The sequence below is a fragment of the Salvelinus fontinalis genome, chromosome 19, assembly GCF_029448725.1.
Source record: "Salvelinus fontinalis isolate EN_2023a chromosome 19, ASM2944872v1, whole genome shotgun sequence".
NCBI classification, from domain to species: domain Eukaryota; kingdom Metazoa; phylum Chordata; class Actinopteri; order Salmoniformes; family Salmonidae; genus Salvelinus; species Salvelinus fontinalis.
In genome coordinates this window covers 25739631-26268206 of record NC_074683.1, presented here as the reverse complement: position 1 = coordinate 26268206, position 528576 = coordinate 25739631, and the positions used below count along the sequence as shown (strand labels likewise).

Here is a 528576-nt window from a genome sequence, read left to right as displayed (position 1 = left end):
CACGGGGCTCTTCCGGTTTTTGTTAGTTCGTTCGTTTTATGTAGTCTGTTTTCCTGGTTCATGCGTTCTTCACGTTGTATGTAAGTTCGTGTCCAGGTCTGTCTACATTCGTTTATTTGTTTTGTAATTATTCAAGTGTTTGTCGTGTTTTTCCGTTTTGTCTAATAAATCATTATGTATCCACAACCCGCTGCACGTTGGTCAAATCCCTGCTACTCCTCTTTGGATGAGGAGAAGGAGGAAGCCCGTTACACACGTTATGTTAGCTAATCCAAGTTAATCATTTTAAAAGGCTAATTGATCATTAGAAAACCCTTTTAAAATAATTTTTGCACAGCTGAAAATTGAAAATCTCATACAACGCTGTGTACTACTACCTTCACAGAACAGCACAAACTGGCACTAACCAGAATAGAAATAGGAGTGGGAGAAACAGACGCCTCACAAGTCCTCAACTGGCAGCTTCATTAAATAATGCCCGCAAATTGTCATTAATAACATTATTTTCTAAAAAAATTCTCTCTAGTGGCCAGCTACCTAAACTTACAGTAATCATGTTCCAATTATTGACCGGGTTGGCCACCATTGATTTTGTTAGTCACTCTCACTCAGAGAGTGACTGCAAACATTTCTCTCCACCCTATAGAACATTCTTTAGAATTGCAGGAAATGTTGCTTAGGGCCCCCAAAAGGCTAGGGCCAGCTCTGACTGCATGTTTGCATGTGGATGTGGGTACACAGACCCGCAAGCCACTGCGGCCATGAGAAGTTCAGAGTTTTGTGGCCCCCACTCCCATCAAAGTTGCCCATACCTGGTTTACAGGGTGTACCCCTCATTTCACTTTAAAATATTTATCCTAGCCTGCCACAGTAACTCCCACATCAAATTATGAACATATGTGAGTGAAACTGAAAGAGGACAGAAAACAAGAGTTTGACTTCCCAATTTTATCCTTGTAACCATTGTTATCACATTTTGCAGGAAGAGGGGCCAAAAATGGCCCATCTAGTCTCGGAGGAGGAGCTATTCCCGGGGGAGGTGCATGCCATAACCTCTCCCCATGAAGGAGCTAATGAAAGGCCACAGAGACAGACCATTCTACCCCATAGAAATGGAATGAATAGAATAGGCTTGGAACCGTTCTTTGTTCTACCCAGCAGGAGACAGGGGCTCCAACAAAGACAAGACTGCTGCTGCCAGGATGATGCCAGATCCAAACCACCCCTCCACCCTGCCAAACAAATCATCAACCCCCCATTCCACCTCCTCTCCACTTCTCCCCTGTTCCCAGAGCTCATAAACCTGTAACTCTTTCTCATTTCCCCCCCCTGTTCTGTTCGTACTGTAGTAGAGGGTCAGGTAAATAGGAGGAATCTGCTGCCTCTGCCGCAAACTAAAGAGGTTATATGATGTTAACAGCCGGGTTTGTGCATTGAATGCTGTCAAGTGAAATGTAATATCAAGTATAAGGTCTGTGTTTTTCCATGTATAATTCACTCACTGCCACACAGATGGCATGTGTTTCTCATAGCCTACCTCTGCCCTTAACCCTGTTTATTTAGCTGTGATAACCCACTGTGGTATCCAGGAAAACACCACAGCTCTTTAAAATATGTCTGAAATATGAGAAACAGACCCAAGCTCAAACAAAGCTACAGGTTCAGCTCACAGCTTTGAACAAAACTCATCCAGAAACATAGTTTTAACTCTGAAAATGCTGTGTTCCTGTTGCATACAGTTAGGACTACAACAACGTTTTTGTATCCCAGTCAAGCATGAAATAGAATTCTCTACCATTCTTATTCAACTGAACAACAGACTTCCTGTTTCTCATAAGTAAATAACAGGTCTATAACATAATTACAGCACATTACCAGAATGTCTGTACTCACACTGGTTGAGACGTGGTCCCCCATTTCTGCTCAGGCTCCAACTCTTCATCTGAGCTGCTCTCTGTGGCATCAGAGTCTACAGCCTCCTGAACCCCGCGCAGCACGGCCTGGGCATAGCGCGTAAACTCCTGGATGTCTGTGGAGGGGGATGGCGGTAAGGAGGTCTGCAGTAGGGCACGGCCCTGGGTCCTGCGGCTCAGTGTACCTGTCTGTCTCTGCCCCATGGCTGGATCAAAGGGCTTGGTGTTTGCAGGGGGTGAGGGGGGACTTGGGGTCTCCCTGCCCTGACTCCCCTTCAGACCCTCCAGCTGGAGGCTGCAGTGGCGAGAGGCATGGTGCCCTAGTAGAGCTTGAAGCCTCCTCTGGAGCCGCCCAGCCCGTTCTAACTGAGACGTTTGTTGGGAGAGATGCCAGTGGGTCTGCTCTCTCAATGCCTCCTCTACCAATGCAGTCACAGGCTGCTCCAGGCCCTGGCTCCTAGCTCCCCTGGCCCACAGCTGTGCTGGAGCTGTGTCTGTGCTGCTGGAGCCCCCCTCCTCCTGCCTCTCAATGAGGGGTGTGGGGACAGTAGGGTTATACTGGGACATGAGATCTCCCTGGCAGTATTTTGAAGGGGACTGGGGGATATCATAGCCATCTGGTCCATGGCCACTGTGTTGACACTGCTGTTGCTGCTGAGCCACAACTTGGCTATTGTGTTCAGGGACAGGAATCAAATACATGTCTTGTGCACCTGGACAGGCAGCCAGGGAATGCTTCAGGTTTTTGTTGAGTGACAGGAAGTTGAGCAGGGAACCGGGGCTGGAAAGAAGCACCGTTTTGTACTGGCCAGCCGAGGCCTGTAGCAGAGGGGACAGGAGCGAATCGGGAAAGTCAAGGGGACTCTTGCTTGAGCAACAAGTGTCCAGAAAGGGCAGAGAGGAGAGGTTGAGCCACACCCTCTGAGCATAGCTGTCCTCCATCAGTTTCAACTGAGGATCACACTCCATGTTGAGCATTGCCCCATCTGCATCCATGTTGCTGGACGCCAGGTGCATTCCGTGGACGTCTTTGGAGAGCTTGGTCAGGGCTGGGGCCATTTCCTCCAACCAATGATGTCACTGTTGTTCTCTGTCACACCAGAGGATGCCAGATCTGCCTCAGACTTTCCCAAGACCAAAAAATAAACCCCTGTCAGCACTTCATCCACCAAACTGAAAATAATCTGGAAATACTAAAAACTGCAAATTATGGGTAGGAAAACATCCAGACAGTAGCTAGGTACATTAGCTTAGCTATAGTGATAAAGATGAAGTAAGAAAGAAACCATTAACGTTAGCTAGCTATCATCATGGATGGCTCAAACAAGTCAATGAACTGACGAGGTGGGAACTGTGCTGATATTTATAATTGTCTAACTGCAGTCAGAGACATCAAACGTACTCGATTTACTAACAAGACCGTTTGCGAGGATAAATCAAACACTTTAATCCGCTCGAAAGCTTCCTGGAACACAAAAACGGGCACGGAACGTCAAATTGAAAATAACGTATCGACCATCTTTTTGCTATTCACCTTGAATGAAAATTGACAGGGTCCACGAAAATATTATTCTTGAAGCCTTGATTTATGTCGTGAAAGGCTAAGCCTTTCCCTCATTTGACATGTTAACCGCAAAAGTCTGGCTAGATAGTTCATCAGAAGATCTTTCGGTTAACAGTCCCTTCTCCGTGGTCCTATTTATTTCCAACTGCCATGGAACAACGGCAACGGCTGCTGCTCTGCGTTTGACGCAATGACTGTACGCGTTGAGGAGCTTTGAGTGAGTATTGGGGGCGTGGATTCCTACGTGGGGGTAAGTCTATGCAAATGAAATTCCATTCGAGACCAATAATATTCAGTCATATAAGAACGTTTAAACAGTTTTTACTATCTCCTCAAATCCTCGATTCTTTCATAGCCTAGCCCAGTGGTTTCCAAACTGTGGGTCGGGACACACTTGTGGGTTGTTGCAGGGGTCCAGGTGGGTCACGGGGTGAATTCCTTCGAGTGTAGAAAATATAATGGTCCTATATATTGTTTAAATAATAGCTTATAAAAATAAGAGAAATTAAAATCACCAAAATAAAAGCTAGACAATCATGCCCCCAATGATTGTGTTATGCTTAAGCATAAGAACACTGCATTAGCCATGTCAAAATCGGTAGAATTGGGGGAAATTAACGTGAAAACTGCCAAAATTCTCTCTCAGCTCCATTGCAAATGTGCAGAATTGCTGGAAATTGGCATTAAAACTGCAACATTTTCTAGAGGGCCTCAAATTTTCTTGCCCAGGGCCAAGACAGAATTATGCATGCATAGACCAGTCAGCCCATTGCCAAGCCCTGTGTCACGCCCACCACCTAGGCCCCTTTCCGATCCAGAAAAAAACCCTGCTCTAATCATCCACAGCTTTAAAATCATACCATGTAAAAAAAATAAAAATAAAAAATCATGACGAAATAGGAAATGCAGACAGATAATTGGTTTGTTCGACATGGTGGGATCTTTTTGTGTAGTTAAATCAATTATGTGAGAAATTGCGGTGGAAACGCCTTTATGTGCTGTTTAACACAGAATCAAATAGACCTACTGTGTAGTTCTCCATGTCACTAAGATCTATTGTTAACCTGAAGTCTCCATCAGCCCAAAATGAAAATACAGAGGTGTATTCATTACACTGATTCTGTTGCGAAACGTTTCTTAAACAGAAGCAAACGGAACGAAACGGGGAGGGACCTAGTGACCTACATGAAATTGTCCAATAGAAACTCTCGTTTTAGTTGTAAAATGTTCAGTTTTGCAACTGTTCGGACTAAGGATTACATCCCTGGCAACATAGCTCTCTTCTATATTATTTATTTATTGAGCACACAGTCATACTTCTTTTCACAAAGTTTTTTAAGATACATTTGTTACAAATGAACCAAAATAACAATTTCCACAATAAAAGTCACACATTTCATACAAGTATTTTTTTAACAAGTTAACATTTATAATCAAACACACAATCATGTATAATATATGAATATATAGGTCAATTTACAGCAAGAAAATGCATGGTTATCTTCATAATTACTAAACAGATTATATTTGTTTAAGTAAAGTCTATGCTCATATCATAGTCCACATGTCACACACCCTGATCTGTTTCACCTGTCTTTGTGCTTGTCTCCACCCCCTCCAGGTATCACCCATCTTCCCCATTATCCCCTGTGTACTTATACCTGTGTTTTCAGTTTGTCTGTTGCCAGTTCGTCTTGTTTGTCAAGCTAACCAGCGTTTGTCCTGTCAGCTCATGTCTTTTCCCAGCCTCTCTTTTTCTCGCCCTCCCGGTTTTTGACCCTTGCCTGTCCTGTCCTGACCCTGAACCCGCCCACCTGACCACTCTGCCTAACCCTGAGCCTGCCTGCCGTCCTGTACCTATGCCTCTGCTGTAATAAACATTGTTACTTCGACACGGTCTGCATCTGGGTCTTACCTTAAACTGATATCACAGAAGAACGATAAAGATGAGAAAACGAAAAGGAATATCACAGGTCTTAGGTATGAAAACATGTTCAAGGTACATACAGTGCACTCAAAGTATTCAGACCCCTTGACTTTTTCCATATTACAGCCTTATTCCAAAATTAAATTGTTTTTTCTCCCCCATCAATCTACACACAACACCCCATAATGACAAAGCAAACACCGGTATTTTGATTTTTTTTCTGACATTTACATAAGTATTCAGACCCTTTACTCAGTACTTTGTTGAAGCACCTTTGGCAGCAATTACAGCCTTGAGTTTTCTTGGGTATGACGCTACAAGCTTGGCACTCATGTATTTGGGGAGTTTCTACCATTATTCTCCTCTCAAGCTCTGTCAGGTTGGATGGAGAGCGTAGCTGCACAGCTATTTTCAGGTTTCTCCAAAGATGTTCAATTGGGTTCAAGTCTGGGCTCTGGCTGGGCCACTCATGGGCATTCAGAGACTTGTCCCAAAGCCACTCCTGCATTGTCTTGGCTGTGTGCTTAGTGTCGTTGTCCTGTTGGAAAGTGAACCTTCGCCCCAGTCTGAGGTCCTGAGTGCTCTGGAGCAGGTTTTCATCAAGGATCTCTCTGTACTTTGCTCCGTTCATATTTCCCGCGATCCTGACTAGTCTCCCAGTTCCTGAAAAACATCCCCACAGCATGATGCTGCCACCACCATGCTTCACCGTAGGGATGGTGCCAGGTTTCCTCCAGACGTGACGATTGACATTCAGACCAAAAAGTTCAATCTTGGTTCCATCAGACCAGAGAATCTTGTTTCTCATGGGCTGAGTCCTTTAGGTGCATTTTGGCAAACTCCAAGCGGGCTGTCGGGCTTTTACTGAGGAGTAGCTTCCGTCTGGCCACTCTAAAATAAAGCTCTGATTGGTGGAATGTTGCAGAGATGGTTGTCCTTCTGGAAAGTTCTCCCATCTCTCCAGAGGAACTCTGGAGCTCTGTCAGAGTGACCATCAGCTTCTTGGTCATCTCCCTGACCAAGGCCCTTCTCCCCCGATTGCTCAGTTTGGCCGAGAGGCCAGCTCAAGGAAGAGTCTTGGTGGTTCCAAACTTCTTTCATTTAAGAACTATGGAGGCCATTGTGTTCTTGGGGACCTTCAATGCTGCAGAAATTTTTTGGTACCCTTCCCCAGATCTGTGTCTCGACACAATCCTGTCTTGGAGTTCTACAGACAATTCCTTCGACCTAATGGCTTGGTTTTTGCTCTGACATGCACTGAACTGTGGAACAATATCTTGACAGGTGTGCCTTTCCAAATCATGTCCAATCAATTGAATTTACCACAGGTTGACTCCAATCAAGTTGTAGAAGGATGATGAATGTGAACAGGATGCACCTGAGCTCAATTTCGAGTCTCATAGCAAAGGGTGTGAATACTTTTGTAAATAAGGTATTTCTGTTTTAAATGTTTTATGCATTTGCAAAAAAAATAATAATAATGTTTTCGCTTTTTCATGCGATATTGTGTGTAGATTGATGAGGAATTTAAAAAAATAATAACATTTTCAGAATAAGGCTGTAACGTAACAAAATGTGGAAAACTGAGTGCCGTCTGAATACTTTCCGAATGCACTGTAACCTGTTTGCATCTCAGATAGGCTATACATGTAGATGAAAATCAGAATTCAGAAACATGAACGAAAAACAGTCCAATTATATATTTGCTAAAATAAACATTTATATAGTTCTATGATGACTCAAAGAATAATTTTCACATTAAAGCCTACTTAATGGACCAGTTTCACAGACCCAGACTGTGATTTAATATTCTCAGATGAAGATTATTAACCATAGTCCAGGAAAGTATAGGACAAAGTTTTATGAGGTCAAATTATCATCATAGTATTCATTCAATCCAATGAATAATATGATGATAACTTGACTGCATAGAAATTTGCATACCACCCCAACAGATCCACCGATGATGCAATCTCTATTGCACTCCACACTGCCCTTTCCCACCTGGAAAAAAGGAACACCTATGTGTGAATGCTATTCATTGACTACAGCTCAGCGTTCAACACCATAGCGCCCTCAAAGCTCATCACTAAGCTAAGGACCCTGGAACTTAACACGTCCCTCTGCAACTGGATCCTGGACTTCCTGACGGACCGCCCCCAGGTGGTAAGGGTAGGTAACACACATCCGCCACGCTAATCCTCAAAACAGGGGCCTCTCAGGGGTGCGTGCTCAGTCACGGCCAGGCACGAATCCAACACCATCATTAAGTTTGCTTATGACACAACAGTGGTAGGCCTGATCAACGACAAGACAGCCTATAAGGAGGAGGTCAGAGACCTGGCCGTGTGGTGCCAGGACAACAACCTCTCCCTCAACGTGATCAAGACAAAGGAGATGATGGAGGACTACAAGAAATAGAGGACCAAGCACTCCCTCATTCTCATCGACGGGGCTGCAGTGGAGCAGGTTGAGAGCTTCAAGTTCCTTGGTGTCCACATCCCCCAACAAACTAACATGGCTCAAGCACACCAAGACAGTCGTGAAGAGGGCACGACAAAACCTATTCCCCCTCAGGAGACTGAAAAGATTTGGCATGGGTCCTCAGATCCTCTAAAGGTTCTACAGCTGCACCATCTTTAGCATCCTGATGGGTTGCATCACTGCCTGGTATGGCAACTGCTCAGCCTCCGACCGCAAGGCACTACAGAGATTAGTGTGAAAGACCCAGTACATCACTGGGGCCAAGCTTCCTGTCATCCAGGAACTCTTTACCAGGCGGTGTCAGAGGAAGGCCCTAAAAATTGTCAAAGACTCCAGCCACCCTAGTCATAGACTGTTCTCTCTGCTATCGCACGGCAAGCGGTACCCGAGCGCCAAGTCTAGGTCCAAGAGGCTTCTAAACAGCTTCTACCCCCAAGCCATAAGACTCTGAACACCTAATCAAATGGCTACCCAGACTATTTGCATTGCCCTCCCCACCTCCCGCTCTTTTACACCGCTGCTACTCTCTGTTGTTATCATCTATACATAGTCACTTTAATAACTCTACCTACATGAACATATTACCTCAACTAACCGGTGCCCCTGCACATTGACTCTGTACCGGTACCCCCTGTATATAGTCTCGCTATTGTTATTTTACTGCTGCTCTTTAATTACTTGTTACTTTAATTTCTTATTCTTATCCATATTTTTTTAACTGCATTGTTGGTTAGGGGCTCGTAAGTAAGCATTTCACTGTAAGGTACCTGTTGTATTCGCCGCATGTGACTAATAACATTTCATTTGATTTGAGTCCTGGGATAGATAGACTTACAGTATGTGTCCATGAAGCTAGCCCTTTAACTCCCTATTTATCTTAACACAGCATGACATGACATCTTCATGTAACAGTGTATAAGAGTCAATATACAACTGTGATTGATTGTTTTATCCACACAACATCCACACAACTTCAATGATGGGGACTGTGAAGCAGCACAGACACATGCATACAAACACACGATAACATACACACATACACATGAATTTTGTGTTGTAGATATGTGGTAGTAGAGTTGGGGCCTGAGGGCACACACTGAATGTGTTGTTAAATTTGTTGTGAATTTATTGTAGTGTTTTTTAAATGGTATAACTGCCTTCATTTTGCTGGACCCCAGGAAGAGAAGCTGCTGCCTTGGCAGTGGCTAATGGGGATCCATAATAAATACATACAAATACAAATAACTTTCAATTATGTGTTTTGCATCATATGATGCGTAATAGAACCATTTAGTTCTACTTACAGTGCTGTATTGAAAACTTGACTGCAGACATGAACACATTTTTAGGATGTATTAACAGTGGACTAATGGATAAAATACTAAAATATAGTTTTTGGGGTGTAGAGGGGCAATCTACAGTTGCTATATCAATTATTGGACTTGTAAATTCATTAAATGTACACAATGAGTCTTGATGAATAGAACTTCATGAGCTTAGTTCAACTGTCGTAACCCATCCGAACCCCAAATATAAGCTTGTTTTACTCCAATATTTGTAAACAAAGCAAATGTAAACAAACAGTATATAGCCTCAAAACATGGCTAACACTATAATTTTGATATCGTGGATGGTCAGTCCTTGCATCCATAGCTCTGTCTATGAATTTAAAATTGGTTACATTTCTCCCGCTCCTATTGCTTTTTACCGAAACAGGGGCGGGGGGGGGGGGAGTACACTTTGTTATTATTTCAACTAATGATTGCCACTTTAACACAGCACGGCATTACATCTAATTGTAACAATGTACAAGGGTTAATGTCATATACAACTGTGATTGTTTCATCCTTCATCCACACAACGTCAATGTCCTTACAGCCCGCTGGGGGCTTTGAGCCAAATATCAGCTGCCCTCTGTCTGAAAACAAACAGACCAATACCAAGGTTTACAGTTGAGAGAGATGAGTGTGTAGATAATACTGGCATTATTGTCAAGGTCTTTATCAGGTGAACATTTCTGGCTGAAGAAGACAGTGAAGAGCCACATCGCACAAAGGAAGCTGAAAAGTGATGGTGACCATCATTTGACCGTGCAGACGGAGAGAGGAGAAGGGGCTGTCGCTCTCTTTCATGTTCTTCATGTGTCTATGCAGTGGCCCAGCTCGACCCCACCATGCCGCAGAAACCAGTGTAATACAGTCAATTTGAGCCAGAAGCAGTGCCATTAGTTGAGGTGTAAGCATAGCCGCGGGAAGACGTTTTGGGTTGGGGGTGCTGTCGACTGGTGGGCTGATACCATACAAGAGTAATAAAGGCCTAGTTCAATAATTTTGTGGAAATTGTATTTTTTTCAATACAAATAAATAATAATGATTCATATTTATTTTATTGTGATTTATCTGGGGGTGTTGTAGCACCCTCAACACCCCTACATCCCGTGGCTATGGGTGTAAGTGATGTTAGTGCTGTTATTTCTGGTTATTTCAGTTATTGTTATTTCTGGAGCCATTGTTGAGAATTACAACTTTCCGTAGGTACTGTATGAAAGAGCTCTATTTTCATGTGACCTGCCATATCAGGCATTGGCACTTGGATTGAAACCGGTGCTATGCTCAGATTACATGAAAATAGAGCTCTTTGGCCATGCACACCAGTGATTGGTTTGGTGTCGAAAAACGGAAGCATATGCAGAAAAGTACTTCATGCCTACGGGAAAATATGGTCGTGGATCTTTGATGTTTTGGGGCTATTTTACTTGCACTGGTCCTGTGGCCCTTGTTAAGGACAACAGCATCATGAACTTTACCAAGTGCCAAGACATTTTAGCCAAAAACCTGTTTTTTTCTGTCTGGAGGCCGACACTTGGTCCAAAGTGTGTCTTCCAGCAAGACAATAATACCTAGCACTAATCAAAATCCACAAAGAAATGGTTAATTGACCACAAAATCAACATTTTGCAATGGTCATCTCAGTCTCCTGACTTGAACCCCATTGTGGTTTGAATTGAAGAGGGCAGTCCATAATAGCAGATGAAGGATATCAAGGATCTGGAAAGATTCTGCATGGAGGAATGGTCTAAGATCCCTCCCAATCTCATAAAACATTTGAGAAAAGGCTGTGTCCTTATCCTTGCAAGGGGAGGGTGCTAGAGCTTTGACCTCTTATCTTTTTTTAGATTTGTTTTATTATTTCATAAACAAAATCTCTTTCTCTGAACAATTGTATTAGCATAAAATACTATAATTTCCCAATTTTGTTGAGCATACAATATAGCTCAGTATTTGCATTATATATTTTATACAGTCTTTTTTGCTCATTTTTATCAAGAGTGCCAATAATTATGGACAGGCTATAATAATAGTCAAGGGTATAGAGGATAATTGGTAGCTGAAGAAATCAATGAAGTTCCACAGAGCACAAAGGAAGTAGAGAATTCCCTGCAGGATCCCTGTGATGACCCTCATCTGACTGTGCAGTGGATTGGTAGAGGCATGGGCTAGTGGGAATTTTTACACCATATTTCTTATACCAAATCAAATCAAATTGGGACATAGCCCATATCACTATGAGATTAACAACACATGAAGTCTGTATTCATAAACCAACTCAGAATAGGATTGCTTATCTAGGGTCTGGTCCCCCCTGACCATATAATCTAAAAGGCAGAACTGATCCTAGATCAGCACTCCTACTCTCAGATGCTTTACAAATATGGGCTCTGAGCTTGAGTGTGATCATGCAAACATAACTTCCCCCAATGATCACATTTAAAGAGTCAACAGACAGGCAATTGTACAGAATGTTATTTTATTTATTAAATATGCATGTCTGACTAAAACGCCAGAGGTAATAGACCATTCATATTAGAAGGAAGACAACAAAGATATAAAAGGGTACTCTATCTACAAATATAGTACATCTCTATGCAAACCATAAATGAGAGCTGACACTTAGCATGTTTATTGAACTGAATTAATCCAAGATTCACACACACACACACAGTCTTGTACAACAAACTATGTGGGGACACACAATTCAGTCCCATTCAAAATCCTATTCTCCCTAACCCTAACCCGTAACCTAATCTTAATCCTAACCTGTAAATCAAACCTTAAACCTAACCCGTAGCTCCTAATCCTAACCCTAAACCTAATTGTAACCCTAACACTAATTCTAACCTTAACCCTAAACCCCCTTGAAATAGCATTTGACCTTGTGGGGACCAACAAAATGTCCCCAGTTAGTCAAATGTGGGTCCCCACAAGTATACTTAAACACATCCACACACGCGTCCACTCACACACACGCACACACATCCTTTTGTGTTCCAAACGTCAGATGTTTGTCTCTACAGAACAGGGTGGGAGGCCCTCTGACAATGTAACATGTTGAACATGTCTTCATACATTTTTAACTGTTGAAATACATTCAATAAATTACAAAAACTGTTGTACTGTTCCGATCGACAGACGGCAGCTTGACCATCATTCAATATGTCATAGGAAACCACTTTGGTGCATCTATTCTTCATCTGACAAATACAGTACATTGATTTTCCATCTGTGTCATGCCGTTAAATATCTTTGCACAATGTAACAATACTTGACAAAACAAGTTTTTGCAGCATTCTCTTTCAACCTGCTTTTTCAGTACACACACACACACACACACACACACACACACACACACACACACACACACACACACACACACACACACACACACACACACACACACACACACACACACACACACACACACACACACACACACACTTTGCAGAACAGACAGACATGCATCCACACATTATGAATACATGGTATACACTGTAACTTTAATAATTTATGGATTGCTTTTATTATTGCTTTTGACATACGATCAAATCATATGATCAAATGTGCACTGATCAAATCAGTGTGAAGTGTTTTTGGTGCACTTAATCATGGATGTGGTTGGCTGTAGACCAGGCAGCGGTAGCCTGCGTGCCAGTGTGTTTATGCTACCATACCAACTCCTTATCACTCATTGCCATGTTTGGCTTGACAAGGACAGCAATGGAGTATGCAAGAGCACAAACAGATCTGGGACCAGGCTAAAGCCTAATTTATACCTTCCACTTCTGAGCTGTCCGCTAGGTCCACTCAAACGAAATTATGCAAAATCGAATGTCCACTGCTGTCCGTTCGGACGAAATCTCTGCGTCCGCAGGACACTTTGCCAAGTAGGAGATGCGGACCTTGTGTGGACTTTGAAGGGAAGTAGAAGGTGTGTAAATTAGGCTTATGGCAGTGGTGGAGTTGGCTGGCTAGGCAGGGCCAGAGGGAGTTAGCTGGCTAGGCAGGGCCAGAGGTGGAGTTGGCTGGCTAGGCAGGGCCAGAGGTGGAGTTGGCTGGCTAGGCAGGGCCAGAGGCGGAGTTGGCTGGCTAGGCAGGGCCAGAGGTGGAGTTGGCTGGCTAGGCAGGGCCAGAGGTGGAGTTGGCAGGCTAGGCAGGGCCAGAGGTGGAGTTGGCTGGCTAGGCAGGGCCAGAGGCGGAGTTGGCTGGCTAGGCAGGGCCAGAGGTGGGGTTGGCTGGCTAGGCAGGGCCAGAGGTGGAGTTGGCTGGCTAGGCAGGGCCAGAGGTGGAGTTGGCTGGCTAGGCAGGACAAGCGGCAGAGTAGCTGGGCGTCAGAAGTAGTCTCGACGTCGTGAGTCGTCGTTAATGAATGAAGGGTTCCATTGGGCGGGATAGATACAGGAGTGACGGGAGCCTGGCAGGCCAGAGAACGGGTAGAGGCCGTTACGCTCTAGGTCAGAGTTACGTAACGCAGGCTGCAACACAGGGATGGGGTGGTCAGTATCAACGGGGGGGGGGGAGAAAGAGACCGGTGTATGCTAATCCTTACCTGCTATGGTGGACCAAAAATAACAAACGTAGTGGCCCTTCTGTCTAATTGGTTTGTCTATTGTCTTCTAGAGAAATGCTATGTTCATGTCTTGTTAACATTGTGTTGTGTTTCTTTATATACCGCTAGATGTCTGTGCTTATAGAGAATAGATGTTTATACATAGAGTACATAGACATATACTGTACGTACAGAGTAGTAGTTTGTATATGTACAGAGTAGTAGTTTGTATATGTACAGAGTAGTAGTTTCTATACGTACAGTGTAGTAGTTTCTATATGTACAGAGGAGTAGATTCTATATGTACAGAGTAGTAGTGTCTATACATACAGAGTAGTAGATGTCTGTCATTTGTAGCAGGTTCTTGGTGCTACCGTTCTCCTGCATCTCGATGGCCTCTCTCCCCCACTCCATAGAAACACGGTTACTCTTTGGGAACTCTGCGTACGGCGACATTTGAAAATCGCCACTTTTGAAAATTATCTTGTTGATGTCATTCTTGTCTTTCCTGGAAAGAGATACACAAAATATTTTAAGTTCACTCAATTGTTTTATAAACACTTATAACAGTTATTACAAATTGTGTGGTCAATTAAGTTTTTCTAATATGGCACAACATGGACTGAGAATAAGGAATTAGGGGTTGCCCTCTTACTACTGTGTTATTACATGGTTATAACTACAGCAATAATGTCATGGAATCTTACTTGCAGCAAGTGACAATGAGAGCGATGATGAGAACAAGGAGTAGGGCACCCCCTACTGGCGATACCACCACAGCTATCAGCTTGTAGACTAGAAGAAAGACAAAATGTTATGATTAAACTGGAGGTCTACGTTGTGATTGTGAGTGCAGAAAGAATAACCATGACAACAACTAAAGAGTTAAGTGATTAAAATGTTGTCTTGATTCTCCATTATATATTTTTCTCGCACTTTTTAAATGATAATTTAAGTCATTAAAGTCTCCTCCTTACAATTTCCACAATTGAATCCTCCAAATCCAAATGTGCACCTGAAAGATATAAACAACCAAACATAAGACCAAAAAATCATTAATAACATGTATTAATGGAATGGTCCAGTGGATTAGATGATTAGAGTTGTCATTGCTTACCTGACACAGGTTCCATTGATCCGTTTCAGACCATCACCGCATTCTGTAAGATGTCATTTCACAATCATTTCAAAGCAACAACATTTTTGTTTCATAATACATTTTCTTTTCAAAAAGCTGCCTGCTAAAATGAAATACAAATAAATAAAGTGAATTTGACATAAGATATGTTTGACCGATGCTGGGTTATATTCACGAGGCACCAAAAGGAAGAAACGCACTGAAACCCCGCAGGGACTACGTGTTTTTTGTTTTGCATTGCGAAACGTTTTGCTATGGTATGCTTTAACGTCTGCTTGCTCCACCCTTCCAGGCCTCACCTAGGCAAAATGGAGGACTACCCTCCACCTTATCCTCGTTTCAGCCCTCACCTAGACAAGATGGAGGACTACCCTCCACCTTATCCTCGTTTCAGCCCTCACCTAGGCAAGGTGGAAGACTACCCTCCACCTTATCCTCGTTTCAACCCTCACCGAGACAAGATGGAGGACTACCCTCCACCTTATCCTCGTTTCAGCCCTCAACTAGGCAAGATGGAAGACTACCATCCACCTTATCCTCGTTTCAGCCCTCACCTAGGCAAGATGGAGGACTACCCTCCACCTTATCCTCGTTTCAGCCCTCACCTAGACAAGATGGAGGACTACCCTCCACCTTATCCTCGTTTCAGCCCTCACCTAGACAAGATGGAGGACTACCCTCCACCTTATCCTCGTTTCAGCCCTCACCTAGACAAGATGGAGGACTACCTTCCACCTTATCCTCGTTTCAGCCCTCACCTAGGCAAGATGGAGGACTACTCTCCACCTTATCCTCGTTTCAGCCCTCACCTAGGCAAGATGGAAGACTACCCTCCACCTTATCCTCGTTTTAGGCCTCACCTAGACAAGATGGAAGACTACCCTCCACCTTATCCTCGTTTTAGGCCTCACCTAGACAAGATGGAAGACTACCCTCCACCTTATCCTCGTTTCAGCCCTCACCTAGACAAGATGGAGGACTACCCTCCACCTTATCCTCGTTTCAGCCCTCACCTAGGCAAGATGAAGGACTACCCTCCACCTTATCCTCGTTTCAGCCCTCACCTAGACAAGATGGAGGACCACCTTCCACCTTATCCTCGTTTCAGCCCTCACCTAGGCAAGATGAAGGACTACCCTCCACCTTATCCTCGTTTCAGGCCTCACCTAGGCAAGATGGAGGACTACCCTCCACCTTATCCTCGTTTCAGGCCTCACTTAGGCAAGATGGATGACTACCCTCCACCTTATCCTCATTTCAGCCCTCACCTAGGCAAGATGGAGGACTACCCTCCACCTTATCCTCGTTTCAGCCCTCACCTAGGCAAGTTGGAAGACTACCCTCCACCTTATCCTCGTTTCAGGCCTCACCTAGACAAGATGGAGGACTACCCTCCACCTTATCCTCGTTTCAGCCCTCACCTAGGCAAGATGGAAGACTACCCTCCACCTTATCCTCGTTTCAGCCCTCACCTAGGCAAGATGGAGGACTACCCTCCACCTTATCCTCGTTTCAGCCTTCACCTAGACAAGATGGAGGACTACCCTCCACCTTATCCTCGTTTCAGCCCTCACCTAGGCAAGATGGAAGACTACCCTCCACCTTATCCTCGTTTCAGGCCTCACCTAGGCAAGATGGAGGACTACCCTCCACCTTATCCTCGTTTCAGCCCTCACCTAGGCAAGATGAAGGACTACCCTCCACCTTATCCTCGTTTCAGGCAAGATGGAAGACTACCCTCCACCTTATCCTCGTTTCAGCCCTCACCTAGGTAAGATGGAGGACTACCCTCCACCTTATCCTCATTTCAGCCCTCACCTAGGCAAGATATAGGACTACCCTCCACCTTATCCTCGTTTCAGGCAAGATGGAAGACTACCCTCCACCTTATCCTCGTTTCAGCCCTCACCTAGGTAAGATGGAGGACTACCCTCCACCTTATTCTCGTTTCAGGCCTCACCTAGGCAGGACTGGTCCTCAGGGTTGAGTTTGAAGTACCCTGGTTGACACTGGCAGTAGGCTGTCCCATTGGAGTCGGCACAGAAGGAACGCTCTAGGTGACACTGGGTGTTCTGAGCCAGACACAGACTCTCAACTGAGGGGCAGAGATAGGAGAGGGGTAGATTAGGATGGTTGTAGCAGGGTCAGGTATGAAATGTAAAACATGCTAATGTCATACAATGACTTACATCATTTTTTGGGCTAGAAAATGCTAAAGTTAGCAGATGGTGGCAGTGACGGGGTACACAAACCCAATGCATGGATTGAATTCTGCCTTTGTCCCCACAGGCTGCTTACAAGGTAACAAAACAAATATGTAATTTTGAAATTAGGATGAACTAATCCTTTAAAACTGGGATTAGGGGAAAGCGGTGAGGATGGGTCATGAAGCTGGGGGTGAAAGAGGGGAAAACGGAGTATGGAGGAAGTTGAGAGAGGAAGAGAGTGCTGTTACCGTGATAGGAGAGCTGGTGAGTGACCACCACTCTGCTGTGACCAGCGGTGCTGTTATAGTCATTCAGGGTAAGGGTTAGGGTTAGAGTAAAGAGGAGAGGATTGGTCTCGAAGACGAGGGAGAAGGACTGAGGATGATGAATGGTGGAAGATGAGAGGGGCGGCAGGTAGCTTAGTGGTTAAGAGTGCTGGGTAATTAACCGAAAGGTCGCTGGTTCAAATCCCTGAGTCGACTAGATAAAAATATATACCGATGTGCCCTTGAGCAAGGCACTTAACCACAATTGCTTCTGTAAGTCGCTCTGGATAAAAGCGTCTGCTAAATGACAAAAAAATAAATGAGGGCACATGATTGAGGGATGTAGAGAGTGCTGTACCTTGATAGGAGAGCTGGTGAGTGACCACCACTCTGCAGTGTCCAGCAGTGCTGTTACAGTTGTTCAGAGACAGCTGTATGCTGTCGTAGATCTCAGAGCTGGTCACGTCAGCAGAGAGGGAGAACATGTTGACAGCGGAGATATGAACTCCGTCTTCCCCTCTGGAACACACACACACATCACAGCAAACTTAATTTAAAGTCCATTTAAATCCTGAAAAGCATCAGAGTTGTAAAGTTGTTGTTCTATTTAACATCCATTACAATAAAGTCCTTTTAAATGTATGAAGAGTGTATTGGTATTGCTTGATTTTTTATTACACTTTACATGCAATGTTGTCATGCATGTTGTGCAAAGACAATCTTATGGGGGAAGACGAAACTCACTTTTTACTCAACGTAGAGCGCCGGTAACCACGCAGAATTGATAATGAGGCATTGAGCTGTAAAAAAAAAAGAGTGAAAAAAGAGTGGGGCTAAATATTATTGGTCGGGCATGATCACATTTAATTATTTATAATACATTAATTATATCTTCCTTACATTCCTAATACATCTATCACATTGATTGAACAGGTTTGCTGCATCACTACAACAAATACACAATACACAATGTCAGTGATAGTCATTCCTCTCTCCACACTAGGGTTGCAAAACTCCCAGTAATCTAGCAAACATACCAACATTCTTGAGAGATTCCAAATTTACTGGTTACAGGGAATATTCAGGGATGTATACAGGGAATATTCAGGGATGTATACAGGGAATATTCAGGGATGTATACAGGGAATATTCAGGGATGTATACAGGGAATATTCAGGGATGTATACAGGGAATATTCTGGGATGTATACATGGAATATTCAGGGATGTATACAGGGAATATTCAGGGATGTATACAAGGAATGATCCGGGATGCATACAGGGAATATTCTGGGATGTATACAGGGAATATTCTGGGATGTATACAGGGAATATTCTGGGATGTACACAGGGAATATTCAGGGATGTATACAGGTAATATTCAGGGATGTATACAGGGAATATTCTGGGATGTATGCAGGGAATATTCAGGGATGTAGACAGGGAATATTCCCTCCTTCTGCAACTCTACTTCCCAGCCTGTCCCTGTCCTTACCAGCTGGTTGATCTCTCTCTGGATCTCATGCAGTGTGGCGCTCCTGGAGAGCAGTGGGTCATAGTAAGAGTTGTTGACACTGAACGTCCCTAAGAAAGTTTTTGCTGTAGAGGTAAACAGACACTGTGGTTAACTAAGGTTCAAGACTGTCTCTAAAGTTTACAGTCATTTATTTCAACTCATGAAATATAGCTAACCCTTTATTGAGAATGAATACATCAATACGATTGGTAGTGTCTTATCTTATCATTACCTAATAACATAACCCAGGGTCCCCCAACTGGCAACCCCTGCATTGAATTTGGCCCGCGGGGGGTTTAATTAGCCCCCCCCCCCCCCCCCCCCCCCACAAGATTTCAGAGCAAAAAAAATGTATTTATAATTTTCATTGTTGGACAGGAAATCAACTCCAAGTGATTTTAATGTAAGAAATCTGTTCCAAAGTATTCCGACGCATAATAGAGAGAAACGTGATCGTATACAAATGTAAGCAAGGTTGGAAATCATGTTTTAGTAAAATATTATATCTGTTTGGGCTTCTTGCAGTCAATTTGCAGTCTACAAATTATTTGTAATTATGTTCCGCCCCCCAATCATCTTGTTACGAAAAAAAATCTAGAATCTAGTTGATGATCGCTGACATAACCTATAACATAACCTGATCAACCACATGAGCCATGGCCTGTTCACCTCACTATTATCCAGAAGGCCAGGTCAGTACAGGTGCATCAAAGCTGGGACCGACAGACACAAAAACAGCTTCTATCTCAAGGCCATCAGACTGTTAAATAGCATCACTAGCCGGTTTCCAGCCGGTTACGCAACTCTGCACCTTAGAGGCTGCTGCCCCATATACATAGGCTTGAAATCACTGGTCACTTTAACAATGGAACACTAGTCACTATAATAATGTCTAAATAATGTTTACATACTGCTTTATTCATCTCATATGTATATACTGTATTCTACTGTATTTTAGTCAATGCCACTACGAAATTGCTCAATCTAATATTTATTTATTTCTTATTTCCATTATTTTACATGTGTGTGTATTGTTGTGTATTGTTAGATACTACTGCACTGTTGGAGCTAGGAACACACGCATTGCACTACACCCACAATAACATCTGCTAAATATGTGTATGTGACCAATAAAATTGGATTTGATTTGATCTAATATAACCAAAACAAGCCCCTACGTATTGTTTATATTTTCATGTGATATGAGACTTGTAAATAAAGCATGTATGTTTAGTTGTATGATTAGTAGTAAAAATGTCTTACAACATCACCTCAAAAATAAAGAGCTAAATATTGTTTCTATTTTTATCGTCATATGAGACTGTCAACAAAGGCTGTATGTACTGTTTGTTAAGTCGTACCTCGCGTGCAGTCTCGTCCGTTCTCAATGTCAAGGCCCAGGGGACACTCGCAGCTGAAGGAGCCCCTGGTGTTAACACACGCAGAGTCACTGGGACACGGGCCTGAGGGGCCGGGGCCACTCTCACACTCATCCACATCTGAACACAGCAGAGACAGAGGACAGAGAGGGCAGTATGAACATAGAGGACAAGATGACAATAGTGAATACAATCAGCAATATAAAGATATTTTCACATATGGACAAACAAAGCAACACAGATACATAGACAGAGGACAGGGACAGAGTACAGCTGACAGAGGACAGATGACAGAGATCAGTTACACAAAACTGCACAAAACTTGAATCATTAAACCCTCACTAAAACTCTCTCTGATCCTGGGCCAAGAGACATGGGGCTCTATAGCTGCTGCAATAGGCATCCATCTCCCTATGGGTTGTAAACAGGGTGTTCACACCTCTGTTACTCAGCCAGGTTGCTAGGGTCGCCTAGACTCAATCATGGACACTCTTAATGACAGTTCTGGCTGCTTTGCGTGATGTATTGTTGTCTCTACTGTCTTGCCCTTTGTGCTGTTGTCTGTGCCCAATAATGTTTGTACCATATTTTGTGCTGCTACCATGTTGTGCTGCTGCCATGTTGTGTTGCTACCATGCTGTTGTCATGTTGTGTTGCTGTTGCTCTCTCTTTGTGTAGTGTTGTGGTGTCTCTCTTGTCGTGTTGTGTGTTTTGGCCTATATTTTAATTTAATTTTATATTTTTAACCCCAGCCCCCGTCCCCGCAGGAGGCTTTTTGCCTTCTGGTAGGCCGTCATTGTAAATAATAATCTGTACTTAACTGACTTGCCTAGTTAAATAAATATATATATAAACACTACCGTTCAAAAGTTTGGGTTCACTTAGAAATGTCCTTGTTTTTGAAAGAAAAGCAAATGTTTTGTCCATGAAAATAACATCAAATTGATCAGAAATACAATGTAGACATTGTTAATGTGGTAAATTACTATTGTAGCTGGAAACGGCAGATCTTTTATGGAATATCTACATAGGCGTACAGAGGCCCATTATCAGCAATCATCACTCCTGTGTTCCAATGGCACATTGTGTTAGCGAATCCAAGTTTATCATTTTAAAAGGCTAATTGATCATTAGAAAACACTTTGTCAATTATGTTAGCACAGCTCAAAACTGTTGTTCTGATTAAAGAAGCAATAAAACTGTCCTTCTTTAGACAAGTTGAGTATCTGGAGCATCAGCATTTGTGGGTTCGATTACAGGCTCAAAATAGCCAGAATCAAAGACCTTTCTTCTCAGTCTATTCTTGTTCTGAGAAATGAAGGCTATTCCATGCGAGAAATTGCCAAGAAACTGAAGATCTCGTACGCTGTGTACTACTCCTTTCACAGAACAGCGCAAACTGTCTCTAACCAGAATAGAAAGAGGAGTGGGAGGCTCCGGTGCACAACTGAGCAAGAGGACTAGTACATTAGAGTGTCTAATTTGAGAAACAGACGCCTCACAAGTCCTCAACTGGCAGCTTCATGAAATAGTACCCGCAAAACACCAATCTCAACGTCAACAGTGAAGAGGGGAGTCCGGGATGCTGGCCTTCTAGGCAGAGTTGCAAAGAAAAAGCCATATCTCAGACTGGCCAATAAAAAGAAAAGATTAAGATGGGCAAAAGAACACAAACACTGGACAGGTGAACTCTGCCTAGAAGGCTGGGAATGGTAGGTTGAACTCACCCTCATTGCAGGTAGGTCCTGTCCATGCTGACAGACAGTAACAGGTGAATTCCCCCCCTCCATCGGTCTGTCCACACCCACCTCCGTTCAGACAGGGGTTGGGCTCACAGGCACTACCTAAAGAAGAGAGATGGATTCAGACTGATGTACTGCATTTCATATCAATGCAGTTCATAGATTTTCTTCATTGTTCCAAACAACAGTCATTAGGCTTTGGGAATACACACATCTTCATTCCACGTTTCCAGCTAAATTCAGGGAAAAACTGACTTTAGCAGAATAAAAGCTTTTAAAGATAGACTGTTGACAAACCTGGTGTCTGAGGTGTAGATCTGATGTCCATTGGAGCTGTGGTCACTTCTACCTCAGTGGTCCCCCTGTCAGTGTGTTTCCCTGTAGCGTGCAGTTCCACTGTGCTCCTGGTGGTGGTGCTGTGGCTGTAGGAAGAGGGGGCTGTAGTAGTGGTGGTGGTGATGGCCTGGCCGCTGTGGGGCGTGGTGTTCCCCGGTGTGGCCGTGCTGGTCTCCAGGTGCAAGGTGGTTACATCGGTGGAGCTGGTGACGTCGGTGAAGCTCACCCCTGTTGAGGGCTCCTGGGTCTGGGTCTGAAGGGTAGCTGGGCGCTGGGGGGTTGAAGCCGAGGTCTGGAGACCCAGAGTGGTCTCAGTGGTAATGGTGGTAGGGATGGTGGTAGGTTGAGTCTGGGCTTCGACGGAGGTGGTGGTGCTAAGCTGAACCATCCTTGTCGTGGCCAGGGGGGGTGTCAGTGTGGTGCTGGTTGCCGTAGTAAATCTGTAGGTCTCCTCCTCAGTGACCTGTGACATCATCGTAACGGTCACGGATGTGGTGGACATCAGGACCGCTGTGGTCACCGCCGACGATGGCTGCTCTGTCCTGGGGACAAAGGGAGGCTGGCTTGAGATGAACCGGGACAGGAAGTCGTCCAGGGCGGTGGCACTTTCTCGTAGCGTCGGGTGAGCAGTAGTTAGAGCCAGACCTACGATTGTAGGTGTGTCCTCTGTGTGGAGTGATGTGACTCCTTCTGTCTCACCCTGGCCCCCCTGGGTGCTGAGGGCACCTGTGGAGGACTCCGTGGAAGTGCCAGACCCGGTGACCATGATGGAGGGAGTATCTCTATCTCCTCCCTGAGAGGTGTTGGTGCTGGGATGGCTGGGTCCTTCTGAAAACAGGATGGGGGGCTGGGAAGAATCAGGGACCCCATCTTCTGTTTGGGACGTCCTGCTTCTGGAGGGCTGACTGGAATCTGTTGTGTCTGTGTCCCGTCTGCTGTGGTTATCAGCCACGCTGAGAGGGGGGGTGGAGTAGGGGGTTCCCTCCGAAACCAGAGAGGTGAGGTCCTGCTGTTGGGTCACATTGGGGGGTCCAGTCAGCGGGTTGGTCCCTCTGGAGGAAGAACCACCAGGCCACTCTGTTTAGAATAAGTAGAAGAAGAGGAAGAGGGAGAAGAAGATTACTTTTTGTCCATTTACAACATGAGAAATGGAAATTAGTATTTTGCATATCCCATTCTCCCCGGTAGACATATACATACTGTACATACAAATACACAAAGAGGGAATTTCAGAAGGTTGTTTACCTTGTGAAGAGTTGGTGTTGGAGTGGGGGAGAGAGTCAGACCCAGACGTAGCGTCATGCCCATGGTCAGGTCCGGTGGAGGGTATCCTGTCGGTAACATCCCCAGCCCTGGCACCGGTGCGGCCCGTCGGGAGGCCCCAGGTGGAGTCCTCAGGGTACATGGAGGTGCTGTTGGAGCTCACAGACAGTAAGGTCCTCTCTCCCGCTCGACTCATAGTGGAGGAGATGTAGGTGCGGTCGGTGTGGACAGGGATGGGGAGAGCCATGGTTCCTAGGTCAGTCCACTGGTCCTGCCTGAGAGTATCTGTTGACTGTCCTTGGCCGAGACTCACGGTGCCTTGGTTTGTGGACTGGTCCTCTCTGAGACCCACAGTACCTCGGTTTGTGGACTGGTCCTCTCTGAGACCCATGGTGCCTCGGTTTGTGGACTGGTCCTCTCTGAGACCCATGGTGCCTCGGTTTGTGGACTGGTCCTCTCCAAGACCCACGGTGCCTTGGTTTGTGAACTGGTCCTCTCTGAGGCCCACAGTGCCTTGGTTTGTGGACTGGTCCTCGCTGAGACCCACGGTGCCTTGGGTTGTGGATTGGTCCTCTCTGAGACCCATGGTGCCTCGGATTGTGGACTCGTCCTCACTGAGACCCACGGTGCCTCGGTTTGTGGACTGGTCCTCTCCAAGACCCACGGTGCCTTGGTTTGTGGACTGGTCCTCTCTGAGGCCCACAGTGCCTTGGTTTGTGGACTGGTCCTCGCTGAGACCCACGGTGCCTTGGGTTGTGGATTGGTCCTCTCTGAGATCCACAGTACCTCGGTTTGTGGACTGGTCCTCTCTGAGACCCACAGTACCTCGGTTTGTGGACTGGTCCTCTCTGAGGCCCTCAGTGCCTTGGTTTGTGGACTGGTCCTCGCTGAGACCCATTGTGCCTCGGATATTGGACTGGTCCTCGTTGAGACCCAAGGTTCCCCGGTTTGTGTACTGGTCCTCTCTGAGACCCACAGTACCTCGGTTTGTGGACTGGTCCTCTCTGAGGCCCTCAATGCCTTGGTTTGTGGACTGGTCCTCGCTGAGACCCACGGTGCCTTGGGTTGTGGATTGGTCCTCTCTGAGATCCACAGTACCTCGGTTTGTGGACTGGTCCCCTCTGAGACTGCTGTCAGCATCAGGGCTGTCCTGAGGTGGTCTGGCTTCCGTAACAGACACTGACTTAAGTTCTACTGAGCGTTTTGTTTCAGTCAAAGCCCTGAGTTGTGCTGGGAGCCCAGAGTAGGCCTCTGGTAGGTGGTCTGGTGTTACTCTGGTCTTGTCCTCCCACTGTGTGGTAGCCTCTGTAGACACTACAATGGTAGAGCTCCTCTGCTCCGTCGACAAACCAAGGGTTCCTTCTGATGTCCAACTGGTTGAGCCCGAGGAGAGACGTGTGTTTTGTTCAGTGGCTTTGAAGAATAAATATATAAATACAATTAAAAAAGGATGACAGGTATGTGTTTTCTGTATTCAAGGAAAGCTATGTGAAACATAGGCCTACATAAAAATTTGGGAAGAAAGACACCCAAAACAAAAACTTAAATGTCTGGACCACCAGATGGCCCCAGAGAGGTTGTATATTGCTTCAAACGCTAAAAGGGAAGATGTCAGGAGTTGCTGCCTGCGGCTGTTCTGATTTTGGGTGGAGAACAATTGGCAGCCAGGCCTGTCTACCCTAACAAAAGCCTGGGCCCTAAATATGGAGGTGACTCTGGCCTTTGGGACTTTGCCATTTCCTTCCTTAAGCTGACATAGCAGAAGCCATAGATGTTATAATACTGTCACACTGCAGACGTTAGTTGGGTTCATATTGAAGCAGAGTTTGCTCTCTGGCTCACAGTTTTTTGGGGCTTTTTTAAAACAGTCAGTTAGACATGCTCCGCTAGTATTTTTTAAACCTCCCGCTTTGTGATGGATGTGTCAATGTGTAGTTCATACATGCATAATCTATGAGCAGAATTACTGTTTTACCTCAATTAGCCACGAAATCCCTAGTCTGAAAGTGACCGTTTTTTGGAAGAATGCTGCCATCTTGCCTACATTTACCCCTATTTGGACAGCCCTCTAGCAATTCGAGTTTCAGCCAATGAGCTTCAGCCCTTCGCCATTTAAGTGACAGCTAGCAAGACGCACACACAGTAGAGCGAGAGAGAGAGAGAGCAATGACGGGGTGCACATATGTGACTTATTTCAGGAAACTAGGAGTATGTTGAGCGTCACTAATTGACAGGAGAGCCATTTGAACGTAAACTATTATTTATTTATCAAAATGTGTTTTTTGGCAGAAATGCCTTCTGGAACATGTGACCTTTATGTGCCTTAATAACAAACTTGTATGCCATCTGTAAACGAATAAAATTGTTAAATTATGAGCCTAGTTGCTTTAACCATGGAAAAAGACAGGAACCATCCCGCTAGCCATGATTGGCTGAGATAATGGATGGGCTGGACATGCCGGGAGATGAGTTCGGATTGGTCTGCCATGTAGCAAGCTTCTGTCTATAACATGAGCTGGTCAGTATTGTAGGTAATCATTTCTAACACTGCTTTTTTTTTAAAGATATCAGTGTTGCTCTCCACTTTCTGGAGGACCGAGTTTTGAAATCAGTGGAAGGCCTGGTGGACTTAGAGTATGATAGCTAAGAAGATGGAGAAAATTCTGGTCTTTGATTGCAAATATGCAGTGGGAGTTGAAAAGAGAACACAGAAAGCTGTATAAAACACCTGTCTCCGGATTACATCTTCAAACTAAGGGCAACCATGGCATCCGCGACAGAGAGGGAGAAACGTCCATACATGTATACGGGTAAGACAGTCTAGCTAGCTACATTTTCAGATATTTCACATTTCTAATTTTGTCAGAAAGTAATTTTAATTTCAAGTTAAAGCATACTGTTAGGTAGCTAGCTAACATCAGCTGGATGGCTCGCTAGCTAACATTACGTGTATAATCTGTGACAACGCTCTGATTGAACTCCAGATTGAACTAATTAATATATCTGTAGTATAAACCAACCTTTAGTCTTGAAATCTTTGGTTGTTTAGTACATGGCCTCACATGTGAATCCTTAAAGAGATGGGCGGGGCTAAGGCTTAAGAGGGTAAAAACGATGCAGAATGGGTGTTGACGAAGAAGAGCTCTCCAGTAGGTTTACAAAAATATTCAAGGGCCATTTTCTCAAAAGTGAGGTTACAAGTTTATCAACTTTCAAAGCAGAATTACTTTCCCATTGTTCCTCAACTGTAGTGTATGATATGCCATTTTCTAGCTCTGAGTCTCTACTTTTATCCAATGTAAAATACACAATTTAAAATTTTGCTATATAAGACCGAATCAAGCCGGTCGGTCACATACATACACATTTGTGACGTAGTACGCAGTTTTTGGTGACCCCTTTTGCCTTGTGGGCACTACTTTCAGAACTACAGGCTAAAAAGTATACAAATCTCATTTAAATCTAACAATTAATTGGTATGTTCATTGCTTAATTTTTTCCAATTAAGTTTCCGTTTGTAAAGATACATGACTAGGCCTCCTACTACTAAGATAGGGCAGTTCTTGGCCTACACGTGCAAATGACACATGTAGGCTATTTCATGGTATGAGAACAAAACAGACACCCCGGGTGTGGTGTGTTCCTGTCCGTATCACCACTACTACTAGGGCCTACAAACTCCACCTAGGCCTAAAGCTGGGTTTATAGATGGTCTGGGGCCTGAAATCTCCACCCCTCTACTCTGTGGCAGCCTGCCTGTTTGTCTGCCTGTCTGTCAGCCTGGCACTTGTCCACTAACTCAACACTGCTGCTGGGGAGCTTTGGAACAATAACCTACTACCACTGCCAAGGAAGAGCGCTGCTTGTGCTAGATAACATCCTGAATGTAACACATAGCAATGACACAGTCAAACAGTCAGGCTGTCAGACAGTATGCAGATAGTGGGAAGAAGAGTACAGCAACGGTACAGTCATTCCACAGAGCGAGAGACCTAGGATGCTTCCCAAATGCACTACTTGTATTTGTATTCCCTATATAGTGCACTACTTTTGACCAGAGACATACAGTGCCATCAGAAAGTATTCATAGCCCTGGACTTATTCCACATTTTGTTGTGTTACATACAGCATGAATTCAAAAGTCATTATATATATTTTATCACACATCTACACACAATACCCCATAATGACAAAATGAAAACATGTTTTTAGAAATAAACAGTTCACACCCGAGTCAAAACATGTTAGAATCACTTTCGGCAGCAATAACAGCTGTGAGTCTTTCTGGGTAAGTTTCTAAGACCTTTGCACACCTGGATTGTATAATATTTGCCCATAAAATAAAGGTTAAATAAATAAAATTAATATTATTTTCCAAATTCTTCAAGCTCTGTCAAATTGGTTGTTGATCATTGCTAGACAAACATTTTCAAGTCTTGCCATAGATTTTCAAGCCGATTTAAGTCAAAACTATAACTCGGCCACTCAGGAACATTCACTGTCTTCTTTGTAAGCAACTCAAGTGTAGATTTGTCCTTGTGTTTTAGGTTATTGTCCTGCTGAAAGGTGCATTTATCTCCTAGTGTCTGGTGGAAATCTACGATTTTGCCTTTCAGTTTATTTTTTATCCTGAAAAACTCCCCAGTCCCTAATGATTACAATTATACCCATAAATAACATCATGAAGCCACCACTATGCTTGAAAATATGGAGAGTAGTACTCAGTAATGTGTTTGTATTGGACTTGCCCCAAACATAACAATTTGTATTCAGGACAAAAAGTGAATTGCTTTGAAACATTTATGTCACGGTATTACTTTAATTCGTTGTTGCAAACAGGATGCATGTTTTGGAATATTTGTATTCTGTAGAGGCTTCCTTCTTTTCACCTTGTCAATTAGTTTAGTTTTGTGGAGTAACTACAATGTTGTTGATCCATCCTCAGATTTATCCTATCACAGCCATTAAACTCTGTAACTGTTTTAAAGTCATCATTGGCCTCATTGAGAAATCCCTTAGCGGTTTCCTTCCTCTCTGGCAGCTGAGTTAGGAAGGACGCTTGTATTTTCGTAGTGTCTGTGTGTACTGATACGCCATCCAAAGTGTAATGAATAACATCACCATGCTCAAAGGGATATTAGATGTCTGCTTTTAAAATGTTTACCCATCAACCAATAGGTTCCCTTCTTTCCGAGGATCTGGAAAACCTACCTGGTCTTTGTGGTTGAATTTCCATTTGAAATTCACTGCTCGGCTGAGGGACCTTACAAATAATTGTAGGTGTGGGGTACAGAGATGAGGTATTAATTCAAAGATCATGTTAAATACTATTATTGTACACAGAGTGTGTTCATGCAACTTATTATGTGACTTGTTAAGCAAGTTGTTACTCCTGAAAATATTTAAGCTTGCCATAACAAAGGGGTTGTGTACTTATTGACTCAAGACATTTCAGCTTTTAATTTTTAATTAATTTGTAGACAATTCTAAAAACATAATTTCACTTTGACATTTTAGGGTATTGTGTCTAGGTGTCAAAAGTCTAGGTGATGCGGGTAAGGCGGAGTCAGGCGCAGGACACAGAGATGAGTAATAACCGTTACTTTACTCAAAAACAATATTCCATGAAGGAGACAAAATAATCCAGGTCACAAAAGCCAGCAGCATACCACCCTGCATACCACTGCTGGCTTGCTTCTGAAGCTAAGCAGGGTTGGTCCTGGTCAGTCCCTGGATGGGAGACCAGATGCTGCTGGAAGTGGTGTTGGAGGGCCAGTAGGAGGCACTCTTTCCTCTGGTCTAAAAAATATCCCAATGCCCCAGGGCAGTGATTGGGGACACTGCCCTGTGTAGGGTGCCGTCTTTCGGATGGGACGTTAAACGGGTGTCATTAAAGATCCCATGGCACTTATCGTAAGAGTAGGGGTGTTAACCCCGGTGTCCTGGCTAAATTCCCAATCTGGCACTCAAACCATCATGGTCACCTAATAATCCCCAGTTTACAATTGGCTCATTCATCCCCCTCCTCTCCCCTGTAACTATTCCCCAGGTCGTTGCTGCAAATGAGAACGTGTTCTCAGTCAACTTACCTGGTAAAATAAATTAAAAAAAAAAAAAAAAAAAATGAGACAACTTGACAATAACAAACACGCACAAAACCAAGGGGGAAACCAGACGGTTAAATAGGGAACAACGATTATGGAATGGAAACCAGGTGTGTATAATGAAGACAAAACCAAGGGGGAAACCAGAGGGTTAAATAGGGAACAAGGATTATGGAATGGAAACCAGGTGTGTATAATGAAGACAAAACCAAGGGGGAAACCAGAGGGTTAAATAGGGAACAATGATTATGGAATGGAAACCAGGTGTGTATAATGAAGACAAAACCAAGGGGGAAACCAGAGGGTTAAATAGGGAACAACGATTATGGAATGGAAACCAGGTGTGTATAATGAAGACAAAACCAAGGGGGAAACCAGAGGGTTAAATAGGGAACAACGATTATGGAATGGAAACCAGGTGTGTATAATGAAGACAAAACAAATCGAAAATGAAACATGGATCGGTGGTGACTAGAAAACCGGTGACGTCGACCGCCGAATGCCGCCCGAACAAGGAGAGAGACCAACTTCGGCGGAAGTCATGACACTAGGCCAGTGACACAAAAATCAAAATTTTATCCATTTCAAATTCAGGCTGTAACACAAAACAATGTGGAAATGTGGAAAAGGTCAAGGGGTGTGAATACTTTCTGAAGGTACTGTATGGGCCCTGGTCAAAAGTAGTGCAATATATAGGGAATATGGTTTCATTTGTGACGCACTCTTAGAGAATTAAGCCATTTGCCTCTAAACTAAAGCTCTCTGGATGGAGTCCACTGGCCTAACTGGCTGGCTTAGCCCTGCATTCAGTACACTGTAATCAAAAGCAGACTGGAATGGAGCACTATTGGTGCTGGCAGGACCAAGAAGTTAGCTTTTGTGTGTTTAGTTATTTGTTTCTTTGTTTACTTCTGTGGCTCCCAGTTCATAATGATGATGAAATTGCTTCTGTCCCAAATGGCACCCTATTCTCTTTATAGTGCATTTACACCGCATTTCCATGGAGACTTACCGCCACACCAGTGAGTTACCAGTGTTTTATGTTAATACAAACTCTAGTGTAATTGTGTTTCCATAGCTAGGGCTGACAGTAAAGGCGTCCACATGCTTCCCAGCCGAAACAGTTCGGAAAAGTTTGTGAATACATTATGATGACATTTTGTGACATTTTTGTTCGTTTTGGACTTCGGTGAGGGTTTTTTCTGATGTTCGTGCAGACACATTTTTTTCTGGAGGCAAGCCGAAGTTCAGGGGCCGAAGTCTACGTCCCTTCCTGGGTAATTGGTCAACCGTAGGGATTCTTCAATAAAGTCTTTGTTGTCATTCAATGAGATATGACTTGTTTTCATGTAAATTTTTCCATTGCGTAATACCGCACCAAACATTGCGCGATTAAAATCTTCTCGGCAAAAATTCATGACAGATTTCTTGAGTTATCTTAGATTAATTCTGACTATTTTGAGGAACTGTCTACTGGCAACGACGTCTCAAAAGTGACAAACAGTATTATTGCCACTTTTTTCAAATGTTTCAAGTGAAGATCTTTTAAGGGAGTACGCAAGCACACTCTTTCGGTTCGGCTAGCCGAGTTTTGTCGAGGCAGCCAGCTGAACTGATGCATGCAGAATCAACAACCTCTGCATAATCAAAACAAATGCTTTGTGAGAAGGTGTTAAAGTTAACAGTTAGTCATTGTTATGTAAATGCTAGCTGAAAAGTATCAGTGGCCTGGCTTTGGCCCCAGGTGAAAGCAGGTTCCCCGGAGCCATGGCCCAGTGAGACAGAGGTGCCGCCCCCGTAGATGGAAACAGAAAAGTATGAGCCTTTTGGGTTAAACACTGGGGTAAATCCTGTATGGAAATGCTTCATAACTTGTGGCCAGGCTCTGGTCCTATTCCCTGGTCCCATTCCCTATATAGTGCACTACTTTTGACCAGGGTTTCAGGGCAAGCCATAAAGGTCCAGACTCAGACCTCTTGACAGTGACTTATAAAGTGGATGTGATAGTTGCCCATAGCATGTTGGCTGGAGTACATCTGTGACATCACACCTTCCCTGATCTAAAGCCAACTGTCACTCACGGAGTGGCTCTTGCTCTGCTGGCTAAAACGGTTGGCTTTGAGTTCTGTAGGCCTAGTGCATGTTGTTGTGCAGATGATTGCTGTGTTCGCCACAGAAGAGAATGCACTCTGTTACACTTCTATACGTAGAGATGACACTCTTCACCTTCTGGAAAAGCGGAAAATGTACTTCTCTCACAAACCCCAATGCAGACTGAGGCATTCTTCCAGTAAAGGCCTGAGACACATTGTGGTTATCCCAGCTGTTGCCACCAATGTAGTGATTGAGAAGGGACAACGAGAACTGGACTTGAACCAGCAACCCTGCAGTTAATAGGCAAGCACACTGCCCCCTGTGCCATAAAGGTTCAGACGTCTTGGCAGTGGCCGTAGTACGCTTACAAGGAAGCTATAATAACTAATGAACTCTGGGCAATTATTCCCAGAAAGAGTCAACACTTTCTCCACATGTAGTCACTGGCAATACCTCATAAGAATTTATGGAGGTAGACAACATTTCTAGGAGAGTCCTGAAACATGAGTCAACAAATAAATTGATTAGATTGAAAGGTAAACCTTGGAAGTTGTTCAATACAAGGTGTATAATTCTAATCTACTTTAGGCTATCAGCTGCCTATGATATCTTTGTGTAATGGCTCAAATGATCACTATGATGAATACTGTATGTTCGGTGTTTACTGAATATTGCCCTTGCTTTTGCTCTGATGCATTTTAGAGTTTTACTCACTGTTAAATCTTCATGTGTTTTATAGTTACTTTTTATCAGAAGACCTTATTATGGCTTAGATAAGGCTACATCAAATGTCCATAGGCATATAGGTGAATGACAGGGTCCAAGGCCAGTTGATTTTCTTTGAGGGGATGCCTGCACTAGATTACAAGAAAATAACCCACCAAAACCATCAAACAGGAGGGGGAAAACATGGTTAGAAGCTTGTGTCAGTGTGGAAAAAACACCAGGTTCAGGTGGGGAATTCCAAGTACAATTCTGATAGCCCACAGACAGGGCCTTATATAACCTACTCATTTAGTGAGTTAAATGTTGGTTTCTGACTGTCAGCAAATTAAACAAACATTGTATCCATATTTGAAATGTATCCATGATTTTTCTTATTTTTTTCTGTGGTTATCAGCCTAAATGCCGTTATTTTAAATTAGTCCAAGTGGACCCAGGGAATGTTGATCAAGAATCATATAAACTTGTAATAAACCATCCGTTATAGCTTCTACATACAATGATCAAATCATGACTGAGGTTTAAATATTGTCACTCTGCGCGACCCTTGCCACATAACGGGATGGGACAGTGTATAGAACTCTTGTCCCATTTTCGAAGCCCAAGGGTGCACTCTTCCATATGTCTGTACCATACTGCACCTTACCTAATGTGTCTTCACTCAACGCCCGTGTCTCACTCTCATCGGAATGCCTGACTCTGTGGTGGAGTTCTGTTTCAGATGATGGTGATGATACCTCCCTAAAGTCCGTAGAAGTTGCCGGAGTAGTAAACACGTATTTTGGTAAGGCAGTTATGGCAGTTATTTCTTCAGAGTTGGTAACCCGGGGAGAAAAGTATACCCCCGTTACCAGTGCCCTATCCATATCGTTGCTGCTGGAGGTGTAGGTCCACGCATTGAGGGGTCTCAGAACGACCAAGAGGACCACCAGAGAAAGACGGGCTTGGACTACGTGACTCAAATAACACGTTTCCATAATCAAAACGACCCGAAAACGGCGGCGGGTAGGCGTATATTCCAAACAAGTAGCAGCGAAGTGCCCACAGCCACCATCAGAAACTATATTCTTCAAAAATGTATAATTTTAAATACCTTCGGAGACCTTAAACATCAGTTTATCCGATTAATTTTAATACGTTTTCAGACCGTAAAGTGGTGCAGTGGTGCTGGAAACAGAAGCCTGTTATCACATCATAGGCTCCAAGCTCCTCCCACACATCAGCGATAGTGGTTTCCACCCAATTCCGCCCTAGTAGGCTGAGGTTCCGCGGGATGTGGGCTATTGTTACGCTCAACAAGACTTCAGAATATCAAGAATCTCTGAATCTGATATTTTGCTGTGATTTATTCAGTGTAAGATACTATAGTAAACTTTACATACATGTCCACAAGTGTGGAGTGCAGACCTCTCAGATGAAATGTCGACTTAATATGCCTACAAATGTTACATTGTTGCAAGTGAACAAAGTTGCAAATTGTTACAGATGCTTGCAATGGGGACATCCCCAACCACCCAGCTACATACAAGCAGATGAAGAAAGACATTCTAATGAGGTCAAACAGATTGGAAGAAAACATTCCATGGATTGCCTCACTAAGTCACAGAGACCTGTAAAAATCCAGATCAATCATATTTATTTATTTATTTATAAAACCCTTTTCACAAAGTGCTATACAGAAACCCAGCCTAAAACCCCAAACAGCAAGCAATGCAGATGTAGAAGCACAGTGGCTAGGAAAAACTCCCTAGATGTCAGTAGAGTAGGATTTCAGCTTTCAGTCTGACTTCTTATAATCTGTCTATAAGGCCTAGAATGAGACACTACTTTAGCCTCGTCCCAGATCTGTCAAGTGCTGTTTTGCCAACTCCTATGGTCATTGTCACGAGTTGTTAAGACAGCACAACAGATCTTGGACCAGGCTACTATGGTCTGTGATGGGACCAGCCATCCAGAGGTTTGATGATCAGTTGAGTTGTAGGTGTGCCATCTTGTCTGGTTCAATAAAAGAAGACTGGTGGTAGCGGTCCCGAGAGGCAAAGTCCAGGTTTATTCCATCAGCTGCCTAGTTTCCATGCCGACTCCTGACAGAGAGAGTGTCATGACAATTTGGTCCTGAGGAAGCTCACCCGTGAATGAAAGGACATTAGAATAGAATAGAATTTGAAAGCCATCTGATTAATCCGGTTAAATACATCAGTAACACATTAATGTAAGTCTTCTAGTAGGCTATGATGCTTTATTATTTGTTATAAGCATAAATGATGAGCGTTTGTAATGTAGGCAATTGTGCTAGGTACTCATGACACAAACAGTTTACTTAAAGCCTGCAGGTGTGATGCTTTATTACTTGTTATAAGCATGTACTACAAGCCTATAAAATGTCTTGGTTCTTTCTACTCATGACCAGCTAAACATAAATGGCAGGCCTATGACGCTTCTACAAACATACTGCACTACAATATGGCTGTATCCTAAATGGCACCCTATTCCCTAGATAGTGCACTACTCTTGATCAGGGTCCTGTCCAAAATGGCACCCTAATTCCCTATACAGTACAGTACTTTTGACCATATCCCTACGGGTCCTGGTCAAAAGTAGTGCTCTATATAGGGAATAGGGTGTCATTTGAGATGCAACCAATGTCAGTAACTCCCTACTCTGAACCCAGAACCAGTGGTAAACAGCTCCAGAGGGTACTGCAGTGAGTACTGTATCACAAGCAAGCAGCTGACCTGACCTTGTGCAGGGAAAGATACTGTTGTTTCTTGGCTCTTGGTTGTTTTTGCTGCTCAGAGCTGATATTGTACAAGCATTTCCTGAGTTTCTGAACATTTCCTGAACTTGGTTTTAAAGACGTTGATTTCACTGCTTCAGTCTGCTCTATTTCATACATGATTGCATATAGCAATGATCTACATACTTGGTCTTCAAGACATCATGAATAAATATCATACAGTTAGAGAGCTGAATACATGAGATTACAAGATTTGGAGTGAAGCTTTATACCTTCCCAAGCTACTCAGGGTGGTCCTAACCCATCTGAATAAGCTGAAACGAGCTGCAGCTCCTGTAGGTAGATTCACAAAACATACTGTCATTTAATATATTACTATATTATAAACCATATATTTCAACACTAAACTTGAGTTAAGATGTGTCACTCTTTGACACTCCAGAATAAAAATCTACTCCTCTGATATACAGTAGAAGATCTTTGTGTGACCTGTAAAATATGAAAACCATCTCACTACCCATGATACCTGTGGTACAAGCGGTGCCCATGTGTGATCTACAGCGTGCCTCTGCCACAGTCTTGAGATAGGGAAGTAAGCAGGGCATTGTTTGCCTGGCTACCAAGATTCCTTGCTACGGCCAAAAGCTAAGCCATGCCGAAGGTTGTTGCATAGACCCACTGAATGACAAACATGATCAGGATGGAACATAATGCCTGGACAGGGGGAAAACATGAGTAAATCAAGAAAATAGATTTAGATACAATAGGGCAGAGGTGTGATACTACATGTTCAACTTGCTTACACCAAAAACTTACACCAAAAACTGTTTTTTAGAAATGTTTGCTAATTTATAAAAAATATAAAACTGATATATCACATTTACCTAAGTATTAGACCCTTTAGTCAGTACTTTGTTGAAGCACCTTTGGCAGCGATTACAGTCTCGAGTCTTCTTGGGTATGATGCTACAAGCTTGTCACACCTGTATTTGGGGAGTTTCTCCCATTCTTCTGTGCAGATCCTCTCAAGATTTGTCAGGGTGGATGGGGAGCATTGCTGCACAGCTATTTTCAGATCTCTCCAGAGAACTTCGATCGGTTTCAAGTCCAGGCTCTGGCTGGGCCACTCAAGGACATTAATAGACTTGTCCCAAAGCCACTCCTGCATTGTCTTGGCTGTGTGTGCTAGGGTCATTGTTATGTTGGAAGGTGAACCTTTGCCCCAGTCTGAGGTCCTGTGCGAGCAGGTTTTCATTAAGGATCTTTCTGTAATTTGCTCCGTTCATCTTTGCCTCGATCCTGATTAGTCTTCCAGTCCCTGCCGCTGAAAACATCCTCACAACATGATGCTGCCACCACCATGCTTCACCGTAGGGATGGTGCCAGGTTTCCTCCAGACGTGACACTTGGCATTCAGGCCAGAGTTCAATCTTGGTTTCAAAGGACCAGAAAATCTTGTTTCTCGTGATCTGAGAGTCTTTAGGTGCCTTTTGGCCAAATTCAAGTGGGCTGTCATGTGCCTTTTACAGAGGAGTGGCTTCCGTCTGGCCACTCTACCATAAAGGCCTGATTGGTGGAGTGCTGCAGAGATGGTTGTCCCTCTGGAAGGTTCTCCCATTTCCATGGAGGGACTCCTCTTGGTCACCTCCCTGACCAAGACCTTTCTCCCCCGATTCTTGGTGGTTCCAAACTGCTTCTATTTAAGAATGATGTAGGCCATTGTGTTCTTGGGGACCTTCAATGCTGCAGAATTTTTTGGTACCATTCCCCAGATCTGTGCATCGACACAATCGTGTCTCTGAGCTCTACGGACAAGTCCTTTGACCTCATGGCTTGGTTTTTGCTCTGACATGCACTGTCAACTGTGGGACCTCATATAGACAGGTGTGTGCCTTTCCAAATAATGCCCAATCAATTGAATTTACCACAGGTGTACTCCAATCAAGTTGTTGAAACATCTCAAGGATAATCAATTGAAACAGGAAACACCTGAGCTCAATTTCGAGTCTCATAGCAAAGGGTCTGAATACTTATGTAAATAAGGTATTTCTGTTTAATTTTTTGTAAATTTGCAAAACATTTCTAAAAACCTGTTTTCGCTTTGTAATTATGGGGTATTGTGTGTAGATTGCTGAGGAAATTGTTATATTTAATCCATTTTAGAATAAGGCTGTAACGTAACAAAATGTGGAAAAAGTTAAGGGGTATGAATACTTTCCGAATGCTCTGTACACTTCAACCATCCTGCCTTAACCACCACTGGTACTCTCTGGCAGTGTTCCAGGGCAACCTGGGCCAGCCCCATCCGTCTCCCTTCATCTCCCTTCCTGCATTTGTTCTAAGGCTTTGATTCAGGGCGAGATGTCTAGGGCCTGGTTCCAGCACGAAAACACACACACACACACACACACACACACACACACACACACACACACACACACACACACACACACACACACACACACACACACACACACACACACACACACACACACACTACAGGTCAGACAGTACTGGGGGGCGTGGGGGCCGAGGAGAGGAAGTGGGGAGTCAGGGGGGTCAGTGTGCTGCGTTTCATAAGACACGACCAACCTTTAGACCGTTACGCTACACTCAAACTGCATTCCAAATGGCACCCTATTCCTTCGTAGTGCACTACTTTTGACCAGAGCCTATAGCATCTCCATAGGGCTCTGGTCAAAAGTAGTGCACTATATAAGAAATAGGGTGCCATTTGGATTGCCCCTTCAGTTCCCTCACTTCACTCTCTCTCTGTGAGGTTAGTTTACTCTACTGACCACTCTAAAATTAGGCCATTCTCTCACCGTTTCCCGTGGAACCCACCCATCGTACTGGTACCACACCCCCCACTCGAGACAGACTATATTGTGTTTGATGGTTCTGATTTATAGCCAAAAGAGAAAAACTTCCGTTTAAGTTATGTGACGGAAAACTGTTTGCAGCAAAATGTGTTTTTGCACTTATGCTAGTTATTTATTTAAGTGCTGGAGAGTACTGTAAGTAGGCTGCTGACATGGGGTTGAAGTGGGCTGTTATTTCTGTTCATGTAAGAATTCCTATCAGGAGCTTTATGTATCAACTGTCTCAGAGTAGGAGTGCTGATATAGGATCAGGTCCCTCTATTTCACTTTATTCATTATGATCTAAAAGGCTAAACTGATCCTAGATCAGCACTCCTACTCTGAGACGCTTGAAACGTAAAGCACCTGATCCATTTATCTTAATATTTCCATCCATCCTGCCAGGCAGATCCAACCCTTGTCCAAGGAAGGTCAGGGCTAGGATGACCCTCTCCTGGGCGATGACCTGGAGGATCCTGGGTGCCCTGTACAGACCACCCATGCAGGAGGCCAGCGAGGAGATGTAGAGGCCCAGCAAAAACAGGAAATCTACCAAGGAGACCTGGGAAGTTGGAACAAAACCGGGAAAGAGATTAGTAAACTTTTCCCAGCTCAGTTCTGCTCAACCAACCCCTTATGAAAGCAGGACAATGTAGGCATTTTGAAAATTAGAACAACTTCATATATTAATTTGGTAACACTTTACCTGCAGGCATTAAATAAAGTGTTACCATGAGTTTTATCGTTTTCTTAACACAAAAAGATGCTTGCAAAGACCTTGGTGTACAGAATGTGTGATGTATATTTGTGCTGAGCTCCATGGTATTTCTGCTGTAGATAACATGTAGCTACACATCAGCAACAGATAGCCCATTCCTCTCAACCCCCCACTACACTACCACCCACTAATCCAACCCCCCAACCCAACCACAGACAGCTGAGCTGTGTCACTCCCTGTTTAGTGGATCAACTCCAGAGTGCCCACACCCCCTACTACCCCCTTCTGTATCTGGTGTAGGGACAGCTGTGACTGGAGATAGTGTGAGGCTGTGGGTGCGAGAGTATTGACCCTTAGCTGTACAGCAGGGCTGTGCACAGACCTTTGCAGGGGCAGGTGCTCAGTGAATTTTTAAAAATTCTACTTATTTGTTTAGCATTTATTTCCTGCAAAAACACTCATCCCACTGTAAGCAAGCTACATAGTGGGACGCAGGAGTCCCAATGTCAGCCCAATGTCCCAACAGGCTCCCAGAATTTGTTGCGTCAAAGCTACCTAGCTAGCCTATTGCTCACAGGGACGGCAAATAGATGAGGGCTATCAGCTGATCATAGGGAATGTAGACTATGTAAATAAGCTAACTGTAAATAAGCTAAGCTCTGCTTTTGTAACAATTGAAACTCTTTAACTGTGATTGGAGTTTGTTCTGCTGCATGATCTGCGTTGTATGCCCATTTAAAAACAGTTGAATTGAACCCTTCCCTCTCTCTGACCGTGAGAGACGAGACACAAATTAAAGGTATCCAGTGTGCCACTACTCATACTACCGCTAAGCGCCGGTAGTGTCTGCTTTTGCTTCAGCGGTAGTTTGAGCAGCAGGAGGATGAGTGCAGTTCGTTCGCGTGGGGGTAGAAGAGCGGGGGGGAGAGAATTTTCCAAGATTTTTTAAATATTTTAAATTAGCTAGTTTGATGGCTGATTTTTTTAGAGAACAGGAGAGAAAAGAGACCAAACTAAAATAAAAATGTATTAATAAAAAAATTATCATATTTCACAACCATAAATACTTTCAAACAAGCTAGCAAGCACACCAGATTTTCTTCAGAAAATGTACTTTTCTAGTTACAGATTGATTACCATTATGCCCATCACACAGTTAGGATATAAGGAAGCATACACAGACAATTCTTGTGTAGCCTATGTCTGTGTATATTTTCTATATTTGAAGAATGTGTAGGAAGTATGACCTACATTGGACATGAATACTTCTGAACTTTTTCAACCATAGGAAAGAGAGTAACCTCTTCTAAAGGAAATAGTCACTATGTTTAACATGTGGAAAGCCCCTTATGGGACAGCCCTTTTGTATGGAGGACGGGAGGATAGACGGAGAGAGTTTACCTTTTCTGCTATTAAGAAGTCATAGCGCAGTGCCTCTCTGGTGCAGATGGCTCCCAGAAGGAACACAAAGATCAGATACAGGAACCACCTGTAGTGGCCAACAATACCAATATAGGTTTATCATCAGCTAGATGGAAGATCACACACATCACACATCTCACTATAAATAGAGGATTATGTAACATATTTATATAATGGATATGAATTCAGATGGCTGAAATTCTTAAATATTAAAGCACTGAACCTGTCACTAAAGGCTTCAGTCAAAGTTGTACTTAAATTTGAACTGGTTTCCATCAGATTAGTACAACTGTCTTTAAATAAATGGCCTTTTCCAATTTATTCAGATTACAACTTCTCACTTTTGGTTATTTGAAAAAAAATATTTTTAAACAAGCCATAGAAAGCTGGTTGCAATTTCAGTTTAATCAATCAGAAAAGACAGAACAAATACTACAACAAATATTAAGGTTAAACTCAAATACACTAATTGATGAAAAATATATGTATATTTTTGGAAGAAATGGTAAAGAACAGCATAATCTTTGTTAATGAAATGTAAATGTATAAATAGGACTGGTGCAATTATGTCACACAATGCAGCTAAAAAATATGTATGGAAACGTCTGCTCTATCCAAAATTACAACAAACTGATTGCAGAATTACCGCAAAAATTGAATTATTAAATGGAATTATACAAAAATTACCGCAAAAAGTGGAAGGGGGAGAAGGTAAGGAACTTGACTGTCGGCCCTACATTAAAGACCAAAAATAAAATTGTGATAAATAAAAAAAGTACAACAGTTTCATTTAAGTACAAATAATTGACAGGTGCGCCATACAGGTTGTAAAATAGGTAGGAAGATATTTTTGATGTGCCGATTTCATGGCATAAGGTTTATGAACAAATAGAATGTTATGTATATGGGGGACACAACCATCCCAGCTCTGCAGATTTTGCTGCGAAGAGACAGAATCATTAGATCACTTGTTTTGGTACTGTCCATATGTAGCTTGTTTTTGGTAGCAGATTCAGGAATGGCTGAAGAATTACAACATTTACCTGGAGCCAACTCTGCAAATAGCACTGCTGGGTGACTTAAAAAGCCATAGTCAATCGATAAATAATATAATAATACACTTAGTAAAAATGTTCATCTTTATTTTACAATCTGTAGAAACTGAGAATAGAAAGATTCAGAATTTAGATTCTAAAAAATATCAAAACTGGATGGTTTTCAGAGATAGATGGGATGGGTTGAGGGTAGCTGAAGGATGGGACTAAAAACAAATTTAAAAAAAGATAACTCATGTAAAATATACTTTGTCCATAAAATGTTAATAGTATGTATAAGCTGGAAGTAGAAGCCTAAGTATTTCTGTCCATTAGTTTATTCCAATTAGGGGAGGAGTGGAAGGGTTAGGGGAAAAATAATATATAAAAAAACAGAAGAAAGTAACAACAATAGACACGTACGAGGTACAGACGGCAGCCAGAGATGTTGTGTTCAGGTCTCTGCAAATCAGAGCTCATGTTGAAGCCAGCCATCACACCTACACACCAGGGACAGGAGTACTGTTATAATTACATAAATCACAGGTACTCAAACACTGTGGAAGCTCACACCTACCATGAAGGCAATGTGTTAATTTAAATTACCAATTTAAATGAACAGCAGGACACCTTACAGATTGTGCCTTTACAGTATGGTTTATGGCTTATGGCTTATAGTCGGTCCTTTCAACAACTATAATGTTACAAGTGTCAATGAATTCACTGACGGACTGGCTAAGAGTGTCTGCTAAATTACAAATGTAAAAATGAAGGCTGTCAGAGTTAATCAGTTTACTTCATTTAACTTTTTATTTTAGTGCATACTTTTTTTATTGTGATTAATTGTATTGTATGAAAGTGTACAAAATACACTGAAAACAAAAAAAATACATAATCTATATATCTAAAAACAACAATGCAATGTAAAAACAAGTTGAAATTAAGGTTAAAGAAAGTGTGTTCTTAATTTACCTAATTTTGCCATCTGTTACTTTAGACAAAATCAAAAGGTAAATAGTCTTGTAATGTTTTTGTCTGAAAAATCGTAAATTACAGCTTAAGTTGAGTGATTTCTGAATTTGCCAATAATCGCGATTAATCACACAACATCCTGCGATTAACACAATTCCATTTTTTTATCGTTTGACAGCCTTAGTAAAAATGTAAGCAGCTGTAAATACGGCTATACTAATGTAAGATCTTAAATTGATCACCATATTGCAGGATCATTTTATTTGAGGTTTCGAAAGGCTTCTGAAGTTTGTCATTTCCACTTAGAAATTTCTGACTTGATTTTCCCTTATGAAAAATGTATCAACCCAAATATGTCCATGAATTATAAACCACGGAATAATTCACATTTCCTGTTGTATCAAACTGGCTCAAATGAAGATCCTACAACTGCACTAGTAGTAATTCACCTGTAACAGCTGGGAAGAACACTCCAAACACAGTAAAGAATCCTTCTCCTGTCTTATAGTCTGGTAGAGTGTTCTTATGTAGCAGCTCCTCTAAATACCCAATGAAACCATGTTCTGAAACAACAAAACATCCACCAAGACTTAGGTTTAACAGAAATATTCAGCATCAAATGAAGTCTTATTTGTGTGGAATAGGGATTGAATCTTTGCATTCATTACGTTTTCATAATGCCCTCAGGCATTTTAACTCCTGCCTAACTCCGTGATTGGTTCCATAACTCCTGGTAAAAATTTTGTGAAAGCGATTAGATTATTATTAAGGCTCATAACAAGTTATAAAGCATCCTTACTGCAAGTTAGATGTTACCCTAGTATTTTGTTCGGAAGACCAAGGCTGGATTTCAGACTGAACTAATCCTAACCCTGACCCCAGGGATCAAACCAGAGTTGTCTGCTCTTATCCTGACAGCCAAAGCCCCTTAGATGCATTATAATGGCTCATACATGCTTATAACAACTTTTAAAGCATAATTTCTGCAGATGTTAAGTAAGACTGGATTCCCGGAACTGCCAGAACATCTGGACCAGAACACCGCGACCAAGTCAGAGGTGTCTGCTCTGATCCTGACAGACAACCCCAGACCTTTACAACTCTAAATATAACCCATCCCCATAAGTAACTATCCAGAAGGAGAAGAACCAAATGTGGCCCCGCCTAGATGCTAGCAATCAGGGGGCCAGATCCTAGTTCACAGTAACACTTGCCAAGTTCAATAGCACTAGCAGGCTAGCTGTAACAGCACTGTGGTTCTGACAGAGAGAGAAAGAGAGAGAGAGCGAGAGAGAGAGGGAAAGGGGGGAGAGAGAGGGGTTATAGAGGGGGCGAGAGAGAGAGAGCGAGACAGACATACACACACAGACAGAAAGCGAGAGAGAGTGAGAGAGCTGAGCTGGATTTAATCACTCACAAACACAAGCAGCCTCACACTGGCGCCGGACGAACATTTGCACGAACAGCAAAGGAGATAAAAGGTTCTGCTGCGATACAGTCGTTTGGCCAAGACTGATTTGTTCACACCACCTTATGAAATTTAACATGGGGCATCATGTTGAGTATGGATGGCTTAGATTTCAGAGCACATAACTGGTCATGATATGCAGGCAGGCCTGCACGAAGTACAGCTATATCAACAACTGTGGAGTAAATGGTCAGCCTACACAAACAATACCCTACAAGCAATTCAAAAAACACAGGAAAATATAAAGTCCTGACCATGAATAAAAGCTTGTATGAATCGAGCTCCTCAGCTGCAAGAAACTATTCCTGTAGTCTTTGTGGATGGTTCATGTGGTTCTTCCTGAGGTTGAGGTGCTGTAAAGTCTGTGCTCCAAATAGCATCCCATTCCCTATATAGTGCACTACCTTTGACCAGGGCACATAGGGTCCAATGTAGTGCACTATATAGGGAATAGGGTGCCATTTAGGACGTAGTCCATGTTCTGGTGCGGTTTAAAGGTTTAATCCAGAGGGTCAAATCTGAAGGACCCGCCTATGTTACGATCATGAACCATTTCCCTCTTGGTTATCTTGCGATGGGAAAGAATGTGTTCTCTCAGATTAATGACATGTTTATCCAAAAGGAAGTCGCCACCCTTTTCAGAAGCCCTGCTGGTTCCAAGTCCAAGAGAAAGAAACACAGACAGAGAGAGAGAGAGAGAGAGAGAGAGAGAGAGAGAGAGAGAGAGAGAGAGAGAGAGAGAGAGAGAGAGAGAGAGAGAGAGAGAGAGAGAGAGAGAGAGAGAGAGAGAGAGAGAGACACACAGAGAGAGAGAGACACACAGAGAGAGAGAGAGACACAGAGAGAGCTAAATAGTGAGAGGAAGAGAGAAACAGAGAGGACAAGAGAAACAGGGAAAGAAACAGAGAGAGAACGGCACCTCATGTACTCTCATTTTAGCTCTGCAGCAGCACCACAGAATGAACCAAACACCAACCTCGCTTTTGGCAACTATAATCACAGGGACAAAGGTAAAAACGAAGCTCTCTTGGGTCGTCACTAGTTACCACAGCCACAAAGTCTTTAACCCTGCCTATGGGTGTGAACAAAACCTTTAAACAGGTCAACATTCACAAAGCCACTGGGCCAGACGGATTACCAGGATGTGTACTTAAAGCATGTGCGGACCAACTCTCAAGTGTCTTCACTGACATTTTCAACCTCTCCCTGACCGAGTCTGTAATACCTACATGTTTCAAGCAGACCACCATATAGCCTGTGCCCAAGGAAGCGAAGGTAACCTGCCTAAATGATTACCGCCCTGTGTCACTCACGTCGGTAGCCATGAAGTGCTTTGAAAGGCTGGTCATGGCTCACATCAACAGCATCCTCCCGGACACCCTAGACCCACTCCAATTCGCATACCGCCCCAACAGATCCACAAATGACGCAATCTAAATCGCACTCCACGCTGCCCTTTCTCACCTGGACAAAAGGAACACCTATGTGAGAATGCTTCATCGACTACAGCTCAGGGTTCAACACCATAGTGCCCTCCAAGCTCATCACTAAGCTAAGGACTATGGGACTGAACACCTCCCTCTGCAACTGGATATTGGACTTCCTGACGGGCCGCCCCCAGGTGGTAAGAGTAGGCAACAATACATCCGCCACGCTGATCCTTAACACTGGGGATCCTTAACACTGGGGCCCCTCAGGGGTGTGTACTTAGTCCCCTCCTGTATTCCCTGTTCACCCACGACTGCGTGGCCAAACACAACTCCAACACCATCATTAAGTTTGCTGACGACACAACAGTGGTAGGCCTGATCACCGACAACGATGAGACAGCCTATAGGGAGGAGGTCAGAGAACTGGCAGTGTGGTACAAGGACAACAGCCTCTCCCTCATTGTGAGCAAGACAAAGGAGATGATCGTGGACTACAGGAAAAGGCGGGCCAAACAGGCCCCCATTAACATCGACAGGGCTGTAGTGGAGCAGGTCGAGAGTTTCAAGTTCCTTAATGTCCACATCACCAACAAACTATCATGGTCCAAACATACCAAGACAGTCGTGAAGAGGGCATGACAAAACCTTTTCCCCTCAGGAGACTGAAAAGATTTGGCATGGGTCCCCAGATCCTCAAAAGGTTCTATAGCTGCACCAGCGAGAGCATCCTGACTGGTTGCATCACCGTCTGGTATGGCAACTGCTCGGCATCTGACCGTAAGGTGGGTAAGTGCGAACGGCCCAGTACATCACTGGGGCCAGGCTTCCTGCCATCCAGGACCTTTATAATAGGCAGTGTCAGAGGAAAGCCCATAAAATTGTCAGACTCCATTCACCCAAGTTATAGAGTGTTTTCTCTGCTACCGCACGGCAAGCGGTACGGGAGCACCAAGTCTAGGACCAAAAGGCTCCTCAACAGCTTCTACCCCCAAGCCATTAGACTGCTGAACAGTACATAAAAATCGCCACCGGACAATTTACATTTGTAAAATCCCCCCCTCTCTCCCTTTTGTACACTGCTGCTACTCGCTGTTTGTTTGTTACCTATGCATAGTCACTTCGCACCCACCTACATGTACAGATTACCTCAACTAGCCTGTACCCCTGCACACTGACTCGGTACCGGTGCCCCGTGTATATAGAATCGTTATTGTTATTCTTATTGTGTCACTTTTTATTACTACTTTTTATTTTAGCTTATTTGGTAAATATGTTCTTCTTCTTGAACTGCACTGTTGGTTAAGGGCTTGTAAGTAAGTACAGTAAAGTCTTGTTGTATTCGGTGCATGTGGCAAATCAAGTTTGATTTTATTTGATTATTCTACCTAACCTTAACCACACTGCTAACCTTATGCTTAACCTTAAATTAAGACCAAAAAGCACATTTTGGTTTTCATTCATTTTTACGATATAGCTCATTTAGACTTTGTGGCTGGGGTAACTAGAGGAAACCGCTTTCTTGCGCTCCAGCAACAATGGCCACAAAATCCTTGTACATTCCATGACCCACTGAGACTTCCCTCTATCCAAACAAAGATAAGGTCACTGAAGTACAAGTGAACAGAGACAGGCCCAGGCATGTTGTGTCCCAAAGGCCACCCTATTCCCTATAGCCCCAAAGGGCTCTGGTCAAAAGTTGTGCACTATATAGGGAATAGGGTGCCATTTGGGACACAACCCCAGTGTCCATGAGCTCCACTCTAATGGTGTTCAGACTGACCAAGTTCACCTGACACAGTTCTTCCCACTCATCTCATTCACCCACACTGACCAAAAGTAAATAAAACTTGTGCGTGAGTGCATGCATGCTGACTGCAGACCAAAGAGATCCTATAATTCACTTTCATATTTATTTCTGTGTTTATGACCCTTGATGACATCCCTCTCCGAGTACTGAGCAGTCACCACAGCCAGGACAGTGTTCATTGGGAGGAGACCCTGATTTTCTGATTGGAGGACCCTTCATAGTACAACAGGAAGGGATGATGTGGTGCTTGGTCTCAAGATCCACTCTCTCGTTTTGTCATTGTTCAAAAATGTGGGTGAGCCCGGTTAACACCCTACAATCTAAACCATGAAACACATTATGGAACTTCATGTTTGTTCAATCTGGTAAAGGGTTTAAATGAATATCGGGAGAGACGAGAGAGAGAGAAAAGAGGAAGAGAGAGCGAGAGAGAGAAAAGGAGAGAGATTGTGTTTTGTGATGAAGTGACAACACTGTCTCCAGCATAATAAATATGAACCAATAGACTACCTTCGGTTACAGGAATTAGACCATAAAATTCCACTGGTTAAATAAATTAACACATGCATGTATGATGCAAATGCTCTACCATGTGAGGACAGAGGATATTCCTCGTATTAGTTATGAAGAAGATTACTTTATTGTCCAGTTAACATAAACGTCCATTGTAAAACAAATCTTTATCCCACTGCTCTACAACACTGGTTTTTGTTAGTCTCAGTAGTGGGCTCTGGATTTTTATTTTACCTGAGAGTCAGACTACACTACTGCAGCCAGGAAGGACTTGTCAGTCTACATCATTAAATAGCTACATGAACGGGGAAAGGAAGTTAAGATCACTTCACAAATCAAAGCGTCTCTAGTTTAAAGGGTTAGGTGTATTCCCATTTGACCCATAATGAGTTTTCCACACAGATCAGTGTGGCAGGATAACGATGTAGGAATGTTAAAGAGAGATTTAGAAGAGGTTTCAAAACCTATTCATATTTCACTACAAAGTTATGCCACTAGCTTCTGAATTCTCCCACGAGGAACTGTTAGATAATCCTTCCCTTATGCCCTCTCAGATCTCTATACCGCCTCAGGTTGTCTGCCATCTAGAGTACAGTCACAGTCAGTAAAGCACTATAGAACCAAGTTGATGGGGTATAGAAAACTGCAACCATATAGCTGTTATTAGTGTAATAAGCAATAACTAAACCTTTACTACAACATTTCTGTAACACAGACAACCATTTCATCTACATCAACCATGACCAGAAACACATCAATCTTGCCAGAAAAGACAGCATTAACCGTTGAGACTAGCCTGACCCTATGCCGACTAGGCCAGCTTCTCCTCAAATCACCAGTCTGATTAAAAGTGTTATCAAACTATAAACACATCTGCATGGCAGCTCATTTTTCCAGCCACTGGCAGGTAACCAGCCAAACCAGGCCATGCAGCACCCAGCCAAGTGTGTATCCAAAATGGCACCATTTCCCTTATATAGTGCACTACTTTTGACCAGAGCTCTATTGGCCCTGGTAAAAAGTAGTGCACTATATAGAGAATAGCGTGTCGTTTCAGACACAGTCCTAGTCTCCTACACTGGAGGACCCAGTGGCTCCGTGCCAAAGCATGAGGTCACTTCAAAACACAGCAGCAACTTAATTGGAAAAACCTTGGCAATCCACTGCCTCGGTTTCACTAGGCCACAACCACGAGATGTGGTCCATATGCCAGCTCTGGTGTGTCCCAAATGGCACCCTATTCCCTTAGGGGCTCTGGTCAAAAGTAGTGCACTTTGCAGGGAATAGGGATTAATTTGGGACGCAGGCCTGGACTCTGGGTTCTGACTGAGAAGTGGGAGAGGATCATTAGGAATGAAAGGTTTGAACTGGAGAGGAGAAACATGGTGGGCAAAAGGCTGGGGTAAGGTTTAAGGTTTCAGCTTCCTGAACTAAACCAACTCCCACCACCACCATTGACTCTAGTCCTTGTGGTTTGTAAAAAAAAAAAAGAAACACTTAAAAATCCCAGGCCCTACTGGTAAATGGTGTTTTGCATCCCAAATGGAACCCTATTCCCTAATCAGTGCACTACTTTCGACCATTGGCTCAGGTCAAAAGTAGTGCACTACATAGGGAGTAGGGTGCCATTTGAGATGCATACTGTGCTCTACCCCTGGCCTGGACAGGAAGTGGATAATCAGTGAGAACAGGAAGAACAGGGATCAACTTCCTTTTGAATGCTGGGGAAAGAATACATACCGTCTAAAAGCACACCCACCATTTCCTCATCATGAAAAACCTTCTGGGTAAACATTATACAAGATTTAGTGCTGCCCAAGTCAATTAAACTTGCCTCAGGGCTGATTGCGCTCTTTGCATTATCTTTGTTCATAAGCTACTACACAGGCATGCACAAACACACATACCATTCACAGTCTTGTTTTAATAACCTTGATTCCCATTCAAAATCCAATTGTTCATAACCCTTAACCTAACCCTAACCTTTAACCCTAAGACTAATTCTAACCCCCCTAGATACAAACTTTTTCCTTGTGGGGACTGGCAAAATGTCCCCAATTGTTCTAATTTTTGATTGTTTACTATTCTTGTGGAGATTTCTGGTCAAGTATAGTTAAACATGTTCACACACACACAAATAGTCTGGAAACTTCAAACTGTGATGGGGACTAAACAAGGTTCTCTACAAGGTGATTCTATTTGACCAAGGGGAAGAACTAGGTATGCTTATAACCTACAGCTACTGCATAAGAGCATGATGTAAGAGGAGCAGTACATTTGCAACAAAGCTAGAGGGCTGAGAGACGGCTTATGAACTCCGAAGTCTACAGTAAATACAAAGCCTGGAGGATTACCACAGGCTATATTATGCCACAATGACACCTACTGGAGAAAACAGTTAATTGATCCTGTAATCTAGGCTACACAAGAACAACTCCACCACTGTGCTACTCCTGGCACTCAACTCCATTCTGTCAGATCTACAGGCACACAACAGTTACATGTGGTTTTGTCAAGCAGAACACATTCTCAGGCCTACTGTAGGCTATGTCACATACACCTATGTCACGTACACACCTATGTCACGTACACACCAGTCGTATCAGCTGGAGACGGATGATCCATTTACCCCCGGCTAGGTTAATACCCAGAAAGCAGAGCAGGATAGCCACTGACATAAATTCATTATTTGAAATAAATTCTGTTCAGATAAACTGAAATTAAGTGGTCTTACAGAAGGTATATTGTATATTATCAACAAGTGGACAACACTACATTCAGCAGTTATATAGCATGACTTTAGAAGAATGTCAGAACTGTTATGTTGACATGGCATATGGTAACAGGCCCCATATTCATAGGGCCTCAGAGTAAGAGGCTGATCTAGGACCAGCCAGCTTGCCTGACGACCCACCCTGAATTTATTTCTGCTGCCCTATCGATTGCTGTCACACCCTAATCAGTTTCACCTGTCGTCGTTATTGTCTCCACCCCCTCCAGGTGTCGCTTGTTTTCCCCAGTGTATTTATCCCTGTGTTTCCTGTCTCTCTGTGCCAGTTCGTCTTGTATGTTTCTAAGTCAACCAGCGGTTTTCCCGGTCTCCTGCTTTTTGCATTGTCCTTTTTCTAGTCCTCCCGGTAATGACCCTTGCCTGTTTCTGGACTCTGTACCTGCCTGCCTGACCATTCTGCCTGCCTTGACCATGAGCCTGTCTGCCACTCTGTACCTCCTGGACTCTGATCTGGTTTTGACCTTTTGCCTGTCCATGACCATTCTCTTGCCTACCCCTTTTTAGATTATTAAACATTGTAAGACTCCAACCATCTGCCTCCTGTGTCTGTATTTGGGTCTTGCCTTGTTCCTTGATATTGCTACACACATTCTGTCTGAAACTGCCATCCTAGAAGTTGTTTCTGTCTTCAAAATGAGGGGCGTAGACAACAAATTCATCAGCGATTGGGTCGTCTAACAAATCAAATCAATCAGAGAATCAAAGTTGATAACGTTGTCGTATAAGCTGGCTCTAGCCAATCCTATTTGGAAACGACCAAGTCAGGAAGTATTATGCCGAGTTAGGGGTTCAGCCAAACTATTTTTAATTTGCAAAGGTAGCAACAGCCAACATTTCCAGTATGCTAGCAGAGCTTCAATGATCCAAAGCCGTGAGCAAAGTTATGAATATGGCAACAAACAAAGTCTAATTTATGATTTTCAGTCGGGTTTTAGAAAAACATAGTCCACTGATTCATGTCTACTTTACTTGACTGACATCATCAGGAAAGAGATTGATGGGGGAAATCTCTGTGGTATGGTACTGCTTGACCTACAAAAGGCATTTGATACAGTTAACCACTGTCTCCTAATCTCCCAACTGGAGGCATTGGGGTTAAGCAGTATCCCTCTAGGCTGGGTAAAGTCCTATTTATCAAGTAAGGAGCAAGTAGTAGAGGCATACTTAGCACAGAGCTTAATTAGCACAGAGCTTACTAACATTAGCAAATAGCTTGGAGATAATAAGCTATCTCCGCACTTAGGTAAAACTGAGGTAATTATTTTTGGACCCAGACCTAAATTGAGTAGGTCCTCTGAAATCAGAGTGGAGTTAGCGGGTGAGGTGCTGACTACTAAAACCTCTGTTAGCTACCTGGGATGCATCCTTGATAGAAGCTTGGGAGGTGTGAGCATGTCCACTAAAGTGATAGGGAAGGTTAAGGGTAGGACTAGAAAGTCCAAGCTGCTTGATAAGAACTCCATGAAAGTGCAAGCCACTGCCTTCATTCAATGCTATTTTGACTACGCTAGTACTTACTGGTTTGGGGGCTTATCTAAGCTTATGAAGGGGAAGCTACAGATAGCCCAGAATAAGCTGATTAGGGTAGTATTGAAGGTGAGGCCACATACTCACATATACAGGAGCTGCTTTCAGGATGTCAAGTGACTGCCTGTTGAGTTCTAGGGTGTTCCAGATTAGACTGGGTTTGGTTTACAGGAGTATTTACGGTTCTGCGCCCAGATATCAAACCGATTACTTTCCCCGTGTTAGGGATGCACATAATCACATCCCCAGATCAGGTGTTGCTAACGTGCGCTTATACAGGTTCAGGAGTAATGCTGGGAAAGGTACATCCTTGTATACTGGAGCCTCAGAATGGAATGAGTTGCCTCTGCTCATAAAAATGACGTCCTCTCTGGGCAGCTTTAAAAATAAAGTAAACACTGTTTGATGTCTTCTGTGCCCATATGAACGACCCCTATGATGAAACTACAATGATGAGATAGATGTTCTTCTTCTTTGTTTTTTGTTTTATTATCTCACTGTCATACTGTGTTCAACCGTGTTCGATTTTGCCTAGCCATCTTGTTTCAATAGGACCACAATGGAAATAAGTCTCAGACTTTATTGTGTGTTATCCTCGATGATTTTACTCATGCACATGTATGGCTTTTTCAAGTTTTATGTGTGCTTGTATTTTTAAATGGTCGAATTAATAAACTAAACTAAACAACCCATCGGTTTCTGAGACCAATCAGAATGGTCAGAATGTGTTTGAGTTCTACAAATCATCGGGGGAGGCAGACATATCCATACTCATTATGGAGAACAAACGTCAGTTGGCCGGAGCAATGTTGATGGGTAGCCAGGCAACCAGCCCCCCCCCCCCCCCCCCCCCATTTATACAGTCTTATTCATTATGATCTAAAAGGAGAAACTGATCCTAGATCAGCACTACTACTCCGAGACACTTTATAAATACAGGCCCAGATATCTGGTGAGAGTTAAAGCAAGAAAAAGAAAGGTGGAAGAAACGTGATTAAAGTCGATTAGAAAATGAAAACAGAGAAATAATTATAATGTAAGAGTTACTATGCAACCAAATCTTTTTCATTTCACCTTTGTGGCTTACATGTCTTAATTTACAATCTAATAAACCCCAACGAGTGCTTTTCCATCCCGTAACCCAATTGCATATGGGAAAGTGCTTCCTAAATATATTTTTCTATTTTCATGATTTCCAAAATTGACAATTTGAATCTAACAGAAAAGTATATATATATTTGTAAATCACAAATGCTTCGTGCAACAAGCCACCTTTGTAGTGTAACCTATTTTGACAGAACGGAGGATATGTACATAAAAGTGATCGCAGAAATAACAAAAATATCCTCAACCAAATGTTTGACTCCTTGTAGCATCAGGTAAAGAGTTCAATTGAGACCTCGTCTCAAGGGAGAATTCAGAGAAGTCTGTCACGTGACTTCCAAACTGACTTGCCCATTGGCAATAGTAAATTGGGAGGTGATTCCAGAACGTGACGAGGCCTGGAACTGCGACCGGAAGTTCTGGTTGAAGGTGCTGAAAGTCTGATGCGCCCAAGAAGGCAGAGCAGGACAGCCACAGACATCCATCTAACGGCCCACTCATTCTGCAGGCTTTGAGAATCATGTGATGTAAATGGCTCCAGCCACACACTGTTGAAATCAGAACACACACAGAAGACATGCACAAGACCTTTGAATGTAAACATATTGATTTATCTTTTAATTTATTTAGCTTTATAATCTTTATTTTTAAAGGTGAGTTGACTGAGAATGCATTCTCCTTTACCACAATAACCTTGGGAAGGAAGGGTTGCAGGGATGTTGAAGACATACACTCTCCTAAGTATTTATTTGGACAGTGAAGCTAAAACTTTTATTTTGGCTCTATACTCCATAATTTTTGATTTGAGATTAAATGTTTTATATGAGGCGACGGTACAGAATGTCACCTTTTATCAGAGGGAATTTTCATACATATCTGTTTTACCGTTTAGAAATCAAATCAATTTATAAAGCCCTTCATACATCAGCTGATATCTCAAAGTGCTGTACAGAAACCCAGCCTAAAACCACAAACAGCAAACAATGCAGGTGTAGAAGCACGGTGGCTAGGAAAAACTCCCTAGAAAGGCCAGAACCTAGGAAGAAACCTAGAGAGGAACCAGGCTATGAGGGGTGGCCAGTCCTCTTCTGGCTGTGCCGGGTGAAGATTGTAACAGAACATGGCCAAGATGTTCAAATGTTCATAGATGACCAGCAGGGTCAAATAATAATAATCACAGTGGTTGTCGAGGGTGCAACAGGTCAGCACCTCAGGAGTAAATGTCAGTTGGCTTTTCATAGCCTATCATTAAGAGTATCTCTACCGCTCCTGCGGTCTCTAGAGAGTTGTAAACAGTAGGTCTGGGACAGGTAGCACATCCGGTGAACAGGTCAGGATTCCATAGCCGCAGGCAGAACAGTTGAAACTGGAGCAGCAGCACGGCCAGCTGGACTGGGGACAACAAGGAGTCATCAGGCCAGGTAGTCCTGAGGCATGGTCCTAGGGCTCAGGTCCTCCAAGAAAGAGAAAGAAAGAAAGAAAGAAAGAAAGAAAGAAAGAAAGAAAGAAAGAAAGAAAGAGAGAGAGAGAGAGAGAGAGAATTAAAGAGAGCATACTTAAATTCACACAGGACACCGGATAAGACAGGAGAAATACTCCAGATATAACAGACTGACCCTTGCCCCCCGACACATAAACTACTGCAGCATAAATACTGGAGGCTGAGACACGAGGGGTCGGGAGACACTGTGGCCCCATCCGACGATACCCCCGGACAGGGCCAAACAGGCAGGATATAACCTCACCCACTTTGCCAAAGCACAGCCCCCACACCACAAGAGGGATATCCTCAACCACCAACTTACCATCCTCAGACAAGGCCGAGTATAGCCCACAAAGATCTCCGCCACGGCACAACCCAAGGGAGTTGGCGCCAACCCAGACAGGAAGATCACGTCAGTGACTCAACCCACTCAAGTGACGCACCCCTCCTAGGGACGGCATGGAAGAGCACCAGTAAGCCAGTGACTCAGCCCCTGTAATAGGGTTAGAGGCAGAGAATCCCAGTGGAGAGAGGGGAACCGGCCAGGCAGAGACAGCAAGGGCGGTACGTTGCTCCAGTGCCTTTCCGTTCACCTTCACACTCCTGGACCAGACTACACTCAATCATAGGACCTACTAAAGAGATGAGTCTTCAATAAAGACTTAAAGGTTGAGACAGAGTCTGCATCTCTCACATGGGTAGGCAGACCATTCCATAAAAATGGAGCTCTATAGGAGAAAGCCCTGCCTCCAGCTGTTTGCTTAGAAATTCTAGGGACAGTTAGGAGGCCTGTGTCTTGGGACCGTAGCGTACGTGTAGGTATGTACGGCAGAACCAAATCAGAAAGATAGGTAGGAGCAAGCCCATGCAATGCTTTGTAGGTTAGTAGTAAAACCTTGAAATCAGTGTAGAGAGTCCAGCACTGGAGTAATATGATCAAATTATTTGGTTCTAGTCAAGATTCTAGCAGCCGTGTTCAGCACTAACTGAAGTTTATTTAGTGCTTTATCCGGGTAGCCGGAAAGTAGAGCATTGCAGTAGTCTAACCTAGAATTGACAAAAGCATGGGTGAATTTTTCTGCATAATTTTTGTTGTTACGGAGATGGAAAAAAGCTGTCCTTGAAACAGTCTTGATATGTTCGTCAAAAGAGAGATCAGGGTCCAGAGTAACGCCGAGGTCCTTCACAGTTTAATTTGAGACGACTGTACAAGCATCAAGATTAATTGTCAGATTCAACAGAAGATCTCTTTGTTTCTTGGGACCTAGAACAAGCATCTCTGTTTTGTCCGAGTTTAAAAGTAGAACATTTTCAGCCATCCACTTCCTTATGTCTGAAACACAGGCTTCCAGCGAGGGCAATTTTGGGGCTTCACCATTTTTCATCGAAATGTACAGCTGTGTGTCATCTGCATAGCAGTGAAAGTTAACATTATGTTTCCGTATGACATCACCAAGAGGTAAAATATATAGTGAAAACAATAGTGGTCCTAAAACGGAACCTTGAGGAACACTAAAATTTACAGTTGATTTGTCAGAGGACAAACCATCCACAGAGACAAACTGATATCTTTCCGACAGATAAGATTGAAACCATGCCAGAACTTGTCCGTGTAGACCAATTTGCGTTTCCAATCTCTCCAAAAGAATGTGGTGATCGATGGTTTCAAAAACAGCACTAAGGTCTAGGAGCACGAGGACAGATGCAGAGCCTCGGTCTGACGCCATTTAAAGGTCATTTACCACCTTCACAAGTGCAGTCTCAGTGCTACGATGAGGTATAAAACCAGACTGAAGCGTTTCGTATACATTGTTTGTCTTCAGGAAGGCAGTGAGTTGCTGCACAATAGCTTTTTCAAAATCTTTTGAAAGGAATGTGAGATTTGAAATAGGCCGATAGTTTTTTATATTTTCTGGGTCAAGGTTTGGCTTTTTCAAGAGAGGCTTTATTTCTGCCACTTTTAGTGAGTTTGGTACACATCCAGTGGACAGAGAACCGTTTGTTATGTTCAACATTGGAGGGCCAAGCACAGGAAGCAGCTCTTTCTTTTGATTTGATTTGATTTTGATTTGATTTCAGTAGTTTAGTTGGAATAGGGTCCAGTATGCAGCTTGAAGGTTTAGAGGCCATGATTATTTTCATCATTGTGTCAAGAGATATAGTACTAAAACACTTGAGTGTCTCCCTTGATCCTAGGTCCTGGCAGAGTTGTGCAGACTCAGGACAACTGAGCTTTGGAGGAATACGCAGATTTAAAGAGGAGTCCGTAATTTGCATTCTAATGATCATGATCTTTTCCTCAAAGAAGTTCATGTATTTATCACTGCTGAAGTGAAAGCCATCCTCTCTTGGGGAATGCTGCTTTTTAGTTAGCTTTGCGATAGTATCAAAAATAAATTTCCGATTGTTCTTATTTTCCTCAATTAAATTAGAAAAATAGAATGATCGAGCAGCAGAGTGGGCTCTTCGATACTGCACAGTACTGTAATTTCCAAGCTAGTCGGAAGACTACACACGGTTTGGTGTGGCGCCATTTCCGTTGCAATTTTCTGGAAGCTTGCTTCAGAGCTCGGGTATTTTCTGTATACCAGGAATCTAGTTTCTTATGACAAAGGTTTTTAGGGGTGCGTCTGCATCTAGGGTATTGCGCAAGGTTAAATTGAGTTCCTCAGTTAGGTGGTTAACTGATTTTTGTACTCTGACGTCCTTGGGTAGGCGGAGGGAGTCTGGAAGGGCATCTAGGAATCTTTGGGTTGTCCGAGAATTTATAGCACGACTTTTGATGATCCTTGGTTGGGGTCTGAGCAGATTATTTGTTGGGATTGCAAATGTAATAAAATGGTGGTCCGATAGTCCAGGATTATGAGGAAAAACATTAAGATCCACAACATTTATTCCACGGGACACAACTAGGTCCAGAGTATGACTGTGGCAGTGAGTAGGTCCGGAGACATGTTGGACAAAACCCACTGAGTTGATGATGGCTCCAAAAGCCTTTTGGAGTGGGTCTGTGGACTTTTCCATGTGAATATTAAAGTCACCAAAAATGTGAATATTATCTGCCATAACTACAAGCTCCGATAGGAATTCAGGGAACTCAGTGAGAAACGCTGTATACGGCCCAAGAGGCCTGTAAACAGTAGATATAAAAAGTTATTGAGTAGAGTAGTCTGCATAGATTTCATGACTAGAAGCTCAAAAGACGAAAACGTTGGGTCTTTTTTTGTAAATTGTAATTTGCTATTGTAAATGTTAGCAACACCTCTGACCTTTGCGGGATGCGCGAGGGATATGGTCACTAGTGTAAACAGGAGGTGAGGCCTCATTTAACACAGTAAATTCATCAGGCTTAAGCCATGTTTCAGTCAGGCCAATCACATCAATGTTATGATCAGTGATTAGTTAATTTACTATAACTGCCTTGGAGGTGAGGGATCTAACATTAAGTAGCCCTATTTTGAGATGTGAGGTATCACAATCTCTTTCAATAATAGCAGGAATGGAGGAGGTCTTTATTCCAGTGAGATTGCTAAGGCGAACACCGCCATGTTTAGTTTTTCCCAACCTAGATCGGGGCACAGACACATTCTCAATGGGGATAGCTGAGCTGACTACACTGACTGTGCTAGTGGCAGACTCCACTAAGCTGGCAGGCTGGCTAACAGCCTGCTGCCTGGCCTGCACCCTATCTCATTGTGGAGCTAGGGGAGTTAGAGCCCTGTCTATGTTCGTAGATAAGATGAGAGCACCCCTCCAGCTAGGATGGAGTCCGTCACTCTTCAACAGGCCAGGCTTGGTCCTATTTGTGGGTGAGTCCCAGAAAGAGGGCCAATTATTTACAAATTCTATCTTTTGGGAGGGACAGGAAACAGTGAAAGCACTTTAACAGTAAGTATCTAGTCCCACCATTTAAAGGGATCATTAGTATTTGGACAAATTCAATCAAATTTAGTTAAAGTTTAGTATTTGGTCATATATTCCTGGCACGCAATGACTACATCAAGGTTGTTGGATGCATTTGCAGTTTGTTTTGGTTGTGTTTCACATTAGGTTGTGCCCAATAGAAATGAATGGTAAATCATGTATACTGTATACTTTTATTATAAATAGGAATAGAATATTTTTCTGATCAAATTGCTAACCTCCCCTGGTATTGGTAATTTATATATATATTTTTATTTTAGCCTTATTTTACCAGGTAAGTTGACTGAGAACACATTCTCATTTACAGCAATGACCTGGGGAATAGTTACAGGGGAGATGAGGGGGGATGAATGAGCCAATTGTAAACTGGGGATGATTAGGGGGTCATGATGGTATGAAGGCCAGATTGGGAATTAGCCAGGACACCGGGGTTAACACTCCTACTCTTACGATAAGTGCCATGGGATCTTTAGTGACCACAGAGAGTCAGGACAACCACTTAATTTCCCATCAAGAAGTCAGCACTCTACATAGGGCAATGTCCCCAATCACTGCCCTGGGGCATTGGGATATTTTTCTTTTGACAAGAGGAAATGGTGCCTCCTACTGGACCTCCAACACCACTTCCAGCAGCATCTGGTCTCCCATCCAGGGACTACCCTATCTAGCTTCAGAAGCAAGCCAGCAGTGGTATGCAGGATGGTGTGCTGCTGTTAATGGTGAGAGGACATGATCTTTGAGTAAATGTAACTTTCTTACTCATCATTATTCATGAATTTACCACAGGTAGACTCCAATCAAGTTGTAGAGACATCTCAAAGATGATCAATGGAAACAGGATGCACCTGAGCTCAATTTCAAGTCTCATGGCAGAGGGTCTGAATACTTATGTAAATAAGGTATTTATTTTTGTTATTTTTGATATATTAGCTGACATTTCTAAAAACCTGTTTTCACTTTGTCATTATAGGGTAGTGTGTGTATATTGCTGCTTTAAAAAAATAACAATCCATTTTAGAATAAGACAGTAACATAACAAAATGTGGAAAAAAGGAAAGGGTCTGAATACTTTCCAAATGCACTGTACATTTTGGTTTTGACCAATGACAATTTAAAGGTGTGTTGCTCTGCTCCAAAAAAGCTACAGCTAGGCTAAAGTCCTTTGTCAGTTTTAACCAACCTTCAAATGGGCAGTTTCAAGCAATTGGGTTTTTATAACATATCAAATTCAGAAGTGTAATTTGTGTATTTTATATGCCTCATGATGGAAAATAACCTAATCAATATCAAAGCATTTCTTCAATAAATAATCGTTAATTATAGGTCTATATTAATATTATATAATTATACTTCCAAGAAACCAGTAGGCCTACTGTATGGATAATTATTTTTATTTGGAAGGACATGATAAACAATCAAAAACCAACAATTGAAGAATCAGATTTTCACAAGTCCTATATAATATATTGCATAAATCTAATAGAACTTTACTGAAATAAAATCAGCTACAATTAAAGCAATACATTACATATAATATCCAGTTCAATCGAATCGACAACTAAAAGATCATGCAAATCAACATCTTGCTTTTGATCAACAATCTGTGAAATAGAATAATTCATCATAACTTGACTAACAATGAGTTTACTATCCTTCCTTCTGTAGCTCAATGATAAAACATGAACATCTGAGTCAAAATAACTCAGTCTCAAAGGAAGAATCTCTTGTCCACATCTGCCAAAGAAGCTCAACATATCCAGAATCAAACAATTATCTGATATTAACTGAGGCCTGTCTGCAATAATGACTATATGACATACATACTTCAGAGCCTTTTTACAAGCAACATTATATTTTTCAAAAATAGAAGAAAGTATTTATCAAAAAGTTTAACATTTATACTTTTCCCCCCAATCTGATGAAACAAGTTTCATTTTTCCCCAGCTTATACAAGGACACTTATGGTCAGTTTATGGATAGGGGGTTACTGTAAGTGGTGGAACTGTCCCAAAAATTGGTTGCTTTTTCACAACCATAACAGCAACCCTTTCAGTTTCCTCGGTATACCGTTGAAGAAGGAACATTTTGGGTCTCAAACTTATACTACAAGTTGAAATCTAAGATAGGCGGGAAGAAATACACATAAAACTATACACCGTGCTTTTGAAAGTGTTTTCTTTCACCGGTGTACAGTAGGTTTAGTTGAAAACATAAACCTATACAATCAGATAACTGAGACAAAAATTAAATGAAAAAAAATAAATAAATTCACATCTCATGATTGACTACAGGTCAACATTTCAGTTATATGCCACGACATTGAATAATCAATTGTTGATGAATTTACGAGGATGATGCCCCGGGTATTCTTCAAACTGACAGTCCAGACCACACTGCAATACTGTAACTATTATTTCATGTAAGGATGGGCAGACTTTAATTACTGCAAGTCATATCATAGCTGGTCAAATCACTAATGAGGGAAATAAAATAAAAAATAAAAAAAATAGGTGGAAAAAAACCTATGGTTTCACAGAACATGAAGTGACAAACTTTAAACTGCATTGAAAAATCGAATGAAAAGTGTCTCCATAAAACATTGTACACCAGTCCTCACTGTAGCTACAACCACCAGGTTGTCCAGAACTGAAAACACACAAGCCAAAAATATTCTACTTATTTACAGCAGAGATACCAACTATCTATACATTCTACAGAGGGAATGTTTACAGAGTAAAGTTTAGTAGCTGTTGAATCCAGAACGAGGGTATTATTTGTCCCTGATTGTCAGTAGAAATGTAACAAGTGAGAGCTAGCATTTGATGTAAAACATAATGTTGACATATTATAACTAACATGACAGTAGCTTTCAATTCAATAAGCAAAACAATTTAACTTTAAAAGACATGAACAATAAAGCACAAAAAGACATCATGCAAGACAAAATAGCAAGGCCGAAATGACTAAGGCAATATAACAAGAAAAATTATTTCAAACCATTTAATTTTGTCAATGTAACTTTCAAAAGTGGATGTTATTGTGTTTTGCTTCACATGCAACAATATCAATCTGTTACAACAAATACCATAGAAACCCAACAATGCAAGAGAGACTCAACAAAATATATCTCAAAACTTTTCTGTAACCTGCCAAATATGCACAGCTATTCAGAAAGTTAGGCTGTGTATAATACAGTAATAGCTATAAAGAAATAACCATTCACTTAAAATGTCATCGTGCAATTCAAATCTTAATTTTCAGAAGTTTCTTGGGCACTAAAAGCCATCCTACCACTTTTGCTAATGTGAAAGCACACAAATAACCCCCCTAGCAATAGATTACCAGTAGATAAAACATTTTGTATAATATCTGAGCTACAAAAGATAGAAAATCGGAAGAGATGCCAGTGGTCAGTGTTTGCTGTAATAGCAAGAGGGCTAAAATGTGTGAAAGGGATGTCCTTTTAAAGAGCAGAAAGTTCCACTTTCATTGTAAATAACTTTGAATTGGGTTTGTTTCAGAAAGTGCAGATGGGGCTAGTATATTTAATTGACAGTCACCAAAAATTACTATGAAACATATGGGGATGGCTGGAAATATTTAAAAAAGGCACTGATGAGAACTAATAAAGATATTTTCCAGGGCAGGAGCCTAAATGAAAGACAAACTTGAATCTCTTACAACTATATGTGCAATGCAGGATATAAAGTACTGCGGAATGGGCAATTCTCTTACAAAAAAAAATCCCATTTCCAGCAACAGTTTTTATGTAAGTCAAAACGTATAAAATAATCACGATAGTTGTGATGGAAAGCAGAAGTTTCAGTACAATTGTATTAATGCCCACAGATCATTTGTTCGTTTAACATGGTGGGATCTTTTTGTGTTGGTAAAATATATTAGGCAAGAAATGGCAGTGGAAACGCCCTTACGTGCAAGTATTGATATAAGAACCATCATATTGAAGTAAACTTGGAGTCATGGGATGATATGGTGTGTGGTCCTCCCACTACGACTCGTCGGGAAAGCATGCAGATCATTAGGCTACAGATGAAATAAGTTATGAACTTCACAGGATGGTGAAAGTGCAAGCTTGCCGTTGTTTTCCAATAAATATATTGAGTGTCTTATTCTGGTGACATGATGATCTATGCTTGGCTGCCATTTAACAAATATTCTTGCTCTTATCCATAATTTCATCATGTAGGTAGCCAACCCGCACTGTGTCTGCGAGCTGTTGGCTACAGAGAACACATGCAAAGACCAGAGTGGGCACATTCCATATATAATACAATTGGGGGGGGGGGGGGGGACGACAAAACAAACAGTAGAGTTGAAAATGCGATTTTGAATTTAATCGCAAAAGTTATGGGCACGACGTCATCACGCAGCCTTTTATCCACAAGTTAATTAGATGGAAACATCTCTGGTGGGAAAATGTGCATATTGTTTTTAATGCAGAGTTTAGAATATTCACATGAAAATCTGTCAACAACTGGATGGAAACCTACCTACGCTTACATACATTCACCCGTAATGAAGTGTGTACAAAACACGATTATTTTATATAACTTTACGGGCTGATTTCCCACTCTACTCATGGATTTTTCCCCTTGCGGTCTTCACCTGCTACTGGGAAAACAGCCGTAAGACTACCAACCCTTCTAGAGAGACTTAAGTCTCCAATGACCACTTAGATTACTACAACTGCAATGAATCATGATTTGTTTCACAATAAGTGCATGCAACATAACTGTATAACATTTCGATGACCTATAACAAAGCATTTAGGGTCTCATTTGAACCATGATCTAAACCCTAAAAAGATCATCTATTAACCTCACTTAAGGTACATTGTGCAAACATAATTTAATATTCAGACAAATTACATTTGTTTAGAATCTTTAGATTATTTAGAATGGTCAAGACCAACCTATTTCTATCAAGTACTGTTGATTTGGATGAAGAATGACATGCACTATATACACACAAAAGTATGTGGACACCCCACCAAATTGGTGGATTGGGCTATTTCAGCCACACATGTTGCGGACAAGTGTATAAAATCTAGCACACAGCCATGGAATCTCCACAGACAAACATTGGCTAGCGAGTTCCAAACTGCCTCGAAGACACATCAGCACAAAAACGGTTTGTCAGGAGCTTCATGAAATACTTTTCCATGGCCGAGCAGCCGCACACAAGCCTAAGAACATCATACGCAATGCCAAGCGTCGTCTGAAGGTGGTGTAAAGCTAGCCGCCATTGGACTCTCGAGCAGTGGAAATGCGTTCTCTGGAGTGATGAATCACATTTTACCATATGGCAGTCCGACGGACAAATCTGGGTTTGGCAGATACCAGGAGTACACTACCTGCCCCAATGCATAATGCCAAATGTAAAGTTTGGTGGTGGAGGAATAATGATCCCAGCCTGTTTTTCATGGTTCAGACTAGGTCCTTTAGTGTAGGGAAAACTTAAGACTACAGCATAAAATGACATTCTAGACAATTCTGTACTTCCAACTTTGTAGCAACAGTTTGGGGAAGGCCCTTCCTGTTTCAGCATGACAATATCCCCGTGCACAAAGCGAGGTCCATACAGAAATGGTTTGTCAAGATCGTTGTGGAAGAACTTGACTGGCCTGCAGAGCCCTGGCCTCAACCCCATCGCACACCTTTGGGATGAATTGGAAACCCGACTGCGAGCCATGCCTAATCGCCCAACATTAGTGCTCAACCTCACTAATACTCGTGGCTGAATGGAACCAAGTCCCTGCAGCAATGTTCCAACATTTAGTAGAAAGCCTTCCCATAAGAGTGGAGGCTGTTATAGCAGCAAAGGGGGACCCATTCCATATTAATGCACAGGATTTTGGAATGAGATGTTTGACCAGCAGATGTCCACATACTTTTGGTCATGTAGTGTACTTCATTCCACACCAACCACCATAGAGAGCTTTGAATCAAGTGACTAAATTAAGACTAATTAAATCAAAATCATCATATGATCAAATACAAATAAAATCTAATTTCAGGCTACACACCATGAAAAAGGAGTTTAGCAAGCAACTGAAGAAAACTTTCCTTACATAAATTATTTGAAATTAATTCTGTTGAGATAAACTGAAATGAAAAGGTCATACAGCAGGTGTACTGTACAATATCAACAAGTGGACAACACTACATTCAGCAGCTATATAGCATGACTTTAGAAGAATGTCAGAACTGTTATGTTGACATGGCCTACGGTAACAGGGCTTCAGAGTAAGAGTGCTGATCTAGGACCAGCCACCTGCCTGATGACTCACACAATTTATTTCCGCTGCCCTATCGATCGCTACATACATTCTGTCTGAAACTTACATCCTAGAAGTTGTTTGTGTAACTTCAAAATGAGGGGAGTTGTACAAAAAAAATTCATAGGCGATTGGGTCATCTAACAAATCTAATCAGAGTATCAAAGATGATAACGTCACATTGGCTGGCCCTAGCACAACTAATTGGTTTCTGGGACGAATTAGAATGGTCAGAATGTGCTTGCATTCTACAAATCACTGGGGGAGGCAAGCAATGTTGATGGGTAGCCAGGCAACCAGCCCCCCCCCCCCCCCCCCCCGTCCATACAGTCTTATTCATTATGATCTAAAAGGAGAAACTGATCCTAGATCAGCACTACTACTCCGAGACGCTTTTTAAATACAGGCCCAGATATCTGGTGAGAGTTAAAGCAAGAAAAAGAAAGGTGGAAGAAACATGATTAAAGTCGATTAGAAAATGAAAACAGAGAAATAATTAATGTAAGAGTTACTATGCACCCAAATCCTTTTCATTACACCTTTGTGGCTTACATTTCTTAATTTACAATCTAATAAACCCCATGAGTGCTTTTTCCCCCGCAACCCAATTACATATGGGAAAGTGCTTCTCATACAGATAAATATTTTTCCCCCTATTTTAATGATTACCAAAATGTACCATTTTAATCTAACAGAAAAGTATATATATATATTTTTTTATCACAAATGCTTTGAGCAACAGCCACCTTTGCAGTGCAACCGATTTTGGCAGAACAGAGGATATGTATATAAAAGTGCCTTCCAAAATGATCGCAGAAATATAAAAAATATCCTCAACCAAATGTTTGACTCCTTGTAGCATCAGGTGAAGAGTTCAATTGAGACCTCGTCTCAAGGGAGAATTCAGAGAAGTCTGTTCCATGACTTCGCAGACTGACTTGTCCATTGGCAATAGTAAATTGGGAGGTGATTCCAGAACGTGATGAGGCCTGGAACTGTGACCGGAAGTTCTGATCGAAGGTGCTGATTTGAAAAGTCTGATGCAACCCTTGAGCATCAGTCTTTTTCGAGGATGCAACTTCCTCCATAAAGTCTTCGGTTGGCGACACAGCCGAGGGGGTCGTTTCGTCCCCTGAAAATGAGAAAGAGTGCTGGGAATCCCCTACAAGTAGTCCAAAATGGGGTTTCTCCAAGGTAGAGCGTAGTGGAGAGTTCATCCCTGACCTACCAGTGGTAAACCTGCTGGGGGAAGGGTTCTGTTTCTCTGTGGAGAACAGAGGCTGGTTGGAGAGACTGGGGCTCTCGGTGACAAAGGTAAGACTCTGGCTGCTCAAGTAGCTATCGTTCTGGCTGGTCCTCTCCAGTGCTTGCTGAAGGAACTTTGAGTACTCGTGCAGGAGGCTAGACTTCTCTGCTGGTGGGGCTTGAGGGTTACCTCCCAGGCTCTCTACCGGGCTGGCCTCAGACACATCCGAGGAGTTGATGGAGATGCTGGAGGTCACCTCCGTGTCAGCCACACTGAAGGAGATATCAGGTTGCCCATTGGCCTTGTTTGAGTAGTGGTCCAGGAGAGTCTGGAGAACCTCATCTGGGAGAACGTTCTTGTCGTGGTTGGACTTGATCTCGACGCTCAACGGCTGGGGTTCCAAGATGGTGGCGGGAACAGTTTCTTCGATGACATTGGCCACTGCGGCTTGTCTAATGGAAGGCTGGGACGTGATGCTGCTTACATTCAGGGCGTAATTGCGGTTGTTGGCCAAAGTGGCCTGCTGGAGATACCTCTTCTTCTTCAGGAACTGCATTGCATCGTCGTAGTTTGTGCTGCTGGATGCTGGTTTCGTCTGCCCTCCTTGGAGAGCATCTACTGGCTCCAGGTCAGAATTGGCCACATCCACATCCAGAAGACCTTGTTTGTCCACGATCTCGAACGTGTACCTGGTGATTTTGCCATCTTCAAAAGAGGACAAAGGGGACAGACTCACAGGTGGTTCGGGTTCAGTTGGTTGCTTCAGACTCCTCTTGGGGACCTTCTTAAGGACCAGCTTGGGAGGATGAATCTCCTCAGAGGAGAGATTCTCCCCACCCAGCCCCAAATGCTGCTCGCCGGACGAGTCTGGAAGCTCCACAGAATAATCTGCCACCACATACTCATCTTTGACCACCTTGGAGGTAACCGCATAGAGAGGTAGACATTCGATTTTGTTCTGTCTTTGCTCCACCTCCTTATCCATGGCGCCAAGAGAAGCGACCGTGGCAACGTCTTCAGTGGCAGCAGCTGAGAGAGAGCATTGAGACTTGTCTGAAGTCTTCAAGCGTTTCTTCTTGGGCAGTGAGCACTCTTTGGCAGAGAAGGAAAAGCCCAGAGATTCTGTGTTGCGCAGGAGTCCTCCATCTTTCCCCACTGCTGCAGCCTTGTGGGCTTTCCTCTCCTTCATCTCATGGCACATGCGCCTGTGCTTTAGAACCCGGTCAGTTCTGGAGAAGTACTGTGGAAAACAAACCGAATGGGTTTGGGGCATACATGGATAGTAGAATAAATGTTTTTAAAGAAATGTCTGCATGCTATATAAACCAGTTTTAAACTAGAATTTGAACAAGTGATGTATACTATTTGTGCCATCTTGCTAACTCCTAAGGTCGTTGTCTATCATAGCAAACCATAGGAGTTGGCTATACAGCACAAACAGATATGGGACCAGGCCATTGAGATGTGCTTTGGTAACATAAATAACCAACCTGGTGGCAGTAGTCACATTGATAGGGCTTCTCTCCACTGTGGGTCCTTCTGTGCCTCTCCATGTGGTATTTCTGAATGAACCTCATGCCACACTCCTCACAGCGGAAGGGCTTCTCACCTGACAAAGTCAAAGGGACAGCTCATTCTGTGGGCTAGTAACATCAACATTCAACAGGTGGGATCTTTGACTAACCATTGGCTAACATAGTTAAATCATAGCTTCGTGGGGTATTCTCTTACCAGTGTGGATTTTCTCATGTCTCTGGAGAAGGTACTTCTGTATGAAGCGCATATCACACTGGCTGCACTGAAATGGCTTCTCACCTGAAACCAAGCAAGTTGGTCAGTTAAACCCTATTTTTCTTGCTTATACTCAATGGGAAATTGTGTTAACCTACTTATTATGCAGAAATTGTAACTTACAACATAGGGCCTAGATCATAGTTTGTTAATTTAATGTAAAGCAAGAGGCTTGACTGTCATAAGACATACCAGTGTGGATGAAGACATGTCTTTGTAGATGGTAGTTGGTTCGGAAGGCTGCGTTGCAGTGCACACAAACATGACACTTTGGACTCTGGAGACCCAATGACCCATCCTCATTGATGGTGAGAATCTAAACAAAGAGAGATACATGGAAAGATAAGGACAAGAAATGTGTCAATTCACAATATTTACAACTGAAGCTGGGTGGGCCTTCATAAAAAAAATAATGGTTTTCACGTTGCTAGTTTTGGAAACAGAATTTGTCAGGTCCCAAAATAGATATTTAATCTGCACAGACCATGTGATTATAAGCTTGTCTCAAGCAATAATGATTTAAATGCAAAACGTATTATACATTTGCACCTTGGCAGGAGAGCGCTGCTTTCGCTTCTTCTTCTTGTGACACTCTGTGAGGTCTCGGGGCTGTTTTCTTTCTTTCTTCCCCAGCATTAGTTGATCAGAAGTCAGCTTCAACTCTTGTTTGATGCTTACCTACAAAACATTGTTTAATGTTTGAATTTCACTGCTTAAAGTCAGAATGATTCTGCACTCAATGGGTGAATCTCAAAAGTCTTCAAATTGAAGAACGGGAGAAGAGAGGAAGTACATATTTGGAATGACAAAAGACTTGAGATTCACCCAATGTCCCGATTTACAGCATGTATGGCAAGAAGACTGGCAATAAGAATGTATGCATGACATGGACTCACAGGCAGCTTGTGTGAGAGTCTCTGATTCGTTCCCCCTTCCCTGACATTCTTCACAGTCTCCTCATGTACCACCATCTCATCAGTTGGGATCAGGTCATGGGACACCATTGAAACCCCTGTCAGGTCATCATCATCCTCGTCTGCTAACAGGGGGTGGTGGGCTAACCCCCGCTCGCCCAGGGTCATGGCGACTGGACCTCCACCACCTAACCCCACCCTCTCATCCACTACCCCACCACACTTCAGCAGCATCCCCTCCAGCTTGTCATCAATGTTCATCTTAACTTAGAGGGACCTACGTGTCTGTGGGGTCAAATGAGGGCAGAAGTATTAGCTAGCTAACGAGTAACTGCATCTTACGTTAAAGACAACGAAAACATTTAGCTACATTTTAAGAGGGGTCATCATTGAGTAATCTCGGGTTTAGCTGACAGTTAGCTAACTGAATAACTAACAAACAAAACATTGAAAGATTGTCAGCAAACTGAATAACTACTGTAGCCATCAACAATCCCGTTAAATCAAAATAACACAGAGAGCGTTAGCCTACTAACGTTAGCTAGTTTTAGTACTAAGGCTATTGTACATAGTAGTAGTTAGGTTAACAACATGATATGTCGCTATAAAATAAATTGAGCGGTCAACTAGCTAGCTAAATGAACTACATAACTAGGAAACTAACGTTAGATGTTAAGATGATTGGTAGCTTTAGCTAGCTAAACAACTTTACCTAAACAAGCAACACAACTAGCTAGCTAACGTTAGATAGCTATCAGTGTTGACAGGCAACGTTAGCTAGCTAGCAGTAGCCTGTTAGCTAGCTTGCTAACTTGGTTAGCTGTGAATAGCAAACGTTAGCTAGCTAGGCCTGATCAGAAACAACAAACCAGAAGAGCTGGCAAGAACTCAGGTCAAGATTTAGGTTAGCTTCACTCAAGTGAAATGGAGAAGTAGCTAACGTTCGCTAATGCACGGCAGAAAACTGTTCACAACTAGCTAGCTGTCTAGATAACGTTTCTAACCAAATATATGTATTACTAACGTTAGCATTAGCTAAGCTAGCTAACGTAACGTCTTTAGACTGCTTACCTACTTTGGAATCTAATAAGGTCGTTTAGCAGTCATGGTTAATCTGCAAAAGTGTATCCGCTGTGTGATATATGCCGCGAGAGAAAAAACGTCACCGCATTTGACCCAACTGAGGGTGCATGGGGAATGTACGGTATATTATCTAGTTTGCGTTGTGATGTCGTTTACCTGTAGCAAATATTTTGTAAGTAAACCAAGACAGACAACAACGTGTCGATTCCAATGGGAACAAATGACTCATAATGGGCAGAACAAGCAAGAAGATGGGCAGGGCCAAGCATAAGCTAGCGAGATCCTATTGGCGTGTTCTAGCACGAATCTGCATATGTCCATTAGGGAACGCCTACTCTGTAAAGTGCGCGTGTGCAATAACTCACTTGGTCTTTGCGCACCTTCTAAACAACTCGATTTTAAAAAACTTTTACAAAGGGTAAAGTCTACAAATCTTAGTCCACTATTTTCATAACATATATTAGTTTTGGGAACTGAAAACTGTGTTTAGATCAAATGTTTCATCAATGAGAACATTTCCAGAATGTCGCCCAAAATCCATCTCGTTCCATCTTCTCCCACTACCCGCCTTCAGGCTTTCGCTCACTACCATATTTAGTAGTGAGTGGAAATGCCAAGCGGATGCTTCACATTTATACATCCAGTGAAATATCTCTCATTGTTCTATCTGTGCCTGTAGTGACTAGTAGAGCAAGCACTACAGTGTGTTCTGCAGACCTTTTCTACGTATCTTTAGCGCGCTCGCTCGCACGCAGAACTAGAATATGACTACGCTACTATTTGTTTCAAAAACACGATGTGTAATGCATTCAAGAAACAGAATACTGTTTGACAGATAGTCAAATCAAAACTTCCTCATTAACAAAAAATAAAACAAAGATTTGTAAATGAACTTGCTATTAAATCAATTCACTAGTACACCAATTAACTCATAGCTACAAACATGAATCTGATTAGAGCACAGCTGTATCACATAAATCACTGGGCAAACGGGGCCTAAAAATGTAAACTGATTATAGTGCATTATTACCAAAACACTATTTTAAGTTAACAACAGATGGCAGCATTCACTGAACATTAATTGCTTCTGTCTGATAGGCTCATAATGGAGCGTATTTGTATCATTCAGTCAGCCTCCTTTCCTTTCCCATAGAAATAAATACAATACCAGTCAAAAGTTTGGACACACCTACTCATTCCAGAGTTTTTCTTTATTTTTACTATGTCCTACATTGTAGAATAATAGTGAAGACATCAACACTATGACATAACACATGGAATCATGTAGTAACCAAAAAAGTGTTAAACAAATCAAAATATATTTTATATTTGAGATTCTTCAAAGTAGCCACCCTTTGCCTTGATGATAGCTTTGCACCCTCTTGGCATTCTCTCAGCCAGCTTCATGAGGTAGTCAGCTGGAATGCATTTCAATTAACAGGCGTGTCTTGTTAAAAGTACGTGTGGCATTTCTTTCCTTCTTAATGCATTTGAGCCAATGATTTAGGTTGTGACAATGTAGGAATGTTAAAAAGAAGATAACCCTATTTGGTAAAAGACCAAAACCATAGTATGTCAAGAACAGCTCAAATAAGCAAAGAGAAACGACAGTCCGTCATTACTTTAAGACATGAAGTTCAGTCAATCCGGAAAATTTCAGCAACTTTGAAAATTTCTTCAAGTGCAGTTGCAAAACTCAAGTGCTGTGATGAAACTGCCTCTCATGAGGACTGCCACAGGAAATGAAGACCCAGAGTTACCTCTGCTGCAGAGGATAAGTAAATTAGAGTTACCAGCCACAGACATTGCAGCCCAAATAAATGTTTCAGAGTTCAAGTAACAGACACTTCTCAACATCAACTGTTCAGAAGAGACTGCGTGAATCTGGCCTTCGTATTTGAATTGTAGAGTGAAGGAAAAGCTGTAATCAAAGAAAAGGGTGGCTACTTTGAAGAATATAAAATATATATACAGTTGAAGTCGTAAGTTTACATACACCTTAGCCAAATACATTTAAACTCCGTTTTTCACAATTCCTGACATTTAATCCTAGTAAAAATTCCATGTCTTAGGTCAGTTAGGATCACCACTTTATTTTAAGAATGTGAAATGTCAGCATAATAGTAGAGAGAATGATTTATTTCAGCTTTTATTTCTTTCATCACATTCCCAGTGAGTCAGAAGTTTACATACACTCAATTAATATTTGGTAGCATTGCCTTTAAATTGTTTTACTTGAGTCAAACGTTTCAGGTAGCCTTCCACAAGCTTCCCACAATAAGTTGGGTGAATTTTGGCCCTTTCCTCCTGACAGAGCTGGTGGAACCGAGGCAGGTTTGTAGGCTTCCTTGCTCGCACACGCTTTTTCAGTTCTACCCACAAATTTTCTCTAGGATTGAGGTCAGGGCTTTGTGATGGCCATTCCAATACCTTGACTTTGTTGTCCTTAAGCCATTTTGCCACAACTTTGGAAGTATGCTTGGGGTCATTGCCCATTTGGAACCAAGCTTTAAATTCCTGACTGATGTCTTGAGATGTTGCTTCAATATATCCACAAAACTTTCCTCCCTCATGCCATCTAGTTTGTGAAGTGCACCAGTCCCTCCTGCAGCAAAACACCCCCACAACATGATGCTGCCACTCCCGTGCTTCACAGTTGGGATGGTGTTCTTCGGCTTGCAAGCCTCCCCCTTTTTCTTCCAAACATAATGATGGTCATTATGGCCAAACAGTTCTATTTTTGTTTCATCAGACCAGAGGACATTTCTCCAAAAAGTACAATATTTGTCCCCATGTGCAGTTGCAAACCGTAGTCTGGCTTTATGACGGTTTTAGAGCAGTGGCTTCTTCCTTGCTGGGTGGCCTTTCAGGTTATGTAAATATAGGACTAGTTTTACTGTGGATATAGATCATTTTGTACCTGTTTCCTCCAGCATCTTCACAAGGTCCTTTGCTGTTGTTCTGAAATGGATTTTCACTTTTCGCACCAAAGTACGTTCCTCTCTAGGAGACAGAACACGTCTCCTTCCCTGAGCGGTATGACGGCTGCGTGGTCCCATCGTGTTTATACTTGCGTACTATTGTTTGTACATATGAACGTGCTACCTGCAGGTGTTTGGAAATTGCTCTCAAGGATGAACCAGACCTGTGGAGGTCTATAATTTTTTTTCTGATGTCTTGGCTCATTTACTTTGATTTTCCCATGTCAAGCAAAGAGGCACCGAGTTTGAAGGTAGGCCTTGAAATACATCCACAGGTACACCTCCAATTGACTCAAATGATGTCAATTAGCATATCAGAAGCTTCTAAAGCCATGACATAATTTTCTGGAATTTTCCAAGCTGTTTAAAGGCAGTCAATTTAGTGTATGTAAACTTTTGTGATACAGAGAATAAGTGAAATAATCTGTCTGTAAACAATTGTTGGAAAAATGACTTGTGTCATGCACAAAGTAATGTCCTAAACAACTTGCCAAAACTATAGTTTGTTAACAAGAAATGTGTGGAGTGGTTGAAAAATGAGTTTTAATGACTCCAACATTAGTGTATGTAAACTTCAACTGTAGACTTGTTTAACAATTTTTTGGTTACTACGTGATTCCTTAAGTGTTATTCATAGTTTAGATGTCTTCACTATTATTTTACAATGTAGAAAATAGTAAAAAATAAAAGAAAAACCCTAGAATGAGTAGGTGTTGCCAAACTTTTGACTGGTAGTGTATATACATATATTACACATTCTCAAACTTCGTTTTGTGTCATGAGTAAAAACATGATTTAAGGACTGATAACTAGACTTCATATTTATTAGTGTATTTTTGGCACAATGATTACAACTGCATAAACAGTATAATTTCCTGCCAGTGCTCTGATCTCATACCAAATTAATGATTAACATTACACCTCCTCCCCTGGCCCTTAGAGTGAACTAAAATACAAGAGGCCAGGGGTTGTCTCAAATTGCACCCTTCCCTATATACAGTGCACTACATTTGAAAAGTAGTACACTACATAGGGAATAGGGAGCCATTTGGACCGCATCCCCGTACACATACAGCACCAACATAAGGCAATTATCACATCCTGCCTGTCCTGTGACCTTCCTATTCCTTTGGCTAGATTTATCAAAAAACACTGAACCACCCACCCACTCTTTAGAAATGACAACCCTGCCATTCATCATGGTGGCTACTTAAGACCAAGTGCCAGATTACAACCTTGAATGGCAAAGTACAGTAAGGCCTTTAAATATACAAAAACATCTGAAAAGGTTGAACCACTTATTTAGTACACTGGGACAATGCAATGAGAGAGTAGAGAAAACAGAAACTTCAATATACCAACCACACTGTCCACTCAAAAGAGTAAAACATTTACAAAAGCACAATCAGTAAAGTATGCATGAAAATAACAAAAAAGTAAAGAATATTGTTCTTATAGAACAAATCTCATTACCTTATTTTGAACATTGTAAAAGGCAGCATTGGAAAATTAGCTTCAGTCCACATTTCTTGGCATTGCTATAAACACAGTGAAAGTGCTTAGTGATTTTCCTTACAAAATCCACGTTTCAGCAAAATTAAATGTGTACGAAAAAACACATACATTTGAGAAAAAACTGCAATTGCAAGTGGACTAATCTAAGCAGCCAGCAATCAGACATGATAAAGACATAGAAAAGGAATAAACTGATTCTCTTCTGGTGCATAACTGATCAAAACACCTCAGTATGCTGCCATGGCTACTTCAGCAGAATGAATGTCCAGGAATGAGTCCCAAAAATAACCCTATTCCCTATATATAGTGCATAGACTCCACAGAGCTCTGGTCAAAAGTGGTGCAATATATAGAGAAAAGAGTGCCATTTGGGATGCAAGTCCCCTGAAGATAAGCCTGTTCTGGCAGTTCTTTTGAAGGGTCTGCTTTGGCCTTGAAGATCACATCTTGTTGAAACACTCCTTTGCGTTGGTCCACACTTGTATTCCCTGAGAGAGACGAGACAGAAACAGAGAAAAATTTTAAGTATTTAACAACATATCTGGAATTGATAAAATTACACAAAAATCAACATTTCCGGGCAGAATACTTAATATGTTTTAAGTATCTGTGGGGAGGCGTCACCTACCTTTTTGCACATGCTGATCTGCATGACCGCATAGCTAATTAGGGCCTCCTTCAGGTCCCGGTCCTTCTGGTCCTTAAAGCGTTCAATGTCTACCCAGGCAGTCTTCACAAACTCACTGGGGAGACAAAGACTTGCTTTAGAACCTTCTCAAATAATTGAAATGAACAAGTATGGTCAGCTGGTCAACCTTTCAAAGCAGCTGATTAGAGCAGCAAATTTAGTAATTCAATTATAACATGCTAGACAAACCAACAGAGCCAGAGAGAGAGAGAGCCAGAGAGCAACAGACAGAGACATAGAAAAAGATTGAGACAGAGAGAAGAGATTGAGAATGAGAGTTTCTCACTCGCTCTCGGTGTTCTTCTCTTTAACAGCCTCCTCTCCCTCCTTTAGCTGCTGTTCTAACACTTGTAACTTAGCCTCCCTCTGCTCTGCAGTCTCCTGGCCAAACAGCTTACTGGTCATCCCCTTCAGTGAGAACGTCCGCACAGTCTGAACACAGGGAGGGAAAGAAACATTCCATCTGGCCAGTCGGGTTTGGATAAGCTTAAAACTTTTCTTTGATAAAATTCAATGTATGCATTTCTGTGCTTTCTACTGTTTATGTGATCTATTGTGTCATTATCTTCTGGTGAGTTCCAAGGCTCTTTAGAAACTGGGTTCATTCCCAAATGGCAAACTATAACCTACTGTACACTTCGTATTTGGGCTGACCCCAATTAGTCGACTGGTCGATTGTTTGGTCGTTAGGCTGTTGGTCGACCGAGATTGTTTTAGTCGAGTAGTCCCTCACACACGTCAAAAGTTTGGACAACCCTACTTATTCCAGGGTTTCTCTTTTTTTTTTTTTACAATTTTCACTATATTGTACAATAGTGGAGACAAAACTATGACATATGGAATATTTGAGATTCTTCAAAGTAGCCACCCTTTGCCTTGATGAGAGCTTCACACACACTTCAGACCCCTTGCCATTTTCCCACATTTTGTTATGTTACAGCCTTTTTCTAAAATTGATTAAATACATTTTTTCCCCTCAGTCTACAAGCAAAATGTTTCTACAACTTGTTTGGAGTCCACCTGTGGTAAATTCAATTGATGGACATGATTTGGAAAGGCAAACACCTGTCTATATAAAGTCCCACAGTTGACAGTGTGTGTCAGAGCAAAAACCAAGCCATGAGGTCAAAGGAATTGTCCGTAGAGCTCAGAGACAGGATTGTGTTTTGGCACAGATCTGGGGAAGGGTACCAAAAAATGTCTGCTGCATTAAAGGTCCAAGAAAAGTGGCCTTCATCATTCTTAAAATGGAAGAATTTTGGATCCACCAAGATTCTTCCTAGAGCTGGCTGCCCGGCAAAACTAAGCAATCGGGGTAGAAGGGCATTAGTCAGGGAGGTGACCAAGAAGCTGATGGTCACTCTGACAGTGCTCCAGAGTTCCTCTGTGGAGATGGGAGAAACTTCCAGAAGGACAAACATCTCCGCAGCATTCCACCAATCAGGCCTTTATGGTAGAGTGGCCAGACTGAAGCGACTCCTCAGTAAAAAGGCACATGACAGCCTGCTTGGAGTTTGCCAAAAGGCACCTAAAGACTCTCACAACATGAGAAACAAGATTCTCTGGTTTGATGAAAGCAAAATAAACTCTTTGGCCTGAGTGCCAATAGTAACATCTGGATGAAACCTGGAACCATCCCTACGGTGAAGCATGGTGGTGGCAGCATCATGCTATGGGGATGTTTTTCAGCGGCAGGGACTGGGAGACTATTCAGGATCGTGGGAAAGATGAACGGCGCAAAGTACATTGAGATCCTTGATGAAGTCCTGAGCACTCTGGAGCAGGTTCTCAGACTGGGGAGAAGGTTCACCTTCCAACAGGACCCCAAACCCAAGAATACAGCCGAGACAACACAGGAGTGGCTTCGGGACAAGTTTCTAAATGTCCTTGAGTGGCCCAGCCAGAGTCCGGACTTGAACATCTCTGAAGAGACCTGAGAATAGTTGTGCAGTGACGCTCACCATCCAACCTGACAGAGCCTGAGAGGGACTGCAGAGAAGAAATGGGAGAAACTCCCCAAATACAGGTGTGCCAAGCTTCATACCCAAGAAGACTCGTGGCTGTAATCACTGCCAAAGGTGCTTCAACAAAGTACTGAAGAGTAAAGGGTCTGAATACTTAGTACCAGTCAAAAGTTTGGACACCTACTCATTCAAGGGATTCTTTATTTTTTCTATTTTCTACATTGTAGAATAATAGTTAAGACATCAAAACTATGAAATAACACATATGGAATCATGTAGTAACCAAAAAAGTAGCCACCCTTTGCCTTGATGACAGCTTTGCACACTCTTGGCATTCTCTCAACCAGCTTCATGAGGTAGTCATCTGGAATGCATTTCAATTAACAGGTGTGTCTTGTAAAAAGTACATTTTCCAGATTGACTGACCTTCATGTGTTGATGGACTGTAATGATGGACTGTCATTTCCCTTTGCTTATTTGAGCGGTTCTTGCCATAATATGGACTTGGTCTTTTACCAAATAGAGCTATCTTCTGTATACCAACCCTACTTTGTCACAACACAACTGATTAGCTCAAACACATTAAGAAATTCCACATATAAACGTTTAACAAGGCACACTGTTTCTGTTCATTGAAATGCATTCCAGGTGACTACCTCATGAAGCTGGTTGAGAGAATGCCAAGAGTGTGCAAAGCTGTCATCAAGGCAAAGGGTGGCTACTTTGAAGAATCTAAAATACACTGCTCAAAAAAATAAAGGGAACACTAAAATAACACCTAGATCTGAATGAATGAAATATTCTTATTAAATACTTTTTTCTTTACATAGTTGAATGTGCTGACAACAAAATCACAAAAATTATCAATGGAAATCAAATTTATCAACCCATGGAGGTCTGGATTTGGAGTCACACTCAAAATTAAAGTGGAAAACCACACTACAGGCTGATCCAACTTTGATGTAATGTCCTTAAAACAAGTCAAAATGAGGCTCAGTAGTGTGTGTGGCCTCCACGTGCCTGTATGACCTCCCTACAACGCCTGGGCATGCTCCTGATGAGGTGGCGGATGGTCTCCCGAGGGATCTCCTCCCAGACCTGGACTAAAGCATCCGCCAACTCCTGGACAGTCTGTGGTGCAACGTTGGTGGATGGAGCGAGACATGATGTCCCAGATGTGCTCAATTGGAATTGGGGAACGGGCGGGCCAGTCCATAGCATCAATGCCTTCCTCTTGCAGGAACTGCTGACACACTCCAGCCACATGAGGTCTAGCATTGTCTTGCATTAGGAGGAACCCAGGGCCAACCGCACCAGCATATGGTCTCACAAGGGGTCTGAGGATCTCATCTCGGTACCTAATGGCAGTCAGGCTACCTCTGGCGAGCACATGGAGGGCTGTGCGGCCTCCCAAAGAAATGCCACCCCACATCATGGCTGACCCACCGCCAAACCGGTCATGCTGGAGGATGTTGCAGGCAGCAGAACGTTCTCCACGGCGTCTCCAGACTGTCACATGTGCTCAGTGTGAACCTGCTTTCATCTGTGAAGAGCACAGGGCGCCAGTGGCGAATTTGCCAATCTTGGTGTTCTCTGGCAAATGCCAAAGGTCCTGCACGGTGTTGGGCTGTAAGCACAACCCCCACCTGTGGACGTCGGGCCCTCATACCACCCTCATGGAGTCCGTTTCTGACCGTTTGAGCAGACACATGCACATTTGTGGCCTGCTGGAGGTCATTTTGCAGGGCTCGGGCAGTGCTCCTCCTTGCACAAAGGCGGAGGTAGCGGTCCTGCTGCTGGGTTGTTGCCCTCTTACGGCCTCCTCCACGTCTCCTGATGTACTGGCCTGTCTCCTGGTAGCGCCTCCATGCTCTGGACACTACGCTGACAGACACAGCAAACCTTCTTGCCACAGCTTGCATTGATGTGCCATCCTGGATGAGCTGCACTACCTGAGCCACTTGTGTGGGTTGTAGACTCGTCTCATGCTACCACTAGAGTGAAAGCACCCCCAGCATTCAAAAGTGACCAAAACATCAGCTAGGAAGCATAGGAACTGAGAAGTGGTCTGTGGTCACCACCTGCAGAACCACTCCTTTATTGGGGGTGTCTTGCTAATTGCCTATAATTTCCACCTTTTGTCTATTCCATTTGCACAACAGCATGTGAAATGTATTGTCAATCAGTGTTGCTTCCTAAGTGGACAGTTTTATTTCACAGAAGTGTGATTGACTTGGAGTTACATTGTGTTGTTTAAGTGTTCCCTTTATTTTTTTGAGCAGTGTATATATTTTGATTTGTTTACTACTATTTTGGTAACTATATGATTCCATATGTGTCATTTCATAGTTTGTCTTCACTATTATTCTACAATGTAGAAAAAAGAAAGAAAAGAAAAACCCTTGAATGAGTAGGTGTCCAAACTTTTCACTGGTACTGTATATAACAACTCACCCCAGTGACCAGTTCCTCCTTCTGCTGTTTCTTACAGGCTAGGTCCAGTGCAACCATCTCCAGCTCAAACTGTGTCAACTCATGCTTTCTGCATACCGCCCTGCAGAAACAGAGGCCTTTGCTGATCATCATGGATTTACTGATGCCTAGCTGCTTATTATGGTTGCTACTGTACATGTATGATCATTATGCACCATACACACAGGGTTAGAGGGCTATTCTATAGATTCAATGAGGGGGGCTCAGTGAGTACACTGACTGCCTTGGGAATTTTGTCCACACAGGTCTTCGGCAAGGTAACGTGAGGATGTGAAGCTACCTATATAGCACATATAACCTAGGGCACACTGACTAGTGATATGGCATGATGATCTTCAGGGGTGTCAAACCTATTTTGCAACGGGGGCCATCTTCAATGAGGTCTAGAGGGCCGCACCAAAATTGGATGTACTGCCTTGCCGTCAATTTGCTAAAAATAGTCTAAAAATAAATGCTAAAAATAAATAATTTAAATTTCGATGCTCCCTTTCTGTTTTCAGGACAGTGATTATTAGCAATATGGACAGACAAAAAACCTATAATTTCTACACATTCTCAATTTGATTTTAGTCATTATATAGTATATTGAGTTCCCCCCCCCCCCCCAAAAAATTATATTTTAAATGTTTTAACTCAAACCACCCGCGGGCCAGATTGGACCAATCGCGCGTCATATGTTTGACACCCCTGGTTTATATAGTGATATGTACTTGGCCTACAGAAGCAGTCCCAGTGTAGTAAATACCTTAGTGCATCAGTATAGAACAGGTACTCCTTCAGCTGATCAGCATAGTGCTCCTCCTCCTCCAGAATATCATCTACAGAAGCAGCATACCTGTAGACAAGAGGGGAGTCCATATGAATACACTTGCTTTACAACAATCACACCTTTAACAGAGGGATGGGGAACTACATATGCTTTACTTCCCCAGAGTCAGATGAACTCGTGGATACCATTTTTATATCTCTGCGTGCAGTTTGAAGGAAGCTGCTAACTAACGCAAATGCTAGTAGACACCCACAACTTCCAGTCATTACACTAATGCTAGTTAGTGTTAGTTTCATGAGCCAATGCTAACTCCCTTCATAATGGACACAGAGACTGGTATCCATGAGTTCATCTGACTCTGGGGAAGTAGTTAAAGGGCCTCAATGACAAAATCCTGAAGTATCCTTTAAAAGCTATAGGTACCCGCATCCCAAATGGCACCCTATTCCCTATATAGTGCACTACCTTTGACCAGGGCCCAAAGGGAATAAATAGGGAGCCATTTGGGACTCAACCGTTGACAGAAATGCTGCCTTCCTTGATACGCCTCAGTGGCCAAGCGCGATGACCCCTGACCTCTAGAATCCTACAATCTAGTAACCATCAGTGACGGGGTAGGGACTAATCATGTTATCACTCCGAGGTGTGGGTACGTGTTACTACTCCAAGGACAGGGCCCGAGACCACTCATGTCACTCAAAGAGAACTATACACAGCACCCAAGTTGAAAGTAAAAGCCTCTGGATATTTTCCAGCCAGTTCTCAGTTTGAACCCAGAACCTTCACAACTCAAGTCTCCCCAGTCCTCATGGTCAGCTACAGCAGACTCTATGCTTCAAATATGAACTGCTTTCAAATCAAACATGGAAAATGTGTTGTATAGCTTAACTAGGAACCATGTAATATGTACAGCGTTGCTGGGGGGGAAATGGAGTTGTGCAACACCGACATATCAGCTCCTTTAGTGACTCTGTATGAGGTCAAAAGGGGGTAAGGAAAGAGGTTGGCTATGTCTGAAATGGCAACATATTCACTATATATTGCATAATGTTTTGACACAATCCTGTTGTAATCCAATAAAATTGTTATGATTAATATGGGAGATTATTGCATGGTTACAACTCAATTGCCTTGTGGTTAGTGTTTACCCTGAGATTGGAAGGTTGGGAGTTCGATCCCCGGTCGAATCATACCAAAGACTGTATAACTGGGACCAGATGAGTCTCTGCTCGGGACTCTCTGCTTGGGACTTTTTTGATTTCACTGTTATTTAACCAGGTAGTCCAGTTGAAAACAAGATAAAGCAAAGCAGTTTGGCAAAAACACAGAGTTGCACATGGGATAGACAAATGTACAGTCAAAAACACAATAGAAAAATATATATACAGTGTGTGCAAATGTAGTAAGATTAGGGAGGTAAGGCAATAAATAGGCCACAGTGGCAAAATAATTACAATTTAGCATTACCACTGGAGTGATAGATGTGCAAGTTGGGATACTGGGGTGCAATGATCGGTAAGCTGCTCTGACAGCTGATGCTTCAAGTTAATGAGGGAGATAAGACTCCAGCTTCAGTGATTTTTGCAATTCATTACAGTCATTGGCAGCAGAAAACTGAAAGGTGGCCAAAGGTGGTGTTGGCTTTGGGGATGACCAGTGAAATATACCTGCTGGAGTGCGTGCCACGGGCGGGTGTTACTATGGTGACCAAAGAGCTGAGAAGTCTTTACTAGGTAAAGTCCCGCCTTATAGATGACCTGGAGCCAGTGGGTTTGGCGACGAATTTGAAGCGAGGGACGGCCAACGAGAGCATACAGGTCGCAGTGGTGGGTAGTATATGGGGCTTTGGTGACAAAAGATGGCACTGTGATAGACTACATCCAATTTACTGAGTAGAGTGTTGGAGGCTATTTTGTAAATAACATCGAAGTCAAGGATAGGTAGGATAGTACATTTTACGAGGGTATGTTTAGCAGCATAAGTGAAGGAAACATTGTTGCGAAATAGGAAGCGGATTCTAGATTTAATTTTGGATTGGGGATGCTTAATGTGAGTCTGGAAGGAGAGTTTACAGTCTAACCAGACACCTAGGTATTTGCAGTTGTCCACATATTCTGTCAGAACCGCCCAAAGTAGTGATGCTAGTCGGGCGGGCGGGTGCGGGCAGCGATCGGTTGAAGAGCATGCATTTCGTTTTACTAGCATTTAAGAGCAGTTGGAGGCCACGGAAGGAGTGTTGTATGGCATTGAAGCTCGTTTGGAGGTTTGTTAACACAGTGTCAAAAGGGCCAGAAGCATACAGAATGGTTTTGTCTGCGTGGAGGTGGATCAGAGCATCACCAGGAGCAAGAGCGACATCATTGACGTATACAGAGAAAATAGTTGGCCCGAGAATTGAACCCTGTGGAACCCCCATAGAGACTGCCAGAGTCAGGACAACAGGCCCTCCAATTTGACACACTGAACTCTATCTGAGAAGGAGTTGGTAAACCAGGCGAGGCAGTCATTTGAGAAACCAAGGCTATGGAGTCTGTCGTAAAAATGAGTCGAAAGCCTTGGCCAGGTCGATGAAGACGGCTGCACAGTACTGTCTTTTATCAACGGCGGTTATGATATCGTTTAGGACTTTGAGCGTGGCTGAGGTGCACCCATGACCAGCTCAGAAACCAGATTGCATAGCGGAGAAGTACGGTGGGATTCGAAATGGTTGGTGATCTGTTTGTTTACTTGGCTTTCGAAGATTTTAGAAAGGAAGGGCAGGATAGAGTCTAACAGTTTGAGTCTAACAGTTTGGGTCTAGAGTGTCTCCCCCTTTGAAGACAGGGATGACCGCAGCAGCTTTCCAATCTTTAGGGATCTCAGACGATACGAAAGAGGCTGAACAGGCTAGTAATAGGGGTTGCAACCATTGAGGCGATCATTTTAGAACGAGAGTGTCCAGGTTGTCTAGCCCAGCTGATTTGTAGGGGTCCAGATTTTGCAGCTCTTTCAGAATATCTGCTATCTGGATGAAGGAGAAGCGGAGCGGGGCTTGGGCAATTTGCTGCGGGGGGTGCAGAGCTGTTGGCTGGGGTAGCCAGGTGGAAAGCATGGCCAGCCGTAGAAAGATGCTTATTGAAATTCTCGATTGTCGTAGATTTATCGGTGGTGACAGTGTTTCCTAGCCTCAGTGCAGTGGGCAGCTGGGAGGAGACGCTCTTATTCTCCACGGACTATACAGCATCCCAAAACGTTTGGGAATTTGTGCTATAGGATGCAAATTTCTGTTTGAAAAAGCTAGCCTTTGCTTTCCTCTATATTGGTTCCTAACTTCCCTGAAAATGTGCATATCGCGGGGGCTATTCGATGATAATGCAGTACACCACAGGATGTTTTTGTGCTGGTCAAGGGCAGTAAAGTCTGGAGTGAACCAAGGGCTATATCTGTTCTTAGTTCTACATTTTTTTGAACGGGGCATGCTTATTTAAGATGGTGAGGAAAGCACTTTTAAAGAATAACCCGGCATCCTCTACTGACGGGATGAAGTCAATATCCTTCAAGGATACCCGGGCCAGGTCGATTAGAAAGGCCTGCTCGCTGAAGTGTTTTAGGGAGCATTTGACAGTAATGAGGGGTGGTCGTTTGACCGCGGACCCATTATACACACAGGCAATGAGGCAGTGATCGCTGAGATCCTGGTTGAAGACAGCAGAGGTGTATTTAGAGGGCAGGTTGGTCAGAATGATATCTATGAGGGTGCCCCTGTTTACAGATTTAGGGTTGTACCTGGTAGGTTCCATGATCATTTGTGTGAGAGTGAGGGCATCCAGCTTAGATTGTAGGATGGCCGGGGTGTTAAGCATATCCCAGTTTAGGTCACCTAACAGTACGAACTCTGAAGATAGATGGGGGGCAGTCAATTCACATATGGTGTCCAGGGCGCAGCTGGCGGCTGAGGGGGGGTCTATAACAAGCAGCAACAGTGAGAGACTTGTTTCTGGAAAGGTGGATTTTTAAAAGTAGAAGCTCAAACTGTTGGGGCACAGACCTGGATAGTATGACAGAACTCTGCAGGCTAACTCCACCCCCTTTGGCAGTTCTATCTTGATGTAAAATGTTGTAGTTGGGGATGGAAATTCTAGAATTTTTGGTGGCCTTCCTAAGCCAGGATTCAGACATGGCTAGGACATCAGGGTTGGCAGAGTGTACTAAAGCAGTGAAAAAAAAATCTAAGGGAGGAGGCTTCTGATGTTAATATGCATGAAACCAAGGCTTTTACAGTTACAGAAGTCCACAAATGAGAGCGCCTGGGGAATAGGTGTGGTACTGGTGGCTACAGGGCCTAGGTTAACCTCAACATCACCAGAGGAACAGAGGATGAGTAGGATAAGGGTACAGCTAAAGGCTGTAAGAACTGGTCGTCTAGTGCTTTGGGAACAGAGAGTAAAAGGAGCAGATTTCTGGGCGTGGTAGAATAGATTCAGGGCATAATGTACAGACAAGGGTATGGTAGGATGTGAGTACAGTGCAGTTGAGTGACGATGCGAGAGATTGTATTTCTGGAGGGACCAGTTAAGCCCGGTGAGGTCTCCGCATGTGTCGGGGGTGGGACAAAAGAGCCATCTAAGGCATGTTGAGACTGGGGGCTCTACAGTGAAATAAAACAATAAGTACTAACCGAGACAGCCTGCCCAGGGACTGCGGTTGAAAATTAGCCGGCTGGCTAAAACCGGCACTTTTACTGAAACGTTGATTAATGTGCACTGTCCCTGTAAAAATAAACTCAAACAGCAGTAGACAAGGCATATTGACATTAGAGAGGCATAAAGCAATCAAGGGTGTTGATCGGGAGAGCTAAGACAACAACGGGTAAATGGCGATGAATGGGCAGAGAGGGTCAGTTAGGTATGCACATGACCCGAGTTCGAGGTTGGGGCCGACAGGTAAACAAAACGAGGTATCGCGTTATTGAACAGTCCAGCAGGCATCAGCTTTGTAGCCATGTGATCATAGGGTCCAAAGAGCAGCAATAGGCGAGTCAGGGAGCCGTTCGATAGTTGCTACTACGTTAGGCGAGCGGGAGACAACGGCGTTCAGAAAGCTAGCGGGCCGGAGCTAGCAGATGGGTCTTCGGCGACATCGCAACGGAAATGAGTGATGTGGTAGAGAGAAGCAGTCCGATATGCTCTGGGTTGATATCACGCTGTGCAGACTGGTAGGTATTGTCCGAGCTAAAGCTGGCTGGTGTCCGAGCTAAAGGTTTAGACTGCTAGCCGTGGCTAACGAAGACTGATAGCTAGTAGCTAGTTAGCTGGCTAGCTCCTGAAGGAGGTTCCAGTTATAAGGAATAAAAATAGCAGATCTGTACCATATTGGGTGAGGCAGTTTGCAGGGAAGTATATTTAGTTCGTAGATAGAAAGTGAGATTAAAATATATACGAAAAAAACAGACTATTTACACGGGATAAGACAAAGCATTGAGTGGACAGATTGGTGGTAAGGCCCTGCAATAGACTAGCATCCTGTCCAGGAGGTGTACTTGTACATCATGCTGCCTCAAGCTACAGAAACAGCTTGTACAAGTTCAAGCCAAACTTGTGCAAGGCTACTTACCTACAACGCAGTGTGTGCGTGTATCACTAGGTAGGTTTCCAACCAATTGGTAACAGATTTTCATGCAAGTATTCTAGAAACCGCATAAAACAAATATACATTTTCCCAGTAGTAGAATGCGTCCACCAAATGGACTTGTTCCGGATAAAAATGTGTGTGATGAAGTACAGTAGTGCACACAAAACATACTTTTTCGCTTAAGTTTTCCATCGCATTTTCAACTCTACCGTCAATTTTGTGGGAGAACCACACACCATATCATCGCATGACTCCAAATTTACTTCGACATGATGGTTATTATATCAATATTTGCACCTAAAGGCATTTCCACTGACATTTTCAGCAAAATTAATTTTATGGATACACAAAGATCTCACCATGTCGAACGAACAAATGATCTGTCGGCATTTATAAAATTACACTGAAACTTCCTGTTTCCATCACAGCTGTCGATTGTTTTGGGGACGATATGACTTTGCTCACATAAACTGTGGATGGAAACGTGGTTATTGAAAACACTTACGCATCCATGTGATGGCCAGCACTTTGTAGTCCATCTCCCATCTCTTTCTCAATGGCACTCCACTCACTGTCCAACACATGCACAGAGAACATACTTCACAAAAAAACACAAGTATGCATTTGACATGTACACTTAAGTCATTACATAGTACATAATGCAACAGCTTTATACACAAACGTCACCCTTTCGTCCAAACACACGACTCTTACCTGAAGACTCGTCCATAGTTTCCATGCACTTTGTACACCCCATACAGTCGATCTGCTACCCTCTGAGTGGATTAAGAAGGTCAAGTTCCAGGTTAAATTTTGCATAGTTTCTTTGATACTGCTGCTTCCATGTTATGTGCTTCTACACCTGCATGCTTGCCGTTTGGGGTTTTAGGCTGGGTTTCTGTACAGCACTTCGAGATATTAGCTGATGTACGAAGGGCTATATAAAATAAATTTGATGTTACATATGGTGTTTTGAAACAGAGACAATAGTGAGGTACAGTGTTGCAGACAGCCGCTTTATTGAGGAATGTTCTACTTACTTTGGACATGTGGTCGTCGTACCTAGCTACCATAAGATGAATGCATCATAGCCCCCTTGTTCAGTTATGGTAAAGCAGCTACAGTATGTATTACTGTTTTCTCAAATCACGTATAAATCCCCTTCTATCAGATAAAACATACAGCTGGTCTATCTGTGTAATGTATGTGAATTTCCACACTGGAGGGAATAGCGTGACATTTGGTACACAAGCATAGGTTGTATGTTACAACTTGCAGTGTGCTGGTTGGTGTAGTCAGTCTAATTGTGGCCCTTTTATGTGTGTTACAACCGGCTGGCAGTATGTCTAATACATCAATGATGTCGCTCTTGCTGCTGGTGAGTCTCTGATCCACCTCTACACAGACAACACCATTCTGTATACTTCTGGCCCTTCTTTAGATACTGTGTTAACAACCCTCCAGACGAGCTTCAATGCCATACAACACTCCTTCCGTGGCCTCCAATTGCTCTTAAGTACAAGTAAAACGAAATGCATGCATGCTTCAACCGATCGCTGCCTGCACCTGCCTGCCCGTCCAACATCACTCCTCTGCACGGTTATGACTTAGAATATGTGGACAACTACAAATACCTAGGTGTCTGGTTAGACTGTAAACTCTCCTTCCAGACTCACATCAAACATCTCCAATCCAAAGTTAAATCTAGAATTGGCTTCCTATTTCGCAACAAAGCATCCTTCACTCATGCTGCCAAACATACCCTTGTAAAACTGACCATCCTACCGATCCTCGACTTCGGCGATGTCATTTACAAAATAGCCTCCAATACCCTACTCAATAAATTGGATGCAGTCTATCACAGTGCCATCCATTGTCACCAAAGCCCCATATACTACCCACCCCTGCGACCTGTACGCTCTCGTTGGCTGGCCCTCGCTTCATACTCGTCGCCAAACCCACTGGCTCCAGGTCATCTACAAAACCCTGCTACGTAAAGTCCCCCCTTATCTCAGCTCGCTGGTCACCATAGCAGCACCCACCTGTAGCACGCGCTCCAGCAGGTATATCTTTCTGGTCACCCCCAAAACCAACTCTTCCTTTGGCCGCCTCTCCTTCCAGTTCTCTGCTGCCAATGACTGGAACGACCTACACAAATTTCTGAAACACTTATCTCCCTCACTAGCTTTAAGCACCAGCTGTCAGAGCAGCTCACAGATTACTGCACCTGTACATAGCCCATCTCTAATTTAGCCCAAATAACTACCCCTTTCCCTACTGTATTTATTTTGCACCCCATTATTTCTATCTCTACTTTGCACATTCTTCCACTGCAAAACTACCATTCCAGTGTTTCACTTGCTATTTTGTATTTACTTCGCCACCATGGCCTTTTTTTGCCTTTACCTCCCTTATCTCACCTCATTTGCTCACATTGTATATAGACTTATTTTTCTACTGTATTTTTGACTGTATGTTTGTTTTACTCCATGTGTAACTCTGTGTTGTTGTATGTATCGAACTGCTTTGCTTTATCTTGGCCAGGTCGCAATTGTAAATGAGAACTTGTTCTCAACTTGCCTACCTGGTTAAAGAAAGGTGAAATAAATAAAAATTAAATTGTGTGTTACAGCAGCAGCCAATCCACTTTTATCAGACAGACCAGTTGTGCATTTTATCCTTCTGATGCATGTCAACTTCCAGCCCAGCTCACGTGTTTTAACGCTAGCTGTATGTCTAGTCTCATCAGTAAAATGTATGTTACAGCTGGCAGTATAGTAAACAGACCTGGGTTCAAATTCTATTTGAAATCACTTAAAATACTTTGTGTCTTTGCTCAATTTAGCTTTCCTGGCTCAATGGAACAATTGAATAGTTCCAAAACTCCAAACCTCACCCATCTGGCATTCCAGGCAGGCTAGACCAAACATTCAAACTATTTGAAAGATCAAATAGTAGTTGAACCCAGATCTGGTTGTCAGTCTAGTCAGTAAGACATGTGAATATGCCGACAGCTGCCTGTACTTACTGCCCGTACTCTCAGCAGCTGGGAGAGTACAGTCTGTAGATCGTCACTGTAGTGTTTCAACTCTGTAAACCTTCTGCAGACGCCAGGGCCAGAGAAGAACAAGAATCAACACTTTCTTCCCAGCAAGGCAGATAAACAAGACAAGAGTCAATGTTGGAACTGACATTGACCTGATCCTACTGTACTTCCCACACAGTCCCAGAACAAAGTATGGCAGTACATCAAATAAAAGGGTAATGGGATGGATAGTAGAGACAGAGTCCAAATTATTAATGTTACGACACATGGAGATAGAAGTGCATTGTTGGCTCCACACAAAAGAAAACTGTGACAAGAAAACAATGTATGGATCCTAAATGGCACCCTATTCTCCCTATAAAAAGTGTACTACTTTTGACCAGAGTCCAGAGCACTATATACACCAGGGCCGGGACGATACCAGTATCACGATACTCATTAGTATTGTGGAAAGGTTAAAAAAAACAGGACTTTTAACTTCAGGAAAACAGCCCTAATGTTGGAAACAAACATAATTATGGCACACAATATTTTACATACAGCAGGTTTTTAAAGGACCAAAGACTATTGGTCTGCTTCGTGTTGCCCTTTTTGCCAAGGAAAAAAACATTGCGATACTGGTATCGTGACAGCCCTATCATACAGTTGACCCTTTACGGTGTCATTTGGGACAGATCATTTCTATGACTTACCCATCTGGATTCTTCACCCTGAATGCTGCATTCACAGCTTTCAACCTGGAATCAGCCTGTATAAAAAAAACGACAAAGGAAATATCAACAAATAGTTTCCTATGTTTGTTAGTTCAGAAGTTGCTATTGAGGACCTGAATAATTTTAGACAAAACTGTACCTTTGAGACATAAAACATGATGTATCAGAATAAGTCAAAAAAAATCTATTAAAAAAATCTATTAAAAAAATACAATTTACACAGATTACAACCTTTACAATATACCTTTATTACACTGCTATGGTTTGCAGTCACATGAGGTCACCCGGTAAGGTATTATCAAATAAAGTTGACAGGACAATGCAACCACGAAAAGACCATAAAGTGCTGATGGAGTGAGTACCTTTGCTTGAAATCCTGTCTCGTACACCATTTCCTTCCAATCTTTATCCTGCTGGACAGAGAGAGGATGCTGTGTGACTTTGACAAAAACAATTAGAGATAGGAGAGCCTGATGCATGGGGGCACACTGTCACACTATCAACTCAAAAGGTCGAAGGTGATCCTATCAACTCTCCGTGACAGAACGACTACAGCAGCACAGTAAAGAGTTTAGCTTAAGGCCTACTTCATAAGACATTATTTACAAAACCCTTACCAGCGCTACAGAGAAAGCGAGCTAGGAAATGGTCCTTGCTTTTGATATCACTCTTTTCTGTCAAGGTTTTATCCTGTTAAAACCTATGAACAGCACATCTGACTTGCTACTGGTAGTGTTGTAGTCTTGAGATGGAGGAATTAAGGTTTTGCTGATGACTGGGGTTCACTTGAGCTTGATCCCAGATCTTTGTATGGTTTTGCCTACTCCTATGGTCCTTGTCACACTTGATAAGGGAGTTGGCAAAACAGCACAAACAGGTCTAGGATCAGGCTAGTGTCTATAGTATCTTGGCTACAAATGTCGGATCGTCATTTGATAACTGTTGCTGAGAATTTTCCTGCGCCACAGGATTTACATAAATTCACTGAAAACCTGCACTAACACACAGTTATATTAACAGTAATGCACTTTATGTAGCCTAATTTTGGCCAGCTAATAGCCTAACCACCGATCAAGCAACATTACATCGGCGGGAAAGTGTGAATGGAACAATTGTTCAAAACCTGCTGCTGCAGGATTATTTTGCTGCAACAATACTGGTCAAATAAAGATACTACATCTGTAACTGACCTCAGTGAGGAAGATATAGAAGATATTGTCATTGCAGAGAACTGGGTGGGAGGCGACTCGGTGCAGGAAGTTTTCCAGTCCAACCCTCCTCCTCTCCACAAATTCTGGGTCCATGTTGTCCGCCGACAGCTTGTGCCACACAATCTCTGCCTGTGAGAAACAGACAAATAATTACTACTATATTGATAAGGAGACAAAACACCATTATGTTAGTTTCAGGAATGTCTTCAATGTAAAACTAGATGTTGTACAGAGCATTACAGGTACTGTAGTAAGTACATCATGCTACAAATATCACTTCCTAAACTACACTGCATTAACTTATTCCAAGGCATCCTCCTTGTTCTCACGTACCCTCTTCTCAGGTAATGGGGCAACAACGACAAAGGGATAGGTGACCAACAGGTAGTTTCTGAGTAGCTCAAACTCGCTGTATCTCCGCCATAAGGAGTCTGGGGTTATACCTTCTGTCAGAGCATCAACCGGCCTGTCAGAAGAGAGGGAAGGATTTAAGTCATACAACTGGACTTGACTAAGAGTACCACCTTAACATTTGATACATGTTACAGTATCTAAGCCATCTTTCAAGGTACCAAGTAGAGTATTATCCAACATTCTATGAATTCTTGGTTCCAACACTTTGATATAAAGCAAGAGAGAGAGAAACACTACTGACAGAGAAAGAGATAAAGGGGAAGGAGGGGAGACTTCAACTTTAGAAGTATATGTAGATCCAGCAGTAAAGACTAGGGAGAAAAGGAAAGAGAGCAGGGAAAGAGTTAAATACAGGAAAATTAGTAGCTAGGTGGCATTCTCCAGTCTAACTGCACTGAGTGCCTGGCGCCAATACACTCCCTTCTCAATGGCCCACTGGTAAACAAAGGCCCAGTGTGTGTGTGTGTGTGTGTGTGTGTGTGTGTGTGTGTGTGTGTGTGTGTGTGTGTGTGTGTGTAGTATGTATAGCTTGTGTACTTACATGATTTCCGTGTGTGCACGTTTATTGTTTGTGATTGCATGAAAAGAAACCAGTAAATAGATAGCTAGATAAAAGTAAGAACTGATGTGCAGTTCTTGAACAAATGAATGGAGTGTCTCATTTCAAATGTTGTACCTTTATTTAACTAGGCAAGTCTGTTAAGAACAAATTCTTAATGACTGCCTAGGAACAGTGGGTTAACTGCATTGTTCAGGGGCAGAACAGATTTTTTCCTTGTCAGCTCGGGGATTCGATCTAGCACCCTTTCGGTTACTGGCCCAACACTAACCACTAGGCTACCTGCCGCCCCATATTCTAAAAGAGTCTGATGTTTGAATCATCATCATCGTGGCCAGACCACCTGTAATGACAGTGTGGAATTATGAGCAGACAAGGTGGTATAGGTGTGATTGTGGAAGTAGCTGTTCATGGCAGTGTCACAAAATGGTAGTACTGGCCTGGAAGATGTATGTAGGCTATCACAAATAGTTTTAGAATTCACACAGATAAGGCATAATTACCGTGTCTCAATTAGATAAACAGTGTATAGCTCCTGCATGTTGACTGTATTCTTCCCAGTCCTTTTCTCTGCCTCTGCAACGCTGATCTCCATCTTTCTTAGAAGACTCGTCCCTTTTTCAATCTCAACCATCTAGAATAGGCCAATGCGCATCACAACATGGTAACAATAATAATGCAATATAAATTTGATGTATGTTTGCAATCATGGGCATCAATAATTGGTCAAGCTAGTCCTAGTACTTGTAACATAAGCAAAGTTCCTTTAAACCGCTGGCCCCTCCTGTCAAATGTGCAACTTTGTAGCAGAGAAAAAGTTGTTGGCTAGCAAGCTAGCTAGTTCCTGGTAATGGTCAAGCTAACCATGTTACTAAGAACGATCTAGCGAACTTTACTTTGTGTCGACGTGGACATTACAATGAGTTATTAAACTTTTAGCGGTCATTTCCTGCACATGCAGCTTCCTACAGCTGCTGCTGGCTCAGTGGAACTCTCTGCGAAACTCCGTGGATTAATCAGGCCTAGAAAACCCAACTCATTCAAACAGGCTCCCTAACAACTTTGCTACGTCCAAATGCCTCGCTTTTTGACAAATACGAATACGTTTGAAGCTATACCGTGTTTTTAATGTTGTTATCTAGTTCTGCCGAGGTGAGGTCGGTGTTCCCGATCACCGCTACTTCCTTGGGTCCGGAGTCTGCCATCATATCTTCCTGAGTTGTGTGTTGTTGTCAGGGGTATAGCAGGCAGGCATAACCTCGCATGCGCACTTTTAACCCTTTTATTTTCCCAACCTCAACCAGAGATCTGTGACGAGATGCTAATGTACCCACCCTAACTATGGGAGTCGTTGTGCCAACGGTGGGAAGGCAGGAGACAAGCTTTGGTCCAAATTAAGCCCATATTTTGGACAGATTTTGGCGAGAGTGAAACCTCTCGCTTCATCGCTTCCTCTCTGCCTCAACTCACCTGAGTGTCATGAGATACATCAGCTGCTGTCCGCCCTGTCCCGTGTCCTTAGCAAAATACATAATCAATGGGAAATACTGGCATTATAACAGTCATGTCAATATTTGACCGCAACCAAAATAACAATCACACAAATATTGTGTTATTATATCGGTTTATTACAGAATTATATATAAGCTAAACCCCCTTTATAAGCCATGTGTAAGGTGTTACCAAAATAACAATATGTTGCATTATAATGCACAGTGAACGTGTAAATTAGGCTGTTATTGCTAGCTCAAAGTGAATAAAATATAATAACTTTTTCCCGGAATACACTTCGGTTGTGAGACAATAAATAGCCTAACGTTGCACAATAAATTAAACACAGCAAAACTCACATGGCAGATATAAATACTAGGCTAAAGCCTACAACATCTAAACACAAAGACAATTGCACTCTCAATTTTCAAGAATGATTGTTCTGAGCTATTATTGTTATTATTAGTATTATTATTTATATTATCCTGCTACACATCCCAGTTCACCCTGTCACCCCACATTCTACAGATTTTGGTTCCGATATTTATCAAGTTCAATTCCTGGGCGGGTCCCTTAACAGAGCTGGATGAAAAACATCTGGATCTGCCTACACGAAGCCCCAAGCCCAACCAGTTGTTTCACTGAATACAGCTTCAATAAGCTCACTACTCACATTCTCAAATACATAGAAAGATACAGTTCGACCACGACGTTTTGACCAGGTTTACATTTTTATGTTAAGATTATGGGGTGCTGGAGATTCTCGGCAGTGAATATTGTTCTTCTGTCTTTCTGTAAGTATTTTTTTATTCGCTACTCACTCCGTATTCACTTTTAAGTGTTCAGTGTCCATTGTTTCTTCAATTTCGTGAAGTTGTGAAGGGGGAGGAGGATCAAATGTTTATTCAAAGGAGGTTCTGGCCGTGTAAAACAGACTCTCAAAATTACTCAATTTCTGAAATACGACAAGAATACGTTTCTTCAGTGGAAAAGTGACATAGGTGTTATTTTCTCAATATCAGATATGTGATGGAAAAGCGGACTTAATGAAAATAAACTGTCACGTTATATTTGATTTCTTCCTTTCCCTTTGTTAATTTGTTTAAATCTATTTTTGTATTTACCTTAGCTATGCAATTCATTAAACCAGTAGTTTTACAACATGTAACATAGCATTTGTATGTGCTTTAGCAGGTACTGTCCAACTAAAGGATGTCCTGGCAGTCGCTAAACTAAATCAATAGGAATAGTCCTCGAACCTCTGGAGGCACATAATCAAATTGAAATGACTGCATTGTAAAACAATGATCCAAGTCATCCAATCTGGTGAAAAATATTTCTGACACTTTGACAGAAAGTCAAAGTTTGATTTATTATCAGCAGACTTTGAATGTTTAATAGAATTTCACTTGAAATCATGTATTGTTTACTTCAATGTTCAAAGTTTTGCCAATATTAACAGAATCTGAAGTAAACTAAACTAACTAACATTTGTCTCAAACAATTTCCCACAACAATTTCAGATTTTATTTGAATATGAAGTCAATAAGCTATAACAACAACTCACAAACATTAGGGTTATTTTATATATAGGAACATAAAAATAAATAAACATGGCTTGATCACTACATCAATGTAACTGTGACAAGTTTATTAGACCCGGTCTCAGTAGTTGTGATAGGGAAAAGATACAATAGAACTGTGATGTGATGTGACCACATCAAAAAATGTTACTGCTGCCATCTGTAATGAAAATTTCCAAACAGGAAATTGATTCTGAGACTCAATTATCCCTGCTGCATGCAAACAGGGGCACTTCTCCTCAGGGAATACAAGATGATTGGAAGCACTGATATAGATTGAGGAACAGTTTGTAGCTCAAGTACACTCTGTAGGCATTGTTACTGTAGAAGAAGTGGGGAAATTCCTCACTTGACCCATTTTCAGGGTGTCCTTTTGAGGACTTAAAAAGTTGCACACTTACTGCTTACAAGTGATATTGAGAAATCAAAGTGACAAGATGTTGAGGAGGTGTTCGGAGGTCATACTGTAAGTACTATAGAGGTAATGGTGTACTTCTCGCATGTTGTGAAGATTACTCCTGGGCTATAGAACCAACTTAAAACTCATTGATATTCATGATACAGAACTTAGTAAGAGTTGAGCAAGTCTTCTTGTGAATGATGTAACTTCTTACATTACCTATTTTCAGGGTTTGCCTTCTTGGGGACATAAGTTGCATACTTACTACTTACTAGTGATATTCAGTGATATGGAGGGTGCAAAGTAACACAGAGCACAATGAGTGCCATGACATGATGAGCTTTGTGTTGTGTTCTCTAGCCTGACCTTCCATCATCCCACATCAGCCCACAATGACAAGATTGTGATGACATAAGCAGGCAAAAATAAGATGCAAAAATGCCCCTTCTTCTCCTCCTACCCCCTCCTCCTTCTCTATGTGCCCAGCTTGCGATGGCCACCGGGGACACAAACTGACCCCTGTGCGTTCTGTTAGCCTTTGTATGTGTCCCAAATGGCACCCGATTCCGTATATAGTGCACAACATTTGACCAGAGCCCCATACACCCTGTTCAAAAGCAGTGCACTACATAGTGAATAGGGTGTCATTTAGGACAAAAATCTTTTTCTACTTTGGTTGGCAAGGGTGGCATTGCACTCATGGAGGAGCAAAGAACGATTCAACCGATTCACAACAGATACAGTGGCTATTCATTGTTGAGTATGAGAAAATAGCATGTAGCTATAACAAGAGAGAATACTATGCCCACAATTTTACATCTGGCCACTCCTCTTAGTTTAGTGACTTATTCTCATCCTTTGACTAACCTTTAGGCTACACTTGGAATCATCTTATGTACAATGCATTCGGAAAGTATTCAGACACTTTGACTTTTTTGTTACGTTACAGCCTTATTCTGGCCTTCTAGGCAGAGTTCCTCTGTCCAGTGTTCTTTTGCCCATCTTAATATTTTCTTTTTATTGGCCAGTCTGAGATATGGCTTCTTCTTTGCAACTCTGCCTAGAAGGCCAGCATCCTGCAGTCGCCTCTTCACTGTTGATGTTGAGACTGGTGTTTTGCGGGTACTATTTAATGAAGCTGCCAGTTGAGGACTTGTGAGGCGTCTGTTTCTCAAACTAGACATCCTAATGTACCTGTCCTCTTGCTCATTTGTGCACCGGGGCCTCCAACTCCTCTTTCTATTCTGGTTAGAGACAATTTGCGCTGTTCTGTGAAGTACACAGCGTTGTATGAGATCTTCAGTTTCTTGGCAATTTCTCTCATGGAATAGCCTTCATTTCTCAGAACAAGATTAGACTGACGAGTTTCAGAAGAAACTGCTTTGTTTCTGGCCATTTTGAGCCTGTAATCAAACCCATAAATGCTGATGCTCCAGATACTCAACTAGTCTAAAGAAGGCCCATTTTATTGCTTCTTTAATCAGAACAACCATTTTCAGCTGTGCTAACATAATTGCAAAAGGGTTTTCTAATGATCAATTAGCCTTTTAAAATTATAAACTTGGATTAGCTAACACAACGTGCATGGGAACACAGGAGTGATGGTTGCTGATAATGGGCCTCTGTACGCCTATGTAGTTATTCCATGAAAAATTAAAAATCAGCTGTTTCCAGCTACAATAGTCATTAACAACATTAACAATGTCTACACTGTATTTCTGATCAATTTTATATTATTTTAATGGACAATTTTTTTGGCTTTTCTTTCAAAAACAAGGACATTTCTAAGTGACCCCAAACTTTTGAATGGTTGTGTATATTTTTTACATAACTATTCAGATCCTTTACACAGTACTTTGTTGAAGCGCCTTTGGCAGTGATTACAGCCTTGTCTTCTTGGGTATGATGCTACAAGCTTGGCACAACTGGGGAGTTTCACCCATTCTTCTCTGAAAATCCTCTCAAGCGCTGTCAGGTTGGATGTTCGATGATGTTCAATCGGGTTCAAGTCCGGGCTCTGGCTGAGCCACTCAAGGACATTCAAAGACTTATCCCGAAGCCACTCCTGCAATGTCTTGGTTAGGGCCGTTGTCCTTTTGGAAGTTGAACCTTTGCCCCAATCTGAGGTCCTGAGCCCTCTGGAGAAGGTTTTCATCAAGGATCTCTCTGTACTTTGCTCCATTTATCTTTCCCTCCATTTACCTTTCCCTGAATCCTGACTAGTCTCCCAGTTCCTGCCGCTAAAAAACATTTGCACAGCATGATGCTGCCACCACCATGCTTCACTGTAGGGATGGTGCCAGGTTTCCTCCAGACGTGATTCTGGGCATTCAGGCCAAAGAGTTCAATCTTGGTTTCGTTAGACCAGAGAATCTTGTTTCTCATGGTCTGAGAGTCCTTTAGGTGCCCTTTGGCAAACTCCAAGCGGGCTGTCATGTGCCTTTTACTGAGGAGTGGCTTCCGTCTGGCCACTCTACCATAAAGGCCTGATTGATGGAGTGCTGAGATGGTTGTCCTTTTTGAAGGTTCTTCCATCTCCACAGAGGAACTCTGGAGCTCTATCAGAGTCACCTCCCTGACCAAGGCCCTTCTGCTCCAATTGCTCAGTTTGGCCGGGGGGCCAGCTCTAGGAAGAGTCTTGGTGGTTCCAAACTTTTTCCATTTAAGAATGATGCACTGTCAACTGTGGGACGTCACATAGACAGGTGTGTGCCTTTCCAAATCATGTCCAATCAATTGAATTTGCACAGTGGACTCCAATCAAGTTGTAGAAACAGCTCAAGGATGATCAATGGAAACAGGATGTACCTGAGCTCAATTTTGAGTTTCATAGCAAAGGGTCTGAATAATTATGTAAATAAGTTATTTCAGTTGTTTTTTAATACATTTGCAGAAATGTCTAAAAACTTGTTTTTGCTCTTTCATTATGGGGGTATTGTGTGTAGATTGATGAGGGAAAAAAATATTTTATACATTTTAGAATAAGGCTGTAACGTAACAAAATGTGGAAAAATCAAGGGTTCTGAATACTTTCTGAATGCACCGTATCTAATGCAATCTTCATATCTCATGTTTTTTTTAATGTTCTGAATATTGACACATTGATTGTGTTATGCTTTAAGACTGGACTAAATCACATCATTTGATTGTTAGAACTAATATCTGGTTGTGTAAAGTATATTTACATTTGTTAAAATATTTATTTTGTCATTTAGCAGACGCTCTTATCCAGAGCGCCTTACAGGAGCAATTAGGGTTAAGTGTCTTACTCAAGGGCACGTCAACAGATTTTTCACCTAGTCGGCTTGGGGATTCGAACCAACAACCTTTCGGTTACTGGCCCAACGCTCTTAACCACTAGATTTTTTATTTGTTTATGTAACCTTTATTTAACTACGCAAGTCAGTTAAGAACACATTCTTATTTACAATGATGGCCTACCAAAAGTCAAAGGCCTCCTATGGGGACGGGGGCTTGGGATTAAAAATACTAAATAAATACAATATAAATATAGGACAAAACACACATCACAACAAGAGAGACAACACAACACTACATAAAGAGAGACCTAAGACAACAACATAGCAAGGCAACAACACATGACAACACTGCATGGTAGCAACACAACACAACATAACAACAACATGATAGCAGCACAAAACATGGTACAAACATTATTAGGCACAGACAACAGCACAAAGGGCAAGACGATAGAGACAACAATACATCACACAAAGCAGCCACAACTCTCTGTAAGAGTGTCCATGATTGAGTCTTTAAATGAAGAGATTGAGATTAAACTGTCCAGTTTGAGTGTTTGTTGCAGCTTGTTCCAGTCGCTAGTGTAACAGTATAACTTTAGACCGTCCCTCGCCCCGACCCGGGTGCGAACCAGGAACCCTCTGCACACATAAACAACAGTCACCCACGAAGCATCGTTACCCATCGCTCCACAAAAGCTGCGGCCCTTGCAGAGCAAGGGGAACCACTACTTCTAGGTTTCAGAGCAAGTGACGTAACCGACTGAAAGGCTGCTAGCGCACACCACCGCTAACTAGCTAGCCATTTCACATCCGTTACACTAGCTGCAGCAAATTGGAAACAGGAGCGTCCCAGAGATATGTGTGCTTTTGGGACGTTTAACAGTGTGACTGGCAGAACGGGTGTTGTATGTAGAGGATGAGGGCTGCAGTAAAGATCTCAGATAGGGGGGGGAGTGAGGCCTGAGAGGGTTTTATAAATAAGCATCAACCAGTGTGTCTTGCGACAGATATACAGAGATGACCAGTTTACAGAGGAGTATAGAGTGCAGTGATGTGTCCTACAAGGAACATTGGTGGCAAATCTGATGGCCGAATGGTAAAGAACATCTAGCCGCTCGAGAGCGCCCTTATCTGCCGATCTATAAATTATGTCTCCATAATCTTGCATGGGTAGGATGGTCATCTGAATCAGGGTTAGTTTGGCAGCTGGGGTGAAAGAGGAGTGATTACGATAGAGGAAACCAAGTCTAGATGGCCTACCGCCCCTATTTATTGTTTAAGACTAGGCGGGATCGCTCAAAGGGATATACGTGCAGTACGCCTAGGTAATTTAATTGTGCTCTTGTCTATTTAATCAGGAAATGCTTTCCTTTTGAGTCCTGTGGAGTGGGATTTTCAGCATGCTGCATTAATAATGGGGAGATTGGTTGGAACGGGCCAACTAGGGGCCTGGTTTGGTTACTATGCTCGATGTGGGGCTCAGCGAGTCTGTCACTTACACAGTAAAACCATATAGTAGAGTATACTGTTTGAACTAAGATTTTTTTAATGTAAAGATAACTTTGCACAAACATGGACTTTACAACGACACCAGGACGGTTCTCTGTCCAAAAGGACAAAAGGAATGAGAGTGCAGATGAGAAAAATAAGAGATTTGGGAGTTTTCTTGTTTTATTTACCCATATTTGTCACGTTCCTGACCTGTTTTCCATTGTTTTGTATGTGTTTAGTTGGTCAGGGCATGAGTTGGGGTGGGCATTCTATGTTATGTGTTTCTATGTTGGGTTAAATGTGTTGCCTGATATGGTTCTCAATTAGAGGCAGGTGTTTGACGTTTCCTCTGATTGAGAACCATATTAAGGTAGGCTGTTCTCACTGTTTGTTTGTGGGTGATTGTCTTCCGTGTCTGTGTATGTCGCACCACACGGGACTGTTTCATTTTCGTTCGTGTATGTAGTCTTTTCCTGTTCGTGCGTTCTTCGTGTTTATGTAAGTTCACATGTTCAGGTCTGTCTACGTCGTTTTGTTGTTTTGTAATTTTCAAAGTGTTTTTCGGGTTCGTCTTCGTCTTTAAATAAATCATTATGGATTCAACCTACGCTGCATTTTGGTCCGACCCTTACTCCTCCTCCTCGTCCGAGGAGGAGGCATTAGACGATCGTTACAATATTAGACAAACTAACTTGAATAATAGCAACATCACCATCAACACATAATGTAGAGGATGTTGCATGTTCTGGTGATGTCTTGAACATGTCTTCTAAAAACAAGATCCAGACAGAATTCAATAAACATTTCAACCTACTGAGCTTAGACTACATTACATTTTTACAGAACTGATTCGATTTAAAGACCTAGCTACTTTCTTAGATTTTTCCTTAAAACCCACATTATTTGAGAGGGTAAATATACATGTATTACAGTATGTACTTGATCTTTTTAGAAACATGAACCTTTCAGCTCTTCCACTATGTTGGTGTTTTTTTGTGTGGTGAGTATAGTCAGTGTAGTTATAGAAATATAATCACAGATCCTACAAATTTAGATCTACCCGTTTCAAACCAACTTGTATTGGGATGCCGTCGTAGTGATTCTATTTCTATGGGTAAGCTGATGGGGAACCAGGGAGAGTTAGTTGAGACTTGAGGCTGAAACTGAAAACCAAATAAATGCAGCCAACATCCCTGGGCCTCCCGGCTGTAAGCATGCAGCAGAGCGGTTGGATTTCCCATAAGACACAAAGGGGCTGAGCTTCAAACTTGGCTCAGGCGAAACTTCTGGCTTCAATTTATTTCTGGAGCAGTCACTGCTGATTTTAATTAGTTGAACGTTTGTGGAGGGGGCTTTTTTGTTGCTTACCCAGCCTTTTTAGTTGTATTTTTTTCTCTATTTTCTCCCCCCTCTCTTCCTTAGTCTTTGTGTGTGTGTGTGTGTGTGTGTGTGTGTGTGTGTGTGTGTGTGTGTGTGTGTGTGTGTGTGTGTGTGTGTGTGTGTGTGTGTGTATGTGTGTGTGTGTGTATTTTGATGGTTGGCATTGGCCAACATCTGGAAGCCTTTGTGTAATATGTGTACAGCTTCTTTTAATGTTTGCGTAGTTTTGTTAGATCACCATCCCTCTCGAAGTGATAAAAATCCCTCATCTGGCTTGAATCAGCCATTAATATTGTTGTTATGTGGAAACACAAGCAGGGAGGGAACGGCAGATAAGATGTGTGGGAAGAAACACTCACAATGCCTTCTAGAGCCTGTGTCAAACCACAGCACCACAGCCCCCCCAAACCAGGCCTGGGCCAAATACATATTCTCTGTGTTTCATTTACAATCAAAAACTTATTTCAAAAAGGTTTGGAATCTATTATATACTTTGTACATAAGCTAAAATGTATAATAAAACATAAGTATTTTGAATAACAACCAGTTACTAGTAAAGCTTCCCTGTATGTACGCATACAATTGTCTCTACCAAGAGGTCTGGACCGTTATGGCAGAGGAATGGGAATGCTCTACTCTGGCTGTTCATGTTAAACCCACTGCTGGTGGGGAATAAATCATGCATTTCAGTGTCATGCAATTTGGTTTGGGAGCACCCTCAAACGCCTACAGTATGAGGCACAGAGTAAAATTGGGCCAATGTCTGCAGACCTTCACACATTATGGATATCCTATCCCAGCCCTTTCCTTATCTAGATAAACCAGGTGTGCATCCCAAATTGAATTCTATTCCATTTATAGTGCACTACTTTTGTCAGGTTTTGAACAGGACCCATAGGGCTGTGGTCAAAAGTAGTGCATTATCCAGAGAATAGGGTGCCATTTGGGATGCACACCAGGGTTGTGCCTGCAACCTATCTGATGTGACTTGTCACAATAAAAAGGGTGTGCTCTAAACAGCAGAACATTTGGCAGATCGGTGTGATAACGATATGGTTTTGGAGATATATCAAAACTTGATTTGAAAGTTAACTTTGTCTTCCAAAGAATGTTGTGATAACCTGTTTAGCCTTGGTTTATTGTCACAGAGCCATGTGAAGTTGTATAGCCTGGCCCTATGGTTCTGTTTTGTGCCAGCCATTCTATACAGAGCCAGAACTGCTTTCCTCTGATTATTGTGCGTGTGTGTATGTGCTTGCCTGCGCATGTGTACGCGCTTACATGCATGCATGTGTGTGTATTCCACAGGCCTTCCCATCCTCTCCTTCACACATATCAAGACCAGCCTGTGTAAGTGGTGTGACTACTCCAGCCCTATCTGTGAGGACAGTGTGTGTTACACCAACTGTTCCCTCTCCTCCTTCTGTAATCTGAGTGAAGAAATCTGCGTTGCTATATGGTAAGTGCAAGTTTCTCAAATTCAAGTTTATTTGAAATAGGCTACATAAAGAATGAACCTTTCACATTAAAAGCAGCAAGAACGTTATGGACAAATATACATACAACAACTAGTAATGTTGATCTGGTTTAGCTTATAAGTGCAGCAAGTAGCCTAGTGGTTAGAGTGTTGGGCCAGTAACCGAAAGGTTGCTGGGTCGAATCCCTGAGCTGACGTTTGTTGTTCTCCCCCTGAACACGGCAGTTAACCCACTGTTCCCCGGTAGGCTGGCATTGTAAATAAGATTTTGTTCTTAACTGGCTTGCCTAGTTAAATAAAATAAATATATATAGCTTCCCATTCAAGGTACAGTATATTTATACAATAAGGCAGGAGGTGTGGTATATGGCCAATATACCACAGCTAAGGGCTGTTCTCCCGCACAATGCAACGTGGAGTGCCTACATACAGCCCTTAGCAGTGGTATATTGGTCATATACCACAAACACCTGAGGTGCCTTATTGCTATTATAAATGGTTACCAACGTAATTGGAGCAGTAAAAATACATTTTTCGTCATTCCTGTGATATAAGGTCTGATATACCACGGCTGTCAGCCAATCAGCATTCAGGGCTCGAACCACCCAGTTTGCTTTCCTATGTTTGCAATGAAGCGGACAAAGCCAATTGTGTCTCTATGTGATTGTTACTCTCAGTCTGGTATGCTGGAACCTGGTGGTCAAACCTCTACAGTAATAAAGAAATAGTTTCCTATGGGCCCTGGTCAAAAGTAGTTCATGTTTTAGGGTATGCATACTTGGTCTTAGTTCCTGCCCTCACAGCCCCTCCTAGCCCATGGTGGTTGTTTCTGTAAAGTCTATTGGCTGCTCCAATGGAACCCTTTGGGCACTGGTCAACAGTAGTGCACTACATAGAGAATATGGTGCCATTTGGGATGCATACCGATTGAAAGAGACTGGTGTTGTTGAGACTTGTGTTGTTGGCAGGCAGGATACAAAGCAGATTGGATTGACCATTTGTAAAATAAAAACTTCCAGTCCAGTCAAACAAATCATGCATAACAATTCCACACAAAACCACAAAAGTAAAAAGGCAACTTCCCAGACACATTTTCCTATTCTAAAATAGTTCAGCCATTTCCGTTTACTAGTTTGATAAATAACTTCTGTGTGTGTTTGTGCCTGCGCGTATGTGTGCGCCTGCACACATGTGTGTCCGTCTGCCTGCTCGCCTGCCTGCCTCTCTGCCTGCTTGCCTGTCTGCTTGCCTGTGTTTGTGTGGGTTTCCATGTGACCCAGGCGGAAGGACAACCAGAGTACGAGTGTGAAGACGTTATGCCACCAGCCCAAGCAGCCCCTGGAGAACATCATGTTGTCCAACTACTCCTCCAACGAGTGTGTGATGGCTCCTCATCCTTCTGAGGACGGGGTCCTGTTCGTCTGTGGCTGCCTGGGAGAACATGAGTGCAACGATAAGCTCATATTCGACAAGGGCTCCAATGGTAAGAAGCACCTTTTTCTTTTACCCTGGAACCAGGCGTGGTGTACATGGTGCAACCAGACATTTCTTACATTGAAAAGTATTTTATTATGATTATGTAAGTATTTGATGATTAATTAGGATTATTTACAATTTAGTCTATCAATAAAAAGAGGAGAAACATGTATAATGTACAGTGCCTTCAGAAAGTATTCATACCTCTTGACTTATTCCACATTTTGTTACAGCCTGAATTCAAGATGGATTAAATATGATAATTCTTTCACCCATCTACACTCAATTTCTCATAATGACAAAGTGAAAACATGTTTTTAGAAATGTTTGCAAATTTGTTGAAAATTAAATACAGAAATATCTTATTCACATACAGTAGCAGTCAAACGTTTGGACACACCTACTCATTCAAGGGTTTTTCTTTATTTTTACTATTTTGTACATTGTAGAATAATAGCGAAGACATTAAAACTATGAACTAACACATATGGAATCATGTAGTAACCAAAAAAGTGTTAAACAAATCAAAATATATTTTATATTTGAGATTCTTCAAAGTAGCCACCCTTTGCCTTGATGACAGCTTTGCACACTCTTGGCATTCTCTCAACCAGCTTCATGAGGTAGTCACCTGGAATGCATTTCAATTAACAGGTGTGCCGTGTTAAACGTTCATTTGTGGAATTTCTTTCCTTCTTAATGCGTTTGAGACAATCAGTTGTGTTGTGACAAAGTAGGGGTGGTATACTATTTTGATAAAAGACCAAGTCCATATTTTTTTTATTTCACCTGTATTTAACCAGGTAGGCCAGTTGAGAACAAGTTCTCATTTACAACTGCGACCTGGCCAAGATAAAGCAACGAGAGCATACAGGTCGCAGTGGTGGGTAGTATATGGGGCTTTAGTGACAAAACGGATGGCACTGTGATAGACTACATCCAGTTTGCTGAGTAGAGTGTTGGAGGCTATTTTGTAAATGACATCACTGAAGTCGAGGATAAGTAGGATAGTCAGTTTTACGAGGGTATGTTTGGAAGCATGAGTGAAGGAGGCTTTGCTACGAAATAGGAAGCCGATTTTAGATTTCATTTTGGATTGGAGATGCTTAATGTGATTCTAGAAGGAGAGTTTACAGTCTAACCAGAAACCTAGGTATTTGTAGTTGTCCACATATTCTGAGTCAGAACCGTCCAGAGTAGTGATGCTAGTCGGGCAGGCGGGTGGGGGCAGCAAACGGTTGAAGAGCATGCATTTAATTTTACTAGCCTTTAAAAGCAGTTGGAGGCCACGGAAGGAGAGTTGTATGGCATTGAAGCTCGTTTGGAGGTTTGTTGTTCATAGAAGGCACCCCATAGAGACTGTTAGAGGTCCGAACAACATGCCCTCCGATTTGACACACTGAACTCTATCTGAGAAGTAGTTGGTGAACCAGGCGAGGCAGTCATTTGAGAAGCCAAGGCCATTGAGTCTGCCGATAAGAATGCAGGGATTGACAGAGTCGAAGGCCTTGGCCAGGTCGATGAAGACGGCTGCACAGTACTGTCTTTTATCGATGGCGGTTATGATATCGTTTAGGACCTTGAGCATGGCTGAGGTGCACCCATGACCAGCTCGGAAACCAGATTACATAGTGGAGAAGGTACGGTGGGATTCGAAATGGTAGGTGATCTGTTTGTTAACTTGGCTTTCGAAGATTTTAGAAAGACAGGGTAGGATGGATATAGGTCTATAACAGTTTGAGACACTCTAGTGTCTCCCCCTTTGAAGAGGGGGATGACCGCGGCAGCTTTCCAATCTTTGGGGATCTCAGATGATATGAAAGAGAGGTTGAACAGGCTGGTAATAGGGGTTGCAACAATTTTGGCAGATCATTTTAGAAAGAGAGGGTCCAGATTGTCTAGCCCAACTGATTTGTAGGGATCCAGATTTTGCAGCTCTTTCAGAACATCAGCTGTCTGGATTTGGGTGAAGGAGAAGCGGGGGGGGGGGGGGGGAGTGGCTTGGACAAGTTGCTGCAGGGGGTGCTGAGCTGTTAGCTGGGGTGGGGTTAGCCAGGTGGAAAGCATGGCCGGCCGTAGAAAAATGCTTATTGAAATAATGCTTATTGAAATGGCAGCTGAGAATTGGTGCTCTTATTCTCCATGGACTTTACAGTGTCCCAGAACCTTTTGGAATTAGTGCTACAGGATGCAAATTTCTGTTTGAAAAAGCTAGCCTTAGCTTTCCTAACTGACTGAGTATATTGGTTCCTGACTTCCCTGAAAATGTGCATATCGCAGGGGCTATTCGTTGCTAATGCAGAACGCCACAGGATGTTTTTGTGCTGGTCAAGGGCAGTCAAGTCTGGGGTGAACCAAGGGCTATATCTGTTCTTAGTTCTACATTTTTTGAACGGGGCATGCTTATTTAAGATGGTGAGGAAATCACTTTTAAAGAGCAACCAGGCATCCTCTACTGACGGGTATGAGGTCAATATCCTTCCAGGATACCCGGGCCAGGTCGATTAGAAAGGCCTGCACGCTGAAGTGTTTTAGGGAGCGTTTGACAGTGATGAGGGGTGGTGGTTGAGCGCGGACCCATTACACACGCAGGCAATGAGGCAGTGATTGCTGAGATCCTGGTTGAAGACAGCAGAGGTGTATTTAGAGGGCAGGTTGGTCAGGATGATATCTATGAGGGTGCCCATGGTTATGGATTTAGGGTTGTACCTGGTAGGTTCCTTGATCATTTGTGTGAGATTGACGGCATCTAGCTTAGAATGTAGGACGGCCGTGGTGTTAAGTATGTCCCAGTTTAGGTCACCTAACAGTACGAACTCTGAAGATAGATGGGGGCAATCAATTCACATATGGTGTCCAGGGCACAGCTGGGATCTGAAGGGGGTCTATAACAAGCGGCAACAGTGAGAGACTTGTTTCTGGAAAGGTTTTTGGTTCCAACCGCTGTGTCTTTGTGAGATGCAAAGTAGGTGAACGGATGATCTCCGCATGTGTGGTTCCCACCGTGAAGCATGGAGGAGGAGGTGTGATGGTGTGGGGGTGCCTTGCTGGTGACACTTTCTGTGATTTATTTAGAATTTAAGGCACACTTAACCAGCACGGCTATCACAGCATTCTGCAGCGATATGCCACCCCTTGTGGTTTGCGCTAAGTGGGTGTCGCCCTGACCTTAGAGCTTTTTATGTCTCTATTTTGGGTTTGTTCAGGGTGTGATTTGGGTGGGCATTCTATGTTCTATTTTCTTTGTTTTTGTATTTCTTTGTTTTGGCCGGGTATGGTTCTCAATCAGGGACAGCTGTCTATCGTTGTCTCTGATTGTCTCTGATTGATTTTCCCTCTTTTCTGTGTGGGAAGATTAGTTTGTTTAGGGCACATAGCCTTTAGCTTCGCGGTTTGTTTTGGTAGTGTTTACTGTTTGTTCGCCGTCATTGTTACTAATAAAATAAAATGTACACTCACCACGCTGCACCTTGGTCCTCTTCTTTAATTGGCCGTGACAGTGGGACTATATTGTTTTTCAACAGGACAATGACCCACAAATTAACGTTTAACAAGGCACACCTGTTAATTGAAATGCATTCCAGGTGACTACCTCATGAAGCTGGTTGAGAGAATGCCAAGAGTGTGCGAAGCTGTCATCAAGGCAAAGGGTGGCTTTTTTTAAGAATCGAAAATCGAAAATATATTTTGATTTGTCTAACACTTTTTTGGTCACTACATGATTCCATATGTGTTAATTCATAGTTTTAATGTCTTCACTATTTTCTACAATGTAGAAAATAGTCAAAATAAAGAGAAACCCTTGAATGAGTAAGTGTGTCCAGTAGGTCCCTACTGTACGTATTCACACCCCTGAGTCAATACAATGTAGAAGCACTTTGGTGGTGATTACAACTTATGTATCAGCTTTGCACATCTGGATTTGAGTATTTTCTCCCAATCTTCCTTGAAGATTTTCTGGAGCTCTGTTAAATTAGATGGGGAGTGGCAGTGAACAGCAATCTTCAAGTATTTCCACAGATTTTCAATGGGATTCAAGTTTGTGCTTTGGCTGGGACACTCATGGACTTTCACATTCTTGTTCCAAAGCCATTCCAGCATTGCTTTGGCTGAATGCTTGGGGTCATTGTCCTGTTTGAACGTAAATCTTCGCTCCAGTCTAAGGTTGTTTGCATTCTGAAGCACGTTCTCATCAAGGAGTTGCCTGTATTTGGCTCCATTCATTGTTCCCTCATCCTTACCAGTGTCCCTGCCGCTGAAAAGCATCCCCATAGCATGATGCTGCCACAACCATGCTTCACTGTAGGGATGGTGTTAGACAGGTGATGAGCTGTGTCTGGCTTTCTCCAGACATAGCTCTTTGCATTCAGGCCAAAGAGTTAGATTTGTCTCATCAGACCACAGAAGATCTTGCTCTGAGTCTTTCACGTGTCTTTTTGCAAACTCCAGGCATACTGTCATGTGCCTTTTTCTCAGGAATGGATTCTGTCTGGCCAAGATTGGTGAAGTGCTCTAGAGACTTTTGTCCTTCTGGCAGGTTCTGTCATATCAGCTAAGGAACTCTGTCGTTCTGTCAGAGTAGTCATTGGGTTCTTGGTCACCTCCTCGACCAAGGTCCTTCTTGCCTGGTTGCTCAGACGGCCAGCTCTATGCAGAGTGGGTAGTTATATATATTTTTCCATTTCCCAATGATGGAGACCATTGTGATTTTGGAAACTTCACTATTATTAAACTTGTTTTATACCCTTCCCCAGATATATGCCTCATCACAATCCTAACTCTGAGATCTACGGACTGTTCCTTGGACTTCATGGTATAATTTCTGCTTTGACATACACTGTCAACTGTGGGACCCTAAATAGACAGGTGTGTTTTTTTCAAAATCATGTCCAAACAATTTAATTGGCCACAGGTGGACTCCAATCAAGTTGTAATGAATTCTCAAGGAAGATCAAAGGAAATTGGATGCACCTGAGCTCAATTTTGAGTGTCATAGCAAAAGGGTGTGAATACTTATGTAAATGAGATATTTCTGCATTTAATTTTCAATAAATGTGCACACATTTTTAAAAACATATTTTCACTTCGTCATTATAGGATATTGTGTGTAGATGGGTGAGAGAATATTTTTTTTTTAATCAATTTTGAATTCAGGCTGTAAAACAACAAGATGTGGAATAAGTCAAGGGGTATGAATACTTTCTGAAGGCACTTTAAATACTACAAAATGTAATAGTAGTAGTAATGTTGTATACTTACCTATGATCAGATTCCATGTTGTCTTCACTGTGTTTTTAACTGTGTCCTCAGGTTTTTCCAAGCTCAAGAGTAAAGATGTGATCCCAGTGGTAGTGATCAGCCTGGTCCCTCCCTTCTTAGTGGCTATCATTGCTTCCATGGCTTTCTACCTGTACCGTACCAAACAGCCCAGCAAGCAGCCCAAAGACTGGGCTCCCAAACGCACACACTACAAGGTGGGTGGAACACTGAAAAACATTATAGCTTCCAATTGGTTAAGTGTGTCCCAACTGGCACCCTATTCCCAACAACATAGTGCACTCCGTTTGACCAGAGCCCATAGGTCCCTAGTCAAAAGTAGTGCACTATATAGGCAATAGGGTGCTATTTGGGATACAACCATAACCAACTGACTGGAAGCAATTTATAAAGAGCTGTCAACTAAAATTCCCTATTGGATGGGTTGCTGAAGGCGACTTGATACATAACTACAAATATAGTTAATTCATTCATTCATCAGGCTTTGGACATCCCTGAGGGACTTAGTGGGGACGTCATCACCGGTGGTGAGGACTGCCATGGCAAGCCATCAGCCATCAATGGCGACACCACCTCTGACATGTGTCCTGTCCGGGCCTGTAACTTCAACCACAACATGGAGCAGCTGCCTATCCAGCTGGAAGCCTTGGTGGGGAAGGGTCGCTTCGCTGAGGTGTGGCGGGCCAAGCTCCACCACCAGGCCACCGGTTCTCTGTACGAGACAGTGGCAGTGAAGGTTCTTACCTCTCCCCTGTTTTGTTTTCCTTCTCCCTAAATGGCACCATATTCCCTATATAACGCACTGCTTTTGACCAGGGCCCCTTGGGCTCTGGTCAAAAGTAGTACACTGTGTAGGAAGTAGGTTGTAATTCAGTACACAGCCTTTGTTTTCCCTCTCCCCTTTAAAATAAATACTATTCTGTAAAGTGTTCTGAAGGAATGAATACCTTATTGTCCATTTAGGGGGAAATTTGTCTTGCAACATATCGTAGCCCCTTGGCACACACATACACAAAAACACAGGACATACAACACTTCACTTATGTGCAACACATATCAAAGGACAAACTTCAGACAGACATACACTGTAGATGAATACTGTAAGTGTGGGTTTGCTTTATAGTCCGTCTGTGTTTAGGAATCTGATGCTGGTTGGAATAAATTATTTGCGTTCCCGGTTTGTTCTGCAGAGTGGGGTTTTGAGTGTTGGCCGGACTGTACCATTTTATATTGGTCGTACAGAGGGTGTGTGATGTCTTTATTGATGTGATTTTCATGTGATAAAACACTTTGAACACATTTTGATTTGAAGATCTTCCCGTCTGTGGAGTACGTGTCCTGGAGTAAGGAGAGGGCCATCTTCTCTGACGCCAACCTGGAGCACGACAATGTGGTTAAATTCCTCACAGCAGAGGAGCGAGGGCCCTCCGGCTCCCCTCAGAGGCAGTACTGGCTGGTCATGGCCTATCACAGCCTTGGGAACCTGCAGGTATGTTTATCTTTGTCAGTGGTGTAAAGTCCTTAAGTAAAAATACCTTAAACTACTACTTAAGTTGTTTTTTGGGGTATCTGTACTTTACTTTACTCCACTACATTCCTAAAGAAAATAATGTACCATACATTTTCCCTGACACCCAAAAGTACTGGTTACATTTTGAATGCTTAGCAGGACAGAAAAATTGTCAATTTAACACACTTATCAAGAGAACATCCCTGGTCATCCCTCCTGCCTCTGATCTGGCGGACTCACTAAACACAAATTCTTAGTTTGTAAATTATGTGTGAGTGTTGGAGAGTGCGCCTGGCTATCCGTAAATTTAAAAAACAAGAAAATCGTGCTGTCTGGTGTCAGGGAAAATTACATACTTACCTGATTTGTTTGATATTAATAGTAAACGGTTATATATTTAACAAAGAGTAAGACTGGCCTGCTAATGCTGAGTTTTTATGGTGTCCACTCTAGCTTCCTGCAGTTAGTTTGGGTGTCTGGTTAAGGAAATTAGTTTTACTAGGGATAGCTTGAGCTCACAATAAGTTGGTGATAAAAATCTAAAAGCTGGCATTCTATAGACAAGATGTGGTGTGTGTGACCCGAGATAGAGATAGCCTGGAAGAGTTTAGAACGATGCCTCATTGTCTCATCTACCTGGCATCTGGGAAACTAAGCGGGGTTAGAAGTAAAACAACATCCCGTGCAGATAACCAGGAGATGGACCAAGGTGGCTTATGGGAACGGTAGAAATGACTGACCGAGCATTTAGGTCCTATTTAAGATCTCTATTTTTTCATTATCAGTTAAGCTCTCGGCAACACAACTTAGTGTGCGGTCAACGGTTTCATTATTGCAATAATTAATCGATGTTGAATAAATATGATTGTTTGAATAATTGGCCAAGTGTCTCTCAGTACTGAAATTTCCACTACACTGGTTTGTTTAATATAAGGAATTTCAAATGATTTATACTTTTACTTTTGATACTTAAGTATATATTTAGCAATTACATGTACTTTTGATACTTAAGTAGATTTAAAACCAAATACTTTTAGACTTTTACTCAAGTAGGATTTTACTGGGTGACTTTCACTTTTACTTGAATCATTTTCTATTAAGGTATCTTTACTTTTACTCAAGTTTGACAATTGGGTACTTTTTCCACCGCTGGTCTTTGTTTTGGTTATTGCTTAGTTGATTGAGGCCAGGATCCAATCGAAGTGACGTTGTCAACAAGCGTATTGCATTTGACTTCTAAAAGTAATTTACGCTTAAGCCGATATCCGCAGCGTTTGCCATGAATGTGATCTCTGTGAACGTTGGAGACATTGCCTTTAAAAGGCTAAAGGGCGACTTGACACGAAAATAGATTTCATTTGTTCATTTATTCATCCATCCATCCATTCATTTCAGGACTTCCTGGTGGGCCATGTGTTGAGCTGGGCTGAGCTTTGTGCTATGGCTGGGTCGGTGGCTCAAGGATTGGCCCACCTTCATAGTGATACCACCCCCTGTGGGATCCCCAAGGTGCCTGTGGCCCACCGCGATCTGAAGAGCAGCAACATCATGGTAAAGAGCAGAAGAGAGTGTGCCCTCTGTGACTTTGGTCTGGCTCTGAGGCTGGACCTCTCCCTCACCGTGGATGACTTTGCCAACAGTGGCCAGGTAAGGTGGAACAGGTGTAATGTTCATTGTAGTCGCTAAGGAAACGAGGTATCAGTGTTCTACTCTAGCTACTGCAACTATGAAGTAGGCCTGTGTATGGTGCCTTCTGACACAACTACTGTATCTGTGAAAATTCTTACAGAAAATAACAATATATTAAATTGTAGTCCTGGTTGAATGCCACCTTAAATAAAAAACTACGCTATATGAATGAAATTGTTTTATAACGCGGTGCTAAAACCAAAATGATGTTTAATGTACAGATGTAGGATCTTAATTTGAGCCAATTTGTTTCAACAGGATAATAATCCTGCAGCAACAGGACATTTTAATTATTATGTAGATTATAAATAATGGACATTACTGTCGGGGTTGATATATTTTTCAAATGGGACAATCAAGTCTGAAATTTCACAGAGGAAATTACAAACTTCAGAAGCATTTTTAAACCTCAAATAAACTACAAGTTTAAAATGTCCTGCATTGTAGGACAGTTCTCCTGCAACAGGGTGATCAAATGTATAGCTACATCTGAAATGTCCCTGTCCCTTGTTGTCCAGGTGGGGACAGCTCGCTACATGGCCCCTGAGGTGTTGGAGTCTAGGGTGAATCTGGAGGATCTGGAGGCCTTTAAACAGATGGATGTCTACTCCATGGCCCTGGTCCTCTGGGAAATGGTGTCCCGCTGCGAAGTCATAGGGGGTACATTAACCTATTCTACTACGGTGATTCGGGGTAAACGTTTGTAACTCAGACTTTGATTAAAGTAAAAGACTGTGATGAAAGTATAGAATATATGATAAATAACAAAGCGTTTACAGTGTGTTTCCTGTATTTTCATAGAAGTGAAGAGCTATGAGCCGCCGTTTGGCTCTAAGGTGTGTGACCAGCCGTGTGTGGACAGCATGAGGGACCTGGTCCTGAGAGACAGGGGCAGACCTGAGATACCCACCAGCTGGACAACACATCAGGTACACCGTGTTGTGTGTGTGCATGGTGAGGGAACTGGGAAGTCAGCACTCCTCTGCCCATTGAGGCCGGTATTCAATATGAGCGCTCTAGTCGATAATGCGGCTGTTGAAGGCAATGTTACCGCATTTCCAATTGAGCTGCAGATGTCGGCTCAATTGGAAATTACGTTTAAATATGAAGCGTGCTATAGCGAGGTTCCCAATTGAATCCCGGTCTGCATGATAACAGTTTACAATCACATCAACTATAATTCACATTGGTTGTCAACAGGTTTGGGGTCAATTATATTCCAATTTACCCAATACAGGGAGTAAACTGATGGAAGTAATATATATATATATATATATATATATATATATACACACTACCGTTCAAAAGTTTGGGGTCACTTAGAAATGTCCTTGTTTTTTAAAGAAAAGCAATTTTTTTCCCCCATTAAAATAACATCAAATTGCTCAGAAATACAGTGTCGACATTACTAATGTTGTAAATGACTATTGTAGCTGGAAACGGGTGATTTTTAATGGAATATCTACATAGGCGTACATAGGCCCATTATCAGCTACCATCACTCCGGTGTACCAATGGCACGTTGTGTTAGCCTTTTAAAATTATACATTTGGATTAGCTAATTGATCATTAGAAAACCCTTTTGCAATTATGTTAATAACACAGCTGAAAACGGTTGTGCTGATTAAAGAAACAATAAAACTGTCCTTCTTTAGACTAGTTGAGTATCTGGAGCATTAGCATTTGTGGGTTCGATTACAGTCTCAAATTGGCCAGAAACAAGGCACTTTCTTCTGAAACTCGTCAGTCTATTTTTGTCATGAGAAATAAAGACTATTCGATGCAAGAAATTGCCAAGAAACTGAAGATATCGTACAACGCTGTGTACTACTCCCTTCACAGAACAGCGCAAACTGTCTCTAACCAGAATATCTAACCAGAATAGAAAGAGGAGTGGGAGGCCCCGGTGCACAACTGAGCAAGAGAACAAGTACATTAGAGTGTCTAGTTTGAGAAACAGACACCTCACAGGTACTCAACTGGCAGCTTCATTAAATAGTACCCGCAAAACACCAGTCTCAACGTCAACAGTGAAGAGGCGACTGCAGGATGCTGGCCTTCTAGGCAGAGTTGCAAAGAAAAAGACATATCTCAGACTGGCAAATAAAAAGATTAACATGGGCAAAAGAACACAGACACTGGACAGAGGAACTCTACCTAGAAGGCCAGCATCCCGGAGACGCCTCTTCACTGTTGATGTTGAGACTTGTGTTTTGCGGGTATTATTTAATGAAGCTGGCAGTTGAGGACTTGTGAGGTGTCTGTTCCTCAAACTAGACACTCTAATGTCCTTGTCCTCTTGCTCAGTTGTGCACCGAGGCCTCCCACTCCTCTTTCTATTCTGGTTAGATATTCTGGTTAGAGACAGTTTGCGCTGTTCTGTGAAGGGAGTAGTACACAGCGTTGTACGATATCTTCAGTTTCTTGGCAATTTCTCTCATGGAATAGCCTTTATTTCTCAGAACAAGACTGACGAGTTTCAGAAGAAAGTTCTTCTGTTTCTGGCCATTTTGAGCCTGTAATCGAACCCACAAATGCTGATGCTCCAGATACTCAACTAGTCTAAAGAAGACTAGTTTTATTGCTTCCTTAATCAGAAAAACAGTTTTCAGCTGTGCTAACATAATTGCAAAAGGGTTTTCTAATGATTAATTCTTCTTTTAAAATGATCAACTTGGATTAGCTAACACATTGGAACCATTGGAACACAGCAGTGAAGGTTGCCAATAATGGGCCTATGTAGATATTCCATTCAAAATCAGCCGTTTCCAGCTACAATAGTCATTTACAACATTAACAGTGTCTACACTGTATTTCTGATCAATTTGATGTTATTTTAATGGACAAAAAAAATGCTTTTCTTTCAAAAACAAGGACATTTCTAAGTGACCCCAAACTTTTGAACAGTTGTGTATATATATCTTTTTTTACTTTCTGTATTGACTAAATAGTCAAGGAATCAAACCTTCCGGGTCCTACTCTTCCCTACTGTAGGGTATGGATCTTCTGTGTGCAACCATCAATGAGTGTTGGGACCACGACCCAGAGGCCAGGCTCACAGCCCACTGTGTGGTGGAGCGCTTTGGAAGTCTAGAAGAGGAGATGGAGCAGAAGGGGTTAGACACTATCAACAACAGCCAGAACAACCGTCAGGGTCCTCCCTCTGGCATCTTCCCTGACTGTGACGTGGACCCTTTGACCCCTGAAACAGACACAGAGGGACCCTCATCCCTGGGCCACTGACTGAGATAATATAAGGATCACCAGAAAGAGACATTGTTGTATGATAGATTGATGGCACTCTACCCTACGAACAAAAGGGGCACATTTTTGTATGATATATTGTTTAATTTGAAGGAGCTGGTCTCCTGTTCGATTTGTGTAATATAGCCTTTATGAAGTGTCTTACGAATGCACTTATGAACTTGTGACACTGAAGAGTTCTTTCTGCCCCTTGGAAAGTTTTGTGCACAGGATTCAGGGAAGAGAGCAAACTAGCATACCACTAATTATCATCCCAACTTAACATGTCAATTTGACCAATAACTAAAAAAGAAGATCAGTTTCCAAATCTGAAGTACATAAATCCTATAGTGAATGATGACATGTATGCGTCACTAATGGCACCCTGTTCTTTACTACTGTTGACCAGAGCCCTATTGCTCTGCTATATACAGGGACTAGGGTGCTGTTTGGGAGGCACCAATGGTTGTTATTTGCTACAGTACAGAAAGCACTATATTTTGTGACAATCTCCATTGGTGTTCCAGCTATTTAAATTGGTCCTCTTTCCTATTGGAGAGAATTTACCTTACAAGAATGATTCCTTACCACATTTTTTCTTCTTCTCAAATGAACTGTTCCATTGCCTTCTTACAGTGTGTAGCCTCAAAAGCCCTATTTATACCTGCTGCTTACATGCGTTCTTCGTCCTGATCTTCCCCAGTCTTGCCAGTTTACACTTACAAGATCTGATCAAAATTAGTTCACGAGTCTTTTAATCATCTACACATGTCTAAAAATGTGGGCACAGTCAAAATGAGTCAAGATTAGGACAAAGGGCACATGTTAAAACCAGGTATAAAGTGGCTGAAGAGCAGTGTGGTCCTCGTCCTGCCAGTATGCATCCTAAATGCCACTATAAGCTCTGGTCAAAAGTAGTGCACTATATAGGGATTAGGGTACCATTTGTGACGCAAACTAGAGTTATCTCAGAGCTGAGGGGTTTGCATTTTTCTTAACCACAAGCTGCTGCGACTGTGAATGGTGAGTAGACTAGGGACCACAACACACAAACTAGCATGGAGAAATGCCCTTTTTAAGATGAAAGAAAACCAAAGAGCATTTAATGATTCCTTTGAACTAATAGCTGCACACACACACACGTTTGGGGTCACTTAGAAATGTCCTTGTTTTTGAAAGAAAAGCAATTTTTTGTCCATTAAAATAACATCAAATTGATCAGAAATACAGTGTAGGTAATGTTGTAAATGACTATTGTAGCTGGAAACGGCTGATTTTGAATGGAATATCTACATAGGCGTACAGAGGCCCTTTCAAAAACAAGGACATTTCTAAGTGACCCCAAACCTTCAACGGTGGTGTATAAATATATATATATATATATATATATATATATATAAATAATTTAAAGCTATTGCATAAAGCTGCGTTGATTGTCAATATGTTTTTTTTATGTGAAGTAGTTGCTGCCTTCATCCATTTACTAAGACAAAAGTGTATTTGATTTAGTCCAATCCTATGTCTGACCATTAAGGAGGGCATGACCTGTCTAAATGTAAAACATTGAACTCACAGTAAGAGGGACTGCTGTCCCAGACAGCCTGGTATGAGATTCTCAGACCAATTCAATCATTCAATGACTCTCTTGCTTCAAAGGTAACATTAAAGTCTTCCATCACACTAACCATGCGGACTCAATAAACAGGAGTAGGTGTAGATTCTATTAAGCCATTAAGATCAAAAGACTTTCCTCTGAGAAGCAAATGTTTGGGAAAGCAGCTCTCTCTTATTGTGAGGCATGACACGGACTTCCTCTTCAAATCATGAGCTGGGTCGTGTTCAATAGGTACAAAATGGAAGAAAATGGATTGAAATGTGGAAATACTATCTTAGACTTGTCCAATAAGAAGGGCTTGTTTTTGCTTTCTGTTCAAAAACGTTTTGCTACGGTGTGACTTAATGAACACAACTCAGGTTAACCCTCTTCCCTCGGGAATGGTCAAGTATGGAGATGCACAGAGTAAGTACAAGGACTTAACTATGTGGCTTAATGTGTCTAACATTAATGATCTATGCAGAAGATGTTATTTGACTTCTGATAAATGACCACAGATAAATACCAAATGTGAACTGGTTCCACTATCTAACATGTTGCCTATTTGTCTTATAAAAGAGTTTGTATCAATCTTTTATTTTCTTCCCATTTGTGATATAAAAACCCCCCACTAAACTGTCATAAAAACACACATGAAAAAGAACAAACATTCCACTGTCAAGCGGCTTTATTCGTTTGTTGTTCCGGATCCCTTATTTTAAGAGGTTGACATTGTACACGTGTCACAATATTTCAGCACGGTGCGCAATATAAGGCCAGGATTCAATCCAATTGTGCTTTGTCAGCTATGCACCATTTAAAGGCCGATTGAGCCCACATATGCAGCATTAACCGTGAATGCGAACCTGGGAACATTGTCTTTAAAAGGTGCCTTGCTGACAAAGTGTGATCAGATTGAATCCCGGCCCCAGAGAGCAGCAATAGTAGGCTGGCTGTATGGTGTATCAAGAACTAATGACATGAACAGATGTACGAATACATAAAAGTTTCAGTCATCATTTCTTCTGATTGTTTTAGTTTTGTTGATTCAATTGACAAAGCAGCCCTTTTAGTGAGAAATAAAACACTACAGCAATAAAAACAACGTAAAATATATTTGATGAGTTAAGTTAACAGGATTATTTTTTTTTGCAATCTTTTAATTTATGTACAATAGAAAACCTTACATTTCTGGATAGAAATATCTTTGGTCACTGTAAATTAAGCAAAGATTTCAGGTATGTGCATGTTCTTCCTCTTTGTACTTTTTTGAAACAAACATACATTTCTTCATGTTGAGAAAAATTACATATCATATAAATGTCATTTTTTTCCAAATTCGCTCACACTGACCATCAGAAAACTGCCACCAAGTGAGATGTAAAACACACCATCTTTTTTTCAGGTAGGGAAAAATCAACACATTTTCTACACACATATTATACAATTGACTCTCGTACAAGGGTAAACATGATCATAAATAAAAGCACTGTCGTCCTTCACTTCGCTCTGAAATGTAACAAAAAACTAAAGGACAGAAAACAAAAACAAACAAGACATTCTAATGCAGACAATTGCATGGGAATAAACAACAAAAACGGAATAATATAATGTCTTTTCCCTAAAGAATATTAAACTATCCCCTTAGGCAGCATTCTAGTAGTCATCTCAATTAACAGATAGACCAACATCCCCACTCTTAGCCATTTTGTGTTCTCAATCCACCTCATCAACACATTACTTTTGTTCCTTATCATGAGAAAATACAAATGTTCCCATAATTGATGTAGGCCCCGTTTGCAACCATACAGAAAACTTTTTTCCCCCAGCATGCTCAACTGGAGGTTGGATTTTGGAATTGTTTTTAATATCGGTCTTTGCATGTACATTGAATGATTGATTAATCTTTTGCTACACAAAGATAAATAAACACATTTTTTCTAAACTAATCCAAATCATTTAGTTAGATTTATTGCACCTATTACTAAAATAGTTGTTCTAGTTTAAATGGCTTAGGTAGTCTCCTAACACTGTTCTTATCCCTGGCAGTCATTATGAATGGGTGAATAATGTAATTGTTGGATATCAAATAGGAATTACACCTCTCTTTGCAAGCCAGCATGAGGTTACTTGCAGGTAGGGTTGCAAAATTCTGGTAAATTTCCAAAGTTTTTCAAAAATCCCGGTTGAAAGACTCGTGAAAATCCTTCAACCAGGAGTTTTGGGGAATTTTGGGACAGTTACCGTCATTTTGCAATCCTACTTGCAGGATTGATTTGGCCTTTAAACCATGAGTTTCAGGCGTTTGCATTAGGGTAAAGCTAGGCCTCAAAATAAGGCCTTATGAGATATGTAATGTATTGTCATAGAGTTTAATTATAGTGATAACATGCGCCTATTAACTCACTTGGTGAAGGCCACAGGACTGAAAATGAACGAATTCAACAACCATGTCTCTGTCACTAACAAATCTAGTCATGGGTGGTAATGCTACAATTCACTCGAAAAGGCAAGGAACACTGGAAAATAATATTGGAGTCAAGGTTTTTTTTAGGGCGTTACTTAACATTTTCAAGCTGATACAACTCAAGTCTGGACACCCTCCAGGATCACAGTGTTTGAGTAATGACTACAAAATCACTAAGTAACTGTACTTGGATATATTAAGTGCAAGAGGTTTCCTCAAAATATTTGAATGACAGCACATTGGGCTTTACAGTGTACATAGGACCATAGACAATATAAAACAGCATGTCAGTGGCACTTCTTTAACTGTAGTGCAATAAGGTATTTAGTTCATACTGCTGTGTAGACTACTGATTGCTGTTTGTTGCTTTGATTTTAGGCTATGTTAAACTACACGTATGATAGACATGGCATAATAAGGATTTTTTTGTCCTGTCATCTTGTAATCTCTTGTGATTGTTTTGATACCATTTTCAATGCACTGCATGTAAAAATCCAGCCTCTGGCACATAAAATAAACCAAAAATGTAAAATTGCCAAATTATTTCATACCAAATATATGCTCAAATGAATTAGTCATTATTCTGTATAGTGCTTAGAGAAGAGGGACAATTGAAAGCTGCTAATTGTGCTGTATTTATAAAAGCCATACCCTGCACCATAAAACTTACAAGAATCAAGTTAAATAGCAAAATGCTTCTCCCTCTTTTCCCCCTGCCCCGCAACAAAGTTTCTCCCTGCAGGCAGTCACTGAGTCCGAGGTGCTAAAGGAGCTCCTGAAACTTGATCCCAAAAATACATCTGGGTCAGATGGTTTAGACCCTTTCTTCTTTAAGGTTTCTGCCCATATCATCGCCAAGCCTGTCTCTCCTTTCTGGGGAGGTTCCCATTGCTTGGAAGGCAGCCAAGGTTCATCCTTTACTTAAAGGGGGAGATCAAGCTGATATAGGCCTATTTCTATTTTGCTTTGTTTATCGAAAGTGTTGAAAAAACGTGTCAATAATCAACTGACTGGCTTTCTTGATGTCTATAGTATTCTCTCAGGTATGCAATCTGGTTTCCGCTCAGGTTATTGATGTGTCACTGCACCCTTAAAAGGTCTTCAATGATGTCATCATTGCTCTTGACTCTAAGCAATGTTGTGCTGCTATTTTTATTGACTTGGACAAAGCTTTTGATACGGTAGACCATTCCATTCTTGTGGGCCGGCTAAGGAGTATCGATGTCTCTGAGGGGTCTTTGGTCTGGTTTGCTAACTACCTCAGAGTGAGGTGTATAAAGTCAGAAAATCTGCTGTCTCAGCCACTGCCTGTCACCAAGGTAGTAGCCCAAGGCTCAATCCTATGCCCCATGCTCTTCTCAATTTACATCAACAACATAGCTCAGGTAGTTGGAAGCTCTCTCATCCATTTATATGCAGATGATACAGCCATATACTCAGCTGGCCCCTTCCCGGATTTTGTGTTAAATGCTCTACAACAAAGCTTTCTTAGTGTCCAAAAAGCTTTCTCTACCCTTAACCTTGTTCTGAACACCTTCAAAACAAAGGTCATGTGGTTCGGTAAGAAGAATGCCCCTCTCCCTACTGGTGTGATTACTACCTCGAAGGGTTTAGAGTTTGAGGTAGTCACCTCATACAAGTACTTGGGAGTATGGCTAGACAGTACACTATCCTTCTCTCAGCACATATCAAAGCTGCAGGCTAAAGTTAAATCTAGACTTGGTTTCGTCTCCTCTTTCCCCCCTACTGCCAAACTAACCCGGATTCAGATGACCATCCTACCCATGCTAGATTACAGAGACATAATTTATAGATCGGCAGTTGAGGGTGCTCTCGAGTGGCTAGATGTTCTTTACCATTCGGCCATCAGATTTGCCACCAATGCTCCTTATAGGACACATCACTGCACTCTATACTCCTCTGTAAACTGGTCATCTCTGTATACCCATCGCAAGACCCACTGGTTGATGCTTATTTATAAAACCCTCTTAGGCCTCACTCCCCCTATCTGAGATATCTACTGCAGCCCTCATCCTCCACATACAACACCCGTTCTGCCAGTCACATTCTGTTAAAGGACCCAAAAGCACACACATCCCTGGGTCGCTCGTCTTTTCAGTTCGCTGCAGCTATCGACTGGAACGAGCTGCAACAAACACTCAAACTGGACAGCTTTATCACAATCTCTTAATTTAAAAACTCAACCATGGACACTCTTACTGACAGTTGTGGCTGCTTTGCGTGATGTATTGTGGTCTCTACGTTCTTGCCCTTTGTGCTGTTGTCTGTGCCCAATAATGTTTGTACCATGTTTTGTGCTGCTACCATGTTGTGTTGCTACCATGTTGTTGTCATGTGTCGCAACCATGCTATGTTGTTGTCTAAGGTCTCTCTTTATGTAGTGTTGTGTTGTCTCTCTTGTCGTGATGTGTGTTTTGTCCTATATTTATTTGTATTTTTTTAATCCCAGCCCCCATCGCCGCTGGAGGCCTTTTGCCTTTTGGTAGGCCGCCATTATAAATAAGAATTTGTTCTTAACTGACTTGCCTAGTTAAAGATAATTAAAATAAAAAATCCCAGTTTACTAGATATGGAGCTTTCACCAGGAAAGAACTACACGTTAACAACAATCTGCTGTAAAAAATGAATTGAAATACTGCATTGTTACATTGAGTAGTGTTGAATCATTGGACATGTCATAAAAATGTTAACTGAAAAAGGGCTTGATGAAAATGTAGGTGATTCATATACTGTAAGGTCTGAGAATGTTGCAAACCTTGCACGACAACACTAGGAAACTGAACATCCTCATTTTACAATCCCGGTGAGGGGAATAAAGTATTCATTTTAGAATAGGTGGTAATTCATAAAGAAGCACTGGCACCTCACCGTGATCAGCTAGCTACTCTTGAGGTATGGCTTCTTCTGATTTTGCTTACAGCTTACTGGCATCTCCTTCATTAATTCGATAAAGAAAAGTGCAATCAATGGCTTATTTTTCCCCTTTTCTGATAGTAGCCTTACTTGGCACACACCTTTCCAGTATTCTGATGGTACTGTCTGGAGTACAGTGACCCTAAAGGGCAAAGTAGTGTGTCAGGAGGACATCAAGAACCTAAACTCTGGAGTTCTCCCTGTGTGCTTACCAAATGGCACCCTATTCCCTTTATAGTGCACTATTGGCACCCTATTCCCTTTATAGTGCACTATTGGCACCCTATTCCCTTTATAGTGCACTATTGGCACCCTATTCCCTTTAAATAGGATGCCATTTGGGACTGTCTTAATGTGACACAAACCGTGCCATGACTGGGATTGGAGACTGTTCAGAGAGAAAGAACGTATAGAGAACATTAAGACTTTCCAAATGTCATTTCAATGCCTTTCCTATCCTCAGACTTTCAAAGGACGAAGGTTAGTATTGTTTTCATTGATTATATCTAGAAATTTCATGAACAGTCATTGACAATGGGCCACTGTCTTGTCTGTTCCAAAACTAACATTAAAATAAGTTCTAGGTTGTAGAAATGTGTTTAAACTAGACAGATAAGGTATTGTGGTTCAAATCCTTCTTTCAGGCATTTATAATACATAGACATTTTTCACTGCATTTTGTTTTAAGAATCAACATAACATTTGTTCAAAAGTATCACACATTTTCCTGACTTTGATGTGGTTAATGTGATTGTTTCCTAAACAACTTTCCTGACTTTTCCTTGATGATTTTCTAAGGATCAAATCCTATTCCCTATAGAGCACTACTTTTGACCTGGGCTGATAGACACAGCCCCAGGCAGATAACCTTTCAGTCAGTCAGTCAGCCACCCACCCACCCCCCCACCCAGTCAGCCCATCAAAAGTAGTGCACTATGTAGGGAATAGGGTGTCATCTGGTACACAGCCCCAGGCAAAGGACCTTGCAGTCAGTAAGTCAGTCACCCAACCAGTCAGTCAGTCAGCCACACAGTCAGTCAGTCAGTTCCACACACACAGGATAAATCCAGCTAGCAGAGGGATGAGGTTTAACAATAGAAGCCACAGAGTTACCACTAAGCCCGAGGAACTGGAGCATGGGTCTGGAAGAGAGGCAAAACACTTCCTTAATACCAAAAGGTCTATATAATGTATCTAGTTATATAAAGTATATATATGTGTTTGCATGAATATGGAAGGTAGGAAAGACAGGCATGGGAACTCACCAATAGGAACTCTCCTGGTACTATTGAGGGGAGGCAGCTGTTGTGGTGGAGGGCAGGCGCTACAGAAGTCTGAGCAGGCAGGACAGACGAGAACCCCGTTGTAGACCCAGTCATTAACACGCACACTAACTCTCAGCAGCTGACCGGTATGCACACACTGAAACTCAGTATCCTGCACCCATACTGTCAGACCCTGGGTAGAGCAAGACATCTGGAAACAACCACAATATAACATTTAAGTATTTGTTTTTTGTATGGGTTACTTTAAATATCTGCCTGTCACACATCTATAACACATCTATAACAGTCTCATCCTTTTATCATATGATATGATATTTGTTAACCCAAAACACATAAATTAGACTGAGAATTTGTGATTCTGTAAGATCATATGATAAAAGGATGAGACTTAAAGGTGGTAAACATTATTAAGAAGACTCCCACAGTACATACCGGTAGCTTGCAAAATATGGAAAAGTGACAAAACATAGATTGCAGAGATGCTGAAATGGAGATATCTATTTTATTTTTTACTTATTCTGCATTACCTTATAACAGCCACTTCCCCAGTCAGGGTAGGTCATGCGCCTGGTACACTGCTCCATGATGAAGGCTGTCTTCTGGTACAAACACACAGAGTCTGGACCATACTGCTCAGCTCCATAGTTCCTCCACCAATCTGGAAGCAGTGTCAGGTAGCCTACTCGTAAGTAGGGTTGCAAAATGACGGAACATTTCCCAGAAACACAATTTTCAGGTTTTCCATAAATCCCAGTTGGAAGATTCCCATAATTGGGAGGGAATAAGCAGAGAGGGAACATGGAACACTCAGGGAACAACAGGGAATCATCCAACTGGGGATCCTCCAGCTGGGGTTTCTGGAAAACCTGGGAATGTTGTGAATGTTTCCGGAATTTTGCAGACCTTCTAGTGAGTGAACAGTCTCAGAGTACATTATCCAAGGCCCAGCGGGGTCTGAGGCACCAAGAGGCAAGAACAATGCAAGAAGGAAATGGATATTACCGGGTTGGTTCTCCTGGACCCTGCAGTAGGAGTTGCGTTGGTACTCTCCACTCAGGTGCCAGCTGAACTCCTGGCTGAAGGGACAGTAGTCAGCGATCTCCACAGCTCCACCGTAGGAGGCAATGTCCCTCACAGAGACATCAGGGATATGGTCAAAGTACTGCAGGAGGGGAAGTGGACAAGATTTACTGTATGGACTATGCAGGTCACAAGTAGTCAACAACATCTTAAATAAAGACAATTTTAAATGTGTGTTTTGTTCGTTTTTGTTGCCTTTTTTTGTTTGCAAGTGTTTAGTAAATCGTTGAGTGTCATACACTTGCAATATTTATGTTTGTCTTCTAATCCTCTGTAGTGGTCCAATAAGTTTCTGACACAGACTCTTGCTAGCATCATGTGGTTATCACTGGGTGTATTGTTATAGCCTCGATTTCTAGACTTCGTGACTTTGAAGGATGGCATTGTGAGACTATTATTTTACCTGGTAGTCCAGGGGTAGGTCCTGAGGGTACTTCTGCAGGTTGCAGACAGCCACAGCCAGCTGGTCCTGCCTGCAGGTTAGCTGGAGGGGTGTGGCCCGCACCGTGTCACAGTAAGGGGTCACCACTTTACGACTGAAAAACAATAACACACCGAGGGTTGGATCAGGTAGAGCCACAGTTTGTCATTTAAATGTTTTTATTGTGTTTTTATTTTATTTATTTTTTTACAGTTTGTTACAATTTCTAATAGAGTTTCTAAGGCTTGATGTTTGTGTTGACAGAAATGTTGACATATGTCTGGTGCTATTTTAAATTTGTTTAGAGGCATGCCATGTGACTAGACGTTTAGATGTTTCAGCCTGTTGTGTACAATAAGAAACCTTAACTCTGATTAGATACCTCCTTACCTCTGACGTTGCCTTTCAATCCAGAACTTACAGCTTTTCATCACAAAGTCACAGCCCAGGCCCTTGCCCCAGTCCAGCCTCTCTGCCATGCTGTAGTTGGCTCTGTACCAACTACATAGGAGACAAAGATGACCCGAACACATTGTACATCAAGTGAGGTAAACTCTTGAACTTCAATACAAATCATATGTCAAAGTCAAAAACGTTCAATCATGCCAATGCTCAAGAAAAAAAGAGCCAAGTTGTTTAATAGTCAAAGCTCTTGAAATTACATCAAATGTAAAAGTCATTATTTTCTTGTATTCCATCTATTTTCTGGAAACAGTCAGCAACCTTACCCTGTGTCTTCCATGATGGCCAAGGTGATCCTAGAAAACACTCTGTTTTGTGTGTGCGATCCAGTCATTGCTTCGTTCTGTTATCAATACAAACAGGAGAATCATCCAAGTATCATATATAGATTAATAATGAACCTATATGAGCATATAAATGCTGATGATGAGTAGTGAACTATAGCTAAATAAGAAATACAGAATTCACAATAGTTATACAGACTATGAAACTGAGTGAAAGGGTATGGTGTGGTTAGGTCTATATCAGGAATTCCATTACAGACATCAGTTCTACTAGGCTGAGTAAAGATACACCACAAACGTAGGCTACACATATTGTACAGAAAGGAATCATTTCAGAGAACAGTAAAAACTAAGCACAGTACAATGCCCTCAATTTTCAGCCCTCCTTTTACCTCTAGTAGCCTCTTCTCCCAGTGGTTCAGCTCAGTACCCATCCCTCCCTGGTTCTCCAGCTCCATACCCTCCAGAATGGGACAGCCAAAGTGTCTCCTCGCTTCCTCCTGCCAACACATGCAGGGATACAGGACATAAACATTAACCACATTACAGGACAGGACAGTACAGGGCAGCGCAGCACAACAGAACAAAATAGCATAACACCACACAGAACAGCCCGGCATAGCCTCTACAAAGGGGACATGCTGTATCTACCCATGACAAATGCATGTAAATACATATTTCAATGGTGAGGAGGTTAAAACGAGGATTCTTACCACAACACGAGGCGTCACTAGAAGATGCACTTCATGACGGACCATCACTCCACCACGGATGTCCCATAATCGATTCACTCTACGAATCACTGCATCACTCCATTGATACAGACCTAAACTATAATAGAAAGCAAAAATAGTCTTAAATGTTAACAAAATGAATGAGAAAATACAATGCACAACAGAAAAACAATTACAATATCATCTAAGCCTACTGGTTATTACAAACAGCATGATTATAAAAACAAAGTCTGACAGCAGACGAAAATTATGAAGTATACATACCTCTCGTTGAATGCTGGTAGTCCACTTGCAAACCGAGGTGTCAATGGCTTGCCATTATAATCATGATAAAATGCAAACAGCCCTGCTGAAAAACCCTTTTGGACAGATACGTAAAGATTGCATTACTCAATCAATAATGAAATCTGTGTTGGACAGGTTCGATTGATTATCGTATTTATTTAAGTAATTCATGACTAGCTTTGCCCCAATAGGAATATAAAGTAGATTCCAATGCACCCACCAATGCATGTATGATTTCGTGTTTGACGGTTGACAGCATGCTCTCAAACTCCTGAGGTTGGGTGGATATCATATTGGGGCACAGGTTGGCATATCCAGCAATGGGCCTGAAAAGGTAAAGAGAGTGAAACTGACATTATTATGATGTCATTGGGTTAAAATACCTATTCAGGGGCCAATAACTACCATGTCACCTACCAGACCCAATCACTACCTAGATAATCTGAAATATCCTAAAATGCTGCCATTCTAAAATATATTCTAAGGGTGTATATAACCAGGTGTGTATAAAGAGTAGGGGTGCAATGGTTCCCCAAACCCATTGTTCAGTTTCTATACAGCAGGAATATTAAATGCTATTTACAATGTTGAGGATTCACAATGTTCCATGCATTGTCTGTTGTGACCAAATTGTTATGTTGCGCCTTTCAAGTTGACTCTGATGCTGCGTTTGTAACCATGTGGAAGGTGGGAATTGTCCAGTTATGAATTCGTAAATACTACTTGGATTCATTTGCGTGATTTAAACTCGTTTAGAAACGCTGATTGGCTAATGGCCAACAAGCTGTGGCAACCAAAAACTAAAAGTACAGCTATCATACTTATAAAACAAAATATAGTTAAAAAACGACATGAATAGATTGTTTCTTTTAAATAATGTTTTCTTGTTGCATTTACAGTAATGGTTGAAAATGCTGTTAGAGGCCATTTCCTTAGTAGGTGACGTCAGAGGTTACCATGTGGGAGAAGTGGGTGCTCAGGGTGATAGACGGGTTCTCCACTAGTAATTACCAGTTTGAGATCCGATCAAGTGGATTTTCCACAGTTGTATGTGGTAAATTCCCACTTCCCACTTGGTTACGAACGCACCATGACACTGTCTCTTTCAGTGCCAGATGCTCGCTCATAAAAGAGGGCGTGTCTGTAGCGTGGTACGGCTTCCACTCCGGGGTAATGTGATTTGACAATTAATTGAAACTTCAGCTTTGGTTGGCTTACATAAAGCGGTTACTACCCGTTTTTTAAAATGTGTGCAAGGAAGATCGTAATGTGACTCGAGCACTTTCACGAGGTGCTGAAAGAAACCCCCTATTCCCAACTACCGAGAATGGGCGCAGATTCGCGACTTTAAACAAAAATATTAAAATAACCTACCTACCGCTCTTGTAATTTCTTTGGCCTGGTCAAATCAGCTGCCAAGGGCAGCTTGAATGCAGAGGTGAGAAGACGTGTTGTTTCTTTGCGTTTCCATCTTGCGCCGGTATACTGTGGTGATGTCGGCAAAAATGTGTCAACATATCAGAGGTGTTGGCAGCTGCATATGCTGTTGTCGTTTAGAGTTGGGACATACTGTTATCTTTTTATCCACAACTCTCTGTCCATCGCCGTTGTAATCTACTTGGGGAACATTTTTGCTTCCAACTGGAGATTTAAATGGAGGACTACTAAACTACATGGAATTGCTTTAATAAGATCATACCAAGGATAATTTAGCTATTTTATTTGGAATTAAGACCCCTTGACGTATCAAAAACATATACAAACATATACATCAAAAGTTTGGACACACCTACTCATTCAAGGGTTCTCTTTATTTTTACTGTTTGCTACATTGTAGAATAATAGTGAAGACATCAAAACAATGAAATAACACACATGGAATCATGTAGTAACCCAAAAAAGTTAACCAAATCCAAATATATTTTATATTCTTCAACCTAGCCACCCTTTGCCTTGACAGCTTCGCACACCTAGCATTCTCATACCTAGCATTCTCATAACCAGCTTCACGAGGAAGTCACCTGTAATGCATTTCAAGTAACAGGTGTGCCTTGTGGAATTGTTTTCCTTCTTAATGCTTTTGAGCCAATCAATTGTGATGACGTGATGTGACTAATTAAACGTCGTAGGTAATTATTTGATAAACGGCAGTAATCACATTAATGATCCACAATTAACTCATTAGGAATTTGGGGCAACACGGGAAAAGTTGTTTAGTATAGAGTTAGGATAGAGTTACTATCCTCCCAACTTAAACTATAAAGATGATCAAAATAGCTCTTACATCAATAAGTCCATTATTTCCTCATATCAGTCTCATTCTGAACGTCGTTGACCATGTAAATCTACACAAACCCTAATTTAAGTGATGAATCAGCGATAAATAATTAAGTGTATTTACTAACTAACTAAATCACACAGAAATACATAAAAACACATACACGGTTTGGAAACTACGCTCACCGTAGTCAGAATATTTAGCCCCATAACCGCTCATTCAGATTAGAAATGCAACATATATTTATGCGTAGATGTCTCTCTTTTGAAACCACTCAATCAGTCTATGGCGAGTAGTTCGATGTAAGTTTCTGGATGTCCACCAGAAGTCACAATGTCCTTAGTTGTATGCAACTTTGTCTTGGAGTGTTCGTTAGAATAAATATATCAGAGGTGTACCACCCGGTGGTGATGGGGGATCTATTCTCCTCTCCCGTCTTTGGTCAATTGTCCTAGACTACTTTACATGCAGAGCTGCAGACGGTGCATGTTTTGGTCTAGTCTTCATCTTTTTCATTCGTCGAGAGTTTCAGAGGGTCTTACCATTTTCTAGTCTTGGAGATTTAACCATCTCAACGTGTGGACCATGTCCTCACATTCTCTGGTCTGTATTTAAAGTCCTTTTAAGCACTCTGGCCTTGGACGGCGTTCCGTCCTGTTGACACAATGTCTATGTTCACGTGGGCGTGGTTATTAAATGAGCCCAGGTTTATATGAAAAGCCATCTCATTTAGAAGGCTAAAATCACATTTCTATCTTTTCAAAAGTATTCTTAATCATTTATCTTATACAACATTTAGATGTAAACCTGATAAATAGCATGTGTCCACTTTCAGAGTCACAGTTATCTTGTTACATAGGCTTTCTGATAATTTTAATGACATCACAAAATAGACATACATTTTCTATATTCCATCCCTCATCATCCCCAACGTTTGAATGTTGAAACATATTGTCCCAGTGTCCGTTTGTTAATGTTGAAGTTTTGGCAAGAGTCTCTACACACAGCACATTCCTTTGTTCAATACTGCAGGGCAAGAGAGAGAAACTTTACGACCGGCGTTAAGTCATAAAACCATCCCAACTCCCCCCTTCCTCTCTAGTGGGAGAGAAGCGGGGGGAGGGGGTCTGGCAATCTGTCAGCCCTGTGCCAAGCTGTCAGCCCTATGCCAAGCTGATCACTCCTCACCAAGGAGAGAGTCATGACATTGATGTGACAAGGAAGGGGTCGTACACATAAGATAGCCCTATTTCGTAAAAGACCAAGTCAATATTGTCAAGAACAGCTCAAATAAGCAAAGAGAAATAACAGTCCATCATTACTTTAAGACACGAAGGCCAGTCAATCCAGAAAATGTCAATTCTTCAAGTGCAGTCGCAAAAACCATCAAGCGCTATGATGAATCTAGCTCTCATGAGGACCGCCTCAGGAAAGGAAGACCCAGCGTTACCTCTGCAGAGAATTATAGTTTTGGCAAGTCAGTTAGGACATCTACTTTGTGCATGACACAAGTCATTTTTCCAACAATTGTTTACAGACAGATTATTTCACTGTATCACAATTCCAGTGGGTCAGAAGTTTACATACACTAAGTTGACTGTGCCTTTAAACAGCTTGGAAAATTCCAGAAAATTATGTCATGGCTTTAGAAGCTTCATATGCTAATTGACATAATTTGAGTCAATTGGAGGTGTACCTGTGGATGTATTTCAAGGCCTACCTTCAAACTCAGTGCCTCTTTGCTTGACATTATGGAAAATCAAAAGAATTCAGACAAGACCTCAGAAAAAAAAATGGTAGACCTCCACAAGTCTGGTTCATCCTTGGAAGCAATTTCCAAACACCTGAAGGTACCACGTTCATCTGTACAAACAATAGTACGCAAGTATAAACACCATATGACCACGCAGCCGTCATACCACTCAGGAAGGAGACGCATTCTGTCTCCTATAGATTAACGTAATTTGGTGCGAAAAGTGCAAATCAATCCCAGAACAACAGCAAAGGACCTTGTGAAGATGCTGGAGGAAACGGTTACAAAAGTATCTCGAGCCACAGTAAAATGAGTCCTATATCGACATAACCTGAAAGGCCGCTCAGCAAGGAAGATGTCACTGCTCCAAAACCGCCATAAAAAAGCCAGACTACGGTTTGCAACTGCACATGGGAACAAAGATCGTACTTTTTGGAGAAATGTCCTCTGGTCTGATGAAACAAAAATAGAACTGTTTGGCCATAATGACCATTGTTATGTTTGGAGGAAAAGGGCGAAGCTTGCAAGCCGAAGAACACCACCCCAACTGTGAAGCACGGGGGTATCATCATGTTGTGGGGGTGCTTTGCAGCATGAGGGAGGAAAATTATGTGGTTATACTGAAGCAACATCTCAAGACATCAGTCAGGAAGTTAAAGCTTGGTCGCAAATGGCTCTTCCAAATGGACAATGACCCCAAGCATACTTCCAAAGTTGTGGCAAAATGGCTTAAGGACAACAAAGTCAAGGTATTGGAGTGGCCATCACAAAGCCCTGACCTCAAGCCTATAGAAAATTTGTGGGCAGAACTGAAAAAGCGTGTGCGAGCAAGGAGGCCTACAAACCTGACTCAGTTACACCAGCTCTGTCAGGAGGAATGGGCCAATATTCACCCAACTTATTGTGGGAAGCTTGTGGAAGGCTACCTGAAACGTTTGACTCAAGTTAAACAATTTAAAGGCAATGATACCAAATACAAATTGAGTGTATGTAATCTTCTGACCCACTGGGAATGTGATGAAAGAAATAAAATCTGAAATAAATAATTCTCTCTACTATTATTCTGACATTTCACAGTCTTAAAATAAAGTGGTGATCCTACATGACCTAAGACAGGGCATTTTAAGTAGGATTAATTAACAGCAATTGTGAAAAACTGAGTTTAAATGCATTTGGTTGAGGTGTATGTAAACTTCCGACTTCAACTGTATTTCCATATGTGTTATTTTATAGTTCTGATGTCTTCACTGTTATTCTACAATGTATACAATTGTAAAAATAAAAACTCTCGAATGAGTAGGTGTGTACAAACTTTTGACTGGTACTGCATTTAAACTCAGTAAAAAAAGAAATGTCCTCTCACTGTCAACTGCATTTATTTTCAGCAAACTTAACATGTGTAAATATTTGTATGAACATAACAAGATTCAACAACAGACATGAACTGAACAAGTTCCACAGACATGTGACTAACAGAAATGGAATAATGTGGCCCTGAAAAAAAGGGGGGTGGGGGGGGGGGGTGTCAAAATCAAAAGTAACAGTAGCTGGTGTGGCCACCAGCTGCATTAAGTACTGCAGTGCATCTGCTCATAGACTGCACCAGATTTGCCAGTTTTTGCTTTGAGATGTTACCCCACTCTTCCACCAAGGCACCTGCAAGTTCCCGGATATTTCTGGGGGGGAATGGCCCTAGCCCTCACCCTCCGATCCAACAGGTCCCAGACGTGCTCAATGGGATTGAGATCTGTCATGGCTAGCGAAGAGCCCAGAACACTAACATTCCTGTCTTGCAGGAATGAGCAGTATGGCTGGTGGCATTGTCATGCTGGAGGGTCATGTCAGGATGAGCCTGCTGGAAGGGTACCACATGAGGGAGGAGGATGTCTTCCCTGTAACGTACAGAGTTGACATTGCCTGCAATGACCACAAGCTCAGTCCGATGATGCTGTGACACACCACCCCAGACCTCCACCTCCAAATCGATCCCGCTCCGGAGTACAGGCCTTGGTGTAATGCTCATTCCTTCAACGATAAATGTGAATGCGACCATCACCCCTGCTGAGACAAAACCGCGACTCGTCGGTGAAGAGCACTTTTTGCCAGTCCTGTCTTGTCCAGAGATGGTGGGTTTGTGCCCATAGGTGTTGTTGCCGGTGATGTCTGGTGAAGACCTGCCTTACAACAGGCCTACAAGCCCTCAGTACAGCCGCTCTCAGCCTATTGCAGACAGTCTGTGCACTGATGGAGGGATTGTGTGTTCCTGGTGTAACGTTGGCAGTTGTTGCCATCCTGTACTTGTCCCGCAGGTGTGATGTTCAGATGTACCGATCCTGTGCATGTGTTGTTACATGTGGTCTGCTACTGCGAGGACGAACAGCTGTCCATCCTGTCTCCCTGTAGCACTGTCTTAGGTGTCTCACAGTACGGACATTGCCAGTTATTGCCCTGGCCACATCTGCAGTCCTCATCCCTCCTTGCAGCATGTTCACGCAGATGAGCAGGGACCCTGGGCATCTTTCTTTTGGTGTTTTTCCAGAGTCAGTTGAAAGGCTTTAGTGTCCTAAGTTTTCATAACTGTGACCTTAAATGCCTACCGTCTGTAAGCTGTTAGTGTCTTAACGACCGTTCCACAGGTGCATGTTCAGTAATTCAAATGTATTTGTCACGTGCGCCGAATACAACAGGTACCTTACAGGTACCTTTCACCTTACAGTGAAATGCTTACTTACAGGCTCTAACCAATAGTGCGAAAAGGTGTGTGTGTAAGTAAAGAAATAAAACAACAGTAAAAAGACAAGAAAATAACAGCAGCAAGGCTATATACAGACACTGGTTAGTCAGGCTTATTGAGGTAGTATGTACATGTAGGTATGGTTAAAGTGACTATGCATATATGATGAACAGAGAGTAGCAGGAGCGTAAAAAGAGCGGTTGGCGGGACACAATGCAGATAGCCCAGTTAGCCAATGTGCGGGGGGGGGGGTACACAATGCAAATAGTCCGGGTAGCCATTTGATTACCTGTTCAGGAGTCTTATGGCTTGGGGGTAAAAACTGTTGAGAAGCCTTTTTGTCCTAGACTTGGCACTCCAGTACCGCTTGCCATGCGGTAGTAGAGAGAACAGTCTATGACTGGGGTGGCTGGGGTCTTTGACAACTTTTAGAGCCTTCCTCTGACACCGCCTGGTGTAGATGTCCTGGATGGCAGGCAGCTTTGCCCCAGTGATGTACTGGGCCATACGCACTACCCTCTGAAGTGCCTTACTGTCGGAGGCCAAGCAATTGCCGTAACAGGCAGTGATGCAACCTGTCAGGATGCTCTTGATGTTGCAGCTGTAGAACCTTTTGAGGATCTGAGGACCCATGCCAAATCTTTTTAGTTTCCTGAGGAGGAATAGGCTTTGTCGTGCCCTCTTCACGACTGTCTTGATGTGTTTGGACCATTCTAGTTTGTTGTTGATGTAGATACCAAGGAACTTGAAGCTCTCAACCTGCTCCACTACAGCCCCGTCGATGAGAATGGGGGCGTGCTCGGTCCTCCTTTTCCTGTAGTCCACAATCATCTCCTTAGTCTTGATTACGTTGAGGGATAGGTTGTTATGCTGGCACCACCCGGCCAGGTCTCTGAACTCCTCCCTATAGGCTGTCTCGTCGTCGTCGGTGATCGGGCCTACCACTGTTGTGTCGTCTGAAAACTTAATGATGGTGTTGGAGATGTGCCTGGCCACGCAGTTGTGGGTGAACAGGGAGTACAGGAGGGGACTGAGCACGCACCCCTGGGAAGCTCCAGTGTTGAGGATCAGCATGGCAGATGTGTGGCTTCCTATCCTTACCACCTGACGGCTCGTCAGGAAGTCCAGGAACCAGTTGCAGAGGGAGGGGCTTAGTCCCAGGATCCTTAGCTTAGTGATGAGCTTTGAGGGTACTATGGTGTTGAACGCTGAGCTGTCGTCAATGAATAGCATTCTCACATAGGTGTTCCTTTTGTCCAGGTGGGAAAGGGCAGTATGGAGTGCAATAGAGATTGCATCATCTGTGGATCTGTTTGGGCGGTATGCAAATTGGAGTGAGTCTCGGGTTCCTGGAATAATGGTGTTGATGTGAGCCATTACCAGCCTTTCAAAGCATTTCATGGCTACGGACGTGAGTGCTACAGGTCTGTAGTCATTTAGGCAGGTTGCCTTTGTGTTCTTGGGCCCAGGGACTATGGTGGTCTGCTTGAAACATGTTGGTATTACAGGCTCAATCAGGGACATGTTGAAAATGTCAGTGAAGACACCTGCCAGTTGGTCAGCACATGCCCGGAGCACACGTCCTGGTAATCCGTCTGTCCCCGCAGCCTTGTGTATGTTGACCTGTTTAAAGGTCTTACTCACGTCGGCTACGGAGAGCTTCAGTGTTGCTTGCCTCGAAGCGAGCGTAGAAGTGATTTAGCTGTGCTTCCCTTTGTAGTCTGTAATAGTTTGCAAGCCCTGTCACATTCGACGAGCGTCGGAGCCGGTGTAGTATGATTCAATCTTCGCCCTGTATTGACGCTATGCCTGTTTGATGGTTCGTCGCAGGGCATAGCGGGATTTCTTGTAAGCGTCCGGGTTAGAGTCCCGCACCTTGAAAGCGGCAGCTCTACCCTTTAGCTCAGTGCGAATGTTGCCTGTAATCCATAGCTTCTGGTTGGGGTATGTACGTACAGTCACTGTGGGGACGTCGTCCTCGATGAACTTATTCATAAAGCCAGTGACTGATGTGGTGTATTCCTCAATGTCATCGGAAGAATCCCGGAACATGTTCCAGTCTGTGATAGCAAAATAGTCCTGTAGTTTAGCATCTTCATTGAACAAGCATGGGAAATAGTGTTTAAACCCTTTAAAAATGAAGATCTGTGAAGTTATTTGGATTATTCCGAATTATCTTTGAAAAGACAGGGTCCTGAAAAAGGGACATTTATTTTTTTGCTGAGTTAATATATTTTTTACATGAATTGAACTGCTTATTTTTGCCAGTAAACAGTCTAAGCCCTGCCTATGTCAAGGAAAGGGGGGTATAAGAAAAGAAAAAAAATTGAAGTATCAAAAGAAAATATCTGGAGACGATTTTCATCAAGGATCTCCGTACTTTGCTTGGTTCATCTTTCCCTCGATCCTGACTAGTCTCCCAGTCCCTGCTCCTGAAAAACATCTCCACAGCATGATGCTGCCACCACCATGCTTCACCGTAGGGATGGTGCCAGGTTTCCTCCAGACGTGACGCTGGCATTCAGGCCAGAGTTCAATCTTGGTTTCATCAGACCAGAGAATCTTGTTGCTCATGGTCAGAGTCCTTTAGATAAACTCCAACCGGGCTGTCTGTCATGCTTTTTACTGAGGAGTGGCTTCCGTCTGGCCACTCTACCACAAAGGCCTGATTGGTGGAGTGATGCAGAGATAGTTGTCCTTCTGGAAGGTTCTCCCATCTCCACAGAGGACCTCCAGACCTGTTTTTGCTTTGTCATTATTGCGTATTGTGAATATTTTATACATTTTAGAATAAGGCTGTAAAGTAACAGAATGTGGAAAAAGTCAAGGGGTCTGAATACTTTCCGAAGGCACTGTATATCTGAGAGATATCAGAAATATCTAGGAAACTAGGAAAATATTTATTTTACATGTATTTAACCCCTTATTTTTTGTCACTAAACAGTCTCTGTTAATAATTCCATATTTCTTTTTGACTGGTACCGGGGGACCTTCAGACGAGTCTTGTGAGCGTCCTAGAGCAAAGCAAGAGTCTCACCTTTACACAGAGAGGTCATGTGTAGCCCAAACTGTTGGCACACCACAGACAGAAGTTGGCAGATCGGCTGCAACTTCAGACGAGTCCCAAGACACTTGTGGGGTTTGTAGAGCAAAACGTGTTCGTGAGAGTCATCTTTCCATAGATGGGTCATAATAGTTTGTAGGCCAAACCGTTCGGACGCTACAGACGATATTCGGGATGGCTCATGATCTGACAAACACTGCTCTTTCAAAGGTGGATGCAAAAAAGCTGACATCTCTAGTTTAAACTGACAGATTGTTACGGTGATTTTTTATTATGCTAATTAGATTTCTGCGGCCTTAGGAGTTAATGTATTTATTCAGGTTCACATTGTGGACCGAACCGAGGTTCCCGTTCCGAATAGTTCGGGAACGAATACGTGTACCATTACATACATAAGCATTTCGCTACACTCGCAATAACATCTGCTAACCATGTGTATGTGGCCAATAAAATCTGATTTGACATTCCTAATAAAGATGTACCGTTACACCCCTAATAAAAGGTGTATAGGGTTGCAGGCTTACCTGTCTAGCTCAGACTCCAGCTGACAGTATGCAGCATAGGCCACAATGTTCTCCTGTCCACAGCGTTCTGTAGTCACCCCGCTGACGTAGAGGACAAAATCAGCCCCTTCCACCCCCTTCCCGTCCGGAGGCCCTGCCGAGCCACACGACCTCCCTGTCTCGCTGCACACCTTGCATTGCTGGAAATCCGATACACAGAATATCATTTTTAGTTAATTTTAGTTATTTAACCTGTATTTAAACAGGAAAGTCACATTGTGACCCAGGTGTCCTTTACAGGTGAGCCCTGAATCTACAAGTAAGACTTGAAATACCTTGCATTACTGAAAATCACATGGACATAATAATAACATCATCAAAGTACAGTACTCAAGACCAACATCATCCAACCTTTCTATAGGCCTACCAGTTGAGCATCCTTTTTTAAATACATATTTTATTGATAGGGATAGATGGATTAAGCAGGGAGAGAGAAGGAAGACCGGTGTGTCCGGAATTGGATCCCAACGCAGGCATGTGGATCGCATGTGCGTCGAGGGCGGTTTCCTATCATTCCATTTAACCTCGGTTAGTCTCATTGAGAATGTCTTTTGCAAGAAGGCCAAGCTTAAAAGGTGAGGCCAAGCTTAAAAGGTGAGTAACATGAAATAGAGGTCGTCCTTTGTGCTCAGTTGGAAGAGAATGGCCCTTGTAACACCAGAGTAGTGGGTTCGATTCCCGGGACCACCCATACATAAAATGTAAGCACACGACTACGTCGCTTTGGATAAAAGTGACTGCTAAATGAAATACAGTGGCAATAAAAAGTATGTGAACCCTTTGGAAATACCTGGATTTACGCATAAATTGGTCATAAAATTAAATTTGATCTCCATCTTAGTCACAACAACAGACAAACCCAGTCTGCTTCAACTAATAACACACACATTTATGTATTTTTCTTGTCTATATTGAATACATCATTTAAACATTCACAGTGTAGGTTGGAAAAAGTATGTGAACCCCAAGGCTAATGACCTCTCCAAAAGCTAATTGGAGTCAGGAGTTAGCTAACCTGGAGTACAATCATTGAGACGAGATTGGAGATGCTGGCTAGAGCTGCTCTGCCCTATAAAACAAATATAAAAAACTCACAAAATTTGAGTTTGCTATTCACAAGAAGCATTGCCTGATGTGAACCATACCTCTAACAAAAGAGATCTCAGACCCAAGATTAAGAATTGTTGACTTGTATAAAGCTGGAAATGGTTACAAAAGTATCTCTAAAAGCCTTGATGTTCATCAGTCCACGGTAAGACAAATGGTCCAATTTGTAAGTCGCTCTGGATAAGAGCGTCTGCTAAATGACTTAAATGTAATGTAAATGTCTATAGATGAAGAAAGTGCAGCACTGTTGCTACTCTCGCTAGGAGTGGCCGTCCTGCAAAGATGACTGCAAGAGCACAGCGCAGAATGCTCAATGAGGTAAAGAAGAATCTTAGAGTGTCAGCTAAAGACTTAGAAATCTCTGGAACATGCTAACATCTCTGTTGACGAATCTACTAAATTCAGCAAAAAAAATAAATGTTCCTTTTTCAGGACCATGTCTTTCAAAGATAAGTTATTTGGATTTTTACAAATTAACAGATCTTCATTGTAAAGGGTTTAGACATTGTTTCAATGTCTTGTTCAATGAATCATAAACATTTAATGAACATGCACCTGTGGAACGGTCGTTACGACACTAACAGCTTACAGACGGTAGGCAATTAAGGCCACAGTTATGAAAACTTAGGACACTAAAGAGGCCTTTCTACAGACTTTGAAAAACACCAAAAGAAAGATGCCCAGGGTCCCTGCTCATCTGCGTGAACGTGCCTTGGGCATGCTGCAAGGACACATGAGGACTGCAGATGTATGTGGCCAGGGCAATAAATGGCAATGTCTGTACTGTGAGACGCCTTATACAGCGCTACAGGGAGACAAGACAGACAGCTGATTGTCCTCGCAGTAGCAGGCCACGTGTTACAACATCTGCACAGGATTGGTACATCCGAACATCACACCTGCGGGACAGGTACAGGATGGCAACAACTGTCCGAGTTACACCAGAAACAGACAATCCCTACATCAGTGCTCAGACTGTCTGCAATAGGCTGAGAGAGGCTGGACTGAGGGCTTGTAGGCCTGTTGTAAGGCAGGTTGTCACAAGACATCACCGGCAACAACGTCACCTATGGGCACAAACCCACCATCGCTGGACCAGACAGGACCGGCAAAAAGTGCTCTTCACTGACGAGTCGCGGTTTTGTCTCAGCAATGGTTAGATTCGTGTTTATCGTCTAAGGAATGAGCGTTACACTGATATCTCTACTCTGGAGCGGGATCGATTGGAGGTGGAGGGTCACAGCATCATTGAACTGAGCTTGTTGTCATTGCAGGCAATCTCAACTCAATGCGTTACAGGGAAGACATCCTCCTCCCTCATGTTATACCCTTCCTGCAGGCTCATCCTGACATGACCCTCCAGCATGACAATGCCACCAGCCATACTGCTCATTCTGTGCGTGATTTCCTGCAAGACAGGAATGTCAGGGTTCTGCCATGGCCAGCGAAGAGCCCGGATCTCAATCCCATTGAGCACATCTGGGACCTGTTGGATCGGAGGGTGAGGGCTAGGGCCATTCCCCCCCAGAAATGTCTGGAAGCTTGCAGGTGCCTTGGTGGAAGAGTGGGGTAACTTCTCACAGCAATAACTGGCAAATCTGGTGCAGTCCATGAGGAGATGCAAAACAGTACTTAATGCAGCTGGTGGCCACACCAGATACTGACTTACTTTTGGCCTCTTTGTTCAGGGCCACATTATTCCATTTCTGTTAGTCACATGTCTGTGGAACTTGTTCAGTTTATGTCTCAGTTGTTGAATCTTGTCATGTTCATACAAATATTTACACATGTTAAGTTTGCTGAGAAGTGAGAGGATGTTTCTTTTTGTGCTGTGTTTATATAAAAAACACAAAATAAGAATGGTGTTTATGGGAGGACACCACGGAAGAAGCCACTGCTGTCAAACGAAAACATTGCTGCACGTCTGAAGTTCGCAAAAGTGCACCTGGATGTTCCACAGCGCTACTGACAAAGTATTCTGTGGACAGATTAAACTAAACTTGAGTTGTTTGGAAGGAACACACAACACTGTGTGTGGAGAAAAAAAGGCACAGCACACCAACATCAAAACCTCATCCCAACTGTAAAGTATGGTGAAGGGAGCATCATGCTTTGGAGCTGCTTTACTGCCTCAGGGCCTGGACAGCTTGCTATCATCGACGGAAAAATGAATTCCCTAGTTTATCAAGACATTTTGCAGGATAATGTAAGGCTATCTGTCCGCCAATTGAAGCTCAACAGAAGTTGGGTGATGCAACAGGACAACGACCCAAAACACAGAAATAAATCAACAACAGAATGGCTTCAATAGAAGAAAATACACCTTGAGTCCTGACCTCAACCCGATTGAGATGCTGTGGCATTTATGCAGAAGTCCAGGTATTTCCAAAGGGTTCACATACTTTTTCTTGCTACTGTATGTTATATTAGTTAAGACAAAAGCTCCTGGAGTGGTTTAAATAAATGCGTGCCTCAAATGACCCTTGACTCGGAAGGGCTAATCATGTTTGAGGCGGTCAGGTCAGTGAGTAGGCACTCCAACCTAAGCCGTATCATAATCCACATTTTGCTGAACTGGCGTAGGATGCATTTGCTAATCCCATAACTCCAGAATGGTCCAGGGGTGGACAACGTATGAGTTATTTTTTAACTGTATTTTTTATTAACCCACCCACCCTCTTCGGAGAACACAAATATTTGGTGTTACAGCTTTTTTGCAACATATACAAAAATTGTACATATCGCACTTTATATATACTGTACATTTTACATACTTGATACTTTTACATACAGCAATCATATTACAATAATACATTACCGAATATGAGCTCTTTATTCCTACCCCCCCAGTCATTCAGCCCATCCCACCTATCACCGTAGACCTTCCTCATTTGGTTTCCATGTACCATATATTTTTCAATTGTGCTGTTAAGTTTTACATGAATTTTGAACCTTTTTAAATCACAGTATCCACAGATTGTGAGCTAAAGATGAAAAAAAATGTCTATGAGTATTATTATTATATTATTGATTGATTGACTATGGCTTTCCAAATCGCCCAACACTGTTATTTTTAAGGTTCATTTTAAGTGAATGTTGTGATTTTTTAACCATTCCTGAACCTGTGACCAGAAAAAAGCTACATAGGGGCAGAATAAATGATCTAGTAATTTTGTCTCTTTACAGTAAAATCTAGAGCTGAGATTGTTGTATGCCCCCATACATATATACATATATGTATATATGTATGTATATATATATATATATATATATACATACATATATACATACATATATACATACATACATACATACATATATACATACATACATACATACATACATACATACATACATACATACATACATACATATATACATATATACATACATATATATACATATATACACACATACATATATACACACATATATATATACATATATACATATATACATATACATATACATATACATACATACATACATACATACATACATACATACATATATATATATATTTATATACATATATACACACTGCTCAAAAAAATAAAGGGACCACTTAAACAACACAATGTAACTCCAAGTCAATCACACTTCTGTGAAATCAAACTGTCCACTTAGGAAGCAACACTGATTGACAATAAATTTCACATGCTGTTGTGCAAATGGAATAGACAAAAGGTGGAAATTATAGGCAATTAGCAAGACACCCCCAATAAAGGAATGGTTCTGCAGGTGGTGACCACAGACCACTTCTCAGTTCCTATGCTTCCTGGCTGATGTTTTGGTCACTTTTGAATGCTGGCGGTGCTTTCACTCTAGTGGTAGCATGAGACGGAGTCTACAACCCACACAAGTGGCTCAGGTAGTGCAGTTCATCCAGGATGGCACATCAATGCGAGCTGTGGCAAAAAGGTTTGCTGTGTCTGTCAGCATAGTGTCCAGAGCATGGAGGCGCTACCAGGAGACAGGCCAGTACATCAGGAGACGTGGAGGAGGCCGTAGGAGGGCAACAACCCAGCAGCAGGACCGCTACCTCCGCCTTTGTGCAAGGAGGAGCACTGCCCGAGCACTGCAAAATGACCTCCAGCAGGCCACAAATGTGCATGCGTCTGCTCAAACGGTCAGAAACAGACTCCATGAGGGTGGTATGAGGGCCCGACGTCCACAGGTGGGGGTTGTGCTTACAGCCCAACACCGTGCAGGACGTTTGGCATTTGCCAGAGAACACCAAGATTAGCAAATTCGCCACTGGCGCCCTGTGCTCTTCACAGATGAAAGCAGGTTCACACTGAGCACATGTGACAGACGTGACAGAGTCTGGAGACGCCATGGAGAACGTTCTGCTGCCTGCAACATCCTCCAGCATGACCGGTTTGGCGGTGGGTCAGTCATGGTGTGGGGTGGCATTTCTTTGTGGGGCCGCACAGCCCTCCATGTGCTCGCCAGAGGTAGCCTGACTGCCATTAGGTACCAAGATGAGATCCTCAGACCCCTTGTGAGACCATGCTGACACATGCACATTTGTGGCCTGCTGGAGGTCATTTTGCAGGGCTCGGGCAGTGCTCCTCCTTGCACAAAGGCGGAGGTAGCAGTTCTGCTGCTGGGTTGTTGCCCTCCTACGGCCTCCTCCACGTCTCCTGGTAGCGCCTCCATGCTCTGGACACTATGCTGACAGACACAGCAAACCTTTTTGCCACAGCTCGCATTGATGTGCCATCCTGGATGAACTGCACTACCTGAGCCACTTGTGTGGGTTGTAGACTCCGTCTCATGCTTCCACTAGAGTGAAAGCACCGCCAGCATTCAAAAGTGACCAAAACATCAGCCAGGAAGCATAGGAACTGAGAAGTGGTCTGTGGTCACCACCTGCAGAACCATTCCTTTATTGGGGGTGTCTTGCTAATTGCCTATAATTTCCACCTTTTGTCTATTCCATTTGCACAACAGCATGTGAAATTTATTGTCAATCGGTGTTGCTTCCTAAGTGGACAGTTTGATTTCACAGAAGTGTGATTGACTTGGAGTTACATTGTGTTGTTTAAGTGTTCCCTTTATTTTTTTGAGCAGTGTATATATATATATATATATATATATTAGCATTCTGTTAGTGTCAAGAATTTTGTATAATAATACATTGAAAAATCAAGTGTCGTTTTTTGTATTAGTTCATATACCATGTGCCATGGAATTGGTACATCAAAAATCTCCCATTTATTTTGGAATGAATGTGTGACATAGCAATTTTTTAACAAAGGATGAGCATTTCTTAATAATCTACTGGAGAACCAGTTCACGTTTAAGTATAACTTATGTATGAGTGACGCTTTTAGTGAGAGGTTTAATGTTTTAATATTTAAATCATTTTAGCCCCCCAAACTCATATTCATTATATAAATAGCCATGTAACATTTTTTTCAGGTTGAATTTTTTCTGGCTTAGCTTTTCAAAGAAAGTGATTTTTTTTGCTCATATGATTTAAAAAACTAATTGTCTGGAGTAAGCAGCACCATTAGTAAAAGGGTAAACTGTGATAGGACCAAAGAGTTAATCAATGTGATTATTCCATTAATAGATACGTATTTACCTCTCCATGGTTGCAGAATCTTATCTATTTTTCCCCCCAAACTGGTTGTGGTAAGTTAATTTATATATTTTTCAGATATGAATACCAAGTATGTCTACTTTACCATCCTTCCATGTTATTGGTAAACTACAAGGTAGTGTAAACATTGTCTTTTAAACAATCCAATACATAACATGTTACTCTTGTCATAATTGGGTCTTAGTCCTGAAAGGCTAGAAAAGTGATCAAGATCTTCAATGATCCTAATTGTGGTCTTACGAAAAAACTAGTCTTCGGCATACATTAACACTTTTGTTTTTAACTCCCGGAATTCTAACCCTTTGATGTTCTTGTTGGATCTGACTCTTAATAGCTAGCATTTCGATGGCCATAATAAATAGATATGGAGACACCTGACAGCCCTGTTTTACTCCTCTTAACAGCTCAATACTTTCTGAGAAGTAACCATTATTTACTATTTTACATCTGGGGTTGCTGTACATAACTTTAACCCATTGTACAAGATTCACCAAAATTAAAGTAGTCCAGGCATTTATATATAAATTCTAGTCGTACTTTATCAAACGCCTTTTCAAAATCTGCTATGAAGACCAGGCCTGCCATCTTTGATGTTTCACAATCTTTAATTGTTTCAAGTAATTGTCATATATTATCTCCAATATATTGTCCATGTAAAAAACCTGTCTGATCAGGATGAACAATATCTGGTAAAACCTTTTTTATTTTATGTGCATATGAGTTGTCCATATGGATAGTGGATAGTAGTGGGCAATGTATGAGTTGTCTGTATATGTAGTGGATAGTAGTGGGCAATGAATGTGGACCAAAGACATGATTGTGGAAGAACAGGCATCCCTAATGACAATGTACATGCCATTTTTCATCAATAATAAATCACAAGGTAATAACGGCGACCAATAACAGTAACCAACACTGACTAAATGGGTTGGTTGATAGACTAGTTATTAGTAATACCTACTCTATCAACCAACCTACCTGGTCACTACACCTCAGTGGCGTAGACAGACCTGCAGATGATGCTCAGGAACAATGACGGGTCCACACTTTGTGATGTCTGCACATGATCCCTGGCAGTAGCGGTGAGGGTCATCTTTCTTCCTCAGATACTGATTGGTCACACATTGTCTGAACAGGAACAGACAATTTTATATTGCAAGAGAAAAATACTGACCCTCTGATCGAGCCTTGTTTAAGGTCTATTCATTAAAATAGATTATCTTGAACATCTTAAAATGCTACACACCTCAATTGAATTACAAACGTGAAATGATTATATTTTCTTTTTGAGATTAGAACATGTTATTGGACTGTGTTGGAGGGTGATGGGAGGTGAGCTCTCTACCTGCTGAGTAGTATAGGCCCTGATTTCCGGCGAACCTGAAAAACCTTCTGTAAATAATCAATTGCTTGTGGAAAAAGTTTATCCTGTAGAAAACAAAAAGGGAGTACCTATGATACCAGCAGCCAGCTAGGATACACAAAACATAATATTAGCCTGGTGCAACAAAACTTAAAAAAGGTAAGATTATCATGTAGATGTGATAAACATGACACACATACATACATACATACATACATATATATATATATACACACACACACAGTTGAAGTAGGTAGTTTACATACACTTAGGTTGGAGTCATTAAAACATGTTTTTCAACCACTCCACAAATTTATTTTTAACAAATTATAGTTTTGGCAAGTTGGTTAGGACATCTACTTTGTGCATGACACAAGTCATTTGTCCAACAATTGTTAACAGACACATTATTTCACTTATAATTCACTGTATCACAATTCCAGTGGGTCAGAAGTTTACATACACTAAGTTGACTGTGCCTTTAAACAACTTGGAAAATTCCAGAAAATTATGTCATGGCTTTAGAAGCTTCTGATAGGCTAATTGACAGTCAATTGGAGGTGTACCTGTGGATGTATTTTAAGACCTACCTTCAAACTCAGTGCCTCTTTGCTTGACATCATGGGAAAATCTAAAGAAATCAGCCAAGACCTCAGAAAAAAAATTGTAGACCTCCACAAGTCTAGTTCATCCTTGAGAGCAATTTCCAAACGCCTTAAGGTACCACGTTCATCTGTACAAACAATAGTATGCAAGTATAAACACCATGGGACCACACAGCCGTCATACCGCTCCGGAAGGAGGCGCGTTCTGTTTCCTAGAGATGAAAGTAATTTGGTGCAAAAAATGGAAATCAATCCCAGAACAACAGCAAAGGACCCTGTGAAGATGCTGTAGGAAATAGATACAAAAGTATCTATATTCACTGTAAAACAAGTCATATATCGACATAACCTGAAAGGCCACTCAGCAAGGAAGAAGCCACTGCTCCAAAACCGGCATTAAGAAAAGTCATACTACGGTTCGCAACTGCACATGGGGACAAAGATCGTACTTTTTGGAGAAATGTCCTCCGGTCTGATGAAACAAAAATAGAACTGTATGGCCATAATGACCATTGTTATGTTTGGAGGAAAAAGGGGGACGCTTGTAAGCCGAAGAACACCATCCCAACTGTGAAGCACGGGGGTGGCAGCATCACATTGTGGGGATGCTTTGCTGCAGGAGGGACTGGTGCACTTCACAAAATAGATGGTGGCATGACGGAGGAAAATTATGTGGATATATTGAAGCAACATCTCTAGACATCAGTCAGGAAGTTAAAGCTTGGTCGCAAATGGCTCTTCCAAATGGACAATGACCCCAAGCATACTTCCAAAGTTGTGGCAAAATGGCTTAAGGACAACAAAGTCAATGTATTGGAGAGGACATCACAAAGCCCTGACCTCAATCCTATTGAAAATTTGTGGGCAGAACTGAAAAAGCGTGTGCAAACAAGGAGGCCTACAAACCTGACTCAGTTATACCAGCTCTGTCAGGAGGAATGGGCCAAAATTCACCCAACTTATTGTGGAATTTTCACTAGGACTTAATGTCAGGAATTGTGAAAAACTGAGTTTAAATGCATTTGGCGTATGGTGTATGTAAACTTCCGACTTCAACCACACACACGTCAATGAGAAAGAGCCCTGACCTCATTCATACCAACATACCTTCACAAGTCTTCTTTTATCTGAGGTTAACCTTTGGAAGAAGACATAACATGTATACAATAACATTGAGATCGGTTTACGGTAAGGCCAGGAACACATTTATAAACTCTGAGAATAGTAGGACAGAAATAAACTTACTTTTCCACACTTGAATCATAAATTATTTTTATCTTTAATTGTTGATCAGAGCTTCTTTTGGTTAATCTTTCCGACTTCAGATATACTTTATGGACAACCTACAAGAAGAAGCATTGTTGAAAGCAAAGCAGCTACTGTATTATCATCAGTGGTGTAAAGTACTGAAGTAAAAATACTTAAAAGTACAACTTAAGTCATTTTTGGGGGTATCTGTACGTTACATTTTGAATGCTTAGCAGGACAGGAAAATTGCTTAATAATTCACACACTTATCAAGAGAACATCCCTGGTCATCCTTACTGCCCCTGATCTGGCAGACTCACCAAACACATGCTTTGTTTGTAAATTGTCGGATCGTTGGTGCATGCCCCTGGCTATCCGTAAATAAATAAATAAATTATGCCGTCTGGTTTGCTTTATAAGGAATTTGAAATCATTTATATTTTTTATTTTAATACTTAATTATATTTAAAACCAAATACGTTTAGACTTTTACTCAAGTAGCATTTTACTGGGTGACTTTCACTTTTACTTCAGTAATTTTCTATTAATGTATCTTTATTTTTTCTCAAGGTATAGTATCTTTACTTTTAATGACAATTGGGTACTTTTTCCACCACTGATTATCATGTAGAAACACCTTAAGATGAGTGAACCACATGATTAGCATCGTTTTTTTCATGTAAAGAATACATTTAAGTGCATGCATTAAATGAAACGTTTAATAATTTGAGAGGAAATAGCTCAAATGTTAAGATAATGGACATGGAACGCCCCTATTGACATGCTATGGCTCGAGCGCCCTCCTTGGTTAATTGATTCCTTACGACAAAATAGCGATAAACGACACTTACCTCCGACAGAGATGGGACTTGATGTTTACACGTATGACAATTCACAAACAAAAATAGAAGTGAGAAAGTGAAAATACGTCTCAGTGACCCAAACAGCTTCCAAAAGCGTCTCAGCTCCGTCGCCATCATATGTCCAGCGACAGTCGTGATTCAAATCCTGTTTCATTCATCGCTATCTACATAATCACAACTCACATAGATAACTATGCCGTTCCCCACTATGTTATTGATAGGTATGTATCTTATTATTCCTCATTAGGACGGCGAAACCCACTTTACTCGTGTGTTACTTGCTAGCTTTAGCCTTTAGTTTAGCCAAAGATTTTTTATAACTCACCCTGCCAAAGATCATTGTTCTATCTGTGACCCTGGTTACATCGCCACTTCCGGGTCGTCAGATTTTCCTGAAAAAAGCTTCACAACAAAAGTCTTCTATCTGAGCAATACAAGGGCTGCATGCTAAACGGTAAACAATATTTCTAACCACACCGGTAATGTCTCCAAGAATGTTCATGTCATGTGTAAAAATGGAACAAAAATGTCCATGAAATTGTATATTTTTTATTAACTTTTCATTGACATATTACATAGTGTGGACATTAGTGTGCACTGAGTCAGACAGACATAATAGAAATTAGGATGTGAATTTTATTTAATTTTATTACACAGTAGCCTATAGTGACAGACATGCCATATGACATTTTAATTTAAAATGGACAGTAGGGGCTTCTTCATTTGTTTTGAGTATTTGTTGGTGTTTTATTGGGATCCCCATTGCAAAAGCAGCAGCTACCCTTCCTGGGGTCCACACAAAACATGAAACATGACATATTACAGAACATGAATAGACAACAACTCAAAGACAGAACCACATACTACATGGGGGTGCTTCTTGCAGGAGGGTAGTCACAGAGCAGATGCAGTGGGATGTTTGTTCTGTCCACAACACCAAGAGTGTGTTCATGGAATTGAATAGGAAAACAATCAGATTAGACAAAACGTTGTGAAAAAACAGGGGTGTAGCTCAAATGCCACCATATTCCCTATATTGCACTGCTTTTTTAGTAGTCCTATTGTCGCAACACCTAGGGACCCTGGTCAAAAGTAGTACACTATAGGAAATAGGGTAACATTTGGGATGCAGTCATGGACACTTTTCCAAATGTAGCCTAAGCATGTCAGACGTACTAAAACATCAGGGCATGTTTACCTGAGCCATAACATCAATCCATTCAGAGCCACTGTAGACGAACAGCATGCGAGTATCTCTCCTCAGGACCATAACATTTTCAGATCTTAACTCCGACATCTCGCTCTCACCATTCACAATGTAAATCTATTGTTCAATTAATAAAAAGGTTAAAAAGGTATTCAATGGAAGGTTCAAAGAGGTAAAAAAAATGGATCACACGATTAAATGATTAAGTTGTTTGATATCACCATGTTTGGTAAACATCATGATGTTATTCAAGCATAGAAAGATTCTTATTATTTACTTACAGATACTGCCTTATCAGCATTATATCTCCCTGTGCCAGGTATTGGCTTGAAGGAATTTGCTGAAGAACAATTACAAAAGACAGAAGGTCCTTTATGGCCTTTCTCCCCTCTGTGTCCTTGAAAAACATATACTAGAAGAAAACACAAGAACGTTTTTTAATCATATCAATAGCTGTTGACATAATATATCATAATACATCATTTATACTCAGAATAATGTGTATATAGTGCCGTGAAAAGTATTTGCCCCCTTTCTAATTTTCTCTGCTTTAGCATATTTTTTATACTGAATGTTATCAGATCTTTAATCAAAACCTAATATTAGATAAAGGGAACCTGAGTGAACAAATAGCACAACAATTACATACTTATTTAATTTATTTCGTAAATAAAGTTATGCAACACCCAATGTCCCTGTGTGAAAAAGTTATTGCCCCCTTACACTCAATAACTGGGACCCATGTCATCCAAAAAGTTATACTTTTGAATAATATGTCCATAGACCATTCTTCCAAAAGTCTTGATGATCATCCAGGTGCTTCCAGGTGCTTTTTGACAAACTTGAGTCAATTTTTGGACAACATGGGTCCAAACACTGCATTCCACAGTAAAACCTCATACCAACGGTCAAGCATAATGGTGGTAGTGTGATGGTTTGAGGATATTTTGCTGCCTCAGGACCTGGACAACTTGCCTTAATAGAAGGAACCATGAATTCTGCTCTGTATCAGAGAATTCTACTGGAGAATGTCAGGTCATCCGTCTGTGAGCTGAAGCTGAGGCGCAGCTGGGTCATGCAGCAAGACAATGATCCAAAACACACAATCAAGTCTACATGAAAAAGCCTAAAAAGCAGCAAATTTGACATTTTGGAATGGTTAAAGTCCAGACCTAATCCCAATTGAGATGTTGTGGCAGGACTTGAAACTAATAGTTTATGCTTGAAAACCCACAAATGTCGCTGAGTTAAAGCAGTTCTACATGCAAGAGTGAGCCAAAATTCCTCCACAGCGATGTGAGAGACTGATCAACAACTACAGGAAGCATTTGGTGACACAACTAGTTATTGAGTGTAAGGGGGAATAGTGTGTTTTTCCTAACTTTGCTAATTAAATATATAAAATAAGTATATATTTTGGCTAATTTTAAACTCAGGTTCCTTTATCTAATATTAGGTTTTGGTTGAAGATCTGATAACATTCAGTATAAAAAAAATATGCAAAAATAGAGAAAATCGGAAAGGGGGCAAATGCTTTTCACGGCACTGTAGGCCTACATAATAATGTATTGATATACACTGAGTATACCAAACATTTGGAACACCTTCCTAACATTGAGTTGCAGTCTCTGTCACGGAAAGAGCAGGTGTTCTTAATGTTTTGTACATTCAGCATACATACGATACATGATATCAATAATATACTTAACCTTCCCCCGGAGCACCAGTGTTTCCTGTTGTGCCCTGTTTGCCCACAACTCCATGATATCCAGTTAACCCATGCGGTCCACGATGACCTTTTATTCCCTAAATACAATATGGAGTAGTGCAGAACAACATCAAAGAAAGTTTGTTTAGTCTAACCTTTGAAAATGAAAGATAATTAATCATTATTGCCAAATTAATTATTTTCAGAAAAAACTGTAGGCTACAGAGGTTACAGAGACAGCAGAGACACTTTACCATTGTCCCTCTATGCCCGGGAGTTCCCCAAGGTCCATCCAGTCCTCGTAATCCAGTGTATCCGTTTAGTCCTCGGTCCCCCTAAACCATTAAGCATACAACTATATAATCAAAAACGTAACCATCAAAATTGAAATATTTTGGCCACAAAATGCTTATTCTTCAATTAGACATTTTCAATGATTGCTGTTCATTGGCATTTCTCCAAATCCAGGTTTGCTGGCTAAGGGGTTTGTTTCAGCATCTTTAGTCTTTAATGTAAGAGAATGCTGGCTATTAATTTACCTTCTGTCCATGGAGACCAGGCTTTCCAGTGGAACCCTGTTAAATAACACACAAGTTGAGGGTTGAGTAAAAGTACATGTGACGTTCCAATTGGGATTGAAACTTGATTGACAACTTACCTTTCCACCTTTTTGTCCCGGGTCACCTTTCAGTCCCTTCTCGCCCTGTTTATATCATAAACATCACATTTTCATGTGTAATTTTATTTTACTTAGTGCTAGACATACACTATTATTGTGTTAAGTATATTGTTTGTGAAACTATGAATTATTAAAGCAGTAAAAGCTTACTTTTGAACCAGTGCGTCCTTGAGAACCCTGTAAAAACATACATGTACATTTTGTAGTAAAAGCAGCGTGAAATATACCGGTAGAACACAGCATTAGTTATTATGTGGATTATTTACCTCATGTGTTCCAGGTCTGCCAATGTCACCGAATAAACCACGCCAGCCTCTGTCCCCCTTCTCTCCCTAGCGATGAGTAAAGACAGACTAAAACTTATTTTGGATGTAGCACTCTCTATACCTATCCATTATTCAAACTACAGCTTATATACCAGAAAGGGAGCCCAATTGCATTTGAGATTGTGTCACTGACCTTTTGGCCTATGGGTCCTATCACACCAGGGGAACCATGGTTTCCCTCTTCTCCCTTTTGACCGGGTCGACCCTGCAAGACAATGTCCAGTCACATAACTGTCCCACTACTGAGTGTGTCTTTCTGATGCGTTCTAGTGTCATTATAAAAAGTCTCATATAAATGCTATGTATTATTTTTTATTATAATGTATATATTCATACCATCTGACCCTTTGGTCCTGTGCATCCCTTTAAAGAGAAACCGTGAAAATTAACTGCATAAATAATAACTTAATAAAAATGATGATTATTATTATCAGTTACAGTATATAGAAATCAAGCGAGTACTACCTTTTCACCCTTTGGTCCTCTGAGATATTCCGTTATATCAACCTGAAACAACAGTCAGCAAGAACATATGACAGACATCTAACTTGCATGTTACACTGTAAACCAACATAGTCTGAATTGTTTGTGTGCTTTTTGCTATGTCCATTACCAGTAGGGCAGATGTCTGTGTCAATGGAGGAAACGGAGGAGGAGGTGGAGGAGGAGGAGGAGGAGACAGAAATGTTTTGCATTTCGGAACCAACCAGATATTCTTCTTAGCTGAATAAGTGAATAAGGTAAGAAAAATAATCAAGTGAACAAGGTAAGCCCCTTTTTTATTTTCTCTCTTTTAAAAAAGTTATTAATCTCATAGTTCCTTATTTGTCTCAGTCCAGCATATTTATATTGTCTTTTTATATTGAAAACACTACCAACAATCACTACCAACCTGATCGGAAGGATGGTGTAGCTTCTGTGAGTATGACAGTACAGCCAATGATAAGATGGAGTATAAAAGCATATTGCTTTGGCATGTTACCTCAAGATCTGAAAGCAAACACTTGCCAGTTAGTTGCAGGTCGACTCGTCAATATGAATACTGTATATCATACGCTGTGGGGCAAAGCCCAACCTCAATAAGGCTAGTGTTCCTGATATCTAGCCTCCAATAACTTGTAGCATAGCCATTAGCCAGCTATTCAGAGCACCAACACAGGTGTACTGCCAAAGACTGCGAAACCCCCCTACATCATCAACATAGCCTAAGATGTATATCTTATAACTACTTTCAAATGTAAATATTTCCATACATTTTTTAAAATAACGTCTACTGAATGTCTTACCTCTGTAAGCTCTGTTCCTGCTGTAGCAATACTGTTGCTTCTCTGATAGTCCTGATTGCAGGAGCCAATACTGTAGTTGGATCTCAAATTGCAAGCTTGCACCATATATCCACTTATCTCAATAAGAATGGAAGTGCAACTCTGGCAGTAGTTGAGTAAAAATAATTAAATAATGAGTAATACTGTTGCAGTGCCAAAGAGATGCAGTTTTTTAGCCTTCAGTTCATCGGGCTAAATTCTCAGAATCTCAAAATGTGTCAGGTTTATGCATTTGCTACATGGCTGATATGGTGTAAGAATTGTAATTTATGATTTTTTATGTCATAAACTTTTTCTTAAAAAAAACGACATCTCTTATAGTAGATGCTATTCCTGCATCTGCATGATCTGCATATGCAATCTGCAGTTCCTACATCCATTTGAACTGTTAAATTAAATATATATAGCCATTGATTCTTGAAGAATAGAACTTATACATGTCTTGTGAGTTTAGTTCATCAGTCATACCCCATCAGAACCCAAAATACAAACTTATTTTACTCCAATGTTTGTAAACAATGTCAACATAAACATACAATGTATAGCTTCAAAACATGGTTAAAACTATCATTTTGATCTCCTAGATGGTCAGTCCTTGCATCCATACTGTAGCTCTTGTTTATGAATTTGAGAGTGGTAACAGCTATTAACCAAAAAAAGTGGTGGGGTGCCCGTTTTGTTATTGTTTGAATTGTGGATTGCCACTTTAACCTGGGTATTGGTCAGTCTGTGTTCAGACAGAGTGCAGCTGATATTTGGCTCAAAGCCCAGCAGGCTGTAAGGTCACTGAAGTTGTGTATGTATGACACAATCAATCACAGTTGTATATGTATGATATTGACCTTTACACCTTGTTACCTATAGATGTCATGTCATGCTGTGTTGAAGGAATACTACAACCAAAAACTACCTTTAAGTATTTTATCCGTTAGTCCACTGTTAATACAATCTCCCCAAATAATTAATGTCAGCAATCAAGTTTTCAAGATAAAGCACTGTCAGTAGAGATTTTTTTGGTGTTGATATATCATATGTCGCAAAACGCATCATTGAAAGGTTTTTAATTCTTAGTTCTTGGTTTATAAACCAGAGTTAGACCTACACCTGGATTGATTTAAACTGGGTCTGTGAATAAATTCATTAGACCTTAATCTATGGATTTCACATGACTGGGAATACAGATATGCATCTGTTGGTCACAGATACCGTGGATCAGAAAATGAGTCTGTATCTGGTGTGACCACCATTTGCCTCATACAGCGTGACACATCTCCTTTGCATAGAGTTGATCAGGCTGTTGTTTGTGGTCTATAGAATGTTGTCCCACTTCTCTTCAATGGCTGTGTTCGAAATGGTTGGATATTGGTGGGAACTGGAACACGCTGTTGTACATGTCAATCCAGCGCATCCCAAACATGCTCAATGCGTGACATATCTGGTGAGTATACAGGCCTTGGAAGAACTGGGACATTTTCAGCTTCTTTGATTGTGCAAACCCAGTTTCATCAGTGTCCGGCTAGCTGGTCTCTGCAAATCCCAAAGGTGAAGAAGCCGAATGTGGAGGTCCTGGGCTGGCGTGGCTACACGTGGTCTGCGGTTGTGAGGCCAGTTGGACGCACTGCCAAATTCTCTAAAACAATGTTGGAGGTGGCTTGTGGTAGAGAAATGAACATTGAATCCTCTGGTGGACATTCCTGCAGTCAACATGTCAATGGCACGCTCCCTCAAAACTTGAGACATCTGTGACATTGTGTTGTTTGACAAAACGGCACATTTTAGAGTGGCCTTTTAATGTCCCGAGCACAAGGTGCACCTATATAATGCTATTTAATCAGCTTCTTGATATGCCACACCTGCCAGCTGGATGGATTATCTTGGCAAAGGAGAAATGCACACTAACAGGTATGTAAAAAAATTGTGCACATTTGAGAGAATTAAGATTTTTGTGAAAATGGAAACTTCTATGGTCTTTTATTTCAGCTCATGAAACATGGGACCAACACTTCACATGTTGCGTTTACATTTTTTGTTCAGTGTATACATTTCCATATTTTTCCTACTTTCGTTCAAGTTTCTGCTTTGTGATTTCCATCTTTATCTGAGATGCAAAGAGTTTATGATACCTTTGACCATGTTTTCAAGACGTGTGATATTCCTAATTGTTTTTCCATCTGTAACGGAAAGTTTTAAGACCATGTAGGTTTTCTGAGTGTGAGACATACTTGGTCCCAGATTTCAGTCTTTTTCAAGAGGAGAGTCACGTCAGACGGTCATTCAGATATAATGTCCTTACATGATTTAAATTCTGTTTTATATGCTTCCGTCATCTATTAACATTTTAATCTGAAGTTTTTGGGTTGAGATTTGGAAACAGAATTGGATTTTAATTCAGTCGATCTGTTGCCGTGCTGCGTAGATGTTGAGTAAGAATGGATGCAAAATACACTATATATACAAAAGTATGTAGATATCGCTTCAAATTAGTGGATTCAGCTATTTCAGCAACACACAATACTGACAGGTGTTTAAAATCTAGCACACCGCCATGCTATCTCCATAGACAAACATTGGCAGTAGAATGGCCTTACTGAAGAGCTTAGTGACTTTCAACGTGGCACCGTCATAGGGTGCCACCTTTCCAATAAGTCAGTTCATCAAATTTCTGCCCTGCTAGAGCTGCCCCGGTCAACTGTAAGTGCTGTTATTGTGAAGTGGAAATGTCTAGGAGCAACAACGGCTCAGCTGCCAAGTAGTAGGCCACACAAGCTCACAGAACCGGGCCGCCGAGTGCAGAAGCGCGTAGTGTGTAAAAATTGTCTGTCCCCGGTTGCAACACTCATTTCCAAACTGAGTTCCAAACTGCCTCTGGAAGCAACGTTAGCACAAGAACTGTTCCGTGAGCTTCATGAAATGGACCAAGCAGCCACACACAAGCTTAATGTCAACGTGCAAAATGCCAAGTGTCGACTGGAGTGGTGTAAATCTCGCCGCCATTGGACTTTGGGGCAGTGGAAATGGGTTCTCTGGAGTGATGAATCACTCTTCACCATCTGGCAGTCTGACGGACAAATCTGGGTTTGGCGGATGCCAGGAAAACGCTACCTGCCCTAATGCATAGCGCCAACTGTAAAGTTTGGTGGAGGAGGAATAATGGTCTGGGGCTGTTTTTCATGGTTCGGGCTTGGCCCCTTATTTCCAGTGAAGGAAAATCTTAATGCTACAGCATACATGACATTCTAGATGATTCTGTGCTTACAACTTTGTGGCAATAGTTTGGTGAAGGCCCTTTCCTGTTTCAGCATGACAATGCCCCCATGCAGCCGGCTGCGACCAGGAAACCCATGGGGGCGGCGCACAATTGGCCCAGCGTTGTCTGGGTTAGGGGAGGGTTTGGCAGGCCGGGATTTCCTTGTCCCATCGCGCTCTAGCGACTCCGGGCTGGGCGCATGCATGCTGACACGGTCACCAGGTGTACAGTGTTTCCTCCGACACATTGGTGCGGCTGGCTTCCGGGTTGAGCAGGAATTGTGTCAAGAAGCAGTGCGGCTTGGCTGGGTCGTGTTTCGGAGGACGCACAGCTCTCGACCTTCGCCTCTTGCAGCGATGGGACAAGACTGTAATGACCAATTGGATACCACGAAATTGAGGAGAAAAAGGGATCAAACATGAAAAGCTAAATAAATGGTTTGTTGAGATCGTTGTGGAAGAAAAGGACAGGCCTGCACAGAGCTCTGACCTCAACCCCATCGAACACCTTTGAGATGATTTGGAACGCCGACTGTGTGCCAGGCCTAATCATCCAACATCAGTGCCCAACCTCACTAATGCTCTTGTGGTTGAATGAAAGCAAGTTCCCTCAGCAATGTTGCAACATCTAGTAGGATGCCTTCCCAGAAGAGTGGAGGCTGTTATAGTTGCAAAGGGGGGGCCAACTCCATATTAATGCCCATGATTTTGGAATGAGATGGTCGACATAATTTTGGTCATATAGTGTATGTAGGCCTACAAAACGTTGACGAACCATGTTATAGACTTTCAAAATAACAAACAGCCTAAGCTATATAACTTTGACAAAGCGTGGGACAATATGTACTCCAGCCTAAGCTCTCCTGAAATGAGCTACCTAAACAGGTTAATATTCTGTACTGTTCTGTAATATTCTGTATAATCAAATTGTGACTTGTGACTGTGGTATCCATTTAGTTATTATTTTCCCCTCTACATTAGTGGCTATGTGTTTCATGTGAAAGTGAAGGAATCGTTGATAAGGAAAGGAAACTGAACATCAATACAAGGTTCTTGAGGCGAATAAAGAAACACAGAGTTGTTCACTAGTGCTGAAATCATGCTTTATTAAATCAGTAAAATAAAACTCAAAGAGGATGAATATAGTAGTAATTCTACATCAATAGACTCAGTTAAATCAAAGTGCAGGGCATTATTATTCATGCTTTTTGCTTTCTTTGTTTCACGGTAGATGGTATCACCATGGTACATTCACTTGATGGTTACCCTGACTACTGGCAAGGTGAAATTCTAAAACTAAAACACACTCACACACACAAAATATTACCTAACAATCCTCCAAGAGGTGGCACTGTTTCTGCAACGAAGTACTTGAATTGACTTTTGTTTTTTAATGGCCAGGTGATGTTACGTTTTAAAAAGCCAATTCAACTGTCCAATGCCAGAAACAGAGCACATAAAAATAGAGCTCAAAGTGCAGGCCGCTCGCACTTTTAGCATGTCATTAAAATGGTGGTATGACATAGTCAGTCTGAACACAAGACCTAGTTGTGCTACTTACATGAGGGTTTATGCAAACAGCACTCAGGGTCTTATGATCATGTTACAATTCATATGAGTATTTGTAATATTGCACGCACAGATGCACGGTGCATAACATTGCCTTTCTCTGATTTAGTATAAACTTCAACAGGGAACCTCTCTACCTGTTGAGGAAATCTTAAGACTTCAACTTTTTGTTGAGGCACGGAGTTTAGTTTCAGGTTTTTCAGGGTATTCGTTTCATGTGAAACTTTCTCCTGTTAAACATTTAGTTCCTTTTGTTTCAGTTAATATTGTCATAAATAACAATTCATACATTTTCCATAACCGTTAAGTTCGGCTATATACATTATGTACATGTCACAGAAAAGTGGTTCAAAAATCCTAGTCATAATTATCCAATATGGCACATTTTATAACAACTTTAGACTTTAGTCTAGTTTGGCATAAATTTATGTCAAGTTTGGTATAAAAATAGTTCATATTTACAAGAACAGAAATCCAGGTCTTTATCAAGTAAAGATTATTTTTGCTAATTCAATAAATAAAAAGGTACTGGAGGAGGGAAAATGGGGGATAGAAATTATATGTTTGCGTGTTTTTTTTTTTACATGGATCGTATATGAATGTTGACAGTTGCCATGGCAGATCCAAGCTTGTTGGACAGTTTGAGGGTGTACGCTCCGGCATCGTCTTCCTTCACACAGGGGATTACAAGGGTGGTGAGGTCCTCCGTGGTCTCGATGTGGAACCGGTCACTGTCTTCATCACACTGTTTCCCTGTGCGGGTCCACTCAATCTCAGGTGTTGGGTCTCCAGAGAAAGCACAGGACACGCTCAAAGGCCTTCCTGGCTCAATGCTGATATCCTCTGGGAGAAATTCGATTTTGGGAGCTACAGGGCAATGAGAAAAAAAGGAATTAATTAAGGCGTCAACTTCTTATTGAAAGCAGAGGAACAACATACGATAGTCACTCAGACTATACTACTAATACCACTACTAGATGTATAGGTAAGGGTAATTCATCTCACCTTTACCAACACCATGAGTAAGAGCAGTCATTGAGGATCCATGAGTTGACATTGAACTAGCATGACTTGACATCATTTCACTTGACATTTTCATCATACTGCTGGAGCTCATGGATACCATTGATTCAGATGTCATGGCGGACATGCTAGCAGCAGACATGCTTTCAAATTGTCTTTCGAAAGAGCCTTCATGTGTCATTGATGCTTTAGCCATTGATGCTCCAGCCATATGGACTGATGTGGCTGAGAAACTGTCACTGTGCAAGCTGGCAGCAGCAGCTCTTTGCTCCATTATAACCATTTTGGCAGGTTCTTCAACAAGAGCTGTGAGAATAACGCAAATGATGAGGTACATGGCTAAATGGTTATTTCTCGACGGAGATACTCAAATCCATCTGTGTATATTTCTATATGAATACAAACAAAATGGCGTGTCCATTTTGTTAACATTCTATGGAAAATACTGGTAAGGAAAATTAAAGATTAGTCTTTAATTTAAGCTATTAGTAAAATTGAGACTCAAGTTTCATTTTTCAAAGAACTTGGCAAGCTTTGCATTATCACACTGTACTGTAAGCTGTTAATTAAACAATGGATTGATGAAGCAATGACAACTTACTAATGACGTTGAGAGATGATGTTGCAGAGCACTGTCCATATTTGTTTTTGGCTTTGATGGTGTATTTGCCGCTGTCTGCAACTGTGGCCTCAATAATCTCCAGAGTGTATACATTTTTGGAACGGCTCAGTTTCGTGTTTGAGGTCATAGATACCTGTACCGAGAGAGACAAAAGAATAACGTATTAGTTTCTGTTTTGTATTAATCAAGTTCCTATTCAAGTGATGTTTGTAACCTGACTTGCTTTGTCTGATTGCCCCTGATTGGAAGAATCAGAATCTGTCGTATTAAATGTAATTTAATTGAAGAAATCAAATCAAACATTATATACAAAACTCTTTGTAGCCTACTCACCATTATGTTGTCCTTAAACCAGTCGATTTCAGGGGCAGGCTCTCCTGCAATCTCACATGTCAACTTGACGTTCTGTCCTTCGTTGACATTCTGAGAGCGTGGCTGCACAAGGAATGATGGTGCATCTGATAGTGCTTCAGTGACACTAGTGTTGAACTGGCACTTGACAAGGCCATGTTCGGTTTTGGCTTCACACGTGATGACCCCCTGCTCGTATTGGCTGACCTTTTTGATGGTCATAGTATGGTTGTTTCCAGACACACCATATCTGTAGTCCTCTGAGTTGGCCAGTTCCATTCCGTTCAGGATCCATCTGATATCTGAAGCTCTGGGGATGTTGGCTCTCAGGGTGAGAGACTGGCCTTCAGTCATGGCCATCTGAGTATGGGATGCCTTGATTTCTGTGTAAGACTCAACCTCCCCGTAGACAATTTCCTTTTTCATAACTTGCTCTGAAATTTCTGTTTTTGTTGCAAGTGCTTTGGATTTGTTTGAGGCTAAGACAGAGAAAAAGAGATACATTGATTAGATATTAGGCCATATGCAGAATTATAAGGTTTATAGATACTGGACTAATCAAGAGATGTTGATTGAATAAATAATATAAAGATAACAATATCACAAGAACCGGGCCTTAATTATGATAAATAATTCCTACATTGGCAGATAACTTAGCGGTTAGAGCATTGGGCCAATAACCAAAATATTTCTGGTTCAAATACCGAAGCCGACAAGGTAATACATCTGTCAATGTGCCCTTGAGCCAGGCACTTAAACCTAATTTACTCCAGGAGCGCTGTACTACTATGACCGACCCTGTAAAACAACACATTTCACTGCACCTATCCAGTGTAGGTGACAATAAAACATTTATTTATATATATATATATATATTAGTATAGAGTATGCATACCTTGAATAGAGACAATGCAGCTTGTGGATGATGACCCAGCACTATTGGTGACTGTGCATTTGTAAACTCCACTGTCAGAGGCCACAGATTCATAGATTTCAAGGTGTGCCGAATCATGCTCTTCATGAATTTCATATTTTCCACCGTGAATGAGAGTCTGCAAATGAAAAAAGAAAGACAGAAAGTAAAAAAGCATATATTTCAACCTATATTTATTTCCTCTGAAATGTCTATTCAAGTGTGACTATTAAATCAAATGTGACTAAATTACCTTTCCATCCTTCATCCATGAGATCTCTGCTTTAGGATCTCTAGTCATTTTCACTGTCAGCTTGACGATGGAATCTGCAGATGCGGTCATGTCCTGAAGACCAGATGAGATGGAGGGCTTGGTTTTGAGGGTGACTTTCTCAGTGGGTGATTTAGGTGTAGGGCTGGTTGGGGACTTAACTCTCTTTGGAGAGCTGATTGATTCAGGAGACTTCATCCTTGGTGGAGATGTGACTGGAGATGTGACTGGACTAGGGGAATGCATTGGAGGCTCTTCGTATGAGTATGTCACTGTAGAAGAGGCCTCCTCTTTGGCTTCCGATCGGCGGATGGTTAGACTGAAGTGCGCCTCTTGGCTGCCCTCAGAGTTTTCCACCATGATTGAGTAGCTGCCTTCGTCTGACATTTCAACAGAGGTGATTTCAAAAGTAGACTTGTACTGTTCTGTAGTGACATGGTGGCGAACAGATGATCCGATAATTTGCCCCTCACGCATCCAGGTTACAGTTGCCACTGGTTCACCGTCAACATCACATGCAAATCTGGCAGTCTCTCCCTCATTTAAGGTGAGGGACTGTGGTTTTGTTAGGATAGATGCAGGTAGAGTAGTCTTCTTTCCTTTAAAGGTGCTGGACTCCTCCATGTGGGTTTCGTGTGTTTCAACAGTCTTCACTGTCTTGGAGGAGGATATTTGGTAAGCACCTATCTTGGTTGCCACAGGAAGAGCTGGGGGTTCCTCATCTTCGCGAGGTGCCATATAGCTAGAATACTCTCCCATGCCTGCGACATCCAGAGTGGCATAGTCTGAGCATTCTCCCACTGCATTAGTACAGACAACACGGTAAGTGCCACTGTCCTCTGTGGTGCAGTCAAGAATTTGAAGATACAGAACTCCGCTCAGGTTGGACATACGGTACCTTCTGCTCTCGGTTATCAGTTGTCCGTTATGGTACCACTTCACCTCAGCGGTTGGCTTTGATTGGACGTTCAGTGTAAATTTGGTGTGCTGACCGTATGGCACACGATGGGAACGCATCCTCACAGTGATTCGTGGGGTATGGTCGAGGCTGAAGGGCTGCATACTTACAACCTCCTTCCTTTCTACTGATGTCCTCTCGGATCTCAGAACGGCTTTTCTTGACTCATATCTTGCCAGGTGGTCAACTTTTGCCAACTGTACAGTCTCCACCTTGGATCTGGAGGCTGATCTGACAGTAGCAAGAGGACTAGGGGAACGTGGACGGGTTCTTTCGGGGGTGGGTGACCTTCTCCCCTCAGTTTTAGTTGCTATATATGTTGACACATGGGAAGTTGTAGTTCTGTCTTTCTTCACGGTTCTAGTTTTTTCTTCAAACTCCATGTGTTTCAGTTCACTCTTGTAACCGCTTATTCTTTGAGTCGTTTTCACATTTCTCAGCATCTCTCGATCCTCCCTCTCCTCAAACACTCTCTGGTTTTGTCTTGGTGGTCGGAATGTAGCCTTGTCATGGCGCAGGCGAAGGTCAACATAGCTTGGACCAGCCTCATACTTAGAAGGAATACGATAGTTTTCATATAATGGAACCTCTTCACCCTCTTCCACACCTTCATAGACTGTGCGTCTTGGTGATGTGTGGCGCAGTGCACCTAATTCAAAGCGCACAGGGCTAAGGCTTGGTGGGGACGCAGAGTAGCCAAGTTCTAGTTCTTCCTCAAGTTGAAGTCTCTCCTCCTCAGTTCTCTTCATTGCCAGATATTCATTAATTGGCAGGAGAAGCTCCTCGTCTGAGAGATCACCAAGAGACCTTCTTCTGATTCTGTGATATGCTTCTATTTCAGGAGATGGAGTGCGCTGCCTTGAAGGTCTGACAGTCTCCAAATCATCCTGTGAAACTTGTGGAAGACGCCACTTTGGCTTGTAAGATTCCTTGATTCTTGGCAAAGGGACTTCGTAGAACTGATCCCACCTGGAGAGACGGATGCGTTTCAGTCTCTTCTGTGAAATCTTGTCCATTGGTTCAGGGAACTCATATTGATCCCGGAGTTTCTTGTACCATTTCATGTCAGAGCAAGGTTTGTAGTGTTTGATTTCCATATCTTCCAAAAGAGCAGTTGGGCCACGTTCACGAGGTTGGGGAACATCATAAGGCATACGCAGTCTCTTCTCCTCTGCTCTCTTTTTCCTTTCTTCTGCCCGTTTCTTATCTTCGGCTTCAGTCTTGTCCTTTTTGGTTGCCTCTACTGGTTGGCACAACAATGTCGCTTCTCTCAAAGCTTGTTGTGCCAAAGCAGGAAGTGGCATGACATCAGTTCCAGACATGATTTGAGATAATCTGACCTTCTTCTCAATTTGTTCTTTCTCTGCTTGTTTCTTTTTGTCTCTTTCACTCTCGTAAACCTTCTTCACATGGGTGATGCGGTCCACCTTGAGAATGGCTTGACAACTGGCAGATCCAGCTGAGTTGGTTGCAGTAACTCTGTAACAGCCAGAATCGTTAAGTAGAGTATCTTTCACATGCAGGACAAAGTAATCCAGGCCCTCATGGACCACTTCAATTTGTGGACCAAATGCCAATGGCATGCCATCCTTCTCCCACTTCAGAGTTGGGAGTCCAGACACTCTGATTTCAAAGCGTGCATTCTGGCCTTCCCTACACTCCACGTTTGCCAGGAGACGTTTGAACATGGGCCTCAAGGTATTATCTGCTGGTGCTGGGCGATGTGTCACAGCCAGTTTTGCCTTACAGCTGTCATCACCAAATCTATTACGTGCCACAACGGAGTACTCCGCATCGTCATCAGCATCAACACAGTGAATCACCAATTGATAAAGACCCTTGTCAGTTATGAACGTGTACTTTTTCTCATCATCACCAGGAACAATCTTCTGGCCAGATTTGTACCATGTAACACGAGGCTCAGGGTGCACAGTGATAGTCACACCGAAGCGAACATCTTCTCCGATGTAAGCTGCATGGTTGAACAAGGGCAGGGTGAACTCTGGTGGTTTCTGGAGCAGTCTTGCTGTGTCCACTCTACGTTTCACTTTCCTCACCACACGGGCTGTGAAGTACTCGCGGTATGATCTTACTCCGTTTACAAAGAGCTCTCCGTAGGCACTGTCCTCACCATAATCGTTGATGATCTTGCATCTATAGGTGCCGTCATCTGCTTTAGTGACTCCCTTGATACATATAACAGCTAGACCATCCTCATAGTCGATTTCATACTTGTCACTTGCCTCTAGTTGACGCACACCGCAGTACCATGTTACCTCTGTGGCGCTGTCATAGTTTTCAATGTTGCAAGCAAATTTGACATCTGCTCCCACATCCACCACTGTATGAATGATTTGACCACCGACTGGGCCATGTTCAAATGGTGCGATCTTTACTTTGGCAACTGTGACACCTCTCTGGGCTCTGATTGCACCGCCGCTAGCAACTCTTGCTCCTGCAACGACAGTGGTCCATTCTTTCTTTGCCATGGCCTGGTAGTATCTCTTATGCCTTGTGGTCATTATTGCTGTGGCACTGAGTTCTTCTGCTTGCATCTTCAGCCAAGGATGTTCTAAAGCTTGGGCAGCAGTCATACGGTGCTTACGCTCCTTGGTGAGAAGGCGGTTGATAAAGTCTAATGCTTCAACAGTAGGTACTTTAAAGGTTTCGTCATCGTAACTGTACTCAGCATTTGAGATGTTGTCAATCATCTGCTGATGAGTCTCGGCAGTAAATGGATTGAGTCCACTGAGAAGGACATAGACTAGAACACCAACTGGCCACATGTCAGTAACACTGCTGACCATGTCATTCTGGTGGATCTCAGGAGCAGCGTACTCAGCTGTAGTATACTGAACCTTGATCTGGTCGCCAGGAGTCAGGTGTCTTGCCTGTCCTAGCTCAATGATCTTGACTTTACTGCCCTTTCTTGTGGTGTACACAATATTCTCAGGCCTGATGTCAAAGTGGCCATAATTCTTGTCGTGTAAGAACTCAAGAGCTTCACATACTTGTCTGATGTAGTTGACGATTTCACGCTCATTCAGCTCAAAGTCGGCTGTGCCGAGGCGTTCAAAGATGTCTTGACCTGAGACGAAGTCATAGATAATGACTAATTCCTCAGTGCTGTCGAAGGACTCATGAAGACACAAGAAGTTGTTGTGTCTGGCCAGGTTCAGTGTAGCAATTTCTTTCTTGATGAACGCTTGATCTGCACCCCTCACCTTGACGAATTTGGCCATGTATGTCCTCTTAGAGCTGGTCTCAACACAACGGTGAACGATACCAAACTGGCCACGTCCCAGCTCCTCAGCCATCATGTACTTGGTATGCACATTCTTGGCACATGAATGTGGAGCCTTTTGCTTGGGCACGTCTCTGTCACTAACCTCACTGTCATAGCCAAGGACTCTTGATTTGTCCTCCTTTGTTGTAACGGGACCACTTGGTTCACATGGTTGACTTTGACCGAATTTGTTCTCGGCTATGACTCTGAACTGGTAGCTGGTTCCTCCGAACAGGTTGATGATGGTGTAGCGAGTATCACGAGACTGGGCAACACGTTCCCATCTGTCAGATGTTGTGGGACACTTCTCCACAACATAGCTGGCTACTCTGCTTCCACCATCATTAGCAGGTACTTGCCAACTCAGAGTGACTGAGTCTCTAGAAACATCACTTGCTTTGATACCACGTGGTGGGTCGGGCACGTCGGCAACATCCAGTTCAACTGTCTGTTGGTCAATGCCAAATCTGTTCTTGGCACAAACGATGTAGAAACCGGCATCCTTCCTATCAACACCGTTGGGGAACACAAGCGATGTGAATGACCTTGTAACGATGACTTGGTAGTATCCGTTATTATCAATGAGGTCTTGTCCCTTCTGCCAGGTGATGACAGGATCGGGTTTGCCACTGAATGGAATCTTGATATTCACAATCTCTCCACGGAGGGCAGGGATAGCCTCTTTGTCCTTCAGATTCTTGGGCAGGTTAATCTTGGCAGGGACTGGATAGAAAATGTTTTTTTTTACATCATTAGTATAAAAAACAACTATTATGAATGTACTAATAATGTTCTTGATATGTGGAACAAATACATGGAATTGTATTCATACTATGTAAGTATTATTGCATACACATTTGTGATCTTACCTTCAACATCCAGAGAGACAGTGGTGCAGATGGATCCTCCCTGGTTGGTTGCTCTGATCTGGTAGACAGTAGAGTCTTCCTCATCAGCAGCGGAGATAACCAGTTGGTGATAGCCTCCCTTGAACTCTTGAATCTTCAGTTTCTTTCCGTCAGATTGGATCTCCTTGCCACGTCTGAACCATTTAATTACAGGCTTGGGTTGTCCTGTGATCTTGCAAACGAAGGTGGCGTTGCTCTTATATTTGACACTCATATTCCTCAGTTCTTCTTTGAAGGCGGGAGCACGGACATCAACAGGCGTCTTTGGAACAACTGGTTCAGATTCCACACTCCAATCACTTACTCCTCCAAGGTTCTCACAGTTCACTCTGAAGATATATTCACATCCTTCAGTGAGGCGTTTGACAGAAAAGACTGTGGATTTGATTTCATCAGTAGTGACAGGTGTCCATTCGCCCTTCTTCTCCTTCTTCTCAAGGCAGTAGCTCTTGATCTTGGAGCCACCATCAATGAGTGGAGGCTTCCAGGACAACACACAGGAAATGTTGGTCACACCAGAAACCACTGGCATCAGTGGTGGTGAAGGTTTATCTGTAAAAATAACAGCATAACGTTAGTAAGGATCCAAAGCTTTGAACATCTCATATTTGTACAAATATATGATCATGTAACTATATTGTGAGATACAACTTACCCATTGAACTCTTGATAAGGATGGGAGTAGGTATCTCCAGTGGCTCACTGTTGCCATAACGATTTTGAGCATACACACGGAAGAAGTACCCAGCGTTTACTACAAGGTTGGCAATGCGGCAGTTTGTGCCTGTGATGGACGAGGACACGAGTGTCCAGTCATCAACCTCCTTGTCTTCACGCTTCTCCACGATGTAGTTTGTGATCATTGATCCACCATCATCCTTTGGTGGTTTCCAGCTAATAATCACAGAGTTCTTCAACAGGGCATCAAGTACAATGGGACCTTCAGGCATTGCAGGTTTATCTGAAAACAAGAGGTAAATTAATCACAATTAGTTTGTAGTCACATTGTAAAAGACATTGTAGATCATAAACAATTGGTAGATTTGTGCTAATTCAATGTAAAAGCACCTTGGATTTCAACGTTGATGAGAGTATCAGCTCTGCCAAAGTGATTGTGCAGTCTGACTCTGTATTTTCCTCCATGTACCCTGCGTTGCACATTCTTGATCACCAGGTGAGTGTAATGCTCTGTGTTTTCAATGCTGATATTCTCAGAAGCTACCACAGTTGTAGCTCCATAAAGCCACATGATCTTAGGCTCAGGGCGTCCAATATAGGCAACATGTAGACGCAGAGTAGTGCCGCTTTCAGCATAGTAGGTATTCTTCAATGGGAAGTCAGGATTGAACTGTGGAGCAGCTTCCAAAACGAGAATGCCACTGGTTTCTGCTTCACCTGCATCATTGATAGCCTTGCATGTGTATTCTCCTTCATCCTCTTGTTGGTCTGTCATAATGGTCAGTGAATGGTTACGGCCATCAGAGCTCATCTCATATTTACGAGACTCGATTATCTCCTTGCCAGATTTATACCATTTGATATCGGGAAGAGGTCTACCAATAATCTGGCATTTCATAATTCCTGGTTGGTATAATTTAGTCGTAACTTCATCCATTTCTTTCCTCAGGCTTGGTTGAGTTCCAGCTGTTGGAAAAACAACAGTTAAATCATTATTTGAATTGTATCACCTTACTTTCTCAAGGTATTATAAACTAGTAATAATTAAAGGCCATGTAGTGTTCATCCATACAATTGTGAAATAATGAATTGCTTCAGTCACTTACCGCTCAGTTTGGTCTTGATGCATGTGGCTGTTCTGCGTGGTCTGCTGATTCCGGTCTCATTCTCAGCCATCACTCTGAACTCATACTCAGTGGCTTCGGCCAGACCAGTTATGGTGAACTTTTTCTCCTTGGTGCGTGTCTTGTTGCATTTCTTCCAGGTAGCCTCTGCAGACTTCCTGTATTCAACCCAGTAACCAAGGACCTCCTTTCCACCATCGCATTCTGGCGCCGCCCACTTGATGGCGACTGCGTCCTTTGTGACAGTTACTGTGTCAATCTCGCCTGGTTGGCTTGGTTTGTCTGGGAGACAGAGCAGGGCAAATGTAAAAACGTAGTAGTTCAATGTATATCCATGTCATCAATCATGACGTAACATTAGACATGGTTATCTAAATTCCTAACTCACCAAATGGATCTTTGCATGTGACTGGTTCAGATGCAGGTCCTGGTTCACTGTCTCCAATATCATTTTGAGCAATAACACGGAACTGGTATTCAGCATCAGCAGTGAGTCCAGGGATGGTAAACTGGGTTGAAACGACCTTCTTCTCATGACGAACCCATGTCTCAGAGGATACTGCTTTGTACTCAACATAGTATCCGGTAATGGCAGAGCCACCGTCATCCTTAGGTCTTGACCAAGACAGAGAGGCAGAGCTCTTAGTGACATCCATAACCTCTGGTGGGATGCTTGACGTCTCTGGGGGACCTGTTTTAATGAGAGAAAAAAGCATGTTTTAGACTAGTATATATTTATACTTTGCAGACTCATGTAATGACTGTTCAAAGAGGAATCAATGAAGTAATACTTACAGAGAGGAGTCTTCGGTATGAGGGGTTCTGTTGACTTCAGCGATCCACTGATACCGAATGTGTTTTCAGCTGTCACCTTGAAGTGATACTCTTGTCCCTCCTCGAGTCCCTTCACAATGAAAGATGTGTCCACCACCCTGGTTTCTACAGTGTACCAGGCTGTCTTGGGAACCTGCTGTCTCTCAACAATGTATCCAAGGATTTCAGAGCCACCATCATCTGAAGGAACCTTCCATGTCAACTTAACAGATTGTGCCTGAACGTCTTCGTATCCAAGTGGTCCCTCTGGAGCAGTTGGACGGCCAATAACCTTCACCTTGATGTGAACGCTCTTCTTGCCACACTTGTTCTCAAGCAGTAGGTCATAAGTGCCAGAGTCGTCTCTTACTGCACCCTTGATTACCAGCTCAGTGCAGTCGTCATTGGAAGCGATCATTGCTCTCTCAGGCACGTCAGCGCCTTCCTTTGTCCACTTGCATGTAGGAACTGGTTTACCCTTGATGGGCACTGAGAGTTTGACAACACTGCCATATCTGACGACAAAGACATCCTTGTACTTGGCTTCCAGCTCATGATCAGGTTTTTCTGAAATTCAGAATGGTGAAATGGTTAGAAATGCAATTAATTATTTGTCACGGAACCAGAAAGTAAGCTTTGGAAATGGCAGTGTTTTTGCAGACGACTTTACCAAGCATTTCCGTCACAGTGACTGTTCCAGGGACCTCAGCGGGTTCTCCGGGTCCACCGGCGTTGCAAGCCATCACACGGAACTTGAACTCCTCTCCTTGCGGCATTTTGGTGAGTGTGTATTCACAGATCAGAGAAGGTGTTGTGTTACATTTGATCCAGGTGACTGAGCCTGCTTTCTGCATCTCAATCAGATAACCTGAGACCTTACATCCACCTTCCTCATCAGGAGGACTCCAGGCCAGGGACACTGATGATTTTGTGGTGTCTGTGACTCTTGGGTTCTGGGGTGAGCCAGGTGGATCTGCGAGGGTGAACCAATAAATGAATATCCTTGTCTCTATCTATCTCAATCTCCAATTATGTAAAATATACTGAGTATATCAAACATTAGGAACACCTTCCTAATATTGAGTTGCAACCCCCCTTTTGCTCTCAGAACCCATATACCTATGACAATTCGTCAGGGCATGTACTCTAAAATGCTCCAGAGGGATGCTGACCAATGTTGACTCCAATGCTGCCCACAATTGTGTCAAGTTGGCTGGATGTCCTTTTGGTGGTGGACCATTCTTGATAGACACGGAAAACTGTTGAGTGTGAAAAACCCAGCAACGTTGCAGTTCTTGACACAAACCAGTATCCCTGGCACCTACTACCATACCCCGTTCAAAGGCACTTAAATCTTTTGCCTTGCCCTTTCACCCTCTAAATGGCACACATACACAATCCATGTCTCAATTGTCTCAAGGTTTAAAAATCATTCTTTAACCTGTCTCCTACCCTTCATCTACATTGATTGAAGTGGATTTAACAAGTGACATCAATAAGGGGTCATAGCTTTCACCTGTATTCACCTGATCAGTCTATGTCATGGAAAGAGCAGGTGTTCTTAATGTTTTGTATACTGAGTGTATTTAATGTCTTTATCTAATATTTATCCTAAGTATATGCAATTAAATTCAATAAATGATACAAACAGTGATTAAATGGAATTAAATCAAATAAAGAGTACTTACCAACGGGATCAGTCGCCACTGCTGTTAAGGAGACAACACTTGGTTTGCCAACACCTCTAGCGTTGATTGCCGTTACTCTATGTTCATACTCAAGGCCTTCTATCAGACCTGTTGATCTGTATCTGGTCATGGTGACTGGGTTCTTGTTAGAACGCACCCATCTGTCAGATCTGACCTCCTTGCGCTCAATGATGTATCCAGACACCTCAGATCCACCATCATCCTCTGGTTCCAGCCATGCAATGGTCATGCCATCACGAGACATGTCAAATACTGCTGGTCTGCCTGGAGGTCCAGGGATGTCTGTAAACAAAAAAAACAAGATACATAGGGGGCACTATTTTCGGCTGGCGTTAAGGCGGCGATAGGGTCAAAGGCAAGTTAGTTTGCAATTTCGCCATGTAAAAAATGTCCCACTGGCATTTTCCAGCCATAACCCCAATTTCGGCAATTTACCTGTCTTATATGAGCTCGCTTGTGCTCAGATGGACAGGGTGGAAATATTAGAGGTGTGTCCTTAAAAACATGATCCAAAGTGCTCATTTCAGGCAGTGCTGATAAGGATATTTAAGACCAACCAAAAGCTGGTTTTAGCGGTAACATAGTTCGCTATGATATGAATTTTGGCAGCGGAAACACAGCCTATCCAGTCGTATTGCACACTGCCCGTATGCACATGGAACAAGAGTAGCCTAATGTGCTTTTGGTGCCTGTATACTTTGTATTTAGAAACATAAAAAACATGTAGACCATGCAATACTTTTGGGTAAGCTGTCGTCAATAGGACTGGGAATGGATGCCTGTCATTGGTTTCATGACTATCTAAAGGATAGAAGTCAGGCTGTTAGAGTCGATGGCATCCAGTCGGAGCCATTGGAGTTGGTTAAAGGGGTCCCACAAGGCTCTATACTTGGTCCATTACTGTTCACTCTCTACATAAACAATATCAGTGATGAGATAAGAAAGTGTCAAATTAATTTATATGCTGATGACACTGTCATGTACTCTATCGCTTCAACGGCTGACCAAGCATTATCACTATTGGAGACAGATTTTAAGATATTACAAGCGTCTTTAATACAGCTGAAACTTGTTTTAAATGCAAAGAAAACACATTTTATGATTTTTAATAGGTTCAAAACGTTGGTTGAAAATAAACTTGCACTTACGCGCTTAGATGGTTCTCAAATTAATCATGTCTCTGCATATAAATACTTAGGGATATGGTTGGATGATAAACTGTCTTTTAAAATGCAAATTGACGAACTTTGTAAACGGCTAAAAATCAAGTTAGGCTTCTTCTATAGAAACAGGACATGTATGTCCTCTACAAATAGAAGACAAATTGTGCAAGCTACTTATGTCTGTTATAGATTATGGGGATATTATCTACATGCATGCTACGGCATCAACACTTAAATCGCTGGATGCTACTTATCATCGCGCACTTAGGTTTATTATGGGTGCTAGCTACAGAACTCACCACTGTGTTTTATATCAAAATGTGGGTTGGACTTCGCTGTCCATGAGACGAGAACAACATGCTCTCGTGTTTGTCTATAAAGCACTTCTGAATAAGCTACCTTCTTATTTATCATCACTCATCAATATTAGAATTAGAATTCCTAAAACCAGGTCTCAACATGGATTACACTTGAGGCCCATGGGATTTCCATAGAGTTGGGTATGGCTGCCTTTTCCTGTAATGCTCCTTGCCTCTGGAATAGCCTGCAGACTAAACTTAAACTTCAGACTCTTGTCCCCCTTGCCCATTTTAAATATTTATTGGAGGATTTTATTTTTGTATTGCTTGTAACTGTTTTGGGTAATGCAAGTTCTTGTGCTGTTAGGGGAACAACCTATGTGTAAATGTAATCATCTGCTGCTGTATTTGTTTGTGTTATCTGTGATCGTTTTGTGTAGTTTCCTAGTCATTGTACCTAAACTGTATGTGTAAACATGTATACGCAGGGGCCAGCTGTAAAAGAGACCTTGGTCTCAGTCTGTGTTCCTTGTTGAAATAAAGGTAGAATAAAATAATGTTTTTTTCCATTTTGTTTTATTTAATTAAAATATCAAGCATGACCTCCCCTTTTTTTGTCTGCCCAATGCAAAAATAGTCAAGCCCATTGATAAAGGTTTTCGCTCCTGAGAGGATTTTTTTAGCTCCTGCTTAGAAATACATCTTAATCACCAAAGCTTTATTAAAATATCAAGTTTGAGAGGAGTTAAACAGTGAGCTGACATTCCCTTTTCTTCTATGCATTGTAGGCAGGTCCACATTATTTTATCCATGCAAGTCCTGTTTTGGACGTGCGTAAAACCCCTCCATGATGTAGGCTACGTGTCCATGCCCACCATGAAACGAGAGATGAGATCTGTGAATACCAATGTATTTAGAAGTTATCAGTGAAAATTGCTTGTTTTCCATTTAATGTATTCAAAACCCATGGCCTACTATAACGAAGGCTGGTTCAAAAGCAATGCGTCTTTTTTATATCTTGCCGTTGTATTTTTATTTTATTTATTTTATTTGAACCTTTATTTAACTAAGCTAGTAAGTTAAGAACAAATTCTTATTTACAATGACGGCCTACCCCGGCCAAACCCAGACGACGCTGGGCCAATTGTGCGCAGCCCTATGGGATTCCCAATCACAGCTGGTTGTGATACAGCCTGTTTGGCATGTCCATGCTCAGCCATAACGCACCATGGAGCAAGTTCTGATTGGCCAGTGAGAGGCCTAGCCTCGACACACCCACAACTTGTTTATTCATCAAAACCTAGCCCTTTCACTCCAAAGCCAATAAGTGTGCTGATAATTGTGATAGTGAAAATAGAAAAAATATTTCTGACACACCCCTGAACCTATAGCTCAACCGCATGTGCTTAAATTTACCATTGCTTTAGGTTTGTTAAAATAGAGCCCAGGATATTCATTCCTGTTTGCTTCTGTTTTTTAAAATAAAGAGCAACGACTCAAGTATGCTACATGATATAGTATAAAACATGTCTTACTCGTTGCGCTCTTGCACATCACAACTTCAGACTGCAGCCAGTTACCAACACCGTAGCGATTGACTGCTGCGGCACGGAACATGTATTCATCTCCTTCCGTCAGTTTGACGAAGGTGAATGTTGGTCTACTGACTGAGTCAGATACTGGCAGCCATCCAGGACGGTGGGCTTCACGCTGCTCAACAACATAGCCGCTGACAGGGGCACCTCCGTTTCTCTCTGGAGGATCCCAGCTGATGGTCACTGAGGTGGCATCAACCCCATCAAACCTGACTGGTCCTTTAGGCTCATCAGGTTTGTCTGAAGAAAAAAAACAAAGGAAAGGTACTGTCATTGTCTTATATTCATAACTTACTGTACGTGAAGACCACCGTTTGTGTTATGATAGAAGTTACATACCAAGAATGATCACTTTAATGATCTCAGATGTCTCTCCTGTGACGTTCTTCACTTCAAGAGTGTAGTTACCGCTGTCGTCGATGGAAGTATCAAGCACGGTTAGCTTAGAGAACTTTCCAGTGGTCTGAATCTTCGTACGCTGAGTGATCTTCAGCTTCTGACCACTGAAGTACCATGAGCAAACTGGTGGGGGTCTACCGACTATTGGCAAGTGCAGCTCAAGTGGTTTACCAGCCAACACATTGACAAACTTCTGTGGGATACTAGACAGATCAACCTTTGGCAGAACTGTAAAACAGAAAGATATGTTATGTAAAAATGTGCTTGAATAGTTGATAGGTTAGTTCAATTAGATATATAGATTATATATATATATATATGAAGCATTTATGAAGATTACACATTTCAAACCTCTTTGTTCTTGGACTGTTACGGCTGCAACAAGCTCCTTTGGTGCACTGGCTCCCCTGCTGTTAACAGCTCTGACTCTGAACATAAACTGATCTTTCTCAGTCAAAGAAGTCATAGTGAACTCAAAGTCAGTTGTCTTCACTGTTGTCACCTTCATCCATTTGTCTGTGCCAAATTTACAAGCTTCAATGATGTAGCCTGTGAGTCTGCTTCCACCGTCATGCTCTGGTTTCTCCCATCCAAGTGTTACTGTGGTCTTGGTGATATCCACAACCTCCAGTGTCGCAGGGGGCAAAGGCACCTCGCACACCAAAATTACATCAGGGGTTTCACATGGCTCTCCCACACCGTACAGGTTTTCTGGGAGAACTCTGAAGTAATACAGCATTCCCTCGAAGAGTCCGTCGATTTTGTATGATGTCTTGCTGCATTTGGATGTCACAGTCTTGTAAGCTCTCATTGATGCTTCGCGTCTCTCAATGATGTAATTATTCACTGGTGCTCCACCATCAACAGTAGGAGGATCCCATGCAATGGTAATGGAGTCCTTCTCAAGTTCCTTGATCTTAATTGGGCCAGTTGGACCAGGAGTATCTGAAAAGAGGAAGCACATTTAAGGTTAAAAACATATATATACCTATGACAGCATTCTATAACAACTGGGTAAAGACTTATATTCAAAAAATGTACATAACATCATCAAATCTTACCATAGACCTTGACAATAATGGTAGCTGTCTTTTCGCCAGATTCATTCTTTGCCTCAATGGTATATTTGCCAGCATCATAGCGGTGCACTTTGTCAATAATGATTTGTGTGGAAGTTTTAGTGACTTCAATGAAGCCACGGTTGTTGAGGTCGACACCAGGTTTTCTCCAGGTAACTGCAGGGATTGGTCGTCCAATGACTGTGGCAAAGAGACGAAGAGAACCTCCGGCTCTCAGGCAGATGGTCTTGGTCATATCATCATGAAGCTCAATATCAGGAGTTTCTGGGTTAAAAGATAGGCAATTATTAATTTCACGGGAAACTATCAAACTGAATCAAAACGAATGAAGGAAAAATCACAATGTGTAGGCTACAATTGTATTTGTTTGTTTGTGGGAGGAATTTTTAACTCATGGTTCATGGATTCAAGTTCTACGGTTGTAATGCTGAATCATTCCTATTCCTTAGGCTAGGCTAGTGATCCTAACTCACCAATTTTCTCGATAACCTCGACTGCTGCGCAGGCTCTACTAAATTCACCGACTCCATTGAAGTTAACTGCAGCCACTCTGAAGCGGTACATCTTGCCAGTTGTAAGGCCAGTCACAATGTGTTCTGTGAGTCTCAGGTTCTTCTCATGGGCCTTAACCCACACACCTGTACCTTCCTCTTCCTCCTCCTCCTCTTCCTCATCGCCTTCCTCCTCCTCCTCCGACTCTTCCTCCACAAACACAACTGTTTTCTTGGCTCCTCGACTGGCTCCCTTTGAAACTACTTTCTCAGGTACCTTCTCAGGTTTTGGCTCAGGCGGCTTCTCAGCTCCCTCCTCCTGTACTTGCATCTCCAGAACGTATCCGATTATATCAGAACCTCCGTCCTCCAAGGGTCTGGTCCAAGCAAGGCTGACACTGTCCTTGGTAGTATCGATAATACGTGGAATTGTGGGAGGTGGAGGAGTACCTGAGGGACATACAATATTAACAGTCAGTAACTCACTTTTTTATTTTTTTCACATACAATCCACCTGTAGTAAAGCCACTCAACATTTACATTACATTCCAGTCATTGAACAAACACTCCCATCCAGAGAGACCCACAAGCGCAATCAGGGTCAAGCGCCCTGCTCAAGGGCACATTGGCAGATCCCCCACCCAGCCGACTCTGGGACCCAAACCAGTGACCTCTCGGCCACTGGCCCAATGCTCCAAACTGCCAGGACACCTGCCGACTCCAACCATCCAAGAGCCCACACCCTACCCCCTCTCGGAAACCGCCCCACAACCATCCAAGACCCCCCAATCTTCACCCCTTGGGAGCCAGTCCAACCCAACCAAACTACCACCCACCCGATGTGCCAATGAGAGAAAGAAAAATTCAAGAACAAGAAACACAACAACAGGACAACAGTCAGGAACTTAACAGTATTAAATTAACTTAGTTTAACTTCTTTAACAGTGTACTGGTAACATAGAATATTGTGCAATAGATGAATTGTAGGACACTTACTTGTTGGTGTTCTGCAGACAGCATAGAGAGATAGCTCACTGGGTTCACTCTCACCAGCCTTGTTGACAGCTGATACACGGAACTGGTAGATGTTGCCCTCCCCGAGGCCAGTTATCTTGAAGCTTGTGTCCATAAGTGTGGCATCTCTGTTCACCTTGATCCATCTGGCACTCTTCTTTTCATGTTTCTCAATCAGATAGCCAGTTATAGGACTGCCACCGTCGCTCTCTGGTTTTAGCCATTCAATGCTAGCAAAATCTTTTCCTACAGCAAGAATCTCTGGTGTGCCAGGAGCAGATGGGACAGCTGTAATATGACAGAATAATTTATTGTTAGATTATCATCTCAATCTCAATCATTTATTTGTATTTATTTATCCTTTATTTATTCAGGAGAGCATATTGAGATAGAAAGCAATAAAATATCATGTTGTAAGATAATATGAAAGATGGAAGATGTTCTACTTACTGAACATGTTTCTGGCGATGATAGGACCAGATTGCAGTGGAACGCCGGATCCATACTTGTTGACACCTCTCACGCGGAAGAGGTACTCAGTGTTCTTGAACAGTCTAGTGATCTCACAGGTGTGTTCCTTGCACTCAGCTTCCATGATCACCCAGTTGAGTCTGTTGGTGTCGCGTCTCTCAACAATGTAATGTGTCACTGGGTCACCACCACTCTCCAGAGAGGGTTTCCAAGACACAGTGCATTTTTCTTCAGAAATATGGCTGATAGTGATTTTGCCGTCAGGAGCACCAGGTGTATCTGAAAGGAACACATTAATTTATGGTATGAGATCAAGGTAAGCCCCATTTGTTTCAAACTTTGTCATTTAATTTCTTTATTTACTTTTTTTACACTTACCAAGTACTTGCACGTTAACTTCGGCTGACTTGATGCCACTGGCGTTCTTTACAGTGAGAACGTACTTCCCGGTATCATCTCTGTCACAGAATTTGATAATGGCCATGGCACGTGTGCTGGTGTACTGCAGGGAGTACTTCTCACACAGCTCCAGTTCCTTATCTCCCTTGGCCCAGAACACTTTGGGGTCAGGTTTACCACCAACAGCAGCATCCAGAACAAGGTCTGAGCCGGCTCTGATTGTAACCGTGTCAACCAGAAGTTTGCTGTCGAGGTCTGCCTTTGGAGGAGCTACGAAAAGAAAAGAGAAAGAATCCGACTTAATAAATGATTATATAATTTAAAGTCAATGTATTTAAAAGTATATATCTTACTGTATTCTGCTTTGCATGTGACTGCGCCGGTTGACTCTGAAGGCATACTGAAAACTTGGTTGGAGTTCTTGGCAATGACTCGGAACTCGTAGACCTCTCCTTCACCAAGTGCAGTGATCGAGAAGTTATTTTCTGTGACATTGGTGTAGTTACACTTCAGCCAGCGACCTTCGCCAGTGATGGTGTATGGCTTGCGCTCAACAATGTAACCCACAATTGGGAAGCCACCATCGTCAAGTGGTGTAGACCATTTGATGGACACTGTAGATCTGCCCACCTCAGTTACTTCTGGTCTACCAGGAGGATCTAGACACAAGATTAATAGGAATCACGATTATGCTTTCCTTAAACACATGTATTATAGACATGTAATAGTGTCCCAAAGTTTTTTGGGGAAATCAGAACTCACCAACTGGATTTTGAGCCACCATAGGCTTGGATGCCTCGCTAGCTTTGCCGAGGCCACCACTGTTCATTGCAAAGACACGGAACTGGTACGAAAGGCCTTCAATAAGTCCCTCTACTCTGTAGTCACATTCAAAGCATGGGATCTTGTTCTCCCTCACCCAAAGGATGTTGTTTCGTTCTTTCTTTTCAATCCAGTATCCAGTCACCTTGCTGCCGCCATCGTGGTATGGCTCCTCCCAGCGAATGTGGCAGGTGGTGGAAGCCACGTTGTATACAGAAGGTCTGGTTGGTGCACCAGCAGGACCTATTATCAACACAAACAATATCACTCAATTTCAGTTGATACTTTTCACTCTTAACAATTAACGTGTGAAAAAAGGAAACATGGGAAGCATAGATTTCTCTTAACTTATCCTCACCGAATGGATTCTCAGCGACAATGGTCTCAGATTCAGTTGATTTGCTTGTGCCAAATCTGTTCTCAGCACTGACGCGGAAGGTGTATTGCATGTACTTTGTCAGATGTCCCACACTGAGGTTGGTGCGTTTCACACTGGAGTTGATGAGTGTCCAGGCAGTGGAGCCAGATTCACGCTTCTCAACAATGTAGTTGGTGATATCTGTTCCACCGTCATCCTCTGGTGCTTCCCAAGCAATCTCACATGATTCTGATGTTATGGATGAAACTTCAACGGGTCCAACGGGGGGACCAGGTCTTCCAATGACATTGACAGTAACGAAGAACGTCTTGGATCCAGCAGAATTTTCCAGACTGAGGAAGTATCTGCCACCATCGCCCCTCATGGCGTCTCTGACAGACAGGGTTGTTCTGTCTTTGACAGTCTTGATTGCAACCCTTTCAGTGTCTTTCAGCCTCATCTCCTCCAGTTTCCAGATTACCTTCGGTGCTGGTCTACCAGTGATGGGCACATCGATGGTGAAGGTATTACCCACTTTACAGATGACCTCCTGGTTAGATATTTCACTGAGATCTGCAGTTGGTTCAATCTGTGGCTCTTTGATTACCACTGAGGATAGTGCTTCTCTTGGTAAGCTGTTGCCTGCATCGTTCTTTGCCTTAACGCGGAACTCATACTCTGCAGTCCTACATAATTCTAGAGTGATGCTCTCGTTCTTGGTCTCACCACCAACGACCCATTTATCTGTGGTCTTTGCCTTATGCTCAATGATGTAGCCTGTGATACGACTACCACCGTCGTGCTCGGGTTTGACCCAGGAGAGTGTTGCTGTAGTGTCTGTGACGTCCACAACATCCAATCTCATTGGTGAAGAAGGCTCTGCAGTAGCAATAATGGGATCTATCGTCTCAAAAGGTTCACCAATACCGTACTGGTTCTCTCCTGAGACTCTGAAAAAGTAGGGAACACCTTCCAGAAGATCCTGGATATGTAAGGATAGCGCAGTGACCTTGCCACCGGATTGGTTCCAGGTACGACGACTTGCCTCACGCCTCTCTACAATGTAATGTTGAACGCGAGCTCCACCTTCATTAGCTGGAGGTTCCCAAACCAGTGTCAGTGCTCCTCTGGACACTTCTGCAAAGGCAATAGGTCCTGGAAGTCCAGGTGTATCCAATACCTTTACAATGAAATCAACTTCCCTTACGCCACTGCTGTTTTCCAGAGTAAGAGTGTATCTTCCAGAATCGTATCTGGTACACTTTTCTATCGTTAGAGCAGTGTAGGTCTCTGTAGTAGTAATATCTGTCATGACACCAAGTTCTTCTTCATCTTCTTTACTCCATTTAACTGAAGGAGTTGGTTTTCCTTTGTAGGCGATACGGAGACAGACGGTGCCTCCCTTTTTCACAATGTGTGTATGTTTGAAGGTAGCGTCAATATCAACGTCAGGTTTTACGTGTCTGTCCACAGCCTGTACTGGCTCAGGAATCTCTTGCTCCTCTCCCTTTCCAATACTATTCTGGGCAGAAACACGAAGCAGGTAGTATGAACCAGTTTCCAAACCAGTTGCAACGTATTTTGTATCATTGACCAGATCCTCATTGATTCTGATCCATTCTCTGGTATCCTCTTCTTTCTCTTCCTCCTCCTCCTCCTCCTCCTCCTCTTCTGAGCTGTCTACCACCTTCTTAGGTTTAGCTAGTATTTCTTTTAGTTCTCCCTCAGATACCTTGTGCAACTCAATGACGTATCCATGGATGGGACTGCCACCATCATCTTTAGGCTTGGTCCATTCGAAACTGATAGTTGTATCTGTAGAGTCGGTTACATGAACCACAGATGAAGCGCATGCAATATCTTTTGGCTCGCTGGCTTTAATGGCCATTGAGATGTTACTCGGTGCTCCGATACCGGCGTTGTTTACTGCCATCACACGGAACTCATACTCCATATCTTCAGTGAGATGATCCACCCGGTGAGCAGGCTCCACAATGGGCTTCTTTGACCTCACCTTGTCCCAGCGGACAGTCTTCTTCTCACGTTTTTCAACAATGTAGTACTGAATAGGATTTCCTCCATCAGATGTGGGCGCTTCCCATGCCAGTGTGATACTGTCTCCAGAAACTGCAGTGGAATCAGGTGTGCCAGGTGCATCAGGAGTAACTGTAGGAAAAGGGGGTAAAAAAATATAATGACATTTTGTTAAAGTGAGCTGTTAAATTCCAAAATCATATTCAGACTTGGGGCTCTATTTTCGGCTGGCATTGAAGCGGCGCTAGTATCAAACGCATGTTAGTTTGCAATTTTGTCATGTAAAAACTGGCGCACTGGCATTTTCCAAGCCCAACGCCAGGTTCAGCAATTTACCTATTTTATATCAGCTCCCTTGCGCTCACAGGGGCAGGCTGAAAATATTAGAGGTGTGTCCTTAAAAACATGATCCAAAGTGCTAATTTCAGGCAGCACTGATAAGGATATTTAAAGACCAACCAAAAGCTTATTGTAGCAGTAATGCAGTTGGTTATGGCATGAATTTTGACAGCGGAAACACAGCCTATCCAGCCATGACACACACTGCCCACTTGCGCATGGAACAAGAGTAGCCTAATGTGCTTTTGGTGCCTGTATATTTTGTATTTAGAAACATAAAAAACATGTTTTTTCCCATTTTGTTTTATTTGAGCATAGTCTCTCCTCTCAATTAAGGATTTTTTATCTGCCCAATGCAAGAATGAAGTAGTCAAGACTGTGGATAAAGGTTTTGGCTCCTGATACCGCTTGGAAATAAATCTTAATCACCAAAGCTTTATTAAAATATAAAGTTTGAGAGGAGTTAAACAGTGAGCTGACATTCCCTTTTTATCTATGCATTGTAGGCAGGCTGAGATTATTTTGGACGTGCTTAAAACCCCCTCCATGATGTAGGCTATGTGTCCATGCCCATCATGAAATGAGAGATGAGAGCCTCTGTGAATACTGGTGAACCTCATATTTAGAAGTTACCTGTAATCTGTAAAAATTGCTTGTTTTCCGTATCATATGTTCAAAACTCACTTAGGCCTACTATAACAAAGGCTGGTTCAACAGCAATGCGAGTCTTTTTTATCCTGGCGGTTTTATGATATAATTACATTTATTTTTGTTACATTTTATTACAACCAAACTGATTCATCTTCCTGGTTTTATGGTAATAACGTCCTTGGCACACTTGCAATGCAACTTCTTGAGATGTGTGAATGCGATCTGATCTGTAAGATGGTTCTGATTATGTTCATAAAATATAGGCCTATTTGGGAGCAGTATAAGTGTGAGTGGACATTCTCCCTTTCTATTTATATTGGAATCTTTGTCCAGCTACTGTGAAAAGTTGGAATGTGCATTGTTTTATTATTTTATGCCCACGAGGAGAAATTATGATGGCTGTAAGTGTGACATAGCGTATTTAAAACAAGTTGTTGTTTCGTTTTATTTAGAATTTGATTATAATTATTTGTTCTCTTTTTAGGCCTTATCAATAATTAATTTAATCTAGTTTATTGACAATGTTTGGCATGTCCATGCTCAGCCATAATGCAATTTACATTACGCCTAGCCCCTATATCAGTGTGAATGCTATTGAAGCTATTGAGCCCTTGGACTTACTATATTGCATTTGTGCAATGATGGGACTTGAATCCAATGGTCGGCCGGTACCAAACCTGTTGACAGCAGAAACACGGAACTGGTACTCATTGGTCTTCATCAGCTTGGTGGCGTGGTATACTGTTTCTTTACAGCAATCCGAGACAAGTGCCCATGAGATCTTAGAGGTCTCACGCTTCTCAACAATGTAGTGAGAGATGTCAGAGCAGCCGTCGTTCTCCGGTGGATTCCATGTGAGGGTCACTTTTCCTTCAGAGATATCACTGAAAATGATAGGTCCCACCGGCTCTCCAGGAGTATCTAGATTAGAATAGAGAATCATTAACATTTGACATGTACAGTACAAGACCGATTCACTATCTACAATGATGTCAAACAAGATAAATCACAGTGCTATTTGAATGTTGTGACAATAAAATGAAACCAACCATGGACTTGGACAATGATGTCCTCCTTCTTGGTTCCTTGGCTATTGGTGGCTTCCACTGTGTAAGTTCCTTTGTGACTGCGGTCAGCATCACGTACAAAGAGCATGCTTGATCCAGCAACTGTGGTGGTGTCCATCATCGACTTGGTGATTTGCACGCCGTCTCTGAACCACACAACCTTGGGCTGTGGTCGTCCAGTGATCGATACTTTTAGTCTCATATTGTCTCCTGCCTTGATTGTGAGTCCCTCAAAATACTCTGGGCCAAACTCAATGTTTGGAGAAGCTGGAAAGACAAAAGGTGTACATGTACATCATTAGTGTTTTGTATGTTACAAAGCAAAACATATTGCATATTCATATTATCATGTCAAATGTATTAATTTTATTTCAATATATCATGTATTCCCTTACCACTTTCATCTCTGACCACGATGTGTCCAGATGAGTTGGATGGGGGACTCACTACGCCAATAGCATTTCTTGCAATAATTCTGAACTCATAGCGTTCATTGCAAGCAAGACCAGTGACAGTAAACTGGGTGTCGTGGACATCAGTGAAGTTGCTCTTCAGCCAGCGGCCCTGTCCTTGGCGTTTTTCAACATTGTAAGCCACAATCTTGCTGCCGCCATCACGTTTGGGTGCGTCCCATTTCAGGGCGACAGAATTGCTGGTCACATCAGTGTAGTCAGGTTGACCAGGTGGATCTAAAAAGGAACACATTTTTTTATCATTCACTTTCACATGTTTGAATCACACATGGACTAAGTCTGGGAACGTGCTTATATCACTTGGTTTATACTTCCCTATTACATAAGCTATTCATGATACTTGCACTTTCAAAGGCATTGGATTTCATACCATCATTGTGTTGATTGTAAGAATCTGTACGTTAAAGTCGCAAACAGCAGTTGCTACATCCATTTTTGGACTTATAAAATAAAGATTTGTACCTATCGATTCTTGAAGAATATAACATATAAATGATAGGTTCCCCACCAGAACCTAAAATATATTCCCCACCAGAACTTAAAATATAAGCTTGTTTTACTCCAATGTTTGTAAACAAATAAAATGTAAACAAACACTAATTATCCTCAAAACATGGTTAAACATATAATTTTGATATCATGGATGATCAGTCGTTGCATCTATAGCTCTATCTATGAATTTGATTGTGGTTACATTTCTCCAGCCCCATCTCTCAGCTTGTTATTGTTTCTACTGCTGAATGCCACTTTAATGAAAAGGTATGCTGCACCCATTGCTGACCTGAAACTCACTGCCTTGTTCAGCCCGGGGATTAATAACAGTATACCATTATTAACAGAAAACCATGATTAGTTTCCATTTGAATAAGGACTTACCAACTGGAGAAACTGCCATGGTGGTGTTGCTTTCATCACTCTTGCGGCTGAATCCGGCATCATTCTGAGCGTAGACTCTGAATTGATATTCTAGTCCTTCAATAAGGCCAAGGATTCTGTAGTCTGTTCCAGGGATAGGCACAGTGTTGACCTTCTGCCACATGACACTGTTCTTCTCCTTCTTCTCAACATGGTAGCCCTTGACTGGACAGCCACCATTGAAGACGGGCAGCTCCCACTGAATTGTCATTCCGTCGTTGGTGACGTTGTACACAACAGGCTTTCCTGGTGGACCTGCAGGCCTGAACTGGTGTTTAGCGACAACGCTTGGTGACACCAGCGGCTCACTGACTCCATATATATTCTCAGCACGCACTCTGAACTGGTACCCTATTCCCTTGATCAAGTTGGGCACCTTGAATGTTGTGTCAGTGACACTAGAGCATGCCATCTTCCAGTCATTCTGAGATGTGTCGCGCTTCTCTACAGAGTAGCAAGTGATTTCTCCACCTCCGTAATCATTTGGCTCCTCCCAGGATATTGTGACACTGTCTGCTCTGACCTCATCAAAGTTGATGGGTGCGACAGGCTTTGATGGTGGTCCGCGAGTTATGACAAAAACGTTGAAGGATTTTCTGTACACCCTGTTATCAAGAGTAAGTGTGTATTTCCCACCATGCTCTGGTCTCACATTCTTGATCATGAGAACAACTTTGTTGTCTGTTTTCCTGAAGCGTACTAGTTCGCTCTCCTTCAGTGGCATATTGTCCTTAAGCCAATACGTGGCAGGTCTGGGTTTACCCTTATAGGGCAATTCAATGTGTACATTATGGCCCACACGGACACTGATTTCCCCACCTGGATACTCATCCAGGTTGGCCTCTGGTGGGATGACAAAGTCCTTCACTTCAATTGGTCCAATTTCAGTGAAGTCACCCTTCCCCTTTTCATTTCTGGCGGCAACTCTGAAATTCATTTGTGAGGTTTCTTTGAGTTTTGGTACTTCGTGTTCACATTGTTTGCTGCAGCCGGCAGCTGCCCAGTCCTCTTCACCATTGAGTCTCTTCTCAATGACGTAGTCAGATATGATGCTTCCACCATCATAATCAGGCTTCACCCACTGCAGTGTTACAGAGGTCTTTGAGGCATCCTTCATAGAAACTTCTTTGACTGGACCAGGAGTTTCTGTAGCTTTTACTGGTTCAACTGTGCTGCAAGGATCACTTATTCCAAATTCATTCTCTGCTGATACACGGAAGAAGAAGGATGTTTTCTCTGAGAGATCTTCAATGGTATAAAATTGTTCTGTGCATTTGGTTGTCACACTAGAGTAGGATCTCTTGGATGAGTCTCTCTTTTCAATGATGTAATTGGTAATATCAGCACCACCATCAAGTTCAGGTTCTTCCCAGCACATGGTTACTTTACCACGAGTGACATCCTTCAACACCAGGTTCGTGCAGACAGCTGGTGAGTCTTGAACCTTCACAGACAGTGTCATTGACTTTGGCTCTCCTACACCGTTTTCAATCTTCACAGTGTACCTACCAGTGTCATTACGGCTGACTTCTGGAATAACAAGGGTTGATGTAGTATCTGTGTGGTGGATTTCATATTTTTTATTATTGTCGATGTTCTCGTCTCCGAACATCCAAGTAGCACTAGGTGCAGGTCTGCCCTTGAGGGGCACTGTGATCTCCACATCCTGCTTGGCTTTTACGATGTAGTGAGTTCTCATGGCAACATCTGGATCGAAGATAGCTTCCTCTGTAAAAATCATTAAAAGATACATACTTTATTTACTGCCTTTTCACTACTAGGAAAAGGGACAAAATCTTATGAAACAAAATGTCAATGTAGATGCAATGAAACCATGAGGTGTGTTAACTTACCCAGAATATCCTTAGCATGAACGGGCTCTTTCATCTTAATGGCCTCTCCACGCCCTGCGATGTTGACTGCAGATACACGGAAGTAGTAGTCAACATCTGGTGTTAGGCCGGACACAACGTACTCTGCTGTCCTCACTTCTCCCTTCTGGCTGATTACAATCCATTCTCCATTGTCTGCTTCTTCCTCCTCCTCTTCTTCTCCTTCTGATTCAGATGATTCTTCTTTGGGTGGTTTGCGTCGTAGACCCTCCACGTCCGTCAGCTGTTCAACAACGTAGCTGAGGATCTCACTGCCTCCGTCCCACTCTGGCTTGGCCCATCCAAGGGTGATAGATGTCTTGGTTGAGTCAACCACTTTGAGCTTGGTAGGTTCATATGGTGGTTCTAATAAAGAGAATTCACATAATGTAGATATAGTTTTCGTAGAGAAGTAAAGGATATGACTTTTACTTATTACATAAGTTAGATGGATGTTACATTTTTTTGCTTACCAACTGGATCAGCTGCTTTGTAGTAGTCAGACACATCTGAGAAGGGGCCCTCTCCGGCTTTGTTGATGGCACACACACGGTATTGATATTCATTGCCTTCTGTTAGGTTAAAGATAGTCGTAGTGGTGTTGTTAATCGGATCTTTCAAGACCTTTATCCAGCGAAGGCTCTTCTTGTCACGTCTCTCAAGGTAGTAGCCAGTTACTTGACTACCGCCATCCACACCTGGTTTGTCCCATACAACTACCATTGTTGATTTGGTTATAGTTGTTACCTCTGGTGTGGCAGGCTGTCCTGGGGTAACTGTGAAAATAATATAAAGAGTCGGTTAAGTTCTAAAAGTAAATCCAAAAACAGAGGGGTAACTGTCTTTTATGTCTTTTATAAGAGAAGACTTAATATGCAGGTCAAGTTGATCATTTTGGGGAATGTCTGCTTTATATTCCATCAGATACAACTTCCGTTTGTGTGTTTCAAAATAGTGTTTTTTACTTTGTATACCACAATGTTATGTCCTGTTTTGTTTTATACTTACCAAATAAATTTTTGGCAATAACAGGCTCAGAGTCCAAGGGCTCTCCATTTCCGAACTTGTTGACACCCCTCACACGGAAAATGTACTCATTTCCTCGTACCAACTTCATGACACCTATGTAGCACTCTTCTAGTCTCTCAGACACGGTAGACCATACCACTCTGCTGGTTTCACGTTTCTCCACAACATAATGGCTGACCTTAGCACCACCCTCATCAGTGATTGGCTCCCACTTAAGAATGATCTTGTCTGCTGTGACTAGCATAAACTGAATCAAGCCAGGAGGTGGTCCAGGTTTGTCTGGTGAAGAGGAGAAAACATTGAGTGCATTAATACATTATTTAACTCATAACAACATGTCTGTTGCAAATTAAAGTATGACACCATTAGATGACATAAGCTAAATGACATGTACATTTTTTTTACCTAGAACTTCTATCCTGATGGTGGCAGATGCCGAACCCAGAGCGTTTTTGATCTTTATTTCATATGTGCCAGTGTGGCTACGAGTTGCGTCCTTGATGAGAAGACTAGAGCAATCAGTAGTGCTCTCGATGGATAGTGTCGTGCTTGACACCATTTCTTTTCCATCCTTGTACCACTCAATTGTTGGCAGAGGCTTGGCAAGAATTCCCACTCTGATCTTAACCATGGATCCGGCTTTGTATTTCACAACATCTAAATACTCTGGAGGAAGATCGATCGCAGGGGCACCTGAACATGAGAAAAACAAAATATTAGTAACAAAATAATAAAGCAAATATCAAGAAAATTACAGTTTCTTTAACCATTGAAAAGTAAAATGAGCTCAACTCACCACATGAATCGACACAAGTGATTGGACCGACGACATCAGATGGATTGCTGATAGAACCGATTGCGTTCTTTGCGTAAACTCTGAACTCATAGGATTCATTCTGGGTCAAGCATGACATTGTGAAGTTCATCTCAATCACGTTAGTGAAGTTGGCCCTTGTCCATCTGCCATCTGGGCAGTCCTTCCTCTCCACCATGTATCCAGTGATCTTGCTGCCACCATCATAAGGCGGCCTAACCCAGGCCAGACTGATGGAGTTCTTTGTGATCTCGGAGACTCTTACAGCTGCCGGGGGCTCTGAAATAGAAAATCAAATTATCAAGAACAGTTGATGAAAAATACCAACACTATCCACAACAAATTCAGTGACCAAAAAACTAAAATAATCCATAAGACATTTACCGCAGTTATCAATGGCGAGCACCTCTTCTGATATTTTGCTGATTTTTCCAATACCAGCTGCATTTTCTGCTGTCACCTTGAATTCGTAGATGAGGCCAGGGCAGATGTTTGTTACTCTCAGCTGTGTTCCAATGATTGCTACTTTGTTGACCTTTTGCCACAGAATACTGCTTCTCTCTTTCATCTGCAGGTGGTAGCCCGTGACAGTGTTTCCTCCATCTGTGACAGGCTCGTTCCAGTTGACTGTAATGCTCTCTCTTGAAACCATGGTTACCCATGGTGTTGATGGAGGGCCAGGGAATGCTAGAATAAACAATGTAATCCTGTAAATTTCAGTCTAATTCAAAGACAAATGAAGATAGTGATTAAGGTAGTGGGAATGGATGGTATACTAATAAATTATAGAGACACTTACTGTATGGAAGCTTCACTGTGATTGGTGGGGTGTCAATGTGGTCACTGATACCAAAGCGATTCTCTGCCTTGATTCTGAACTGATATTCCTCTCCTTTGGTAAGCTTGCCGGCCTTTATGGCACTTCTCGCAACCTGAGAAGACACTTCAGTCCAAGCAGGTGTGCTTGTTTCACGTCTCAGTACAACATAGTTGGTAACTGGGCTGCCACCATCATACACAGGAGGAGCCCATTTGAGAGCCACTGTGGATTCAGTCACTTCACCAACCTCAATAGGGCCAGTTGGAGGACCAGGTCTATCCAACACAACGATGTTGATGAACATCTTGGTGATACCACTTGTATTGGAGGCGATGATGTCATATCTGCCAGCATCACTAGCAACGCTCTCGTTCAGTTTGATGATCAGGCTTTCAGCAGTAACTTGAGTGACCAATCTCTTGGATGGTTTCAGAATAACAGTGTTTCTTGATAGAATAACCTTTGCCAAAGGTTTGCTGGTCATAGGAAGCTCAAAGGTCAGATTTGATCCTGATCTCACATAGACAGTATTGCTGGGGTAGTTCTTCATGTCAAAATCTGGGGCCTCTGTAAAACAAACAGTCACAGCATATACAATTTAGCTAATTATCAGTTAACATACACTATTAGCCATGACAGATATGCTGACAATATTTATATAATTCAAAATTCAAAATTAGAAGAGGTGAGTTGAAAACCTACCCAGTTGATCTTTCACTACAACAGGAACAATCATCTCTTTGGGTTCGCCGAGTCCAGCATGATTCTGAGCACTAACTCTGAAGAAGTATTCAGCATTTTCCTTCAAGTTTTTGATTTGGAAGGAAGTTGTGTTCACAAGAGTAACCTTCGACCATTTGGGTTGTCCTTTCTCAAGTGCTTCAATGAAGTACTGAGTTACTCTGCTTCCACCATCGTGTTCTGGTCTCATCCATCCGATTGTAACACTGTCCTTGGTTACCGCAATAGCCCCAAGCTTTTGAGGTGGACTTGGTTTTTCTGCAAATATTAAGAACAAAAGTTATAAACAATCAAGATTGTATGGGGTAATTTCTTCATGCAAGTATCAAACAGATAGCAAAATAATACACAAAGTAAAGAAATGTCAAACCTGTAATCTTTGTTCCATTCTTGGGGATAGCAGCTACACCCACTCCGAATTCGTTTTCTCCCATGACTCTGAAGTAATAGAAGGCTCCCTCTTGTAAATCTTCCACTTTGTAGGACAACGCGTGGCAGTTGTTAGTCACACACACCCATGCCTTTTTGCTGGCTTCACGTTTCTCAACATGGTAGGCCTTCACAACATCACCTCCATCATTTTCTGGAGCTTCCCATGTAACGGTAGCAGTGTCTTTGGTGACATCCTTAACAACTACATTAAGTGGTGGTCCAGGAGAGTCAAGAACCTTTACAACTATTGGTAATGTTACTGGGTCTCCAATGCCATTCTCTAATGTTACAGTGTACTGTCCAGAGTCATTTCTTGTTGCCGTTTCAATTGTTAGTGAAGTGCAGCTGTGATTTGTTTCAATGGTTGCTCTTGCCTTGAGGTCTACTTCCTCCTTGCTCCATTCTACTGATGGTGCAGGTTTTCCCTTATAAGGTACAGTCAGAGTGAATGAGTTGCCATGCTTGACAATCAATGTCTTGCGCATTTCTATGTCAACATCAAACATAGGCTCCACAGTTCTATCCATTGCTGCGATAGGCTCAGAAATTGGACTTTGCTCGCTTTCACCAATCTTGTTAATTGCCTTAACAGCAAACTCATATTCTTCATCTGCTGTAAGTCCAGAGACGGTGAACTCCATGCTCTTTATGTTCTGAATGGCCACTGTCCATTCCTCGTCCTTAAGTTTCTTATACTCCACACTGTATCCAAGGATGGGAGCTCCACCATCTTCTAGTGGCTTGTTCCAAATGATGGAGATTGAACTCTTGGTTGAATCAACAACCTTTGGTTTACTTGGTGGGTCTGGCTCGACCTGTTCATCTTCAGCCCTAAACGATGGGCAAGCTTCACTTGGAGGACTCAAACCAGCAGCGTTTTCAGCAAACACGCGGAACACATATTCATATCCTTTTCGTAGTTTAGTTGCTATGGTTGCCAATTCAGTCACAAGCTCTCTGTTTACACGGACCCAGAGTAGACCTGCCGTGTCGCGCCTTTCAATTACATATCCAGTAATTTCACTGCCTCCATCTGAAACAGGTTTCTGCCAGACAAGTTTCATCTCCTCACTGGATACCTCCGTGATCTCACAATTTGTGGGAGCAGATGGTTTTGTGAATGGATCAGCCACTTTGACGACCTCACTCTCAAGGGCCTCGCCAAGTCCATACTTATTGACGGCCATGACCCTGAAGATGTATTCATTACCCTTGAGGAGATTTGTGACCTTGAAATGTGTCCTGTTCAGATCTGCATTCACCACTGTCCAAGCAAGACGGCTTGTTTCACGTTTCTCAACAACGTAGTGTGTGATATCTGCACCGCCTGCTTCTTGAGGAGGTCCCCATGCTAAGGTGACATCTTCAGCTGTAATGCCTGTAGTCGCCAGGGGGCCAGCGGGAGGTCCTGGCTTATCCAGGATCACAACGTCCACTGGTGTAGATACTGTTCCGGCAATATTTTGCAGAGTTAAAGTATATTGTCCAGAATCACGCCTTATGCAGTCCTTCACAATTACTGAGGTGCTGGTATCTGTTGCAAGAATCAGAATTCTGGCCCTGAGCTCGATCTCTTTGCCATCTTTTTTCCATGATGTTACTGGCAGTGGACGACCAGCGATATCTGCATTGATTTTAAGAACATCTCCTGCTTTCACAACGACAACAGCTCTGTACTTCACGTCCATCATGATACGTGGTGGATCCACATCATCCTTGACTGTGATTGAACCAGTGGAATAAGATGGGTCACTGAAGCATCCAGCAGCATTCTTTGCAATGACGCGGAAGTCATACTGCTGGTCCTTGGTAAGGCCTGTGACGTCATAGTAGGTTTCCACCACGTTGGTGAAGTTACACCTCATCCAGCGGCCTTCTGGGAGATCTTTGCGTTCAATAATGTAACCAGTAACCTTGGCTCCACCATCGTACTCTGGCTTCGTCCAAGCAAGGGATACTGATGTTCTTGTGATACCTGTCACTGTTGGCTCGCCAGGGGGATCGCATGGATCTCTTGCAGAAACAGCCTCACATGCTTTGCTGCATTTTCCAATTCCAGCAATGTTTTCAGCGTAAACGCGGTATTCGTACCCCATGCCCTCTTCAATGCCAGTCACTTTGTATTCTGTATCTTTGATGAGACCTCTATTCATCTTGTTCCAGATGATGCTGGTTCTCTCCTTTCGCTCCAAATGATATCCAAGAACTGTGCTGCCTCCGTCGTTGACTGGCTCATTCCATGTGACAAGCATGTAAATCTTGGTTGCATGTACCACTTTAGGAGTCGATGGTGGGCCAGGTAGCTTGAAGTTATACTGGGCTGTAATTCCACGGGAATCTGTATGTTGACTCTTTCCATAACGATTTACAGCATAGATACGGAACTGGTATTCAGCACCCTTTGTCAATCGGGAGGCTTTAATTGCTGTTGTTGCAACATTTGCTGAGACCATTTGCCAATCTGTTGCGTTTGTATCTCTTTTCTCTACAATGTAGTTGTTGATGCAGCAACCACCATCATACTCTGGTGGAGCCCATGACAATGAAATACTGTCTGAAGTTACAGCAGTTGGTTTGATAGCAGTTGGTGGACCAGGTTTGTCAAGGACAATAATTCCAATCTCTGCTATTTTCATTCCACCTGGGTTTGCGGCAGTGATTTCATATTTTCCGACATGTTCTCTGCCCGCCTCCTTTATAATAATTTTGGATGAGGTCTTGGTATTCAGAATTGTCAATGAGCTTGTTTGCTTCAAAGGAAGGCCATGATGTTTCCATGCAATAACAGGTTTAGGTCGGCCCCTAACTGGGATTTCAACTGTAAGATCACCTCCAGCCTTCACACTGTAAGTGTTGAATAACACCTCAATTGAGGGTTCAATAGCAATATCTTTTGTTGTCACAGGTAGACCAAGTTCCTTTGGTACACTCTTTCCCTTCTCGTTGATTGCAATGACTCTGAATGAATATGCGTCACCTGCTACTAGGTTTGCAATAGTTGTTTCCAGGATTTTGACTGTGCATGAAGTATTCCACTTCTGGGTACCCTTGTCATCCTTACCTTGCACCTCAACGTTGTAGCACATTACTTTGCTTCCACCATCATGAGCTGGCTTTTCCCAGGCAAGTGATACACTGTTTTTCGTGAGATCTGTAACTCTGACATTTCGTGGTGGCATAGGCACTTCAGAAACTTTAATTGGGTTTTTGGTTTCAGCCATCAACCCAATGCCATACTCATTTACAGCACATACACGGAAGTAGAAAATGCATCCCTCTGGCAACTCATCAATCTTGAAGGAATTAGATAAGCAGTTAGTTGTCACGGCAGTGTAAGCCTTTCTGGTGGATTCTCGCTTCTCCACAATGTAATTGGTTATTTTTGATCCACCGTCTGTGAGTGGTGTTTCCCAAACAAGATTCACAGAATCTTTTTTGATATCTTTGACTGAAAAGGCCTGTGGAGCACTTGGTGTGTCCAACACTCTGACGTTGATAAGTGCAGATTTTTCACCAGTGTTATTCTCAAGGTTCAATGTATATTTGCCACTGTCGAATCGGTTTACATTGTCAATTACAAGCATAGTATATGAGCTTGTGGATTCTATCATGACACGTTCTGTCAGCTCGCCGTCCAACTTTGCCCATTTAACTTCAGGTTCAGGTCTTCCTCTGATTGTGACAAACAGACGCAGAGATCCACCTGCACGGACAGAGACAACCTTCCTGAGGTTGGCATCCAGTTCAATCTCTGGTGCCTCAACTCTTTCTGCAGCAATCACAGTGCCATGGATATCTGCAGGTTCACCAACTCCCTCTGAATTGATAGCACAGACACGGAATTTGTATTCTAGTCCTGCCTTCAAGTCCTTAATAGTGAGGTGTGTCGCTTGGATGCCAGTTGGGGGTGTACAAATGGTCCATTCATACTCCTTAGGAGGTTCTTTTACCTCTTCTACTGCTGCTGCTTCCACTTCCTCCTCTTCTTCCAAAAACTCTTCTTCTGCTGCTGCTGCTTCTTTCCTTTTCTTTTCCTCTTCCATTGCTTTCCTCTCCTCTTCTGTCACCTCTCTCATTTCAACAATGTACCCTTTGATGTATGCTCCACCGTCAGAAGCGGGTTTGCCCCAAGTCAAGGACACAGTCGAGCTGGTGTGATCTGTCACCTTAGGATGGTGTGGTGGTCCAGGTGCTGTTGTAGCATTGCATGCTCTGTAAAACAGGGAGAGTTCGCTCAGATCTCCCACTCCAGCTTCGTTCTCTGCAGAAACACGATATTCATAGAAATGACCATCCAAAAGCCCAGTGACTTTGAAGTGTAGATCAGTCAATGGCTGCCGGTTGCATTTGGTCCACCTTACACCATCTTTGTCACGTTTCTCAAGATGGTAGCAGTCAATTTCTGCTCCACCATTGTTCTCTGGCTTTGACCATGATAGGACCATAGAATCCTTTGTTATTTTATTTGCTTCAGGTGTTCCGGGTGCACTTGGAGGCGTGTATGGATTGCGTGCAGTTACTGCCTCACACTCCAAAGGATCACCAATGCCATATTTGTTCACAGCCCTAACCCTGAAGATATATTCGTTCAATTCCAGTAGGTTGATCACTTTGAAATTTGTAGCTTGAATATTTGCGTTAACCACAGTCCAGGATAACCGACTGGTCTCTCTCTTTTCCAGAATATAGTGACTTATAGCTGCACCACCATCCAGAGAGGGATCAGTCCAAGATAGGAAGCATCTGTCGGCGGTCAGTCCAGTGACTCTCAGTGGTCCAGTGGGTGCACCTGGTTTATCAAGGACCTTCACAGTGATTGGGATTGTCTTTACCCCACCAATATTGGTGAGACTGAGGTCATAGTTTCCACTATCTAACCTTGAGCAGTCCTTGATATGCATAGCTGCACGTTTCTGTGTAGTTTTCACTTCAATTCGAAGAGCTTTGTCCATTTGCTTTCCTTCCTTCAACCATAAGACCTCAGGAGCGGGTTTGCCATAGATGTCAGCATCCAAAACTAAGTTGTCCCCAGCATTAACAACAATGACATCCTTGTATTTAGGATCCATTGAGGCTCTTGGTGCTTCAATCTCATCTGTGGCAGTAATGGGTCCAGTGCTGTCAGAAGGCTCACTGAAAATACCAGCAGCATTTCTTGCAATCACTCTGAACTCATATTGTTCATTTTCTGTCAAGCCAGAGATGGCAAATTCTGTCTCAATGACATTTGTGAAGTTGGCTCTCATCCAGCGACCCTCAATGTTGGCTAGATCTCTCCGCTCCACAATATATCCAGTGATCTTACTGCCTCCATCATACAGTGGCTTAGTCCATTGAATCACAATGTGGTTCTTGGAGATAACAGTAGCCTCAGGGGTACCTGGTAGATCAACTGGATCTCGAGCAACGAATGATTCTGATATTTTGGATGCTCTGCCAATGCCAACAATGTTTTCAGCATAGACCCTGTATTCATATCCAATGTCCTCCTCAAGATTACATATCTTGAAAGAGGTATCAGCGATGAGGGCTTTGTTGAGTTTCGTCCACATAATGCTGGTTCTTTCTTTAGATTCAAGATGGTATCCAATAACCGTACTACCACCATCATTGACTGGCTCATTCCATTCAATAATCATTTGATCCTTTGTTGCAGATTTGATGTATGGAGTTCCGGGTGGTCCTGGGGATTTGTATGGATATTGCACCAGAATTGATTTTGTGTCCAAAGGAGCGCCCTTTCCATATCTATTCTCAGCACAGATTCTGAAACAGTACTCTGCGCCAGTTTTCAGCTTGGTTATTTTGATAGCTGTTCTAGCGAGCTGTGCATTCACACTTTGCCATGCTGTTTGTGTTGTATCTCGTCTTTCCACATTGTAATGCTTTACTTGACATCCGCCTGTGTACTCCGGGGCACCCCATGAAAGACTGACAGAGTTATTGCTTACTTCAAGGACTTTAATGGGTCCGGTTGGTGGACCAGGTTTGTCAAGGATTGTGATTCCTATGACTTCAGAGAATAAGCCAGCTGTGTTAGTTGCCGTAATGGTATACTTTCCAAAGTCGTCCTTACACGCCTCAGTAATTTTAATGGTAGTAGTTGTTGCTGTGTTTATCACATTCACTCTTGTTGTTATTTTCAATGGCAGACCCTCTTTCCTCCAAACAATTTGGGGTTTCGGCCTACCAAACACTGGGATTTCTACTATCAGATCGTCACCAGCTTTGACGGTGTAGGTGTTGAACATGAGTTTTAAGCTTGGTTCAATAGTCATGTCATTAGCAACAACTGGCATAGCCAGTGCTTTAGGCTCACTCTTTCCCTTCTCATTGTAAGCTATGATACGGATCAGATACTCCTGTCCAGCAGTAAGTCCAGTGACTGTGCCATGACAATCACCCTTTGTGGATGTTGCAACACCCCATTTGTCCCCTCCCTTTTGCTGCATCTCCACTAGGTAACCGGTAATTCTGCTTCCACCATCATGCTCTGGTTTTTCCCATCTGAACGATGCGCTGACTTTAGTAACATCAGTCAAGAAGATCTTTCCAACTGGAAGAGGCACCTCAGAGGCCTTTGTTGCAAGCTTTGTTTCAGTCGACGATCCAATTCCATATTCATTCTCAGCCATAACTCTGAAGTAATACATAGCCCCCTCAACAAGGTTTTCAACTTTGTAGGTTGTTTTGTTGACCTTGGTTGTTACATTTGCAAAAGCTTTCCTGATTGATTCACGTTTGTCAACAACATAATTCTTGATTTTCGCTCCGCCATCAGTAAGAGGGGCATCCCAAACAAGAGTTATGGAGTCTTTCTTGATCTCTGTCAGTTTGAGATTCAGAGGGGCACCTGGTGTATCTAGCACTTTCACAGTTACAAATTCAGAAACGGTACCACTGCTGTTCTTCACAGTCACATTGTACTTTCCAGAATCACTTCTGTCACAAGAGTCAATGGAAAGCTGAGTATAGTTGAGACCTTTCTCAACCACTGCTTTCTCTTGCAATTCTTGTTCTTCCTCCACTTCTTCAACCTTCTTCAGCTTACACCACTTAATCTCTGGCGTTGGTCTGCCTTTGAATGGTACATTGATTCTCACAGATCCTCCAGCACGCACCACAATTCCTTTCCTCAATTCAGAGTCCAGTTGAATTTCTGGATCCTCTACCTTCTCCTCTGGTTTAGATGTTCCAGATACAGCAGCTAGTTCACCAACACCCAGTTTGTTGATAGCACAGACCTGGATCTGATATTCCTGACCCTCTGTAAGTTTTGTGATTTCAAATTTATTGACCCGCAGGCCTGTTGGTGGAGTGCACATTGTCCATTCCTCCTCCTCAGCTTTGCAAATCTCTACAATGTATCCCTGGATAGGACAGCCACCATCGCTGAGAGGCTTTCCCCATGCGACTGTGATTGAGCTCTTTGTGGTATCAATCACATGTGCATGTGTGGGTGCCCCAGGTTTGTACTTGGGATCACAGGCCTTAAAGTATGACGTTGGTAGACTTGGCTCACCAACACCAGCTGCATTTTCAGCAGATACTCTAAACTCATATTCATGATCTGATGTCAGACCTGTTACTCTGAAAGATAGGTCTGTGACCTTTTGCCTGTTGCATTTGGTCCATTTAACTCCAGCTCTGTCTTTCTTCTCAATGATGTAAGTAGTAATGTCACTTCCCCCATCGGTCTCTGGTGCAGAATAGCAGACAGTCATTGAATCCCGGGCAATGTTCGTTACATCATTAACATGTGGTGCGCCAGGGACAACAAATGGATTTTTCATTATTACTGCTGAAGACTCCACATGTTCACCAATGCCATAACTGTTGATAGCCATGACACGGAAAATATACTCATTGCCCTCCAGGAGACTAGTTACTTTATACACTGTGGTCTCACAGCTGTTAGAAACCATAGTCCAAGCAAGACGACTGGTTTCACGCCTCTCAATGAGGTAGTGTGTGATGTTGCTGCCTCCATCATGTAGTGGGGCACGCCATGACAGAGTACATTTGTCACAAGCGACTCCAGTGACATGGAGTGAACCTACAGGTGGTCCTGGTCTGTCTAGTACATTCACCTTAAATGGAACTGACTCTGATCCAGCAACATTTGTCAGGACAAGTTTGTAATTTCCACCGTCAACTCTGACAGAATCCTTCACAACTATCATTGCGACGCTTTCTGTATTTTTGATCTCTAATCTCATTGTATTCTTTTCAATTTCCACATCATCCTTGAACCACTGGATTGTGGGTACTGGCTTTCCATGTACATCAGCATCAAGTTTGAATGTGTCTCCTGCATTGATAATGATCGTTTTGGTGAACGCAGGATCAATAGAATATTTTGGCGCTTCCACCTCATCGTTTGCTGTTATAGGTCCACTGTTATAAGATGGCTTGCTGAATGTTCCAACTGCATTCTTAGCAATGACTCTGAAGTCATACTGTGCATCAGCAGTTAGTCCAGTAGCAGTAAACCTGGTCTCAATAACGTTGGTAAAGTTTGCCTTCATCCAGCGTCCCTCTGGAAGGTCACGTTTCTCAACAACATAACCAGTAATCACACTTCCTCCATCATATTCTGGCTTTGTCCATTCAATGGTGATGGACTCTTTGTTTACAATGATAGCCTCTGGGGTGCCAGGAGGATCACAAGGATCACGTGCAACACAACCCTCTGAGATTTTGCTGCATCTGCCAATACCAACGATATTTTCAGCATAAACTCTGAATTCATATTCAACGGCCTCCTCTAAGGGACCGGTTTTGTAAAGGGTGTCTTTAACGAGTGACTTGTTAAGCTTAGTCCAGAGGATGCTGTTTCTCTCTTTCCTTTCAAGGTGATAGCCTAGAACAGAACTACCTCCATCTGCGACTGGTTCATGCCACTCCACAACCATATATTCCTTGGAGAGAGATGCAATGAATGGAGTGCCGGGTGGGCCAGGTTCTTTGTAAGGGTACTTTATAGTCAAAGGATGTGAGTCCAAACCGTAACTCTTGCCATATCGATTTTGAGCAATGATTCTGAATTGATATTCAGCTCCAGTTTTCAGCCTTTGCACCTTGAGCGTAGTTCTTGCCACGGAGGCAGCAACATTCTCCCAAGATGTGGTGGTTGTGTCTCTTTTCTGAACAATGTAATTTGAAATCTGGCAGCCACCAGAATGCTTTGGTGGACCCCAAGAAATAGTTGCAGTGTTAATAGTAACTTCATCAAACTTTACAGGTCCACTTGGTGGGCCAGGTTTATCAAGAGCAATGATTTCAATTGTTGCATTCTTTTCCCCAACTACATTAGTAACATTAATGCCATACATTCCGTCATCTTCTCCTGTAGCCTCTGTGATACTTAGAGTTGTGCTCCCTGGAGTGTTAGTGATTTTAACCCTTGAGGTGTGGAGTAGGATTGATCCATCCTTTGTCCATTTAACTGCTGGTTTAGGACGTCCTGCGATCGGGATTTCAACCTTGAAGTCTTTACCAACCCGAACACTGTAATTGCTAAATGCAGGTCTAACATCAGGCTCGATAACAAGGTCCTTTGCTGTCACTGGAAGTGCAAGTTCCCTTGGGTCACTCTTTCCTTTGTCATTGATAGCAAACACTCTGAAAATATATTCTTCACCTGGATTTAGATTGTTGACAACAGACTCCATTGCTCTGACAGTTGCAACACCTGACCATTTCTCAGAGCCTTTAGGTTGTATCTCTAGCAGGTAATGAATGATTCTACTTCCACCATCATGCTCAGGCTTCTCCCAGGCAAGAGAGATGCTTGTCTTGGTTTGGTCAACAACACTCAGTTTTCGTGGGATTTGGGGTACCTCTGAGGCTTTGATGGGATCAAGGGTTGCTGTAGGCAAGCCAACACCATGTTCGTTTTCAGCAAGGACTCGGAAATAATAATTGCAACCCTCTTGAAGGTTCTCAACTTTGTATGATAATTTGTGGCAGTTTGTCACCACAGCTGCATAGGCTTTCCTGGTGCTTTCCCGCTTCTCAACAATATAGTTTCTGATTTTAGCTCCTCCATCCAACACAGGGGCATCCCATGTAAGTGTCACTGATTCACCAGTGATATCTTTCACTTTGAGGTTGACTGGGGCACTAGGTGTGTCAAGAACTCTAACGCTAATTAAAGCAGATTTTTCACCACTGGCGTTCTCTGCAGAAATAGTATATTTTCCACTGTCAAATCTGTTGACATTGTCAATCACAAGGGACGTGTAACTACTTGTCACTTCAACTTGTGCATTCTCCTTAATTGGACCTTCATCCTTTCCCCATTTGACTTCAGGTTGAGGTCGCCCTCTGATAGGAATGAACAGCCTGAGGGAACATCCAGCCTTAATGTTCACAACCTTTCTCAGGTCTGGGTCAATGTCCAGATCTGGTTCCTCAATCCTCTCCTCGACAAGAATTATTCCAGAGACATCTGCATGGTCTCCAACACCAAGCTTGTTGACAGCACAAACTCTGAACTTGTACAAATGCATTTCCTCCAATTTTCTAACTTCAAATCTTGTTTGTTTGATGCCACTTGGTGGAGTACAGATTGTCCACACGTCAGCAGGTTCTTCCTCTGTAGCTCCTTCTGCACTTCCTTTTTCTGCAGGTTCTGCCTTGGAAGGTGCTGCGTCTGCAGGTGCAGGTGCTGCTTCGGCGGGCTCTGGCTCGGTGGGTGCTACTTCGGCGGGTGCTGCCTCAGCAGGTGTTGCCTCAGCTGCTCTTTTTTCAGTGGGTGCTTCCTCTCCCTCAGCAGCTGGTGACTTAGTGGCCGGTTCCACAACGATGGATTGCTTAGTGAGAGATGCAGGAGATGGCACTTCGCATTTCTCCACAATGTATCCTTGAATCTCACATCCTCCGTCATATATAGGTTTGCCCCATGACAGGAAAACTGAAGTTTTGCTTATGTCAGTTACTTTAGGATTAATTGGTGCACCTGGTCTGAAGATTGGATCCAAAGCCTTGTAGAAAACTGTTGGGGAGCTTGGCTCTCCAACTCCAGAGACATTCTCAGCCAGAACTCTAAATTCATAAATATGACTTTCCATAAGTCCGGTGACTTTGTAGGTTAAGTCGGTAACTGTCTTCCTATTGCATCTGGTCCATCTCACACCCTCCTTATCGTGCTTCTCAATAATGTATCCAATAATATTACTGCCACCATCATATCCAGGAGCCTCCCAGGTAATCACCATTGAATCCTTTTTGACATCGGAAACCTCCAACCTACTTGGTGAATCTGGGGGAACGAATGGGTCTTTGACAGTCACAGCAATTGATTCCAGACCCATACTAAGTCCAAATTTGTTTACTGCCTGGACTTTGAAAATGTACTCATTTCCCTCCAAGAGTTTTGTAACCTTCAGATAATTTGACTCACACTTATTATCAACAACAGTCCAAACTAATCTGCTTGTCTCCCTTCTCTCTACAATGTAATGAGTGATTTTACTGCCGCCATCATATAGTGGGGATTTCCAAGCAAGGCAACATTGATCATTTGTGATGCCAGTGACAGAGATAGGACCTTGTGGTGCCCCAGGTTTATCCAGTACAACCACATTGATTTTCACTGACTTCTCGCCTCCTGGATTCTTTAGAAGTAAAGTGTACTTTCCTCCATCTTCAAGTTTAGCCTCTTTGACAGTCAACAAAGTGGTGCTGTCTGTATTTTTTATGTCTCTGGTGATAGTGTTTGCAAGGGGTGCCTCATGGCCGCTCTTCATCCAGAGGATTTCGGGTATTGGACTACCATGAACATCGGCATCGATTTTGAAGCCATCTCCAGCATTAACATAAACAGTTTGTGTGAACTGTGGGTCAATGCTAATACGAGGAGGGTCGATTTCATCTTTAGCAGTAATTGGTCCAGTGCTGTATGAGGGAAGGCTGAAAACACCTGCTGCGTTTCTTGCAATAACACGGAACTCATATTTCTGGTTCTCCACAAGGCTGGTTGCCACATACTCGGTTTCAATGATATTTGTGAAGTTGGTTTTGTTCCAGCGGCCCTCTGGCAACTCTTTCTTCTCTACAATATAGCCAGTGACTTTGGCACCACCATCATACTCTGGCTTTGTCCATGTGATTGTTACAGAATCCTTTGTTATCTTAGTAGCCTCAGGATCTCCGGGGGGATCGCAAGGATCCCTAGAAATGTGACCTTCGGAAAGTTTGCTAACTTTTCCAATTCCCACAATGTTTTCAGCGTAAACTCTGAATTCATATTCCTGTCCTGGTTCCAGGCCAGTGGTCTTGTAAGATGTATCCTGGATAAGAGACTTATTGAGCTTCACCCAGAGAATACTGTTTCTCTCTTTGCGCTCAAGATGATATCCCAGCACAGTGCTTCCACCATCATTAACAGGCTCATTCCACACAACTACCATGCTATCCTTTGTGGAAGACTGTACAGATGGTGTTCCTGGAGGGCCTGGTAATTTGAATGGATACTCAGCAACAACAGACCCTGAGGTCAGAGATGGGCCCTTTCCATACCTGTTCTGAGCTGTCACCCTGAACTGGTACTCTGAACCGTTTTTCAGCCTCGAAGCTTTAATCGTTGTTCTTGCATGATTTGGAGACACGACCAACCAAGTTTGTGTGGACGTGTCTCTCTTTTCTACAAGGTAGCTGTTGATTGTTGCACCACCATCATACTCTGGTGGAGCCCAGGAGAAAAGCACACTGTCAGTAGTAACAGCCTCAACTTTAATTGGGCCCTTTGGTGGTCCAGGTTTGTCAAGAACAACTACTGAGATGCATAAAGATGTATCCCCAGCGGTGTTTGCGAGTATGATTCGGTACTGACCAACATCTTCTCTGCATGCCTCTTTGATTTGAAGATTGATCAGTTTATCTGATCCTCCAAAGTTAACTCTGGTGGTACGCTTCATAGGTAGATTGTCCTTTATGAATGAAATAGTTGCTCGGGGACGAGCAATAAACGGAATCTGTACTGTCAAATCCTCTCCTGCTAGAACACTGAATGTGTTGAACAACATTTTAGCTGATGGGACAATCACAAGATCTTTAGCAATCACTGGCACACCAATTTGACGTGGATCACTTGTTCCTTTTTCATTTCTTGCTGCTACACGGAACATGTACTCTTCACCTGGTGTCAGTCCAGGGACAACTGCTTCTAATGTTTTGACAATGGAAGACTGGACCCATTTCTCGGCACCTTTGCTCAGCATCTCAACAACATAGCATACCACTCTACTTCCTCCGTCATGCTCTGGTTTCTCCCAAGACAGGGTGGCACTAGTCTTGGTAACATCGGCGAGGGTGATTTTGGCAGGAGGCTGTGGTTTTTCAGAAACTTTAACTGATTCACGGGTTTCAATTGGTAGGCCAATTCCATATTCATTTTCAGCTAAAACTCTGAAGTAGTAGTTACATCCCTCCTGCAGCTGGTCAACTTTCCAGGTGTTCTTATGACAGTTAGATTTTACAGTGGCATATGCTTTCCTTGTTGATTCACGTTTTTCAACAATGTAGTTCTTAATCTTTGCTCCACCGTCATTTACTGGAGCATCCCAGATAAGAGTGACAGATTCTTTAGTGACGCTGTTGATCTTGAGATTTTGCGGGGCACCTGGGGTATCTAGCACTCTGACATTCACAGCAGCTGTATTGGATCCATAACTGTTTTCTATTGTGAGCACGTACTTGCCACTGTCAAATCGGTTGACATTTTCCACCACCAGTGATGTGTAAGAAGTTGTGCTTTCAATGGTTGCTCTCGTAATAGGTTCACCATCTTCTTTGGTCCATTTTGCCTCGGGTGATGGTCTTCCTCTGATAGGTACAAAAAGTCTCAATGTGTTACAGGCTCTGATATTCACAACCTTCTTTAGCTCTGCATCCAGGTCAAATTCCGGTGGAAGCAGCCTGTCTTCAGCTCTCGGTGTGCCAGGAATAGTTGCTTCCTCTCCAATACCCTCACTGTTTACGGCAGAAACTTGAATCATGCACTCTTTGTCCTCTTCTAAGTTTATAAGGGTAAACGATGTACCCATTAGTCCTCCTGGCGGAGTAACAATTGTCCATTCCTCCTCCCCAGGAACGCAGGTCTCCACAATGTATCCTGTGATTTCAGAACCACCATCATAATTTGGCTTGTTCCATGCAATTGTAATGGATGACTTGGTTGTGTCCACGACTCTTGGGTTGCCTGGAGGGCCTGGTTCGTAGAGGGTGTCAGTAGCCTTGTAGAAAGGACTTGAATTGCTTGGTAAGCTTAATCCAGCTGCATTCTCTGCAAGAATTCTGAATTCATATTCATGTGTTACTTGAAGCCCAGTTACCTTGAACTGCAAGTCTTTTACTTTCTTCTTGTTGCATTTTACCCAGCGAAGACCAATCTTGTCTTTCCTTTCAATATTATAGTTTGTGATTGGAGTTCCGCCATCGTACTCAGGAGCCTTCCACATAAGAATCATTGAATCCTTAGTGATTATTGTTACTTCAGGATCCTTTGGAGGATCTGCTGGCACCCATGGATTGTTTGCAATAGTTGGCGCAGATTCTAGAGGCTCTCCGACTCCATATTTGTTGACTGCCATTACTCTGAATATGTACTCATTTCCTTTGAGTAACTTGTTCACCTTAAATTGAGTATCAGTTAAGCCTGAGGCCGAATTTGTCCATGCAAGCCTGCTTGATTCACGCTTTTCAATCACATAATGGTCAATCTCTGCACCACCATCATCTGCGGGTGGAGCCCATTCCAAAATACAGTTGTCAGATGTGATATCTGACACCACCAGGGGTCCTCCAGGTGGACCTGGTCTGTCAAGGACTTTGATATTAAAGATATGCTTGGCAAACCCGCCAACATTTGTGGCAGTCAGAACAAATTCACCTCCATCTCTTCTTAACGAGTCTTTGTTAATCAGAGTTGTTGTTAAGTCAGTCATTTTAATTGTCAATTTCATCGTATTTTCAATATCCTTTCCACCCTTGGTCCACACCATCGATGGTAGTGGTTGGCCTGCAACATCTGCATCAAGTTTGAAGTTTTCCCCTGCTTTCAGTAGAATCACATCCTTGAATTTGGCATCAACCATGATTCGTGGTTCCACAATATCATCTGTGCAGGTGATGGGATCCGATGGCTCAGATGGTTCACTTACTGAACCAGCTGCATTTTTGGCAAGTACACGGAATTCATAGGCCTCATTCTGAGTTAACCCACTTACAGTGAAAGTGGTCTCAATGATGTTTGTGAAGTTGGCCCTCATCCAACGACCAGCTGGTAAGTCTCTCTTTTCCACTACGTAGCCAGTAATCTTGAACCCACCGTCATATTCAGGCTTTGTCCATTGAATTGTTACTATATTCTTGGAAACAAAGATTGGCTCTGGTTGACCTGGTGGATCCACTGGATCAAGGGCTAGCATTGCTTCTGAAGCCTTGCTTGGTTTACCAATTCCAGCCATGTTTTCAGCAGTGACGCGGAATTCATATGCAACTCCATCTTCCAGTCCACTTGATTTGAATTGATTATCTTTCACCATGGATTTGCTGATCTTTTGCCAAAGGATGCTGCTTCTCTCTTTCCTCTCAATGTGATATCCAATGACTTCACTTCCACCATCATAAACAGGTTCATTCCAGCCAATTGTCATTGTGTCTTTGGTAAAGGCCACAACCTTTGGAGTGCTAGGTGGCCCAGGGGGTTTGAATGGATATGCAGCAACCACTGACTCTGAGATGATTGGTTGACCAGCACCATATCTGTTTTTAGCTTTGACTCTGAACTGGTATTCCGCACCAGTCTTCAGACGAGTAGCTTTAAATATTGTACGGATTACTGATGATGTCAATTCTACCCATGACGTTCCCGTAGTTTCCCTTAATTCAACAATGTAATTGTTGATTGGTACACCTCCATCATTCTCAGGTGTCCCCCAAGAGATGACAGCATAGGTACGGGAGATTTCATCTATTTTTATTGGTCCCTTTGGAGGTCCAGGGACATCGTGCACTTTTACTATGATGGTATCTGTCACTGAGCCAACTATGTTCTTCCCTGTCATGCCATAATGTCCTGTGTCACTCCTTATGCATTCTGTTATATTCAGGATACTTGTGGTTGCAGTACATTCAGTGATTATTCTTGGGGTTATCTTGAGGTGCTGACCATCTTTCGTCCATGAAACAGTTGGTTTTGGACGTCCCATAACTGGTATCTCAACTTTAATCTCATCTCCTGCCCTGGCAATGACAATTTTCTGGCATATTCCACGCAGGTCAAATTCTGGCATTGTTATTGTTTCCTTGATAGTAACAGGCTTGCTGTCACAAGGACCACTTCTTCCGGAGTGGTTTACAGCCATGACACGGAATATATACTGTTCATTTTCATTCAGGTTCTTCACTATGAAGTCCATAGTCTTGACAGTTGTCACATGGGACCACTGGTCTCCTCCCTTCTTTTGAGCTTCAAGGACATATCCAGTAACTCTACTACCACCGTCATGTTTTGGCTTTGTCCATGCAAGACTGACAGCGGTCTTGGTGACATCTGTAGCATAAACACTCTCAGGGGGTGTTGGTGCTTGAGATGCTCGAATTGGATCTGTAGTCTCAACCGACTCGCCAATTCCGTACTCATTTTCAGCCGATACTCTGAAGTAATATTCTGACCCTTCTGCTAGATCAGGAATTCTAACTGTGCTGTTTGGACAAACTGATATTATGGTGGAATATGCTTTGCGTGTTGACTCTCTCTTTTCAATGATATAGTTTGTTATCTTTGAACCACCATCGATAAGCGGCAGTTCCCATTGAAGAGTGATGCTCTCTTTGTCAATGTGCTTTGGCTTCAGATTAATTGGTGGTCCAGGTGAATCCAGAACTCTCACATTGACATGAGCAGTCTTCTCTCCTGCAGCATTCGTAAGGATCAAGTTGTATCTTCCTGCATCATTTCTTGTGCAGTCAGGGATGACAAGCATAGTGTATGACTCTGTGCTGTCAATGTTAGCACGTCCTCTGAGTGGTGCGTCTTCGCCCTTCGTCCAGGCTACTTCAGGAGCTGGGCGACCTTTAATGGGAACAAATATGCGGATGGAACATCCCGCCCTGACAACAAGGGTTCTTCTCAGCTCAACATCCAGTTCAAAGTCTGGCTCTTCTTCACGTTCAATAATTTCAACCAGTTCTTCAGTTTGTGCTGGTTCACCAACTCCCTCTGCATTCATTGCACTGACTCTGAAGTGGTATTTTGCTCCCACTTTCAAGTTAGGAATAACAAATTCTGTAATTCTCAGTGAAGCAGTTGGTGTGTCCTTGAACCATTCCTCTTCTCCATCTTTTTTATGCTCAACAAAGTACCCTGTGACTTCAAGCCCACCATCTTCAAGTGGTTTCCCCCAGAAGAATGTTGCAGAAGTCTTTGTTGTGTCTGTAATTCTTGGGTTGATTGGAGGTCCAGGTGCATCTAAAATAGTAATAGAAGTGATCAGTATATGATTAAAAGATAACATTAAGGCAAATCCCTATATATAATGATTCAATATTACAACAATGACAGAGATTAGATATCTAAAAGTGAAGTAAGTAAAGTGGAATGACTACGTAAATATGACTACATAAAAGCAACATATATGGATAGATGCAGATTTCTTTTACTCACATTTAACAGTTTTGGTCGTAACAGACAATGATGGTTCACTTGGCTCTCCGAAGCCTGCTTTGTTCTCTGCAACCACCCTGAATTCATATTCAACTTTCTCTGTGAGTCCCGTTACTTCATATGAGAGTTCAGCAATGGACTTCTTCGCTGCCCTAACCCATCTCATGCCCTTTCTTTCTTTCTTTTCAACCATGTAGCCTGTGATGTCGCTACCACCATCATCAATTGGTCTTTTCCAGTTGATTTTGACATGGTGTCCTCCAATCTCTTCAATCTCTGGTTTTGATGGAGGACCAGGGGGACCTGCAAACAAAATATATCACAGTATTTAGGATGCATTAGTGAAAATATACATAACCATGATTCAATCCAACTAAATGAAACAAGTCAGTTTTACATACCAAATTGGTCCACCATCTTAGCTGGCCCAGACACTGCTGCTTCTCCAGGACCATAGTGATTAACTGCCTTCACACGGAAGATGTATTCATTTCCCTGGATTAGCTTCTTGGCAATATAGTGGCAGTCAAGTACTTTTTCTGAAAGAATGGTCCAAAGGAGGCGGCTTGTTTCTCTCTTCTCCAGGGTGTAATATTTAACTGGACATCCACCATCTTCAGTTGGTGGTGTCCATGTCAGTGTGACCTTCTCAGACGAAACTCCACTGACCTCAATAGGACCCGGAGCTGCGGGAACGTCCAAAACCTTCACTTTCACAACTTCTTCTGTGACACCAAATGGATTGCTGGCTGTAATTGTGTATTCTCCAGAATCCGATCTCCCGGCGTATTTGACAGTCAATGTCGAGGACGTTGCAGTGGACTCAATCTGGCAGATATCTGAAGGCTTGAAGTATTTTCCACCCTTAGACCACACTGATGTTGGTGGGGGTTTGCCTACAATACTTGTTGCAGTTATGACGATGTGGTCACCCGCTCTGACTGTGAGTCCCTCTTTTACAGTGGAATCAATAGTGATGGTTGGTGCCTCTGTTGAATAAATCAATATAGTAATTACCTTCATGGTAGTAAACACACCACATTCTGTTACTTAATTTCATGATTAATAATACAATCATCAATATAAATATATATCTTACCGTATTCATCCTTGCACACAAGTGTATCTGTTTGTTCAGAGGGAGGGCTCAATGCTCCAGCGGCATTTTTTGCCCTGATTCTGAACTCAAACTTGCATCCCTCCTGCAGCTCTTTCACGGTGTATGCTGTGTCTACAACATTCACATTGTTAGCCTTTTGCCAGATCTTGGAAGGCAAATCACGTTTTTCCACAATGTAGCCTGTCAGTCTGTGTCCACCATCGTACTTGGGCTCAGTCCACTGAAGTGTTACAGTACTTCTTGTGATGCTGATCACATCAGGTTTTCCAGGGGCATCTGAAATACAAACAAGAAGGATGCTCAATGTGATTGGAAGACAAAACCTTGTTTATTCCAGCGAAAATATTACAATAACAAATTACCAAGTTGACAAACTAGACACAATCCAATCTGGCCTATGGATGCTATGGGACACCTGAATGAACAATGAACCTTGAAAAATATTCCACTTACCAATTGGATCCAAGGCAACATGCGCCCCAGTTGGTGGACTTGCTCTGCCAACACCGGCCAGATTCGTGGCCATGACTCTGAATTCATATTCCAGTCCTTCAGTTAAGCCGGTGACCTTGTGTTCCTTCAACTTAATGGCTCCCCCTGACCTCTTCCACAGCATGCTGTTCCTCTCCTTGAACTCAACATGGTAGCCTGAAATCACAAGGGTGCATAGATTGTTATGATTGATAATCAGAATCATTATTATTCGCCAAGTACATGTACCAGGAATTTGACCTGGTAATGTTGTGCTGACGTCCCCTTTCAATTAACCGAACACACTAACAGAATTTAGACAAATATACACAAAATCATTCACTTGACAACTCCCACCTGCATTAACTCAGAAAACATAGAGTTGCTACTGTATGCTAAAAAAGACACTTGTACTCTACCAGTAATTGGAGAGCCTCCGGTCTTCCTTGGGTCAGACCAGGCCAAGAATGATGAATCATGACGCATACTCATGATCACAGGTGCAGGTGGTGCCTCAGGTACATCTGGAAAGGAGCGATAACATTACAATCAGTCAACAATATCCAAATTACATTTGATGACAAAAAATGATCTATACAATTTAGAAGAAAACTTAACTTACTGAATGGATGTTTGGCAACAATAGGCTCGGATTTGAGTCCTTCACTAGCACCATGCTTGTTCTGTGCACAGACTCTGAAGATGTATTCCGTCTCCTCATGAAGACCTGTCACTCTGAAGGTGGTAGTATTGGAAACTGCTTCAATATCGGTAGCAATGCTAACCCACATGTTGGTTACGGAATCCCTCTTCTCAAGAGTATAGTTGGTTATCTCTGATCCACCATCATCCTTAGGTGCAGTCCATCTCAGGGTGCACCCATCTGCAGTGACATCCTTAAACTTCATTGGTGCGACAGGCATTCCTGGTTTGCCAACCACCCTAATGAAGATGGTGGATTCCTTTACTCCAGAAATGTTTTTCAGTGTGACTGTGTACTTAGAGGCATCGCTCCTCTGGCAGTCACGGATCAGGAGGGTAGTGTTGACTGCTGTGGATTCTGCACACACTCTTCCAGTATCGGTCAAATCCTCATCCTCGCCCTTCTTCCAGGAGCATTTAGGAGTAGGTTTGCCGTAGAGTGGGAGCTTGATGCGGACTATACTTCCCTCCTTTGCAATGTAGCACAGATTGGGAATGCCCCGCAAGTCAACTCCAGGATGAACTAGGAAAGACAGAGGACAAGAATAGGGTTAATATCTGCCGGTGAAAAACAATGGTCGTGAGATAAATCACAGACAGTTCATGAGGAGGAATTCCTTATGGGGCCTGGTCAAAAGTAGCGCACTATATAGGGAAAGGGGTGCCATTTGGGATGCAGATAAAGACTTACTGATCTGGTCTTTAGCCACCACATCCAGCTCCTTGTACGGACTGTCACCAGAGTCATTTACTGCTTTGACTCTGTACTTATATTCTTTTCCTTCCACCAGATCCTTGGCACTGTACTGCATGTTCTTGGAACTCATTAGCTCCTTCCAGTTATCATCTCCATTCATAACCTCAAGCACATACACAATGATGCGGCTACCGCCATCACTGAGAGGTTTCTTCCATCCAAGGGTGCATCCTTGCTTTGTGATCAACAAGGGCTTGAAGTCCATGACTGGCCCAGGTTCCTCTGTAATATCAAATGAGATTAGAAGAACATTCTCTCCACACAAAACAATGTAGATTATATTAGATATAATGCATGATCACTCACCAGACGCTCTTACTGAATCTGCGGTTTCACATGCCTCACCAACGCCATACTCATTCACAGCCTTTACTCTAAAACAGTAAGATCTACCAGCCTCCAAATCAGGGATCTTGAGAGTGTTTTTGGCATAGTTATCCTTAACTAGAGACCAAGCTTTTCTCTCTGCATCACGCTTTTCAATAATGTAACTGGTCACTTCGCTTCCACCATCAATAAGAGGAGTATCCCAAAGGATCTTTGCACTGTCCTTTGTTGTCCCCTTTACCATGAGATTGACTGGTGGCCCAGGGGTATCTGTATGTCAGATAGATAAATACATTAAGTATTACAGATTAAGCCATATTTATTTACGATCTCATGAATCGAGTCTTAAATACAATAATTTATGCTTACCGTAAACCTTGACAACAATTGTATACATCTTCATTCCGCTGCGACTTTCAAGACTCAGGATATATTTGCCCGCATCATATCTGTTGCAACTCTGGACTAACACCACAGTGTCAGTGTCGGTGCTCTTGATAACGATGCCTTGTCTTTCCTTGATGTTGCTGTTCATTTTTGCCCAGATCACCTTGGGAGTGGGACGACCCTTTATTGTGGCGAAAAGTCTCATTTGGGACCCAGCACGGAGCTCCAGAACCTCCTTCAGGTCAGCACTGAGTTCTGCCTCAGGAGCAACTGAAATCAAAGCAAGAAAACTTGTTTCAATCTACACAATGTTGGTTGTGTACATAGACTTAATTGTAAGCTCATTATAAACTTGAATACTTGAAAAACAAAGTTAATAAATATACATTGTGATAGAGGTGAGTTTCCCCCCTTACTTTGTAAAGCATTTTGCGCAGTAGAAAAGCTATGTATAAATCCAATCAATTATTATTATTATTATTATTCTTACATATTTTTTTTATTTTTTTATTTTACCGTTATTTTACCAGGTAAGTTGACTGAGAACACGTTCTCATTTGCAGCAACGACCTGGGGAATAGTTACAGGGGAGAGGAGGGGGATGAATGAGCCAATTGTAAACTGGGGATTATTAGGTGACCATGATGGTTTGAGGGCCAGATTGGGAATATAGCCAGGACACCGGGGTTAACACCCCTACTCTTACGATAAGTGCCATGGGATCTTTAATGACCTCAGAGAGTCAGGACACCCGTTTAACGTCCCATCCGAAAGACGGCACCCTATACAGGACAGTGTCCCCAATCACTGCCCTGGGGCATTGGGATATTTTTTTAGACCAGAGGAAAGAGTGCCTCCTACTGGCCCTCCAACACCACTTCCAGCAGCATCTGGTCTCCCATCCAGGGACTGACCAGGACCAACCCTGCTTAGCTTCAGAAGCTGATATGATCCTAAAGTTAGCCTACAGTATACTCATTCAATCGGGTTAGTATTAAAATGTTAGCATACCCAAAATGTCCTTTGCTACATGTTTGTCTGGCACTTCGCATGTTTCACTGAAGCCCACTTTGTTCACGGCAGACACACGCAGTTGATATTCAGATTTATCAATGAGGTTCTGAACAAGGTAGAATGTGTCCTGGAGGTTCTTGGGCACGTTGCATCTGATCCAGTCTGTTGCGTCTGTTCTCTTGCATTCAACAAGGTATCCCAGGATGGCACTGCCTCCGTTATTGGCTGGTTTAGTCCAGGTCAGGCTAATCGTGCTGTGGCTGACGTCAGTGACCATCGGGTTCACAGGGGGTCCAGGAGGATCTATTGAGGAGCACATTTATGTTATATAAAAGGTCATTCTAAATAAATATATATTTGAACATAATATAAAATCTACAGAGGGCAACATTACGGTAAAAGGTATTTAACAGAAGCTTTCATCTAAAGCGACTTACAGTCATGTGTACACACATTTTACATATAGGTGGTCCCGGGAATTGAACCCACTACTCTGGCGTTAAAAGCTCCATGCTCAACCAATTGAGCTACAAAGGACCATTAAAAGTAAGTATAAAAATGTATTTAATGTATATACACTGGGTGTACAAAACTTGAAGAAGGCCTTCCTAATATTGAGTTGCACCCCTTTTTGTCCTCAGAACAGTCTTAATTCATCGTGGACTCTACAAGGTGTCGAAAGCGTTCCACAGGGATGCTGGCCCATGTTGATTCCAATGCTTCCCACAGTTGTGTCAAATTGGCCGGATGCCCTTTGGCAGATCTTAAACCAAACCTGTGCGAATGGCACCTACTACCTTAACCCCGTTCAAAGACACTTACATTTTTGTCTTGCCCATTAACCCTCTGAATGGCACACATACATAATCCATGTCTTCATTATCTCAAGGCTTAAAAATCTTTATTTAACCGGTTTCCTCCCATTAATCTACAGTGATTGAAGTGGATTTAACAAGTGACATCAGTAAGGGACCATAGCTTTCACCTGGATTCATCTGGTCAGTCTATGTCATGGAAAGAGTTCTTAACGTTTTGTACACTCAGTGAATATATTAAAAGTATATTAAATAAATATCAAGTATACATTTTAATATTACAAGTAAATATAAATGTACATATTATAGGTAGATATCAAGCTACATATTATAGGTGCATTGTCATCCAGAATGATGTTGGGTAAATTGTTTTAATAAGTTTGGATACTTACTGATAGGATCGTGGGCTGAAGCCACAGTGGATGGCTCACTGGGTTTGCCAAGGCCAGCGTTGTTCAGGGCAATTACTCTGAATTCATACTCTGCTCCCTCTGACAGACCAGCAACTTCCAGGGTTCTCTCTATCAAGGCTTTCCTGTTCAGTTTCGTCCAGTTGACTTCCTTGGTTCCCTTCTTCTCCACCATGTATCCTAAGATGGTTGACTTGCCATCATCGGCTGGTTCCTTCCAGCTAACGGTCATGTGCTCTTTGGTGATGTTTGTGATGACTGGTGCCTCACATGCCCCAGGGACAGCTAAAAATAATGATTCAAGTATTAAACAAACACAGTTCTAGAGGCATTGTGCTGTGTGATAAGCGTGTCTGTTAAAGTATTTACTGCATTAAAACTACTGCATTAAAGTATATGAAAAAAGTAAATAGAAATCTTACTGAATGGATTCCTGGCATAGACGGGATCAGTCAAGATGGCTTCTCCAACCCCAAATCTATTCTCTGCGCGGACGCGGAACTGGTACTCTCGTCCCTCAATCAGTTTCTTTGTGGTGAGTTCAAACACATCACCCTGAATATGGGCTGCGACCTGAGCCCATTCAGCTCTACTGGTCTCACGTTTGTCAACAATGTAGTTTGTGATGTCCGAGCCTCCATCTGCAATAGGCGCCTCCCAACTAATCTGGACACTATTGGCAAACACGTCACCAAACTTGACAGAGACTGGTGGACCGGGGACATCTAAGAAGAAGAATATGTTTATGTTTCTTGATTATAATAAATGTAATATGTTTCTAGTTGAAAAAACAAATATCTTGAAATATATCTTTGTCTGTCTTTATACTTACCGAAAACCGTTAACTTAATTTCTCCAGTTTTGGATCCACTTGCATTTTCTGCCAAAATAGTATACTCTCCTGTGTGTTCCTTTGTTGCTCCAAGAAGCTCTATGCTGAAGAGATGTCTCAACTGGGACATCTTCAACATCTCAGAAGCTCTCAATACTTCCTCTCCCCTCTTCCATGTAACCTTGGGCATCGGTTTTCCAAACACCTCTGCCTCAAGAAGTACATTTGCTCCAGCCTTCACTGGCTTAAGCCTCTTCATTGGGATTCCAATTTCTACTCTTGGTGGCACTGAAATGATAATTGAGACATGGTCAGAAATGCACTAAAATCCAATCAAATCGATGGTATATACATATATTTGCTTAATTTAGAGGAAACAAATGTCAATGCAATATTCCTACCCTTCTCTGCAGAGACCAGAACTGGGTCTGTGATGTCTGATGCCCGGCTCATGTTGACAGCTGTCTTTGCGATGACTCTGAACTGGTACTCCATGTCTTCCTCCAGTCCAGTTGCAGTGTACTCTTCTCTGGGTACATTCTGACTGCTGGTGTTGCAACGGACCCATTTGTCTCCAGGGAGCCTCAGGGCCTCAACATAATATCCAATGATCTTGCTTCCACCGTCATTCTTTGGTCTAGTCCAGACCAAGTTGACTGCATTCTTGGTAACATCGAGAACCTCTGGTTTGCCTGGTGTGTCTGTGCAGGAATAAATCAAGTACACAATGTTTGAGGAAGAAGTCGTACGAGTTATGTATCATAATAGGAAAAAAGGAATTAAAAATACACATACCAACTGGTGTTCTTGCTGTGACAAAGTCAGACTTCTTGCTTGGCTTACTCTGTCCAGCACGATTGATGGCAGATACTCTGAAGTTGTATTCCAAGCCCTCAATAAGGCCTGCACAGGGATATTCCGTTGATCTGACAACTGAGTCGTTAGCCTTGACCCAAAGGAGGCTGTTCCTCTCTTTGCGTTCAATGTAGAAGCCAGTAATAGGGCTGCCACCATCGCTCTCAGGTCTGTCCCAGGCTACAAACATACAGTCCTTGTTGACCTTGGTGATGTGGCAGTTTAAAGGCTCACTGGGCACATCTATTGAAAAAATAAATCAAATAAAAACAAGTTTTAGATTAAGTGAACGATACAACAATACAACAGAGTTTTATTAGATTTTTTGTGCAAAACCCACCGAAGGGGAATTTGGCAATCATCCTGTCCGATGTAAGGGGGTCTGAGATTCCAAAGCGATTCTCAGAACGGACACGGAAGATGTATTCCTTTCCAGGGATGAGCTTTCCCAGTCTGCAGCCAGTCTTGCCACAGGACGATACAGCGTTTACCCAGTCGCCTCTGATCACGTCACACTTCTCCACTACGTAGTTTGTAATCTGGCTTCCGCCATCTTCAATTGGTGCTTTCCAAGAGAGTGTGCAGGCATCAGCGTCAATGTCACTGATCTCAAATGGAGGCTCAGGCGCTCCGGGGATATCTGAAACATTAATATACAGTCATTATCAGCATTCACATCTAACACAATTTTAATTTGAATAGTTTGAAAATAGAACCGACTAATTATTTTATGCAATTAAGATACAAACCTCTGATGATGATTTTAATATGCTGATCTACTTTAGCACAGCTGTTCTCAGCAACCAAACTGTATAGTCCACTGTCGGTTCTGGACACGTCTTTGATGATGAGCACACACATGTTTGCAGATTTGTGCACAGCAAGACGACTAGAGGAAACAACATTGTCTTCTCCTCGCATCCATGTGCAGGTTGGTGCTGGCTTTCCAGACACAAGAGCTTCCACTCTGAGTTTAGCTCCTGCTTTGGCAGACACAGCCTCCGCCATCATAATCTTGGGTTCCACTGAAAACCAAATAAAAAGGAATTTTTTGTTAACTTGATTTGATGAAAAATAATCCCTCATCACACACAAAAATCACAATTCTATTACGGTATGTGTGGATATGTTGTGAATAACATTGGTTGCAAAAAAAGAAAACTTACGCATCTGTTCCTTGATCTCATAAGCGTCCCTAGTTTCAGTGTACGAACTGCGACCCATGATATTTCTTGCAGCCACACGGAATCTGTACTTCATACCCTCCTTGAGTCCACTAACTGAAAGGGTTAAATTTTTAACAGTTGTGTATGCCATCCATTGTGGTTCTGGCTTCTCTTCCGCTGGTTCTTCCACAGGTGCAGGTACAGGTTCCGGAGGAGGAGCAGCTTCCTCTCCCTCTACTGGTTCTGCTGGTTCTGGTTCTGGTTTGGGTGGGATGAGCCCCATGTATTCAACTATATAACCATCTATCTTAGCTCCTCCATCACCCAATGGTTTCAGCCATCCCAGAAGTGCACTGTTCTTTGTAATTTCCAATACATCAATCTTCGGGCATGGTTCAGGTTTGCCTGGGAAGAAGAAAACCAACAAAAAGTTGTCAAAATTCAGGCTTAAATAATTGAAGGCTAGGCTTCTAGTGCATCTAATGAATGGTTCTTAGATCATTAATGAAACAGTCAAACAAAAGGGTACTTACTGACAGGATCAGATGCCATGTAGGACTTTGGCGAGACCTTCGCAACTCCAGGACCATATTCATTCACAGCCGTGACTCTAAAGAAATACTCTGTGCCTGAAACAAGTTTCTTGACGTTGGTTTCAGTCTGTTCAATATTGTTTGCGACTGGTCCCCAGGTCTTGCGGTCGATTTCACGCTTCTCAATAATGTAATGAGTGACTGCACTGCCACCATCGTTCTCAGGGGGTGACCATGCCAGTTTGGCGGACGTCTGTTTAATATCTGTGGCATCCAGACCCACTACAGGCCCTGGGGTATCTGTTGAGGGGAAAAACATGTAATCACATTGACATATTTATGTAGTACAACATATTATAAGATTATGGGCAGATATTCAAACTGCAAGCAGCAATAGAGCAATGCAGTAGTTCTGAGATGAGCGAAAACACACTACTTACCCAGTACTTTGACATTGACAAACACTGCCTTCTCCCCAGCTGGGCTGGACAGGGTCAGGGAGTATTTGCCTGAATCATCCCGTGTACTTTCAGGGATAACCAGGAAGGTCATTGTGTCAATGATGTCCACATGGCCCTTCCTGACAACGTTATCGACACCCATTCTTCTCCAGGAGACTTTGGGAGCTGGTCTTCCCTTGATGGTTGCCACCAGTCGGATGGGACATCCGGCCCTGACTGTCAGACCCTCCTTCAGACTAGCATCCATGTCAATTTCAGGTGCCTCTGTTGGTCGAAGAAGGTGTAGATAGATGTATTAGTGTGATGATACACTAATGATCTTTCACACAATGTAATTAAACTGAAATATGCCACATTAAACAAACTGTAGTACTATTTACTATTCACTGACTAAGTCGCTCGGGATAAGCCCATCTGCTAAATTACAAAAATGTGAATGTAAAATGTAAATGTATTTTAGGACTCACCAAGGATATCCTTGGGTTGCACGGGCATCGTAAGGTCCGCCGTTAAGCTCATACCGCATTGATTTTGAGCAGAAACGCGGAATTCATACCATTCATGATCATCCAGACTGGAGACAGTGAATTCACATACAATTAGCTGGGCTGCGACATTACACCTCTTCCACACCGTATCCTTGTTTCCCTTGATCCTCATTTCCACCACATAACCAATGATAGGAGCTCCACCATCACAAACAGGCTTTGTCCACTTCAGTGCTACTGAGGTCCTTGTACTGTCACCAACCTTCAGATTTGTTGGAGGGGCTGGGACATCTGAAAATGTCAAAACGAAATAAACAAACTGCATATTAACACAGATACTTTGGATATGCAAAGGCTAAAGCAAAACCTTTGTGAATGTATGATTTTATAATATTTAGATCTGCTGTACTATACATACCAAGAGAATCTCTGGCGGCGAGTGATCTTGAGGGTTTGCTTGGTTCACCAAGTCCTATTTCATTCTCAGCCCTGACGCGGAACTGATATTCATGATCACGCAGCAAACCAGTGACAGTCAGTTGGGTCGAATCAATGGAATGCTTTGTGCAAGGAGACCATCGTACTCCGAATTCTTCCTTTTTCTCCAGAATGTAACCAGAGATTTTCTTTCCACCATTATTCTCAGGAGGGTTCCATGTAACGGTCATCTCCTCCTTGGAGATCTTGATAACTTCTGGTGCTTCTGGAATGCCAGGTTTACTGAATTCGGTCCTTGCCACAATAGGTGCGCTCTCCACTGCAGGACCTGCCCCCATCTTGTTTTCTGCACGCACCCTGAATATATATTCATTTCCTTCTACAAGGCGGGTTACTTTAGCAGAGTTGGTGATCACAGCAGAAGAATGTATGGACCACACCATTCTCTTCTTCTCACACTTTTCTATGATGTAGTTATAAATTTCACATCCACCATCATCTTCTGGCATATCCCATGTCAACATGCACCTATCCACTGTAACACCATTTACAACTAGGTTGCTGATAGGACCAGGTCTATCAAGCACACACACATTCGCCCACCCAGTGGCTGTTCCAGCACTATTGGTAGCAGTGATGTTATATTTTCCAGTATCTCCACGTCTTGAGTTTGTCAACAGGAATTTAGAGAATTCTACACCGGCTTCTATTTGGAGCCTTGGGCTCTTGGTGATGTCCCCTGTGTCGTTCTCCTTTGTCCACTTTACTTCCGGAGCTGGTTTTCCCTTGACATCAGCTTCAATCGGAATGGCGTCACCGGCATTAACCACTAGAGTCCATTGCAACTTCATCTTGATCTCTGGCACCACTAACTGTTCTTTAACCTCAACCTCAGCAGTTGTCACCCAGTTGCTCTCACCTCCTTCATTCTTTGTCTGTACCCTGAACTGGTAAATTTCGTTTTCAATGCACTTGTCTGCCATGAAGTAAGTTTCCTTAATCGCACCCTTGTGCAGTCTCTCCCATTCTTCTGCCACTTTAGGTTTCTTTTCAACATGGTAGCCCAGGTTACGGCTGCCACCATCATAGTCTGGTCTCTTCCATTTCAGGAAGACGAATGTCTTGCCGATCTCAGAGATAATGAAGTCAATAGGGTCACCAGGCTTCTCAATGGGATCAACAGCAAGGATGGCTGTTTTGGTCTCTGTTGAAGGTCCAGCACCAATTTTGTTCTCTGCACTCACACGGAAGAAGTATTCACAACCCTCATGGAGTGGTGCCTTCATAAGGCGTTTGGTGCAATCATTTGATACCACTGTCCAATTCCTTTGACTAGGTTGACGGCTCTCAATAATGTACTGTGTTATTTCAGTTCCTCCATTATCCTCTGGGTTCTCCCAGGAAACCATGCAGGATTCTTTTGTCACGTAAGTGGTCTTCAGATTCTGACAGACGCCTGGAGTGTCAAGCACATTCACAATAATGGTAGCCTGTGCTTGACCACTGCTGTTTTTAGCAAGGATAGCATACTTTCCGTAATCTTGCCTTACTGCATCTGAAATCACCAGCTCAACCAGAGGGTAGTTGTTGTTCATCTCAGTACGCCTGTCTATGCCTAGAATCTTGGCATCCTTAGACCAAGTGATATCAGGATCTGGTCTACCTTTAACTCTAGTAACAAGGTTGATACTCTGTCCCACCCTAACTGTCAGAAGGTCACGGCAAGCAACATCAACTGTCAGCTCTGGGGGAACCAAAATGTCCTTGGCAAGGACTGTTTCTGAGAGCTCTGTAGGTTTTCCATCTCCAATAATATTGGAAGCGCTAATGCGGAACCTGTATTCCATGCCCTCAGTAAGTCCCATTGCTCTAAATGCGCACATCGGGATGAGATCCTTATGAACTTTCTCCCATTTGGTGCTGGCTGATTTCTGACATTCAACTATATAACCTAAGATGGGGCTGCCTCCATCTCTTGTTGGCTTGGTCCACACCAAGTCAGCATATGACTTGCTCCAGTCCCTCAGTTTAGGGTTTAATGGGGGTCCTGGCTTAGTAATAGGACGAGTGCACTTCACTGGATCTGATACAGGAGAGGGCTCGCTGACACCAGCAACGTTCTCAGCAAAGATTCTGAACTCGTAGCTGTTGTTCTCGAACAGACCTGATGCTCTGTATCGGAGATCCAATACAGGTGTCTTGTTGACGCGGATCCATTTCCCTGTCATTTCTCTGCGCTCTACTACATAGCCACTGACTGGACTGCCACCATCAAATTCGGGCAGAGTCCATTCTATGGTCACAGCATTCTCTGTGATATCAGAGCAGGTTGGCTGGCCTGGAGGGCCAGGTGGATCAAACATATGTTTGGCAATAGTGGGAGGACTCTCAAGTCCAGCACCAATGCCCACCTTGTTTTCTGCACGGACACGCAGAATATATTCACGACCTTTCTCCAATCGAGAAATTTTAGCCTTTGTACCAGTGCATCCTGAGCACACAACTGACCATGGTTCCCAAGCCTTTTTGGTATCCTTCTTTTCAACAATATAACACGTCAAAGGAGTGCCACCATCATCTTTAGGTGGTCTCCAGTTGATGACCATGTGGTCAGGGGTAACTTCAAGGATGTTGATCGGGCCAATGGGGGCACCTGGGACATCGAGCACAGTGACGTGCAGAGCAACAGTCTTGCTTCCAGCAGAGTTTGCCACGGTGAGGAGATACTCTCCAGTGTCACCTCTGACACATCCAGTGATGGTGAGAGATGTGTTCATGCCCTCAGTGTCAATCTTGACATTGCCCTTTGTTGCCAGTTCCTTTCCGTCACTCACCCACTTGGCTGTGGGAGTAGGAATTCCTTTCATGACTGCTGGGAGTACGATAGTGCTTCCAGCCTTGACAATCAAACCCTCAATAAGCTTCACATCCACTGAAATAGTTGGTGGCACTGAAAAAGAAAAAATAAGGTATCAATGTTAGACTTTGAGGCATGTGGGCTGTCATCATTTACTTTAGATTTGATCATTGGTGAAGGATTAAGTTTCCCCCTTAATATGTAAGCGCTTTGGGTGTCTAGAAAAGCACTTTATAAATCAAATAATTTATTTATTTATTATTAATCAAAGAAGTCTTACAGAGTTTCTCCTGGCAGGTTACAGGGACACTGGTGTCTGGACGGCTCACGCCAACAGCATTCTGGGACTTCACACGGAACCTGTATGTCTTTCCCTCCTCCAGTCCAGTGACATGGCTATGAGGATTGGTGACAGTCTTGAAGGTGACCCAGTCTTTTCCCTCACCCTCCTGGTGCTCAACGATGAATCCAGTGATCTCACTTCCTCCGTCGCGGTCTGGCCAATCCCATTGGAGCCAGACTTCAGTCTTGTCTACGTCGATGTGATGTAGATTCTTTGGTGGACCAGGTGGATCTGAAAGTCATTCAATTTTGAAAATCAAACGATGAATAGTAATAGATGGTTGATAAACATTTGGGAAATTGTCACCGAAGTGTTCAAAAACATATAGAATATAACTTTATTATCCATCTGAGGATGGCAAATATTTTTCTACCGTCCTCCGATTGGCAATAACATTCTAATCTATTTTATCCCTTACAGAAAAACACATGATTTCACATGTGGAAAATCATATGATATCACGTGAAATTTCTCATGTGAAGTCATGTGAAAACAATTGTTTTTGGAACACTTCCGTAAGGGTATTACATTCTATTCCATTCTTGTTATCATCAGTACTCACAAAGAGGATCAACAGCCTTGATCGGCGTCTTAGTCATGACGTAGGAACCTCTGCCAAACTGGTTCTCAGCAGCAACACGGAACAGATACTGGATGCCTTCCATAAGATACAGAGCCATCAGACTAGGCTTCTTGTTTGATGCAGCGACGGGCACCCATTTCTCAGCCGCCACGTCTTTCTTTTCCACAACGTAGTGAGAGATGACAGCCCCTCCATCATCCTCAGGAACCTTCCAGGTCAGGTAGGCTGACTCGCTGGTGATCTCAGAGATTTTCAGATCCCGAGGAGGTCCGGGTTTATCTAGATAAACACGCAAATATTAATCAATTAATCAACACAACATGTTCCTTTTTTACTTATTTAAATAAATGATATGTCCCAACAAACAAGCCGAAAATCAACAGCAGTACATTGCATTGTGTTAACTATGCATAATTCGAGCAACTATTTGTTGGGATTTTTCTCAAATAAACAAACTTCTTATTAATTGTTCTCAGTTAAATGTAACATACCTAAGGTGAGCACTGTGCATGTAGCGGACTTCTTTCCAGCTGCATTTTCAATAGTGAGTGTGTAGTTGCCGCTGTCTGAGCGGACACAGTTGAGCATAACAAGTTTGCTGCCAGTGGCAGTGGCAGCAATGGTACAACGATCTGCGGGAACCTCTTCTCCGTTCTTCTGCCATACTACAGTGGGAGGTGGCATGCCCTTGATCACTGAACTGAGAGTAATATTAGTTCCTACCATCGCAAGATGGTCACGGGACATATTGGCATCAAGCAGCAACTCTGGTTTCTCTGTATAGGGATACAACAAAATATATTATTGTACAAGTTGTACATAGAATTATTGATGATCATTTCCACATTGATATAAAGTAATAATAAATAAAGATGAACTACTTACCCAGTCTGTCATGTACTTTCACTGTTTGCTTACAAGGGGCAGGCTCAGAGGGTCCAGCAGCATTCACAGTGAAGACCCTGATGTTGTACTCTGCTCCGTCTTCCAGGCCCTTTAGAACATAGTTGCATTCTGGACACTCTTCAGGAGTCTCATTGCCCTGTGACCATTCTACTGCACCAACCTTCTGGTATTCAACAAGGTAACCAAAGATTTTGCCTTTGCCATCATGGCGAGGTAGCTGCCATTTCAGGCTTACGGTATCCTTGGTCTTGTCGATTGCCTCTGGCAGTACAGGGGGGCTGGGAGGAACTATACAGAGAGAAAATGCATCAGTTACCAATCCTAACTTCATATCAATCATTGACAATAGACCAAATAGCTTATTAGGCTTTTTAAAATAGTTAATAGACTTACCAATTGGATCTTTGGCAAGAATTGTGTTTGATGGGGGACTAGGGTCACCAGTGCCGATTTCATTCTCTGCCATAACCCGGAATTGATATTGACAGCCTTCAATAAGGTCAAGCACCCTGAACTGAGTAGTTGGGTAGAGGGGTTCTCTGGTGGCACGAGACCATCTCTTTGCAGCTGGCTCCTTCTTCTCCAAAATGTAGTTAGTGATGGGTTTGCCGCCATCACGAGGTCTGCTCCAAAGCACAAGGCAGTTGTCAGCATACACCTCCCTCACGTTGGGCATCTCTGGTGCCTCAGGCACTCCTGTAAAACACAGGATAACAAGTCACATTAGGAACAGCAACAATGGCACTCAAGTGGACAAAAAATAAGTAAATAATGTTTTTGTCCCAAATGGGACCCTATTCCCTGTATAGTGCATTACTTTTAGCCAAGGCCCACAGGGCTCTGGTCAAAAGTAATGCACTATATAGGGAATAAGATGCCATTTGAGAAACAACCTAAATAATTTCAATCTATTGCAGGGATTACGTACTGAAGAGATCTTTGGCTCTCATCTCCTCTGAATCCAGTGGGTCACTGATTCCGTACATGTTCTCAGCACAGATTCTCATGATGTACTCTTTTCCCTCAATCAACCTGGGTATTTTGCACGTCAACTTCGTCGAAGCAGATGTTACATTCCTCCAGATGTCACTATTGATGTCTCTCTGGTCAATGATGTAGTTGGACACGTCCACTCCACCAGAATCAATAGGAGGTTTCCAAGAGATCACCATAAACTCTCTGTGAACTTCATCAAAGATGACTGGACCAACTGGTTGTGTTGGGCGATCTGAATAGGAAACCATAATGTGTTGGTCACTTTGGTTCATAATTTATGATAATGGTTTGGTCACTTTGGTTCAAAACATGAACTTTGGTTCATCTACATTTGATTTTATTTTTTAACATAAATTAAACAAATAATATTAGAGGCCATTGATGTGAGATTTTCAGCTTGACTGAGTAACAACTTACCTACAACGGTCACATTGCAAATGCCCTTTCGAGAGCCGGTGCTGTTTTCAACCAGCACGCAGTATCTGCCGCTGTGCTCGCGCTTGGCTTTCATAAGGCCTAAAGTCATGGTGGTCAGTGAGTTTTTGAACTTGATGTGCTGATCTGCTTTCAGCTCTTCGTCATCTCTGTACCACATGATAGATGGAGAGGGCTTTCCGGTGTAGCGACCCTGGAGAGCCATGCTCTCTCCAACACGGATGATGATCTTGTCACGGAAGTCAAGCTCAATGGTTGGGGGTTCTGAAAAAGGACATTCAATATCATTACTATATTTCAAGATAAGATTTAAATTCAAAACAACCTCTGTTTTTGGTAATCTACAATCAAGTTTAATCAAAGTGATTTGGTAGAATCAAAGTAGAAAACGGCGACCATCTCACCAAGTTCATCTTTGCAGGTGATTGGTTTGGTGCAGAACGATGGCTTGCTGGGCCCAATTTCATTCACAGCGCTAACTCTGAACTCATAGGTGTCCCCATCTCTCAGACCGTCATAGGTGAATCTCCTCTCCATCAGTTTCTCCTTGGTCAGACGTGTGAACTTGTCCTTGCCGATCATACGGGCCTCCAGGATGTACTTGGTGACTTCTGACCCTCCGTCAGACACAGGAGGTTTCCATGTTAAGCTGATATAGTCTCTATGAACTGCTGTTACTTCAAGGTCCTCTGGGCGGTCTGGAACGGCTGGGTAACACAACACAATAGATTAGTCATCACATCACATTTTTTAGATGTCTGAATAAGAAAGGACTTTTTTTTAAACATTTATTTTTTAAAGGAGTGGGGCAGTTAGGAGAGAGTGCTGAAAGAACCCATACGGGCAGTGGTACAATGTACTGTACATGTGCTTGAGAGGCAGCGGGTTATACCGCTTGACCACCCCAGGCCAAGAAAAGGTAATCTAGTTATGTATGTAGACCAGACTTACTGATGGGATCCTTTATGATGATTTCGCATGCGGTGTTAACGAAAGGTCCAACTCCAATGGAGTTCTCAGCTGCGATTCTAAAGAAGTAAGCTTTTCCGTTCTGCAGTCCGTGGGCCACAGCAGTGTGTCTGGTGACTGTGTAGGACAGGGTAGTCCAGGCCTTCCTCTCCACATCGCGTTTCTCAATGATGTAGTTGGTGATGGCAGAACCACCATCATCCTCAGGACAAAACCAGTTCAGCTTGCAGGAGTCGCTAGTAAGGTTCTCTGCGGTGAAGGGTACGCCAACTGGACCAGGGACATCTGAGGAAGAACATGAAAGATTGTGAGACTTCTGTTCTATTTGTGGTAACATGCATGGTTGTTATTGAGCTGCTACAGGGACAGCAGAGAACAAATAAAAATAAGTTGTGTACAAGAGATAATAACTTGTGTACACAAGATTGTTTCTCCACATTACAATCTAATTAAAGTATCTCAACTTGAGTATCACACACACTTCTTTATGTGTCGTCCTGGTTCTGCATGTGTATGAGTTCCTATCTTATTTATTGATTATTTCCTGTAATTTCTACACACTTACCCAGGACATCAACAATGATAGATCTCTTCTTTTCTCCTCCTGAGTTAGCAGCAGTCAGAGTATAGACTCCTTGGTGTCTTCTGGTGCAGGGCTTGATGACCAGCGATGAGCTGATAGCGGTGGTCTCAACTGCACTTTCTGGTGGTAGAGCACCGTCATCACGGCTCCATGTGATCTTTGGAGCAGGCTGGCCAGACACAAAGGCCAGGATGCGGATCACACCACCGGCATGGACTACCATCCTTTCCTTCACTGTGGCATCAAGGTCAACCTCAGGAGCAACTGCGATAGGCATAAAAACATAATAGTATCATTCCATTTATCCCAAAGATCAACTAGATCACAATTTCAGGGAGCAGATGAATTTTAAACCATGATATTATCATATGTGGATATAAACAGGTCAATAAAGAAAAGCTCTCCTAAAACAAGAGATCATAATTTCAAGAAGGAGAAATTTAAGAAGTTAACTCACTTGTTCTGTCTTCAACCTTAATAGCGTCTGGGACTTCACCGGGTTCGCTGGGGCCTGCAGCATTCAATGCTGTCACTCTAAACTTGTAGAATCCACCGGTCTTCAATCCAGTAATGACCAACTTGGTGCTTCTGTGCTCCTTGTCTTTAGCCTGAAACAAAAACATATGTTATGTAAAACTTGTGCACATACAGGTTACCTTATTGGGGAAAAAAACATTAAAATTACAAAAACAATCATTATACTTACTTTAACCCATTTGTCTGTTCCATCCTCTGAGTATTCAACAATGTATCCCGTGATCTTAGATCCACCATCCTTCAGAGGTGGGATCCAGACTAGATCCACTGATGACTTGGTCCAGTCTGTGACCTTTGGTGTTGGAGGTCCAGGGACGGCTACACAATAAAATTCAAACCATGTTTAAAACACTGAAATATGGTTGAAAAATCTGTGCAATAAGCTATCAAAAACAAAAAAACTACAAGTAGGCATTGGTCTGAAGCCGAAAAAGGAAGGACATTCACATGAGCACCACCCATCCACCCATGCTCAACCAAGGTCTTCCAGCACACAGCTTTGAACTACTACAGTAGATATGTTGGTCTATTGTTCTTCAGAAAATGGCTGAATCTCAAACCGAACACTTCAAACCCGCTGGGCACAGAATTATTTTATTTTTTATATATTAACTTTATTTAACTAGGCAAGTGTAACGGCTGTCATATTCTTCCTCCTCCTCGGACGAGGAGAGGCGAGACGGATCAGACCAATACGCAGAGTGGTTAGTGTTCATAATGATTTATTATAACGAAAACTGAACACTGAAATACAAAACAAATAAACGAAGTGCAGAAACCTATACAGTACCGTGTGGTGAAAACACTAACACGGAAACAAACACCCACAAAACACACGTGAAACCCCGGCTGTCTTAGTATGATTCTCAATCAGGGACAACGATTGACAGCTGCCTCTGATTGAGAATCATACCAGGCCGAACACAAAATCCCAACATAGAAAATCACACATAGACAAACCCACCCAACTCACTCCCTGACCAACTAAATAAATACAAGACAAAGGAAAACAGGTCAGGAACGTGACAGCAAGTCAGTTAAGAACAAATTCTTATTTACAATGACGGCCTACCTCAGGCCAATTGTGCACCACCCTATGGGACTCCCAGTCACAACTGGACGTGATGCAGCCTGGATTTGAACCAGCACTCGATCACTTGATATGCTCGTTCATGAGCCAATCAAGTACGTTTCAAAAATAGTCTGAATAAGTCAACATAAATCAAGAAATCTTAAAACATCTACAATTATTTGCAGAGCTGGTCTTAGTCGCACTTCTAGCAAAGGACTGTAGTGCTTGAAGGGGTGTTATTTCTGATGTTTCATAATGGACACGAAAGCTAGCTAGCTAATGGACAAGTTCTCTAGCTAGCTTACCCTGAGCCAGCCACTTTATATGAAACGAAATTGCAGCTAACCACGGCTAGCTAGCAGCAAGCAGTCTACAACAAGCCAAATCAGCTGATGCAATCACTGGCGACTGATAGACTTGGACATATTCTGTGCGGAAGTAGAGAGATGTAATTTTCTTTTTACAACTCTTGTCACTCCCTGAGTGCACTGCCCATGTTTCATAGCAAGTCATACTAGCTACTACAAGACCGCTCCCAGGAGAATGTGCACAAATAGATTTTATAATGTGGAATATTGGTAAGTGGCAGTTGGGATGTCGAGCGTGCATCGTCTCAATGCTCATTTTGGTCAAAACACTTGCAGACTCGATTGATCACTATCGAACACATCAGCAAGTGGCCACTCGATAAAGGGCTTAAGGGCGATTTAGCCAATGTGTATGCAGGTTGATTAGGCTTCAAACCTTCTCAAACAGTTATTCTAATTCCTAATTATATGGCAGCAGCTGTGTTGTTGCCAAGCAACTGAGTTGTTTGACCCGGTGCTAGAACTCTGAGCTTCGGCTGAAAAATATGTTAGCATTGTCAGAAATGCTACAAAAAGGTAGCATATCATTGGTTCTTAATGGACCGAAATGGGCACATGAGAGCGATAAATTATACATTTAATAAAAACTGTTGCACCCACAAACTTAGTCAATCCAATGGATGCTATGGTCACTTTATGGATGCTTTATGGATGTTAATCTGACGTCTAAAAGTTAAACTAGGTGTTTGCAGAAAATGCTATGTAAACTCAATTGCCAACGATCCTGTTATAATTTCGGTTTGTGGTTCTCAGCCGGACAGGTCATGATGAGCGGCAGGGAGTGTGGTGTAAGTGAATTTGCACATTTTCATCGACATTAGTGTCATATTCACTAAGATATGATGGTTGAGAGATTTATATTTAACATTGAGCTTCAACCAGTGCCATACTTAAGTATCGTACTGTCAACTGGTGCAACCTTTACAAACTTGCCTTAAGCCAAGTGAGATGGAGGACAGTTGTCAAGGGCCTATGATATTTTAAACAGCCACGGGCAGAAGTAAAATCAAGTATCATACAATACTTACAGATAGGATCTCTGGCAAAGATGGGGTCGGTGCACGCGCTAGGAGGTCCACATCCTGCTGCGTTGATAGCTGTGACCCGGAAGAGGTACTGTGACCCCTCAATGAGTCCAGTCACATTATGGGACACCCCGAAAGCCATGGCCCGGATGGGGTCGCGCGTCACTCTGTTCCAGCGCTTAGAGGTGGTTTCCTTACGCTCCAGCCAATAGCCAGTCACTGGACTGCCTCCATCGTCTTCTGGTTCTTCCCAGTTGACCATCATAGAATCATGGTCAACAGCTGAAATGGTTGGCTTTTCGCATTGGCCAGGAACAGCTTTATGAAAAACAAACAAACATGAATTCTGTTCATCTTGACTTCAACATTCTCAGGTTTTTCATCAGACTTGTGTATTATGATGTGAATGGTCACTGTAAAGCACTTTGTGACAACTATGAATGAAAAAAAGGGCTTTCTATATACATCTTATTGATTGATGCAAATCCTTTCATGAAAAGATAATATTTTGCTCTCTACACTTACCATAGAGTTTCCTGGCTTCTTCAGGTTCACTGTCCAGAGGCTCTCCAACTCCATATTTGTTCTGAGCACAAATTCGGAACACATACTCATGCCCTTCCATCAGGCCCTCCACCGTCCAGATACGCTCCTTGGGTTCGTTGGTCACAGGGATCCATGTCTTCCTGTTGGCTACACGCCTCTCAATGACGTAGTTGGTCACTCTGGAGCCACCGTCATCCTTAGGTGGCAGCCATGACAGGGTGATCTTCTCAGCGTCGACCTCCTCAAACTTCACAGGACCGGATGGTGGTCCAGGACGTCCTGAAGAAAGGAAGCGATACCATTTGTTAAGTGAAAATAAAACTTTTAATAATGTAATTTGTTGATTTTGGCTGTGAAAATATGATAATAAAGCATGTTGAATTTCAACATTGATATGTAAGTCTGCCTGGATAAGAGCATCTGCTAAATTACTAAAATGTAAAGAAGAAGTTTACCCAAGACGTTGAGTCTCATCTCCTTGGAGGCCTTTCCTAGGCTGTTACTGGCTGTGATAGTGTAGAGGCCTGTATCTGAGCGCTTTCCCTGCTGGATCAGCAGTATGCAGCTATCATCAGACACAATCTTGTTGATGTGCTCGTCATATGCAACCTCAACCTTCTCGTCACCCTTGTGGGCTGGAGCCTTGAGCCAGGTGAGAGTGGGGAATGGACAGCCCCTGATCTTTGCCTTGATGCTGATATCAGCTCCTTGTTCAACCTCCATGAACTCCTCCAGTTCAATAGCAGGAGCACCTGAGAGATAAACAATGGCATCCATTTTAGAAAATCACTTATTTTCTTTTAGACACTAAACACCTTTTAACACCTAACTCCAGAGGCGTCATGCCCATAGGGGGCACATCAGATTCACCTTCAGATTTGTCCTCTTTAAAAAAATATCTATATATACTGTATATACATGTATATTTTTCTCTATCTCTGTAATACTACTAGCCACCTAGTAATTTTATGAAGTTGGCTTTAGCTATCCCAAATAATTTCCAAAACTCGTAACTAGCTACCAAGAAGCGATTTCAGGTAAATCGATCAAGTTAGAGTAGATAGCTTGTATAACTATCTTAGCTGGCATGCCTGCTGGCAAGGTTGGTAGATTTTAGAAATGCAAGCAATAACTAAATGTACTGAATAATTCCTTTAAATTTTACCCAGATTTCAGCAGATATGCAGAGAAGCATATTTAGGAAGAAAGTAACCCCCAGTCAGGAGGATATAGACAGGTCAAGAGGTATGCTTAGAAATGCAGAAAAATACTTATATATTTTTCACATAGAATTAACCATAATTATTATGGCTCTAGATTGCAGAAAAGGGCTGTTTCAGGTGTTTGAAAAATGGAAAAATCGTGCCCAATTTAAACGGCCTCGTACTCTATTCTAGATCGTACAATATGCATATTATTATTACTATTGGATAGAAAACACTCTCAAGTTTCTAAAACTGTTTGAATTATATCTGTGAGTAAAACAGAACTCATTTGGCAGCAAACTTCCAGACAGGAAGTGAAAAATCTGAAAACAATGCTCTGTTCCAGGGCCTGCCTATTCAATTGCTTAATATTTATGGATTTGCATGCACTGCATACGCCTTCCACTAGATGTCAACAGGCAGTGGAAGGTGGAATGGGGTGTCTAGCTTGATCTGAGGTCGAACAAGAGCTCTTGGAATGACGTGACCAGAATTTCCTTTCTCTACCTAGGCGCGGGAAGGACATCAACATTGGCTTCTGAAAAGTGTTCGGTATACACGGTGCATGTCTCCGGCTCTGATTTTATTTGATAGATGTGATAAAAACATCATGAAGTAGTGTTTTTCAACCGAGTTGTATCAGTTTATTCAACGTTTATTGCGACTTTTGGAATTTTCCTTTCTTTGCGTCAGGAGAAGATGGGCATGTTCACGCCACATGGCTAGCTAAGGTTGCTAATTCGACAGGAGAGAAGGACATTCTAAAACCAAACAACGATTTATTCTGGACAAAGTGCTCCTTGTACAAGATTCTGATGGAAGCTCAGCAAAAGTAGGAACAATTTATGATGTTATTTCGTATTTCTGTGGAAAATGTTGAGTCCTATTTTCCGCCCTTTTTGCGGGCGCTGTCTCGCTATAACGTAAGCTCTTTGTTATGGTAAAGTTATTTTTTAAAATCTAACACGCCGGTTGCATTAAGAACTAGTGTATCTTTCATTTGCTGTCCAACATGTATTTTTTAGTAAAGTTTATGATGAGTTCTTTGGTCAGATTAGGTGAGTGTCCAAAATATCTCCGGACAATTTGGTGAATCGATGCTACATATTCACAATGTATAACCACGGTTTGCAGTTCAAAATATGCAAATTTTCGAACAAAACATAAGTGTATTGTATAACCTGATATTATAGGACTGTCATCTGATGAAGTTGGTCAAGGTTAGTGATTAATTTTATATCTTTTGCTGGTTTTGCGATCGCTACCTTTTGCTGCTGATAAATGCATTTGTGTGTTTGGCTATTGTGGTAAGCTAATATAATGCTATATTGTGTTATCGCTGTAAAACACTTAAAAAATCTGAAATATTGGCTGGATTCACAAGATGTTTATCTTTCATTTGCTGTACACCATGTATTTTTCATAAATGTTTTATGATGAGTATTTAGGTATTTCACGTTGCTCTCTGTAATTATTCTGGCTGCTTTGGTGATATTTTTGATGGTAGCTGCAATGTAAAACTATGATTTATACCTCAAATATGCACATTTTCAAACAAAACATAAATTTATTGTATAACATGTTATAAGACTGTCATCTGATGAAGTTGTTTCTTGGTTAGTGACTAATTATATCTCTATTTGGTCGGTTTTGTGATAGCTACCTATGCAGTAGAAAAATGGTGAAAATATGCAGTTGAGTCTTTTGCTATTGTGGTTAGCTAATAGAAATACATATTGTGTTTTCGCTGTAAAACATTTTAAAAATCGGAAATGGTGGCTGGATTCACAAGATGTTTATCTTTCATTTGCTGTATTGGACTTGTGATTTCATGAAAATTATATTATATGATATCCCTGTCGCGTTAGGCTAGGCTATGCTAGTCAGCTTTTTTGATGAGGAGGATCCCGGATCCGGGAGAGAGAAGCGGTAGAGTTAAATGAAGCAACCATCTTTCCATCTTTATATCAACTTACGTGTCTGGTCTTGGATGACGACTGGTCCAACGGTAGATGATGGTCTGCTGGGGCCGGCTTCGTTCACGGCCTTGACACGGAACTCATACTCTTCTCCTTCAGTCAGGTCCTCAATCTTGAAGGTGAGGTCATCAATATCACGTCTGTTGCACTGTCTCCAGGACTGCTTCTGAGATCCACTACTGTCCCAGCACAGACGTTCAACAGTGTAGTGTGTCACTGGAGCTCCACCGTCATTCCTGGGTGGCTTCCAAGTCAGGGTGGCTGTGCCCTTAGTCACTTCTTGAATCTTTACCCTTGTGGGAGCATCAGGAGGATCTGAACAAAAAGAATACAAGGAATGATTAGAAACGGCTGGTACAATATAACAGGTGTGTGTTCTATAGAACAGGTTGGCTCTGTGGATGAAGTGAATGTTGTTCACTTACGGATAGGATCTCTAGCCTTTGAATGTTCAATGGTCTCAACTAGTGGTCCAAATCCAAAGCGGTTCTCCGCCCGGATACGGAACAGGTAATCCTGTCCCTCAATGAGGTCGGGCACAATAAAGGACTGGGCAGCACAGGCTGGGTTGCACTTGGTCCAAGCTTTTCCTTCCACAGTCTTCTTCTCAATGAAGTAACTCTTGATCCTCTCACCACCGTCACTATCTGGAGCCTTCCATGTAAGTCTACATGTACCTCTTGTGATGTCTGTGACTTTGAGGTCTTTGGGTGGGCCAGGCAGATCTGAAAATAAGGTTTTGCCAATGGTTAGGAATCTTGTAAAAGACTTGGCCCATTTGTTTATCCACGTGTGTTATTTTGTTTTTACTTACCAAGGACATTGACTCTGACTTTCATGTTCTTGTGTCCAGCTGCGTTTTCCGCTGTGATGATGTAACGTCCGGCATGTTTGAGGTGGCTCTCAGGGATGGTGACAACTGATGTTGTATCAGTTGACACGATCTGAGTAGAGACATTTACAAAATACACAATGATTATTACATGAGACTTGAAAACATAAAAAATGGTTTGGATCGAACAAAACAAAAGTAGAAAATAACTATTCCTTTAAAAAAGAACAAAGCTTGGATTTCTATAGATTTCTCTATTGTATTTGTATAGATTCATTACCTTTGAATCGATTGGAAGGATATGGATCTCATTCTTCTTCTCGGTCTCTGCTGTTCCATCCTTGAACTCCCATGTAACTTTAGGAGTGGGACGGCCGGTGATGAGAGCTGGGATTTTAATGGTAGTTCCAGCTCTGCAGGACAACAGCTCATGGGCGCTGACCTCCAGAGTAATGTTTGGTTCAGCTGTGAAATTAAAAAGTACATTATTATAGTAAAAAGCATAGTATAGTACATCAGTAAAACTCAAATCAACAAGCCAAACTCACACATAATTAAGTGATAATGCCCGAGAAGCCGGTGTTTGGTGGATATATTGGCACGAGTCTCGTGCTGGTAAACCGTGGCAAAATGTCCTCCAAACACCAGCTTCGAGGGCATTATCACTTTTATACAACAGGTTACCAACATATTCAAATAATAATTCATATATTTTAATTAAAAACATTATTTTTATGAATAAATACTATTTCATCCTTCCACAAGATATAGTCCCGACACAAATCTATGGTTGCTACCCAAGCCGGCTGGTCGTTCGTTCTATCGGTTCGATTGCCAGAGACACGACCCAGTCATTCAGTCTTTTTGTTCTGTATCTATGGACACAACCTAATCGTTCATTCTAAGTGTTCCATTGTCATACTGGCTGGCTTGCTAGCTAGCCAACTATGGCTAACTTACAATCAAGTCGAAAAGGTGCAGCCAGAATAACAGCAAAGTAGCTGAATATTCATTTGTTAAAGCTGTTTTCTAGTGACATTTATTTAGATACATCCATAACAATGAGCTAATGAAAATGTACTCACTCGTCAGGACACTGTTGTTCAGAGGAGCTAGCCAACAACATGGCTAACACAATCACTTCAAACTGAAGCTGGAAAGACTGCAAACTAGCTGCACTTCGTTTCGTTTGACTTTTTCTAATGGTCTATTCTTTGTATATATCCATAAAAATTATGCCAGCTGATTCATGATTTCCGACTGTCTGAGAAACGCTACCTGTCTGTCTGTCTGGTCCAGACTCGTTCATTACTATGGCACAGCTGGGGATCGAATTTGATATTGAAACAATGTTGCAAATGTCAGAGAGACAAACAGCAAGGTTTATACAAATCTCCGCTGTTGAAAACAAAATTTTAGTCTAAAAGAAATGTGAGATAATGTCTAGATGCTTTTTACAGTGCCAGTTCAGTTTGTTGTCAGACAATGGCATAGAAGTTGGCAAGGCAACAGAGCTGAGACTTACTTAAGATGTCCTGGACAGTGATGTCAGCAGAACGTGCGCTTGGTTCAGATTTGCCAGCAGCGTTGACAGCGGTGACTCTGAATCTGATCTTCTGGCCTTCTTTCAGGTCTGGAACAGTGATCTCAGTGGTAGGGTGCAGCTTCTCAGGGTCACTGACTCTCTTCCAATCTAGGGAGTCTGTGTCCTGAACCTCAACGATGTAGCCCTTGACTGGGCTGCCGCCATCTTTCTCTGGTGGGGTCCAGGTGAGAGTGACGCTGGTCTTGGTCTTGTCCTTAACAACTGGCATTCCTGGTGCACTTGGGGGATCTGAAAAAAAGTCAATGCAAGTTTTACCCAAATGTAATTATGCATGTATTTAATCCTTATTCAAACAGAAAGTCCCGTTGAGGTCAGAAGATCTCTTTCCAAAGGGGAATCTGCCATAATAATGAATAATGATATAGTCTTCTTGACATACAGTGCATTCCCGAAAGTCATCAGACCTCTTGACTTTTTCCACATTTTGTTACGTTACAGCCTTATTCTAAAATTGATTAAAAAAAACAATTCCCCTTCATCAATCTACACACAATACCCCATAATGACACAGCAAAAACAGGTTTAAAAATCTTTGCAAATTTTACAAATATCACATTTGGCAGCAATTACAGCCTCGAGTCTTCTTGGGTATGACGCTACCAGCTTGGCACACCTGTATTTGGGGAGTTTCTCCCATTTTTCTCTGCAGATCCTCTCAAGCTCTGTCAGGTTGGATGGGGAGCGCCGCTGCACAGATATTTTCAGGTCTCTCCAGAGATGTTCGATCGGGTTCAAGTCCGGGCTCTGGTTGGGCCACTCAAGGACATTCAGACACTTGTCCCGAAGCCACTCCTGCATTGTCTTGTCTGTGTGCTTAGGGTTGTTGTCCTTTTGGAAGGTGAACCTTCGGCCCAGGCTGAGGTCATGAGTACTCTAGAGCAGGTTTTCATCAAGGATCTCTCTGTACTGCTCCGTGCATCTTTCCCTCAATCCTGACTAGTCTCCCAGTCCCTGCCGCTGAAAAACATCCCACAGCATGATTCTGCCACCACCACGCTTCACCGTAGGGATAGTGCCAGGTTTGCTCATGACGTGACGCTTGGCATTCAGGCCAGAGAATCTTGTTACTCATAGTCTGAGAGTCCTTTAGGTGCCTTTTGGCAAACTCTAAGCGGACTGTCTTGTGCCTTTTACTGAGGAGTGGCTTCCGTCTGGCCACCACCATAAAGGCCTGATTGTTGGAGTGCTGCAGAGATGGTTTACCTCTCGAAGGTTCTCCCATCTCCACAGAGGAACTCTGGAGCTCTGTCAGAGGGACCATCGGGTTCTTGGTCACCTCCCTGACCAAGGCCCTTCTCCCCTGATTGCTCACTTTGACCGGGCCACTGTGTTCTTGAGGAACTTCAATGCTGCAGAGATTTGTTGGTATCCTTCCCCAGATCTGTGCCTCGACACAATCCTGTCTCGGAGCTCTACGGACAATTACCTTCGACCTCATGGCTTGGTACTGTCAACTGTGGGAGTTTATATAGGCAGGTGTGTGTCTTTCCAAATCATGTCCAATCAATTGAATTTACGACAGGTGGACTCCAAGTTGTAGAAACATCTCAAGGATGATCAATGGAAACAAGATGCACCGGAGCTCAATTCTGAGTTTCATAGCAAAGGGTCTGAATACTTATGTAAATAATGTTTCAGTTTTTATTTTGAATAAATGTGTAAAAAATTCTAAAAACCCGTTTTTGCTTTGTCATTATGGGGTATTGTGTGTAGATTGATGAGGAAATGTTTTTATTGAATCCATTTTAGAATAAGGCTGTAATGTAACAAAATGTGGAAAAAGGGAAGGGGTCTGAATACTTTCCGAGTGCACTGTAGCTATTCTACAACATCAAAGAAAGAGTACTGTACTTACTGCGTGGATCAACAGCGAATTGACATGGAGATGCTTCACTGGGAGGTCCGATTCCAGCAGCATTCTGAGCCCTCACTCTGAACTGGTACTCAGCCCCTTCATTAAGGCGGAGGACTGTGTATTCCAAACCCTTCACTGCAGGCTTGGTGACTGGAGCTCTGTTCACACGACCCCAGATCCCAGCTCCTCTCTCTCTTTTCTCCAGCCAGTATCCCTGAATGGAGGAGCCACCGTTCTGCAGTGGAGGCTCCCAGGTGATCGTCATGGTAGTGGAAGTTGCTGCGATGACCTTTGGTTTGCGAGGTGGACCAGGAAGACCAAATGGATCCTTGAGAACGACCTTCTCGGATTCACAACCGTCACTGATTCCGAACTTGTTCTCAGCTTTGATTTTGAATTGGTACTGGCCCATCCTGTCCATTTTGTACACCTAGAAGGAGTGATATCAATGCATTAGTAATCATCACCATCATATTATTATAAGTTAACTAACCATCCTATTGAAGGTGTAAAATGAAGTTGCCCCTAGATGCTGATCTTGGGCCAGTTTTGCACCTTTCCCCACTAGCTAATAGTTAAGGTTAGGATTGGGGGAGGGGAAGTTGATCTGTACCAAGGGGAAACTTAACCCCAGACCCCACATTAAAGCAGTATTTGACTAGTTTTGACCTTTAACAGGAGTTTGGACTAACCCCATATCTCCTATCAATGATATTGCAGGTGAGCTGCTCAAAGTCAGACTTCTTCCTGCTGGCGTCCCTCCTTTCGATGATGTAGTTGGTGATCTCACTACCCCCGTCGTCCTCTGGGACCGCCCAAGTCAGATAGCAAGACTCAGCCTGGATGTCAGACACCACAATGTCACGTGGTGGCAGAGGGCGGTCTATGAAGGCAAATACAACATTATGAGAATATTGCGGATATTTTTTTGAAATACTAGTTATCATTTTACTTATTTGAAAGACTTAAAATACTTATTTGAAAGTATCTATAATGACAATACCCAGATAAGTACCACCGTTTCTTTAAACTAGCAATCAACAATAGAAACAATAACAAAGTGAACTCCCCACCCCTGTTTTGGTAAAAAACTAAGGGATCGGGCTAGAGAAGTGTAACCACTCTCAAATTCATAGACGGAGCTATTGATGCAAGGACTGACGATCCATGATATCAAAATTATAGTTTTAACCACGTTTTGAGGCTTGTTGTGTTTACATTTACTTTGTTGACAAACATTGGAGTAAACCATGTTTATATTTCAGTTATGATGGGGTAGGATAGTTGAACTAAGGTCATGAGGCATTTATAAGTTATATTCTTCAAAAATCATACACTGGGTGCACACAACATTAAGAACACCTTCCTAATATTGAGTTGCATTCCCCCTTGACTCTACAAGGTGTCGAACGCTGACACACCTACGTACGATTATACTAATATTATAATTGTATGGTTATCACAGATCTGTTTGCTGAAAATGTTAATGATCGCTGAAAATGTTTACCTAGAACCTCCACATGGATGATGCGGTGTGCTTTGCCATGGCAGTTGGTGGCAGCCAGTTTGTAGTCTCCCTTGTCTCCTCTGATAGTCTCAGGGATGCTGATTTTGGTGGTGCACTTGGTGCGGGCCACCTCCTCGAACTCCATCAGCAGTGTCTCAGTAGCCATGGGGATGACGACGTCATCCTTAGACCACTGAACCTCTGGCATTGGCAGACCCACCACCTCAGCAGGGATCTCAATAGCCGCTCCCTTCCTCACAATGATTGTATCTCTCTTGAAATGCTCCAAGATTGAGATTTCGGGGGGAACTATGATAACAGACCACACAAGGCATTTCGTTAAGATGAATACAAAAAAATCAGTTTACTGTGGTTGCTTTATTATCCAAGACAAATATATTGTTTATGGTAAGGTTTATAGAAGAGTGTAACATTACTTACTTTCATCATCCTGTATGTTAGCACTGATTGGTTTGGAGCGTTCGCCCTCTCCCACCTCAGTCACGGCAAACACACGGAACTGATACACGTGGTTCTCTGATAGGTTCTCCAATTTGATGTGTAAGTCTTTGCAGAGCTTGCGATTGGCCACATCAAACTCATTTCCATCTGCTCTCATCTTCTCAACATAGTAACCCGTGATTGGGCTACCTCCATCGCTGCGAGGTGGCTCCCAAGCAAGAGCAATAGCAGTCGTCCACCTCTCGGTGTAGTGCAGTTTCAATGGTGGAGATGGAACAGCTGAAAGAAAGGAGTTCAATTTCAGAATCATTTTCAGATATTAAAATCTGTAAATAGAAAGAAAGACACTCCAGCACATTGTGATCGTAGATTCTCCACAAACAATGTAATGCATCTTAGAACCAGATAAGATTCTAACATCTTTGAATTAGATTTTTTTTCTCCAATAACGCCATTTTCTTCACTCGTCATACCTTTGGGATCCGAAGCCAGAATAGGCCCAATGTCCGTTGGGGCGCCATCACCGTACTTGTTCCTTGCAAAAACACGGAAATCGTACTCTTCCTCTGAAAGCAAACCCTGAATGTCACACTTGCAGGAAGCAGTCTCGATAGGTTGTCTGAATAGCTTCATTTTTGCATCCTTTTTCTCCACTACGTAGCCGATGACATCGCTGCCACCGTTATCTAGAGGATCTGCCCAGCTCAAGCTGATGTTCTTCTTGGTGACATGAGTAGTCTTCAGATTAACCACAGGCCCAGGGACATCTAGTTACAACCACACAAAAGGGTAAAAATTAAGAGGATGAGAAAACTCAAGATAGGAGAACTATGGCCTGTATTCATAAAGCGTCTCAGAATAGTAGTGCCGATCTAGGATCAGTTTAGCCTTTTAGATTATAATGAACAAGATTATATGGACATTGGGGACATGATCCTAGATCAGCACTTCTCCTCTGAGATGGGGCCTATGTGAGCAATTGATTGCTTGCACACTTACCCATGACGTCAACTCTAGTGACAGCAGACTTGGTTCCACTGCTGTTGGTTCCAGAGATCTGGTACTTTCCGTGATCAGTTCTCTTGGCGTACTTGATGAACAGAAGGCTGTTCTTTCCTTCTGTTTCGATCACAACATGCTCTTTGTCAGTTTCACCCTCATCCTTCATCCATTTCACTTCTGGTTGTGGTCTGCCGATGGCGAACGCTGGCAGTCTCAGAGCCTCGCCGGCTTTGATGATGACTCCGTTCTTCACAGAGGCATCAAAGTCAACCACTGGGGGCTCTGGGGACATAGACATAGAAAGGTTTGTTTCATGAGTACACTGAAGGCCAATAAAAAATATATAAATATTATATGGTAGTATGATATCATTAGCTCGGTGACATATTTGCACTATATGAGCTGACTGGTTGAGCTAAATGGTGAAGCTGAATGATTTCACTATATGAGTTAACTGGCTTGTTCTCTGGGGTCAACGCCAGGTTATTGTAAAGCACTATGTGACAACTGCTGATATAAAAAGGGCTTTATAAATACATTTGATTGTTTGATTGATTGATAGATAGATACCTTGAGGCTCCTTCACAGTGACTGGTTCAGTCATGCCAGGTGCTCCCGGTCCGGCGTCATTGACAGCAATAACCCGGATGTAATAGTCAGCGCCCTCCGTCAGCCCAGTCACTGTATACTTTAGCTCCTTGCATCTGAACTCTGTACTACGTTTCCATTCCTTCTCTCCAGCCAGAACACTCTCAACATGGTAGCCAAGTATATCTCCTCCTCCATTGTACAGGGGGGGAACCCAGGCAATATCAACTGTTGTCGCAGAGGTATCAATAACTCTTGGAGTGGGTGGGCCAGGTGGCACTGTAGAGGCAGAAAGAGATAACTTGAGTCAATGCTTATAATATTGATGATAGTGTGTCAACTAAGGCATATAGGGGTGAATCCTAACTTCCACATATCAAATTTTCACGTAAGCTCCCATTGACATCAATGTTTGACTAAGTAATAAAAAATAAAAAACGTAGGATTCCACAATAGATTGTAGTGTTGGTATCTATTCTCAGATAAACTTACAGATTGGATCCATAGCAATCTGGGGATCAGTTGGGACACTGAAGGGTCCGGGGCCAGCCAGATTCTCAGCACAGACTCTGAATATGTATACTAGGCCTTCCATAAGACCCTCAATCTTCACAGAGAGGGAATTGAGCAGGAAGCGGTTCACCCTAGTCCAGTGTTTGCTGTTCATTTCCTTCCTCTCGATCCAGTAGCCCAGGATGGGACTACCGTTGTCCTTGGGCTCATGCCAGGAGATGAACACACTGTTGGCAGTTACCTCTCCAATTCTGGGTGTGTTTGGAGCATCAGGTGGATCTTGAAAGAATAGAAGGGGAAAAGTAGAATGTTGTAATTGGCAGTTAATGACAAAAACAAACACTTTTACCAGTGATAGTAAAGGGAAAATACACATTTCAACAAACGTTTATAACTGATAGTAAAGGAAAAACAGAAATGTAATTGTAGATATTTACCGAATTGGTTCTTGGCAACGACTGGCTCAGAGAGACATGAAGGTCCGCAGCCAAACTTGTTCTCAGCGGTAATACGGAAGATGTACTCCTTTCCTTCAATCAGTTTGGTAACAGGATAGTTGCAAACCTTGAGGGTTGAAGTTACCGTGATCCATCCGATATCTTCATTCTTGTTGTCTTTCTTTTCAAGGATGTAGTTCAGGATCTCACTACCACCATCGTCAAGAGGAGGGTCGAACTTGCAGATGACAGAGGTGTCCCTGATCTCCTCAAAGACAAAGTTCACTGGAGGTCCAGGTTTATCTGTACAAATCATAGAAAAGAGAATGTTGAAACTGTTGTTGATGGCTTATGCTCCAGGAGGAGTAAAATTACTAAATAAGTAAGTAAAGTTCTGAAAAATGACTGAAAGTAGTTTGTGATGAGGATCATTGGCTTACCAAGGACGTTGACGTCACAGTATGCAGTTGCAACACCATGAGAGTTCTCGGCCTGGATGCAGAAGTGACCGTGGTCAGCTCTGATGGAGTCTCGCACCATGATTGAGGTCTCGCCCTTCTTTACAGCATAAGAAAGACGCTCATGAAGAGGGGTTACGAACACCTCAGGTTCTTCAGGTTCAACCTTGCCCCCCTTCTTCTTCTTCAGAATAGGCGGTACTGGCTTCTTCTCTGGTACATTCTTGACGTCTTCGTTGTTCCTGAGCCAGGTGACAGTTGGGTATGGAGCGCCAGAGATGTAAGCGTCCAGGCGGATCTCCTCACCCTTCCTGATGCACAGGCCATGCTGCAGGCGAGCATGGAGGGACACCTTGGGTTTTTCTGAAAGAATTGACAACACAAAGGCTAAACCATAGAAATAGATTGAATAGAACAGGTGTCCCCATTCAAGTCAATGATGGCATAATGGATAGACTGGTAGCCATTGTGAGTGTATCCATGCCAGGAAGTAAAAGCAGGAAGTGTACCCTTCAATCTGTTCTGTGATTTGTTGAGTCAACTCAACTGACATAAAAAAAAGACATTCCATTGCACGAGCTGCATAATTTCAATGAACATTCTACATTACCATGGCAATCAAGCATCAGTTGATAGAATATTCCAAATCACCATGGAAATTATTGCATCACAAGACCAGGCAGCCATTGCAAGTGTACAATACGTTTTCCAGTAACATTGCTAGGGTTAAAGCTTCCAAGCCTGTTCTATTCATTCTATCTGTATGGGTTAAACCACATGTTATTATTATACATACACTTTGGCTTCGATTCAATCAGATATAGCGTCAACTGCGTTGGCCGACATCCACATAGTGTGTTGGAGGTGTAGCTGTGGTATGAGCTGACCAATCGGTGAGCGGCTGCTCTTGTGTGTCACGAACCACTCCCTTCCTTATTATCCCTATACTGCGTTAGAAGTTCAAAACGGCAATATCGTTTAAGCTCTATCGATTATAGAAATAATGACAGGCTAATGCATGTTTTCATGTTCATTTGGATGGGGGGATTTATAGCCTATCAGCCTAATCGAAGTGTAGACAATAGTGTAGACAATAAAACATCACGCATTCGAGTGTTTGAACTTCTAACGCGGCTGCATGAACTTCTAACGCGGCTGCATGGGATTTTTTCGGATATAAAGTTGGGTGTGGTTTCGTTGCATCCAATGGCAGTTTTCACAATAAGGTAGCACAAGGATCCGATTGTGGATTTCACAGCTCTAACACAGTTGTGTCTCCGACACTGGCAAAACATGCGGGTGTCGGCTAGCACGGATCTGATAGAATCTAGCTCTTGATCTTTCAAATTGGTGTACATCAGACGCTAATGACCTTCAGAGTCCTTTCGGAGCGCTTTTCAAGGACCCAAAGGTATTTTACAATACAGAACAAATAACAAACAAAAATAAAACAATGTCAAAAAGGTAGCCATACCAACGGGAGCAGCGATCATGGTCATTGGAGTGCTGCGAGACGGCTCGCTGACTCCAGCAGCGTTCTCAGCGCGAACACGGAACTGATACTCTTTGCCTTCCTTCATATCCTTCACCACATAGGTGAAACCAGGCACCAGGGATGGGTTGATTCTCTGGAATCTATCACCATCCTTCTCAATGCATTCTAGGATGTAGCCAGTGATGGCGCAACCACCGTCAGACACTGGTGGTTTCCAGGTCAGTGTGATAGAGTTGGCGGTTGGATCATGAGCCTCAACATCAATGGGTGGATCTGGTTTCTCTGTAAATAACAGGAAAAATAACATCAATACATATCTCTGCAATCCATAATCCATGGAGCCGAGAAGGGTTCATACATCCAACACATTCTCCTATGTTCCTGCTCCTTCAAAAATGGTGGTGAAGAAACTATCAAGCAATTCTAACCAACTGTGAAAAGTTGGAAAGTGTTCCAGAACACTTACGTTTCACTTCCATAGTGATGACAGGGTTGCGGAGCTCCAGGAATGGCCCAGAGCCGACATTGTTGACAGCCTTGACCCGGAAGTGATATTCTTCGTTCAGCTTGAGATCGTTGACCTGGTAGGTCAGGATGTTTTCTCCTGACATTAGAGGCCTGAAAGTCTTATTAGAAGCCCCTCTACGCTCCAGAACGTAGTGGAGAATTGGAGTACCACCATCACTCTCTGGAGCCTCCCATGTCAGCTTGCAGGAGTTCTTAGTGATCTCATCTGCATTGATGTCCTTGCATTGGCCGGGCAGACCTGTGAATATAACGCAGAATATGCTATACAGTCTGTTTTCTGCATTTTAAGTAAAACATATTTTGACTTAACACCAAATATTTTCACAGTGAAGAATTCAAGTGAATACTATTTGTGAATCTTACCAATAACTTTAACGTTGATGATTCTGGTGGCTGTTCCGATCGCATTCTCCAGAGTGACGGAGTATTCTCCAGCATCATCATGCACACACTTCATCACTTCCAGGTGGACACTGTTGAGCTCACAAGTCATCGACAGTCTGTCATCATTCTGTAACTTTGTGCCAATGGCAGTATCTGTGTGGAAGATTTTGCTCCAGACCATCTCTGGTTTGGGGATGGCATTGTATGGGATGTTGATATGCAGCTTGTCACCCTCAACCACCACAATGTCTAGGGCCTCCATGTCCATAGTAGGAATACCTGAGAGAGGGGATAAAGAGATGTATATGTTACTTCCCATTTATTTTCAATAAGTGGCATAAGATTTATTTCCATTTGACACTTAGGGGTATGGTAAGTCTGCTTACAGTCTGGATCCTTGGCAAAGACCTTCTCAGAAATGGCAGAAGGATCGCTGACACCAACAGAGTTGATGGCACGGACTCTCAGGACATATTGTTTCTCTGGCTTGACGCTTTCCTCTGCTTTGTATTTGAGCTCCTTGACTGGGCGAGTGTTGATTCTCATCCACTTCTCAGCTTTAGCCTCTCGGAGCTCAACATGGTATCCTGTGATGGGGCTACCTCCATTCTTCAATGGTACCTTCCAGGTAATGTTGATATGCTCTCTACTGGCACCAACTATGACCAAGTCAACAGGAGGAGATGGTGGACCTGGGAAGAAGAAAAAACACATTATTCACATTGGTTTCCTTTGAAAAGTAGTGGAATGCGCTCTACCAATGTGAGAAGAGGTGTCTCGTGGAGTGTGAGCGAGAGTAGCACCTTTTCCTTCCTAATATTGATTGCCTTTGCCATGCCAAGACAAAGTTATATTAAATAATCAATCTACAGTATAAGATGAATATACATTGAGAATGTAACAGACAACTCACTTGTAGCATCCTCAATGGTGACTACTTCTGTTGGTTCACTAGGGTGTCCAACACCGGCCTCATTCTCAGCACGGACCTGGAACTGAACCTCAGTGCCCTCATCCACGTCTGTGACTTTGTAGGTGCACAGAGCGTCAGGGGTCTTTCCAGACTTCACCCAGCGGGTTCCAAGTTTCTCTTTCTTCTCAATGACGTACCTAAAAAGCAAATGGTATGTATTATTTTAAAATGGTTTAAAATTACTTAAATACAAATACTGTCATGACAAACATATAGACAATTACAAGTTTGTTATTCACTTACTTTGTAATGGGCCTCCCACCATTACTCTTTGGAGCTTCCCATTTCAGTTCAACGTGTCTCTTGGACACCTCCACAATAGTTAAGGCATAAGGTGGCCCAGGAGTGGCTGGAAAGAAAAATATAAAAGCAAAGTTCATAAGTTGTAAGAACTACTCCATTGACTTTAATTCTCCATCAACAACAGAATGAATGAAGTGGGACAGGATAGAAACGTACTGAAAGTATCTTTAGCTAGAACAGAGTCTTCCAGTTCACAGTAATCACTCTGTCCGACTGCGTTCTCAGCAGCCACGCGGAACACATAGAGAGAGCCCTCATTCAGTGGAGTGACAGTGTACTTCAGCTCCTTCACAGTGGTGTCCACCGCAGTCCAGCCCTTACGCCTGACGTCCCTCTTCTCAACAACGTAGTTGGTGATTGGAGAGCCACCGTCGTTGTCAGGAGCTTGCCACTTCAGCTCAGCGTTGATCTTTGTGATGTTGGCCACCTCAAGCCATTGAGGAGGTGATGGAGGATCTGTTGAATAGAAGAGGCTAAATGAAGCTCATATAATTTCCAATTCCAGCTAGTATTGTCTCTCAAAGCCATGGATCATCAACTGGATTCAGCTGAGGGACAATTTTTTGTTGAGCGGATGGTCAGGGGGCCGGAACATAATTACAAATCATTTGTAGACTGCAATGTGACCGCAAGAAGACCAAACATATATAATATTTCACAAAAACATAATAATTTCAAATCTTGCTTACATTTGTATACGATCACATATATCTCTCTATTATGCATGGGACTTTGGAACAGATTTCCAAAATTCAAATCACTTGGAGCTGATTTGCTGGTGTTTTTACAGTCTTCTGTCCAACAATAAAAATATTAAACATTTATAAACTTTATTTTTTCATCAAGCTTGGGGGGCCAAATAAAATCACCCACGATCAAAGTTGGCCAGCAAGCCGCCAGTTGGGGATCCCTGCTCTAAGCCTAATTGTCGGAGTTAGCATCATGACTTACAGAGTCTTTCCTTGCAGACCACAGGATCGCTAGGGTCACTGGGCTCACTCTCTCCTGCGCAGTTGACGGCCTTGACTCTGAATGAGTACTCCTGTTTCTCCATCAAACCCTTCAGGAAGTGCTCAGTCTGGGGCACGTCCTCTGCTGCTCTGATCCATGCTTCGGTACCAGTCTTCAGGAACTCAATGATGTAACCCTCGATCTTGGCACCGCCGTCGTGCTCTGGCCTGGTCCATTGCAGGAAGGCAGATGTCTTAGCTATTTCTCTGATGAAGGGTTTGCCAGGAGCCCATGGAGGATCTGGAATACAAGTAACATGACAGGTTTATGACAGGTCTTATTTTGCCGATGATACTTGTTTTCTTTAAATGATAAAGCTATCTTTTTCATTTATGAAAAGAATATAACTAAATGATCAATATAACACAACATACCAATTGGATCCTTGACCAAGACTGGATCAGTCTCAGTGCTTGGTTTTCCTGGTCCTGCAAGATTCTCGGCCAAGACACGGAACTTGTACTTCTTCTTAGTAGGCAGGCCCTTCACCCTGAAATTAACATATTTGATACGACTGTGGATATACACATACAAAATCACAAAATGTAATATAATAGATAACTATAGTATAGTACAGTATAATTATAGAACCTAAACAGGCCAACTGTACCTAAAGGTGATGTCCTTGATGGGCAGCTTGTTGCATCTGATCCATTTGTCATTTTCTGGGTCGAACCTCTCGATCCAGTACCCAGTGATCGGACTGCCACCATCCTCATCAGGCTCGTACCATGTCAGAGTCAGAGAGTCCTTAGCAATATCAGAAGGCTGCAATCTGGATGGAGCACCAGGAGGATCTAAAAGACAACAGCAACACATATATACTGCAATAATAGAACAGAGGACTATGTTTAATGAATGACAGTGTAAAAAGTATATTATTGACAACATAAATGTAAGATAGTAGATAACGTACCAAAGGAGTATTTGGCGATGATTGGCACATGCTCATTAGGGGCGCCGATGCCGTACTGGTTCTCAGCCTGTACTCTGAAGACGTATTCCTTTTCAGGTATAAGTTTTGTGGCATTGAAGGTGGTTTGTTTCACAGTGGATGACAGTTTGGTCCACTCCTCTTTGTCGAAGGGTCTGAGCTCCACAATGTAGTTGGTGACGACAGAACCTCCGTCGTCTCTGGGAGGGTTCCAGGCCAGGTAGCAGGAGTGGTTGGTGATCTCAGAGATATCAAACGCAGCTGGAGGACCAGGCTTATCTGTTGGGTGACATTCAAATATTGTTATAAACATAAAAAATGTGTTGTTCCAAAGTTGTAATTTCATTCAATTTTTTCATTGACATTTAGGGTAAAAAATATATCTTACCAAGAATGTTGACATCAACAGTTGCGGTAGCACGACCACTGCTGTTGACTGCCTCAATGATGTAAGTAGATGTGTCTTCTCTGACGGTTTTGGCGATAGACAAAGTGGAGTTTCCTGTCTTGGTATCGATGGTGATGCGATCATCTCCCTTCAGGACCAGGTCAGCCTTGGTCCATTTTACCTTGGGTTCGGGCTTTCCGACAATATCAGCTGGAAGCTCAATCTTGGTTCCGGCTCTGGCGGTCAAACCAGCCAGCAACTTCACGTCCAGTTGAATCTCTGGAGGCTCTGTTGGGATCAATTGGAAACAGAGTGACATTTCTGCAACAAACCAATGAGAGTTTAACTCAGGGCACGTGTCTTTAGGATTCAGAAAAGAGCTACGTAAATCCTATGTATTATTATCATGATTATATACATTACCTACACATCAACCCCATTATCCCAGAAACCCTAGACCCACTCCAATTTGCATACCGCTCCAACAGATCCACAGATGATGCAATCTCTATTTCACTCCACACTGCCCTTTCCCACCTGGACAAAATTGACTACAGCTCAGCGTTCAACACCATAGTGCCCTCAAAGCTCATCAATAAGTTAAGGACCCTGGGATTAAACACTTCCCTCTGCAACTGGATCCTGGACTTCCTGACAGGCCACCCCCAGGTGGTAAGGGTAGGTAACAACACATCCGCCACGCTGATCCTCAACACAGGGGCCCCTCAGGGGTTTGTGTCAGCCCCCTCCTGTACTCCCTGTTCACTCATGACCCCACGGCCAGGCACGACTCCAACACCATCATTAAGTTTGCTGATGACACAACACTGGTAGTCCTGATCACCGACAATGACGAGACAGCCTATAGGGAGGAGGTCAGAGACCTGGCCGTGTGGTACCAGGACAACAACCTCTCCCTTAGCGTAATCAAGACAAAGGAGATGATTGTGGACTACAGGAAAAAGAGGACAGGGCACACCCCCATTCTCATTGACGGGGCTGCAGGTTGAGAGCTTCAAGTTCCTTGGTGTCCACATCACCCAACAAACTAACATTTACATTTACGTCATTTAGCAGACGCTCTTATCCAGAGTGACTTACAAATTGGTGCATTCACCTTATGATATCCAGTGGAACAACCACTTTACAATAGTGCATCTAAATCTTTTAAGGGGGGTGGGGGGGGGGGGGGTTAGAAGGATTACTTTATCCTAACATGGTCCAAGCACACCAAGAAAGTCGTGAAGAAGGCACGACAAAACCTATTCCCCCTCAGGAGGCTGAAAAGATTTGGCATGGGTTCTCAGATCCTCAAAAGGTTCTACAGCTGCACCATCAAGAGCATCCTGACGGGTTGCATCACTGCCTGGTATGGCAACTGCTCGGCCTCCGACGGCAAGGCACTACAGAGGGTAGTGCGAACGGCCCAGTACATCATTGGGGCCAAGTTCTCTGCCATCCAGGACCTCTATACCAGGCGGTGTCAGAGGAAGGCCCTAAAAATTGTCAAAGATACCCGTCACCCTAGTCATAGACTGTTCTCTCTGCTACCGGAGCGCCAAGTCTAGGTCCAAGAGGCTTCTAAACAGTTTCTACCCCCAAGTCATAAGGCTCCTGAACACCTAATCAAATGGCTACCCAGACTATTTGCATTGTCCCCCCTCCCCCTCTTTTACAGCGCTGCTACTGTCTGTTGATATCATCTATGCATAGTCACTTTAATAACTCTACCCACATGTACATATTACCTAAAAAAAAACGGTACCTCGCACATTGACTCTGTACTGGTACCCCTTGTGTATAGTCTCGCTATTGATATTTTACTGCTGCTCTTTAATTACTTGTTACTTTTATTTCTTTTATTTTTGTATTTTTTTTGTTGTATTTTTTTAAAACTGCATTGTTGGTTATGGGCTCGTAAGTAAGCATTTCACTATAAGGTCTACTACACCTGTCGTATTCGGCGCATGTGACTAATACAATTTGATTTGATTACCTTTAGGATCAACAGCCAGGATCTCATCTGTAGCCCTGCAGGGTTTGCCTGCTCCCAGCCTGTTGACAGCCCTCACACGGTAGGCATACCACTGTCCCTCAATCAGACCTGTCACCTGGAATCTAAAGGGAACCAACAATCTGGTTAAACTGAGTAAATCTGTATTCTCCCTTTCATTGTTAATAGAACATGATCAACTGTTAGTTTTAGTATTATTTAGTCACTGAAAAGTTTCAGCATGGGGTTTGATCAATTGCAAATTAAACATACTTCTAAAAGAATGCTAAACTATCAGGAAATCTACCGCTATCCAAAAATCTAAATCTGATTGAACCTCAGGCTGTGTACAACACAAATTTAGAGTATCAATGATAGAGATTAGGATCTTACTTCAGCTCAGGCAGTGGGTCTCCACATGGCTCCCACTTGTCTGTGCCACGCTGGCATTTGTCTACAACGTAGCTCTTGATTGAAGCTCCGCCGTCGTACTTGGGTGGCTCCCAGTACAGGAAGATGCCCTTTCCTGACTTGTCTCTCCATTTCAGGTTCTCAGGTGGATCCGGCACAGCTTGGAAGAAACACATGGTTTACATTTTCCGATCGTGGTAGAGCTTGTGTATGATTTAGTTCAAGTGTACAAATAAATGTGTTACTGTAATCAGTTTCTGAGAAGGATAAGTACTCACTGGCAGGGGAGGACACATTGACTGGCTCGTCAATGTAGGCAGGCTCTCCTGGGCCACACTTGTTGATAGCAGTAACACTGAACAAATACTCTTTGCCTTCAATGACATCTGCCACAGTGAACTCCAGGTCCTGTACACCCATGCAAACCTGAAAAGCAATCACAATATAAGTTAGTGATAGGATGAATGGAGAGCATATACATACAGACGCATTTATTCCTTAGCGGTTATGGTTATAGGAACACTAATTTGTCATTCAAAGTGTACTCATAAGATATACCTTGACCCAGGTCTTGCGGGACACTTCCTTCTTTTCAATTTGGTAGCCAATAACTGGGCTTCCTCCATCATGCTCTGGTGCCTCCCACATCAGGTGCACATGGTGTCGTGTCACCTCGGAAACCTTGAAGTCTTTGGGTGCACTTGGTGATGCTAAACAAAAATGGCAAATAATGAGCAAATACTGCCAGTACTACTACACGGTGAGAGGGCTGTAACATATTAATTAAGTTGGTAACATGAAGACCAGTTGTTTTTTCATCACAAGTGTATCACTTACCAATAACATTGACTTCAATCTCTCCAAAGGCACTGGTCACATCATTCTCCAGGTGCAGAGTGTATGTGCCTTTGTCTGGACGCACACTTGGAGCCACTGTCAGTTCTGTGTAGGTGCTCCTTGTAACCATGGACACACGGTCACCAGCAGTGAGCTCTTTATCACCACAGCTCCACTTGGCGGTGGGTGTGGGATATCCAAGAAGAGGGACGCGGATGACAAGTGGATGAGGAACAATGACCTCCAGGCCATCCTTAAATCCACTGAGATCCATGGAAGGTCCAACTAAAATGAAAAAACAACATTATGTTTACATCCACATTACATATTTGTATTTTGTATTTCTTTTTAAAAAACAATTATGTTCTAGTATCTATTTTCTTTGTTTTAAGTTAACATTGAATAACAACACACCATGACAATCGTCTGCCAAGAGAGGTCCAAGCTTATCAGCTGGATCTGAAACTCCGGCTGCGTTCTCTGCGCACACTCTGTAGTGGTACTTCATCCCCTGCTTCAGTCCAGATACCTAGGACAACAACATCAACAACAATCAATACAAATGACAGTACAAATTGAACAAACTGGCAACAAGCATATTTCACTGCTTGAAAAAAGAAAGTGGCAATTACCTTGTAGTTAAGGTCCTGACAGAGCCTGGCATTGCATCTGAGCCACTTGTCTGTTCCATCCTCACACTTCTGAATAATGTAGCCAGTGATCATGCTTCCTCCATTGCTGGCGGGGGTCTCCCATGTCAGCTGGACAGAGTTCTTTGTCTGGTCAGTGTAGTTGAAGTTCAATGGTGGGCTTGGTTTCTCTGTAATAGATTTGAAAGTGTTCAACTGTTATCTATTCCACATAAACATTTTCAGTTGGTCAGAACAACATTATCTTGACTCACCAATGGGGTCCATGATCTTAACTGGATCCGTGGCAGCACTTGGCTTGCCAATGCCAGCCTTGTTTTCGGCTTTGACACGGAAGATGTATTCCTTGTTCTCAACCACATCAGTGAGAGTGGCTGTGCGGTCCAGAGCCTTGGCGATCATAGCCACCTCCCAGCTCACAGAGGTCCTGTCACGGAACTCAATGATGTAGGAGGTGATCTCAGATCCGCCATCAGACTTTGGTTTTTCCCAGGAGACTGTGGCTCCGAATCTGTTCACGATGCCAACCACAACGTCCTCAGGTGCCTCTGGCACATCTGAAGTAAAAACAGAGAGATTATTATTTGTTTAGCTTTTGATGCTATAATGGTCATAGGACATCACAGTACAGTTGTAGTTAGTATTGGGAAAATTCATGCATTTGTATTCTACAGTAGTCAAGTATTGCTTACCAAACTTATTCTTGGCCTGGACAGCTTCGTCTGTCTCCACAGTGGGTCCACTGCCCACTCTGTTGCGAGCACATACTCTGAAGAGGTACTTGTTGTCCCTCTGGAGACCGCTAACAGAGTATTCTGGAGCGTCAGCACGGTCAGTGGCAAGGGTCCATGTCTTGCGCTTGATATCACGCCTCTCCACCACATATGCAATGATCTTGCTGCCACCATCACTCTCTGGCTCTTCCCAGGCCAGGCTGACCTCACCGTCGGCGGTGTCAACCACTTTGAGGTTCTTCACAGGTCCAGGGACATCTGGAGATCACAAAAATATTAATGACCAACTTTTCAAGCCTCCTAAACTATCTTACTACTGTAGTCCATTAGATGATTTTCAAAAAGAGTAGAACCATGACAGTCCTAGACTTACCAATAACATCCAGATTGATGAATGCCTCTCCCTGTCCGTGTTTGTTCTTGATGACGATCTTGTACCTGCCCTGATCTGTCTTCTTGGGGCTCTTCAGCCTGTATTCTGTCTTGTCTGCGGAGGTGTCAATGTTCTGCACAGGCAGGCTAACGATGTTGAAGAACCACTCAGCCTCTGCACGAGGATAGGCATCATAGGGGATCGCCATGACAAAAGGCTTTCCAGCGTCTGTGACCAGGTTCTGATCAGTAGTCTTGATCTTTGGCACAGCTGTGATGGAAAATTACAAGTGTGAATACAAAACAACCGTTTACACCGAGAAGTGTTCAAGAGTTCAGGATGGTGACTCTGACATACCTGCCAGTTCCAGCTTGGCTCTGGCATCCTTCTCCTTGGCAACGACTCTGTACTCTCCCTGGTCACGAGGCCTGACCTCACACACCTGGAGTCTGTGGACCTTGCCCTCGCTCATCATCTGGTATTTGTCACCCTGGACGATGATCATGTTGTTCCTCATCCATTTGACCTCAACTCTGTCTTTGTTGAGCTCCACCTCAAACACAATATCTGAGCCTGGGGGCTCAAACACATCCTGAGGTGGTCTGACGATCTCAACTGGGGTCTCTGTGAGAAAGAACAACATAATACATCAGGATAACGAATCTCCCAAAGTGTGATTGTGTATAAGAAAGCATTAGAAAATTAACAACTTACCTTCAACAAAGAGGCGGGCCCTGGATCGCCTGTCTTCCACACCGCAGGCATATTCACACTCATCGTCTGGTCTGCACTTCTTGATCTTGAGTTTGCAAATCCTGCCATCTTTTTCAAATGAGTATCTGTCAAAACACAAGCAAGACAACTTTTTCAGACCTTTCTATTCAATACTCTCAACGTTATCAACACACAACCATTCAATCAATGGGAAATTTGTACCTGGGTCCCTCTCTGATCTCACGACCATTCCTGTACCATTTAACAACAGCCTTCTCTTTAGACAGCTTGCAAGAAAACTCAGCATCCTCAAACTCAGTGATGGTCTGGTCTTTGAGTGGTGTGGAGAAGTCAGTGGGAGCTTCGTTGAGGATCAGCTCAGCAGTGCACTTGTCATCACCAGCCATGGCGGTGTATTCACCCTCATCGTCCATGACACAGTCCTTGATGGTCAGTGTGTGCTTATCTTTCTCCACACGGTACAGGATGCGTTTGCTCATGGTGATCTCCTGGCCAGCCTTCATCCATTTGATGGTGATATCAGGTCTGTTCACCTTGCAGGTGAAGCTGATGGTCTTCTTCTCTTGTGTCTCACAGTCCTCAAGAGGCTCAATAATCTTGAGCTTCTCCTCTGTGAATTCACATGATAGACAAGTCAGTTCCTCAATAACATCCTACAGTATTTGTATCTAGCACAATTAAATAAGTTACTGTATTTACCTTGTACTTTGGCATTGGCATCGCTCTTGGCATGTTCACCACGATGATTTGTCAATGTAATAGTATACGTTGCTTCATCTGCCTTCTGAGCACCCTTGATCCTCAGAGAGAACACGTTGTCTTTCTGGATCATGACAAACTTGCTGCTCTCAAACATGGTCTCCTCATTCTTCAGCCACTTAGCTTTAGCTCCCTCAGTGTTCACCTCACAGTTGAAGATGATCTCCTGTCCTTCCTTCACTTGCGTATCCTTGATGGGTGTGATGATCCTGAGTTTCTCTGTTGAGAGAAAAAAACTGTGTCAGCATAACTATCCTTTTCTATTAGATAGAGAAGACAGCAATAAACAAATGATGCAGTATTTGTACAAGTACCCACCAATGACAAACAAGTCAGCTGAGGCTTTGGTAGTCCCAATGAAGGCGACATAGCCTCCTTCATCATTTGGTGTACAATTCTTCACTATCAGTGCTCTTCTCTTGCCATCACAGACAACGTCATACTTATCTCCGGAAACAATCTCCTTGTCACCCTTGAGCCATTTGACTTCATAGGTGTCTTTAGAGACTGAGCAGACAAATTCAGCCTTTTCTCCTTCAACCACCTCAAGACTCTGAGGCCTGGCAATGAACTCCGCAGCCAGTTCTAGAAGACCAAAAAAGGAAGATGAGTGGAGATGCATATAATTTGTATCAGCACCTTAACCTGCACTCAAACATATGGACATAATTTATATAATTTTAAAGAATGTATATGTTTTCAATTTACAGCTCATATCTGATTTCTTTACCATTCAGTGTTAATGTTGCAGATGTCTTGGCGTTATGCAGTCTGCAGTTATACTCTCCAGCATCCTCCATCTTGAGATCTTGAATAATGAAGATTCTCTTCCTTCCATCCGTGACCTGTTCATATCTTCCTCCTTCTGGTAGTTCCTGGTCTCCCTTCCACCAGGTGACCTCAGCGCTGGCCTTCGACACTTCACAAATCATCTTCACACTGTCTGTTTCTGTTCCCTCCACATTAGACAGGTTCTTGGTAAACTTAGCCTCTTCCTCTGCAAGGAGAAGATATTGTAATCAGTCAAATCTGTGGTTGATGGTATAGATATGAATCTCGTAGTAACTGAGAATGAAAACAAAGCCTTACCAATAACTGTCAGCATGCCAGAGGACTTGGAGGTCTTAGCGTCACATTCGTACTCTGCTTCATCATCGAAGACTGTCTTGGTGACCACAAGGATACGCTTGACACCATTGGCAATGATCTCGTATTTCTTTCCCTTTCTGATCTCGTTGCCGTCCTTGTACCATTTGACCTGTTTGAACAGACAATAATATATCATCAGACTTCTTGTGCATGTAAACCAATGTTAATTGATTCCTCTGTTTTCATTTAGGTAGAGCTGATTATTTTAAAGTATTTTCATTCATAATCACTTACCTTGGCATTCTCACGAGACACCTCACACTCAAATCTGGCATTTTCCTTTTCTTTGACCTCAACATCATGGAGTGGCTTAGAGAACTCAACATGTGGAGCTGTAAGCAAAAATATATATTATATACTCTCTAAAACTCTGCTTGCGAATTCTGTTCATTTGCAATATTTATTTGTGTTGAATCATCCTTTTACTTACGTTCAACATTCAGGAAAGCAGAGGTTTTGAATTCTTTAGCATCGCATGTATATGTCTTTGAGTCATCTAGAGTACAGCCATGAATGATGAGTCTTCTCTTTCGGCCATCAACAATAAGGTCATATTTCTTAGTTTTGCGGATCTCCTGTGTGTCTCTGAACCACCTGACCTCAGCGTTTTCCCTGGAGACTTCACACTCCAATGTAGCAGTGGCCTCTTCCTCAACTGTCTGGTCCTCCAGAGGTTTGGTGAACTCAACTGGTGGCTCTGTAAAGCAGGAGACCATTATATTAGTTGCAATAAAGATATACAGTGCCCTCAGGAAGTATTCATACCGGTTTACTTGTTCCACATTTTGTTGTGTTATAAACTGAATTCAAAATGGATTAAATAGGTTTTTCTCACCCATCTACACACAATACCCCATAATGACAAAGTGAAAACATGTTTTTAGAATTCTTTGCAAATGCATTGAAAATAAAATACAGAAATATCTCATTTACATAAGTATTCACACATTTGGCCGTGATTACAGATTTGAGTCTTTCTGGGACTCAAGTCTCTAAGAGCTTTGCACATCTAGATTGTACAATATTTGCACATTATTATTATTTTTTAAATCCTCAAACTCTGTCAAGTTGGTTGTTGATCATTGGTAGATAGCCATTTTCAAGTCTTACCATAGATTTTCAAGCCAATTTAAGTCAGAACTGTAACTAGGCCACTCAGGAACATTCAATGTCATCTTGGTAAGCAACTCCAGTGTATATTTGGCCTTGTGTTTTAGGTTATTGTCCTGCTGAAAGGTGAATTTGTCTCCCAGTGTCTGTTGGAAAGCAGACTGAGACAGGTTTTCCTCTAGGATTTTGCCTGTGCTTAGCTCTATTCCTTTTTATCCTGAAAAACTCCCTAGTCCTTGCTGATGACAAGCATACCCATACCATGATGCAGCCACCACCATGCTTGAAAATATGAAGAGTGGTACTCAGTTATGTGTTGTGTTGGATTTGCCCCAAACATAACGTTTTGTATTCATGACATAAAGTGTATTTCTTTGCCACATTTTTTGCAGTTTTACTTTAGTGCCTTGTTGCATGTTTTGGAATATTATATTCTGTACAGGCTTCCTTCTTTTCACTCTGTCCCTTAGGTTAGTATTGTGGAGTAACTACAATGTTGTTGATCCATCCTCAGTTTTCTACTATCACAGCCATTAAACTCTGTAACTGTTTTAAAGTCACCATTGGCCTCATGGTGAAATCCATGATTTCCTTTCTCTCCGGCAACTGAGTGAGGAAGGACGCCTGTATCTTTGTAGTGACTGGTTTTATTGATACACCATCCAAAGTGTAATTCAATGTCTCATTTTTTATTTTTACCCATCTACCAATAGGTCCCCTTCTTTGCGTCACGCCCTGATCTGGTTCACCTGTCCTTGTGATTGTCTCCACTCCCCTCCAGGTGTCGCCCATCTTCCCCATTATCCCCTGTGTATTTATACCTGTGTTTTCTGTCTGTCAGTGCCAGTTTGTTTTGTTTGTCAAGCTTACCAGCGTTTTGTCCTGTCAGCTCCTGTCTTTTCCCAGCCTCTCTATTTCTCGTCCTCCTGGGTTGTGACCCTTGCCCGTCCTGACCCTGAACCCACTCGCCTGACCACTCTGCCTGCCCCTGAGCCTGCCTGCCGTCTGGTACCTCTGCCCCTATCTGGATTTCCGACCTCTGCCTGACCTGACCCTGAGCCTGCTTGCCCTCTTGTACATTTGCCTCTGTTTGCTGCAATAAACATTGTAACTTCGACAAGGTCTGCACTTGGGTCCTATCTGATTCCTGATACTTTGCAAGACATTGGAAAACCTCCCTGGTCTTTGTGATTGAATCTGTGTTTGAAATTCAATGGTCAAGTGAGGGACCTTAAAGAAAATTGTATGTGTGGGGTACAGAAATGAGGTAGTCATTAAAAAATAATGTTAAACACTATTATTGCACACAGAGTGAGTGCATGAAACATGTGACTTGTTAAGCACATTTTTACTCCTCAACTTATTTAGGCTTGTCATAACAAAGGGGTTGAGTACTTGTTTACTCAAGACATTTCAGCTTTTCATTTTTAATTAATTTGTAATGATTTTGAAAAAAATATAATCCCACTTTAACATTATGGGGTATTGTGTGTAGGCCAGTGACACCATCTCAATTTAATCCATTTTAAATTCAGGCTGTAACTGTCACGGATCCCTCCGGAACTTTCATCATGCACACCTGTCCCCTATCCCCACTGATTAGTATTTGTATATATGTGCCATTTGGTTTCCATGGTCTTGTTGATTATTGTTACAATGTCCGTTGGTGCGTGTGAGTACCTGTGCTGTGTGTTTTGGGCTTTCGTGCCCTTGTGGATTGCGCAGATGATTCTGGGTCTCGGCCCGTGTGTTAATCATCATACGCGCATGTGTATTTATTCGAGGTACTCCTCGCTCTTTTGTTTGGGTTTCAACCCTATGTTTTTGTTACATGTTTGTTTGGTCTTTGTCACCGTGCCTTTACACGGCACGTCGTCAATTGGGCTTAATAAAAACCACTATTACGCATTCCTGCGCCTGTTTCTCGATCCTTCATGCCAACGTAACAGTAACACGACAAAATGCTGAAAGAATCAAGGGGTGTGAATACTTTCGGAAGGCACTGTAGATAAATGAACTGCACCCACACTTATGTAGTTGATCTTATTCCATTTGAAAATATCTGCATGCCATGCTTAACTAGACAAACAAATGTGTGCTAACATGTTTAATAACAAGGACAGTTTCAGCAAGGGAGCTCTAGTGGTATGTCAGATAATCTCCATAATGATTTATCAAATATAACCTACCCCTGACAATGAGTTTGGCCTGGGTCTTGAAGTCCTTTGCAGTGAGCCCGACTTCCCCAGCTTCTGTCAGCTTGACATTTCTGATAGTTAGGCTGTGTCCTCTGCCTTCTGCTCTGGTGACCACCTGAGGAAATAAAACAGTTTAATATGTATGTAAGCCTTGTCTGAGCCAGAACGGCCCATAGGGCAGTAGTCTTTCTCCTGTATCTGTAGAGTGAAGCAGCTTTAAGTACACCTCCTGGACGCCAGTCAAACAGATTGATAAAGCCTGATTAATTGTCTTGGTTACAAACATGGAACACGTTGTAAATTACCTATTTTACATTTTAAATGTACAGCTATGAAATATTACAGCAAAAGTGTAACACTTGGGTGGCTCACCAACTCTTGAAGCTGTTAAAAATAGCTCAAGCAACGCTCACAGGAATGAACAGTCAAATGTTATCTCGACACAGATAATGCTGCACAATGACCTGAAGTGTCTATGTCCTTATATGTATAAAATATGTTGGTGACAAAAATATGTATTTTATTTCACTTGTGATTATTATGACTGAGGTAGGTGGGTTTTGAAGATATGTTTTATATTATAATAACATATCATTTGAAGAGCAAATGTTCCACACTCAATGCGCTTAAGGTAGAAACAAAACAAAAACTGTGAACAACACATTAAAATATAGATAAACAATCACAAAACATCAAAACATGACCTACTAATGCAAAACATAGACATTAAGCAGATTAAGCAAATACAAATGTAAAGCTATCTTGGTCTTTAGCTTGGTAGGTATTTAGTTGTGTTTTAAAGGAGGAAATGGAAGCTGCCTCCACGACATGTGCAGGTACAAAGTCAATTATTAAGTATTGTAATGTATTAGACAGTAGTTTATGTGAATGCAAGTTGTACTGTACTTACCCTATCACTTTGCTCTAAAGATGTGTAAAACATTTACTTAAAGTGATTGTAATGACTAAGGTAGTCATGTAAATTATTTGGAAAGCCAATAAAGAGCTGAATAATAGACATTTGTAAAGTCAACTATAAAGTATTAGTTGAATATACATACTTCAATTCAAAAATAATATCTGCTTTTGGCTATACAGCAGTTGTGAATGTAAATTCTGCAGTACTTACCCTTTCACCTAGCTCCATCTTGGTGCTTCCCAAGAACCATTCTACAACGATTCCTTCATAAGTAAGTTCACAGTCGAAAGTGGCGGTCTCCCCGGCAGTAACAGTAACATCCTTGAGAGGCCGCATAAGCCCTATACTCCGCGCTTCAGATCGAGGAGAAGACATGGTTAGTTGACTGACTCATAAGAAACAAGTACTTCTTTTACCAGACATCTTTGTATCCCAATTCTTAACAGGCATATTCTCCTTGGGTCCCTAAACCACCAGAACAACTAAGGGCTCGAGGTAAAATCGGGTTATCATGGACTGTCCTAGTTATTTGCATTTAGAGTGTCTTCTCACTGTGAGTGTTGTAGCTCTACCAATCATAATCACTGACCACCCACTCCAGATAAGGCATGAGGCTTCTAAAATAGCCACAACATCTGATTGGACAACAGCTCTCCCTTGCTGAGCTTTAGTATCTTTTGCCGTCAGTCAACTAGCAAAATGGTGGAGTACAACTTGCACTACCAAAATGTACTACTTGCCATACAAAAAGTTACTTGTCAGAGGAAAGCCATAATATTTAGTCAAAATTAAAACGTGTGTTTGTATGTTGTGTCATAAGATTCTCACCTTTAACTCTAAGCTGAGCATTGGATTTAGCATTGGCAGCCTGGAAGTCGACACCTCCGGCCTGATCCATGCGAACATTGTATAGGATAAGGACATGCTTTGTACCCTCCTCCTTAATCTCACAGTCCTGAAAACACAGATCACAGAAACATCAGTCACTACATGATACAACCAAATAAATGGTCTTGTTCACATGGGCTATTTCAAATAAATCAAATATTTCAAATAAATCAGTCAATACCACTTACAGGAGACTGATGAAGGGCCTCTCCTTTGAGTTTCCAGTGACCATGGACATCATCGGCAGAGATCTCGGTCTCAAACTTGGCAATTTCAGTTTCTGTCACTTCCACGCTGTACAGTGGACGAACAACCTTAATGTCACGCTCCTCAATGTCCAGCCTGGCTGTGGTTTTGTCAGAACCACAATCGCAAGTGTACTCTCCAATGTTGCCCTTCTCTGCTTTCTTCACTGTCAGCAAACGCCTCTTTCCATCGGTTTTAATGATCAGATTCTTGCTAGGCATGATTTCCTGGCCGTCCTTGAACCATTTCACCTCAGCAGAGGTCTTGCTAAGTTCACAAACCAGCATCACTTCGTCCTTCTCAACGGCAGTGTAGTCTTGCAGTTTTGTCACAAAGTAAGGTTCTCCCTCTGTCAAGCACAAAGAGGAAATTATGAGGAAATGTAAAGTTATGTTTAACTGCAGGCTTTATGTGAATTAAATGACTCAAACTAAATGACACCACAGTTCAATCAATAGCTTACCAAGAACAGTGAGCATGGCCTCAGAGCTCTTGCCCAAGGCTTCCACTTTGATCATGGATGTGTCATCAATGGACACCTGCTTGAAAGTCAAGGTGTGCATCTTGCCATTGTCTGACATGTGCACAACCTTGCTGGGGTGCAGACGGATGTCGTTCTTGTACCAGACGACAGAGATTTTGTCATGTGACAGTTCAATACTGAACTCTGCTGTTTCACGCTCCTTGACTGTGACATCCTTGATGGGCTTGACAAACTCAAGGCGTATACCTTATCACAAAAAAATCACAATTTCATTAATACAATCTCAAATATTCGTCTTTATTTATTATTTGATTATTTCAAAACGTCCATGATCTCAGTAATTACCTTGGATAACTAATTTTCCTGTGGTCCTCTTGTCCTCAGCCTCAAATATGTATTTAGCTTCATCCTCATATGCAGCCTTTTTGACCACCAGAGTGTGTATCTTTCCTTCATGGATAATCTCAAACTTGTCATCATTTTCCAACTCCTGAGATCCCTTGAGCCAACGGAAGGTCTTGGTTGGTCTTGAAATCTCAACCTCAAATCTTCCCTCATCTTTCTCATACACTTGCACATCACTCAAAGGTGTGATAAAGGTCAGTGGCAGTTCTGGAATAAAACCAATAGGCAACATATTATAGTAGATTGAATATCAGTCGTTCTATTATTTCAATGGTGAAAAAATTTGAATACAGAGTAGAAATGAGAAAATAGATCAGAAATAGAAATTGTACCTTTCACTTTCAGGTTGGCTGTACACTTAGCATTGGCAGCTGTGAATCCAACCTCTCCTGTCTGGGAGACCTTGCAGTTGTATAATGTCAAAGTGTGCTTGGCACCATCCTCAATGATTTCAATATCTGGGGAAGGTGAAAGGGTTTCTCCCTTCAGTTTCCACTGGCCATGGACATCATCTTCAGAGATTTCCACTTCAAAACGAGCGGTCTCGCCATCGAAGAGCTCAACACCATACATTGGGCGAGATACCTTGATATCACGAGCTGCAATTGAACACGGAAAAGATGGCAATTAATTTAATCAAGAAAACAAAAGCAATCTTTACTATTAGATTTTATGATTGTAAAAATTAATTGACTTACCTTCAATGCTAATGGTTGCCATGGTCTTGTCCGTATCACAATCACATAGGTATTGTCCCTTATCTTTTCCTTCCACTTTCTTGATAGACAACATTCTTTTGTTGCCCTCAGCCCTTATGGTTACCATCTTAGAGGCCTTAATTTCAGTCTCATTATGGTACCACCTCACAGGGACATCTTTGCTGAGTTCACAGTCCAGAGTGACCTCGTCCTTCTCGACTGCGGTGTAATCCTGCAACTTCACTGTGAAGTATGCGTCACCCTCTGGAACAGGAAAATGTTTTATCAATTGCTGTAGATCAAATAACAATAACACTCTCGAATGATGCCTTCTCTCCATGTTGCATAGCATAGAAGAACAATGTAGAAAACAAGAGATGAACAAAGAGCCATGAAGAGGACAAAGAGAATGAAAGAAAGAGGTACAGAGCAGGGGTTACCTAGCACCGTCAAGTTTGCCGTTGAGGGAATTCCTTTAGCCTCTGCCTTAATCTGGCAGGTATCATCTAGAGTCAACTCCTTGATTTCTAAGGTGTGTTTCTTTCCTTCAAAATGGATGAGCACAGTCCTGCTCACATGGAGTTTCATTTCATTTTTGTACCATGTCAGGGGTACCTTCTCATGAGAGAGCTCAACCTCAAACCGAGCTGTTTGACCTTCCTTGGCAGTTTGGTCCTTTAGTGGTGTTATGAATTTGAGCCTCATACCTATAATATATTAGTTGAGTGCATAACAGTGTTACTGTCTTTGCCCAATAAACAGTCTTGTTGCCCAATAAGATAATTAATCAATAAAGAATTAAGATGACAACATACTAAAAGCAGCTTATATCTAACACAAAGCCAGATCAAAGATTCAGCGCCATGTAAAACAGAAGAGTTAACTGAGAATCGTTTCAGCCAGTACTTACCCTCCACAGTCAACTGGGCTGTTGACTTTTTGCCCAAGACTTCAATAGTGTATTGTCCCTCATCATCAAATTCACAGTTGTTTATGACCAATATATGTTTCTTTCCATCATCAATAATGTCATATTTATCGCCTGTCGACAGGATGTCTGACCCCTTTAACCACATGACTTTAGGCACATCCTTTGTGATAGTACACTCAAACATAGCCTGTTTCTTTTCAGGTACAGACACGTCCTTCAAGGGGACTGTGAAGTCCATTTCCATTTCTGTGAGGTATGAATAATGATTAAGTATGACTGACGCATTATCGATCTTCCTTTGGATCACAGAGACTTTACAAACACATACAGCATATGACAGTATATATTGTTGATTTTTGACACTTTCTTACCTGTGACTGTGAGCACCCCACTCGTGATAGCGTTCAGAGCTTGATAAGACACTTCACCACACTGGTCAAGCTGAGCATTTTTGAGAGTGAGGAAACGTTTCTGGCCCTCAGATTTGATTTCAACCATCTAAAAAGGTAAATACAATTTGAACAAAAGTGTAAATACATCAACATTTAAACAACATGTACTGTACATATTTCCAATCATTGTGGTTAGAATCCAGAAATATATTATAGTCAAATTATAGGTCTTACCGGTGATCTTTGCAGGACTTGACCTTTAAGTTTCCATTCTCCAGCCACATCCTCTTCAGATATTTCAGTTTCAAACGTAACCTCCTCTTTCTCAACAACCTCCATACTGGAGATAGGCTTCAAGATCTGAGCTTCACGTTCTGTAAAAGTAACACAAATATTTAAAAGGATCCACTTCATGTTTATTTTAATTAAAACCTTATTTTACCAGGTAAGTTGACTGAGAACACATTCTCATTTACAGCAACGACCTGGGGAATAATTACAGGGGAGAGGAAGGGGGATGAAGGAGCCAATTGTAAGCTGGGGATGATCAGGTGACCGAGATGGTATGAGGGCCAGCTTGCGAATTTAGCCAGGACATTGGGTTTAACACCCCTAGTTTTACAATAAGTGCCATGGGATCTTTAGTGACCACAGAGAGTCAGGACACCTCTTTAACATTCCATCCAAAAGACAGCACTCTACACAGGGCAATCTCCCCAATCACTGCCCTGGGGGATTATTATTTTAAAAAATTAGACCAGAGGAAAGGGTGCCTCTACTGGCTCTCCAACACCACTTCCAGCAGCATCTGGTCTCCCATCCAGGACCAACCCTGCTTAGCTTCTGAAGCAAACCAGCAGTGGGATGCAGGGTGGTATGCTGCTGGCAAAGGCTATCATGTAGATAGCCTTAGTGGACAACATAACATACAATTGCAGACTGTAACATAACATACAAGTAACATAATATAGAATGTGCAACCAACCTCCAAGAGTCAGGTTAGCTGTGTATCTGCGGCCTTCAACCTCCATGGCATATTGCCCAATATCATCAGGTGATACTTTCTTAACTATGAGAGTCAGTTCTTTGCCTTCTTTCTTAACCTCAGTCTTGTCAGTGGGATCATTAGGAATCTCCTTGTCGCCATGGAACCACTTCCAGTTGGGGGTTTCTTTGAAGAGCTCGCATTTGAAAGTGGCAGTGGCCTTGGGTTTCACATGCTGATCTCTCAATGGTTTCTGCAACCAGTCTCTGATAATTTCTGTAAAATAAAATAAAAATTCATATTGAAAAATGGCTCCTTCTCATGTAGCCAAGACACAACAAACATAAGAAGAGAGGCACAGGACTACAATCCACATATAAAAACAAAGCAGGGAAGGTCGAAGATCAACTAGAGACGGTCCACAGGAACTGAGTAAAACGGGGGTCTCCTGGCAAGAGGCAAAAGCCCTCACACATGGTGGACCTCCTACAGTGCCTTGCAAAAGTATTCACCCCCCTTGGTGCTTTTCCTATTTTGTTGCATTACAACCTGTAATTTAAATTGTTTTTTATTTGGATTTCATGTAATGGACATACACAAAATAGTAAAAATTGGTGAAGTGAAATGAAAAAAAATTACTTGTTTAAAAAAATTCTAAAAAATAGAAAACGGAAAGTGGTCCATGCATATGTATTCACCCTCTTTGCTATGAAGCCCCTAAATAAGATCTGGTGGAACACATTACCTTCAGAAGTCACATAATTACTTTAATAAAGTCCACCTGTGTGCAATCTAAGTGTCACATGATCTGTCACATGATCTCAGTATATATACACATGTATATAAAAGGCCCCAGAGACTGCAACACCACTAAGCATGGGGCACCACCAAGCAAACGGCACCATGAAGACCAAGGAGCTCTCCAAACAGGTCAGGAAAATGTTGTGGAGAAGTACAGATCAGGGTTGGGTTATAAAAAAATATCAGAAACTTTGAACATCCCACGGAGCACCATTAAATCCATTATTAAAAAATGGAAAGAATATGGCACCACAACAAACCTGCCAAGAGAGGTCCGCCCACTGAAACTCACGGACCAGGCAAGGAGGGCATTAATCAGAGAGGCAACAAAGAGACCAAAGATAACCCAGAAGGAGCTGCAAAGCTCCGCAGTGGAGATTGGAGTATCTGTCCATAGGACCACTTTAAGCCATACACTCCACAGAAATGGGCTTTACGGAAGAGTGTACAGAAAAAATCTATTGCTTAAAGAAAAAAATAAGCAAACACATTTGGTGTTTGCCAAAAGGCATGTGGGAGACTCCCCAAACATATGGAAGGTGTGACTGGTCAGATGAAAATGTAGCTTTTTGGCCATCAAGGAAAATGTCTGGCGTAAACCCAACACCTCTCATCACCCCAAGAACACCATCCCCATCCCCAACACCACACCATCATGCAGTGGGGACATTTTTCATCCTCAGGGACTGGGAAACTGGTCAGAATTGAAGGAATGATGGATGGCACCTTCTAGCAGGACAATGACCCTAAGAATACTGCTAAAGCAACACTCAAGTGGTTTAAGGGGAAACATTTAAATGTCTTAGAATGGCCTAGTCAAGGCCCAGACCTCAATCCAGTTGAGAAACTGTGGTATGACTTAAAAATTGCTGTACACCAGCGGAACCCATCCAACTTGAAGGAGCTGGAGCAGTTTTGCCTTGAAAAATGGGCGAAGATCCCAGTGGCTAGATGTGCCAAGCTTATAGAGGCATACCCAAAGAGACTTGCAGCTATAATTGCTGCAAAAGGTGGCTCTACAAAGTATTGACTTTGGGGGGGGGGGGGGGAATAGTTATGCACACTAAAGTTTTCTTTTTTTTCTTATTTCTTGTTTGTTTCACAATAAAAAATATTTTGCATCCTCAAAGTGGTAGGCATGTTGTGTAAATCAAATGATACAAACCCCCCAAAATTAATAATTCCAGGTTGTAAGGCAACAAAATAGGAAAAATGCCAAGGGGAGTGAATTCTTTCGCAAGCCACTGTATGCTCCCAAAGGGGACAAGAGGATGAAGTCAAGTATGTCAAGCTATGTAGCAATTACGCAATGTTTTTCCCGTGCTTATGAATAGGCTAGGAATGCATTATGTAGATTTGTTCAAATGAATTGCTCCTAAAATGATTAGTGCATTTGTTTAGTTACAAATATAGATATTCTGTACATACCAATGATTTTGACATCTGTTTTAGTCCTGATGTCATCACACTCGCAAGCGTAGATCCCAGCGTCGTCATCTCCCGTGTCCTGGATTGTAATGGCATGCTGCATTCCAATGACATTGATAGCCACTTTTCCAGGGATGTTTTTAAGAGGGACACCACTTTTCTTCCAGACCACATCTCTCTCTTTGTTCAACTCACAGGTCAGGTACATAGGCTGACTCTTGAGGACCGACATACCATCCTCTTCCAGAGTCTTTACCCACTTCACAGGCAATTCTATGAGGAAAGAAAGTCATGTTCCAAAGCTTACATTAAATATGACTTATTTTTAAGTAATCAAAGAGGTTGTAAAGAAGTAAAGAAGTTCGTTACACAGAACAAATATGTATGGACTTAGAATAAGTACCTTCTACTATTAGTTTGGCGGTTGTTGTCTTTTCCTTGTTGCCCAGCTTGGCAACACAAGTATATTCACCAGTGTCAGAAACTTGCACATCAATGATGAGCAGTTTGCGATCTTTGCCATCAGAGTAGTACTTGTGTTTTGGGCTCTCTCTTATGTTGGCATCATCTTTCATCCATGAAGTAATTGCAGTAGAAGGCGAAACCTCGCACTCAAACGTAGCAGAAGCGCCGACTGATTCAGCCTCCTGTAACACTATGTCTTTGAGCGGTCTCGTAAACTTCAGTGGAACTGCTTTGAGCTGGAATCCAAAAGGATTAGCATCTGGGGGTTTGTCTCCTCCAGCACCGGGCTTCAGTCCTCTACCCCGACCACCACCAGGTGAGGGGGTTTGCTTAGCTGAAATTGGAAAAATGTAAATGCATGATAAGTTCAACAACACTACTTTTGCTAAGACGTTTTGTTTTATTTTAAGAACTGTATTTTTTCAGTACATGAACATCGACATAAAATATAAAACCCCAGAGAGAAACCTCTCTTGGACATGTTGCCAAGGGCAAAAAACAAGTGGCATTACCGTATTTACCAAAGAGGATGAAGAGTATTAAGCAAGTTAACAACACGATAAAACGCTACTATACCATACAGAAGTAATATACAGACTCAAACATTCAAACATGTTTAACATTTAAACAAAATACATAGTTTTCATAGTAAATAAGACATGATAGATATGATTACAAAAACCTAGAAGACCCATATAAGGATATAGGTTAAAGTCATGATATTTCTGAGCACTTTAAGTTTCTATATCTTTAGCACACACATATTACTGACATGCATGTTTTTGTTTATTCTCACCTTGAATGCCTCTACCTCTACCTCTACCGGCAGCATCCTCTTTTGGTTTCCCATCTGAGTAAAGACAATTGCATGACTTTCTCATTAAGAAATAAAATATATGACTACAACTCGCAAAATGGTTGGACATTACACAGAAAACTGTGAAAGATGGGAAAGATGAATGGATACAAAATGGAGCACCATGGGCAAGATTATTGGACATGAGAAGATGGCATGGACATAGAGAATTGAACAAAATGCCAGACATTGACATGGAGAGCTTGAACACGCTGTAATGGATGTGTACAAGACAATGGAGACAAATATTAGTACAGCTAGACAATGGACAAAAATTACTGACTTTGATACTTGGACTACATAAAATGAAGACATTAAGATGAGGAGATGAAAACATTAAGATGGACATGGTTGGACAACACAGAGTGAGAACATGGACATGGTTGGTCTACATAGAATGAGGACAAGACGTGAGACAAAAAATATTGACATGGATGGAGGTAATGAAAGATGGATGGCTAGCTCGACTGATAACTGGACAGATAGATTAATGGATGAATGGAGGATGGATCAGGTGAGACACTTCCTGAGCCATCAGTGGTAAGTTTCAGCAGCCATAATCTCACCTCTGCTGGCACCTGGCATTCCAGGGGTCTCACGTGCATCACCTTCCAAAGGTTCTTCTCCCCAGTCTTCTGTGGACCCAGAACTATCTCGAGGGACAAGTTCCCATCCCCAACCTTCATTGTCAGATTCCAGCTCCTTCTCTGGCTCCTCCTCAAAGACTTCCTCCTCCAACTGAGTTGAAATCTTTCGTAACTGTACAGGGGACAGTTCCTTCATTGCTGGCACCTTCTCTTTAACAGTTTTATGTGGTGCTTCCTCTTCTGGTGATATTTTCTTTGGAACCTTTTTTAGGGTAACACCTTCAAATGAATCTTTAGGTGAAACCTGTCTAGGCAGCTTTTTGGTGCGTTCTGCACTGGGCTTCCTCTCCATAATAATTTTTTCAATTTCTTTTGGCTTTGGTTTTTCAACCTTAGGTGAGGGAGTCTTTTTCAGTTCCACCTTTTTCTTAAGTGTCTCTTCATGCTTTAAGGGTTTGTCTTTTTCTTTTTCTTCTGGTTCTTTAGGCACAAGCTCCACCTTTTTTAATTGTGGCTTTTCCTCTTGAGGACTCTTTTCAATTTTCTTTACAGGTACTGGTTTTGGAGGACTTGGCTTTTGATGAAGAGTTTTTTCAGCCTCTTTCTTCTTCTCAGACTCCTTCTCAGGCTTCACAGCTTCAGCTTTTGGTGACTTAGAAAATGGCTTCAATTTAACTTCTTCCTTCTCTTGCTCCTGCGGAGGCATTTTCTTCACCTTTGTCAGTGGTTTGTCAGACTCTTCGACTTGTTCATCTTCAGGAGCTTTGGCCACTGGTTTAAATTTGGCTGCCTGTGGCTCTTTCGTATCCTTTTCGATGGTTTCAGATTTCTTCATAGGAGCAGAAACTGATTCTTTAACTGCTTCATCTCTTTGTGGTCTCTCACTTCTATCGTAAGCAGCTCTGGATTCACTGTCTTTTTTGTCTTTCTCTGGCTCAACAGTTCCCGGTTTAGCAGGTTTTTCAAATGGTTTAAGCTTGACAGTTTCTTGCTCTTTCTCGTCTGATGGCAATTTCGATACCTTCTTCAGAGATGAGCTAGGTTGGTCAGGTGATTCTTCCTTCAGCAACTTTGGTGTTTTCTTCAAACCCATTTTCTCCTCTACTTGGACATCTTTCAGAACCTTTTGGGATTTTTTCAAGTGAGCTAATGATTCCTCAGTAGAATCTTTTGATGCAACTTCTTTAGGTTTGTGAAACTCCACCTGTTCAATTGGCTTCTTATCGTATACTGAGGTTCTCTCAGCTATTTCTGTTGTTTCAAACATATACTCCTCTCTCTCATAACTTTCAACAACTATGGTCCTTGAGGCTTCCTGAGTCGGAACCTCCGGCTCAACTGTCTCTTCTTCTGAGGGTATCTGTGGCACCTTTTTCAGCTTAATGATATCCTGCTCTTCCTCAGTGTCCTTTGAAATTCTGGTCACTTTCTTCAAAGTTGGCATGTCAAGTATTTCTTCCTTCAGAACAGGAATTCTACCCTTTTTCTTAATAATAGTTGGCGCCGCAGTTGTTTTTGCTGAAGTAGTAAGATTTTGTATAAGACAGAGAGCAACGACCAACAATTATTCATTTGCATCACAAAACAACAAAGGACTCCAATATTAAACATTTTACAGCAATACTGTACACTCCACATTCACTCGGCAACAAAAGATTTAGGACAGTTCACTGGACATATTTTCAGACAGACAAGTTAAACAGACATTTTCCCAAGTAAAGTAAACTGGTATCTATCATGTATTTAAATTAGTAATTCATTGATCAAATGATGAAGCTATATTTTAATGTTTGATCTCTTAATCTGTTTACGATCTATTTTGCATTAATAGGTTAAAAATAATGCTTTGATATATTGTTATTGTGTTCTACCCTTTGATGTATTGTTGCAATCTTACCTTTGCCAGCTCCCCCGGGTGCTGTTACAGGGCCCTTATCTGTAGGAATGTAGGAATGTAAGATTCCAGTTCAGTTTTAGAATAAAAAATATATTGTAAGGGATTTGGGAAAGCACCCATATGTTTGTGCCTAATCACTAGGATAGGATGTGATAAACTGTCTTATAAGAGGGGGAAATGTACTTCGACACACAGTATGGCTGTATACAATTAACACTGTACATTACACACTCAACATATACACTATACATACATTGGACGTTACCCATGTCATAAAGATTATACACATCTCTTACAGCCACATACATCAAACATTTACTATGTATATATATACACTACAAGATGCAGGGGTATCAATATTTGCGTTAGAGGAAGAAGTGTGTCATGCAATATGTTGACTTTTGATGATTTGAGCAATGTATTCCTTTTCACTTTGGTGAAGACTTTTTGAAATGTAATGACTCTGTAGCAGGTGTGTAAGTACAGGCAGTTGCATGCGACTTACCCATATTGCCAATATTTTCTGAGAAAAGAGTACTGCATGTACTTACTAGCCTGTACAGGGTAACTACTGTTAGTTATTACACTAGTAGAGTGTAGAAGTGTCTCTATTCTAAGCAAGCAGTATCAAGCATGCACATTTTGTTAGAAGTACACACTTCAAGTGAGTAGGTATCATGAGATAGTGGCAAACAGATAAACCTCTAACAAGGTTTAAAAGTATGCTGTAGAGTAGACAGACAAACGAAGCAACATTTCTAAAATTAGATTTCTAAGTGCCAGTGTAAAATGCAAGTATACATGTTGTATACATACAGGTGTGTTCACTCATACTACTTAAGTACAGCATGTGTGAGGCTCACATGCTCTTAGGAACCTGTCAATAAGAGCAAACAGACATTTGAAGAACACACCATGAATGACAGAAACAAAAAAGACTACCTTCAGGGGGTGAAGCACTAGGTGAAACAGGTGAAGGCGTTTTCATCGGTGGGGAGGATCTCTTTTCAGCTGGTGACATTTTAAATACAAGTATGCCAAAGGTCATAATCAGGACAAACAAGAGTGTTTGAGCTAAAATTTGCTCACCAAATACAAACATTTAAAAGAACAGATAGACATTAAGAAAAAACTAAATTGAAACAAACATCAGAAACACTACCTTCAGTAGGAGACACTGTTTCTACAAGAGGAGCAGGTGAAGGCTTTGGTATCTGAGGTGGTGGGGAGGCTTTCTTCTGCACTGGTTTCACTTTAAATACAAGTATTCTAAGGTCACATTCAAGAACTGACTGCTTGAGCTAAGAGTTGTTAAACAAACACAAACATTGACAGAACATAACATGAATTGACAAAAACATAAGAGACTACCTTCAGGGGGAGAAGCTTTCTCCACATGGGGGGCATCTGAAGGCTTTGGCTTCGGTGCAGAGATTTTCTTGTCTGGTGTCACTTTAAATACAAGTACCCCAAGGTCACAATCAAGAACTGACCACTTTGGCCAAAGACTCATTAAAGAAACACTGAAAGAGCAGACTAACATTTGAGGAAAACAACATGCATGACACAAACACACTACCTTCAGGGGATGCTACTTTTTCTACATAGGGAGCAGGTGAAGGCTTTGGTGTTGGAGAGATTTTCTTCTCTGGTGGTTCTTTAAATACAAGTACGCCAATGTCACAATCAAGAAAATACCATTTTCACTAAGGTTTGTTTAAGATTTGTAAACAAACACTGACACAATGAAACAGATTGAAGAAGATTGAGACATGAAACATTAAGGACAACACTTAGGAAAACACAATACAAGAAGAAGATGTAAGAGTTTAGTTTCGTTTTTGATGAAGACGTAAGAGTCCCTTTAGTACCTTGTGGACGAGTGGTATCATCTGTAATTGAGACAGGGACCACTTCAGGGGCGACCCTTTGGTCTGGACAAGAAAAAGTATTATGCAATATTTAGACAATACAAAGATTTAGTCATGACAATATACAGTCCAACAAGGAAAGACGTAAGAAGAATACACAAAGACAGACAGACAAGATGTAAGAATGAGGCCCTCAGATTAAATACCTTTGTGAGGTGTTGGAGGCTCAACTCTCTCTTCTTCTTCTTCTTCTTCTTCTTCTTCCTTTTGTTTGATTGTCTTCTGTGATATTTTAGTTTTATACAGGATGTCATCTTCATTAGGTGAAACAGCTTTCTTAGGTGGAATGACATCTACTTTAGGTGAAACATCTTTCTTATATGCATTGGCTTCTTCCTCAGGTAAGACAGCTTTCTTAGAAGGAATGGCTTCTTCCTCAGGTAAGACAGCTTTCTTAGAAGGAATGGCTTCTTCCTCAGGTAAGACAGCTTTCTTAGAAGGAATGGCTTCTACCTTAGGTGAGACAGCTTTCCTTTGAGGAATAACCTTTATACTTAAGATAGCTTCTTTCTTAGTGGTAGGAGTAGCTGATTTCTTTGGTGGAACCACTGTCACTGGGTCAATGTGTCTAACACTATCTCTTTGGGTTGCATCTTCCTCTTTCTTTGCAACAATAGCTTGAATTGGTTGATCATCTATTTTCTTTATAGGAACTTCTTGCCTTACTATCTCAGTTTGTTGTATATCTTCCTCTTCTAAAGAAATATCATCCCTTACGTTTATCTGAGTCAATTCCTTTTCTCTCTCATATATTATAGCTTTGTCTCCATATGATACCTCTTCTCTGAAACTAACTTCCTCTGCCAGGGAAATTTTCTCAATGAAACCTGTTGTCTGTGAAACTTGCCCTGCTTCAGTCACAGGATCCCTCTTCACTGAAACATCTTGCCTTACTTCAGTTACTGAAGCCTTCTTCACTGCAACTACTTGCCGTGCTTCAGTCACAGGATCCCTCTTCACTGAAACATCTTGCCTTACTTCAGTTACTGAAGCCTTCTTCACTGCAACTACTTGCCGTGCTTCGGTCACTGAATCTCTCTTCACTGGAACTTGTTGCCATGTTTCAGTCACGGAATCGCTCTTCACTGAAACTTCTTGTCTCGTTTCAGTTACTGAAGTCTTCTTCACTGAAAGTTCTTGCCACACTTCAGAAGCTGAATTAAGGTTTGGTGAAACTTCTTTCAGCTGTTCAGTCACTGAATCCCTCTTCACTGAAACATCTTTCCTTGCTTCAGTCTCTGTTGTTACAGTTAGCTCAGTTGGTGAAGGAACTGTGATGGCTTTAAAGACAACACAAATTCAAGATTTGCACAAGAAGAGAACACAAATTCAAGATTTGCACCATACAACGGTGACTAAGAAGATGACAGTAAAACACAGAGACACTTTTACATAAAAGGTTGCCTGGAAGATGTGAATGTGTTTGAATTACGTTCGGAAAGTATTCAGACCCCTTGACTTTTTCCACATTTTGTTACGTTACAGCCTTATTCTAAAATGGATTGAATCTTTTTTTTCCTCAAATCAATCTACACACAATACCCCATAATGACAAAGTGAAAACAGGTTTTTTGAATTTTTTGCAAATGTATATTAAAAACCCAGAAATACCTTATTTACATAAATATTCAGACCCTGTGCTATGACACTGGAAATTGAGCTAAGGTGCATCCTATTTCCATTGATCATCCTTGAGATGTTTCTACAACTTGATTGGAGTCCAGCTGTGGTAAATTCAATTGATTGGAAATTATTTGGAAAAGCACACACCTGTCTATAAAAGGTCCCACATTTGACAGTGCATGTCAGAGCAAAAACCAAGCCATGAGGTCGAAGGAATTGTCCATAGAACTCCGAGATAAGATTGTGTCGAGGCACAGATCTGGGGAAGGGTACCAAAAAATGTCTGCAGCATTGAAGGTCCCCAAGAAAACAGTGGCCTTCATCATTCTTAAATGGAAGAAGTTTGGTACCACCAAGACTCTTCCTAGAGCTGGCCGCCCGGCCAAACTGAGCAATCGGGAGAGAAGGGCCTTGGTCAAGGTGGTGACCAAGAACCCGATGGTCACTTTAACAGAGCTCTTGAGTTCCTCTGTGGAGTTGGGAGAACCTTCCAGAAGGACAACCATCTCTGCAGCACTCCAACAATCAGGCCTTTATGGTAGAGTAGCCAGACGTAAGCCACCCCTCAGTAAAAGGCACATGACAGCCCACCATGAGTTTGCCAAAAGGCACCTAAAGGACTCTCAGACCATGAGAAACAAGATGCTCTGGTCTGATGAAACCAAGGTTGAACTCTTTGGCCTGAATGCCATGCATCACGTCTGGAGGAAACCCGGCACCATCTCTACGGTGAAGCATGGTGGTGGCAGCATCATGCTGTGGGGATGAACGGCGCAAAGTACAGTGAGATCGTTCATGAAAACCTGCTCCAGAGCGCTCAGGACCCCAGACTGGGGTGAAAGTTCATCTTCCAACAGGACAATGAACCTAAGCACACAACCAAGACAATGCAGGAGTGGCCACTCAATGTCCTTGAGTGGCCCAGTCAGAACCCGGACTTGAACCCGATCTAACATCTCTGGAGAGACCTGAAAATATCTGTGCAGCGATGCTCCTCATCCAACCTGACAGCGCTTGAGAGGATCTGCAGAGAAGAATGGGAGAAACTCCCCAAATACAGGTGTGCCAAGCTCGTAGCATCATACCCAAGAAGACTCAAGGCTGTAATCGCTGCCAAAGGTACTTCAACAAAGTACTGAGTAAAGGGTCTGAATATTTATGTGAATGTGAATTATTATTTATTTTTTTTATTTTTTTTTGCAAAGATTTCTAAGCCTGATTTTGCTTGTCATTATGGGGTATTGTGTGTAGATTGATGAAGAAAGCCTTTAGCGTAGCAAAATTTGGAAAAGGTCAAAGGGTCTGAATAATTTCCGAATGCAATGTATATCAAAATGTGACTTTCAAATTATCTGTAATGACTGCATTTTAGAATGTAGAATTGTAGAACATGTGTAATGCAGTACAATACCTTTTACTTCAGGGGTTTCTTTGGGCTTAGGTGTAACTTCTAATTTTGCAGCTGGAGTAACTTTCTCTGGTTTCTGGGGGACTTCTATTCAAACAAGTTAATAATAAAAGCAATCACTAAAAGGAGCTCAAAGTTACTGAGAATCATGTATGTACCAACGTGTGCTTTAGGAGAAGTCATGGTTTCTAGCATACCTTTTGTGAGAGCAACTTCATCCTCCTTTTTAGGTTTAGTTACTGGTGTTCTCTCAGGCGGCTCATCCTTCTGTTTCACTTTTTTAAGACATACATGACATTACCAAACAAATCGAAATTCAGTACAAGCGTGACAGCACAAGCACAGTATAAACAAAATCTTAAGGAATTCATTCTGTTCAAAAGACTACCAAGAGTTTTGAGTATGAAAGAAGAGTTCAAAATGGAAAGGAAACCATTGTTAATAACATCAGCATTTTCAATATCCAAAGACATTGAAATATATACCTTTCTCTGTGTGGATTTCCTTTGGTGCAGCTGGCTCTGCCTTGCTAGTTGCTTGCTGTGGCTTTTTAACTGCCTCTTCCTTTGGTGCTGCAATTGGCTCTGATTTGCTCATTGCTGTTTTTTTAGCTGCCTCTGTTGGTGTTGGTGCAGTTGGTGCAGTTGGTGTTGTTGCAGTTGGTGCAGTTGGTGCAGTTGGTGCTGCAACTGGCCTAGGCTTACTAGTTTCCAGCTTTTTATCTGCATCTGTCTTTGGCCTCTCCGTTGTTTTAACATCCGTGAAAACTTAAAAGGACATTCGGCAGTTGTTTTTTTCTACTTAAATCATCAATGGATGAAGAAGAGAAACCAGTATGTGCTAATCACACTCTAACGAGTGCTTTGCACATTTACAAAGAGCATGCTAAGTCAAGAAATAACCATAAAAAGACAACAATTTACAGAAAACATTAACATTTCTGACAAACAAACCTTCAACATACTGGCAAACAACACATTATTTAAATCAAGAAACAATCAGATTTGTGGATTGCATAAGAAGAGTACATATACCCTCAAGGATATATGACTTTCAAGTACCTTTTGTTGGAGTAGTATCCGTCTTTTTGGGAACATCCTTAGGTTTAGGTGGTGGAATTGCAGATTCTTCTTTCTTTGTGATCTCTGGTACTTTTTGGGGAACAACCTTAGCTGCAGGTGGTTGAGGTGTGGGTTCTTCTTTCTTGATGATTATTTCTGGCACTTTTTAAGAACATTATGATTAAATGGATGATTCACCCAAATCACAAATTGCCAGCACATATTCGATGGACCTATTGAGTCAGCAATCCAATATTTGGGTTTGTTTAAGCTGTTGCTAAGGAAACCAAACACATCTTGTGATTGCTGACTCTACAGATTCTAATATTGCTTGCTAATTATCCATACAATAATTTAAGAATTGTAATTTGGGAGAATTTGTAACAATTAAAAAACACTGCTAAAGAGGTTAGCATAAATAAGAATGAAGAGATAGCTTCGTCACAACACTTAGAAGACATGTACATACAACACAGCTTAAGATGTAAAGTATATTGCAACGAGTTTTTGCTAAACTAAGCTTTACCTTTTTTTGAAATTTCCTCTTGTGGAGGTGACTCTGGCTTTCTAATGGGCTCAGCTTTGGGGTATTCCTCAGGAACTTTAAAGAACATTTGTTTTGTTTTAATGCTCAATAAATAATTCAGAGTGAAGCAAACAAAACAAACAAATGCATACATATCTCATTACAAACATCAATAAACACAGGTAGACATAAAGACATTGTGCTTGACTTGGACAAAATAATGCATACATGTCATACAAGGACAAGAGTAGGAAAGAGCATTAAAGACAATATATAACTGTACCTTTGGGATGAGGAGCTTCTGGTGTCTTTGTGGGAGTGGGTTTTGGCTTTGGTTGAGCTTCAACCCTAGCTGCAGGTGCCATTTTTGTCTCAGGGGCCACTTTGGGCTCAGTAGCCATATGAGGTATGGGTTTAGGCACATCTTTCAGGTAATACAGAAACACTACCATTAGCAAATGTAAAGAATATACTTATAAAAGATTTAAGACTAAGAGAAAGCAAGAATACACACATGACAGTAAACAGTTCAATAAGAAATTATCCAATGCTCTCAAGTGAATTACTTCACAGGCATTGATGAGACTAACAGTGAGTATTTTTCACCAACTGTCAAACCACAAACAATGACAAGCCGCAGACACATTCAAAAATATGGAATAAAATCACATAGAAAAGACACATTGAACATGCACAGAAAATGAGACGAATCAAAAACAGTTTATATAAAGCATTGGCTGACATAAAAAAAGGTGTAATACCTTTGCTGGGTTCTGGTCGTGAAATAGGCCGCTTTGGTTCAACATATTCTTCTAAGATAAATGAAAAAGTTACTAGACTTATCTGATTAAAGTAAACACATGTAAGATGCTAAGAATCAAACCAGCGTGCTATTCACATTAAGAGATGAACAGACAAAGACACAAAGGACAGACAGAGAAAAGAGCGAGAGACAGATAAAGTAACAGAAACACACAACATTACTGTACCTGTAGGGGTGGGAGGATAGGGCTTTTCATGTTCAACCAGTGGAGTGATCTTTTCTTCATGAGGCCTCCTTGCTTCAGGTACTTAAAAACAGTGTGATTCTGTTTAAATGTCTTTCTCTGCACATACAGTACGCTGTACATTGTAGATCCCACATCCTACATAACTGATGACATCAAACATATTTGACATAAACCAAACATGTTTTACACAAATGAACAATCATTAAGAATGGTTGACAAACAACATAGAATTAAAGAGAAAGGGAAGAATGACCTTAGAAGCACAGGGTCATGTGAATACCTTTGGTCGGAGCTGGAGCTGATGGCCTTTCCTCAGGTTTCTTGTAAGCTTCAGGAACTTCAAAGATAATTCCTTCATTAGAATACTAACTACAGCACAAATACTATTGCCATGTGCGCCAGTAGACACAAAGGGGATAAGTTAGTAAGTAAGCTAATACTATCGCAAAAACACTACTGCCTTACATGCCAATAGACAAAAACACAGTCAGTAACTTAGTAAGTAGGCTAATACTACTGCAAAGCTTTGTCTGCAGTAATTTGGTGTTGCATTAATACTGTGTTAATGAAAGCACTTTACATTTAAATTGATATTTATACAAATAGATATTGCCGCACATTGGCAAACTCACAGATAACAGCAGGTATGTACAGTAGTTGGACAGACAAAAGAGTTTGGTTGGACGAACACATATAGGAGTGTTTTTCCTTGACAACATGTAGACCCAATGGCCATTTTTCAAGAGAAGTTACAAAGAAACATTGATTTTGGCATGTTTACAAGTTTAATTCACAGCCATAAGCGTACTGTCATAAGCTGTCTCGTGTCAATACCTTTAGGTACTCCTTCTCTTGTTCCCACTTGAGTTTTGGAAACACTTTCATCAACGGGTATCCTTTCTCCTGATGAAAAACAAGGAACAAACTTAGCTAAGGGCATTTAAAGAAGTTAAAATTAACAAATGTAGGACTGACATAACATATCTTTAAAAAACAAATCATCAAATAGGATAGAAGAAACAACAATGCCATACAACATTTAAGGTAAATCAATAGATTTAATGGTGATATTAGGGATTAATCAATGATCCTGTATTTACAGTACAACAACTGAAGAAACACAAAAAAGAGGGATAAAATAAAAGTGTTAGTACAAGAAAACTAGGGGACATTTACATGACATACATAAAGTACACACACACACACACACACACACACAGACACACACACACACACACAAACAACCTTTGAACCTATTACAGTTGACAAACAGAGAGATTTCTTGCCATATGCAGATATTTAGTAATTATTGTTATTTTATCGACTGATACATGTTATCTCCAGAATACTGTTATTATACCTGTGTATGAAGAGAATTGAAGTTCTATCTTTTCTTCTTGCATTTCCCAACTTTCTTGCATTTCTTGCTCAAATTCTAGTTAGTATATCAAATGATAATAATCAATGGAAATAATACATTGTTGGAATGAGAGAATAAACACATCATCTTACTAGTGACACTAGAAACCATTCAACTACAATGAATAAACAAAAACAATGAAATTAAGAAGGAATGATAAGGAAGTGATGATGGATTGTTAGATTTTTTTGTGATGAGTTTAAGTGCCCAAACAACAGGCCCAACTAAAGGATGATAAGTATTTAATATTAGGGATGAGGTATTGATGAGGGATGAGGTCTTGATAAGGGATGAGGTATTTATTAGGGATGAAGGATTTAAGTATGTATTAGAAGTCGCATGTGGGATTAAGATAAATCACAAGGTATTGTACCTCTCATTTCTGTCCTCTCCTCATAATAGTATTCAGCTGTTTCTTCTTTGGGTTAAAAACGGAAGAAATTCTTAATTGTACCATAAAAGATTCCAGTTTAGCTTATGTAAATGTTCAACTTAACAATGAACATGTGCCAATCTTACCTTTGTATGCTTGTATTGATGAATCTGGGACATCTAAGGGTGTTGTAATACATAAGTATACATATAATCTGACAATATACACATGGTTAATGTTTACAGAATATTAGATTGGGGTGGTTATTTGCTATGGCAGTAAAACGTCACATATCCAACAAAGCCTGTCCAATAATATACCTTACATTTTATGTTGATTTTCATGTCATAAAGACCCTTAGTATAAAGGGTTTCAGAAAATTACTAAATATTTTGTCACAGTGATTGTCCAACCTATAAACTCTGTTCAAACAAGGTTGACGTGTGGTTTTACTGTACTTTAAAAGGTCTTTGGGATTTTTTTTTATTTGGTCCTACATTTGTTAATTTGGCATTTGGTTAATTTGAAAATAATACTCACCAAAAGGAACCCTTCCTAATTCAATTTCTGTGAAAGGAGGAAGTAAAGGTATTATAACACGAGAATAATAATTGATGTATATAAATGCCTATAGGCATATCTAGCTAGTAAATGTACAGACCTTTGCCTGAAAGGTAAAGTTCAGCTGTGCTTTTAGCTTCACCGTTGGGTTCCAACCGCGCAATCACCGAGTAAACGCCTACAGGATTAGTAATGAAGATTGCTGAGTTTCTCATTATTAGATTTTTATTTGTACGACTATAAAGTAAATTTGCTTGACTCAAATCTACACACCTTCATCATCAGAGGTTACATTGCGGATGGTCATAAAGTGTCGGCGGCCTTCACTTCTGAAGTTATACTTTGGGCTCTCTTTAAGTTCCCAAGTGTCTTTGTACCATGTAACGATAGCATTGTCGAAGGACAACTCGCATTCGAAGGTAGCAGATTGGTTCTCATTCACTTCAATGCTCCGGATGCGTTTGGTGAAGTGAATTATGCCAGCTAAAAGCAGATCATGGGAATCACTCTTAGCGGTGGCAGTTTGGTTTTGTTTAAAACTATGAGTAACATTTTTTATCTTAAATGTTACATCCTTTCTTTAAATAATTTATTACAAATATAATTGTGATTCTTAAGTGGGATCTTAAATATCGAAGTGAATCTATGTTAAATGCAGTAAAACATAAAGAAGTCAAACATAAAGAACAAGAACAAGAAAAATCTAACAAACAAAGATGTAACAAATACATGTACAATACGAGCAGCAAAGAGGTTAGTAAGTGATATCCTGGAGGTAAACTATTTGTTCAAACTATGGTCCCTTACCTTGTTGATCTCCATCTGTAAATTAGTATGGGAATAAGAAATAGATCAATTCCCAGTATAAACAATTCCGTACATCTCTTTCATGAGGACTCAAAAAACATAAATGAGTACCTACCCCCAACGGTCAATTTGGCGCTGGAGATATGTGGGCCACATACAACACGGTAGTTTCCCTGGTCTTTGGTTTGACACTGCTTGATCTTCAAGATGTGACGGTCACCAACAATGCTGATTTCATATTTGTCATCGTTGTCAAGCTTCTGAGTTCCCTTGTACCAGGACAGGGTGATCTCAGGGTAGTTGATCTTGATGTCACACTCAAAGGTTGCTGTGCTTAATGGAGTGGTATCTTGGTCTTCAATGTCGCTCACCAGAGTGACAGGCTGTAGATAAAAAGTATTATTATCAGTGGATATTCTTTCTAACCTAACACATTTTAGTGGACGTATTCAGATAGTTCCAACACTTAATATATTAGGAATTATTATTCTTATTTAGTACCTCAGCCTGCATTCTTGATTGCAACTCAGCCATAAACTTGGCCGTGTCCTTAGATCCTCCTCCATGCTCAGTTTCCTGGATCAGAAAAATGTATAGTTATAATAATATATCATATTCACAATAAATAGTTATTTTCCAGCAGGGCTCAACATTATGATAAATCCATAAAAGCAGAGTAGTTTTTGCTGCCCCAAGAACAGTTGTGAAAAAGCTGTGGTGGGCAGCAAGCTATCCTGGATGACTTACTTCCCTGTAGGGTGAAACCTTTCCTGGGCCAGTGCCAATGTCGAGCAATGCTTAGTCCTAGATAGGCCATTTCAATTATTTATTATCTTACCGGTTTTCCACTTTCCGCTTCTTTCTCTCTCTTCAGCTGCTCAATGGCCTGAAGAAGACAACGGAAGTCAGTGATTCCGTATTCTCTAACAACTTTTTCATAGTCTTTGGGGTCCACACCCCTAAGAATCTCCACGAGGTCAATCTCTCCCTCCTTCTTTGGACTTTTCTGTTTGGATGGTGTCCTGTGTGTGAAGAGAGGGATATATATAGTAGTTAAAATAATTTAAAGTGTCTCTCATTAGAAGTTAAAGTTATTGGTGGCATTACATATTTCTTTACAACTACACATACTTCTTCAGTTTTGCTCTGAAGTCTCCATCTCTTCCCCCGGTGTCTTTCCTTTCGTCAACATTCAGGTCAGTGCTGCATTCTATTTCTCCTGCTTTGTTAGTTGCGACACATCTGTACTGTCCGGAGTCAGATTTAGTTATTTCTGTGATCTCCAACTTGGCATCTGGGCCTTTCTGCTCAATAGTGATGCGTCCACCATGAGTGATCTGCCTCCACTTGCCCTTCATCCATTTCACGTTAGGAATAGGATCACCTCCAACTTTGGCAATGAAAGTTGCAGTGCCCTCTGTGAGTCAGAAACAACATAAAGTTGGCATCATGCACAAGCACAGTAAAGTATTTTCTAAGGATGTTGAGGTAAATGTTTAGATGTAATTGAGAAAAAGTTAATCATACTTACTCTCTGTTACATTGACACTCTGGGGCTCATCCACAAAGAACAAGTTGTCGAATCTCTTTGTTGGAGTCTTTGCTGGAGCTGGGGCTGCAGCAGCGGCCTCAGGTTTGACTTCTTTTCCTGAAATCAAACAGCATTTCAGTCAAGCAGCTGCCCAGAGGGAAAATCACAATGACATGTCAAATTGCAGCAACAGTATACAAGTAAATACTTTTTCACAATATGACCTTGTTACCTCTAATTGTCACTCTGGACCTTGCAAATTCACTTCCAACATCGTTGGTAGCCTTGCAGAGATAGTCTCCTGCATCTGTTTTCGATGTGCGGAGGACCTCCAAAGAGGCAGTGCCATCAGAAAAAACAACTCTGCAGTTTGTGGAGGATTTTATCTCCTTCCTGTCCTTCAACCAATTAATCTTCAGAGGAGGGGCTCCATGGACATGGCAGCTAAGCTTCAGGTTCTCACCCTCATTTACAGTCACAGGATTGAGAGGGATGTCGAATACAGGGCCCTTCTTGTGTTCTGGTGATGTTTAGTGAACAACAAAGATTTTTTTCATAGAAGCATGCACAAAAATGTTGACTAGTGATGCAACAGAATGCATACAAATATAATATGACAATACACACAAAGATACGTACCTGAAATGTTAAGTGACACTTGGTAGGAGGCACTGCCAGCTTCATTGGTGGCTGTGCAGGTATAAGCACCACTGTCTGAGAGTTGGGAGCTCTTGATATACAGCATGGCCACGTTGCTCTTGAATCCCATTTCGTACTTATCAGAGGCGTGAATTTCACTGTGATTCTTGGACCAAACGATGTCAATGGGTTGAGATCCAGATAAACGACCCTCAATCTTCACCAAATGACCCTCTGTATCTTCCATTGTCTCTGCAGGCTTCTTGGTGAAGTTGGGGGAGATTTTGCGCTCTAGTGACAAAATAAATTATACATCAATAGGTTGAATTATGAAAATTCAAATTCATGTCCTTGAATCAAAATATAAGGCGCACTATAACAAGATGTAGATAAACAATATTATTTGCAAGCATTTAGGAATAATTTTTCTGGAACCGTACTGAAATAAAAGGAAATACAAAAATATTGCAAGGTAATGGTAACCATATATACAACAAATTACAAAAATGTGTAATGGTAACCATACAGCCAACTAGTGTTTAATGTACCTTACACAACTAGTGATCAAATACTGTACCTGAAACATGTATAAGAAATACATGTAAGAAGATTTTTAAAAGATTTTTACCTATTTTTACTTGACAATGACAGATATCAGTTCCGGCTCCATTGGTAACTTCGCAAGAGTATTTCCCAGCTGCCTCAAAACTGTCACTGTTAAGGACGTCCAACATAGAGTAGGTGTCTGTGGTTGTCACAGTATACTGATAAGAGGCATAGAGTTGTTTCCCATCCTTCAGCCAGGTGACAAATATGCTGGGCGTTCCAGAGTATGTGCATTCGAGTTTCAAATGTTTGCCCTTGACAACTGAAATGTCTGCCAGCTTCTTGATGAAGTGTACTGGTTCTGAGAGGAGCAATAGTGAAATTAAGTTACATCACTGTTATTAGTATGGTTTGTGCATGAAGAAAATACTATTTCAACACAAACACAGTGGTAGTACTTGCTGTAGCTTATCGAAGCCATACTTTTAACGATGAAAGACTTTAGCAAAAACAGGAAATCTGTAAAAAATCAACCAACCTTGAATTTGAAGCTCGAGCTTAGCTTTACAAGATGCAGTTCCAACACTATTTGTAGCTATACAAGTGTATTCCCCAGAGTGTTTCATTTCACCTCGTGCAATTTTTAGGGCAGCAGTGTTATCATCATAAGACATTAAGTATTCTCCATCATTTTTTAAAGATCCATTGTCTTTTAGCCAGGAGACTTCTAAAGGAGAGGATCCTACAACACGACACTCAAATATGACTGGCTGTCCTACAGCCTGTTCAAGACAAGTAAGTTTCTTGGGGAAGGAAGGTGGTGTTTTGACATCTAGAATGGAGCAATTAAACAGAAGGCATGTTTACATTTGTTACCATGCATAACATTTGTGACGGTAAAAATGAAGCAAACAAAGAAAACTAAGACGAGCATCACCTTTCACTGATAAGTGGCAGCTGTTGGAGGCAGATCCTATTCTGTTCTCAGCTTTGCATGTGTATTCACCAGTATCAATCTTTGACGGTTTGCTTAGTATCAAAGTCGCAATGCCATTTGAAAATGTCATTTGACAAGTATTGGTAGCACGAAGCTTTCCGTCAGCTTTGAACCAGGACACACTAATATCAGGGGTTCCTCCAATGTGGCATTTCAAGCAAACTGGATCACCAGAAGTGACTTCCATTGGTTCCAATTCCTCAACAAAGAATGGTCGTTCTAAAGTGACAGATAAAAATGGTTAAATAAAAAAATGATCAAATGGATATGATTGAATGCATATGATTGAATTGAGATGCTTTTACCTAATAAGGTCACTTGAGCATGGCAGATATCAGTTCCGACTCCATTGGTAACTTCGCAAGAGTATTTCCCACTTGCCGTCATGCTATCGCTATTGAGTACTTCCAAGATGCAGGAAGTCTCTGTGGTCAACACGTTATACTGATAAGAGGCATAGAGCTGTTTCCCATCTTTCAACCAAGTCACAAATATTTTGGGAGTTCCATTGTATGTGCATTCAAGTTTCAAAGGTTTCCCCTTTTCAGAAGACATGTCCTTCAGCTTCTTCACAAACTGTACTGGTTCTGGGAGGAGCAATAGTCAAATCAGTAACATCGCTGTAGTTTCGGTATGTTAGAATATGCATGAAAAAAAAAGTAATTTCAGAATTCATTACCATGTTAACTAACCTTTCATGAACAGATTAACTGGGCAACTTTCCTTCCCAGCATCATTAATAATCTGGCATGTATACTCTCCAGCATCTGATTTGGCCACTTTGTATAGCTCCAAAGTAGCTGCATTGCCCTGGAGAGCAATTTCACAGCCCTTTCCAGACACAATTTCCCTGGTGCCCCTGAACCATTTCATTTTCAGTGGGGCACTTCCGTGGACTGTTGCTGAAAATGTTACATTTGCACCAGGCAGAGCTTCCTTTGACTGAGGTTTTTCCACAAAGGTTGGAGGTTCTTAATAAGAAAAAATAGATGTTGTATAGCGTAAGTATTCTCTTTTGGAAACACATCACCTCTCATGTTGGATTTATTTTTCTCCATAGGATAAAAATCCATGCTGACAAGTGTACATATTTACTGACCTTGTACAATCATAGAAGCACTTGTTTCACTGGCTCCTGCTGTGTTAACGGCTTTGCATGTGTATTTTCCAGAGTCTGACAACTTAAGAGTTGGCAGTTTAACTTTGCAGGTGTTGTCACTGCAAATAATCTCGTGATTTGGTCCACTCTTGATCTCCTGACCAATGTGGTGCCAAGAGATAGTGAAAGGTGGAGAACCTGCAACTTTGCATTCCATTTCACCAGGTTTACCAACAATAGTATGGGTGTCTTTCAGTTTCCTGATGAATGTGGGTGGAATCTTCTTATCTGTTTAAAAAATAATAAGTAATGACGGATTGTAAATGTAATAAAATGGCAATGGATTGTAAATATCAAATTGAATTAATCGGAAGGTATGATACTAGTGGTACCAACCTAGGACAGTGACGGTTGTTTTGCAGGAAACACTGCCAACCTCATTTTTGACCTCAAATTTGTATTCTCCTGTATCAACTCTCTCTGTCGACATGACTTTCAGGCTGGAGATATTCTTTGAGAAGGTTATCTTATGTTTGGTGCCAGAGGAGAGCTCAACACCATCCTTGAACCACTTAGATTTCAATTCTGGTGTTCCGGCTACAGTGACTTCAAGAGTTGCTGAATCCCCCGCCTTGACATTGAATGACTCTGGGCTATCCACAATGGTAGCCGGTTCTGAAAATTAAGTAGGACCACAATTCATATTTAGAAAGCAGAAACTTACCAAATGTATATCAATGTAATCTTCATTAAGTGGGGACATGGAGTCCTACGAACCTAAGACAGTGAGGTTGGAAACACATTCCACAACTCCAGAATCATTTTTGAGTTGGCAGGTATATTTGCCACCTGTGGTTTGGTCAGCCTTAAAGACCTTCAGGGTGACCACGCTGTTCTCAAATGTGATTTTCCGGTTGTCTCCATCCCTAAGAACATGATCCTTATCTTGCACCCAAGAAACAGTTATAGGCTGAGAGCCTTTGACGGTGGCCATCAGAGTGACTTCTTCACCCAATTTGACAGACTGGTTTACCAGTTTCTTCACGAAAACAGGTGCTTCTGAATAGTGAGAAAGGATTGATTGTGGTGAGGAGAAGCAATCATACAGGTAATGTTGTATGTTTGAATATAACTAAGATATGTTGAATATCCATTGAAGATATAGTTTACTGACCTCTGAGCGTAACTGTTGTATGGCATGTTTCATATCCTACTTTGTTTGTGACCCTGCACTCATATTCACCAACATCTGAGGGGTCCACTGCAAGAATATGGAGAGTGGCAGAGCTACTCTCATTCACCATCTTATATTTCCTGCTTTCCTTAAGTGGCTTTTTGTCTTTGTACCAGATTATCTCAAAGGGTTCTGTGCCATACAGTTCACAGTATAGCATAGCATCTTTTCCTTTGATCCCCTCTACAGGTTTCGGTACTTTCATGAAACTTGGTGGATCTAGAAACAACACAATTGGCCGATCAGTTTCATTAAAGTTAAATATTCCAGGGCAAGCAGGTTGCAAGATTCCAGGGCAAACAAGTTTGCATCTACCCAAGCAAGTGGACATTGGCAATCATAAGAGAAAAGAGGGCTTCAAAGGATCATGCTTTTTAGTCCATGCTAGCTGTGCAATGGTGTAATCCAAGTAGTGACCATTAAACACAATCAATGGAATTTAAAAAGGGTGGAAAGGTCAATGAATAATTATACATTGAGGTTCATGCTGCAACTATTTTAAAGGAAAACCTGACATCATAACACAGACTGAATAAACTGCAAAAGGCAATGTCAAAAATAAGTCACTGTCAGTGAAAGGGAGGAGGAATCATACGTTCAAGGTCATGCTATAGAGAATGAATGAACTGCAAAAGGCAATGTCTCTTTTCAGTGGCTGACCTTGCACTGTGATGATGGTGCTGCAGTTTACAGCCACAGCATCATTCTGTGCCTCACAGGTGTATACTCCATCATCAGCATATCTTGTGGAGCGCAGCTCAAGGACTGCCATTGAGTCAACAAATGAAGTTCTACAGTTGTCACCATCTGTTATCTTATTGTCATTTTTGTACCACTGCATTCGCAGAGAGGGCACACTTGTAACTTTGCATTCAAGATGGAGTGGCTCGCCTTGCTTCACGAACGTTGTATGTGGCAATTTCAGTACGAATTCAGGAGGTTCTGCAAAGCCCAAGAATATGAAGTTAGAATTTGGAGAACTTCAAGGATTAAAAAATTATCAGCAACAAAGAATGGGATGATGATGGGAGGAAGCCAATGGTTCGCCAGATGGGAGAATACATTTGTTATATTACATAGAAAGACAACCCTGAAAAAAAAATTGTTACGCATGGGTTATAGGCAGAGTGGTGAAGGAGCGATGAAAATGAAAAAAAGAGATGGAATTAAATAAATGAAGGGTGGCAAAAAAGAATATAATCCAACCTTTCACCAATAAATTGGTTGTACACTTCACAGTGCCAGCGTCATTGCTAACTTGGCAAGAGTACGTTCCACTTTGCAAAAATCCAACTGAGTAAATATCTAAGAAGCAAGATAAGCCTCCCAGTCCAACTGAATATGATGGTCCAGTTATCAGTTCAGTGTCATCCTTGAACCATTTGACTGTAAAAGGAGGTGTTCCTTGAAAGACACCCTGGAAGTGTACAGTGGCTTTGGGAATGACAGCCTGGGACTCAGGTTCAGATACGAAGCTTGGTGGCACTAAAAACCATTGGAAGAAAGATTAAATGAGAGACGAGTTCATCAACTGGTGCCTAGAGAAATGTAAGAGTAAGATTTAAGAGTAAAAGTAAAAACGAAAAGTATGAATCTGACCTTTTGCTTTTAATGCACCACTGCAATCACTACTTCCAGCTTTGTTTGTGATTTTACACAAGTACTCCCCTGTATCCTCTTCCTCAAAATTCTTAATTTCCAAAGACACAGTGTTGTCTTTCTGCTCTAACTGATACTTGGTTTTGCTTGCAAGGACACTGCCGTCTTTGGTCCATTGCACTGATATTGGCAAAGAACCAGCGACTTTGCATTCCATATAAACTACAGAGCCCAAAACCTCCTGAATCTCCATTAATTTCTTGATGAAAGTAGGCGCAATGACTTGTTCTGTTTCAAAACAACAACAAAAATCCATTAGCAATGGAGAGTAAAATCGACTTTTGTATTCCAAATGTTTTTATAACTGAGAAATTCAAAGTAATTTTGCACTGACCTACGACAATCAATTTAACCTTGCAGCTGCAGGTATCAACAGAGTTTGTAGCCTCAAACAGGTAATCCCCTGCATCTTCCAGTTGTGTAGACTGAATCTTCAAACTACTGAGGTTATTCTCAAAGTTAAGTTTATTTTGCCTGCTGGGTGTGAGTTCTATTCCATCTTTTGTCCACTTTACTTTGATCTCAGGGGTGCCAGAGACCTTGCACTCCAAACTGACTGCATCACCTAGAGTGACATTTATCACCTCTGGTTTTTCTATAATCTTAGGTGGTTCTAAAATACAAACAAGCAGACATGAGGATTAGCTACAAAGTAACGATCAACTTCAAAATGTTAAACTTGAAGTTGAAATCAAGCAAAGACACACCTTGCACCATCAGGGTTGCAAAGCACTTGTCCTGTCCAGCCTCATTTGCAACCTGGCAGGTATATTTCCCGCTGTGACAGGCCTCACAGATCGGAATCCTTAGAGTTGCCACATTATTTTCAAAGATCCTTTCAGTTTTAGGATCTTCCAAGATCCAGTTCTCATCTTTTTTCCATTGTACAGACAGAGATGGCGATCCCATCACAACACACTGAAATGTAGCGACACTCCCCAAAACAGAGGAAGCATTTTCCATCTTCTTTACAAAAGACGGTCGCGCTAATGTGAAGAAAACATTTCATCAGAATAATAAATTGAAAATGCTGACATTTTCAATATGAAAATTGACTTAGAGAAATAATGATCATCATAAGTGACTAACCTTTCATAGACATTGTGTTGCTACACGAACAGCTTCCCACCTCATTTGAAACTGTGCACTGATAACCACCAACATCTAAAGCATCAAATTCCTGTATTTTCAGGCTCATGACATTACCATATTCATAAATTGCATGCTTCTTATTGGTTTTGATCTGCTTTTTATCTTTGTGCCATGTAACCTCAAACGGACCAGTTCCTGCCACTTGGCATTCAAAGACAGTCATAGAGCCCTTCACGACTTCAACAGGCGTTAACTCTCCAATAAATGTTGGGGGCTCTGAAATAAGGAAGCAGGTTTAAATGAGTGGGGGGTTGTGTCAATAAACATCTGAGTAAAATGTTGAATTACTGTCTCAAAAGACTGGAAGTAGGCTAAACCAACCTTTCACGGCTAGCTCCATGCTGCAGCTCTCACTGCCTGCCTCATTACGGGCCTCACAGAAGTATACTCCACTGTCATTGGCATCAGCACCAATTATCTCTAAGCTCGCCACAGACTTAACAAAGAACATTTTGTATTTGTCACTACGACTTATCTCCTTCCCATCTCTGAACCAGTGCACTTGTATTTCTGGAGTGCCACCAACATGGCACTCAAAGTGTTTATTTTCTCTAAGTTTCACAACTGATAATTTGTCAGGTTTTTCAAGGAAACTGGGAGGTTCTGCAAAAAAGATTAACTATTTGTAAATACATATTAACATCAATAAAAATGTCCAAATATATTGACAAAGGTAAGTTGAAGATCAATGCCAACCTTTGACAAAGAGCGTTGCCTGGCAAACATCAGAGCCGACGTCATTATGTATTTCACAGACATAGTTTCCACAGTCTGACGTTTTGGCAAAGAAGAGCTCCAGTGAAGTAGAGTTGTAATCTTTAATCACAGAGCAATCCGAGCTTGATAAGATCTCCTTCTTGTCTTTAAACCATTTCATGGTCAAGGGTGGCGTGCCAGACGAAAGGACATTAAACTGAACCTTTGATCCAGGCAAAACATCCATTGATTCAGGTTTTTCTAGAATAGATGGCGGTTCTGTTGATGAAAGGTGAAGATGTGCATTGTCAAAGTTGCTGTCACCTTCCAATATACTGGATATACACTGTTTCTAACATCAAAAGACAATCCAAAGCTAACAAACCTTTCACGAGCAAGGCACCAGAACACTGGTCTTTGCCTGCCTTATTACTAGCAATGCAGGTATAGCCGCCACTGTCAGCACTATCAAGACGACTAATTTCCAGAAATGCTGAGTTCTCAAAGAATGTGCATTTGTGTTTCTCATCGCTCTTGATCTCCTTCTCATCTTTGTACCAGAGTACAGATATAGGCAGGGATCCAGACACAAGACACTCCAAGTGGGCAAAAGATCCTTTGATACTCTCCATTTTCTCCAGTCTTCTTGTGAAAGATGGTTTAATCGTTTGATCTACCATAAAAGTAAATAGTATATGGTGAGTAGTTGTACACTGTATGACGGCGGGGTATACATACATTTAAGATTGATTCAAATAAAAATTCTCCACTGATCAACAAACCTAGAACAGTGATTGAAGCCTCACAGGTGCTGCTTCCAACATCATTTGAAACCTCAAAGGTGTATTCACCACTATCACTTTTCTCTGTAGAGAGTATCTTCAGTACAGAGCTCTTATCTCTGCTCTGTACTTTGTATCTTTGACCTGATGTCAGCTCTCTTCCATCCTTCAGCCACACGGCTTTGAGGACTTTAGATCCTGAGAACCTGCATTCAAGAGTAGCTGGATCTCCTGTTGTTACACTGATAGACTTGGCTTGCTCAGTAATATTTGCAGGTTCTGTGATAAACAAAATATTAAATGAACAATCCACTATTCAATAATACAACACTGTGATAAAAAGAAAATATAAATTGCAAAGTAAAAGACCTAAACATCCAACCAACCTTTGACTGTAAGCGTGGCAACACATTTCTGACTTCCAGCCTCATTCTGTGCCTGACAAATATATTTTCCACCATGTTTCATCTGAGTGTTTCTTAAAGTTAACACTGCCGTTCTGGTCTCATAAGATATCTTTATATGTTCGCCTTCTTTAACTTCATGATCCTCCTTTATCCATGATACAGTCATGGGCAGTGATCCCTTTAAAGTGCACTGCATAGAAATCTCTGAGCCAACTAAAGAACTGATGTTCTCTATTTTCTGTACAAACGAGGGTGGTTCTATTGAAGGAAGACCATACATGTCAAGATATAATTCAATAATAACAACAGGTCACAGTCTATCAAATACAGATAGCTACAGTATATTTCTATAATGTTGACTTTAAACCAACCTTTTAATGTAATTTGGCAATCACATGTTGTCTTCCCAACTTCATTTTCTATGTTACATTGGTATTTTCCAGCATCCCCAGATTCACATTTAAGAATCTGAAGAGTGACTACACCATCTTGTATATTTATCTTATGCCTTTTGTCATTTCTGATCTGCTTGGTGTCCTGATAACAAGATATTTCAAATGGAGCTGAGCCTGAAATAACTCCTTCGAATATAACATCAGAACCTTTCACAACTTCTTTGGACTCAAAAGCTGTCACAAACATGGGAGGTTCTACAACAAAGATAAAATAATGTTATTATTCTACACAAACAATAACATAGTACAGATAAACTGTAAAAGTGAATACTGAACACACCTTTGACTGTAACTGTGCTGCCGCAGTGGTCACTACCAGCATCACTTGATGCCACACAAATATAATCTCCACTATCATCAACAGAGCAGTTGGCAATCTCCAGTGAGGCAACTGAGTCAGTGAAGGACAGTCTGCATTTATCATTTGAAGCGATTTCAGTCTCATTCTTAAGCCACTTAACATTGATCACAGGACTGCCAGTGACTTTGCATGTCAACGTAAGTGGTTGTCCATTCTTCACCAGTTTTAATGGCTCAAGCCTCATTGAAAACTGAGGTGGTTCTGAAAATAATTGATGATAACAATTACTTCAAAAGACAGTAACATCAAGAAAAGCAGTACAAAAAATATACTTAATTAATCAAAGAAAAGGCACCTTTTACAAACAAGACTGCAGAGCATGCCACCTTCCCAGCATCATTGGCCACTTGGCAAGTGTAGTTAGCCGAGTCACTGGGTTTCACTGAGTGAAGTTCCAAGAAGCTTGAAGAAGCGTCTTTCTTGATAAAACTTGCGCCTCTAGTGGTTATCTCCTTGTCCTCTCTGAACCACTTAACAGTAAGAGGAGCTGTTCCAGTGAAAGCAGACTTCAGAACAACAGTAGATCCTGGTACGACATCTTGGTTGTCAGGTTTTAATGTGAAGATTGGAGGTTCTAAATTCAGTTTGGAAGAGACAAAATATGAATGTGTTCGTTCAGCTTCATTATGGACAAAATAATGTAACACTATTATACTACTATTAAACTATGTTACTGTAATAAGTATAGGTATTCTAACCTTTAACACATAAGGTTCCACTGCTCTCTTTAAATCCAGCAGAATTTGTTGCCCGACATGTGTATACTCCCTCATCACACTTTTCTATTTGGATTATTCCCAATGTAGCCGTGGTTTCTTTCATTTCAAGTTGATATTTCTGTCCAGCTGTTATTTCTTTATCGTCTTTGTACCAAGAGATGGACATGGGCTGAGATCCAGATACTTTGCTCTCCATAGTAATGTTGTTACCAATATTTCCATCAACTTTCTTAAGATTTTTTGTGAAAGATGGTGGAAGAACACGATCTGTTGAGGGGAATATAACTTTTTTCATTATAACATTCTTGTGGTTCCTCAAGTTGTAATTATGGAAAAAGCATAAACTACAAAACAAACCTAGCACTGTGACTGAACAAGAGCACTGATCTTTTCCGACGCGGTTGGAAACTTCCATCGTGTATTCACATGTGCCTCCTTTCTCTGCCGCAACAATTTTTAAGATGGCTACATTGTCTTTAAGAGTGATTTTATATTTTCGACCTCCTGTAATCTCCTTTCCATCTTGGAGCCATTTCACTTTAAGATCCGGGCTTCCTGCAATTGTACATTCCAAGGTTGCTGATTCCCCTGAAGTCACGTTGATGGATGCGGCTTTCTCTAAGATTCTAGCGGGTTCTAAAATGTAATTATACAAAGATTTTTAGATTTGAAACATCAACAGTGGCCCAAAATAGTATACATGTATGAAATATTCTGAATCTAACCTTGAACTGCTAAAGAGGTTTCACATTTTTGTTGACCAGCCTCATTCTCTGCTTGGCAAGTGTACTTTCCACCATGGCAAATGTCAACAGTTGCTATTGTCAAAATGGCAATATTATTCTGAAATGCCATGGTGATATTAGGGGCATCATCCCTAAGCCATTCAGAATCCTTCATCCACTTGACAGTAATAGGGGCAGAGCCTTTTATAGTACCCTGCAGTTTAACAGCATTGCCCAAAACTGCTGTAGTGTTCTCAATCTTCTTTGCGAATGATGGTGGTTCTAAAAAATTACAATTATTGCAATAATAGTCATTATAATTTAGAGGAATACATAGGTAAGAGGAATAAGAAGAATAAGAATATCCTCCATGAATGTGTTTTATTTTAACTAACCTTTCTGTTTGGCAATTGTCTTTGCAGTGATTGAACCAACATCATTTGACACAACACATTGATATTCCCCAACATCTGCACTTTCAAATGAGCAGATCTCCAAAGAAGCAATCGAGTCCTGAGAAACAATTTTGTATTTCCTATCGGAAGTGAGTGGTTTCTTACTCCTAAACCAATTGAATTCAAATGGGGCAGTGCCTGCAACTTCACATTGGAAGAGAGCAACAGTGCCCCTGACTGCTTCAACCATTTGCAATTCCTTTTTGAAGGATGGTGGTTCTGAGAAGAGATATTTGATATAATTTCACAATAACATAATATTCAGAAGACAATATCAAATATTGTAATTATCTACATAACTGACACAACAAACCTTTTATAGTTAACTTGGTGCTACAGCTCTCACAGCCAGCTTCATTCAGCACTTCACATGTGTAATTTCCACTGTCTAACAAAGCAATTTCACTGATCTCCAAAGTAGCAAAACCGCCCTTGAAAGTGATTTTGTATTTCTCGCCAGCCGAGAGCTCTTTGTCATTTAGAAACCAGGTGACATGGAGTTCAGGTGACCCTTTGATTGTGCACTGCAAACGTGCAGCTATGCCTTGCTTCCAGACCAAGTTGGGCTCCAGTCTCTTTACAAAGACTGGGGGTTCTGCAGGACGTATGCATTGAACAATTGAACAATTCAAAACAATGTTTTAAGAAGTCATTGCTAATGAACAAAAACTCAGAAAAAGAGGAGCAAATACAAGTTCAAAGTATGAGATTTTGTCAAAAGGCAGTTGAAGATGCAGCCAAAAGATACAGCTGGGTGAAGATATTGCAAAATCTATAAATCTATCTGATCATAATCCAAAGATGTTAATTTCCATAATTGCATATATATTGTGCCACAAATACTGCAGAAAGCTTGAAAATTAACTGCTTAGCCTTACCTTGAACATTTATTGAAGTGGAGCAACTTGTGCTTCCAGCATCATTGGCAGCTGTACAGACATAGTTTCCAGTGTCTTTAAGTTTTCCTTTTGGAATATCAAGAGTGACCATCTTATCTTCAAAAGACTGTTTACAATCCATTGTTTGATGGAGCTTTTTGCCATCTTTTATCCAGGTGATGGACACTCCGGTATCCTCATCCAACTGACACTCAAGGTGTAGTGGATTTCCAACAGCGACTGACACTGATTCAAGTGTTTTCACAAAATAGGGTTTGTTGATGACCTTCATCTCCGTGCTGCACACAGCAGTTCCAACACTGTTGAACGCTTTACACAGGTAAACACCTTGATCAGTAAGTTCAAGTTCTGATATTTCAAGAATATATTTATTCTTTTCTGAGGAGATTTTGTAGTTTCCCCCCGAAGAAATGGCATTGTTGTCTTTATGCCAGACAATAGTCATCGGTGAAGATCCAGTGACTACACACTGAATGTTTGCCTTTTTCCCAACATACAATGTCAATGGATCAGGCTTAGTAATAAAGGCAGGTGGGAAAAGTTCTATGAAATTTGAAAATAAGAAAGGGAAAAAATACATAATAAAACATAATAATTAACAAAATATGAAGATTTATTTAAAAACCTGACAAAATCCAATAACCTGACAAATCACAAGGGAGATCATTTGTTTGAACTTTTTGAGCGAGTACAGATGACCATAACTAGATTTGTGGAGAGAAGAAGCACATCATATTCCTGAAACCATAACCTTTGGTATGACAACCTGTTGAAATAATTTAAACAAAAGTTCAGTTCACTCACCAGTTATGTTGAGTTTGGCGGCACAGGTGTCACTGCCATTCTGGTTTGTAGCCTTGCAGGTATATTCACCACTGTCAGCTTTGGTTGGGCTCAGAAGCTCCAATGAAGATATCAATTGCCGACTGATGATCCTGCAATTTGCACTCTCTTTGATAGGAGTGCCAGACTTGAACCACTTGAACTGCACATTTGGTGCATCTTCAATCTCACATTCGAACTTGGCCTGGCTGCCAACATTGATCTCCAAGGGCTGGATTTTGTACCTGAAAACCGGTGGCACTATAATGTGCAGGGAAAGGGAAGAAAATAGTACAATTAACACACTGGCTATGATTCTAGTTGATGTAGTTAAAAGTGGTGAAATGGTGAACCTAGGATGGAAGGTTGCAAACAGAACTGACCAGGAGGGACTGTGGAGGGAAATGATGTTAGGTTTGGATCAAAACACTTCAATGAAGAAAATGAGACCAAGATGAAATGTCCAAGAAAGCATGCAAAAAGAGGGTTTCAGGACTCAATGGGGAAGACGAGAGTGATGTGGAGTCAAAGAGAATGACGGGGAATGGACCAGAGGTGGATTTTTAAGAGAGTGATATGGGTAAAAAGAAGATACCTTGGAACAAGAAAGCAGGAGGATATGGGGGTGGTATCAACGGAAATATTACTGTTAATTTATAGTGATTTTAAAGTAAAGTGAATGCATGCTAGGAATCACCAATGGAAGTTTATGTCGCGTTAGTTACTATTTTTATGAAAATATGAAAATATCCCCATTATCCAACCTCTCGAGACAACAGTGAGTCTTGATGTTGTTGTAGCCTTGCCAGCCTCATTCTCAGCCTCACAGATATATTCTCCTTCGTGCTTCTCCTTGACAATCTTGCCGATTACTAGTGTGTATGTGTCATGGTCTTTCGAACACTTAAATTCTTTGCCAGATTTGACCAACTTTCCATTGAAAAGCCAGTTAACTTTTGTGACACACATTATGGTTACACTAAAAGTAACCATACTATTCTTCTCTGAACAAATATCCTCCAGGGGAGTTACAATAATGGGATAAGCTTTAGTGAATTGCTCAGGAAGTTTACTAATCATAACTGCCTCTGACAGAAACTCCTCCATCGTTTCTCTCTGTATAAACACATGAGACTGTTCGACAGGGACAGAGGCGAAGGGTACTGCTGTGGTTAAATCTGCAGCACCTACATCTCTCTCATCATGGCTTTTTACTGTCACAGATCTGGTCTCCTGCCTAGTAGTCTGCCTGGATTCATGCACCACAGTGCGATCCTGAGCTGTTATGCTTTGGAACGAAGCCATCGTTTCAGTCTTCTGAGCAGCAGACTGGGCTACAGGGGATGCGAAACCCGCTGCACTCTCTGTTACTCTGACAGTTTCCACCACCGATGACAGCATTTCTTTGGATTTTGCACTGCTCACATTTGTTTTCTGAGGCTTGACTATTTGCATTGTGCCAGGTTGGTCCAAAATGAGGGTCTGTTGCTCTCTATAAACTATAGCATGGAAAGCTGCTTGGAGTTCTGTCCTCAGATCAGCAGTCTGAGTGTATTCTCCTTCAAAAGCAATTGTTATTTCCATGGGGGCACCTGGTGTTGTGATAAGGTAGGTGAACATTGCACCCTTAGTTTCCCTACCTACCATCACTTCCTGTACCTCGACAGCCTCCAATCTCTCAACAACATCTGCAAGTATAAGTGGCTGGTCACGAGCCACAGCAGACTGAAGCGCCGTTTTCAACTGATGTCTGATGCCCAAAGTTGTTGGTTTTGGCATTGGGATCACAAAGGTAAGTTCCTTTGGAAGAACTTGGCTCTCCTGAGACTCGTGCACAAATAATACCCCTTTAGGCTGAGTCTTTCCACTGACAACCAATCCTGCAGATTTTCCAATTTCACTTGATTGCTCACCAACAATGATGTGTTTCTCCTCCAATAAAATTGATTGTCTCACTGACTGACCTTCGTGGATCTGAACAGCAAAATCCTGTTCAGCTGCATGTAAAATGGCACAACCTTCCGTTGCTATTGCCTTCTCTTCAATATAGACAGGCTTTGTCGGGATCTTTGGTTCAATTTTCACTACAGGTTTGAATGCATCATTTGCTTTCAAACTTATGGTATGCCCCTCTTCTATACTTTGAGTGTCAACCACAGTTACTGATTGCATAATGTTCCAGCGATCCTCCTTTTCGATTAATGCACGCTGCTGTTTGACATCACTAGTAAATGGTGTTTCTTTGGGTAGCTGCATGGGCTGTGAAGTGACCTGAAGAATGTTCTGTGGTCTGGGTTCTGTTCTAAGCTCTAACTGAACTCCTGTCACGGACACATCAAGAGTTTTGGAATAATCTGCACTAAATTCCCTTTTATCCTCTGAGGTTGCTGCATGTTTGCGGGCTCTTTCCTGTTTCTGTACTGCAGTCTGCTGATCTGGCTTCTCAGGACTAAGTAAACCTTCTTTAGGTAACACACTTTCTGACTGAATAGACTGAAGATGTAAAGGAGCTTTGGCCTCTTTTCTTGGTTCAATTGAAATTGTGTCCAGCTGAGCTGAAAACTCAGATATCTTCTCACAAGTGACAGATTTCCATTCATTGTGGGTGACTGTGTGCAACAAAGTAGGGCTTTTTCTTGCATCTGCACTCTCTGGCAATTGCTTCTCGCAAGTAAATCTACCTTCAGACTGCAATATATCTTGCTTACTAATCATTTGTAGATGTAAGAGCTGTTCCTCTTCTTTCTCAAACTGCAAAGACATAGCGCTTTCCAAACCTGGAACAGCTTTTGAGTGTTCAGTCTGGAGCAGATGTTTTTCTTCAGCGCTCATGGCTGATTTAAATAACCTATCTTTACTTACCAAAGCACTCTCTTGTTTAGGTTTGTGTATTTCAAATCTCTGCTCTTTGGATATAGTATGTTGAGTCTCACTGACCGGTGCGACCACTAGGTTAGGACGTTCCTTCTCTAGCAGGGACTGAGTGGGTTTATCCGATGTTGATAGTGTATCACAATGGCACTCTGATAGTGGCAGTTGCCCAGTCGATGTAGCGGTATATAAAATCTTAACCCCCTCTGTAACTCTGAAGCTTCTCTCTTCCTCAGGCCTAGTGGTTATACCTAATTTCTCTTTCAGAATTGGTAACCTGGTTTCAACTAGATGACTACTGACAACCTGTTTTGGTTCATTAGATGACTTAATCTGTTCTGGTTTTCTGTCTCCTAAAACCTCAGTTCTCACTGTGATTAGAGGAATAACCTCTTCTGATGTGGCAGACATTATGTTTGAATGATGTTCCCTTGCAGGAACAAGCTCTAAGATTTCCGGGCTTTGGATACGGTCAGAATGTTGCTCTACGAGCTTTTGGCTCTCTTGGACAGCAGATGTAAAAGCGGCCATATGCAGTTGTTTAATAGGCGCAGCTGAGGCTGGAGGTGGTCGGGTGGGAGTCACAGACACTCTCTCTTCTACCTCTTGTAATTGCAGCACTGCAGCCTGGTGGGTCACTCGCTCCCTATGAAGGGTAGCAGCAGAGATATCCAACTCTCTAAGGGTGTCCACTTGCTCGCTGGAAATAACCTGTCTGTCCTCAGTACCTATGGTGTACACCATCTGATCTCTGGCCCTGGCCTCTCCAGGAAGGTTGACCTCGTACAAGCGTGACTCTGTAGCCTGTTCAGTCATGGATACTTTATAACCTTTTTGTTTCTGAACAACCATGTGTTCCTGGTGCTGAGATACAGAGACAGACTCTCTGAACACGATTAGCTCAGCACTACAAGAGGCCTCCCCAGATGGGTTGGAAGCCTTACATGTGTAGAGACCACTGTCCTGCTGTTGGATGCCCTTCATGTTGATGAAGCCAGAGCCATCTGGGTTGTTCACCACAATACAATACTTACTGGGCTGAATTTGATAACTACCTTTAAGCCACTGAACCTCTGGAAGAGGATTCCCAGTGACAATATACTTAAAGAGAGCTAGACCACCTTCAGAGCATTGTACAGGCTCAATAGTTTTAATAAATTCAGGTGGTTGGCCAGTGGGTTTGAACATTTTCTCAACCTGCCTCTCTGGTTTCTTTGTGTCACTTACTTGGATGTTCAAGAAAGTAGTACAGGTTGATTGGCCAAACCTGTTGCTTGCAGTACAGGAGTATTCTCCTTCAAATTCCTTCTCTACTTTGTTAATGACGAGGGTATATTCGTCTCGCTCTTGAACAAATGTGTAAACTGATGAACTTGTTATAACCCGACCATTGTGGAACCACTGGACATTAGGCTTTGGAAGACAAGATATTGTGACAGTAAATCTAGCTATGTCCCCAATAGTGACAGCTACTGGTGAGAGTTGGGTCACAAAAACGGGCTTTTCTTTTTTCTTCTCCATTGTACTAGAATAAAGTTTGGACTCTGGCTTGAGGTCAAGTGTTTTGCTTTTGCCTAATTGTAGACCAGTGAAGTAAGCCTCCTGTTTTTCCTCTTCAGCTGAGACAGTGAAGCTAGAGAAAGCTGAGTAAAATAATTACATTATGTTATCACTTACAGTAATGTATAAATATTAAGATAAAAAAACAATAAAGCAATAAATAAAGGAACGCATTTCAACGATAACACCTCTTGAATTGAAATCAGCAAGATAAAAAACATGCATTAATTTAATTTCACATAATGGCCATGTAGGTTTCACCTATTGCATTACAATTCAAGGCAAATATTATGACCGTTCAAGATAGTCACATGCCCAACATACAGTTTTACAAAGGGCATTATACATGATCATATTGCTCCAGACATTTCAAAACAATTCTGCAGGATATGGGCCTGTGCAAAAAGAAAGATAAAGGGCCTGTTTCCCAGTTCCAGATCGAGCCTACTCATGGTCTGCAAAGCACCTCCAACTCTGAAAGTGATTTTTAGTCCAGGAATAGGCTTAATCTGAGTCCAGGAATCCAACATTCAATCACATGTTAATGATAAAGAAAATATATTTACCTTTGACTTCCTTTTCCTTTTTCTCCACCTCCTTTTCAACCACTGTCAATAGACAAACATTTATAAATTAGTGATTTTTATCAAATATATATATAGTTCTTACTGCTAGAACCAGGTAACATAGGTTACATCCATATTGTCAACATCTATTTTGCAATGATGAAAAAAATCTGACATGCTTTGGTTTTGATGTGATCATACAGTGAATTCCGTCTCTTGGGATGCATGTAGTAAATTGAGCACATCTCTCTCTCTTTTCACATTTAAGTCAGTGTACTTGACAACCTGTTTCTTAGCACATTTGTCCATGAGCTATCATTTTATAATTTATTTTTCTTGTTGTATAGGGCAGTATGGGAGCTGTGTGAAATGTGGAATTGACAAGAACGGCCAATAGTTGGAAGCAGCCTGACATGTGGAGTTGACAAGAACGGCCAATAGTTGGGAACAGTGTGAAATGTGGAATTGACAAGAAGGGCCAATAGTTGGGAACAGTGTGAAATGTGGAATTGACAAGAACGGCCAATAACGGCCAAGAGTGCATATTGGTGGTAAGGACCAAAGCATGCAGTTGCCAACCTTTCATCACTGTGCTGCATTCAGCGTCTCCGGCTGAATTGACAATTTTGCAAGTGTAAACGCCCCCTTGCTTAGGACCAACGTTCATAACATTTAAGCAGCACAAGGGCCCCTTGTGTTTCAGAGAGTAAGAAACGGACTCTTCGACAATCAACCGATTGTGTAGCCAAATAACAAACGGAGTAGGGATTCCCTTTATAACGCAAAAGAGAGACACGATGTCTCTAGGTTTGGCAAGGATTTCTGGGGGCAGTGTCACAAGGAACTCTGGGTAGGTGGCACCAATGTAATCACATTCGTATTCTCCATAGGGTATAACATCAGGGTAATACTCATGGCTTATCTGCCTTTGAGTTCTTTGTGAGAATGGTGGTAAAGGTCCAAGACTCTGTAAGGACTCCTGCTTGTCTTGGTCAGAGGGCTTTTTAGACGAGTCCCTGTCTGTCTTAGAGTCTTTATTGACAGAATCGGAAGGGATGGGTGTTTCGGCTTTGGGATTCACTTCTTTGGCTGGGTGAGAATAAAGTTAAGGGAGATTTATTAGGTATTAAGAACATCAGTCAGAGGACATCAGTAAGAGGGTATCTTAGATCTAAACACTGGAAGTTAGTAAGATGGGGAGATGGTGTTAGGGGCATGCTTTGAATGGGGGAAAAAACTATACTTACAAAATAAATATGTTATTACATTATATTCCAATCGGTTACAATCTAAAGGAAATATTAAAAGTTTTAAAGGTTTTACAAAAGAATCAAGCGGAATGGAGGTGAAATGGACCAGAGAGTGGAAATATTAAATAGAAACTGTATCCACCTTCAACTGTGAGTTGTGCCGAAGTTCTGTTATCTCCATGTTTATTTTTTGTGGTACAGAGGTATGTCCCTTGGTCGCCAAGCTGAACATTGAGTATGACAAGCAACAGCACACCTCCATTTTGTGTACGTTTCACCCTCTCTGTGTCTGTGAGGTTCCTTCCATTATGATCCCACACTATTTCAGTAAAGGGTTGTCCGTCGAACGAGCAGTTGAACTGAGCCATCTCACCACTTTTGACTTTGACGTCATTCATTTTCAAGAGCAACTTAGGGCTTCTAGGGATGCTCATTTCAGAATTCTCAACAGTGGTCACCTCAACCATCTTTACTGATGAAGATGACATCTCAGACACAGTCTCATAGGTCTGTACACTGTGTGATCCACTGACATCCACTGACTGGTACCCTTCTGAATACATTTCCATTTTATGACTGATCATTGTTCCCCCAGTGCTTGACACACTTTGCCTAGCTACAGATTTCATATTTTGATCTGGGAGAATTAGAAGAGTGTAATTTGGTCAACAATCAACTGCTATCAAAATGAACCTGTACTATGAGTAAAGGAAAATGTAATACATTTGAAAACAGATTATCCCCCAGGGCAATATGAAGATAAGGAGAAAGATCAATTGAATCATACAAGTACATGCATAGAGCAAAAATAAGTTATAGGACAAATAGTATCTATTCTCAACCTTTAACAATACAAAAGCACACTTAAATTGGACATACAGAACTAACTATGTTCAATAAGACTTTTACTCACCTTCAAGTGCCAGATATCCTGCGCAAGTGACCATTCCTGCTGAGTTTCTGGCAACACAGGTGTATTCCCCTTCATCCTCGGGGTACACTCTGGAAATCTCCAGCTGGCAGGTGTCATCGAACTGGGACATCCTGAAGGCATTGGACTGTCCGATCTCTTTCTTGTGGACGTACCAAGAGATCTTTAGATCTATCAAGAGAAAAGTTTGGTTAACGTCAATAGTGTTAATAATACATGCAATACTAATATTATTTTAATTTAACAGTTTCGAGAACAAAGTAAGAGATAGGCCTAGTGGAAGTCGAGATAGATACCTTCACCAGAGATTCTGCACTGGAACCTAGCAGCCTCTCCCTCATTGACTGAGGTGTTGTTCATTGGTGTTATGATCACAGGCTTGGACAGTGGAGATCCAGTGTCAGGAGAAACGACTTCTGAAACTGAAATGTAAAAAATCTGGCTTTTTTTCATTTTTCATTAAGAGGTTATTTCAGTTCTTTATATGTGATTGTTTTTTCACTTTACCTTCCACATTTAGTGGTGCTGAGCTGGTGGCAAGCCCAACGTCATTCTTGGCCTCGCAGTTGTACAAGGCTGCGTCCTCTGGGAAGACTTCGATGAGAAGCAGAGTGTGCTCATTTCCTTCACACAGGAACTTGCACTTGAAGCCAGGGGAGAGAGCCTGGGAGTTCTTGTACCAGAACACCTGGGGCTGGGGGACGCCAGTCACTTCCACAGAGAATCGAGCAGGTTTTCCGGCCTCCACAGACAGGGCCTGCATGCCGCGAATTATCTGAGGTGGCTCAGGGACTAAATTATGAGAACAAACAAATACATTTGATGAGAAGAAAGGAAGGAACACCAAGCTTAGGGAAAATTGGGAAGTTTTTAGTTGTTGTGATTTAGCTGTGATTTAGTTGCTTAAATACATCCTGAAATCTGAATGTTTGTAAAAACATATTTGAAAATTGCATTATTATTTCAGTGTGACTTTTGTTATTGGGAGTTAAAAGAGAGCAAACACTTACTATTGACATGTAGAGTCACCACGACCCTGTTCTTGCCGGCGATGAAGGTGTACTCCCCTGCATCACTTCTATAGGTTTCAGAGATGGTCATGCGATGGACCTTTCTAATGGCAATGTAGTGGAGCCTATCGTCAAGGTTGAACTGGATCTCAGCACCGTTCCTCAGCCAGCGACCTTCAACGTCATCCTCACTGACTTCAAACTCAAACGACGCTTTTTGTTTCTCAACAACCTGAAAATAAATAATATAAATGTTCATATTAACACTGATAATTTATTAACTATTCAGTTTTAAACTGTCCTCCTTCAATGTAATGTTATCCGTATTCACCGTGAATTCTTTCTCCTCGGGTTCTGTGATGTGGATGTCACGCCCCTCCACGGTGAGATGAGCCTTTGACATGCTTGCACCAGCGACCACAGAATACTCTGCAGCATCAGACAGCCGTACTGACTGGATCATCAGACGGTGCAAGAATTTCTCAGTGGAGACTTTGTATCTGTCAAGGCATTTTAGAAATAACACTTAAGATACAGAGGAATCGTTCAAATGTGGCATTTCACAGGAATCTCACAGGAATAATATACAAATAAATGAATGATACGTACCTTTCAGACATTTCCAGCTCCTGTCCATCTTTCATCCACGTCACCTGAGCATTAGGCTCAGAGATCTCACATTCAAAAGTGGCCCTCTTCTTCTCTGTGATCTTGATATCTTTGATGTGCTTGGTGAATTCAATAACGCGAGCTGTGAGAGAGCAAATACATTAATAAACAACAGAAAAAATACTTTCATGATTAATATTTAGAAAGGGTCTGGATAAAAAGAAAACATACCATCAACATATAGGCTGGCTGTAGTTGCAGCAGAGCCGGCAACAAACTTGTACTCTGCACCATCACCAAAATGAACATTTCGGATGGTGAGAGAGTGAGTTAGCTGTTTGGTGCGGCTCTGGCATCTGTCAGTGGAGCGAATCTCAACACCATTCTTCAGCCACTTGTAGGTGATGCCCTCATAGTTGACATTCACTTCAAATGTGATGGTGTCTTTCTCCTGTGCATTGAGGTCTTCCAGCATGGAGGTGATCAAAATGGCTAAGGAAAAAACAATCTCATTAGTGTAAAAGACCTATGTGATAAAAATGATTTCAAGTACAGGTTAGTTGAAAACTTACGGCTAACTTTCAGAGTTGCAGAGACTCTGTCATTTCCACAGACAAAGGTGTATTCTGCAGAGTCTTCACTGCCAGTGTTCATGATCTTGAGCTGGTGAAGTTTGCCCTGCACCACAATCCTGAACTTGTCACTCATTTCAATCTCCACTCCATTCTTCAGCCAGGTGGATGGGACATTGAAATGTGACACTTCGCATTCAAAAGTGGCCACCTGGGTCTCTGGGACTTCAATGTTCTTGATGGGTTTTGTGACACGCAGAGCTGGAGAGAACGAACAATAATGAATAGATTGAAAATACATTTAATGTGTGGGTTGAGTCATCTATTTGTTCACTTGTCAACACTTACATTCAACATATAAATGAGCACTGCACTGCACATGTCCGACCATAGCAGTGTACTCTCCTGCCTTTTGGTCATCCACATTCTGGATGATCAGCTTGTGAGCTTTTCTCTCAGACAGCATTTTGATGTTTTCACTTGGTTTAAGCTCAACGTTATTGAACATCCATTTGATAGGGATGTCATCATGAGACAGGCTCAGCTCAAAAGAGGCAGTGGCATCCAATAGTGATGTCACATCTTTAGGCTTCTTCGTTATAGTGATAGCTGAAAAAAAGATTGAGAGTCAAAACTTTCAAAATCTTAAGTAGACAAACATTTGCAATTTGTCACCATAAAAATATTAACTTACCCTCAACATTCAATCTGGCATTAGCAGATAGTTTTCCAAGTTTGAATCCATAAACTGATTCATCGTGTATGGTGCAGTTCTTGATCTTCAAGGTATGGACCATGCCATCAACGGTGACTTCATATTTCTCACTAGGTTGGATCTCTACACCATTCTTAATCCATTGTGAGCCCTTCACATTCTCATGGGTGAGCTCCAGAATGAATGCTGCTTCTTGTGTTTCAGTGACGGTTTGGTTCTTCAGGGTCTTCTTGACTTTCACAGCTATGAAATCAAACACAAACATGACATAACAGCAGGCATATCATATAATAGTCATATATTAATGCAAACACCAGTTGAAAATAAGTTAACATTTCTACTCAGGAGGTAACACCTACCCTCAACTCTCAGGTTGGCTGTTGTCTTGGAGTTTGCAATCTGGTAAGTGTATTCACCGATGTCCTGGGGTCTGGTGATGACAATAACAAGACGTCTGACAGCTCCATTTTTCTCACTCCTGACATTTTCACCAAAGTTACAAGGCTGTCCATCCTTCAGCCACTTGCCCTCAGCAGTTGGGTTGGCCACCTCACACTCAAATTCAGCTGTCTGAGAGTCAGCCACAATGATGTCATGCAGCGGTCTGGATATAGCGCCACCTGGGAACACGAATACATTTGGATTTATTTCCTCCAATTGGGTAACTGCACTAAAAAGTTTTTACATTTGGTAGGTGAATGGTTGTTGTAATATCCAACTGAACTTTTACACCATAACTTGTATATGTTTACAGTGTAATGCACTTTTTTGACAAGAGTTATCTTACCTGACACTGTAAGCTTTGCGCTGGATATCTGTTCACCAGCAGCGAATGTGTATTGCCCCTCTTCATCCTTCATGGCATTAATGACAGTCATACTGTGGTTCTTGCCCTTGGTCACTATCTTGTACTTGGAGTCATTTTTCAGATGTTGTTTCTTGAAGGTCCAGATACCATCAATGCCAGGGTGTGACACTTCCACATTAAATGTGACGTGCTGTGTCTCTGTGCAAACTTGATCCTCCATTTGCTTCACAATTGAAATTTCTGTAAAAAAAGTTAAGTACGTTTTAGTTGGATAATGTCTGTAACTGACAAAAAGTATTGTATGAAGTTATGTTGCATTTAATCACTTGTGCAAAAGCTTACTTTGGACCATCAGTTTACAGCTAGAGTCAGCTTTGCCAACACATAGCTTGTAGGTTCCTTCATCAGAGGCGAAGGTCCTATTGAACACCAGACGCTGCTTGGATCCCTTTGGAACAATCTGGATTCTCTCACTAGGCATCACAAGCTTGTCATTGTGGAACCACTTAATTGAGCTAATATCTGCAGCAGAGATTTTAGCCTCCATAACAGCCTTGGTGCCCTCAACTGATGTAATATCTTTGAGTGGGGCCAAGATGCTAATCGCTGTAATACACACAGAAAAAGACAACACAATAAGGAATAGTAGATAAGGAAATACTCAAAATTAGAATGTACAGTATGAAATCAAATCACTTACTTTGAACAGTCAGCTTTGCAGTGGTGGAAATGTCCTGAGCAGGAACTACAAAGGAGTACATTCCACCATCAAGCCTGCCTGTATCCTCTATGAGAAGTTTATGGATGAGCTTGTCAATAACCATGTGGACGCGATCCGAAGCTTCAATGGCAACACCATTCTTCATCCAAGTGCCCTCAACATCTTCTTGAGAGAATCGCACCTCAAACTGGCTTATGTCACCCTCACAGATTGTCATATCAGAGAGGGGATGCAACAGGGTCACAGGGCGCACTAAATGAAAAGAGATTGAAGTAAGATTTGATTTCATGCAACAACACATGTTAATAGGTCATGAAAAAACTATCTGCAAGCATATTCTTTTTGTCTTTCATCTAGATAGAAATCCTCATCCTTACAACACTCACGTTTCATTTTCAGGGAGGCACTAGTCTTGAATTCACCCGTGGTGAATGTATATTTTCCCTGGTCTTCTTTCTTTACATCTTTCACAGATAAACTGTGGCGTCCACGGCGGGAGGAGATGGCATGCTTGCTGCTGGGAGTGAGCTCATTGTTCTCAAAATGCCATACACCTTCAGCATCTTCTCGAGACACTTCACACTCAAACTCCCCAGAGTAGGTCTCAGGCACCTCAATGTTCTCCAGCCTCTTCACAATTGACAGTGGAGCACCTGTATAATGAGAGCACTGTTAGTATATCTATTCCAGAAAACAAAGAGTGCATTTACTGTTGAAAAAGGAAAAGTTTCCCACAGATTAAGCTGAGTCCTTCTCCATTGAACCTGCCTTTTAGTCTAGGACTAGGTTTAATCTGTATCTGGGAACCCAGTCATTAAAGTTCTACTTGTACACCAGTGGTAAGAAAAACTACAAACCTTCCACATTGAGTCTGGCAGTGGTCCTGATGTGGTCATCTTCAATAACAGCACAACTGTATTCTGCATCGTCCTTCATGCTGATAATCAGTACAGAAAGGAAATGAACCTTTCTGTCTGAGTGCATCCTGTATTTGTCTCCAGAGAAAATCTCTACATTGTTCATCAGCCATTTGACTTTAACAAAAGGCTCATTGGTCTCGCACTCAAAGGTCGCCATGGTTTCTTTCTCTTTCACGTTAGTTTCTTCTAGTTCTTGTGTGAAGGTGATGACTGTCTTTGCTAAAAGGATGAAGATGGTATAATGTGAGTATCAGGGATGCCGTGATTCACACAGAATATCAATTACACACATTTAAATTAGGTTTGATATCTAGGTTTCAGATTGCAATAACTTAATAATGTCCACTGAATGATGATCAATGGCAGGTTATTTAATTTTTTTGCTTACAGTACCTGGTACTAATGAGGCCCGGCCCTGAAACATTACTACTGTGCATCTTGTGTCACAAACTCAGACAATAGGCTACTAATGCTATGAACAATGTAGAAAAATTACTGAAATTAGTACTTTACCTTGCACCAATAAGAATGCATGGCTTGAAGTCTCTCCAGCAATGTTCATGGCTTTGACCATGATGCTAGCAGAGTCTTCTGCTGTGACCTTTTTGATCACTAATTCACATACGTTGTCTTCAGGCCAGAATGAGTAAATGCGATCTGTTTTCTCCAACAGAATTCCATTCTTGAACCACTGGCACTCAGGGTCTGGTCTACCGGTAACTCTGACTCTGAAGTGAACTTCTTCCATCTGAGACACGGTCTGACTAGCAATGCGTTCAATGATCTTTGGAGCTTCCATGCTGGGAGAGAGCTTTACTCTCTCTGGTTTAATTGAGGGAACATGAACCTTGCGTTCCTCCTCTTTTTTCTTCTCAGCCTCAGACAACATTTTTTGATGGTGAAGCAGTTCTTCCTTCCTCTTCCTAAGCATATCCTCATAGGACTCATCCTTCTTACGAGACTTGAGCTCCACAGCAGTGATGGCTTCATAATAACCTTCCTCTGTCCTGCGCTTAAATTTGCCCTTCAACTCGTCTGTCTCCTCTGTGGCTTTTGAATGGATGACTCTTTCGGTCTTCTTTAGTTGCACTACCTCTTTGGTTTCTTTGATGGCAGTTGGTTTTTCAACCTTAACCACATCAAAGGAAACTCTGCCATGTTCAGCCATGGTGCTAGGCTCTGGGGCCTTAGGCTCTGGTGCACGACGAAGAATAGATCTGAAGTCCTCTTTCTGTGTGATCTCCAACTTCACCAGATGCTCAGCTGTGCCCTCAGGGTTCTCTGCTAACACTTTGACATCTCCTGCATCGTATGACTTGATATCGATAATCTCAAGATAGTAAATGCCATCATAGCGAAGTCTCATTCTCTTGCTCTTGCGAATGAGCTGCCCATTGAGGTACCAGTTGACCTTAGGTGTAGGATAACCAGTTACTCTGCAACGGAACCTTGCAATTTCACCTTCCTGCACATTTGCATTCTCAGGAAGAAGGACAATTTCAGGCTTTGTCTTCTCTGAATACTCATCTGCAGTGACTCCAGAAGGACCTCCTTCGTGAGCCATGCGCTCCATCTCATCAATTCTGTGTAGTCCCCTCCTGCCCTCAGGTAACTGAGTTTCCTCCACCATGCTCTTCTCCTCCTTTACAATCAGTGTAGCCGAGGTCTGATCGGCACCAAACGTGTTAGTGGCTCTGCAGGTGATGACACCACTGTCTCTGGCATAGGCAACTTCAAAGTCAAGACTACAGTAGCCAAATTCATTAACCATACGCAACCTGTTAGCAGCTGCCAGGGGTTTGCCATCAAGCAACCACTCAACCACCATAGTGGGATCACCAATAGGGGTCAGTCTGCATTCAAAGTGGACAACACCAGAATGCTTCAGCCTGACGGAAGTCAGCTTCTTCTTAAACTGCGGTTTCTGCTGCTTGTCCTTGTCATATAGGTCAGCCTCCTCCCACTGCTCTTGACCATAACGAAGATGCAGGGATTCCAACTCCGGAGCTGCAATTTCCTTGGCCTTGTATGTTCCCTTGGGAATAATGAGTCTCCTCTCTGGTGCAGGTTCAGCAGTTTCCACCTCAATGTTGACCCTGCAGCGAGTGGTATCTCGTCCAGCTTTGTTAATGGCTGTGGCTGTGTACCAAGCACTATCAGTGCCTACTGTTTGGGGGATCTGGAATTTGGCCTCTCCTTTGGTGCCTTCAATCCTGAAATATATACATGTGTATTACATTTTAGTCATTTGGTAGACACTCTTATCCAGAGCAACTAGGGTTAAGTGCCTTGCTCAAGGGCAAATCAACCGCTTTTTCACCTAGTCGGCTCGGGGATTCGAACCAGTGACCTTTTGGTTTCTGGCCCAACACTCTTAACTGCTAGGCTACTGTAATGTATCTGAATAGACTCAGAATATTCAACATGTGAGGTCAATACACTAACTGCATTTTAACTCATGATATGGACAAGACACTCACTTGATATTTGGGTGCTTCATTGGGGAGATGATGTCACTGTTTTTCAGCCAAACAATATCAGGCAGGGGGTTTCCGATGGCTTTGACAGCCAACTCAACCAGAGTGCCTTTCTTGACACTGATGTTCTTCAGCTTCTCAATAAACTGGGGTCTGATCAGGTTTTCTTTGGCTGTAAATGTAACAAAGATCAAGCACATATAAATGAATGGAATAAAAATAAATAACAAATAAACAATAGATTCATGTCCTGAAATATTCACTGGAGCACAAATCAAAATGTGCCCCTTTTCCTGAGCCAGTCACATATTTCAAATGGAGCCTTACCATCAACTGTAAGTGTCATGGAGACAGAGGTCCTTCCAGCTCTGTTCTGAGCAACCACGGTCCACTCTCCAGAGTCATGGGGCATGGCTGGAACCACAATCAGTGACGTAGTTCCATCTTCCTTCACCACTATCTTGTGGGTGTAATCATTGACAACTTGTTGTCCTGAAAATAACAAAGAAAGGAATAATAGTTTTAATATTTTATTTTATAAATCATATCCTAGACGATGTATCATGTTTTCACATCACTTACCATTGTGGAACCAGAAAGTGTCAGGCATGGGTCTACCAACTACTTTCAGGTCAAATCTGGCAGTCTGCCCTTCAGCACACTTGAATGACTGTGGCTTCAAGACAAACACAGGCTTGTACAGTCTCTCCAGCTGACTCTCATCAGTGTCATCAAGTCTGCGAGCAGGAGAGCGTCCGGGAGAGCGACCGGGAGAGCGGCTTGTAGAGCGTGGGGATGTGGACCTGAGCAAATAAACACAGAAATGAAAAGTTCTTATGATGGCTGATGGCTTTATGATTAGGCTATTAAGCAGCTACATCACTTACATGTGGGATTCATAGCATAACATCTCACCTCATTCTCTGCATTGCCGGTGACTCAGGCATCTGTGGAGCTTCTGCTCCTGCAGTGGGCACCACGTACAGTTTCCCAGAGCTTACAGAGTTGCCCTTCATGTTGCTGGCTAATGCTGTGTAAACACCTTCATCCTCTGGCAGCACCACAGGAAGACGCAGGCTGGCTCTACCATCATGAAGACTCTCCATCTGGTAACGGCCGCCATGATGGATACGCTTGCCATCTTTGTACCATACAATCTTTTGAGAGACAAGAAATGATGGATAAATATATGCAATGTTTCATCTTAACATTTATATAAAGTAGAATGGACACAAAATATAAAAATACATGTTTTCTGACTACCTTGGGTAGTGGAGTTCCTGCCATTTTGCAGTGGAAAGTGACCCCCATTCCTTCCATGATTCTGTAGTTTTTAACTGGAGTACTAAAGGCTGACTGTACAGCCTCGCGGTCTGCCACAGTCACCATCTCTTCCCGATCCTCAGTCACAATTTGTTGGTAAGTAATCTGCATGATGCGGACCTCAATCTCATGGATAACCCTCTCCTCAACGACAGTAACCTTGAGTTCCTGTAAACAATATTTTTTAAAGTAAAGCTATTGAGTGAATTATTGGATTTCCATTGTAGTGTAAAAAGACCACAAAAACAGGCCAAATGTCAAATAACATCTGATGTAGTGTTTAGTGTGAGGTTGATGTAGTGTTTAGTGTGAGGTTGATGTAGTGTTTAGTGTGAGGGTGATGTAGTGTTTAGTGTGAGGGTGATGTAGTGTTTAGTGTGAGGTTGATATTGTGTTTAGTGTGAGGTTGATGTAGTGTTTAGTGTGAGGGTGATGTAGTGTTTAGTGTGAAGTCTATGTAGTGTTTAGTGTGAGGTTGATGTAGTGTTTAGTGTGAGGGTGATGTAGTGTTTAGTGTGAAGTTGATAAGAGTGTTTAGTGTGAGGTTGATGTAGTGTTTAGTGTGAGGTTGATGTAGTGTTTAGTGTGAGGTTGATGTAGTGTTTAGTGTGAGGTTGATGTAGTGTTTAGTGTGAGGTTGATGTAGTGTTTAGTGTGAGGGTGATGTAGTGTTTAGTGTGAGGTTGATGTAGTGTTTAGTGTCAGGATGATGTAGTGTTTAGTGTGAAGTTGATGTAGTGTTTAGTGTCAGGATGATGTAGTGTTTAGTGTGAGGTTGATGTAGTGTTTAGTGTGAGGTTGATGTAGTGTTTAGTGTGAGGTTGATGTAGTGTTTAGTGTGAGGTTGATGTAGTGTTTAGTGTGAGGTTGATGTAGTGTTTAGTGTGAGGTTGATGTAGTGTTTAGTGTGAGGGTGATGTAGTGTTTAGTGTGAAGTCTATGTAGTGTTTAGTGTGAGGTTGATGTAGTGTTTAGTGTGAGGGTGATGTAGTGTTTAGTGTGAAGTTGATAAGAGTGTTTAGTGTGAGGTTGATGTAGTGTTTAGTGTGAGGTTGATGTAGTGTTTAGTGTGAGGTTGATGTAGTGTTTAGTGTGAGGGTGATGTAGTGTTTAGTGTGAGGTTGATGTAGTGTTTAGTGTCAGGATGATGTAGTGTTTAGTGTGAAGTTGATGTAGTGTTTAGTGTCAGGATGATGTAGTGTTTAGTGTGAGGTTGATGTAGTGTTTAGTGTGAGGTTGATGTAGTGTTTAGTGTGAGGTTGATGTAGTGTTTAGTGTGAGGTTGATGTAGTGTTTAGTGTGAGGTTGATGTAGTGTTTAGTGTCAGGATGATGTAGTGTTTAGTGTGAAGTTGATGTAGTGTTTAGTGCCAGGATGATGTAGTGTTTAGTGTGAGGTTGATGTAGTGTTTAGTGTGAAGTTGATGTAGTGTTTAGTGTGAGGGTGATGTAGTGTTTAGTGTGAGGTTGATGTAGTGTTTAGTGTGAGGTTGATGTAGTGTTTAGTGTGAGGTTGATGTAGTGTTTAGTGTGAGGATGATGTAGTGTTTAGTGTGAGGTTGATGTAGTATTTAGTGTGAGGTTGATGTAGTGTTTAGTGTGAGGGTGATGTAGTATTTAGTGTGAGGTTGATGTAGTGTTTAGTGTGAGGGTGATGTAGTGTTTAGTGTGAGGTTGATGTAGTGTTTAGTGTGAAGTTGATGTAGTGTTTAGTGTGAGTTGCCTCAGCTGATCACTATACCTGCTCGGAGATGAAGGTGCGTGTCGCTTGGGCCTGCTGAGCCATGCTGTGATGCATGTACATCCTCTGTTCTGTCTCATAGCCACTAACAGCAAAAGTTGGTACGTCTGCCACTTTAGACTCTTGCACCATTGTAGTCACTACAGTCTTATATGTCACTTCATGTTTCTTCATGTATTCTTCATATTCCTCTGTAATAAGGGATATACCAATTTTAATAGGAAATACCAATTTAGCGTAAGGCTATAACTCAACCCCGCAAATGTCCTTATAAAAATTCAACCGACTGACCTTCCTCCAGCAGACTGGCTGAGGCAGACTCCTCTCCAAGCGGGTTCTTGACAAAGATGGAGTACTCTCCAGCATCATCAGCAAACGTCATGGAGATCTCCAATTTACACACTCCACTCTCCTTATTGTAGTGCACTTTATATCTAATGGATGGAAATGTAATGTAATGTAGAAAGCACAATCAAAAAAATCCAAATTCAATATTGTGATTGACTAGAAATGTGTCACAAGTAGGCTACCTGTATCCTGTAGTAAGGGGCACTCCAGTCTTCTTCCAGATAATGTGGGGCTTGGGGCTGCCTCCGATCTGGCACTCAAAGACAACTCTTCCGCCCTCCACCAACTTCTGCACAGTTGGCTTCTTGACAAAGAAGGGAGCTGCTTCCACAGTCTCTGCAACAGCGCTCACCTCCGACATGGTCTCCTCTTTGGCTCCAATGGTAATCCTAAAAGGAAGGTTTAATGATTTAACTATCTAATATCTTGAGCAAGAAATTGTCTACAATCTTAAGCAAAAAAACTATAAATTTGTATGCTTTCAAAGCAAACTCGTAAATAACACATTTGTTAATTAAGAGTTCATGCTGTTTTCTACTCACTGATGCTCTGCAGAAGTTTCAACATATTCAGACACAGTAGTGTCCTCTCTGCTCTCAATCTCCTCTGACACTGCAATATAAAGTCAGGTTTAATCAAAGTCAGGTTTAATCAAAGTCAAGTTTAATCATTCCAATAAGGTATAGGTAGACATACATAACATTGTCTTTATGCTCTTTACCTTTGACAAGCAGGTAGCAGGATGTACTGATGGTTCCAGCCTCGCTAGTAGCAGTGCAAGTGAAGCGACCGCTGTCTTCTGCAAAGGCCTCGCGGATGACCAGACGGGCACATTTACTCTCATAAGTGATCTGGAAGTCAATGGAGCTCTCAATTCTGTAGTCCTCTCTGAACCACATGATGCCAGGGGCAGGGTGACCAGTGATCTGACATTCCAGAGTCACAGATTCACCCTCAGTCACAGTCACGTTCTTCAAGCCCTGAAAACAACACACACATAATCAGTAAAATGCTAATCTATAGGTAAAAGTAATGAAAAATTAAATTATATATATTTTTTTTTTAAGAATGAAGAATGAAAAATATGAAAATACTTACAGCCACAAGAGTAGGTGGCACAGTTGGCTCCTCCATTGGTGATGGAACAACTGCTGTTTCAACAACCTAGGGAATACACACATCTCTGTTAATGTCATACTATTTCTAGCACTATGTGTGTGTGTGCACATTTTTTTTGCAGTGGACAAAAATGTACTTGGACGACAAAAGACAAATGGACTGGTTTAGTTAGAGGGTGTCGTAGGAGGGGAGGTATACAAGGCTGATGTTAAGATTAGTAGCAACTAAGGAGAACTGTTAAGACACTGGAGAGGAGAGGTTCTAACACATGGGGACTAGTATCTGAAAAACACCTGGGTTACAAACCTGTTGTTCCCAGTCCTCATAAATTTGCTCCATGCCCCCTGAAAACGAAGTGCCTATCTGTTTCTGCTGTAACTGAGTGTCGAAATGTGTCTGATATCTGTCTGCGATATCTTTAAACGGAGGCGGGGTCGGCTCTGGCGTCACTCTTGTCGCCACCACAATCTTATGAGATGGAGGCTTGACTGGCTTGATGATCTTTTGAGCGACATGTGCAGAGGTAGAGGATAACTCTTTCTGCAGTGTGGCAATAGCAGAACCTGCTATTGAAACCTGACCAAACCAAGGAGAATACCATTATCATCACGAATCAGAACAAAACATTATGAACGTCTTGGGTTTGTTTTGTTTAGCCACAAGATGGGGAATCTAAGTTAGTTTGATTAAGGCCTATATGAATGGAGGGGTTTAAAATAAAGTATAAAACTACAGTATGTTAGAGGATTATTCAAACGAATATTACATTATTAGTATAACTATTGATTAATGGTAATAGGAGGGGAGTGATTAAGACCAAAATCAAATATAACAAATCATTATTGTTTAGATGACATGTTGTATTAAGTTCTCATCTGAATTATTGCTACAAAGATAGAAAGTTGCATCTCAGGCAAGCAGGAACCATGTTTACATATGTATAAAAATCTACCCCCGATATAAGATAGACAATTATTGATTTATTTTCTTGTTTCTGTTATGTTGCACTGCTTACCCGATGTTGCCTATGCTTACCTCATAGCTATGGTCAGGTTTAGGAACCATAACTTTTGAAACTGTGAAATGTGGAATTGGGGATGGTGCAAGGCCAGTATCCACTTGAGTGGTAGTTCTTTGCATCTAAAATAACCAATGGAGTTCAGATTGAGTGATTACAACCCCAAAAATAGAACAAATTACTAATTTTTAAATGCTTTTCTTTCTTCTTCTGTTGTCTACTTAAAAGTCACGTCTAACCTGGGAGACATGAATACTCTGTTCAGGAGCAAGGGTTTGAATTGTTGTTTGCATTTCCCCAGCCTCAGTCCTCGTTGAGAATTGTTGCTCAGTAGTAGACAGCATCGTCTGCTGTTTAAAATCAGAATCTATGGTTTCCTCTTCAGCATGACCCTTCTCTCCATGCATAGGCTTCCGAACACGTGCTAGGTCAACAGCAGCAACAACTGTAGCCTTTGCCTCCGCTTTTTTCCCACCCTTAACCTTTTGAGACAACAAGCAGTGAATGTAACACATACAGCACATAGATCATACACATCATCCATGGCAGTAGTAACAACAAAAAGTTGACATAACATAACAAAACATAACATACAAATCAATGTAACAAAACATCTGCAAGGAACATGTTGTGTAATTTAACATATCATTGCATCATACTGTGCATTCACAGCAATATTATGAAGTGGTTTAGTCACATAATGATGAGGACTTAGCGCTCAGCAAACCTCTTAAAACATGCCACCAGGAGGTTGACAAAAACAGGACTATAAAGAGAAAGGGATGTGATAAAAGAAATGGGGAAAGTGAGAGAGTAAAATGGAGGAAATATTTAGATTTGTTATTTATATATATATATATTTTGTATGTATTTAGTATTTTCTTGTTTATACCTGTGCTTTGTTTTGTTAGACATGTTTGATGTAGAGATGTAAGTTTTTGATCATTTTGTATAATGAATAAAAACAAAGGAGGAAATGGGGAGTGATCACTGGTGTGTCATCATCACACCTCAGCTACCTGCTCCTCAGTAGTCACCATCATACTTGAAGCAGTGAAGCTTCCCATATTATCTCCATGTTGGATCTCAGTGCCGACAGTTTCTCCCTCTGCCTCACCATTTTGACAGCTGCTGCCACCACTATTGCCCTGGTTGCTTCATATGGAAACCACATGTTTGACTCTGTTCCATTATTCCACTCCAGCATTACAATGAGTCTGTACTGCTATAGCTCCTTCCACCAGCCTCCTTTGGTGGATATGGAGGGGAGAGGGTTTTATTTATAATCTACCTGCTCCTGTATTGGTGCTATAAACACTGCAGCAGAGCTTGTCTGTGTGCAGGATCCATCTACAGACTGGGAGTTGCAGCTACAAGCCTGGTCCACCGCTGCTACCACGGTAGCTACAGCAATCACTTTATCATCCGTATCATGCTGCTGGCGCTTCCATTTGTTAGTGTGATTAGGAAGCAATCAAATGCATGAACATCACATAAGAACATTGAACAAGGAAAACGTATCACATGTATGACTATCAGTAATATCTGTGTAGTAATTTGCTCCTATTGAAACCTTCTGTTATGGATCACAGTAATAACATTGAACAAGAAAAACATCACACTGATGACAAAAAGTTCAACATATCCGTGTAGTTATTTGCTCATTGAAACATTCTGTTGTGTGTAACCATTCAACTTGCCATATTCAAATCTATTGAGGCTCTTTTCTCCCCCCTTGCACATTTTGTTTCTTGCCCTAGCCCTACACAAATAATTTGATTCAAATAATCAACTAATCATCAAGCTGGAGGGGCAGGAGGGAGTTTGGGAAACCCTGCAGTAGACCACTAGATGGATCCACTCCCACAGAGTTGAGCGGCTCAGATGGCGATCTCCTTACCTCTCTCACAGCGACACCAGACACAGCAGCACCAGTCGTTTTCAATCCATAAGAGCCCTCCCAGTGCTGCTCCATGTGAGCATGGGTGGCAGAAGTCTGGACATGACTGGCACTAGAGGCAGCGGTCATGCTGTAGCTGGACTCTGCCACAAATCCCTCTCCCTGCTTCCATGGTGGAGGCACATCTGGACTATGGGATACTTGTTTGCGTGTGGTCAGTGGGGATTTGACTGGTCTGATTGGTGACACAGACAGTCTTGAGGCAGAAGTGGGAGAGGCAGACCTGAAAATGGAAAACAGGCACACAAACGTTATTTCAGAATAGACACAAATGTAAGAGTTTGAAGTCTACTACAATAGCAATGTGAGTCGGTTTCCCAGACCTAGACTAAGCCTAGTCCAGGACTAAAAAGCTCTTTGAACGGAGATTCCCCATTGAGCATGCTTTTTGTAGTCCAGTAGTAGACTTAATAGGAGTCCAGGAAACCAGCCCTGTGTTTTCCAATAGGATGAAGATCAAATGTCTTACCTGACAGGTGCCGGAGTGGGCGCCTTGACATGTCTCACAGGTGATGGTGACTGATGACGTCCGCCTGCAACTCTGGCTGCAAGAGATGGTGGTGTTGGGGACTTGGAGGTTGAGGTTGGCTTTGGAGGCACACGTGGTGGGGTCTTGTGTGCCAATGTCTGGGTCACTACACCACCTTCAACACGCATTTCCATCATAGAGCTGGACTGGAAATGTGACTCCACTCTCTGAAATGAAAGAGGAGAAAGTTAGTTGGAGTAAGCAAGGTTTCATATCTTTTATAGCATTTTCTATTGTTGAAGGTATACTTCCCAGTGAGCAAAACTGGTTGAAAAGACATAATTTCAATGGCGAAACTGATTGAAATGATGTCTTTTCAATGGAGAAACTGATTTGAAATTATGTTTTTTCAATGGAGAATTTTGTTTTTCTCACTGGGTTCACTTTTTTTTAAAGCTTATATATGACTTTGGACTAAGACTACAGTAGAATCTTACTCTGGCCTCTCTGGTCTGGCGGGTCTGAGAAGACGTCATCTGAGAAGATGATGACATAATAGTCTTTGTCTTCTTAGCAGGGACTGCTACCTCTTCACCTGGACATTGGAAAATAATTATATCTAGAATTAACATAAATACTTGACATCTCTATATGTATAACTCTATATATATATATATAACTATCTCTCTCTCTCTATATATATATACATATATATATATATATATATATGAGCATTTAATCTATTGACACAGCATGAATTCAAAATACAGAAATACTAAATTACATTAGTTTACATGTTTTCTTAAATGTTTTTTACTAATGTATTTTAGTTCCAAACATAAATACCAATATGAGTAAGCTTTGGCTCATTCTCTGCTCATCTACCCACATGATTCCTGTTTCCCATCATTAATGATTAAAGTTAAAGGAGTCATGCAGTCTCACCTTGAACCAGCAGTTCAGCAGTGGAGGTAGCCCGTCCGCTGCTGTTTGAAGCATTTACAGAGTAAGTTCCAGAATCCTCTGGGAAGGCTTCGGCAATCAACAAACTGTAAAGGTCTCCTTCTTGAACAATCTGAAAGTCAGCAGAGCTCTGTATCTCAGCTCCCTCTCTGTAGAACTTTACCACAGGTGTAGGGATTCCTGCCACACGAACATCCAGTCTCACTTGGCTTCCTTGTCTCACGGTCATACTCTGAAGTCTCTGAATAAAGTTGGGTGGTGCGGTCTCCACTGTAAGAGAACATTTGTGTTAGTGAGAGTCACACAATAACTGAACCACCAATTACAACAGATCTCAGGTAAAATAAATACAACATGTCACCTGTAACAAGAAGTTCAGCGGTGCTAGTGGCTTGTCCAGCACCATTGGTGGCTCTCACAGAAAATCTTCCACTGTGTGCGGCTGTCACAGCAGGGATCATCAGAACAGCACGGCCATCGCTGAACGAGATCTGTGCGCCGGGCAGAGCGGCAGCGGAAAGAACCTGGCCATCACGGAACCAGCTCACCTCAGGAACTGGATTACCTGGAGGTAAAGTTTGTAATTTGTTTTATTAATGATACTGTTGACAAATGTTAATATGTATTCATATAGATTATCTGACGTGTGGTAAGATAAATGTTGCTTGCTTGAATCAATTAACAATTGACTGAGATTATCAATTGGTAGCTAAAGTTGTAGAAACAAGGTCGGTGGCTAGGTCAAAATGTGTGATGTGAATAGAATTGCAGACAACTGGAACTTCGTGACAAGAAAAAAAGAAAGTTGTCTTACCACTAACTTGCGCCTCGAACGTTGCGGCACTACCCTCTAGTGCCACAACGCTCTGCAGAGGCTGTGTAAATGTTGGCGCCTGTGTTGACATTGTGGATGGCACCCTGGAAGAAAGACACAACATGAAAACACACAGTTAAACTACTCATTCAAAATAGCCTACGGCCAATAGGACTACATGTTTATTTATATCATTTAGGCTATTTAACAGGGACATATTCTATATTTATATTATTAGGCCGACGCAATAATCAACAATTTAGACAATACTGAGGTGTATTAGTGCCAGATTTAGCTAACAGTTTATTTTAATCTGCAGTCTATACTTTGGTCTCACAACAATACCCATTTGATGTCTAGCTGAGTGGTATGGTTTTACTTAATACAGTATATGAAGGGTCCGAAACTATCTGAGAGCAGCACAACAGGATATTTTTAGCAGCAGAGAAATGAGGCTGAGGGACTCGTCAGAAATGCTCCCTGCACCTGGCCCAAAGCAGCTTGTCTGTCTGTCAATTCCAGAAATCAGAGGCTCCATGGGGTCTGCATGTTAGGGCCAAACCCTGGCCAAACCCTGGGACACAGTACCTAGTGTCTGCCCAAAGACGAGACAATAACAACTGGAGGCTGACAATCAGCAGGTTGAGAACTAATCGACTCATCAAATGATCAGATGTCAAATGAACTAAGTTAACAGTTAACATGTGGCCTACAATGCCTAGGCCTACAGGCAATTTACAGTGCCACTCTAAACGTAAAAATCGATGTAATTACACAACAGAAATGGCCAAGAGACATGTATGCCTACTTTTTGCATTGATCATTAAATTAACATACCAAACAATTGGAGGTTAACCTACATTTTCCACTCTCACTTCTCCCAGTCATACTACCTTTTTGGGTGAATAGGCCTACACATAATCTATCTGGATCTTTCTAAGAACCATAGGCAGCCCATTTGGGAATATAGAGCTCTCACTAACACAAGTCTGCAATCCATGAAGTCTTTATTTCACTAGAATGTTTAAAATAGATCATAAAAAGTTCAGAATTGCAATTGGCAGGTTCAGAAATGCATTACCATGCATGTAACCATTTGAGCGAGATTGGACGTAAATAGCTAGGCTTATTTCATGACATTCACAGGCACCAGTCCTACATTCTAGAAGAATCAGGCCTGGGCTTACATTACAAGTACCAGGTTTCTGCCTACATTATACAATTTACAAGATATCAATATCTAACTTCACAAATTAGACAAAATTTCAGTTGTTATATTCATTTTTTAATTATAATAAAAAAATACTATAATTTGTCAGGAATCTCGTGACCTAAACCTCCCTATGTAGGCCTATGTTGTTTGACAAGAAATTAGGATGTAACCATGTTACATAGGCTACGTTTTATAACATTTAAACCAATTTACTTCCCCATAGTCACAATTCACAAAACGTTTAGTAAATTCACTCTGAATGTTTTATAAGTTACTCAAGTTAAAATCTGCCCTGGCTCAACAACTTTCTCCATCAGCTCTTATTCAGAAGCAGTCAGATATCCAATATGGAAATGTAATATTCCTCTTTAGAAACCGTCTCTGAGACACTTCCATGCAGACTGTGTAGGCCTACTTCCATGCAACAGTGAAATGTCAACATCAATATATTAATAAATTATCCCAATTGAATGTCAATGGCTAGGCTATTATCAGCCTGGGATTAAAACATACTAGAGATAATTGTATGTTTTATGTCAAGCAAATGACAAAGGCCAGGTGCACACAAATGTCCCTGTCCACATTAATCTGAGACATTTCTGATCATGACATTGCATCCGTATATTACAACAACAAAATGAATCCAAAACTCCACCAGAATATCTCTTTAAGCATCAAATTGAGGGCAATGTATTTCTTATATCACAGGCAGCCCTTCTGTAAACTCACTTTGATACCATGGCATTGCTATAACTGAAGTGACACTACCAGACTGTCCCTGTCAGTCAAAATATCAATCAACTCTGTCACTAGGGAGGAACTTTACCTATATCAAAATAATATCCAAAAATACCAAATATCTTCCTTATTTTACATTTACACAATTGGCTATAAGAATTGCTTTGAGAGTATCATAATGTCATGGGTTTAAATGTAGGATAATTCAAGTGATAAAGCAAAACTATTTGACTCCTATGAATTCCTATGGGAGGGCCTGCTCAAATCCCCTGTTTTAGGGGGTTCATGACCACCAGAAATACATGTTTTTCCAATACATCAAAAAACTTGGACCATCATGTCAAATGTCATCAGACATTAGCATTCAATAAAAACCTGTACAAAACTGAATTAACTTCAGATATTTCAAGATTGGAATCTGAGCGACAGATATGGCAGTCTCCAAAAATAATCTGTCCCCCGCTTGCTTGATTGACAGTCACCATGTGGCACATAACTGTAGGTGCAACTGATATCCCTGCTGCTGATTCCCTTAAAAAGACATTGCTCCGCAGCTGGGACACCACTCTAATGCTATCAGGGGCTATTCTTGGCTTTCTGAATCATAGCACCAATCCAAATGCACCATAAAGTAACCTTGAGGGATCCAAAACAGCAGTTATCAGCAACAGCGTATTTAATGTAAACATATTTAATTAACAGTAAGTGACAAAGTATTATAAATATTTACAATCAAATATAACAATGTTCATACTGTGGAACCATTCTTGCTAAAACTATTGTTTAGCAACAAACAATGTAAACAATGATTTAAGAAATAAGAAATGTTGCATCATTGATTACCAAGTAAAAATGACTTACTTGTATCCACAAGGGTGCCTTGAACAGATGGGACAGTGCCCAGATGGCTATAGCCTCAGCACCTATCTCTTTATCCAGAAATGTTCCCAGAAAATCCAAGGTGAGAACGGTTGAGCCTCCCAAATAACCCCCCAAAACAAAACCACACAGTTTCTCAGCTGTGTAGTTCTGTTTTTCTCCTTGCAAATCCCTACACCTGAGGCAAGGCTGGGAATGCTCCAACTGCTCAGAAGTACCAATATGGTTGTTTAACTTTATATACTTGGGGACAAAACAGCATCATCACTTCACTGCCACTCCCCATTGGCCACCCTGTCAGAGGCATCATGGGAAAAGGAGCCATTTATGCAAGCTCACACCTGTCACTCACTCCACACTGGTGGGAGATCAGCGTTTCATTGCTCTTTGTTTGGGTCCTAATATTTACTCTTTCATAAAAGGTGATAATTAATATGGAGTTAACTTAAATCAACTTAACACTTCAGAAGCTAATATTTTATTAATGTACAAAAATAAGTAACTCTGACTCATTAAATAGCTGATGACCAAAAGGAGAGAGTGGCTGTCCCTGTCACTCAAACTAAAGACGAACCTCGTTACAAGAGGAACAAATTCAATATTTACACTATTAGTCACCATGCTAGTTACATCCCATAGACTTAAACAAATAAAAATATAAACTGTTGGCAATATGTTGGTGTACTGTACCAACATGTACAGTAGACTTAGTGCAGGTTATATGTGTTGATAATTAGTGCCAAGTTAGTAAGACTTGAGTGTTAGATAACTCTAGGTTTTGTAACCTGCTTTGGTAACAACATTGCTTGAAGATGTTCAACATCCATCCTCTGGGAAACATTGAATGTCTTGACCAGTAAGGTTAAGTATGCCAATCATGTTCATATCTCGCTCTGAAATATTTTTGTTGAAATAATTTATTGAAAATGTAACAACTAAAAGAATTGTAACCAACAAGGAAAGGAAAGGGAGATACATAGTCAGTTGTACAACTGAATGCATTCAACTGAAATGTGTCTTCCACATTTAACCCAACCCCTCTGAATCAAGCATATTACATCACGTATACATCTGGACATCCTATTTCTTTTAGAAACTTTGTATATTGAGAAATGACTGAAAAATGACTGTAATATATGGGATCATTCACAATATACTGTAAATTGAAAGCATCCTATTAGAAAATAATGGATAATTCCTGAATTAACTTGGTATTAAACCCAACCATGTACTTGAAAACGTTTTTATTTTTTATTTGACTAGCAAATTGATAGAGAACATTCAATGATCTGGGTGCTAATGCAATGGAGAAGTGAGGGGTGAATGAGCTTTTGAAGCTGGGAACAATAAGGTCACCATGATGACAATAAGCTTGCCATGATGGTATGGCCAGGTTGAGTATTTGTTCAGGACAGGGTTAACAGCCCTACACTTGCTGTAAGATGCCATGGGATCTTCAGTAACCACAAGTTATGTTCAATGCCCCACCTTGGCTACACTATTAAAAGAAGAACAAAATAATTTGATACTTTTTTGTAATTAGGACGTCGCCATTTTGCGGGTGTTGGGAAACACCTGAAAACGTTGTATAGCCTAATGCTTTGTTATGTTTATAATGAGTTTATTTTGGGATATGGTTTACAATGTTTTATACTGTATATTGTATACTGTATTTATGATGTCACAAAATTAAATTGCCATTGCTTGTGATCAGTGACCTTTTTCCCCCTCCCCTCATGTTTTCTCTCAGAAGCACAGAGCACTGTTGGCTGCTCTTACAGTCTGGTCTGGTCCTAGTCAGGCAGCTGCTCTCTTTCACTCTCATCTCGGCTGACTGAAAATAAATTCTATATTTAGGACTATCAAAACTCTAAGGGAAAACCCAGGGGCAATTGTAAAAATTACAGTAGCTGAATTTGTCGCTGAATTTGTTACTTTCATAGAAAAAGTCACTAGGGTGGTCTGACAAATCCCTAGACCTAGTGACAAAGTTGCACTAAATTGGCAACACAACCAACTCTGTTATAATAATTATACAGCATTATATTTGGGTCCTAGATATTAGGGATATTCAGGAGCTGATTTGCATAGATACAGTGACTTGCGTAAGTATTCACCCCCCTTGGCATTTTTCCTATTTTGTAGCCTTACAACCTGGAATTAAAATAGATTTTTGAGGGCGTTGTATCATTTGATTTACACAACATGCTTACCACTTTGAAGATGCAAAATATTTTTTATTGTGAAACAACCAAGAAATAAGACAACAAAAAAAAACTGAAAACTTGAGCGTGCATAACTATTCACCCCCCCCCCAAAGTCAATACTTTGTAGAGCCACATTTTGCAGCAATTACAGCTGCATGTCTCTTTGGGTATGTCTCTATAAGCTTGGCACATCTAGCCACTGGGATTTTTGCCCATTCTTCAAGGCAAAACTGCTCCAGCTCCTTCAAGTTGGATGGGTTCCGCTGGTGTACAGTAATCTTTAAGTCACAGATTCTCAACTGGATTGAGGTCAGGGCTTTGACTAACTCATTCCAAGACATTTAAATGTTTCCCCTTAAACCACTTGTGTTGCTTTAGCAGTATGCTTAGGGTCATTGTCCTGCTGGAAGGTGAACCTCCATTCCAGTCTCGAATCTCTGGAAGACTGAAACAGGTTTCCCTCAAGAATTTCCCTGTATTTAGTGCCATCCATCATTCCTTCAATTCTGATCAATTTCCCAGTCCCTGGATGGTGTTCCCGGGCTGATGAGAGGTGTTGGGTTTGCGCCAGATATAGCGTTTTCCTTGATGACCAAAAAGCTAAATTTTTGTCTCATCTGACCAGAGTACCTATTTCCATATGTTTGGGGAGTCTCCCACATGCCTTTTGGCAAACACCAAATGTGTTTGCTTATTTTTTTCTTTAAGCAATGGCTTTTTTCTGGCCACTCTTCTAAAAAGCCCAGCTCTGTGGAGTGTACGGCTTAAAGTGGTCCTATGGACAGATACTCCAATCTCAGCAGGGGAGCTTTGCAGCTCCTTCAGGGTTATCTTTGGTCTCTTTGTTGCCTCTCTGATAAATTTGGGTAGCCTCTCTCCTTGCCTAGTCCATTAGTTTTGGTGGGCGGCCCTCTCTTGGCAGGTTTGTTGTGGTGCCATATTCTTTCTATTTTTTAATAATGGATTTAATGGTGCTTAGTGATGTTGCAGACTCTGAGGCCTTTCAGAACAGGTGCATATATATACTGAGATCATGGGACAGATCATGTGACACTTAGATTGCACACAAGTGGACTTTATTTAAGTAATTATGTGACTTCTGAAGGTAATTGGTTGCACCAGATCTTATTTAGGGGCTTCATAGCAAAGAGGGTGAATACATATGCACGCACTGCTTTTCCGCTATTTTTTTGTTGTTGAATTTTTTGAACAAATTTATTTTTTGATTTCACTTCACCAATTTGACACCAGTCATGTCCATTACATGAAATACAAATTAAAACCCATTTAAAAGACAGGTTATAATGAAACAAAATAGAAAAAACACCAAGGTGGTTGAATACTTTTGAAAGGCACTGTAGCTAGCTAATGTAGGTTTCCCATGTTGCAGGTGGTTGAACAATCGCTGCTAAACTATTCCAAGACCCTTCAAAATCCCAGATCATTAAGACAAAGTAATGTAAAGGCACAATAAACTCTGTAGATATAGTAAATTGCCCCACTGTAACACAGTTCATCCCTGCCACAACTGACCTGGGATTGTAAACCATATGAAAAGACATACTCTAAAAAGCACTGTCAATAAAAGCCAAGATATGTGTGGGTGCAGGGCACAGGAAGGTGATGTCCAGCGATGTAGTGGTAAATGAAAAAGTGGCTATATGCTAGTGGAGGGGACCAATATAGATAATGTGATATGCTATTGATATCGTTTGATAGACATGAAAAAGCATATAGTAATATTAATCTACACTATAATGTAAAAAAGCTACATGACTGATCCTCCATGAACAAAACCCTCTCAACAAACATCTCACAAGCTTTCAACTCAGCAAACTGAATTTCCTACAAATGGGCCAACAATGGTTGATGGACTTCCCACTGAATTCAGACAGGTAAGGTAGGTAAAGGCTCCCAGAACATTTACACCTGGCCTAATGGAAAATCAGAAAGCAGTTGTACGGACTTCACAGAGCCATGGAAGTGAACAGAAAAGTGAACATTCATACAAGTGCAAAATTAATTTTATAAAACCGATATACAGTTGAAGTTGGAAGTTTACATACACTTAGGTTGGAGTCATTAAAACTTGTTTTTCAAACACTCCGCAAATTTCTTGTTAACAAACTATAGTTTTGGCAAGTCAGTTAGGACATCTCCTTTGTGTATCACACAAGTAATTTTTCCAACAATTGTTTACAGACAAGATTATTTCACTTATAATTCAGTCTATCACAATTCCAGTGGGTCAGAAGTTTACATACACTAAGTTGACTGTGCCTTTAAACAGCTTGGAAAATTCCAGAAAATTATGTCATGGCTTTAGAAGCTGCTGATAGGCTAATTGACATAATTTGAGTCAATTGGAGGTGTACCTGTGGATGTATTTCAAGGCCTATCTTCAAACACAGTGCCTCTTTGCTAGACATCATGGGAAAATCTAAAGAAATCAGCCAAGACCTCAGAAAAACATTTGTAGACCTCCACAGGTCTGGATCATCCTTGGGAGAAATTCCCAAATGCCTGAAGGTACCACGTTCATCTGTACAAACAATAGTACGCAAGTATAAACACAATGGGACCACGCAGCCATCATACCGCTCAGGAAGAAGACGCGTTCTGTCTCCTAGAGATGAACGTACATTGGTGCGAAAAGTGCAAATCAATCCCAGAACAACAGCAAAGGACCTTGTGAAGATGCTGTAGGAAACAGCTACAAAAGTATCTATCCACAGTAAAACGAGTACTATATCGACCGCTCAGCAAGGAAGAAGCCACTGCTCCAAAACAGCCATAAAAAAAGCCCGACTTCGGTTCGCAACTGCACATAATGACCATCATTATCTTTGGAGGAAAAAGGGGGAGGCTTGCAAGCCGAAGAACACCATCCCAACCGTGAAGCACAGGGGTGGCAGCGTCATGTTGTGGGGGTGCTTAGCTGCAGGAGGGACTGGTGCACTTCACAAAATAGATGGCATCATGAGGGAGGAAAATTATGTGGATATATTGAAGCAACATCTCAAGACATCAGTCAGGAATTTAAAGCTTGGTCGCAAATGGGTCTTCCAACTGGACAATGACCACAAGCATACTTCCAAAGTTGTGGCAAAATGGCTTAAGGACAACAAAGTCAAGGTATTGGAGTGGCCGTCACAAAGCTCTGACCTCAATCTTATAGAGAATTTGTGGGCAGAACTGAAAAGGCGTGTGCGATAAAGGAGGCCTACAAACCTGACTCAGTTACACCAGCTCTGTCAGGAGGAATGAGCCAAAATTCACCCAATTTATTGTGGAAGCTTGTGAAAGGCTACCCAAAACGTTTGACCCAAGTTAAACAATTTAAAGGCAATGCTACTAAATCTTCTGACCCACTGGGAATGTGATGAAAGAAATAAAAGCTGAAATAAATCATTCTCTCTACTATTATTCTGACATTTCACATTCTTAAAATTAAGTGGTGATCCTAACTGAACTAAAACAGGGCATTTTTACTAGGTTTAATTGTCAGGAATTGTAAAAAACGGAGTTTAAATGTTTTTGGCTAAGGTGTATGTAAACTTCAACTGTACACTGAGACTACAAAATATGCACTATTCAGGTGAAAGCTATGATCCCTTGATGTCACTTGTTAAAACCACTTCAATCGGTGTGGATGAAGGGGAGGAGACAGGTTAAATAAGGATTTTTAAGCCTTGAAACATTTGAGACATGGATTGTGTATGCGTGCCATTCAGTAGATGAATGGGCCAGACAAAATATTAAAGTGCCTTTGAAGGGGGTACTGTAGTAGGTGCCAGGTGCACCAGTTTGTGTCAAGAACTGGAACGCTGCTGGGTTTTTCACGTTCAACAGTTTCCCTTCCCTTGTGTATCAATAATGGTCCACCACCCAAAGGACACCTAGCCAACTTGACAGAACTGTGGGAAGCATTGGAGTCAACATGGGCCAGCATCCCTGTGGAATGCTTTCGACACCTGTTGGGTGCAACTCAATATTAGGAAGGTGTTCTTAATGTTTTTATACTCAGTGTATATCGTTATTCTATCGGAAAAATGCAACTGATATCGATATACTGTAGACTTTCCATATCAGTGCCCATCACTACTACTGTAAATGCTAAGATGCTGTGAAAGTGTTGCAAAAACATGAAATGCCAGTAATATAAAATGAACAAGCAGCAGGTACAAAAAAGGTACAAAAAACGTTAAAAAAAATCAGTATTTTGAAACATTTTGTTGTGCACGTAGCTAGCTATAGTTGCTGGGAAGGTATAGCGTATACAAGCAAACGTCTTATGTATGAATCATGTCTGATGCTAGTGTATTTGTTGGGGGCTATATCATGGCTAATGTTTAACATTTGTTTAGCTAGCTAGTTGAGTAACTTAGTTTGCTATGGTAGTTGTTAGCAAATGTTTATCATAAATAAGTCTGAAATCAAATCCAATTGTATTTGTCACATGCGCCGAATATAACAGGTGTCGACCTCACCGTGAAATTCTTACTTACAAGCCCTTAAACAACAATTAAGTTTTAAGAAAAATAAGTTAGGAAATATTAACTTAAGTTTAGTTAAGAAAATATTTACTAAATAAACTAAAGTTAAAAAACGTAACACAAAATAACAATAATGAGGCTATATACATGGGGTACCGGTACCGAGTCAATGTGCGGGGGTACAGGTTAGTCGAGGTAATTGAGGTAATATGTACATATAGGAAGGTGTAAAGTGAAAATGCATATATAATAAACAGCAAGTAGCAGCAGTGTAAAAAAAGGGGGGTCAATGCAAATAGTCCAGGTAGCCATTTGATTAACTGTTCAGCAGTCTTATGTCTTGTGGGTAGAATCTGTTAAGGAGCCTTATGGACCTAGACTTGGCGCTTCGGTACCACTTGCCATGCGGTAGCAGAGAGAACAATCTACGACTAGGGTGGCTGAAGTCTTTGACAATTTTTAGAGTCTTCCTCTGACACCGCCTGGTATAGAGGTCCTGGATGGCAGGAAGCTTGGCCCCAGGAATGTTCTGGGTCGTGTGCACTACCCTCTGTAGTGCCTTGTGGTCGGAGGCCGAGCAGTTGCCATACCAGGTGGTGACGCAACCAGTCAGGATGCTCTCGATGGTGCAGCTGTATAACTTTTTGAAGCTCTGAGGACCCATGCCAAATCTTTTCAGTCTCCTGAAGGGGAATAGGCATTGTCGTTCCCTGTTCATGACTGTCTTGGTGTGTTAAGACCATGATAGTTGATGCGTGATGTGGACAACAAGGACGCTCTCAATCTGCCTTACCACGTGCCCGGCCCTCCTTTTCCTGTAGTCCACGATCAGCTCATTTATCTTCAACACGTTGAGGGAGAGATTGTTGTGCTGGCACCACACTGCCAGGAGTGGACTCACTAATCATGTACTGTTCTTGTTGCAAAGTAAGGCTTTCATCCAGTCTGTATTCTTACTGCAACCAGTTTCTTTGTAGAGCTTGTACTTGCAGTCAGTCAAGTTATCTTCCCACGCATGAGGCGCTGTCAAAATACAATAAGCTACATTTGTCTCACTTGACTTGACTGCTTGGATGGGCATAGGCAGGAAGGGGGAATGAAACTCACTTTACAAAAGTAATGCACGAAGCTTACATAATCTTGGTGTATCTTGTCAAAATAATTTTGCCAGAGTGTCTGTCATTTAGAAACAGTTTTCATGACTGGCTGTGTGAGTTGTTCTCAAACACCCGCTCTTTCCACCATGCGTTTTATAGGATTTTTATGAACTAAATACTTTAATTTACTATATTTATACCATCCATCGCCTCACAATTTCTGGGTTTATTTTTCAACAACATTTTGATCAAACATTACAGGATGATATGAATAAAAACAACCAAATATGAGAATATTACAAACATTATTTGTAGTGTTTGTACGCATAATGTATTTATTTTAGCTTGTAACTTTAGCAGCATCGGAACTCACTATGGCAGTATCTTAGCTGTCATTGGATTTATTTATTTTTACCAAAAGAAAAAACGTGTAAAAACTTGTTTGCATTCCATCCATATGGATTTTGGCGGAATGGGCCTATATACAAATGTTTGTAAACAAGAGCAAAAGGTTCCAGATTCAGCCCATTTGTATTGAAAGGCCTCCAGGCCCCAACCCTATTGTTGAGGTTTGAGGACCCAGGAGCTGACTGAGTCTGTCCTATTTGTAGAAAGCAGGAATGGGTTTCCATGTCCCCTGGCCCTCCCAGCCTCGCTCAGCCCCCGCCACTGATACACCGAAGAGGGTTATTTTGGTCAACCAACACAGGGGGGATGGAAATGTGATTTATACAGGCAAGCCATTTCTGTCCTACTGGCCTGGCTCACATGTCAGCCGGGGACAGCTGCAGGTCGCTAAATCCAAGTTAGGGGTGAGCCATAAACTCTCACACCAACTTGTTCTAATGAAAACTAACAGGACAGGGACATTTTTTGATAGGAAAACACCAACGAACAGTATCCTATACATGGACGGAAACATAGAAAGTGGAAATGACCAAGACAAAATGGAGGTGTGGGTCATTTCAGGTTTATGCTTTTTGTGCCTCACTGCCAAGACATCACATTTTGCTTATGGTGTAAAAATGCAAAGCAGCTGCTGAAGCCAGAAAGGCCCCCTGACCTGCCGGGCCGGCCACTCTTTCAAATAAGGGAGAGGTAACTGTGAAGAGGCAAAAGAAATCACCATTTAAGAAAGACAATTCTTTATAGCCAATAAATATTTTCAGATACCTTAAATTATATGCTGTAGTATCAACTACCAAATAGTCCCTTCATGGTCTAACAGACATTGGATTTCCCAACTATTAACACCACAGATCACTGGACAAGTCAGTTCCTGGTTATTCATTGTTTGTGCTTCACGTTTCCCATGATGCCAATTCTTATCCAAATAGTGCCACTCATCAGCTGAAGGCAGGAGCAGCTGGATCTGCTGGAATGGCAGCAGCATGTTTACTAATGCATATTCATTTGGTTGTGTTGCTAAAAGTACTGTACAGCCGAGCAAGTGGCAATGTGTTCACAAATGTGTTCAATGCAATACTGTATTTCAAATATTTCATTATGATTATTTGAAATATGAAAGTGCAGCAGAGCATGGAAATCATCCTAAATTAAGTTACAATAAAATAAAATGGTATAGCAATAATAGACAATATTTAACAATATATAACACATTTAGACATATATACTATAATATATTGTATAACAATATATAATATATCAAACAAAATGAAGAACAATATGAACAAATAACAATTGCAAATGATGTATAACAAATCAAGGTGTCCTTGTAGTAAAATAGGCTATTTACTGTCTGCGCCAAAGATGTTTGAACACATTTTTTTTATAGTCCAGTATTTCTCTTTCTGGGAGACAGTCATGTATTACTTGTCCAGACACCTATTCACAAGGTTTGTGTCATTCCTATACACACTCTATGACAGAGCAACATTCAGCTGCGGGCCAATTCTTTCTTCATCGGATGGTCATGTGGCTGAAACATAATAAAAAAGTGTTTTAGACTGGAAATTGAACGCAATAAGTTTAATATTTAATATTTAATATTTAATATTTGACTAAAGCATAATCATTTCAAACCTTGATTACATTTGGGGACATTGCCCTGCATTCGGTGCAGTCTTTTGGATGAGGCGTTAAAACTGGTTTACTGGTCATTCAAAATCCCAACCTGGCCACATTCCATCAAGGCCACCTAATCATCCCCCTCATTCCTAATTGGCAGATATCACTCCTCACCTCTCCACCAGATAGCTGATGTGTGATGAGCATTCTGACACAAAAATGGTCACCGTGCATCACTGAGGTGGGTGCTACACATTGATGGTGGATGAGGTGTTTCCCCATACTATGCAAAGCGCTTTGAGTAACTCAGTTAGTAGAAGAGTGCTATATAAATCCAATCAATTATTAATTAGTATCATTTGTATACAATCACATCTCTCTATTATGTGTGGGAATACTTTGGAACAGATTTCCAAAAGCGATTTATTTTTCTCAGAAAACTTGGGGGGCCATATAAAACCACCCGCGCACCGCATTCGGCCCGTGGGCCGCCAATTGGGGAACCCTGCTGTAACAGTTGGGACCACAAGGTTGGGATTCATTCTAAAAGAAAGCACAAGTGCCATCTCCTGGAGAAACATACCCATCCCTCTACGCATTGTTGTATTTTTTTTAACCACATTTTTTACCTAAATCCAATTGAATGGTACACATCTTCGTTGATTTCATTTCGAATTCATGTTAGTTGACAACTCAATTAAATGTAAATCAAAACTAAACATTGAGCTGACGTCTCAGCCCAGTGAGATATTTGTCCAGGAGATGGAAACATCGTGCTCCAGTCCTACAAATGAAGTGCCATCCATTCAAGGTATTTGGACAGTGACCATTTTAAGTAGGTCTATTTGAACAGAGAAATGATAAATGTTGTTTTTGCTCTATAAGCCTACCTCAGCGATTTGAATTGGAGATCAACAAACGAGTAGCAAAGAGCTACCAAGTGTTATAACAAGGGTTTTATGCATAATATGTCCCCCTATTTTAGGTAAGCATTATGCAAACAAGTACATGGTCAAATATGGAAGCTGCAGATGAGGGGTGGAGCATCAGACTTGGGACAATTTTAGCGATCCCAGTGGCCTCACAGTCAAAAAACTACAACGGAAATATAGCCGTTCAGCCATGACTGTAGTTTTAGTAGAGAAGTTGTGAAGCATTTTCCAATAGTTTCAGAATAATGCAGTTTAATTTTCATTTATACTTCACTTAATGGAAAATAATAAAAGCATATTATGGAAAATAAAAGCATTTAATGTTCCAATTTCCAGTAAACCTGTCTAACAACTAGATATGCTGCTCTTTGTTTGGTATTTGTGATATTTAGCATGTGGCTGAATGGTATAATAGGCTACAATTAATACCCCCTCTAGGTGGTGAAAGGTTTTCAGAGATATCAAACACCCCTTCAGAGGTGTTGCAAGGAGGCTTCTCTCAGCCAGATTGTTCTGGAAAATGTCAATAGAGGCTGGCAACAAAGATGAAGATCCATATGGGTGAAATGCTGTTGATGGAAACTTTAGGAACAGCTATTAAATTTGAAGCTATTTTCCTTTGCCTCTGAATCGTCTGAGACGTATGCCATCTGCTGGATGTGTGCACACTTACCACAACAAATGAAACTACGAGACTCAACGAAGATATCTACTTTGGCATCTTCTTTTGTCCAGTGTCCTTCTTATGTTCTTCTTGGTATAGGAGTTTATCAAGCGTGGAGTCGACTTTAAATATACAATTTTTGTATCTTCATGAATGTATTCTCTTCAGCAATCATGCTTAGCCTCATATTACGTTGTGCTACATTCTTCCAGCCTATACGGGCCCTATCTGTGTGTGTGTATGTGTGTGTGTGTTCAGCCAGAATCCAAAAGGGCTTAATTTAGAATTGATGAGTAGACATACCTTGCACTGCCTTTGTTATCAGTTACATCATTCTACATGGCTATACATGTTTTTAAAGTTTTTTTTACATGATGAGGTATTGTGTTATATATATACACTGCTCAAAAAAATAAAGGGAACACTTAAACAACACAATGTAACTCCAAGTCAATCACACTTCTGTGAAATCAAACTGTCCACTTAGGAAGCAACACTGATTGACAATAAATTTCACATGCTGTTGTGCAAATGGAATAGACAAAAGGTGGAAATTATAGGCAATTAGCAAGACACCCCCAATAAAGGAATGGTTCTGCAGGTGGTGACCACAGACCACTTCTCAGTTCCTATGCTTCCTGGCTGATGTTTTGGTCACTTTTAAATGCTGGCGGTGCTCTCACTCTAGTGGTAGCATGAGAGGGAGTCTACAACCGACACAAGTGGCTCAGGTAGTGCAGCTCATCCAGGATGGCACATCAATGCGAGCTGTGGCAAGAAGGTTTGCTGTGTCTGTCAGCGTAGTGTCCAGAGCATGGAGGCGCTACCAGGAGACAGGCCAGTACATCAGGAGACGTGGAGGAGGCCGTAGGAGGGCAACAACCCAGCAGCAGGACCGCTACCTCCGTATTTGTGCAAGGAGGAGCACTGCCAGCGCCCTGCAAAATGACCTCCAGTAGGCCACAAATGTGCATGTGTCAGCATATGGTCTCACAAGGGCTCTGAGGATCTCATCTCGGTACCTAATGGCAGTCAGGCTACCTCTGGCGAGCACATGGAGGGCTGTGCGGCCCCACAAAGAAATGCCACCCCACACCATGACTGACCCATGTTGCAGGCAGCAGAACGTTCTCCGCGGCGTCTTCAGACTCTGTCACGTCTGTCACATGTGCTCATGTGCTCAGTGTGAACCTGCTTTCATCTGTGAAGAGCACAGGGCGTCAGTGGCGAATTTGCCAATCTTGGTGTTCTCTGGCAAATGCAAAACGTCCTGCACGGTGTTGGGCTGTAAGCACAACCCCCACCAGTGGACGTCGGGCCCTCATACCACCCTCATGGAGTCTGTTTCTGACCGTTTGACCAGACACATGCACATTTGTGGCCTGCAGGAGGTCATTTTGCAGGGCTCTGGCAGGGGGGGGGGGGGTGTATCATTTGATTTACACAACATGCCTACCACTTTGAAGATGCAAAATATTTTTTATTGTGAAACAAACAAGAAATAAGACAAAAAAACTAGCCACCTTTTGCAGCAATTACAGCTGCAAGTCTCTTTGGGTATCTCTATAAGCTTGGCACATCTAGCTACAGAGATTTTTGTCAATTTTCAAGGCAAAACTGCTCCAGCTCCTTCAAGTTGGATGGGTTCCGCTGGTGTACAGCAATCTTTAAGTCATACCTGTCACGATTGTCTACTTCGTCCTCCTCCTCAGACGAGGAGAGGCGAGAAGGATCAGAGGACCAATGCGCAGCGTGATAGTTTTCTGACATAATGATATTTATTAAAGTAAAACGAAACACGAAAACACTATAACAGACTACAAAACAAATAAACGATGTAGACAGACCTGACTTGAGAACTTACAAACTATGAAGAACACACGAACAGGAACAGACTACATAAACGAACAAACAAACCGAAACAGTCCCGTGTGGTGCAACATACAGAGACACGGAAGACAACCACCCACAACAAACAATGTGAAACAACCTCCCTATATATGGTTCTCAATCAGAGGAAAACGGAAAACACCTGCCTCTGATTGAGAGCCATACAAGGTCAATTAAACCTGACACTTAACATAGAACAAACAACACAGACTGCCCACCCAGCTCACGTCCTGACCCACTAAACACAACTATACAAAAGGAAAACAAGGTCAGGAACGTGACAATACCACAGATTCTCAACTGGATTGAGGTCAGGGCTTTGACTAGCTAATTCCAAGACATTTAAATGTTTCCCCTTAAACCATTTGAGTGTTGCTTTAGCAGTATGCTTAGGGTCGTTGTCCTGCTGGAAGGTGAACCTCCGTCCCTGTCTCAAATCTCTGGAAGACTGAAACAGGTTTCCCTCAAGAATTTCCCTGTATTTAGTGCCATCCATCATTCCATCAATTCTGACCAGTTTCCCAGTCCATGCCAATGAAAAACATGGGATGGTGTTCTCGGGGTAATGAGAGGTGTTGGGTTTGTTCCAGACATAGTGTTTTCCTTGATGGCCAAAAAGCTACATTTTTGTCTCATCTGACCAGAGTACCTTCTTCCATATGTTTGGAGAGTCTCCCACATGCCTTTTGGCAAACACCAAACATGTTCTGGCTACTCTTCTGTAAAGCCCAGCTCTGTGGAGTGTACGGCTTAAAGTGATCCTATGGACAGATACTCCAATCTCTGCTGTGGAGCTTTGCAGCTCCTTCAGGGTTATCTTTGGTCTTTTTGTTGCCTCTCTGATTAATGCCGTTTTTTAATAATGGATTTAATGGTGCTCCGTGGGACGTTCAAAATGTTGGATTTTTTTTTATAACCCAACCCTGATCTGTACTTCTCCACAACGTTGTCCCTGACCTGTTTGGAGAGCTCCTTGGTCTTCATAGTGCCGCTTGCTTGGTGGTGCCCCTTGCTTAGTGGTGTTGCTGACTCTGGGGCCTTTCAGAACAGGTGTATATATGCTGAGATCATGTGACAGATCATGTGACACTTAAATTGCACACAGGTAGACTTTATTTAACTAATTATGTGACTTCTGAAGGTATCTGGTTGCACCAGATCTTATTTAGGGGCTTCATAGCAAAGGGGGTGAATACATATGCACGCACCACTTTTCCGTTTGACTTTTTTGTACATTTTTTGTTACAAGTATTTTTTTAAATTTAATTTCACTTCACCAATTTTGACTATTTTGTGTATGTTCATTACATGAAATCCAAATAAAAATCTATTTAAATTACAGGTTGTAATGCAACAAAATAGGAAAAATGCCAATGGGGGTGAATACTTTTGCAAGGCACTGTAGTTGAGTATCTGGAGTATCAGCATTTGTGGGTTCGATTACAGGCTCAAAATGGACAGAAACAAAATTACTTTCTTCTGAAATTCATCAGTCTATTCTTGTTCTGAGAAATTAAGGCTATTCCATGCGAGAAAAGGCCAAGAGACTGAAGATCTCATACAACGCTGTGTACTACTCCCTTCACAGAACAGCGCAAACTGGCACTAACCAGAATAGAAAGAGGAGTGGGAGGCCCCAGCTCCCAACTGAGTAACAGGACAAGTACATTAGAGTGTCTAGTTTGAGAAACAGATGCCTCACAAGTCCTCAACTGGCAGCTCCATTAAATAGTACCCGCAAAACCCCAGTCTCAACGTCAACAGTGAAGAGGCGACTCCGGGATGCTGGCCTTCTAGGCAGAGTTGCAAAGAAAAAGCCATAGACTGGCCAATAAAATAAAAGATTAAGATGCAAAAGAACACAGACACTGGACAGAGGAACTCTGCTTTACTTTCAAAAACAAGGACATTTCTACGTGACCCCAAACTTTTGAACGGTAGTGTATATAAACACAAAAGTATGTGGACACCCCTTTAAATTAGTTGATTCCGCTATTTCAGCCAAACCCGTTGCTGACAGGTGTAGAAAATTGAGCACACAGACATTCAATCTCCATAACCAAACATTGGCAGCAGAATGGCCAAACTGAAGAGCTCAGTGACTTTCAACATGGCACCATCATAGGATGCCACCTTTCCAGCATGTCAGTTTGTCAAATTTCTTCCCTGCTAGAGCTGCCCCGGTCAACTGTAAGTGGCTCAGCCACATTGTGGTAGGCCACAAAAGTTCACAGAACGGGACTGCCAAGTGTTGAAGCGCATAGCATTTAAAAATCGTCTGTCCTCAGTTGCAACACTCACTACCGAGTTTCAAACTGCCTCTGGAAGCAACGTCAGCACATTAACTATTCGTCTGGAGCTTCATAAAATGGGTTTCCATGGCTGAGCAGCCGCATACAAGCCTAAGATCACCATGTGCAAACCCAAGCATTGGCTGGAGTGATGTAAAACTCTTGGTCATGTAGTGTGAGTGTACAAAACATTAAGAACACATTCCTAATAATGAGTGGCACTCGCCTTTGTCTTGCCCATTCACCTCTGAATGGCACACATACACAATCCATGTCTCAATAGTCTCAAAGCTGCCCCTTCATCTATACTGATTGAAGTAGATTTAACCTGTTTAGTTTTTGCCATGGAAAGAGCAGGTCTTCCTAATGAACTTATTTCAATTGACTGATTTCCTTATATGAACTTTACCTCAATAAAATATTTGAAATTGTTGCATGTTGCATTTATATACATACATACAGTACATAGTGTACATACATACACACACATACATACATTCATACATGCTTGCATACAAATAAAGAACACAAATCATAAAACATTTTAGTGCTGATATCATGCTTTATTAAATCAAGGGGAGGTTGCATTTAATTCTACAATTCTAATTTAAATCAAACAAAAGTGCAGGGCAGAACAGTTAATACATTTTTTAAATTTTAACACAGCAGGTGTTGTCGCTGTGGTACACTTGCTTGATGTTTGCCCTAACACCTGACAAGGTGAAATTCTAAAGCTAACACACAAAAGTAACGCACTCAAGCAAACCTCCAAAAGATGGCTCTGATTCTGCAAAAAAAAGTGCCTGATGGACTTTCAATTGTTAATGGCCAGGTTGATATTGTTCAGAAAATCTATCAAGCAGTCATTTGCCAGAAACAGAGCACACAAAAAAACATTTCAGCTCAAGTGCAGGCCGCTCGCACGTTGAACATGTCATTAAAATGGTGGTTATGACATAGTCAGTTCAAAACACAAGGCCTAGTTGTGCTACTTACATGAGGGTTTATGCAAACAGCACTCAGGGTCTTATGATCATGTTACAATTCATAGGAGTATGATAATAACACTGCAGGTAATAACATACAGTGTCAAACATCTTGTCTCTCTGATTTAGTATAAACTTCAACAGGGAGCCTCTCTACCTGTTGAGGAAATCTTAAGACTTCAACTTTTTGTTGAGGCACATAGTTTAGTTTCAGGTTTAACAGGGTATTCGTTTCATGCGAAACTTTCTCCTTTTAAACATTTCAGTTCCATTTGTTTTAGTTAATATTGTCATAAATAACAATTCATACATTTTCCATAACCGTTAAGTTCGGCTATATACATTATGTACATGTCACAGAAAAATGGATCAAAAATCCTAGTCATAATTATCCAATATGGCACATTTTATAACAACTTTAGACTTTAGTCTAGTTTGGCATAAATTAATGTCATGTTTGGTATAAAAATAGTTCATATTTACAATAACAGAAATCCAGGTCTTTATCAAGTAAGATTATTTTTTGTTAAATTAATAAATAAAAAGCATTGAAATTGGGAAAGGGGATGATATAAATATTCTGACAGTTTTTTTTTATGATCGAATGCTTACAGTTACTGTTGCAGTGTCAGATCCAAAGTCATTGTACAGTTTGAGGGTGTACACTCCAGCATCCTCCTCTTTCACACTGGTGATGATGAGTGTAGTGAGGTCCTCTGAGGTCTCGATATGGAACCTACCGCCATGCTCCTCACCAGGCAGGGTTTTTCCACTGCGGGACCATTCGATGTTAGGTGTGGGCTCTCCGGAGAAAGCACAGGCTACGGTGAGCACCTTCCCAAGTTCAATGGTTATATCCTCTGGGAGAGCTTCAATTGTTGGTGCACCTGTTGCACCTTTTAGAGAAAACACAAAAAAATACTTAGACAACTACATCACTGCAAATATGGGTAATATTTTACTTAAAGGGGCAATCCGAAGTTGAAACAATTAAAATGTTCCCTTGTTTCGGTAAAAAGCTGAGGGATGGAGAAATGTAACCACTCTCAAATTTATAGACAGTGATATGGATGCAAGGACTGACCATCCATGATATCAAAATTATATTTTTAACCATATTTTATAGTGATAAGCTCATGAAGCATTTATTAGTTATATTCTTCAAGAATCAATTGGTACATATCATTAATTTATAAGTCCAAAACTGTATGTAGCAGCTTTGCAGCATTGCTTGTTTAAAGCCTGAAGGTATAATGCACTATGATGAGGCTTTAATGCATTGTAAGACTTGTATGTCATAAGCATGTATGAGATACTCACCTAGCATACCCTGTGCAATGGATCTCATGGAGGACCCCTCCAGGTGAGAGTGACTCATCATTTCAGTCATACTGCTGGAGCTCATGGTATGGGAAGATGTCATAGAAGACATGCTAGCTAGAGACATGGTTTCCATCTGCATTTCAGCAGCCATGGCAGCCATGCTAGACATACTGGCCATACTGGAGCTGCTGAAAGAGGTCTCCTGATGCATAGAAGAAGAAGCCATGTGGGCTGATTGGGAAGAGAAGCTTTCTTGCATGCTACTAAGAGCAGCACTCTCCCCCATCATCATCATCTGAGCTCCTCCGTGGATTTCTTTCTTAACGACCTGTTCTGAACTTGTATGGGATGCCATAGCCATAGATGCCTCTTTTTGACTCATTGTTACTTGTTTGGTTTTCACTGAAATAGACAAAAAAAGACAAGGAACCACTAGAAACATGCATGGACAAACTTGTATAGAATTGGTACAGAATTGAGTTTAATCAAAACTTTTTTATGGCAGAACTTACCTTTCATGGCCATGTGTTGCTGCACATAAGCTGTGACTTTAGTGTAGATGGATTGGAACACTTGGCCGACAAATGAGAATGAAGATTTAGCAGAGACTCCTTCTGCGATGAGCTCACAAGAGTATTCTCCCTGGTCCTTCTCAGAGAGGTCATTGATAATGAGGGAACAATGTCCATCCACAGACATGTGGAACTCATAGTGACTGCTCTGTGTCAGTTTCACTCCATTCCTGTACCACACAATTTCTCTCACGCTGCTTTCAGATACACAGGACATTCTCACTTTGTCTTTTGAGTTTTCGGCTGTGAGTTGGTGGACAATCTTTGGAGCTTTAGGAGTTGAGGATTTCACAGTTAGTGGAGATTTGATTCTCTTAGGTGAAGTGATTGGTTCAGGAGACTTGACTTGGGGAGGCGACTTCACTCCTTTTGGTTCAGGAGACTTGACTTGGGGAGGTGACTTCACTCCTTTTGGTTCAGGAGACTTGACTTGGGGAGGTGACCTCACTCCTTTTGGTTCAGGAGACTTGGCTGGGGGAGGGGACTTCACCCTTGGAGGTGAGACAACTGGTTCAGGAGACTTGACTCTGGGAGGTGATTTTACTCCCTTTGGCGACATGATTGGCTCAGGAGACTTGACTCGGGGAGGGGACTTCACCCTTGGAGGCGATACAACTGGTTCAGGAGACTTGACTCTGGGAGGTGATTTCACTCCCTTTGGCGACATGACTGGCTCAGGAGACTTGACTGGGGGAGGGGACTTCACCCTTGGAGGCGAAGTAATTGGTTCAGGAGACTTGATTGATGGGGTTGGCGACTTCCCCCTAGCGGGTGACATGATTGGTTCAGGAGACTTGATTGATGAGGTAGGGGTTGGGGGAACACTGGGAGGTGAAGCTACTCGTTCAGGAGACTTGAATCCAGGCTCTGGTGACTTCACTGAGACAACAACCTCCTCTTCAACAATTGCTCTGAAAATGGTCAGGCTAAACCGAGTCTCTTGTCTGCCCTCAGCATTCTCAACCACCAGTGTGTAGCTTCCTTCATCAGAAGATTGGACAGAGGAAATTTCAAAGGTAGACTTGTACTGCGTGGTTGACACCATACGATGATGAGAAGATACAACGACTTGTCCCTCATGCATCCATGTAACACTTGGTGCTGGTTCGCCATCAATGTCGCAAGTGAATCGAGCAGTCTCTCCCTCAATAACTGTTACAGACTGTGGTTTAGTTATTATTCTGGCTGCCAGAGTCGACTTGACTTTATGAACAGTCACTTGCTCAACTTCTGACTCCTCCATAGCCCTAATTTTTGTTTCAGATGAAGCATATGTTTCTGAAGATGCGTATCTTTCAGACGATGCATGTCTTTCACCCAACAAGTATCTTTCAGTCAATCCAAACTGTCCAGAAGATGCTGATGATAAGGATGCTGCAGATGATAAATATTCAGTTGATGCATACTTAGCGGATGCAGCATATTTTTCAGATGCAGATACAAATCGTTCAGATGTATCATATCGTTCATATGTTTCACGTGTTTCAGTTAACTTTGATTTACTTTCCTTCACCTCCATGTGTGTTGATGAGGAGGAAGCTGCCTTGAAGGATGATATGTGGTAATGGTCTGTCTTTGTGATATCAGGAACAAATGGTTGTGGAGCCTCCTCATCTTTACGACGTGATGTATATGTGGAGAATTCACCTTCAGAAACATCAAGGATACCATAGTCGGACGCTTCTCCCTTTGAGTTTGAGCAAACAACACGGTACGTGCCACTGTCCTCTGCCTGACAATCACAGATCTGTATAGAAAGCACTCCACTCATGTTTGTGAAGCGGAACTTCTCACTTTGTTGAATCAGTTGTCCATTGTGGAACCACTGGATCTCAGCCTCAGGCTTCGCTTGGACATTCAGAGTGAACTTTGTATTCTGACCACATGGGACGCGATGGGAACGCATTCTCACGGTCACACGTGGGGCGTGGTCGAGGCTGAAGGGTGTTTGGGTCACTGTCTGGTACTTGCGCTCAGATTTCAGTGCAGCCTTTCTTGACTCGTATCTGGACATGATGTCGAATCTGGCTGACCTCTCAAATCTTGAGGATGAGCGGGAGGATCTCTCAGCTGAAGCTGGGGGGCTGGGGGAGTGTGGACGCGTCCTCTCAGGGGTGGGTGATCTCCTTTCCACAATCTCCTCTGGCTCTAGAGGACATGGGCGAGGATCTCTTATCAGCTCAGAAACAGGGCGCATCAGCTCAATGTATGTAGGAGACAGTGATCTTCTCCTCCTCATGAACTGTGAAACTTCTGTTCTCTTGACCTTGTGCTCGGTTACTTGTGATACTTCTCTTCTTGAAACATGTTTCTTTGCTTCATGACGCAGAGCAGATAACTCGAACCGGACAGGGCTGCTTTGTGGGGAGGCAGAGAAGCCAAGTTCAAGCTCCTCGTCAAGTTGGAGCCTTTCCTCTTCAGCTTTCTTCATTGAGAGGTAATCATCAATGGGTTGCAGAAGCTCTTCATCGCTCATATCACCCAGGGAGCGTCTTCTTGATCTGAAGGATGCCTCTGATCCAGGAGAAGGTGACCGTCTTGCTGGTCTTACTGTTTCCAAGTCATCTTGTGTGAGCTTTGGAATACGCCATCTAGGCCTATACTGGTCAGTAATTCTAGGAAGGGGCATTACATAGAATTGCTCCCACCTGGAGAGACGAATGCGTTTCTGTCTCTTCTGTACAATCTTCTCCATCCGCTCAGGCATTTCGTACTGATCTCTGAGTTTCTTGTACCACTTCATGTCAGACAAAGGTACAAAGTGTTTAATCAACAGGTCTTCATCCAGAGCACTTGCATCATGGACACGTGGCTCAGGAATTTTATATGGCATGCAAAGTTTCCTTTCCTCGATCTTTACGAATGGTTTTTCTTCTGTGATATCAAATTCACCCTCGCAGTGTTTGGTGCTCACTCCTGGCTTGTATATGTCTGCAGCGTGTTTCAAAGCCTCTTGAGCCGCTTGGTTGAATCCAGTAACTTCAGTGGTGGAAAGGCATTGTGCCATTTTCAGTGTCTTGTCAATTTGTTGTTGAACATAATTCTGTTGTTCCGCCTCACTCTTATATACTCTTCTTTTATATGTAATGCGGTCCACCTTTAGTGTGGCCTGGCAACACACTGATCCAACACAGTTTGTTGCTGTAACTTTGTAAAGACCTGAATCCTCAACAAGAGATTCTCTGACATGCAGAACGTGATAGTCTACATCCTCTTGGACAACTGCGATTTGTTGGTTGAATTCCAATGGCCTGCCATCCTTCTCCCACTTCAGGGTTGGTGCAGGTGTTCCAGAGACCCTCAAGTCAAAACGGACACTATGGCCCTCTACACACTCCACGTTAGCCAACAGCCGTTTGAACATTGGCCTCATGGTGTCTTCACTAACAGGGTGAGGTGTCACTGTCAGACGTGCAGTGCAACTATCTTCACCAAACTTGTTGTGGGCCATAACAGTATATTCAGCATCGTCATCAAGTTCAAGATTGTGGATCATCAATTGATAAAGACCCTTGTCACTAATGAAAGTGTACTTCTTATCATCTCGTTTGATTTTCTGTCCAGCCTTCAACCATGTTACTGTTGGCTCTGGATGCACTGTTATGGTTACACCGAAACGAACATCTTCACCAATGTAAGCAGTGCGGTTGTACAGAGGCAGAGTGAACTCTGGTGGTCTTTGCATAAGTCTTTGCTTATCAAGCTTTCTCTTCTTTGTGAGTGAGCGTACGATATAGTGTTCACGATAGCATCTCACAGTTTCAACGAAGAGTTCTCCATAGGTGCTATCTTCACCATCCTGACTGACAACTTTGCATCTGTAGACACCATCATCAGATGTTTCAATTTCCTTGACGTAGATGCTAGCAACTCCATTGAAGTAGCTGATTTCATATTTGTGACTTGCTGTTAACTGGCGAGTGCCAAAGTACCAAATTGCTTTTGTGGTTTCGTCGTAGTTTTCAATGTTGCAAACAAATCTGACATGCCCACCTTCCTCTGAAGATCCATGCATGACTGGACCGGCTCTCAGACCTTCTACAGGGTATGCAATCTTGACTTTGCCAACTGCATAACCTCTGTAATTCCTGAATCCACCACCAAAAGCAACACGCGCTGCTGAGACGATTGTCTCTCTTTCTTTCTTCACCAACGTCTGGTAGTATCTTCTGTGTCTCAATGTTTTGATAGTCTTTGTGCTGAGGTGTTCCAGCTTCAACCTAAGCCAAGGATGTTCCAAAGCTTCATGAGCAGTCATACGTTTCTTCAGGTCTTTACACAGAAGTCTGTCACAGAAGTCCATACCTTCGATGCTGGTCTCTTTGAAGGCCTCACTGTCAAAGATGTATTCTACATTTGAGATATTTTCAATAATTTTTGTGGTTGATTCTGCTGCAAAGGGGTTAAGTCCACTGAGGAGCACATACGTTAACACACCAACTGACCACATGTCAGTTGCAGTGCTGACAAGACCATGGCGGTGGACTTCAGGTGCACAGTACTCTGGTGCAGTGAAATTGATTCTGATATTTTCTCCAGGAGTCAGTAATCTAGCCTGGCCTGTTTCAATAATTTTGATGTTTGTGCTCTTTCTTGTGGTGTAGACAATGTTGTCAGGTTTGATTTCAAAATGAGCATAGTTGAGTTTGTGCAAGAACTTCAGAGCTGAGCACACCTGTCTCAGGTACCTAACAATCTCCAGTTCTGAGAGCTCAAAGTTGCCTGTGCCAAGTCGTTCAAAGATGTCCACGCCTGAGATAAACTCGTAGATCAAGACCATTTCTTCCAAACTGTCAAAGGACTCGTGTAGGTACATGAAGTTCTTGTGTTTAGCAAGATTGAGTGTCTCAATTTCCCTAGCAACCAGCTCCTGATCAGTACCTTTAATTTTGATAAACTTGGCCATGAATGTCTTCTTGGACTTGTTTTCAACACAGCGATGAACAACGCCAAACGTTCCGGCACGTGCCAGCTCTTCAGATATTGTGTAATGGGCAGCCACCATCTTGATCTTTGATGAATGTGGAGCCTCTTCTTTGGTGACTTCTCTAGCTTCATCAACTTCTTCATCGTAGTTTCTGATAACAGATTTATCCTCTATTGTTGTAACAGGCTCAGTTGGTTCAGAATGATCGCTCAGACCAAACTGGTTCTCCGCAATGACACGGAACTGGTACTTTGTCTTGCCAAACAGAGCGATCATGGTGTATTTAGGCTCGTTGGTTTTACCAGCACGGATCCACCTGTCACCTGATGTGGGGCACTTCTGGATAATGTAGTTGATGATAGGGCTTCCACCATCTTTTTCAGGAGGACTCCAGGTTAGAGTGATGGAATCTCTAGTGATTTCACTGACTTTAATGCCCTTAGGAGGATCTGGTACATCTGCCACGGCAACTTCAATGGTCTGTTTGTCAACTCCGAATCTGTTCTTGGCAGTGATTACATAGTAACCTGTATCCTTCTTCTGAACTCCTTTAGGAAAGACGAGTGAAGTAAATGATCTTGTGACAATCACTTGAGTGTGGGCAGATGATCCCATGATCTCTGGTCCCTTCTGCCATTGGATTTGAGGGTCGGGTTTGCCACTGATTGGAATCTTAATGGTAACCACTTCACCCTTGACAGCATGGACTGCCCCCATGCCTTGCAGTTCTAGAGGTAGGTGGATCTTGGCAGGAACTGGAGTAGACAGAAGATAAAGAATATAAATTATTTGAGTAGATCAATTCTTAACAAATGCAAATAAAATGCAAACTGACCTACATTTGTTCTGAAATGTAAGGGATTTCAAACTTTTTAAAATAAAAATATGTATGTTTAACACAACATTTCTTCTTTTCAACAGCCTATCAATTTTCTTTTACCTTCAACAGTCAGATTTACTGTTGTAGAGATAGATCCTCCTTGGTTTGTTGCCCTGACTTGATAGACACCTGTGTCACTATCCTCAGCATCAGCAATAATAAGTTGGTAATAGCCTCCCTTGAATTCTTGCAATTTGATTTTGATTCCATCTGAAACAATTTCTTTGCCATTCTTGTACCATTTCACGGCAGGGATGGGATGTCCAACAATTTTGGTGACAAATGTAGCATTGGATTTAAACTTCACAAGCATGTCTGGTCTCATTTCTTCTCTGAAGACAGGAGGTTTCATTGTGAGACCTGATTTGGGAATGATGGCCTCTGACACTTCACTCCAATCACTCTCACCACCCATGTTTTCACATTTCACACGGAACTCATACTCAAAGCCCTCAAGAAGGCCTTTTACAGAGAAATGTGTCTCGTGGATTTCATTGGATGTACAAGCAATCCATTTGTTCTGTTTCTTCTCTCGTTTATCCAGGAAATAGTTCTTTATCTTTGCACCTCCATCGTCTTTTGGTGGTTTCCAGAACACTAGACAAGAATCCTTGGTCACTTCTGTGACAACAGGCTGCATGGGAATTCCAGGTTTTTCTGAGGAACAAACAATGAGATCGATCTTATAGAAGTGCATTATTCTCTTAATCGTTACAGTAAACATGATCTATTTGCTATATTTATCACTGTCAGCAAGAAAACTTACCGAATGGGCTCTTGATAATGAGAACACTTGGAACCTCAAGTGCCTCACTGACTCCATATTGGTTCTGAGCAGAAACACGGAAGTAGTATCCAGCACTTTCAATCAGATTTGGAATCCTGCAAGTGTTTCCTGAGACTGACGATGACACCAGATGCCACTGCTCGCCTTCCTTTGCTTCTCGTTTCTCCACAATGTAGTTGGTGATCATTGATCCACCGTCATCCTTCGGTGGTTTCCAGCTGATGATCACTGCGCTCTTCAACACAGCATCAACAACAATAGGCCCCTCGGGTTTGGTAGGTTTATCTGAAAACAAAGCAAAAAAATTGGTTCAGTTTATAAAATTACCAATGATATTATCGCAATAATAGTTGTGGAAAAAAACTGTTACCTTGAATTTCAACCTTGAGTGTGGTTTCAACAGTTCCAAATTTGTTGGTCAATTGCACCTTGTATCTTCCAGCGTTTGTCTTGCGCTGTACATTCCTTATAACCAGATGAGTGTAACTCTCAGTGTTTTCAATGATCACGTTTTCAGAAGAGTTGAGAGGCTTCTTTGCATAGAACCACATGATTTGAGGAATTGGACGGCCAATGTAGACAACATGGAGACGAAGACTTGTTCCACACCCTGCAGTGTATTTCTCCTTCAATGGGAATCCAGGGTGGAAAGCAGGTGCAGCCTGCAAGCGCATCTTGCCGCTGGACTCTGTTTCACCGGCTTCATTGACAGCTCTGCAAGTGTACATGCCCTCATCTTCCTGTTCATCTGTGGCCACTGTCAGTGAATGGTTGCGACCATCAGAACTCATCTTGTACTTGCGGCTCTGGATCAGCTCTTTGCCATATCTGTACCATCTGATTTCAGGAAGGGGACGTCCAATAATCTGGCATGTCAGAGTTCCTGATTCACCAAGTTTTGCAATGACATCTGCCATGTCTTCCTTGAGACTTGGAGCCTCTCCCACTGTTGAAATATAATCAGAGAATTAACATTATTTCAAGTGAAAAGCAATGATGCATTGCACTGATGTATATAATGTAAGGTTCTTACAGTATCTTATGATAATTGACAATTCAAATATTACACCAACGTACAGCTCAGTTTAGTCTTGATGCCCATGGCGGTCCTGCGAGGTCTACTCATTCCGGTTTCATTTTCTGCAAGGATTCTGAACTCGTACTCTGTAGCCTCCATCAGACCACCCATGGTGAACTGTCTGTCCTTGGAACGCTCCTTGTTGCATTTCTTCCAGGCACTTTCTCCTGCTTGTCTAAACTCAATCCAGTAACCCAGGATCTCTTTGCCACCATCACATTCTGGCCGCAGCCAGTGAATAGTGATAAAGTCTTTGGCAACGGAGATGATATCAATCTCACCTGGTTGACCGGGTTTGTCTATCCAAAGAGAGAGTTAACAATGAAATTGCAATCATTCATCTTTTAAAGTACTGTATTATTTATATTATTTCTATATATTATTAAATGTATAATATAAAGACCTATTATATACTTACCAAATGGATCTTTGCATATAACATTTTCAGATACTGGTCCAGGTTCACTCTGACCAATGTCGTTTTGTGCCACGACACGGAACAGGTATTCAGCATCAGGGATGAGTCCAGTGAGAGTGTACATTGTAGTGGTGATGTGTGTCTTGTTGTGACGCACCCACTTCTCTGTGGACACCTCTCTCCTCTCAACGTAATATCCTGAAATGCGGGCGCCACCATCATCCTTTGGTCTGCCCCAAGATAGAGCAACAGTGCTCTTTGTGACATCCATAACTTCTGGTGGGTTGATTGGAGGTTCTGGAGGAGCTGTTGTATACAAAAAATAATTGCATACTTGTAAATAGAAGAAGTGAGGAATGATAACTAACATAATAACACATTTCACATTTGCAGAAAAATAATTATGAATATAAAAAAATACTTACACAGGGGTGTCTTTGGAGTGACACATTCATCTGATTTGAGAGATCTGCTCACACCAAATTGGTTTTCAGCAGTGATCTTGAAGTGGTATTCAACATTCTCCTTCAGCCCCTTGACCACCAGAGCTGTGTCCACCACTCTTGAGTCTACAGTGTACCATGCTACCTTTGATACCTCACGCCTTTCAACAATGTAACCCAGGATATCAGAGCCACCGTCTTGAGAGGGAGGTCTCCAGCTGACTCTTACGGAGCGAGCCTGGATATCATCAAACTCAAGAGGACCTTCAGGTGCGTCTGGACGTCCAATCACTTTAACATTGATGTAGACAGCCTTCCTGCCACATTTGTTCTCCAGCACCAGGTCATATGTTCCGGTGTCGTCTCTGTGGGCTTCTTTGATCACAAGTTCAGTGATATCCTCATTGGTGGCGATCATAGCTCGGTGAGAGACATCTCGGCCTTCCTTTGTCCACTTGCAGATAGGGACTGGTTTACCCTTGATTGGCACAGACAGCCTGATGACTCCTCCTTGTCTGACCACATAGCCTTCTTCATATTTGGGGTCCAATTCATAATCAGGATAGTCTGAAATGAATCATACAGACATCGTTATGTTAGTTCACATTTGACGCAAGTTTCAAAAGCAAAATACAAAATACAGCTCTTCATGGCACTCTAAACACATATTTAATCTCTCACCAAGCATTTCTATAACCTTGACGATTCCTGGGATCTCGACTGGCTCTCCGGGTCCACCAGCGTTGCAGGCCATCACACGGAACTTGTACTCAGCTCCCTGAGGCATGTGTGTCAGAGTGTATTCACAGATTTTTATGGGTGTCGTGTTGCACATGGTCCATTCCACCTGGTCCACCTTTTGCATCTCAATCAGGTAACCAGTGACGACGGACCCACCCTCTTCCTCAGGAGGACTCCAAGCCAGAGACACAGAAGTTCTGGTGGTGTCTGTAACCATGGGGAACTGTGGTGTGCTAGGAGGCTCTGTTTAGATAACGACAACAAATAGAATAGTTGTGGTTATGCATTCATCTTTGAAAATGGGTGCTAAGTTCCAGGGGAATTGACCCATAGATCATTGAGTTGAATTACACATTGCAAAATAGTAAAAAATAATAATTACATAATTCACTGCCTATTCCAATGTTGGGCATGACAAACAAGGTAGAGGATTACAGATACATACCAATGGGATCCATGGCGATAGCTGGTTTAGATGCCATACTGGGTTTGCTCGAGCCTCTTGAGTTCAGGGCGATCACGCGGAACTCATACTCATTGCCTTCGCACAGACCAGATGATCTGTATCTGGTCATGGTGACTGGGTTCTTAACGATGCTCATCCACCTTTCAGATCTGACCTCTTTGCGCTCAATTATGTATCCAGACACCTGGGACCCTCCATCTTCTTCTGGTGACTGCCATGTGATGGTCATTCCTTCATGAGTCACATCCAGTACATCAGGTCTGTTTGGTGCACTGGGTACGGCTGTGGAGAGATTAGAGATTTCACATTAGATCAGTTACGCCCACCATCATTTCGTTCCTTTAACTTCATCAAAACTGGGCCTCCCGAGTGGCGTAACGGTCTAAGGCACTAGAGGCGTCACTACAGACCCGGGTTCAATCCCAGGCTGTGTCACAGCCGGCTGTGACTGGGAGACCCATGAGGCAGTGCAAAATTGTCCGGGTTAGGGGAGGGTTTGGCCGGCTGTGTGACTGCTATGGGTTTGTAGTGACTGCTATGCCACTCGTGCTCTAGTGACTCCTTGTGGTGGGCCGGGCACATGCATGCTGATTTCGTTCGCCAGTTGTACGATGTTTCCTCTGACACATTGGTGCGGCTGGCTACCTGGTTAAGCAAGCAATGTGTTAAGAAGCAGTGTGGCTTGGCAGGGTCGTGTTTCGGAGGATGCATGGCTCTCGAACTTTGCCTCTCCCGAGTCCGTACGTGAGTTGCAGAGATGGGACAAGACTGTAACTACCAATTGGATATCACGAAAAAGGGGTAAAAATAAAAACTTCATCAAAACTAAGTCCAGAAATTTGGGCACTTTTCTCACTGTTTTGGTGTTTAAATCATAGTGTCAAAAGGTGGAATTTTATGTGTTTTATGATTTATGATGACTTACTCTTGAGACTCTTGCATTCAACAACTTCAGACTGCAAGAATCCTCCAATGCCGAAGCGGTTGGTTGCAGCCACACGGAACACGTACTCAGTTCCCTCAGACAATCTGGTGAACTTGAATGTGGGTCTTGTGACAGATTCGGACACTGGTAGCCATCCGGGGCGGTGAGCGTCACGCTGCTCAACAACATAGCCACTGACGTTGGCGCCGCCATCCTTCTCTGGTGGCTCCCAGCTGACCGTTACCGATGTGGCATCAACAGCATCAACTGTGATTGGTCCAATAGGTATTCCAGGTTTATCTAGATAGAAATAAGCAGACAGTTAGTACTTCGAATTTTTCAATACATGACAAAGTAACAAAAACATAAGAACGCACAAACACAAGTATGGAAGCTTACCAAGAACACACACTTACCAAGAATGATAACTTTGAGTATCTCTGTTGCAGTTCCAATTGAATTCTTCACTTGAAGAGTGTAGCTACCAGTGTCATCAATGGTTGTCTCACGCACAGTTAGTTTGGTGTATTTTCCATTAGACTCAATCTTAACGCGGTCAAGACTATCCTTCATCTTAGCACCATTGAAGGACCAGCTGCAAACTGGAGCAGGTTGGGCTTTTATAGGAATATTGATGTTGATTGGTTTGCCGGCTGGCACATGGACAATCTTCTGTGGAATGCCGGTCAGATCAATATAGGGCGCCACTGTAAAAGGAAAGATGTTTTTTGAAAATTAGAACATCTCGAAGATGTATCAAACCTTTCATATTTTAAATAGATTAACTGCCATGTGTATCAGATAAGATTCAGAATATAACATACGTAGTTGTTCCTGAATGACCACAGATCCTGTAATCTCCCTAGGCTCGCTGACTCCTCTGCTGTTTGTAGCTCTGATTCTGAAGAGATAAGTCTCCTTCTCAGTCAGGCCAGTGACGGTATGCTGGGACATGGACTGTTTAACGGTGGCCACTGCACTCCATCTGTCTGATCCAACGATGTTAGCTTCAATGACGTAGCCCGTCAGTCTGCTTCCACCATCGTGAAGAGGTCTTTCCCAGTTCAGGATTGCTGAGGTCTTGCCGATATCCACAATGTGCAGATCCTGAGGAAGGCTGGGAACTTCACAGACCAACACTGATTCAGGGATTTCACATGGTTCTCCTACACCGTATATGTTCTCTGGTAACACTCTGAAGAAGTAGTGTACTGATTCCTCCAGGCCAGTGATTCTGAACAAGGTCTTCCTGCATTCTGTTGTAACGGTCTTGTAGGATTTCATTGAAGCTTCACGTTTCTCAATGATGTAGTTGTTCACAGGGGCTCCACCATCAATACTTGGTACATCCCATGTGATAACAACAGACTCCTTTGTGTAGTCTTTGACTCTAACTGAACCGGGTGGTCCAGGAGTATCTGGGAAATACAAAGGATTAACTGATTGTTCACAGCACAGAGATCATATAATTCACTTTTCTTTAAATAATTATATGGTTTACAGATAGTTCTTAATCATTTAACCATCTTAAGTATAACAACGTAACCGCATAACATACCATAAACTTTGACGAGAATGGTTGCTGACTTCTTGCCAGATGGATTTTCAGCCTCAATGGTGTATTTGCCAGAATCGTAACGATGGACCTTCTCAACGATCAGCTGAGTGTAACTGTCAGTTGTATCAATGAACCCACGGCTCTGCAGGTCAATGCCAGGTTTCCTCCAGGTCAATACTGGTGCAGGTCTTCCAGTCACATTGACAAACAGCCTCAGAGTGTTACCAGCTCTCAGACACACAGTCTTCTTCAGATCATCAGGAAGATCAAGATCAGGGATTGCTGTTGGGACCAAAATGACAGCATGTTAACAACATATGTATAAAAACTGTAAAAGTGTAAAAGAGTGGCTGGGATTCAATTTAGACATTGGTATAAACGGCAGTTGTACCAAGTTACCATTTACATTACTAATGCTGCCATTGGGAAGCATTGACAGTAAAAGCATAAAAACAAACGTACAAAGTTTCTCAACAGGCTCAATTTCCACACTTGGTTCGCTGAATTCCCCAGTGCCATTACTATTGACTCCTGCGACGCGGAAGCTGTACTTCTTGTTGCTTTGAAGTCCAGCGGCAACAAACAAATTGGTCTTCAGAGTCTTCTGAGTGGCCCTGTACCACTGCTCGGTTCCTTCCTCAAGCACCTCCACCACGTAGCCAACAACATCAGCACCACCATCATACATTGGTCTGGTCCATTGCAAGCTAATGCTATGCTTGGTGGAATCTATCACACGTGGAATTGAAGGAGGGGCTGGAGTGTCTGGAATCGGTAAAGACAAAATACAGTTTGGGTTATTCAACAGCAGTAGTTTTTCAGTGTTTCAAAAGTCAACCATAAGTCAACTTTTAGAAACAAAAACGGTAAGATTATAAAGATGGACCTCATCTGTATAACAAAGGGGTATGGTTACTAAAATCTAAGACAATGACTGTTTGATCGCTTACATGTTGGCTCTCTACAGTAGGCATACTGAGAGGCTTCACTGGGCTGGCTGTTTCCAGCTGTGTTCACGGCTGTAACACGGAACTGGTAATCACTGCCTTCCAGCAGACCAGAGATCTTCAGGCGGATGTCGTAGATGGTAAAGGTCTTATTGACCCTGGTCCATCTGGAGCTGCTCTTTTCACGTTTGTCCACCAGGTAATTCTTGATCTCACTTCCACCATCACTCTCAGGTTTCATCCATTCAAGGATGACGTGCTCTTTTCCTACAGCCGTGACTTCTGGTGCTCCAGGTTGTGATGGGACAGCTGCAATGATATAGGAAAACAAATGTTTAATAAGTGTTTGCTTTAGAATCAGACTAAAATTGTTTTGAATCTACTAAAATGAGATGGCCACTGGATGCACACTTACTGTATGCGTTTCTGGCGATGACAGGCTCGGACTCCAAGGGCACACCAGGTCCGAACTTGTTGACTCCTCTGGCACGGAAGACGTACTCGTTGTTCTTAATCAGTTTGGAGCTGACACAGGACAGAGTCTTGCACTCAGTCTCCATGATTACCCAGTTGAGTCTGCTGGTCTCACGCCTATCAACAATGTAATGAGTAACCAGATCTCCACCATCCTCCAGAGGGATCTTCCAAGACACAGTGCACTTCTCCTCTGTCACCCTGGTGATTGTGATCTTGTCCTCAGGAGGCCCTGGTGTATCTGGAAATACAGAGTGAAACATACAAATGTGTTATTATGGTAATAGTCAGTGTAAGAAAACATTTTGTTGAACTCCAATTTGTTTCCATGTTCTTACCGAGTACTTTAACATTGACAGCCACTGTCTTGGTTCCACTGGCGTTCTTCGCGGTCAGAACATATCTTCCAGTGTCATTTCTGTTGCAGGACTTAATGATGGCCATGGCTCTTGAACTGGTGTATGTCAGGGAGTATTTCTCTCCCAGCTCCAGGACCTTGTCACCCTTGGCCCACCATACTATGGGTTCGGGTTTACCACCAACTACACCATCAAGGACCAGGTCTGACCCAGCCCGGATAGTGACGTGCTCTCCAACAAGAGAGCTGTCAAGTTCAGCCTTGGGAGGAGCTATAGACAAAAATAAAATATAAATCATAAAAAATAAATGTGGTGAAATGTAAGTTTATCTACGAGTAAACGTAACAGTCACTTAACAGTATCTAACAGTAACTTACTGTATTCATCCCTGCAGGTGATCGGTCCTGTTGTTTCAGATGGTGCACTGTGAACTCCGGCTCCATTTCTGGCAATGACACGGAATTCAAAGATTTCTCCTTCACCCAGTCCTCCAACTGTGAAGTGAGTCTCCGTGATGGTGGTGTAGTTACACTTCAACCAGTGGGCATCATCCCACTCATCATCACTCCATGGCTTGCGCTCCACGACGTATCCGACAATCTTGCTGCCACCATCATTGAATGGTATACGCCATGCAATAGTTGCTGAGGACCTTGTGACATCAGTCACCTCTGGTTTACCAGGAGGATCTACATGGAAACAGAATAAGAATGTACAATCAGCAGAAAGGTCAAATGTCAACATGGATCAAAGAGACTCAAAATATTTCGAAAAATGTCCTTTGAATGTTGCACTTACCGACTGGGTTCAAAGCCACTACTGGTCTTGAGGCCTCACTGGCTTTGCTGAGACCAGAAATATTCATAGCATAAACTCTGAACTGGTACTCCAGGCCCTCAATGAGACTGGAGACTTTGAATTGGGTATCCAGGCATGGGAGCTTGTTCTCCCTGACCCAAAGAATTGTGTTTCTCTCCTTCTTCTCTATCCAGTATCCAGTCACCTTGCTGCCGCCATCAGCATATGGCAGATCCCACTTGATCCCAATAGCAGTAGCAGATACTGTCACCACATCTGGGCGAGTTGGTGGACTTGGTGGAACTGATATTGAGAATAAGATAAAAACAATTCATCATTAGTATATTTTTCAAACTATTACAGCAAATGTAAATTGATTTAACACATGTAGGTACATAGAACTTACCGAATGGATGCTCAATGACAACAGCTGAGGATTCGATGGACTTGCTCACCCCATACTTGCTCTCAGCAGAGACACGGAAGGTGTACTCCATGTATTTGGTCAGATGGCTGACTTTGATCGTGGTGCGTTTACAACTTGAGTTCACCACTTGCCAGGATGTAGATCCAGATTCACGTTTCTCAATGATGTAGTTGTCTATATCCGTTCCACCGTCATCCTCTGGTGCTGTCCAAGCCAATGAACAGCCTTCTGATGACACTGCAGAGATTTCAATGGGTCCTACTGGTGGAGTGGGTCTTCCAACAACATTGACAGTAACAGCAAATGTCTTTGCTCCGGCGGCATTGTCCAGAGTGAGGTAGTATTTTCCACTGTCTGCTCTCTTGCTGTCTTTTACCACCAGGATGGTCTTTTCTGTGGTAGTCTTGATGATCAATCTATCAGTCTCTTTTAGCTTCATCTCCTCCAGTTTCCAGGTGGCCTTTGGAGCTGGTCTGCCACTGATGGGGATATCAATGGTGAATGCATCGTGAGTCTTGCATGTGATGAGCTGGTTGGTTATGCCACTGAGATCTGCTGTGGGCTCAATCTTAGGCTCCTTGATGACAACGGATGCTAAGGCATCTCTTGGGACACTGATACCAGCCTCATTGATAGCCTTGATGCGGAAGTCATATTCTGTGTTCTCAATCAAGCCCTCAATGACTAACTTCAGGAGTTTGGTTTGACCGCCAACAACCCAGCGATCAGAGCCCTTTGCTTTGGCTTCAGCAATGTAACCTGTGATGCGGCTGCCACCGTCGTGTTCAGGTTTCAGCCAGGCCAAGATAGCAGTGGAATTAGTAGTGTCAATGACGTCAAGACTCTTGGGTGGAGCAGGCACCTCAGTTGCAGTAATTGGTTCAGTCATCTCACAGGGTTCTCCCCTGCCATACATATTTTCAGCGATGACTCTGAACAGGTAAGGCACACCTATGCCTAGGTTGGTCATTCTGATCATTTGACGTGAGGACTTTTCGCTGACTGACTTCCAGCTGAGACGACTAGCCTCACGCTTTTCTACGATGTAGTGCTGAATGCGGGCTCCGCCGTCGTTGGTTGGAGCATCCCACAGCATTGTCAGAGCTCCTCTGGTCACATCCTTGAAGCTGATAGCTCCTGGAGGTCCAGGTGTATCAAGCACCTTCACGGTAAATGTGATAGATTTGCGGCCACCGTTGTTCTCAAGAGATAAGGTATATTTTCCAGAGTCATATCTGGTACAGCTCTCAATGGTCAAGGTACTGTATGTGTCAGTTGTGTTGACATCTGCCATAACACCAAGTTCTCCACCTGCCTTGGTCCATGTAGCCAGCGGAGCTGGTTTACCACAGAAGGCAATATGAAGAGTGACGGTGGCACCGTTCTTCACAACGTGTGTCTGTTTGAAGTCTGCATCAAGGGTGATTTCTGGTGACGTCAGTCTATCAACAGCTTGCACAGGATTAGGAACTACACATGCTTCTCCTTTTCCAGACCCATTCACTGCACGAACACGGAACCTATATTCCTCACCAGCCATTAAACCTTTAGCGGTGTATGTGGTGTTGATGCAAGTTGTTCTATTGACTTGGTGCCATTCATTAAGGCTTGCCTTGCACATCTCAATGACGTAGCCAATGATCTCCATTCCACCATCAAACACAGGCTTGATCCATTCCAGGGTGACAGATGACTTTGTGGAGTCGGTGACCTTCACCAGTGAAGGAGCACTTGGTGCGCTTGTTGGCTCCCTGCACTTGAAGAGTCTTGATGTGCTGCTTGCTGGTCCGATTCCGGCACCATTTTCAGCCATGACACGGAATTCATATTCATTACCTTCGGTCAGGTGTGTCACTCTGTGTCTGAGCTCAGTGATTGGCCTCTTGGATGAAACCTTCACCCATTGCAAACTCTTCTTCTCACGTCTCTCCAGGATGTAGTGCTTTATCTCATTTCCACCATCTGATCTGGGTCTTGTCCAGCCTATTGTGATGGTGTCTCCAGTCACATTTGTGGCGTCTGGTGTTCCTGGGGATTCTGGAACGGCTGTGAAACAAAACAACATTTGTTTGTGTTAGTTAAACATAATTGAAGTTAATAACAAATAAGTATACATGTCAGTGATCACTTTAGACGTTGTTGGTTGGTGGGACTTACTGAATTGCATCTGTGCAATGAATGAATCAGAGTCAAGAGGACGTCCAACTCCGAACTTGTTGACAGCAGAGATACGGAACTGGTACTCGTTGCCCTTGATCAGCTTGGTGGCGTTGAATGAACAAGCTTCACACTTGCTTGTCACCATTGCCCAGGAGATCCTAGATGTTTCTCTCTTCTCCACCGTATAATAGAGGATTGCAGCACATCCATCGTTCTCTGGCGGGTTCCACCAGACAGTTGCCTTTTCTGCAGTGATACCAGTGAAACGCACTGGTCCCTCAGGTGGTCCAGGAGTATCTGAAGAAAGTATACATTGCTAATGGTTAAGCATGAATCCATTCACTTAAATCATTTCCATCACAATTTCAGAGACAATAAAGAATGTAACAATCTACTGTATCTATAAACCAACCTGAGACTCTGATGTTGACACTCTCTGTCTTTGTTCCAGAGCTGTTCTTGGCTTCCACCATGTACACTCCGCGGTGGTCGCGATCAGCATCTCTGATGAAAAGGCTGCTGGAGCCGATGTTAGTTGTGATATCAATCAACATCTTCTTGTCGACCTCTTTACCGTTCTTGTACCATATGACCTGAGGCACTGGTCGTCCAGTGATACTGCAGTTCAGTTTGATGTTTTCACCAGCCTTGTACACAAGAGCAGTATCAGCACTGAACTCAATGTCGGGAGAAACTAAACAGAGAAAGACACAAAAACATACAATTAATGCTACATTTAATCACATAGAGACAAACTTAGACAGATTGTATAATGTACAGTATAATGTATATTTAATATAATGTATAATTACCACTTTCATCTTTGGTCATGACATAGCCAGAGGACTGCGAGGGTGGACTGACTGTGCCGACAGCATTTCTGGCAATCACTCTGAATTCATAGCGATCACCAGCAGAAAGTCCGGTGATGGTGAATTGCAAATCACTAATGTCTGTGAAGTTGCATCTCAACCATTTGCCTCTGCCCTGGCGTCGCTCCACACTGTACGCCACAATCTTAAATCCCCCATCTTTCTTGGGTGTATCCCATTTAAGTGTGACGGTGTCTCTTGTGACATCAATGACGTTAGGAGTACCAGGTGGATCTAAGGGGGAAGTGAAAGGTCAGGTTGCTAAATGTGTAAAGTGTTTATTCATAAAGTTAGCACATTCATGATAGCACACTGTTCATTGTGGAAAAAATAACAAGGTAACACTTTACTATAGCCCCTATTATGTATGCATTCATAAAGCCTCTATAACAGCTACATTATAACATCTGTCATAGACAGTCATAAACATTGTGTACTCACCAACTGGGGAGATTGCAAGGGCATGTTTGCTCTGTTCACTGACAGGACTCAGGCCAGCATTATTCTCTGCATAGACTCTGAAGGAATACTCCAGTCCTTCAATCAGCTGAATGATTCTGAAGTCACGGGCAGATATTATGCTGGAATTGACCTTGGTCCACAGAAGGCTGTTTCTGTCCTTCTTTTCAACATGGTAGCCAGTGATTGGTGAGCCACCATCAAAGCTGGGTGCTTCCCATTGGATAGTCATGCCATCACTGGTAATGTTGTACGTGACTGGTTTTCCTGGTGCACCTGGTGGCATGTACTGGTGTTGGGCGATCACGTCTGGTGAATTCAAAGGATCGCTCACTCCATATTTGTTCTCTGCACGCACTCTAAACTGGTACTCTGTGCCCTTGACAAGGTTGGGTATCTTGAACGTTGTCCTCACCACACTAGAGCAAACCATTTTCCAGTTAGCCTGGGCCGTCTCTCGTTTCTCCACACTGTAGCAAGTGATGTCTCCACCTCCATTGTCCTGTGGTTCATCCCAAGATATAATAATGCCCTGTGCTTTGATCTCATCGAATCGGACCGGTCCAACTGGCACAGAGGGGGGTCCGAGAGTGATCACATTGATATCAAAGAAGTTCTTGATAAGCTTGTTGTCGAGAACCAATGTGTATAGGCCTGCATTCTCTTTCTTTGCACTTCTGACTGTTATAGACACTTTGTTGTCTGTTTCACGGAAGCGAATCTGTTCACTTTCCTTCAAGGGAAGGTTTTCCTTCATCCATCCAACGGATGGCTTTGGTTTACCCTTGAATGGCATCTCAATATGGATGTTTTGACCGACGCGAACAAAGAGTTCGCCATTTGGATAATCTATCATGTTGGCCTCAGGTGGAATAATAAACTCCTTTACAGTTATGGGCCCAATCTGAGAGAAATCACTGTTGCCATTCTCATTCTTAGAAAACACTCTAAAGTCTACAACAGAGTTTTCCTTCAGGTTTTTAACTTCACATGTGCAACGTTTGCATGTTGTAGCAACGGTCCAGGTTTCGTCCTCTTTAGTTTTTGTCTCAATGACATAGTCTGAAATGTAGCTACCACCATCATGGTCGGGTTTGGTCCAGTGAAGAGTCACTGATGTCTTAGTAGCGTCTGTCATGACCAGCTCTTTGACTGGTCCGGGGGTCTCAGTGGCCCTGACTGGCTCTGCAGTCTCACATGTATCACCAGTACCATGCTCATTCTCAGCAGACACTCTAAAGAAGTATGCGATTTCATCCGACAGACCGTCAATCTTGTATGATGTGTTGGGGCACTCTGATGACACGACTGTATATGCTCTGTTGTTAGCGTCTTTCTTCTCCACAATGTAGTTGGTGATTGGGGAACCACCATCGATCAGAGGAGCTTCCCAGCTCAGGGTCAACTTGCCTCTGGTGACATTCTTGATGATCAGTTTCTGGCAAATGGATGGGGTGTCAAGAACCTTGACAGACACAGTGATGAACTTGGACTCTCCAACACCATTCTCAATCTCCAGGTAGTATTTGCCGCAGTCATCGCGGGTGACCTTTGGAATGACAAGAACTGTTGTACGTTCTGTGCTGGTGATAGTGTATCTTGCATCACTGGCCATGTTCTTGTCATGTCTTCTCCATGTGCAGTTTGGTGCAGGTCTGCCCTTCAGAGGAATAAACACCTCAATATCCCTTCCTGCCTTGGCAGTGTATTGAGTTGTCATGGGAACATCCAAATTGAGATCGGCTTCCTCTGTTAGACGGATAGGGAAACATAGAAAAATAGGTAAGAGATTTGTTACTATTGCAATAAGTAATACAATGTTGTGAATATTTTATTACGAACCAAGAATATCCTTGGATTGAACAGGCTGGTACATCTCGATTGGTTGACTGGGTCCCAGACAGTTGACTGCAGCGACACGGAAGAAGTAATAGGTTCCTGGTTTCAGGTGATTCACAACATACTCTGTTGTCCTCACTTCTCCATTGTGGCTGATGACAGCCCATTCCCTTTCTTCAGAGTTCATCTGCTCAACAATGTAGCTGGTAATCTCGCTGCCACCATCATACACTGGCGCCACCCAGCCCAGGGTGATGGATGTTTTGGTGGAGTCGACTACTCTGAGTTTGGTTGGTTCACCTGGTAGGTCTAGAATTATGAAAAAATTGTCAAATGCAAGAGAAATGAAATGAACAAGTAGTAGAGGAAACATGAAACTTTCTATGTTCTGACTTTAAGTTGCTCAGGATAAGAGCAATAACAAAAATGCATATGTAAGTATTGCAATGAGGAGAATCACTTACCAACTGCGTCAGCAGCTTTGAAGAGGTCAGACTCTTTGGAGTACGGACCAGTTCCAGCCTTGTTAACGGCACATACACGATACTGATAGTCCTTTCCAGTGAGCAGGTTGCTGACTTTCTGTCTTGTATCACGAATGGTGTCTTTGATAACCTTGAACCAACGCAAGCTTGTCTTCTCTCGTTTTTCCAGGTAATATCCATCTATGTCACTTCCGCCATCAATTCCAGGTCTTTCCCATACCACCGTCATTGAAGAGTGTGTGATCATGGTTACTTGAGGCTTGGAAGGTTGACTTGGAGGAACTGCAAAAGAATATAAGCATGTTGGGACCATAATACAATATGTTCAGGTAGCTGGACAGATGTTGTTTGTTTTATCCTTACCAAATGCATTTTTTGCCTCTACGGGTTCAGATTCCAGTGGGTCTCCAACTCCATATTTGTTAACACCCCGGACACGGAAGATGTACTCATTGCCTTTGATCAGTCTTGGGACATTCACGATACATTCTGCCCAATTCTCAGAGATAATGGACCATTGAATTCTGCTGGCCTCCCGTTTCTCCACAATGTAGTGGGTAACCATTGCACCACCCTCATCCTCAGGAGGACCCCACATGATGGTGATACTGTTAGCAGTGACCTTCTTGAGCTGAATCTCGCCAGGTGGTGGTCCAGGTTTATCTAATAATGACAGAACATTAGACATTTATTTTCTCACTTTGCTCAATCGCGCATTACTTGTTTTGGTTATTTCATATTCCATATGGTTTTCCATATGGTTTTCAATACCACCTCTGGAATGCACTCACAGACCACCTGAAGCCAACAGACTCTTGGCTCCTTTAATAATAAAGTGTAAGTTTCCCTGTCTAGATGTGTGCTGTTTTTATTTATTTTAATGCATTCACTGCACATTATAAATTCAATGTAGTATTATTAAATATAGGTACCAAAATAAAAAGGATAAGGAGCAATACACACCAAGAATTTGTACTCTGACGTAGGCATATGCTGAGCCCAAAGAGTTCTTCAGTCTCATCTCATATGTTCCGGAGTTGAGACGTGTGGTATCTCTGATGATAAGAGTGGAACTATCAGCAGCGTTGTTCTGTACCAGCTGAGCCTGGGCCCTGGGGTCAAGTTCCTTTCCGTCCTTGTACCACTCAATTGTAGGAGCTGGTTTGGCAATGATTCCAAATCTAAGCTCGACAGTGGTTCCAGCTTTGTGTTTCACAACCTCGCGATATTCATCAGGAATTTCAATCTCAGGGGCACCTATGAGATAACACATAAGAGACATTACATTAATTAATAGTTAAATTAATTGTTAAATTCCTACTTTTATCATATTTGGAACCTAACCCACCATATGTATCCACGCAAGTTGCAGGGCCTGCAATGATGGATGGATTGCTAACTGATCCAACTGCATTCTTTGCCATGACTCTGAATTCATAGGTCTCATCCTGAGTAAGTCCTGTCACAGTATAATGTGTTTCGGAAACGTTGGTCAAGTTGGCCTTCGTCCATCTGTCTTTCTCGCCCTCTTTCTTCTCAATCAGGTATCCTGTGATCTTGCTACCGCCATCATAATTGGGCTTCTGCCATGCGATGCTGATGGAAGTCTTCGTGATGTCAGTGATCCTGACATTGGTTGGAGCCTCTGCAAAAAATAGATGTGGAGGTTCAGATACAGTAGATGATTTGTAAAGTTTAGAGGTCACACAAAGGTATTCAATCACAAAACGAGAGTAACCAAGTCGACTTACCGCAAGCATCAATTGCAAGTACTGCGTCTGAGATCTTGCTGAGTGGACTGCATCCAGCTGCATTTTCTGCAACGATCCTGAACTCATAGATGAGGCCGGCAGCAATGTTTGGCACCTTGTAGTGTGTGGCACGGATAACAGTCTTGTTAACCTTCTGCCAACAGATGCTGTTTCTATCCTTTATCTCGAGGTGGTATCCAAAAACATGGCTTCCTCCGTTGGAGGCTGGCTCCTTCCAGGCTACAGTGATGCTCTCTCTGGTTACAGATGTAACCGTAGGAGCTGAAGGAGCTACAGGGACAGCTAAAATGAAAGAAAATAACATTTAGTATATATATTTTCTTTTTCTTTTACATATGCACATCTATATATGAAGTACAAACAAAATATTCAATAATAGAGTAGTATAAATCTCACTGTAGGGCAGATCCACTCTGACGGTTGGAGAGTCGATGTGCTCACTGATGCCGTAGCGATTCTCAGCCCTGATTCTGAACTGGTACTCTAGTCCTGTTGTAAGCTTCATGATTTTCATGGTGCATCTTGCGACAGCCGAGGAGACCTCAGTCCAGTTGGCGTTGGTTGTTTCACGTTTGAGGATTATGTAATTTGAAATGACGCTTCCACCGTCATAACGAGGAGGAGACCACTTCAGACTCACACTGTCCTCTGTCACGTCAGTCATTTCCACAGGACCAACTGGGGCGCTTGGTCTATCCAGCACCACAATGTTAACGAAAGACTTGGTGGTTCCACTTGTGTTGGAGGCACAGATGTCATACCTTCCTGAATCAATAGCAATGCTCTCACGGAGAGTAATGATGAGGTATTCAGGGGTTACTTCAGAGTTGAATCTTGTAGTTGACTTCAGTGCAACATCGTCCTTCGAAAGAGAAACCTTTGGCATAGGTCTACCAGTAAGTGGGATCTCACATTTCAGGTTTGATCCTGCTCTGACGTAGACTGTATTGTGAGGGAACTTCTTCATGTTGATCTCAGGAGGGTCTGTTGAAAGAATATGGAGAATTATTAAGACAAAGGAATAATTATTAGATATCAAATCAAAATGCAATACTGTAAGAAAATGTTAGTTTTTTTAACCAGCTTTACACACATAATATAGTACTACCTTGGATTATGCTCAGCAATTCTCTACCCTTATTCATTTGTGATTTTTTATTTAACTAGGCAAGTCAGTGAAGAACAAATTCTTCTTTACAATGACGGCCTAGGAACAGTGGGTTAACTGCCTTGTTCAGGGGCAGAACAGCAGATGTTTACCTTGTCAGCTTGGGGATTCGATCTGGCAACCTTTCAGTTACTGGCCCATGCTCTAACCACTAGGCTACATGCCGCCCCAAATATAATATATAAATGTAGGACTGGGGAAAAACTTACCATGCTGGTCTTTAACTGTTACAGGCAGAATCATGTCTTTAGCGTCACTGAATCCAGCATGGTTTTCAGCACGAACTCTGAAGAAGTATTCAGCATTTTGCGTCAGGCCATAGACCACCAAGTGGGTGAACTTGGTGACACCAACTTTCACCCATTTATCCTGACCCTTCTCAAGAGCATCGATTTGGTAACTGGTGATTCTGCTACCTCCGTCTTGCTCAGGCTTGCCCCATGCAAGTGAAACACTTTCCTTGGTTATATCGCTGACTCCAAGTGATGCTGGTGGACTGGGTTTTTCTGAAATCAACAAACATGGAGATTTTAATAACACCATATGATAAAAAAACATGTTAAATTAACCTTTTGTTTTAGATTTTCAATTTTAGTATACCTGTAATCTTTGCTCCATCTTTGGTCTCAGCTGATAAGCCAACTCCATATTCATTTTCACCAGAGACTCTGAAGTAGTACACTCCTCCCTCCACCAGGTCTGTCACTTTGTAGGTCAGACGAGGGCAGGTATCTGTGAGTCTGGTCCATCCCTTTTTGCTTGCCTCACGAATATCAACAAGGTAGTTCTTTACAGCAGCGCCACCTTCATTATCTGGAGTATCCCATGTAACTGTTGCAGAGCTCTTCGTGACATCCTTGACCCCAACATGAGATGGTGGCCCAGGAGAGTCAAGAACCCTGACATTTAATGTGCATGCGACTTTTCCAGCTATATTTTGGAGAGTCACAATATATTTTCCAGAGTCATCTCTTGTTGCTTGTTCCACTGTAATAGACGTGAATGTGTCAGTGGTATCAATACTGGCCCTCACTCTCAGATCAACAGCAGCCTTGGTCCACATAACATTAGGGACAGGCTTGCCCCTGAATGGCACAGTTAGGGTGAATGAACTGCCATCCTTTACAATGAGTGTCTTTCGCATCTCATTGCTGATATCAAATACTGGTTCCTCTTCTCTCTCTTTAGCCACCTGTGGATCCGTAGGGGGGCTTGGCTCACTGAGACCAATCTTGTTGATAGATTTGACAACGAATAGATATTCTGCTCCAGAAGTTAATCCAACGACGGTGAATTCAGTGTTTTTTGTGTTTGAAACACCGACACACCAGTCATCATCATATTCGTCTGTTCTCCTGTATTCAACACAGTATCCTGTCACAGGAGCACCACCATCGAACAATGGCTTATTCCATGAAAGAGTAACAGTAGTCTTAGTTGAGTCAATAACTTTCGGTTTAGGTGGTGGAGATGGCAGGAATTGGGGATCCTCCGCCTTTGTTAGTTCGGTAGGAATACTTGGGAGACTCAAGCCTGCAGCATTTTCTGCATAGACTCTGTACTCATATTCAGCACCCTCACGGAGATTGGATGCCTTGACTCTGAGGTCATACACAGGCTTTTTGTTCACGCGTACCCAGCGCAATCCAATTTTCTCTCGTTTCTCAATAACATAGCCATAAATGCTGCTTCCTCCATCGGATTCAGGTCTTTCCCAGCAGATTGTCATTGCATCACTTGTGATACTGGTGATTTCAACATATGTTGGTGCTGCAGGGACAGTGTATGCATTCTTGGCTCTGGTGGGCTCACTCTCTAGGGCTTCACCGTCTCCATATTTGTTCACTCCCCTTACTCTGAAGATGTATTCATTTCCTTTAAGCAGTTTGGTGACTTTACATGTTGAAGCCTTCATATCTCCATATACTAAAGTCCAGGCGAGACGGCTGGTTTCACGTTTCTCAACGATGTAGTGCATGATTTCTGCACCACCATTTTCTTGAGGTGGTCCCCAGGTCAAAGTGCACTTCTCGGCTGTCAGACCAGTGACTGCCAATGGTCCAGAGGATGGTCCAGGACGGTCAAGGACCTTACAGTTTACAGCCAAGGACCTTGTACCAGCAACGTTCTGTAGAGTTACAATGTACTGTCCAGTGTCTCTTCTGATAGTGTCTCTGACTATCAATGTGGTGGTGCTGTGTGTTGAAGTAATCTCCACTCTTGCCTTGGCATCAATTTCTTTACCATCCTTTGTCCATGCAATGACTGGACGTGGGCGTCCAGAAATATCTGCATCAATTCTCAAAATATCTCCAGCTTTGACAACTACTAATTTCCTAAACCTGTCTTCCAACTCAATGCGAGGTGAATCCACCTCATCCTTGACTGTGATGGCACCTGTGCCCAGTGATGGCTCACTGAGTAATCCAGCTGCATTCTTTGCAATAACATGGAAGTCATATTGTACATCCTCCGTAAGGCCTGTAATGTCAAAGTATGTGTCCTGGAGATTGGCAAAATTGCATTTCAGCCAACGCCCATCTGGAAGCTCCCTGCGTTCAACAATGTAGCCAGTCAGCTTGGCTCCACCGTCATGCTTTGGCGCCTGCCAAGTAATGGAAACTGAAGTTCTTGTGATGTCAATGACCTCAAGGTTAACAGGTGGATCACAAGGATCTCTTGCAGCTACAGGCTCAGATGCTTTGGTGCAAGGTCCAATTCCAGCAACATTCTGAGCATAAACACGGAACTCATACAGCAAGCCTTCCTCAATGCCAACCACTTTGAATTCTGTTTCAGCAATGAGACCTCTGTTGATCTTTGTCCAGAGAATACTGCTATGGTCTTTCATTTCCAGGTGATAACCGATGACTGGACTTCCACCGTCACTGGCTGGTTTACCCCATGCAACCAATATGCCAGACTTTGTAGCACGGGCAACATGGAGGGAAGTGGGAAGGCCAGGTGTCTCAAAGGGGTACTGTGCAACAATTGGCGCGGAGTCCACGGCATGGCTCTTGCCATAGCGGTTTTCAGCTGCAATACGGAACTGATATTCAGTGCCTTGTGTCAAGCGGGTAACTTTAATTGATGTTCTGGCAACTGTGGCTGAAACAATCTGCCATGTTGTAGTGGTGGTATCTCTCTTCTCCACAACATAGTTGTTGATTTGACATCCTCCATCATAGAGTGGGGCGTCCCAAGACAGTGAAATATTGTCAGCACTTACTTCATCTACTTTGATTGCAGTTGGTGTGCCAGGTTTATCCAAAATGATAACAGCTATGGTGGCTGATTTCTTGCCAACTGCATTGGTTAAAGTGATCTCATACTTCCCGAAGTCCTCCCTGGTTGCATCTTTGATTGTAATTTTCGATGAATTCTTAGCTGCTAGAACATTCACCCTGGTTGTCTGCTTCAATACAGCTCCATCTTTTTTCCATGCAACCTCAGGTTCAGGTCTGCCTCTGAATGGAACATCAATCTTTAGATCGTCTCCTGCCTTGACACTGTATGTGTTGAACATCAGATCGATGATAGGTTCGATTGTAATGTCCTTTACTACGACAGGATCTGCCAGTGGCTTAGGTTCACTCTTGCCTTTGTCATTGACAGCAGTAATCCTAAATGCATATTCCTCTCCAGTTGTGAGTCCACCAATAGTTGCTTCCAATGCTTTGATCTCAGTGCATACAGTCCATTTCTCATCACACTTGGTTTGCATTTCTACTGTGTAGCTTGTGATTTTACTACCACCATCATGATCAGGCTTTTCCCATGCGAGACTCACACTGTCGCGAGTAACATCTACAACTGTAACTTTGCCTGGAGGCAAGGGGGATTGGGATACCTTGATTGGTTCTGTTGTTTCTGCTGGCAAACCCACACCAAGCTCATTGACAGCTTTGACGCGGAAATAGTAAATTCCACCCTCTGTAAGGTCATCAATCTTCATGGAATTTCTTACACAGTTATTTGAAACACTTGTAAATGCCAGTCTTGTAGTATCTCTCTTTTCCACAATGTAATGTGTGACCTTAGCTCCACCATCAATCATAGGAGGCTCCCAGGATAGTGATACAGAATCTCTCTTAATGTCCTTGACTTCAAAGTTCTCAGGGGCACTTGGTGAGTCCAACACTCTGACATTAATGAATGCCGATTTTTGACCGCTAAGGTTCTCAAGAGTCAACACATACTTGCCAGTGTCAAATCTGTTGACATTGTCGATGACAAGCATTGTGTAGGAGCTTGTGACCTCAATTTGGGTACGCTCAGTAAGAGGGCCGTCCATCTTGGACCACTTTACTTCAGGTTCAGGTCTTCCTTTGATTGTGACAAACAAACGCAGTGTTGCACTTGCTCGTACTTGGACCATTTTCCTAAGGTCTGAATCAAGTTCAATCTCAGGGGCCTCAATTCTTTCAGATGCAACAACAGACCCTGGAACATCAGCATGCTCACCAACTCCTTCAATGTTAATTGCACAGATGCGGAAATAGTACTCTGCATTTTCCCTCAGTTTTTTCACTGTGAAGTGTGTTGCTTGGACACCAGTTGATGGTGTACAGGTTATCCATTCATCACCCCCTTCTTCTCTCATCTCAACAACATATCCTTTGATGGCTGCTCCACCGTCATAGATGGGTCTTGCCCATGAGAGGGATACAGTTGTGCTTGAGTGGTCTGTCACCTTAGGGTTGTTAGGAGGACCAGGTGAATATGTGGCATCACAGGCTTTTATGTATTCTGTTGGTGCACTTGGTACTCCCACACCAGCAGCATTTTCAGCAGATACTCTGAACTCAAAGGAATGTCCCTCGGTGAGTCCGGTGCACCTGAACCTGATGTCATTAAGTCTTTTCTTGTTGCATTTGGTCCATCTAATTCCCTCTTTATCTCTTTTCTCCAGGACATAGCCATCAATGTCTGAGCCACCATTATCTTCTGGACGTTCCCATGTAAGGACCATTGAGTCCCTTGTAATAGCACTTGCTTCAGGTGTTGAGGGAGCGCTGGGTGCCACGAAAGGATTACGTGCAATAACTGGGTCTGATTCAAGAGGTTCACCAATGCCAAACTTATTCACTGCCGTAACTCTGAAGATGTACTCATTGCCAGGCAAGAGTTTAGTCACTTTGTAGCTGATAGCTTGGATTCTGGGTTCAACTACAGTCCATGACAGTCTGCTGGTTTCCCTCTTTTCAATGATATAATGAGAACAGCTGGCACCGCCATCATGCAATGGATGACTCCAGTGAAGATAGGCTTTCTCTGCAGTCACGCCAGTTATCTTCATTGGACCTTCGGGTGGACCAGGTCTATCAAGAACTTTCACATTGACGGGAATAGATTTTGTTCCACCAACGTTGCTAAGACTCAGGACAAAATGTCCACCATCTACTCTGATACATTCCTTGACTGTTAGAATAGTGCGTTGAATGGTGGTTTTGATCTCCATTCTTGGGGTAGTTTGGTCGATTTCTTTTCCATCTTTCAACCATGTGATTTCAGGGAGTGGTTTTCCCAAAATATCAGCATCAATAACAAATGTTTCACCAGCATGGATGACAATACAGTCCTTGAACTTGGGATCCATTGATGCTGTTGGTGCTTCAATTTCATCTTTAGCAGTAATTGCTCCAGTGCTTTCAGATGGATTACTGAAAATACCAGAAGCATTCTTTGCAATTACTCTAAATTCATACTCACACTCTTCAGTCAGACCTGAGATTGTAAATTGAGTCTCAATTACGTTTGTGAAGCTAGCCTTCATCCAACGGCCATCAGGCAGCTTCTTCCTTTCAACAACATAGCCTGTGATCAGGCTACCACCATCATAATGAGGCCTTGTCCACGACAGTGTAACGTGGTTCCTGGTAATATCAATAGCCTCAGGGGTACCAGGTGGATCACATGGGTCTCTGGCAACACAAACATCAGAAATCTTGCTCGGTGAACTCATGCCAGCAATGTTCTCAGCAAAGACCTTGAATTCATACTCAATGCCCTCTTCAAGTTCATTTGTTTTGAATCGACAGTCAGGAATGAGCAGTTTGTTCAACTTAGTCCAGAGAATGCTGTTCTTCTCTTTGCGTTCGAGGTGGTAACCAAGGACTGGACTGCCTCCATCACTGGTTGGTACTTTCCATTCAACAACCATGTTGTCCTTAGTTACTGATGACACAAATGGAGTACCAGGTGCAAGAGGTTCACTGAAAGGATATTGCACAACAACAGCTGCTGAGTCCAATGACGGACTCTTTCCATATCTGTTTTCTGCAAACACCCTAAACTGGTATTCAGTACCGGTTTTCAGCTTGGTAACTTTGATAGTTGTTCTTGCAACGGTTGCAGACACACAGTGCCATGCTACGGTTGTTGTGTCACGCTTTTCCACAATGTAATTGTTTATTTGACATCCTCCTGTGTATGCAGGTGATTCCCATGCAAGGTTTACATAATTGGAACTCACTTCCTCAATCTTTATAGGCCCTGTGACTGGGCCAGGTTTATCGAGGATGATCACTCCGATTTCTGCAACTTTTTCTCCTACAGTGTTGGTAGCTGTGATTTTGTACTTGCCAGAATCCACTCTAGTTGCCTCTTTTATAGCAAGGATTGTTGATGATGCTGTTCTTGAAACATTCAACCTGGTTGTTTCTTTAATTGCCTGTCCATCTTTTGTCCATACCACTTTTGGTGCTGGGCGTCCTCTCACTGGTATTTCCATCTTCAGATCTTCACCATGTTGGACACTAAAGGTGTTGAATGCCATTACAAAACTAGGTTCAATAGTCACATCTTTAGCTATGACAGGCACAGCTAATACCCTTGTGTCACTCTTTCCTTTGTCATTAAAGGCTGAAACTCTGAACTGGTATTCTTGACCTGCGGTTAGGCCTTCTACAGTTCCCTCACATGTCTTTGTGGTTGTGGATAGGATCCATTCTTCTAATCCTGCAGGCAGCATTTCTATGCAGTATCCCATTATCCTACTTCCACCGTCATGGTCTGGTTTTTCCCATGCCATCGAAGCGGTTGTCTTAGTCACCTCAGTCAACGTGACCTTTCCTACAGGCAGAGGGACTTCTGATGTCTTCACTGGCTCAGCTGTTTCTGCTGTCAGGCCTACACCATATTCATTCTCAGCCATAACTCTGAAGTAATAAATTACCCCCTCATTGAGATCTCCCACATGGAAACTGTTCCTTGTACACTTGTTTGAAATGTTGGAATAAGCTTTCCTGGTGGATTCACGCTTCTCAACAAAGTAATGCTTGACCCTCGCGCCTCCGTCAATGAGTGGGGGCTCCCAAACAAGGTTCACAGAGTTTTTCTTAATATCTTTCACTGTGAAGTTTACGGGTGCTCCTGGTGTATCAAGTACTTTGACAGAAACAAATGCGGACTTGGAACCACTGCTGTTTTCCAGGGTCAGAGTGTACTTTCCAGCATCATTTCTGTCACAGATATCTACTGACAGTTGAGTAAAATTGGCGCCTTTCTCAATTTGAACTTTGTTAGTCAATTCACCCTCATCCTTGGACCAGCTTATTTCTGGAGTAGGACGTCCTTTGAATGGAATATTGATCCTCATGGATCCTCCAGCACGCACAACGACTCCTTTCCTTAGCCATGAATCCAGCTCTATCTCTGGGGCAAACATTGCATCTACCGGTTTTACGGTTCCTAGAATTTCAGCAGGTTCACCAATACCCAATTTATTGATGGCACATACTTGCACCTTATATTCTTGATGCTCAGTAAGTTTGGTGATTTTGAAGGTAGTTGCATTCACTCCCGTTGGTGGAGTGCATAGGGTCCATTCATCCTCATCAGCTTTGCAGATCTCCACAGCATATCCCTGGATATCGACTCCACCATCGTAAATGGGTCTGCTCCATGCGAGTGTAATGGAGTTCTTGGAAGTATCAACCACATGTGCATTAGTGGGAGGGCCAGGCTCAAAGGTTGGATCACAGGCTTTGGTGTAAGGAGTTGGTTCAGTTGGTTGGCCGACTCCTGCAGCATTCTCAGCAGATAATCTGAATTCATATTCATGATCCTCTGTCAGGCCTGTCACTCTGAAGCGAAGGTCTGTGACTCTGCGTTTGTTGCATTTTGTCCATCTGATTCCAGCTCTATCTCTTTTCTCAACAATGTAACCAGCAATGTCACTTCCACCATCAACCTCTGGGCGAGTCCAGCACACAGTCATGGAATCCCTTGCGATATTGGCTATTTCCAATTCTTGAGGTGGTCCAGGAGTAACAAATTGATTTCTCATTAAAACTGGGGCTGATTCAAGAGGTTCACCAGTACCAAATTTGTTGACAGCCATAACACGGAAAATGTACTCATTTCCCATCAGAAGCTTTGTGACTTTGAACATTGTAGCTCCACAATCGCTAGCAACCACAGTCCATGCAAGACGGCTAGTCTCTCTCTTCTGAATGACGTAGTGGGAAATGCTGCTGCCACCGTCAGCTCTTGGAGGAAGCCAGGACAGTGAGCATTTCTCGCATGTGACATTGCTGACAGTGAGGGGTCCCTGAGAGGGCCCAGGTCTGTCCAGTACTCTCACATTGAACGTTACAGTTTTAGCTCCAGCAACATTAGTTAGAAGCAAAGTATATTGTCCTCCATCCACTCTGATAGCATCTTTGACAACAAGCTTTGCTTGGAAATCTGAATTCATAATCTCAGCCCTTGCTGAATTCTCCACTAATGCTTCACTCTTGAACCATTGAACTGTGGGAATTGGCTTTCCTTGTACAGCGGCCTCAAGTGTAAATGTTTCCCCAGCATTGATGATAACAACCTGACTGTACACTGACTCAACTTCACATTTTGGAGGATCAACTTCATCCTTTGCTGTGATGGATCCTGTGCTCTTAGAGGGCTTGCTGATAGACCCAGCGGCATTCCTAGCTATGACTCTGAAGTCATATTTGCAGTCTTCAGTTAGACCAAGAACTGTGAATATGGTTTCAATGACATTTGTGAAACTTGCCTTCATCCACCTTCCCTCTGGGAGATTGCGTTTCTCCACCACATAGCCTGTGATCAGACTGCCACCGTCATCCTGTGGTCTTGTCCACTTCAGTTTCACGGAGTGCCTGGTTACAATGATAGCCTCTGGGGTGCCAGGAGGATCACATGGGTCACGTGCCACATATCCCTCAGAGAGTTTGCTGCATGCGCCAATGCCAACAATATTCTCAGCAGACACTTTAAATTCATATTCAATACCTTCCTCCAAAGGAGTAGATTTAAATCTACAGTCTTGGATGAGGGATTTATTGATCTTTGTCCAAAGGATACTGTTCTTTTCCTTTCTCTCAATGTGATAGCCAAAAATAGCACTGCCTCCATCTGAAATTGGTTTGTGCCATTCCACAACCATGTAATCCTTAGTGTATGAAGATACGTACGGTGTTCCTGGTGGTCCTGGCTCCTTGAAGGGATACTGGGCAAGGACAGGTTCCGAATCAATAGCATAACTTTTGCCATATCTGTTTTCAGCACAGATCCTAAATTGGTATTCTGCACCTGTTTTTAGATTTGCCACTTTCAGGGTATTTCTCGCCACAGTGGCAGAGACTACTACCCAGTTGGTTGTGGTTGTATCTCTTTTCTGGACAATGTAATTTGAAATTGGGCAGCCACCAGTGTATGAGGGTGGTTCCCAGGTAAGTGTGATACTTTCAGCACTGATGTCATCCATCTTGATTGGGCCTGTTGGTGGGCCAGGTTTATCCAGTGTGATTACTTCAATGGTGGCATCTTTGGAGCCATGCATATTGGTAATATTAATACTATACAATCCACCATCGTCTTTTGTTGCTTCCTTGATGGTTAGATGTGTATTGCGTGCACTGTCGACAACATTAACTCTTGTGGTTTGTTTCAGGGCAGCACCATCCTTTGTCCATGTAATGACTGGTTTAGGATGTCCAGCAATTGGAACTTCAATCTTCAGATCATAGCCGACCTGTACACTGTACTGTGTCAATTTAGGTCTTATGTCAGGTTCAATGACAAGGTCCTTTACTACTACTGGATTGGCCAGAAGTCTAGAGTCACTCTTTCCTTTGCTATTGACCGCAATTACTCTGAATTGGTACTCCTCTCCTTGGGCTAAGCTACAAACAGTAGTTTCAAGGTATTTACATTGAGCACATAATGTCCATTTGTCACTATCCCTGGATTGCATTTCAATCTCATAATGGCTTATTCTGCTGCCTCCATCATGATCTGGTTTCTCCCACTTAAGTGAGACACTGTTACGTGTCACGTCCAGAACTGTTACTTTCCCGGGAGGTTGAGGTACCTCTGAAATCTTTAAGGGTTCTGGTGTCTCTGCAGGTAAGCCAATGCCCCACTCGTTTTCAGCAAGAACTCTGAAGAAATAGATACTTCCCTCCACAAGTGGTTCAATCTTCCACGACATCTTGTGACAGGATGTGACAGGGGAATACACTTTCCTAGTGCTTTCTCGTTTTTCAACATGATATTGCTTAATTTTAGACCCACCATCCAAAATAGGTGGCTCCCAAGTAAGGGTGACTGAGTTCTTTGTTATCTCCTTAATAGCGAAATTTGCAGGCATACTAGGTGAATCAAGCACTCTGACACTGATGAAGACAGATTTAACTCCACTGGAATTCTCTGCAGTAACAGTGTACTTGCCAGTGTCAAATCTGTCAACGTTTTCAATCAGAAGTGAGGCGTAACTGCTTGTATTGTCAATCTGTGCTGTCTCCTTGAGTTCTCCATCAGCTTTTCCCCATTTCAGTTCAGGAGCTGGCCGTCCCCTAACAGGAACAAACAACCTAAGAGCGCTTCCAGCTCTGACATTAATCATCTTCCTCATGTCAGCGTCAAGCTCAAGATCTGGTGCTTCCAATTTCTCCTCTAGAAGAACTGATCCAGGGACATCTGCATGCTCACCAACACCAACCTTGTTTATGGCACAGACTCTGAATTTATACTCGTGCTTCTCTAGTAGTTTTGTAACTGTCAATTTAGTGTTTATGATTCCAGCAGGTGGAGTGCACATTGTCCATTCATCAGATGCTCCTTCACAGGCCTCCACTAAGTATCCTTGAATCTCACAGCCTCCATCATAGATAGGTTTTCCCCATGACAAGGACACAGATGTTCTTGTTGTGTCAGTCACTTTGGGATTATTTGGTGGACCTGATGTGAAGATAGCGTCCAATGCTTTATAGTAAATAGTGGGTTCACTTGGTTTACCAACTCCAGCAGCATTCTCAGATGAAACTCGGAACTCATAACTGCGGTTCTCAAGAAGACCGGCTACTCTGAAGCGCAGCTCACTCACTGTACGCTTATTGCATCTGGTCCAGCGCACACCTTCTTTATCACGCTTCTCAATGACAAATCCAGAAATGGCATTGCCACCATCGTTTTCAGGTCTTTCCCAGGTTACCACCATTGAATCTTTTGTGATGGTAGAGACTTCCACATCCGTTGGTGGATCAGGTGTCACAAATTGATTTCTGGAAATCATTGGCTCGGATTCAAGAGGCTCGCCAATTCCGTATTTGTTGACAGGAATCACTCGGAAGACATATTCATTTCCAGGAACAAGTTTTATGATCTTCAGATTTAGAGTCTGCACTTTAGGTTCAACCAGAGTCCAAACCAATCTGCTAGTCTCTCTCTTCTCAACAATGTAATGAGAAACATCACTACCTCCGTCTTGTGCTGGTGGTCTCCAGGCAATACAAGCCTTTTCACTTGTGACTCCATAGATAGAAATTGGGCCTCCTGGTGGACCAGGTCTGTCTAACACTTTGACATTGATGTTCACTGCCTTCTCTCCACCTACATTTTTCAAAAGTAGGATATATTGGCCTCCATCAACACGGATTGCCTCCTTAACACTCAAAGATGCTTTAAAAGCGGTGTTCTTTATCTCAAGGCGTGCAGCATCTTTTAATTCTATGTTGTTCTTCATCCAATGGACTGAGGGCACAGGTTTGCCAAAAATATCTGCACAAAGGTTGAACGATTCACCAGCCATCAGAACAACTGTTGAAGAGTACTTTGAGTCAATCTCTATTTTGGGAGGATCAACTTCATCCTTTGCTGTAATAGACCCAGTGCTCTCTGATGGAAGACTAAAAACACCTGCTGCATTTCTTGCAATGACACGGAACTCATAGCACTGGTTTTCAACTAAGCCAGTCACAAGAAATTGGGTCTCAATGACATTGGCAAAACTTGACTTCATCCAGCGCCCTTCAGGCAGCTCTTTCTTCTCCACAACGTAGCCAGTGATTTTGCTGCCTCCATCTAACTCTGGCTTAGTCCATCGGAGAGTGACAGCTCCTCTTGTGACAATGACAGCTTCAGGCTTGCCTGGACTGTCACAGGGATCTCTTGCTACACGAATTTCTGACAATTTGCTAGCTTTGCCAACCCCAACAATATTTTCAGCATAAACTCTGTACTCATATTCGATACCTTCATCAAGACCACCAAGCTTGAACCTTGAGTCTGGGATCAGCTGTTTGTTTTGTTTCACCCAGAGGAGGCTGTTTCTCTCCTTACTCTCAAGGTGATATCCCAAAATCTTGCTCCCACCATCACTACCAGGCTTCTCCCATACAATAACCATGCTGTCCTTTGTAGATGATTGTATAACTGGGGTCCCTGGAGCGCTTGGGAGATTGAATGGATATTGAGCAACAATATTTTCTGATATAAGTACTGGACTCTTTCCATATCTGTTCTCAGCAGCAATCCTGAACTGATATTCAGAGCCAGTCTTCAACCGAGCTGCTTTAATGGTGGTTCTTGCAACTGTTGCAGACACAATCTGCCAATTTGTGGAGGTAGTTTCCCTCTTTTCTACTACATAGTTGTTAATGGCACAACCACCCACATATGTAGGTGGGTTCCAGGACAGTACCACACTGTCAGAAGTGACTTCATCAAGAGTGATTGGGCCAGTCGGAGGACCAGGCTTATCAAGAACAACAACCCCAATGTCCACTGTTGCTTCACCAGCTGTGTTTACAAGTTTGATGGTGTACTTGCCCACATCTTCCCTACTGGCTTCCTTGACCACAAGATACAAATGTGTATCAGTGGCATCAGCATTGACTCTGGTTGTTTCTTTGAGTGCGACACCATCCTTGAGCCAGGTAGCAACTGCTTTGGGACGAGCAGCATATCGCAAATCTATCTTGAGATCGTCTCCTGCCAATACACTGAATGTGGTAAACAGCAGCTTGAATACTGGCGCAATGACAAGATCTTTGGCTACCACAGATACACTAAGTAGACGAGGATCACTGGTTCCTTTTTCATTATGTGCTGACACACGGAACATATATTCTTCACCCTGTGTCAGTCCAAGAACAACAGCCTGTGTGATTTTTGCAACTGCACACTGGGTCCAAGTTTCACTGTCTTTGCCCTGCATTTCAACAATATATCCTGAGATTCTGCTTCCTCCATCATGATCTGGTTTTTCCCAAGACAGAGAGACACTGGTGCCTGTAACATCAACAAGAGTTACTTTGCCTGGTGGAAGTGGCTTCTCGGATACTCTGACTGCCTCAGGAGTCTCTATTGGAAGGCCAATGCCAAATTCATTCTCAGCCAGAATTCTGAAGAAATATGTGTTTCCTTCCTCCAGGCCACCAATTTTCCAGCTGGATTTAACGCATTGAGCACAAACTGTGGAGTAAGCTTTTCTTGTTGATTCACGTTTCTCCACAACGTAGTTTCTAATTCTGGAGCCACCGTCAATAAGGGGTGCGTCCCACATGAGTGATACTGAGTCTCTGGTGACCTCCCTGATTATGAGGCTTTGTGGTGCTCCAGGTGTGTCCAGCACTCTGACATTCACATATGCTGTTTTGCTTCCTGAGGCGTTTTCCACTGTCAACATGTACTTTCCACTGTCAAATCTGTCAACATATTCCACCATAAGAGCAGTAAATGATGATGTGGTGTCAATAGTTGCTCTCGTAACAGGCTCTCCATTTTCTCTGGACCACTTGGCCTCAGGAGCTGGTCTTCCTTTAATAGGTACAAAGAGTCTCAATGTGCCGCAAGCTCTAACGCAGACAACCTTACGAAGCTCTGCACCAAGGTCAATTTCAGGAGGAAGCAGCCTATCCTCTGCAATTGGTGTACCAGGCACTTGTGCTGGCTCTCCAACCCCTTCACAGTTAACTGCACAAATGTTGATTTTATAATCTTGGTTTTCTACCAGGTTAGTGATGGTAAATGACGTACCAACTAATCCCTTCTTAGGGGTTTGAATTGTCCATTCATCTTCCTCAGGTAGACAGGTCTCCACAATGTAGCCAATGATATCAGAACCACCATCGTATACAGGTTTGTTCCATGCAACTGTAATGGATGACTTGGTTGTGTCCAAGACTCTTTGATTTCCAGGTGGTCCAGGTTGGAAGATTGTGTCTACTGCCTTGTAGAATTCACTTGAAGGACTTGGTGTACCTAAACCAGCATTGTTTTCTGCAATGATTCTGAATTCGTATTCATGCCCTGGTGTGAGCCCCGATACTTTGTACCTCAGGTCAGTAACAGTCCTCTTGTTGCATTTAACCCAGCGAAGACCGGTTTTGTCTCTCCTTTCAACAACATAGTTGAAAATGCTGCTTCCACCGTCGTGATCAGGGCGTTCCCAGCAAACAACCATGGTGTTCTTTGTGATGGTCGTCACCTCAGGTGTTGATGGAGCATCAGCTGGCACATATGGATTTGTAGAAACCATTGGATTGGACTCAAGGGGCTCTCCAGTTCCATACATGTTGACAGCCATAACTCTGAAGATATATTCATTACCCTTCAACAACTTGGTAACCTTAAACCGGTTCACTTGTAAGTCTGACGCTACATTTGTCCAAGCAAGTCTACTTGTTTCACGTTTCTCAATTATGTAGTGTAGAATCTTTGCACCACCATCATGTGATGGTGGCAACCATGACAATATACATTTCTCAGCAGTGACATCTGTTACAGCAAGTGGACCATCTGGAGGTCCAGGTCTATCAAGAACCTTAACATTGAAGGTATGCTTTGCAAAACCACCAGGATTGCTGGCAGTTAAAGTGAATGTGCCGCCGCACCTTCTTAGAGAATCTTTGTTGACTAATGTTGTAGAAAAGTCATAGAGTTTGATTTCCAACTTTGCCGTATCTTCAAGTTCCTTCCCGTCTTTGGTCCATAGCAGTGTTGGGATTGGTCTGCCTGTTACGCTGGCAGCAAGTTTGAAGACATCTCCTGCTTTCACAACCACAGTACTATTATAGATTGTATCAACTTCAAGTTTGGGCACTTCAATGTCATCTCTGCAAGTGATTTCCTCTGATGGTAGAGATGGCTTACTGAGAGCACCAGCTGAGTTTCTTGCCAAAACATGGAACTCATAAGTAGCATCCTCTGTGAGCCCGCTAATAGTGAATGTTGTCTCAAGGACGTTGCTATAGTTGGCCTTAAGCCAGCGTCCGTCTGGGAGTTCTCTCTTTTCTACTTGGTACCCAGTTATTGAGAATCCTCCATCACCTTCAGGTTTTGTCCACTGAAGAGTCACCTCATGTCTGGTTACATTCAATGCCACTGGTTGGCCAGGTGGGTCCACTGGATCCAGAGCAAAGGTAGTCTCAGAATGCTTGCTTGCCCTGCTCAAACCAGCCATGTTTTCAGCAATAACGCGGTACTCATAGGCGATTCCATCCACCAAGCCTGTTGATTTGAACATGTTCCCTGCTACAAGTGCTTTGCTGATCTTCTGCCATAGGATACTGTTCTTCTCTTTCCTTTCAATGTGATATCCCAAAATTGGGCTTCCACCATCGGACGCTGGTTCATCCCAGCTAATAGTCATGGAATCCTTGTTGAAGTGGACGATTTCAGGAAGGCCTGGTTGTCCTGGCACATCGAATGGATAAGCAGCAACCACTTGTTCTGAGACTATACAGGGTCCAATGCCATACCTGTTCTGGGCTTTAACACGGAACTGATATGTGATTCCTGTTGTGAGACGGGCAGCTTTGAATGTCGTACGGATAACTGTTGCTGCTAATTCAACCCATGATGTGCCTGTGGTTTCTCTAGCTTCAACAATGTAATTGTTAATGGGTACGCCACCATCATTCTCCGGACCTTCCCATGACATGAGAATGTAGTCACATGAAACTTCTTCAAGCTTAATTGGTCCAGTAGGAGGTCCTGGAATATCGTGGACTTCAACAGTAATTGTCTCTGTCGTTGTTCCAAGTATATTCTTGCCGGTCATCGAAAATGTACCACCATCGGTCCTTTTGATCTCATTGATGTGGAGAGTAGTTGAAGTTGCAGTAGTATCAGTGTTGATTCTCTGTGTCTGTTTAAGTGTGTCCTCTCCTCTCTTCCATGAAACTGAAGGCCTGGGGCGACCCAGAACCGGAATTTCAACCTTCACGTTATCACCAGCTTTAGCAATGACCAAGGACTGGTAGACTGCACGCAGGTCAAACGCAGGTGCTGCTGTTTGTTCTCTAATGATAGCAGGTCTGCTTTCACGTGGATCACTTCTGCCAGAGCTGTTCACTGCCATGATGCGGAACACATACTCCATATTTTCAATGAGATCTGTGGCTGTGTAGTCAAGAGCTTTTACAGTTGTTATATGGGTCCATGTCTCTGTGTCCTTCTTCTGTGCTTCAATAACGTATCCAGTAATCCTACTGCCGCCATCATGTTTTGGCTTCGTCCATGCAAGGCTTGCGGTGTCCACTGATACGTCAGTGACATACAGATTTTCAGGGGCAGTGGGTGCTTGGGATGCTCTGATTGTCTCAGGTGTCTCTGCTGGCTCGCCGACACCCAGTTCATTTTCAGCGGATACCCGGAAGTAATATTCAGAGCCTTCATCCAAGTTGTCATACTTGAAGGAACATTTCTGCCAGGTTGTACTGATTACTGTGTAAGCTTTTCTTGTGGCTTCTCGCTTCTCAATGACATAGTTAATGATCTTTGATCCACCATCAATGATGGGGATTTCCCACTGCATGGTGATGCTTGTTTTGGTGATTTCACGTGGTATCAAGTTCACAGGTGGTCCTGGTGAATCCAGTACTCTGACATTAACGAATCCGTCTCTCTTACCAGCAACGTTTTCTAATGACAGCATGTATTTTCCGGCATCATATCTTGTGCAGTCAGGGATAACCAGGAGAGTATACGACTCTGTAGTATCAATGTGTTCACGACCACCTTTGCCAAGAATGGCATCATCTTTCAACCAGGTTACTTCAGGAACTGGACGTCCTTTAATTGGTACGAAGATACGAATGGATCCACGGACCCTGACAACAAGGGTTTTTCTATACTCAGCATCAAGCTCATAGTCGGGAAGTGTCTCACGGTCCCCAAGTTCAACAATTTCTTCAACCTCTGCTGGTTCACCTACTCCCTCTGTATTCATGGCTCTGACTCTGAAATAGTAGTTCCCACCTGCCTTCAGGTCTGACACAACATATTCTGTAATTCTCAGTCTTGAGACGTCTGTGACCCAATCGTCATGTCCTTCCTTTTTGTGCTCAACAATGTATCCTGCTACATCCAGGCCGCCATCATAGTGGGGTTTACCCCAGTTGAATGTGGCTGTTGTCTTGGTGGTGTCAGTAATTCTTGGGTTAGAAGGAGGTCCTGGTGGATCTAAAAAGAAGACATATCAAGACATATCACCTGGTATTATCATATAGATCTATTGGGTTTCACTTCATAATAACGTTCATCACTAAGCCATTATAAATTATATACAATTCAAATGTATTTATTTACATTTTATTTAACCTTCATTATTTACCAGGTAGGTCAATTAAGAACACATTCTAATTTACAATGACGGCCTGGAATAAATCATTTGTTTTGAAAATGACCCTTTGTGTTTACTTACATACAATATCCTTTGTCATCACATGGGCAGATGGCTCACTTGGTTCCCCAAAGCCAGCTTTGTTCTCTGCAGTTACTCTGAATTCATATTGAACACCTTCCGTCAGTCCTTGTACTTTGTAACGTAAGTCAGAGACTGTTTTCTTCGATGCTCTCACCCATCTCATTCCTCTTCTCTCTTTCCTCTCAACCTGATAACCTCTAATATCACTTCCGCCATCTTTAATTGGCCTCTTCCAGAAAATGGTGACAGCATTCCTGCTGACATTGTCAATCTCTGGGACTCCGGGTGGGCCTGGTGGGCCTGGAGAAAAGGAGGAGCAAAATACATTAACAATGATGTGGAAATAATTACTGTACCGTCAATAGAATATTCTAAATATTCATGCAGCTTACCAAAGCTGTCAACCATTTTGACTGGGCCGGATTGTGTCCCATCACCAGTGCCATACTGGTTCACTGCAGACACACGGAAGATGTACTCATTGCCCTTGATAAGCTTGTTTGCAACAAATCTGCAATCAAAGATATTTTCAGCAAGTTTGGTCCAGAGAAGACGGCTTGTTTCTCTCTTCTCCAGTGTGTAGGATTTGATTGCGCAGCCGCCATCCTCTTCTGGTGGCAACCATGTCAATGTGCACTTCTCAGCTGACACACTGCTGGCTTCAATGGGGCCTGGAGGTCCAGGGACATCAAGAACCTTGACCTTAACATGTTCTTCTCTGATACCGAAAGGATTGCTGGCTGTAATTGTGTACTCTCCAGTGTTCTTCCTGCTGGCATATTTAATAGACAACGTTGAAGTAGTTGGAGTGCTTGTGATTTGGACAATATCTGAGGTCTTGAATTCTCTTCCTGCCTTGGACCACACAGCTGTAGGTGGAGGTTTGCCAAGGATCTTGGAAGCAGATACCACAATGGTGTCCCCAGCTCTGACAGAGACACCTTCCTTCATGTCTGGATCGATAGAGATGCTTGGTGGTTCTGTGAACAAATGAGGAAGATAAATTAGGCTACTTTCCATGTCCTAGTTTAGAATGTATTTTATTGGCTTTGTCTTGAAGTAGTAAAAAACAAATAACATACCATACTCATCTTTGCAGATAAGGGTATCCGTTTGCTCTGAAGGAACACTGATTGCGCCAGCTGCATTCTTTGCTCTGATTCTGAATTCCATGCTGCTGCCTTCTGTCAGGTCTTGCACAGTAAACGCAAGGCCTTGGACATTGATATGATTTGCTTTCATCCACGTCTTTCCTGGCAATTCCAGTTTCTCAACCAGGTAGCCAGTCAGTTTGTGTCCACCATCGTACTTGGGTGCAGTCCACATAAGTGTTACAGTGCTTCTGGTTACATTGATGACATCAGGCTTACCAGGAGGATCTGTGGAGGAACAAAAAATCCAGTAAGTTAGCAAGATAAGAGAATATGTTGAAGGATATGATATCAATAGGACAGAAAGAGAAAGACAATGAAACAAAACTTACCAATTGGATCAAGGGCGATGACTGGTTCTGTTGCCCTGCTTGGCCTTCCTAAACCGGCCGCATTCATTGCCATGACTCTGAATTCATACTCCAGGCCTTCAATTAGTCCAGTCACTCTGCAGTCCTTTACCCTAATAGGGGTCTTAGTGGCTCTCTTCCACATCAAGCTGTTCCTTTCTTTGTATTCGACATGATAGCCTGCAAAGATAATAATAATAATAACAATACATTATTATTTACCATTCAGCAAATGCTTTCAACAGTAATATCAGGAATAATTCATTGTCCATGTCCATGTCCATTTTCCTTACAGTCCATGGAAATTCTATGGATTACTAAAAATACTGTTTGCATAATTACCAGTGATTGGTGAGCCTCCATTTTCTTTAGGTTCAGTCCAATTTAAAATGGCCGACTCATGGCGAATGCTCACAATCTCTGGTGGTGCAGGTGCATCAGGCACATCTGGTGAAACAAGAATGTTTTCAGTTTAGTGAAATTATCAATCAATCCTCAGTCCTAATAACTCTTTCTTTCAAACATTTTATTTTATATTTTCAATGTATGACAAGAACTCACTGAATGGGTGCTGAGCCACCACTGGGTCAGATTTGAGGCATTCTCCAACTCCATATTTATTTTCTGCGAACACTCTGAAGATGTATTCAGTACCATCATGGAGCCTGGTAACTCTCATAGTATTCTTCTGGATCGCAGATGCCACAGTAGCCCACTTGTTGGCCGTTGATTGCCGCTTCTCCAGAATGTAGTTGGATATTTCAGTGCCACCATCATCCTTTGGTGGACCCCAATCCAGAGTGATTCCATCGGCAGTGATTTCATCAAATTTGAATGGTCCTGTTGGAATTCCTGGTTTTCCAACCACCTTTATCTGCATCTTTGCTTCTTTGACTCCTGCAGTGTTTCTTAGCAGGATTGTGTAATTTTCCGCATCACCTCTCTGGCAATCACGGATGAGCAAAGTTGTCAAAGTAGGTGTAGATTCAACTGACATTCTTCCACTGTCTCCCAGAGAAACATGTCCCTTCTTCCAGATGGCTGAAGGAGCTGGTTTGCCAACAATAGGTACGTTGATACGGACTGTGCTTCCCTCCTTGGCAACATAACACAGATCTGGGATGCCACTCAAGTCACAATCAGGTGCAACTGCAAGTTAGGAACACAATGCTTATTAATCTATGAACCAGATAAAATTATAAGTGCAGTAATGTAATGCTAAAATAGAACACATTTATGCTAGAAATATTAGGAACAGTTAAAAAAAAACTTGAAGATTACCAATAGATATACCTATCTAAAATGGCCATGCATTTTGTCGCCGGTGTATTTTATGAGTGGTTTAATAGCCTAGCTAATTAACACTGGACTTCTGGACTTACCGATTTGATCTTTAGCGATCACAGTGAGCTCCGAAGGTGGTCCATCTCCAGACTCATTTATTGCTTTCACCCTGTAAGAGTACTCCTTTCCTTCTTTAAGTTCAACCATCATATGTGACATGACCTTTCCTTTCACTAGCTCCGTATACTTCTCTTCACCTTCCTGAAGCTCCAGAAGATAAGCACTGATGTGACTTCCACCATCACTGATTGGCTTTTTCCAGCCAATATGAATGGAATCTTTAGTGATCGACAGTGCCTTAAAATCTATAATTGCTCCAGGTAGTTCTGAAATCAGATAACAAGGTCATTTGATTATTAAAAATCTAACTAACAAATGACATTTAACATCTAATAGTTAAAAAAAACAAATAATCACATCCAATAAACCATACCTGAAGCTCTTACAACTCCGGCAGTCTCACAACCTTCTCCGATACCATAGTTATTTTCAGCCAAGACTCTGAAACAGTAGGCCTGTCCAGCTTCCAAGTTAGGAATCCTGAAAGTAGATTTGGGGCATTCGGCTATGACACAGGACCATGCCTTTCTCTCTGCAAGACGCTTCTCAACAATGTAACTCTTCACTGGGCTTCCTCCATCAATCAGAGGAGGATCCCAGCCGATGGATGCATGGTTCAGAGATGTTTCCTTCACAATTAGATTCAGTGGTGGACCAGGAGTATCTATAGAAAAAATTATACATTATATTATTTTATGGCATCATGTAGTAGCTAAAACCAAATTCTGTTTCTCAAAATAATATTATCTCAAGACAAGAATCATAGCCTACCTAGGACCTTGACGACGATAGTGTAAGACTTCTTTCCGCTCTCGTTTTCAAGAGACAAAACGTATTTGCCAGCATCATATCTGTTGATATCCTCAATGTACATAAGGGTATCCCATTCGGTCGTTTTGATCATGATTCCTGCTCGTTCTTTGAGGTTGGCATTGACCTTGGTCCACACCACCTTGGGTGGGGGACGTCCTATCAGTGGCACATAGAGTCTCATTGTGACTCCGGCTCTCAGGACCAGTGCCTTGCGAAGGTCAGCATCCAGCTCAGCATCAGCGGCAACTACACGTTAAAATAGAAAATAGTAGAGAGTTACACAAGACATGGATGTATTTTAGTTGAATAGATAGTAGTGCATTACATGCTTATTTCCAATTGTGTGGGCTACTTAGATTAGTTCTGCACAGACTTGAGAGTTTTATGATAATGTTGACGTACTCAGGATGTCTTTGGCCTCGTGTTTCCCAGGAACTTCACTTGGCTCGCTGTATCCGATCTTGTTCACAGCAAAGACACGGAACACATATTCTGTTTTATCAATGAGACCAGTAACCAGGAACTTGGTTTCTTGCAGATTTTTGGGCACATTGCACTTTGTCCAGTGTTCTGCATCAGCTCTCTTGCACTCGACAAGGTAGCCAAAGATTTCACAACCACCATCGTAAGCAGGCTTGGTCCAAGACAAGCTAATGGTGCTGTGTGTTGAGTCGACAACTTTAGGGAAAGCAGGTGGTGCAGGTGGATCTGAAGATGGAAGAGCATAAGATAATGTCAGCGAGAAGTGTTGGGACATGTAATCCTTAATGATTTTAGTGAGCAAATGTTGTAGTAAAACTTACACACAGGATCCACGGCAAGGGCAGCATTGGATGCATCACTTGGTTTGCCAAATCCAGCTTTGTTCATGGCAATCACTCTGAACTCATACTCAGATCCCTCTGAGAGCTGGGCGGCTTTTATGCTCCTGTCAATCACTGGTTTACGGTTGACTTTAGCCCAGTTGAGCTCTGACGCTTCACGTTTCTCAACCATGTAACCCAGAATGGTAGCTTTACCATCATCAGCAGGCGCTTTCCAGCTGACAGTCATAGAATTGGCTGTAATGTTGGTAATAACTGGTGGCTCACTAGGACCAGGAACATCTGCAAATGAGAGCGAGAAAGAGAGAGAAGGAGAAGAATGAGAAAACATTTAAACATTGCACAAGCAGAAGAAGTTCCACTGTTTCCAACTCAATTAAACTAAAATATTATATATATATATATATATATATATATATATATATATATATATATATAAAAATATACAAATGTATATTCAAACATGTTTGAAATATTACCATATGGATTCTTGACCATGACAGGGTCGGTGAGGATGGGGTCCCCAATACCATACTGGTTCTCAGCACTGACCCTGAACTGGTATTCATGGTCCTGCATCAGTTTATCTACTGTGCAATCAGTCAGTTGACCATGGATATTGGAGGTGACCAGAGCCCAGTTCGCTCTGCTGGTTTCACGTTTGTCAATGATGTAGTTGATGATTTCAGAGCCTCCATCTGCAACAGGTGGCTCCCACCTCATCTTAATACGGTCCGCAAACACCTTGGTGACTTTCACTCCGGCTGGTGGGCCTGGTTTGTCTAAAGAGAACACATAGATTATATTACACATCAACATTGATTCTGAGTATATTCATATTTTATTCTGTATTCTCTTGCAGACCATCACAAACACATTCATATACATTACACTAACATATCTCAAGCCGTTATAAAGAGTTTGAGTATATACAAAAATAAAATGTATTAGCATGAAGCTACAACATCAGTTTGGAATTTGTGCACAATAATAAAGACACATTTAGTTTAACTGTTATTATAATTTCACATACCTAGAACCTTGAGCTTAATATTGGCATATTTAGTGCCATTGGGATTTTCAGCTAGAATAGTGTACTCTCCAGACTCCTTCCTTGCAACAGAGAACAATTCCAGAATGTGTGTGTGTCTCTTCTGTGTCATCTTCATCCCCTCAGCCAGTTTCAATGGAACACCATCTCTCTTCCATGTAACCTTGGGCAGTGGTTTTCCAAACACTACTGCATCAAAGGAGACATTTTCTTCAGCCTTCACTATGATCATATTCTTCATGTCCACTCCCAGCTCGACCCTGGGGGGAACTGGAGAAACAAGAGAACATCACATCAAGTAAAAGGTCTGTGTTGACCATGCATCCACATTTATTTTGAATCATTTTGGGATTTAAAAAATTGCATTTAGGCATTAGATGGATAAAAAAAATAAAAAATGTTTTGTCAATGTTCTGAAGGAGCAGTGCCTTACCATTCTCTGCAAACACTGGAATGGCATCTGAGATCTGAGAAGGCAAGCTGATGTTGATTGCTGACTTGGCGAAAACTCTGAAGTGATACTGGGCTCCCTCCTCCAGGCCAGTTACAACATAGTCTTCTGTTTTGACGTTCTGGCAGTTGGCATTGCAGCGAACCCATTTCTCTACTTCTTGACCAATCTTCATGTACTCCACATAGTACCCAATGAGCTTGCTACCTCCATCATTTTGTGGGCGAGTCCAAACAAGTGAAACAGTGCTCTTTGTCACATCCATTACCTCAGGTTTACCAGGTGGATCTAGAATAAGAAAATGACAACAGTTTTAATTGACAGATTGCAGATTTCAAAGCCAGTGAGGGACACAGTAAGCCGCACATCACATGCTCATAACTTACCGATGGGTGTTCTTGCTGTGACCCAGTCAGTCTGTTTGCTTGGTTTACCCTGGCCGGCCTTGTTGAGGGCAGACACCCTGAATGCATATTCCAGACCTTCCATTAAGCCTGTGCAGTTGTATTCAAGTCCGCGGACAACAGACTCATTTGCTCTTACCCAGAGAAGGCTGTTCCTCTCTTTGCGCTCAATGCAGTATCCGGTAAGAGGACTGCCACCGTCCGTTGACGGGGTCTCGTAGGACAGAGACACTGCTTCACTCTTAACTTTTGTGATACACAGATTTCTGGGCTCGTCTGGGACATCTGGAATTAGAATATGGAGTTAGTTTGCAAGATTAACAAACATTTTGTAAAACTAATTTATTGTACATAATGTACATTAGAATATTGCCTAGATTCAATCAGATCAACGTTAACAGGCGACAGTAGACACCCGCATAACGAATGTTCTTGCGATGGGGGAGGTGGAACTGCATAGGAGCCGTCAAATCAATGAGAAGCTGCTCTTGCGATCATTGTCACAAAGCCACACCCGCCCCACTCGCGTTAGATGTTCAGAACAAGAAAGTGTAGGCTATATAGCAATAATTACAAAATAATTAGGTTTTCTATCAACGAGGTGTAGATTACATCTCACATTCCAGTGTTTGAACTTGTAAACCAGGCTGCATGGGTTTGACTCCATGCAGCCAATGGCGATGTCCACTTTGGGTATAATACCAGGAGCGACTTGTGAAATTGACAGCTATAACACAGTTCCACTTTGGACACCGTCAAAACAACCACTATGCGGATGTTGGATAAAGCGGCTCTGATTGAATCGAGGCCTAGATTACTTAGAAAATCATAATTCATTGTACAATAGGCTTTATTGGGGTGGTGGGGGGGACCATGCTTATACTTTGTCTTGTTTAACTCACCGAAGGGATATCTAGCGATACTTTTCTCTGAATAGATTGGCTCTGAGATGCCAAATCTGTTCTCAGCTCGGACACGGAAGCCATACTCCATTCCAGGGGTAAGCTTGCCAACTCTGTAGCTGGTTGTGGTGCATGAGCCAGAAGCTATGACCCAGTCTCCTCTGCTCACATCACACTTCTCAATGACGTAGTTAGTGATGTTGCTTCCACCATCCTCACTGGGTTGGTTCCACTGGAGTGTGCAGGCATCAATATCAAGCTCAACGATCTCCAGGGGAGCGTCAGGAGGCCCTGGTTTATCTGTGCGATGAAGACATGTACCAACAGCATCCATTTAGGCTACGCATTCTGGCAGTGTATTAGTCGACTATTTAGAGTTTCCTCAATAAAACTTACCCTGTACTATGACTCTAAGGATCTGGCTTATTTTGGCGGTGCTGTTCGCAGCAGAAAGACTGTAGTAACCACTGTCCTTTCTCGAGACGTCTTTCATGATGAGTGAAATGCAGTTAGGAGACTTTTGCACCATGAGACGATCAGATGTCAACAGATCATCGGCTCCTTGCCTCCATTTGCAGAATGGTGTAGGTTTTCCAGCCACAATAGCATCAACTCTCATTTTCTCTCCTGCCCTTACTGTGACAATATCAGGCATGATGATCTTTGGTGCCACTAAAAAAGAGAGGAAAATATGTTCTTAAAATGAGGACTTTTTTGAATACCAAACTAAATCCAGACAAGGTAATTCTGGGATTAAAAAATATATATTTGCGACTTACTCAGCTGCTCCTTGACTTCAAATACTCCCTCAGCTTCTCTTGCCAAACTGGTTCCAGCCACGTTTCTTGCTGCAACCCTGAACTTGTACTTTGTGCCCTCTTTAAGTCCAACGACTACAATGGTTAAGTCTTTAACAACGGAATATGGTGTCCATTTGTCTTCAGGTTCGCCATCCTCTTTGTAATCAACCATGTAGCCATTGATCTTAGCTCCACCATCCCTCAAAGGTTTCAGCCATCCCAGAGTGGCAGTGTTCTTTGTCACTTCCAAGACATCCATCTTCTTGGGTGGATCAGGTTCACCTGTTTAAAGAAATGTGAGATTTATGTGAATCAAACCACAAAACAATAAAATCCACTTACACTACCCACTATTTAATTATAATATTAGACATACTGTAACAGTGCACTTACTTATAGGATCAGTTGTCAGGTAGGCTTTTGGAGAGTCTTTAGGAACACCAATGCCATATTTATTGACTGCCATAACTCTGAAGTAGTAGTCACAGCCAGGTGTGAGGCCGGTGACTTTGAAGCTTGTTTTCTTCAAGTCGTTGATACAATTTGACCAAGTCTTCTTGTCGAGTTCACGTTTCTCAACGATGTAGTTCTGGATTTGACAGCCACCATCATTATCTGGAGGGAGCCAAGACAGCTGACAACCGGTGCTTGTCACATCACAGACCTCAAATCCTCCAACAGGTCCAGGAGTATCTGTTCAACAAATGTAACATCAATATTGGATACAGTCCATATAACAGTACAAACAATTATACTGTAATCAAACAGTACAAACAATTATACTGTAATCAAACTAATAACATTAATTTGACATTGTAAAGAATTAAATGTACATACATTTTTTCTTGTTTAAAGTCTTTCACAGTGAATAGTTCTCTGTCATTCCACAGACTGACATAAAAAGTGAAAGGATAGACCTCAGTGACTTACCCAATACTTTAACACGAACAAATATAGCTTTCTCCCCAGCGGAGTTGGAAAGTGTGAGAGAGTATTTGCCGGAGTCGTCCCGAGTGCTCTCAGGGATCACAAGGAAGGACATAGTATCAATCTGATCTACATGCCCTCTCCTGGCCACATTATCAACACCGAGCTTCTTCCAGGTGACTTTGGGCGATGGTCTTCCTCTGATAGTAGCGAAGAGCCTGATGGGGCAGCCTGCTCTAACAGTGAAGCCCTTCCTTAGACTGGCATCCAAGTCAATCTCTGGTGCCTCTGTTAGTGGGTGAGAGAAGGGGGAGAACATACATCAGACATAAAGAAATCGTTATAAAATATTAGCTATAAGCTACAGTTCTATAACAACTGGATTTGTTTTCGTCTAGGCTTATATCAAGACGAATTTATTTACCGAGGACCTCCTTGGGGTTGACAGCCTCTTTGAGTGTAGCAGGACGACCCCAGCCGACCTGGTTCTGTGCAGAGACTCTGAATTCATACATCTGCTTCTCATTCAAGTTTGGAATGGTGAATTCTGTGTGCACCAGCACACCAGCACCGGTGTTACACTTCTTCCAGCCCTCTTCTTTCTCCTTACGTTTAGCTTCAGCTTTAGCTTTAGCTGCAACTGCAGCAGCTTCATCCTCAGCGTCTTCTTCATATTTTTCCTCACCTTCTCCTGCTGCTGCTTCAGGCTTAGCTTCACCTTCAGGCTTAGCTTCATCTGCAGGTTTATCTTCAGGAACAGCTTCAGCTTCAACCACTTCAGGTTTAGGTTCAGGTTTGTCTCTCATTTCAACCATGTATCCAATGATAGGAGCACCTCCATCATAGATAGGCTTGGCCCACCCAAGAGTAATGGATGTCTTGGTGCTGTCAATCACCTTGAAACTGCCTGGAGGACCAGGAGTCTCTGGAATCAAGGAAAACAAAACGTCTGCATGTTAGTACAGCCAACAGGGAAAGTCCATAACCAATAATAATAATAATAATAACAATGTCTCAAAAATGCATAAATGCTGTACCAATTGGATCTTTGGCTGCTACTGGTCTGCATGGTTTGCTTGGCTCTCCCAGTCCAACTTCATTTTCGGCCTTGACACGGAACTGATACTCGTGGTTGGGAATTAAGTTGCTGACTTTCATGCGTCTCTCAGAGATGGTACTCTTTGTGCATGGCACCCATTTGACAGCACGCTTTTCTTTCCTTTCCAGGATATAACCAGTGATAGACTTTCCACCATCATTCTCTGGTGGGGCCCATACGACTGTCATTTCCTCCTTGCCGATCTTGGTGATCTCTGGTGATTCTGGTGGTCCAGGTCTGTTAAACTGAGTCCTAGCTGTGACAGGTTTGCTCTCCACTGCGGGACCTGTCCCCATCTTGTTTTCTGCTCTGATGCGGAAGATGTACTCATTTCCTTCTACTAGTCGGGTAACATTGCAATAGTTGGTGACAAGTGAAGCAGAGTATGTGGACCAGACCATTCTTCTTGTCTCACATTTCTCAATGATATAGCTATCAACTTCACATCCACCTTCATCTTCTGGGAGATCCCATGCAACTCTACATTTGTCTACTCCGATTCCAGACACCTTCACGTCTCTCACAGGCCCTGGGACATCCAAGACATGAACAACTGCGTATCCAGTGAAGGTTCCAGCAGAGTTTGTGGCAGTAACAACGTATTTTCCGGTGTCAGTACGTTTGGATTTGGTCAAAAGGAATTTGGAGTAATCTGTGCCCGTTTCAATACTAACTCTGGGGTTATCTCCTGTGGCCCTGTCCTTCACCCACTTCACCTCTGGTTGAGGCTTTCCTCTGAGTCCAGCCTCAATTCTGATAGACTCTCTAGCTTTAACCACAAGGGCTCCAGCTAACTTTATATCAAGCACTGGTTTCTGGATCTCCTCTTTAACAAGTACATCACCAGTCTTCACCCAGTCACTTTCCCCACCTTCATTGCATGTCTGCACTCTGAACTGATAGGTTTGTTTTTCCACACACTTGTCAGCCATGAAGAATGTACTTGTAATCAGATCCTCGTGTAATGGCACCCATTCTGCCGCTCCTGCTTCTTTGCTCTCCAAAGCGTAACCAATGTTGGGGCTTCCACCATCATAGTCTGGCCTCCTCCATTTCAAGAAGACAAAGTTCTTACCCACGTCGGTTACGTGGAAGTTCTCTGGCTCACCAGGCGTGTTAATGGGATCGATGGCAAGGGTTGGTTGTTTTGTCTCAACTGTAGGCCCAGGGCCGCATTTGTTCGCAGCACAAACACGGAAGAGATACTCGTGGCCCTCCATGAGTTTGGCTTTAACCATGCGGTTAGTGCAGTCAGATGAGATCATTGACCAAAGCCTCACACTGGGTTCACGGCACTCAACAATGTAGTTTGTAATCTCAGAGCCTCCGTTATCTACAGGGTTCTCCCAGGACACCATACAAGAGTCTTTGGTCACATAGGTGGGCTTCAGATTCTGACAGTGTCCAGGTCTATCCAACACATTCACAGTTATTGTAGCTTCAGCTTCACCACTGTAGTTGTTAGCCTTCAAAACATACTTTCCATGGTCTGCTCTGGTTGCCTCTTTTATTCTCAGTTGAACAACAGGCAAGTTCTGAGTTAGTGTTGTGTGCTTGGCGGTTTCCAAAACGTCTTCACCCTTTTTCCAGATAATCTCTGGATCGGGTCTGGCTTTCACGTAACCGATGATGTTGATGTTATGTCCAACTCGGACAGTCAAACACTTACGGCTTGTGGCATCCATCTCAATCTCTGGAGGTATCATGATGTCTTTGGCAACCACCGATCCAAGGCATTCTCTAGGCTCTCCAACTCCAATCATATTTACAGCACTAATGCGGAACCTGTACTCTGAGTGTTCTTCAAGGCCTTTAACTCTGTAAGCACACTGCTTAATGTGACCATCCTTGTTGATGATCTCCCATTCTCCGCCAACTTTCTGAATTTCAATAATGTAGCCCATGATTGGACTGCCTCCATCTTTGTTGGGCTTAATCCAGACTAGGTCTGCATTTTCCTTACTGTAGTCCTTGATTCTGGGGTTAACTGGAGATCCAGGAGCTTTAATTTGACGAAAGGGTTTTGCTGGGTCTGATATGGCAGAAGGTCCACTGAAACCAGCAATGTTTTCAGCGAAAACTCTAAACTCATACTCATTTCCCTCAAAGAGACCAAGTACTCTGATTCTGAGATCCTTACAGGGTGTCGTGTTGACACGGATCCATTTACCGCCTTTGTGTTTACGCTCAACTATATATCCAGTGATTTGACTGCCTCCATCAAACAATGGCATGGTCCACCCAACAGTGAGAGCATCTTCTGCAATGTCCCATGTGTTTGGTTTGCCAGGATGGGCAGGGGGTTCAAACGTGTGTTGGGCGACAGTTGGTGCACTTTCAAGAGGAGCGCCGATACCCATTTTGTTCTCTGCACGGATACGCACAACATATTCAACACCGCTCTGCAAACGAGAGATCTTAAGCTTTGTAGCTGTGCTACCAGAGCTCACACCTCCCCAGGTTTCCTTCTTAGCCTCTCTCTTCTCAACAATGTAACCTGTTACAGGGCTTCCACCATCATCCTTTGGAGAACGCCAGTCAATAAGCATGTACTCAGGAGTAACCTCAAGGACATTGATTGGTCCAATGGGAGCAGCGGGCACATCAAGAACGGTCACATTCAAAGCCAGAGTCTTGGTTCCTGCAGGGTTGGAAACTGTAAGAATATAGGTTCCACTGTTGGTTCTCATACACTCATTGATGCTGAGAACTGTTGAATAGTTGTCACTCTCAATCTTAACTGCGCCTTCGGGTACAATTTCTGCTCCGTCAATGGACCATTTGGCAGTAGGCGCAGGGATGCCTCTCATGATAGCAGGGAGTCTGATTGTGCTTCCACATTTCACAATGATCCCTTCGATCAGCTTGGCCTCAACTTCAACGATTGGAGCCACTGTGAAAAGATGGAGAAGAAGATGTAGGTTAATTGTTATAATGTGTTTGATGATGGCAATTATGTTGTCTACAAATCAAAACATATATGGGCGGTTTCCTGGACACAGATTAAGTTTAGTCCTGTAATAAGAATCACTTTCAATGGAGAATCTCTATTAAACTTGCTTTTTAGTATACAACTAGGATTAATCTCTGTTGGAGAAACCAAACCATTAAGTAAATTTATAGCAAATCTCACCAAGCTTCTCCTGGCAGAGGACGGGGACAGTGGTGTCTGGTCTACTCAGTCCGATAGCGTTCTCCGCTCTCACACGGAATCTGTAAGTCTTTCCTTCCTCGAGACCAGTAATGTGGCTCTCAGGGATGCTGACGGTGTTCCATTCATCCCACTCTCTCTCTCCTTCCTCTTGGTACTCAACCAGGAAACCTATGATGTTGCTTCCTCCGTTGCGGTCAGGCCAGTTCCACACAAGCCAGACCTCCGTCTTGTCGACATCTACATGGTGCAAGTCCTTTGGTGGACCAGGTGGGACTGAAAATAGACCACACATTAGATGAGATGCGATTAGATTACAGATGTCAAGTTAGTTATCAAGATACCACGTACATAACAATACACCCGTAGGTCTTAATGTATTTGGTTTGATTGATACTCACACAGTGGATTCATGGCTTTGACGGCTTTGGTTGTTTCAATGTATTCACTTCTGCCGAACTGATTCTCAGCAGCAACGCGGAACAAATATGATGTTCCTTCCATCAAGTGCTTGGCCATCATGCTTCGTTTCTTAGACGAAGAGCACACTGGCACCCACTGTGCGGCTGCCACATCTTTCTTCTCCACAACAAAGTTGGTAATACGTGCTCCTCCATTGTCCTCGGGGTCTTTCCAGGAGAGATAGGCTGAATCGCTTCTCACCTCTGAAACCCTCAGGTGCTGGATTGGACCAGGTTTGTCTAATAGTGTAAAGAGTAAAGAATAACATAATTATAGCAACCCAGCATGCTAAACACTTTACATCTGTCTTCATTTATTTCTGAAAGAAATGAAAAATCCCTTACCCAGGACGAGGACTGTGCATGTGGCAGTCTTTGATCCAGATGAGTTTTCAATGTTCAGAGTGTAGTCGCCACAGTCAGAACGGGCACAGTAGCGCATCTCCAATTTGGATCCTAGCGGATTGATCTCAATGTCAACTCTTGTGGGGACGTCTTCGTCGTTCTTCTTCCATGTGACTTTGGGGAATGGAATTCCCTTGATTCCAGCAAATAGATTGATATGGGTTCCGGCCATGGCTTTCAACTCACGAGGCATACCGAGTTCAACATCCAATTCAGGAGGTTCTTTTGGGGGTAGAAAAACGATATGTTATAATTCAGTTTTTTATTTCAATGATAATGTATTACCGAAATTGTGAAAAATATTTTAATGTAAAATTACCAAGTCTGTCTTCTGCCTTCACTGGATCTGTGGTGTATGCGGGTTCAGATTCACCAGCGAAGTTCACAGCAGTTACTCTGAATCTGTAATATTCTCCCTCTTCCAGGTTAATGACCTTGAACTTGGTTTCTTGGCAGGAATCAGGAGTCTGATTCACCTTCTGCCACTCCTCTCCAGCTTTAGTGAACTCAACGAGATAGCCGAAGATCTTGCCCCTGCCACAGTCCTTTGGTGGCTGCCAAGCCAGTGAGACAGACTCTTTTGTCCAATCTAAAGCTTCTGGCAGCACAGGGGGGCTTGGAAGCACTGAGGGAAGAAACAGTTGATTAAATTTGATAGAAATTTTGTAAAGTATTAATTTACTTTTGCATAGTCACTTACCAATTGGATCTTTGGCAAAGATGGGCTTTGATGGAGGGCTGGGGTCACCGAGACCCACAACGTTCTCAGCCATGACACGGAACTCATATTCACAGCCCTGGAGGAGGTCTGGAACAAAGTACTCCACTTTGGGGAAGATGCGGTCCTTTCCGGATGCGCGAGTCCATCTATTAGTCATGGTCTCCTTCCTCTCAATGACATAGCCAGTGATGGGCTTCCCACCATCAGCAGGTGGTTCCCAAGTCAGAAGGGCTTGATCCTTATAGATCTCCTTTACAATGGGCTGTTTGGGTGCATTTGGCACCTCTGTAAGGGGACAGAGAATTGATCAGTTGTAGCAAAATGCATTCATGACAAAATATAGTATGGTTGCATCCCATATGGCACCCTATTCCTTACTTGTCAAAAGTAGTGCACTATATAAGGAATAGGGTGCCGTTATGGACGTAACTTATATATTCTCAGTATTTATCTAATAGCTTACTGAAGACATCCTTAGCCTTTGTCTCGGCAGACAGCAGTGGGTTGCTGATGCCGTGGATGTTCACAGCACAGATTCTGATGATGTACTCTCTGCCCTCAATCAGCTTAGGTACTTTGCATGTTGTCCTGGTGCAAGCTGTTGTCACCGGCATCCAGAGGTCTCTGTTTGTGTCTCTCTTTTCAATGGTGTAGTTGGAGATGGCACATCCACCATCATCCAGAGGAGGGTTCCAAGAAATCACCATGTAGTTCCTGTAGACCTCATTGAAGACCACTGGGCCCTCTGGAGGCTGGGGGCGATCTGAGAGAAAATATTTGCATTTTATCATTAATCATCTATCAGATATGGATCAATCAATAGTCAATAATCAAACATATTTTGATTATAAGGGTTAATTAAAAGTGACATTAGGTTTATCAATAAAGAACAACAAAGAACACCCTCACCAACTTACCAACAACAGTGAGACTGCAGATTCCTTTACGTAAGCCGACAATGTTCTCCACAACTACCTGGTATCTGCCGCTGTGTTCGCGTTTAGCCTTGGGCATAGCCAAGCACAGTGTTTTACTAGTGTTGGTCATTGTGACCTCCTCATCTGCTTTCAGCTCTTCCTCGTTCTTTGTCCATGTTATTGTAGGTGCTGGCTTTCCAGTGAAGCGGCCTTGGAGGGTGCACACATCTCCCACACGCACAACCGGTCTGTCACGGAAGTCCAAGTCGATCGTTGGGGGCTCTGAGGATGGAAGAACAAAGAAGTGATGTTTTCCATAATTTTTTTACTTTATAAAAAAAAATAACATTCACCAATATATTTATAAAGATTTAGAATGACTATCTAACCCTTATTCAACACGTACCAAGTTCTTCCTTGACCTGGATTGGCTTGGTGCAGAAAGAGTGCTTTCCCTGACCAATCACGTTGACAGCACTGACACGGAATTCATAGGTGGAATTCTCTTTGAGACCTCCCTTTGTGAACTTCCTATTCATCAGCGTGTCATCAGTATCGATCTTAGTGAAGTTATCCTTTCCAATCAGACGAGCTTCAAGCACATAACGTGTAACCTCAGAACCACCATCGTACTTAGGTGGTCTCCAGGCCAAACTGATGGAGTCTTTGGTGATGGCTGTGATTTCTAGATCCTCAGGACGCTCAGGAACAGCTAGCATGGAAAAAGGACACAAACATTCCATCAGGCCCAATGGAATATTATAAATAATTGCTGGATTTGTATACACTTATGTTACATTTTTGTAACAGCAAATTAAAACGCTGTCATTCGGGTATTAGGCAGGAACTCACAAATAGGGTCTTTGATGAGAACTGGTCGTTCTGATTCAAAAAATGGACCCATTCCGATGATATTCTCAGCTGCGATTCTAAAGAAATATCCTTTTCCGTCGATGAGACCCTGGACCACAGCATTGTGCCTGGTGACCGTGTAAGAGACCGCTGTCCAGCCCATGCGGTCAGACTCTCTCTTCTCAATTATGTAGTTGGTGATGGCTGAGCCACCGTCGTCTTCAGGGGAGTACCAGGTCAACTTGCAAGAGTCAATGGTGAGGTTCACACCAGAGAACGGCTGACCAACTGGGCCGGGAACATCTGAGAAACACACGTGAAACAAGTTTTCAATACCATTCAACTCCTGGGCCTGTATTCACAAAGCGTCTCAGAGTAGGAGTGCTGATCCTGGATCAGCTCTCCTACGCTGAGAAACTTGATACATACTGCCCCGGATATCTCCTGAGGTATAGTGAAGTTTACCAACGAGAAGAAGAAGTAAAGTTGTTTCTTACCCAACACCTCCACAATGACAGCCTTCTTCCTTTCTCCTCCTTCATTCTTTGCACTCAGGGTGTATATACCCTGATGATGGCGTCTACAGTTTTTGATAACCAGAGCAGAGCTGATTGAAGTGGTTTCAACCTTAGCCTCTGCTGGTAGAGGCTGGTCATCTCTGCTCCATGTGATCTCTGGCGCAGGCTTGCCTGACACGTAGGCCAGGAGGCGGATGGTACCACCGGCATGGACTACAATCTTCTCCTTCACTGAGGCATCCAAGTCCACTTCAGGGGCAACTAAAATAACAAGTGTGTGTTGGTTTAAGATGGCATACACTCTGTCTACAACCCAACTGCCACCCTATTCCCTATGTAGTGCACTATACAGGGAATAGGGTGCCATTTGGGACAGAGGCCTTATCATGGACCTAACAAATGGATAATCAATCTGTATATCATATCATAGTTGTCTTGTCTCTTACTTGTTCTGTCCTTGCATTCAATCACTTCGGCCACTTGACCGGGCTCACCGACGCCAGCAGCGTTCACTGCCCTCACTCTGAACTTGTACCTTCCCAGCTCTTTCAGTCCAGACACAACAAACTTAGTGCTTCTAATCTCCTTGTCTTTAGCCTGAAAAAAATAATAATACGATTTTACAAACATTGACACACTAAATGTTATATTATTTGAATATATTTAGACTTTACCAGGGTTGTTGCATTTACAATGTTGTTGCATTTAAGATCAAAATAGTTTGTAAAAGAATACGTTCGAGAAATAATTGTATTAGATAATTACCTTTTCCCATCCGTCTTTTATCCCTACTACCTCTTCTTCTTCTTCTGATTCTGATATTTCATTTCCGTCTTCATCGAATATGATTTTCTTAACTTTTTTCTGTTTTACTACTACTTTGTCTGCTTCCGCTGCCTTCTGTTTTTCTATTTCTGCTTCTTTTTCCTCTTCTATGTATTCAACAAAGTAACCAGTGACCTTAGATCCACCATCAATCAAAGGTGGGATCCACTCCAGATCCACTGTTGACTTGGTCCAGTCTGTTACTTTGGGGGTTGGGGGACCGGGGAGAGCTACACACAAACAACATGACATTTACAATGTCAGAAGGCCAAACAATAGAAACAACATAGCTATATAATACATTCAAAATAGAAAAATACACCCTTCCCATGTAAGAAAAACTATATTTCTGCGCCTCAAAAGTAACCATAATTCCCTATTTAGTACACTACTTTTGACCAGGGCCCTATGCTGCACTATTTAAGGAATAGGATTCCATTTGGGATGCACACAATATACGTTAACTTACTAATAGGGTCTCTTGAAAGAACAGGATCCGATGGGACACTGGGAAGTCCCATTCCAGCTGCGTTGATTGTGGTCACACGGAACTGGTAGATTGCTCCCTCCTGCAGACCCGTGATCTCATACTCCTGACCCAGGGGCATGACCCTGATGGGGGCGCGGTTCACTTTGGTCCAGCGCTTAGCCGTGGTCTCTTTACGCTCCAGCCAGTAACCACTAACTGGAGATCCACCATCGTATTTTGGCTCGCCCCAGACGATCACCATAGACTCAAGAGTCACGTCTTCCACTAAGGGCTTCTCAACTTGGCCAGGGACAGCTGTTGAGAGGAACATTTAGAAGTTGGTTAGAAGAAATACTGTATATCCACGTTGACATTGACTTATAATACAATAGTACATTCAACTTACTGAAGAGATTCCTTGCTTTCTCATGTTCGCTGTACAGCGGTGGGCCAACTCCATATTTGTTCTGAGCCATGACACGGAACTCATACTCATGGCCCTCAGTCAGCCTCTGAACTGTATAGAGGCCTTCTTTGGGGTCGTTGGAAACGTGCACCCATGACTTTCTGTTTTCCTCACGCTTCTCAATTACATAGTTTGTCACCTTGGAGCCACCGTCATCTCTAGGTGGTTTCCATGCAAGTGTTATCCTCTCGGCAAACACCTCTTTGAATTCAATCGGCCCGACTGGTACGCTAGGTCGTCCTGAGTTGAGGAAGAAAATGAGGAAATGGTGTCATATTACAACACAATCAAGAGGACTAACCTAACAGAAAGAAAGAAATACATTCAGAGAGAGGTTCCTCACCTAGGACAGTGAGTTTGATGTCCTTAGAGGCTTTTCCCAGACTGTTGCTAGCAGTGATAGCGTAAAGGGAGCTGTCGTCTCTCTTGGACTGCTGGATCAGCAGGGTACATTTGTTATCAATGATCAGTTTGTTGACATGCTGATCATATTGCACTACAGCCTTGTCTTCAGGCTTGGCAATGGGAGCCTTCTGCCATACGAGGGAGGGGAATGGACAGCCATGTATCCTAGCCACAATATGGACATCTAGTCCCTCTTCACCTTCCATCTGTTCCTTCAGTTCAATGGTAGGAGCACCTAAACAATGGAGGATGGAGTCAGTACAAGTCATTCAACATTTTTATTTTCATAGCAATTTTTTTTAAACAAAATGGGTCTTATTTAGATGCATTTACAACAGCATACATGTGTTGTCATCCTGAAGAATGCACTGTCTGCTGAAATGCTGGTGGTTTACCCATTAAATCATTCAGAGCGAATTTAGTGTGCTTTCTTTCTTTAACTTTCTTTTTCTTAACTGTGCTTTTTACTTACATGTCTGGTCCTTGATGATGACTGGTCCAGCGGTGGCCGACGGTCTGCTTGGGCCAGCCTCGTTCACAGCCTTGACGCGGAACTCATACTCTCCGCCATTTTTCAGATCTTCAATGATGAAGATGGTTTCCTCAACGTTACGCTTGTTACACTGCTTCCATGTCTCCTTCTCCGGGCCGCTGGTGTCCCAACTCAAGCGCTCTATGATGTAGTGCTTCACAGGAGAACCACCATTGTTCTTAGGTGGCACCCATGTCAGAGTCACTGTATCCTTGGTGACCAGATTGACCTTGACGTGGGTTGGGGGATCAGGTATGTCTGAAAATAAAGAATGGGAATATAAATGGGAACTTATTAGGAAGGTGTACATGGTGTAACCTACGTTTCACAAACTTTAATGTGTACATATTACGCATTATTACTATATATACACTACCGTTCAAAAGTTTGGGGTCACTTAGAAATGTCCTTGTTTTTGAAAGAAAATAACATTTTTTGTCCATTAAAATAACATCAAATTGATCAGAAATACAGTGCAGATATTGTTAATGTTGTAAATTACTATAGTAGCTGGAAAGGGCGGATTTTTTTATTGATTTAATTACCCCAAACCTTTGAACGGTAGTGTATATATATATACACTGTATACCATTTAGCAGATGCTTTTGTTCCAAATTAATATTACCATGAGTACATTTTAATTTGTTAGTAATTAATTTCAAACTTACAGATGGGGTCTCTTGCCCTAGCAGGCTCAGTGGTCTCAGTTAAAGGTCCCATTCCCAGACGGTTCTCTGCCCGCACACGGAACACATACTCCTGTCCCTCCAGCAGTCCCTCCACAACGTAGGCCTGGCTGAAACAGCACTGGTTTACTATGGTCCAGGCCTTTCCTGTCACATTCTTCTTCTCAATGAAGTAACTCTTGATCCTCTCGCCACCGTCGTTAGCAGGCAGTTTCCAGATCAGCCTCATAGTAGCTCTGGTGATGTCAGTCACTTTGAGCTCTCGAGGAGCACCAGGCACGTCTGAAAACAGAAGTCCAACAGACATTAATACATCTTATATGGGATACGTGTTGTGTTTCTCATTAATGTTTTATGTCCTAATAAATAATATACATTTGTATATGAGCCTTTATTTATTTTTTCCCCAGGTTTTTGACAGTGTAAGGGTGTCTATCTTTTCTATCCTTCATTTTTATCACTGACCGAGAACATTGACTCTGACGTTGACATGTTTCTGTCCAGCCTTGTTCTTGGCTGTGATGGTGTATCGTCCAGAGTGGGTCCTCAAGCACACAGGTACAGTGATGTTTGAGGTAGTATCAGTAGATTCAAGCTAAACAAAGGAAAATTAACTCATTACTCCTGGTAAGAAAGGTCAAATCGGCATATTTATACATCAAGGTCAGACAACATGATTATTTTACTCCTTATAACAAGGGTTATGTGTTACTTCCTCTCTCCTTGATGTATGGTAGCTGTATCTGTACTATGCCTTACCTCTGAGTCAACTGGAAGGACATGAAGGCGATTCTTCTTGTGGGTCTTTGCTGGTCCAGTGAATTCCCAGGTCACCTTAGGAACGGGACGCCCTTTGATGATGACAGGGATTCTGAAGGAATGACCAGCCCGGACGCAGAGCAAATCTTCCACAACGCAATCGATATGGATTTTCGGCTCCACTGTGACATAAAAAGGCATCATTAAAACAAACAACAATAAACTTGTGACTACTGGTTGAAGGAAAACTTCACTCCAAAACTATCTTTTAGTATTTTCTCCATCAGTCAAATTAGGTTTGCATGTGTTCTGTATCATATGATCCATCTATGAAGGTTTTTGCTTTACTGAAAGTGGTTAATCTCTAAAACTTGACTGCTGACTTGAAAAAAACAATTTTTTACAAAATGGATGAATAGGTAGGTCTAATTACCATGTACGTCCTCAATTAGGACTTCTGTCTTGGGACTTGGGTCAGACTCGCCGATGTCATTGACGGCTGTGACTCTGAACTTGTAGTGTTTCAGCTCTTTGAGACTTGGGACAGTGATCTCAGTGGTCTCATGCAGAGTCTCTAGATCAGTGATTCTGATCCAAATAGAAGAGGCTTCATCCTGGATCTCAACGATGTAACCCTTGATGGCGCTTCCACCGTCTTTCTCAGGTGGAGACCATGTGAGGCTGACACTGTGCTTGGTTTTGTCTGCGACCTCTGGTGGTGCTGGCATGCCGGGTTTCACTGTGGGGCACAGAGGGAAAACATCAAGGTCACCATCTCTGGTTATTACATGGCATCCCTGTGTCTGTCAATAGGGCACATACTGACATATTCTTCCAAACAATTTCCAAAGCAGCTAAAAGAATAGTCATGTTCTTGTAACCTGTAGAAAAAGGGAGAATAACACTTACTAAGAGGGTCCACTGCGTATGCAGGATCGGAAGGTCCACTGGGGGGTCCAGTACCGGCAATATTGACAGCCATGACACGGAACTCATACGCAGACCCCTCGATCATACGAACGACCTGGAACTCCCAGCGCTTAGGAGCACGCTTCGTCACCGGGGCCTTATTAACCCGAGCCCAATAAGATGAACCTTTCTCCCTCTTCTCCAGCCAGTAGCCAGAGATAGTGGATCCACCGTTGTCTCGTGGAGGGTCCCATGTCACAAGCATGGAGGACCTGGTGTGCTCTGCGATCTTTGGTTTCTCTGGAGGACCAGGGAGTCCGTACAGATCCTTGATGACGGATGCCTCTGTCTCGCAGGCGTCACTCTGTCCATACCTGTTCTCTGCTCTCACTCTGAACTGGCACTGGCTACCTGTTTCCAGATTCCAAACCTTTGAAAAGACATTTGGAAACATTTAGTAAATCATTAAATGAAGTCCACTATTAGCATTCATGATACTGTCTCCACCTATTGCAATCTATGTAACTGTTGTTTCCTTTGATATACAGCATATAGAGAGGCTGAAAAGATAGGATCCTCAAAAAGTTATACAGCTGCACCATAGAGAGCATTTTGACTGGCTGCATCACTGCTTTGTATGGCAAATGCACTACCCTTGACCACAAAGCACTACATAGGGTGGTGAGAACAGCCTGTACATCACTGGGGCTGAGCTCCCTGCCATCCAGGATCTCTATATCAGGCGGTGTCAGAGGAAGACCCGAAAAATTGACAATGACTCTAGCCACTAAAGCCATAAACTATTCACTCGGCTATCGTCCGACAAACAGTACCGCAGCATCGGCTCTCAAACCAACAGGCTCCGAGACAGTTTCTACCCCCAAGCCATAAGACTGCTAAATAGCCAGACTGCTAAATACTCAATTAATGGTACCCAAACTATCTGCACTGACTAGATCTTGCACTGAGCGCACTGACACTCACTAGACTATATATACAGTACATACCATATACACACTCATTGACCCACACACATACACTACATATACTGAGTGTACAAAACATTAAAAACACCTTGCTAATATTGAGGTACAGCCCCCCCCTTTCCCCTCAGAACAGCCTCAATTCGTCGGGGCATGGACTCGAAAGTGTTCCACAGGGATGCTGGTGTTGAGTTCAATGCTTCCCCCAGTTATGTCAAGTTGGCTGGATGTCCTTTGGGTGGTGGAACATTCTTGATATACACAGGAAACTGTTGAGAGTGAAAAACCCAGCAGCATTGCAGTTCTTGACACAAACCGGTGCGCCTGGCACCTACTACCATACCTCGTTCAAAGGCACTTAAATATTTTGTCTTTTCCATTCATCCTCTGAATGGCACACAATTGTCTCAAGGCTTAAAAATCATTCTTTAACCTGTCTCCTCCCCTTCATCTAAACTTATCTAACAAATTACATCAATTAGGGATCATAACTTTTACCTGGATTCACCTGGTCAGTCTATGTGGTCAGTCTATGTAATGGAAAGAGCAGGTGTTCCTAATGTTTTGTGCACTCAGTGTACGCGCCTGCACACGCACACGCACACGCACACACACACACACACACACACACACACACACACACACACACACACACACACACACACACACACACACACACAAGCATACCGGCACAACACAACACAAACACACGTACAGTACCAGTCAGTACCAGTACCATTCTACATTGTAGAATAATAGCGAAACTGTCATCAAGGCAAAGACTGGACACTTTGAAGAATCTCAAATAAACAATACATTTTGATTTGTTTAATACTTCTTTTGGTTACTACATGATTCCATATGTGTTATTTCATATTTTGATGTCTTCACTATTATTCTACAATGTAGAAACTAGTAAAAATAAAGGAAACCCCTTGAATGGTGTGTCCAAATCTTTGACTGGTACTGTACATACATGCACACACACACACACACACACACTCACATACGTCATTTGCTGCTGCTACTCTATTCTGTAGCCCTTTCCTGAAGTCAAATGACCAAATCACCACCTCTAGTGGCCTCATGGGTGTAATGTTTTTGATATTTTTCATAATTAAAAAACCTTACTTAAAAGAAAACGCTGAAAATCGGGTGTTTATATCTCAAACGGTTTTGTTATATTTCAGTCTTCTGTGAGGGAGGCACACACAAAATTAATTACATTTCAAATCTATATCTGACAAGTAGATTTGTGTAAGACTACAAAGAAAAAGTAGATTTGTGTGACTGATTTAGCCCACTGCTGTAAAAGGTTACTTTACTCTTATTATTATCTATTGTGATGACTACAGTAGTCACTTTATCCTGCGTTCATTTACTGTACATATCTACCTCAAATACCTTGTACCTCTGCACATTGATCTGGTACTGGGCCTCCCTGTATATAGCTCTATTCTTGTTTATTTTATTCTTCTTGTGTTACTATATATTTTTTTACTCTGCATCGCTGGGAAGGGCTCCTAAGCAAGCGTTTCACGGTAAAGTGTACACTAGCTGTATTCAGTGCATGTGACAAATAAAATTTGATTTGAGACAACATGTTATATGCCTCCATTTAAGAAATTATAAAGTCTTCACAGGTCCAAAAATGTGAAAATGAACTGGGGCATTCCTACCCGGACCTTACCTAAATAAATACATTTTTAAAAGATAGAGACCTGGCCCGAACAGACCTAACTAGACCTGACCCCGGTCGGGTCAAGACCCGGTCCAATCCGTGTGAGGGAAACAGCAGAAAAGCTTTTTTTTCTCCCACGTTAATTAACCGGAGCTGGTCTCTGGTATTCGGGTACAGGTGGAGCAGTGAAGACTTCTACCATACATGCTTAAGGCCTGTTATTAAGCATTATACCAGCAGGTTTGAACTAAAATGTTACCAAATATTATATCAATCTGTTTCATGTTTTCACACATATACTGACCCCGAGTCGTTTCTCAATGATGCTGTTGGTGATCACCGTCCATACAGGAATGGGTCTAGGCTCAGATTTAGGCTTAGGCTCCTCATCCTCCTCATCCTCATATTCTTCTTCAGGTTCCTCCTCAGGAAGAATGTCCAGCTTCTCAACAATGTAGTTAGTGAGCTCACTTCCTCCATCGTCCTCTGGCGCGTCCCAGGTTAGCTGGCAGGACTCAGCCTTGATGCTACCAATATTCACATTCCTAGGTGGCAGAGGACGGTCTGTGAACAACAATTAGTTGAAAAAAAGGTCAGAAAACAGTCAGTCAACTACAATATCTTCCTTTTGCTAATTGTTATGTTATTTTTCTTGCAGAAAATTGAGCTAATTGCTTTGTCTATACTGATTCACTAAATATACATAATATCAGATCACTTACCTAACACCTTAACCTTGATGGTGTGACTAGCCGTCCCAAGACGGTTGGAGGCGATCACTGTAAAGATGCCTTTGTCCAGTCTTGCTGCTGCAGGGATACTGAGCTTGGTATTGCACTGCATTCTGTTGATCTCCTTGGTGTCCATCAACAGAGTCTCAGTGGGCTCTACAATAATCACCTCATCCTTCAACCATTCAACCTTGGGCATTGGAAGACCAGTCACCTCAGCAGGGATTTCAATAGGCTCTCCCTTCTTGACAGTGATGGCATCTCCCTTGAAGGTCTTCAACATCCTCACAGTAGGAGGAACTGAAATAGAAGGAGCAACTCAGTGACAAGTTTATTCAATTAAATTCAGTCCAATTAAATTAAATTAAATTCAATGTGTTTACTATTTTAGCATATGGGGGACAAAACAAGAACATAGAACTAGGAGGACTTACCTTCATCATCTTGAATGACAATGGTGAGTGGAATTCCAGGTTCACTTGATCCAATTAAATTGACAGCCTTGACACGGAACTCATACATAAACAGCTCCTCGAGGTTCTCGATGGTCATGAAGAGGTCCTTGCACATCTCTGTGTTACAAGGCTCAAATGCTGGGGCATCGTGCTTCTTCTTCTCAACAAAGTAGCCCAAGATTGGACTGCCTCCTTCATTGCGGGGAGGTCTCCAGGCAAGGCTGATGGAAGTCTTTGTCCTCTCAGTGTAGTGGAATCTCTCAGGTGAAGTTGGTGGAGCTTCAATGAAAATATAGTGATTGACTTCTATTAATGATCTGACCTGCACAGAAAACATTTTCATGACGCAACAATATGTAGACATTACCTTTGGGATCCACTGCAGCAATAGGACCCAAATCAACGGGAGGGCCACAGCCAAACTTGTTCTTCGCTACGACCCGGAAGATGTACTCCTGTCCTTCAACAATACCCACAATCTCACACTTAGATGAGGGTGTCTCGATGGGCTGTCTCCACGTGTGCATCTTGGGATCCCTTCTCTCAATGATGAAGCCGGTCAGATCACTGCCGCCATCGTCATCAGGATCGGACCAGTTCAGAATCATCAGCTTCCTGGTTACCACCACAGGCTTCAGGTCCAGCACAGGCCCGGGAACATCTGACAGAGGATAAGTCAAAGTGTTACATCCAAGTAAAACAACATGTGTGTAAGTTAGTAAGTAGCTTTGTCTGAGCCAGAATGGCCCGTAGTGCAGGAGCCTATCTCCTGTATCTATACAGTGAGGCAGCTTGAAGACAGGGTGCTAGTCTACAACATGTAAGGTGACACATTATTATTATTTTGATAGTCCCCAACAGATGGTTTATCGATGTTCCACTAACTATTAAAAACTATTCAACTAACTATCCACTAACTCTAATCCTAGCTTAACGTCATCAAAGTACATCCAAATGTGAAATATGCTCAAAATGTTCTAGTGATGTCATATACAGTAGCTAATACAGAATCCAAAATACTTACCCATGACTTCAACCCTTGTCCATGTAGACTTGATTCCACTGCTGTTCCTGGCACTGATCTGGTATTTGCCAGGATCCTTTCTTGTGGCAGCCTTGATACTGAGAATGCTTTCCTTTCCAACATTTTCTATCTCGACGTGGTCTTTGTCCGGTGGACCGTCATCTTTGGTCCATTTGATGTCTGGAGGAGGTCTACCAGTGACCAGGGCAGGCAGAATCAGTGGCTCCCCAGCTCTGATCATTACGCCGTTCCTCACAGTGAGATCCAGCTCCACCACTGGAGCCTCTGTAGACACAATCAACGTTCATCAATGTTAGCTAAGTTGTAATAATAATAATACATGGGACTTATATAGAGCTTTTCAAAAACCCAAAGACGCTTGAATATTTTCATGGAGACTAATGAAGGGAGGACGACTAGTAGTAATGTCTGGAATGGAATGAATGGAACAGCAGGATTTTATACTATTCAATTCATTCCATTCCAGCCATTACTATGAGCCCGTCCTCCAATTCAATGTTACACAAGCCTCCATTGTTGTATTGTATTAAGCATACATTTGTTGACATTGTAAGCTTTCTGATTACTGTTTACTATACCTTTAGGATCTCTGACTAAGACTGATTCGGTCAAGCCAGGAGTTCCTTCACCGGCTCCATTGACTGCGATCACACGGACCAGGTACTTGGCTCCCTCTCTGACTCCATACACGGTGAAGACCCGGGTCTTCCAGGGTCTCTCTGTGGAGCGGGACCAGTCTTTGGTGCCTGCTACGGTTTTGTCAACATGGTATCCCAGGATGTCTCCACCTCCATTGGAGGCAGGAGGATCCCATTCCACGTCGATGGAAGACTCAGTGGTATCAATGATTCTTGGGAACGGTGGCCCAGGTGGCACTATGTGAGAAACACATCAACGATGACATATTGTATTTGATCATTGCTAGATAATGGAACTTGAATCATAATGAATCAGTGTTGTATTATATTATAGTGTATTGATTTGGTCTATTTTGTATGCTTAACCTCAAAATGAATTTCCATGCAAATGGACATTAAAAGGTATGGTATCATAATCTTGTTGACTTACAGATTGGATCCTGGCATGTCATAGGATCAGACGGGATGCTGAACTTCCCAGGCCCAGCTTGGTTCTCAGCAGCCACCCTGAAGATGTATGTCAGACCTTCCAGTAGGCCTTCCACGTTAAGTTCCGTATCCTCCAAAATAACCCGGTTGACTCTGGTCCAGTGGGTGCTGTTGATCTCACGCCGCTCCACCCAGTAACCCAGAATGGGGCTGCCCATGTCATTTGGCTCCTCCCAGCTAACCAGCATGGAGTTGGCTGTGATGCCATCAATCTCAGGCTTCTCAGGAGCCTCTGGTGGGTCTAGAATAAGAAGTTAAAATCACAATTGTAAGAACAAAGTACAATCTAACGCAGATGAGAAAAAATGGTTGTACTGACATCATTATTACAATCTGATTTGGAATGTTATAGGCTTCAATGTCATGATAAAACTCTTAAAAATAAATGCTTTACCGAATGGATTCTTGGCAATAAGTGGCTTAGAAATACATGGTGGTCCAGGACCAAACTTGTTCTCAGCAGTGACCCGGAAGATGTACTCCTTCTTCTCTATCAGTTTGGTCACGGGGTATCTACATCCCCTGAGCGTTGAGGTTACGGTGATCCATCCGATCTCCACCTTGGAGTTGTCCTTTTTTTCCAAGGTGTAGTTCAGGATCTCACTGCCACCATCATCCATGGGAGGATCCCACTTGCAGATGACAGAGGTCTTCCTGATCTCCTCAAACCGGAAGTTGATTGCAGGTCCAGGTGCATCTGTAAGTAGTAAAATATTAGGTTTTATATTAGGTTTCCAAAATGTGGTTGAAAAATAACTTTGAGCGGCAACAACCCTCTTAAATTAATAAAAAAACGTATAAATGTTAAAAGAAGATGATATCTCACCTAGCACATTGACTTCACAAGTTGCAGAGGCAATACCATGGTCGTTCTCAACCTTGATAGTGTACACTCCGTGGTCACCCCTGATGGTGTCCCTGACAATGCAAGAGGATTCTCCCCTCTTCTTGTCATGGATGGTGAGACGTTCCTGGAGGGTTGGGTAGTCAGGGAGTTCCTCCTCCTCAGGCTCCTCATGGGCAGGCTCTGCAGCTGGGGCCTCAGTAGCTGGGACCTCAACCTCTCCCTCCTTGACTTCCTTCTTTTCTTCATCTTTCACCTCCTTCTTTTCACCCTCCTTTACTTCTCCTTCCTTCTTTTCTCCTTCCTTCACTTCCTTCTTTTCCTCCTTCTTCTTCTTAACAATGGGTTTTTCTGGTCTCTTCTTCATGGCTTCTGGTCTAATGACGACGTCGTTCCTGTACCATGTGATTTGAGGGTATGGGGATCCAGAGATGTTGGCGTCCAGTCTGATCTGAGCACCTCTCTTGATGCTCATACCGGACTGCAGGCTTCCACTGAGGAACACCTTGGGTGTTTCTGAAAAGAAAACAAACACATTTAGAAATGACAAATTACCGGTCTGAAAAATCGTAGCATTGGGATGGTTTGAACAAGATGTATCCTTCCTTACCGACAGCATCAGAAGCCTTCACCATTGGTGTGCTGTGTGATGGGTCGCTGACTCCGGCAGCGTTCTCAGCTCGTACACGGAACTGGTATTGTTTTCCCTCCCTGAGATTCCTCACTGTGTAGGACAGCACAGGCACAAGGAAGTCGTTGCATCTTGTGAAGTTCTCATCACCCTTCATCATCTTCTCCAGAACGTAGCCCATAATCTTGCAACCCCCGTCATACATAGGAGGTTTCCATGTGAGGGTGATAGTCTTGGAAGTAGGGTTGTGGGTCTCAACATCCAATGGAGGGTCAGGGCTCTCTTAAATGTTGAACAAGGAACATTTCATAAATTCAATACACCTCTTTTGAAATGTAGGCGTGCTTGGAAAATAAAATTCACTTTAATTGTGAGCAAGAGTTGCACCTGTTTTTCAATCAATGTATTCCTTGGACACAAAATAAATATTTCACTCACGCTTCTGATCCTCTGCAATCACAGGGTTGCGGAGCTCAAGATACTCCCCACCACCAATCTTGTTGACAGCTTTGACCTGGAAGTAGTACTCTCCATTGGGGATCAGATCCTTGACAGGCCAGCTGACCTTGTTCTCTCCAGACATCATGTTGACAAAGGTCCTCCGGCCTGCCTCTCTGCGCTGTAGCACATAGTGGAGAACAGGGCTGCCACCATCATAGTTGGGAGGATCCCAGGAAACCTTGCAAGAACTCTTGGTGATTTCACTGGCAACAATGTCTTTGCAGGGACCGGGCAGGCCTGTCAAAATAAACATGGATATGAAGGGTCGATCTTGATAGTTGTAGTATGCCTGTACTAGTAACAAAATTTCAAATATTTTCTGGATCAAATATGTAAAATGTAATGATTACGCTATTAGGGACACCATGGAATATAATAGTATAGTAATATAATAGTATTGAAACGTACCAACAACTTTAACATTAATTGTTCCGCTGCTAGCTCCGAGGGAGTTTTCCAGGGTGACCTTGTACTGGCCAGAGTCTGCATGCAGACAGCTCTCGATCTCCAGGTGACAGGAGAGGTACTCCTGTCTGAAGCTCCTTCTCTCATCGTCCTTCAGCTCCTTTCCGTCTTTGTGCCAGGTGATCTTGGGTTTGGGCACTGCTCTGAATGGGATGGGGAGATGCCACTTCTCTCCCTCAACAATCACAATGTCCTTTGTTTGAAACTCAAGGGTTGGGATGCCTTCATGAGGGAAAAATATAATCAGATATCAGTATTTCATGCATTTCTGGGAAGGCTATTATTATGGAATGAGAAATATACATTATGGAAGGTTTACTTACAGTCAGGGTCCTTGGCATAGACCTTCTCAGAGATATCAGATGGCTCACTAACTCCAACAGAGTTGATGGCACGGACTCTCAGGACATATTGTTTCTCTGGGATGATGCCCTCCTCTGTTTTGTATTTGAGCTCCTTGATTGGGCGAGAGTTGATTCTCATCCACTTCTCAGTACCAGCCTCACACAGCTCGATATGGTAGCCAGTTACAGCACTGCCACCAGTTCTCTCTGGTGGTCTCCAAGCAATACACAAATGGTCTCTGCTGGCTTCAGTGAGATGAAGCTCAATTGGAGGAGAGGATGCACCTATAAAAGGCAATGCAGAGACAATAATTATAATCTTGGAGATGTGGGTTGCTTCATTGGGAACTAGACAATACCTAATAAATTACTCATGCAAGTCGAACAAATGTAACCATAAAACACAGTTTTCACTTTAAAAATGGATAAAAACCCACCTGTTGGATCTTCAATAGCAATGATTTCTGTTGGTTCACTAGGATGTCCAGCACCGGCCTCATTCTCAGCGCGGATCTGGAACTGAACCTCGGTTCCTTCAATGACGTCTGTCACTCTGTACTTGCAGTCATCCCCTGAGGTCTTACCACACTTTACCCAGCGGGTGCCAAGTTTCTCCTTCTTCTCAATGGAGTATCTGACGCACGAAAATATTCCCAAATGTTATAAACACGCTTATATGACAATATGACACTCTATGACACTCCTAAAAACTAAAGTTGATCCATCTTTACCTCAGAACTGGTCTGCCACCATCATTCTTGGGGGCGTCCCATTCCAGGTCAACATGTCTCTTTGACACGCCATTGACAGAGAGATTATATGGTGGTCCAGGGGTAGCTGAAAATAGGAAACAGTACTTAACAACCTATGCATGTTGTAAGTGAACAACAGTTACAGAATACTATACGCATAAACTATGATCTTACTATAAGTATCTTTAGCCATAATGGAGTCTTCCAGTTCACAGAATTCACTGGGTCCAACAGCGTTCTCAGCAGCCACACGGAACACATAGAGGGAGCCCTCATTCAGTGGAGTGACCGTGTACTTCAGCTCCTTCACAGTGGTGTCCACTGTCTGCCAGCCCTTACGCCTGACGTCCCTCTTCTCAACAATGTAGTTGGTGATGGGTGAACCACCATCCTTCTCTGGTACTGTCCACTTCAGCTCAGCACTGTTCCTGGTGATGGTGATGACATTCATCCAGCGTGGGGGTGTAGGAGGATCTGGAAAATGAATTGACAAGGATGAGTCATCAGAAACCATCAACTCAGCTAACCAACCATGACACACTGAAGAGCTTCAGATGGAAACTATCTCAGTCTGTGTGTCACAATGGACACCATATTCCCTATATACAGATGTAGGATCTTAATTTGATCACCCTGTTGCAGGAGAACTTTCATGCAAAGGAAATTTAAAACATGTAATGTATTTGAGGTTTAAAAGGGCTTCTGAAGTTTCCACTTTGAAATGTCAGACTTGATTTTCCCTTACAAAAAATGTAACAACCCCTACAAAAATGTTAATTGATTATAATCCACATAATAATTCACATTTCCTGTTGCTGCAGAATAATTTTCCTGCTGTAGCAAACTGGCTCAAATTAAGATCCTACATATGTAGTGCACTACTTTTGACCATAGCATTATAAACGGAATAGGATGCCATTTGCTTGTCTATGAAAAGCCAACCCGACATTTACTTCTGAGGTGCTGACCTGTTGCACCCTCTACAACCACTGTGATCATTATTTGACCCTGCTGGTCATCTATGAACGTTTGAACATCTTGATGAACAATCTGGCCTTGATGGCCATGTATTCTAATAATCTCCATTGCTTGCTGTTTGGGGGTTTAGGCTGGGTTTCTGTATAAGCACTTTGTGACATCTGCTGATGTAAAAAGGGCTTTATAAATACATTTGATTGATTGATTTGGGACACAGTCAGTTACTTACTGAGTCTCTCCTTGCACAGAACTGGATCACTAGGATCGCTGGGATCACTCTCCCCAGCGATGTTGACAGCAATGACCCTGAAGGAGTACTCCTGTCTGTCCATCAGGCCTCTCAGGAAGTGCTCCAGGATATTGATTCCCTCTGAAACACGGACCCATTGCTCAGTTCCACTCTTCAGGAGTTCAATGATGTAGCCCTCGATCTTGGCGCCACCATCGTGCTCAGGCTTGGTCCACTGCAGGAAGGCAGAGGTCTTTGCCACGTCTTTTACGCTTGGCTTACCAGGAGCCCATGGAGGATCTGTAGGAATAGAAGACATGTTGTTTTGGTCAATGACATCACATTTCATAAACGATCAATGGTCTGTTAACAAAACATGTTGGAAGTATTACCAATAGGATCCTTGACCAATATCTGGTCAGTTTCCTTGCTTGATTTTCCAGGTCCGGCAAGATTCTCAGCCATGACTCTGAACTTATACTTCTTCCTTGTGGGTAGTCCTTTGACTCTGCAAATCAGAAACAATCAAATAACCAACCCAACCATCAAATGAATAGCATCAACCAGAAATTAAATCAATGCGGCCATTACTGCCTTCAATTACCAAAATTGAAACATTACGGTGTTCATTACCTAAATGTATTCTAGCGCCTTACCTGTATGTTGTGTCTGTGATTGGGATCTTGTTGCATCTGATCCATCTGTTCTGATCTGGTTCGAACCTCTCAACCCAGTATCCAGTGATAGGACTGCCACCATCCTCTTCAGGCTCATACCAATTCAGAGTCAGGCCATCTTTAACAATATCAGAAGGCTCCAGCTTGGTTGGTGCACCGGGAGAATCTGAAAAACAGTTAAAGACAATTTTAGCAACAACCCACTGCACAAAATAATACTAGAAAGAAAATACCATTATATTGCCTGGACTAAATACAAACATAAACTTAACATACCGAAGGCGTATCTGGCAATGATTGGCATATGTTCCGCTGGCACACCAATACCAAACTGGTTCTCAGCGAACACTCTGAAGATGTACTCCTTGAAGGCCGTAAGGTTGAGAGCCTTGTAGTTAGTCTCTTTGACAGTGGAGGAGAGCTTGTGCCAGATTTCGCTGTCTGCGGCTCTCCTCTCCACAATGTAGTTGGTGACCTTTGCACCTCCATCATCTCTGGGAGGGTTCCAGGCCAGGAAACAGGACTTGTTGGTGATCTCAGAGATATCAAACGCAGCTGGAGGACCAGGCTTATCTGTTCAAGACAAATAGAAAACAATGTTAGAACATTAATATATTTTAAAGGAGTGTTTCCTCAGAAAAAGGTTAGACACTCCTCACAAAAAAAGATAACAAAATAGGGTACCTAGAATGTTGACATCAATGGTTGCAGTAGCACGACCACAGCTGTTGTGGGCTTCAATGATGTAGGTAGCTGTATCCTCTCTCGTTGTCTTGCTGATCGTAACGACGGAGTGACCAGGCTTGTCGTCAATAGAGACTCTATCATCTCCCTTCAGGACCACATCACCCATGGTCCATTTCACTTTAGGTAAGGGTTTTCCAAGAACATCAGCTGGAAGCTCAATCTTAGATCCAGCTTTGACGGTCAGTCCAGCAAGACACTTGACATCCAGAAGAATCTCTGGGGGGTCTATACAGAAAATGTGTTATACAGATTATACAGAAACATATTTCCGCCACTATGCAGGATTATTCACAATACATATACAAACATGGAGCATTTATACAAAACATACCTTTAGGATCAACAGCCAATATCTCATCTGTAGCCTTGCAGGGTTTGCTGGCACCCAGTCTGTTCAAGGCCTTCACGCGGTAGGCATACCACTGTCCCTCAATCAGACCAGTCACTTGCAATCTAAGAGAAAGTAAGATGTTAGTCTTTCAAAATGTACAAAATGATTTTTAACAACAAACTTGGAGCCTATTTTCTGTAGTTCCACTTACTTAAACTCAGGGACCTGATCTCCGCAGGATTCCCAGTTGTCTGTGCCACGCTGGCATCTTTCTATGTTGTAGCCCTTGATTCCGGTGCCGCCGTCCCACTTGGGTGGTTCCCAGGTCAGAAAGATGCCAGATGCTGACTTGTCCCTCCATTTCAGATTCTCAGGTGAGTCTGGCACAGCTATAATTCAAATTCCAAGTATCTAAATGACTGAGAACAGCTATAATTCAAATTACAGGTATCTCAATGATTGAGAACAACTAGAATTCAAATGACAGGTATGTCAATGACTGAGACATCAAAACAATAGATTAAGTTCCCTTCACTTGTGTGCACAGCGTAGGCATTGTCCTTGCTACTATACTTAGCGAATACTTACTGGCAGGGGAGGACACATTAACTGGCTCGTCAATGTAGGCAGGCTCTCCTGGGCCACACTTGTTGCAGGCAGTAACCCTGAACAGATATTCTTTGCCCTCAACAACATCAGTGACAGTGAACTCCTGGTCTTGAACACCAGTGATCACCTGGGGAAAGACAGTCAGTGGCACGCGTTATTCTATTTATCTTAATAATATTTCATGTATAACAGGGTACAAGCTGTGGCCAAAGAAAGAGTACAAAAGATTGTTTGTCCCAACCGGGACAAAGAGGACTAAATAAGTAAGTTATTACATGTATATTGCTGGGTGGTTTGAAGACTTATGTTCATCCATACCTTGACCCAGGTCTTGCGGGATACGTCACGTTTCTCAATCAGGTACCCAGTCAGAGGGCTTCCTCCATCATGCTCTGGTGCCTCCCACATCAGGTGCACATGCTGTCTGGTCACCTCGGCAACCTTAAAGTCTTTGGGTGCACTTGGGGATGCTGAACAAATAGAAAAAGAGAGATATGAAGGGAAAAGTAGGGACTTGCAGTTGACAATATAAAGATACAGTATGTTGTGTTTCACCACAAGGCTCATCACGTCACTTACCGATAACATTGACTTCAATCTCTCCTGAGCAACTGGTAATATCATTCTCCAGGGTCAGAGCGTATACACCTCTATCTGGACGCACACTTGGAGTGACGGTCAGTTCTACATAGGTACTCTTTGTAATTATGTAAACACGTTCACCAGCAGTGAGCTCCTTATCAGCAAAGCTCCACTTTGCATGTGGTGTGGGATATCCAGAGATAGGGACACGGATAGTAAGGGGATGGGGAACAATGACCTCAAGGCCATCCTTCAATCCACTCAGGTCCATTGTGGGGCCAACTGAAGATAGAAAATAATAATAATTGTTATGACAAATGCACAACATTTAAAGTGATGAACTACGTCAAGTTTAGTTAAAAGTTAACCAAATGTACCATGTGTATCATCAGCCAGCATGGGTCCCAGTGTGTTGGATGGGTCAGACACTCCAGCTGCATTCTCAGACATCACTCTGTAGTTGTATTTCTTGCCATATTTCAGGCCAGATATCTGAGGAAAAGAAGGAAGAGCCCCATTCAGAGTTGAGATAAGTGTGAGCAACTCAGACTTCCAAGTAAATGAATGTCAATGGGAGACTTCCATTCAAGTCAGAATACCACTCAAAACGTATGACAATTACACTACCAATATGATATGAAATCTCTAAGAAACCATTTAGCAACTTTTCATCTTATAGGATAAATACCTTGTAGGTGAGATCCTGGCAAAGCCTGGCGTTGCATCTGAGCCAATGGTTTGTTTCGTCCTCACATCTCTCAATGATGTAGCCAGTGATCATGCTGCCTCCATTCTTCAATGGGGTCTCCCATGTCAGCTGGACTGAGTTCTTATTCTGTTCTGAGGGCACCAGGTTCTGTGGTGGGCTTGGCCTCTCTGGAATAACAAAAACAACATGTTAGAACAGTGCATACATTTCAGTAATAACATTTCAGAAACTAAAATAACTGAAATAACTCACCAATGGGGTCCATGATCTTAACTGGATTGGTAGCAGCGCTTGGCTTTCCAATGCCAGCCTTGTTTTCAGCCTTGACACGGAAAATGTATTCCTTGTTCTCAATGACGTCGTTGATGATTGCACTGCGGTCTGTTGCTTTACTGATCATAGCCACGGCCCACTTCACAGAGGTCCTGTCACGGGACTCAATTATGTAGGAGGTGATCTCAGCCCCTCCATCAGACACTGGTTTTTCCCAGGAGACTGTGGCTCCAAACTTACTCACGTTTCCAACACTCACATCCTGAGGAGCATCAGGAACATCTGAAATATAACACAAGGTTGTAATTCACTTTTCTGGTAGGCAGTTCATTGTTGAAAACTGTTACTTTCAACAAACTTATACTGTATGAGGTGATACAATATGAAATATTTTGCTTACCAAACTTGTTCTTGGCATAAACACCAGGTTTCTCTGTCTCAATATTTGGTCCACTGCCCACTCTGTTGCGAGCAGAAACACGAAATAGGTACATGGATTCCCTCTGGAGTCCAGTCACAGTGTATTCTGGAGCGTCAGAGCGGTCAGTAGCAAGAGTCCATGTCTTGCGCTTGACGTCACGCCTCTCCACCACGTATGTAATGATCTTGCTGCCACCGTCGCTCTCTGGCTCTTCCCAGGCCAGACTGACCTCACCATCAGCGGTGTCAAGCACTTGAAGACTCTTCACAGGTCCAGGGACATCTGTGGAAGACAACAATACATTAATAAATGGAATCCATGAACAAAAACAGATTCCAAGAAAAATATCCTTCCCAAGAAACATCTATTCAAATATAAGAATGGATTGAAGGCAACTTACCAATGACATCCAGATTAATGAATGCCTCTCCCTGTCCATGTTTGTTCTTGATGACAACCTTGTAACGTCCTTGGTCGGACTTCTTAGGGTCCTTCAGCCTGTACTCTGTCCTGTCTCCAACAGTGTGGATGTTGTCCTTGGGTAGGCTGACATTATCATAGAACCACTCAGCTTCAGCTTTAGGATACGCGCTGTAGGGCACGAACATGACGATGGGCTTTCCAGCATCTGTTACTAAGCTCTGATCCATAGTCTTGATATTTGGCTTAGCTGTAGAGGGACAAACAATTATAAGATCAAAGAATAAAAGAATAGATGTATTGTGGAATCAGAGAGGATATAACAGTTATGACAACTTACCAGCCAGTTCCAATTTGGCTCTGGCATCCTTGTCTTTGGCGATGATTCTGTACTCTCCCTGGTCACGAGGCCTGATCTCACATACCTGGAGTCTGTGGACCTTGCCCTCGCTCATCATCTGGTACTTGTCACCCTGGACGATGGTCATGTTGTTCCTCAACCATTTTACCTCAACTCTGTCTTTGTTCAGTTCAACTTCATATACAACATCTGAGCCTGGAGGCTCAAACACATCCTTTGGTGGTCTGACGATCTCAACTGCACTCTCTGGAATAAACATTACAAACAAATAAAAAATATAATTAGTGAAACATTAATTCATACAGAACAGTTAGAAATATGGACTCACACAAACAGAATCATATAATGAATTCAAGAGGCTTGCCTTCAACGAAGAGATGGGCGTGTGATCTCTTTTCATCTACGCCACAGGAATATTCACACTCATCATCTGGTCTGCACTCCTTGATACGCAGCCTGCAGGTCTTGCCCTCTTTTTCAAAGACGTACCTTGTAAAAAACGAAAATGGATAATGTTACACTACTCCTTTCATTATTGAATTCAGTTCCTATGGTGGCCCTTAGGGGCAAAGTAGCTTTTAAGATTTAACAGTGACAGTAAAGCAACAGTGACCGTGCCTCATAGCAGTTTAAACGTGTTCCTACCTGGGTCCTTCTCTTATTTCACGTCCATTCCTGTACCATTTCACCTCAGCCTTCTCCTTGGTGAGTTTGCAGGTGAACTCAGCATTCTCAAACTCGGGGATGGTCTGGTCTTTGAGTTGTGCGGAGAAGTCAGTGGGGGCTTCACTAATGATCAGCTCAGCTGTAGACTTGTCATCACCAGCGATGGCGGTGTATTCACCTTCATCAGCAAGAGTACAGTCCTTGATGGTCAGTGTGTGCTTATATTGGTCCAACCTGTAGATTATGCGTTTGCTGAAGGTGATCTCCTGACCAGCCTTTGTCCATTTCAGAGTAACCTTCTGCCTGTTGACCTTGCAAGAAAAGCTAACAGTCTTCTTCTCCTGTGTGTCGCAGTCCTCAAGAGGTACAATGATCTTCAGACTCTCCTCTGTAGATCAAATTTTAAAAATCAGTTAGTCATATAGCTAACTTCAAACAAAAATAAGACATACTACTACATCAAATTAGCCGTTGGTAGAATCGATAACAAAACTATGTTCACCTTTTACTGTAAGTTTGCCAGAGCTCTTGGCATGTTCACCACGTTGGTTTGTCAATGTAATAGTATAGTTTCCTTCATCTGACGTCTCAGCATCCTTGATCCTCAGAGAGAACACGTTGTCTTTCTGGATCATGACAAACTTGCTGCTCTCAAACATGGTCTCCTCATTCTTCAGCCACTTAGCTTTAGCTCCCTCAGTGTTCACCTCACAGTTGAAGATGATCTCTTGTCCCTCTTTGGCTTCTGTGTCTTTGATTGGTGTGTTGATCCTGAGTTTTTCTGTGGAAATCAAAATTAAGGAAGTTAGTAGATGGAATGAAATATTTCGCCAAGGCTGCCTCAGGTAGTGCCACACAAGAATATTTTAGAAGATTACTTTACTGCCCAATTGTACACAAAGGTCTAACAGAAAATCTACTTTATCTCAACCCCTCCAAAAGACACAAATACACATACAGGTTGGTGAGGTTGTAATAGAAAAGAAAACCAACATTGATGACCTACCAAGAACAAACAGATCAGCTGTAGCTCTGGTGGTGCCAATGAGGGCAACATAGGCGCCCTCATCCTTGGGTTCAGAGTTCTTGATAACAAGTATTCTTCTCTTGCCATCACAGACAATGTCATACTTGTCCCCTTTTTCTAGCTCCTTATCATCCTTCATCCATTTGACAATGAATGTGTCTTTAGAGACTGAGCATACAAACTCAGCCTTTTCTCCCTCAACCACCTCCTGACTCTGAGGCATGGCGATAAACTCAGCAGCCAATTCTAGAAGAACAAAGACAGATTAGTGTATATGCTCTTAATTACACAAATACTTTACCTGCATCCCATGATTTGATTTTCATAACGGTACTGGTGTGTAGCCACTACCCAGGATATTTCACTTTCTCCACCTGATGGTCTTTAGCTGACTAAATTAAACAGAGCTTACGTCTGATTCCATTACCATTTATTTTCAGGTTTCCAGTTGTCTTTGAGCTGGACAGTTTGCAATAGTACTCTCCAGCATCATCTGTTTTGAGATCCTGGATGATAAGTATCCTCTTCCTGCCGTCTACGATCTGATCGTATCTTCCACCCTCGGGAAGTTCCTGGTCTTCCTTATACCACATGACATCAGCGTCTGCCTTCGACACGTCACAAATCATCTTCACACTGTCTGCTTCTGTTCCCTCCACGTTAGACAGGTTCCTGGTGAACGTAGCTTCTTCCTCTGCAAAGGAAATACAATATAACCGTCAAGGCAATATATTATGATAAGTCGATTACAGTATATGACATCAAAATTAATCTATTTTCTGAGTCCCAAATGGCATATAAGTGCAGTACTTTTGACCAGAGCCCTATATGAGCCCTAGTCAAAAGTAGTGCACTATATAAAGAATAAGGTGCCATTTTGGATGTACCTTTTGAGACAGAGAAAGTTTGTCAGACTCACCGACGACTGTAAGCATGCCGGAGGATTTGGAGACCTTTGCATCACATTCATATTCTGCTTCATCATCGAACACTGATTTGTGGATGATGAGGATGTGTTGGCGACCTTTGGCGATTATTTCATATTTCTTTCCCTTTCTGATTTCACTGCTGTCCTTCAACCAACGGACCTGTTTCCAGAAACAGTCATAAAACCAGACTACAATGACGGTATAATACTTTTAATATGTACTGATAAAGACTATGATGGAAACAAAGGGAGTAAAATGTAACAGCACACTAGCATGAAACACAGTGTAAGACAGGAAAGACAACTAACTCTCAGTCTTAAAGGTCCTGAACAGTCATTCTGAAAAATTAATTTTTCTCTCATGGCTAACTACCAGAAAGGTTGAAAAGACAGGCTGAGTCTTAAGGGAGCTTATATTCATGAGCTGACAGCTCATTGAAACACCTATATCAAGCAACTTGGATGCAGTGAGCAGAGTTGCAGTAAATTCATCAAGCTAATTTGGTCATACACAAAGCAACTCAAAAACACTGAAATTGCATCAATGATATCAATTTAATTGTATACATCTCCCGTTTGGCATGTCGTTTGTGATGCGGTTCACAGCAGCACTGACGGATGTGTTGACTTGACAACTGTGTCAGAGTTTGAACAACCCACCCACCCTTTTGTTCAATGCTGGCTGAAGACCTAGCTACCCAGTAACTAGCTAACACAGACACAGATGAAGGGGGAAACATATAAGTATATTTGCCATAGATGAATAGGATAAACACTTAATTATATTGGCTGACACCATACAGTAACATGTTGGCACCAGTAGAGTAGTTATCTAGCTATAAAAATCATACCCCTCTGCAAACACACCTTCTCCAATATTGGTTCTAAAATTAGTGTTAAGGTGATGTCTTAATAATGAATCCAAGTGTTTGACATGTGGGAGAGGACCAGTATCTTTATGATCAAACTTGATCAATGTACACTACCGGTCAACAATGAAATAACACATATGGAATCATGTAGTAACCAAAAACGTGATTAAGTTGAGAATAGCAACCCTTTGCCTTGGTGACAGCTTTGCACACTCACTCTGCATTCTCTCAAACAGCTTCATGAGGTAGTCACCTGGAATGCATTTCAATTAACTGGTATGCCTTCTTAAAAGTAATTTGTGGAATTTCTTTCCTTCTTAATGCGTTTGAGCCAATCAGTTGTGTTGTGACAAGGTAGGGCTGGGATACAGTCAGTCAACACGGAAAATGTCAAGAACTTTGAAAGTTTCTTCAAGTGCAGTCGCAAAAACCATCAAGCGCTATGATGAAACTGGCTCTCATGAAGACCGCCACAGGAATGGAAGACCCAGAGTTACCTCTGCTGCTGAGGATAAGTTCATTAGAGTTACCAGCCTCATAAATTGCAACCCAAATAAATGCTTCACAGAGTTCAAGTAACAGACACATCTCAATCTCAATAACAGACACATCTCAATTGATGCAAAGAAACCACTATTAAAGGACACCAATGAGAAGAAGAGACTTGCTTGGGCCAAGTAACACGAGCAATGGACATTAGACCGGTAGAAATTTTTACTTTGGTCTGGAGTCCAAATGTGAGATTTTTGGTTCCTACCGCCGTGTCTTTGTGAGACGAGGTATGGGTGAACGGATAATCTCCGCATGTGTATTTCCCACCATAAAGCACGGAGGAGGAGATGTGATGGTGTGGGGGTGCTTTGCTGGTGACCCTCTCTGTGATTTATTTAAAATTCAAGGCACACTTAACCAGCATGGCTACCACAGCATTCTGCAGCGATATGCCATCCCATCTGGTTTAAGCTTAGTGGGACTATCATTTGTTTTTCAACAGGACAATGACCCAACACACCTCCAGGCTGTGTAAGGGCTATTTTACCAAGAAGGAAAGCGATGGAGTGCTGCATTAGATGACCTGTCCTTCACAATCCCTCGACCTCAACCAAATTGAGATGGTTTGGGATGAGTTGGACCGCAGAGTGAAGGAAAAGCAACCAACAAGTGCGCAGCATACGTGGGGACTCTTTCAAGACTGTTGGAAAAGCATTCCAGGTGAAGCTGGTTGAGAGAATGCCAAGAGTGTGCAAAGCTGTCATCAAGGCAAAGGGTGGCTATTTGAAGAATCTCAAATATAAAATATATTTTGATTTGTTTAACACTTTTTTGGTTACTACATGTTTCCATATTTGTTATTTCATCGTTTTGATGTCTTCACTATTATTCTACAATGTAGAAAATTGTAAAAATTAAGAAAAACCCTTGAATGAGTAGGTGTTCTAAAACTTTTGACTGTTAGTGTAGAAGTAACAGTCATTTTTCATACTTTGGTCATCGTACTTTATCTGGTTTCCATCAAATATAAACCAAGCAATTTCATGAAAAACATGATTTTGACTATTCATGACCTTTAATATTATATTTTGTAATTCCACATGCAACTATATTATATTATTCTAAAAAATAAGAAGGTGTGTTTGTATGTGCATGTATTGTGTGGGGGGTGGGGAGAGTGGTAGGGTGGGGGAGGTGAGGTGAGGGGTGAAGGATCAGGAATCAATACCTTGGCATTTTCGCGCGATACTTCGCATTCAAATCTGGCAGATTCCTTTTCTTTGACCTCAACATCATGGAGTGGCTTAGAGAACTCAACATGTGGAGCTGTAAGGACACAGTCATAGTGTTACTACACCAGTATGGCAAATACACCAAAGTCTTTACAAACAAACTATATGAAAGGTTTTAATCAATACTTTACTTACGTTCAACGTTAAGGAAGCAAGAGGTTTTGAATTCTGAGGCGTCGCAGGTAAATGTTTTTGAATCATCAAGAGTGCAGCCATGAATGATGAGTTTTCTCATGCGGCCATCGGCAACAATGTCATATTTCTTCGTTTTGCGGATCTCCTGTCCATCTTGGAACCAACTGACCTCAGCGTTTTCCCTGGAGACTTCACACTCCAATGTAGCAGTGGCCTCTTCCTCAACTGTCTGGTCCTCCAGAGGTTTGGTGAACTCAACTGGTGGTTCTGTGAGGTCACACATTAATTACACTTGACTCGTGCTTTACATATCGTAACAGCTTAGGAAGCCAACAAAATAATTTTACCAAATTCTATCACTGTCACCAACTACTTTTATTGTTATAGTCCTTCTTAAGATTAAGTGGCCTAAAACCTATGTTTTGACTTTGTAGTTACAGTTACAGTGTAGGCTACACATTATGGTACATAATTCCTTCAACCTGTTTGTTGTTTGTACAATTACACATTTACACTTTTCATACATTTGTAAACAAACTTAACATCATGGGGACACCTTTCTTCCTTCTAAAATAATTGGTTTAGATCACACCATTATATTGTGATATTGCAAGGGATATCACTATATCGTAATTATGCAAGGCATATACTGTTTTATACTTCTTTAGTGCATCTTAGGAACACTTATGTACTGTTACAAAAGCATACATGACTGTGTCTCACAGTCTCTCAACTCATATTTAATGCATACTTCTTTGCTGATGGGCAATCAACCGTGGATGGGATTCCCATTGAATTCAGACTGGTTGGGTAGGCTCCCAGAACATTAACACCTGGCCCACTTACATTGTTGTCTGTGCTTTGCATAGCAAAGACAATTATTGTCTAAAAAACATCTAAATCCATGTCACAATGTACTTACAATGATCCCACTTTACATAAAATGGCCTAAAATATGTGGCTTTTGCATTTTTACCTTGCATTTACATAGGCAGGTGGAGTATGTTACCATGAACCTGGTCTATATAGCAGCTTCCATAGTGGTTTATCAGTCCAATATGCTTTATAGTGTAAATATTTTAACTATATTGTTGTTTAACCTAATCATATGCACAATATCGTACCACAAATGAATTTGAAGAAATCAACCAATTAGGACCATCGAAGCTTGACAATTATACATTTGGAATGGAAATAGAAACCAAGTGTCCATGGGGGGCAAGAATCCCAACTACAACAGCAACCAAACACCACAAACAGTAATAGCAACCTATCATTCACATAACACACATAGATTAACCTACCATTCACATGTAGTCTGGCCTCAATCTGGAAATCCTTTGCAGTGAGTTTAATTTCTCCATCTTCTGAAATCTTGACATCTCTGAGAGTCAGCGTGTGAGTTTTGTCTTCTGCTCGGGTGACCACCTGTGCAAATCAAGCAGTTTGATAAATCAGATGGACGGTGATAGCTATGCAGGGTCAAGCTATTTACTTCTTCCCGTGAATGAACATCAGCAGCTGGTGACAAGTGACCGAAGGCTCCCTGAGGGAACCCTAGGCTCAATTTTAACTCCAGTTGCACCCTGACTCTTCCCTTTTACCAGAGGTTTGGTAAGGTGGTTAACTAAGACCAAATTTCCCCAGTCTTTTACAGTAGGTGTTCCATAAAGTCAAAATGTTCCTCTTGAATGTAAACAATATAGGTTTACTGTTTACAATTGGCTCATTCATCCCCCTCCTCTCCCCTGTAACTATTCCCCAGGTCGTTGCTGCAAATGAGAACGTGTTCTCAGTCAACTTACCTGGTAAAATAACGGTAAAAAATAAAATAAAAAAATAAAAAAACAAAAAAAACTGCTTATGGTGCAGTGGTACAGCAATCACAGTCAACATAGGTTCTATACCTTTCCCCCATTACAAATAGTCATGATATGCCTAATGACATAACAACTATGTGAAACCATGAAGACCATGGCAGTTCATTCACAGGCCTTTGACAAATGGTTACAGTATATACAAGTTATTTAGCTATCTCTGTTGCAAGGTAGAATATATATTATTTTAAACTTAACTTTAAACAGCCACTTTTAAAAAACACCTTCAGACTCTTATATTGATTTCATAACAGTGCAAATGACACCACATGCAATCATATTTTCCAAACAACATTTGACAGCATAAATCATCATGTTTTGGACTATTCAGCCATAGCCACAATAAAATAATAGCCTACATATTCTGAATATATTATTCTAAATGTAAGATTTTTAGTGGAACAAAAGTAATCACAGTTATCCTCAAAATAATAAAATGTTCGCTAACATTGTATATGGCAACACATCAAATTATCAAGGATGTGAATTCAACCATCATTAAAATAGGTAAGAGGACCCATATAACTGTATGTAACTGAAGGGCAAACCAGGCTACGCAACATCGTAAATCAACCTATCATATAACATTTTCACACCTCAAACACACTGGAATTAATTCAATAACTAGGCTAGACAATATACATAGGTATGTAAGGACCTAACAAATAACTCAAAGCAATTCAAAGCCAATTTCTACATGAAATTACAACACATGTTTCATATTTAAAAATGATAACTGTCAAATAACTCTTCAAGCCACCTGCCATTGGACACACACACTTGAAGCAGTTAAAAATAACTAGAAGAACGCTTGCAGGGCAGAAAAGCCCTCCTGCGTTATCTCAAAACCCGGATCAAATCCCCAACTGGAATCCTGATCCTCACAGGTCCTTATATGCAGAAAGCATGTAGGTTGCACAAGAGAACATTAAAACCAAAATGTAAATAATGCAACATGACAAACTGGCTAAGATCCATTTCAATTCAAGACAATTTAGAATAAGATTAAGTAAAACCAAGGACAATGTTTCAATCTTGTTAAAACATTAAAAGTATTTGGGATATGAGAATACGCTATAATCCAGGTAGTAAATCCCATGACAACAGGTATTTGTCTGCCGTATTGGAAAAACTGTTGTTCATAAGTACAATTCAAAGTCTTGGCATGTTTCCATATCAATTACTTAAGGGAGTGTCAGTGTTGTGGTAACATAAATATTTCAGATGATACAGTATAAACACTTACTCTGTCACTTGGCTCCAACTTTGTACCCCCTAAGAACCATTCCACAGCAATTCCTTCATATGACAGTTCACAGTCGAAAGTGGCGGTCTCCCCAGCAGTAACAGTAACATCCTTGAGAGGCTGCAGCAGGCCGATTACCCGCGCTTTAGATTGAGGAGAAGACATTGTTAGTCACTCCCAAATCCCAAGACAAACCTAATTGCTAATCCTCATTTTGCGGATGCCCTGACGGCTGGCCACTGCTCTGGAGTCCTGTAAACCACCAGGACAACTGATAGGACTAGCGCAGAGGGACTTGACATTGGGGGGCCTTCCTCATTTGCATACCCGGTTTCCTTGAGATGTATATGGTCAGCAAAAAACTTTGAGAGGCAGGCATGTTGTAGCTCTGCCAATCACTAACCGCCCACTCTAGATAAGGCATGTGGATTCTAAAATAGCCACAACACCTGATTGGCCTTTAACTCACCCCTGCCAAACCACCTGCTAGGCAATCTGTCCCTGTCAATCAACCTCTCTGAATTTTGGGGGTACGCTGTTACCCAACTTTTACCCCAAAAATGGTTGCATCATGGCTAAGTATTGCATTGCATTGCCTTGGGTGTTTTGCAAGCAAGTAGATATTTAGATATATAAAAAGTGTGCCAGAATTGAAATCCAAACCGCAACACTTTTTATGACACACTTATTTGATAGCTTTAGTCCTCCCTTGTAAAACCTTTGACACCTAATTAAAAGGGGCTGTAAATGCCTGACTAAACCCTCATCTGACAGCTCTGGGGTTTACTTTACTTCAACCAACAGTTGGGAAATGTATCATTGAAGCCCACCAAAAAACAAATGAACGGATCAAACATTTTGATGGTGGCCTACTTGCATATCTTACAGAGTAACTCGAACAAATAAGTGCTTATCTCATTGTCAAATAAAAGTGTGAGTATGTGTTAAATCATTCTCACCTTTAACTCTAAGCTGAGCATTGGATTTAGCATTGGCAGCTTGGAAGTCAACTTCTCCGGCCTGATCCTTGCGAACGTTGTACAGGATAAGGACATGCCTTGTACCCTCCTCCTTAATCTCACAGTCCTTGAAAGAGAATACACTAACAGTTACTAAGTGAACCTCGTCAAATTATACATACCCTCTATTTTCTTTTACTTCTCTGTCTCCTCAACCGCTAGGAAATTTACTAAGGAATGTCCAATTACTGTATGTAGTCATAATGAAGTAGATATTTTTCTTACAGGAGACTGATGAAGGGCCTCTCCATTGAGCTTCCAGTGACCATGGACATCCTCGTCAGAGATCTCAGTCTCAAACTTGGCGATTTCAGTTTCTGTCACTTCCACGCTGTACAGGGGCCTGACAAACGTAATGTCACGATCTGTAGAAGAAACACAAAGACAACTCAAGTGTTTGTATAAATTAAATAAAATATATACTGCAATCCTCAAATGCTGAGCTAAAAACACTAAAGGCTACTACCTTCAATGTTGAGCTTGGCCGTGGTTCTGTCCGTATCACAATCACAGCTGTATTCTCCAATGTCGGCTTTCTCTGTCTTCTTAATGATCAGCATACGCCTCTTTCCATCGGCTTTGATGACCACGTTCTTGGAGGAAGTGATTTGCTGGTCACCTTTGAACCATTTCACCTCTGCATTGGGCTTGCTCAGTTCACAAATCATCGTCAGTTCATCTTTCTCAGTGACTGAGTAGTCGTGCAGTTTTGTCGTGAAGTAAGGCTTTCCCTCTGTTTATGAAAAAGAAACCACGATGAGTTGTGTGTGTGATATTTAAGTTTCGACAACGGCTTCTTTCCATCTACAGATTCTATAGATTTATTTTGATTGAACGTTTCAAGGGTTTTAACGATATACTAACTGAGAACTGTGTGCATGGCCTCTGAGATTTTGTCCATGGCCTCTACTTTGATCATGGATGTGTCATCAATGGACACCCCCTTGAAGGTCAATTTGTGCATCTTGCCATCGTCTGACATGTGCACAACTTGGCTGGGATGCAAACGCACATTGTTCTTGTACCAGGTGACCTGGATGTTGTCATGTGATACTGAACTCTGCTGTCTAGCGCTCAATACTGAACTCTGCTGTCTAGCGCTCCTTGACCATGACATCTTTAATGGGCTTCACAAACTCAAGGCGAATTCCTGATAAGACATTCAATTCATAAGAAATTCAATCATTGTCATGGTGAGAAGATCAATTTCAGTCATTTGTAATGAATTGAGTCAGGATTTAAACAGGAAGCACAGAAACATTTCTTCAGATTACATTGGATAACTAGTTTGACAGTGGTTCTCTTGCCCTCTGCCTCAAATATGTACTCAGCTTCATCCTCATATGCGGCAGATTTGACCACCAGAGTGTGTCTCTTTCCCTCATGGGTAATATCAAACTTATCATCAGCTGTCAACTCATGAGATCTCCTGAGCCAACGGAAGCCCTTAGGCACTCTGGACACCTCACACTCAAATCTGACCTCATATTTTTCATACACTTGTACATCACTCAAAGGTGTGACAAATGTAATTGGACTCTCTGTAGTTCAGAAGGAAACAGAGATAACGTGGCATCATGGCAATGCGTAGAGAACCACCACTGAAAATATTCACATTTACATGATCAAATATAAAAATCTCACCTTTCACCGTTCAGATTAGCAACACATTTAGCATTAGCAGCTGTAAATAGAATCTCCCCTGACAAGGGGGCCTTGAGGTTGTATAATATTAATGTGTGCTTTGCACCGTCCTCTATCGTTTCAATGTCCTATAAATGATAGCAACATTTGTATAGAAAATAATCCACATTAGATGAAGATGAAAGGGAAAAGGAGAAGGGAAGAGAATTCTATAGGCTGTTTCATTGTATTATTTCAAGATCACGTAAAGGATGTGAATGGATGATCACGTAATGGATATGAATGGTAGAATGGTATGAATGGTGGAATGGTCAAACAACAGTTAGAATGATTTGGTCAATGTAACATACAGGGGATTGAGTAAGGACTTCTCAGTTCAGTTTCCACTGGCCATGCACATCATCTTCAGAGATTTCTACCTCAAAATGAGCAGTCTTGCCTTCAAAGAGCTCAATGTCATACATTGGGCGAGTTATGTCTATATCTCGAGCTGCAAGTCAGGATGGAGAACACTACAATTACAAGAAAATCGCAAGAACGTTCTCAAAATACATGTTTGTTACTTAACAAACATTTGTATTTGCTTATCCTCAATGTTAATATTTGCCATGGTTTTGTCCGTTCCACAATCACATACGTATTGTCCCTTATCTCAGTCCTCCACTTTCTTGATGGACAACATTCTTCAATTCGCTTCAGCCCTTATGGTTACCATCTTAGAGGCCTTCATTTCAGTCTCATTATGGTACCACATGACTGGGACATCTTTGCTGAGTTCACAGTCCAGAGCGACTTTGACTTTCTCGACTGAAGTATAATCCTGCAACCTCACTACGAAGTATGCATCCCCCTCTGGAACATGGAGTCATGAGGAGGATGAGTGTTTTGACGTGATCTTCCTGTCCAGGTTGGTGCCCCCCCGGGTTCGTGCCATGGGGGAGATCTTTGTGGGCTATACTCTGCCTTGTCTCAGGGTAGTAAGTTGGTGGTTGAAGATATCCCTCTAGTGGTGTGGGGACGTGCGTTGGCAAAGTGGGTGGGGTTATATCCTGCCTGTTTGGCCCTGTCCGGGGGTATCGTTGGACAGGGCCACAGTGTCTCCCGACCCCTCATGTCTCAGCCTCCAGTATGTATGCTGCAATAGTTTATGTGTTGGGGGGCTAGGGTCAGCCTGTTATATCTGGAGTATTTCTCCTGTCTCATTCGGTGTTCTGTGTGAATTTAAGTATGCTCCCTCTAATCCTCTCTCCCTTTTTCTCTCTTTCTCTCTCTCTCTCTTTCTCTCTCTCTTCTCTCGGAGGACCTGAGCCCTAGGACCATGCCTCAGGACTACCTGGCCTGATGACACCTTGCTGTCCCCAGTCCACCTGGTCATGCTGCTGCTCCAGTTTCAACTGTCCTGCCTGCGGCTATGGAACCCTGACCTGTTCACTGGACGTGCTACCTTGTCCCGGACCTGCTGTTTTGGACCCTCTCTCTACCGCACCTGCTGTCTCTAACTCTGAATGATCGGCTATGAAAAGCCAACTGACATTTACTCTTCAGGTGATGACCTGTTGCACCCTCTACCACCACTGTGATTATTATTATCTGACCCTGCAGGTCAACTATGAATGTTTGAACATCTTGGCCATTTCCATTTATAATCTCCACCCGGGACTGCCAGAAGAGGACTGGCCACCCCTCAGAGCCTGGATCCTCTCTAGGTTTCTTCCTAGGTTCTGGCCTTTCAAGGGAGTTTTTCGTAGCCACAGTGCCTTTACATCTGCATTGCTTGCTGTTGTCACGTTCCTGACCTATTTATGTTAGTTTTTGTGTGTTAGTTGGTCAGGACGTGAGGTTGGGTGGGCATTCTATGTTATCTGTTTCTATGTTGGTTTTGGTTTGCCTGGTATGGCTCTTGATTAGAGGCAGGTGGTTTGCGTTTGCCTCTAATTAAGAGTCATATTTAGGTAGGGCATTCTCACTGTTTGTTTGTGGGTGATTGTCTCCTGTGTCTGTATGTATGTTCGTACCACATAGGACTGTAGCGTTTGTTTGTTTCGTTTCGATGTCGTCTGTTTTCCTGTACGTAAGTTTATGTTTAGTTATGTAAGTTTATGTTCAGGTTGCGTCAACGTTGTTTTGTTATTTTGTAAGCTTGTTAAAGTGTTTTGTTTCGTTTCGTGTTGCCATCATATTTTATAATAAAGATGGCTTATTTCCCTAAGCCTGCGTTTTGGTCTGAGGATCCTTCTCTCCTCACCTCTTCCGAGGATGAGGAGAGCACAAGCCGTTACAGCTGTTTGGGGTTTTAGGCTGGGTTTCTGTACAGCACTTTGTGGCATTGGCTGATGTAAAAAGGGCTTTGTAAATAAATTTGATTGATTATGCATTCTGTATTTATGTACTGTAGCGTGGTGCAAATCCTTGAATGACAAACAATTTGAATGAAGCAACAAAGCAAGGGTTACCTATCACTGTCAGTTTTGCCATTGAGAGAATTCCTTTAGCCTCTGCCTTAACCTGGCAGATATCATCAAGAGTCAACTCCTTGATTTCTAACGCGTGTTTCTTTCCACGACTATGGATGAGCACGGTTCTGCTCACATGGAGTTCTACTTCATTTTTGTACCATGTCACAGGTACATTCTCATGAGAGAGCTCAAGCTCAAACCGAGCTGTGTTACCTTCCTTCTCAGTTTGGTCCTGAAGTCGCAATTCAAATTTGAGCCTCATACCTAAACTCAGCAAAAAAAGAAACGTCCTCTCACTGTCAACTGGATTTATTTTCAGCAAACTTAACATGTGTAAATATTTGTAGGAACATAACAAGATTCAACAACTGAGACATTATGTGACTAACAGAAATGGAATAACGTGTCCCTGAACAAAGGGGGGTTCAAAATCAAAAGTAACAGTCAGTATCTGGTGTGGCCACCAGCAGCATTAAGTACTGCAGTGCATCTCCTCCTCATGGACTGCACCAGATTTGCCAGTTCTTGCTGTGAGATGTTACCCCACTCTTCCACCAAGGCACATGCCAGTTCCCGGACATTTCTGGGCAGAATGGCCCTAGCCCTCACCTCCCGATCCAACAAGTCCCAGATGTGCTCAATGGGGTTGAGATCCGGGCTCTTCGCTGGCCATGGCAGAACACTGACATTCCTGTCTTGCAGGAAATCACGCACAGAACGAGCAGTATGGCTGGTGGCATTGTCATGCTGGAGGGTCATGTCAGGATGAGCCTGCAAGAAGTATACCACATGAGGGAGGAGGATGTCTTCCCTGTAACGCACAGCTTTGAAATTGCCTGCAATGACAACAAGCTTAGTCCGATGATGCTGTGACACACCGCCCCAGACCATGACGGACCCTCCACCTCCAAATCGATCCCGCTCCAGAGTACAGGCCTCGGTGTAACGCTCGTTGCTTCGACGATAAACGCAAATCCGACCATCACCCCTGGTGAGACAAAACTGCGACTCGTCAGTGAAGAGCACTTTTTGCCATTCCTGTCTGGTCCAGCAATGGTGGGTTTGTGCCCATAGGCAACGTTGTTGCCGGTGATATCTGGTGAGGACCTGCCTTACAACAGGCCTACAAGCCCTCAGTCCAACCTCTCTCAGCCTATTGCGGACAGTCTGAGCACTGATGGAGGGATTGTGTGTTCCTGGTGTAAATCGGGCAGTTGTTGTTGCCATCCTGTACCTGTCCCGCAGGTGTGATGTTCGGATGTACTGATCCTGTGCAGGTGTTGTTATATGTGGTCTGCCACGGCGAGGACAATCAGCTGTCCATCCTGTCTCCCTGTAGCGCTGTCTTAGGCGTCTCACAATACGGACATTGCAATGTATTGCCCTGGCCACATCTGCAGTCCTCATGCCTCCTTGCAGCATGCCTAAGGCACGTTCACACAGATGACCAGGGACCCTGGGCATCTTTCTTTTGGTGTTTTTCAGAGTCAGTAGAAAGGCCTCTTTAGTGTCCTAAGTGTTCATAACTGTGACCTTAATTGCCTACCGTCTGTATGCTGTTAATATCTTAACGACCGATCCACAGGTGCATGTTCATTAATTGTTTATGGTTCATTGAACAAGCATGGGAAACGGTGTTTAAACCCTTTACAATGAAGATCTGTGAAGTTATTTGGATTTTTACAAATTATCTTTGAAAGACAGGGTCCTGAAAAAGAGACATTTCTTTTTTTGCTGAGTTTATATTATGTTAGGTGAGTGCATAGTGGACTTAGTTAAGAGAAAATGATTTCAACTCGTGAAATAATGAATGAATCACAACTTTTGATGATATCAAACAAAAACCACTCACAGGGTGTCAAGTCTAATAACAATGGTTCCATACTTACCCTCCACAGTGAGTGTAGAGGTTGAATTTTTGCCCAAGGCTTCTATACTGTAATTTCCCTCATCATCAAACTCACCATTGTTTATGACCAACATACGTTTTATTCCATCATTGATTATTTCATATTTTTTGTCTGATGTACCAATAGTGTCTGACCCCTTTAACCACATGACTTCAGGCACATCCCTTGTGATAGTACATTCAAACATAGCCTGTTTCTTTTCAGGTACAGACATGCCGTTTAAGGGGACTGTGAAGTTCATTTCCATCTCTGGGAGGTACGAATAAGGCTCTCTTTGTCAATACATGCATAACATCATCGATACATACATTACATGACCAAAAGTATGTGGACACCTGCTTGTCGAACATCTCATTCCAGAATCATGTGCATTAATATGGAGTTGGTCCCCCCTTTACTGCTATAACAGCCTCCACTCTTATGAGAAGGGTTTCCACCTGATGTTGGAACATTGCTGCGGGGACTTGCATCCTTTCAGCCACAAGAGCATTAGTGAGGTCACTGATGTTGGGCGATTAGCTCTGGCTCGCAGTCGGCATTTCAATTCATCCCAAAGGGGTTTGATGGGGTTGAGGTCAGGGCTCTGCGCAGGCCAGTGAAGTTCTTCCACACCGATTTGGACAAAACATTTCTGTCTGGACCTCACTTTGTGCAAGGGGGCATTGTTTCCTGAAACAGGAAAGGGCCTTCCCCAAACTGTTGCCAGAAGGTTGAATTCACAGAATCGTCTAGAATGTCATTGTATGCTGTAGTGTTAAGATTTTCCTTCACTGGAACTAAGGGGCCTAGCCCAAACCATGAAAAACAGCCTGAGACCATTATTCCTCCTCCAGGAAACTTGACAGTTGGCACAAAGCATTCGGGCAGGTAGCGTTGTCCTGGCATCTGCCAAACCCAGATTTGTCCATCAGACTGCCAGATTGTGAAGCGTGATTCATCACTCCAGAGAACGCATTTCAACTACTCCAGAGTCCAATGGTGGCGAGCTTTACACCACTCCAGCCGACGCTTGGCATTCGCATGGTGATCTTAGGATTGTGTGCGGCTGCTCGGCCATTGAAACCCATTTTATGAAGCTCCCAACGAACAGTTATTGTGCTGACGTTGCAAAGAGGCAGTTTGGAACGCGGTAGTGAGTGATGCAACTGAGGACAGATGATTTTTAAGCGCTACACACTCGCTGGTCCCGTTCTGTGAGCTTGTGTGGCCTACCACTTCGCGGTGGAGTCGTTGTTGCTCCTAGACGTTTCCACTTCACAATAACAGCACTTACAGTTGACCGGGGCAGCTCTAGTAGGGCAGAAATTTGACGAACTGACTTGTTGGAAAGGTGGCATCCTATGACAGTGCCACGTTGAAAGTCACTGAGCTCTTCAGTAAGGTCATTCTACTGCCAATGTTTGTCTATGGCGATTGTATGGCTGTGTGCTTGATTTTATCACCTGTCAACAACAGCTGATGGTGAAATAGCCAAATCCACTAATTTGAAGGGGTGTCCACATACTTTTGTATATACAGTATAATGCAAATACATACATACATACATACATACATACATACATACATACATACATACATACATACTGTGCTCTTGGAACAATTGCTTACCCTTGACTGTGAGCACAGCACTAGTGACAGCATTCAGAGCTGTGTAAGACACTTCACCAGACGCGTCCAGTGGAACACTTTTCAGAGTGAGGAAACGTTTATTGCCCTCCATTTTGATCTCACATGTCTGATAATGCACAATAAAAAGAAAAACGATATCAAAGACTGTTCAACATTTCTAAAAATTGTGGTTACGCTTAGTGTTCGTGCAAATATTACAGTCAAATCATAAGACAAGTCTTACCGGCGATCTTGTTAAGACCTGCCCTCTATGTTTCCATTCTCCAGGCACATCCTCTTCAGATATCTCCGTTTCAAATGTAACATCCTCTTTCTCGACCACCTCACAACTGGAGAGAGGTTTCAAGATCTCAGCTTCACGTTCTGTAAAAATATCAAAAGTATATAATAAGCATTCACTAGGTAGCCTTACTGGATTCAACACCATACAAGATATGAGTGATTGTGCAACCAACCTCCAAGAGTTAGGTTAGCTGTGTATCTGTGGCCTTCAACCTCCATGGTATATTCTGCAATATCTTCGGGCTGTGCATTCTTTATTGTGAGAGTCAGGACTTTGCCTTCTTTCTTGACCTCAGTCTTGTCAGTAGGATCATTAGGAATCTCATCGTTGCCTTTGAAAAACTTCCAGTTGGGGGTTTCTTTGAAGAGCTCACATTTGAAAGTGGCAGTGGCCTTGGGTTTCACATGCTGATCTTTCAATGGTTTCACCAACCAGTCTCTGACAATTTCTGTAAACATTTATTTGTGATCAGTTTTCGTACGTAGACTAACAGATTCAGTATATTTATATTGTTGATAAGTGTCAACGGTTTATTTAGGGAATTCTCTACATACCAATGATTTTGACAGTTGTTTTAGTCCTGATGAGTTCACACTCGCATGCGTAGATTCCAGCGTCGTCATCTCCCATGTTCTGGATCGTAACGGCTTGTTGCATTCCAATAACGTTGATGGCCACCTTTCCAGCGATTACTTTGAGGACTTTACCACTCTTCATCCAGGTCACTTCTCTCTCCTTGTTCAACTCACAGGTCAGGTACATAGGCTGCCCCTTCAGGACCGACGTCTCCTCACCCAGCTCTTTCACCCACTTCACGGGCAGTTCTGAACAGGTAAGTATTAGGTCATTATTTACATGAAAATGGGCATACAAATGATTTCCATCAAAATATAAAGGTACAATGCATCAACCCATATCAATAATATATACATAGAATTATCATCACAACTTAAACGTGACAAAAGCTACATAGATTAGGGAATACTTTATCAAAAAGGGGAGTACTCTCCATCAAATTGTGTAGTTATACGGAATACATTTTTATATGACAATATAAAACATGACATTAAGTAAACAATCGTTATTTAAGCTACATCAACTGGAAATAATTGGTATCAGCTTTTCAGTGGTTTACATGATTTTGTACAGAAATATGATTCTTATAAATACATAATTAATTAATTGTTAGTCATTTCTTATATAATGGAAATAATTCACATTCTTTCAATTAAGAAAATTCTCTGAAATACCTTCAACAATGAGTTTGGCAGTTGTTGTCTTTTCCTTGTTGCCCAGCTTGGCAACACAAGTGTACTCTCCAGTGTCCACCAGTTGGACGTCAATAATGGCCAGTCTGCGATCTTTGCCATCAGAGGTGAATTTGTGTTTTGGACTCTCTCTTAGGTTGCTGCCATCTTTCATCCATGTAGTTACAGCAGTAGAAGGTGAAACTTCACACTCAAACGTAGCAGATGCACCAACAGCATCACCTTCTTGTAACACTATGTCTTTGAGTGGTTTCGTAAACTTCAGTGGAACTGCTTTGAGCTGGAATCCAAAAGGATTAGCATCTGGGGGTTTGTCTCCTCCACCACCACCGGGTTTCAGTCCTCTACCCCTGCCTTCACCAGGGGATGGAGTTTTGCCTGCTACAATTTAGACACAATTACACAGATTAGATGTTTAGCGTGTTTACAGCAGTTAAAAGTGTTAACATTTTCAAACTAATAATTTTTTTACACTTACCATGATATTTCCTAATAGAAAATGTGAGTGCTGCGTCAGCTGTCCAAAATAATTTTTATGATAGTGGAAGAAGTTTAGAAGTTTAAATTGTTAAAGGCTGGCTAGTGTTGAAAAATGTAGGCTAGTGTAGTAGAATCAGGCTAATGACTGTATCATAAATAGTAGTGGGACAGTAGCCTTTCTAAAATGGAGATTTGGATCATGGATGCAGATTGGTTGATAGGCGTTTGTTATTCACAATAATTCATGGCAAATGCCAGTTCCATTTGAATTATCAATGCGCATCCACTGTCCCCCAGTGACCCGGACGCAACAATTGGTGACTCAGACCTGGACTTGGACTTGACCAGTAGCGACACTGTTGTTATTAACTCTCATCCTTGCTTAATTTTCAACATGCTAGATACAACAGCAAATGCTACTGTATTAACTGCTAGCCTTACTATTGTAATATGCAAGACAGTAAGATAGCTTCCTTATTATGAAGAATTAATAATTAATTTAGTTGGCTAGCTAGCAAGGGAATGTTAGCCAGCCTGCATAGCAACTATTTTTGTTATAACTAGCACACAAAAAAAAGAAAGATGTATATTCTGATTGCTTATTTGAAAAGCAGTGAATGAGACAAAGATTTTGTCCAACTTGTTGGGAAAGTGGTCAAAGTAGCTAATTTCTTTCAAAAGCAAGTGTTCACAGTGAATAGAATGTTGGATGTCATTGCTGAATTATGAGAGGTTTAGAATATTGAAGGTTTTGGGAAGGACACAAATCTTAATAGTTTAAGAAGAATAAATTATATTAAAAAGCTATTGACAAGAAATGTAAGTTTAACCTGTCTGCACGTTTTAAAGTTTGAACAGTCGTTATAATGTAAACCGTTCAAATTTAGTTACAGTGACAACACTGTGAAGAAAGAGAATAAGCTTAAAAATACTATGCAGGAAAAGAGTAGTGTGCTAATGCAGCACTCTAAAAAATCTATTATTTTCACATGGCTACAGTCTTACCTTTGAGGCCTCTGCCTCTGCCTGCACCTCTACCTGCACCTGCTTCTTCTGCTGGCTTTCCATCTGTTTAAGATATTTAGAATGACTACAACGTAAAGACAGATCACATTCAAATCCCTTGTAAAATCCCTTCCATCTGTTTATAATAGTTCAAATGACTACAATGTAAAGACAGATCACATTCAAATCCCTTGTAAATATTTTTACTCAGAATTGTACATACAATAAGGTGAGATAAATAAAGATGAAGGGTGATGATGAAAACAAATTGACAATGGATGATGGGAAATGGGTATATAATACACAATGTCAAATACCATGTAGAATAACAACATGCTAAATATGTGCTTTTTACATGGATTTACAGACAAATAACACAAACATGGAGACTGACATGGAGAAACAAAACACAATGATGACAAACATTACATAGAATAAGATGGAAATGGATGAAGATTGTTTGGGATAAAATACTTTTTCTGATGAAAATTATCGACATGAAGAAACAATACAGAATGATGACAAACATTAACATGTAGAACATCATTTTTTTTTTGATGGAAATGGGTGGAGATTATTTGGAGTGAAGGACTTTTTCTGAGCCATTAATGTTGATTCGCTGCAGCCTTCATCTCACCTCGTCTTGGCATTCCAGGGGTCTCAAGTGCATCACCTTCCTCTCCCCAGTTTTCTGTGGACCCAGAACTATCACGAGGGACAAGTTCCCATCCCCAACCTTCATTGTCAGATTCCTCCTCAACCTCTGGCTCCTCCTCAAAGACTTCCTCCTCCAGCTGAGTGGAGATCTTTCGTAACTGTACCGCTTTGGGAGAAAGCTCTTTCATTCCTGGCACCTTCTCTGGTGGTGCTCCATTACTTTTCTCTTGTGGTGATTTCCTTTGAACTTTTTTTAGGGTAACACATTCAAATGAATCTTTTGGTGAAACTTCTTTGGGCAGCTTTTGGGTCCTTTCTGCCCTGGGCTTACTCTCCATAGTATCTTTTTCTATTTCTTGTGGTTTTTCAACCTTAGGTGAAGGAGTCTTTTTCAGTTCCACCATTTTCTTAAGTGTCTCTTCATGCTTTAAAGGTTTGTCTTCTTTGTCCTCTGGTTCTCTTGGCACGCGATCAACCTTTTTTAACTGTACTGGCTTTTCCACTTGAGGACTCTTTTCCATTTTCTTTACGGGTGCTGTCTTTGGAGGACTTGACTCTTGTTGAGGTTTTTTTTCAGCTTCTTTTGTCTCAGGCGCCTTCTCAGGATTCACAGCTTCTGTGTCAGCTTTAGGTGACTTTGAAAATGGATTCAATTTAACATCTTCCTTCCCTTGCTCCTGTGTTGGAATCCTTTTCACCTTTGTCAGTGGTTTGTCAGAATCCCGGACTTGTTCATCTTCAGGAACTTTGGTCACTGGTTTTAATTTGACTGCCTGTGGCTCTTCTTTAGCACTAGGAAGTCTATCAGCTTTCTTACGATCAACAGGTTCTTTAATGTCTTCATCTCTTGGTTGTCTCTTACCTCTCTTGAAAACCACAGATTCTTTGTCTTTGTCCTTCTCTGGCTCAACGGTCACAGCTTTAGAAGATTTTTGGAACAGTTTTAACTTCACAGTTTCTTGTTCTTTTTCATCTGATGGTAATCTGGACAGCTTCTTTCGGGCTAAACTTGGGTCTGTTGGTGCCTCTTCTTTCACCCCCTTGGGAGTTTGCTTCAAAGTCATTTTGTCCTCTTCTTTTTCATCTCTGGGAATGGTCTTCCGAGACCATTTGTCTTCAGTTGAGTCTTTTGGTTCATTTTCTTTAGGTGTCTTTACTTTAGCAGCTTCAGGTATCTTGCTGATTGCATCGGTCTTGCTTATTTTCTCTGCCTCATATCTTTCAGATATTGTTACTTCACCTTCATCACACACTCTCTCTTCAAAGTCATGGATTGTATGCTTTGTCATTTTTGGATGTTTCTTTAGTGGTGCTGGCAGATCTTCAAAGGGGACTGAAGGTACTTTCTTCAGTGATATAATATCTTGTTCTCCCTCCACGTCTTTGGATATCCAGGTTGTTTTCTTCAAAGTTGGCGTGACAAGTTTTTCTTTTTCCTCAATGTGAATTTTAGCTTTTTGTCGGAGAACTGCAGCAAAGGTTTCACATTGCACATAACAGCTCACTTAACAAGATAATAACATTGAAAACATCACACCAGACAACATTCAAACCCTGAGGTTTTACACATTGAACAATAAACACACAACAAACAAAGAAACAAACAAAATTCACAGAAAACAACAATGCCACGGTACACAATAGTACTAGATATTGAAAAGTTTGAGCTGGATATTTATTGTTAAGCAAGGAATAGGGAAATGGGATTATAAATTAAGAAGAAAACAAGTATTCATCATACCTTTCTTAGCTGGTCCTGGTGCCTGCTTGCCTTCACCTAGCAGGAAAATTATAGAAAAGTTTTTTTTTTAATTGTCCACTTATATGGGATTCAAGCCTCAATATATATGGGATATATGATATATGGGATACAAGCCTCAATGTATCATGTACGGTTAGGACATTGAGATATGATTGAGGAAACCAACGCAATCACGTTCTATAAGAGATTGATTCATTTCTCTTTGAATGGTGTTGGGCATTAGTCTTGAGGAACCAATCCTGGAATTTCAAGGGATATTCCTCCCATAACCAATCAAAGATCAGGACAATGAAAGTAATATTATCAAGTGAAGATATAAATGAGGGAATATATTACATGCTCACATTTTTGTCATTAATACATTTCAGGATGAGAACTTAGTTAAGACAAACAAAATGGCATGACATACAAAACCCCAGTATTGCTGAGAAGGAGATTAGAGGTGGCACCTACCTGATTTAAATAGTATAACAGGCACATACAATATTATATTAAGGACAGAAAAAAAACAGGAATGCTTTGTGAAATGAAGAGGTAACATTCTTGTTGAATGAAATTGTTAAGTGACTTGGAGAAACCCAAGCCAAATATACTAGCCTCAACCCTCTATGCCTAGAATAAGGTTGAAGAAAGCATGCTTGGTTTTATTTGGATGGTATGGTATTCAGAATATTAATAGGATATTAGTTTGTGATTTTATTTATTTTATTGGAACATTCTTAGCTGAATACCTGGCTTTATATTGTCTTGTTCTTGCTCTTGGATGACAGGCTTTGTCTCCTCTGTAGCCTTTTTCTCTCGAGGTGCTTCAAAATAGTGTTTCAGATTTAGATTTGCCCAAGAAGCATTCATTCACGAATGTATAGAAATAACTTTAAGAAAATAAATGACAAACATTTAACAGAAATGTACCTTCAAGAGGGCTGACTTTCTTTGCAAGTTGCTCAGTGGGCTTTGGAAATGTTTTCTTCTCCTTTACTGGTACTTCAAATAAAATGATACTATGATCATAATCAAGACACTGGATATTGGGGGTAAGCATTAAACCACCGAGAAGAAACATGTTTTCAACACACAAAGACACATAATAAATAATATGTAATATCCCAAATACATCACACAAACAAACATAACAGACAGGATAGCAAGGATTGGCCTTGTTATACCTTTTGGGGGAGCAACATAATCTTCACTTGAAAGAGACACCACTTCAGCAACAGCCTTCTTTTCTGGTTTAGACTCAGACTTAGGCTCAGGTTTAGACTCTGGCTTAGACACTTTCTTTAGAAGTGGCTCTGCTGGCTTTGGAGGCTCAGCAACAGCATTCTTCTCTGGTTTAGACTCAGGCTTAGACACTTTCTTTAGAAGTGGCTCTGCTGGCTTTGGAGGCTCAGCAACAGCCTTTTTCTCTGGCTTAGGCTCAGACTTAGGTTCAGGTTTAGACTCTGGCGAAGACAATTTCTTAAGAAGTGTCTCAGCAGGCTTTGAAGGTGACTCCTTCACCTCTTCAGCAATAGCTGTTTTCTCTGGCTTGGGCACTTTCTTTGCAAGAGGCTCAGCAGGCTTTGGAGCTGATTCCTTCTCCTTTGCTGGAACTTGAAATAAAATGATATGGTCATAATCAAGATACTACAGAGCATTGGACCACTAAGAAAGTATCAGAGAAAGATGTTATCAAATATAAACAGAGCACACACCACACAGAGAAAAACATAAAACATGCATAACATAGACACAAACATAACACACAAAATATAAAGATTTTTAAAAATTTGTATTTTAGGTTTTCTTGTTATACCTTTTTTGGGAACATCTTCTTCAAGAATAGCTATCTTCTCTGGCTTAGTCTCTGGCTCAGCCACTTTCTTTACAAGTGGCTTAGTAGGCTTAGGTGGTGATTCCAGCTCAGCAATAACCATTGTCTCTGGCTTAGGCACTTTGTTAGGAATTGGCTCAGCCGGCTTAAGAGGTGATTCTTTCACCTCCTCAGCATTCATTTTTTCTGGTTTAGACTCTGGCGAAGACACTCTCTTTACAAGTGGCTCTGCCGGCTTTGGAAGTGTTACTTTCACCTCTTCAGAAACAGCTGTTTTCTCTAGCTTAGGCACTTTCTTCACAAGCGGCTCAGTGGGCTGTGGGAGTGTTTCCTTCTTCTTTGCTGGTACTAGAAATAAAGTTATTTTATGATTAAAACCAAGACACTACAGATTGGGGTAAGCAGTAGAGCACCAAGAAAGTACCAAGGAAAGATGTGATCAAACAGAAAACATACAAAAACACACAAATAAGAAAATATCCCAAACACAAAAACACAAAACATACAGACAAACAACAGACCAAAAAGCATGATTTTAAGAGTGATGCAAGAGTGAAGATTTGTATTTCAAGGATTGCCCTGGTTATACCTTTTTGAGGAGAAACATCTTATTTAATTGACAGAGACACCTCTTCACCTATAGCCATCTTCTTTGTATTGGTCTCTGGCTTAGACTCTGGTTTGGCTACTTTCTTTGCAAGTGGCTCAACAGGCCCTGGGGGTGATTCTTCCACCACATCAGCAATAACTGTCTTCTCTGGCGTAGTCACTTTCTTTACAAGTGTCTCAGCAGGCTTTGGAGGTGATTCTTCCACCACATCAGCAATAACTGTCTTCTCTGGCGTAGTCACTTTCTTTACAAGTGTCTCAGCAGGCTTTGGAGGTGATTCTTCCACCACGTCAGCAATAACTGTCTTCTCTGGCGTAGTCACTTTCTTTACAAGTGTCTCAGCAGGCTTTGGAGGTGATTCTTCCACCACATCAGCAATAACTGTCTTCTCTGGCGTAGTCACTTTCTTTACAAGTGTCTCAGCAGGCTTTGGAGGTGATTCTTCCACCACGTCAGCAATAACTGTCTTCTCTGGCGTAGTCACTTTCTTTACAAGTGTCTCAGCAGGCTTTGGAGGTGATTCTTTCACCCTTACAGTAACAGCCTTCCTCTCTGGTGTAAGCTTTTGCCTAGCATCTATCTTAGACTCTGATTTAGCCTCTGGTTTAGGCTCTGGCTTAGCATCTAGTTTAGGCTTAGGCTCTGCCTTAACCTCTGCTTTAAGCTCTGGCTTAGGATCTGGCTTAGCATTTAGTTTAGGCTTAGGCTCTGGCTTTAACACTTGTGGCTCAGCGGGCTGTGGTACATTTTTCACCTCTACTTCAATAACATCATTATTTTCTGGCTTAACCTCTAGCCTAACCTCTGGCATAGGATCTGGTTTAACCTCTGGTTTAGGTTTAGGCTCTGTTTTAGCCTCTGGCTTAGGCTCTGGCTTAGACTCTGGCGTAGACACTTTCTTTACAAGTGTCTCAGCAGGCTTTTCAGCAATAACCCTCTTCTCTGGCTTAGACTCTAGCTTGATTTCAGGCTTAGTCTCTGGTTTAGCCACTTTCTTTGCAAATGGCTCAGATTCTTTCACCCCTTCAGCAACAACAGTCTTCTCTAGCTGAGCTAAGTGGTTCAACAGGCTGTGGAGGTGATTCCTTCTTCATTGCTGGTTCTTGAAAATAAATTATACCATGGTCAAGATCAATATACTACAGATTGGGGTAAGCAGTCGAGCACCAAGAAAATACCAAAAAAAGAAATGATCAAATGGAGAACACAAAGGATACACAAAAAATACACAGAAACAACACAGAATCACAAAACAGGCGCAAGAGTGGCGCAGGAGTTGTGTATTTTGAACACATAAAAGGATGTATTGATATGGGATGGCAAACACTGGAATGAAGAAAGTTGATGATCAATACTTGGCAAAAAAAAGTTTAATTTCAAACTAAGCATGAAATGGAATTGCTGGCTGATTTTGCTGACAGACAATTGCGATAATGATGAGATTAAAAATGTAACATTTACTTAGTATCCCTCTTGAAGGCGAGGCTTTTGAATATATATTGTCCTTCTTCTGTGAGACAAGAGTTTCCTTCTCAGCTAGAATATCTTTAACAGGTTTTCCTTTGTCATTGACCGGTTTCTTAGTTTGGATGTCCTAAACTATAAGAGGTATCTCTTCGAGGGGTTCTCTCTCATAGAAGGTATCTTGTCTGTGCCTTCCTTGGATTCAATTACTTTGGCAGGTTTTCCTTTTTCAAGTATCTGTTTCTTTGATTCAAAGTTCTCAACTCTAAGAGGTGGTCTCTTCAGTGGTTTCCTTTCTCTTAGTAAGTCTCTTGTCTAATGTTTGCTCCTTTTACTTTGGCAGATTTGCCTTCCTCAACTACTTGTTTCTTAGTTTGCTTGTCCTCAACTGTACGAGGTATCTCTTCAGTGGCTTCCTCTCCAGTAGTAAGAGTCTTCTCAAAGGTTTCCTCCGTGGATTGAATTACTTTGGAAGTTTTGTTTTCTCAACTACCTGTCTCTTTATTTTGAAGTCCTAAACTGTACGAGTTATCTCTTCAGTACAAACTAATCCCTGTCCTTTATCTTTGGGCAACGCAAGGTTTTTGGTAGAGAAACCTTCTGACAAAGGTGTTTTGTCCTTTCCTGTATCAACTTGAAGATTTGATATGTTTTGCCTTAATGATTCTACTCTGATAGAAGATTATACTGGTTCTGTGGATTCTACTGGTTGAGAAAAACTTTCTTGGCTAGATCTACTTTCAGAAGCATGTTTATCTGTTGGTTTGGGGAAAATATTATCTGTGGTTCTCTTTCTATTCTGTGAAACATCCATAACAGATGCCTCTTGATTCAAAGTGTATTCTTCATGTTCCTGGGTAGAAGCTTCTCTTGGAGAACTATTGTCTATCCTAACAGAGATCTCCTGTCTTCTGCCTGACTTATCCTTCTTCTCTGATACCCTGGTGGTAATTTCCTGTTTCTTGACCATGTCGGCTTTCTCTCTTTGCACTTTCTTATCTGTTTCTATTACCTTGCTTTCACCCTCAACTACCGACGGTCAATCAATAGACTTTTTCATAGATATTTCTTCACTTATACTAGCACTCCCTTGTTTCATGTCAGTAACTTCTTCATATTTTTTTATAAATCCTGTCCTGTTTTTTGTCAGATAATACTTTCAAAGATACAGTATCCTTCTGTATAGGTAACCTGTCCTTTGTATCATCTTTGTCAACTTTTTGGACAAAATGTTCTTCTATAGATTGAACTGCTTGATGGATAGGTACATATTCAATAGTAACCTCTTCTGTCTTTAACTCAATTACATCAACATAAATAGTTCCCTTAGTTTGATGCATGTCTCCTCTTCCTCTCTAAACACGATACTTGCAGGGTAAACACTTAGCAGTGTTTCTTTTACTTTTGTAGACAATTCAGGAGACTCCCTCTGAAGAGATCTATCCTGTTTGACTGGTAAATATGCATCTAGATCAGACCTAGTAAGAACCTTAGTAGCTCTATGTTTCCTTTTGGAAACCTTGCTAACAGAGTGTTCATGTTTCATATCTGACTTTTTATATTTTTGGTCAGATACTTTTTCTGGTACGGTATCTTCTGTCTTTACTGAAATCTCCTGTCGTGACATCAATGTAGTACTCTTGTCCAATATATCCCCTTTGTCTTTGTATGATACCTCTGCATTTGCATGCCACACTTCTTCATGCTGAAAGACTTCTTCTATTGGAGGAGCTCTCTCCATCGTGTAAGAAACCTCCCGCAACTTGTGAGTTTTCAAAGATCTCCTTTTCTCAGCCATCTGCAGACTGGAAGTCATTTGAAGTTCTAAAGATATTTTCAAGAGTTCCACACCAAATGGTGGTTGCAAGAGATTATTGACAAAACACTACATAAAGACAAACATTGCGTAAAAAAAAACACAGATTAAAAAGAGAGTGGTACTGGCGTACCATTATAAATATCTAAGTGAAGTAAGATTTTAGAATTTTGAACACATAAACATACAGAACACTTAGAATACCTGTTCCTTTTCTTTGTGGCATAACTTCTATTTCTGAAGTTGGAACTTTCTTTTCTTCTTCCATCTCCTTTTTAGGGTTAGTAACAGGTACCTTTTCAGTAGGTTTTTTCTCAGGTACTTTCTCAACAGGTACCTTTTCAGTAGGTTTTTTCTCAGGTACCTTCTCAACAGGTACCTTTTCAGTAGGTTTTTTCTCAGGTACCTTTTCAGTAGGTTTTTTCTCAGGTACCTTCTCAACAGGTACCATTTCAGTAGGTTTTTTCTCAGGTACCTTCTCAACAGGTACCATTTCAGTAACTTTTTTCTCAGGTACCTTCTCAACAGGTACCTTTTCAGTAGGTTTTTTCTCAGGTACCTTCTCAACAGGTACCTTTTCTGTAGGTATTTTCTCAGGTACCTTCTCAACAGGTACCTTTTCAGTAGGTTTTTTCTCAGGTACCTTCTCAACAGGTACCTTTTCTGTAGGTATTTTCTCAGGTACCTTCTCAGTAGGTATTTTCTCAGGTACCTTCTCAACAGGTACAGGTTTCTGTTTGGGCTCCATCACTTCAAGCGCACACAAACAACACACACACACAAAAGACATTGGCAACACAGAAGATTGACAGAAGTCTTCTCACATGAGATACGTCAAATTCGACAAAGAGATCGTCAACACTTTACATACTGTCAACATGGTCACAAACATTTCATGACCCATGTCTGAAACAGTCTTAACAACTTATGATAAACTATAAGTCTAATAGGATGTTATATTGTAACACAATGAAGTCAGCATCATGATGATAGTTTAAGTAAAGTGTTACCCTTGTGTATAGACTATCAAACAGAGAAAACTGAGCGGTGGAAGGCGGTAAACATAGGACAAAGAAGAGTTCAAGAAGACCCTTAAGACATCACAGTACACAGTATGTACAGTACATAAGTCAGTATATAAATCCCTACCTTTTTGCGGTGTATCCTCTTTTGGAGTCACAATAACTGATTCAGGCTTTCTGACAGCCTTTGGAGGTTCTGGTTTTCTTTCCTCCACGTGAACTTAAAAAAACATTTAAGTTTGTTAAAAACATGCATATACAGTACATGAAGATATTTAAGACAGAAGATTCAAACACAGACATTCCACAAATCACACTCTGTCGAGTGGTAAGACTGTATGAAAATTATTATGACGAGACAATATAAAGCATCTGGTGCAAAGACTTTTCAGTTGTGCACAAACATTTAAAAAGTCAAACAGTTCATATAACATTGTGATGTAGAAGTTAGAAAAAATACCGAACATAGATAAAAACAAGATAGAGATGTTCAAAGCTGGGGTTGATTAGAAGAAAGCCATTAAACATGAATGGAAGAAGCATTGACAACCTATAGTGAGTATACCTTGTTCTGGCACAGGTTGTATTTGAGGCTCTATGTCCTCTCTGTCCACTTTTAGAAGGATGGTAGCTGGTTGCTGCGGAGTTACCTCCTGCCTTTTTAGTGCTTCTGGCACTTCAAAAGAACATGCAAATGATCAGTAATATACTATGTGCTGTGATGAACGCACAGAAAACAGACATATTACTGACAAACAGAAAACATCAAATACAGATTCCAAATATGGATTCCATTATGCCAAAAACAAGACAAAGAGTGACAGATTACACATAAAATCGACTTGAAATATCGGATAAATAATTATGTATAGCAGAGATAAATATACATACATGAGACAAACATAAATGTGGTTGCAACACGTCCTCAATTGAGGAGACGCTAGTCTTAAACGTTGTAATGCCATAGTCAGAAAAAGACAGGTAAAGATGGACTGACAAACAGAAGAGTATAAAGAGCAGACATGTTTTTAAAAGACTCCGAATGCTGCCTTTCTTTTGAGAGATACTGATACCTTGCGGTGATGGGACCTTCATTGCAGCAGGAGTAGGCTCTGGCTCCTTTGGAGCACGAGTAGAGGCGGTCTCTGGCTCCTTTGGAGCACGAGTAGAGGCGGTCTCTGGCTCCTTTGGAGCACGAGTAGAGGCGGTCTCTGGCTTTGTAATTGCTGTCGGCTTTCCTGGTTCTGGCTTTGAAGTCTCTGGTTTCTTAACCTCCTCAGGAACTTAAAGTAACATGCACTTTGATTTAGAGTTCACTAACCAAGGTAATACTTACATTTTACATACACATATGACACAAAATAAAGATTTGCTTCTATGTTAGAAGCTATTTAAACATATTAGATACAGAAACACGTACGATTCCACAAACAAAGGAGAGGTGCATTAGAGAGGAGAATAAATCTTCCACACAAAACATTATATAAATACCTTTGGTTGGTGGACTCTCTGGTTTCCTTATAGGCGCACGCTTCGTTTCAGGTTCAACCTTAGTCGCAGGTGAAACTTCAGGCTCTGGTTTTGGTTCAGCAACATGGGGTGCAGCTTGAGGCACATCTTCAGGTAATACAGACATCAACATTAAAAACAATATAAGCTATGGGCTATCAAGAAAAAGCGGGTGCAAGACTGAAAGCCATAAAATGGTGTGCCAAGAGTAAGATTGAGACAACTTCTCTAAACGCAATTCAAAAAGTGACAAACATGAACAAACTTAGTCACACAGGCTTATTCACACAATCCCTTGGGATAATAATATGCAATGTTAGAAAGCACTGCATAGAAGAGTTAGAAACTGTGTAGAAAGGTATGAAACTGACAAGAAGACAACATATTCCAGAGCTAGAGCAGCAGCAGAAGGAGCATTTCTGAATCACTTAGGAAAACGCACTATACCTTTCTTTAGTGGAACCTGTTCAGGTTTCTCAGCTGGCTTATGGGCAGGCTTCTTTGCTTCTTCATGTTCTTCTAAGATATTGAAAGGGAGCAATTACATACACCAAAATAAAAATAGTAGAATATAATTTACAGAAGTCATTAAAATAAATACAAAATAGTTACAGTTAAAGGAAAGTAATAAGTTGATGAAAATAAAGAAATATCCACACGAACAATGAACAAAAACAAAGTCACTGCTTTAGTTAATAGAAAATGATGAATACGTGGCAAGCATGACAAGATGGTTAGACAAGCCCATCATTTCTGATGTAAGACTATACCTTTTGGAGAGGGGTGTTTCTCTGGGACAACGTTTGCAGTTATCTTCTCCTCCACTGGCTTTTTGGCTTCAGGAACTTGGAAATATCATCACAGTAAGTTAATTTTCCCTATTATGCCAACTTATCACTGAGTTAATGTGTTGGGACAAATAAAATGTATCTAATAATGTAATTTACAGTAGTGGAAGTTGGTTACTTTACGCAGACAAACAGTCAAGCAAAAGTAGACAGGAGGGACAAACTTAGGTAAATTATCGACATGTACACACATCAACCAGATTAAACACGAAATAAACAACTTAGAAATACAGATATTTGGATACCTTTATGTGGTTCTGCTGCCTCAGCTGGTTTAGCCTTCTCCTCTGGTTTCTTGTGAGCTTCAGACACTTTAAAGACACTCATTGTGTTAGTCCAAAGTAGCAAAGCTCTATCTAATGTGGACATCCAAGAAGCACATAATATTGGGGAAGGCAGTACAGACAAACACATAAGCCACTATGCGTGATCAATTTAAGAGCAAAGAGTAAAAGATTTTTAATACTGACTGTACAAACTAAGTCTAAACTAAGACATGCAAAAAAATTGAGCACAACATTATAGGGAACACCTTTGACACAGTTAAAAGAAACGAAAGTTGTAAACAAGGAGTTTAATTAATTACACATGAACAAAGATTATGAACTTCTTTGGCCAGAACATTGACAACAACTTACATTAAGGTTAAAACAAAAACAAGCTCTCGAAGAGTTTACCAATTGAAACAAACAAGATTATGACCATGTTTGCCACACATGAACAAGATAATGAACTTTGCCATAACATTGCTGTAAACGAAGACAAACAAAAGCTATTCTTCCAATACCTTTTTGTGGCATTTCCTCCCTCATTCCAACCTTCTTACTCTGGACAGACTCCTCCTCAACAGGTACTCTCTGGGCTGATAAGACAATGAGAATATATTAGTATCTTTGTTTCAACGAGGCTAAGGACAGAGGTTTACGGTTCTAACACACACATATAAACACACATATGAAATGACTCCTGTGAGACAACAAAGGAGAGAGAAAGACCTGAGATGTGTGTCTGAGTTCCAAACACACGCTAGTGCACTACGGCACGATGACACATACAAAGAGTAGGAGCCCATATATTCTGTGCCAAGATATTTTCAAAGAGTGGCTCAAACATACAAAGACAGACAACAATGTATTTTAAGCACCAAACATGTTAATAGCAATGTAGTAGCATAATGTGCCTCAAGGTGGAACGTTAAAGATGAACTGTTTGCCCGCTTGAGTTAGCTGCTAGAAGACAGACTCCAATGGTAACATTTATTCTAAGGGATACCTGTGGCTGTAGAGATTTTCTGTACTACAAACGTTTTGGAATTTGAATAAAATATTTAGTTGTGTAGATGATCTTGGAGATCAGGAGGAAATGCTGGAATACTGGTTAGGTCGTGTTACAAAACTGAATAATATTTTTAGAAGGTGTACAAACGTGTTCAAATGGAGTTGGTTAATTTGATGGTGGTGATCACTGACAGAAACAGTAGTTAGGTCATGTTACTAAGTTCTTCATACAAACGTGAATAAACAAGTAAAAACATGTAGGTAGTGATAATGGTGATGGTTACTATTAATATGACGTAAATCTCACACAATAATCGAACATTAGTGAATTATTTTATGATGAATTTAAGGGGTTTGATGTTAATGGAAAGATGATTAATATAAAACAATTCAAGGCTATTTACCTCTCATTTCCAACTCTCTCCTTTGCATCTCTTCTTCATAATAGTATTCATTCATAATAGTATTTATAAGATTCTTTAAAAAACAGATATATGTTGATTATTCAGATTCATAAGGTTCATTTAGATTTAAAGTACCAGACACAAGTACTCATTCAAGGGTTTTTCTTTATATTTATGTAGAATAATAGTGAATACATCACAACTATGAAATAACACATATGGAATCATGTAGTATATATATTTTATATTTGAGATTCTTCAAAGTAGCCACTCTGCCTTGATGACAGCTTTGCACACTCTTGGCATTCTCTCAACCAGCTTCATTTGCAAAATAACATAGACACTGGACAGAGGAACTCTGCAAACGGCTAATAATCAATTAGCCTTTTAAAATGATCAACTTGGATTAGCTAACACAACGTGCCATTGGAACACAGGAGTGATGGTTGCTGATAATGGGCCTCTGTACGCCTATGTAGATATTCCATAAAAATTCTGCCGTTTCCAGCTACAATAGTCATTTACAACATTAACAATGTCTACACTGTATTTCTGATCAATTTGATGTTATTTTAATGGACCAAAAATGTGCTTTTCTTTCAAAAACAAGGACATTTCTAAGTGACCCCAAACGTTTGAACGGTAGTGTACATGTATTATCAGAGCGCCCAGGACTAAAATTAAAATGTCATATGAAAAGTTTAAAAAAATTGAAAATTAGATAAAATGTTTAAGTATTAGTGACAAAATATGTGACAAAGGAAAAAAATAGGTCAGGTTGGGATGACCTTCACTCCACAACATGAAGGTAGATGCAACATCAACCCATTCCATGGTTAAATCTATACAAACCTTCAACCAAAAGATCTGCAGTTGATTCGAGGTTTTCATATTTGCAGGTATAACGTCCTTGGTCTTCTGGTCTGAGGTCTTTAATCGAGAGCCTCTGAATGTTGTTGACCACCTCATACGAGTATCTGCGTTTCATTTCTAAGAGCTTTCCATTCTTAAACCATTGGGTTTTGACATTAGGGATAGAAAACTGACAAGACAGAGTACATGTTTGGCCCTCCTGTCCCGCAACTTCCTCCAGATGTTTCTCAACCTCAGCATCTGTAAAGAAACAAATAACAAAAGTGCATCGCTATTAGTATTTACCGATACAGTATAAAGACTTAAATCAATAACATTAATGTAAGTACAAAATAAACAAATGCAGATCCATGGATACTCACAGATAACAGTCAGTTTGGCGCTGGAGATATGTGGGCCACATACAACACGGTAGTTTCCCTGGTCTTTGGTTTGACACTGCTTGACCTTCAAGATGTGACGGTCACCAACAATGTTGATTTCATATTTGTCATTGTTGTCAAGCTTCTGAGTTCCCTTGTACCAGGACAGGGTGATCTCAGGGTAGTTGATCTTGATGTCACACTCAAAAGTAGCGACCTTGTTGGTGACTGTAGACTGATCTGTTATGTCCTTATTCACGGTGACCGGCTACAAGCAGATAAATAAAAAATATATGCTTAGACATTAATGTAAATGAATATGCATACAATATATGATGAATTACTGCTGTTGTCATTGTCAAACAGTTCATTGTGACAGCTAATGAGGAACCTACCTCAGTACATTCCATTCTCTTTTGCAAATCAGCCACAAGAGCGACCAAATCCTCATCCAACTCTCTCTCTCTCTCCGGTTCCTAAATCACACCAAAAGACATAGCAGAAGTAGTTAGAGTATCACCATTATATCTTTAAAAAAACAATGAAATTCAGTATTGAATTGAATTGTGTTCAGAAAAAAATTAAAAGCCATTCAATTCAATTGAATACAACTTAATGTTAAATGAACTTACCGGTCTTCCACTTCCTTCTGCTTTCTCCCTCTTCAGCTGCTCAATGGCCTGAAGAAGTCCACGGTAGTCAGTGATTCCATACATACGGGCGTATTTCTCATACTCCTTAGGGTCCACATTTCTGAGCAACTCTACAATGTCAATGTCTTTCTCTTCCTGAGGACTCTTCTGTTTAGATGGAGTCCTGTGGAGAAAAAACATAGAAGAGATATGCATGGAAAATATTATTTGTGTAGTTTCTTGTGAAATGTGGAAGGTAGCGGCACAATCGTCAAAGAGAGATTCACTTACTTCTTCAGTTTTGCTCTGAAGTCTCCCTCAACTCCAGCATCCTCTTTCCTTTCGTCAACATGCATGTCAGTGCTGCATTCTATTTCTCCAGCTTTGTTAGTTGCGACACATCTGTACTGTCCGGAGTCAGACTTTGTTACTTCTCTGATCTCCAACTTGGCCTCCTGTCCCTTCTGCTCAATAGTGATGCGTCCACCATGAGTGATCTGCCTCCACTTGCCCTTCATCCATTTCACATTAGGAATAGGATCACCTCCAACTTTGGCAATGAAAGTTGCAGTGCCCTCTGTGAATTTAACACAACATATTGAAGACATCACATGCTATGGAAATGTTAGATATCCAACTATTAATAAAAACTGTAGGCTGTTAATGGAATACTAATTAAATGCTTCTAAATCTCTTTTCATCACACTTACTCTCGGCTACATGGCAAGGCTTGGGCTCATCGATGAAGAACAAGTTGTCCAGTTTCTTTACTGGTGCTGCTGTTGGTTCCTCTTCAGCGGGTTCAGGTGCTGCTTTGGATTTCTCTGCTATTAAGCATAATTCAAGAAGTCTGTTATAAAAACCATAACCATTCATTCATGACAGCTGATTCAACAAATGTTTGGATATGATTTGAATAAAAATATGGTCCAGAACGTGTACCTTTGATAGTCACTTTGGCCTTGCAAAATTCACTACCAGCCTCATTGGTTGCCTTGCAGAGATAGTCCCCTGCATCATTCTTTGATACACGCATGACCTCCAAAGAGGCAACACCATCGGCAAAACTTATTTTACTGCTGGACTTGTTTTTCAAGTCTTTCCTGTCCTTCATCCACTGAATTGTCATAGAAGGGGATCCATGGACATGGCAGCTAAGGTGCAGGTTCTCACCCTCGGTCAGCGTGACAGGTTTGAGAGCGGGGTCAAATGTAGGGGGCTTCTTGTGTTCTGGATTAATAAGGAAAAGTCATGGAAAAACATACATGGCATATGGTAATGCAGACACACATTATTTATATCTAACTTTCTATGGAGAAACACAACATAGTAGACAAATAATAATATGGACCTACCAGTTATGGTAACTGTCAATTTGCAAGAGGCAGTGCCTGCTTCATTGGTGGCTGTGCCGGTATACCTCCCACAGTCTGAGACTTTGGAGCTCTTGATACACAACACAGCCACGTTGCTCTTGAAAGACATGTCATAGTGATCAGAGCTGTGAATCTCACTGTCATCTTTATACCAATTAATGGTCATTGGCTGAGATCCAGACAAACGTGCCTCAATTTTCACCATCTTGCCCTCCGTTTCCTCTAGGGTCTCTGTGGGCTTTTTGGTGAATGAAGGTGGGATTTTGCGCTCTGAAAAAAAATGTTAAAGCATTAATGGTTTACGAAACAAGATTGCAATGTTCACTTAATGTGACAAAGGAGGCTAAAGCGAACAGTACTATACCAAAAGTTTCTCTCAAGAAACATGAGGGACTAAAATTGTGAGGCAGTGGGCCAAATACCTTTGACAGTAATTTCAGTGGAACAAGAGTCCTTTCCAATGTCATTAGTGGCATGGCAAAAGTAGCAGCCATAATTTGATGTATCTGCTTTCAATATAGTGAGGTGTGGGGTGTTATCCACACAGGACATCTTGTAATTTCCCCCTGTTCGAATATCTTTGTGATCTTTTGACCAAGTGACTTTTAATGGCAAAGATCCAGTCATGTGGCATTTCAATTCCACACTATCACCCACTGAAACGTCCACCACGGGTGACAGCTTTTTATCAAAGACAGGGGGATATCTTGGCTCTAAAAGTTCAATGATGGGAAAGAGTTGGAACATACAGCATACTTTGAAATGAAAGCGTCGATACTGTACAATATGATACTGTACTAATACAGAACGTGCACTGTCTCTCAGTCAGCAAGTAAAAAAACAACCTCTTTGAGGAACAACTGACCGACCTTTAAGAGTGAGTTTGGCTCTGCAGGATGCAGTCCCAACACTGTTGGTAGCAACACAAGTGTATTCCCCAGAGTGTCTCATTTCACCTCTGGATATTTGTAGGACAGCAGTGTTATCATCATAACTCATGGTATAGTCGTTGGATTTCACAGTTTCACCGTCTTTAAGCCAAGAGACCTCAATGGGCGAGGAGCCTGCCACGCGGCACTCAAATTTGACTTCCATTCCTTCAGTCTGTTGAATGCTGGTTATTTTCTTGGGGAAGGTAGGTGGCGTTTTTGCCTCTGAAAATAGGATCATTTAACAAACAATATGACATTAGCTGCAAAAAATTATGAAAATTCTTCAAACTAGTTGTTAATTTCATAACCAATGCAGAGTCAAAGCTGAATATTTTCTGATTAAAAAGAGAACATTCCTAAAAAAAGACAAAGGGCATCACCTTGGACAGAGAGACGACAGCTGGATGAGGCTGATCCTATTCTGTTTTCAGCTTTGCATGTGTATTCACCAATATCAGCCTCGGCTGCTTTGCTCAATTTCAAGCAAGCAATGCCTTTGGAATACTCTATTTTGCAAGTAGGGGAGGACCTCACTTTTCCGTCGGCCTTAAACCAAGCCACCTTAATTTCAGGGGTTCCTCCAACATGGCATTTCAAACAAACTGCATCACCAGCAGTAACTTCCATTGTCTCCAAATGATCAATGAAATGAGGTGGTTCTAAAGTGACAGATATAAACAGTTAAATCAGAAACATGCACATGTACATCAGATATATACAGCATAGGACAATCCCAATAAATTACCAAGTCAATTTAGGCAAACAAACCTAAAATGGACACTTGTGCTTTGCAGGTATCCTTTCCAGCATCATTGGAAACTTCACAAGCGTATTCCCCACTTGCTTCCTTATCGTCACTGTTTAGACACTCCAAGATGCAGGAGGTCTCTGTGGTAGTGACGTGGTGCTTATAAGAGGCATATAGCTGTTTGCCGTCCTTATACCAGGTGACAAATATCTTTGGGGTTCCAGTGTATGTGCACTCAAGTATCAATGATTTTCCCTTTTCAACAGAGTGGTCGTTCAGCTTCTTAACAAAGCTAGCAGGTTCTGAGTAAAATCATACAGAAGTTTATTAGTCCACATTCTGATAAAAAATGTGAATGTTGTTTTAATTCTATTAATAAAAATATATAATAAAAATATTATTTTCAATTATTGACCAACCTTTTACAGACAGGTTAACTAGGAAACTTTCCTTCCCAGCATCATTAATAATCTGGCATGTATACTCTCCAGCGTGGAATTTGTCAATTTTGGATAGCTCCAGAGTAGCTGTATTGTCCCGTAGAGCAATTTCACAGCCTTTTCCAGACACAATTTCCTTTGTGCCTCTGAACCATTTCAGTTTCAGTGGGGCACTTCCTTTGACAATTGCTGAGAAAGTTACATTTGTGCCAGGCATTGCTTCCAATGGCTGAGGTGGCATCACAAAAGAAGGAGGTTCTAAATAGAAAAAATACATACTTTTTAGCTTGCAGACATCTGACATTAAATCAGTTACATCAAAAATCAATAGCAATTACGAAGCCCAAACAAGTAATGTATATTTACTGACCTTTCACAATGAAAGAGGCACTGGTCTCATTGGTTCCGGCCTTGTTTACGGCTTTGCATTTATACACTCCAGAGTCAGACCACTTAAGAGTGGGCACTTTAAGTGTGCAGGTGTTGTCACTGAATGCAATCTCATAATTTGGTCCAGTTTTGATCTCCTCTTCATCATGGTACCAGGTAATGGTGAAAGGTGCAGAACCAGAGACTTTGCAGTCCATTTCTCCAGCTTTTCCAACAATAGGTTGAGATTCCTTCAGTTTCCGTGTGAATGTTGGAGGTATGGTTTTATCTAAGAGGAGGACAGGGTTAGTAACCAGGCATTAGGTAAAACACTAGGCAATTAGACAATTAGAAAAATGTCATATCATACTGTGTATAGGAAGGGGCCACCAACCTAGGACAGTGAGGTTTAATTTGGTGAGATCACTGCCAACCTCATTTTTGACCTCAAATGTATATTCTCCCATATCAATCCTCTCTGCAGACAACACTTTCAAGCTGGAGATCATCTTTGAGAAGGAGATGTTGTACTTCTGGCCAGAGGAAAGCTCGACTCCATCCTTAAACCATTTTGGTTTCAGCTCTGGTGTCCCCGACACTTTGACTTCTAGAGCTGCAATATCACCTGCAGTCACGCTGAAAGACTCTGGTCTCTCCACAACTTTAGCGGGTTCTGAAAATAAAGAACACGAGCAGAGGTGTGCTTACAGAAACGGAATAATTAAAAAAAGCAATGACTGGGGAAAAAATTAAGCGAATTAGGGGAGAAAATGGAATTAGAGATCAAATGGAAATGTACAAACCTAATACAGTTATGTTAGAAAAACATTCCACAACTCCGGCATCGTTTCGGAGTTGGCACGTGTATTTGCCCATTACCAGTGAGTCTGCTTTAAAGACTTTAAGAGGGACCTGGTTGTTTTCAAAGGTAATTTTCTGGATGTCACCATCTCTGAGAATGTGATCCTTATCCTGTATCCAAGATGCAGTCATTGGCTGAGAGCCTTTGACAGTGGCTGTCAGGGTGACTTCTTCACCCAATGTGCATGTCGTATTCAACAATTTCTCCACAAACGTTGGTGGTTCTGAGAGAGGACAAAAATGGAGAGGTGAAAAAAAAATCATCATGAAGGAGTAATTCATGGTTAAAAGCTGGATCAATTATCGAAAAAATCTGGGAAAAAATACCCACCGACGACGCATTTCTACTAACCTCTGAGTTTAACTGTAGTACGGCATGTTTCATATCCTATACTGTTTGGTGCCTTGCACTTATATTCTCCAAAATATGAAGCTTCCAATCCAATTATATGAAGAGTGGCAGCGGTAACCTCATTCACAATCTTATATTCCCTACTTTCCTTTAGTGGCGTTTTGTATTTGGCCCAGGTAATCTCAAAGGGTGCTGTGCCAAACATCCCACAGTGTAGGCTAGCATCCTTTCCTTTCATTCCTTCAATTGGCCGAAGTACTTTGAGGAAAGATGGTGCGTCTACAAAACATTGAGAATCGTTAAGAAGCAGCTGTTTGCTACACGCAGCAAAGCTTCAAATACATACCGGTGTAATACCACCAACAGACACTATACTAATAATGGATTATTATGGAATATTAAATGGAATATGGAAAACATCAAAATCCAATGTAATTTATTACTGGCTAACCTTTGACTCTAAGAGTTGTGCTGCAGCTTATACTTCCAGCGACATTGGTTGCTTCACAGGTGTAGACTCCATTGTCATCAAATCTTGTGGTGCGCAGCTCAAGGACTGCCATTGGGTCAACAAATGATATTCTATAGTTGTCACCATCTGTGATCTTAGTGTCATTTTTGTACCACTGCATTCGCAGAGAGGGCGCACCCTTAACTTTGCATTCAAGATGGAGTGGCTCGCACTTCTTCACAAACTTTGTGACTGGCAATTTTAGCACAAATTCAGGAGGTTCTGCAAAGCCAACATATTGCAAAATTAGCTTATTGAAGCACATGCACCTTGACACAGTGAAAGAATATGAGGCTTGCAAAGAACTGCAAAAAGATGTGATTTGATGAATCTGTTATGGAGTAAAGGCAAGAAGAATGTGTCAAGGGAAATGGGAAGAGTGACACAACATTTGTTGGTGTGATGGAGGAGCAGGTAAAGGTGCTGTGAACTGGTCAGGGAGCTGTAAAAAGGAGGTGGTGGAGGAGCTGTGAAAATGCAAAGCAATAGAGCACAGATAAAAGCAATCGAGGACAGACGGAATAATCGAAGCCAGTTGAGGAAAAATGGGGAGATGGAAGCCAATGCATTAGTTTAAATAAGAGCATGTTGCAACCTTTCACCATTAAAGCGGCACTACATCTTTCAATGCCAGCATAATTTTTAAATTGACAAGAGTAAATTCCACTTTGCAAAACTCCAACTGAGTAAAGATCTAAGAAGCAAGATAATCCTTCCAGTCCGATAAAACATGATGGTCCAGTGATCAATTCAGTGTCATCTTTAAACCATTTCACTGTAAAAGGAGGTGTTCCTTTAAACGTGCTCTTAAATCGCATGTTGGAGTTAGGAAGGGCTGTATGAGACTCAGGCAACAGCACAAAGCTTGGTGGCGCTAAAGAAACAATGGCAACCAAGTTAATCAGCTGGCCTGACCCTAACACGAGAGAGAAATATATAAAATATATATCATTTTGATCAATTCTGACCTTTCACCACTGCCCCACTGCATTCAACACTTCCTGCTTTATTTGTCAGTTTGCAAGAGTAAGTGCCGGCATCAGCTCTCTCTAACTGTCTGATTTCCAAAGACATAGAAATGTCTTGACGAACAAGTTTATATTTTCCACCAACGTCAATTCTGTTCCCATCTTTCTGCCATTCCATAGTGATAGGAAGAGATCCAGATATTTTTCAATTAATTTGAACAAGCATTCAACATCATATTCACCAACATCTACACCATCACATTTCTGTATTTCAAGATTCAGAATGTCCTGTACTTGTGAGAAGCTGTGCTTTGTGCTGGATTTAATTTCATTTAAATCCTTGTGCCACAGGTCCTCAAACGGACTTGTGCCAATGACTTGACACTTGAAAGACGCATTTGAGCTCTTCACAATATCAGCAGTCTTGATCTCTTTCTCATCTTTGTACCAGATTACAGATATGGGCAGAGAGCCAAACAAAAGACATTCCAAGTGGGCAAATGATCCTTTGATACTCTCCGTTTCCTTCAGTTTTTTTGCGAAAGATTGTTTCATGATTTGATCTTGCATAAATAAAAAAGAAAGTAATGATAATACTGTCCAATCAGGTATACCTGTACAAAAAGCTCAAAATATAGATTAAAATATTTATAAATTAGCTGACCTAGGACAGAAACTGTGGCTTCACAAGTACTGCTTCCAACGTCATTGGAAAGATCAAAGGTGTAATCTCCACTATCGCTTTTCTCTGTATGGAGAATATTTAGTACAGAGCTATTATCTGTGCTTTGCACTTTGTCTCTTTGTCCTGATGTCAGCTCTCTTCCATCCTTCAGCCGTTTTGATTTAAGGACCTTGGTTCCTGAGAACCAACACTGAAGTTCAGTGATATTTGCTCGTTCTGTGATAAATATAACATTAAACAATGAGTTTTCAACATCAGAGTATAAAATCCAAACTGAAAAACATCCTCATAAACGTCAACCAACCTTTGACTACCAATAACGCAGAGCATTTCTGGCTGCCAGCTTCATTTTTGGCCTGACAAGTATATTTCCCAGCATATTTTGTTTGAATATCTGAAATACGCAGCAGTGCTGTCCTGTCTTCAAAGGACATCTGCTCATGTTCACCATCTTTGACCTCATGGTCATCCTTCAGCCATGACACAGTCATAGGTACTGATCCTTTCAGAGTACACTGCATAGAAATCTCACTGCCAACTAGGGAATTCATATTCTCTATCTTTTGTGAAAATGATGGCGGTTCTATAGGTGGAAAAGCATAGAACATTTTAACTGAAAGTATACCGAAATTAACAGATAAATATACTTAAAAGTAAGGTTTTCACACCAACCTTTCAGTGTCATTTCACAATCACAAGATGACTTCCCAACTTCATTTTCTACTGTACACTGATATTTTCCAGCATCTCCGGCTTCAATTGCCAACATCTGGAGGGTAACTATGTCATCCTTTAAGACTATCTTGTGTCTTTGATCATTTCTGATCGCCTTTGTGTTTTTGTAAAAAGATGTGGTGAATGGAGCGGAGCCTGCAAGCTGTCCTTCCAACATAATATTAGACCCTTTGATAAGTTCTTTGGATTCAAAGGTCCTCGTAAATATTGGAAGTTCTAAAAGAACATGGCAATGAAGTCAGAATACAATCATAAAATAACATTTTATGAATCTAAAAAACAGAATACTCAACAAACCTTTAACTGTAACTCTGCTGCTGCAGCAGTCACTACCAGCATCACTTGATGACACACAAACATAATCTCCACTATCATCCTCAGAGCAGTTGGCAATCTCCAGTGAGGCAACTGAGTTGGTAACAGCCATTTTGTATTTCTCATTTTGTCTCATCTCAATCTCGTTCTTAAACCACTTAAAAATGATCTCAGGGGTGCCGGTTGCTTTACACTCCAGCTTCACAGCACTTCCTTTCACCACTAGTTTCGTAGCCTCAAGCTTCATCACAAACAATGGAGGTTCTAAAAAAGAGTTTGACATTGATTATCAGACAAGTAAACCAACATTGATGCAAGAACAACAAATGCATATTGAGCTGGGAATGTACATGAGGAAATGGCACCTTTCACAAACAAGACAGCCGTGCATGCCACCGTTCCAGCGTCATTGGCCACTTGGCATGTGTATTTAGCCAAGTCGGTGGGTTTTACTGAGTGAAATTCCAAAAAACTTGAGTAGGTCTCCTTCTTGATAAAAAATGTGCCTCCACTTGATATCTCCTTGTCCTCTCTCAACCACTTAATCGTAAAAGGAGCTGTTCCAGTGAAAGAAGACTTCAAGACAATGGTAGATCCTGGTACAACATCTTGGTTGTCAGTTTTCAATGTGAAAACTGGAGGTTCTAAAATCCGTTAAGAAGAAGAAAATATTTATTTTTCATCAGCATATTATCCCTAGAAAATGTGATAGGCCTACTTCAATTGGATGTGAGAGTGTGACATAAGGCTAGAAAATGACTTAAGCTTTATAAACCTTTGACATATAAGGTTCCACTGCTTTCTTTAGATCCTGTAGAATTTGTTGCCCGGCATGTGTACACTCCAGCGTCAACCTTTTCCAATTTAGTAATTTTCAGTGCAGCTGAGTTGTCTTTGATTTCAGGTAGATATCCATCTCCAGACTTGATCTCTTTCTCATCTTTGAACCAAGACAGAATCATAGGCTGGGATCCAGATACTTTGCAATCCATTGAAATATCCTTACCCATAATTCTATCAAGTCTTTTCAGAGACTTTGTGAAAGAGGGTAGTATGATATGATCTGTTTATTGGAAAGAAAATGTTACTTCACACTGCACGTTAAAATAGATTTCATGAAAACAAACTATTAAAAGTAGCGAAGAAGAAAAGCTAACCCAGCACAGTAATAGAGCACTGGTCCTTTTCAACACGGTTGGACACTTCCATCTTGTATTCGGAAGAGTCTGCTTTTTCAGACGCAATAATCTTTAAGATGGCAATATTATCGTTTAGAGTGATTTTATATTTTCGATTCCCTTTCATCTCCTTTCCATCATGGAACCATTTCACTCTAAGTTCTGGGCTTCCAGCGATTTTGCATTCCAATGTTGCAGAGTCCCCTGAAGTCACGTTGATGGATTCTGCTTTCTCTAAGACTTTAGCAGGTTCTACAATAAAGTCAAATTAATTAGATTTAGTTGTCACAAGAGTATTATGTGTGTAAATGTTACAAATTTATAAATGATGTATATGTTTTATATAAATGTTTCAATAGTTGTTATCCAACCTTGAACTGCTAGAGTGGCATCATATTTGTTTTGTCCAGTCTCATTCTCTGCTTGGCAAGTGTACTTGCCGCCGTGGCTAATGGCAACAGCTGTTATTGACAGAATAGCAATGTTGTTCTCAAATGTCATTTTGATATCTGGATCATCATCTCTCAACATTTCAGTGTCCCTCATCCATTTGATGGAAATGGGGGGTGAGACTTTCAATGTGCCCTGCAGTTTCACAGAATATCCCAATGTTGCTGTAATGGTTTCAATCTTCTTCGCAAATGTTGGTGGTTCTATACAAATATAATCGATTAACCATGTTATTTAGAAAACATATTTAGACAAATCAATATGAGTTTTCTATTTACCAGCTATACCAACCTTTAAGTTTGGCCAGCGTCTTAGTGGTGATTTGACCAACATCATTGGCTATGCAACATTGGTAATCTCCAATGTCTGCACTTTCAAATGAGCAGAACTCCAAACGAGCAATGGATTCCTGATAGATGATCTTATACTTTTTATCTGTGGCGACGACCGGTTTCTTATTCTTCAACCAGATGATTTCAAACGGAGCTGTTCCTTTAATTTCACATTTGTGTACGGCAGGAGTTCCCTTCACTGCCTCAACTATTTGCAATTCTTTTCGAAAGGAAGGGGTATCTAAGAGTAAAGATCAGATTAAATAAAATACAGCTATCTGTAATTTGTGATTTGTTGAAAAATAATTTTAAGCAAATAAAATATGTAATGGTGGCAAACCTTTTACAGATAACTCAGTGATGCTGCTCTCACTACCAGCTTCGTTTGACACCTCGCAAGTGTAGTTTCCGCTATCTAACACATTTACATCAATTATTTCCAAAGTTGCAAGACCAGCCTTGAAAGTGATTGTATGTTTATCTCCATCACTGAGATCGTTGTCATTCAGAAACCAGGAAGCTTTGAGTTCATCTGATCCTTTGACTGTGCACTGCATCCGAGCAGCTATGCCCTGCTTCCACATTAGCTTTGGTTCCATTTTCTTAACAAAGGTTGGGGGTTCTGAAAGAAGTATTGCGTTGCAAAACAGTAAACGTGTTGTCAAACAATAACCAATACGTAACCACCAAAGAGAATACTGTGACATAAAAAATAACATAAGAATATGTTGTAGCTGCATAGCATTAGTGTCTTAAAATATAATTAAATGATCAGTCTTTTTTATTTCAACGGTTGCATTTTCTAAACTAGTATCTGTAGTCACACACACACTGCATTACGACAAGAAATCAACTTAAAGACCTTACCTTGTGCCATCAACATCGTAGAACAAGTTAAACTCCCAGAATCATTTGAAGCTGTACGGACATATTTCGCTGAATCTTTCAGATTTGCCTTAGTAATTTCAAGAACAACAACCTTTTCTTCAAAAGATTGTTTACAGTCCATTGTTTGATGGAGCTTTTTGCCATCCTTTATCCAGGTGATGGTCACTCCAGTGTCCTCGTCCACTTGACCTTCGAGCCTCAGTGTATTACCAATGGCTGAAGACACTGAGGTCTCGAAGGTCTTTACGAAACTGGGTTTGTTGATAACCCTCAACTCTGAACTGCATGTAGCAGTGCCAACGCTGTTCGATGCTTTGCAAAGGTAACTACCCTGATCGATCAGCTGAAGATTTTTGATTTGTAGGGAGTATTTGGTCTTGTCAGACGTTATCTGATAGTTCCCCCAAGAAGAAACAGCAATATTGTCTTTGTGCCAGACAATAGTCATTGGCGAAGAGCCAGTAACTACACACTGGAATGATGCTTGTTTGCCCACATATAAAGTCATGGGCTCAAGCATTGTACTAAATACTGGCGGGTACATCTCTATAAAAAGTAATTAAAGATAGGGAAAAGGTAATAGGATATGGATACCTAATTTACATGACAAACCGGTACACTATACAAAGGTTGAGACAACAGGTGCACATTACAATTCTTTGTCTAACATTAAACCTGAAAATAAAACATCAATATACTGTACATACAGTTGTATAAATAATGTTAAAGGAAACAGTTCACTCACCAATCACTGTCAGTATGGCAGCACAGGTGTCACTGCCATGCTGGTTTGTAGCCTTGCAGGTGTATTCACCACTGTCAGCTTTGGTTGGGCTCAGGAGCTCCAATGAAGATGTCAGTTGCTGACTGAGGATGCAGCAATTTGCACTCTCTTTGATCGAAGTGCCAGACTTGAACCATTTGAAGTTCACATTTGGTGCATCTTCAATTTCACATTCGAACTTGGCTCCGCTGCCAACATTGATCTCCAGGGGAATGATTTTGTACCTGAAAACAGGTGGCACTATAATGTGCACAAAAATAAAAGTAAATTAGTACACAGGTAGATAATAATGCGAAAATGAACATGTAAACAAGTGCACAGAGCTGGAACAGGGATGGTGGAATGCAACGGTATGGTGGGATGCATTCCAGGAGTGACTGTGAAGAAATGGTGGAATGGTTAGAGGAGGAAGAAGGAAAGTGACTTCATCACATCATGAATAATGAAACCATGACAAAATTGCTCTTGAAAACATGCAAAAAGTTTTCAGTGCCAAGTGGAGAATGGCCAAGAGTGAAATGTAATAGTTAATGGGTGACGCTAACTTTTTTTATAAGCATGAAAAGTGAAAATACCTGAGCATGATATAGAATAAATAAGCATGTGGATAATGATATAGAACAATACTAAGGTGAATTAGTGGTGGATTGAAAGTATGGTAAAAGCATTCTGACAATTATATACATTTCAATATATGAAATAAAGTATGAGTTTGCTGCCAAGATGACAAAAAAATGTAATGTCACATTAGAAAAATGTAGTTCTTTATGTGTATGGTGATGAGTTAAAATAAAACTATCCTCATTATCCAACCTTTGGAATCAATTGTGAGTCTTGATGATGTTGTGGTCTTTCCAGCTTCATTCACATCCTCAAATAAATACTCTATTTTGTGCTTCTCCTTGACAATTTTCATGATTGTAAGTGTGTATGTGTCATGTTCTTTTGAACACTTGAACTGTGTATGTAATGTGATGTGACATTACAGTTTTCATTGCTGGAGCACCCAATTTGGATTGAGTTACTTTGGACTCTTGCACCACACTACGTTCCTTTCGTGCAGCAGCCTGAGCTTTAGGTGATGAAAAATCAACTACACTCTCTGCTACTTTGTTTCCACTACCGATGACAGCATTTCTTTGGAAGCTGCACTGCTAACCTGTAGTCTTTGGGGCTTGTTGATTTGCATTGTGCCGGGTTGGTCAGATGTAAGAACATGCTGCTCGCGACAGACAATTGAGTAGAAAGCTGCCTGGAGTTCAGTCCTTAGATCTGCAGTCTGGGGGTATTGACCTTCAAAAACAATTGTTATTTCCATAGGGGCACCTGGTGTTGTGATAAGATAAGTGATAAGATAAGATTGCATGTTTCGGTTCCTTGCGTACCTTCACTTCCTGTACCTTATTAGCCTCCAAACTTCCAACAACATCTGCTAGTATAAGTGGCTGATCAAGAGCTACAGCAGACTGAAGTGCATCTTTCAACTGATGTCTGATTTCCAAACTTGTTGGTTTTTGAAACCGAATAACAAATGTGAGCTCCTTTGGAAGAATTTGACTTTCTCCAGACTCTGAGATGAAAACAGTCATTTTGGGCTGAGTTTTAACACTCACTGTTGTCGACTCTGATTTGGTTATTTGTTGGGACATTTCACCGATCAACATACACTTTTCATCCATCGTTATTGACTGACTTTTGCCATCTTGTCTAAGGATGGCAAAATCTTGATCTGTAGCTTCCAGAAGTGCACTACTCTCAGTTGCGATCTCATTCTTCACTATTTGTATGGGCTCAATAGGTACTGTAGGCTCTATTTTGGTTTTGCATGTGCATTTGTCAACAGCTGTTAAACTCACAGTTTGTCCTTCCTCTAATGCTTGACTATCTGCCACACTTGTATGATGTATGATGTTCCAACAATCTTCTTTTTGGATTAATGCACGGTGCTGTTTGACATCACTAGTAAATGGTGTTTCTTTGGGTAGCTGCATGGGCTGTTAAGTGACCTAAAGATGGTTCTGTGGTCTGGGTTCTGTTCTAAGCTCTGACTGAACTCCTGTCACGAACACATCAAGATCTTTGGAATAATCTGTGCTAAGCTCCCTTCTTTCCTCTGAGGTTGCTGCATGTTTTCTATCTTTCTCCTGCTTCTGTGTTACTGTCTGTTGGTCTGGATTTTCAATGGTAATAATTCCCTCTTTGGTTAAGGCACCTTCTGGATGAACTGATTGAAGATGTAATGGGGTAGGGGTTTGTTTTTGGGTCTGAATGGTCATTGTGTCTCTCTTGGCCTCAAACTCAGTGGTATCTTCGCAAGTTACAGATCTCCGTTCATTGTGGGTTACTGTTTGTAAAAGAGTAGGGCTTTTCCTGGCACCTGCTTGTTCTACAGCTGGTTTCTCACAAGTAAAGGGTTCCTCAGATGGTAGGATATCCTGATCTCTGATTATCTCCAAATGCAGTACCTGTTCACCTTCTGCCTGAGAATATACTGAGATAGCACTTTCTAAACTCTGCACTTGTTCTGTGTGGTCCGCTTGTAACATCTGCTTCTCCTCAGCTGTCAGCGCAGATTTCATAATGTAATCCTTACGAAGGAGAGCCTTCTCTGCATCCGGTCTCTGCATGGTGAATTTAGTCTCTTTTGATAATGCTTGTTTAGTCTCCGAAACTAAGGCGAGAATTGGTTTGAACAATACTTTTGTCACTGAAGATTGAAGAGCAGAATCAGCAGAGGGCACATCTGTTGTATGTCCAACAGGAATCTTCTGTTTTTCAGTTGACATAGCGGAATACAATATCTTAACGCCTTCTTTGACTTTATTACTTTTCTCCTCCTGTGGCTTGAGAATTTCTTGTGATCGTTCTTTTAAAATTGACAGTTGGGATTCAACTTGATGACTACTGACAAGATGTTTTGGCTCGGAGGTTGGCTTTACTTTATCTGCATTCCTGTCACCTGATATCTCCGTGCTTACACTCGCCAAGGTGGTTATCTCCTCAGAAGAGGCAGACATTAATTTTGAATGCTTCTCTTTTGAAGATAGAAGCTCTATGACTTCTGGGCTTTGGATACGGTCACAGTGCTGGTTTGTGAGCTTTGGGTTCTCCTGAACAGCAGATGTATGAAAGGCAGTTGTACGGAGCTGTTTCCTAGGAACTACTGAAATTTGAAGTGGAAAGGTGACACGCACAGACACTCTCTCTTGTACCTCATGTGACTGCAGAACTGCAGCCTGATGGGTGACCTTCTCTTTTTGGAAAGTAGCCGCTGAGTTATCCAACTCTCTAAGGGTTTTTACAACGTGGCTGTCCTCTGTGCCAATGGTGTACACCACCTGATGTCCTGCCTGAATGCTGGCCCTGGCCTCTCCAGGAAGGTTGACCTCGTACAAGCGGGACTCTGTAGCTTGTTCAGCTGACATGGATACTGTATAACCTTTTTGTTTCTGAACAACCACATGTTGTTCCTGGTGCTGAGATATAGAGACAGACTCTCTGAACACGATTAGCTCAGCACTACAAGAGGCCTCCCCAGATGGGTTGGAAGCCTTACATGTGTAGAGACCACTGTCCTGCTGTTGGATGCCCTTCATGTTGATGAAGCCAGAGCCATCTGGGTTGTTCACTATAATGCAAGACTTACCACACTGAATTTGATGAGCACTTTTAAACCACTGCACATCTGGAATTGGTTCACCGGTTACTTTATACTTAAAGTAAGCCTCACCTCCCTCTTGGAATTTTATAGGTTTGATTTGGCTAGTGAAATTAGGTGGTTGGCCAGTGGCTTTGAAAAATGTTTCAACCCATTGCTCAGCTGTAGTTGAAGCTCTCTTTCTCACCTCCAGGTAAGTAGTACAGGTTGTCTGGCCAAATCTATTGTTAGCTGTACAAGAGTACTCACCTTCATACTCTGTTTTTACCTCAGATATTATTAAAGCATACTCATCTTTTTCATGAACCAATTTGTAAATTGATGAAGTAATGACTTTCCCATTATGAAACCACAAAACAGTAGGCTTTGGAAGGCCAGATACTGTGATAGTAAATCTAGCTGCCTCTCCAACATTGACAGCTGCTGGTGAGAGTTGGGTCAAAAAGATAGGCTTTTTTTTTTTTTTATTCTCTAAAGTACTAGAATAGCGTTTGTTTTGTGAGGTAACTTAAGGCCAGAAGTGTAGAATTCTTGTTCTTCTTCCACTGTTGTCACAGTCAAGCTAGAATATTCTGAGTAAAAAATAATGAGTTAGATTGAGATAAAGTTTCCATAAAAGAAAGGGTCATGCTGGTCAATTGTGTGTCCGTTGCATAAGCATAAAGGGTGATATCAAGACAACACCATACAATAATTTACATCAGCATATACCTCCTTTATTTATACATAAATAAAAACTGTTAGAGACAAACTGAAGTGATTTCTGTACAAATAAATAATGTATTTCAATTACTCCCATTTCCAAATGAATACATTGCTTGTTCATTCAGATCAGTCAAATTTGTGAATATTTTATAACCCCAAATATATAGTATTCATTAAGAATACAATTGCCTCTTAAATATACAGTGAATCATACATGTATTTACAGCACACACAGTTTGTATATAATGAACCTTTTAAAAAATACGATTTTACAGCCAACCCCAAGGTTTTATTTTGAATGGTGAAATTTTACATTGTGGTCCTAATGAAAAAATATACATTTTAATTGTGTTCGATAAATGTTTTTGTTGTGTACCAGATTGTTTTCAAAATCATTCATTCATCAAAAGATAAATAAAACTAACTAAACTCTGCACATCAGTGATTCTAAGCACTACGCCATAAATAATAACATATACTCTGTCATGCTAACAACACTGAGTTATCATGGATGCATACGTATATGATTAATTTGAAATATTTGGCTAATTAAAACATTGGACATTTTGATAAAAGATCTTAATATGGGCCTAACACGAATGCCTTGATAACAATGTTTTGATTACACATGGGTGGTAAGTATTCATACGCATTTTGTCACCTTAAATAAAACAATATGCAATAAAAAAAATTTAAACTGTTTTGAAAAGCAAACATTCCCCTTCACCAAACATGATTATAACATGTATAATCATTCTGATGTGTGAAGTGACTACACACTATACACAATAAATAGGATCTACACTTAATTTCAGAACATTTTTCACAATTGTCACATTATAATGAATAAAAGCGACTTTTCTTACATACAGTAAAAACATTTTAATTGAGTTCAACGTCAACATGAAAACAAATGACATGAAGAGGTTAGAACACGTTCAACAAACCAGTTGTTTCAGTATATCCAGATTTGTTTTGGACAAGACACTTGTACTCTCCGGCATCCTTTTGGGCGACATTTGTGATGATCAAATTAAAATGTCCAGATGCTTTCTCTTGGATCATGTACCGAGTGTCTTTCACTGGATCGCCATCTTTGTACCATTCAGCGGTGGGATGAGGCTTACCATTCACTAAACACTGGAGGACCACTGGAGTTCCTACTGCTGCAGTGACGTTTGTCAAAGGAATAATGCATTTTGGTGGAGTTTCAGTCATTTGAAACCGGAAACTACACAATTCTGATGACTTTCCTTTGAAAACTATTTTATCATCTTTGGCGGGCTCTGCGAAAACGCCAAAGTTGATACTGACATATTTCTGTCCCTGCTCACTCATCTCATTGTCCGTCATGGCTACAAGTCTAACAGCCTTTTGTGATTCATCAGCTTCCTGCTGAAATTCAAATTCCAGTTCTATTTCTGATGCCTGCTCACCGTCAAACTCAGTCCCAACAACCAAGTCAAACTTTTGAGGCTGAACTTTAGCACTACCAAGAGACACAGCTGTCAATTCTTTCCCTCTTGTTTTTCCTATAAAGCTTTTAGGATTCAACACAAGAAGAGATGCCCTGCAAAGAGTTTCCCCAACCACATTGATGGCCCGGCAGGTGTATATTCCACTATCATGAGCGCTGACGTTCCTAATCTTAAGAAAATGATTGTCTCCATCAGATGAGTGCAAGTATTTATTGTTATTGTGAGGGATATTTTTGTTACCTTTAAACCATGATACTATGGGTGATGGAATTCCCATCAGAGAACACTCAAACATTACAGTTGTATTCTCAGGGGTTTCCATATCACAAATTGGGTTGATGAAGCGAGGCGGCATTTCTGTAACCTCAAAAGCTATTTTCAAATCATCCCTTTCCTGCGTTACAAAGTCAACTCCACTCTCCTCGCACATACTCGGAAGAACATTGAGTGATATTATCATACTTTTATTGTCAGCGGTGTATTCTGGCATGGTAACTATCTTCACCTGTCTCTCAAACTCTTTAACCTCATTTTCATCCAACTCCACCTCCAATAAAATCTCCTGAGGGGAGCAAGACCTCGATGAGTCATCGTCTTCCTCAACATCAAACTCCATCACATGCTGATGGGTGACTGACGGTGGTGGGAGCATATATCTGGCCTCGTTGGATATAACTACAACTAGTGCAACGCTTTTTGCCTCTCCTACATAGTTAACAGCTTCGCAAATATATTCACCTTGATCAGCTTTCGTAATGTTCTGAATAACAAGCCAGATATTGTCACCATCTCTGTCCATTGTAATCCTTTCATCTGCAACAAATTGGGTTTTGTTTCTAAACCACTTCACTTCAGGTGAAGGCAACCCAAACAACTCAGCATAAAACGATAACGAATCATGTTCAAAAACTCTCCTTTTGGTGAGAGGTTTGAGGAAAGCCGGAGGGATTCCCTGGACTTTTTCCTGTAGTCCTCCAAGGCCAAGGGCACGCTCTGAGAGGAAACGTCCTTCATCTAATCTAAATGCAGGGGGTGTTGTCTCAATGCCCTCATCATTGGGTGACCTCAAGAACTTAGCAGGAGAAAATAACCTCTCAATGGAGTCAGTGGATGGTCTTTTACGTTCAAGAGGAGAGAAGGCATACTCATTAGGGGTCATATAACCTGCCGGGGTTTCAGTTTCAGGAGTGTGGAAAGATTCTGGAGTTTTAGGGAGCTGCAAATTTTCATTTGAAGAATCTGGAGTATAGAATTGCTCGATTTCTGTTAATTCCTCACTAAATGTGCTACCACACTCAATGGACATATCTGACTCTGGTGATAAGGGTCTGCCCCATTCAGTTGGTGGGTGGTAGTAGTCATAAACAGTACTGAAGGTCACTACCTCCTCCTCAAGTGAGGTCACACCTGAAGCACCTTCACTGACAGCCGTACTTAGATCAGCACTTTCCGGTTTAGCCTCTGCTTGATGTTGTGGACCTTGTGCAGCAAGATAATCTTTACACCCATCTCCTTTGAGCTTGACGCTAACTGATTTTGAAACCACTGAAAGCTCACCACTCTCAGCAACAGCATGTTCCTCGTTTTTCTCTGCTGTTTCTTCACTAACAATTTCACTATGTGCCCAAGTAACACTGACAAACGCGCTATCCTTTGAGAGTTCAGATAGAGACAAGTTTTCATTAATATCAGTCATGTCATTAACAACAGAAGACTGAGTGTCCAATCTATGAATTTCTGGAGCTGCAAATGAGCCAGATAATCTTTTTATCTTTACAGACTCATCACAGACTGACGCTGAAACATCGTCTGGGGTCACCAACACTGGGACTTTTTCACAAAGACTGTCCTCTATCATATTTTGATCTTTTACATGAGGTCCCATACATTCTGTTGAATGGCTAGTCTTGACTGCCTTAACTGCCTCAGGTCTGACAAGCGTTGGTGACACCTGCACCTCTCTTATACTTAAGTGACTGTGGGTGTCAATTATGTCAGCTTCCTCAACAGTTTCTCCAGAAATCATACAGATTTCATTGTCTTTCTCCAGAGTATCAGACATGGCCTGGACACCCTCTGGGGCACATTTGGGGGAGACTGATTTCACTTTGGCAGAAATCTGTGCACCACCTAGTAATACAACCTCTGGCCCACTTTTGGCTAAAATTAACTTTGCTCTCTGAATCTGTGTATCACTACCTTCTACTAACATACTGTTTTGTTTGGACTGCAGTGGAGTTCCTTCCATAACATTAGTTGCCAATGACTTATCATCATGATCAAGATGGATTGCAACCTCTGGGATATACTCCTCAGGGAAATATGACTCTGTGGACTTTTTCACTTCATCAACAGAAGTGGTATCTAACAAGTCAGGTGCCTCTGACAACCCAGGTGCCTCAAATGCCTGCTTCATTTGTGACACTTTGACTGGCGCAGCAGATGATTGCAGACCACACCCAGTAATAGTAGGTGCTTCTTTTGAAACACTTTGTTTTGGTTTAGATACGTTTGAAACATACTCTTCGGGGCTGTGGGAACCTATAGAGTTGTCCAGCTCCTGCATTAATGCCTGATCAGTAATATCACTAGTATGGCTGAGAGGGGAATGCCTCAAATCTTCAGAAAATCTGGATAGTATATGCTGTTTGCTCTCATTTGCCATGTCTGCCTCTGATCTAGCTAATTCTGAAACATTATCCTTAGGGTTGTGGGAACCTACAGATTTGTCCAAAGTCTGCATCAATGTCAGGTCAGAAATATGCCCAGTATCACTCAGAGGGGACTGCCTCAAATCTTCAGAATTTCCAGATAGTATATGTTGTTCCCATTCACCAGCCATGGTTGCTTCTACCTCAGAAGATCTAGCAATAGTCACAGCAGATTGGAAGGACACATCAGATCTGATTTCAACCTTTCCGGTTTGGCCTTCTGAAGAACTTATCTTCTCAGATTCACTTACTACCTGCGCGGCATCATAGCAGAATGTGAATTTGTGTTTCATAGGATGGGAAGTGCCATCGTCCTCAGACATCTCTGTGTCTATTCCAATCATTTCGAATGGGACTGGTGTTGGAGCAGTGATCCTGATCTCGACAGGAGAACAAGAATATTGTGAAGTGTCTGAAGCACAAGGTCTGTGCAAGACAGCCTGTGGCACCTGTAGTAAAGATTTCTCATCCATTTCAACACCATTGTACGATTCAAGTTCATCGTCAATCATTTGGTCAAGATCTTCTTCACTCATTTCATACTCTGTTGTCACTTTCACTTTGTACGAGGCCACTGGCGATGGCAATTTTCTTAATTGCTTACTTTCAGTAACTTCTAGTGTAGCAGAGGAGGTTGACTTTCCGAATGTATTAGTTATAACACAACTAAATGTCCCTTCATGGTATATAGTGGGATAGTAGATGGTTAGCGTTGTTTCGTTCAATTTGGTGAGAACATCAAAGTCTGGGTTTTGACCGATTGGTTGGTCATCTTTGAGCCAAGTGACAATTGGTTGAGGGTCTCCCCGAAAACTACATTTAAAGTCTGTCATCTCTCCCCTCTTTACTTTCAAGGATGAGATTTCTCTCACAAAGATAGGTACAGAAGTTTTTGGTGAAGTCTTAACTTCTTTAGTCCTCTGAGGCATGTCTATTTGGTGAAGGTTTTCTTTTGATAGCATTTCTCTATGTCCTTCTTTCCTCTCTGCAGTCCTAATAGCCACATTTTCATTGTGTCTCAAGTCAGATTCCCAATTGGAAGGCCCTTCCGCACCAGCTTCAGCTTGAGAGCCATGCTGACCAATGTGAAGTTCTCTCAAAGGTGAACAGCATCTCCCAGATGAGGCTTCTCTACCAGGTTCTTTCACAGGTGATTGACCTCTGTCATGTGAGCGTTCTCTGCCAGGAGAGGGCTCTCTACCAGGTGAGGTTTCTCTAACTGATGAGGACCCTCTCACAGGTGACTGAGACCCAAGTGACATTTGATGAAACTTCTCGATATGATGAGAAACAGGTTCATAAGGACCTCCATTGGCATCATCTCCACTGACATCAGTTCTCCTACGATGTTCAGCCATAGCCCAATCCTCTTGAGAGACATGCTCACCAATCCGATGTCTCATAGGTGAATATTCTTTCACAGGAGAGTGCTCTTTCACATGCGAGGACCCAGGAGACATTGTACGAGACTTCTCATTCTGATGAGAGACTGGTTCAAAAGAGGAACTTTCATACTGACCAATCTGATGTTGTCTCATAAGTGAGGGTTCTTTCACAGGTAAGCGTTCTTTCACAGGTTCATTAGAGGAACCTTCATGAGGTCCACTGGCATCGCTTTTCTTTGAGTGTTGTGAATGTTCAGCCAAAGCCCAGTTGGACTCTAATTCAACAGCTTCTTCTTGTTCGGTGAGAACGTCTTCTTGCCATTTTAAGATGCGCTGAGCCAAAGCTTCCTCTTCGCTCACAAAATACTCACTTTCTGTTGTCTGCAGCCTTGTTTCATCTACAACGGTTTGTGGAGGAGGGGGCCATTGGAAACTTTCATCTCTGAAATCATGATGGACATCCTTACTCAGGGACTTTTCCTTTGCTGTCCTTTCTGGCGAAGAACTTCTTCTTTCATCTCTGTAGTCATGAGGGGCATGCTCACTCAGAAACCTTTCCTTTGATGTCTTTTCTGTAGAAGGCCTTCTTGGACCTTCATGGGCTCTAGCATCACGGAGAAGCATTTCCTTTGTTGTCTTTTCTGGAGAAGACTTTCTTCTTACATCTCTGTATTCATGAGGGGTATCCTCAGTAAGGAACTTTTCATTCGTTTTTTTTTCTGGTGAAGACCTGTCATATCTGTATTCAGGAGGGATATCATTCTCAGTAAGGACATGTTCCTTTACAGTCTTTTCTAGTGAGGACCTTCTCTCATCTCTGAAACCATGAGGAACATCCTCAGTCAGTAACTTTTCATAGTCTGTCTTTTCTGGGGAAGGCTTTCTTCTTCTCGTTGAATCTGCCTCAGAGTGAGCGGTTGATCCAAGAGTAATGCCTTCAGCAGCGATTTTTGACTCAGCCACTTTTCTAGCGATATATGGTGAGTACTCTGCACCAACCCAATCAGAATCCAAGTCAACAGCAAACCCTTGCTCAGTCAAGACGTCTTGCTGCCATTTAATGATTCGATGTCCCAGAGCCTCTTCCTCACTCCCAAACATTTCACTTTTGTGGGTCTTTTCCCGGGATAAAAGACACTGCTCTTCTTGGTGTTTCTTCTCACTAGCACGCATTTCACTTGGGGAACGGGACAAATTCTGTTCACGTTCACTCTTCATTCCATAAATATTTTCCTGGGATAAATGGTGCTCTTCTCCTGTTTTCTTCTCATTGGCGCTCCTCTCTTTTGATTGGGAAAGTGAAACACTCTGGAAAGGGGCAATATTTTCCATGGATAAACTGACCTTTTTCAGGGATAAAATATGCTCTTCCCCTGTTACCTCACTACTTTCTGCAGGACTCTTTTTCTGAGAACTGGGCAAATGTTGGAAATTTAATGCCTCAGTTTCTGTTGCAGTTTTTCTATCTACCTCCTCACCATACATATTGACATGCCTCTCTTTTGGGGAATGGGACAAATTCAATTCATGGATTTTTTCTTGTGATACAGTGTTCTCTTCTCCTGTTTTCTTCTCACAGGGACTCTCGTCTTTGGTTTGGGAAAGGGACAAATTCTGTTCAGTTCCACTCTTTAATCCATACACATTTTCCCGGGTTAAGCAGACCTTTTCCAGGGATGGATTATGCTCCTCCCAAGATTTCTCCTCATTGACACTGACAGTTTTTGTGTCTGTTTTTCTCTCTACCTCCTCACCATATAATATTTTGGATTGCGTGTATGGCAAATCCCTTGCCTTTGAATGGTCTGTTTCATGCTTAAACTGTTCATCTTGGTCCATCTGCATTCCTTTTTGCCATTTTCTAATCCGCAAGGCTAAAAGTTTATCTTCACATTCACTCTCAATGTTCTCATACCGGTTTTCTGCAAAGCTGGGTTGTTTTTCAAATTGTTCTTCAGTGCTCTTCACAGTATCCTCTTGTATATTAGTCGTCTTACTGGAAAATATTTCCTTCAGTGGTTTGTTTGAGCTGGTTCTGGAAAATTCATCCTTTTCAGCAATGTTTAGAGATCTCCTTGTTTCAGAACAAGCAAAGACAAACGGCCCCTCCATCTTTGTCTTCAAGTCTTCAGACAACTTCTTTCCTAAATAGTCCTCACCTTGATTTCCTATGTAGTGTGCACCTTGATTTTCTAAATCCTTACCCATCTTATGTTCGAATCCTAACTCATGTTGAGGTTCCCCTGGAGTAAGGACCGTTTTATCCATATGTGTTTCAGAGACTCCTTCATCAAAGTATTTTTCATTTCCTGTCGCTGGTAGATCACCTTTTAACATTTGAATGGCCCTAGTTCGAGACTGAGGTTCAAATGAATGTCTCACGCGGGGCTGTGTTGACTCAGCACAATGTGTGGGAATTCTGTCATATCTACCATAGAATTCGGCAGACACTTTATCGTTTCTAACGTTTCTTTCAAAAGGTCGAGCATGCTGCAAGTCTCCAGGTAAGGAGGCAGGCTTCTTGACCCTTAACCGATCAACATAATCTGCATAGCTGGTTTCACTCGCGTTTGACTCCAAGTCAAACTCTGATGATGACAGCGTAGACATAGAGAGCCTCTTTTTTCGTTTGACTGCATTTTGTAACAGGCCAAGTTTGGCTTTTACCTCTTCGTGGAGGCTTTCTGTGTCAATGAATCTATCACTGCACCTGTCGCTGAATCTGCCAGTGTGTCTGTCACAGTAGATATCACTGTATCTGTCGTTAAACCTTTCAGACCTAGTAACTCTTTCTCCACCAAATATAGAAGGTGGAGAGAGGGCTCGTTCGGATGCTGTTTCATTCAGATTAGTTTCTTTATCTTTCCCTCTTGTTGGTGATGAACTTCTGAAGTGCAAGGTGCGAACCGGTGCATCCTTAGATCTAGATCTGCCGCTAGGTTTGAACTTTTGATCAAATGGAGACCCAACACATCTCAAGTTAACCCTGCATTTTCTCTCCTTTTTTTGATCAACCAACGAGTCTAGGCTTCCGTGAAGTCTAGTTGACCATCTAATGTGACTTAGATCATTGCCTTCTTGTGCTTCCCTCATTGACACCAGAAGTGATGATATGGACTCTGCAGACCCCTCTGTGTTAATAACCATTACTTTGTAACTGCCGGAGTCTTTGTCTTTTATACTATCAATGACTAAACTAGTTTCATACATATGCAAAGTGCTCTCTGTACGTATTCTCCGACGGCGTTCTTCATGAATTTGTCTATTGTTATGAAACCATATTATGGTTGGGGTTGGGAAAGCTACCAATCTGCATCTAAACACAGCAGGTTCCCCCTCTAACACATTCTGGAACTTCAGCTTTTTTTTAAAAGATGGCTTGATGGATGAATTGTTGGCTTGATCCAAGACCTCCTCCGTGTCTGAAAAGGCTCCGCGCATCTGCCCTCTGTTCTCCCGAAACACAGTCCTTTTATTATAAAACTCTGAAAAATAAAAATAAAAATCTTTCAATAAAATGGGTTAAAAAAAGAGAGAACATTTTCACATTTTTGAAATGAATATGAAATGAAAATATTGAATTACATGCAGCAAGTCACAAAGCCATAAAAAACTATTTCACTCACCATATTTGTTCGAATAAACGCAAGACTTGATTCTTTTTTAAAGATTCTGACACGAAAATTGCTGGATGTTTTGTTCCTTCTTCTGTGGACATTTCTTCAGAACATAAATTTCTTAAAAAGCATAATTATTGCAAAATAAGCTGAATTGTTTTTTAAAATAAGCTTGCTTTCACTTAACTTAGTGTATGATTTAGCTAAATATTCCTTACCTGACTTGCAGAAAGATGAATAAACGCCCTTTCTAATCCTTTAGATGAGGGTAAATTATTCAAAAACATTTCATGAGAAACATGGCTCTCAAATTATACAAATAAGTACAACTTGTAAGAGCAGCTCTAGAATTGTATGAGAAGGCGTTTATTCGAACTAATATAGTTTACAGGTATAATCATGTTATTTAAAAAGCAAACAACAATTAATCACATACCACTTTCTGCAAGCCAGTCTAAGAAATATTTACAGGAGGAAGGAGAGTTCCAGAGGCAAGACACTTTAAGAAGCAATTAAAAGATGTGGCTATTTCCATATCTTTTAAAGGATAGTTTCCTGTGGTCTGTAAACTTTAAAAGATACCCATCCTGCACCTTTTTGGGGAACCATTACATTACAGTAGGAACCCTCATGCATGAAGGATAAGATTGATAGATGCCCACATTTTTTCCTCTAAAACATCTAAAAGCAAGCAGTTTTCATCAGTGCCTGCTATACAATAACCAATAACATATTACAAGGACAACATTATGTGGATATTGTAGAATACATAAGATAAACATTTTCCATCAAAAACATTTTGACTGCTTGCATGCAGTGTGAACATTCAGAAATCACTTATCAATATGCTCAGGTTCATGTCATTCAACTAAGAGATAGATTAAGTACATTTCAGTAATAAAGAGTAAATGAGTCTTACCTTTGACTTCTTGCTCAATGGTTGCTTCAATCTCTTCCTTCATATTGGTTACTGTAAAGGAAATGAAGAGTTGCTGTCAGCTAAGACAGTAATCTAAGATGATGATGGGTACCAATTCCCTTCCATTTTGGCTTCATTCCATCCTCTGTATGTGAGAGGCTAGTTTTTTAAAAATTAAGAAAAAGATACTGAACTGATCCATCTATAAATTTTGAGAATGCTCATTTCAAGGAGGAATATTGGACTTAATGCTTAGCTCAGAAGTAATTTCCTTGAAGTGACATCCTGCTGGAGAAAGGTTATGCTAACTATTTTAACTCAAACTCTTTCACTGATTACAATCATATGACCATGTTTCCACTTTGATGGTACAAACAAACAAAGCAGTTTGACAGTTGGATTCAACTCCAGATAGTATAGGCTACAACATGCACAGTACACAGAGCTATTGCTGAGAGGGATTTCACAACCAAGGACAGAAAGGAGCGAGAAAGAGGAATGACAGAAGGAGAATGTACCACCTACTCAAGCTGCAAGGAGAGCAAGGAGTGACAGAAGAATGAAAAGAAGGAAATGTGTTCTACTGAAGCATCTAGGTATTAGAACTAAAGAGTGACTAACACATTTATGCTATTCTAAATTGTGAGGTACAAATTGTGAGGTTAGTAAACAAAAATATGGGAAAAATGGGTTTCTTTCAAGAAGAAGGAAGTCGTTTGGATAGTTTAATGAGAGGTGTTGGTTGGAGAAAGGAAATTTGTGAAATGTAATAGATAATTACACTGTGTGGTAAAATCACTGGCTAGTTCAAGGTAAAAAACAAGTTACCTTCTTCTTTGGTTACTGCAAGGGCTGCTGTGCACACCGCCTCTCCAGCATTATTGGTTGCTTTGCAAGTGTTTTGTCCAGCATGCTCAGAGAAAGCAGCAACTATAATTAGTGTGGTGGTGTTTGTCATCTCATCAGAATGAAAAACAATATCTTTAGTAGGCTTAATTGGCTGCTGGTTATGATACCAGCTAATCTCTGGATTTGGCATGCTGTATACACAAGCATGAAACCTGGCCACTTCACCATGCTGAACCATGCACATTTCTATTGGGTGAATAAAAGTGGGCCTTTGGGCAATTTGCTCCTTCTTTACACTTGACAAGCTTGTTGAAATACTGGATGAGACATGCTTTTGAGAATCGGCTGTAATATCCGTAATTTGTTTTTGCCCTGAAAGGAAGCTTGTTCAATGAATTGAGTATTAGCATTTTTATGGAATGAATACAGATACACATATCCAAGTTGTATATTTCTAGTGAAAGAAAAATAGTATCTTAATTTAAGAGGATACTGAATAATCATGTTATATATTGAATATACACTGTATTTCTGGTGAAAATACTTATCGTTTGACTACTTGTGCCCAACCTACGCATTCTAGGCCTATATCAAAACATCATCAAAATAATAGAAAACCATGTGGTTACAGAAAGTTATGCAAACTCACCATCAAGTTTCAAATGTGCAGAGCATGTGACCATTCCTGCTGGGTTTCTGGCAACACAGGTGTATTCCCCCTCATCCTCAGAGTACACTCTGGTGATCTCCAGCTGGCAGGTGTTATCAAACGTAGACATCTTAAAGAAGTTTGACTGCTTCATTTCTTTCTCACCACGGAACCAGGATATCTTTAGAGCTACGAATGTAGAAGAAAGGATTCAATTAGATGAAAACTATTTTTATGATCAAATGTTATGATTCATTAATAATAATTGTGAGCAAATGTGAAAATATACATACAAAATGAATTAAAAGTATATTACTCTTGAAAATTTCTGACTGACAAATTTGCTCTGTCTGACGAATGTCTATGACTGAAACATCAAGGTATGTTTCTAACTATGGATTTATGATAAAGTGCCTCACCTTCTAATGCACCAAGGACAATAACACATAATAAAACGTATACTTATTACAATTATTACAATTATGAATTAAATTCCAGAAATTCACTAAATTACATTTTATTCCAACAATGTAATGTGTAAAATACCATCTCCAGAAACTTTGCACTGGAATCTGGCTGACTCTCCCTCAGTGGTTGAGGTGTTGCTGATTGGTGAGACAATGGTAGGTGGGGACAGAGGAGCTCCAGTATCAGGAGAAACTACTTCTGAGACTGAAATAAAAACAAATCAGCCAACCATTTCAGTTCTTTATTTGTGAGGTAATATCTTCTGCGACTAAACAAACACACCATGGGAATCTTAGCCCTCTTCAAAATGTTGATACGATAACATAATCATATAATGAATGCATTACATTTGTATGAATGATGTACCTTTACAACTAGCTTTTGACAACAAATGGTCTTCTGTTGTGTCATAATTTTCCTTGACTTGGCGTTATTATCACACAAAAATGTAATGGTTACCTTCGACATTCAGTGCAGCTGAACTGGTGGCAACACCACCCTCATTCTTGACCTCACAATTGTAGACCGCCGCGTCCTCTGGGAACACTTCAATGAGCAGCAGACAGTGCTCATTTCCTTCACGCAGGAACTTGCACTTGAAGCCAGGGGAGAGAGCCTGGGAGTTCTTGTACCAGAACACCTGGGGCTGGGGGACGCCAGTCACTTCCACAGAGAAGCGAGCAGGTTTGCCGGACTCCACAGACAGGGGCTGCATGTGGTTAATGATCTGAGGTGGCTCAGGGACTAAATTAAAATGAAAACAATTATTGCAAATAAATTGTATGAAGAAAGATGGAAGACTGAGGAATAAACCTTGGTCATCATCACTTTGATTCCAGCTGTTAAAAAATGTCATGCTGTATCTATCCAGTCTATACTTGCCATGCTTCTACTCTGATAGGAGGGCACTGCTATGCCCTCTACAGGCAATGACATGTAACTGCACAGTTTCTACGGTAAAGGTATATCATGAAGTTTGACTTACTGTTGACATGAAGTGTCACCACCCTCCTGTTCCTGCCGGCGATGAAGGTGTATTCTCCTGCATCACTTCTGCAGGTCTCAGTAATGGTCAGACGATGGAGCTTTCTAATGCATGCATAGCTGAACCTCTGGTCAACGGAAAACTGGAGCTCAATGCCGTTCCTCAGCCAGCGACCTTCAATGTCATCCTTATTGACTTCAAACTCGAACGTTGTTCTTTGTTTCTCAACAACCTATAAATTAATAATCATATTAATACTGTTTAAATTGATAAGAAAAAGGTTGTTTTTCTTTCTGTATATAAAAATGTGTCATATTTATATTCACCGTCATTTTCTTCTCAGCAGGTTCTGTAATGCAGACATCTTTGCCCTCCACGGTGAGATGAGCCTTTGACATGCTTGCACCAGCGATTACAGAGTACCCTCCGGCATCAGACATGCAGACTGACTGGATCATTAGACGGTGCAGGAATTCCTCAGTGGATACAGTGTATCTGTCAAGGCATTTAGAAATAACAGTTAGGATACAAATTAATAGTTAAGATTCGATCGAAGCAATTGTACACCAGAGGGAGTGCTAAACCAGTTTTTCATGTTGTCTGTCTAATTTTTGTAATGACTTGGTGCTGCCTATCTTGGCCAGGACGCTCTTGAAAAAGAGATTTTAAATCTCAATGAGCCCTTCCTGGTTAAATAAAGGTAAAAAAAAAAAATGTTAAATACTTTTTTAGCACGGCTGTGCTGCGGTCATAAATTCGAGGCGGATTCAAGTATTGTCATTCAGCACAACCTCGTGTGTACAATTGCTTTTCTACAATAGGTTACCAATGAAATAAAAAACGTTATTTTAATAAATGTATTCATAGGCTACTATTTCATCCCTCAACATAAATATAGGCCTAGTCCTGACACATCTATGGTTGCTGTTATGTTGCCAGAGATTATTTTTGTTCTATATCTATGGACGTGACGCAGTCGTTTGTTCTAAAAGTTCTGTTGCCACACTGGTTGGCAATGCTATTATCCCTTGCTTGCTTGCTAGCTAGCCAACTATGGCTAACACAGTCAGATCAGACAGGGAAGCTAGAATAACAGCAAAGTAGCTGTATTTGCGTTTTTTAAGCTGTTTTGGATACATCCATAACAATGAGTTTATGATGCGCGATTTCACCTGGCATAGAAAATGTGCTCGTCAGGACACTGTTCAGAGGAGCTAGCCAACTACACAGCTAAAGCAATCACATGAAACTGAAGTTGGAAAGACAGCAAACTAGCTGCATTTCATGACGTTTGACCTGTTTCTCTATTGACATGTCTTTGTATATATCCATAAAAATTATGGCGATTCATGACTGGCTGAGAAAAGATGTCTGTTCATTATATTGGTTAGGTTGCCAGAGTGAAGTCTTGTAATTCTATATCTATGGACGCTACCCAGTCGTTCGTTCTAAATGTTCTGTTGCCATGCTGGCTGACAAATCCCTTGCTTGCTAGCTAGCCAACTACGGCTAACACAGTCACGTCGAAACGTGCAGCTAGAATAACACCAAATTAGCTGCATTTCATTTTACCTGTTTTTCTATTGATATTTATTTGTATATATCCATAAAAATTATGCTGATTCATGATTTCGACTGGCTGAGAAAAGATGTCAGTCTCCTCCTGACATGTCATTGTCAATTGGAGAGCGGAGATCGAATGTCAATATTGAAACTATGTCGAGAGATAAACAGCAACGTTTGTACAACCGTGGAGATCAAGTTAATGAATTGTCTGGTTGAGTTGATGAGGCTGTGGATGAGCAGGGATTTCTCAGATTAACAGAAAACAAGATTCACATTTTTGCGTCATAGTTTTACCCATGCTAAACAGTTTTTTTAGTATGACTTAGAACACGTCTCAACCAATCACAATGCTTGTTTTGACCGACCCGTTGTAGAATATAGTGATATCCATTACTATCTTTACCTGGTCTAATATTCCTGGTAATAAGACATACCTTTCGAAAATGTCCAGTTCCTGTCCATCTTTCATCCACGTCACCTGAACATTAGGCTCAGAGATCTCACATTCAAAAGTGGCCCTGTTCTTCTCTGTGGTCTTGATATCTTTGATATGCTTGGTGAATTCAATAATGCGAGCTAAAACACAAAGAGGGCACAGAAATAAGACTTAAGTTTGTGAAATATCAAGGAAAACCTTGTTTTAGAAAATGTAAGAAAAATAAGAACATACCATCAACATGAAGCTTTGCTGATGACGCAGCAGAACCAGCCACAAACTTGTACTCTGCACCATCACCAAAATGAACATTTCGGATGGTGAGAGAGTGAGTTAGCTGTTTGGTGCTGCTCTGGCATCTGTCAGTGGAGCGAATCTCAACACCATTCTTCAGCCACTTGTAGGTGATGCCCTCATAGTTGACATTCACTTCGAATGTGATGGTGTCTTTCTCCTGTGCACTGAGATCTTTCAGCATGTTGGTGATCAAAATGGCTAAGGAAATGAGACAAAATGTTACAATCAATACTGACAATATGATTGGGGATTACTTCCTTGATAATGAAGAGTGAATTTACCATGGATAGTCAAAGTGGCAAAGACTCTGTCATTTCCACAGACAAAGGTGTATTCTGCAGAGTCTTCACTGCCAGTGTTCATGATCTTGAGCTGGTGAAGTTTGCCCTGCACCACAATCCTGAACTTCTCACTCATTTCAATCTCCACTCCATTCTTCAGCCAGGTGGATGGGACATTGAAATGTGACACTTCACATTCAAAAGTGGCCACCTGGGTCTCTGGGACTTCAATGTTCTTGATGGGTTTTGTGACACGCAGAGCTGGAAAAATCACATTAAATCAACATTTACGTAAAAGGTATCAATTGAGTATTCGGCGATCATATACCCAGTACTCTAGTCTAGTCATCACAAACGCAATACCGACCTTCAACATGTAAAGATGCACTGCATTGCAGGTTTCCAACTACAGCAGTGTACTCTCCATGGTTGTTAGTCTTCACATTCTGGATGATCAGCTTGTGAGCTTTTCTCTCAGACAGCATTTTGATGTTTTCACTTGGTTTAAGCTCAACGTTATTGAACATCCATTTGATAGGGATGTCATCATGAGACAGGCTCAGCTCAAAAGAGGCAGTGGCATCCAATAGTGATGTCACATCTTTAGGCTTCTTAACAATTTTAATTGCTGAAAAAAAGATTGACAAGAGTCAAAAACCTCAAAGGGTAAGTAGAAACATCTCAAGTATAGATACATTTGTATACTTGATTGTATACATCAATTTGTGACAGATAATATTTTAACTTACTCTCAACGTTCAATCTGGCATTAGCAGATAGTTTTCCAAGTTTGAATCCATAAACTGATTCATCACGTGTGTCGCAGTTCTTGATCTTCAAGGTGTGGACCATGCCATCATTTGTGATTTCATATTTCTCACTAGGTTGGATCTCTACACCATTCTTAATCCATTGTGAGTCCTTCACATTCTTGTGGCTGAGCTCGAGACTGAACTCTGCCTCCTGTGTCTCAGTGACAGTTTGGTTCGTCAGGGTTTTCTTGACTTTCACAGCTATGAAATCAAACATAAACATTACATAACAGCAGGCATATAGTAATCATATGATAGTCATATATTAATGCCAGTTGAAAACAAACAAAACATTTCTGCTCTAAAGGTAACACCTACACTCAACCCTCAGGATGGCTGTTGTCTTGGAGTTTGCAACCTGGTAAGTGTATTCACCGATGTCCTGGGGTCTAGTTATGGTAATAACAAGACGTCTGACAGCTCCATTTTTCACATGTTTGACATTGTCACTGAAGTCCACAGGTTGTCCATCCTTCAGCCACTTGCCCTCAGCAGTTGGGTTGGCCACGTCACACTCCAGCTCAGCTGTCTGAGACTCAGCCACAGTCACGTCCTGGAGTGGTCTGTTTATGGCACCACCTGGGAACATGGAGACACGGTTTAGTTTTATATAACAGGCTAACAGTGAAAGTAGTAGTGAAAGGTGGAGTTATAATCATTAATATGATGGAAATAAGGAATTAAGGATGTTTTTAGACTTGGTCCCTTTCAGGCTATTTTTGTAAACTCAGTGCAGTTCGCTGAATTTTTTGTGCAGTGTGAACACTCCAAAGGAACTCAGACCCCTCAAAAGAGCCCCTGAAGCGAACCCAACTGAGACCATCTCGAGAGGTTGTCTGAGTTCGGTTCACTTGAATTCCCCTGTCTGGTTCCCTTTTTTAGGTCAATGTGAACACAAATCTCCCCAGTTTAACTTGTCATTATTCCCGCACCACACAATAGACTACTGCAACACCGTTTCCCCTGCCAAAAACACCACACACAGACTACTGCAACACCGTTTCCCCTGCCATAAACACCACACAATAGACTACTGCAACACCGTTTTCCCTGCCATAAACACCACACACAGACTACTGCAACACCGTTTCCCCTGCCACAAACACCACACACAGACTACTGCAACACCGTTTCCCCTGCCATAAACACCACACAATAGACTACTGCAACACCGTTTCCCCTGCCACAAATACCACATACAGACTACTGCAACACCGTTTCCCCTGCCATAAACATCACACAATAGACTACTGCAACACCGTTTCCCCTGCCATAAACACCACACACAGACTACTGCAACACCGTTTCCCCTGCCATAACCCCTCACAATAGACTACTGCAACACCGTTTCCCCAGGCCATAACCCCTCACAATAGACTACTGCAACACCGTTTCCCCTGCCATAACCCCTCACAATAGACTACTGCAACACCGTTTCCCCAGGCCATAACCCCTCACAATAGACTACTGCAACACCGTTTCCCCTGCCATAACCCCTCACAATAGACTACTGCAACACCGTTTCCCCAGGCCATAACCCCTCACAATAGACTACTGCAACACCGTTTCCCCTGCCATAACCCCTCACAATAGACTACTGCAACACCGTTTCCCCAGGCCATAACCCCTCACAAGTGCCACAAAAGAGAGAAAATAATGATGTGCAGGTTAATTAGCGATTAATATCCATCCAAGATGGCGTGGCAGTCAGACATCTGTTTGTCTTGTCCTGTCCCATGTGTATATATATATTTTTCTTCGTATATATATTTTAATCTCAATTTCCATCTATGGACTGAATATACTCTCCTACAACCCGCCTCACCCAATGTGGTACGGATCTGCTATTTTTTACACTATAGAACCGGAACCCCCATCAGAACCCCCATGTTCCGGTTCTATACACTATAGAACCGGAATCCCCCATGTCAGTTAGCCATTGCTAGCGGTCATCACCGTTACCTCGGACATCAGCCAGCCTCAGCCCGGTCAATTCCTGCCAGTCTGCACAGCATGATATCAACCCAGAGCATATCGGACTGCTTTTTCTCGACCACATCTCATCTCCGGATTCCTACCACAAGCTCTGAACCTTTACACTGGATCATCACAGCTAGCTAGCTGCTATCCTGGCTAGTGGCTACTCCTGGCTAACGTCTCTGTCCCGAAGCAAGTACCAGTGAGCCTGGAGCTAGCCTCGAGCTTGGCCCATCTCCCGGCTAGCTGAAGAGGTCCATCAGCCAATTCTTGGGCAACAATACCTATTTTGCCAATTGGCCTGGACCCTTTTACTGCCGACACGGAGCCCCGCCGATCCATCACGACTGGTCTGTCGACGTAACCGTCTGAGGGGGTTTCAACAGGCTCCTCCGTTGCGACATCCCCGGAAGGCCCATCTGCTAGCCTACTAGCCCCGGCCCACTAGCTGTCTAGAGCATATCGGACTGCTTTTTCTCTACCACATCTCCGGATTTCTACCGCAAGCTCTGAGCCTTTACACCGGATCATCGCAGCTAGCTAGCTGCTATCCGAGTGGCTACTCTTGGCTAACGTCTCTATCCCGAAGCAAGCACCAGTTAGCCTGGAGCTAGCCTGGAGCTAGGCCCATCTCCCAGCTAGCTGAAGAGGTCCATCAGCCAATTCTTGGGCTACAATACCTATTTTGCCAATTGGCCTGGACCCTTTTACTGCCGACACGGAGCACCGCCGATCCATCACGACTGGTCTGCCAACGTAACCGTCCGAGGGGGTTTCAACAGACATCCCCCGAAGTCCCTTCTGCTAGCCTGCTATCCCCGGCCCGCTAGCTGTCTGAATCGCCATGTCTCCAGCTCGCCTAGCTACTCACTGGACCCTATGATCACTCGGCTAGATCACTTGGTTAGACTGTAAACTCTCCTTCCAGAGGAGCATCTCCAATCCAAAATTAAATCAAGAATCGGCTTCCTATTTCGCAACAAAGCCTCCTTCACTCATGCTGTTAAACATACCCTTGTAAAACAGACTGTCCTCCCGATCCTTGACTTTGGCGATGTCATTTACAAAATAGCCTCCAATACTTTACTCAGCAAATTGGATGTAGTTTATCACAGTGCCATCCGTTTTGTCACCAAAGCCCCATATATTACCCACCACTGCGACCTGTATGCTGTCGTTGGCTGGTCCTCACTACATATTCGTCGCCAAACCCACTGGCTCCAGGTCATCTCTAAGTCTATGCTAGATAAAGCCCTGCCTTATCTCAGCTCACTGGTCACCATAGCAACACCCACCCGTATATTTCACTGGTCACCCCCAAAGTCAACACTTCCTTTGGCCGCCTTTCCTTCCAGTTCTCTGCTGCCAATGACTGGAACGAATTGCAAAAATCACTGAAGCTGGAGTCTCATATCTCCCTCTCTAACTTTAAGCATCAGCTGTCAGAGCAGCTTACCGATCACTGTACCATATTGTTACGTATCCTCTTGCTCTGTTGCACCCCAGTATCTCTACTTGCACATCATCATCTGCATATCTATCACTCCAGTGTTAATGCTAAATTGTAATTATTTCGCCTCCATGGCCTATTTATTGCCTTACCTCCCTACTCTTCTACATTGCACACACTGTACATAGATTTTTCTATTGTGTTATTGACTGTACATTTGTTTATGTGTAACACTGCTATGTGCAGTGCTTTATGCTATCACACTGCTATGCTTTATCTTGGCCAGGTCGCAGTTGTAAATGAGAACTTGTTCTCAACTGGCCTACCTGGTTAAATAAAGGTGGAAAAAAAAGCGATTGTCAAGGATGCACAGAATTTCCTAAATATATGTGGTATTTTTAGTTATGAATATTTGTTTACAATATGTGACCTATAGGCTAAGAGAGCTTCATAAACTGTTTTTTTCGATTGTGGGGGTTGAATAGTGTGAGAAGACATCAACATATTTTTTGAGTATCACAACAGGGTACAAAATCAATTCTTCTTAAAGGGTTAGTAGCTTACATTGGGTGTACAATTTTAAATTACAGCATTATTTAATCTGCATTTATTCTGCTGCTATTTATTATGTTATCAATAACATTTACATGGTAATAGTATCTTCTGATTACAATTATTATGTCTTATTTTCTAACTAAATGCAATATATTAGCTTCGAAAATGTATCTAGCTGTGCGATAGCACATTCTGATGGAATGGGTTTTCCTGCACTTTGTAAAAACCCCGATTGCATTGAGGGAATGTTGGAATGTTTTACTCCAGAGATCACTTTAAAGAGGACTGAGATTGGTTCTTTTAAAAATTACTATATGTGAAAACACCCTAATCGGTTCCAACTCAGCAGACAACTTTGAGTCAGTGCAGTGGAAATCAATTAATCTTTTCAGAAGGAGTTTATGTACAATATCATGAAGACATTAAACATACCTGACACAGTAATCTTAGCACTGGATGTTTGTTCACCAGCAGCGAATGTGTATTGTCCCTCTTCATCCTTCATGGTGTTAATGACAGTCATACTGTAATTCTTGCCCTTGGCCTCAATCTTGTGCTTTGGACCAGCTTTGAGTTCTTGTTTCTTGAATGTCCACACAGCGGCAATGCCAGGGTGGGAAACCTCGACTTTAAATGTTATATTCTGGGTCTCTGTGCAAACTTGATCCTCCATATGCTTCATGATATGAATTTCTGTAAAATAACAAAATAAGTTGAATAGGGTCGGTATAAATGGGGTCTGAATGAACTTGCAACACACACAGTAAAAAAAACATACTTTCAATAGTCAGTTTACAGCTAGAGTCAGCTTTGCCAACACATAGCTTGTAGGTTCCTTCATCAGTGGCAAAGGTCCTGTGGAATACCAGGTGCTGTTTGGATCCCTTTGCAAGCATCTGGATTCTCTCGCTGGGCATCACAAGCTTGTCATTGTGTAACCATTTCACAGAGGTAACATCAGCAGCAGAGATTTTAGTCTCAATAACAGCCTTGGTGCCCTCAACTGCGGTAACATCAGTGAGTGGGCTCAAAATTTCAACCGCTGTAAAACGGGAAAAAAATCATTTAAAAAATCTGGTGATTCACAATATAATTAAACCAATATGAATATAATTAAACTGATCAAATTTGCTTACTTTGAATGTTCAACTTCCCAGAGGTGGAGATATCCTGAGCTGGGACAACGAAGGAGTATGTCGCAGCATCGTCTCTGCTCACGTTTTCAACAAGCAGCTTGTGGACCAGTTTGTCGATAACGATGTGGATGCGATCTGTGGCGGAGATTGCTAGGCCATTCTTCATCCATGTTCCCTCAACGTTTTCCTGAGAGAATCGCACTTCTAATTGAGCAATGTCACCCTCGCAGATTGTCAGGTCAGTGAGGGGTTGCATCAGTGTCACAGGGCGCACTGAAGGAAAAGACATTGACATTGTTATGCTGTTCATCCCACCTTTTCAACAGTAATGGTTGTCTTGAGAATAAGAGAAGAAGCTAACCACTCTAATAACAAAGTCACAACTCACGTTTCATCTTCAGGGAGGCACTGGTCTGCATATCGTAAATTTTGAATGTATATTTTCCCTGATCTTCTTTCTTGATGTCTTTGACAGACAAGGTATGGCGTCCACGGCGGTAGGAGGTAACATATTTGCTGCTGGGCGTGATTTCCTTGTCATTGAAGTACCATGTACCTTCAGCATCCTCTCGAGACAATTCTACCTCAAACTCCCCAGAGTAGGTCTCAGGCACTTCAATGTTCTCCAGCCTCTTCACAATTGACAGTGAAGCACCTGCACAATAGGAACATTTTAAGTTAAACTGTTTCAGAGGGTTTTAACGTATTCCAACGTCCCTATTTTCACAGTTGAAAATAACTGTTGAAGTCGGTGAAAGTGATATAGTATAGTAAGAAAAACTGCCAACCTTCCACATTGAGTCTGGCAGTGGTCCTGATGTGGTCATCTTCAATAACAGCACAACTGTATTCTGCATCGTCCTTCATGCTGATAATCAGTACAGAAAGGAAATGAACCTTTCTGTCCGAGTGCATCCTGTATTTGTCTCCAGAGAAAATCTCTGCATTGTTCTTCAGCCATTTGACTTTGATAAAAGGCTCACTGGTCTCACACTCAAAGGTCACCATGGTGTCCTTCTCTTTAGCTTCCACATCCTCTAGTTGTTGAGCAAAGGTAATAACTGTCGTGGTTAAAGTGAAACAAAGGAAAGACACATTTAATATGATTTTTTAAGATAGACATAGAACAGTTTTCTATATTTCTTTATGCAAAATTACATACAAATTTTAACTATTTGTAGAGTACAAGCTTCATATGCATTGAAATAGATAATTTACCTTGCACCAGCAGGAATGCCTGGCTTGAAGCCTCTCCAGCAATGTTCATGGCTTTGACCATGATGCTAGCAGAGTCTTCTGCTGTGACATTTCTGACCACTAATTCACATACGTGGTCTTCAGGCCAGAACCAGTAAATACGATCTGTCTTCTCCAGCAGGATTCCATTCTTGAACCACTGGCACTCAGGTTCCGGTTTGCCAACAACTCTGACTCTGAAGCGAACTTCCTCAGTCTGAGACACGGTCTGGCTTGCAATGCGTTCCAAGATCTTTGGAGCTTCCATGCTGGGAGAGAGCTGTACTTTCTCTGGTTTGATTGTGGGGATGGTGAGTTTTCCCTCTTCCAAGTCTTTCTTGTTCTTAGCCTCAGACAACAGTTTATGATGGTGAAGCAGATCTTCCTTCCTCTTCCTAAGCATATCCTCATAGGACTCATCCTTTCTTCTGGACTTGAGCTCCACAGCAGTGATGGCTTCATAATAACCTTCCTCTGTCCTGCGCTTAAATTTACTCTTCAACTCATCTGTCTCCTCTGTGGACTTCTCATGAATGACTCTTTCAGTCTTCCTCAGTTTGACAACTTCCTTAGGCTGGGCATCAGCAGGTCTATCAACCTTCACAACTTCAAAGCTAATTCTTCCATGTTCAGTAGTGTCATGTGCCTTTGGTTCAGGAATGCGACGGAGAATAGATCTGAAGTCCTCTTTCTGTGTGATCTCTATCATCACCATATGCTCAGCTGTGCCCTCAGGGTTCTCTGCTACCACTTTGACATATCCTGCATCATATAACTTGATATCGATAATCTCAAGATAGTAAATGCCATCATAGCGAAGTCTCATTCTCTTGCTCTTGCGAATTAGCTGCCCATTGAGGTACCAGTTGACCTTAGGTGTAGGATAACCAATCACTCTGCAACGGAATCTTGCAATGTCACCTTCCAACACTCTTGCTGGCTCGGGAAGAAGGACAATTTCAGGCTTTGACTTCTCTGAATACTCATCTGCAGTGACTCCAGAAGGACCTCCTTCGTGAGCCATGCGCTCCATCTCATCAATTCTGTATATTTCCCTCCTGCCCTCCTCAACAAGGCTCTTCTCATCCTTTACAATGAGTGTAGCTGAGGTCTGGTCAACTCCAAATTTGTTAGTGGCTCTGCAGGTGATAACACCACTGTCTCTGGCATAGGCAACTTCAAAGTCAAGACTACAGTAGCCAAATTCATTAACCATACGCAACCTGTTAGCAGCTGCCAGGGGTTTGCCATCATGCAACCACTCAACCACCATAGTGGGATCACCAATAGGGGTCAGTCTGCATTCAAAGTGGACAACACCAGAATGCTTCAGCCTGACGGAAGTCAGCTTCTTCTTAAACTGCGGTTTCTGCTGCTTGACCTTGTCATATAGGTCAGCCTCCTCCCACTGCTCTTGGCCATAACGGAGATGCAGGGATTCCAACTCTGGAGCTGCAATTTCCTTGGCCTTGTAGGTTCCCTTGGTGATAATGAGTCTCCTCTCCGGTTCAGGTGCAGCAACATCCATCTCAATGTTGACCCTGCAGCGAGTGGTATCTCGTCCAGCTTTGTTAATGGCTGTGGCTGTGTACCAGGCACTATCAGAACTCACAGATTGTGGGATATAGAATTTGGCTTGTCCCTTGAGGCCCTCAATCCTACAACAGACATCATTGTTAGTAAATCAGTACAACCCTGTAATATAAAGATAGTAACAATATACATATCATAAGGACTGGAGATGTATTTGGTGCACATGATGTATATCATAGGCATGTGCACATTGAGATAACAGGTGTGGCAAAACACATACTTAATATTTGGGTGCTTCTGTGGGGAGATGATGTCACTGTTTTTCAGCCAAACAATGTCAGGCAGGGGGTTTCCGATGGCTTTGACAGCCAACTCAACCAGAGTGCCTTTCTTGACACTGATGTTCTTCAGCTTCTCAATAAACTGGGGTCTGACCAGGTTCTCTTTGGCTGTACATGGAGAAACACACATGAGAACAATGCTATCATTCAACAATGGTTCAGTGCATTCGGAAAGTATTCAGACCCCTTGACTTTTTCTACATTTTGTTTCGTAACAGCCTTATTCTAAAATTGATTAAATTGTTTTTTTCTGATCAATCTACACAAATTATCCCATTATGTCAAAGCAAAAACAGGTTTTTGTAAATTTATGCACATTCATAAAAAATAAAAATAAAACTACAACTGAAATATCACATTTACATAAGTATTCAGAACATTTCCTCAGTACTTTTTTGAATCACCTTTGGTAGCGATTACAGCCTCGAGCTTTCTTGGGTATGACACTATAACCCTGGCACACCTGCATTTGGAGAGTTTCTCCCATTCATTTCTGCAGATCCTCTCAAGCTTTGTCAGGTTGGATGGGGAGTGATGCTGCACACCTGTTTTCAGGTCTCTGCAGAGATGTTCGATCGGGTTCAAGTTCGGGCCCTGGTTGGGCCACTCAAGGAAGCCACTCCTGCGTTGTCTTGGCTGTGTGCTTAGAGCCGTTGTCCTGTTGGAAGGTGAACCTTCACCCCAGTCTGAGGTCCTGAGTATTCTGGAGCAGGTTTTCATCAAGGATCTCTCTGTACTTTGCTCTGTTCATCTTTCCCTCTATCCTGACTAGTCTCCCAGTCCCTGCCACTGAAAAACATCCCCACAGCATGATGCTGCCACCACCATGCTTCACCGTAGGGATGGTGCCAGGTTTCCTCCAGACGTGACGCTTGGCATTCAGGCTAAAGAGTTCAATATTGGTTTCATCAGACCAGAGAATCTTCTTTCTTATGGTCTGAGAGTCTTTAGGTGCCTTTTGGCAAACTCCAAGTGGGCTGTCATGTGCCTTTTACTGAGGAGTGGCTTCCATCTGGCCACTCTACCATAAAGACCTGATTGGTGGAGTGCTGCAGAGATGGTTGTCCTTCTGGAAAATTCTCCCATCTTCATAGAGGAACTTTGGAGCCATGTCAGAGTGACCATAGAGCTTTTGGTAACGTCCCTGACCAAGGCCCTTCTCCATCGATTGCTCAGTTTGGCCGGTTGGCTAGCTCTAGGAAGAGTCGTGGTGGTTCCAAACTTCTTCCATTTGAGAATGATGGAGGCCACTGTGTCCTTGGGGACCTTCAATGCTACAGCCATTTTTTGGTACCCTTCCCCAGATCTGTGCCTCGACACAATCCTGTCTCAGAGCTCTACAGACAATTCCTTCAACCTCATAGCTTGGTTTTTGCTATGACATGAACTGTCAACTGTGGGACCTTATATAAACAGGTGTGTTTCTTTCCAAATTATGTCCAATCAATTGAATTTACCACAGGTGTACTCCAATCAAGTTGTAGAAACATCTCAAGGATGATCAATGGAAACAGGATGCACCTGAGTTCAATTTTGAGTGTCACAGCAAAAGGTCTGAATACTTTTTTAATTTTTTTTATACATTTACAAAATATTCTAAAAACCTGTTTTTGCTTTGTCATTATGGGATATTGTGTGCAAATTGATGAGGAAAACGTCTTATTTATTCAATTTTAGAATAAGGCTGTAATGTAAGAGAATGTGGAAAAAGTCAAGGAATCTGAATTCTTTCTGAATGCACTGTATATGACAGGGCTTTTCAATTCTGCCCCTGGAGGGCTGCAAGGAGAGGATGAAAAACAGAAGTGTTTGGGCCCTCCAGGACCGACATTGAAAAGCCCTGGTTTATGATGTATCGATACAAACTGACAATTATTTTTTTGCTTTAAAATGAGGAATGAGTATACCAGATACGATACAAAGATCTTACCATCAACTGTAAGTGTTATGGACACAGAGCTTTTTCCAGCTCTGTTTTGAGCAACTACCGTCCATTCTCCAGAGTCATGGGGCATGGCTGGAACCACAATCAGTGACTGAGTTCCATCTTCCTTCACCACTATCTTGTGGGTGTAATCATTGACAACTTGTTGTCCTGAAAATAACAAAGAAAGGAATAATAGTTTTAATATTTGATTTTATAAATCATATCCTAGACGATGTATCATGTTTTCACATCACTTACCATTGTGGAACCAGAAAGTGTCAGGCATGGGTCTACCAACTACTTTCAGGTCAAATCTGGCAGTCTGCCCTTCAGCACACTTGAATGACTGTGGCTTCAAGACAAACACAGGCTTGTACAGTCTCTCCAGCTGACTCTCATCAGTGTCATCAAGCCTGCTTGCAGGAGAGCGTCTGGGAGAGCGACTAGTAGAGCGTCTGGGAGAGCGACTAGTAGAGCGTCCGGGAGAGCGACTAGTAGAGCGTCCGGGAGAGCGACTAGTAGAGCGTCCGGGAGAGCGACTAGTAGAGCGTCCGGGAGAGCGACTAGTAGAGCGTCCGGGAGAGCGACTAGTAGAGCGTCCGGGAGAGCGACTAGTAGAGCGTCCGGGAGAGTGACTCAGAGATCTTGGGGACTGAGACCTGAGCAAATAAATACCAAAATCAGTGATACTTGTTTTTATGATGTTAAAACAAATATACATTAAAATACATTTTGTAACACAAATCTCACCTAATTCTCTGCATTGCCTGAGGTTCAGGCGTGTAACGCTGAGCTACTGCAATGGCAGTGGGCTCCACATACAGTTTCCCAGAGCTCACAGAATTTCCCCTCATGTTGCTGGCAAATGCTGTGTAAACACCTTCATCCTCTGGCAGCACCACAGGAAGACGCAGGCTGGCTCTACCATCATGAAGACTCTCCATCTGGTAACGGCCCCCATGATAGATACGCTTGCCATCTTTGTACCATACGATCTTTTGAGAGACAAGAAAAACTTGATGAATATATAAAATATACATTTTAAATGAAGTGGAATGGACACTTTCTATCAGATAAAAATACATGGTCTCTTTACTACCTTGGGTAGTGGAGTTCCTGACATTTTGCAGTGGAAAGTAACACCCATTCCTTCCATGATCCTGTAGTTTTTAACTGGAGTACTAAAGGCTGACTGTACAGCCTCATGGTCTGCCACAGTCACCATCTCTTCCCGATCCTCAGTCACAATTTGTTGGTAGGTAATCTGCAAGATGCGGATCTCAATCTCGTGGATAATCCTCTCCTCAAATGAAGAAATCTGGAATTCCTGTAAAAACACATTGGAATAAAGCATATCTTGTCTCAAAACAAGTGTCTGAGAACAAATCAAATACCATAACGTCACAATGATAGCGCATTGCTAGCCTGGGTACCAGTCGATTTGTGCTAACATTCCACTCATTGTACTCGGTGTCATATGGCATGACAAAAAGTGGCATGATGGCACAAACAGATTGGTACCCAGGTTAGTGTGTCGTTTTTTTATACATCCAAATACCTGCGTTCTAACAAAGCTTTGCATCTGTGCCATTCTCTGGATGTACTTCTGGTCCTCGTCATATTCGCTCACAACAACAGGGGAAACATCCGCCTGCACCGTAGTCACTTCAGTATTATAGGTAATTTCATGTTTCTTCATGTATACATCATATTCCCCTGTAAACAAAATATACAATGTATAAACAAAAGTTAAGACATTATGGTCTGGTTTCACAGGCCCAGATTTAGAAAATGAGTGTGTCCCAAATTGCACCCTAATCCCTATGTAATGCACTACTTTCGACCAACGACCAACGGCTCTGGTCAAAAGTAGTGCACTACTGTATGTAAGGAACAGAGTGCCATTTAGGATGCATCATATTACTGGATTTGTAGTCCATGAGATTAAGCAACATTCTGATTAAAGAGACTGACCTTCCTCCAGTAGACTGGCTGAGGCAGACTCCTCTCCAAGCTGGTTCCTGGCAAAGATGGAGTACTCTCCAGCATCATCAGCAAACGTCATGGAGATCTCCAATTTACACACTCCACTCTCCTTATTGTAGTGCACTTTATATCTAATGGATGAATAAGTCATATATTGTAAACAGTACAATCAATTATCAATACACTCTTACAAATGCATAATAGAGATTCATTGAAAATGTGTCACAAGTAGGCTACCTGTATCCTGTAGTAAGGGGCACTCCAGTCTTCTTCCAGATAATGTGGGGCTTGGGGCTGCCTCCGATCTGGCACTCAAAGACAACTCTTCCGCCCTCCACCAACTTCTGTACAGTTGGCTTCTTGACAAAGAAGGGAGCGACAGCATCTGCAGTATCTACTGGTGAATCTGCGGTGGTGACATTTACCTCTGACATGGTCTCCTCATTTGCTTCAACAGCAAAGCTAGAAGGACATTGGAAATATACAGTAATTAGGGCAAATGTATCTCAAAAAGTGCCTGAAATAACCTGTTGAGGATGGGGGCGCTGTTGTGACTATTTATGCTAATCGTGTAATTTTTGAAACGGCTTCCCACAAAATCCTTGATCGTACAATATGCATATTATTATTATTATTGGATAGAAAACAGTCTATAGTTTCTATAGGAGTTGAAATTTTGTCTCTAAGTGGAACAGAGCCCATTCTACAGCAATTTCCCTGACATGGAGTCAGATTTCAGAAATTTTGGCCCCTGATCTGGAGTCAGTTAAAAGGGCACTGTTATTGCTATGAGTATACGGACACTGCTTACGTCTTCCCCTGGATGCCTTTAAGTGATGACGATTTGAATGGGGTCGATTGCGCGTTCACAGGCACTACAAATTAAAAAACCCTGAGGCTAGTCACTCTTTTGGAGCTGCGTCATGCGCCTAGAGGACACCGACCCGCACCTGTTCCAAGCATTAGTGGAGGGAGTAATATTACTCGGGTCATGTTTCTACTCGTTATGGGAGTTAAAAACATCATAAGGTAGTTAATTTAAAGCGTTTTATAGCAATTTATATCCGTTTAGTGCGATTTTGGGACATTTATTTCTGAAACGCTGTGAATTGCTGGGCACGCTTCCAGTTCATCCCGAACGCAGTTGGCATTTCCACATGGCAAGAGGACAGCTTTCCACCAAAAGACGATTACTCCCAAGAAAGGATCCTTTGCCCAAGATACTGATGGAAGAACAGCTCAAAGTAGGACATTTTTATTATGATAAATCGTGTTTCTGTCGAAAAATGTTAGTGGCTTAGGACGCCATGTTTTTTGACGTAGCTTCGCTTGGCGCAAATTGTATTGAAAAGTAAGGATAAATTAAAAAATGTAATTCCGCGATTGTATTAAGAATTAAATTGTCTATCAATCCCTGTCCACCCTATATTTTTTAGTCACGTTTATGAGTATTTATGTATAAGAGTAGATCACTGTCTAAGTGGCGCACGGACATTTTCTCACCAGCTTGGCTACATTTCACATTGTCTAACCATGATTTTGGTGGCTAAATATAAACATTTTCGATCAAACTCTATATGGATTGTGTAATATGATGTTACAGGAGTGTCATCTGAAGAATTCTGAGAAGGTTAGTGAAAAAATGTATATATTTTGGCGATGTTGACTTTTATCGCTCACTTTGGCTAGAATCAATGCTGGGCTGCTATGTGCTATGTGCTATGCTAATATAACGATTTATTGTGTTTTCGCTGTAAGACACTTAGAAAATCTGAAATATTGTCTGTATTCACAGGATCTGTGTCTTTCGATTAGTGTATGCTGTGTATTTTTACGAAATGTTTGATGATTAGTAAGTAGGTAAACACGTTGCTCAATGTAGTTTTTCTAGTCCATTTGTGACGGTGGGTGCAATTGTAACCTATGCCATCTACCTGAAATATGCACTTTTTTCTAACAAAACCTATCCCATACCATAAATATGTTATCAGACTGTCATCTGATGAGTTTTTTTCTTGGTTAGGGGCTATAAATATCTTAGTTTAGCCGAATTGGTGATAGCTACTGGTGTTGGTGGACAAATAAAAGATGGTGGATTATGCTAATGTGTTTTTAGGTAATAGATGTACATCTTTACATATTGTGTCTTCCCTGTAAAACATTTTAAAAATCGGACATGTTGGCTGGATTCACAAGATCTGTGTCTTTCATTAGCTGTATTGGACTTTAATGTGTGAAAGTTAAATATTTTAAAAAAATATTTTTTTTGAATTTCGCGGCTCTGCCTTTTCAGTGGGGGGGGGGGGGGGGGGAGTGCCGCTAGTGGCACCCTCATCCTAGACAGGATAAGATTAGACTTACGATGGCCTTAGTCGAAACATTAAAACGTTGAGCATAAAAGAACCTTGAAAATCTCTACTTTTGAGAGCGGACCCTCTACTAATGAATCTGAAATAGGATTACTCCAACCTCTCTCATCCCCATTTGAAAAACTCAAACAGTGAAGATTCACTATATTCATAATGTAGTGGTAGAAAATAGTTGGCACTCACTGTTTCTCTTTAGTTGTAAAGTCAAACACAGTGACAGTTCTCTGCTGTGTCATCGTTTCCTGCTGTGTCAGCCCTTGTGTCATCTCTTCCCTGGTCTCAATCTCCTCAGTTACTAGAAGAAAGAAATGTATACAAGTATTAGCACATTCATAAAATAATACACCCAATTAACCATTTGGCAGTACAGTATTCAACCTCAACAGTAAGTAGTCATTGTACACAGGAATGTAAAAAACTAAACTGCCTGTTTACCTTTGACAAGCAGGTAGCAGGATGTACTGATGGTTCCAGCCTCGCTAGTAGCAGTGCAAGTGAAGCGACCGCTGTCTTCTGCAAAGGCCTCGCGGATGACCAGACGGGCACATTTACTCTCATAAGTGATCTGGAAGTCAATGGAGCTCTCAATTCTGTAGTCCTCTCTGAACCACATGATGCCAGGGGCAGGGTGACCAGTGATCTGACATTCCAGAGTCACAGATTCACCCTCAGTCACAGTCACGTTCTTCAAGCCCTGAAAAAAATATTTTTTTTAAAATATGACAAAATATTGACATAGATGACATAGATGGAGTTGGAAATGATGCTTGAATAGACAACAATAACGTAAATGACCTGAAATAAAGCCACTAGAGAAATACTTACAGCTACAAGAGTAGGTGGCATAACTGGTTCTTCTGCATGGGATGGGACTGCTGCAGTCTCAACAATCTGTTAAAATGCATGTAAGTTACAAAAAGTCACAAACAGTACAGTATCTGAACTATGACTTTAGGAGTGGTGAAATGGACGCAAGTTAATAATTAATCCTAGAAAGAAGAAGAGTTGTGACAACAGGTTGGGAACAGATAAATGAAGACGAAGGGAAGAGGTCGAAGAGGAGAGCAAGCTAGGTTTTCTTTACGAAGCAAATGGATTCTGAAACAAAGGGGACGTAGCGTGGCTTCAGCGTTATGGTGAAGAGGTTTACCAATACCACTCAGTGAGGTGAGACTCCACACAGTGTTATTTTAGAGGGCACAACACTCCAGACTACAAACCTTTGTTTCCAAAGTCATATACATTTGCTCCGTTCCCCCTGTAAACCTAGCGCCTATCTCAGTCTGTAACTGAGTGTCGAAATGATCTTTTGAGCGACATGTGCAGAGGTAGAGGATAACTCTTTCTGCAGTGTGGCAATAGCAGAACCTGCTATTGAAACCTGACCAAACCAAGGAAAATACCATTATCATCACGAATCAGAACAAAGCATTAAGATATTGCCTGCTTTGTTTAGCAATATTAAGGACAATCACTTAAAAATATAATGGAATGGATAACGATGTACAGTATATGGATGAAGTGAGCATTCGTATAAAAAACAGAAATACCTTATTTACATAAGTATTCAGACTCTTTGCTATGAGACTCAAAATGTATCTCCATTGATCATCCTTGAGATGTTTCTACAACTCGATTGGAGTCCACCTGTGGTAAATTCAACTGATTGGATTGGAAAGGCACACACCTGTCTACATGAGGTCCCACAGTTGACAGTGCACATCAGAGCAAAAAACAAGCCATGAGGTCAAAGGAACCGCCGTAAAGCTCCAAGAAAAGATTGTATCGAGGCACAGATCTGGGGAATGGTACCAAAAAATGTATCCAGCATTGAAAGGTCCCCAAGAACACAGTGGCCTCCATCATTCTTAAATGGAAGAAGTGTGGCACCACCACGACTCTTCCTAGAGCTGTCTGCCCGGCCAAACTGAGCAATCGGGGGAGAAGGGCCTTGGTCAGGGAGGTGACCAAGAACCCGATGGTCACTCTGACAGAGCTCCAGATTTTCTCTGTGGAGATGGGAGAACCTTCCAGAAGGACAACCATCTCTGCAGCACTCCACCAATCAGGTCTTTATGGTAGAGTGGCCAGACGGAAGCCACTCCTCAGTAAAAAGCACATGACAGCCCACTTGGAGTTTGCCAAAAGGTCCCTAAAGACTCTCAAGACCATGAGAAACAAGATTCTCTGTTCTGATGAAACCAATATTGAACTCTTTAGCCTGAATGCCAAGCGTCACATCTAGACGAAACCTGGCACCATCCCTCATGTTGTGGGGATGTACAGTAGTGGCCAAAAGTTTTGAGAATGACACATATATTCATTTCCACAAAGTTTGCTGCTTCAGTGTCTTTAGATATTTCTGTCAGATGTTACTATGGAATACTGAAGTATAATTACAAGCATTTCATAAGTGTCAAAGGCTTTTACTTGTCACGCCCTGACCATAGAGAGCTGTTTATTCTCTATGTTGGTTAGGTCGGGGTGTGATTTAAGGGTGGGTTATCTAGGGGAATTGTATGTCTATGTTGGCCTAGTGTGGTTCCCAATCAGAGGCAGCTGTTTATCGTTTTCTCTGATTGGGGATCATATTTAGGTAGCCATTTCCCCATTGTGCTTTGTGGGATCTTGTCTAGCTATAGTTGCCTGTGAGCACTACTCTGAGCTACATGTTTCGTTTGTTCGCTTTATTGTTTTTGTTCTTTTAGTTTCTCTTCCAAAATAAAGGATAGAAACATACCACGCTGCATTTTGGTCCACTCCTTATAACGATCGTGACATTATTGACAATTACATGAAGTTGATGCAAAGAGTCAATATTTGCAGTGTTGACCCTTCTTTTCAAGACCTCTGCAATACGCCCTGGCATGCTGTCAATTAACTTCTGGGCCACATCCTGACTGATGGCAGCCCATTCTTGCATAATCAATGCTTGGAGTTTGTCAGAATTTGTGGGTTTTTGTTTGTCCACCTGCCTCTTGAGGATTGACCACAAGTTCTCAATGGGATTAAGGTCTGGGGAGTTTCCTGGCCATGGACCCAAAATATTGATGTTTTGTTCCCCGAGCCACTTAGTTATCACTTTTGCCTTATGGCAAGGTGCTCCATCATGCTGGAAAAGGCATTGTTCGTCACCAAACTGTTCCTGAATGGTTGGGAGAAGTTGCTCTCTGAGGATGTGTTGGTACCATTCTTTATTCATGGATGTGTTCTTAGGCAAAACTATGAGTGAGCCCACTCCCTTGGCTGAGAAGCAACCCCACACATGAATGGTCTCAGGATGCTTTACTGTTGGCATGACACAGGACTGATGGTAGCGCTCACCTTGTCTTCTCCGGACAAGCTTTTTTCCAGATGCACCAAACAATCGGAAAGGGGATTCATCAGAGAAAAGGACTTTACCCCAGTCCTCAGCAGTCCAATCCCTGTACCGTTTGCAGAATATCAGTCTGTCCCTGATGTTTTTCCTGGAGAGAAGTGGCTTCTTTGTTGCCCTTCTTGACACCAGGCCATCCTCCAAAAGTCTTCGCCTCACTGTGCTTGCAGATGCACTCACACCTGCCTGCTGCCATTCCTGAGCAAGCTCTGTAATGGTGGTGCCCCGATCCCGCAGCTGAATCAACTTTAGGAGACGGTCCTGGCGCTTGCTGGACTTTCTTGGGCACCGTGAAGCCTTCTTCACAACAATTGAACCGCTCTCCTTGAAGTTCTTGATGATCCGATAAATGGTTGATTTAGGTGCAATCTTACTGGCAGCAATATCCTTGCCTGTGAAGCCCTTTTTGTGCAAAGCAATGATGACGGCACGTGTTTCCTTGCAGGTAACCATGGTTGACAGAGGAAGAACAATGATTCCAAGCACCACCTTCCTTTTGAAGCTTCCAGTCTGTTATTCGAACTCAATCAGCATGACAGAGTGATCTCCAGCCTTGTCCTCGTCAACACTCACACACACCTGTGTTAACGAGAGAATCACTGACATGTCAGCTAGTCCTTTTGTGGCAGGGCTGAAATGCAGTGGAAATGTTTTTTGGGGGATTCAGTTCATTTGCATGGCAAAGAGGGACTTGCAATTAATTGCAATTCATTCGATCACTTTTCATAACATTCTGGAGTATATGCAAATTGCTATTATACAAACTGAGGCAGCAGACTTTGTGAAAATTAATATTTGTGTCATTCTCAACTTTTGGCCACGTCTTTATTTCAGCAGCAGGGACTGGGAGACTAGTCAGGATCGAGGGAAAGATGAAGGGAGCAAAGTACAGAGAGATCCTTGATGAAAACCTGCTCCAGAGCGCTCAGGACCTCAGAACGGGGCGAAGGTTTACCTTCCAACAGGACAACAACCCTTACACAGCACACAGCCAAGACGACGCAGGTGTGGCTTCGGGACAACTCTCTGAATGAACTTGCGTGGCCCAGCTAGAGCCCGGACTCGAAATCGATCGAACATCTCTGTAGAGACCTGAAAATGTAGACCCCATCCAACCTGGCAGAGCTTGAGGGGATCTGCAGGGAAGAATGGGAGAAACTCCCCAAATACAGGTGTGCCAAGCATGTAGCGTCATACCCAAGAAGACAAGGCTGTAATCGCTGCCAAATGTGTTTCAACAAAGTACTGAGTATAGGGTCTGAATACTTATGTAAATGTGATATTCAGTTGTTTATTTTGTATACATTTGCAAAAATTTCTAAAAACTTGTTTTTGCTTTTTATTATGGGGTATTGTGTGTAGATTGATGATGGGGAAAAAACAATTTAATACATTTTAGAATAAGACTGTAACAAAACAAAATGTGGAAAAAGTCTAAACTTTCTGAATGCACTGTATACTAACTGAAGCACTACAACAATTGTGTACCACTGCTTGCCTGATTTGACCTATGCTTACCTCATAGCTAGGGTCAGGTTTAGGAACAGTAACTTTTGAAACTGTGAAATGTAGAATTGGGGATGGTGCAGGAGCAGCATCCACGTGGGCGATAGTAGTTTCTGTACTTCTTCGTATCTAAAGTAACCAACAGAGTGTGATAGAGTGAGGACAATAAACTCAATGCAGAAATTAGAATAACAAGCAGGACATTGAATATAATGTTATCGGAGAAAACTTGGCAATAAGCATCTTTTCATAATAAAAAGATAGCAAACCTGGGTTACATGAATACTCTGGTCATCAGCTGTTGTTTGAATTGCCATTGGTGGTATCATTGGTATATGCACAGCCTCAGTTTTCACTGTGACTTGTTGCTCAGTGGTAGACAGCATTGACTGCTGTTTTAAATCAGATTCACAAGTTTCCTCTCCAGCATGACCCTTCTCTCCATGCATTGGCTTCCGAACACGTGCTAGGTCAACAGCAGCAACCACTGTAGCCTTTGCCTCCGCTTTTTTCCCACCCTCAACCTTTGAGACAACAAGCAATCAATGTCATCTAGCACATAGATAGCATACACATCATCCATGGCAGCATTCACTTCAACAGCAAACAGATTCACATTCTGATTACAAACACTCTGGACAAACTCCACACCCCTGTATATAAAACAAGCCTTGATGTGCATTACCTGGTAATAACATGTCATCGTTAAAGCATGGAATCATGTTAGTTTGAGTAGGTTGTGTAATGTTGAAAATGAATCATGCAGGTGCACAATAAAATTACCAAGGATCTGCTCAACAGACTTGTGTGCACTCAGACACGTGCTAAACAGATTTGAGACTGAATTTTCCTTTTCTAATAGGTATGTTCAAAATACGTACCTAAATCACTGCCTTAAGTGCAGAGAAAATGGGTTCATGCAGTGACTTCAATTTAAATAGTGCCAACATACTGTATAGTTGATGTGAGCGATTTGGGAAAGTGCTCAGAGGAGTAAACAAAACAATACAGTAAGTGCCATTTTTTAAGCTTCCTGCTCCTTGGTTGTCATCATACATGTGACAGTGGAGATTTCCATTTCTCTGTGCTGTACCACAGTGTCATCAGTGTGTGTCTCTAGCTGATTCAACAGCTATAGAGTCTGGCATGATCTATATTATGAACTGGCCAGTGGCAGGATAGTTATACAGTATATTAGGTGTATAAATAATGATAATATTAATAACACATATCAACATTAGAGGAGAGCTTAACAACACACCAAAGGGAATGTGAAAAATAAACCAGAAGGAATGTTACAAAATCACAGATGGTTGTGAGGTCAAATATGTGGGTATGGGGAAATGACACCAATTTAAAATGGAAAACTGTCTATGTTTATCAGGGATAATGTTGTTAAGCGTGAGTGGGGTCTACCGATGTGGGGTGTGGTGACAGAAGAAAGGGAAATAAATAAATAATGGAAGTGAAGGGAAGGACGACAGGGTGGTACTTTTTAATGAATGAACTACCTGTTCCCTTGTTGTGGACATTAACACCACAGTAGAAGAGGAGCTAAAGGTGCTGTGTCTCTGTACCGGGCTGCACCACTGGCACCGGCTCTGGAACCGGCTCTGGTGTAAAACCAGCAGACTTGCGGCTGCGAGCTTGGTCCACAGCTGCTACCACAGTAGCTACAGCAATGCTTTTATCATCCACCTCATGCTGTGCCTCCTAGCATACATTAGTACCGTTAGGATCCAATCAAAGTCATTATCAGTTTTATTGATAATAGCTGCATACATACATGTCACTATCATCTTATTGATAATAGATGCAATCTTAAATAGCTACAATCATCACATCTTTAGAGGGCTGAGGCATTACTTTCTAAATTCAGACAACTGAGCCTAAGTCATGTTAGATCCAAAAATACATCCAGGAAGTCAAATATTCATTGTACAGGATATTTGAACTGATTTAGGCCCGTTTCCTCAAAAAGAAAGCTAATCAGCTAATGAAAGCCTTTCACAATCTTACCTTATGAACGCTCATGCACATACACCCAACAGCCTCAAGATGTCTCTGCCACAGAGAGAGTTGAGAGAGCAGCTCCTATGAAATAGGAATTTCCTTACCTCTTTCACAGCGACACCAGATACAGCGGCACCAGTCGTTTGCGATCCATAAGAGCCCTCCCAGTGCTGCTCCATGTGAACATGGGTGGCAGACATGGAAGCCTGGGCATGGGTGGCACTAGAAGTCATGCTGCTGGAATAGCTGCTGGAACCTTCCACCAAGTCTCCCTGCTTCCATGGCGGGGGGACATCAGGACCATGGGCTACCTTTTTGCGTGTGGTCAGTGGGGATTTAACTGGTCTGATTGGTGACACAGACAGTCTTGATGAGGGGGATACAAGCCTGTGTTAAACAAAGAGAGAGAAAATATCAAAACATTTAAAAATGTATATTATTTGTATATTACCAAAATTGTGTTTTGTAGTGTTAATAGACAAATAAGTAAGTAATATGTTTATTATGTAATTACTGTTTTATAAGGTAATTTCTAGGGAGCCTAAATACCTAGTCATTTCTGTATGATAAAATAACATGATACCCATGGTCTTATTCCCTATGGAGATTGAGGTAAACTACCTGTCTGTTGCATTCAATGAAACACTTTCTTTTATGTAGGATTGATATAAAGTGTTTTACCTAAAAGGGTCCGGAGTGGGCACCTTGACATGTCTCACAGGTGATGGTGACTGATGACGTCCGCCTGCAACTCTGGCTGCAAGAGATGGTGGTGTTGGGGACTTGGAGGTTGAGGTTGGCTTTGGAGGCACACGTGGTGGGGTCATATGTGCTTGGTGGCTCACTACACCACCTTCAACACGCATTTGCATGGATGAGGATGAGGATTCAAAATGAGCCTCCATACTCTGAAAATAAAACAACATAAAAGATTAGTGTTTTATCTGACTGATAGATAGCGTCAACAGACAGAGATAAAAATGTGATGTCTATTTACCCTTGTCTCAACTCTGGTCTGAGAGGAGGCTGACACAACAGTTTTGGACTTCTTGGCAGGCACAGCTTCTTCCCCTAGACAGAAACAAATATAAAGATGAATTTTGCATCAAATTATTGAACATGATGACAACAAGTTGTAAATCAACTTCAGTTTAGGCTACATGTCAATATGGAATTCACTGCCCACGGGCCCTTTGAGCCATTCACAGTTTCCATTCAGTTTCAACAGTTTCCAACAGTTGATATTTGTATCATAATGACTGCCAGGGTTAGGAACCGTGTGAGGAGACTACATAAGCCATTTCATATGGAACAACCATTTCAGTAACAGGTAAAACCCCCCAAAAATAACAATTATAGTATTGGTTTAGAAAAATTATGTTATTTATCTTTGTGTAGCATGAGATGTATCAATCACTCAATATGCATGCAAATACATAGGTATTAAAAACAATTCCAAAAAATATACATTCGGTAGAGCATGCTGGGGAAAAAGATAACTTAAAAAATAGAGTTGATGTGACTTCTCATTTAGTTTTGAGTCTGTACCACACAAACATTTTAAGTAATAATGACTGAGTTCAACTCACTAAAAGTATTTGAGTTAAAAATGCCTTACAGTATAGGTAGTCACCTCTATAGGCTAGATTAATTATATTTTCTGTCCAAAAAACAGCAAGGAAATGCACAATTAAATAATTGAAACAGGAATTATCTTGTAACCCAGAGAAGGCTGTTACAATGGCGGATTTCCAAAAGCCCGCTAAAATGTGTCGCAGGCGATATGGTTGGAACACGGCAAATTTAAGGACAGAACATGTTGCCCATAATCACACACCACAAATCAACTGGATCAACTTTATCTCACCTTGAACCAGCAGTTCAGCAGTGGAGGTAGCCCGTCCACTGCTGTTTGAAGCATTTACAGAGTAAGTTCCAGAATCCTCTGGGAAGGTTTCGGCAATCAACAACCTGTAAAGGTCTCCTTCTTGAACAATCTGAAAGTCAGCAGAGCTCTGTATCTCAGCTCCCTCTCTGTAGAACTTTACCACAGGTGTAGGGATTCCTGCAACTCGAACATCCAGTCTCACTTGGCTTCCTTGTCTCACGGTCATACTCTGAAGTTTCTGAATAAAGTTGGGCTGCGCGGTCTCCGCTGTAATAATAAATTAAATGGAAAAATAAGTTTTAAAAAATTTGACTTTTTTTTGTTTTTTTAAGTGGTGGAAGTGAGCAGCACCACAGATGTCCATTGGCTAGGGTAGACCGGGGGCAAATGCAACTGGTGGAGACCAGGGGAAATTGTAACACTATTTGTCATAATTTTCATTCGGCCTACCCAGAGACCACGTATACCAGTCACTTTTTAAATAGGAAACTTACATCTATCTACGTATCATTCACCATGTAGGGTAAAGGTCTCTACGGAAGATGTTTGGATCGCAATATAGATTTTAATCCAAATTGTCCGACGTTACATTTGCTCCTAAGCCCGGTCCAGTGGTAGCAGTAGACAAGGAGGTCAATTATAACACCTACTGTATTGTTTTACTTTAAAGGTGATTGAACATACATTTGCTTTGTGTAAAATAGTAAGTGGCAAACAACAGTTTCCCGATTCAATATTGGTTCTCATTATTGGATGTGTAAAATGTAAACAACATGGCAGCTACCACTCTCATCATTACAAATGAGTGCTGATAATTGAACAATTCTGTAAAGTAGCGAGCAATGAAGGCCTACAGTACTGGTGGTCAGTCACTTCAATTGGACAGGCTGCTTTTAAGAGCTGTAACGTTCTGACCAGAGTTCTTATGTGTTTTGCTTGTTTAGTGTTGGTCAGGACGTGAGCTGGGTGGGAATTCTATGTTGTGTGTCTAGTTCGTCTGTTTCTGTGTTCAGCCTAATATGATTCTCAATCAGAGACAGCTGTCAATCGTTGTCCCTGATTGAGAATCATATATAGGTGGCTTGTTTTGTGTTGGGGATTGTGGGTGGTTGTTTCCTGTCTCTGTGTTTGTATTCTGCACCAGATAGGTCTGTATCGGTTTGCCACTTTTGTTATTTTGTATTTGTTTAGTGTTCACTGTAGTTTTTGTTAATTAAACATGTTGAGCACTGGCTACGCTGCGTGTTGGTACGATCCCTGTTTCACCCCCTCTGCTAGTGAAGAGAGGGAAGGCCGCCGTTACAAGAGCTTTATTCATAATGAATACTATGCTATCTTTGGCTGCCCTTCATGTTTGCAGCCATGATTACTCTTAGTATGATGCAGGACACTGTCTAAAACTGCAAGCCAAAGCATTGGCTAGCTAGAACAACCTCAAACAATACCACTGTTTTATCAAGTGGACCAAGCAAGAGGCCCTGAAAGACCCCTGAGTTTGCAGAAGATTAGACACAAAGTTCAATGTTTTACCTGAGTGCAGTAACCATTAGGAGAAACCACAGTGCATATGCTGGCAAAAAAAATAACATAACATAATACTCTGGTTCTCTCACCTGTAACAAGAAGTTCAGCGGTGCTAGTGGCTTGTCCAGTACCATTGGTGGCTCTGACAGAAAATCTTCCACTGTGTGCGGCTGTCACAGCAGGGATCATCAGAACAGCGCGGCCATCGCTGAACGAGATCTGTGCGCCGGGCAGAGCGGCAGCGGAAAGAACCTGGCCATCACGGAGCCAGCTCACCTCAGGAACTGGATTACCTTTAGATCAAGTCAACATTCTAGTCAGCACTGAGCAGAGATGATGATGGTGATGAATTTGGTGATGATTTCGAACAAGCAGTTACAATTCAGAGGAAAGCTGAGACATTTTCTCTCAGGAACTACAAAAGTCCTGCAATATCACATAGGGCCGGCTTCCCAGGCACAGATTAAGCCTAGTCCAGAACTCAAAAGCATTTTCAATGGTGATTCTCCATTGAAAGAGCTTTTTACTAAAGGTCTAGGCTTAATCTGTGTCTGGGAATCCAATTCATTAATAGGGTACTTATTACTTGTTTAAAAACTTCAGAAAGTGTTGCTGTGCAAAGGCTTTATATCTGTGGTTTTACATCAATGATTCAACATATTCAGACCTACTCATTCAAGGGTTTTTCTTTATTTTTCTTATTTTCTAATGCCAAGAGTGTGCAAAGCTGTCATCAAGGCAAAGGGGGGCTACTTTGAAGAATCTCAAATATATTTGGATTTGTTTAACACTTTTTAGGTTACTTCATGATTCCATATCTGTTATTTCATAGTTTTGATGTCTTCACTATTATTCTACAATGTAGAAAGTAGTAAAAATAAATAAAAACCCATGAACGAGTAGGCGTGTCCAAACTTGACTACTGTATGTTTGGACATTCAGCTATATCCATGAGGTATAGTTGAAGAACATAAGAGATCTCCTTACCACTAACTTGAGCCTCAAACGTTGCAGCACTACCCTCTAGTGCCACACCGCTTTGCAGAGGCTGTGTAAATGTTGGTGCCTGTGTTGACATTGTGGATGGCACCCTAAGAGACACAACAAAGCACATCACCAAATCACTCACACACCATAAATCTATTTTATCAATCTTTTACAATAGTTGAATGGTAAAATTCCCGAACAAAGTACACATATACATTTAAACTTAGCCACTGAGGGCAGGTTTCCCAGACACAGACTAAGCCTAATCCATGACTAAAAAGCATTGTCAATGGAGATTCTCCATCGAAAGGGCTTTGATTCCAGTACTAGGTTTAATCAGAATAATCTATCTTTCTTTGACATCTTTTACAGTAGTTTTATGGCAAATACATTTGAACTCTACATTTGAACTCAATTCTTAGTTTATTTGAGTGTTACGTGACTTGTGTCACATCACCAAACCAATGAAGACGAGTCTACCTTTCTTTTACATCTTTTACATATGCAAAGAAAACCTATACATCAAATGAACCCAGCATGTATTATTAGCCAATGAGTGTCTAATCACTTGTGTCATATCCAGCACCTGGCTTACTGTCACTTGAGCTATCAGAGGATCCATGAGATCTGGGTGTTAGGCCAAACACCAGGGCCACAGCTCCGTGTGACAGCTCACAGACCAGACAGTAACAAGCTAGCTACCACTCAGGAGATCTGTGCTTCACACACACACTTAAATAACAGATTGCCAACTGGCCTTACATCAATGTTGAATGATTTCCTGTTAAATTAATGTTGATATATTTAAAGTTAAGGTAATACATTACATTACAGTGTATTACTGTGCAAGTATTCCTGTAAGTACAGTGTAACAAGTACTGTAATTACTCAATGTTACACTGTATGTACACTGTACTAAGTGTAAGGCAAGTGTTACTCAATGTAACTAATAGGTGTGTAATAGATTATTTATAACTCAAACTGAACAGAACATATCCCTTGACGTCAGCTGTTAGGCCTACAGTTACACTAGGCCTATACAACACCTTGACTGGGCCTATGTTTAAGTCCTAAAATGTCTGCCATTGCCATTCCAGTTCCAAATACAACATAATCCACCAAGTCAACTTTAAATAGCAGCTGGATAACATATCAACATGAGGTTTTGGAATCAAAGTATTAATAAACCAGTCATGAATTTAAAGACTATGTGTCATTTCCAACAATGTACAAAACACTGCAAGTGTAAAGCTTAATATTTTAATAATTTGCTTAGGCCTATAGATAGAACAGCTTAAACTTAGTAGTAGAATCAATAATTTATTGACATACATTATTCAACCCAAAAATATGAGCCATTACACACTATAGTATCACATTACATTTCATCCTTAGATACAACGCACATTAAATATAGATTCCTTAGGCCTTTACATTTTTTTATTTAACCTTTACTTAACTAGGCAAGTCAGTTAAGAACACATTGTTATTTACAATGACAGCCAAACCCGGACGACGCTGGTCCCTATGGGACTCCCAATCCCGGCCGGATGGGATTCAAACCAGGTACTGCAGTGACGTCTCTTGCACTGAGATGCATTATCTTAGATTACTGCGCCACTTGGGAGCCTTAATGAAACACAATATCACAACTTCCATAGAATGGAACATCAATGAAGCTAGTAGAGAACAGTTATTCTTCATCCGGATATACAGAATATCACTTCAGAAAGTATAACTTTGAAAAACTTCACGTTGAGAAATCTCCACAGTTCTTTTATTGATCTCAATTGCAGGAAATATCATTAAACAATGGCCACAGTATATACTGTTCAGAAAGTATACATTGGCGCAACAATTAAGTAAGGCATTGCCTTAACAATCAATTATAGCCTTCATCACATCGATAATATTGTATGAAAACTATCCAAAACTGTAAACTTTTGATGAGCCATGTAACACAAATTGGAACGCTCTAAAAATACTCGGTACCAGGCTTGATTGACAGTCACCATGTGACACATAACTGGAGGTGCAACTGATAGCCCTGCTGCTGATTCCCTTAAAAAGACATTGCTCCGCAGCTGGGACACCACTCTAACGTTATACGGGCTATTCTGGGAGCTTCTCAAATTATTGCACCATATAGAAAAAACCTTGAAAAGGTATGTATTTAAAATAAAACATTCTTAATGTTACATGATTCCCATTATATATTTTGAGACACGTGTCTCCAATTAGGTGGAAATCACCAATTGTCACATTATTCTTTGGGAATTAGTATATACAGATAACACAATATTAATTGACAAGCACTGCATTTGTATAGGTCAAGGTTTAATTAACTACAATGACTTACTTGTATCCACAAGAGTGCCTGGATTTGATTGGGGGAAGCCCAGGAGTTTTATCTCATCAGAAATCTCCTTATCCAGAAATGTTGTCAGAAAATCCAATGTGAGAACAGTTCAGCCTCAAAGAAACCCCAAAAAACAAAACCACACAGTGTAGCTGTGTAGTTTAGTTTTTTCCCCTTATGCAATCCCTACACCCGAGGCAAGGCTGGGAATGCTCCAACTGCTCAGAAGTGACAATATGGTTGTGTTACTTTTTATACCCCTGGGCAAATCAGCATCATCAGTGCATCCGCTCTCCTTATTGGTCTGCCACTCAGAGGGGCTGATGGGAGATGGGAAGCCATATTATGCAAGCTCACACCTGTCACTCACTTTACTTAACATTGTCCAGGCACTCTTGTCACTGCTTGGGTTCATCTGCCTTTCTTTTGACACAAAACGTTTAGCTTTGAATGACTGTCTTCTTGAATAAGGACAATCTTTCATATCCCCAAATGCTACCATTATGTCAATTTCTGTTCTAAAATGTAAAAGACCTGCTATTAATTTATTGACCAAATGGAAAGCGTGGCTTTGCTTGTCACTCAGATCCTGGGCTACCCCAATCACCTACGCAGCAAGACTGGAACAAATTATGCCATTAGAGGAACAGGGGCATTGTTTACATATGGCTGCTAAATACTTGTGGCAGCTATGTTAGTACGTGTACGTTTTCCTGTCTTTATATACAAAGATGTATAATAGTCTGTACAGCCTTATTCTAAAATTGATTAAATAAAAAAAATCCTCATCAAATCTACTCACAATACCCCATAACGACAAAGCAAAAACAGGTTTTTAGATATTGCAAATGCATTAAAAATAAAAAACATAAATACCTGGTTCAGATATGGGAAGGAGACGAATGGAAAACAGCCTTTAACACAGCTAGTAGGCACTACAGTATCTGGTGATGCCATTCGGATTGACCAACGCTCCCACAGTGTTCCAGGCTCTGGTCTATGATGTGCTCCGTGACATGTTGAACAGCTTCGTGTCCGTTTACCTTGACGACATCCTTGTCTTGTCCCGTTCGGTTCAGGAGCATGTCCTCACGTCCGACAAGTCCTGCAGCGCCTCCTGGAGAACCAGTTGTTTGTCAAGGCTGAGAAGTGTGAATTCCATCGTTCCACTATCTCCTTTCTGGGATACGTCATCACAGCGGGGAACATTCAAATGGATCCTGACAAGGTGAGAGCAGTGGTTGATTGGACTCAACCCATGTCCAGAGTGCAGCTGCAACATTTTCTGGGGTTTGCACATTTCTACCGCCGCTTCTTTCGGGACTACAGCACCCTGGCTTCCCCCCTCTTTGCTCTCACTTCTCCCAAGGTTCTGTTTAGGTGGTCCCCAGCTACTTACCATGCGTTTTTGGATCTGAAGCATCGGTTCACCACAGCCCCCATCCACATCCATCCGGACCTGTCCCGTCCGTTTGTGGTAGAGGTCAATGCTTCTGACGTTGGAGTTGGGGCCGTCCTGTCCCAGCGGTCTGCCCGGGACCAAAAGCTGCATCCCTGTCCGGTCAAAAGGAGGAGTGGAGGCACTGCCTTGACGGGGCGGAACATCCATTCTTGGTGTGGACCAACCATAAGAATATCTCCACACCGCCTAGCACCTCTACTCTAGGCAGACCCATTGAGCTCTGTTATTCATACGATTTAATTTCGGTCCTCGGTCCTAGAGTGGCCTCATTCCTCTAAGCTAACCTGCCATCCTGGCTCCCGCCGAACCCTGGCCATCCTCCGACAACGCTTTTGATGGCCCGCTATGGTTTCTGACGTCTCCACATTCATCGCCGCATGCACGGTGTGCTCAGAATAAGACTCTGCGGCAAGCTCCGACTGGCCTCCAACAACTCCCTGTTCCTCATCGCCCCTGGTCCCATTTATCGCTGGACTTTGTCACTGGTCTCCCTCCATCTGATGGCAACACCACCATCCTTACAGTGGTGGATAGGTTTTCTATAGCCACCCATTTCATACCCCTCTAAAAGTTACCTTCAGCCAAGGAGACAGCCCAGCTCATGGTGCAGCACGTCATCCGAATCCATGGACTTCCTGTCGACATAGTCTCAGATCGTGGTCCTCAGTTCTCGTCCCGATTCTGGAAGGCGTTCTGCACCCTCATTGGGTCGTCGGCCAGCCTGTCCTCCGGGTTTCATCCTCAATCCAACGGCCAGTCGGAGCGTGTCAATCAGGACCTGGAGATGACTCTTCGGTGCCTTGTTTCAGCCAACCTCACCACCTGGAGCCAACAACTTGTGTGGGTGGAGTACGCTCGGAACACCCTTCCCTGCTCGGCCACTGGGCTCTCGCCCTTTGTTATCAGCCCCAACTCTTCCCTGAGCAAGAGGAATAGGTCAACATACACTCTGCCCCGATGTTTGTCCGCTGCTGTCGGCGTACATGGAAGAGAGCCACCGGAAATCGGCTCCCCGCTATCGTCTCGGGCAGAGGGTATGGCTGTCTAGGTGGGATCTGCCCCTCCGGGTGGAGTCTCATAAACCTTTCCCCTGTTTTATTGGTCCATTCCCCATTTCTAAAGTCCTTAGCCTCTCTGCTGTTATTCTTCTGTTGCATCGTACCATCCGTATACATCCTAATTTTCATGTGTCTAGGATTATACCTTTGTCTCATAGCCCTTTGTCTCCTGTTTCCTGGCCCACCCCCACTCCCCATCTTATCGACCACCATCCGACGTCCACGGTGAGATGCCTCCTGAGTGTTTGACCTCGGGGCAGGGGTTTCCAGTACCTGGTTGACTGGGAGGGTTATGCCCCGGAGGACACGTGCTGGGTCCCGCTAGGAACATCCTGGACCCGCCGGCACCCCGGTCAACCAGGTATGTGCTCAGGTAGGACAGCAGGTGGCGTCCCTAGAGGGGGTGGTATTGTCACGCCCTGATCTGTTTCACCTGTCTTGTGCTTGTCTCCACCCCCAAAGAGGTCTCCCATTTGTCCCCATTGTCCCCTGTGTACACAGTTTATAAATCATGTCAGAACAAAAACCAAGCCATGGGGTCAAAGGAATTGTCCGTAGAGCTCCGAGACAGGATTGTGTCGAGGAACAGAAATGTCTGCAGCATTGAAGGTCCCCAAGAACACAGTGACCTCCATCATTCTTAATTGGAAGAAGTTTGAAACCACCAAGACTTCCTAAAGCTGTCCACCAAACTGAGCAATCAGGAGAGAAGGGCCTTGGTCAGGAAGGTGACCAAGAACCTGATGGTCACTCTGACAGAGCTCCAGAGTTCCTCTGTGGAGATGGGAGAAGCTTCGAGAAGGACAACCATCTCTGCAGCACTCCACCAATCAGGCCTTTATGGTGGAGTGGCCAGACGGAAGCCACTCCTCAGTAAAATGACAGACCGCTTGGAGTTTGCCAAAAGGCACCTAAAGGACTCTTAGACTATGAGTAACAAGATTCTCTAGCCTGAATGCCAAGCATCACGTCAGGAGGAAACCTGGCTCTATCTCTATGGTGAAGCATGGTGGTGGTAGCATCATGCTGTGGGGATATTTTTCAGCTGCAGGGACTGGGAGACTAGTCAGATCGAGGGAAAGATGAACGGAGCAAAGTAGAGAGATCCTTGATGAAAACCTGGTCCAGCCAGAGCCCGGACTTGAATCTGATCAAACATTTCTGTACAGACCTGAAAATAGCTGTGCAGCAACACTCCCCTGTCAACCCTTTAGAGCTTGAGAGGATCTGCAGAGAAGAATGGGATAAACTCCCCAAATACCAGTGTGCCAAGCTTGTAGTCATACCCAAGAAGTCTTGAGGCTGTAATCGCTGCCAAAGGCGTTTCAACAAAGTACTGAGTAAAGGGTCTGAATACATATAAATGTAATATTTCCGTTTAATTTTTGATACATTTGCAAAGAATTCTAAAAAACAGTTTTTGCTTTTGTCATTATGGGACTGATGAGAGAAAAAACAACTATTTAAATACATTTTAGAATAAGTCTGTAACGTAACAAAATGTGGAAAAAGTCAAGGGGTCTGAATACTTTCCAAATGCACAGGTTCCCGAGTGGCGCAGCGGTCAAAGGCACTGCATCTCAGTGCTTGAGGGGGCACTACAGACACCCTGGTTCGATTCCCATAGAGCGGGAGTCCCATAGGGCGGCGCACAATTGGCCACGCATTGTCCAGGTTTAGCTGGGGTAGGCCGTCATTGTAAATGAGAATGTGTTCTTAAAAAATACACAGATGTATGATCTTAATTTGAGTCAGTTTGCTATAACAGGAAATGTGAAATATAATTCAATTCAACATTTTGTGAGGGTTGATAAAAAAATTTCATCATGGAAAATCAACAAACTTCAGAAGCCTTTTTAAACCTCAAATACACCACAAGTTTTACATGTCCTGCATTGAAGGAAAGGTCTCCTGCAACATGGTGACATTTTTGTCTGTATATATTATCAAAATGCTCACTCACAGAATGTTTTTCAAAATGTAAAAATGAAATTGACGGTACTCCAAAAGATAATCTTCAATAATTCATTCAGATATTGGACAATACATCAGAACAGTATTCACAAAAAGGCTTTAATTGCAAACAAAGGGACTACATGCAATAGGAAAATTGCCACAAAATGTACACACGTGTATACTGTGAAACTCCAATAAATACATAATTTATTTATTCAAGTCCACAAACTCCCTATTTTCCCTCCTGCTCCTCGACTTTTTATGTTGTTAATTTGTTGAGGATGCATGTACAGTTTTCCCATCTGGATCTTCAGTGTGTTGATCATGATGACTGCCTGGGCTTTGAAACACTTTGGCTTGGCTCTGCGGGGGAATACAGATAACTGTGTAAATTGAGATGTCACATTTATTGATAGTTTAGGGGTCATACATCCCAGAATCAAATCTATGGACAGTTACATGTTACAGAATGTCATTATTTAACTTATGTGTATATCTGTTGTATGGTTGTTACTGTTTTTAATGTTGAACCCTGACTGCACTACAAATTTCTCAATTTAAACAAAGATATTGATTGATTGATGAATCTGGGTAACACTTTGATGAGTACCTACATAAGGACATTCTAACACATAAAAAACCCATACATAAGGCATCCATGTGTCACAGTAATGACACTAATTTGAATTCTCAATTGTAAAGGATGTCGTGGTAATTTCCTGTATTACAACGTGATGAGAGAGCAAATCACACACAAGTCAGAATTATTTTATAAAGTCCATCTTTAATTATTTGAGCTTCACCATAGCCCTTTTGACTCTCAGATCAATTCAGTGTCTATAAATTAATTATCTGAGAGTCAAAAGGGCTATGGTGAAGCTCAAATAATTAAAGATGGACTTTATAATATTACTCTGACTTGTGTGTGGTTTGCTCTCTCATCACATAGTAATACAGGAAATTACCACGACAAGGATGAAAAATAAAATTGAAAATAAAAAAGGATTTACCAGTGACCAACTCGTCTGCAGAACAGCAGACTTCTCCCTCTTCCTATTTGGCATCTCACACATACTTCCCAGAGTCTGACACTATAGCACTCTTCTTTACAATGACATGAGTATCACGTTGGCTTTGAATCTGCAAGGGAGACAAACATGTAACTGTTATTTTAATCTATTTAGAATCTTGTACCACCCTGCTTTCTTCACAAGCTATAGTGGCAACTTAAAATATCTCAAATAAAAATATATCACCTAATTATAGGCAATTTAAAGTAGTATTAGACAACTCACCCTGCTTTCTCCACAAGCTACAATGACACACTTCAGGAAGGGATCTTCTCCCACCAGGAGATGCTTATCTTCTGGCTTTGAAAGGAATTGAGGAGTAGATCCACAGACTGGGGGAGACCAAGTTACACTATTTTCTATCGCATTGTTTGATTTGTTCCATTAGGTTCAGGAGGATGTATTCATCAAATTAGATGAGCTTGTGCATAATATTTAAAAATCCAGGGGCACAACGTTGGTTTTAGAAGTGAGGGGTACATAACTTTATATAGATTTTTTAATCCAGTCGGATAAACACTCCAAACAGCCTACCCAACACTCGGAGGCGTCCCCATGGTCCTAAAGCACACTGTTGCCTTGTTTTGTATCACAGGGGGGGACAAAAATGCAATTTCAGAATGTGGGGGGGACATGTCCCCCCTGGGTCCCCAGTGAAAGTTGCACCCCCGTGAAAATCATAAGTTGGTATGTAAGGTGAAAGAAACAGTCTACCAATGGAGACAAATGTGTACAATTATAAAATATAAAGCAATTTATTCATCAGAACAAACTGCTTTTCTTCTCAAATGTTATGTGATATTATCAAGAATAGCCCATGGCTTGTCTATCTGTTGCAGATAAAGGCCAATCTTAAGCCTGTATCTGCAATATTTCAGCCTTCTACCACAGGAGGGGAGCCAGCCATATCATCACTGTGTGAGGAGTGAAGTAGTTAGTGGAGTAGAAAGGTGGATTAGAGTGAAGAGGTGTAACCTGCGGAACCACAATTTGACCTGAGAGATTGTGTTACCTCACATCAAACAGTACAACAGCAGAGCAGTCAACCTTAAATGCAGTCCATACAACTTCCAGGTATTTCAATGAAGGAAATGTTCCCCTTTGATTTGAAAGATTATGATTTATAACTACCACATTAGTCCTACCTTGTCATAACAAAACAAAACTCAATTGTTTAGCCCGTTTTTGTCATAAACCAGGTTTCCATCCAACCTTTTAAATGCGAGTAAAGTACGTCTGATTTAAAAAAATACGCTAGGCAAGGTGGGATCATTTTGTGTCTAAAATTAATTATGCAACAAATGGCATTGTAAACGCTTTCATGTGCAAATATTGATATAATAACCATCATATCGAAGTAAACTTGGAGACACGCGATGACATGTTGTGTTGTCCTCCCAGTATGACTCGGGAAAGCATGCAGTTTATTAGGCTAGAGATTAAATAAATTATGATGAACTTCATAGGGTGGTGAAAGTGAAAAGTCATGAACTTGATGCTCCTTTCTAATAAATATTAAGGGTCTTATTCTGGTGACATGATCATGCCATTTGATAAATAAAAATGTCCATAATAATCCTATCATGTACACTACCGTTAAAAACTTTGGGGTCACTTTGAAATTTCCTTGTTTTTCAAAGAAAAGCACATTTTTTTGTCCATTTAAAATAACATCAAATTGATCAGAAATACAGTGTAGACATTGTTAATGTTGTAAATGACTATTGTAGCTGGAAACGGCAGATTTTTTATGGAGTATCTACATAGGCATAGATAGGCCCATTATCAGCAACCATCATGCCTGTGTTCCAATGGCACGTTGTATTAGCCAATCCAAGTTTCTCATTTTAAAAAGGCTAACTGATCATAGTACCCGCAAAACACCAGTCTCAACGTCAACAGTGAAGAGGCGACTCCGGGATGCTGGCCTTCTAGGCAGTTCCTCTGTCCAGTGTCTGTGTTCTTTTGTCCATTTGAATCTTTTCTTTTTATTGGCCAGTCTGAGATATGGCTTTTTCTTTGCAACTCTGCCTAGAAGGCCAGCGTCGCCTCTTCACTGTTGACGTTGAGACTGGTGTTTTGCGGGTACTATTTAATGAAACCAGTTGAGGACTTGTGAGGCGTCTGTTTCTCAAACTAGACATCTAATGTACTTATCCTCTTGCTCAGTTGTGCACCAGGGCCTCCCACTCCTCTTTCTATTCTGGTTAGAGACAGTTTGCGCTGTTCTGTGAAGGGAGTAGTACACAGCGTACGAGATCTTCAGTCTCTTGGCCATTTCTCGCATGGAATAGCCTTCATTTCTCAGAACAAGAATAGACTAACAAGTTTCGGAAGAAAGTGTTTTGTTTCTGGCCATTTTGAGCCTGTAATCGAACCCCAAAACGCTGATGCTCCAGATACTCAACTAGTCTAAAGGAGGCCAGTTTTATTGCTTCTTCAATCAGGACAACAGTTTTCAGCTGTGCTAACATTATTGCAAAAGGGTTTTATAATGATCAATTAGCCTTTTAAAATGAAAATCTTGGATTAGCTAACACAACGTGCCATTGGAACACAGGAGTGATGGTTGCTCATAATGGGCCTCTGTACGCCTATGTAGCTATTCCATAAAAAAAAATCTGCCGTTTCCAGCTACAATAGTCATTTACAACATTAACAATGTCTACACTGTATTTCTGATCAATTTGATGTTATTTTAAATGGACAAAACTGTGGTTTTCTTTCAAAAACAAGGACATTTCTAAGTGACCCCAAACTTTTGAACAGTACTGTAGGCTAAACACGCACTCTGTATCTGTGAGCTTTTGGCTAAGATGCACGTGCCAATACCAGAGTGGGCACATTCGCTATATATATTTTTGTGACAAAATCATCAGTAGAGTTGAAAATGCGATGCAAACCCAATTAACTAGTTTTATTTATCCGGTACATGGGGTTTTTAACTGCAAAAAAATATAATTCTGTACACTACTTCATTACGCACAGCCTTTTATCCACCAGTCAATTTGATGGAAACACATCTCTGGTCTGAAAATGCACATATTGTTTTAATGTAGATTTTAGAAAATTTGCATGATGGAAACCT

At 42.0% G+C, this 528576-nt stretch overlaps 9 protein-coding genes across 12 annotated transcripts in view; 1 reads left to right on the top strand and 8 right to left on the bottom strand.

The window, feature by feature from the left end:
* The window catches only part of LOC129816564 (KAT8 regulatory NSL complex subunit 1-like protein), a 31123-nt gene extending 27430 nt beyond the window's left edge, over window positions 1-3693 (bottom strand). For both annotated transcript variants that reach the window (XM_055871177.1, XM_055871179.1), the window contains exon 1: window positions 1894-3693. In XM_055871177.1, coding sequence (XP_055727152.1) covers window positions 1894-2972 — 1079 coding nt within the window. In that variant the 5' untranslated portion in view covers window positions 2973-3693. The remainder of the gene's footprint in view (window positions 1-1893) is intronic.
* A 7985-nt stretch (window positions 3694-11678) lies between these two features.
* On the bottom strand, window positions 11679-33730 carry LOC129816561 (protein HEG-like). The gene is made up of 14 exons (XM_055871151.1): window positions 33185-33730; window positions 23600-25030; window positions 22316-23431; window positions 22004-22120; window positions 20259-20396; window positions 18877-18980; window positions 18127-18182; window positions 17741-17901; window positions 16870-17004; window positions 14889-14931; window positions 14749-14786; window positions 14479-14566; window positions 14102-14279; window positions 11679-13697 (listed from the first exon to the last, which is right to left on the bottom strand). The coding sequence occupies exons 1-14, from the start codon at window positions 33513-33515 to the stop codon at window positions 13554-13556; spliced, it is 4080 nt and encodes a 1359-aa protein (XP_055727126.1). The 5' UTR covers window positions 33516-33730; the 3' UTR covers window positions 11679-13553.
* Window positions 33731-59704: 25974 nt separating this feature from the next.
* On the bottom strand, window positions 59705-69878 carry LOC129816560 (zinc finger protein 148-like). 2 transcript variants are annotated; one of them, XM_055871149.1, is made up of 7 exons: window positions 69650-69878; window positions 68561-68863; window positions 68214-68342; window positions 67857-67980; window positions 67605-67688; window positions 67364-67482; window positions 59705-67113 (listed from the first exon to the last, which is right to left on the bottom strand). In XM_055871149.1, the coding sequence occupies exons 2-7, from the start codon at window positions 68837-68839 to the stop codon at window positions 65461-65463; spliced, it is 2388 nt and encodes a 795-aa protein (XP_055727124.1). In that variant the 5' UTR covers window positions 68840-68863; window positions 69650-69878; the 3' UTR covers window positions 59705-65460. The 2 variants fall into 2 exon arrangements, with proteins under 2 accessions (XP_055727124.1, XP_055727125.1); XM_055871150.1 differs by having other exon boundaries at window positions 69654-69878.
* Window positions 69879-73445: 3567 nt separating this feature from the next.
* LOC129816559 (sorting nexin-4-like) lies at window positions 73446-92934 on the bottom strand. 2 transcript variants are annotated; one of them, XM_055871146.1, is made up of 14 exons: window positions 92743-92934; window positions 92128-92258; window positions 90985-91117; window positions 90631-90780; window positions 89803-89853; window positions 89420-89475; window positions 88710-88782; window positions 86396-86457; window positions 86187-86252; window positions 80048-80137; window positions 79264-79363; window positions 75132-75277; window positions 74786-74900; window positions 73446-74645 (listed from the first exon to the last, which is right to left on the bottom strand). In XM_055871146.1, the coding sequence occupies exons 1-14, from the start codon at window positions 92830-92832 to the stop codon at window positions 74598-74600; spliced, it is 1311 nt and encodes a 436-aa protein (XP_055727121.1). In that variant the 5' UTR covers window positions 92833-92934; the 3' UTR covers window positions 73446-74597. The 2 variants fall into 2 exon arrangements, with proteins under 2 accessions (XP_055727121.1, XP_055727123.1); XM_055871148.1 differs by having other exon boundaries at window positions 89803-89850; window positions 92743-92913.
* Window positions 92935-93681: 747 nt separating this feature from the next.
* LOC129816558 (TGF-beta receptor type-2-like) lies at window positions 93682-118168 on the top strand. Its single transcript, XM_055871145.1, has 10 exons — window positions 93682-93909; window positions 102541-102691; window positions 103990-104192; window positions 109496-109659; window positions 109944-110198; window positions 110775-110951; window positions 112368-112619; window positions 113180-113321; window positions 113463-113590; window positions 115656-118168. The coding sequence occupies exons 1-10, from the start codon at window positions 93861-93863 to the stop codon at window positions 115902-115904; spliced, it is 1770 nt and encodes a 589-aa protein (XP_055727120.1). The 5' UTR covers window positions 93682-93860; the 3' UTR covers window positions 115905-118168.
* A 426-nt stretch (window positions 118169-118594) lies between these two features.
* Window positions 118595-149013, bottom strand: LOC129816557 (leishmanolysin-like peptidase). The gene is made up of 17 exons (XM_055871144.1): window positions 148629-149013; window positions 147775-147872; window positions 147637-147667; window positions 145907-145989; window positions 145572-145689; window positions 137805-137983; window positions 127672-127777; window positions 127431-127525; window positions 127146-127263; window positions 126825-126932; window positions 126415-126491; window positions 126077-126187; window positions 125669-125801; window positions 125188-125347; window positions 124713-124843; window positions 124165-124375; window positions 118595-124041 (listed from the first exon to the last, which is right to left on the bottom strand). Exons 1-17 carry the CDS (start codon window positions 148755-148757, stop codon window positions 123941-123943), a joined length of 1989 nt encoding a protein of 662 aa, XP_055727119.1. The 5' UTR covers window positions 148758-149013; the 3' UTR covers window positions 118595-123940.
* Window positions 149014-149169: 156 nt separating this feature from the next.
* On the bottom strand, window positions 149170-153933 carry LOC129817017 (acetylcholinesterase collagenic tail peptide-like). Its single transcript, XM_055872002.1, has 15 exons — window positions 153847-153933; window positions 153453-153550; window positions 153174-153283; window positions 153026-153067; window positions 152897-152923; window positions 152694-152765; window positions 152501-152566; window positions 152385-152411; window positions 152214-152258; window positions 152095-152130; window positions 151810-151890; window positions 151557-151653; window positions 150129-150259; window positions 149839-149964; window positions 149170-149564 (listed from the first exon to the last, which is right to left on the bottom strand). Exons 2-15 carry the CDS (start codon window positions 153535-153537, stop codon window positions 149535-149537), a joined length of 975 nt encoding a protein of 324 aa, XP_055727977.1. The 5' UTR covers window positions 153538-153550; window positions 153847-153933; the 3' UTR covers window positions 149170-149534.
* A 4284-nt stretch (window positions 153934-158217) lies between these two features.
* Window positions 158218-325373, bottom strand: ttn.1 (titin, tandem duplicate 1). The gene is made up of 206 exons (XM_055871142.1): window positions 325168-325373; window positions 322356-322459; window positions 321903-322106; window positions 321524-321811; window positions 321076-321173; window positions 320579-320805; window positions 320050-320332; window positions 318389-318631; window positions 318167-318271; window positions 317438-317707; window positions 317111-317176; window positions 316734-316992; window positions 316555-316624; window positions 316195-316401; window positions 315956-316098; window positions 315665-315855; window positions 313865-314092; window positions 313517-313758; window positions 313184-313404; window positions 312929-313093; window positions 312605-312773; window positions 310638-312337; window positions 310062-310343; window positions 309591-309857; window positions 309184-309456; window positions 308826-309089; window positions 308463-308723; window positions 308035-308295; window positions 307655-307918; window positions 307309-307569; window positions 306961-307221; window positions 306620-306880; window positions 306389-306530; window positions 306111-306279; window positions 305780-306011; window positions 305277-305561; window positions 305066-305191; window positions 304752-304940; window positions 302589-302630; window positions 297574-297852; window positions 284584-284874; window positions 284177-284464; window positions 283945-284061; window positions 283545-283830; window positions 283252-283435; window positions 282915-282989; window positions 282529-282796; window positions 282414-282428; window positions 281880-282089; window positions 281707-281784; window positions 281586-281612; window positions 281192-281224; window positions 281046-281090; window positions 280087-280155; window positions 279533-279589; window positions 279232-279312; window positions 279004-279054; window positions 278526-278666; window positions 278243-278317; window positions 277717-277878; window positions 277331-277422; window positions 277141-277219; window positions 276853-276930; window positions 276647-276742; window positions 273273-273347; window positions 273065-273145; window positions 272856-272945; window positions 272636-272713; window positions 271694-271732; window positions 269150-269203; window positions 268292-268687; window positions 267889-268161; window positions 265660-265935; window positions 264909-265048; window positions 264654-264780; window positions 264262-264528; window positions 263792-264058; window positions 263352-263615; window positions 262986-263252; window positions 262594-262860; window positions 262228-262494; window positions 261707-262113; window positions 261459-261585; window positions 260841-260983; window positions 259703-259826; window positions 256834-257100; window positions 256638-256735; window positions 256344-256512; window positions 255985-256251; window positions 255573-255839; window positions 255195-255473; window positions 254697-255105; window positions 254475-254599; window positions 254118-254384; window positions 253761-254030; window positions 253346-253645; window positions 252908-253210; window positions 252636-252823; window positions 252418-252532; window positions 252004-252288; window positions 251725-251876; window positions 251445-251592; window positions 251149-251326; window positions 250759-250880; window positions 248763-249050; window positions 248357-248653; window positions 248051-248237; window positions 247815-247930; window positions 247381-247680; window positions 246586-246885; window positions 246370-246475; window positions 246067-246263; window positions 245540-245845; window positions 245133-245432; window positions 244708-245007; window positions 244221-244523; window positions 242729-243109; window positions 242289-242591; window positions 241831-242130; window positions 241321-241617; window positions 240748-241032; window positions 240222-240515; window positions 239728-240027; window positions 239287-239595; window positions 238472-238662; window positions 237780-238209; window positions 235844-236152; window positions 234599-234783; window positions 234301-234430; window positions 233912-234211; window positions 233484-233801; window positions 230758-231054; window positions 230282-230581; window positions 229760-230074; window positions 227461-227609; window positions 227212-227362; window positions 226737-227018; window positions 226154-226456; window positions 225607-225909; window positions 225185-225466; window positions 224700-224999; window positions 224165-224467; window positions 223751-224059; window positions 223357-223641; window positions 222845-223144; window positions 222220-222513; window positions 219063-222032; window positions 218624-218935; window positions 218136-218420; window positions 217696-217995; window positions 217163-217567; window positions 216746-217021; window positions 216337-216636; window positions 215937-216239; window positions 215543-215842; window positions 215142-215429; window positions 214732-215034; window positions 214292-214594; window positions 213082-213387; window positions 212053-212340; window positions 211663-211953; window positions 211291-211578; window positions 210520-211122; window positions 210317-210421; window positions 209880-210074; window positions 209406-209702; window positions 208708-209295; window positions 208307-208609; window positions 190571-208111; window positions 190162-190458; window positions 189439-190026; window positions 189024-189326; window positions 188622-188918; window positions 188231-188518; window positions 187805-188104; window positions 187270-187572; window positions 186779-187162; window positions 184887-186653; window positions 183933-184226; window positions 183520-183804; window positions 183092-183391; window positions 179447-181612; window positions 179029-179331; window positions 178620-178925; window positions 178246-178536; window positions 177847-178146; window positions 177379-177684; window positions 176365-176832; window positions 175874-176155; window positions 175164-175757; window positions 174753-175040; window positions 174354-174653; window positions 171336-171638; window positions 170318-170620; window positions 169630-170214; window positions 169223-169525; window positions 168817-169116; window positions 168101-168676; window positions 167688-167993; window positions 166994-167584; window positions 161863-166847; window positions 161592-161748; window positions 160679-161175; window positions 160325-160478; window positions 159706-160029; window positions 158218-159567 (listed from the first exon to the last, which is right to left on the bottom strand). The coding sequence occupies exons 2-206, from the start codon at window positions 322444-322446 to the stop codon at window positions 159281-159283; spliced, it is 80061 nt and encodes a 26686-aa protein (XP_055727117.1). The 5' UTR covers window positions 322447-322459; window positions 325168-325373; the 3' UTR covers window positions 158218-159280.
* Window positions 325374-341332: 15959 nt separating this feature from the next.
* Window positions 341333-517681, bottom strand: LOC129816555 (titin-like). The gene is given in 191 exon segments (XM_055871143.1): window positions 341333-342672; window positions 343097-343501; window positions 343612-349353; window positions 349539-350135; window positions 350245-350550; window positions 350636-351211; window positions 351343-351642; window positions 351762-352067; window positions 352187-352771; window positions 352886-353188; window positions 353391-353693; window positions 354337-354636; window positions 354753-355043; window positions 355161-355754; window positions 355895-356176; window positions 356357-356659; window positions 356845-357150; window positions 357257-357556; window positions 357654-357944; window positions 358052-358363; window positions 358473-358775; window positions 358879-360945; window positions 361057-361356; window positions 361472-361753; window positions 361872-362165; window positions 362373-364139; window positions 364233-364538; window positions 364694-364996; window positions 365078-365377; window positions 365678-365971; window positions 366063-366359; window positions 366466-366768; window positions 366883-367470; window positions 367864-368160; window positions 368255-385366; window positions 385608-385910; window positions 386003-386590; window positions 386693-386989; window positions 387094-387291; window positions 387454-387558; window positions 387673-388260; window positions 388494-388781; window positions 388889-389179; window positions 389287-389574; window positions 389731-390036; window positions 390132-390434; window positions 390632-390934; window positions 391186-391473; window positions 391637-391942; window positions 392041-392343; window positions 392961-393260; window positions 393357-393632; window positions 393740-394042; window positions 394154-394453; window positions 394691-394975; window positions 395112-395612; window positions 395725-398679; window positions 398920-399213; window positions 399339-399638; window positions 399744-400025; window positions 400123-400428; window positions 400504-400809; window positions 400988-401287; window positions 401442-401723; window positions 401848-402153; window positions 402294-402596; window positions 402791-403072; window positions 403258-403408; window positions 403577-403866; window positions 404106-404420; window positions 404512-404811; window positions 404915-405211; window positions 405449-405766; window positions 406177-406476; window positions 406660-406789; window positions 406954-407135; window positions 407387-407692; window positions 407863-408292; window positions 410831-411090; window positions 411249-411557; window positions 411692-411991; window positions 412080-412373; window positions 412737-413021; window positions 413336-413632; window positions 413826-414125; window positions 414279-414581; window positions 414711-415244; window positions 415339-415641; window positions 415798-416097; window positions 416269-416547; window positions 416649-416954; window positions 417107-417303; window positions 417401-417506; window positions 417596-417895; window positions 418629-418928; window positions 419021-419136; window positions 419285-419471; window positions 419582-419878; window positions 419990-420277; window positions 420384-420505; window positions 420595-420772; window positions 420972-421119; window positions 421311-421462; window positions 421572-421856; window positions 421952-422066; window positions 422263-422450; window positions 422536-422838; window positions 422957-423259; window positions 423378-423647; window positions 423738-424004; window positions 424123-424247; window positions 424404-424812; window positions 424927-425205; window positions 425431-425697; window positions 425879-426145; window positions 426371-426539; window positions 428972-429069; window positions 429171-429437; window positions 430475-430598; window positions 432294-432436; window positions 433253-433379; window positions 433538-433677; window positions 433779-434045; window positions 440931-441057; window positions 441175-441314; window positions 441407-441682; window positions 441789-442058; window positions 442485-442883; window positions 443988-444050; window positions 446386-446421; window positions 453262-453354; window positions 453700-453810; window positions 454208-454244; window positions 454308-454417; window positions 454626-454751; window positions 455091-455162; window positions 455414-455488; window positions 455737-455802; window positions 456279-456353; window positions 457173-457245; window positions 457975-458285; window positions 458408-458675; window positions 458803-458883; window positions 459040-459223; window positions 459331-459616; window positions 459750-459866; window positions 459982-460269; window positions 460395-460685; window positions 460838-461128; window positions 461285-461569; window positions 461728-462006; window positions 462116-462397; window positions 462515-462793; window positions 462906-463193; window positions 463299-463577; window positions 470925-471203; window positions 485437-485487; window positions 487862-488146; window positions 488388-488619; window positions 488714-488882; window positions 490388-490529; window positions 490624-490884; window positions 490968-491228; window positions 491335-491595; window positions 491717-491980; window positions 492098-492358; window positions 496194-496454; window positions 496540-496803; window positions 496898-497170; window positions 497286-497552; window positions 497686-497958; window positions 498116-499791; window positions 499947-500115; window positions 501938-502102; window positions 502193-502402; window positions 502535-502593; window positions 502685-502929; window positions 503034-503261; window positions 503493-503650; window positions 503909-504051; window positions 504158-504382; window positions 506473-506584; window positions 506725-506983; window positions 507115-507180; window positions 511184-511300; window positions 513289-513571; window positions 513866-514092; window positions 514182-514255; window positions 515052-515339; window positions 516686-516889; window positions 517584-517681. Coding segments are annotated over 191 exon segments (78807 nt in total). The 5' UTR covers window positions 517675-517681; the 3' UTR covers window positions 341333-342370.
* Between the last annotated feature and the right edge of the window lie 10895 nt (window positions 517682-528576).

Coding starts and splice junctions, on each gene's coding strand:
- LOC129816561 (XM_055871151.1), bottom strand. CDS start 33,515: ATGGAAACGTGTTATTTGAGTCACGTAGTCCAAGCCCGTCTTTCTCTG. Junction 22,121..22,315: donor ATCTACACCTCAGACACCAG/GTTTGTCAACAG, acceptor TCTCTTCTTTAG/GTAGTGCCTGTGAGCCCAAC. Junction 18,981..20,258: donor CGGACGAGACTGCACGCGAG/GTACGACTTAAC, acceptor TTACCTCTACAG/CAAAAACTTTCTTAGGGACG.
- LOC129816560 (XM_055871149.1), bottom strand. CDS start 68,839: ATGAACATTGATGACAAGCTGGAGGGGATGCTGCTGAAGTGTGGTGGG. Junction 68,343..68,560: donor GACTCTCACACAAGCTGCCT/GTGAGTCCATGT, acceptor AATGTTTTGTAG/GTAAGCATCAAACAAGAGTT. Junction 67,483..67,604: donor ACATGAGAAAATCCACACTG/GTAAGAGAATAC, acceptor TGACTTTGTCAG/GTGAGAAGCCCTTCCGCTGT.
- LOC129816559 (XM_055871146.1), bottom strand. CDS start 92,832: ATGATGGCAGACTCCGGACCCAAGGAAGTAGCGGTGATCGGGAACACC. Junction 92,259..92,742: donor ATAACAACATTAAAAACACG/GTATAGCTTCAA, acceptor GGCCTATTCTAG/ATGGTTGAGATTGAAAAAGG. Junction 89,476..89,802: donor AGACAGGATTTCAAGCAAAG/GTACTCACTCCA, acceptor TTTTTTATACAG/GCTGATTCCAGGTTGAAAGC.
- LOC129816558 (XM_055871145.1), top strand. CDS start 93,861: ATGGGGTGCTGGAGATTCTCGGCAGTGAATATTGTTCTTCTGTCTTTC. Junction 110,199..110,774: donor ACGAGACAGTGGCAGTGAAG/GTTCTTACCTCT, acceptor TTTGATTTGAAG/ATCTTCCCGTCTGTGGAGTA. Junction 110,952..112,367: donor ACAGCCTTGGGAACCTGCAG/GTATGTTTATCT, acceptor CATTCATTTCAG/GACTTCCTGGTGGGCCATGT.
- LOC129816557 (XM_055871144.1), bottom strand. CDS start 148,757: ATGATGGCGACGGAGCTGAGACGCTTTTGGAAGCTGTTTGGGTCACTG. Junction 126,492..126,824: donor GGGAGAAGAGGCTACTAGAG/GTAAAAGGAGGG, acceptor TATTGATAACAG/AACGAAGCAATGACTGGATC. Junction 124,376..124,712: donor GGGGAAGTGGCTGTTATAAG/GTAATGCAGAAT, acceptor GGTTGTTTCCAG/ATGTCTTGCTCTACCCAGGG.
- LOC129817017 (XM_055872002.1), bottom strand. CDS start 153,537: ATGCCAAAGCAATATGCTTTTATACTCCATCTTATCATTGGCTGTACT. Junction 153,284..153,452: donor TACACCATCCTTCCGATCAG/GTTGGTAGTGAT, acceptor TCACTTATTCAG/CTAAGAAGAATATCTGGTTG. Junction 152,259..152,384: donor AAGGACGCACTGGTTCAAAA/GTAAGCTTTTAC, acceptor TGATATAAACAG/GGCGAGAAGGGACTGAAAGG.
- ttn.1 (XM_055871142.1), bottom strand. CDS start 322,446: ATGTCAACACAGGCGCCAACATTTACACAGCCTCTGCAGAGCGTTGTG. Junction 316,993..317,110: donor TGCCACCTACTCTTGTGGCT/GTAAGTATTTTC, acceptor TGTTGTTTTCAG/GGCTTGAAGAACGTGACTGT. Junction 277,423..277,716: donor GGATACTACTCCAACAAAAG/GTACTTGAAAGT, acceptor TGTCCTTTTAAG/TTTTCACGGATGTTAAAACA.